Below are 576,716 nucleotides of genomic sequence, written 5' to 3' on the forward strand. Positions count from 1 at the left end.
ACTTAATATTTGATATGACTATCTTATCACAAAGGTTCTCAAATCTAACTGTGCTTAATATCACCTTATATGTCCACAGGCAACTCAGCCCTGGTGTTCTGATTCAGTACGCAATGGTGGGACCCCCAAATCTACATTTTGAAAAATACTGTCTGATACATAATCAGGTATGGGAATTACAGTTCTATAGCAGTTCCTGTATTTAAACTTAATATGACTTTGTAGTGAGAAGACATTTTTCATTTTTTATTGTTTTTAGTTTTTCTCTCTTCTGATATCTTCATGTACATGTCTCTAAGAAAGAGATAGTATGGCCCTTCACATGATAAAATATAGGAAGTACTGTATTTCTTTTCACCACAATTGGAAGATAATGCCAGAAAAATTGTTAATTAGAGAAAAGGATTCTGTGATGTTTTACAGACTTTTCATCACCTCATGCAGAAATCACTGAATTTAATTTTTTGAAAAAATTTTTCCTTTTGGATCTTATCAAAGCATCTTAAATACTGTGCTTCATTTGAATGTATCTCAGCAAAAATCAAGGTTTATAGTCCATCATTGTAGCCTACTTTTGTATTTCCATAATCGACTTAGTCATCGCTATAATGTTAAGTAATTAATGAGATATGAAGAGTGAAACTATTATGAAGCCTTAAATCATTTAAAGTCTATTTCGTATTATTACATCTCTGACAGAGGAAAATAAAATCCATGATGAAAATGAGAATTACAGCCTCATTTAAACTAATTTGACTATGGTTTTTAAACATCTTTTGGATCAACTCGTTAGCCCTGCCTCATGACTGTCAGTCTCAGAACACAGGTGATTTGAAATAGCTTTACGGTGTTCTGCATAACTCCTCGGGTATATCTGAGAGGACTATAGAATGTATGGAATTGTTTCTAATGCATATAATGTGGTCCTCTATATTAAATTTGGTTAGCTGACTCCATGTTCTCTAGGATTCTAGGAGCACCGCTCCTTTCAAAACAAGTTCCCATGGACTCTTTTTCTTTTTTTCAAATGATTAACTGGGCAAATCCTACCTGAACTGGAAGAAGGACAACTAACAGGAGTCCCATGAGTGAAACCAAACATCACTGAGACATGCGACATTCTATCCAGTTTGTTTTATAGGAAATGGTTCACAAAGCTGCTTGAAAAAGCTGTTTCCCTGGTTACAAAAGTAAAACTATGTGACAATCATTTTGATATCCCCCACCCCAAGATACGTGCATCTTTTTATGCACTCTAACATGTTTCAGTATGCATGCAAACATGTCCTCTATTCCTCTCTGAATTGATCCAGTTAAAACTCTGTGTTTTTTTCAGATTTTATGAACCATGAACTTGGAGATGTTCAAGCTGGTTTTAGAAAAGGCAGAGGAACCAGAGATCAAATAGCCAACATTCGCTGGATCATGGAAAAAGCAAGAGAGTTCCAGAAAAATATCTATTTCTGCTTTACTGACTATTTGCTTAAGTGGATCAAAATAAACTGTGGAAAATTCTGAAAGAGATGAGAATACCAGACCACCTGACCTGCCTCCTGAGAAATCTGTATGCAGGTCAGGAAGCAACAGTTAGAACTGGACATGGAACAACAGACTGGTTCCAAATAGGAAAAGGAGTACGTCAAGGCCGGATAGTGTCACCCTGCTTATTTAACTTCTATGGAGAGTACATCATGAGAAATGCTAGGCTGAAGGCAGCACAAGCTGGAATCAAGATTGCCATGAGATTATCAATAACCTCAGATATGCAGATGACATATCTGCATATTTTAAAGTGAAGAACTAAAGAAAGCAAAGAACTAAAGAGTCTCTTGATGAAAGTGAAAGAGGAGAGTGAAAAAGTTGGCTTAAGGCTCAACATTCAGAAAACCAAGATCATGGCATCTGGTCCCATCATTTCATGGGAAATAGATGGGGAAACAGTGGAAACAGTGTCAGACTTTATTTTTCTGGGCTCTAATATCACTGCAGATGGTGATTGCAGCCATGAAATTAAAAGACGCTTACTCCTTGGAAGGAAAGTTATGATCAACCTAGATAGCATATTGAAAAGCAAAGACATTACTTTGCCAACAAAGGTCTGTCCAGTCAAGGCTATGGTTTTTCCAGTGGTCATGTATGGATGTGAGAGTTGAACTATAAGGAAAGCTGAGCCCCGAAGAATTGATGCTTTTGAACTGTGGTGTTGGAGAAGACTCTTGAGAGTCCCTTGGACTGCAAGGAGATCCAACCAGTCAATCCTAAGGGAGATCAGCCTTGGGTGTTCACTGGAGGGACTGATGTTGAAGCTGAAACTCCAATACTTTGGCCACCTAATGTGAAGAGCTGACTCATTTGAAAAGACCCTGATGCTGGGAAGGATTGAGGGCAGAAGGAGAAAGGGATGACAGAGGATGAGATGGCTGGATGGCATCACTGACTCAATGGACGTGGGTTTGGGTGGACTCCGGGAGTTGGTGATGGACGGGGAGGCCTGGCGTGCTGTGATTCATGGGGTCGCAAAGAGTAGGACACAACTGATTGACTGAAGTGAACTCTTAAAGAGATCATAAACTTCATGTCAGAATAAACATGCCACAGTGATGCTCCATTTTATCACAATAACTACCAGACTGAGAGGGGTTTCCCTGGTGGCTCAGATGATAAAGCGTCTTCTTGCAATGCAGGAGACCCAGGTTCCAACACTGGGTCTGGAAGATCACCTGGAGAAGTAAATGGCAACTCACTCCAGTACTCTTGCCTAGAAAATGTCATGGATGGAGGAACCTGGTAGGCTACAGTCCATGGGGTCACAAAGAGTTAGACACGACTGAGCAACTTCACTTTCTTTCTTTACCAGACTGAGAAACTGAGTACAAAAATAATATCAATAGGCAGTCAGGATGATTAGATTGTACTCTCGTCAATCTGAAGTGATATATTGAGCCAGCTTTTGTATCACTCTCAGCCTCTATTCCCTCACAGGAAAATCAGAATGAAAATGCCTACCCTCTGCTTTAGGACATTACTATGAATTAAAAAAAAAAAAAAAAGAAAGGTAACTAATGTGAAGATACTTTGAAACTGTGAATATAGGAAAAATAGTGGTTTTAAAATAAGTAATCTTTAGACCGATTTTAGATTTCAGTTTTATAGAATGGAAGAGTAAACAAGCTATTATGTACAACAGATCTATACCAAAAAGCGGTATCAAAATTTACATATGTCTTCTGTGAAACGGTGAATAATGCCAAACAGTTAGGAATGCTGTGAGAATTAATGAGATGTTTATCTTTGAACTGTCTCTCCCTCCAGCTTCCACTGCCTAAAACTCATTCTGTTTTCCAAATCTATCCAACTCAAAGCTTTTAAAAGTTTTACACATAAATGCTTGACAAAAACAAATAAACAACGCATAAGCATCTCTTCTCTGGCTTAGGAGCAGGATTGTTCTATCATAAAACTTACCCAAGGCAGTGGGTCCAATTTACCTCATCTCCGCCCCCCTCCCACAACACACTCATTGTGATTCTTTCTTATATCTTTAGCTGTGAAAACCCTTTTCTGCTAGTCTTCAGGACATGTGTACAGAGAGTTGCTCTGTAAGCAGCTATAATTTTGTACGTCTATGGAGGAAGTGGGTCCTTCTACTTTAGCATCTTGGCCACATCTTTCGGGTTTAATTAACTTTATATTCACAACATGAGACAATTGTTAGATAGTATTCAATAAATTCTTGTAGAATTAAACTAGATAGCTCAATACTGGGCATCCAAGTGATGCTGAGGATAGAGAAAATTCTATTATAATGATTACTTATATTAAAATTCAACACTTTCTTCATTGTTTAGAAATAATAAAATAGACCCTCTCTAACATTGGCATTATTATATTGAGTATTATCAATATAATGAGAGATACTTTATTTAGGGAAAGTGCTTTTCTGTAATAAACTGAATAGTACAATAAAATTCCATTAAAAAATCCTGCTAAAGGCTTGAAAATCACAACACTAATTTTTCTTAAGATATTTGTCCTGTATCTGTATCTTATGGAAATAGTGTTAGTGCTATTTCAGTTCCAAACCACCTGTAGTTCTACTCAAGTGATTAATACATCTCTTTACACACTAGGCATATAATGTACTGAGTGTGTTTACACCAAATGGAACTGCAGCTTGAATGGATGGTATAAATAAACTTTAATGCTTCCCAGAAATTCATAGCTATACAATAGCAAGAAAGATTAAAGAGGAAAGATTTTCCCCTCTGCCAACCTTTACTTTTTTGTTCTCCAAAATTGAAAAAATAATTAAATGATCTCACTCTACAGGTACAAGTGGTATTTGGAATAGCTTGCCCAGTAGTCCTCACCCTCTTATTGAATTTCTGAATGTGTATGTTATGTCCTATGAAAGCACTACCTTTTACCTTCCCCATTTTCTTGGTTCTAGCTTTTATTCCCCTCAAAAGCATATAGGAGAGATATCAGGGACTGAAGGAGGTAATACTCAGGATTGGTAACTGAAATGGGAGTCTCTGCCTATGATCCTAAGAAATTCTATTTTCCCCTAGATAAACATTAACAGTGCAAGACACAGTGAGAGTCACAGATCCAGGGATGGACGATCCTTCTGAGGACAATTGGGAGCGAATTTGTGCAAGTTTCCTGAGTGAGAAACCTTCCAGATGACATCCCTGAAAGTTAAGTTTTTTCCTGCTCACACACAGAGCTTCCTCAAGAGGAAGATAACACTCACTTTCATCAGAGAGACTGAGAGTTTTCAACAGAGCTACTGTGGAAATGGAAAACAAAACTAGTGCAATGAATTTCTTTCTTTCTTTTTCTTTTACATAATACAGTTGCTACATATGCCCAATGCTCTGCAGTGGGACAAAAAATCTTTTGCCACAGAATACAACATGTGTATTATACATGCTGCTGCTGCTGCTAAGTCAGTTCAGTCGTGCCCGACTCTGTGCGACCCCACAGATGGCAGCTCACCCCACCAATCAGGGACAGTCACACAGAACTCAAAAGAAAAGTTATCACAGGCTGGAGTATGAAACCAACTTGAAAGAATCAAGAATTCAGAAGTAACCCAATTCATTCCCTACTCTTCTTACTGAAGTTGATACTTATCTCTGGAAAGGAAGTCAATATTCTTATTTGAATACAGTAAGTAGATGATTGTATACATATTTAGGTTCATCAGTGACTATATTTGTTTACCCATTTTGAAATTGAGTTGTTTCCAATCCATTTACTTGATTGGAAAGTTAATATTAAAAACATAAAAAATTCAATTACTCAAATGTACATCAACAATAGACATCCCTATAACTCCATACAATTTGAATACTATTCAATAGTGGTCCAGTGGCTAAGACTCCATGCTTCCTATGCAGGGGGGCCCAGGTTCAATCCCTGGTCAAGAAACGAAATCCCACATGCCACAACTAAGTATTTGCATGCTGCAACTAAAGATCCTGCATGTTGCAACCAAGACCTGGTGTAGCCAAATAAAGAAACAAATACAGATATGTTTATTTATATGTGTGTATATATATTTTAAAAAAGAATAAACTATAGTTACACCGAACAAAAAGTTTGAGTTAAAGAATAAACACATGTATCTACTATATTATTTCATCTATACCAAGTACTACACCAAGCCAAACTAATCTATGGTGATAAAATAGTAGAAAAGGATAATTGTTATCAGTAGAGGTAGGTGACTAAAGGATACTAGGCATGGGGGTGACTCTGCTGCTGCATTCCTTCAGTCCTGTCTGACTCTTAGTGACCCCATGGACTGCAGCCTACCAGGCTCCTCCATCCATGGGATTTTCCAGGCAAGAGTACTGGAGTGGGGTGCCATTGTCTTCTCCGGGGGTGACTCTACATGGTAGTAATATCATTTATTGAACTAGATGCTAGTTATAAGGGTCTTCCCAGGTGGCTCTAGTCGAAAAGAACCCATTTGCCAATGAAGGAGACATAAGAGATGTGGGTTAGATCCCTGGGTTGGGGAGATCACCTAGAGGAGCGCATGGAAATCCAGTCCAGAATTCCTGTCTGAAGAATCCCATGGACGGAGGATCCTGGAGGGTTATAGTCCATAGGGTCACAAAGAGTCGAACACAACCGAAGCGACAGCACACACACACATACATGCATGTTAGTTACAAGAGTGTAATCACTTTGGGAGATTTTATCCACCTATATGAGTTGTTCAATTTTTAGTTATATATGTGACTCATCTGGGGGAAGAGTTTAAAACAAACACACATACTAACCATGAACATCATATGTAGAAGAAATACATCACAATAATTCTCTTGTCAACAACTCTCACGCTTGACATGCCAACCAGCACACTCCACACTTCGGCAAACAATTTGCCATCTCCACGTATCCTCATGCTTAATATTTGATGCTCATGTACTCCCCCAACCGGGGTCATCTACCTTCACCCTGATGAGAAGAAACCCCACTCAGTCCTCAAAGCCCACTGTGTGTGACCAATCGGTCTCTCGAAGCCACAGAGTTCTGTACCTGAACAACTCTGAGCAGCTCAAAAAGAACTTTTTGTTTGTTTTTAATGTTGCTGCCTATCACAGTTTATGTGCATGTTTCTAACCTTCCTTTTAAACTTTAAGCTTTCTGGAATCAGAGGCTGTGCTTTCTCCATCTTCGTGTTTCCTCCCTGAAGTACTCAGCATAGTGCCTGGTCTATTGTAAGTGCTATATCTTGTAAATGTTTATAGAATTAAATTGTTACTCATAGCCATTTTAACTATAATATCGTCATATTCCACACCACCTTCTAGGTCATCTTTGCAGTTTCTTGAAAGGTAATGATCTTTTCATCTACGGTCAAGGAGAAGATTGCTTTGGGTACTTCATCACAATGTAACTGATAAGAGCAAATTTTGATTGTTTAATATTTCAATCTGTAATGATCTATCTAAAAGAAGAAAAAAGCATTCCTTTCTTATAGGAGCAGATGTTCCAGGGAGACTAAAATGACATTTTATACTTTTCTCTCATTTTTACCCCCCTTGATTGCTATTTTTCTTTTTTAGAGCTGGAAATAAAAGAATTAGGAGCTAGAAAGTGAAATCAAAGTGTATTCTCTGTGTTATTCCACAAAACTGGAGAAGTTATAACACACTTCAAAGTCAGAAGGCACTCTTTCTGCATTGACTAACAAAGTAATGTGCACTATTCATTTCTGCTGGACTTCCCAGGTGGCTCAGATGGTAAAGAATCTGCTGCAAGTGCAGGAGACTTGGGTTTGATCCCCAAGTCAGGAAGATCCCCTAGAGAAGCAAATGGCAACCCACTCCAGTATTCTTGCTTGGAGAATTCCATGGACAGAAGAGCCTGCTACAGTTATGCGGTTGCAAAGAGCCAGACATGACAGAGTGACTAATACTTTGGCTTCCCAAGTGGCACTAGTGGGTGGTAAAGAGCCTGCATAGGAGATGCGGGTTCAATCCCTAAGTCAGGAAAGTCCTCTGGAGGAGGGCATGGCAACCCACTCCAGCATTCCTGCCTAGAGAATCCCATGAACAGAAAAGCCTGGTGGGCTACAGTCCATAGGGTCACAAAGAGTCAGACATGACTGAAGCAACTTTGCAAGCGTGCAGTGCATGGATAGAGACCAGCTCTGTCTCTTAGTTGAGGGGATTATCAACATGTTTATTTTTATTTCAGGGGGGTTATTCTCTGCATCTGCCTTTTGTACCTCCACAGTCACTTCAGTCATGTAGACAGTTTTTTACATAACCTTCCCACCTGCCTCTTTTCTGGCACATGATGTTGCCCAAGAGAACAGTGAACCAGCCGAGAAGAGGTCCTGAGGTGAATCTTCCAGATGGCAGCACTTTTTAAACCCTGATGGTTTTCCTCCTAGCTATGAGGGTCTTTTTCCCCCAACATTGAAATACCATTATTCTTTTGATACAGAATTTGCTTACTGCTTGTGACCCCTCTGTTGCCTACAGCTTTGAGAAATTTGTCTCCTTTAAATAATCCAAGAAAAAGAAAAAACTATCCAAGAGAACGCATAGTTGCCAATAAAGTCTCTCTCCTAGCTTGAAGCTGCACTAATTAGACATGCTTCTCTGTGGTTACAGATCTTCATCTGCCATGTTGGCTACAGAAAAAATGCCGTTTCTTCATTTCGCTCTCACAGATATGCATTACGGAGAGCTCCATGAAAAATTATATTTATTGATATTTAAGATTGAGCCTTAGTAACTGTGAAAAACAATGTACTGATCATCCTGCAAAAGAGCTTTCTAATGTAACATAAGAAACCTAACAAGAGGGGAAAAAAGGGTCAGGGAAACAGGATTTCATTATAGCAACAGATAAATATTTTTCATTAAACATTAAAAACAACATCTGTTACTCCCTTTAATAGTGTGAAGTTTGGGGTGGTTAATGACTTTAAAAGTAATTTGCAATTTAAACATGTCTCTGTCTAGTGGCTAATTCATGGCTAAGTCTTCAGTGTTAACTCTCATTTTTATTAGTTTTATTAATGGTCTCTCTTAAGCAAAAGTCACAAAGTAGTATATCATTCTTTTGACTAGCGATAATAAGAAATGAATCTGTATCCTTGAGATTTTGATTGCTTTCTGCCGTGTTTCCCTTTCCTACACTTTGCTTCTTTCCTCCAAGTAAAGGATATTTTTTTGGAACAAAAGAACAATTAGTTAGGAAAAGAAGGAATCTCTATCTCTCCTGCATTATTATTCTCCAAACTGCCAACTGATGATAGTCATTACATTTCTTGCCATGATGACTTTATTGAGAGGTCAGACAGTCTTTCTAAGTTGTTTAACAAATTTATATCAAGGAAGAAAGTTTCAGCCCCAGAGTTAGCAGAGTTTAGAGTTAATTTGGTTGCAGTAGACCTAATACATGGATGAGAGTACAAGAATTCAGAGGCCACTGGAGCCATAATGTTTGTCTATATTGCCTTAGCTATCATATTGGGCATCAGCTTCAGGTTTTGCTGCCCACTGGAGCTAAAATGATTAGCTCACATTCTTGGCAATGTCCAGCCCCCAAAAGGCTGGAAATCTTCTTTCATATCTTCAACCTACATATACATGAAGTCAGTACAAGAGAGACACCAATCCAATTCAACGCTATGGTCATGATGGCCCTAGGGACCATATACCACTGATAACCTTCCCCTGGTAGTCCCATCTCTTTCTAGCTTCATCTAGTCCTAATGTCTTCCCTATAGGTACTGATCTATGCTATAAAGTCACAGCAGGTTTGAAGTCTGCTTAAAGTTTATTGGTAATTTGTAATTATTACTCACATATGTTAAAATTACAACATCTCAGTATGGAGAAAAGGGAACCATTCTATACTGTTGGTGGTACAGCCAGTATGGAAAATAGTATGGAGATTACTTAAAAACCTAAAAATAGAATTATCATATGATCCAACAATCCCACTCCAAGGTCTAGATCCAGAAAAGATGAAAATCCTACTTCAAAAAGACCACTTATGGTTGTGGGGGGTGGGGAAAAGGATGCGGGGAAGGGATAGTTAGGGAGTTTTGAGATGGACATATACACACTGCTATATTAATGTTTAGAATGAATAACCTACAAAGACCTATGGTATAGTACATGGAACTCTGCTAAATGTTATAATATGTGGCAGCCTGGATGGGAGGGAAGTCTGGGGGAGAATGGATACATGCATATGTATGGCTGAGTCTCTTCACTGAAACTATCACAACATTTTTCATCAGCTAAACTCCAATAAAAAATGAAAAGTTTTTTTAAAAATGATACAAGCACCCCAGTGTTCATAGTCGTACTATACACAGCAATCAAGACATGGGAACCACTCAAGGGTCCATCAACAAGTGAGTAGTTTAAGACGACATACTATACATACACACGTACACAATGGAATATTCCTCAGCCATAAGAAAGGATGAAATTATTTCCATTTGCAGCAACATGGATGGACCTAGAGAATACCATACTAAGTAAGTCAAAACAAATATTGCATGATCTCATTCACCTGTGGGAGCTAAAAAATAATACAAGTAAATCTAAATATGAAGCAAAACAGAATTATAGAAATAGAAAACAAACAAGTTTACCAAAGGTGAAAGGGAGGACAAGAGGGTAAATTAGAAACATGAGATTAACAGATACAAACTATATACATAAAAATAGATAAGGAAAGAGGATTTACTATACAACACAGGAAACTATATTCAATATCTTATAATAACCTATAATGGAAAATAATCTGAAAAATATATAACTGAATCACTTTGCTATATTTGTGCTGTATTAGTAGTTCAGTAATGTCTGACTCTTTGCGACCCCATGGACTGTAGCTTGCCAGATTCCTTAGTCCATGGAATTCTCCATGCAAGAATAGTGAAGTAGGTAGCCATTCCCTTCTCCAAGGGATCTTCCTGACCCAAGGAAAAAACCCATGTCTCCTGCATTGCAAGCAGATTCTTTATTGTTTGAGCCACCAGGGAAACCCCACATTGCTATATATCTGCAACTAACACAGTATTATAAGTCAATTATACTCAATTTAAAAACTTATATCCTTTCTTTGTCTCTTGATCCATTAGTACAAACACTAAATTTTCTTTTAAGGGAAACTTGATGCCACACTTACAAAAGAATAGAAGGAAGGACAGGAGGAGGAAAAGAAAGAACAGGAGGAAGAGAAGGAAAAAGTGCATTTTGTTTTAAATGTGACATTGCATGGTTGCATCTTTTGGCATCATTGTTTAAAAAAAATAGCTGAAAAATAGCTGAATAAATGGATGTGTTCAGAACTTAGTGCTTACATTTTTTAACAACAGTGTATTTTTAGTTCCCCTCAATACAGCTATAGGAGGATGTTCAAATGAGGGGATTACTAAATTTTTCTATTGATGAAGTTTTGTGGATAGCAGAAACACTCTAAAGCAACTGTTGCATTTCTCTGCCACCTCAAATTCTGTTATAGAACAATAAACATTATAATAAATATAATATATATAGATGCTAGTATCATAAATACTTTAAAAATTGAGTAAATTTTACATTGCAGAAAAAAATTGCATTCATCCCAGTAAGTACTCAAGCATACCTTTGCACACTCCTAGTCTAGACAAAGCAGAGACATTACTTTGCCAACAAAGGTCCATCTAGTCAAAGCTATGGATTTTCCAGTAGTTACGTATGTATGTGAGAGTTGGACTACAAAGAAAGCTGAGCACTGAGGAATTGATGCTTTTGAATTGTGGTGTTGAAGAAGACTCTTGAGAGTCCCTTGGACTGCAAGGAGATCCAACCAGACCATTCTAAAGGAAATCAGTCCCAAATATTCATTGGAAGGACTGATGCTAAAGCTGAAATTCAAGTACTTTGGCCACCTGATGTGAAGAACTGACTCATTTGAAAAGATCCTGATGCTGGGAAAGATTGAAGGTGGAGGAGAAGGGGACGACAGAGGATGAGATGGTTGGATGAGACATGAGTTTGAGTAAACTCCAGAAGTGGGTGATGGACAGAGAGGCCCGGCGTGCTGCAGTTCATGGGGTCGCAAAGAGTCAGACATGACTGAGCAACTGAAATGAACTGAACTGAACTGAACTGATTAGGGGTCTAGGTTCTGAAGAGTAATGTCTACTGCTATACTTTTGCAAGTTAGGGTTTGTCTCCATATTATGCAAAAGTATATTTCCATATATGAAATAGATGCATTTACTTAAACAATATACTTGAGGTTACTTATAAAACAGCTTTATTAAAGTATAACTGAAGATAATGAGCTGCATATATTCAGAGTGCACAATCTGATATATTTTAACATATGTTAACACCTGTTAAACTATCATCAAAATCAAAACAATAAACTCATCACTCTCAAGTCTTCTTATGCACATTTGTGAGTACTTTCTCCTGCTAGTATCTGTCCTACTCCCATTCCCATAAAACCAGTGATCTGTTTTCTGTCATTATGGACTAGAACTGCACTTTTTTTGAGTTTTATACAAATTAAATCATGCAATATGCACTTCTTTGTGTCTGACTTTCACACAGCATTATTGCTTCAAGACTGACCCAGGCTATAGCACATATCAATAGTTATTTACTGTTTTATTCCTTGTATCATTCCAGTCTGTGGATATGACGGAGTTTGTTGTTTATCTCTTCACTAATCTGTGTTGTCCACAGCTTATGACTATTACGAATAAATCTTCCAGAACATACCAAATCTTGCTATAAAATACACTTTCAATTATCTTGGGCTGATACTTAGGAATGGGATGGTTGGATCAAATAGTACAAGTTTAACTGTTTAAGGAATGAAAATATTTTTCAAAATGCTAGGATCATTTAACATTCCCACCAATAGTGTATGAAGGTTTTAGTTCCTCTATATCCTTGAAATTAAATTATAACTAATTTAACTATAAAGAGCCTAAGTTCTTTCTGGAGGCTCTGGGGACAAAATCCTCTTCCCAAGTTATTCTTTTTGTCGGTAGAATTGGTGGTTTTAGGATGGAGTTCTCATTTACTTGCTGGCTGTCAGCTAGGGAATGCTTTTAGCTCCTAGAGGCTACTTGTATTCTATGTCACATGGCCTCTTCCATCTTCAAGCCAGCAGTGGTATACTGAACCTTTCCTGTGCTTCAGATCTTTTTTCCTCTTTCTGAAGAAAGTTTCTTTCAAGGTCTTCATATGATTAGTCAGACCCACCTGAATAATCACCCCATTTTAAGGTTAATTGTGCCATATACTCAAGAGAATGAAATCTACAGCATCATTTCCCTGGGTAAATATACCAGGGCCTGGGAGATCTTGGAGACTGTGTTAAAAGTCTCCCTATCACTTTATCCAAATACATTTTCTGTTCTCCTTCATTCATTTGGGGAATTTAAACACATATATATTAGGTCTCTGAAACTGTCCTATAGCTCACTCATGTTCTGCTCATTTCTTAGCGTATTTTCTGTGTTTCATTTTCAGTTATTTTTACTGCCATGTAACCAAATTAACTCGGAGAAGGCAACTGGAAAATCCCATGGACAGAGGAGCCTGGTAGGCTGCAGTCCATGGGGTCGCAAAGAGTCGGGCATTACTGAGCGACTTCACTTTCACTTTTCACTTTCACGCGTTGGAGAAGGAAATGGCAACCCACTCCAGTGTTCTTGCCTGGAGAATCCCAGGGACAGAGGAACCTAGTGGGCTGCCATCTATGGGGTCGCACAGAGTTGGACATGACTGAAGTGACTTAGCAGCAGCAGCAGCAACCAAGTTAACTCTCCTATTCTTCTACCATGGGTAACCTTCTGTTAATTCTACCCAGTGTATTCCACACACACTGTAATTTCATTTCTAGAAGTTTTAAATATCTTTTTATTTCTATCTACTTTTATAAATATATAGAATACAGTTATAAATAATGCCTTAAATTGTCATCTATTAATTCTAACATATGTGATAGTTCATAGTCAGTTTTGACTAATTATTTTCATGATTGAATCTTGTGTTCTCCTGCTGCTTTGTAAGCCTCGTAATTTCTAATCAGTTACCAAACAAATTTTTATTCACTGGGCCTGGATATTTTTATGTCTCTATGAATATTCTTAAGCACTTTTTTTTTTTCTGGGACACAGTTAAGTTACCTATAAAATATGTGATCCTTTGGGACTTGCTTTTAGGATCTGTCAGAAATTTAGAGCAATGCTCAGTCTAGGATCAGAGGGATGGTAGAAATTGTGTGTTTACTTTTGGATATGTTAAGTTTAAGGTGTTTATTAGTCAAGTGGAGAGATAAATTATGTACGTCTGGAGTTCAGGGAAGAGATCAGTGAGAGGATATATGTTATTTATCTTGATAATGCAACCAAGCAATTTAACACACATACACAACTATGCGTTATTCAACTGAAGAAGACCAATCAATAGACCTAACAGAAGGAGAATATTCTTTGCCTTTTTCCTTTCTTTATGTTGTCATGGTTCAAGCACTCTCAAACTGTGATATCCAAATAAGCTTACATGACCTAGGAATTTGTTAACAATGTAGGTTTGTGGCCCCACTTCAGGCCTACTGAATCAGCAGCCCCAGGGGTAAGACCAGCTATCTCTTTTACCAAGCCCTGTAGGTGAATTCTATAAGTTCAAGTTTAAGAGCAGGTGGTCTAGTCTGTAAGTCTAGAGAGTACTTCAGTACTCTACTGTCACCTTAGCTGTTAGGTCTCAAAGAATGATTGGAAGTTTCGAGATGGAGAACAGAGGAAAAAAAAAAATTCAGAGAAGAGAAACGTGAAAAGGAATTGGATCTAAATAACATGCAAATAAGTTCTTTACCATAGAATGTGTTTGGGCTATTTATATTATCTTTACTACTCAGAAGAGCCACCTTGAGCTTTGCCAAATGCCACTTTCTAACCAGGAAATTCAAGCGAAAATTGTTTTCCTTCTATAATTTTTACCTCAGATAAACAGAAAAAGCCAAATACCATGCTATGAAACCTCACATTTCAGAAATGTTTTATAATATTGAAATGTGTAAGTTCAAGTCGCAGTTATTCATAATTAATCATAATTAATTTGAGACTAGGACCTATCAGAAATTCAGTGTTCTAGATAGTTTTATTGCTTTAGCATTTCCTACAAGAGTGTAGGGCAATCCCTGATACATAATAAGTATTCAATACAGTGTTCTCATCGTTTAGGCACGAATTCATGTCTGACTCTTTTGTAGTCTCATGGATTATAGGCTGCCAGCCTCCTCTGTCCATAAGATTTCCTAGGCAAGAATACTGGAATGGGTTGTCATTTCCTTTTCCGGAAGATATTCTCAACCCAGGGATTGCACCTGTATCTCCTGCATTTGCAGGCTGAGTCTTTACCATTGAGCCACCTGGAAACCCCAATTCAATACATATTAGCAAATATAACTTATTTCAGAAACACTTCCCACTCTCTTTCTTGGTATATTCTGAAGTATATCACAGAGGCACTGTGTGATTCATAGCTAGTGCTCTAAGTAATCTCTTTTTTAGGTATGTGTATTTGCATACCATAAAAAGTAGCGCTTGATTAACTGCATTGTTTACAGCCCTAATAAAATGTTATTTTGGAGTAAATATGGCCTGTCTGTAGAGGTATTATTAAACACTGTGTTTTTTTTCCTCCCAAAAGATGAAAGATAAATATTATATATCCATATTCCCCTTAGATGGTCTGGATTAGACACACATAAGAAGAGCATAATGTTGAGACAAGGTCTGGATGGCCAGAAATGTTAAATCAGCTGTCAGGTAAAGGGATGCAAGTTCAGGATTGGAAATGGAATATGAAGCCAGAGGACTGAAGACAAATGAAGGAAGCAGAGGAAAGCAGGATCAAGCTGGGGTAGTCGGATTAGTTGAACTGCCTGGATCTCTGCCCTGTCTGCCCACAACTCCTTTTCAATGACTGTTTTTCACTAAACGCTTTGCTTAGGATCTGGTGCACATGTTCTTCTACTTCTGTCTAATTCAGGTTTGAAATAACTGGTTTTTGTTTTTTAAAATTTTAATTGGAGTAGAATTGTTTTACAATGTTGTGTTAGTTTCTGCTATACTGCTCGTGAATCAGCTATGTGTGCGTGTACGCCCAGTCACTGCAGTCGTGTCTGACTCTTTGCAGTTCTATGGACTGTAGCCTGTCAGGCTCCTCTGTCCATGGAATTCTCCAGGCAAGAATACTGAAGTGGGTTGCCATGCCCTCCTCTAGGGGATCTTGTGGACACTGGGATTGAACCAACGTCTCCTGCATTGCAGGTGGATTCTTTACCCACTGGGCTACCTGGGAAGCCCAAATCGGAGATATATACATATATATATCCCCTCCCTCTTGACCCAGCCTCCCTCTCCCCATTTCACTCCTTTAGGTCATCACTGAACACTGAGCCGAGCTCCCTTTGTTATACAGCAGCTTCCCACTAGCTATTTATTTCACACATGGTAGTATATGTATATGTCAATGCTATACTCTCAATTCATCACACCCTCTGAAATAATTCTTTAAGAAGAATTTCATACTGCATTACAAATTAGAAATCCTGAAATGGCCTAAACTTTCCTTCCTTCCTTTCCTATTTCTTCTATCAGAAGCATACTTATTCTACTTACACCTGGGATCAAAATTTCAGAATTACAGTCATCAATTCTCTTTCCATTAACCAAACATCACTTTCCCAATCCATTAGAAAAATGGTGAGATATGTTATACTTAAAAGTTTAATACAATACACTGAAGACTGTACGAAACTTAGGCATGCAAAGTTATGGTATCCAGGCACTGCAGTTGAGCTCTCTTATGGTCAAGCTAACGGGGCGGTGACCACCCATCATTAAAGTTGTTTATGCCCAAATAGCCTTTTCCATAAAATGCTGTACAGAAATCTGACATTTCAATTTGTTTATTTTTCAAATATTTTAGTAGACTCAATGCTTTATTGTAGAGAAACACTGGAAAGTGAAAGTGAAAGTCACTCAGTTGTGTCTGACTCTTTGCGACCCCATGGACTGTCCTTGGAATTCTCTAGGCCAGAATCCTGGGGTGGGTAGCCTTTCCCTTCTCCAGGAGATCTTCCCAACCCAGGGATTGAACCCAGGTGTTCTGCATTGCAGGTGGATTCTTTACCAGTTGAGCCACAAGGTTGCAAATATCCTTATGGTCTGTCTCTGTAAAGAAGGGTGAATGTTATATGCCTGGGCAAGAAGGAAAGTCAGCCTCCTCAATATTGGCACCATAATGCTGAGTGCAACTTCTTGTTCAGCTGATTTTGGAAGGACATGGATCCCTTTATAATCAACAATACAACACTATTTAGGTACTAATTTCAGAACAAACTATGAATTAGCTATGACCCAGCATTTTCTAAAGGCTGCCTGGAGCATCTAATACTTAGGAAAAGTAGCCGCATGGATATGTTAATCTTTTATTTCTCTAGTTCAATAAACTCTATTTTGACATTGAGGGAATCTGAAATAATATGCCATTGTAATAATATTTTAACTGTCCTCAGAAATGCCTCTGTTCATGAGAACAATTGGCAGGTGGATTATTTACCACTGAGCCAGCTGTTGGGTCAGGAAGATTCCCCTGGAGAAGGAAATGGCAATCCACTCCAGTATTCTGACCTGGGAAATCCCATGGACAGAGGAGCCTGGAGGACTACAATCAATGGGGTTGCAAAAAGTCAGACATGACCTAGCAACTAAAGAACAACAAAATGAGAACTATTGACCCAAGATGTAGCATATACTCTACTGAGTGATTTGGAATATCAGATGAAAAAGAGACATACAGGACTAACATTAAACGTGTACTGAAATTCTTAGGGTTAACAGCAAAAATGTCCATATGTGAAATAGTAACATACTAATATCTTTACCACTACTGGGGGAAAACACATTATCCCTTATTATTATTGTTATCTTACATATTTATCTATTCAATAAATATATATTGATTACCTTCCATGTGCCACAGAAATATAGTAAAAACTGGGGCAGACTTATCCCCTACTTTAAGGAAAAATGCACTTAAGCCACAGAAACATGGCAATTAATACGTAGCCATACTAAAACCACATGACTATTAACACAAATGTGAAATAATTGGATTTAGGTAATGAAGCCCAAGGAAAAGAAAGCAAAATATATTACACCTGAAAACTTAATCTGAACTGCTTCCTTACTTTATAAGAAGTTACTCTTATTTAGATCGCAACTTACCTCAGCTTCTCGCTATTAATATTTCTCGGAAAAAAAAAGATTCATAATAATCCTTAATGTTTTCAGTAGTGGGAAGGTTACTCTTAATTTCTTTTTTACTAATCCTATTTGGCTAAACTGTCATGAAATGCAGAACACATGCCACATAAGTTATCTCATTAGGTTATTATCTTTGGTAATGATTTATTGTCCAGTTTTATATTAAGCTTTGCATGGTATCTGATCAAAGATAATTTTTTATGGCTAACTTAATTAAAAATAAGCAAACAAATGGAAAATATATCTCACAGATTAGGTGGAAAGCCTCAATTTCATATTAAATGTAGTTATTTCTTACAGGCACATACAGAGTTCTCAATGTTGTCATAAACTCTTTAACAGCAGTTACTATCCATCATATATACTTCTTTTGTGTTCCTTCTGTGAAAAACTGTTAGGACCATTACCAATTTTCCACTTTTTAGTTGATAACAAGATCATAATTATTTCCAGCTTAATTGACATAAAATAGACATAAAACATTCTGCAAATTTAAAGTGTATGAGTTGATTTGATACATATGTACTTTCAAATGATTTCTACCATAGAGTTAGCTAACACCTCCATCACATACATAATTACCATTTGTTTTTTATGATGAGACTATTAAAGGTCTCTCTTAACAACTTTGAAGTATATAAAACAGTATGATTAGCTATAATCATGATGCTGTACACTAAATCCTCAGAACTTTCTCATCTCATAAACTGCAAGTTTGTACCGTTTGACTAACATCTCCCCATTTCCTCCATTCTTCATTCCCTGGCAACCACTACTTTACTGTTTCCCTGAGTCTGGCCTTTTAAGATTCCACATATAAATGACATCCAACAGTATTTCTCTGTCTCTGACATTATTCACTTAGCATAATGCTCTCCAGATTCAGCCACATGGTAGCAAAACAGCAGGATTTCCTTCTTTCTGATGGCTGAATAATATTCCATTTTGTTTATATACCACATTTTCTTCATTAGCTCGTCCTTTGACAGTTCTTAGGGAGTTTTCATGTACTGGCTACTCTGAATAATACCGCAATGAACATCAGAATGTACATAACTCCTTGAGATTCTGTTATCATTTCCTTTGAACATGTGCTCAGAAGTGGAATTGCTGCTTCATATGGTTGCTCTATTTTTAATCTTTTTAAGGAAACTCCACGCTGTTTTCCATAGTAGCTGTACCAGTTTATATTCCCACCAACAGTATACAAAGGCTCCCTTCTCTCTACATCCTTGCCCACCAACATTTTTTATCCCGTCTTTTTGATAACAGCTATTCTGCTGGTGTGAGGTGTTATCTCATTGTAGTTTTGACCTGTGTTCCCTTCATGATTAGTGATGTTGAGCACATTTTCATGTACTTGTTGGCCATTTGTGTGTCTTCTCTGCAAAAGTGTCTTCTCAGATCCTCTGTCCATTTTTAAATTCCTTTTCATTTTTTGCTGTTAAGTTGTATGAATCATTTATATATTTTAGATATAACCTCACCAGGTATGTAGTTTGCAAACATTTTCTCCCATTTTATAGGTTTCTTTTTCATTTTGTAGATTTTTCTTTTGAGGTTTCAGTCTGTTGTTTCTTTGTGGGAGTTTTGTAGCTTGGTATAGTCCAATTTATCAGGCTTCCCTGATATCTCAGTTGGTAAAGAATCTGCCTGCAATGCAGTTCAATTCCTGAATCAGGAAGATCCACTGGCGAAGGGATAGGCTACCCACTTGGGCTTCCCTGGTGGCTCAGCTGGTGAAGAATCCTCCTGCAATGAGGGAGACCTGTGTTCAATCCCTGGGTTGGGAAGATCCCCTGGAAAAGGAAAAGGCTACTCACTCCAGTATTCTGGCCTGGAGAATTCCATGGACTGTCTAGTCCATGGGGTCACAAAGATGTTGCATATGAGAATCATTCTTTTTTGAAGAGCAGTGTGTCCAGCCCAGGGCTTGCGTCATGTGACCCTGTTCTCATTCTTCACTTTCATAGTCTTAGCTGGGCTTAGACATGCGTTCAGTCACAGCAAAGAAAACAGAGCATCCAATAAGAGTTTCTGGGAAAACTTTATCTTTCTCATACAAATCTTACAGAATTCCCTTCTCTTACTTTTCTTGATCAAGGAGTTGGGTTGAAGATATGACAAGATAGTGGGTTGGACAAAAAGTTTACTCAGGTTTTCTCATACCATCTTATGAAAAACTGGAACAAATATTTTGGCCAATCCAATGTTTTGTGACTGTACAAAAGATATCGTACAAAAGAATGGAATCCAACAAAATGCTGGGGGAAATTTGGCAGTCCTGGGTGTGATGGTATTGCTCAGAAATGGAAACAATATCTTCCTGTGGTCTTATTGTGAGAGAAAAACTTCTATGTTTTGTTGTTGTTTAGCCACTCAGTCGCGACTGACTCTTTTGCAGGACTGCAGCCCCCACCAGCCTCCTCTGTTCATGAGATTTTTCATGCAAGAATACTGGTGTGGGTTTCCTAGGACACTATTAATTGAGATTTTAGTTTAAGGCAGCCAAATATACTCTTAACTCATACATTGCTATAAGTTTTTATTGGTTATACTCCACAATGTTTCAAATTGTTCTTTAACAACAATGTTATGTATGACACTTACCCTCCCACTTGAGTGATCTAATTTAGGGGTTCACTAATTTTTGCCTGAGTTAGTCAATAGATCTTTAATAAATGTTTGCTAGATGAAAATGAATTAGATTTTTGTAATATCCGTTTATGTTTTCTTGCTACATCAATTCTCTTCTCCTTCCAATAATCTTGAGGTTAATGGATTTATTTTTCTGGAGCATAATTTTGATCATGACTTTCTTCTGCTCATAAATGCTAAATGGCTCTCAGGTGTCTTCAGATGTCCAAATTCCTTTCTCTGTTATTTGAAATCATTCAAAAATCTAACCCTAATATTCCTCTCCAACCTAATTTCACATTAATGATTATAATCCAAATAAATAAAACTGCTTTCAACTCTTCTTACATATCTAACCAGTTTTGGGGATGAGATATTATTTCTCCTGCTAGAATGACCTGCTGCTCCTCATTTTGACTGTCAATCATTTGCTTTTCAGTTCCATCTCACATTTCATCGCCTCTCAAAAGGCTTTATTCAGTCCCCAATTCCATCCAGCCCCACTGAGGTAGAACCAATCTTCTATTCTCATCTATAACCGATATGTACTTGTAATTTTCTAATAGCCTACATATCCTGCTGAATAGTATAGAGTTCTATGTATAGGTCTTATTTACTCTAATATCTTTGGAGTAATATTTATTTGTGCTTGCATAAACTCTACTGAATCTAATACACACAGAAATTTATAATCTACATACAGAAAGGTATATAAATTATAAGTATAGATGTTTTGATAAATTTCTAGGACCATGAACACTTTTCTATACCTACCACTTGAATAAAGGTATAGAACATCACCTGCACCCAGAAGCCAAAAGTAACTGTGCCTCTGATTTCCATCAATACACATTAGTTTTGCCTATCTCTGAATTACATATAAATGTTATCATTCATTATGTATTATTTTGTGATGGGTTTCTTTTGTTTAGCATATACCTATGAGTCATATTCATATTGTTCATATATCAGTAATGTATTCCCTTTAATGAATTTAGTATTTCTTTTTGATAAATATACTTCAATTTTTATACATTGTACTAAAGATAACCATTCGATCTGCTTCTTTTTTTTTTTTTTTTTTGCTGTTAGGATAACATTAGTATAAACATTTTTGTACATGTGTTTGGGGGCACTTTGGATACATTGCTGTCAATTATATACTTAACCAGGGAATTTCTGAGTAACAATGTATATGCATTTCCAGATACTTAGATTTCTGAAGGGGAAACAACTATTTTTTCTCCACCTGAATTGGAGGAGACTGTATATATGTGCTTCTGTTTCTGAACTTTCCATTCTGTTGTGTGCTTTCTTGTACCAAATACCACACTGTCACAATTACTATAACTTTATAATAAATCTGAATGTCTGGTGTGGCAAATCTTCCAACTTTTCCCTTCATCTAGATTTTCTCTGCAATTCTTGTCAAGTAATTGATAGTGTTATAGTTAGGAATACATTAATACATTAAACCTATTACATATTAATTCAGGAAAACTAGTATTTTTTTAAATTCTGAGTTTTCTAATCTACAAATATAGTATATTCCATCTATTTATAAAGGTCTTAAAATGTTTCTTTGTCAGAATTGCTCTGTCACTTTCTATGTGGAAGTCTTGTATCTCTTTCCTTAGTATTCTTCCTAGGTGCTTGAATTTACTTTCTTTTCTTGTCTTTTTGGACCAGTAAGAACTTCCAAATGATATTGATTTAAACAATTATAGAAGGAATCTTTGTCCTTCTCTCTTTCCTAATCTCTTTAATATTATATCATCATGATTATTTTTAAAAATTTTGAATGCAACTGACATGTTAATTTCAGTATACAACATAATGGTTCAATATTTGAACATATTGGAAAATGATAACCATAGTGTCTAATTATTTTTGCTGGAGATATTCTGTAGATGTGCTTTATCATATTTGTAAAATTACTACTTATGGTTTGATAAAAGTCTTTAACACGAATAGGGAGTAATTATCTTCTGACCATGAAGGAGTATAGAAGTTGTGTCCCTAGAGTAAACAACTTAAAAACTGGTCACATTAATGCAACAACTGTTTTTAGATTGAGACAAGTAGTGTGGGGCTTCAATTCCTGAGAAAAGGGAAACAAATAAAGTCCCTATGCGTTTCTAGCTTTCCTCTTAAAACATTTCCAGACTGTAGTGCAAACAAAAGAAATTCAAGGAGAATATTGCCATCTTATTGAAGAGCCTGATATCAAAGTTTGACTAGGCTGAAGCAGCTGGGATACGTAAGATATGTCATCAGGGATGACATACCAAAAGCTCTTGGGATCTGAACAAGATTTCTGGAGTACCCTGTAGTCTACTGTTGATACTAAACTATGAATCAAAAGTAAAACTGAATTATTTGTGGGTTCAGTTCAGTTCAGTCACTCAGTCATGTCAGACTCTTTGAGACCCCATGAACTGCAGCATGCCAGGCCTCCCTGTCCATCACCAACACCCGAAGTCCACCCAAACTCATGTCCATCGAGTTGGTGATGCCATCCAGCCATCTCATCCTCTGTCGTCCCCTTCTCCTCCTGCCCCCAATCCCTCCCAGCATCAGAGTCTTTTCCAATGAGTCAACTCTTTGCATGAGGTGGCCAAAGTATTGGAGTTTCAGCTTTAACATCAGTCCTTCCAATGAACACCCAGGACTTATCTCCTTTAGAATGGACTGGTTGGATCTCCTTGCAGTCCAAGGGACTCTCAAGAGTCTTCTCCAACACCACAGTTCAAAAGCATCAATTATTCGATGCTCAGCTTTCTTCACAGTCCAACTCTCACATCCATACATGACCACAGGAAAAACCATAGCCTTGACTAGACGGACCTTAGTCGGTAAAGTAATGTCTCTGCTTTTGAATATGCTATCTGGGTTGGTCGTAACTTTTCTTCCAAGGAGTAAGCGTCTTTTAATTTCATGGCTGCAATCACCATCTGCAGTGATTTTGGAGCCCCCAAAAATAAAGTCTGACACTGTTTCTACTGTTTCCCCATCTATTTCCCATGAAGTGATGGGACCAGATGCCATGGTCTTCGTTTTCTGAATGTTGAGCTTTAAGCCAACTTTTTCACTCTCCTCTTTCATTTTCATCAAGAGGCTTTTTAGCTTCTCTTCACTTTCTGCCATAAGGGTGGTGTCATCTGCATATCTGAGGTGATTGATATTTCTCCCGGCAATCTTGATTCCAGCTTGTGCTTCTTCCAGTCCAGCGTTTCTCGTGATGTACTCTGCATAGAAGTTAAAGAAGCAGGGTGACAATATACAGCCTTGACGTACTCCCTTTCCTATTTGGTACCAGTCTGTTGTTCCATGTCCAGTTCTAACTGTTGCTTCCTGACCTGCATATAGGTTTCTCAAGAGACAGGTCAGGTGGTCTGGTATTCCCATCTCTTTCAGAGTTGTCCACAGTTTCTTGTGATCCACACAATCAAAGGCTTTGGCATAGTCAATAAAGCAGAAATAGATGTTTTTCTGTGCTTCTGTATTAGTCTATTCAAGCTGCTATAACAAAATACCACACACTGGATAGTTGCAACAACAAAAATGTATTTCTCATGGTTCTGCAGGCTGGACTGTCTACGATTAAGGTGCCCATTGACTGGATTCCTGATGTGTGCTCTTGCCCCAACTTATTGATGGCTTCTTCTTTGTGCCCTCACACAGCTCAGAGAGAGAAAGCTCTTCAGTATCTCTTTCTATAAGAATACAACCCTGTGGGATCAAGGGTCCACCTTCATGACCTCAATTAACCTTTATTGGCTCCTTTGGCCCTATGTTCAAACACAGTCACAAAACTGGGAGTCAGGGTTTTAACATATAAATTAGGGGGAACACAATTCAGCCCACAATACTTTCTATTGTCCATTTCTCTCCTCTTTCATGTGATGTGTCTAGTGATTTTTGCCTAAATTCCAGCCATCTGACCTTTCCAGCCAGACTTCTAAAAACTGTATCCAGTTTTCCTAATTGTTTTAACAGAGGTACTGGTTTGCCATGAGTTGCTCCCTCAAAATAATTTACAATGTAAGGCTTTCTAATGTAAATGCTCTATGAAAAGGGAAGTCAGGGGCTAGAATAAAAAGAAGCTCATTTAAAATTTAATCACGTTGAGGGGTGCTGCTTTGGTGGATCAGATGGTAAAACATCTGCCTGCAAAGCAAGAGACCAGGGTTTGATCCCTGGGTCAGGAAGATCTCTGTAGAAGTTCCCTGTAGAAGGAGTATCCCTATAGAATACCCACTCCAGTATTTTTGCCTGGACAATTCCATGGACACACCATGGGGTCACAAAGAGTTGGACACAACTGAACAACTAACACACCAGTCCCAACCTGGCTCAAAACCCATGTGATATTATGTAGAACCCCTTTCAATCTCTCTTTTCTCCCCTCAGCCAATACTGAGGGAAATAACAACAACATAACAACATCTCCATGGTAGTCATACTTTCATACCCACTTTATGGAACATGAAACCCTTACTTAGATAAGGCAAGTTCCTTGACTTTGTCCACGTAACTAGGAAGTGGCTGATGTCTATCATCAAGATTTAAGAGCCCATTTTCCTAACCACCATTTCAGAGATGAAATAGATCTCCTCATCACATAATTTCCCACTTTTACACCATTTTTTAAAAATTTTGTTTGTTTGTTTTGTTTGTTTATTTGTATGGCCTTCAGCCAAATCATCATGTTGGGAAGTGCAACAAAACTAACCTACGTTTCAAAAATTTTATACATGTTAATAGCAATCTTTAACCCCAAACATCACCAGAATTCAATGATAAAGACTACTAAAAGAAACTATGCCATTGTCCCTCTTTATCCTAAGTTTCATATCTGCAGATTCAACCAACTGCAGATTTTCTTTTTCTTTTACTTTTGAAACATGTATACTATCATGTAAGAAATGAATCACTAGTCTAGGTTTGATACAGGATACAGGATGCTTGGGGCTGGTGCACTGGGATGACCCAGAGAGATGATATGGGGAGGGTGGTGGGAAAGGGGTTCAGGGTTGGGAACTCATGTACACCTGTGGTGGATTCATGTCAATGTATGGCAAAACCAATACAGTATTGTAAAGTTAAAAAATAAAATAAAAAAAATCATGTGAAATTCAAATTTCAATGTCCATTAAAAAATTTTTAATTTCATTGAAAAAAAATTATTTTTTATTGAAGGATAATTGCTTTATAGAATTTTGTTGTTTTCTGTCAAATCTTAACATGAATCAGCCATAGGTATACATATATCCCCTTGCTTTTGATCCTCCCTCCCACCTCCCTCCCCATCCCATCCCTCTAGGTTGATACAGAGCCCCTGTTTGAGTTTCCTGAGCCATACAGAAAATTCTCATTCTCTATCTAGTTTACATATGGTAGTGCAAGTTTCCATGTTACTCTTTCCATATGTCTCACCCTGTCTTCCCCCCTCCCCACGTCCATAAGTCTATTCGCTATGTCTGTTCCTCCATTGCTGCCCTGTAAATAAGTTCTTCAGTACCACCTTTCTAGATTCTGTATGTATGCATTAGACCAACTGCAGATTCTCAACTGCGGAACTTTAGTCTGAAATTGGTTGAATCCGAAGGTGGTGCTAGTGGTAAACAAACCACCTGCGAATACAGGAGGCATAAGAAACTCGGGTTTGATCCCTGGGTTGGGAAGATCTCCTGGAAGAGGCCGTGGCAATTCACTCTAGTATTCTTGCCTGGAGAATCCCAGGGACAGAGGAGTCTGGTGGGCTACAGTCCATGGGGTCACAAAGAGTCAGACGTGACGGAAGTGACCGCATGCACAGGATGGGAAATCTGTGGATATGGAGGGCCAACCGTATTCATGGTGCTATGCCATTTATGTAAAGGACTTGAGCATCTGCAGGCTTTGGAACCAATCCCCCAGAGACACCAAGGGATGACAGTAAATCCTTTGTATATATTTTATATGACTCCAAGGAAAATTAGGGAGATTGGTATTTTTCGATTACCTGTGCCATCGGAGCAATAGATGATGAGTAAAAGCCAGACCCTCCCTATCACACTAACAAAAACAATAACTATACATTTTGATGGATAACTATGTGTCAACCTCCATACTAAGAGATTTGCATTTTTTTCTCACTTAGCTTAATTAACAACAGTCTGTGAAGTAGTTAGATTCTTCATTTTAGATATTAGAAAACTGAGTGTTAGAGAGGCTAAGTAACTTGCACAAGGAGATTCACTCTAAAGATACTTATCAACCATTGAAACTCGAATCTGAGAGTGAGTTTTCTATTTGCTGATCCCAGTGTTCGTGCTCAATGTCTTTCCTCAAGTGCTGTGGTTCTGGGCCACATGTCAGTTCCTTCCATTTCTCTCCTTCCTTCCTTACCCCCGTCCTCTTCCCCTCCCTCCCCTTCTTCCTTCCTCCACCGCCTTCCTTCCGTCTTTGCTCAACAACCTTTCTTTCTTTCAACTATCTCACAAACTTAAACATAGCGGCATTTAGGGTAACAATTTTCATACTGGAGCAATTTGAATACTGTGATACGAGTGACTCCCTAAATGGAACAATTTTACTAATAGTAATTAAAACAGAAAGAAAAAATGTAAGACTTTTTTAAATTGAGGAAAAATTAAAGAAATGTTTCTGTTGTCATAGACATACATTAATATTCAATTACAATTAAAATATAGCAGATTTTATAGTATGCTTCATTGATAAGGGGGGATATCAATGATCAAAAGCATTCTTCATATTGTACCTTTACACCTTCAAAAAATGCTTCGTGTTTCAATATTTTTCAATCATGCCTCAAAAATTTACCAGAGTAGTTTATGAAAATAAAAATTTAAAATATCCAAGCCCTACCCCACACCTACCCTAGAATTATCAGATGTATGTGAGTTGTGTTTTAAAAATATAAAATCCCCATGACTAAATCTGATATATAGCCTAGTATTAAGAAATTCTGCCCAGTTTTGTTGTTGTTGTTGATGAACATTTTAACACATTGACCAGTCGAGCTTACAAACTGTGAAAAAGTATTCACTTTACCTCTGTGCTATGTAAATAACCATATTAAGGTTTCTGGATTTTAGCAAATATTCTCAGTTCTCGCATCTGGGGATGTGATGGGCTTGTACTTCTCAGCTCCCTTGTGGCTGGGAAGATCCATGTGCCTAATGAAACTGCACTTCTGGGCCTGAACATATCATTGCCTGGTTAGTTCAATGTCTGCTGCTGAAAAAATGGTGGATGGAGCAGCAGCAGCAGGAGTATCGTCTGAGCTCTTCTTGCTACTGCGGCTGCTGCTAAGGCACTTCAGTCGTGTCCGACTCTGTGTGACCCCATAGACGGCCTCCCACCAGGCTCCCCCGTCCCTGGGATTCTCCAGGCAAGAACACTGGAGTGGGTTGCCATTTCCTTCTCCAATGCAAGAAAGTGAAAAGTGAAAGTGAAGTCGCTTGGTCCTGTCCGACTCTTAGCGACCCCATGGACTGCAGCCCACCAGGCTCCTCCATCCAAGAGAGTTTCCAGGCAAGAGTACTGGAGTGGGGTGCCATTGCCTTCTCCGTTAGCACTTCTTAGACCACATCAATTCTTAGACCCTGCTTAGATGCACTGAATTAAAACTGGCATTTGCACAAGATCTCCAGGTGAACTCATTCAGATTAAAGTTTGAAAAACATCGCTCTCGAGTTCACGCTTCCCTGGACTGAGGCCAGCAATGTTGGAGATGCTGGCTGGAGTACCCATGGTAGAAATGGTGGCCCATTTGCCAGCCTGGAACACTGAATGACTCTGATGGGCAGAGCTCCTGGCCAACTGGGGAGAAACATGCAGCATGAGCTAAACTTTTGTCTTATAAGATGTTTGTGTGGCTGGACTCTGCAGCATAACATGCCCCATACTGACTTTAGCTTTAGCTAGCTTTAGAATGTATTTCTTTTCTTGAACTCCTTCTCTTTGCACTCAGTTATAAAATATACAGTGTCAAATTAAAATCAAAACATCTGTGAATAATTTCAGTTAGAACACAAAGTTGGGGCTTCCCTGGCGGCTCAGTGGTAAAGAATCTGCTTGCTAATGTAGAAGACATGGGTTCAATTTCTGATCTGGGAATATCCTACATGCCACGGGGCAACTAAGCCCCTGCACAACTACTTAACCCGCATTTTAGAGTTCACGAGCTGCAACACAACTACTGAAACCCTAGAACCTAGCACACTCCTAGAACCTAGCACACACGTGCTCCACAATAAGAGAAGCCACCACAATGAAAAGCCCACATACCGCAACTGGAGAAGAACCCCTACTCGCCACACCTAAAGAAAATCCATGCAGCAGTGAAGACTCAGAGCAACCAAAAATTAATATATACATAAAATCATAAAATACACAGTGTCAAATCAAAATCAAAATATTTGTGAATATTTCCAACTAGCACACACTATTTTTTTTTAAGCACCAGAATCAAAGATTCACATTGATAGGAAAATAAAGTCAAGACCAGCCAGAGAGAAGACAGGAGAAGGCAGGTATATAAGCCACACTAGAGGCACACTGGGTAGCTTTTGGTTTCATTCAGATCTTTGAGGAAACAGCTCTGAGTGGAGCCTGTAGTGAACAGAGAAGAATGACTGCCTCTGTTTCAAAACTTGAAACTCGCTAGTATTAAAACCAGAACCAAATGCACAGATGGGGAGTGGGGTGAGGAAGATTATCACGACTTGCCATATGGGCAGCTCTGTTTACTGAGCAAGGGAAAAAACAGGTGGGTCAAAAAGCAAGCAGGAAATAAGAGAGAGAAGAAGGGAATGGGAATAGTGACAAAGGTTTCAGGCTTACCACAGCTTGTTCTTTTATTTCAAACCTAGAAAATAGCTCTGGGCACGCTTGCCTTGATGAGCTGGAAAAGTTCCACACATTGAGGCCAGCGACCCCAACATAGGCCACATCGGGAATGAATGCATCTTTTCGACAAAGGGCTAATCTCATACAAACACATTGCAGGGTGTTTTCAGGTCCTCTAATGACCCCCAGACTCTCACTTGCACCATATTGTTAATGGAGGGGATATTTGGGCTAAATATTGTAGAGATTAAACTGGGGGATTATTTCCCTTGCATGTTAAAAACATCATTCTGCCCTGTGGCCAGACCATTCTTTACTGGGAAATACAAAGTGTAACCGAATTTTCCTTTGCTTCAGTAGTAGAGGCTTGAGAAAATCTGAAGGGGCTGTTCAACTTTCTTCCTTAAAACAAGCTTGTATTTTTCTTTCTAGGACACAATGAGATACCAGTGGTTTCAGAATGGAAATGCAAGGACTACAGACTACATGCTGAGTTTCCTTAATCATTCAGGTACGCATTTATTTTCATTTATTTATTTTTTAATTTTTATTTTTACTTTATTTTGCTTTACAATACTGTATTGGTCTTGCCATACATTGACACGAATCAGCCACGGGTGTACATGAGTTTCCAATCCTGAACCCCCTCCCATCTCCCACCCCATATCATCTCTCTGGATCATCCCCGTGCACCAGCCCCAAGCCTCCTGTATCCTGTATCAAACATAGACTGGCAATTCGTTTCTTACATGATAGTATACATGTTTCAATGTCATTCTCCCAAATCATCCCACCCTCCCCCTCTCCCACAGAGTCCAAAAGTCCGTTCTATACATCTGTGTCTCTTTTGCTGTCTTACATACAGGGTTTTCATTACCATCTTTCTAAATCCCATATATATGTGTTAGTATACTGTATTGGTGTTTTTTCTTTCTGGCTTACAAAAACATGTGCATGCTCTCTATTTTCCAAACACTGTGTCAAAACTGGAGCTACAGTGGGAAACAAGAGACTCAAAGTCTGGTCCTTCTGCAGATTCTAGCAGAGCCCTATGTTCTCTGGATAAATGGAAACCAAATATGTCCATTGGTAACACTGATCAATACCCGGATATTCAGGTAACTGCCATGAACCCACCTTGCTTGGTACCACGGCATCATTTTATGGCACACTAATCCCACCTTATATGGCATGTGAAGGTCTTTTTCACCTTTGTCCATTTATTTAGTCACTTACTTAGCATTTTCCTACCATAAAACTTAGCCTTCTGACAGGCTACTTTCAAACCAAGGAGTCTACGACCCAGAGTACTTCCCAAGTCAAGTTCTATGCTAATGGGAAGGATTAGTGTATTGATCAAGAATTAAAGTGGGTGGTTCATATTCATACAGTTTATGAACAAAAGGCAAGATAAAGAAAATGGTTACGGACTGGGGTAGAGTGAGCTAAGTTGGTCAAATTCCTGTTGGAAATTAATGCTGCAAATATTGACTATTGACAGGTTACATGATTCTTGCATACAGTTTTACTTGCTCCGCCAATCCTGAATATGGTTATTACTCTCTATTGTTATTATTACTGTGCTTGCATTAATGCAACCTAGATGCTGAGGCAGCCTGACTTGTATGTTACAAGGGCCACATTCCCCAGGAAAGCACACTTTGATTTTGTCAGCACCATCATTCACACACTCTTGTGGTGGGTACCTCTGACCTTTCATCTTCTCCAAGGCTCTGTTCCTGCTGAGCTAAAATAGGGCAGTGTGCTTTCTTTCCTGCTTCTAGGTGAAACTGCACACATGGGTTACAAATGGAAACCTATTGATGATGGAGAAAATTGGAGGGTGAAAATAGAGTGCTTATCAACTTGTCATAATATGAGGATGCTAGAAGGTAAAGTGTCATTTTCATGCTACCTTCAGAGGAAGGAAGCTGATTTTCCTTTCAACAAATGTCAAGGAAAACTTTTAGGCTGTCACATCCGGTGTGGATTTCTAGAACCTGGTCCAGCTTAGCAGCCATAAGGGCTTTGTGAACACAGCCATCCATAAGCTGTGGTTTTGAGAGGAGGAGGTGGGGCATCACCAGGGACAGAACAGTGAGACATGAATGCAGAACCTGAAGACAAGAAAGCAAGTACACTAAGAAAACATTCCTGAAAATGATGATGTCGAGTTTACCCACGAACACTAGCTCTAACTGGAAACACATCTGACTGTCTTCATGCCTGTATATGCCTACATGAAGATCTATACATATTATATACATTCTGTCTTAGGTTAAATTTCTCCAGAAACTAACCCTGCCAAGAGGACTGAGCAAGGTTTGCTGGGTAGTGATCTCAGGAATTACCAGTGGGGGAGCAGGAACAGAAGAAAACCTAGACAAGATGTGTAAGTGGGCTGGTTACTGCTCCAGGCCACGGGGAGTCCACGTCTGGAACAACCCTGGGAGAGGTGCAGAACCCACCACAGTGTAATCCCACAAGAGGGGCAAAGAAACTGGGACATGCATCCATTAGTCTCCATTCATCATGGTTGCAGGCTGATCTCAAGGACATTAATGCATAGCCCCTCCACTGTCTGTCCCTACAAGTTGAGGACATGCCTGCAATCAACATCCTTCAGGAAGTGTCTGAGTGTTTTTAGGAAGCAGTAGTCAGTGTCTATGGGATGATGAGTGGGGACGTACATGGGCAAGAAGCTGACAGTATCTGCTAGCCACACCACTGTCCTCAGACTCTATGATGTTGATTTCTGATTTTTCTTACTTGAGTCTGATCCTTCCTATTCCTGTTCTACCAAATATGACCTTTGGAGGGACACTTCAGGCTCTTGTATTGAAGAGAAAGGCATTTTCTTCATGTCACCATCTTCCACCTGAGTCTCTAGAGTAGCACTGTTCAGGAGAAACATAACATGAGCCACAAATGCAAGGCATGTAAGTAATGTTTTGTTTTCCAATTTAAAAAAAACACATGAAATGAATTTTACATTTTATTTTTATTCTATGTAACTAAAATATTATTTCAACATGTAATTAATATACAACTAGTAATGGGATATTTTGCCTTTTCTCAGGTAAAGTCTTCCTAATAGATACATATTTTACACTTCCAGCAGTCAACAGTTATATGTGGCTAGTAGTTACTATATTGGACAGGACAGATCTGGAGCTTCTCCACCCTCCATCTTCAACAAGGAGTGCTTAGCACTGTCTTACTACATTAAAAGTGAGATGAGTAAATCTACAAGAGCATAAGCAGCTCACACTCCTAGAATGTTAAGTGGGAGGTGTGCTACCAATGTTTATAATAGCTTGCCATTGGTTTACAGGGTAGATATATAATAATACTAAAGGCCACGTATACCTGCCCCTTACCCCATTCTCTTAAAGAAAAAGAAAAAAAGGTTTCTTGCTACGTAAAGATTTACACACAGCTCCAGGAATGGAGTCTGGGAGAACCTTCCATTGACTGTAATTAAGTTTCTATATCTAGCAAATTGGGGAGGGAAAATATGCGTGGTTTCCCCATGATCCACCTCCATCATTTGTCTGGTATTCTTCCACAATGTTAAAGGGTTAGTCTGTGTGACCAACAGAATAAAGCGTAAGTGATGGTACACCACTTCTAAGATCAGGCTATAAAAGAGACCTTCTTGCTATCGCTCTCATTAGAACAGCCCTGCAGAGAGACCTATTTTGTGAGGAGAAACTGGCTCTTGTCAACAGCTTCATGAGTAACCTTAGAAGTGGATCCTCCCATGCTGGTCAAGTCTTAGAGATCGCAAGTCCAGCTGACAGTTTAACTGCAAGCTCATGGGAGACCTCGAGGCAGAATCCACCAGTTTATGACCCGCCCCCCAGGATTCTGATCCTCATACACTGTGTGAGATAACCAATGTCAGCTGTTTGACTGTTAAGATTTTGGATAATTTGCTGCACGGCAAGAAATAACTTACACAACATCCAAGAAAATAATTTAAATTATAGATAAGTGGGAGTACATTTCTGTGTTTACAGACTGAGATTTGTGTTTGTCACAGTCAGACTGAAAAGAGTGAACCTCAGAAAAGAAGATAAAAACCAGACCACCATAGACAATGGAGCAGTTGATCACAGCCCACTACAGTATTCTTGACTGAAAATTCCATGGACAGAATTGTCCATGTGGGTCCCAAAGAGTCAGATACGACTGAGCACAGACAGACACAAAAAAAGACAGAAAGTCAAGAACATTAGGACAAGGAAAGTAGAGTCCAGAATTTCCCCAGAGAAAAGATACCAAGCGTGTTTTCATTGTTTGTTAGTCAAATGTAAAAGCATGGGGTCAAAATCAATTTATTAAGTACTAGGTGTAGTACTTAATAAGTAATAAGTAATTAAGTACTATTAATTAAGTATTAAGTACTTAAGTAATATTAATAAGTATTAAGTACTTATTAATTACTTAATAAGTAATTAAGTACTAGGTGTAGAAGTCATCCAAGTCTTATCCAAATCATCAACAATTAAAAGAAACAAAAAAGAGGGAAAAAAGGGAAAAAATCTTATTCACAGTGTTTGAGATTAATCCAAATTCTGAGATTATATATCAGAGAGAACTGAAAATATACTTATGCCCCCAATCTGGAATTTTACCTGGAATTAAAGATGGTTTTGGTTCTCCCTGGAGCCAATGTTCCAGAAATGTTGACTGAGTTTCTAAGAAAGCCATGCCTTTGGGCATAGCATACAGAATGCTTTATGCGAGCTTCATTAATCTTGTTAAATAACATGTCTTTGCCATTCATTGATTAGACATACAAATCATTCATCCCCATAAGGAATTGCAAAAGAATCTAAAGTCACTCAAAACCCAGCCTTGTGCTGCCTGTGGTTGTCAAGGTAACAAACATCTTACAATTCCAAGCAAACAGATCTCTGCAGACTATTTTGAAGCCACCATAGGTATTAGCCAGTCTTCCACCTCCCACTTCATATAACAATTTCCAGAGGCATTCTCAGGAGAGCCAATCAAGATATTAAGTTTACCCACAGACAACCAGACTGCCAATACCCTGCAGCAAGTCAGGAGAAGTAAATAGGTTTTCTTTGTCTTCCATCAACCTTTAGATGCCAGATTCTTCAGAACCAAACAGAAGCCCCCTCTGCTGTCAATGCTTGTTACAACAGCTGTGTTCAGGGCACTGCCTGAAGGAGAGGTATCAGGAACCTAAGGATGCAAATTCTACTTGCTTTTTAGCAATGTGATGATTATAGATGTTATTTCTTAACTGTTTACAATGGGATCAGGCCCTTTTAAACAGTATCTCATGTTTCAAATATTATCTTAGGCAAAATAGGTTTCCTCATGCTCAGTTTAAACATGAGAAACTTTTTTTCTGGATTCCATATATATGCATTAATATAGTACTGATTAACCTATTTACAGAGAAGAAATGGAGACATACACATAGAGAACTGACTTCCGGACACAGTGGGGGAAGGTGAGGATGGGACAAATTGAGAAAGCAACATTGACATATATACACTATTGTGTAAAATAGACAGCTAGTGGGAAGCTGCTGTATAACACAGGGTGCCTAGCATGCTGCTCTGTGATGAAATAGAGGGGTGGAATGCAGAGGGGACGGGAGCACGTGGGGGAGGGGATATAATGACTGATTCGTTGGATCATAGAGAAAGCAAGGGAATTCCAGAAAAAAAGCATGTATTTCCGCTTAATTGACTATGCAAAAAGCCTTTGACTATATCACAACAAACTGTAGAAAATTCTTGAAGAGATGGGAAGACCAGACCACCTTATCTGCCTCCTGAGAAACCTGTATGCAGGTCAAGAAGTAATAGAACTGGACATGGAATAACCGATGGGTTCAAAATTGGGAAAGGAATATAACAAGGCTATATATTGTCACCTGCTTATTTAACTTATATGTAGAGTACATTATGCAAAATGCTGGGCGGGATGAAACACAAGCTAGAATCAAGATTACCAGGAGAAATATCAGATATGCAAATGATACCACCCTAATGGGAGAAAGTAAAGAGGAACTAAATAGCCTCTTGATAAGGGTTAAAGAAGAAGAGTGAAAAAGCTGGCTAAAAACTCAACTTTCAAAAAATTAAGATCATGACATCAGTCCCTTCACTTCATGGCAAATAGATGGGTAAACAATGGAAATAGTGACAGATTTTATTTTCCTGGGCTCCAAAATTGCTGAGGATGGCAACTGCAGCCATGAAATGAAAAGACACTTGCTCTTTGGAAAGAAAGCTATTGCAAACCTAGACAATGTATTAAAAAGTAGAGACATCACTTTGCTGACAAAGGTCCTTATAGTCAAAGCTATGGTTTTTCCAGTAGTCATATACAGATGTGAGAGTTGGATCATAAAGAAGGCTGAGCACCAAAGAATTGATGCTTTTGAATGGTGATTCTGGAGAAGACTCTTGAGAGTCCCATGGATAGCAGGGAGATCAAACCAGTCAATCCTAAAGGAAATCTACCTTCAATATTCATTGGAAGGACTGATTGTGAAGCTCCAATACTTTGGACATCAGATGGGAAGAGCCAACTCATCTGAAAAGACCCTGATGCTGGGAAAGATTGAAAGAAAAAGAAGAGGGCAGCAGAGGATGAGATGGTTAGATAGCATCACTGACTCAATGGACAAGAATTTGAGCAAACTCCAGGAGTTAGTGAAGGGCAGGGGAGTGTGGAATGTTGCAGTCCATGTGATCACAAAGAGTTGGACATGACTGAGCAACTGAAGAGCAACATGACTGATTCGCACTGATGTACAGTAGAGATTACAGCAACATGGTAAAACAACTATCACCCAATAAAATAAATAAAATTGGCCTAGTGGAAAAAAGAAAAGATGAGAAACTTGAGGTTCAGTGTGTGGTTGAATTCTCACCAAGAACATATAACTATTATGTGACAAGACCTTGGTACATGCCAAACACTACCTAATTTCACCAGTAGTGGTCCTACACACTGTGATTTTTCTCATAATCACCTTACCACTTCCTGCCCAGGAGTCAAGTCTCTCTCTTCCTATTTCCTTCATAAAATATCATTTACTATGAAACATTTTCTCCCCATCTCTACAATGATGATACTAAAAGTATTTAAAACCTGGTATGGCTTTGCATAAGATCTATACCATTTTTATAGATTCCATGTGTATGTATTAATATACAATATTTGTTTTTTTTCTTTCATTCTGCATGAAACTTTCTACACAACATTGTTAAGCAATTAAACTCCAATCAAACTATTTTTTTTTAAATGGTATGGCTTGGGAGTTGACTAGTTAGCGTATATGCCTTATAGGGTTAGTGCAGAGAAGGGTCCCACAAGTCCCTGAAATGACAGAGGTTGGCCTGTTAGTTGCTGTGTTCTCAAAACTGAGGGGTTCCTAGAGGGAATTGGGGTTCTCATGGTCTTGTGACAGCTCCTATTTACCAACTGTTATATAAGTCTTTTAAAAATCTAATAGGTAGCATGGTTAAAGTGGTGTAGACCAGCTGAGTGTCAGTATTGAAAAACTCAAGAGATTAATAATAGCAGCAAGATAAAACTTTGACCTTATGAACAACTGTTTTGCCCTAGCATTTCCACCAGAAAAAAATGTAGAAGTTTATACATTGTGTAAAAATACATATTTAATCTCTTACTTATAGACTAGTGGGGGCTTCCCTAGTGGTTCAGAAATTGAAAAAAAAGAATTTTCTTTCAATGGTAAAGAACCTGCCTGCCAATGGAGGAGACACAGGAGACATGGGTTTGATTCCTGGATCAGGAAGATCCCCTGGAGGAGGAAACGGAAACCCACTCCAGTATTCTTCCCTGGAGAACCCCATGGACAGAGGAGCCTGCAGGCTACAGTCCATGGGGTCACAAGAGTGGGACACGATTTAGCGACTAAACTACAACAACAAATACAGATTGGTATTAGCAATACCAGTCTTCCTCAGTGGCTCAGATGGTAAAGAATCTGCTTGCAATTAGAGAGACCTGGGTTCAATCCCTGGGTCAGGAAGATCCCCTGGAAAAAGGAATGGAAACCCACTCCAGTATTCTTCGCTGGAGAACTCCATGAACAGAGGAGCCTGGTGGGCTACAGTTCATGGGGTTGCAAAGAGTTGGACATGACTGACTGACTAACTTGCACACACACATTAGCAATACTAAGAATATGATGTAGTTGCAAAGACAGTTTGTGGTTTTAATTACATAACCCTAGAGAACCTCAGTTCTCTCAGCTGAAAAAAATCTGCATTGAATAATGACTACTATAAATTTATAAATAAGCTAATGTTCTTTGTTGGTTTCTTTCCATGTATTTTGGAAAATAATATAAATTGTTCATGGAAGAAAATTTAGTAAATGAACAGAATTTGGTCTCTTAAAATGAGTTTACACTTTAGGTATGTTAGTATACTGCTTAACTGGTTCAAAAAATATCTGGTCATTTTTGTCATGATATTCCCTAGTGTGCAAAGAGTAGCATGATATTTCATTTGAGATAGCTGGCAATCATATGAGAAGAAGGAAAAGAGGGGACAAATACTCCAGAGGACAGCAGAGAAACGCACTGAGGAAAGTTTCTGAAGCTAACTCAATCTCAGACAATGAGCACCATTCACAAGGAATATGAGGGAAATGAGTGGGTATATTTCCTTAAACAACTTATTTTAAAAGTTCTATATCATGAGTACTATCCTCAAAAATTTTTTATTGTATCTGATGTGCCTTTAGAAGTATCCTCAAAAACAGCTGTCCCCAACCTTTGTGTCACCAGGGGCCAATTTTGTGGAAGACAATCTTTCTACAGACCTGGGGTAGGGGGGATGGTTTGGAGATGATTCAAGCTCATTCTATTTATTGCGCACTTCATTTCTAACCTAATGCCACCACTGATCTGATAGGAGGTACTGGTCTGTGGCCTGAAGGCTGGGGACCCATGCTCAAAAATATACCTGATTACTTAGCTATGAAACTATAAACGAAACTAAAAACAGGTAAATTAACTATGAAATATCTTTAAATAAAATAATGAAAATGCTATTTGTCCTTCAGAGATTCCTAGGTAATAAAATATTAAGTGCCCAGCAGTAAATATTTCTCTTATGGGAACTTGCTGGTAAATGGCCATTTCAGACTAAGGAAATAAAACTGAGGATTATTTCTTCTGGGTCCTACTGTCTCCAATTTAACACACAAAAAGACACCAAAACATAACAGCTAATTATATGTTAAGAATTCTACTAATTATATTTTTTTAAATTTTGGGTTAAGTCATTATTAAGTTTAACCTTTGAACATTTTTTTCTTTTCTGTAGAGTGAAGTTAATATTGTCCCTGCTGCTGTTCCTGTCATCATATCCAAAGGATTTGGGGTTGCCATGATTTTAACAGAGAACATTATCCTGGACACTATTTACCTAACAGGTGGTTGAAGACAATGAAAGTCAGTAGTTGTTGGCAGTTATACTGAACTATTATTGCTTTTCCATGTCTTCCTTTCCAGGCAACTTTGCAGTTCCTCTTATAAAAATATAAACTGGGCTTCAGTAACCCTGGAGCTCAGCCAAAGAACTGCTCTGGTCAGAGGAATTTGGGCATAAGTGACAGAGTGCTGGTCCCAAACTTAGGCATTGACAGGCCTTGTCTATTTCCAGTTTGCTTCCTGATCTACCATCATTGAGCTTCCCTGGTGGTTTAGATAGTAAAGAACCTGCCTGCAATGCAGGAGACCCAGGTTAGATTGCTGGGTAGGGAAGATCCCTGGAGAAGGGAATGGTTACTCACTCCAGTATTCTTGCCTGGAGAATCCCATTGACAGAAGAGCATGGTAGGCAACAGCCCATGGAGCTGCAAAGAGTTGGACATGACTGAGCAACTAATACACACACGCACATGCACACACACACACTCCCATCACTGTCATGAAAGCAGCTTCTCTGGATGGTCGCTATCCCTTCGTATCAGGCCCCAGCCTAAACAGGCTGGGAGCAGAACCTCTGCAAAACTGTGCAGCCAAATGCAGCCTGGAGGAGCCACTCCAGCTCACTAAGATGTGAGAGAAAGGAATGCTTAGTGGTAAATGACCTGGAAGCATTTGCAATTGCTTGTTACATGACCAAATTTGTCAGTAGTTGACTGATACACTGGAAGTAGACTTAAGGTAATATAGTCTTGCCAGCTTTGCTTTCTGCTCAAATCACGAAAATGTAAAACTTCTTAAGGGACCAGAACAGCATCAGTAAAGATAACCTTTGGTTGAGTATAAATGGAAGTCAAGTGAAAGCTTTAGTCATTCAGTTGTGTGCAACTCTTTGTGACTCCATGGACTACACGTAGCCCGCCAAGCTCCTCTGTCCATGGAACTCTCCAGGCCAGAATACTGGAGTGGGTAGCCATTCCCTTCTCCAGAGGACCTTTCCAACTCAGGGATCAAACCCAGATCTCCTGCACTGTAGGTGGACTCTACTACCCGAGCCACCAGGAAAGCATAAATAAAGAGAATTAAAACAGCAATTTTAAAATTACTTAATTAGTTTTAATCTAGACTCAAAACTAAGTTAACCAAACATGTAATACTTTATCTGTATTGCATTGTCTGTATTGTTACTTTTTTAAAGGTAATATAAATACTATTACCTTATTCTCAAAAGATATGTCCAGATTTAAAAAGAAGGGCCATTAGAATCCAGCAATTACAGAGGACTTCCTAGCTTAAATATTCTTAAGTTTGATCTAATCAAAATAAAATGTCATCTTCTTGGGAGAGTTCATTAGTAGGGATTATGGTTTTCATTTTGAAAACCTGAGATTGAACAAGCTCCAGGAGTTGATGATGGACAGGGAAGCCTGGTGTGCTGCAGTTCATGGGGTCGCAAAGAGTCAGACATGACTGAGTGACTGAACTGAACTGATTAATAGGGGACAAGTAAGTAGAAGCTTCTGTCTGTAAATATTAAATGGATGCAATTTATTACAAATAATGTAATGATGATGCATATAATTTAAACACACCCTGCTTGTGAGAACTGTGCAAACTTGCTTTGGGTCTAAAGACGTCAGAGTCCTTTCACAATGTATTTTGGATTACACAAACTGTAGCTTTATATATTAGATGCAGACATAGACATGGCTCATTCTTGTCTAAGAGAAAATGGAAATAACATAACCGGCCAAAAAATGCTTTGCGTCTTCGTGAAAGTTTCTAAAGAAGAAAAATAGTAGAGCTCTCAAATTTCTTCACTGTAGAAAGAAGTTAATGCAGTTCTAGACAGAGGTCAATGCATCGATCAGCACAGCTTCAAACAGGGAGGCAGGTCTTTTCATGGTGTTTACAATACATCTTGAAATTATCAAAACACTGTTTTACTTTTTCTTTTTTTTTTTCATCAAGCAAAAATTTTCTATTTTAAAAACCTTCTGAAAAACAGCAACTGTTAAATAATTCCACGTGTAACCTCAGATATATTTATTTTAAGTGTACCTGAGAACTTTTCTTCTATAAATATCATATAAAACACTTTCACTTTACAGATACTATGCAAAATGAAGGCTTACGAATAAAAAAATCAGTTGGAATTAAAGTGCAATAGAAATTGAATACTATATGGACTACTTCCTAGACAGTCTATCTTTTAGAAGGCCACTATTGTGTTTTCTCAGCACATAGGGAATGAACAAGCCTTATCATTATTTCACATTACTGACTGATACCCTTGAACCAAATACCAATGTCTTTCTTTTTGAGAAGATGTTTTGTTTTCACACTCCCTTACTATTTCTGCTACAAAAAAATTATTCATTCACTTATTTATTCAATAAATGTTTACTGGACACCTAACTGTTCCCTGTGCTCTGCTGTGCTAAGTCGCTTCAGTTGTGTCTGACTCTGTGCGAGCCCATGGACCATACAGCCCACCACGCTCCTCTGTCCAAGGGATTCTCCAGGCAAGAATACCAGAGTGGATTGCCTTTTCCCACTCCAGTGAATCTTCCTGACTGAGGGATAAAACACTCATCTCTTATGCAGTCAGGTTCTTTGGCACTAGCACCAGCTGGGAAACCCTAGACAATGGATATGAAGCAGTTCACAAAAACACATGAATGACCTTAGCTCTTTCAGTTTACAGTCTAATAGAGGAGATAGATGAAGAAGGCAATGGCATCCCACTCCAGTATTCTTGCCTGGAAAATCCCATGGACAGAGGAGCCTGGTAGGCTGCAGTCCATGGGGACGCTAAGAGTTGGAAACGATTGAGTGACTTCACTTTCACTTTTTACTTTCATGCATTGAGAAGGAAATGGCAACCCACTCCAGTGTTCTTGCCTGGAGAATCCTAGGGACGGGGGAGCCTGGTGGGCTGCGGTCTATGGGGCAGCATAGAGTTGGACTTAGCAGCAGCAGCAGAGGAGATAGATACCGAGAGGAGCAAGCCCAAGTCCAAGGAGCGGCAGCTGTGCAGGCACAAGAGGGCTGAGAGGAGCTACCCCATGTTCAAGTTCAGGAGGGGTGGGCCATGAAGAGATACCCCAAGTGCAAGGTAAGAGAAACCCAAGTAAGATGGTAGGTGTTGCAAGAGGGCATCAGAGGGCAGACACACTGTAACCATACTCACAGAAAACTAGACAGTCTGATCACACGGACCACAGCCTTGTCTAACTCAATGAAACTAAGCCATGCCATGTGGGGCCACCCAAGATGGGAGTGTCAGGGTGGAGAGGTCTGACAGAATGTGGTCCACTGGAGAAGGGAATGGAAAACCACTTCAGTATTCTTGCCTTGAGAACCCCATGAACAGTATGAAAAGGCAAAATGACAGGATACTGAAAGAGGAGCTCTCCAGGTTGGTAGGTGCCCAATATGCTACTGGAGATCATTGGAGAAATAACTCCAGAAAGAATGAAGAGATGAAGCCAAAGCAAAAACAATATCCAGCTGTGGATGTGACTGGTGATAGAAGCAAGGTCCAATGCTGTAAAGAGCAATATTGCATAGGAACCTGGAATGAATCAAGGCAAATTGGAAGTGGTCAAACAGGAGATGGCAAGAGTGAATGTCAAGATTCTAGAAATCAGTGAACTAAAATGGGCTGGAATGGGAGAATTTTACTCAGATGACCATTATATCTACTACTGTGGGCAGGAATCCCTTAGAATAAATGGAATAGTATCACGATCAAAAAAGAGTCTGAAAAGCAGTGCTTGGATGCAATCTCAAAAATGACAGAATGATCTCTGTTCATTTCCAAGGCAAACCATTCAATATCATGGTAATCCAAGCCTATGCCCCAACCAGTAATGCTGAAGAAGCTGAAGTTGAACGGTTCTATGAAGACTTACAAGACCTTTTAGAACTAACACCCAAAAAAGATGTCCTTTTCATTATAGGGGACTGGAATGCAAAAGTAGGAAGTCAAGAAACACCTGGAGTCACAGGCAAATTTGGCCTTGGAGTATGGAATGAAGCAGGGCAAACGCTAATAGAGTTTTGCCAAGAAAACGCACTGGTCATAGAAAACACCCTCTTCCAACAACACAAGAGAAGACTCTACACATGGACATCACCAGATGGTCAACAACAAAATGGGAAAGACTAGAGATCTCTTCAAGAAAATTAGAGATCCCAAGGGAATATTTCATGCAAAGATGGGCTCAATAAAGGACAGAAATGGCATGGACCCAACAGAAGCTGAAGATATTAAGAGGTGGCAAGAATACACAGAGGAACTGTACAAAAAAGATCTTCATGACCCAGATAATCATGATGGTGTGATCATGAGCCTAGAGCCAGACATCCTGGAATGTGAAGTCAAGTGGGCCTTAGCATCACTACGAACAAAGCTAGTGGAGGTGATGGAATTCCAGTTGAACTATTTCAAATCCTGAAAGATAATGCTGTGAAAGTGATGCACTCAATATGCCAGCACATTTGGAAAACTCAGCAGTGGCCACAGGACTGGAAAAGGTCAGTTTTCATTCCAATCCCAACGAAAGGCAATGCCAAAGAGTGCTCAAACTACCACACAATTGCACTCATCTCACACACTAGTAAAGTAATGCTCAAAATTCTCTAAGCCAGGCTTCAACAATACATGAACCGTGAACTTCCAGATGTTCAAGCTGGTTTTAGAAAAGGCAGAGGAACCAGAGATCAAATTGCCAACATCTGCTGGATCATGGAAAAAGCAAGAGAGTTCCAGAAAAACATCTATTTCTACTTTATTGACTACACCAAAGCCTTTGACTGTGTGGATCACAATAAACTGTGGAAAACTCTGAAAGAGATGGGAATACCAGACCACCTGACCTGCCTCTTGAGAAACCTATATGCAGGTCAGGAAGCAACAGTTAGAACTGGACATGGAAAAACAGACTGGTTCCAAATAGGAAAAGGAGTATGTCAAGGCTGTATATTGTCACCCTGCTTATTTAACTTCTATGCAGGGTACATCATGAGAAATGCTGGGCTGGAGGAAGCACAAGCTGGAATCAAGATTGCCGGGAGAAATATCACTAACCTCAGATATGCAGATGACACCACCCTTATGGCAGAAAGTGAAGAGGAACTAAAAAGCCTCTTAATGAAAGTGAAAGAGGAGAGTGAAAAGGTTGGCTTAAAACTCAACATTCACTAAGATCATGGCATCTGGTCCCATCACTTCATGGGAAGTATATGGGGAAACAGTGGAAACAGTGTCGGACTTTATTTTGGGGGGTTCAAAAATCACTGCAGATGGTGACTGCAGCCATGAAATTAAAAGACGCTTACTCCTTGGAAGGAAAGTTATGACCAACCTAGATAGCATATTCAAAAGCAGAGACATTACTTTGCCGACTAAGGTCCGTCTAGTCAAGGCTATGGTTTTTCCTGGGGTCATGTATGGATGTGAGAGTTGGACTGTGAAGAAGGCAGAGCACCCAAGAATTGATGCTTTTGATCTGTGGTGTTGGAGAAGACTCTTGAGAGTCCCTTGGACTGCAAGGGGATCCAACCTGTCCATTCTGAAGGAGATCAACCCTGGGATTTCTTTGGAAGGAATGATGCTAAAGCTGAAACTCCAGTACTTTGGCCACCTCATGTGAAGAGTTGACTCATTGGAAAAGTCTCTGATGCTGGAAGGGATTGGGGGCAAGAGGATAAGGGGACGACCGAGGATGAGATTGCTGGATGGCATCACGGACTCGCTGGACGTGAGTCTGAGTGAATTCCGGAAGATGGTGATGGACAGGGAGACCTGGCGTGCTACGATTCATGGGGTCGCAAAGAGTCAGACACGACTGAGCGTCTGAACTGAACTGAAAAAGAGAAACGACCTCCATTTTCATCCTTTGTTCTCAAATTATGTGTTTTTTCCCTCCTCCATATGGGAGAAATGGAGCCACATATGAAACTGAGCTGGACCTATGGGGCTCCTGGGTACAGACATCTTTCTGTGCCCCTTGTTTCTTCTTTTTAAGGAAGAGATTCCAGTCTCTATGACCTTCCCTGAGTTTCAAAGGACGGTTTCAAACAGTTGCTAATCAGGGAGGGGAGCGGATGCAGATATGAGAGAGAAGCAGTCAAGAAACAATAGTGCAGCCTTGGGGCAGAATCCTGGTTCCTCTCAAGGGGTACAGGGAACAATAACTTTGAGCTCCTTCCAGAACTCCCAACAAATGGAAGATGTTAGCATTGTTCATTCCAGAGAGGACCACCTGAGGCCTGATTAAAGGAACTAGAAAAACTCATCAGAAGACTAATTAAGACCAGATTAAAGGAGTACCAGCCCTGCACTAATCTTATCAGCAAGCCTGTCCTTGAACAATTGCTGTAAAACTCATCAGATTCTGCAGGCTGGGACACACAGTGTTTGAGGGCATAAATCCACTGTGTCCCCCTTCGCAGAGCAAACTATAAAACTACTCTTTACCCCTTCACCCGAAACTCTCCCTGTGAGATTCAATTTGGCACCAGTACACAGAGGCCGAGTTTTGGGCACCATGTATTAGAGAATCAAAGAACACACCTCATTTGTAGCACAATACTTCGGCTCTTCATGTTGTTACTCAAGAATTTCCAAAAATGAGACTTCATCACACCATTTCACTCTTTTCACCAGGCTACTGGTTAAGGTCTGATAGAGTTAATGAGTGAATTCCAGGGATGTCAATGTCCTCCCTCCCTTATTTTGCTGTTAAATGAGTTGTTGTTTGGAACAGTTTGATTTTAAACAATTCAAGGAAATGTGACAAGAAGTGATTTGAACAGAGAAGGCAACCCTATACCTTGAAGAAGAATCTATTCCAGTGAGGATAAATTGCTGCCATTTTTATGATTGCAGAGATCCAACTAACTATCTTGTCCCCACATGGCTGGTTCTGTCCTGCTCTGAGAAATGATACTGTATCAGAGGCCCAGCATGGGTTTCTGAGATTAGAGATGCAATTGTGATGGCAGCTGGAAAATCCCTACCTAAGGGTAACCTATGTCTACTGGTCCTGTGGATAAACTTCCACCCCTATCACTACAGTCAATCACATTGTCCATAAATTCACTGAAAATACACAGAGCCTGTTGTTTTTTCATCTATTGAAAATCTCCTTGGGATGGAATGTCTTTTGGTGAATATTCTTACAGGATACAGATATCTCCATTCATTGCCATTTTGGGAGATCTACTGACCTAAGTCTTCATCAGTTTTCCAATAGTGTTTCTTCCAAATGCTTATCATTGCCCACAAATTGATTTAGATCTCTATCTCTAGCCATCTCTTCTTTCATGTAAGTGAACAGATGCACGGCACAAAACTCTGCCCATCTGATGGAACACCCTCCAGTTCTAATCTTCAATACCACCCCTACAAGAAGCGTTAGTAACACAATCACACACTTTAGGGTTACATCAGCATATCATGCACAGTCATCTATATAGGAGGCCACTTTTTTCCCTTTCACATTCAGCAAGTGATAGGGAGTTACTCAAGAGGCCATAAAGTATGAGCTGAGGGAGAGATGCTAATGGAGCAGGAATATATGTCATGGAAGCCTGAGCCACATGTACGTGATGTTTACTTATGTCTTCATTGCCCACTTGAGGCAAATCTCACACACGTCACCTACACTTGATGACTGAAAGTGAAGTCACTCAGTCGTGTCCACCTCTTTGGGACCCCATGGTTTGTAGCCTACCAGGCTCCCATGTCCATGGGATTTTCCAGGCAAGAGTACTGGAGTGGATTGCCATTTCCTTCCCCAGGGGATCTTCCCGACCCAGGGATCGATCCTGGGTCTCCTGCATTGCAAACAGATGCTTTTACTGTCTGAGCCACCAGGGAAGTCACACTTGATGACTGAATGCTGCTTTACATGCCCTCTTTTACTACCCAGGTCCATCCACTACATTATGAGCAGCTTGGATTGTATGTATCTTGTCAAAAATTCAGTTCATTCAAGGGTTTAGTAGCAGCTGGGAAGCAATTCTCCAAAGGATAATATTTATATGTATAAGACAGCAGAACTTTGCTCCAAAACTTTAGGGTGCTGCCTTGTGCTGTAATTTTATTAATATTTATCAAATGTACCATACAGTGTCCATAAACTAGTTCAGACACTATCAGATCTATTATATGATATTGTCCTAATGTGAGATTTTAACAGCAACCTGGACAGCTTGCAAAGACTTATTCTATTTTGAGAACTACTTAGACCTGACCTTAGTTAAAACCATCAAATCAGTTTATTCACACAAGTGTCCCTTAATTTACAAAGGCTCAGTCATTCATTCAGACACATTTGAGGAGTTCACAGCATTCAAGGAACTTAAATATTAATATAGTGTACCATATTATCCCAAGTAAACAAGAAAACTATTCTTATAAACTTGTTGGGATAAAAACTTTATATAGTCATATAAACTTATTGAACATGTTATTTAATTCTCAGAATTCTACTTGATTCTGATAAATGCCCTGATATTTTAAATAAGAGAATACATAAGGCTATGAATCCAATTTACATTGTAACCCAGCCAATTACATGATCAAACAGGATATAATTTTCAAAAGCCTCAAGTATATTTTAGGACTAGTTCTCTGATTGTGTCACTATCTGAGGGCTAAATTTAAGCTTTCTAGGACAGTCAGAAGAAGGTATTCCACTTCATAATTCCACCCTAATATTTTACTGAAAAGCAGAAAAATTACTCTCCCGATAAAGGTCTGCATAGTCAAGGCTATGGTTTTCCCAGTGGTCATGTGCTGTTGTGAGCTGGACCAAAAGAAGGCAGAACACCAAAGAATTTATGCCTTTTGAACTGTGGCGCTGGAGAAGACTCCTGAATGTCCCTTGGACAGCAACAAGATCAAACCAATCTTAGGGGAGAGCGACTCTGAATATTCACTGGAAGGACTGATGCTGAAGCTGAAACCAGTATTTGCACAGTATGATTCACACAGATGACTCATTGGAAAAGTCTCTGATGCTGGAAAAGATAGAGGGCAGAAGGAGAAGAAAGAGTCTGAAGACGAGATGAGATGGCATCACCCATGCAATGAACATGAACTTGAGTCAACTCCAGAAGATGGTGAGGGACAGGGAGGCCTGGCGTGCTGCAGTCCATGGGGTTGCAAAGAGTCGGACACAACTGGGCAACTGAACAACATTCTATTATATATATATATATATAAAAAATTGGTCTTCCTCAGTCTTCCCTATAAGTACTTAATCCCAGTAGCTACAAATGATAAGTAATTGCTTTTGCTACTGCATGCTATTGACTACCAAATCTTAATTTTTCCAATAGCAAAGTAATGGTGCCAATTACAACCTTCCAATCATTGAACCAAACACAAATGCTTATATTTGATGTTCTTATTCTCTAACTCAACAATTACTAAGCATAATTTACTGTGTTCCAAGTACTGCCCAAGTCCCTAGGAAAGTGAATAGAGAGATAACCTGATCCATTGGCCAGGTGGATTGACCTCCAGCAGTCTTCTTATTTCCTTCTGTCTATGGGATGCTCTGGATTAGACCCAAAACCGTGTGTTAAGAACAATTTCAATCTGGTAGAATGTGGAGCCATCATTATGAGAATGGTCAGAATGAGAGATGGAAATGTGAATACTCTCAGAGATCCTTCTTTTCCCCCCACTAGGCAACCAACGCTGAGATGAGCCCAGTAACATCATAAAGCATTGGAACAAAACCTGGCTAACAGTAAGGAGACACGAGTGTAAATTCAATTCCCTTTTATCCTATCCCCCGGTTGTATATATCAGCAGAAAAGTAGGATCCATATGCAAAAATTGTGCTGCGGGTCTGCTTTACTGAAATGGCTGCCTTCTCTAAATCAGAAAATGATCTCCAGTGCAGGAAATAACTATAGACAAGTCCTCAAATCCTGTTTGTAAGATCCTGTTTCTATTACTCTTTGAGTGCCCTTTCAGTCAGCAGCTTAACTTTGGGTGTCACTCTTGCCTTAAAACTCTACAGCTTTCCTTTTTAATAAATGGGACCACAACTCAATTTGTATTTAACAAAAGGTAAGTAAATACTTATATTATGTCAGTATATAGACCACTTTAACAGAAAGCAGCATAACTTTTGAGACATGCACACAAATATGCCAGTCACTCTCAGGCTAGTAAGAAATCATTTTCAAATGATTTGGTTTCAGCTATCAATATTCTAATGACTCAAAAAAGTTAAAGAATAGTCTGAAATGTTGAACATATATACTAAGGACCTTGGTTTGAACTGTATCTATGACACTTAAAAATCAAAACTATGAGAGTAATAATAATGTGTTCTACAAATTGCTAATGTTATTATCTCCAATAGTAGTGTTTTCACATCAGCAGCTTATTTACTTTAAAGATATTTTATACAGATGCTCATTGGGAACAATACTGAGAAAATTTCAAAATTACCATGAATTTAGTAAAACTATACTTGCATTAAATATTACATTTATTTTAGACAGTATTCACATTATTTGGTAATTTAACCCTACTCAAAGTGCAAATCTATGTGGCAATTTAGCTACTATCATTAATTTTTTATGAATTAGCTGTGACTATCTACTTTGCTCAGGAAGGCTCTTTTACATCTAATTAGTGCTAATAGCAAATGCCTTAAAAATGTTCAAATTGAAACAAAAAATATGACAGCAGTTAGTCTTATCAGGGAAATGTGCAGACTCTAAGTCATCTTATTAAAGGAGATAATACAGCAATCAGTTGAAAGATGCCAAGGAATCACTTAATTTTTGTGTGTGATTTTTTTTTTTTTTTCATTCTGTAAACCTGGGCAATTCAGAACCTTCAAAACTCCCATAAGCTTCTGAACAGTGAAATAATCTGGGAATTTTTAACCCTGAATTAAAAAGAAAGGAAAAATAGGAGCCAAGGAGGAAGGGAGGTAGGGAGGAGGAAAGAAGACACAGCTAACACAGACACATACATACACACACACACACACACACACACACACACACAGATACATGCACACAGATACACTCACACAAGTGATCTTCTCTTGGGCCCTTAGAAGAGCTTGGTTCATTCATTTATATGTTGAGATAATATTTTAAGGGGGTGCCTACTGTGTTTCAGTTAAAGTGCCAAATACTGGGAATAATTCAATGTAAAGACACTGTTCCTGATCTCCAGGAGCTCACAGTTAATAGGGAGGCAGACCCAGATATAGTGTGGTGATTGCCAAGTCTTCTACATACAGGGGTACAGTAGCACAAGGGGGCAGTGCAAGTTGTCGGCCTATGGAATTTAGAGAAGCCTTTATGGAGTACAGGGCATATGAACTGTCGTCTTGAAGGAGGAGAAGGAGTTCGTTAAGTCAAGAGATGGGGGGAAAAAAAAAGGCACTGACTGCAGAGGAACAGGCAAAACCACAGACACAGCATGCTGAGTTCAAGAAACTATAAGATGTTTGCTATGATGTGAGCCCAGGCTCCATTTAAACAATGTTCAGTTTCTAATTATTAACACTTGAAGGGTAAACTATTTAGTTCCTGAAAGCATAGTGCTCCTGAGCCATGATAAGTTTAAACTGAACTCAACTGAAATGAAATCCATATAGCCATCAAGGGGGAAAATAGAGCTAGACCTCCATAGGTGATAGAATGGGTCCAGTGGAAGTTGACCTGGTCCCAGGTCTCAGTGAGAGGCCCAACACTCTGGCAACAGGAGGAAATACACGTAGGTAGAGTGACTAAGTAGGCAGCACTTCACATCCATTCAGGTAGTGCAAACCTGGGTCCGGTTCATGGGCAAGAGAGCAGGAGCAGGGTCCGAGCAGACTGTCAAACAGGGCTGTACTGGTAGGTGTCTTGAGTGCTGCTCTATGTCTTCCTAGCTGTTTAAAAGGACACAGTCAATGTAAGGTTGAACTACACAAAATTGCCAATATATGACCTTTGTGACCTAACACATAGAAATTTAATATAGTATAGTCTAATATTTGCAAAGTGCTCACCTAGGATCTATCAGTCTCCTGAAGACTCTAAGTGAAGTGAAAGTCACTCAGTCATGTCCGACTCTTTGCCACCCCATGGACTATACACTCCATGGAATTCTCCAGGCCAGAATATTGGAGTGGTTAGCCTTTTCCTTCTCCAGGGGATCCTCCCAACCCAGGGATCAAACACAGGTCTCCTGCATTGCAGGTAGATTCTTTACCAACTGAGCCACAGGGGAAGCCCAAAAACTCTAAGTTCAGTTCAGTTGCTCAGTCATGTCCGACTCTTTGTGACCCCATGAATTGCAGCATGCCAGGCCTCCTTGTCCATCACCAACACCCAGGGTTCACTCAAACTTATGTCCATCGAGTCGGTGATGCCATCTAGCCATCTCATCCTCTGTCATCCCCTTCTCCTCCTGCCCCCAATCCTTCCCAGCAACAGAGTCTTTTCCAATCAGTCAACTCTTTGCATGAGGTGGCCAAAGTACTAGAGTTTCAGCTTTAGCATCATTCCTTCCAAAGAACAGCTAGGGCTGATCTCCTTCAGAATGGACTGGTTGGATCTCCTTGCAGTCCAAGGGACTCTCAAGAGTCTTTTCCAACACCACAGTTCAAAAGCATCAATTCTTCGGCACTCAGCCTTCTTCACAGTCCAACTCCCACATCCATACATGACCAGTGGAAAAACCATAGCCTTGACCAGACGGACCTTTGTTGGCAAGGTAATGTTTCTGCTTTTGAATATGCTATCTAGGTTGTTCATAAATTTTCTTCCAAGGAGTAAGTGTCTTCTAATTTCATGGCTGCAGTCACCATCTGCAATGATTTGGGAGCCCCCAAAAATAAAGTCTAACACTGTTTCCACTGTTTCCCCATCTATTTGCCATGAAGTGATGGGACCAGATGCCATGATCTTCGTTTTCTGAATGTTGAGCTTTAAGCCAACTTTTTCATTCTCTTTCACTTTCATCAAGAGGCTCTGTAGTTCCTCCTGACTTTCTGCCATAAGGATGGTGTCATCTGCATATCTGAGGTTATTGATATTTCTCCCGGCAATCTTGATTGCAGCTTGTGCTGCCTCCAGCCCAGCGTTTCTCACGATGTACTCTGCATATAAGTTAAATAAGCAGGGTGACAATTTACAGCCTTGACATACTCCTTTTCCTATTTGGAACCAGTCTGTTTTTCCATGTCCAGTTCTAACTGTTGCTTCCTGACCTGCATATAGGTTTCTCAAGAGGCAGGTCAGGTGGTCTGGAATGCCCATCTCTTTCAGAATTTTCCACAGTTTATGTGATCCACACAGTCAAAGGCTTTGGCAGAGTCAATAAAGTAGGAATAGATGTTTTTCTGGAACTCTCTTGCTTCTTCAGTGATCCAGCAGATGTTGGCAATTTGATCTCTGGTTCCTCTGCCTTTTCTGAAGGAGATCAACCCTGGGATTTCTTTGGAAGGAATGATGCTAAAGCTGAAACTCCAGTACTTTGGCCACCTCATGAGAAGAGTTGACTCATTGGAAAAAACTCTGATGCTGGGAGGGATTGGGGGCAGGAGGAGAAGGAGACGACCGAGGATGAGATGGCTGGATGGCATCACAGACTCGATGGATGTGAGTCTGAGTGAACTCTGGGAAATGGTGATGAACAGGGAGGCCTGGCGTGCTGTGATTCATGGGGTTGCAAAGAGTCAGACATGACTGAGCGTCTGAACTGAACTGAACTGAACTGCCTTTTCTAAAACCAGCCTAAACATCTAGAAGTTCACAGCTCACATATTGTTGAAGCCTGGCTTGCAGAATTTTGAGCATTACTTTACTAGCATGTGAGATGAGTACAATTGTGTGGTAGTTTGAGCACTCTTTGGCATTGCCTTTCTTTGGGATTGGAATGAAAACTGACTTTTTCCAGTCCTGTGGCCACTGCTGAGTTTTCCAGATTTGCTGGCATATTGAGTGCAGCACTTTCACAGCACCATCTTTCAGGATTTGAAATAGCTCAACTGGAATTCCATCACCTCTACTAGCTTTGTTCGTAGTGATGCTTCCTAAGGCCCACTTGACTTCACATTCCAGGATGTCTGGCTCTAAGTGAGTGATCAACCATCGTGATTATCTGGGTCATGAAGATCTTTTTTGTACAGTTCTTCTGTGTATTCTTGCCACCTCTTCTTAATATCTTCTGCTTCTGTTAGGTCCATACCGTTTCTGTCCTTTATCGAGCCCATCTTTCCATGAAATGTTCCCTTGGTATCTCTCATTTTCTTGAAGAGATCTCTAGTCTTTCCCATTCTGTTGTTTTCCTCTATTTCTTTGCCTTTACCAAATACAATTTAAAATTTGCAAGCTAAATCTCAGATCTACAAAGAGGAAACCAGAGATCTAAGTGTCTGGGTGAATAACACAGGAGAGAAAGCTACTAGTAAATTATAACCTCTCTGGTTCCAAAGCTGGAGAACTTTGCTATATTGAGCATTTAAGCAGGAAATAGTTTCTCTGAAATGTTGTTGGTTAGTCGCTAAGTCATGTCTGACTCTTTGCTATCCCATGGATTGTACAGTCCACCAGGCTCCTCTGTCCATGGAATTTTTCAGGCAAGAATATTGGAGTGGGTTGCCATCTCCTTCTCCAGGGGATCTTCCTGACCTAGGGATGAACCTGCCTCTCCTGCACTGGTAGGTGCATTCTTTACCCAGAAACAGCCACCCAGAAAGCCCACTAGGAAATTAGATAACAAATAGAACAGGAGAGCTAGTAAATGGAGACCCAAACCCAAAGTCCACAGGATTCGTGTCCTAATTATTTTCTCTGTTTCTGTTTTCTACAATCTGCTTATCTCTACTCCTCTGCCCTCACCAGCCTCTATTTCATTTACTCTCCTTCCCCACCACTGTCTTCTTCTTTTTGCAATCATGAAGCAACAGATACATAAAGGTTGGTGCAGCACAGGTAAGACTATGCAGTAATGAGCTACATTTTGTAGAATCACATTCAAGGTATGGAAGAACATTCTGGCTCTATGAAGTAAAAAATAAAAATTTACAATAAGGTAAGAGCTATTAATCAAACATCTGTCATCTATCTGGAAAATGTCTAAAATGGTAATCTAACAGTCATCTCTGAGGAGATAGATACTTCTGATTTTCTGATTACTTCCTTAGTTTTCCACTGCTTTTTAATAAAGTAAAAACATAATACTGTATAATACTGTTATTTTCAAATCATCTAATTTTATATCCCTGTTTCTGAAAGCAACATCTTAGAAATATAGTTTATTCATAAGGAGGCATTTTCAATAATTTTTTGTGTAGTGTTCCTTGTTTTAGAGGACTATGCTCCCTTATTATATTTTAATTCTTTAAAAACAACAAGTTTTTCTTAACTGCCTAAAAAGTCTCTTCCATTATTTTTTTTAAAAAACTACTTAAAATTTTTCTTCTTTCCTCTCTTGTCCCTCTCCCAGCCACCAAAATAATTCTTCTTTTTATCATTCATTTGAATCCCTGGTCCTTTCTGAAAGGAAGAGACTAGATACGGTTTATAAATCCAGTTAGCACAATGATTTCTTGAGTAGGACTATTAGCCCTGCCCTTTCAGGTGTCACTATCTTTTTTTTTTTTTAACAAGCTATCGATCTCCCCCAAGAAAGTGGAGATAGAGATCAAAACACAGCTAAGAAAATGAAGAAAGCAAGAGAAAATAAACTAGAAAGAAAAGCAGACCTAGGACGGTATTAAAATGGAAAGGAAGATAAAATGCTTAGAATAAAAGACCTGTGAGGGACCTTGAGAGGTCACAGCATCTTGGAATGTCTTTTAGGCAGACAGATATCCTGTAGCAGTCACTCCTGCAATCCGTCTTGGTTCATGCATCGTAACTGCAATGCCCTAGTCTATCCTTGACCTTCTCATGAAAGATTTTTACTTGCCATAACTCATCAACAATTGATAATATAAGTTGGTGAATTTGGTGGTTTTAATTCACCGAAGAGAATAATCCTCTTTGCTCCTTTAAGGAAGAAAAGACAGAACATAGGGGACATCTGACTATTTGGCCCCCATGGCAACCCTTGAAGAAGTTTCCCTCCATAGGTTCGCTCTCATCTGACCCTGCAGAGTTAGGTTGATGAATCAGGTTGCTAAGTTTTAATGCAATTCCCTCCTTCACAGCAGAGAATTCTCCTCCTTCAGCAACAGCACAGGGAGGATTAGTGCCCACACCCTCTGATCCCTAGTTTGGTGTACTGCTCACACATCCTCTTTGGGCTAATCCTGAGATCTTGCTGCACCTCACTTCTCGACTGAATGAAATAGTATGTGGAGCCCATGGGGTGTACTGCCATTCCTCCCTAGAAAAACTACTTTCTTTTCTCAATAAAGAAAGACTCTGATCTTATTTATGAACATTGCTCTTTCACAGGCATTTCACAATAAATATTATAATAAAGATTTTAGTTATTTTAAGATAGTCTACAAGCAAAAGCCCTATAAAACCTACTACAGTTTTAAATTTAGGAGGAGACTCAAGGGACAAGAATTCGATCTCTGTGTTGGGAAGATCCCTTGGAGGAGGAAATGGCAACCCACTCCAGTATTCTTGCCTTGAAAATTCCATGGACAGAAGAGCCTGGTGGGCTAGTCCACGGGGTTGCAAAGAGTTGGACGTGACTGAGCGACTGAGCACATACACACAAATATTTCCTATTGTAGGAGAAATCTCACAAAATCTCATTAGGAAAGGGTCAAGTCTCTCATATTACCCCCAAACATTATTTTGCTATATTTTAATGTTATAACCTTATGATTTCATTGAGATCAGTGTGCTCTTAAAGAACATGGACCACATGGTCATTTATCTATTATGTCTATATCATCTGCACCTCATTTTGAGAAAAGCATGCATGGCATCTAAATAGGTAAAGTAATTATCTAATTCGGGTAAACATTACAGAGTAGAAATGGCTTTGAAAACTAAAAAAGTCCTTGTATTCTTTGCACGTTAGCCTTTAAATATGAAATGAAAGCGTTATCCCTGTTGAGTATGTCACAGCATCTGGAGAAATTCATCAAGTAATGTTCAAGTCACTATTAACTTCAACATAATACATATTAACCAGCTTTAAAATTCTACGCAATACACTATACAGGATAATTCAAGGGAAATGCATGAATTTATAGCTGTATTTATAACAGGTTTTTTAAATATCTTATAAATAATAAGTATAAAATTCTTAAATCCCTCAACAGAAATACAACCTTATAATGATACACTTGTCATGCATTATCCTTCATGCAATTCTCATCACCATCTCATTAGGATGGTTTCCATTCATATCAATCATATACTTTTGTAATTAATTTACTGCATCAGAAAAAAGTTCTTATCCCATTACACTTATAACTCACAAGCTATTAGACAAATTGATGTGGAAGAGGGGAGTCCATGTATATTTATTCCACCTATCCTCAGAGACTTTGGAATTTCGCTAAGTTTTCTTTTAAATATTTCTAACATGTGAAAACATACAAGGGTATTTCCCCAGGCCCTTCCTTTTTACACTGGTCATGTACTCTCTGGCACAGAAAAACAGTCACCCTCTCCTAGTGAGGTTTTCTGATATTTCTTCTACGATAGGAAGTATTTGTGTGTATGGGCTCAGTTGCTCAGTCATGTCCAACTCTTTGCAACCCTTTGGACTATAGCCCACCAAGCTCTTCTGTCCATGGCATTTTTGAGGAAAAAAATACTGGAGTGGGTTGCCATTTCCTCCTCCAGGGGATCTCCCCAACACAGGGATCAAACTCTCATCCCTAGAGAGTTCTCCTGCATTGGCAGGCAGATTCTTTACCACTGTACCACCTGGTGCAATATGAAATAAAGTGATATTAAAAAAAAAACTCTATTTCATACACAGAGCTATATAGCTTGAGTGACTTTCTCAAGGGAGCCATGTCATATAAATTACAGGTTTATTTACTGTTCAGTTCAGTTCAGTTCAGTCATTCAGTCATGTTCGACTCTTTGTGACCCCATGAACTGCAGCACACCAGGCCTCCCTGTTCATCACCAACTCCCAGAGTTCACTCAAACTCATGTCCATCTAGTCAGTGATGCCATCCAGCCATCTCATCCTCTGTCGTCCCCTTCTCCTCCTGCCCCCAATCCCTCCCAGCATCAGAGTTTTTTCCAATGAGTCAACTCTTCGCATGAGGTGGCAAAAGTATTGGAGTTTCAGCTTCAGCATCAGTCCTCCAAAGAACACCCAGGACTGATCTCCTTTAGAATGTACTGGTTGGATCTCCTTGCAGCCCAAGGGACTCTCAAGAGTCTTCTCCAACACCACAGTAAGTAATTCTTTAATCATGAACATCCTGCTAAGGGCATTCTGCATATAACAGTCCTTCCTTAAAGCATTTATTTACCCAGGAGTCCAGTCAATGAGATTAGACCCACTTACATCCTTTTCTTTCTATGGGTGTCTCTGGTAGAGAGTGGATTGATAGCAGGGTACCTACTATAATACCTTCCTCCCACAGGGTATTTAGTAATGTACAAGTCCTTTTATCTTTCCTCCTGTTTTTGCTATCTTTCTCTCTTTCCCAGAGAAATGCTATTCAAAAGTTGCCAGCCATATTTATGCCAGGCAATTTCATTTACAAGTCACTTCAGAGCCAATTTCCTTTGTTCTTGTGAGAATTATCTGAATGGTCTATCTAACAGTGAAACTAAAATGAAAGTAGATAACAATGTTCTGAGAAATAGATATAAGGAAACATTATTATTAATTTTTTTTTGGCCTCTTTGTTAAGGGCATTGGGATAAGTTAGTCAAGATGCATTAATTATCTTGAAGAAGCAGGGGAAAGGGCCTGTCTGTTCTCTCATAGAAAGAATACTTCCGGTGAAATGAGATAATATCTAACGAAAGCTGGTATCTTCAAGAAGGTACTCATCATGAAAACAGTAAGGACATATATTTTTATTTCAGTAGGTAGTAAAACTGAGACTTTTTATCTGACTGAAGAACATTAGCACTGCAGGAACACTCTAGGTGTGACTATGCACATGGAAATAAAAGAAAATATGCATTTATAAGATCCCACTCTATTAGAGGCAAGAGACAGCAGTAGCTATAGTAACACTGAGCAAGGTCTCTTCTTGCTCCTTCTCTAGATCTTCAATAGCAATGTGCCCTCACAGTGTCTTCAGGAAAAAAGCACCAACATCAAATTGTGCAAACAACAATTTAGCAGCAGTGGTAGCAACTGCAGAATTCCTCTCTTTGAGCTATTAGCAAAGGACTGTCCCTTGCACATGTTAGGCTGCGACAAGCTCCTAATCGGAGTGATGGGAGGATCCCTGCATTCAGAAGATGTGCCCAAGTCCTAGAACAAGTCAAATGGAGGAACACTGATTTGGCTTTGAGTATGGCCTGGCTGTGGAAAACCAGCAATCATGGCAGAAAGGGCCATGCCTGTGGCACCACCAGTGGATCAGACATGTCTCCTCATGTTCCAACTTGTGGTTGCCTTAAGCTTCAGCTGCAGCACCTCATTTGGTAGCCTACCATTGGCTCTCAGACAGCAGCAGTGGCATCTTCATTGTACAGGCTTGAGTCTGACAACAAATGGACAAGCACTAAGTCCAGGTTGATTCTGACAAAGAAAAGACCAAAAAAAAAAAAAAGGAAAAGAAAGAAAGAAAAAGAAAAGAAGGAAGGAAGAGACGGAAAGAAAAAAAGAGACAGCCATTTTGGAATAATGATGGGAGAAGGATTTCTGGAACAGAACAAAAAGATTTCCCTATATTGGGAAAATGTGATAAAGAAACATGATTTTAATCCTCTTATCCAGGCAGGACCATCACATACCGAAGCCCAAGTTTTGAAAATGTGAATGATGTCCTTTAACTTGTGCAATGTATCAGACTAACTCCAGATTGATGAACTATAGAATCTAGATGCACAAAGAAAGCATTGAGTATTCTAATTTACATGAATAAGGATTAATATATTTTGATTTGGCCAAAATTTACTATCTGCCTATCTCAACCTCTGCTGTTGTTGTTCAGTATACCCAGTCATGTCCAACTCTGCGACCCCGTGGACCTCAGCCAACCAAGCCTGAAGTGTGTCCAAGTTCATGTCCTTTGCATTGGTCTTCCCACCTCATCCTTTGATGCCCTCTTCTCCTTCTGCCCTCAATTTTTCCCAGCATCAGGGACTTTTCCAATGAGTCAGCTGTTCAATAAGGTGACCAAAATACTGGAGTTTTAGCTTCAGCATCAGTCCTTCCAATGAGTATTCAGGGTTGATTTCTCTTAAGACTCACTGGAGGAGAGAACGGCATACCGTTTCTATGACAGTATACCTGCCATAGAAATCTCATGAACTGTATAAAAAAAACCTTTGCTGTAGCTTAAGTTAATTAAGAAGGGGGAGTCCTGACTCCCAGCCAGGTGACTTATCATGTTGAAATAGAGGAGATGTTCAGTGAATTGTATTCCATAACTGTACTTGTTCAACTCTCATTGAGATAAAGTTTCAAAGAACTTCTTGGTCTACTAAGATTTTCTTGTACTTGCATTGTGCTTGGTGTTTGTCAGTCTTTGATTTTACAAACTAAACCACATTTATATCCATATTTACATTGCTATCAATCAACTCATATACATTTTAAAATGTTTTACTTTTATATTATGTTTACTATATTATTAACAAAATATCAACTATACTGATTGATAAAGGGGACACATGTTGATCCTGCTATATTTCCAACACTCCTATTCCAGCTTGTGACTATCGATTGTTATGGGGAAATGATGACTGAGCACCTTTCACTGCATGAATCTCATGCCAGTTTTTTACTTCTTCCTCTTCCCCTTCTCTCTAGAAACACAAACTTTCTCATCAATATTCTTACTATTATACATATCAATCTACACCAATTAATATTAGAATGTGATAAGTTATGCAGACAAGTAAAAACATGTTAACCTTCTTCCCTACTCTAAGAAAATAATTACCTTAAATATTAAAAATTTAAAAGCTCAGCTCTCCACCTCTAGACTTGACTTTATTATCTTTGGTTAACTTTGGTTAACTAGGTAATTGTGGAGAGAAAAAAAAGAAACTTGCTAGTGTCCAGTATTCTTGTGATGGTCCTTCAGATCTCTGAAATTCATAAAAACTAAGACATTAAAAAGAGAATTGTTAGCTTTAGCTCCAATCTGAGCTGGCTGGAAAATATCTAGAAGTGCTATTAATTATGGATGCCACAAAGACTCTAGAACAGAAGTCATCAAAAACCTCTAATTCCTACTTTTAATTTTGTTTCTGGCACCATTTTTAAACTAAATTCTCAAAAACGTCCCAATGCTAACATATCTAGAAATGCTAGATAAAATATAACAAATATCCTTCCAAATGCATAACTGAACTAACTAGAAAGTAAGGAGAGTCTCCAGAGAGTAGAATTCAAAAGAGAGATAGGAATCAGAATGGCAGGCTGATGCTGATGCCAAGGATGCCCTAAGGGAGCTTGTCAATGTCAGTAACCAAGAAGTTTAGGTTTTAATGGTTTTGCCCAGAACAGCAGACATGACCTTGAGCCCAAGCAAGGTGATATGTGAGAACAGAGTTTACATCAAAAGGGCAGGAATGGAGTGGCACTGTTTCCCCATTCAAAGCTAGACTAGAAAAAAGACCCATGAGAAAAGGGATTAGTTGACAAGAAAACTTGTCTATCTTAGCCTCTAGTCTGCTAGGAAAATTAAGGTCTACCCTGAGAATTTAACATTTCAGAAATTCCCCAACTCATACATGCCAAATTTCTTCACTCATGTCTGACTCTTTTGTGATCCCATGGGCTGTAGCCCACCAGGCTAACATATCCATGGGATTCTCCTGGCAAGAATAATGGAATGGGTTGCCATTTCCTCCTCCAGAGGACATTCCTGAGTTAGGGATGGAACCTCAGTCTCTTACTTCTCCTGCTTTGGCAGGAGGTGGCTAAAGGTGTGTCCTTTGGCAGGAGGTGGGTAAAGGTGGGTCCTTTACCGCTAGTGCCACCTGGCAGATTTGGCTGTTTTTATGGAAAGTGAACATTAAAAAGTAGCACACGTTAGGTTAGTCTTTAGTTGGTAGTTTCTTGGGGCAACTGGCAGAAACTAAGTTCTTTCTGGAATGCCCATCTTCATTTCAGGCCTTGTGAGGGTTCCCATTAGATCCTCAGCATATATGAACTCACAATACAATAAAAATGAAACACACGTGAGGAAAGAAGACACCCCAAGAGGACGAGCAGAAAAATAAAGAGCACAGTTAGATCTCAAAGAAATGCAGATAATATAAACACCAGGAAAAAAAAAAACTAAAACAATGTCTATGTATATTTAAATGTTTGGGTTAGTATAAGTTATCAAAACTTGCCAGAGGAATAAAATATTAAAAATGACAACCAGGCTCATATGAGAAAAATTAACCAGATGTTCTAGGCATAAAAATATAAAAAAACACAATTAAAACAGAATGTGCATATTAGATAGAACTAAGAGATAAATACTGAATTGTAATATAGATAGCAGAAATTCACAAGCTATCTCAGAGGAACGAAGGGATGGAAAATATGAAAGACACATAAAGGCAGATAAATCTAATTTGAGTTAAAGAAGAATGGAAAGCCTAGGGGGAGAAAAGATACCAGCTGATAACTTTCTATAACTGATGAAACATGTGAATATGCAGACTCAGCTAGAAGAATGAATTCTAAATGGGGCAAATACATATAGACATATCAGATTAAAGTGGCCAATTATCAAAAACAAAGAGATTTTAAAAGTCACCAAAAAGATAAAAGACCACCTGTAAAATGACACCTTACACACACACACACACACACATACACAAAAGGGGTTTCTGTAATCTACATAAATGTTGATCAAAGTATGCTTTTCTGAAGTGAGCTTGGGAAAATCACAGTTGCTTTCCTCCCAGGAGGAGTCTCTTGATACATGAATAACAAAATTCCTAAAGTCACCATAGATTAAATGTTTCTGCTTTGTATACTCCTGTGAGATCCTCATAAGTATGTACATGAGGGTTCTACATCCTATGCCTCTTCATTTGATCTTCCACATGATAAAGTGATAATACACCCTGCTTATGGATGAAAAGCCATGCCTAGGTGCCTGCCCATACATCCAGAGCCATTCTCTCTTGAATTACCCTTGATGTAGGTACCAGTGAAGTCAGCTCATTTGGAGCCATCTAAATGCTATGATGTAAGTTTAAAGGACAGCTATGGTCTTCCTCAGGGGTAATTATCTGTGTATCAGCAATTTCTATCATTTTTGCTTCCTCTATTTCTCCACCAGAGGACTGAGACCCCATTCCTCCCCACATTAAACCACATCAGGAGGTATTCCTCAAGAATGTGTTTTATTGGCTTTTTTGTGAACATTTCTCAAATGGAATGGTAGGTTTAAATTAGATAGTATCACATAAAACACCCTGCAGGTGCAGTGGTAAAGAATCTGCCTGCCGTAGTGGGAGATGCAAGAGACATAGGTTCGATCCCTGTGTCAGGATGATCCCCTGGAGGAGGAAATGGCAACCCACTCCAGTATTCTTGCCTGGAGAATCCCATGGACAGAAGCCTGACAGCCTACCGTCCATGGGGTATCAAAGAGTCAGACATGACTATTCAACTGAGATATGATACAAGAACATAAAACACCTAGTTAGCATCAGTTCAGTTGTGTCCAACTCTTTGCGACCCCATGGATGGCAGCACGCCAGGCCTCCCTGCTCACCACCAACTCCTGGAGTTTATTCATGTCCATGAGTCAGTGATGCCATCCAACCATCTCATCCTCTATTGTCCCCTTCTCCTCCCGCCCCTTCAATCTTTCCCAGCATCAGGGTTACTTCAAATGAGTCAGCTCTTCGCATGAGGTGGCCAAAGTATTGGAGTTTCAGCTTCAACATCAGTCCTTCCAATGAATATTCAGGACTAATTTCTTTAGGATGGACTGGTTGGATCTCCTTGCAATCCAGGGACTCTCAAGAGCCTGCTGCAACACCACAGTACAGACCCAGAAATGTTCTTGGCACCCATTTGTCTCCTTCCATGGTAAAAGTGGAAGATTAGAGTCTCCTATAATTTTGTAATATTATGTAATTCTGAACTTCAGTTTTGCCACTTGTAAAATGGGGTATAGTACCTGTCTTATGGGAAATAGCTCCCCTGGTTGAAACTGCCATTGCTCTCAAAATAAGCATCAAATTCCATAGTCCTGAATCAAGAATCTCGATTTTTTTTCTTTCTGATTTCCCCTTTATATACATCTAGCATCAGTCCCCTACTCCCATTCTTCATCTAGTCAAGCTAAAATATTTGTTTTTCCAAAATAAGCAATGTTCTCTCAGCATATCCTTTTGCCTAAAATATTTCTCTCTTTAATCCATCACACACCTACTTCCTATCCATATTCTTGTTCTCAATTTATGTGTCACTATTTCCTGTATGCCTCTCCTAACCCCCATCCATCTTTAGATTAAACACCTCTCCTGTGTACTAACTTTAAAACCCTGTGCAAACTCGTATAATTAACATTTTTTGCAGGTTTGCAATAGTGAGTTTGTGTGTCTATATCTCCGGATAGACTTCAAAATTCTACAGGGAAGGAATTATATTTATATTATTGTTGTAACAAAATAGCTACAGCACTGATTTTAGCAAATTGCAACAATTTATTAACATCTGTTGAATAAAAATAAGTAGGCTTGTGATGGCTTTTATTAATGATGATTATAACTGAGGATCAATAGCTAACGATACTAGACTACCTTAAAATAACAATTACTCTGAATCAGGTGTGTTTTAAAGACACCCCATGCACCCTTTCTGTTAGGTAGTTAGTATTATTACTATTTCCATTTTATTAATGATATAGGAATGATACAGCACTGAGGCACAGAGTGGTAAAAATATTGCACAGACATATATGAGTTAGTGGTGAAACCAAGATTTGAACTTGGGTCTACCAATCCACAGAATCTAAGTTTTACAATGTCTGCATTGTATCCAATAAATACCAGCCCCCTTTTGGTTGCCTTTCTTCTTCACCACTCCTGTCTCTTTCTGAGATTCCTTCTCTCTTAGGCAATCCTATCAATTCCCCCCTCCACACACACACAAAAGCCTCTTTTATGTGGATGAACAATGTGATAGCTGACTAATCAACCTGACGTTGGTCAGTGGAGCAAACTCCTTGATGTCTGGCTGAAGCCCTGCCATTTATTTTGCATGGCTAAAGGAAATTTGGATGGTATATTTTGTTGTGAATCCTGCAAGAGGTAACACAGTAAAATCAAAGATCTATAAAAGACTGAGTGGGAAGACCACCTGCGGAATTCTATAAAATCTTTGAGCCAAAGCCTTGTGACATGGTAAAGAATCACTATGGAAGTCCAACCTCCTGATAACTAGGAGGATGGCACACACTGTCACCCGTGCCCAAAGGCCCAGGGAGAGATTTCCTGGAACCTCAGCAAGGATTAGGAAGCTCTGGAAGCCTAGTAATTGTTCTACACAGTGGACCACACCACCTCATTATCCTCCGACGCCCACTGAAGTGACATATGCAACAGGAGCTGTTTGCAGGATGAATCAAATAAACTTGTCCTTGGAGAGATCATACATATGTATTAACCAAGACTTTAAAAAAGACTTTAATAGCAGCAAACTACCAGGTTGAATTGTAGATGAATTCGTGAGTAGAAAGAATTTAATCTTTCTTATCATCCTCACAAGGCAAGATTAAAACTAGAGCAAAGGTAAGTAATCTTAGCAATTAATTACTTCGTCTTTACTAAAATATTTTCTTCATTTAATACACATTTATGTCTCATGATAATGCAGTGTTTTAAAAGGTTGTATAAAAGGTGTTGTATGCAAAAACAAAGAAAAAGCTATTACTTAATAAACATGACTATTCATAAAAGACCAAGAAAATGCAACTAAATAAAAACCTTGCATCTAAACTACAAATGCAAAGAATCTGAGCAACAAGTTTAAGGTGGAAAGAATAGGAAAAGAAAACAAATTTGAGCTCCTTGAGAGTAGGGAAAGTATTTTCTTCACAATATCTATTCTAAGTTCAGCAAGGCATTTAGTAGATGCCCAATATATGCTGACTGGATTGAATTGCTTATTGAACAGAACTGGAAATCACAGAAGGAAAAGAATGGGGACTACCCTCAAAAGGCACTGTTAGTCTTTTATATGAGTGCTCCAAAATTAGAGAGCATGGGCCAAATCATGCCTACCAATTCTTTTGTAAATAAAGTTTTATTGGAACATACTGGAATAGAGTCATGCCTGTTTGTGTGCGAGCTGCATCTGCTTTCACAATACCCTGCGGACCAGTCAACAGTATTTACTTCTAGTCCTTTACTCTCTGTTAGTTACAAGAAAATACACACTATTTGGTCCTTTATAGGACCAGTCCCTGCCCTATATATTAATAGTGAAATGAAGAGAATTGCCATGATCTTCCACTATAAATCTTTCCAGCATCATCAGTTTCAGTTTGGTTGATATTAGAAAACTTATGTGACCTTAAAAAATACAGGTGGGCTAATGGGACAAGATATGGATGGAAAAAATAGTCAAAAGCATACAACAGTCATATTAAAAAATTCTGAATTCATACAGTTCTGAGTATGAGATTTGTGCGTAGCAAGATCTGGGGCTTAACTTCTAAGAATCCATTTTCTTTTTCAGAAAATAGGGATGAAAATGTTCATTTCATAGCATTGTCAGGAGGATAAAATGAAATAACATATTTGGAGCGCCTGGTTGGTAATGTGTTCAATAAATATGTTTTATGGTTTCATAAGACCAGCTAGTTAGTTAAACTTCACTTTCTCGCCTCTCTCCAATTGTATTAAAGAAGTAGGAACTGACTAGCTGTTTCAAAGTCTCCATCTAAAAGTAAATGTGAATGTTTCCATGTTGGCTCCTAACCTTCTGCAGTCCTTAATAATAACAGTGATAACAATAACAACCTAATAAATCTATCAAACAGGAGTCCAGGTGCTTTGTTACAAAGGCCCTTGGATTTGAAGTTAGGAAATTAACCTGGTTCCAATGTCAAAATATCAAGTATCAAAAGGAATTAGAGGCAGGCTTTCTCTATAAAAACATCAGAAAAATAACTGAAATTAAAATGGTACAGTATGGCAATAAGAATAGATAAATGGTTTAATGGAAGAGACGCAGTAAGTGTTTGTGTGTGTGTGTGTGTGTGTGTGTGTGTGTGTGTGTGTTCAGATCAATAAGAAAAACTGAGCATACAATAAAGGGACTGCTGACAAATGACTAACCCCTTGGAGAAAAAATAAAGTTATATACCAAACTCATTACATACATAAAACTAAATTCCATGTGGGTTAAAGAGTTATTGTTTTAATAACAAAATAACAAAAAGCATTAAAATAAAATACAATGTATATTTATATGAGAATATGGAGGGCCTTCCAAAGGAAATAAAACCCTCCAGAACAATAAAAGAAAAAGGTAACATATATGTTTGAACGAAAACTGAATCCTTATATGAAACTACAAAAATTCCAAGTAAAATTAAAGGATAAGTTATGTAACAGAGGAAATTTTTTGGAATATGTACAAACCACAAAGTTTAAGGTCAAGAATATATTGAAAAAGGTGGGACTCAAATCAAGATGGTGAAGTAAAAGGACATGGAACTCACCCTCAGAAAGACATCAGAAATACATTTACAGGTGGAATAATTCTCACTGAAAACTAACTGGAGACTAGCAGAAAAACTCCAGTATAACCAAGGCTGTAAGAAAGACCCACATGGAATCAGGCAGGAAGGGAGGGAAGATGATCAGGTTGAAATCTGTGTCCTGGGATGGGCCTAGAAGGAAAAGGGACATTATGTGGGTGGAAACACTCCGTGAGGGGTGAGGAAAGGGAGACACATATTGTGTGCCCTAGCTCTGGGTTCTGACAAATGGAAGATGAGTCCCCTTGACAGGGTTGAAGGGCCAGTGGGACTAAGAGAATGACTGTGGGAAGCCTGGACTCCTGACATGCATGGTGCACAAATGCTTGTGTTCACCCAAAGCAGAGTGGAGAGGGTGGGTTTAAACTATTTGGGTGGCTAACGGGCTTTCTACAACCATCTCAATGCATACCCCAGTCTGAGCCGAGTGAACGTTCCAGCACTGCTTGCCGTACTTGGCAGCTTCACACTGAAGTGTGAGCTGCCACAAATGGGGAAAGACCTTGGCTGTGAAGCACTGAGGCAACTGAAACCCTCAGCAGCATCTGAGCAAGCAGTGCTTGGCCCCAGGCGGCATGCTGCACAGGCGGCATATCAGAGACAGTTCAGCCCTCAAAGGGTTGCCAGACCCCCACAGCCTATGCCCCAACTTTTGGCAAATACCCATAGCAACCCCTCTTGCTCTAGCACTGCTCTCCTCAGGGCCAGGTGTGCTGGTGCTGGGAGAGGGATGAGCAACACTCACAGCAAACTGAGCCTGCTAAGACCCAATGCTCAGGGCTTCTTGGCCCACAGCTTAAGAAATGACCCCACCCCTGATACAGCAGTGATGACCACTGAGGAGAGGGGAAGGCCCAGCACATACATGGCTCTGGCCCTAACCCCTCCTGCTGCCAAGATAGAGCTGCCAGAACATCCTGAAGAAAGATGTGACTTATCCTCATGTCAAGTTTAGCTCTCCCACCAAAGCCACTGGGAACATGCAGACTACATAGGGATGTTCCCATAGGAGGATACCCATTCAAGGCTGCAACAGGTAACTGTTTAGGCTAATTTATACAGACAGAAAGTTAAGCCAAATAAGAAGATCGAGAAGCTGTCTCAATTAACCCAAGGTAAAATACCTAAAAACAAATAAAACACAAATAATTTATCAGAAAAATAATTCAAACAATTGGTAATAAGAATTCTAACTGAAATTAGATAAAAGAATAGATGAATACAATGAGAATTTTAACAAGAAACTGGAAAATATAAAACAGAACTAGTCAGAACTGAAAGATACAATGGCTAAAATGGAAAACACGCTAGAATAATGAACAGCAGGGTAGGTGATACAGAACACATAAGCTATCTAGAAGATAGAATAATGGAAATTATCCCATCAGAACAGCAAAAAGACAAATTTGAAAATGAGAATATTTTAATAACTTACCAAAATTCACTTTATAGGTTACAAAAGTAGAAAAGAGAGAAGGAGGTTGAAGACATATGAAATGATAATAAAAGTTCCCAATCCTAAAAAAGAAACAGATATGCAGGAAAATAACCACAGAGGGTCCCAAACAACATGAACCAAAATAGACACACACTAAGACATACTGCAATTAAAATGGATAAAAGTAAAGATAAAGAGAAAATCCCATTTGCAGCAAGAGAAAAGCAAAAATCATATTCAAGGAAATCCCTATAAATCTATCAGCTGATCTTTCTGCAGAAACTTTACAGGCCAGAGGAGAATAACATGATATATTTAAAATTAACAACAACAACAAGGACAAAAAAACACAACAAACTGTTCTGTAGGACATATTACCCAGTAAGATTATCATTTAGAAGTAGAGGAGAGATAAAGAGCATCTCAGACAAGCAAGAACTAAAAGGGTTTATTGATACTGGACTGATCCTAATATAAATGTTAAAGGATCTTCTTTAAATGGAGAACACTAACAAGAAGTAAATGTCTATAGGAAAGAAAAAATTGAAATAGTAGAGGTGAATATATAGCAAATGCTGACAATCAACAATTTGAATGTCCCACACAAACATTAAAAGACAAAAAGTTGTAAAATCAAGTAAAATTACCAAAATCAATAAAGGATAATCATGAAGATATAAAATATGACTTCTAAAGTGCAAAGTGTGGGGGAAAAGAGTAAAAAAAAATTATTTTTTTGAATCTAAATGAATACTTGTAGAAAACAAATGAATATAACCATACTCCTAAGGAAAATAACCCAACCACAAGAAATGAAATATACCTATCAATAATTAATTTAAATATCAATGAATTAAATGCACCAGTCAAAAGAGAGTTTTGCCAAGAGAACATACTGGTCATGGCAAACACCCTCTTCCAACAATACAAAAGAAAACTTTATACATGGATATCAACAGATGGTCAGATTGATTATATTATTTGCAGCTGAAGATGGAGAAGCTCTATACAGTCAGCAAAAACAAGACCAGGAGCTGACTCTGGCTCAGATCATAAACTTCTTATTCCAAAATTCAGACTTAAATTGAAGAAAGTAAGAAAGAAAAGAAAAATTTGAAGAGAGTATGGAAAACCATTAGACCATTTGGGTATGACCTAAATCAAATCCTTTACAGTTATATAGTGGAAGTGACAAACAGATTCAAGGGATTAGACCAAATAGACACACTGTCTAAGAACTATGGATGGAGGTTCATAACACTGTATAGGAGGTGGTGATCAAAACCATTAAAAAAAAAAAGAATGCAAAAATGCAAGATGGTTGACTGAGGAGGCCTTAACAACTAGAAGAAAAGAAGGAAAGTGAAAGGTAAAGGAGAAAAGGAAAGATATACCCATCTGAAAGCAGAGTTCCGAAGAATAGCAAGGAGAGCTAAGAAAGCTTTCTTAAGTGAACAATTCAAAGAAATAGAGGAAAACAATAAACTGGGAAAGACTGACTAGAGAATTCTTCAAGAAAATTAGAAATTTAAAGGAACATTTCATGCAAAGAGTGTCACAATAAAAGACAGAAATAGGACAGACCTAACAGAAGGAAAAAATATTAAGAGGAGGCAAGAATACACAGACCACCTATACAAAAAAGGCTAATGACCCAGATAACCACGATGGTGTGGTGACTCACCTGGAGCCAGACATCCTGGAGTGCGAACTCAAGTGGGTTTTGGAAGCATTACTACAAACAAACTTAGTGGAGGTGATGGAATTCCAGCTGAGCTATTTCAAATACTAAAAGTGATGTTGTTAAAATGCTGTACTCAATAGGCTAGCAAATTTGAAAATTCAGCAGTGGCCATAGAACTGGAAAAGATCAGTTTTAATTCCAATCCCTAACAAGGGCAATGCTAAAGAATGTTCAAACTACATAACAGTTCAGTTCAGTTCAATTGCTCTGTCGTGTCCGACTCTGCAACCCCCATGAATTGTAGCACAATCAGGCCTCCCTGTCTATCACCAACTCCCGGAGTTCACTCAAACTCATGTCCATTGAGTCGGTGATGCCATCCAGCCATCGCATCCTCTGTTGTCCCCTTCTCCTCCTGCCCCCAATCCCTCCCAGCAACAGAGTCTCTTCCAATGAGTCAACACTTCTCATGAAGTGGTCAAAGTACTGGTGTTTCAGCTTCAGCATCAGTCCTTCCAATGAACACTCAGGACTGATCTACTTTAGGATGGACTGGTTGGATCTCCCTTCAGTCCAAGGGACTCTCAAGAGTCTTCAACAACACCACAGTCCAAAAGTGTCAATTCTTCGGCGTTCAGCTTTCTTCACAGTCCAACTCTCATATCCATACATGACCACTGGAAAAACCACAGCCTTGACTAGACGGACCTTTGCTGGTAAACTAATGTCTTTGCTTTAGAATAGGCTATCTACCTTGGTCATAACTCTCCTTCCAAGGAGTAAGTGTCTTTAATTTCATGGCAGCAATCACCATCTGCAGTGATTTTGGAGCCCCCAAAATAAGTCTGACACTGTTTCCACTGTTTCCCCATCTATTTCCCATGAAGTTATGGGACCAGATGCCATGATCATCATTTTCTGAATGTTGAGCTTTAAGCCAACTTTTTCACTCTCCTCTTTCACTTTCATCAAGAGGCTTTTTAGTTCCTCTTCACTTTCTGCCATAAGGGCAGTGTCATCTGCATATCTGAGGTTATTGATATTTTTCCGAGCAATCTTGATTCCAGCTTGTGCTTCTTCCAGCCCAGCGCTTCTCATGATGTACCCTGCATAGAAGTTAAATAAGCAGGGTGACAATATACAGCCTTGACATACTCCTTTTCCTATTTGGAACCAGTCTGTTTTTCCATGTCCAGTTCTAACTGTTGCTTCCTGACCTGCATATAGGTTTCTCAAGAGGCAGGTCAGGTGGTCTGGAATGCCCATCTCTTTCAGAATTTTCCACAGTTTATTGTGATACACACAGTCAAAGGCTTTGGCATGGTCAGTAAAGAAGAAATAGATGTTTTTCTGGAACTCTCTTGCTTTTTCCATGATCCAGCAGATGTTGGCAATTTGATCTCTGGTTCCTCTGCCTTTTCTAAAACCAGCTTGAACATCTGGAACGTCATGGTTCATGTACTGCTGAAGCCTGGCTTGGAGAATTTTGAGCATTACTTTACTAGCGTGTGAGATGAGTGCAATTGTGTGGTAGTTTGAGCATTCTTTGGCATTGCCTTTCTTTGGGATTGGAATGAAAACTGACCTTTTCCATTCCTGTGGCCACTGCTGAGTTTTCCAAATTTGCTGGCATATTGAGTGCATACTTTCACAGCATCATCTTTCAGGATTTGAAATAGCTCCACTGGAATTCCATCACCTCCACTAGCTTTGTTCATAGTAATGCTTTCTAAGGCCCACTTGACTTCACATTTCAGGATGTCTGGCTCTAGATGAGTGATCATACCATCATGATTATCTGGGTCGTGAAGATCTTTTTTGTACAGTTCTTCTGTGTATTCTTGCCACCTCTTCTTAATATCTTCTGCTTCTGTTAGGTCCATAACATTTTTGTCCTTTATCGAGCCCATCTTTGCATGAAATGTTCCCTTGGGATCGCTTATTTTCTTGAAGAGATCTCTAGTCTTTCCCATTCTGTTCTTTTCCTCTATTTCTTTGCATTGATCACTGAGGAAGGCTTTCTTATCTCTCCTTGCTATTCTTTGGAGCTCTGCATTCAGATGCTTATATCTTTCCTTTTCTCCTTTGCTTTTCGCTTCTCTTCTTTTTACAGCTATTTTTAAGGCCTCCCCAGACAGCCATTTTGCTTTAAATTTTCTCATTTTACATGCTAGCAAGGTAATGCTCAATTTCTCAAATCTAGGCTTCAAACGTATGTGAACCTAGAACTTCCAGATGTAAAAGCTGGATTTAGAAAATGCAGAGGAACCAGAGATCAAATTGCCAACATTCACTGGATCACAGAAAAAGCAAAAGAATTTCAGAAAAACATCCCCCTCTTGCCTCATTGACTACACTAAACCCTTTGATTGTGAGGATGACAACAAACTGTAGAAAATTATTAAAAAGATGGGAATACCAGACCACATTACCTGCCTACTGAGAAACATGTATGCAGGTCAGAAAGCAACAGTTAGAAACAGACATGGTAAAAACAAACAAACAAACAAACAAAAAAAAAAAAAAACACTGGTTCAAAATCGGGAAAGGAGTACAATAACGCTGTATATTGTCACTCTGATTATTTAACTCATATGCAGAACCAGTTCAGTCGCTCAGTCATGTCCAACTCTTTGCAACCCCATGGACTGCAGCACACCAGGCTTCCCTGTCCATCACCAACTCCCAGAGCTTGCTCAAACTCATGTCCATGGAGTTGTTGATGCCACTGTCAACTACAAACTGGCACTTACCAAGAGCATTGCCAATGACTGAACAACAAAGGCATTTTCCATCTGCCTCTATGGAGAATGAACCCCATGCTGACATGGCTGTTGACTTCAACAATCCCTGAGGGAATTCCTGGTGGAGTGAGGCACTCTGTGCTCCAGGGAATCTGGTGGGACAAGTCTATAGATAGTTGGATGTTTTTAGGAACAGATTTTGTGATCTCAATCCTTGCATCTCCTCATATCTAGAAAAGCACTAAATCCCTTCATGGTGACTTCAGATCCTAAAGACTAACAAAAAAACTTTTGTAAAATGAGTGCTTCATGGTATTGAAGTCCCCCCTCACCAAAGTCCAAGTCACCCTTGGACTTCCCTGGTGGCTCAGATGGTAAAGCGTCTGCCTACAGTGCAGGGGACCCGGGTTTAATCCCTGTGTCAGGAAGATCTCCTGGAGAAGGAAATGCCAACCCACTCCAGTATTCTTGCCTGGAGAAGCTCATGGACAGAGGAGCCTGGTGGGCACAGTCCATGGGATTGCAAGAGTCGGACATGATTTAGCAACTAAACCACCTTCACCAAAACCTTATATATTGACTTTCTCCCACTGCTGCTTTGGAGCATTCTCTCAGAGCTGAGATGCTGCCTCCTGGGCTGCAGTCCTCATTTTGCCCCAAATAAAACTTAACTCACAGCTCTCAAGTTGTAAATCTTTTAAGTCGACAGTTATGGTGACCAATGAAGCAACCAACTGAAACCATACTCACAGAAAACTAGTCAATCTAATCACATTAGGACCACAGCCTTGTCTAACTCAATGAAACTAAGCCATGCCCATGGGGTCACCCAAGACGGGCGGATCATGGTGGAGAGGTCTGACAGAATGTGGTCCACTGGAGAAGGGAATGGCAAATCACTACAGTATTCTTGCCTTGAGAACCCCATGAACAGTATGAAAAGGCAAAATGATAGGATACTGAAAGAGGAACTCCCCAGGTCAGTAGGTGCCCAATATGCTCCTGGAGATCAGTGGAGAAATAACTCCAGAAAGAATAAAGGGATGGAGTCAAAGCAAAAACAATATCCAGTTGTGGATGTGACTGGTGATAGAAGCAAGGTCCGATGCTATAAAGAGCAATATTGCATAGGAACCTGGAATGTTAGATCCATAAATCAAGGCAAATTGGAAGTGATCAAACAGGAGATGGCAAGAGTGAATGTCAACATTCTAGGAATCAGCGAACTAAAATGGACTGGAAGGGGTGAATTTAAATCAGATGACCATTATATCTACTACTGTGGGCAGGAATCCCTTAGAAGAAATGGAGTAGCCATCATGGTCAATAAAAGAGTCCGAAATGCAGTACATGGATGCACTCTCAAAAACAACAGAGTGATCTCTGTTCGTTTCCAAGGGAAACCATTCAATAGCACAGTGACCGAAGCCTATGATCCAAGAGTAATGCTGAAGAAGCTGAAGTTGAATGGTTCCATGAAGACCTACAAGATCTTTTAAAACTAACACCCAAAAAAGATGTCCTTTTCATTATAGGGGACTGGAATGCAAAAGTAGGAAGTCAAGAAACACCTGGAGTAACAGGAAAATTTGGCCTTGGAATGCAGAATGAAGCAGGGAAAAGTCTAATAGAGGTTTGTGAAGAGAATGCACTGGTCATAGCAAACACCCCAACAACACAAGAGAAGACTCTACACATGGATATCACTAGATGGTCAACACCAAAATCAGATTGATTATATTCTTTGCAGCCATAGATGGAGAAGCTCTATACAGTAAGCAAAAATAAGACTGGGAGCTGACTGTGGCTCAGATCATTAACTCCTTACTGCCAAATTCAGACTTAAATGGAAGAAAGTGGGGAAAACCACTAGACCAATCAGGTATGACCTAAATCAAATCCCTTATGATTACACAGTGGAAGTGAGAAATAGATTTAAGGGACTAGATCTGATAGAGTCCCTGACGAACTATGGACAGAGGTTTGGGACATTGTACAGGAGACAGGGATCAAGACCATTCCCATGGAAAAGAAATGCAAAAAAGCAAAATGGCTGTCTGAGGAGGTCTTACAAATAGCTGTGAAAAGAAGAGAAGTAAAAAGCAAAGAAGGAAAGATATAAGCATCTGAATGCAGAGCTCCAAAGAATAGCAAGAAGAGATAAAAAAGCCTTCCTCAGCAATCAATGCAAAGAAATAGAGGAAAAGAACAGAATGGGAAAGACTAGAGATCTCTTCAAGGAAATTAGAGATCCCAAGGGAACATTTCATGCAAAGATGGGCTCGATAAAGGACAGAAATGGTATGGACCTAACAGAAGCAGAAGATATTAAGAAGAGGTGGCAAGAATACACAGAAGAACTGTACAAAAAAGATCTTCATGACCAAGATAATCAAGATGGTGTGATCACTCATCTAGAGCCAGACATCCTGAAATGTGAAGTCAAGTGGGCCTTAGAAAGCATCACTATGAACAAAGCTAGTGGAGGTGATGGAATTCCAGTGGAGCTATTTCAAATCCTGAAAGATGATGCTGTGAAAGTATGCACTCAATATGCCAGCAAATTTGGAAAACTCAGCAGTGGCCACAGGAATGGAAAAGGCCAGTTTTCATTCCAATCCCAAAGAAAGGCAATGCCAAAGATTGCTCTAAGTACTGCACAATTGCACTCATCTCACACGCTAGTAAAGTAATGCTCAAAATTCTCCAAGCCAGGCTTCTGCAATACATGAACTGTGAACTTCCAGATGTTCAAGCTGGTTTTAGAAAAGGCAGAGGAACCAGAGATCAAATTGCCAACGTCCGCTGGATCATGGAAAAAGCAAGAGAGATCGAGAAAAACATCTATTTCTGCTTTATTGACTATGCCAAAGCCTTTGACTGTGTGAATCACAATGAACTGTGGAAAATTCTGAAAGAGATGGGCATTCCAGACCACCTGACCTGCCTCTTGAGAAACCTATATGCAGGTCCAGAAGCAACAGTTAGAACTGGACATGGAACCACATACTGGTCCCAAATAGGAAAAGGAGTACATCAAGGCTGTATATTGTCACCCTGCTTATTTAACTTCTATGCAGAGTATATCATGAGAAACGCTGGGCTAGAAGAACACAAGCTGGAATCAAGATTGCCGGGAGAAACATCAATAACCTTAGATATGCAGATGACACCACCCTTATGGAAGAAAGTGAAGAGGAACTAAAAAGCCACTTGATGAAAGTGAAAGAGGAGAGTGGTGGTGATGGACAGGGAGGCCTGGAGTGCTGCGATTCATGGGGTCGCAAAGAGTCGGACATGACTGAGCGACTGCACTGATACCTTTAGACCATAGCTCTCTCGATCACTTATCTAGACCATCTCCAATTCCTGAAACCAAAAGAAAAAAAAAAGCCTTTTAAAATCTTATTCTAATCATTTTTTACAATTAGTATTCATAAATAAGTTTGGAAAACAAAGCTATTGGATCTTTTGTGCCTATTTGGATATATGTATGTCTCAGTGTGTGTGTTTTTCTTTTTTTTTGGATAATATTGCTGATTGCTGAGATCAGTTTGTAATTGAGCTCTAATCTATTGGCCTCTTTTTAAAAAAGTAAGCACTTACAATCAAATAATTTTAAATACAAGAGAAATTAACATAAATTAATTTCAGGTTCATGTGAACTGAAAATATTCAGTATTAAATGCCTGATATTAATGTTTGTTTGTTGATCTAACTAATATAGACATGTCTAAGAGTAATTAACATTAAGTAGTATATTTCCATTGTATCTAGGTTCAATATAAGTAAAATATTAATTTATCTGTTACAATTTTGTCAGCAAGAGAATTACCTCGAGTTAAGAAACTTCTAAAAAATGTAAATGAGATATGAACCTTTAGATAAACTCCATCAAGAAAAATTATGGTTTAGGAATGTCTGCCTAAAATAGTTTCTTCATATTGGGGTAACTTGAATTTCTAAGGGTTGTGCTAAACTAAGTGTATGAAATCTATTGAATAGCTAGGTAATTTCAAAATAAAATATAATTTTGAAACATTTATTACTGAACACCAATTTCCTCTTACAGAAAAACTAAAGAGATTTGGGACTAAAAATGAATGATATTTGGTGCCATCCTAAAATGTTCTAAGAAAGCAAAGGTTTTAGAAATTATCACTGGTATTTATGCTTACCAATCTATAAGATGTTAATATAAAAGTCAGTTATTGGTTGCTTAAGGAAAGCAGGAAGTGCGTTTTCAGTAAAGAAGGTATGAGGAATGGAACTGCATTTTGTGAAGGGGAAAGGAAGTAAGCCTGACTTACAGGTGGCTTTTTAGGATAAAAGAACAAAATAATGGTTACAGGAAAGTGGTAAGAAGGTTTGTGGAAAGTGAACCATGAGAAAAGAGTTTTGTGCATGGTTTAAAATAAGTTTAAAATAATCTAATATCTAAAAATATTGTCATAGCACAAACCAAGTTTTGCAAAACTGCTTCCTCTTCAAGAAGATTTATAGTAAGGACTTTCAGATAAATACCAGTTTCTGAACTGGGTAAGGATTCTAATGGGAAACCTGATGATTTCACAAAGGTTAACAAAAGGACTGAATGAACTTGTAAATATACTTATAAAATTTATGGTTTCTTTATGAAAAATTTATGGTTTCTATCTGATTTAAATCTGTGTTTTCCAGCTACAAGGAAGAAAAAAAAGAACACCTTCCCCTCAAACTAATTAAGACAGTAACTGGTAAAGTTATATTTTATAAACAAATTGAAATATTTATCTTTTCTCTCTATCTGAACCCTCCAGAGATTGGAAGCTCTTAGTTTCCAGTAACTTTATCAGATAAGTTAGGAAGGTTATCTCACTAACAGGTACAGAAAACTCATGGAATTTTGGAGACCTTGAGAAGGGAGAAATTCACTTAGATCTGTTTGGCAAAATCTGTGATGAGCCTTTGGCATCACATTCCTAGCCCTAAAGGTTTTATTTTAAAAGCTCAGTCTGAGACTTTATAAAAGTTTCAGCAAAGCAAAAGTGTATATTATCAATTATGATTATATAAATCATCAGGCCAAGTCTGTTGAGACCAGACCTGTACAAGAAACAAGCCTTAATTTGGTTATATTCGGTAAAAATGGCCATGACTTTAGGGAGAAAAAGATGTTTCAATGAATGTTAAATCACAGTTTGTTAATGGAGGTCTGTATCTACTAAGGGTCATTTCCTGGATAGTTCTTTGCTGTTAGGGTATATTAACATAAAATTTAATTGAATTATTAAAGGTCACTCTAGGGTTGTTTCTTTTCCATGGGGATGGTATTGATCCCTGTCTCCTGTACAATGTCACAAACCTTATTCCATAGTTCATCAGGCACTCTATCTATCAGACCTATGCCCTTAAATCTATTTCTCACTTCCACTGTATAATCATAAGGGATTTGATTTAGGTCATACCTGAATGGTCTAGTGGTTTTACCTACTTTCTTCAATTTGAGTCTGAATTTGGTAATAAGGAGTTCATAATCTGAGCCACAGTCAGCTACTGGTCTTGTTTTTGTTGACTGTATAGAGCTTCTCCATCTTTGGCTGCAAAGAATATAATCAATCTGATTTTGGTGTTGACCATCTGGTGATGTCCATGGGTAGAGTCTTCTCTTGTGTTGTTGGAAGAGGGTGTTTGCTATGACCAGTGCATTTTCTTGGCAAAACTCTGTCTTTGCACTGCTTCATTCCACATTCCAAGGCCAAATTTGCCTGTTACTCCAGATGTTTCTTGATTTCCTACTTTTGCATTCCAGTCCCCTATAATGAAAAGGACATCTTTTTGGGGAGTTAGTTCTAAAAGGTCTTGTAGGTCTTCATAGAACCATTCAACTTCAGCTTCTTCAGTGTTACCGGTTGGGGCATAGACTTGGATTACTGTGATATTGAATGGTTTGCCTTGGAAACAAACAGAGATCATTCTGTTGTTTTTGAGAGTGCATCCAAGTACTGCATTTCAGACTCTTTAGTTGACCATGATGGCTACTCCATTTCTTCTGAGGGATTCCTGCCCACAGTAGTAGATATAGGGGTGAAAAGAATAGATGCAAAAAGCAAAAGAGAAAAGGAAAGATATAAGCATCTGAATGCAGAGTTCCAAAGAATAGCAAGAAGAGATAAGAAAGCCTTCCTCAGTGATCAATGCAAAGAAATAGAGGAAAAGAACAGAATGGGAAAGACTAGAGATCACTTCAAGAAAATTAGAGATGCCAAAGGAAAATTTCATGCAAAGATGGGCCCGATAAGGACAGAAATGGTATGGACCTAACAGAAGCAGAAGATATTGAGAAGAGGTGGCAAGAATACACAGAAGAACTGTACAAAAAAGATCTTCATGACCCGGATGATCACGATGGTGTGATCACTCACCTAGAGCCATACATCCTGAAATGTGAAATCAAGTGGGCCATAGTAAGTATCACTATGAACGAAGCTAGTGGAGGTGATGGAATTACAGTTGAGCTATTTCAAATCCTGAAAGATGATGCTGTGAAACTGCTGCACCCAATATGCTAGTAAATTTGGAAAACTCAGCAGTGGCTACAGGACTGGAAAAGGTCAGTTTTCATTCCAGTCCCAAAGAAAGGCAATGCCAAAGAATGCTCAAACTACCACACAATTGCACTCATCTCACACACTAGTAAAGTAATGCTCAAAATTCTCCAAGCCAGGCTTCAGCAATACGTGAGTCGTGAACTTCTAGATGTTCAAGCTGGTTTTAGAAAAGGCAGAGGACCAGAGATCAAATTGCCAACATTGCTGGATCATGGAAAAAGCAAGAGAGTTCGAGAAAAACATCTCTTTCTGCTTTATTGACTATGCCAAAGCCTCTGACTGTGTGGATGACAAGAAACTGTGGAAAATTCTGAAAGAGGTGGGGATACCAGACCACCTGACCTGCCTCTTGAGAAATCTGTATGCAGGTCAGGAAGCAACAGTTAGAACTGGACATGGAACCACAGACTTGTTCCAAATAGGAAAAGGAGTATGTCAAGGCTGTATATTGTCACCCTGCTTATTTAATTTCTATGCAGAGTACATCATGAAAAATGCTGGGCTGGAGGCAGCACAAGCTGGAATCAAGATTGCCAGGAGAAATGTCAATAACCTCAGATATGCAGATGACACCACCCTTATGGCAGAAAGTGAAGAGGAAGTAAAAACCTCTTGATGAAAGTGAAAGAGGAGAGTGAAAAAGTTGGCTTAAAGCTCAACATTCAGAAAACGAAGATCATGGCATCTGGTCTCATAACTTCATGGGAAATAGATGGGGAAACACTGGAAACAGTGTTAGACTTTATTTTTTTGGGCTCCAAAATCACTGCAGATGGTGATTGCAGCCATGAAATTAAAAGATGCCTACTCCTTGGAAGGAGAGTTATGACCAACGTAGATAGCATATTCAAAAGCAGAGACATTACTTTGCTGACTAAGGTCCATCTAGTCAAGGCTATGGTTTTTCCAGCAGTCATGTGTGGATGTGAGAGTTGGACTGTGAAGAAGGCTGAGTCTTGAAGAATTGATGCTTTTGAACTGTGGTGTTGGAGAAGACTCTTGAGAGTCCCTTGGACTGCAAGGAGATCCAACCAATCCATCCTGAAGGAGATCAGTCCTGGGATTTCTTTGGAAGGAATGATGCTGAAGCTGAAAATCCAGTACTTTGGCCATCTCATGCGAAGAGTTGACTCATTGGAAAAGACTCTGACGCTGGGAGGGATTGGGGGCAGGAGGAGAAAGGTACGACAGAGGATGAGATGGCTGAATGGCATCACTGACTTGATGGATGTGAGTCTGAGTGAACTCCGGGGGTTGGTGATGGACAGGGAGGCCTGGCGTGCTGCTATTCATGGGGTCACAAAGAGTTGGACATGACTGAGCGACTGAACTGAAGTGAGGGTTGTTTCTGAAGATTCTTTCAGTAATCTGTCTTTGGATGAAGATCAGATGCCTCACATAAGACCTGCAACCAAGACTGGGAGAAGACATAATTTAAGGAACTATCTCCAACCTGGATGGAAGGACCTTTCTGTCAGGTATTCTTAACTAGCTCTTGCCCAGGGAAATTGACTCAGGTTAACTCCCACTTCCAAAGGCCCCTAAGCTAGACTGGTCTATAGAGAGGCCTACTGTCCTCAAACTCACCTTAAAAAAATGCTCAGAGGTAACTACACTACACTAGGATGAGAAGAAGACAACATCAGAAGTAGACAGCTTGCCCAAGATGCTGATGTGACTTGTATGATCATTTATAATGTTTGCTTGATTCCTTGGACCTATGCCTATCACGCAAATGTTGTCTATCGTGGACACGATTCTATGCTAGTTTAAAACTCAATCCAGTTGTTGGGTTGTGGCCACTTACCTGTGTCTACTACTTCTGGGTTACCTTGGTGGATTGGGTAGGGCTCGGTGGATTAGATATCTAAGGCTCTGATTGGATATCCCCTAAGTAATTTATTTAGATTAGAGTTCAGTACTGCTCTATCTATTCATTAGATTACTGGATGGGATCCTCTCACCTGGCCAATTAATAATACCTGCTCTGATGCTGGCCATAGATTTAAGTTTTCTCTTAGGGTCATTCAAACTCAGTTGGAATGACAAGCTAAGTCTCAATAAAAAATTAACCTCTCATCTGTTAAAAGGAAAACATCCACAATTATGGGAAGAATCTACATGGTTAACACCAGGCTATGGTTATTTAAGTCTAAAAGCTCCTCTAAATTGGGAATGGTTAAATCATACCAACAGTAATCAACCTGGTAATTATGAGACAAGGCTGGGTGCTTTGTGAACTATACCCTTAGAGAGAGTGACTGGTATGGAAATCAGTGGATTCGTGGCACTAATTTATGGCCTTGACATCTACAGGGGTGGATATGAAGGTGTAGCCTGAGATTACCATGAATTTAAGGTCATACACATTAACAAATTAGAGGTAACCCTAACCAATCTACCATTGGTATGAACCCAGTGGGTCAAAGATCTGTACTCTACTGGCATGACCATTTAGCAGCTTTGTGTGTGTGTGCGTGTGTGCCTTCATTGGGGTTGGAGGATGTATTGGGCCATATCAGTGCCTTAACAACTTTCATAAGCTTTAAATGATAGTAACTGGGCTATTAGCCTATTGAATTCTGAGATCTCTATGATAAGAAAGACAGTGTCTCATAACTTCAAGGCCTTTGACACCTTCCAGCATCTCAGGGAGATATCTGTGCTATAATTCAAAGTGAATCCTATATTTTCATACCTGATAAATCCTTTAATGTAACACATTTGATGAACCATATGAAAAATCAGATTTCTGCTTTAAGTGACTCATTCCCTAGTCTTGATCATCTTTTTAAAAAAACTGGTTTGGTGTGAGAGGATCATGGCTAAAATACTTACTTTTAATTCCACTAATGTTATTAACTATACTATTTGCATTCTGCTTGTTTCACAAGATTATTATTTCTTGTATTACCAAGCGTATGATTGAGGCTCCAATGAAAATGATGACTAGGCATGAAGCAGTTGATCAAATGTATAGCTCAATATATGATCAATGATTGTAATAGTGTAACTCTAGAAATTGGAAGATGCAATGAAAGGGAATACTTTCCTGGGCCATAACTAGAAGACAGGTGTCCAGAGATCTTTGACTATTAAGACTTAGTCCAGTAATAGCACATTGAGTGGCCTATCAACAAAAACTTCTTCAGAACTGGAGATGAGCTTTCCCAGCAATGTGGGACAAAATGGTCATAAAGTGCCACCCAAAGTATGGTCGGATTTATAACCACAAGGGGGCTGTGTCAATTTAAAATCAGCACTTACCAAGAGCATTGCCAATGACTGAACAAAGGCATTTGCCATCTGCCTCTATGGATATTACACCCCATGCTGCCATGGCTGTTGACCTTCAACAACCCCTGAGGGAATTCAGGGTGGAGTGAGGCACTCTGTGCTCCAGGCAATCTGGTGGAATAGGTCTTTAGATAGTTAGATGTTTCTAGGAACAGATTTTATGATCTCAATCCTTGCATCTCCTCATATCTAGAAAAGCACTAAATCCCTTTATGATGAGGTCAGATCCTCATGACTAACAAGAAACCTTTTGTAAATCGAGTGCTTCATGATATTGAACTCCCCCTTCACCAAAACCTTATATATTCACTTTCTCCCACTGCTGTTTCAGAGCAGTCTCTCAGAGCTATCTGAGATGCTGCCTCCTGGGCCTCAGTCCTCATTTTGCCCCAAATAAAACTTAACTCACAACTTTCAAGTTGTACATTGTTTTTAGTTGACACCATCAAACCATCTCATCCTCTGCCATCCCCTTCTCTCATGAGAAATGCTGGGATGGATGAAGCACAAGCTGGAATCAAGATTCCTGGGAGAAATATCAATAATATAAGATATGCAGATAACACCACCCTAATGGTAGAAAGCAAAGAGAAACTAAAGAGCCTCTTTATGAAGGTGAAAGAGGAGAGTGAAAAAGCTGGCTTAAAACTCAATATTCAGAAAACTAAGATCATGGCATCTGTTCCCATCACTTCATGTCAAATAGATAGGAAAAGAAAATGGAAACAGTGACAGACCATATTTTCTTGGACTCCAAAATCACCGTGGATGATGACTGTAGCCATGAAATTAAAAGATGTTTGCTCCTTGGAAGAAAAGCTATGACAAATCTAGACCATGTATTAAAAAGCAGAGATATCACTTTGCCAACAAAGGTCCATATAGTCAAAACTATGGTTTTTCCAGTGGTCATATACAGATGTGAGAGTTGAATCATAAAGAAGGCTGAGTACCAAAGAATTGAAACTTTCAAACCATGGTGCTGAAGACTCTTGAGAGTTCCTTGGACTGCAAGGAGATCAATCCAGTAAATCCTAAAGGAAATCAACCCTGAATATTCATCAGGACTGAAGCTGAAGCTAAAGCTATAATACTTTGGCCACCTGATGTGAAAAGCCAACTTATTGGAAAAGGCCCTGATGCTGACAAAGATTAAAGGCAGGAGGAGAAGGGGGTGACAGAGAATGAGATGGTTGGGTGGAATCATCAACTCAATGGACATGAGTTTGAGCAAACTCCAGGAGATAGTAAGGACAGGGAAGCTTGGCTTGCTGCAGTCCATGGGGTCACAAAGAGTTAACACGACTGAGCAACTAAATCAAAAGACACAGGGTGGCTGATTGGGTAATAAAATAAAACACATTTGCATGCTAATTATGAGATTCACATAAGAACTACAGACACACACAGACTGAAAGAGAGGGGATGGAAAAAGATATTTCATGCAAACATAAATGATAAGAAAGGAGGGGGCATTAGTACTCATATCAGTAAAAATACACTTTAAAACTAAAAATAGACAAAGAAAGGCATTATATAATGATAAAGGAACTAATACAAGAAGAGGATATTACAGTCATTAATTTAGATGCATCAAATACAGGCACACATAAATATATACAGAAGACAATATACAACAATACAACAAAAATAGGGATGTTAGCACCTCACTTATATCAGTGAACAGATCATCCATATAGAACATAAATAAGGCAATGGTGACCTTAAATTACACAACAGATGAGTAGGACTTAATGGATATGGACATCCCATCCCAAAAGAACAAATTTCACATTCTTTTCAACTGCACGTGGAACGTTTTCCAGAAGAGATCATATACTTGACACAAAAACAAGTCCCAAGAATTCTAGATGAATAGAAAGTTTATCAGGCATTCTTTCTGATTACAATGGTATAAAATTAGAAATCAATTACAGGAAGGAAAATGAGAAAAGCACAAATACATGGAGATATAACAAAATATTAATAAGAAAAAAAGGTCAATAAAGAAATCAAAGATGAAATCAGAAAATACCTGAAGACAAGGCAAATGAAAATATAAAACACAGCTTTCCAAAATTTATGAGATACAGCAAAAGCAGTTCTACAACATAAGTATATAGCTTTACAGTTGTATGTCAAGAAATAAAAAAATCTAAAATGAACAATCTAACTTTCTATCTAAAGAAGTAGAAAAACAAAAACAAAGCCAAAAGTCTGCAGAAAGAAGGAAACAAAGAAGATCAGGAATATATAAAATACTGACAAAAAGTGCAATAGAAAGTATTAATGAAACCAAGAACATGTTCTTTGAAAAATAAACAAAATTGATAACCATTAAGCCAGGCTTACCAATAGGTAACAGAGAGGCCTAAAATAAAATAAGAAATGAAAGAGGAAAAATAACAACTGATTGTACAGAGTTATAAAAAATTATAAGATAAAACTATGAAGAGTTACAAGCCAATAAATGGGACAACCTAGAAGAAATGGATAAATTTCTAGAAGCATATAAACTTCCAAGGCTGAATCAAGAAAAAGTAGACAATCTAAAAAGATGAATCACTAGGAGTAAAAGAAAAATTAAAAAAAAAAAAAAAAAAAACCTCAGCAAACAAAAGTTCACAACCTGATGATTTCACAGGTGAATTCCACCAAGCATATAAAGAGCTATAGTGATTAATTTAAAAAACTGCAGAGGAAGGAATACTTGCAAATTCACTCCATGATGCTACTTTTACCCTGACAACAAAACCAAAAAGTTCAGTTCAGTTCAGTCGCTCAGTCATGTCCGACTCTTTGTGTTCCATGAATTGCAGCACGCCAGGCCTCCCTGTCCATAACCAACTCCTGGAGTATGCTCAAACTCATGTCTATCAAGTCAGTGATGCCATCCAGCCATCTCATCCTCGGTTGTCCCCTTCTCCTCCTGCCCCCAATCCTTCCCAGCATCAGAGTCTTTTCCAATGAGTCAACTCTTCGCATGAGGTGGCCAAAGTACTGGAGTTTCAGCTTTAGCATCATTCCCTCCAAAGAAATCCCAGGGATGACCTTCAGAATGGACTGGTTGGATCTCCTTGCAGTCCAAGGGACTCTCAAAAGTCTTCTCCAACACCACAGTTCAAAAGCATCAATTCTTCAGCTCTCAGCTTCCTTCACAGTCCAACTCTCACATCCATACACGACCACTGGAAAAACCGTAGCCTTGACTAGATGGACCTTAGTCAGCAAAGTAATGTCTCTGCTTTTTAATATGCTGTCTACGTTGGTCACAACTTTCCTTCCAAGGAGTAAGCGTCTTTTAATTTCATGGTTGCAATCACCATCTGCAGTGATTTTGGAGCCCCCCAAAATAAAGTCTGACACTGTTTTCACTGTTTCCCCATCTGTTTTCCATGGAGTGGTGGGACCAGATGCCATGATCTTCATTTTCTGTTTCACTCTCCTCTTTCACTTTCATCAAGAGGCTTTTGAGTTCCTCTTCACTTTCTGCCATAAGGGTGGTGTCATCTGCATATCTGAGGTTATTGACATTTCTCCAGGCAATTTTGATTCCAGCTTGTGCTTCTTCCAGCCCAGGGTTTCTCATGATGTACTCTGCATAGAAGTTAAATAAGCAGGGTGACAATATATAGCCTTGACGTACTCCTTTTCCTATTTGGAAACAGTCTGTGGTTCCATGTCCTGTTCTAACTGTTGCTTCTCGACCTGCATATAGGTTTCTCAAGAGGCAGGTCAGGTGGTCTGGAATGCCCATCTCTTTCAGAATTTTCCACAGTTTCTTGTGATTCACACAGTCAAAGGCTTTGGTATAGTCAATAAAGCAGAAATAGATGGTTTTCTGGAACTCTCTTGCTTTTTCCATGATCCAGCAGATATTGGCAATTTGATCTCTGGTTCCTCTGCCTTTTCTAAAACCAGCTTGAACATCTAGAATTTCACAGTTCACGTACTGCTTAAGCCTGGCTGAGGGAATTTTGAGCATTACTTTGCTAGTGTGTGAGATGAGTGCAATTGTGTGGTAGTTTGAGCATTCTTTGGCATTGCCTTTCTTTGTGATTGGAATGAAAACTGACCTTTTCCAGTCCTGTAGCCACTGCTGATTTTTCCAAATTTGCTGGCATATTGATTGCATACTTTCACAGCATCATCTTTCAGGATTTGAAATAGCTCCACTGGAATTCTATCACCTACACTAGCTTTGTTCATAGTGATACTTTCTAAGGCCCACTTGACTTCACATTCCAGGATGTCTGGCTCTAGGTGAGTGATCACACCATCTTGATTATCTGGGTCATGAAGATCTTTTTTGTACAGTTCTTCTGTGTATTCTTGTCATCTCTTCTTAATATCTTCTGCTTCTTCAGGTATGACCTAAATCAAATACCTTATGATTATACAGTGGAAGTGAGAAATAGATTTAAGGGACTAGATCTGATAGACAAGAGTGCCTGATGAACTATGGATGGAGGTTCATGACGCTGTACAGGAAACAGGGATCAAGACCATCTCCATGGAAAAGAAATGCAAAAAAAAAAAAAAAAAAAAAAGCCAAAATGGCTGTCTGGGGAGGCCTTAAAAGTAGCTGTGAAAAGAAGAGAAGTGAAAAGCAAAGGAGAAAAGTAAAGATATAAGCATCTGAATGCAGAATTCCAAAGAATAGCAAGAAGAGATAAGAAAGCCTTCCTCAGTGATCAACGCAAAGAAATATAGGAAAACAACAGAATGGGAAAGACTAGAGATCTCTTCAAGAAAATTAGAGATCCCAAAGGAAAATTTCATGCAATGATGCACTTGATAAAACCAGAAAAAGACACTACAAAAAAGAAAACTATAGGACAATATTCTTGATGAATTTACAGGCAACAATCCTTAGCAAATACTAGCAAACTGAATCCAACACCAGACATATAAAACATTATGTACCATGGTTAAGTGAGATTTATTCTAAGGATGCAAAAATAGTTCAATATGGAAATTATTCAAAGTGATACACCATATTAACATAAGGAAGAACAAAACCATGTGATAATCACAATAGACTCAGAATAAGTATTTGACAAAATTTAATATCCATTCATGATTGAAACTCTCATTAAAACTGGTATAGTGGGAATAAAACCCAATATAATTAAAGTCATTTATGACAAACCCATAGCTAACATCATTCTCTAAATGGAAAAGCTCAAATCTTTTACTCTAAAATTAGGAAAAAGACATGGATACTCACTCTTACCTACTTTATTTAACATAGTATTTGAAGTCCTAGCCACACAACATAAAACAAGTACACATGAAAGAAATATAAAAGGCCTCCAAATTGGACAGGAAGAAGTAAAACTTGCTATTTAAAGATGATATGATACTATACATAGAAAACCCTAAGGTCTCAACCATAAAACAAATAATTCAACATAAGTTGAATAAATGAATTAAACAAAGTTACATGATTAATACCTAGAAGTCAGTTGTTTTTCTATACACTAATAATGAATTATTAAAGAAACTATTTTAAAGTTCCATTTACAATCACACCAGAAATAATACTAGAAAGAAATTTAAGCAAGGAGGTGAAAGACCTCTACTGTCAAATCATAAAATATTAATGAAGGGATTTGTAAATCATACCAAAAATGGAAAGCTATACCTTGTTCTTAGATTGGAAGAATTAATTTTGTTGTATTGTCCATATTACTTAAAGCAATCTATAGATTTAATAAAATTCCTATCAAAAAATCCTATGACAATTTCCATAGAACTAGAATAAATTACCCTAAAATTTGTGTGGAGCCACAAAAGACCTTGAATTGCCAAAACTATCTTGAGGAAAAAGAACAATGTTAGAGGTATCATCTTCCAAGTCTTCAAACTATACTACAAAGCTACAATAATCAAAACCATGTGGTACTGGCAATAAACAGACACACAGATGATTTCAACAGGAAATAAAACCCAGAAATAAACCCATGCACTATACTAAATTAAAATATGACAAAGAAGGTAGGAACATATAATGGAGAAAGACAATATTTTCAATAACTGGAGCTTGGAAAATAGGACAGCTACATGTAAAAGAAAAAGAGTAGAACATTACATGCAACATATATAACAGTATACTCAAAACGTATTAAATGTAAGACCTGAAACCATAAAACTCCTAGAAGAGATCACAGGCAGAACATTCTTTGACATAAACTGTAACAATGTTTTTTTTAATATGTCTTCTAAGGCAAAAGAAACAAAAGTAAAAATTATAAATGTGACCTATTTAAACTTAAAAGCGTCTTACAGGGCAAAGGAAAGGATAAACAAAATAAAAAGACAACCTATGGAGAGGAAGAAAATATTTGCAAATTATATAACCATTCAGTTCAGTTCAGTTCAGTTCAGTTCAGTTCAGTCACTCAGTCGTGTCCGACTCTTTGTGACCCCATGAATTGCAGCACGCCAGGCCTCCCTGTTCATCACCAACTCCTGGAGTTCAATCAAACTCACGTCCATCGAGTCAGTGATGTCATCCAGCCATCTCATCCTCTATCGTCCCTTTCTCCTCCTGCCCACAATCCCTCCCAGCATCAGAGTCTCTTCCAATGAGTCAACTCTTCACATAAGGTGGTCAAAATACTGGAGTTTCAGCTTTAGCATCATTCCTTCCAAAGAACACCCAGGGCTGATCTCCTTTAGAATGGACTGGTTGGATCTCCTTGCAGTCCAAGGGACTCTCAAGAGTCTTCTCCAACACCACAGTTCAAAAGCATCAATTCTTGGGCGCTCAGGCTTCTTCACAGTCCAACTCTCACATCCATACATGACCACTGGAAAAACCATAGCCTGGACTAGACGGACCTTTGTTGGCAAAGTAATGTCTCTGCTTTTTAATATACTATCTAGGTTGGTCATAACTTTTCTTCTAAGGAGTAAGCGTCTTTTAATTTCATGGCTACAGTCACCATCTGCAGTGATGTGGGAGCCCTCAAAATAAAGTCTGACACTGTTTCCACTGTTTCCCCATCTATTTCCCATAAAGTGATGGGACCAGATGCCATGATCCTCATTTTCTGAATGTTGAGCTTTAAGCCAACTTTTTCACTCTCCTCTTTCACTTTCATCAAGAGGCTTTTTAGTTCCTCTTCACTTTCTGCCATAAGGGTGGTATCATCTGTATATCTGAGGTTATTGATATATCTCCTAGCAATCTTGATTCCAGCTTGTGCTTCTTCCAGCCCAGCATTTCTCATGATGTACTCTGCATAGTGGGTGAAGGTGAAGTCGCTCAGTCATGTCCGACTCTTTGCAACCCCGTGGACTGTAGCCCACCAGACTCCTCCGTCCATGGGATTCTCCAGGCAAGAATCCTGGAGTGGTTTGCCATTTCCTTCTCCAGGGGATCTTCCCAACCCAGGGATCGAACCCAGGTCTCCCACATTGTAGGCAGATGCTTTAACCTCTGAGCCATAAGCAGGGTGACAATATACAGCCTTGACGTACTCCTTTTCCTATCTGGAACCAGTCTGTTGTTCCATGTCCAGTTTTAACTGTTGCTTCTTGACCTGCATATAGGTTTCTCAAGAGGCAGGTCAGGTGGTCTGGTATTCCCATCTCTTTCAGAATTTCCCACACTTTATTATGATCCACATAGTCAAAGGCTTTGGCATAGTCAATAAAGCAGAAATAGATGTTTTTCTGGAACTCACTTGCTTTTTCCATGATCTAGTGGATGTTGGCAATTTGATCTCTGGTTCCTCTGCCTTTTCTAAAACCAGCTTGAACATCTGGAAGTTCACAGTTCATGTATTGCTGACATTAGGGGTTAATATATAAACAGCTCATATATTTAATATTAAAAAAAAAACCTCAAAAAGGGACAGAAGACTTAAACACTTTTCTGAAGAAGATATACAGATGGCCATCAAGCACATAAAAAATGCTCAATCTCACTTATTATCAGAGACGTATAAATCAAAATCATCTTGAGATACCACCTTACATCTGTTAAAATGGCTCTCATCAAAATTCATATTAGTAGTTATGGTGTAACAGGTATACATTTTTATATTTAAAATAGATAATCAACAGGGACCTATTGTATAGCACAGAGAATGCAGCTCAATATTCTGTAATAACCTAAATGGGAAAATAATACGAAAACGTTAGATACATTTATATGTATAAATGAATCACTTTGCTGTATACCTGAAACTGATGCAATATTGTTAATCAATTATGTTCCAATATAAAATAAAGTTTAAAAATAATTCCAGCTAACTACAAAAAAAGTCAATAAAGTAACCCAAGTGCCCATCAACAGATGAATGAATAATGAAGATATTATATATATATATATATACACACACACATATATATATACAGCAGAATACTACTCAGCCACAAAGAAAAATGAAATTCTTCCATTGCCGTAATGTTGCTGAATTAGAGTGTATTACGCTTAGTGAAATAAGTCAAAGACAAATATGATGTCACTTAAATATGGAACATAAAAATATAAACCAAATAAAGGAATATATAACAAAACAGAAAGAGACTCACACATACAGAGAACAAATTACTGGTTACCAGATGAGAGGGGCAAGATAAGGGTATGGGATTAAGAGGCATAACCTACTATGTATAAATAAAAAAAAACAAAAATATACTAAACAGGTAAAAACAGATATTTTTATAACTTTAATTGGAATATAACCTATAAAAATATTGAAACTGTATGTTGTACATTTAAAACTAATATAATATTGTAAATCAATTATAATTCAATATGAAAATAAATTTTAAAAATAAAATATATGATGATTTGATGGCAAGAAAGAGAATATATTGAAAAACTGAAATAGAACAATAATATGTAAATAAAACAATGAAAATGGCTAAAATATTAGCAAGCAATACTAAAGGAAGATTACTATAATCCACATAGATAAAACAGTACTCCCTTATCAGGAGCAGAAAATTAGAAATCTTTAAAAATGGCATTTTTTTCATTTATTATCATGTTTAAAATTCTTTAAGTTTGAGATATTCAGTGTGATTTAGAATACAGAAAAAGGCACATGTTCTAAGCACTAATACAAAAGAACAATACTTTCAAATTGACTAGTATGTACCAGGAAATGTTTTGAGTGTGTGTATATACACACACAAATATATAGACATAAATATGCATATATAGACATATATCAGCTAAAATAAATATAAATACATATCTATACAGATACCTAACCATCTATCTATATATAAATCATCTGATTTTTAGTAATCACTTTGGAAGTATTATTGGTGTGCACATCTATAGAATATAAACATGTATATTCTTAACACCCTTATAAGACAATTACTCATTTTAGCCTTTGTTTCCAAGTGATAAAATCAAGTCACAGAAAAGTTAAATAACTTGCCAAGATCATATAACTACCAAATAGTCTTTTATGTTCCTACCAACAACGTGTAAAGTGTTCATATTTCTGTACAACCTTACTAACACCTACCTTTTGCTTTTTTGATAATAGTCATCCTAACAGTTATGAGGTGATGGTGATGGTGATTGTAGTTTTGATTTGTATTTCCCTGATGATTAGTGTTTTGAGGACCTTTTCATATAACTGTTGGCCATTTGTGAGTCTTCTTTGGAGAAATGTCTAATTGTGTCATTTGACCTTTTAAAAATCAGGTTGCCTTGGGATTTTTTGTTTTTTGTTTTTTGCTATTGAATTGTAGGATTTCCTTATACATTTTGGATATTTACAACTTATCAGATAAATAATCTGCAGATATTTCTTCCCATTCCTTAGGAGGTCTTTTATCCTGCTCATTATATTTGCTGAGCAAAAGCTTTTGAGTTTGATGCAGTCTCTCTTGTCTACTTTTTGTTTATGCCTTTGGTTTCCTATCAATGAGACCATTGTCAGAACCAATATCATGAAAATTTCCCCCTGTATTTTCTGCTAGATTGTTACAATTTTAGATCTTATGTTTAAGTATTTATCCAATTTTGAGTGGATTTTTGTGTATGGTATAAGATAGGAATCCAATTTCATTCTTTGGCCTGTGGATATGCAATTTACCAGCACTGTTTGTTGAAGAGACTATCATTTTCCCATTGTGTATTCTTGGTACCCTTATTAAGATACACTGACTATATATTTATGAGTATTTCTGGGCTGTATATTCTATTCCACTGATCTATTAGTCTAAGTTTAGGCTAGTTCCATACTATTTTAATTACTGTAGCTTTGCAATGTATTTTGAAATCAGGAAATATAACATCTCCAGCTTTATTCATTTTTCTCAAGATCACTTTGGCTCTTCTGTCTTTTGTGGTTCCACATGAATTTTAAGGTTGTTTTTTCTATTTCTATAAAATACGTCATTGAGATTTCTTAAAAGATGCCATTTTGATGGGAGTAGAATTGACTCTGTAAATCACTTTCGTTGAGTATATGCATACAATAGAATATCAATCAATCTTAAAAGAAAAGAAAGTCACATCATTTGTAACAACATGGATGTATCTGGAAAACATTATGTTAAAAGTGAAATAAATCACAGAAGGAGAGATACTGCTTGGCTCTTGTATGAGGCATCTAAATGTCAAACTTACAGAAGCAAACAAGAGAATGGTGGTCGATGGGGGAGGGAGGATATGGAGAGTTGTTGTTCACTGGGTGTAAAGTTAGACAAGAGGAGTAAGTTCTAAAGTGCCGATAGTTACATATAGTAATGTGCATTAAGAATTTTTGAAAGTTTGTTGTGATCTATACAGTCAAAGGCTTTCAGTTCAGTTCAGTTCAGTCACTCAGTCATGTCCGACTCTTTGCGACCCCATGAATTACAGCACACCAGGCCTCCCTTTCCATCACCAACTCCCAGAGTTCACGCAGAGTTGCGTCCATCAAGTCAGTGATGCCATCCAGCCATCTCATTCTCTGTCGTCCCCTTCTCCTCCTGCCCCTAATCCCTTCCAGCATCAGAGACTTTTCCAGTGAGTCAACTCTTCGCATGAGGTGGCCAAAGTATTGGAGTCTCAGCTTCAGCATCATTCCTTCCAAAGAAATCCCAGGGTTGATCTCCTTCAGAATGGACTGGTTGGATCTCCTTGCAGTCCACGGGACTCTCAAGAGACTTCTCCAACACCACAGTTCAAAAGCATCAATTCTTTGGTGCTCAGCCTTCTTCAAAGTCCAACTCTCACATCCATACATGACTACTGGAAAAACCATAGCCTTGACTAGACAGACCTTAGTCAGCAAACTAATGTCTCTGCTTTTGAATATACTATCTAGGTTGGTCATAACTTTTCTTCTAAGGAGTAAGTGTCTTTTAATTTCATGGCTGCAATCACAATCCGCAGTGATTTTGGAGCCCCCCCAAAATAAAGTCTGACACTGTTTCCACTGTTTCCCCATCTATTTCCCATGAAGTGATGGGACCAGATGCCATGATCTTCGTTTTCTGAATGTTGAGCTTTAAGCCAACTTTTTCGCTCTCCTGTTTCACTTTCATCAAGAGGCTTTTTAGTTCCTCTTCACTTTCTGCTATAAGGGTGGTGTCATTTGCATATCTGAGGTTATTGATATTTCTCCCGGCAATCTTGAGTCCAGCTGTGTTTCTTCCAGCCCAGTGTTTCTCATGATGTACTCTGCATAGAAGTTAAAGAAGCAGGGTGACAATATACAGCCTTGACGTACTCCTTTTCCTATTTGGAACCAGTCTGTTGTTCCATGTGCAGTTCTAATGGTTGCTTCCTGGCCCGCATACAGATTTCTCAAGAGGCAGGTTAGGTGGTCTGGTATTCCCATCTCTTTCAGAATTTTCCACAGTTTATTGTGATTCACACAGTCAAAGGCTTTGGCAAAGGCTTTGGGATAGTCAATAAAGTAGATGTTTTTCTGGAACTCTCTTGCTTTTTCGATGATCCAGCAGATGTTGGCAATTTGATCTCTGGTTCCTCTGCCTTTTCTAAAACCAGCTTGAACATCTGGAAGTTCACAGTTCACGTACTGTTGAAGCCTGGCTTGGAGAATTTTGAGAATCATTTTGCTAGCATGTGAGATGAGTGCAATTGTGTGCATTTGAGCATTCTTTGGCATTGCCTTTCTTTGTGATTGGAATGAAAACTTACCTTTTCCATTGCTGTGGCCACTGTTGAGTTTTCCAAATTTGCTGGCATATTGAGTGCAGCACTTTCACAGCATCATCTTTTAGGATTTGAAACAGCTCAACTGGAATTCCATCACCTCCAATGGAAACAGTGACAGACTTTATTTTGGGGGGTTCCAAAATCACTGCAGATGGTGACTGCAGCCATGAAATTAAAAGATATTTTATCCTTGGCTGACAAGTTATGCCCAACTTAGACAGCATATTAAAAAGCAGAGACATTACTTTGCCAACAAAGGTCCGTCTAGTCAAGGCTATGGTTTTTCCAGTGGTCATGTATGGATGTGAGAGTTGGACTATAAAGAAAGCTGAGCACTGAAGAATTGATGCTTTTGAACTGTGGTGTTTGACAAGACTCTTGAGAGTCCCTTGGACTGCAAGGAGATCCAACCAGTCTATCCAAAGGAAATCAATTCTGAATATTCTTTGGAAGGACTGATGCTGAAGCTGAAACTCCAATACTTTGGCCACCTGATGTGAAGAACTGACTTACTAGAAAAGACCCTGATGCTAGGAAAGACTGAAGGTGGGAGGAGAGGGGATAACAGAGGATGAGACGGTTATATATGTAAGCATATACCAAGTATATGAAAAATAATTAGGAAATAAAACATGAAATTAATAATTGTAGATACCTCTGGAGAGAGGAAAGAAAGAGTGGAAAGAAACACATTTTCAACATATGTTTATCTTAATTCTATTACAAATAAAATGTTTTCATAAATAAATTATGATACTTGAAAAGTATAAAGACATTCATGCTATTTATTTCATGGATCTCTTTCTTTAGGAATGACCCAGACAATTCAGTGGAGGTTTCCTTTGCTTACACAGGCTAGTTGAATATTTTAGAGAATATAAAGCTACATACATTCACAAAGGTCTAATGTTGGATTTTGAGATTAAGTTAAGGGAGAAAACACTCACTGGCATTCTAATTCAGATTCCTCATTAAGCAATTTAAGTAATTCTTACAAAGTAGTTGAAGACTGAAGTATATTTTACCAAAATGTGCTTTACCTATTTAAACTGAATTAAATCTCAGCATTTTTCTTTCTTTTTTTTTCCCTGAACTGGTCAGAGTAATGCCTGAATTGTCTTCACTGACTTTGATTAGCTCCCATTTGCTTTTGATTTCTATCTCTAAGAAGTGTGATATTTCCTTCTGTTTATACTCCAAGTCTTATTCCACAGCCTGCTAGAACAGAAAGAAATGTTAATCACTTCTCCCCAGGCCCAAAATAGAACAGCTAACCTACAGGATCTGATCTTTACCTCTAAACAACAAATTAATTCTCTCAGATCTTTTCTCCCAAGACATATACCTTAACATTGCACCTCACTGAACTCTGTGGTTTTACAAAAACATCACTGAACTCCTAGACCCAGAAGGAGTTGCCGGAGCAAGGAAGTAACTATTTACCTCTGTACTCAAAGCACTCATCCTTGATCTGCTTCTGAGCTTGTGTTCTGATGCACATTTTTCATTTTCTTAAAGATAAAAACAAGAAAAACTTCCTCTCAAATCCTCTCCCACTGACACGCCAGAGTTTATTTTGCTTGGTATAAAATATATTGCACAGAGAACTGTGCTCTTCAATTAAGCTTATCTTTAAGGTCTTTCCAAACAACCCCTTGGGTCATGTGAGCAAAGAATCTTGAGCCAGTGCTCTTTGAACTAGCATCTCAACTCTGACAGGGAACATCCACCACAACACTGCTTGTGAAGTCAAATAAATAAATGTATGTCAGTTTCCTCAACTTGAGAAGAGAGCAGAACAAGATCAAGGAATGAGAGGAGAGGTGCTGGACGCAGGTTGCCTGGCTTTGAATCCTAGTTCCCACCTTTCCTACCTTTTTGATTTTAGAGAAGTACCTAAAGATTCTGCTTTCTCTACTGTAAAATGAAGATTTAAAAAGAGACATGGATAGACCTAGAGACTGTCATATGGAGTGAAGTAAGTCAGAGAAAGAAATATCATATGTTAACACATATATGTGGAATCTAGAAAACTAGGATAGATGATCTATTTATAAAACAGAAATAGACAGAGATGTAGGGAACAAATACATGGCCACCAAGGTGGGGGGTAGGGAAGGGTAGTTGGATGGATTTGGAGACTGAGATTGACATATATACACTATTGATACGTTGTATAACTAAAGAGAACTGATGAGTATAGTTCAGAGAATGCTACTCAGTGCTCTGTGGTGACCTAAATGGGAAAGAATCCAAAAAAAAGAAAAGATACATGTATAGCTGATTCACTTTGCTGTACAGTAGAAACTAACACAATACTGTAAACTTGGCTTCCCAGGTGGTGCTAGTGTTAAAGAACCCACCTGTCCATGCATTGTAAGAGGTGTGGGTTCGATCCCTGGGTCAAGAAGTTCCCCTGGAAGAGAGCCCGGCAACCCACTCTAGTATTCTTGCCTGGAGGATCCCATGGGCAGAGGAGCCTGGTTGGCTACAGTCCTGTGAACACTCAGTCGTGTCTGACTCTGTTGACCCCATAGACTGTAACCCGCCAGGCTCCTCTGTCCATGGGATCCAGGCAAGAATACTGGAGTAGATTGTGAGGCTCTCCTCCAGGGGAATCTTCCCCACCCAGGGATCAAACCTGGGTCTCCTGCATTGCCAGCAGAATCTTTACCCTCTGGGCCACCAGGGAAGCCCAATGCAACTATACTCCAATAAAAATTTTTAAAAGAGAGGGGGAGGGGCAGCACCTACTTCACAGCCTTGTTGTAAGCATTAAATAAGAAGATCTACCTGAAGCTTTCAGAAGCAGGCATGACACAGATTCTCAGGATTGTTATCTTGGTATTAGTATTTAAGTGCTTCAGGCAAAAGTTTTTAAAGCAGGACTGTTATGGGCTGAGTTATGCTCCCTTAAATTTCATATGTTTACGTTCCAACCCCCACTACCTCAAAACGTAACCTGATTGGTGAAGTGAAGTGAAGTGCGGTCGCTCAGTCATGTCCGACTCTTTGCGACCCCATGGACTGTAGCCTATCAGGCTCCTCTATCCATGGGATTTTCCGGGCAAGAGTGCTGGAGTGGATTGCCATTTCCTTTTCCAGGAGATCGTCCCAACCCAGGAATCGAACCCAGGTCTCCCACATTGCAGGCAGACGCTTTACCGTCTGAGCCAACCTGATTGGTAGACAAGGTCTTTATAGAGGTTATTAAGGTTAAACAAGGTCATAGGGTGAGGCCCTAATCCAATAGGACTAGTGGCCTCACAGGAACAGAAAGAGAAAAGGTCATGTCAGGGCACAGGGAAGCCTGCCAGACAAGGAGGGAGGCTCCAGGAGAAAACAAACCTGTTCACACTATGATCTTAGGCCTCAAGCGTGCAGAACCGTGAGAAAACGAATGTTCGTTATTCAAGCCATCCAGTCTGCTATTGTGTTAGTATATAGTACGGTGCTAGTTGCTCAATTGTGTCCAACTCTTTGTGACCCCATGAACTGTAGCCCACCAGACTCCTCTGTCCAAGGAATTTGCCAGGCAAGAATATGGGAGTGGCTTGACATGCCCTTCTCCAGAGGATCTTCCTCTGCAGGGATCGAACCCAGGTCTCCTCCATTGCAGGCAGATTCCTTACCATCTGAGTGTTGTGGCAGCCTCAGCAAACTGAAACAAAGACACATGTGCCGGTTGATTTCCTATCTTCTTATACTTGTGTTCTGTGCCAAAACATAGTCACTCTTTTCCAGTTCTAACCATCTAATGGAGAGACAGTGACCAAAAAAAAAAACGGCATTATATGCTGGTAGAGGCAGAGAAAAATAAACAGCTTTAGGCATTTTAGCCTTTTAAGAAAAAAGTAACAACTAAGCAAGAGAAATCCAAGGCTCAGACACTGAATCATGGAAAACAAAAACAAAAACACCTGATTTAATATTATGCTGGAATTATTTTTATTTCACAAATGGTAGTCATAATTTAAAGACCACAATAACTTTTATCAATGTATTTGTAACTTGAGCATCCTATTCATCATCCCTTTTGCATCATGGTATATAGAAAGTTTTACTAAGATATAAAATTCTAGCTTAAAATCATTTCCCCTTGTTATTTAAAAAATACTCCATTGGTGTTCAACAATGTGAATGACATTAGTTTCACTGAACTGTACATCTAAAAGTGGTTAAATGGTAAATTTTGTTATGTACATTTTACAATAAAAATTACTCTATTTTATTCTAATATCTAGTAATGTTTTGAGAAATCTGATTCCAATCATTTTTTTTCTTTTAGTAGATAACTTTTTTCTTTTTCTGTTTTTAAATCTCTATGGCAGGACTTTCTCTGATTCTGTGAAAATATCTGGAATTCTTTATTTTTTATATTATTGAATTTTCTTATAATGTGTCTGGTTTAAGTAATTCAGTATGGTTCTTCAAAATGAAGACTTCTATCTTTAACTCTGCAAAATTTATCACTATTACTTCAAATATTTCTTGGCACTTCTACATATATCTTTCACATTTCATAGCTCCCCAATTGATTTTCCCAGTTTATCTTTTCTTGTTATATCTGAAAAAATTCTTCAACCTTATCTTCTAGCTCACTAATTCACTATTTAGCTGAATCTTATTTTATTGCTCTTGGTCGTGTCCTTTATTTCAACTATTATATTTTCTTATCTACTACTTCTACTTGTTTTTTCATAGTTTCTCATGCTTTCACAGTCCAGTTGTCTTCCCCATTTCTGTAAAAATATTTATCTTCCTTAGTGCAAATTTTTGTTAATTTCATCACAATTGGTATATATTGCCCAGCTCACTGTCTCTCTTATGAAGATATTGTTCCTTCCCAGATGTGCAGTTATTGCAGCTTATAAACTCATGTTCTCTGTGAAGTTTAGCTGCCCTGTCCAGTAGTATATGTTAGGGAAAGGCCACGTCCCCTGGTTTTTTCACAAATTTTAAAATGTTTGGGATTTTACAGTGTTCAAGAATCATTTAGACCCCATTGGGTCTAAGCAGAGGAGAAGGGGAAAGCCTCAGGTATCACAAATAATGCACCACAGAACAATTGCTGACCACAGGCTCTGTGGCCACAGCTCCTGGCAACTTACCCGGTCAGCATTTACTCTAAAACTCTTTGGAAGAAGCAGTGTTAGGAGCAGAAAGACTAGGTTGTAATCCATAAGCCTCGTGAGCTTACCAGAGGAGAAGGGTAGAGGAGGTCTGATCAGTAGGCCCTATTTTCATTATAGCTTCAGGTCAGCAGTACATACACACTGATGCTACTCTAGGCCAGCTGCAGATGTTACTGTCATATTCTGTCCCAATGGGGAAGGCGCCCCAGTTCCATAAGGGGAGAAGGAAAGAACAAAATTCTAAACGTTTTCTTCCAACCTGTTCTCACTATTGCCCCAGTGGCTTTCATCCCAGGACGTACCTAAATATCCCTTCCCAATACAAGCCAACTCAAGATGGTCTTCTGTCACCCCTGCAGCTTTCTATTTTGAAGTTGGTTCCTGAAATATATGTTTTCCTATAACACTTCTATAGTTTTTTCAGGTTAATTTCCATGCAGGAGTGATGATTGCAACCCTAGCTTGTTCCTTCTCTGAGCAGAAATCAAAATTTGTGTATTCCAACTCCACACTTAAATAATTACATAAACCTAAAATATGCATTTGTTCATACTTAGCATAAAAGTACCTCAGGATTCAAATGTGTTTATGCGTGTGCATACATATATTATATAAATGGCCTGCTTAATTCACTGCATATGTGCTAGTATCTCATCCTTTCAATATAAATATTTTGACCAACCAGGGAGTACTTCTAGGTTTTTCATTCCAAAAGCAAGAAAATTAAATCCCAAAGCAATAATAAACAATTACATCTAAATAGAATAGTACAGATTCACAGAGAAATCAATAACAGTGTTCAAGAATCATAGCTCTCCCTCCCTATAAAAATGATAAGAAAGTGGCTATTTGCATATTTCAAGGAAATGAAGGGAGACTGTAATGAGTAAAAATAAAACGAGATAAAGCAGGAACTCATAGGAGCTTTAAATTAGAAAGCAAAAGTGTAAGCCTATGCAAATTCCAGCAATTTAAAGACATTCCAGAGGTCACTCTTTACGGACCAGATAAATTTAACCTAAAGAATCAAACACTGCACACTGTGTATGGAGTCTATGAATATAAGAGGTATTAATAACAATCTAATTCTTTAATAAGCTTTACAGATCAATCAAGCAAACTATATAATGTAAACTTTTAATATTTCTAAAGTTATTCAATTCAGCTTATAGATGAAACTCTTGATAATCTTATCAGCCTTGCAGAAGGTTGATTATTTTAATTAATTTATTTTTTCTTCATTAACCTTAGAGGAAAACAAAACATTTCCTTATCTTTTTAAACCTGTACCTCAAACATCATGTTGTTTTGTTTTGTGCTCCAACCATTGCAAACTTCTATCCTGAGAACAGAAAACTATCCACTTTCCTCCTCAGTCACAATGACAGATTAGTTTAAAATAGAAAAACCTCATCTTGCTCCTTTTTCTCAGCCAAAAAGGGGGGAAAAGAGTATTAATCACAAGCTCTAGACAATTTGTTATTACATTCATGAGACAAATTTATAAAAAGATCCTTCCAAAATTATGAGTAGAAGTATCTATGGCGGCCATAACAATTACCACAAACTGGGTGGCTTAAAACAACAGAAATTTATTCTCTCACAGTTCTGGTGACTAGAAATCAAAGTGTTGGCTGGGCCAGGTTCCCTCCTAAGGCTCTGAAGGATGATTTTGTTTTTGCCTTCTCTCCCAACATCTGGCGGCTCCTGGTGCTCCCTGGCCCATAGCAGCACAACCCCAATGTCTGCCTCAGTCTTTACATGACCTTCTTGTTTCTGCATTTCTTTTTGCCCTCTTTCCTACTCTTAAGGACAGAATCCATTGAATCAGGACCCACCCTCATCTAGTATGACCTCGTTTCAGCTACTTGCATCTGCAAATACCCCCATTTCCAAAAAGGTCACAGGTACCAGATTTGAGGACTTTAGCATCTTTCTCTTTTTTTGCTTAAACAGGACATTTACCATCTCATATAACAGTAAGTAGGTAAGTAGGGCCAACTTCAGAGCTGTTTGACTCACTAGCTCAGAAATATCAATGAGGAGCTATGCTGTGCTCATATCTATGATCTCTTATTCATATATCATTTTATCTTCAAACTAGTTCTCCTCATGGCCCTAGCTGGCTGCCAGTAGAGAATGGAAAAGTCTACCTTGCTTTCATATTAGGGGAGAGAGGAAAGGACAGGCTAATGAATGAATGGAGAAGGCAACAGAGCTGGCTCTCTCAAAATGAAATATAAAGTCTGGACCAACTTAGGCCACTTGTCCACACCCTGATGAATAAAAGAATCACCGAGTGAGTGCCAAGCACTTACATGATTAACCAAAATTCCCATCCAGATTCAATAAGGAGGTAAGCATCTGTTGAGTCACCAGGGCTGCACAGGAGATTAATAGATGAACAGAATCAGAATTTCTCTAGGAAGGAGAAAGAAGGTGTTGGATGCTGAGTAACCAATTGACAAGAGTCCCCTACAAATCTATAATATTTTATGACATTTCTCTATTCTTATGATGTCCCTGGTAGTTCCAGTAATTTTTGTAGTATCTTTGCTGAACACATATTTTGCGAGGAAACAATTAAGTCTACTAATACTATGAAATAATTTAGCTTACTCTACCAACAAGAGAACTAAAGAGAATCATATGAGTTACTTTTTTCTGCAATCCATTCTATTGCCCAACTACTTCTATCATCAAGGCACACAAATCTAATATTCTACAACCTTAATTTGGCCCCAATGTATCTCATCTTATCAATTCTCACTATTGTTCTTTTAATTCAAATCATCAACATTTTTGGGGCAATGGTAATCTCTCTCAAATAGTCTCTTTCTCCAGCCTCTTTTCCAAGTCTCAAATATCTTCCACAGTGCAGACAAAATTACCTGCCTAAAACATAATCATAGCTCTGCTTCTTAATACTCTCCAAAGGATTCCAAATTTTCTGCAGGAGAAAGTTTAAAGTCCTTAGTAAAACATGTGAGGAAGTCCATCAATTCTCCCTTGCTATTCCTTCAGTCTTAGCTTAAACCTGCACTCTACTCTTAAGTCATAATGTGCTCCTTTCCATTCCAAAACTACGCTGGTTTAATATACTTCTGTTTTCCTTTTGCATGTACATTTCCCAGTTTGTTTTAGCAACTTTCTTTTCTCTCCCTTAATTCCAAATCCCAACCTTTCTCTGACTAACCTGGATAAAGAAAAATACCTGAATAATTTTCACTCTCTACCAAGTTCAAAGTCAGTAACTGACCTGGACCAATGCTTCTCAAACTTCAGTAGGTCTGACTCAGGATTTCTGGGTCACCTAACAGCAGATTCTTCTAGTTGATGGGTTACATGTAAACAGTGAGGATGTTAATAAACGATTCAGATTTTGGCCTAGTAAAACTTGGCTTTTCCTGCTATGACCTTTGACTCCTTCTGTATCAGCTGTTGCTGAGGTCCTGGGCTCCCACTTAGTCACATCCTGAATCCCTCTCCATTCATGTCTGCCTTTAAATTGTGACAGAAAATTAGTGTCTTGTCCTCAAGTCTAAACTGCAAAATGAATCACAAAAGGAAACAGAATACATTCAAACTATGAAGTATCAGCAAGAGTTCTAGAATTTCTAGAGTAGTCATCTGGTTTAAGGAGATGGATCATTGGAGGACAGTGTTGAAGATTCTTGTTTTCAATATTAATGCAGACAAAAAAGAAACACTGTGTTTCTCTATTAAAGAACAAGTAGGGAAATGCTCAGGGTCTGGAAAAAGTCTCATCTCATCTTAGACTGGATTTGATGCCAACTGTGAAATATGAGTATAAATAAAAAATAGTATATTTCCAGATAAGTCTTTAAGCTAGCCTTCTTCATTTTTAAACTTGCATCTGCAAAGTGTTCTACCAGTAAAGAGCTACCTAAATAGATGACCAGTGCAAGTTCGATGCATGAAGCAGGTCACTCAAAGCCAGTGCCCTGGGGCAACATAGAGGGACAGGGTGGGGAGGGAGGTGGAAGGAGGGTTCAGGATGAGGGGGACACGTGTATGCCTATGGCCTATTTACGCTGATGTGTGGCAAAAACCATCACAATTCTGGAAAGTAATTGTCCTCCAATTAAAATGAATAAATTAATTTAAAATTTAAAAAAAGAAAAAGAAATCCACTCTGATTAGAAAAGCCTTCTTCACAGTAAGCTGGAAAAGATATGGTCTCCTTAGCCACAAAGGTAAATAAATCTGGGGTCAGTAATCAAAGTATGCATACAGAGATTACATGTTTTCTATAAAAATGGTATGTTTGGGGTAGAAAACATACTTGATGTGGGCAACCTTTCTATTGATTTGAAAAAGATGAAAGTGTTAGTGGGAAAAAAAAATACCAAAAAACATGAGTCTTGAAAGATAAGTGAGAGGTAGAGTTGCCAGAATCGGCAGCCAGCAAATAGAAATGTGTGTGTGTGTGTGTGTGTGTGTGTGTGTGTGTGTGTGTGTGTGTGTAAAACAGTTAACTTCAGGGAAAAATAAAATGTTTAAAACATATAATCATAATATACCATGTAACTCCTCTGTGTATAAGATTTCCTTAGTTAAAATAAGATAAACACTGAATATTGATGGAGCCAAAAATGGTTTGGACACTACAGGCAAGGAGAAATGCTTAAATGTGTATTAACACACACAAGAAAAGATCTAAATGCTAATCCTTTATAATAGAAAGCAAAAAGAAAATAAAGGCTAAAATTAAAAACTAATAAATTTTATGTTATTATGTTATTTAATAATATAATTAGAAATAAGAGGGAGGGGGAATAAAAAATGAAAGGGGTCACTTTTGAAAATGGGATTTGTGGTGATTTTTATAAAGTTTGTGCTACTACTTGCCTTTTATAATTTATGTATATTATATGTTTCTTTGATAAAATGAAAATCACATTTAACTATAACTAGGTGCAATTGATTTTAGAGCTTTTTTCAGGATGTTCAAAAGAATAAAATCTGTATAAACCTTTCTCATATTGATTTTTGTTTTCATATTGGTTTTGCAGCATAATTTTTGTTTTGGCAGTATCTTCTTTAACTTTAGAGAACCATAGATTTCAGACATTCAATCTGATGATCAGGACTAGATTTCAGAAGAACATATTCTAAAAATAGATGAGACAGGTCTCTGTTTTATTCCTAGGGAGAAAATGTGATTTTATATCACAAGAAACTCTTCCTAAATATTTTCCTAAAAGGTAACACTGCCTTTTAAAGTCATATGAATCCTAAGCATTTATTTTTCAACAATATGACTTCCAAATGCATAATCCTATCCTGAATTCAGTGGTTGCTTCAGTAAGAGTAAAGAAAATCATCGTATTCCTAGCAAGTTGGAGGCTTAATCAGCAACAGGAAGTGTGATGATCCTTCTTCGCTTTACCAGTCTCATTTAAACAATGAATAGTTGGGCCAAGTGGATGGAAACGTGAAGGGAAGGACAATTAACTTGTATTTATATAGATGATAGGTAGGTAGGTAGATGGAGGCAGGGAGAGATTTTAAAAAGCAAAACAAAATAAAACTCATCTCTAGGGTGCTTTGACTTTGTAAGTCTTGCCCAAGGTTACTTACTAGAAATTAAAGTACTTGAGACTCTGTATCAAATCTTTCTCCAGGGTCTACATTTCTAGTTTACCAAAAACCAAGACAGGACAACTGGAAATCTCTCCCAAGTCTGGGATCCTACATCTGGGTCCTGCTCCAATGGTTGCTAAATACAGCAGAGATCTTTGCGGACATGTTATTCACAGGACTCTAGATGCCAACAATCATTTTCCCTAAATAATACCTAACCTACATCTGTGAATTTTTAAGGTACTTAAGGTAGAAATCTAAACCCTTTCTGGATTCTTCCTTAAGTATCTTTGTTTCACTGCTTTTATTATGGGATTAGCTTGCAGCTGTCTTCCAAAAAGGGCATGATTGAAGTGGTATGGTAAAAGAAACTTTCCAAATGATCAGGGTGGAGGGACAGAGAAGAGGTGAAAATTTTCTGCAAACATCATAAAGACTCTTTGAAAATCCTTGACTATTAACTAAAGAATGAGATTAGACTCATGTCAAACTTCAAAGCTCCTTCTTTAACCATCTATTTCAAAAGGCTTTTCTCTGGAAATAAAATAGTTTCCTTTTTCTTCACAGCACAATGAGAAATATATTTCTGTTCATTTGCACTCTTTTTTTCTTTAGTATAAAATTCTTTGAGTTTATATGAGAGGATGAGTTCTCCTGACCTTTCTTGTCAATGATTTTTCAAGGTAATAAACAAAAATACATATAAACATTTTTTTCCAATTTGTGATGAGCAGTCAATAAACAGAAAATGCTAATCATACTAATTACTTCTCCCTGGCAAAGTGATGCATAAATAATCTATTAACATGCAGGGCCAACAGGGTTAAGCTGTTTAAACATTGTCATTGATTTCTTCCTTTCCCCCCATGCTCACTTCTTCTAATTCATCTGGTACTGTGTAACCTTTCTTTTCCATTATATTGTAAAACTTTGCTCCCTTGAGCATCCCTGTAAGGCTCTGCTCTTAAGACATTAATTAAAGGGAGGTGAAGTATTTGACTAATCAGCAGAGAAGTCTGTAGGACTCCAGTGTTGAATGACAAATGTCAATATCTGCTTTAGGTTTGTTGGATCAACCAGACAATATGGAGAAACTGATTCATCATCGTGTCACCAATTCCCATAGCATCCCAGAAGCCTGCCATTTAAAAAAAGTTGTAATCACAATACATCACTCAGTGGTGATTGGAGCAACATGATAAATAGGGACCTTTTTCTTTCTCTCTGTTGAGTATTTGATGTCTTTTTTGGGGGGAAATTTATTCCATTTTTCAGGTTGATGCAGAACTCAGATCCAAAATGAAAAAGCAATCACCTTAACATATATGCACATTCCACTGATCTTTTTCCTGAAGCATAAATTAACATTTTGTTGAATAGGTATAAATTTCTGTAGGCTTTTGAAAAGTGACAGAAATGGTTAAGACAGTAACTTCTATGACTAAAAGTTGGCCCACTTAATGGCTTTTTTTCTCTTCAAAGGTAAAATTTGCAATTTTTCTTTGGTGACTGCTCACTAAAATTGGAAGGTGATATGACATACAAATTCCTTAATATCTCTTTCCTTAACAGGGCAGGAGTATGTTACATAAACTTCTCCAGCCACATTTCCTGCCTCATTGCTACTCATACCTTCTCTAGTTATCCTAATCTACAGGCAGTTCTCTAAGTGTGCCAAACAGGGCACTAGGTATGTTTTTCCCTATATCTGGAAGGCCCTTCTAACCCTTGATCCACGTGGTCAACTTTTACAAGTTCTTCCAGATTTGAATCAAATACCATCTCCCCTGGACACATTCTGATACTCAAAGCCTGAGTTAAAGTCTCTTCTGGGTTTCTTCTCTGATTTCACATAGCACTTGGTTCATGCCTTTGTTGTTGTTTAGTCACTAAGTCATGCCTGACTCTTTTCTGACCCTATGGATTGTAGCCTGCCAGGCGCCACGGGATTCTCCAGGCAAGCATACCGGAGTGGGTTGCTATTTCCTTCTCCAGTGGATCTCCCCGACCTATGGATCCAAGCCACATCTCTTGCATTGACTGGAGGATTTGAATTTTTTACCCACTAAGAGACAAGGGAAGACTGGTTCATACCTTTATGCAAATCTAAATCCTCTCATTGTAGTGAGAGTTTTTCTTATCTGTTTTCCATATAAAGTGGTGAGCTCCTTGAAGACGGGGACCAACTCACTGTCACCATATCCCAATTTTGAGCATAATGACTGGTATCCAGTAGGTGCTCAGATCTGTTACTGCATTAACTTGCTCTTCAAATAACCATGCTCAAATCTCTCAGCAGTTACTCTTTGTCTTAAAATCAAGCCCAACTCCTTACTCTGGGCTACAAAGTCCTAGGCAGGCAAGCTGGTCTATGACCTCATCTCGAGCTTCTTGTTGAGCCAACTACCCCATTTTACTTGTTATATTTTACTTGCTCCCCAATTACTCCTTATCAAGGGGCCTATGTACACGGTCATGTCAAGGCTTGAAATATTCTTTATCACTCTTCCCCTGATCAACTCATCTCTTAATCTTCACCTTAAAAGCCACTACTCTGGGAAACTTTTTTCTGATACTCCCTCCCCAAACCAAACTGTATCCCCAGTTGCATAATTCCACAACATCCTTAATAACTTTTATCATATGTATCACTGGTATAGAAATGCAGTCCTTTCTCAACTGTAAGAGAAAGGGGGCTATGTTTCTTTTGTTGCTATTGATCACTGTATCTGTGATATGAGGGGATAAACTCAGCAAACATTTGCAGGTGACTGAAATACATAAATCTTGAATATATAAACAGATTTCCAGAGTGCAAACCAGAGTAAAGGCTAGAAACCTGCTACAGCACTATTTTACAATATAAGTTTTTGTAGCAAATTCTATCAAACTCCCTTCTAAAAAAGGCAGCGTCCTTTACACTCCTTTTGCAGTGAACCAATCAATAGACTTAAAAATGGAGAGTGCCTTAACTTTGAAAAGCCAGGTGCCTCAGGTTTTACAGCTCAGGCAATTGGCCTGGCAAGGCTCCAGAAACCTGAGGCTCTCTCATCAAATTAGACTGAAAATGCATATAATTGTTTTTCCTTAATGCCCCCAGCCCCAATAATTGCTTGCCTCTGTAATTTCCTTGACAGATGTTAGTGCCACACTCCTTTCCTCTCCAGCCAGGTGAGAAGTAAATACAGTCACTTCAGGAATTCTGACATGCTCTAGAGGCCAAATGACTGGCACTTAGGGACCAAAGGCTGCCTATGTTTTCACGTTCCATGGCCTCCACCTCAATTTTAACAGCCACTGTTCTCTGTCTCCCTAAGTAGGAGACACAACAGAAGAGACGGCAGTGGAAACCAGTGGTACTTGCTAAAATGTCTGAAAGGCTCAAGAAGATAAATTGTGACTTGTCTGTGGCATATCCTTACCAGCCGTCTGTGGAGACTGCTTACTGACTTCTCTGTTTGCTTCCTCCATTAATGTTCAAAGCCTTTGTGTGGTTGTGTGGTAAGCAGGTGGTGCTGGCCTTGGAAAGGAATCATGGAGGGCTGGAGTCTCAAATGCAGTCATGTAAAACACTGATGATATTTTGGCTTAAAAATACTGCATCCCCTGTGACATAGCCTGCTGAAATCAGTGGAATTTATGAACTTATTTATTTATTTACCTTCTGTCTGAACAAGAATCTTATTATGGAATTAAAATTCAACAGACAGAAACCCAAGTTAAGAGCTGCTCTCTAGGTATTGTTTTTAATCTTTTATCTGATTCATGCTGATGAACAAGACAGCATTAAAGCTCCTCTAGTCATTTTCTCAAACATTGCAAAGCAACAACAAGGACTGAGATTGCTTTTAAAGTGAATCCTCACTAAAATATTCACAGACCAAACAAAGGAAAATAATCAAACAGAAGGCCAGGAAAATTTTTAAAAATTCACATTCTGAACTGCCAGAGTTGGTCTGTGTGCTAAAAAGGATACCAGATTCAAAATGAGTTATTTGATGTAAATGTCTCTTCTGTGCTCTTTTCAGAACTTCTTAGAGCTGATCTAAATCTCTGAGGAACTGAGAAAATTTTGCCATCACTATAAATTCATGAACCATATTTATAGGTTTTATTTAACTATGAAACATTAAAAAATTTTCATTGCTATTACATAGAGGTAATCTTTACAGAAAGCTGGCAATGTAACAAAGATAGTTTACTATGTTTTTAAAAATACAAAGACATAACAGTGTTCTTAAGAGGATATTTATGCATTTTTAAGAGAACTTGCAGATATACAAGCTGGTTTTTGAAAAGGCAGAAGAACCAGAGATCAAATTGCCATAAACTGTTGGATCATAGAGAAAGCGAGAGAATGCCAGAAAAACTATTTCTGCTCCATTGACTACGCTAAAGGCTTTGACTTTGTGAATCACAACAAACTGTGGAAAATTCTTCAAGAGATGGGAATACCAGATAAACCTACCTGCCTCCTGAGAAACCTACATGCAGGTTAAGAAAAGAGTTAGAACTGAACATGGAACAATGGACTGGTTCAAAATTGGGAAAGGAGTTTGTCAAGGCCATATATTGTAACCCTGCTTATTTAACTTATATGCAGAGTACATCATACAAAATGACAGGCTAGATGAAGCACAAGCTAGAATCAAGACTGCTAGGAGAAATATCAATAGCCTCAGATATGCAGATGACACCACCCTTATGGCAGAAAGCAAAGAGGAACTATAGAGCCTCTTGATGAAGGTGAAAGAGAGTGAAAAAGCTGGCTTAAAATCAACATTCAAAAAAACGAAGATCATGGCATCTGGTCCCATCACTTCATGGCAAATAGATGGGGAAATAGTGACAGACTTTATCTTCTTGGGCTCCAAAATCACTGCAGATGGTGACCGCAGCCATGAAATTAAAGACTCTTGCTCCTTGGAAGAAAAGCTATGACCAACCTAGACAGCATATTAAAAAGCAGAGACATCACTTTGCCAACAAATGTCCATATAGTCAAAGCTATGATTTTTCCATTAATTCTGTACAGATGTGAGAGTTGGACTATAAAGAAGGCTGAGCACTGAAGAACTGATGCTTTCAAACTGTCCTCTTGGACTCTTGAGAGTCCCATGGACAGCAAGGAGATCAAACCAGTCAATCCTAAAGGAAATCAAGCCTGAATATTCATTGGCAGGATTGATGCTGAAGCTGAAGCACCAATACTTTGGCCACCTGATGCAAAGAATCAACTCATTGGAAAAGACTGATGCTGGGAAAGATTGAAGGTGGGAGGAGAAGGGGATGACAGAGGATGAGACGGTCAGATGGCATCACTGACTCAATGAACATGAGTTTGAGCAGGGTCCGGGAGATGGTGAAGGACAAGCAGTATGCTGCATTCCATGGGGTTGCGAAGCATCAGAGGCAGCTGAGTGACTGAACAACAATAACAAATGCATTCTGAAAATTAAATGTATTTATGAGACTCTTCTGTTTCCTCAACCACCATCTACTTAATTTTGGTATATTCTCACTTATATTTGGTATATTCTTAATTTTGGTATAATTATCATAAGTTGATCATTCTATATTCAAAATAGAAATGATTTGACTCATAAAAGCCATTAAAGGTTTTCTAGTTCACTCTTCTAATCTCAACAAATTTTACACCATTCATGTGTGCCTATGGCTATTCAGTCATTTATCATATCACTTACTTGGTATTATGGAGGAAGAACACCAAATTCATTGATCTATCTACTCTAACTTTAGGGGGTTACCTTAATATCTTATTTACACAGAATTATGATACCCCATGGACATGAGTTTGAGTGAACTCCGGGAGATGGTGATGGACAGGGAGGCCTGGTGTGCTGCGATTCATGGGGTCGCAAAGAGTTGGACACGACTGAGCGACTGAACTGAACTGAACTGGATGTTATAATCTCTAACTCTAATTAGAATCACTAATATTCATAACATGTTTACACTTTAATCTTTTATTTAAAATAGCCCAGTAAACTGAGGTAAGAGCAAGGATTGATGAATTTATATTCCACGACTTGTTGCCTCAATTTTCCGCTTTAATTTTGAAGTGATAGGCACTGTCATAGAAAATGAGCCCATGCTGGTTCTCTTTGGGATCCAAGGATAGAGTCGACTTTGGCTAATTCTACATTGGAAATGGGGTAATTCATTGCAGATTATTACATTTAGTGGTTTTCCACTAAAGAAAAATACATAAATAAATAAATTTGACTTTTCCCCTATGGGGCAGAATCTAAGCAGTGGCAGTCAATTCTAAAAAGGTCATATTGTCCTTACTTTTCTTCATGATCAGATACCCCAGAAAAATCATGTAACATCCTTTCTAGATCTACCAAAAAAAAATTATAACCAATCTCAGTTATCCAGTAAGACTGATAAGAGATGACATAGGTCATCTAAGAACACTAGACAAGTCTCCACCAGAGCCTGTGCTATTTCCTGCTTCTAAATTGGCACCTCTACAAAGTTGCTGGGTAGAATGCTCTCTGTTACTCTGATACTATATCACATAAAGCTATATCATCTAGTGGTGAAAGAGTTAATTCAAATTCCCAGAAGCAGTCTAGAAATATACGTCCTAAGAGATTATGACTCCTTTTTATTGCACTTGTTTTTACATGTGATTGCTTTAGTTAGCTATTCACGAACTTTTGGCAGCTCTTTCACAGGAAGCAAACCATACTGAGAAATTCTAGTGATTTTATTACTTATTAATAAATAAAATTCATAATTTTAGTTAAGGGGTGGCTAAAAGTTAGTGTCCAGTCTATTAGCATTTGCTTCTCTCCCTAAATTGCTCTAATATTTTTTCTAGTTTAACTAAAATGTGACAGTATCTTTACCAAGAACTATACTTCATATTAGGAGAAGGCAATGGCAACCCACTCCAGTCCTCTCGCCTGGAAAATCCCATGGACGGAGGAGCCTGGAAGGCTGCAGTCCACGGGGTCGCACAGAGTCAGACACGACTGAAGCGACTTAGCAGCAGCCTACTTCATATTAAGTGTGAATTCCTTTGAAATGAGGGTTTGCTGTATTGCCTTTTACTTTCTTTTAATAACCTGAAGCAGTGGCCTTATATTTTTTAGAGGCAAAGATAAACTCATATGAATGGAATGGCTGCAGTCTGCTGGACCCTGTTCTGCGCACCTGACCTATGTCATCTTCCATTAGTCTTACAACAAATTGATGAAGCTGGTGTCACAAACCCCTATAAATTTTCCTATCCTTACAAGGTGAGTTTGATGTTTTGCCAAAAGCAGAGAAGAAGGCAATGCAATATATGGTATGATTACTATTTTAAAAAAAGAAGACATTTACCCAAATCATCTTAATACCTGTCCTTTGTTTTTGGAGCAGAGTTTTCATAAATGACCTAGCAACTGTTAGAGTTTAAAATTGCCTATTAGTCAAAGTAGATCTGTTGTATTCTTCAAAATACATGTGGTCTGACAATTTCTGTCAAGTTTCAGGATGGTAAAAATGAAAATGTCCTAGTTATAAAGTGCTAAAAAAAAAAAAAGTTCTTGTAATGGAAATGGCAGTTCAGCTAAAAATACATATTGACCAGGCTAGGTCCTGCTATTGTATCACTGGTACCAAGCCTGCATCTGACTGGGGCATTTTGAAGCATTCTAATTCTCTTTCTCAGAGATTTTTTAGGTAAGGCTGCATTTTAGAATTTCTGAAGCTAGATACAAATCGTATACCAACTTTTGAAAAATGTGTGCAATTTAATTTAGTAATATATTTTTATGTCTTCTGGAAGCCAGACACTATTATATTTCCCTGCATTAGCATCTATGTTAAATAAGAATTGCTTGTCTTAGCATTTTATGAGAAGAAGGGAGCATTTTTGAATAGACTCTGTTGTCTTCTGTGTAGACACATGGCTGGTAGGCTATAAACTAATTACCATGGACAGTAGATATTAAGAGTGGTTTGTCACAGAAGCTGATAAGACACTATAGCCTCAGAAACAGCACCAAAGGATCCCTGTCCTCTGCTTGAAAGTGATAATACTAATACCAGCTTATTAACATTTATAGTCTAATATGCTCTGCTAATTTTATCTTGGGGATATACTTGTAATAAAAGTGTTGCTTATTATACATATATTCAAAAACAGACTCAGTGAATGCTTGAAAAGCTAAGTTTTAGGATTTTCAGTTCTAGTCTTTATTTTCAGATGTGATTGGTTCTGGGGGAGGAAATTTGAGCATGTAAAACCATCACATTTTCAAATCGACTGTTTTTAAACCTTTAATTAAATCATTCTGTTCTTTATAGTGTTCAGAGCTCAAACTCCTGCAAAAATAGTAGTACTACCTGTCAACTGAGCAAGATTATGAATAGCTTCACCAGCTAGAGAAAAATGTGCTAAATAGAGTAGTAAGGAAGATCACTCTCTCTTTTAACTATACCAACAACAACTAAACATCAATGAGCATGATACAGAAGAAAGATCAAAGTTTTAGAGTGAAAGTAAAAAGGGTCTGAATCCTGGCTTTGACAGATATTCACTGAATTACTGTCCCAGTGGCTCAGATGGTAAAGAATCCTCCTGCAATGCAGGAGACCGTTTGATCCCTGGGTTAGAAAGATCTCCTGGAGAAGGGAATGGCAACCCACTCCAGTATTCTTGCCTGGAGAATCCCAGGGACAAAGGAGCCTGGCGGGCTACATCCCATGGGGTCGCAAAGAGTTGAGCACGGCCAAACAACTAACACTTTCACTGAATCACAGTAGCTGATTTCTTTGAGTCCCAGTTTCTTCATTGTAAAATAAAGGTAATTAGACCTAATTCAAATTTATATACATCCATTTTATAATAAATACTCAAAGAAGTAGTGTCCTTTTTCCCTCCTATCTAAGACTTTGAAAATCTCTTCCACTAAAAATAACATGTAAAATAAAAAGTAAATAACTAATATGCCAACTTCAATTCCATGTGAAGGAAAGTTACAGGGCTCAAAATAGCCTGGATTAAACTCCCTTCTGGGTCCTCCCCACCATTCTATGCAAAGCAAAGAACTCTCTCACCAGAAGGAAAAAAAAAAAAAAGGACATTAAGGTTGATTATGCCAGCTCCTAGCTGGTCCCAGACTCTGGCAGATCTCCAGAATTCCCTGCCCCAGCCCTTAAAGAGATAACTACTCCAAACAGCCTTGGAGAAGAACAGGCCCCCTTAAGACAGTAGATTTCCACATATATACCTATATTATTTACTCTGTTCTTGAGTTAGTGTAGCGGCTCACTAATCTGACTGCTGCCCCTTCTCGCCTCATTAAGGGTGATCTGTTCCTGTAAAGTGTCGGTCTCATTCTTTTTCTAAACCTTGCCTTCTCTAACTCCCTTACCCTACAGCATGCATATTTAAAACTGTCCATTTTTTTTTCCCTTATAGTTTCAGTACTTGCTGGGTAGCCTGACAATATATGAAATTCTTGTCTCATACTTCCACTGCTTGATTTTTTAAAAACATTGCTGAACTACCATTTTGCTTTGTATCTTGCAACTGAGAAATTTGATGGTAATGTATTCTTTACTTAGTAATGAACATGGTATTTTGACTTTAGTCTTCAAAGTCTAATTGCTTAACTAAGATATGTCTTGGAGATGTTGCTTCTACGTCAGCTTTTTCTGATGTATGATATTTTGTCAGTTTCAATATATAGATTCCATTCTTAATTCTAGCAATTGTACTCTTAATTCTAGTGGAATTAAGATTCCACTCTTAATTCTTGGAATTTGTTTTATATGCATTCTATTTTTACTCTCCATTTTTTAAAATATATATATTTTTTATTCATTTGTTAACTTAAAGACATTTTTAAAGTGCTACGTGATTTAGTTCCAGATGCTATGAACACAACATCATTATAGGCAAAAATCTGTCTTTTTTTAAATATAAATTTATTTATTTTAATTGGAGGTTAATTACTTTACAATATTGTATTTGTTTTGCCATACATCAACATGAATCCGCCACAGGTATACACGTGTTTCCCATCCTGAACCCCCCTCTTTCCTCCGTCCCCTTACCATCCCTTTGTGTCATCCCAATGCACCAGCCCCAAGCATCCAGTATCCTGCATCGAACCTGGACTGGTGATTCATTTCATATATGATATTATACATGTTTCAATGTCATTCTCCCAAACCATCCCACCCTCACCCTCTCCCACAGAGTCCACAAGACTATTCTATACCTTTGTGTCTCTTTTGCTGTCTCATATACAGGGTTATCATTACCATCTTTCTAAATTCCATATATATGCATTAGTATACTCTATTGGTGTTTTTCTTTCTGGCTTACTTCACTCTGTATAATCGGCTCCAGTTTCATCCACCTCATTAAAACTGATTCAAATGTATTCCTTTTAATGGCTGAGTAATACTCCATTGTGTATGTATCACAGCTTTCTTATCCATTCATCTGCTGATGGACATCTAGGTTGTTTCCATGTCCTGGCTATTATAAACAGTGCTGCGATGAACATTGGGGTACACGTGTCTCTTTCAATTCTGGTTTCCTTGGTGTGTATGCCCAGCAGTGGGATTGCCGGGTCATAAGGCAGTTCTATTTTCAGTTTTTTAAGGAATCTCCACACTGTTCTCCATAGTGGCTGTACTAGTTTGCATTCCCACCAACAGTGTAAGAGGGTTCCCTTTTCTCCACAACCTCTCCAGCATTTATTGCTTGTAGACTTTTGGATCATAGCCATTCTGACTGGCATGAAATGGTACCTCATTGTGGTTTTGATATGCATTTCTCTGATAATGAGTGATGTTGAGCATCTTTTCATGTATTTGTTAGCCATCTGTATGTCTTCTTTGGAGAAATGTCTATTTATTCTTTGGCTCATTTTTTGATTGGGTCATTTATTTTTCTGGGATTGAGCTGCAGGAGTTGCTTGTATATTTTTGAGATTAGTTGTTTGTCAGTTGCTTCATTTGCTATTATTTTCTCCCACTCAGAAGGCTGTCTTTTCACCTTGCTTATAGTTTCCTTTGTTGTGCAGAAGCTTTTAAGTTTAATTAGGTCCCATTTGTTTATTTTTGCTTTTATTTCCAATATTCTGGGAGGTGGGTCATAGAGGATCCGGCTGTGATTTATGTCAGAGAGTGTTTTGCCTATGTTCTCCTCTAGGAGTTTTATAGTTTCTGGTCTTACGTTTAGATCTTTAATCCATTTTGAGTTTATTTTTGTGTATGGTGTTAAAAAGTGTTCTAGTTTCATTCTTTTGCAAGTGGTTGACCAGTTTTCCCAGCACCACTTGTTAAAGAGATGGTCTATAATCCATTGTATATTCTTGCCTCCTTTGTCAAAGATAAGGTGTCCATAGGTGCGTGGATTTATCTCTGGGCTTTCTATTTTGTTCCATTGATGTATATTTCTGTCTTTGTGCCAGTACCATAGTGTCTTGATGACTGTGGCTTTGTAGTAGAGCCTGAAGTCAGGCAGGTTGATTCCTCCAGTTCCATTCTTCTTTCTCAAAATTTCTTTGGCTATTCGAGGTTTTTTGTATTTCCATACAAATTGTGAAATTATTTGTTCTAGCTCTGTGAAAAATACCATTGGTAGCTTGATAGGGATTGCATTGAATCTATAAATTGCTTTGGGTAGTATACTCATTTTCACTATATTGATTCTTCTGATCCAGGAACATGGTATATTTCTCCATCTGTTAGTGTCCTCTGTGATTTCTTTTACCAGTGTTTTATAGTTTTCTATATATAGGTCTTTAGTTTCTTTAGGTAGATATATTCCTAAGTATTTTATTCTTTTCATTATAATGGTGAATGGAATTGTTTCCTTAATTTCTCTTTTTGTTTTCTCATTATTAGTGTATAGGAATGCAAGGGATTTCTGTGTGTTGATTTTATATCCTGCAACTTTACTATATTCATTGATTAGCTCTAGTAATTTTCTGGTGGAGTCTTTAGGGTTTTCCATGTAGAGGATCATGTCATCTGCAAACAGAGTTTTACTTCTTCTTTTCCAATTTGGATTCCTTTTATTTCTTTTTCTGCTCTGATTGCTGTGGCCAAAACTCCCAAAACTATGTTGAATAGTAATGGTGAAAGTGGGCATCCTTGTCTTGTCCTGACTTTAGGGGAAATGCCTTCAATTTTTCACCACTGAGCATAATGTTTGCTATGAGTTTGTCATATAGAGCTTTTATTATATTGAGGTATGTTCCTTCTATTCCTGCTTTCTGGAGAGTTTTTATCATAAATGGATGTTGAATTTTGTCAAAGGCTTTCTCTGCATCTATTGAGATAATCATGTGGGTTTTATTTTTCAATTTGTTAATGTGGTGAATTACATTGATTAATTTGTGGATACTGAGGAATACTTGCATCCCTGGGATAAAGCCCACTTGGTCATGGTGTATGATCTTTTGAATCTGTTGTTGGATTCTGATTGCTAGAATTTTGTTGAGGATTTTTGCATCTGTCTTCATCAGTGATATTGGCCTGTAGTCTTCTTCTTCTTCATCTTTGTCAGGTTTTGGTATTAGGGTGACAGTGGCCTCATAGAATGAGTTTGGAAGTTTACCTTCCTCTGCAATTTTCTGGAAGACTTTGAGTAGGATAGGTGTTAGCTCTTCTGTAAAATTTTGGTAGAATTCAGCTGTGAAGCCGTCTGGACCTGGGCTTTTGTTTGCTAGAAGATTTCTGATTACAGTTTCAATTTCCATGCTTGTGATGGGTCTGTTAAGATTTTCTATTTCTTCCTGGTTTAGTTTTGGAAAGTTGTACTTTTTTAAGAATTTGTCCATTTCTTCCAGGTTGTCCATTTTATTGGCTTATAATTGCTGATAGTAGTCTCTTCTGATTCTTTGTATTTCTGTGTTGTCTGTTGTGACCTCTCCATTTTCATTTCTAATTTTATTGATTTGATTTTTCTCCCTTTGTTTCTTGATGAATCTGGCTAATGGTTCCTCCTTCATTTCTAGAGGACCAAAAATTTACACTGTTCCTCTCTTCTCTTTCCATACCACTAAAATTTAAGAGATACCACCTCCTTTCAAGTTGTTCTTAGACAAAACACACTAAAGTACTTAGCAGCAAAGTATTATGATGACTGCAGTGTATTTTCAATGTTTCAGAAAAAATAAGATTTATACATAGACAAATAAATGCACAACTTTTAGAAAAAAATCTTATGTGGCAAAATATTTAAAATTGCTGACTGTTTGTGAAAGGTGTATGAATATTCATTGTAGTATTTGTTCATCTTTTTCACAGATTTGAATTTTTTCAAAATAAAAACAGGGTGGGGGGTAAAAATAAGCCTCACTTAGAAATTTAGCCAATTCTGACAGGAGAGTGAAAAAGTTGGCTTAAAGCTCAACATTCAGAAAATGAAGATAATGGCATCTAGTCCCATCACTTCATTGGAAATAGATGGGAAAACAGTGTCAGACTTTATCTTTCGGGGCTCCAAAATCACTGCAGATGGTGACTGCAGCCATGAAATTAAAAGACACTTACTCCTTGGAAGAAAAGTTATGACCAACCTAAATAGCATATTCAAAAGCAGAGACATTACTTTGCCAACAAAGGTCTGTCTAGTCAAGGCTATTGTTTTTCCAGTGGTCATGTATGGATATGAGAGTTAGACTGTGAAGAAAGCTGAGCACCAAAGAACTGATGCTTTTGAACTGTGGTGTTGGAGAAGACTCTTGAGAGTCCCTTGGACTGCAAGGAGATCCAACCAGTCCATTCTAAAGGAGATCAGCCCTGGGTCTTCTTTGGAAGGAATGATGCTAAAGCTGAAACTCGAATACTTTGTCCACCTCATGTGAAGAGTTGACTCATTGGAAAAGACTCTGATGCTGGGAGGGATTGCGGGCAGGAGGAGAAGGGGACAACAGAGGATGGCTGGATGGCATCACCTACTCAATGGACATGAGTTTGAGTGAACTCTGGGAGATGATGATGGACAGGGAGGCCTTGTGTGCTGCGATTCATGGGGTCACAAAGAGTCAGACACGACTGAGCGAATGAACTCAACTGAACTGAACTGAACAGTTCTATGACAGTGCAATTTAAAACTTCATACTGGAAGAATTTCAAGAATTACTTTAAATAAAGCTTTATTTTATAAAGCGAAAAATGTATCCCATGGAATTTTCGTGACTTGCTCAACATTACAGAGCTTATCAGTTTCAAAGATAAGAACCAAACACTCCTTTTCTGAATCCCAAGTTTAGTGTTTTTTAGCATTTTTTTTTTTTTTAATTTCCCTGGACTAGGTGTCAGTAATTTTTTTTTTTCTTTATAATGTTTGAGAGTAATGGTTTAAGTCTTACTGACCACATATGGAGTATTTACATTTTTTTAATCCTAAAAAATGGAAAGCCATTCTTAACTTGAAGGCCATTCCAGAACAAGCTATAGAGCAAGTATGGCCCTTGGGCAGGCGATATAGTTTGGGACCCCAGTACTATATTACTGATTGCTTTAAGTCCACTTAATCAGGTTTCATCATGAAGCATAAGTAAATCCAAAAAAAAGTAAGAAAACTATACACTGCAACTAACTACTTATGTCCAGGTTACCTGTGGCCTAGTTAGGACTGGTATATTTTGCAAATAAAAACACAGGATAAGAATTCCAGTCTAGATAAAATGGGATCTTTCCTCCCACCTTTCCTCCTTCACTGATCTATCCTCCTCCACTCTAAGAATGATTATGAACCCTGTAAATTGTGCAAGAGACAATCAGAAAAGAACAATGAAAGTAGAAGCCAAACTAGTTTTGACTCCAAATCTAAAAGAACAACACAGCAGCAGAGTGTCTTGTCGCCCAACCCAACAGAAGATGAACCAAGAACAGTGTTTCCTGGACTCCAACAAAACAACAGAAAGCAGCCCAGTTCTGTGGAAAGAAAAGGAACTCCTCTGAAATCAGCTTCCTGACACCACTGGTGCAGGGCATGAACTGGCAGCCCAACCAACAAGAAACCATGAGAGCCTGGGATATACCACCTCCTTCAAGAAATCTGAGGCTGGCAGGCAGCATCATCAAGAGGGACTCACCCACAATGCACATGTGGCCCCAGAAGCCACATGCCATTACTTGCCTGGGAGTCCCCTCTCCTACAGTTTGATCTTCAATGAGCCCTTCCTGGGGAAACATCTTCCATCACCCCAAGCAGCAACAACAGGGACCGGTTAGAGCCCCAGCAACAGCAAAGCAGACCAAAATAAGAATGCAAGTTCTCTAAAATTAAACCCTCATTGGAATCACAAAAAAAAAACTAGGCCAGGACCTGCTTGCTAAAACTAAAAAACATAAATAAAACAGCTTAAATAAAAAATTTAAATACACCTCAGAGTCTCCAAACATAATGAACAAATGTCCAGGATACAATAGAAAACCACTAAATTATCTGTGATACAAAAGTAGCAAAAAATCGTAACTTGCATGAAAAAAAGACAGTTAACTGATGCCGACACTGAGATGGAGCAGATGTTTTAATTATTTGACAAGAATTTTAAAGCAGCTTTCCCAGAAATGACTCAGCAACCAATTACATGTTCTAATATAGATGGGAAAATAGAAAATCCTCAGTGCAAAAAGAAGAAGAAGAAGTTGGACTTCCATGGTGGTTCAGTGGTAAAGAATACCTGCCTGCCAATACACTGGTTCAATTCCTGGTCCAGGAAGATCCCACATGTCGTGCCGTGGGAAACTAAGCCACCACAACTTTGAGACTGTGCTCTAGAGCCAGGGAGCCACCACTACGGAGACCACATGCTGAAACTACTGACACCCAAACAGTCCAGAGCCTGTGCTCCACAATAAGAGAAGCCACTGCAGGGAGAAGCCTGCACATCACAAGGAAGAGTAGCCCCAGCTCACCACAACTACAGAAAACTCTGAGCAGCAGCAAAGACCCAGTGCAATGCCCCGCCCCCCAAAAAAGTCATCAAAACAGAACCAAATGGCTATTACAGAACTAAAGTATACAACAATAGAAATAAAAATTGTTGGACACACTCAAGAGTAGAAATGAAAGAGGATACATGGGTGAACTGGAGAACAGATAAAGAGACTCAAACAATCTAAATAGACTTTTAAAAAAGGCCAAAAAAATAAACAGAACCTTAGAGATTTGTATGAGACTAACAAAGGATCCAACATTCATATCATCAGAATCTCAGAAGAAGAGAAAGAGAGGGTACTAAAAGAATATTCATGTCCTGGCTATTATAAACAGTGCTGCGATGAACATTGGGGTACATGTGTGTTTATAACAGCCAGGACATGGAAACAACCTAGATGTCCATCAGCAGATGAATGGATAAGAAAGCTGTGGCACATACACACAATGGAGTATTACTCAGCCGTTAAAAAGAATTCATTTGAATCAGTTCTGATGAGATGGATGAAACTGGAGCCGATTATACAGAGTGAAGTAAGCCAGAAAGAAAAACACCAATACAGTATACTAACACATATATATGGAATTTAGGAAGATGGCAATGACGACCCTGTATGCAAGACAGGGAAAGAGACACAGATGTGTATAACGGACTTTTAGACTCAGAGGGAGAGGGAGAGGGTGGGATGATTTGGGAGAATGACATTCTAACATGTATACTATCATGTGAATTGAATCGCCAGTCTATGTCTGACGCAGGATGCAGCATGCTTGGGGCTGGCGCATGGGGATGACCCAGAAAGATGTTATGGGGAGGGAGGTGGGAGGGGGGTTAATGTTTGGGAATGCATGTAAGAATTAAAGATTTTAAAATTTAAAAAATAAAAAACTAAAAAAAAAAAAAGAATATTCAAAGCATTAATGACTAAAAGTATCCCAAATTTTATGGAAAGCACAAAATTACCGAATCAAGAAGATGGTCAAACTAAATAAGCCCAAAGAAATCTATATATATCTACATATATGTCTATATATATCTATATATAAATCTATATATATCTATATATAAAGTTTAATTTATAATTAAACTTTGGAAAACTAAAGACAAGAAAACATATTTCAGTATTTCATCATTTCAGTAGTCATCCCATACTGAAATATGATGCCATTTATTGAGGTAGGGAATCTGGGGAAAAGCAGGAAGGTAATCAGTGTTATATTTTCATCTTTAAGTTTAAATGCCACATGAGCTAATTTAAACTAACTTGCATATGACTTAAACAGAATACTTTTTAAAGCCAGAGAGGATCTCAGTCTTCAATACTCATCCATCATGGATCATTCCTACAAAAGTAAGGAAAGAATCCCCTGCCTACCATGGACATGCCACTAAAAAGTATCTGTATGAAACCAAAGCTTCAGTTTATGTGGCAATTAATATTATCTACCGAGTGTGCACATACACTGTCTCTTTCTTAACAAGAGTTTTTGCCACTCTATAAATCTGATCCTAAACATTTCAGATCATTTGGGTTTGGTGGGTATTTTTCTGATGAGAAAAAATTTAGAGTGTCTTAACTATCCAGTGAATCTTTAAGGGCTTTTATGTAGTGAAGAGGCAAACATTCACTCTTCTTATGACAGCATCGCTAGCTGAGTTTGCCATTTCTTTAACCTGTTTGTAAGTATGCAGCATCTTTTATTGATTTTATAACTATCATTAAATAATAGGCTTATTCTACATTCAGAAAATGTAAGATAAATAAAATCTAAAATAAACATGTATCTTTTAAAGAATTGATACTGTACCAAGACTAATGATAGTTAATGCCAAAGGCTGACAACCTCCCCTATTTCTAATTCCATCAATATCACTATCAAATTCCTTTCCTATAAGAGTTTCCCATTTCCTTTGAGTAACTATGTAGCCTAAGGACAAAGGATGCATATAAATGAGGTCTTTAGAGTTGGTTGAAAACAGAAATAGTCTATTTAAAATGGAGTTTTCCCCCAAGTCCATTACTATATAACTAGTCAAACTGATAAAACGTTAGGACATACAATCAGTCCAAGATTTCTTGTTTTCCTTTGTAAAAATCCTATCATCTAGCCATATCCAAATTTCTAAATACATTTCAAGTAAAAATTAAACATTCCATTTCTTTTCCATAGATGGTAACTGGCATTTGTTGGAGATCTATGTCAACCAAAGTAACATATCATCTGGTAGCATGAACAATATTTTCCATGAAGGAAAGAAAAAGCTATGGAAGTAACATTTTGAGGGAGTCAGGCACTGTGTTAGGCATTGTCTGTCTTATACTTCAAAGTAGCCTTTGAGCTAGGAATTAACCCCTTTAGCTTTTATATATCTATGAACAAGACCCATATAATACCACTCAACAAATATTGTTGAACACCCATTTTCTGTCAGGCACTGTGCAAGTATTTTCAACACACTGTTAGTATACTTTGATATACCTAATAGAAATACACTCTAATTTTAAATTATAATTACTGTCTATACTAGAAGGTAGATCATTAAATGAACAATTACTGTAAGTCCCTATGTTAAAGAAGTACATATGCTCTCACAGCTCCAAATACAAGTACCTACCCCAGCTTTTCATTGCTGTTCTATTTGTGCAAGTAAAGGGGCAAGAAAGAGGGGGATACGATTTCAGAAGAGGTCCCACCAAGTATTGACAGTGAGTAAAGCTCAGTTCTGACGAATATGTATGAATTAGCTTTGCACAGAGGCAGGCCGGGAATGTTTGAGACAGAGTATCTGAACAGCTGACAATGAGATAAAGCTGGCATATTCAAAAGCTAAAATGACGTCCAAAGGAAGCAGAGAAAGGTGGGTATGGACAAATCACACGAGGCCCATCACAACAGCCTTATAAGCATTTCCCATTATAAGCATCTCCTCTACCCCAAAGCAACATGAAGCTATTAAGCGATTTTGAGGAGAAATGATCAGAAGTGACTTGTATTTTTCTTTGGAAGGGTACATTACAATAAACTTATATTGCACAATGCCAGAGCTGTGTCCCTCTCTCATAACCCCCATCTTCAAACAGTCTACATAATATTGTAGAGAAAGATTGAAGAATCTCTTTTTTTTTCCTTTTCTGGCTCAGCTTTAATATCTTTTTTAAATGGATCCTTAACTACCATAGGTAGTTATATATAATTCTTTCAAATTGACTCTGACTTTTTAAATATTCAAAAACAATAAAAATGTGAAGTGATATAATATTTTCTCTAATTAAGAAAATAGAAAAAAAAGTCACTACAATTAACTATCTTAAAAGTAGGCAGAAATATTTAAAAATTTTGTTTTAAAGTTTTTAATTTCCTTATTTTAAGAGAGAAGTTAGTAACATTTCTAATTACCTATGGAAATGCTATATTATTATATAACAGTTATATATAATGTGTATATATAATAATTAAGTATGCAAAACACTTTAAGTACAAATGGGCATTTTCCTATTTAGACAAGACTTTGTGCTAATCTTTAAAGTGCTACATTTAACAACCACTGAACTAAAGACAGAATTTAGGTTTAAAGTAAACCTAAACTTATCCAGGTGACTCACTGGTTAAGGAGTATAATCACAAAAATTTTAATAAGAATGTTAACTATGAAATGAAAACATGAATCCTGGAGAGTCAACTCTACAAAGAATTTACTGATTTGGGGAAAAAAATCAGTATCTTGAATAGTGTTGTGCACTCCTGCCTTATCTTCTCTTTAGATAGATGTCTAGAATTTGCTCAGAAGTATAAACTATTAGGGTAAAATATTATTTCTATTTTTTTCAGTAAAACATGACCCACCTTCATTATAAAGAAAACTTGTTAATACAGTTTTCCTCCTCTAGTCTTTGTCTTTACAACTGTTTTACAAATCAAACTCAGTTTTAATATAGGAGGAGAAATCGAGTGAAGATTTTCCACAATAGCACTGCCATTGCCATTAGGTGCCTCAATTTGATTCCAATGGATAAGGAATTTTCAAAACCTCCCATTGTTGACAATCAGTTTGGCTGACATCAGCTTTTATTCTACCCTGTTTTTCTTGCTAAATTAGGATTTCTATAACTATTAACTGAACGGCTCCCCTGATAATTATCTCACCTCTGTAATTAAACACAGGATTTGGCTTGGCAACATGCCAGATTTTAATTTGCCATCCAAAAATAACATCAACTTCCAAATTATCACCAGGGAGGCTGAGCTCATCCTGATGAGTTCCTCTTAGAATATGCCTCTCAATCACTTTGTTTCCAAAGTGGAACTTTAAGAGAAAATTTTTTAAAATAATAAATTATGAGGGCCTCCTGGCCTTCTGATCCAGAATTAAGCCAGAAAACTCTAATCTCTGTTGGCTACTGTTACCAAATTAGACTTATCACTTAGTGATGCCAAGTATTAGGTTAACGGAGGACCTTAGTCAACTCATTGGCACAAATGAGAAGATATTCAGGTTATTTAAAGACATAATTTATTAATCTAACATATCACATAAAACTTTTGGTACCTGGCAAAAAAACAAAACTGAAGAAAAAGTGGTTAGTATCAGTCAAAGTTTGTATTTAATTAATTTACTTATAATTTACACCAAACTTCAAAATGGCTAAGTAGCTCTTAGCCAATCTCCAACTACTACCAGTGGAATGTAACTGTCCAATAGAATGTGAAAACCAGGATTCTCCTCACTGTTTTCAGTTTAAATGCATAAGCCTAGCTTGGTGCCTAGAAAACAGGTAGTGTCCAATGAATACTACTAAATGAATGAATAATCTAACAGCCCTTATCAAAGCACTCTATCAAGGCTTCCTTGTCAATCTCATCTCCATCCCATCCAGACAAGGCATAAAGGAAAGGGTAGAATTATTTCATGAAATAAAATGTTCTCATTGCTTTTAACACCACCAATTTTAGTTATAGAATAGGCTGTTAAAAATATTTTTTTCAAAAAAAGATGCAGTTCTTAAGATGGATAAAGCAATTTCATTTTGTCTTGAGTAGTTCAGTAACATACCCTGATAGACTTATTATCACATTATAAATAATTTAGACTAAAGTTATATATTTCGAGCCATTAATAACCTTGAATTGGAGAAATCAGGAAAATTTAAATAATTTATAAAAAACATTTGAAAAAGAATTTTCTAGTTTTCAGGATATCCACAATTAGATGCTTCCAGTATATTCCAAGAGGCAGTTATGTAGTGGTTATAAGCATGGGTTCTAGAATCAGACTGTGCAAGCTGCAATCTCAGCTACACCATTTACTGGAAAATTAATTCTTTCAAAGCAACAGTTTTCTGCATATAAAACTGGTACATAGTACCAAAAGTATATGCATGCATGCTATGTGCCTCCTAAGTAGCTTCAGTCATGCCCGACTCTTTGCAATCCTATTGACCATGGCTGGCCAGGCTCCTCTGTCCATGGGATTCTCCAGGCAAGAATACTGGAGTGGGTTGCCATGCCCTCCCTCCAGGGGACCTTCCCAACCCAGGGATTGAACTCATGTATCTAAGGTCTCCTGCACTGACAGGTGGGTTCTTTACCACCAGTGTCACCTGGGAAGCCCAAAAGTATATAAGATATATATACTTCCAGCATAAAAAAATGCTTGTGAGCCACTGCTAAATGAAAAAAAAAAAGGCACATCACCGAACATATAATATTCTTTTGCAAAATGATACCTATGCTAAAAAGAAAGGACTTTTATGTAAAAGTGTTAATTCTAATTATATCTGGAAAATCAAAGAGCAGAATTAGAAAGATAATTTCACTTCATATTTGTTGCACCTGCTTTATTTTTTAAAAAAACTACATATTTCTAGTAAAACAAAATTGTAAGATTTGTTTTAGATGACTTTTTTGAGGACTAAATGAGAGAATGTTGACAAGCTTTAAACTAGTACATCAGCTAGAAACAATATTACATATTATAATTTTTTCTTGATTTGCATTTTTGTTTTATTGTTATTCCATGTTTTCATAATCACATGAATTTAAAAAGTATCATGTAACTACAATATATACAATTAACCTAGTATAAAGCTGTAATGCTTCCTATAATCTGAAGTTGTCAGAACTTCTGATTGTACCTATAGGGAACAAAGGGACAGGCTAATAAGCAATATACAATGTGGAATGACTCAGGTGCATCAGGATATATTTGTGTCTCACAAAACCACCATATCTCTCTGCCATATTTGGATCCAGCTGAGCATATCAGAACAGGTTAAGTGAATAAGTGAAGTCGCTCAGTTGTGTCCAACCCTTTGCGACCCCATGGACTGTAGCCTACCAGGCTCCTCCATCCATGGAATTTTCCAGGCAAGAGTACTGGAGTGGGTTGCCATTTCCTTCTCCAGGGGATCTTCCTGACCCAGGGATTGAACCCAGGTCTCCCGCATTGCAGGCAGACGCTTTACCGTCTGAGCCACCAGGGAAGTTCCCCAGAAGTTAGAACAGGTTAGTTCAGTTCAGTTCAATTCAGTCACTCAGTCATGTCCGACTCTTTGTGACCCCATAAATCGCAGCATGCCAGGCCTCCCTGTCCATCAAGAGCAAGTTAAGATGGGTCTAATTTCTTCTATAGGTGTGAAGAACTCAAAACTACATTAAAAATAAAATTAACAAGGAGAAATGTTGCGTATCAAAATAAAATGGGATTTGCTAAAGTTTAAAAAGAAAAAGATTTTTATCTGTAGAAGATATTTTATACCAGCAATCTAATTGCAAAGTAAATACTATTACATAGCAAGTATTATCACCTCTTTTCACACCACTGCTTCTAGACGGAACTCAATGGTAGCCTTGGGGCTTGAATGAGTTAATAGGCTCTCTTGTGTATATGCAAGTACAATGGAATCCTTCAAGAAACCAAGAAATCTGGTATAGAAGATCATCCTTTACTTCCTTGTCTTTCCTTTACCTCTCCCTAGTTATTTACATATTTAGTCATTTTGCTACTAGTAGTATGTAAGAAAATGTTACTTTGTTATCAAGAAAGGTATCCTTTGGTATATGTATTGCTACACTCCTTTTTATATAAAAAGCTATTATCTTGTACAGCTTATCAGAAATGCTGACACTCACCTTCCCCAAGTCTCATCTGAATTGCCAATGCTATTATAATTTTAATGCACACACATTGGGATATGTGTAGCTAATACAAATGTATGTCTTTGGCATAAATAATATCCATCACTGAATTTTCTTCTATGATGTTTTTATGACCAGCAACCCTTCCACTAGCCAAATCATTGCAAATTGTGATTTTCAATGAATCATCTGGTAATAAAGTGTGTGTTGCGCAAATTGAACCCTCTTCCATGCGACATGAACAGCTTCAACATAAATTATCCATTACAGGTTTATTTGTCATGAACTGCAGCCAAAATTCCCTGATGGTTAAGTTACCTTCTGCATCTTAAACTCCTCATCAAAAATGTTTTTATGGTTTTTGAGTTAAAGCTTTGCCTTCAACAATGATTCTTCTCTGATATCAGTTATAAGTCCTACTGAAATGGAATCGTTAGGGAGGATTGGTGATCACCAGTGCCAAGATGGTGGCTTATTTGGCAGTCTGTAACCATACACAAAGGAAATATGAAGATCAAAAGGAATATATAAAATCATGAAACTGTGTTAAAGTGAAAGTCACTCAGTTATGTAAGACTCTTTGCAACCCCATGGACTACACAGTTCATGGAATTCTCTAGGCCAGAATACTGGAGTGGGTGGCCTTTCCTTTCTCCAGGGGATCTTCCCAACCCAGGTCTCCCACATTGCAGGCGGATTCTTTACCAGCTGAGTCACAAGGGAAGCCCAAGAATACCGGAGTGGGTAGCCTATTCCTTCTCCAGTGGATCTTTCTGACCCAGGAATCAAACTGGGGTCTGATTCATTGCAGGTGGATTCTTTACCAACTGAGCTATCAGGGAAGCCCTGTGTTAACTTTTTACATAGATTAATTCATTTAATGCTTATGACATCTTTAGGAGATAGATAGGTTTTATTACTACCCCATTTCACAATTTCACAGTAAGACGGCCAACATCACACAGTCAGTGATGGAGCCCATAGAAAACCCCAGACTCCCAAGTTCCATGCTTTTAACCATGGAAGTGAAAGTGTTAGTCACTCAGTCATGTCTGTCTCTTTGCAACCCCATAGGCTGTAGCCCACCAGGCTCGTCTCTCCACGGAATTCTCCAGGGAAGAATCTTGGAGTGGGGACAATCTTTCCAACCCAGGAATTGAACCTGGGTCCCTCATATTACAGGCCGATTCTTTACCATCTGAGCCATCAGGGAAGCCTGCTTTTAACCATACTGTTTTTCAACTCTGTTTACAAATTCTACATATAACTTTGCACTAGGGATTCTATATAAATTGGGAGTACAGATTTAGGATTGATGAATTCTGACTATGGTTATCTAGGACGGCTTCACAAAAAAGATAGCAAGAACATTTCAGGCAGATACATTAGATGTTTTATAAAGGCAAAGGAATTATAGGAGCTCAGGAACTATTTGGAGAATGTCTAAGTGTTGTCTGTGATAAATTTACTAATTTCTTACAGCTGTTAAGAAGGTAGACACTGATATTCTATCTGTTTTATATATAAAATATGTATTGGTGATTTACCTGAGACCTTAAGATTAGTGAAAGCCAGAGCTAGTATTAGAAATATGTAGTTTGACTCCAAAACAAATGTGTTTTCCTCTACATCATGGATTGCAAATCCAAACATTCTCAGAGTTCAAAAAATGGTGGAATAAGCAGGCTGTATTTGAGACAGTCAGGGATGTTGGTTCTGCATCAAACTACAGAGTATGGGCCTATCCAAAACACTTAAATGTTCAATCTCAAACTATGTAAGATAAAAAAAGTATGTGTGAACCAAATCCAGTCCCTTAAATTTTATATTATAGCACCTGCATTCTATGATTTTTCTTTAGAGTTTTAAATGACTGAATTAATTAATATTTGCAGCTATTTATTAATGAGCTATCAAGCCATGAAAAGACATAGAGGAAACTTAAATGCATATTACTAAGTGAAAGAAGTCAATGTGAAAAGGCTAAATATGGTATAATTCCAACTATAGGATTTCCTGGAAAAGGTAAGTTTATGAAGAAATTAAACAGATCTTTGGCTGCTAGGGGCTGGATGAAGAGAGTACATTTAAATCAAGAGAAACATTTCTTGGATTAAAAAGGATTACTATTATATTAATTAAAAAGGATTATATATATTGACTGGTATTAAAGAACGGTAATCAGATTGTTCTTCTAAAGCATATCTTCTTAAGTATAATATATCCACAAAATATTATTTTTATTTTAAATAAATATATACATAAAGAGGAATGTAAGGCTATATAGGAGTACCTGAGATTATCACCTAGATTAGCAACTTGATAGATGTCATTCATTTATTCATTCATTCCAGACATTTCCCAAGCATCATGCTAAAATGATCACAAAAACAGACAGCTTTTATGCAGTTTGCAGCTTAATCGTATAGGAAAGAGAAAATGGAAATTTACTATGAAGCTATTTTGAGTCAAATCATGGAGGTTTCATGCTAAAGAATTTTGAACTGAAAACAGCATTAGCAACTTGGATAACCTAGATGTGTGTGAAGATAAATAATATCCTCATAACCAAGAGCCCCCAGTACACCCCCCACCCACTGACAACACACACACACAAACACCTGAACTCAAATGAAACTCGTCCTGGAAGCAGAACAGATACCTAGTCCCTAAAGGAAGTTTCAATCAGCAGGGCCTGGCTGGTAACCAACAGGGAATCCCAGCTGCCTGGCCCACAGCAATCCACATCGGGCAGCAATCCACTCTGTGAGAGCAAGTGCTCTAGACCATCTGTGAATTTAGAAAGATGAGGCAAAAACAGCATCAGCTCAGCCAAAAGCAAGAGCATCCAAAAATGAAAGTGCAACCAATCTGTGCAAAAGAACATTGCATCAGGGATCCAGCTTTTCAGTTTCAGGCTGACACGCAGGTCAGTTCAGTTTAAATAAACAAACATTTGTTGAGCCACTCCATGGGCCAGGGGCAATAAGAGGGACTGAAAGTACAGAGATGATCAGGAAGAGTCCTTGCCCTCTGGGAGCCCACAGTCTAGTGGCAGAAACAGACATGTACAGAGAGTGTACTCAGAGTGCTCTGCAAAAGATACAGCGGTGTCCAACTGGAGAGCTCTAGCAACTTTTTCCAAAGCAGGCTTTCTTACAGGTATTTGTAGATACAGATAACATGAGGATTGTAAATTTGTAGGTCGTATTCTGTACATCAGGGGTGGGACCCAAGAGTGCACATTTCTAACAAGTTCCCATGTAAGTAGTAACTGCAAGTCTGAGGACTACATCCCGAATGTCCACGTTAGAGAAGACCACCATACCTGCCCATTGACTTCATGATTAGTTGCACTAAGAAGCTGGGAACTGGTGCTTTCCTGAGAAAAAGCTGAGCGAAGGCAAGCATATGTGAACATTCCAATGATCTGTGGGAATGTGGAAAACAGATCCTTCTTATAGGAACAGGGATGAGGCTGAAAGACTCTAAACAGGTAGGCAGGAACCAGTCCTGAGCAAGAACTTGAGTTTTATTCTAAAGGTGGGTGAGTGATTCATATGCTTTGAATACTTAAAATCACCTTAAGAGCTTCTTTATGATCCAGATTCCTGGACTTTGCCCCCACTAGATTCAGATTGAAAAGCCTTTGGTACAGGAATCTACATTTTTTAACAATGCCCTCCTCAGGCAATTATGAAGTAGGTGATTAGCAATCTACCCTTTGGGAAAAAAGACAGATGGTGCAGGAGTGAGGAGTTGTATCCTGAGAAATGAGGTTTCTTTTTGGAAAGTCCTTGAGAAGCCACTGGTTTAAAGTGGAAAAGTCTGGAAATATGGATAGTAGTTAGGAGCCAATAAAATAGCACAATCTAGTGATGAGGTAATAGAGAACATTCAGAGGAGGGGACAAACTTGAGACACACGTGGAGATGGAAATGTCAGGACTTTCCAGCTCATTAAGCACAAGGAGTAAGGGGGTTAGAGGAACCCATGTGACCCCCAGCTTTCCAGTCTGGGTGACTGGTAAAATGGTGAAGCCAACAAGTGAAATAGAGGGGAAAAAGAAAACAGTAACTATCAAGAGTTGGTTTAAGGAGATCAGCCCTGGAATTTCTTTGGAAGGAATGATGCTAAAGCTGAAACTCCAGGACTTTGGCCACCTCAGGCAAAGAGTTAACTCATTGGAAAAGACTCTGATGCTGGGAGGGATTGGGGACAGGAGGAGAAGGGGACGACAGAGGATGAGACGGCTAGATGGTATCACCGACTCGATGGACCTGAGTCTGGGTGAACTCCGGGAGTTGGTGATGGACAGGGAGGCCTGGCTGCTGCGATTCATGGGGTCGCAAAGAGTCGGACACGACTGAGCAACTGAACTGAACTGAACTGAACTGATGATATATCTCAGTTTGCAGTAGCTAGTTTTTAGGCTCCAGGGGGCCAACCCAGAGAAAATGGGCAGCAACGGGCAGGATCTCAGGAGAGAAATGGGGCTCGGGATGGAATGCAGAGGAAGAAGGAAAAAGTCCCCTCAGTCACCTGCTTCTCGTATCCTTCACCATGTGAGGCTAATTTCTACAATAATGGCGGTAGGCTTTAATGCTCTTAGTATTACACTATAGACCATTTTGGAGAAGGAAATGGCAACCCATTCCAGTGTTCTTGCCTGGAGAATCCCAGGGATGAGGGAGCCTGGTGGGCTTCCACCTATGGGGTTGCACAGAGTCAGACACGACTGAAGCGACTTAGTAGCAGCAGCAGCAGCAGCAGCATAGACCATTTGGAAAGGAAACTGTCCTTTGATTATCAACCGCAAATAGCCAATACGAAATGAAAATAAAAGTGTTAACAGAAACTACTGAAGGAAGACCTCTCGGGATCTGTGGACATAAGAGATGCTACACTGCAAAGGAGTCTCAACTTGAGACATTGTCTTCTCATGCAAAGGTCAGGCTGTTGTGAATGGGTACAGACTCCTAGCCAGTGCCTGACTCATCTTAAAAATGATCTTATTGCAAAACTGAAGGTTGTGGAAGAGATGTCAAGGTATACAGCCTAGTGATTCTCTGGTGGAAATGAATTGACATAAGCTCTGTATAAGTACACCCATTTATTTAATTAAGCTAATGTAGAGTAACTAATTCAAACACCACCCACTGCCATCAATCAATCATCATTTTTGGTTGAGCAGATAACACTATCAATAATGAGTTTCATTCTTCTCAAAGTGAAATCCATAATTTTTTAAAACATTAGTAGAAAGCACAGGTTGTGCATGGTATAATCCAATTTCTGGTGCCTAAAGAACTGAACTGCTTTTACTTGTAATTTGTTTAGATGTAATCAATTTGTAGACTATTCCACTGTGATCTGGGAAAAAAAATGTAAAAATATGACTGGAGATCAATTTTTCATTTGCTTTCTTTAGTCTTTTCTACATCCAAAGTTGAAGCCTAGGAGCAGTTTGCCACTGTCCTCAGACCCCATGTGTAATGCTGCAGGAGCAGTTACACAAAGCTATTCCCATATGGCCAATGGTATGCTGATATAAAAAACAATGTTTAATAACACAAGAATATACATACATAGGATCTGATTTTCAGTTTCAAAAACCAAAACTACAAAAAAAAGAGAAGAAATGTCCGCATTATACTAAAAAGATAACAATAAACTTTGGACAGAATATTAGAATGATATCAAAGATACTTTCTTGGTGATAGGGTTATAGGATTTGGGAAAGGTTTTTTTTTGTTCTAAAGTTAATTTTATAATCACAAAATTGAGAAGATCACAAACAAACCAGCTCTCTTTTTAAATTGATTTCCTTGTGATTCTGTTCTGGGCTAATTCTCTTCAGGCTTAAGACACTGGAAGGTTCCAGGGGTGATCAACAGAGAAGAGGTCACAGCAAACAGCCAGACATGAGGCCTGGGTCAACGTGAGAGGCAAGAAGTGCCACGGTAGAGGAAGCAATCCAGGTTGCAGTCAACTGCCTCCTCACTGAGCGCACCAAATGGCTCCTCGTAACCTTCAGAAAATAACTGCTGGAGGATTTCAGGTCACCCTGGCGCAAGCCTGACTTTTTGTTATTATATTTACAGGGTAGAAATCAACACCACATAAAACATCTCTGCTGAAGCTATTTTTCAAGAAGCACAGTGTATCAGGTTATATTCCACCTGAAGAAAAAAACTGTTTACATTAAAGATATAACATCTGTCAGAATGGCTATTATCAAAAAGACAGAAGTTAACAAGTGCTGGTCAGGATGCAGAGAAAGGGGAATCCTTCTGTACTGTTAGTAGGAATGCTAATTGGTACAGTCACTATAGAAAACAGAGTGGAAATTCCTCAAACATTTTAAATAGAACTACCAGATGATTCAACAACTCCACTTCTGCATATATATCCAAAGTAAACTGCCAAGAAATGTTCATAATAATATTGTTTACAATAGTCAGAACATAGGAATAACCTAAGTGTCCACCAGCTGATGGATGGATAAAGAAAATGTGGTGTATACATAATAGGATATTATTCAGACATTAAAAAAATAATGTAATGGATGGAACTGAAGGGTGTTTTTTAAGTGAAATAAATCTGACAGAGAAAGACAAATCCTGTATGATCTCACATATATGTGAAATCTAAAAAATCTAAAAAATAAATCCTAAGTCACAGAAAGAGAACAGATTGGTGTTTGTTTAAAACCAGAGGAAGAGTTTAGGGAATGCAGGAACTAGGGGAAAGTGGTCAGAGGCAGAAACTTGTAGTTATAAGATGACTAAGTCCTGGGTATGTAATGTACAATATGGTGACTATAACTAAAAACATCGTATACTTTTAAGTTGTGAAGAGAGTGAATTTTAAATCTTCTCACCACACATACACACACAAATGCTACCTATGTGAGGTTATGGTTGTGTGGATGTGTTAACTTACCTTGTCGTTGTAATCATTTCACAATATGTACATATACCGAATCATCACAAGGTATACTTAATTATATAATATTACTTGCTAATTATATCTTCATAAACCTGGGGAAAGGATTAACATCTAAACCCTTTCTAGATATTGATACTTCAAACCTTTCCATCGCACACAGACAAAATTTTTCTCCTCTTTATCAAAACATGCCACTTTCAAGAAAAATGTGCAGATTAAATATTGATGATGATGTGCTTGAAGTATTTTTTTCCATTGTACAAAATGATATTCTGCTTAGGAATTCATAAAACAGTGATCCTTATAAGAATTTCAGAACCGAGCTATTCTGTGTTCAAAAACAATTCTTTTTGGTATAGTTCTTGACAATTTTATTTGCATACCATATTCATGAAGCTTAATTACATTAGAATAATTGTAGTATTGGGCTTAAAAATATATAATGTTTAACTCTGTCCCATTTAGATTTTCAGGGTTCTTTGTGTAGCATTTGAAAAAGTTTCAATGATAAAAACAAAAATAATAAGAACAGAGCCCTTTTCTAAGGGTCTGAACTGTAACATTATCAGGAAACACAGTTAACAATATTTGACCACAACTACCTCTTTCAGAAGGCAACTCAAATAATACTTCAAAACTTCCTAAAAGCCCAGTGAAATAAATCAGGATTCCTGCTGTTTTCTCTTCTTCTCCACCTTCATCAAGCAATATAAATTTATGCCTGAATACTAGAACATCTGTTTTATCTAGAGAGAAGGAAAAAGGTGAGAGGAAGTTCACAAGAGAAAAAAGAAACATTAGAAAGGAAAATTATTTAAAATATAGAAGAATAGAAAAACCTAAAGTGTGAAATTCATGAATATTTCTGCATGACAGAGATTGAATTAATGAAAACAAATAGATTTAAATAGATTCCTATCTACTTTTTTATGCATATAAATTTGCATCTAATTTGTAAGTATCTAGGCTAATCTTCCACACTTAAAACATTTGCAAAAACATGGTTTTAAAAATTCTTTCTTAAAATGTATGACAAATAATGAGACATGAGCTTGTATGCATTAGACTTCAGTCAATTTTAAAGCCACAAAGAATTCAGAAATAAACTCATCCCAGAGAACAGAGCATGGTTATTAAGGGACTGTAGGGGGCGCAGTGGTAAAGAATGTGCCTGCCCATGCAGGAGACACAAGTTCAATTGCTGGGTCCAAAAGATCGCCTGGAGTAGGAAATGGCAACCGATTCCAATATTCTTGCCTAGAAAATTCCATGGACAGAGGAGCCTGGAAGGTTATAATCAATGGGGTCGCAGAAAGTTGGACATGACAGCACAGAGCACACACATGCTGTAATAATACCCTGATAGTTTCCGTGCATGCGCCCTCTTGGGCCTCAGTGCAGTGTGGGTGTCTTATCACGAACAAATGACCAGAAGAGACGCCCTCATCACACCCTCAGTTAACTCTGGTGGATTGGCATGGCACTCTGGGATTCATGTAACTGTTGCCGTGGACCAGGTCATCAGTTGGTTAGTGAAGTGTCAGCACGTCTCAACGAATAGGCTGAGCATATCTCTAAACAATTCAAAGTAGTAATCTTCAGGTGTAGAGACATGTAGGCATCCTTTTCTGATAATAATGGCTATCAGTGAGCAGTAGGCTCTGGCCACTGGATAGAGTTTCAGCTTTTACACTAGTGAAAGGTGCTCAAGACCTAATGGGCTTCATCTGAATGATGAAGCAATGGGACATATGGGGCTGTAATTTTAGAAAAAGGTAGGTCCCAGTAATCAGAATTGATATCATGAAAGGGGATGGGATGGAAATCAGGGCTACAGGGAGTGACATATTTCTTCAGTCAGATTTTATCCTGGGAACTGGGGGAGGACTCAGTGTGAAGGGAAAGGCAGGAGCCTGGGTATCCTGTGAGTTTAATCCCAACAGAAACAGACCTTGCTGCCTAAAGACTTTCCAATTTAGAAAAATAATTATGTACTCAGCAGTTTGTAAATAGAGGCATTCTTAGAGATAATATTGATCATACCTTCAAGATACAGATGTTTGAAACTGAGAACAAAGATGACCGAGAACCTATCCAAGTTTGTACACCATAGAGTAGTAACAGCTGAAATGAGCTCCTACAATGTGTGATCTAAAACATTAGAACAAATAGCCACTTAGACTCATTCTCTGAGGAAGGAGCTAGAATTATTGCCCTTTTGCAGATGATATAACTGAATTATGGAAAGGTTACAAGGCTATTCTAATGATATAAGATTTTTAGGTAGCAGAAACAGGAAAGGAAAATTTAATTTACAGCAGATGAGGATGAGAACCCCAAGTTGGACCTACATAATTTTCCTATAACACTTGCTCTAAACATGCAAATTCATTTCCTAGTCCCCTTTCACTGAAATCTAAAAAAAGTCCTTCGGTCACAGCCTGCTTCTTGACTCCTGAGCACCATATTCTTTTTCGTGGAAAATAGCAACAGCGAGTGTGAACTGGGATTTGCTTCTGTGGCCAGAATCTGTGTTCTAAGCGTTTTACATCTTGGGGCAGAACCAATGATGTTCATCAAACATTCCTTTTCTCTCCTCATTTTGGAGGTTCTTTCAGTTAGCCAGAGAGGCATGAAGTGGCACAGGTGTCACGGCTCAACTCTGCCAGGGAAAAGCCTGGGCCAGTCCTCCCACCTTTCTCTTGTCCAGGTGGCCATGGGACAGGATTCAAGCAGGCTGGATGGCTGAGCTGCTGCATGTTCACTGCCCCCAAGGCCTACCCGACTCCATAAATGACTTCGTATAAAGAGAAATAAATCTTTGTTGCACTAAGACACACAGATTTTAAGTTGTTCCTCAGAGTACGGCAACACCTCCTGTAACACATATATAACTCACCCTAATCTTCCCAATCATCTTAGAACTGCCAGATGAGAAAAGGGATGCCCAGGGACATGGCAGGTCACAGAGATGGGTCGTGGGCATGCCAGATGCAAAGTCAGGCAGGCCCACTCCGGAGACTGTGTTCTTACCTTCCACCTGCCCACTGATGTCTGCAGTCACAAGGACAGTACATACTGAGGTGTAGTATTAAAGTTACTCAGTTCATTCTTTTTTTCTGTCTATTGGAATATTCTTTTTTAATTTTTTTAAATTGGAGAATAATTGCTTTACAATGTTTTGTTAGTTTCTGCTGTACAACATCGTGAATAAGCTATATGTATACATACATCAATTCTCTCTTGAGCCTCCCTCCCTCCCCACCAATCCCAACCCTCTAGGTCTTCACAGAGCACCAAGCTGAGTTCCCTGTGCTAGACAGCTGCCTCTCAGTCCATTTTGAGTCATACTTTGCTTTTGCATTCCAATATGAGAAATTACTGCTACAATGCAATTCCACTGAGCCATAAACTGGACTCTGCTTCGCTCCATCTTCTGTCAACACTTTCTATCACGGCACACTTGGGAAAAAAATGAGGAAAATAGTACAGAAATACTGGCATCATAATTAGAAAGATTCTACCTTTAGTATGCTGCAGATAACAAACAAAACATAGAGCTCAACTGAATGAGGAGAATAAGAGAAAATGATTTCAATTTTTATGAAAATATTCTATAGAATAAAACAGACGGTAAAAGTAAACCAGAGGAAGACCTGGCTTCATTTTTAGAAAGTTATTAATAGTAAATAAAGATCTCTAGGGGAGATGAATTTAGTTTTTAATGAGAGAAGGATTTATTTTATGATGATTAAATGTAAGCAATAGAAAAATGTATCTAGGGAAAGAAAGAGGACAAAGGTGGAGAGGGAGAGATTAGTTGTTTTCTGCCAAACAGTCCATAATGAGGATGATTAGAGGAGATCATAATTGATTACTAATATCTCTCAGACTGGACATCATAGGGATTAGAGAATTATTCTTTGGCATTAAAATAGAGGATGATAAATACCATATGTAACTATAATTGTGGAATAAAACAAAGGATGAGAAAGAGGAAGTTTAACAGTCATTTCTTGCTTTTTTTGTACTAAGGATGCTGTGAGGGCACTGTACACAGCTTTAAGAAATGTATCAAAACAAAAAAATAATATTAATCATCACTAATGATTATAGGGTACTTTCCATGTTTAAGATGTTTAAGATGTTCTACAGGAATTAACTCATTTGATCCTCAAATCCACGTATTATTTTTATTATTATCTTATTATTTCAAAAGAAAAAAGTGATACACAGAAACTTTAACATCTTGCCTAAAATCATAAATATAGAAAGAAGTAGAGGCAGGATTTAAACCAAGGGTCTAGCTCCACAGCCTGTGCTATTAACTGCTTTGCTCGCTACTTCTCTCTCAAATCACTACCTGATGGGCAGGTGGTAATAAGGTCCTGTAATCATGGACAGAGCATGAGACTTAAAACCAAAAAAGCAGGATTTCATTTCCATCCACTTCCATCACTTACCAAGGTTGAGACCAGGGAAAGTGTGTTCTTTTCCTACTAAGACATACATGATCTACAATCTACTGTCCAGGGTTGTTGTCATAACCAAATATGCAAAGGAAAGACACAGAATGTGCTTTACAAACTGCTAACTCCATTATACATATGAGAAATTAAATCCAGGACACAGCATAGTACCTAGATGAGCATTCAAAGCACTCCATCTCATTTCCTGGGAGAATCAGCATATTGGCTTTACAAAGCACTATAGGGTGTCTCATAGAAGGCAATGGCACCCCACTCCAGTACTCTTGCCTGGAAAATCCCATGGACAGAGGAGCCTGGAAGGCTGCAGTCCATGGGGTCGCTGAGGGTCAGACACGACTGAGCAACTTCACTTTCACTTTCATGCATTGGAGAAGGAAATGGCAACCCACTCCAGTGTTCTTGCCTGGAGAATCCCAGGGACAGGGGAGCCTAGTGGGCTGGCGTCTCTGGGGTCACACAGAGTCGGACACAACTGAAGCGAATTAGCAGCAGCAGCATAGGGTGTCTCTAGTAGCTCAGCTGGTAAAAAAAATCCACCTGTAATGCAGGAGACCTGGGTTTGATCCCTGGGTTGGGAAGATCCTCTGGAGGAGGGCATGGCAACCCACTCTAGTATTCTTGTATGAAGAATCCCTATCAACAGAGGATCCTGGTGGGCTACAGTCCACGGGGTCACAAAGAGTTGGACATGACTGAGTGACTAAGCACAGCACAGCATAGACTGGATGATTTAAACAACAGATATATATTTTCTCACAGTTCTGGACATTAAAAGTGTGAGACCAAGGCAGCAGCATAGTAAGGACCTGGAGAGAAGTATTTTTCTGGCTAGAAGATAGCTGCTTTCTGCACTGTGTTCAAACATTGCAGAAAGAGACAGAAGAGGAAAAAGCCCTCTGGTGGCTCTTTCTATAAGGGCACTAATCCCATCATGAGGACCCCACCCTCATGACCTCATCTAAACCTCATCTCCCAAAAGTCTCATCTCCAACCATCATCACAGGGATTAGGGCTTCCACATATGAATTTGAGGGAACTCAATTCAATAAATCGGTTGCCCTGGTGAGTCAGTGGTAAACAATCCACCTGTCAATGCAATGTTGACAGGTTCAGTCCTTGGGTTGGGAAGATCCCCTGAAGAACAAAAGTAACCCAGTCCAGTATTCTTGCCTGGGAAATCCCATGGACAGGAGAACCTGGTGGTCTACAGTTCATGGGGTCACAAAAGACTTGACCACAATTTAGCAACTAAATAACAACAACAGTTCAGTAATTAGCACTGGGTCAAAAAAAAATGTGTTTATGTTGGATAGGGAATCTGGAATACTGGTTGAATATGGGGAGAAAAGAAAACCTTCCAGAAACAGTACCAAATGTTTGGTGAATCCATGATGTCACACAGTAAAAATGTATGATGGATCCGGTAAGCATATGTGTTCAAAATAATTGTTACATGCTTTGAAAAAGACGGCAGAATTCTTCACTGGAGAAATGTTAGAAAAACAAACTAGATGTTATGACATACACCACTCTAGTGGGTAAAAACAGATTGCCAAGCTCATCAGATCTAGGTCTTGATCCTGACTTTACCATTCTTTGTGAACAAATCATTTTGACTTTCCTAGATATGAGATTGCTCTTTGTTTGCTGTTTAGTCTCCCTGCCCAGCAACCTATCATTGTTCTTAGGTCTTGGATGCAGACCGTGCTAGGATACATTCTTCATTACCAGAGTTAGCCTTTGTCCTGGGTCTGTTACTCTGCCCTCATGATGCTGAAATTTAAACAACTATATATCCAATTTCTGTCTCAATGTCTGCCCCAGAAGACTTCTAGGAATCTCTAAACATATCCAGTGGAGGTGATGGAATTCCAGTGGAGCTATTTCAAATCCTGGAAGATGATGCTGTGAAAGTGCTGCACTCAAAATGTCAGCACATTTGGAAAACTCAGCAGTGGCCACAGGACTGGAAAAGGTCAGTTTTCATTCCAATCCCAAAGAAAGGCAGTGCTAAAGAATGCTCAAACTACACCACAATTGCACCCATCTCACACGCTAGTAAGGTAATGCTCAAAATATTCCAAGCCAGGCTTCAGCAATACGTGAACCATGAACTTCAAGATGTACAAGCTGCTTTTAGAAAACACAGAGGAACCAGAGATCAAATTGCTATCATCCACTGGATCATCAAAAAAGCAAGAGCGTTCCAGAAAAACATCTATTTCTGCTTTATTGACTATACCGAAGCCTTTGATTGTGTGGATCACAATAAACTGTGGAAAATTCTGAAAGAGATGGGAATACCAGACCACCCAACCTGCCTCTTGAGAAACCTATATACAGGTCAGGAAGCAACAGTTAGAACTGGACATGGAACAACAGACTGGTTCCAAATAGGAAAAGGAGTATGTCAAGGCTGTATATTGTCACCCTGCTTCTTTAACTTCTATGCAGAGTACATCATGAGAAATGCTGGGCTGGAAGAAGCACAAGCTGGAATCAAGATTGCCGGGAGAAATATCAATAACTTCAGATATGCAGAAGACACCACCCTTATGGCAGAAAGTGAAGAGGAGCTAAAAAGCCTCTTGATGAAAGTGAAAGAGGAGAGTGAAAAAGTTGGCTTAAAGCTCAACATTCAGAAAACGAAGATCATGGCATCTGGTCCCATCACTTCATGGGAAATAGATGGGGAAACAGTGGAAACAGTGGCTGACTTTATTTTTTTGGACTCCAAAATCACTGCAGATGGTGACTGCAGCCATGAAATTAAAAGACACTGACTCCTTGGAAGGAAAGTTATGACCAACCTAGATAGCATATTCAAAAGCAGAGACATTATTTGGCCGACAAAGGTCTGTCTAGTCAAGGCTATGGTTTTCCATTGGTCATGTATTGGTGTGAGAGTTGGACTGTGAAGAAAGCTGAGCGCCAAAGAATTGATGCTTTTGAACTGTGGTATTGGGGAAGACTCTTGAGAGTCCCTTGGACTGCAAGGAGATCCAACCAGTCCATTCTGAAGATCAGCCCTGGGATTTCTTTGGAAGGAATGATGCTAAAGCTGAAAGTCCAGTACTTTGGCCACCTCATGCGAAGAGTTGACTCATTGGAAAAAACTCTGGTGCTGGGAGGGACTGGGGGCAGGAGGAGAAGGGGAAGAGGATGAGATGGCTTGATGGCATCACCAACTTGAGGGACAAGAGTTTGGGTGAACTCCGGGAGCTGGTGATGGACAGGGAGGCCTGGCATGCTGCAATTCATGGGGTCACAAAGAGTCGGACATGACTGAGCGAATGAAGTGAACTGAACTGAAACATATCCAATAGTGACTTCTTGGTTCCTAGTCCCACTCCACTTACTCTTCATGAAGAATTTCAGCAATTTGATTTTCCCAGTTAGTAAAGGTAAAAACTTTTGAATAAATATTTGACTCTTCTCTCATATTCCATAGCCTGATATCTGTGCCTTCAGAATCTATCTAGAATTGAACCGCTTATTTTTGCCACTTCCATCTTCATTCAAGCTGTTGACATCTTGCACATGGATTACAGCTGAACATCCTCCTTATGGTTCCTCTAGTCTCTACCCCTGCTTGACTACAATGTGTTTCTCACGACAGAAAAAGAAACATGTTAAATGCCTCTGTTAATGCAAGTGGATAAATTTACTACAGCTTATTTTATCAACACTTCTCTCTACATATGGACAAATAAATAGAACAACTGACTTAAGGCCTATTTGTGACTTTTTCTAAGAATGCCTACTGAATAGTACAGAAATATCTGACTATGCTCTGGAATTAAATAGTGAACAAAATACAAAAGGCAAAAATAATGTGTATACACACACCTATACACCAATCTATACAGCTGAAACTCAAACAACTCAAGGGTTAGAGGCACAATCTGGCACAATTGAAAATTCAAATATAACTACAATCAAACTTCTGCATCTGTAAATGCAACCAAATGCAAATTGCATATTCCTGTAGTACACATTACATAAAAATTTGCAGATAGAGGGACCCATACTGTTCAAATCCATGTTTTTCAAGGGTCAACTGTATATATGTGTATACATCTATACATACACACACATGAATTACACACAAATTTATATACATATATATGTGTGCATGTATATAAATATCAACAACCAGGTATGCAGATGATACCACCCTAATGGCATAAAGTGAAAAGGAACTAAAGAGCCTCTTAATGAGGGTGAAAGGGGAGAGTGAAAAAGTTGTCTTGAAACTCAGCATTAAGAAAACTAACATCACAGCATCCAGTTCCAACATTTCATGGCAAACAGAAGGTGAACAAAGGGAAGCAATGACAGATTTTATTTTGGGGGGACTCTAAAATCACTACAGACAGTGACTGCAGCCATGAAATTAAAAGATGCTTGCTCCTTGAAAGGAAGGCAATGACAAATCTAGACAGCATATTAAAAAGCAGAAACATCACTTTGCCAGCAAGGGCTATATAGTCAAAGTTATGGTTTTTCCAGTGGTCATGTATGGATGTGAGTGCTGGACCTTAAAGAAGGCTGAGCGCCAATGGCTGGTGCCTCTCCAGCACAATTCAATGCTTTCAAATTGTGGTGCTGGAGAAGGGTCTTGAGAGTTCCAAGGAGATCAAACCAGTGAATCCTAGAGGAAATCAACACTGAATATTCACTGGAAGAACTGATGCTGAAGCATCAATACTAAAGCTCCAATACTTTGGCCATCTGATGCAAAGAGCCAACTCATTGGAAAAGACCACAAAGCTGGGAAAGATTGAAGGCAAAATGAGAAGAGTGCAGCAGAGGATGAGAGAGTCAGATAGCAACACCAACACGATGGACATGAATCTGAGCAAACTCCAGGAGATAGTGGAGGACAGAGAAGCCTGACGTGCTGCAGTCCAAGGGGACGCAGAGAGTAGGACACAACTTAGAGACTGAACAACTAACAATAAATATGTGTATGTATATAAATAGATATATATATATATATATACACACACATTTATATATATGTATACGGACAACACCAATCAATTGTTAAGGATCTTGACAAATTAGGAAGACGAAGCTGTAAAGCATCTATCAAGTAAAAGATGAAAAATTGGCATATCCAGTTCCACACTGCTGGTGTTAAAGTCATGTGCAAAGGGCCTGTAAACATCCTGCTCTGGTCAGAAGCTTTCAGGCATGATATGCTGAGGGAGAAGAGTGAAACTGCGTTCTGTGAACTGAGGTTGAGAGTTGTCAGCCAAACACATGGACTTTTCATTACAGACCCAGGACCAGGCAGGACAGTCAGACTCCTAAAGGCAGTTCCCGACTGACAAACAGGTGATGTTCCAGTGGTTCATTTGAAAACTGATTGTGTGGAACTCACAGCATTTTCTCCCATAAAATGTGTTATAAACGGTAGGGTGGCTCCCATAGCCAACACATAAAAGCTTATTTAGCCTATAGAGAAGTTGAAACTCAGCACATTTGCTGCAGAAAAATAATTCTCTTGCAACCTGTAATGAAACAAATAACTTTTTTTTTTTTTTGCCAACTGACATGTGGGATCTTAATTTCCCAACCAGTGATTAAACCCATGACCCCAGAACTGGAAGTGCAGAGTCGTAACCATTGGACTGCCCAGGAAGTCCCCATTATTGCATTATATAATCACAAAGATGTTTAAAAATGATTGAGGCTTACTGATAAACTTCAGGTTCCCAACAAACACATCTCTGCATATATAATGTTTGATCAAACATATATTTTCTTCCCTGTCTTTTCTTTGGCTGTTATTTGCTACAAAAGCATTTATTTAGCAGAAAAATTTATGTGGGATTTCAATTACTTTTACATTTTCTTGAACTCTTCTGGTATATACTCTTCTTGCTGTGATTAAAGGTGCCCCAAACTCAGCCCTTTGTGGGATTCTCAGAGTCTAACCACAGCAGAACATGAAGCCATTAGGACTGTGCAGTTATTTTAGATGTGCTGAGTAAAGCATTAAAATACCTTCCATTTTGTTTTTGGGTAGATAATCTAATGTTTAAAAATTAATACCTTCAAATTTCACTATTAATATACTTTTATCAGTGCTTAAAGTAGCCAAGAATGTGATCTGCTCTTTACTTGGAGAGACTGGGGAGGGGCCTGCCACAGGATCGTCAATATCAGTGCAGTTTCTGCAGCCAATCTGCCTAAGTGCCAATGGGATTTCTTCCACTAACTCTTAATCTTCATATACCTCAAACTTTTACCTGTAAAAGGAGGTTGATGTGAGACTTACGCAAGTATATCCATGTAAGAAACGTATAAAACTGACTGGCATATTGTGAGCACTCAATAAATACTAGCTATTATAATAGTTATTAAGCAAATATTTTGATGAACAGTTCCCATATCTGTCAGAAATTAGATTTTAGTCTCAAGGATATTGGAATATATTTAATGTTACACCCTTGGACTGCAAGGAGATCCAGCCAGTCCATTCTAAAGGAGATCGGTCCTGGGTGTTCATTGGAGGGACTGATGCTAAAGCTGAAACTCCAATACTTTGGCCACCTCATGCGAAGAGTTGACTCATTGGAAAAGACTCTGACGCTGGGAGGGATAGGTGGCAGGAGGAGAAGGGGATGATAGAGAATGAGATGGCTGGATGGCATCACGGACTCGATGGACATGAGTTTGAGTGAACTCTGGGAGTTGGTGATGGACAGGGAGGTCTGGCATGCTGCAATTCATGGGATCGCAAAGAGTCAGACACGACTGAGTGACTGAACTGAACTAAACTGATGCCAAGCATATAATGATTTTTCTTACGTGTTTTAGAAGGCATCTTGAGTATGAGAGCATTTCAAAGTCATTTTCGCTGACTACCAGATGTCAATTCTTATTACATTTCTGAGGAGTGCCTATTGTAGTATCAAAAACCTTGTGAAAAGTTTAAATTTCAAGTGTTTTGATTTAAATTTGAAAAAAAAAATCCACGCTGTTGAGACGTTCTGTATCTCACTTAAGATCATGTTCTCAGAAAAGCCTTGTTTAGCCACCAGCCATGTCAGCTTAGGAGTTCTTTCTATGAGCTCTCATAGTACTGGTTCCCAAGTACTGGTCACACTGTCTCTTTCCTCATTTGTCTCTCTAGGTCTATATGTGTGTGCGTGTTCAGTTGTGTCTGACTCTTGGCAACTTCATGGACTATAGCCTGCCAGGCTCCCCTATCCATAGGATTCTCCAGGCAAGAATACTGGAGTGGGTTGCCCCTCCGTTCTCCAGGGGAACTTCCAAACCCAGGGATTGAACCTGGGTCTCCTATGTCTCCTGCATTTGCAGGTAGTGAGATCTGTACAGACAAATACAAATTGGATACTCCTGCTTGTGATGCACTGAGCCTCAAGTTCAACATTTCAAAACATATGTCTCCCCTACTCAAACCTCCTGATTCTCCGTATTTCTTATTTTATGTATCCCCTAGTAAAAGGTAACATTTGCTCCCAAATCTATCACATTAGGCATTTTGCTAACACTTACTTTTCACACCACACACCCAGTGAATCATCCAACCCGGTATTTCTTCCTTACAGTCTCTGATATTTTACTTCACTCCAGTCAGCACTCTCTACTTTGTTATACTGGCAGCTACTAAGATGGACATCACCTACCCTGAGTTGCTAAGGTCTTGCCCTCTCCTGCCTAATGCATTTTCCTCATAGCCACTAATCTTTCTAAAAAAACAAGTATGATAATGCTTTAAAAAATTCAAACAATGGCTCCCCACTATCACAGACTAAAATTCAAGCCAATTAACTTAAGATAAAAGGTTATATGTCAGCCATTCCCTTATTTTACATCCAACCTTATTTTAGCTCTCATCTATGAAATGGAATTGTAGTGATTATCACATGAGCCCCTTGCCCATCCATGATGACTAGTTACCTCACAGAAGAGCTACCCTTCTGCCAGGATGAATTATGCACAGCCTGGTTCCCCACACCTCGGCAGTCTAGCCTGAATTAATATGCAATGTTCTTCCATCTTCAATTTAGTGCTCACAGTTATTATATTTATCCTGATAGAAATATGCTTGCTTTCTTAGAATTCTTTGTAAGTATGTAAGCTCAAGTGAATAAGACCATGCTTGCCCCCTTAACTAATTTTATGTAACATAAAGCACAATGGCACACACACACACACACACACACACACACACCAAGGTGCCCATTAACTGTGTGTCAATTAGATTGATTCAATAATGTTATCCATGGCAGATAACAATGAAAATTATATAAAGGGTTATTTATACATTCATTTGGCAAAAGAATAGACAGGACTTTCCTGGTGGCTCAGATGGTAAAGCGTCTGCCTACAATACGGGTGACCCAGGTTCAATCCCTGGGTCGGGAAGATCTCCTAGAGAAGGAAGTGGCAACCCACTCCAGTACTCTTGCCTGGAAAATCCCGTGAATGGAAGAGCCTGGTAGGCCACAGTCCATGGGGTCGCAAAGAGTCTGGACACGACTGAGCGACTTTTTTTTTTGACGAAAGAATAGATATAACACAGTTAGTGGCAAAACTAATATGAGAGCCCTGGACTTACAGCTTTTCACTCCTTATTCATTCATTCATTTATTATAAGTGCATTACATGATAGATATTTTCTATTTTTACAGTCAATTCAGGGAGACAGACAATAAAAAACAATTGCAGGTTAGTTTAGTTAAGTAGAGTGAGGTAAGGATAAAGGTACCACAAGGACATGAAACAGTCCTGTCTATTTGATGGAGTCAAGAAAGGCTTCTTGAAGAAACTGGTGCTTGAACTGGGTCATAAAGGACACATAATAACCAGTTCAGCAAGCAAAGAATAAGAGAGCATAGGATAAGAGGGAAAGGAAAATGCATGAGTTATTTCACACTATAACATAGATAATACTGGGGCAAGAGAATCAACCAAAAAATTAAAAATAAAAGCAAAGTCAGGTTTATTGATGGCCAGATTCTCTAGGCAAGAATACTGGAGTGGGTTGCCATTTCCTTTTCCGCTCTTTGTAACTAACACATGCCTAATTCTTTATCTGATTGGCAAGAGGGAACGATTCGGTGACCCGCTGGCTCATACTCCCTTTTGGGGCAGGATTGATGTGTTGAGTGATTCAGCCTGCCTCTCGCTCAAGCTTTAGCACACTGAATCACTGTTCTCTGCTTTCTACCTTGGGGTGATAGGTAAGGACCAGACGTTGGCTGGGAACAAGGTTTCTCGGCTCAGTAGCTGGATGATTCAGGGAGTAAGATGGCAATTCTGATCATAAATAGAAGACGTTTCCTTCAAAACAGATTTTTCAGAGGATGGGGGTGGGAGAAGCTTATATTTGGAACCTGAATTTTATGCTTGTCGTGGTTAGCTCAGAACCCACAGGGAACAGTCTGAGTCATTCTGAAAAGGTCTTCAACAGCTTTATTGGTATTATCAATAAAGTCTGGACATTTACCTTTCACAGGTGGGCAGCAATTGTAGGGGAGTGCTACAGACGATTCTGTCTATAATTTACAGTAAAAAAAAAAAAATACTCCATAGGCAAGTTATTGACACATCAAACTCTTTACAGGGAAAATCATATAAACTTTAAAACAACTGTATAGAATTGCCTGAACTTCATATGGATCACCAGAGGGCAAATGGAGCTATAAAGAAGGGTAAAATTACACTTTGAATTTACCTACAGTAAAAATGTTTCAAAGTACACTTGGGAAGTTGGGTATGCGGCATTGTGAGCACAATTTCGCTAGAAGGAACAGGATAAGACCAGCTAATTTCTCTGATGGGACCCTGAAATTCTTTTATTATATTCTACACAAGGATTTATTGTAAAAGGACTTGAAAGATATAAAGATAACCTGGTTATGATTTTGTCCCATCAGAAAATAGAAAATGAGAACCTACTCATAGGGCATCTTGGTTTGGGTGAAAGGCATTGCATGGTCTCTTAATAGTATTAGTATTATTAATGGAATATGCACTTGAAGAGACATTTTTCTTGTGAAAGAGATTTACAAGTCTTACAGCCAGCTAGGAAAAGGATGTAACTGTGCATTTTAAAGATCATAATTGAAAAAGAAAATACACTATACTCCTTTAGAGAAATAAAAGGATTACACTGTTTAATTTTCTATGAGTTCAATATATATACATAGTTCAATCTGCAGGGACTCCTGTGGGGATTTAATTAACGATATTTTGTGGCTCCAATTAGAATGAGATTCTTAACCTTTGTAATGTGCTGACCTACCTTTATAAGGAAGAAAAATTATACCACAGGCATACCAAGTAATTAAATTTACATTAATGCTACCAAGAGCTATGAGCAACTTTTCTTATTGGGAAATACTCCAAAGGTCAGTAGGTCTGATAAACTTTCCATTCTTAAACATAGTAAACAACTTCTTGACATGACAAATATATCCAAAAGGCCTCGTTCTAGTAATACCAACATCCAATATCACCCTCAAGGGATAAGCCATTACTATGCTTCAAGTAATATAGGAACAAGGCGTTTATCATAAACTCCAATAAAGAAATTCCAATTATAGTGCCCACTTAACTCACACCTGATGGAAAACTCTAAGAAGGGACTAAGGGGCTCTATTTATAAAAATCTAATGATCTACTCTTCAACTGGTACAAATTACCTATTAAGTATTTCATGTCTAGGTTGAATGACCAAATGAAATAAACCAGACACAAAAGGACAAAGGTTGTATGATTTCACTTTTACAAGCTATCTGAAATACTCAAATTCGTAGAGACAGAAAGTAAAATACTGGTTACCAGAGGATGGGGGAAGGGTGGAAAGGGAGTTTTTTGATGGGTACAGAGCTCCAGTTTGGGAAGATGACAAGGTTCTAGAGATGGCTACTGGTGATGGTTGTACAACATTGTGAATATATTTATTGACACTAAACTGTGCACACAAAATTGTTTAAAATGGTAAATTTTATATTATATGTATTCTACCATAGTTAAAAAAAAATCTTTTACTGTATCCCTAATTTGGAAGTTGGGATATTTTCTCAAGCCACCTGAATGTCACTTTCTAAACGCTCTATCCCACTCAACCACTGAAACCAGAACACAGTGACCACCACAGAGCTTGTCTTATTTAAACCCTACTCTAGTTCATCACATTCATTTTTCAGTGTTTCCTAAATTAGCATTAATGTCCTTGAAAAAAAACTATTGAGTTCCTACTATGTGCCGGGCATTGCTTTAGCTTCTGTATGCAATAGTAAACCAAACAGTTGTTTTTAAAAAAATTACTTTCCTTATGGACAATCTCCATCTCTATTGCTACTGCTAAGTCACTTCAGTCATGTCCGACTCTGTGCAGCCCCATAGACAGCAGCCCACCAGGCTTCCCCATCCCTGGGATTCTCCAGGCAAGAACACTGGAGTGGGTTGCCATTTCCTTCTCCAATGCATGAAAGTGAAAAGTGAAAGTGAAGTTGCTCAGTCGTGTCTGACTCTTAGCGACCTCATGGACTGCAGCCTACCAGGCTCTTCCTCCCATGGGATTTTCCAGGCAAGAGCACTGGAGTGGGGTGCCATTGCCTTCTCCAATCTCCATCTCTGCTGCTGCTGCTAAGTCGCTTCAGTCGTGTCCGACTCTGTGCAACCCCACAGACAGCAGCCCACCAGGCTCCACCGTCCCTGGGATTCTCCAGGCAAGAACATTGGAGTGGGTTGCCATTTCCTTCTCATCTCTAGCAACATATTAATATTTATTCCAAATACAGTCAATATGAGTGTTCTATGACAAAATCTCAGTCAAGTAACAGTAGATCAGCAGGGCACATGCTACTAAGTAACCTATTCTCACAGTCTTTTTTGAATTTACTAAACCAACCAAAATTCTTGGTCAGCTTCTTAAGAAAGATACAGAAATTAACTCATGTGTGTCAAATAATTTCAGACAAAGGGCCTCTTAAACCTTGACGTACTAATCATAGTGAATCATTTTGTTAGTTGTTTCTTATTCCATCTATTTATTCTGGAAAGTCAAAAATAATGGATCAAACATAAGTCTCATCAAACCCAAATAGTTGGCATTGGCCAAAAACACTAAAGTAATGTAAATCTTCGAAAATTAAAACTTATTGTTTTCCTTTGTTGTCTGAATTAAACAAAGGGATGTATCAAAATAAGTAATTAAGAGGACTTTTGAAAATCAAAGAGATGTGGAAAATAATCCATGTGAGTGTTCCCTGGGAATATGGTATTTGCATTCTTCAGATGTTCGAGGACAAATTAAGTTCTCAGAATATTGTAAGAGACCACACACAGAATTCTGACTCAGAAAATCCTCTTAGCATGCCTCTAAAATAAAGGTAAAGGGATCAAATGTTTATCCTTTAATAAAAGAAGATAACAGGTAAAAATTTATATTTTTGAAATGCAAACAGAAATAATTCAAAGAATAAAAATATGACTAAAAATGTAAAAATGCGACAGTACAGAATTTGAGATCAAATGTTGTTCAAGATTCAAAGTATAGAAGAAGCAAGAATTATCTTAAGTGAAATTCAAAATTAATATTAAAATTATATTAATATACATTGATATTAAAATAGGATATTGATATTAAATTGATATTAAATAGGAGCTCTAGCTCTAGAGAGACATGTAGGAGAAGCCCCTGAACCCAAAATATCTTTTCCTCCAGCTTTCCTTCAATATATACACTCCATGTTGCTGTTCAGTTGCTAACTCGTGTCTGACTCTCTGCAACCCCATGGACTGCAGCACACCAGGCTTCTCTGTCCTTCACCATCTCCCAGAGCTTCCTCAAACTCATGTCCATTGAGTCAGTGATGCCATCGAACCATCTTGTCCTCTGTCGTCTGCTTCTCCTCCTGCCTTCAGTCTTTCCTAGCATCAGGGTCTTTTCTAAGGGTCTATACAATTCATTGCCTTGAGTTATTTGCAGGGCTGTTTCAGGAAGAATGGGACTCATGGAAGCATGACTTGTTGTGATCAATTTATCCTTTATGATCAGTTGACTTTTTCCTTCAGTTACTAACTCATTCCCACAGGGGAGTTAACCTTTCCTAAATTTTAAAATAGTATTTGTATGTATAAATGCTTCATATGCGTAAAATATATATGAATATATATGTGTGCAAGAGTGTTGTCTATGAGAGACAGAGAGAGATCAGGATAGGCTGAACTTGTTTTCTTCTTTCTTCTCTTGTATCATTACTCCATTCTCTATCCCTACCAAGGTAAGCAATATCAGCAACATAAGATGCCTTTTTTCCTATTTTTATCCATACTTACATAATCCTATAGAGATATACATATAAATATTTCAATCAGTTTTTTGTCATTGTTTCAAAAAATAGGATCATAATATATACATAGTTAAACCTTGCATAAATCTCTTCCAGTAATCTCCCAGGATGCAGACTCATTCTTTCTAAGGGCTATGTGTGTTAATATTTAGAAATAATCTGCCTAGGAGACTGTGATATGTAGCTGGGTTTGAAAAGCACAATTATGGAAACATTCCCTGATTTAGGGGCATTTTCTATTATTGGCCATTAAGAAACAATGTTACAATAAGTATCCTTGTAATGGCTTTACTAACTGGCATTTTATTTCTATGGGATAAATTCCCAACAGTGAATTTGATCAATCAAAGGGTTTACGTTTTTTTTTTTTTTTTTTTTTAAGTAGGTGCTGCTAGATTGCCTTCTGAAGAGGCTTGCTGCTGCTGCTGCTGCTGCTAAGTCGCTTCAGCCGTGTCCGACCCTGTGCGACCCCATAGACGGCAGCCCACCAGGCTCCCCCGTCGCTGGGATTCTCCAGGCAAGAATACTGGAGTGGGTTGCCATTTCCTTCTCCAATGCATGAAAGTGAAAAGGGAAAGTGAAGTTGCTCAGTCGTGTCTGACTCTTCATGACCCCATGGACTGTGGCCCACCAGGCTCCTCCATCCATGGGATTTTCCAGGCAAGAGTACTGGAGTGGGGTGCCATTGCCTTCTCCACTGAAGAGGCTTAACCCTTCACATTTCTTCCACCAATGTGGGAAGACAACTGTATCCATCTGAGTAGACTCGACAGTGCTATGGTGACTGACAATTTTGAAATTTCTGGGGGTAATACAAAAATGTTTACTTTCACTTATGCAAAATCATACATAAGCCCAGGCAATTCTCCAAGCCAACTGCCCTTATGAACTAATTCTGACTTCTTTGAATTTGGGGCTATCAACTCAATAGTCATCTTGAAGCCTCAATCATGTGAAGTCTCATCCACAATTATGATGGCAAGTGAGAAGGGAGACAGGCTAATGTCAAGGACAAGTAAGTGCTCAGACACAGAATTCACACATGTCCATATTGCCCAGTGATTAGTCAGAACTAGGAAAATTGCCACATCTGGACTCCAAAGGGGTCGGGGTTGGGGGTAGGGGGTGTTGTACAATCCTGTGTGCCTAGCAAGAAAGACGAGATACCAGTGTACACTAGGTGTTTCTATTACATTCCCTTTTACTCCATATCCTCTCTAGAATAGGTACTTTAATCTTTCAAATTGTTGCCTCACTGAAGGGTTTAAATGGTAACCTTGATAACTTAATTAGCATTTCCCTAACCAACATGACTTTGAACATGTTTCATATGCTAATTGACATTTTCAATTTGTTCTTCTTCTGCTGCTGCTGCTAAGTCACTTCAGTCATGTCCGACCCTGTGCAACCCCAAAGACACCAGCCCACTAGGCTCCTCTGTCCCTGGGATTCTCCAGGCAAGAATACTGGAGTTGGTTACCATCGCCTTCTCCAATGCATGAAAGTGAAAAGTGAAAGTGAAGATGCTCAGTCATGTCTGACTCTTAGCGATGCCATGGACTGCAGCCCATGAGGCTCCTCCATCCATGGGATTTCCCAGGCAAGAGTACTGGAGTGGGTTGCCATCGCCTTCTCCAGTCAATTTGTTCTATCAGTTGTCTATTCATATCTTTGTTATTTTCTGGCATTAACCTCCCTTTGCAGTTTTTTCATTGTTTCTGTCATAAAAACCAATAGTCACCCAAACAGATTTCTTAATTATCTCTAAATATGTCAAGGGTTGTAACATTGCTCTGCTTGTCAATCTTCCATAGACTTTCCTTCACTTCTCTCTCTTCCACATTGACCTAAGCCCCTTTCACTATTAAGGGGCTTCCCTGGTGGTTCAGCAATAAAGAATCCACTGGCAGTACAGAAGATGTGGGTTTGATCCCTGGGTCAGGAAGATCCCCTGGAGGAGGAAATCACAATCCACTCCAGTACCCTTGCCTGGAGAATCCATGGACATGCTACAGTCCATGGAGTCACAAACAGTCAGGCACGACTGAAGCAACTTAGCACATACTCACTTTCACTATCAAAGAATGAACCAGAGGCCCACATCCTCTCTTAAACATTCCTCACAAGACTTTCTTTCCATGAATTTTCTGTATCATCCTCTTGGTGCTTAGTCTATACAACTCTCACTTGCTATTTATCATTTCATAAATATTCTGATTCCTTAGGAGAACTGGAAATTTTCTGTTTTTCCCCATAAACAACCTTGCAGAGTGAATTTCTGCTCTGTTTGCCTGGAGAAATGACAGGTCAAAGTAAAGATTGAAAAGTGACAGTGAAGGTGTTAGTGGCTCAGTTGTGTCTGACTCTCTGAAACTCCATAGACTGTACCTAGGCCACCATGCTCCTCTGTCCACGGAATTCTCCAGGCGAGAATACTGGAGTAGGTAGCCATTCCCTTCTCCAGGAGATCTTCCCAGCCCAGGGATAGAACCCACGTCTCCTGCATTACGTGCAGATTCCCTACTGTTTGAGCCACCTTGGAAGCCCATGGCTGATTCATGTTGATGCTTGACAGAAAACAACAAAATTCTGTAAATCAATTATCCTTCAATTAAAAAATAAATTAATTAAAACATAAAGAGATTAAAGATAAAACAGTCTAAGAGATGAGACAATAAAGAGTCCCTGGGACCTGGTGAATCATTTGCTTAGCAGGTTGTGTTGCTGCCTGTAGTATCTGGAGTGTGAGAATCATTGCAGCTCTCATTGGATCAAATACTTCTTAGATATCTGCTACTCAAGTGTGCCACCCTGAATGGGCAACATGAGAGTACTTGATGCTGAAGTGGACCATTGGTACTTTCAGACAACTGTGGGTCCTCTTATTAACATGTAATACTTTCCATGAAACTCATGTAGATTAAAATATCAATATATCATCCAAGGTACTTTAGTTTCTCCAAAGAAGCAACTGCAATATTAATATTGAAAAGCTAAAGAGCAACATACGATATACATAGCATTAATTTTCAATCAATTTACTTGTCAAGTGCCAATGAAAATCATGAGTAACTCACTTCAGAGATGTGAATAATCAGGAGGATAAGCTATAAAGTTGCTGCCCTGTGTATTAAACACTAAAAATACCATTCAAGACCACTCGTTTATGGGTTACAATACTTCACTCAGTAAGAGGAGTGGGGATATGCTGAACAACAATGAAATACTTTAAGTCCAAGTTTTCCAAACAACTTGATCAGTTTTCCTTCTTTGATAATAATTATTCTTCTGGCTTAATAGCTGCTCTTCACATTCTTAAAAATTCTAAGTATCCTTGAACTAGGTCAGGGGTGATGCAGGATAGCAAGCTCATGTCTGAAACTAAAATAAAAATACATTTTTGGTGAAATGAAGGTTTTTATTTGCATATAATTTCAATTTTGGATTATTCCATTTACGTACTAGTAGGAAGCAATGGCACCCCACTCCAGTACTCTTGCCTGGAAAATCCCATGGACAGAGGAGCCTGGTGGGCTACAGTCCATGGGGTTGTGAAGAGTCAGACACGACTGAGCAACTTCACTTTCGCTTTTCACTTTCATGCATTGGAGAAAGAAATGGCAACCCACTCCACTGTTCCTGCCTGGAGAATGCCAGGGATGGGGAGCCTGGTGGGCTGCCATCTACGGGGTCACACAAGGTCGGACACAACTGAAGCGACTTAGCAGCAGCAGGTGCTAACTGCAAACTAAATCTGAATACATGATACATGTTAAAAGTAAAAAGGCAGCTTCAAATCCAATTGCAAACATTAATCTCTGATGCTACATTGGATTTTTCTATATACATATATAATGAGACCAAAATGGAAAGAATGGCTTGCTCATCCACAGTAATCAATAATCTACCTTAGCTGGTATTTCCATGTTCTTGGTGGCCATACAAATTTGCAATATCAATTATCACCAGTTCCTTTTTAAAAAGTTACTGCATTTTGGCATGTAAAAAACTGGAATAAGTATATTGCTCTGAGACCAATAACATATTGAATCAAAGCCGTAGTTACATGTTTTGGTTCTTACAGGATTGTCATGTATATAGTAAATGGTGATTTGCTATTCCACTTTAACATAGCCTTCACTTTTTTACATTTTTGGTGTTATAATATGCTTAGAGTACATTCTTATGTATTCTAAATATGTGATCTGACTGAAAAAAGGATCATGCTAAATCTGCTAAGATGAATTAAATTAAGATAGAAATTCTTTCGGGTTTTAGACTGTCACTAGATGGACAGCCGGAGAAGGCAATGGCACCCCACTCCAGTACTCTTGCCTGGAAAATCCCATGGATGGAGGAGCCAGGTAGGCTACAGTCCATGGGGTCACAAAGAGTCAGACACGACTGAGCGACTTCACTTTCACTTTTCACTTTCATGCATTGGAGAAGGAAATGGCAACCCACTCCAGTAAATTTTCCCAACTGCTTTAAATGTGACAATTGGACTACATAATTATTTGTTTTGATTGCATTTGACATATTTGTAGACTTCCCTGTAGCTCAAATGGTAGAGAATCTGCCTGCAACGCAGGAGACCTGGGTTCAATCCCTGGGTTGGGAAGATCCTTTGGAGATGGGAATGACAATCCACTTCAATATTCTCGCCTGGATAATCCCATGGACAGAGGAGTCTGGTGAGCTGCAGTCCGTGGGGTGGCAGAGTCAGATACAGCTGAGTGACTACCACTACCCTGACCTATTCATATTGGCTGTACAGTTCATTCAAAAATATCAACATTTTTGAGTATAAAATTTTATGCATTCAAATCTTAGAGAAAGAAACAGCAAACTGGGTTTTGCCCTTTTCTTAGTAGTTCTTCAAGCTCTCTATGAATAGAATCATTCAAGGAGAAATTTCAAACTACAGATTCACGGGGCCTGCATGAAATCTTCTAAGTCAGACTCTAGAGTACAGTCTAAAAGTTTACATTTAGTAATAACCTGCCCAGGAGACTATGATGTACAGCTGGTTAGGGAATCATAAGATGTGACCTTAACTCTCTTGCTATTACAAATATATTCTTTACATATCCAAATAAAAATATTAAAGAAATCAAAATGTGTTCAACTCATATCTACTGCACTAAAATTGATATTTTAAAAATAATTTTTCATACTTGTTTTGTTTTCCTACCATTGCAGAGTTTATTCATTTGGAAATTTCTAGCTCTCCACTTCACTTTGCTGCCCAAGGCTCATAGTGAAAATCTATGTTCTGATTCCAGGGGGGCATGCTCCATGGATCAGGGAGAGTTACCCAACAATAAGAAGGAAAGGTACAGGTTGGAAGAAAAGTAATACATAAAAGATCTTGAGTAATCATTGAGTAAAAGGACACTGCTATATCTTTTCTCTGAATTTTCCTCATTAAGATTTTAGAAAAAGGTAGCAGATAAAGAATTTTAATTGTCCCAGAGAAGATGAGGCTAATTGAATTAATAGAACCAAAGTTTCTTGAGCTGGAAGGAGTTGAGGGGAAATTTAGTTCAATAGCTATAAAATCCACCAGCCTTGTACCCAGTGAATGGCCCTTGAAGCCAGGCTTCACACCATGAGCACTCCAGATGCTGACTGACTGGGCTACTATTTCCTCTTTATACACAGCCTCCTTATACTGCTTTTCCTGTCTTCTTTCCTCTGTTGAGATTGCTATTAATATCCCTTTTTACGTGATATGTTCTTAATTTGAATATAGTAACCTTAATAAATGTTTTAGAGTTACAAAGAAAAAATGAGAATAAGCTTGATCAAAAAAAGAAAAAGAAAACTTAAAAGGAAAAAGGCAAACAATAACTTTAAAAACTAATAGACATCAAGTAAAATATGTAAGTAAAATAAATTTTATCAATCTATACAATACATGAAAGAACTGACTTTTCTCATTAAAAGAAAGAGATCATCAGGCAAACAGGTCAAATATAAAAGAAAACTCAGTTATCTTACTTAAAATTATACATTTAAAAGAAATGTGAAATACTGGCTAGGAAGGCTAAAAGGAAGGAGACAAACAAATGCAAATCAAAAAACAATTAGAAAAAAAATCAGACTTTTTTTTTTAATCAAAAGGTATAATTTTTGGTTAAAAGTACTAGATGGAATAAAAAGACTATAAGAAAGAAAAGGCATAAGTGATAAGGAAAGTATGTCAGGTTACAAATTCATATGTACCAAGCAATACACCCAAATATACAAAATAAAATTATCAGATTTATAAGGAAAAGTTGGTAAAAATTTAAGTTGAAGTATGATATTTTCAGTATACTTCTCTAATAGCAGCGCAGAATAGTAGGCAAAAAATAAATGAAATTGAAATTGAAATAATGTCAGTATATTTGACATCACAGATATATCACTATATGCGCTATACTGTTTATGGATTTGAAAAAAAGTAATAAGCGAAAGTAAAAGTTGTGCAGTAATTGGACAGTAGTAGAAAAAAATAAAATTTAAATTTAATAATATATATTTGATATCACAGATATATCACTCAGTGCTGTACATATGGATTTAAATAAATTTACTGATGTGTCCACCACTTTAGTCTGAAGCTCCAGTACTTTGGACACCTCGTGCAAAGAGTAGACTCATTGGAAAAGACACTGATGCTGGGAGGGATTGGGGGCAGGAGGAGAAGGGGACGACCCAGGATGAGATGGCTGGATGGCATCACAGACTCGATGGCCGTGAGTCTGAGTGAACTCTGGGAGATGGTGATGGACAGGGAGGCCTGGCTTGCTATGATTCATGGGGTTGCAAAGAGTCGGACACGACTGAGTGACTGAACTGAACTGAACTGAACTGAGAGTAGTTTCACCTCCCTAAAAAGCCTATGTGCTTACCTAGCCATCCTTCCCTTCCCCAGCCCCTGAAAACCACTGATCTTTTAACAGCCTTCATAGTTTTGCCTTTTTCATAATGTTATATGGTTGGAATAATACAATATGTAGCCTTTTCAGATTGACTTGTTTCGCTTCTTAATATGCATTTAACATTTCCCTGTGTCTTTTCATGGCCTGATGGCTTGTTTCTTTTTGCTACTGAATAATATTGCACTATACGAATATATCATTTTTTTAATCCATTCACTAACTGAAGGACAGCTTAAGTGCGTCGAAGCTCTGTAATTTATGAACAATGGTGCTATAAACATCCATGTTTAGGATTTTGTAGACATAAGTTTTCAACTGCTTTGGGTAAATACCAAGATGTAGGATTTCTGGATCACATTCCACCTGATGCAAACAGCCAACTTTCCCTGATGCTGGGAAATACTGAGGGCAGGAGGAGAAAAAGGCAACACAGGATGAGATATTTGGATGGCATCATCAACTCACTGGACATGAGTTTGTGCAAACTCCAGAAGATAGTGAAGGAAAGGGAAGCCTGGCATGCTGCAGTCCATGGGTAGCAGAGTTGGACATGACATGACTGAGACGATGAACAACAAATATTAAGAGTATGTTTAATTTTGTAGAATTGAAGTCAAGATGTTAAAGAAATATGTGCACTCCGATGTTTTCTGCAGCATTACTTAACAAAGGCCAAGAGATGAAAGCAACTTAAATGTCTATCAGCCAAAGCATGGATAAGGAAAATGTGGTATATGCATACAATGGGATGTTATTCAGTCATAAAAAAAAGAAGAAACCCTGCCATATGCTTTAACATGAAAGAAACTTGAGGATACTATGCTAAGTAAAATAAACCAGTCACACAGAAGGCCAAATACTGCATGGTTCTACTTATATGAGGCATCCAAAGTAGTCAAATTCATAAGATTAAGAAGTAGAATTGGGCTTCCCTGGTAGCTTAGCTGGTAAAGAATTCCCCTGCAATGCAGGAGACCCCAGTTCAATTCCTGGGTCAGGAAGATCGGCTGGAGAAGGGATAGGCTACCCACTACAGTAATTTTGGACTTCCCTGGTGGCTCAGCTGGTAAAGAATCTGCCTGCAATGCGGGAGACCTGAGTTCGGTCCCTGGGTTGGAAAGATCCCCTGGAGAAGGGAAAGGCTATCACTCCAACATTCTGGCCTAGACAATTCCATGGACCACATAGTCCATGGGCTCGCAAAGTGTTGGACACAGCCAAATGACTTGCACTTTCAAGAAGTAGAAAGGTAGTTGCTAGGTGCTGAATGGGGGAGAAATGGAGAGCTGCTGTTTACAGGGTATAGAGTTTCAGTCAAAAAACAGAGAAGTTCTAGAGATCTGCTGTACAACATCATGCTTATACTTAACAATATACTATACACTTAAATTTGTTTTAGTGTTTAGATCCCATATTATGTGATTTTTTTACCACAATAAAAAATAAATCTACCCTCATGCAATGAATAAATAACACTGTTAGAAATATCTTTTATACATTTGAATTTAAATAATGTAATAATACAGCATGATATGCTAAATACTGTCATTAAAATAATACTGTCCAGATTCATAACCACAGGTGGCAGTCATGGAAACAGCCCTCATTCATGTAAGAAGGAAGTTTAGAAAATGAAGAAACTAAGTATTTGAGGTAAGAAATAGGAAAAGAACAAAATGCATGAAACAAAGAAATCAGAAAAGAGAATGGATGTTGGTCCAGAGCAGACTGCCTTTTGTTTTGTCTTTGAGGATCCAGCAAAGGGCTCAACTGAACAAAAGGAAAGAGGTGTTTTCATACAAGTAGTCTGAAAACAATACACAAAATAACAAAGTAAGAGAAATTGGACAGGGCACCAATTAAAATATTTTGCACAAGTCTAATTGGCAAACATGTAGCACCTGGACGAGAGCCATACCAAGAACACAAAGTTAAAAAAAAAGAAAAAGATATTTTCAGAGAGACAGCAGCAAACAATGGCCAAAAGGATGCAGAGAATGAGAAGAAAAAAAGCTAAAGAAAAGGATGATTCTGAAAAGTCAATTTAAGGCAAAGCGCTGCATATTCACTCCCTAAAAAAAATGTGGATGACTAAGTTTTGATTTATTTTGACAAAAATAATGGCTAAATTTAGTAAGTAGCATTGATAAGGGTAGCTGGGAGAGATTTTAGCACTGATTTTCACATTCTACTCCTTGAAAATGCAACTTCAATTTTAATCTAAGTATGTCATCTATTGGGTGTATAAGTCCAATGTTAAAGATATTTTTCTTACATCAGTTCAGTTCTGTCGCTCAGTCGTGTCCAACTCTTTGTGACCCCATGAATCACAGCACACCAGGCCTCCCTGTCCATCACCAACTCCTGGAGTTCACTCACACTCACGTCCATCTAGTCAGTGATGCCATCCAGCCATCTCATCCTCTGTCGTCCCCTTCTCCTCCTGCCCCCAATCCCTCCCAGCATCAGAGTCTTTTCCAGTGAATCAACTATTCGCAAGAGGTGGCCAAAGTACTAGAGTTTCAGCTTTAGCATCATTCCTTTCAAAGAAATCCCAGGGTTGATCTCCTTCAGAATGGACTGGTTGGATCTCCTTGCAGTCCAAGGGACTCTCAAGAGTCATCTCCATCACCACAGTTCAAAAGCATCAATTCTTTGGCCCTCAGCCTTCTTCACAGGCCAACTCTCACATCCATACATGACCACAGGAAAAACCATAGCCTTGACTAGACGAACCTTAGTTGGTAAAGTAGTGCCTCTGCTTTTGAATATGCTATCTAGGCTGCTCATAACTTTTCTTCCAAGGAGTAAGCGTCTTTTAATTTCATGGCTGCAGTCACCATCTGCAGTGATTTTGGAGCCCCCCAAAATAAAGTCTGACACTGTTTCCACTGTTTCCCCATCTATTTTCTATGAAGGGATGGGACCGGATGCCATGATCTTTGTTTTCTGAATGTTGAGCTTTAAGCCAACTTTTTCACTCTCCTCTTTCACTTTCATCAAGAGGCTCTTTACTTCTTCTTTACTTTCTGTGATAAGGGTCGTATCATCTGTGTTTCTGAAGTTATTGCTATTTCTCCTGGCAATCTTGATTCCAGCTTGTGTTTCTTCCAGTCCAGCGTTTCTCATGATGTACTCTGCATAGAAGTTAAATAAGCAGGGTGACAATATACAGCCTTGACGTACTCCTTTTCCTATTTGGAACCAGTCTGTGGTTCCATGTCCAGTTCTAACTGTTGCTTCCTGACCTGCATACAGATTTCTCAAGAGGCAAGTCAGGTGGTCTGGTATTTCCATCTCTTTCATAATTTTCCACAGTTTATTATGATCCACACAGTCAAAGGCTTTGGTATAGTCAATAAAGCAGAAATAGATGTTTTTCTGGAACTCTCTTGCTTTTTCCATGATCCAGACGATTTGGCAATTTGATCTCTGGTTCCTCTGCCTTTTCTAAAATCAGCTTGAACATCTGGAAGTTGATGGTTCACCTATTGCTGAAGCCTGGATTGGAGAATTTTGAGCATTACTTTACTAGCATGTGAGATGAGTGCAGTTGTGCAGTAGTTTGAGCATTCTTTGGCATTGCCTTTCTTTGGGATTGGAATGAAAACTGACCTTTTCCAGTCCTGTGGTATTCCACTGCTGCATTTTTCAAATTTGCTGGCATATTGAGTGCAGGACTTTCACAGCATCATCTTTCAGGATTTGAAACAGCTCAACCAGAATTCCATCACCTCCACTAGCTTTGTTCGTAGTGATGCTTTCTAAGGCCCACTTGACTTCACTTTCCAAGATGTCTGGCTCTAGATTAGTGATCACACCATCATGATTGTCTGGGTTGTGAAGATCTTTTTTGTGCAGTTCTTCTGTTTATTCTTGCCATCTTTTCTTAATATCTTCTGCTTCTGTTAGGTCCATACCATTTCTGTCCTTTATCGAGCCCATCTTTGCATGAAACGTTCCCTTGGTATCTCTAATTTTCTTGAAGAGATCTCTAGTCTTTCCCATTCTGTTCTTTTCCTCTATTTCTTTGTACTGATCATTGAAGAAGGGTTTCTTATCTCTTCTTGCTATTCACTGGAACTCTGCATTCAGATGCTTATATATTTACCCCCTATCAAATGCTTCTCTGTAAGCCACATACATAGAAATAAGAGGGTCACCTCTGGGCTAATTTCAAATAATGTCAGAACACTAAGTAGAGATGCTCAGCAAGATGTTTAAGATGCCAATATGAACCTTGGAGGGCTGGAGGTTGAGTAAATATTCTTGGCAGAAGACAGAGACTTGCTATCTTCTGTATAATCACAGCCAATTCTCTTTACCCTTTCTAGACCTTGGAACTCCCATCTGTAGAATGTCCAACTCCTGTTGTATTAAGAAAGCCTCTAACATGTGAAATCTGGCAACACTTCTCATACAGAGCATCTGAAATTAAGGAGATACCATGTGGTGTTTATATAAATCTTGTTCTAATATCCATGCAATAAGTCCCCAGATGGGAAATGCTATCTTAAGAATAAATATAGCCATGTACAATTTTTACCACCCTTTATGATGCCACATTTACTCAGTAGTCATATAACAGATATTGAATTTGGTACTTTACTTACAGTGTGTAATTCTTAGAGCATTATGGAAAAGTGATTATTAATTACTCTCATTTTATCAATGAGGAAATTGAGGCTCAGGTTTAATATCTTGCCATAGATCATTCAGCTGATAAGAAACAGAGTCAGAATACCCAAGTCTCTTGAATATTGCCTAGGCCTATTATTTTCCACTGAATTATGTTTTATTTACAATATTCAAATATTATATGAGAAACAGAGTTGAACATGACATGTTGCTGCCATTAGAAACAATAGTCCAAACATTAAAGCATTTTCTACTGTTATTCAAACACTTATTTAAGTGCCATCTATTTATATTTTAGCTACTTATGATGGAAAACATTTTAAAATGTATCAGCATTTCTACAGTTTCTTCCACAGAGTACATAAGTCAAAATATTATTATTTCTTGGTGATTCAGTCTTATTGTTAAGGTGCATTATTAAACTGCATAAGTGTTTTGTTTTATATACCTTGATAATGCTTTATACTTTCTGGGCTTGCATTAAGTAAATTGGACTTCATTCTCTTTGGATGGCTGTCATTTTTTCTCTTTCATACTAGTATGCTCCATTGTTTCTAATCTGTTGCTTTATTTTGACTCAAATTATGAGAACTTGATGAGTATTTTAGAATGATTTTAATCTCCCATGAAATAAGCCATTTGGACTCAGCTGCACATCATTGCTACTCAGAGGACCTTTTCATGTGTCTGAGATCACAGTCCAATGCCTCAAATAAGTTTAAATTTAAAGCAACTTGTATCACAACAAGATAAAAAAGAAAGAAAAAGAAATACAGGACTAGACTGTTAAAGGGCTAAGGCTTTTACAGTTTTGTTATATTATTAAATTATCCAGAGTATAGTATCCAAGAAGATGTAATAAATTAGGGCCTTATCTGTCTGAAATAAGTATTCAACAGGGTCAGTTTTAATGTGAGTTGGTGACTCAACAGTAAAGAATCCACCTGCAATGCAGGAGACACAGGTTCAATCCTTGGGTCGGGAAGATGCCCTGGAGAAGGCGATGGCAACCCCCTGCAGTACTGCCTGGAGAATCCCATGGATAAAGGAGCCTGGCGGGCTACAGTCCACAGGGTCACAAAGAGTCAGACACGACTAAAGGGACTTAGCATGCATATACCACGAGTCTGTAGTATGTGCATTTGAAAAGAAAAAGGGATCAACGTTTTGGATAATACCACAATCAGCCAGAAGGGAAAAGCAGGAGTCATGTGAAACGTATATCCAGTGGAACTTTACTTTTTAAAACTCCAAGCTCCAGACAATAAAGATCAGAAACATTGTTTTGACTGACACGGATCCACAGAAGCAAACAAGAAAGTATTCTGAGGCTTAGGTCCAAACATTTGGGAAACCCAGATCACAATATGTGGATATGCATTTTACTTTTTACAAGAGTCCCTGGGTTTGCTCAAAGTCCTAGCTAGTGATAGGAAATAAAGACAAATCATCTCATACAGTACCAAAAAAGTTTAGAAGGACATGAGTAACAGGTACTCTCTTCAAGGAGGCTGAGATGGTTTGGGGGCAGTGGAACAGGAAGGCTAATTAGCAAGCAAGGTAGAAGCCCTGCCATTTTGACTGAGTAGATCATTAAGGTAAGAACATAGCAAGAATGCAGTTGAGAATCTGATAGAGTGGACAGTTAATCTAAGCCACAAAACAGATTCCAGTGAGAGTGGATCTTTCTAGGTTAGTCTGGATTCAGCAACTAGGTAGGGATAAATCCCTGCTTTAATAGTATAGGTGTTTGCAAATGCTGACAAGTCAGAATAGTTCACTTAAAATCAGATCACATTAATTCCTTCAGTGCTTGAAATGCTTCACCATCTTAATGTTACTTTCAGAATTAGGTCCACCCTCCTTAAAAGACTCCCCAAGCCTCATCCTTATCTGTTTCTCTAGCCTTAGCCTGTACCACTTTTTACATCACCTTCCACATAGACAAACTTCCAAATGTTTTTTTTTTAATCCCACGTCTTCCTGCCTCCAGGCTTGCACATATGCTATTCGCTCAGCCTGGAGGACCCTTAGCAATTCTCTTCCCTTGGATATTTCGGTTTAAATAATATATTCTCCCTTAATCCCCAAAGACCAGGATGTTTCATTGCTATGTGTTCTTAGAACATTCTGCATGCCTGCCTGCGGTCTTTGCACACTTCATTGTTACCCTGTTTTTCTGTATTACTGGCTGCACTGTAAACTGCAAGTGAGTAGAAACCTTATGTTGCCAACAATTTTATCTCCCAAGCTAAGCATAGGTCCTGGCACCTAGTAAACTCTTAATAAATATTTATTATTTAATTAATATTAATAACAGGATGGCTAATGGATGAGCAGGTGGAAGGGAGAATGGATGCAACGGATAAAAAATGCAGACATTTTAGGAGTCATTAGAGTTGTCAGAAAAACAAACTCCTCTTGTTATTGTATTAAGAATAAACTGGATTTTTTCTCAAATCCTAGGACTACTCTAAAAAAACATGGATGATAGTTTTTTCCTTTATGTTTTTCCACTGTGTGTAGTATATAGCAATCTGTGAATACTAAGAACAATCTATTTACAGGGTAGAACAATTTTAACATCAATAAGAACTATATTATCCTTTGTTGTTCAAAAAGGATGTCACATTTCAATATAATTGCTTAGCATTTTCAAGTGAGCTATTTATAATCAATGGGATAACTTAAAGTAAATGTATTTGAAATGGCTGTTGCTGTGTTATAACTGAACATCACTTTAAAATACATCATAAATCATTTGTAAAGCATTTATACATGGTATTAATGTTGTCTCGATATAGCATATTTCTAAATATGTTCATTCTTAGAACAGTTCTTCAAGTTAAAAAAATACATCTTAAAATAAGATCATTGTCAAAGCTGTGGAGTATAAATAAGAGTTTTTGAAATCATTCCTGTCTTACCCCACTGAACAATCCCTGAGTTCTTCTAACGACTTCCACATAGAAGCATAGTTAGGCAAAACTTCTGTTTAAGCCTAGGGCATGGTACTGGTTATTCTGAAAGCCACAAGAAGATAATAACTGTCCATACACATAGAACAAAATTATGGGTAGCAATATGACCTCAATATTACAGTGACATGTAAAACATGGGATTTTAAGTACTTCAGGTCTTGAACACACAGTCCTTAGGAGTATCTTCCCCAAGCAGCTTCCTTCTTTTCTTTACATCTCTGTCCTGAAACATTCAGAATAAACTGAAAGAGTTAGTTATTTCAATTAGGCACAGTGCTCCTAGGCCAAGATGAAAGTAATAAAGCAATGGAGAAAGATGATATAAATATAACATTGATTAGTGAACCACGGTGGCAGATCCATGTTACATGGTTTATAGTTGACTGGGAATTACTACCTTATTTTGAGAGATGAAGAAACCACAATGCAAAAAGTCTGAGAAATTTGTCTAAGGTCACAACATTTAAAATTTGTAGAGTTTGGACTCAAAATCAGGTTTGAAGATACAGCATGACAGAGTAATAGACAATTGATCATCTAACCATAAGCAACCATCAACTCATAATACAATGTGTATTACAAAACATGCAACATGACAGTCTTCAGTCATTGGACCTTAAGAGCACAAGCATATTATCCTTGAGAGCTGAGAAATAGATAGAGAGCTCTACATTCACACTGGCTTTGGGGCACTTTCTAAATAACATCACAGGGAATTAGAGGGCAAATAGAAAAGCAATCTCACTAAGAAAAGGAAACCAAAATTACAATATGGAGGTGCTGAGGTGGCTTAAAATTACATGTCCAGGTGCCAGAGAGGAAAGAGCTAAGTAAAACAACCTGCATAGGAGTTACTTTAGTCATTGGCCAAAGACTAAGCTATGCAAGCTGAAAACAAGTCTCTGTGAGGCTTTGCAGAGAACCGCTACTGGAGACAACAAACTAAAATAAAATTTTGAAGGATATGTAGTACTGGGAAGCATTTGAATTAGAACCAGTCAGAAATGCTGAAAAACCAAGGCATTTAGTTAAAATCCCAGAAAGGCTACAGTACAAGTATAGGTTTTCCACAGTCCTTGAGAAACTTCATTAGATGAGCCCCCAACAAATTCTAAAAGTCTCCACAAAGCATGAGTTCTAACCATGAAAAAATTAACTGCTCTCCATAACAAGGCTCAATATTCTTAAAAGAAAATCTACACTTAAAACAACACATCATCCATAATGAGTAGTATATAATTTTTAAAAAAAATGTTGCAAAGAAGCAGAAGACATGTGACTCATAACCAGGAAAAATGAACAGTTACGAGAAACAGATTAAGAGATGACTCAGATGCTGGACTTATGATGAAAGGATTATAAAGTACTATTATAAATACATTAAAAATACTAAAAGAATTTACAAATATGCAAACAGAGGATTTCAACAGAGAAAAATTATTAAGAAGAACTAAATGTAATTCTAAATGTAAAGCTACAATATCCTATACTGAATGGGTTTAACAGCAGACTAAGGGAACACAATAAACTTGAAGACAGGTTAATGGAAATTAAAACATACAGAGGAGGGAAAAACTAAACAGACAAGCAACAACAAACAAAGTGTCCATGTTCAACTACTAGTGAAGACATCAAGTGGTCTAACAAGAAATAGAAAAAAGATTGGGGCAGCAAAAATAAAAGGATGGTGAAAAACGAAACATTAAAAATATTTCAAATTTAATGAAGACATACCAACCCACAAATCCAAGAAAGTTAACAAATATGAAGCAGGATAAACACAAATAAAATCACATCTAGGATTATTCTGGTCAAATTGCTAAAAATCAAAGCCAAAGTTAAGGGGGAAAACAATTTTAAAAGTATCCACACAAAAGGTGACACTTTGCACATAGGGGAACAAATATAATATTATTACTCACTTCTTATCAGAAATAATATAAATTAGAAGCCAAAAGAATAAAGACATTACAGTACTAGGAAAAAAAAATCACCTAGAATTCTATATCCTACAAAAGTGTCCTTCAAGGATAAAGCCAAAATCATAACATTTCTAGAGAAACAAGATCTATTTGTTTTCAGATAAACAACTGGGGGAATCTATCACCAGATTCTTATCAATCATAAGAAATGTCAAAGAAAATGCTTTAGCCCAAAGGCAAATGATACAGATGAAAACTTCAGTTCAGTCAGTTCAGTTCAGTTGTTCAGCTGTGTCCGACTCTTTGCGACCCCATGAATCGCAGCATGCCAGGAATCCCTGTCCATCACCAACTCCCAGACTTCACTCAGACTCAAGTCCATCAAGTCAGTGATGCCATCCAGCCATCTCACCCTCTGTCGTCCCCTTCTCCTCCTGCCCCCAATCCCTCCCAGCATCAGAGTCTTTTCCAATGAGTCAACTCTTCGCATGAGGTGGCCAAAGTACTGGAGTTTCAGCTTTAGCATCATTCCTTCCAAAGAACACCCAGGGCTGATCTCCTTTAGGATGGACTGGTTGATCTCCTTGCAGTCCAAGGGACTCTCAAGAGTCTTCTCCAACACCACAGTTCAAAAGCATCAATTCTTCAGCACTCAGCTTTCTTCACAGTCCAACTCTCACATCCATACATGACCACAGGAAAAACCATAGCCTTGACTAGACGGACCTTTGCTGACAAAGTAATGTCTCTGCTTTTCAATATGCTATTACAACTACACAAAACAAATAACAGCTCCAAGGTAAACATATGAATAATTTAAAAGGTTTCACCTTTCATAATGAGTTTATAACATAACTATCAATAGATACATATATGTCTCACTCCTGCCTGCTCATATTTATGGCAGGATCTACCTGTGCCCAGTGGAGGCTGTGGTGGCCCCACCTGAGCAGTTGGCTACAGAAAGAAAGACAAAGATGATTTATTACGACAACAGATAACAGAAAAGAGTAGAACATAAAAGCAGGCCCATAGGGTAGCCGACTCATTGGAAAAGACCCTGATGCTGGGAAAGATTTAGGGCGTGAGGAGAAGGGGATGACAGAGGATGAGATGGTTGGATGGCATCATCAGCTCAACAGACGTGACTCTGAGCAAACTCCAGGAGAGAGTGAAGGACAGAGAAGCCTGGCATGCTGCAGACCATGGGGATGCAAAGAGTCAAACACAACTGAGAGACTAAATAACAAGAGTAGAGAAGTAGGTGGTTGAGGTCTCTCCTCCACTGGGTGCTGGGATTTATACCAGTCAAAAACCAGAAGCTGAGCTATCTTGATAAAAGATAAAAGGCAGACAGGAGCATGAATATTATTGTCCCGCTCTGTCCATAAAAATGGTTTGGTGGATATATTAAGTACCTCAGCAGTGGATCCACAGTAACAACTTCTCAACAGAAGGAATGGTATATTCAAGAAACACAGATATTTGAAACCATTTTTATCCAGGTCAGCAAAAAGAAGCAACTGACTTACATAAGTATATCCAAATGATTACTGCGGGTATCATATTCACCAGCCTCTCCTGTTATACAAAGTTATGCTTCTGGTTTAAACAACAACAGGCTGTGAAAAAGCATGCTGGATACAGCTGGGTCATCTAGAGAAGAAGTACAAGCCTACAAAGATCTTAGGGCTGATCTGGCAATTTCTCTTGAATTTTATAAAGACTTCTGTTTATTATCATAAGAAATAGCTTATCAGTTGCTACTGGTCAAACATTTTATTCACAGTTGTGTCCCACTTCAGAAACATGGGAAAGACTATTTGAGAACTTGCAAAAACTCACTTATCTCTGAGACCATGAGTAGAGGGTGATGGGTGTATTGAGGCCATCTCATCTGTTCACTGAGTAGACATAGCCAAGTGTGTGCCAGTGGTAAGCCTCTACAGTAACTTGGAAATGCATTAATTATGATAACAAAACAGTAGCAATGCGTGTGGGGTACCCACCTATAATTTGCTAGTAGCTGTCAAAATGTAAAGTGTACATATCCCTTGAACCCATTCTTATAGGGATCTTTCTATAAAAATATTAGTACAAGTATGCAGAATATAAGTATATATGAGTTGTTGTTGTTTAGTTGCTAAGTTGTGTCCGACTCGTTGCTGCCCAATGGACTGCAGCATGCCAGGTTTCCCTGTCCTTCACTATCTCCTGGAACTTGCTCAAACACATGTCCATTGTGTGGATGATGCCATCCAACCATCTTATCCTCTGTCACCCTCTTCTCCTCTTGCATACTTAACTGTAATAATACTTTGGCACTGAAGCTGTTCACACACAACAGAGATTACCATCTGACAAGGGTACTATAGTGAGATTCCTGACTCAAATGGGAGATTACACTTGATAATTTCAAAGTTTCTCCCAATCATAATCATAAACTTAATTTTCTCAGCAGTAGGAAGAGTGGGGGGGAGCAGTAAAGGTAGCAGCAGTGGGGAAAGCCACAATCCCAGAAGTAAGTACTGCGAGCATGGCAGCAAGCAAGTCTGTAGAACCAGGACAGACACACTCAGGAGCAATGGCAAAAATAACTAGTGAACACAGGTATTAAAAAGCAGAGACATCACTTTCCCAGCTAAGGTCTATATAATCAAAATTATGGTTTTTCCAGTAGTTATGTATGGATGTGGAGAAGGCAATGGCACCCCACTCCAGTATTCTTGCCTGGAAAATCCCATGGACGGAGGAGCCTGGTGCGCTGCAGTCCATGGGGTCGCTAAGAGTCGGGCACGACTGAGCGACTTCACTTTCGCTTTTCACTTTCATGCATTGGAGAAGGAAATGGCAACCCACTCCAGTATTCTTGCCTGGAGAATCCCAGGGACAAAGCAGCCTAGTGGGCTGCTGTCTATGGGGTCGCACAGAGTCGGACACGATTGAAGCGACTTAGCAGCAGCAGCAGCAGCATGTATGGATGTGAGAGTTGAACCACATAGAAGGCTGAGTGCTGAAGAATTGATGCTTTTGAACTGTGGTGTTGGAGAAGACTCTTGAGAGTCCCTTGGACTGCAAGGAGATCCAACCAGTCAATCTGAAAAGAAATCAAACCCAAATATTCATTGGAAGGACTGACGCTGAAGCTGAAGCTCCAATACTTTGGCCACTTGATGCAAAGAGCTGACTCACTGGAAAAGAAAAGACCCTGATGCTGGGAAAGATTGAAGGCAGGAGGAGAAGGGGATGACAGAGGATAGGATGGTCAGATGGCATCACTGACTTAAAGGGTGGTTTTGAGCAGGATCTGGGAGATGGTGAAGGACAGGGAAGCCTGTTGTGCTGCAGTCCATTGGGTCACAAAGAGTCGGACATGACTTAGTGACTGAACAACAAGCTAGTGGAAGTGCAGGAGGAAACATAGCTGGTACGAGCCTGGTGCATGCTGTTACTGTGTCATCAGTGGCTGTTAACACATTCACGGTGGGTACTGCAAGCATATCCTTGGTAAGTACTTCCAGCATGTTGGTGAAGTTGTCAGTCTTTTCCCAAAGGGAAGCATAAATGTGATTACAAAGGGAGAGATCACTGTGCAGGGCATGTTGCAGAAACAGATAAAGGTTCTATAGTGGGACCCCTTGTCTCAGACTTTCAGAATGAAGACTACATGATTTAATGGCATGGGAGTCAGAAAGACTCCTGGCTCAATGCTGAAGCCCGTGAAAAAGGGAGAAAAGAAAAGAAAGACAATTCACAGCAGAAAGAGTTCTCTATACTACAGGAGGGGTCAAAGTCACTACAAGACACAGGAAGACAAGTTGCATTCTGCAACTGGTCCATAGCTAGCCATGGAACTACTGGAGATGACACGGAGGAAAAAGGCTTTCCATCCCAGGGCCACCAGACACAGCTTTTCTTACAAAAGCACCAGCTGGAGACCTACAAATTGTTTCACAAGTGAGGGAACAACTAATCTACAACTAGTTCAGGTTCTTCAAGTGAGTAACCTGGTGGGATAAGATCTTTCTTGAGAAAATTTTCAGTCAACCTTACTACAAAATCATTGATTCAAACTCCGATAGAGAGCCTTGCATTGCATCTCAGACTGTTGGGGGAGCAACATAGAGGCAATTACATGGACAAGAGACATGAAAGGCTGAATTCCTTGGTAATAACACATCTCAGAGCAAGGAGTCAGTAACCTTTGAAGTCTGTTAAATAGGAAATAAAGCAGGGAGCTGTAATGAAGACAGATTCAGAGATGTATTCCAAGAGAGCTACTTCCAGTTTCCCTACACAGCCTAAATTTCATAAAAATGAAATGTTCACTTCTGTTTGAATTTTTATATACAACAGTCTAGTAGTAACTTCACAGTAGATTTTGTGGTTTTTAACTCTGCTATAGCCTGAAACACCCTGCTCTAACTGCAGCTGAGATATGATTAGTGATTTACCTTATTTTTGTTCTGGCTTTTGTTCTCCAAAGACATGGATTTCAAAAAGTCACAGATTTCAGGGTGGAAAAAAAAAATCTCTTCCATTTCCTCTTCTTCTTCCTGAAGTTCTCTGAATACAGATATTTAGCTCTATCCATAGACCAAGGAGGGGTTTCCTAGGTGATTCAGTGGTAAAGAATCCACCAGCCAATGCAGGAGAACGCGAGATGTGGATTCAATCCCTGGGTCAGGAAGATCTCCTGGAGGAGGAAATGGAAAACCACTCCGTCATTCTTGCCTGGAAAATTCCACAGACAGAGGTGCCTAGCAGGCTACAGTCTATGGAGTCACAAAGAATTGGACATGACTGAGCAACTGAGTATGTACATAGATCAAGGAAGGAAAAGACTCATGTCGTAAGAGGATATTCAGAGGAAGAATGGGGAATGACAGTTGTCAGCAGCTTCTGCTGGCAACTGGAGCAGGCTAATCTATTATTTAGACCTAACAATCTCACCCCTAATATATAATTTGAATAAGTTTTAAATGTGTTATAGGGGACAAAAAATATTTACAAGAAAATCATCTGTAATCACAAAACAACCCCGATTTCCATGAACAGAAACATGAATACATTTGGGTGTGTATATACAGTGGAAAACTATAAAACAATGAAAATGAATAGCAGATATGAAAATAAGCATGAATGGATATGACATAGTGTTGAGTTTACAAAAGCAAATCACAAAATATGTGAGATAAAATTACATTTATAGAACAGTTCAAGAATAAGACCAATGTATTTTTGAGTACATATTTATTAAAACTACAGAAAAAAAAGGATAAAAAATTATAGAATTCAATTAGTGGTTATCTCTTGAATGAAAAGAAGAAGATGTGATAAAGCAGATATATACACAGCTTCAAACAACATGGGGACTTGTTCTATTTTTTAAGCAAGGTGATAGGTTCATGGGAGTTCATGTTTGTATTATCTCACATTTTCACATCTCTGAAATCAGCATGGTCTTAACACTGTAGCCAGACAGATGGCAGCCAGGATGTAGCTGTCATTACCTTAAGACATTCTCAGCCAATTTCTTTTACTTCTGTTTTCTTCTCTTGTTTTCTCAAGAGTGATACATGTCAAAAAAATCTATTTATAATAGCTATTTTAATAAATCCAAAATCAAAATTCTAAGTGACAAAAATGACTGAAGCAAAAGTAATAAAAAATATTTTGTACGGTTTAATACATTTGTGGAAATAAAATGTATGATAATAGCACAGATAATGTGATGGGTAAATATATACATGTGACTTTTACATTGTACTTGAAGTAGCCTCATACTAATTCAAAGTTGATGAAAATGAGTTAATAAAGCATAATATAGACCCCTAAGAGGCAGGATCAATATGGTAGAGGGAAGAATCAAAGCTTCTCTCTCCCTATAGCTCCATCACCAATTACATCAGTACTACAACTACTCTGGTAGAAGGGAAGGAGAAAACATCTAGTTGAGGTCCACATCCCTAGAAAGTGACCCATAAAAGAAGGGCATATCACAGGCACAGAGATCCTCCCTGGGGAATGTGAGGGATTTGAGCCATGTATAGACACCCCAGCCCAGGGGTATGACACCAGTAAGACAAGCCCCCTTGCTGCTATTGCTGCTAAGTCACTTCAGTCATGTCCGACTCTGTGTGACCCCATCAATGGCAGCCCACCAGGCTCCGCCATCCCTGGGATTCTCCAGGCAAGAACCCTGGAGTGGGTTGCCATTTCCTTCTCCAATGCATGAAAGTGAAAAGGGAAAGCGAAGTCACTCAGTCATGTCTGACTCTTAGCGACCCCAGGGACTGCAGCCTACCAGGCTCCTCTGTCCATGGGTTTTTCCAGGCAAGAGTACTGGAGTGGGTTGCCATTAGCAGACTTGAAAACCAATGGAGATTACCACATGGCTACGAGAAGCTGAGACTCTGCTAATGAAGGGCATAAACAAAGACTTGCTTACTCCTAGTACCAGCACAGAAGCAACAGACTGAAAACAGCCTCCCACTCTGGATGGCCTGCCAGGACCACCCCAGTGCGCCCTCAGCTTGCACCAGGCTCCTGCCACAGCCTCTCCTGCTCTGGCACTGCTCCCCACTAAGGTGAAGGTTGCCACGAGAAATGCCTATGTGCACATGCATTCTCCAGGGAAGGAGTGGGCACAGAGACCACCACAGCCTTGGAGTGGGTAGCCATTTCCTTTTCCAGGGAATCTTCCCAACCGAGGGATTGAGCCCGGGTCTCCTACATTGCAAGCAGACTCTTTACCATCTGAGCCAGCAGGGAAGCCCACAAACATGCACACAGTTGGGGAAAAAATGGACATGATAAAGAGTTCAAAAAATAGTTACAGAAATGCTATTTCTATTACTATTTTCTGAATAGTAAAACATAAAGAGAGCTTAAGGGACCTCTGGGAGAATATCAAGCATACTAATATTCACATTATAGGAGTTCCAGAAGGAGAAGAGAGAAACTCATAGAAAAGGTATTTGCTACAATTATGACTAAAACTTTCCTAACCTGATAAAGGAAACAGATCTGCATGTCCAGAAAGCACAGAGCCCCAAATAAAGTGAACCCAAAGAGAACAATACAAAGACATATTATAATTAAAATGGCAAAAATTAAAGAGAGAATATTAAAAGTGGCAAGAGTCACATACAAGGGAACTTTCGTAAGAATATCAACTGATTTTACAACAGAAACTTTCCAGGCCAGAGGAGAGTGGAATGATACACATCAAAGTGCTAAAAGGAAAAGAACCTACAATCTAGGATACCCTACTTGGCAAGATTATCACTGAAAGAGAAAGAAAGATTTTCCCAGACAAGCCACCATGAAGTCAACCTTGTAAGAGCAGTTAAAGGGTCTTCTTCAAGCGAAAAGTAAAAGGACGTAACGTGAAATAAGAAAATAATCAGATTTCGATATTGACCATCTGGTGCTGTCCACGTGTATGTTCTTCTCTTGTGTTGTTGGAAGAGGGTGTTTTCTATGACCAGTGCATTCTCTTAGCAGAACTCTATTAGCCTTTGCCCCACTTCATCCTACTCCAAGGTCAAATTTACCTGTTACTCCAGGTATTTCTTGACTTCCTATTTTTGCATTCCAGTCCCCCATAATGAAAAGGACAACTTTTTTTTGGCTGTTAGTTCTAGAAGGTCTTGTAGGCCTTCATAGAACCATTCAACTTCAGCTTCTTCAGCATTACTGGTTGGGTACAGACATGGATCACTGTGATGTTGAATGGTTTGACTTGGAAACTAACAGAGATCATTCCGTCATTTTTGAGAGTGCATCCAAGTACTGCATTTCGAACTCTTTTGTTGACTGTGATGGCTACTCCATTTCTTCTAAGGGATTCTTGCCCACAATAGTAGATACAAGGGTCATCTGAGTTAAATTCACCCATTCCAGTCCATTTTAGTACGCTGATTTCTAAAAGGCTATTGTTCACTCTTGCCATCACCTGTTTGACCACTTCCAATTTGCCTTGATTCATGAACCTAACATTACAGGTTTCTATGCAATATTGCTGTTTACAGCATCAGATTTCACTTCCATTACCAGTCACATCCACAACTGGGTATTATTTTTGCTTTGGCTCCATCTCTTCAGTCTTTCTGGAGTTTTTATTTTTCCACTGATCTCCAGTAGCATATTGGGCACCTACCGACCTGGGGAGTTCATCTTTCAGTGTCCTATTTTTTTGCCTTTTCATACTGTCCATACTGTTGAAATCAGATTGATTATATTCTTTGCAGCCAAAGATGGAGAAGCTCTATACAGTCGGCAAAAACAAGACAGGGAGCTGACTGTGACTCATATCATGAACTCCTTATTGCCAAATTCAGGCTGCAATTGAAGAAAGTAGGGAAACCCACTAGGCCATTCAGGTATGACTTAAATCAAATCCCTTACAATTATACAGTGGAAGTGACACATGGTTTCAAGGGATTAGATCTTATAGACAGAGTGCCTGAAGAAATAGAGAGGGAGGTTGGTGACATTGTACAGGAGGCAGTGATCAACACCATCTCCAATAAAAAGAAAAGCAAAAAGGCAAAATAGTTGTCTGAGGTGGCCTTACAAATAGCTATGAAAAGAAGAGAAGCAAAGGCAAAGGAGAAGACGAATGATATACCCATTTGAATGCAGAGTTCCAAAGAACAGCAAGGAGAGATAAGAAAGCCTTCCTCAGTGAACAATGCAAAGAAATAGAGGGGAAAAATAGAATGGGAAAAACTAGAGATCTCTTCAAGAATTAGAGATACCAAGGGAACATTTCATGCAAAGATGGGCTCGATAAAGGACAGAAATGGTATGGACCTAGCAGAAGCAGAAGATATTAAGAAGAGGTGGCAAGAATACACAGAAGGATTATACAAAAGAGACCTTCACGACCCAAATAATCACTCACCAAGAGTCAGACATCCTGCAATGTGAAGTCAAGTGGGCATTAGGAATCATTATTATGAACAAACCTAGTGGAGGTGATGGAATTTCACTTGAGCTATTTCAAATCCTAAAAGATGATGCTGTGAAAGTGCTGCACTCAACATGGCAGCAAATTTGGAAAACTCAGCCACAGGACTGGAAAAGTTCAGTTTTCATTTCAATCCCAAAGAAAGGCAATGCCAAAGAATACTCAAACTACCATACAATTGCCCTCATTTCACACACTAGGAAAGCAATGCTCAAAATTCTTCAAGCCAGGCTTGAACAGTACGTGAACTGTGAACTTCCAGATGTTCAAGCTGGATTTAGAAAAGCCAGAGGAACCAGAGATCAAATTGCCAACATCTGTTAGATCATCAAAAAAGCAAGAGAGTTCCAGAAAAACATCTACTTCTGCTTTATTGACTATGCCAAAGCCTTTGACTGGGTAGATCACAACGAACTATGGAAAGTTCTTCAAGAGATGGGAATACCAGACCACCTGACCTGTCTTTAGAGAAATTTGTATGTAGGTCAGTAGGCAACAGTTAGAAATGGACATGAAACCACAGACTGGTTCCAAATAGGAAAAGGAGTACATCAAGGCTGTATATTGTCACCCTGCTTAGCTAACTTATATGCAGAGTACATCATGAGAAACGCTAGGCTGGTTGAAGCACAAGCTAGAATCAAGATTGCCGGGAGAAATATCAGTAACCTCAGATATGCAGATGACACCACCCTTATAGCAGAAAGTGAAGAAGAACTAAAAAGCCTCTTAATGAAAGGGAAAGAGGAGAGTGAAAAGCTTGGCTTAAAGCTCAACATTCAGAAGACTAAGACCATAGCATCCGGTCCCATCACTTCATGGCAAATAGATGGGGAAACAGTGGAAACAATGACAGACTTTATTTTGGGGGGCTCCAAAATCACTGCAGATGGTGACTGCAGCCATGAAATTAAAAGACGCTTACTCCTTCAAAGAAAAGTTATGATCAATCTAGACAGCATATTCAAAAGCAGAGACATTACTTTACCAACGAACATCTGTCTAGTCAAGGCTATGGTTTTTCCAGTAGTCATGTGTGGATTTGATAGTTGGACCCTAAAGAAAGCTGATTGCCAAAGAGTTGATGCTTTTGAATTGTGGTATTGGAGAAGACTCCTGAGAGTCCCATGGACTGCAAGGAGATCCAGCCAGTCCATCCTAAAGGAGATCAGTCCTGAATGTTCATTGGAAGGACTAATGCTGAAGCTGAAACTCCAATACTTTGGCCACCTGATACAAAGAACTGACTCATTTGAAAAGTTCCTGATGATGGGAAAGATTGAAGGTTGAATGAGAAGGGGAGACAGAGGATGAGATGGATGAATGGCATCATCGACTCAATGGACATGAGTTTGAGTAAACTTTGGGACTTGGTGATGGACAGGGAATCCTGGCGTGCTGCAGTCCATGGGGTCACAAAGAGTTGGACATGACTGAGCAACTGAACTGAACGCAAAATAAGAAAATATAGGACTGAAAAGCATACCACAGGCAAAGAAAATGCATACCAAATGTAGCAGATCAACAACCTAAATAAGAATGAAGGTTAAAAGACAAAAAATATAAAATCAAGTGTAACTATAACAAACAGTTAAGGGATAGGTTTGAAAATATGACACCAAATGTGTTTGAAATTAAATGATGACCAGTTTAAAAACAAATAGACAGCTTTGGTCAACATATATGCCCCATTGTAACCATAAATCAAAAACCTACAATTGATAGTAAAGATAAAGGAACCCAAATACAACACTAAAGAAAATCATCAAACCACAGGGAAGAGATTAAAAGAATAAATGAATAGACACCACTACAAAAACAACCAGGAAACAAGTAACAATATGGCAATCAGTACATATCTATGAATAATCACTTTCAATGTCAATGGAGTAAATATGTTATCAAAAGACACAGAGTAGCTGACTGGATTAAAAAATGACCTATCTATATGTTGCTTACAAAATATTCACTTCAGAGCTAAAGACAGAAATGAAGGAATGGAAAAAGATATTTTATATAAATGGACACAAAAAAAGCTAGTGTAGCAATACTCATCACACATAGTAGAATTTAAAACAAGACCACAGAAAGGGACAAAGAAGGACATTATATAATGATAAAGTAACCAATATGCAACAAATTGGATATAACATTTGTAAACATATATGCACCTACTATAGAAGAACGTAAATATATAAACCAAACATTAATAGGCATAAAGGAAGAAATTTAGAGCAATATAATATACCAGGAGACTTTACCACACCCCTTACATCAATGAAAAGATCATGCAGACTGAAAATAAAAAAAGGAAACAGTGATCTTAAATAACACATTAGACTAAATGGGCTTAATAGATAACTCAAGGACATTTCATCCCAATACAGCACAATACATATTTTTTTCAAGTGTACAGGGAAGGTTCTCCAAGATAAACCTCATGATAGGCCAAAAAACACATCTCAATACATATAAAAAAGCTGAAATTATATCAAGCATTCTTTCTAGACACAACAGTTTTAACCTGAATATCAATTATAGGAAGAAAAATGGAAAGAACACAAGCACGTGGAAACTAACAACCTCCTACTAAAAAGCGAATAGGTCAACAAAGATATCAAAGAAGAAATAAGATAACACCTTGAAGCAAGGGAAAATAAACACAACTTTCCAACATCTATGAGATGGAGTGAAAGCAGTTTTAAGAGGGAAGTTTATAGCGATACAAGCCTACCTAAAAAAAAAAAAAAAAAAAAAAACCTCAAGTAAATAATCTAATTTAAAAATCTAAAGAGGTTAGGGAATGAAGAATGAACAAAGCTCAAAGTCACCAGAAGGAAGGAACAATAAAGATCAGAGTGAAAATAAGGGAAGCAGAGAGAAGACCCCCCAAAAAAAACCCAAACATCAATAACAATAAAAGAAATTACAACCAATATCACAGAAATACAATCATAATAGAAGACTCTGAATAGTTATACACCAACCAATTGGATGAGCTATAAAAAACCGGATATATTCCTAGCTATATACACTCTTCCAAAGCTGAGTCAGATAGAAACAGATAATCTGAACAAAAAGTACAAAATGTTATTAGTATAGAAATTGAATCAGTAATCAAAAAACTCTTGACAAATGGAAGTCCAGGGTTGGTCTCACAGAGGAATTCTACCAAACATTTAAAGAAGAGTTGATACCTATCCTTATCAAATTATTTCAAAAAAAGCTGAAAAGGAAGGGATAATTTCAAACTCATTTTATAAGGCAAGCATTACCCTTATGATGATGCTGTGAAAATGCTGAACTCAATATGCCAGCAAATTTGGAAAACTCAGCAGTGGCCACAGGACTGGAAAAGTTCAGTTTTCATTCCAATCCCAAAGAAAGGCAATGCCAAAGATTGCTCAAACTACCTCACAATTGCACTCACCTCACACGCTAATAAAGTAATGCTCAAAATTCTCCAAGCCAGGCTTCAGCAATACGTGAACAGTGAACTTCCTGATGTTCAAGCTGCTTTTAGAAAAGGCAGAGGAACCAGAGATCAAATTGCCAACATCCACTGGATCATGGAAAAAGCAAGAGCGTTCCAGAAAAACATCTACTTCTGCTTTATTGACTATGCCAAAGCCTTTGACTGTGTGGATCACAATAAAGTGTGGAAAATTCTGAAAGAGATGAGAATATCAGACCAGCTGACCTGCCTCTTGAGAAACCTATATGCAGGTCAGGAAGCAACAGTTAGAACTGGACATGGAAAACAGACTGGTTCCAAATAGGAAAAGGAGTATGTCAAGGCTGTATATTGTCACCCTGCTTATTTAAATTCTATGCAGATTATATCATGAGAAATGCTGGGCTGGATGAAGCACAAGCTGGAATCAAGATTGCTGGGAGAAATATCAATCACCTCAGATATGAAGATGATACCACCCTTATGGCAGAAAGTGAAAAGGAACTAAAAAGCCTCTTGTTGAAACTGAAAGAGAAGAGTGAAAAAGTTGGCTTAAAGCTCAACATTTAGAAAACAAAGATCATGGCATCTGGTCCCATCACTTCATGGCAAATAGATGGGGAAACATTGGAAACAGTGTCAGACTTATTTTGGGGGGCTCCAAAATCACTGCAGATGATGACTGCAGCCATGAAATTAAAAGACGCTTACTCCTTCGAAGGAAAGTTAAGATCACCCTAGATAGTATATTCAAAAGCAGAGACATTACTTTGCCGACTAAGGTCCATCTAGTCAAGGCTATGATTTTTCCAGTGGTCATATATGGATGTGAGAGTTGGACTATAAAGAAAGCTGAGCACCAAAGAATTGATGCTTTTGAAGTGTTGTGTTGGAGAAGACTCTTGAGAGTCCCCTGGACTGCAAGGAGATCCAACCAGTCCATTCTAAAGAGATCAGTCCTGGGTGTTCATTGGAAGTTCAGTTCAGTTCAGTTGCTCAGTCATGTCCGACTCTTTGCGACCCCATGAATTGCAGCATGCCAGGCCTCCCTGTCCATCACCAACTCCTGGAGTTCGCTCAGACTCACGTCTATCAAGTCAGTTCATTGGAAATACTGATGCTAAAGCTGAAACTCCAATACTTTGGCCACCTCATGTGAAGAGTTGACTCATTGGAAAAGATTCTGATGCTGGGAGGGATTGTGGGCAGGAGGAGAAGGGGACGACAAAGGATGAGATGGCTGGATGGCATCACTGACTTGATGCACATGAGTCTGAGTGAACTCCAGGTGTTGGTGATGGACAGGGATTCCTGGCGTGCTGTGATTCATGGGGTCGCAAAGAGTTGGATACGGCTGAGTAACTGAACTGAACTGAAAGCCAGATAATGACAACTGGAAATAAGACAGGAAAATTAAAACATATCAAAAGCCATTTTGACAAACCCACAGATAGTATTATACTTAATGGTGAAAAGCTGGACATTTCTCCTCTAAGATTAGGAACATGAGAAGCATGTCCACCTTCACCATTTCCATTTAAACACAGCATTGAAAATGATACTCACAGCACTCAGACCAGAATAAGAAATAAAGACATCCAGATTTGGAGGAAAGAAGTAAAAATGTCAGTGACATGAGATTTTTTTTATATTTATATGTATATGTATATATATAATATATATAAAATAGAAAACCTTAAAGACTCCAGTATAAAACTATTAGAGTAAATGAATTCATTGAAGCTGCAGAATATAAGACTAATATATAGAAATCTGTTGTCTTTCTATACACTAATGATAAACTTTCAGAAAGAAAAATAAATAATCCCATTTATCACAGACGTGAGTGATCTATACTATGAAAACTATGTAACATAGATAAAGGTAATTGAAGATAATACAAATAAGGTAACCTGTGTTCGTGGATTGCAAAAAACTGGTTTTGTTAAGTGTCTACACTATCCAAAGCAATCTACAGATTCAATGCAATTCTTATCCAAATACCTAGGATATTTTTCATAGAATTAGAACAAATAATCCTTGTATGTGTGTGTCTGTTAGTTGCTCAGTCATCTCCAACTCTTTGTGACCCCATGGACTGTAGCCCACCAGGCTCCTCTCTCCATTTAATTCTCCAGGCAAGAATACTGAGGTGAGTTGGCTTTTTTTTCTGCAGGGGATCTTCTTGACCCAGGGACTGAACCCAGGTCTCTTGCACTGCAGGGAGATTCTTTACTGTTTGACCTACATGGGAAGCCCTTGCATGCAATCACAAAACACTCAAAAAAGCCAAAGCCATCTCAAAAAAAAAAAAAGTAGGTATCATGTCACCCAACGAGACTATACAACTAAGCTACAGTAATCAAGCAGTATGGTACTGGCTCAAAAGCAGATATATAGATCAACAGAACAAAATAGAGAACCAAAAACAAATCTACACACATATGGTCAATTAATCTATGGCAAAGAAGGCAAGAATAACCAATGGGGAAAAGCTAGTATCTTTAAAAAATGAAATTAAAATATTTCCTCACACCATATGCAAAAATAAACTCAAAATATATTAAAGATATAAGACCTGAAACTATAGAATTCCTGGACAGAAGCATGGACAATGCTCTCTTTGATATAGAACTTGGCAATATTTTTTTGAATCTCCCTCCTCACGCAAGGGGAACAGACGCAAAAATATACAAATGGAACTACATCAAACTAAAAAGCTTTTGCACAGTGAAAGAAACCATAAACAAAATGAAAAGAAAACCTACAAGGTAGGAGAAGATATTTTTCAAATGACATATCTGATAAGGGGTTAATAGCCAAAATATACAAATTCATGTAACTAAACATATCAAAAAAGCACACCACAATTATAAAATGTGCAGAGGATGCGAAGAGTCATTTTCCCAAAGAAGACATGTAGATCAGCAATAGGCATATGAAAAGATGTTGCTTCACCAGGGACATGTAAATCAAAGCCACAATGAGATATCATGTTATACCTATCAGAATGGCTATCATCCAAAAGATAAAAAATGATTGGTGTTGGCAAAGAAGTGGAGAAAAGGGAACCCAAGAATACTGATCGTAGGAATGTAAATTGGAATAACTACTATGAAAAATATATGAAGTTTCCAAAGAAATTAAAAATAGAAATACCATACAATCCAGCAATTCTTCCTCTGTTTATATAGCTGTAAGAAAACAAAAATACTATTCAAAAATATATAGGGACCTCAATGTTTACAGTAATGTTATTTACAGTACTCAAGATATGTAAGTGACCTGAGTGTCTATCAACAGTTTAATGGAAAAAGACGACATTACACACACACATACACAATGGAGTATTACTGAGTCATTAAAAATAGACATGGATTTTCCTGGTGGCCCAGTGGTTGGAAATCTGCTTGGCAGTGTGGGCACACAGGTTTGATCCCTGGTCCGGCAGGATCCCAACATGCTGCAGGGCAACTAAGCCCATATGCCACAACTACTGAGCCTGCACTCTAGTGCCTATGCTCTGCAACAGAAGAAGTCCACACAATGAGAAACCCAAGGATTCACAGCCCCTCCTTGCTGCAATTCGAAAAAGCCTGTATGCAGCAAAGAAGACCCAGTGGAACCAAAACTAAATAAATATATAAATAAAATTTTAAAGATAGCCCTAAAATTTTGCCATCTGCAACAACATGGGTGGACCTGGAGGATATTATGACCAGCGAAATAAGTCAGACAAAGAAATACAAATACCATATGTCTTTACTTATATGTGGAATCTAAAAACTAGAATGAACAAATATAACAAAATAGAATCAGACTCAAAGAGGAGAAACTAGTGGTTACCTACCAGCAAGGAGAGGGATTATGGAAGAGGCAATATAAGGAAAGGGGACTGAGAGGTACACACTATTAGATATAAAATAAAAGGATGTAATGTATAGAGATTAAAGTCAATGTTTCATATGGAGGATAATCTACAAAAGTCACAGATGAACCAATCCAATATTGTAAGTTGATTATGCTAAAAAAAAAAAATCCTAAACCATCATTTTTAAAAAACCAAACTTCTACCCAAAAATGTCAATGGAAGAAATACAATCAAATAAAAATACTTAATAAAGATCAGGTAGAAAGGGACAATAAGGGAAAAATTAAATGAAAACAAAAAGCAAACTTATAAAGCTGATACTAACCATATCAAATATTATATTGTAATTACATAGATTTAACAATACAATTACTTAATTAGACTGGATAAAAATACAAGACCACCTTTGTGGTACCTAGGAGAAATATCCTAAATGTAAATACACAGAAAAAGTAAAAAGATGAGAAAACATAAATCACAAAAGAGGTTAAGTATAGAAAGCTGAAGTGCCTATATTAATACCAAACTTCCCTCAAAACCACAAAATACTAGAGTTAACACAAAGTATAAGAGAAAATATAAATACCTTAATATTGGTAAAGACATTCAATTGGATACTACAAAACTTTCCATGAAGACAATGCTGATACAGTTAAATTCCCCTGTTGGTTCTCTCAAAACTCTTAAGAATAACACCAGTGTTATGCAAACTCTTTCAGAGAATAGGGAAAAAAGAGAAAACACTTTTCAATATTACCCTGATACAAAAACTAAACAAAATATTACCTTCCAAAACACAACCAAATCTATCCTATGATTCATGCACAAAAATACAGCTGAAATATTTCAAAGTAGACAGCTATTTCCATTATAAACTTAATTAACAGCAACATTCTCTGTTCATACACCAGCACACATGAAAACCCTGGGATATTCTCTCAAGCATATTAACCTAATCTTCAGAAATAAAATTTCTACCAACTCTTATTAGTATGTTAACTATTAGGCCAATGAAGACAGAACAGATGCTCTAGTATGCTTTTTTCCAGGGGGAGGATTGGTCAAGTTCTGGATATGATCATATAAAGTTATAAAAATACATTGGCTACTGATTGTGGAAGGCGAGGGTAAATAACAGGACTGGGGTGTTGGAGTGTGCATGGTGTGCCTGCCTGCCTGCATGTATGTGTGTGTTAGTGTGAATGCTTGAAAACAAGATTAACAAATACATTTGCTGAAGCAATTTCCAAAACACAGAATGCTAGGAGAATCAGAAGTAATCTTGACCAATTCTGTCTTAAAAGTAACTTGTTCACTAATAAATTAAAACAGTAACTATTTACCTTATATAAAAGTACAGAAAGGAACAAAGAAAAAAGATTGAAACACCAGATAAAAATACAGAATGGGACAAAGAAAAAAGATGGAAACATCTGTAATCTCACCATCAAGAAAAACATTGATTAATATTTTCTAATTCCCCTACAGTCTTTTAAAGACATAAATACATTTTATTTAACCAATCCCAAATTCCTAGACACCACATATTTACAGTGGTTTTCACAATAATAAAAATGACTATGAAACATCTTTATGTATAGAATATTATTTAATATCTTTGATCATTTACTTAGGTCAAACTTCTAGAAGAATTTACAAAGTTAAAGGTTATGAACTCTTTAAAGTTCTTGATACATACTGCCAAATTTCAAAACAACTTGACTGAATTTCAGTCCATTAGAAGGCCAAGGATTTGTAGCTCTGATATTCATACACTGACTGATAAAAAATATTATATTTTTCATTTTGATTATCTGATGAGTGAAAATGTTATAACAGTGCATGACCTATAACATTATACTGTGTTATAAAACAAAAGGTAGACATGAGCCCACATAGGGTAAGGCAAAAAATTATCAGTTGAACTATCCAAAGGCCACATACAGTTGTCATTAAGAGGCACACAAGGTAAACAGAAAAATCCATGGGAAGCAGACTTTGCTGGAAAACATACTAATAGAATATTACACAGAAGATTCCAGTCCTCTTGATCCTCCCTTCATCACTACATGCATTAACATGGTCACACATGTTTACAGGACAAAAGTAGTACAACTAAGTAGACATGGCATTATTCAGTTCAGTTCAGTTCAGTCATTCAATTGTATCCAACTCTTTGCGACCCCATGGACTGCAGCTGGCGTGCAGCTCCCTATCCATCACCAGAGTTTACCCAAACTCATGTTTATTGAGTCAGTGATGCCATCCAACCATCTCATCCTCTGTCGTCCCCTTCTCCTCCTGCCCTCTATCCTTCCCAGCATCAGGGTCTTTTCAAATGAGTCAGTTCTTCACACTGGATAGCCAAAATATTGGAATTTCAGCTTCAGCATCAGTCCTTCCAATGAACACCCAGGACTGATCTCATTTAAGATGAACTGGCTGAATCTCCTTGCAGTCCAAGTGACTCTCAAATGTCTTCTCCAACACTATAGTTCAAAAGCATCAGTACTTTGGCACTCAGCTTTCTTTATAGTTCAACTCTTACATCCATACATGACCACTGGAAAAACCATAGCCTTGACTAGATGGACCTTTGTTGGCAAAGTAATGTCTCTGCTTTTTAAAATGCTGTCTAGGTTGGTCCTAACTTTTCTTCCAAGGAGTAAGCATCTTTTTTTTTAATTTTTATTTTTACTTTATTTTACTTTATAATACCGAATTGGTTTTGCCATACATTGACATGAATCTGCCACAGGTGTACATGAGTTCCCAATCCTGAACCCCCCTCCCACCTCCCACCCCATATCATCTCTTTGGATCATCCCCGATGGCTGCAGTCACCATCTGCAGTGATTTTGGAGCCCCCCTCCCCCCCCAAAAAAAAAGTCTGACACTATTTCCACTGTTTTCCCATCTATTTCCCATGAAGTGATGGGACCAGATGCCATGATCTTCGTTTTCTGAATGTTGAGCTTTAAGCCAACTTTTTCACTCTTCTCTTTCACTTTCATCAAGAGGCTCTTTAGTTCTTCTTCACTTTCTGCCATAAGGGTGGGGTCATCTGCATATCTGAGGTTATTGATAATTCTCCTGGCAATCTTGATTCCAACTTGTGCTTCTTCCAGCCCAGCATTTCTCATGATGTACTCTGCATATAAGTTAAATAAGCAGGATGACAATATACAGCCTTGACGGACTCCTTTTCCTATTTGGAACCAGTCTGTTGTTCCATGTCCAGTTCTAACTGTTGCTTCCTGACCTGCATACAGGTTTCTCAAGAGGCAGGTCAGGTGGCCTGGTATTTGCATCTCTTTATAACTTTCCACAGTTTATTGTGATCAACACAGTCAAAGGCTTTGGCATAGTCAATAAAGCAGAAATAGATGTTTTTCTGGAACTCTATTGCTTTTTACATGATCCAGCGAAGTTGGCAACTCTGGCTCCTCTGCCTTTTCTAAATCCAGCTTGAACATCTGGAAGTTCATGGCTCACATATTGCTGAAGCCTGGCTTGGAGAATTTTGAGCATTACTTTACTAGCATTCTTTGACATTGCCTTTCTTTGGGATTGGAATGAGAACTGAGCTTTTCCAGTCCTGTGGCCACTGCTGAGTTTTCCAAATTTGCTGATATATTGAGTCTCAGAATTCATTTCAAGGGCTTGCCTCAATTATTTCCTGATAACACATTAGATATTAAAGTAGATGATCTATGTGTGTAGTTCCTCAGTCATGTCTGACTCCTTGTGACCCCATGGACTCTAGCTCACCAGGATCCTCTGTCCATGGGATTTTCCAGGCAAGAATACTGGAGTGGATTGACATGCCCTCATCCAGGGGATCTTCCAAACCCAGGGATCAAATTCAGGCCTCCCTCATTGCAGATAATTCCTTTACCATCTGAGCCACCAGGGAAGCTAATGTTTTATTTAGCTATAGCTTCATGACAAACATTTTCCTAAGCAGGATGATGAAAGTTAGCTTGATTCAGTGGGAGAAAGTCAGAATTTGGAGACTGACCTAAATAAAAATCCCATTTATACTTGGTGAAATTTGGTACATTACATAGTCTATATCTATTCTAGTTAATGTGTAATGTAGGAAAAATAAAATCTATGTCACAGTAAGATCAGGTCTATACCCCAGCTGGTCAAGCTTAAGCCTCCTATAAGGGAGAGGTGTGTGTATGTGCGTGCTCAGTTGTATTCCATTCCTTGGAATGCCATGGACTATAGCCCACCAGGTTCTTCTATCTAAGGGATTCTCCAGGCAATAAACCTGAGAGGGTTGCCATGCCCTCCTCCAGGGGATCTTCCTGGCCCAGGAATCTGACCTAAATCTCTTTCAGCTCCTGCATGGGCAGGTGAACTGCACTACCTGGGAAACCCAGAAGGGAGGAGAAACCAGTGAATTCTTCTCTGGATGTTATAGAGAGGCCTCCTTCTTCCTCAGAGACAGGAAAGAAGCAAATTCATCAAAGCCCAAAGCCGAAGTTTTCACACCATTTCAAGTTATAAAATTGAGAAAATAGGTTAGAATATAGCATTTCTTTCTCATGACCATCTGTAAAATGGACAAAATTCTCTGCTTTGAATCTCCTAAGAAAAATATTCACTGGGCATGAGCATTTTTCCAGTAGAAAAATGTTATACAGAAGAAAAGTTTTTATTGGATTCTATTTTTGGAGGAGATTAGTTCTAAATCTAAGCCCAGTCTGTGGCATAATTCATGGTAAATCTAACCCCACACTCAAAGCTAATAGAAAATACTTTTCCAGAATAAGGGCTAAACTTAAATCTCTCCTACTAAAGCCACACTTTTTTTCAATTTTCAGGAATACATGAAACTCTGTATTTTAAACTTTGCTTTTCTATACTTTGAGCTGTCTAAAAAAAGCAATCATAAAGATACTCTGAGGACAAGAAAATTGTAGGTTTAAAATATATAAGCTGAATTTACTATTAAAACCAATTATCTGTAGGCTCTGCACATTCTTCTAGCTTATTTCTATTTTAAAGGCAATTTTCCTCTTCTAAAGTAATTGTCTAGGTCTTCTCTTCCTCCAGAGGAATTCACCTGGATACTGATAACTGATAATGCACACAGGCAACCAGAGTCAGAGAAGTTACTTTCCTAGTACTTAGATATGTATGAAACACATGTGTTTCATAGGTCAAGACACTCAAAACTATCAAAAGTGGTGTATTTATTTTTGAAAGGATGTCAGAATAAGGAAATAATATTAGCATGGAGAATATTTTCCCCAAAATATCTTGAGACAATTTTTTTAATCTATTTTTTTTAATTTTAGGAGAGATAAAAAACTAGGTCTTGTTTCCCTTGAAAAATGTATACTTTTTGCATATGTATCTTAATGATTAAGATTCTACTATTAGAAAAAAAATTCCTGACTGAGTTTGGATTTCCACATTACCAGCTGTAGAACCATGGGAAAAACAATCTTTTTGCCTTAGTTTCCCCATATGTAATAATGAAATTATTATTATAGGTAATAATTTTATCAACTTTATATAGTTGAGATTCAATATGTGATTATGAGTAAACTACTTAGTATCATGTAGGATACAGAGTAGGCACTATAGAAATTAATAAATGATAAAGGTAAAGGACCACAGCCATGTCTAACTCAATGAAACTATGAGCTAAGCCATGTAGGGCCACCCAAAATGGACATGTCATGGTGGAGAGTTCTGACAAAACATGGTCCACTGGAGAAGGGAATAGCAAACCACTTCAGTATTCTTGCCTTGAGAATCCCATGAACAGTATGAAAAGGCAAAAACATAGGACAGTGAAAGCTGAACTCCCCTGCTCAGTAGGTGCCCAATACGCTACTGGAGATCAGTGGAGAAATAACTCCAGAAAGAATGAAAGGATGGAGCCAAAGCAACACCACCACCCAGTTGTGGATGTGACTGGTGATGGAAGTAAAGTCCGATGCTGTAAAGAGCAACATTGCATAGGAATCTGGAATGTTAGGTCCATGAATAAAGGTAAATTGGAAGTGGTCAAACAGGAGATGACAAAAACCTACAAAACCTTCTAGAAGTAATACCCAAAAAAGATGTCATTTCTATGAAAGCCATAGTCTTTGAATGATACTACATTTATATCCCAGTTCCTGAATGCATAAAAAGTGTAGAAGAAAAAAATAATTACAAAACATCTGTCCATGATCAAGACTGATCATCATGAAGATTATCATACTGAAGTGTTCAGATTAACAACAAATATGGTCATGATCTTTCGACTGAAATAAAACATTCTCCCAATGTTTTCAGAAGTATAATTTATTTTCATTAAAAAATCTCCATACAGAAAATATTTAAATTATATCATTTACCTGAATATTAACTCACCCAGAACAAAATTTTAGAAAAACTGAAATATCTGAGGATGAGACTCCAGGACTAGCTTTTAAAGAAGGATTTAAATCAGTCTAATCATCAAATTGTAAACAAGATTAAAGATTATAATCTTCAAGAGATTTAAGAATGTTCTTAGTATAAATAGAAGAAAACAGTTTATTTAACAAATATACTCTTTTGCAGTTAACACAGGCCATGTGATTTTTTCAAATTATGTCAAAGAGGAAGTAAAATTGAGCTATGTCCATTCTTTTTTGCACAGGTACTCACACACATGCAAATATGAATACCATATGCTATTCATGTCATCACTTTGTGAAAGTTGATATATTCTTTCATACCCCACTTTTCCATAATGCCTCCTGGGAAGATGCTACTTGATGAAAAATTAAGTTGAATCACTTTCTTTTTACAGAGTACAGAGATGAGAGTGACGATAAACCCACTGTACACCTCTGGCTTGCATAAGTTGCTCTTAAACTGTCACTTTAATTATTCTTGAATGGCAAGCTTGCCTCCAGGCAAATTTCACAGAGATTTTAAATAATCCATTGTATAAAATATTATTATGGAGAGTGGGAAAATACTGAAAATAAAAGATGAACACAGAGTTTAAACAAATACATGAAACACGTTTAAGGACAGGTAAACTTTTTTAAAAATAGACCTTAACATATTTCAGTGTAGACTAGGTGCTTGAAATTTGGAGGTAAGTGGTTCTCCCAGTGCTTTCCTGATTCTTCGTCATAGGAGGGAGGGTAAGTCTATTTTACTAGAGACTTCAAAGACACTATGAGTTATAAGTAATTGTCTTAGAACCTGGAATACTATGTAAATACACAATCTAGATCTAGACTCATAGAGATATCATTTAGGGGAATTTAAAAGGAAAGCTCCAAATGCATTTGCGTACTCAGTCGCTTAGTCATGTCCAACTCTTTGCCTTCTCATAGACTCTAGCCCACCAGGATCCTCTGTCCAAGGAATTTTTCAGAGAAGAACACTGGAGTGGGTTGCCATTTCCTACCCTAGGGGATCTTCCCGACCCAGGGATCAAACCGACATCTCTTGCATCTCCTGCATTGGAGGGTAGATTGTTTACCATTAGTGCCACTTCCTTATGTTATAATTTTTATTCTGCTCAAAATCAGCACTCCTATCATCAGTTCAGTTCAGTTGCTCAGTCGTGTCTGACTCTTTGCAACCCCATAAATCACAGTACGCCAGGCCTCCCTGTCCATCACCAACTCCCAGAGTTCACCCAAATTCATGTGCATCAAGTTGGTGATGACATCCAGCCATCTCATTCTCTGTCACCCCCTTCTCCCCCTGCCCCCAATCCCTCCCAGCATCAGAGTCTTTTCCAATGAGTCAACTATTCGCATGAGGTGGCCAAAGTATTGGAGTTTAAGCCTCAGCATCAGTCCTTCCAATGAACACCCAGGACTGATCTCCTTTAGAATGGACTGGTTGGATTGCAAGAGTCTTCTCCAACACCACAGTTCAGAAGCATATACTCACTGTTTATTGAATCTCTAAAATTATTTGTGAATGAGTGGACTACTTTTGAATAATTTTTGCATTTAATGCTCATAGCAATGATACAAAAAAGCATTATTGGTCACATTTCGTAGTTTGGAGAGATTAGACAACAACCCAAGTTACTCAATTTATTGTTGAGGTTTTGGTTTTTTAACCCATGTCTATCTCCCAAACCCTGGCTTTCACTACATGAGGCAGTAGGTATAGCAATGGTCTTTTTTTCTTCTGGGAAGAACAAGGGAGAGTGGAAAGAAACAAATATTCACCAAAAAATTTTTTTTAAATATAACCAATACAATCAAACCAGTCAATCCTAAAGGAAATCAGTCCTGAATATTCATTGGAAGGACTGATGCTGAAACTCCAACACTTTGGCCACTGGATGCGAAGAGCCAACTCATTGGAAAGAACTTTGATTCTGGGAAAGGTTTAAGGCAGGAGAAGGGGATGGCAGAGGACGAAATGGTAGGATGGCATCACCAACTCAGTGGACATGAGTTTGGTCTAGGTAGGTCTGGGAGATGAGCCTCGCGTGCTGAAGTCCATGGGGTCGCAGAGAGTCAGACACGACTAAGAGACTGAACAACAAGTATTAACAACAAGTTAATATTTTACTTACTCTGGATCTTTCACATCATACTGTGTCAAAGAAAGTTATATCTGTGGAAATGCTACATATATGTCTGCGAACTTGGAAATATGTCTTCTGGTTCTCTGGATATTACCTATTTAATCTAGCCCTCCAGCTTGATATTCTTAAAGTCATTTGAATCCCAAATTAACTCTTCTTCCTAGCCTCTGCCCATGGAAATTTCCTAAAGCAGACTTCCTTCTCTTCATATTTCATCGTTCTGGCCGTATTCCACTCCATACAATGCAACCTCTTCTTCAACTGTCAAAGTTTAAATGCCTTAGCTCAAATAACAATAGGTTGTTTTAATTTGATAAAAGCATTATCTTTATAGGAGTTGGACTATTTAAATCAATGTATAATAAAACAGGCAGAATGCCCTTTAGGCCAGGAGTCCCCAACCTCCCCCAACCAAGGCCACACAGCAGGAGGTAAGCAGTGGGAAACAAGCAAGCAAAACTTCATCTGTATTTATAGTCAATCCCCATCGTTCTCCCATCACCCCCAGATAGGAAAGCCTAGCTGCAAGAAAACAAATTCAGGGTTCCCACTGATACTGCATTATGGTGAGTTGTATAATTATTTAATTATATATCAATAATAATACAATAATGCAATAATAATAATACAAATAAACTGTATAATAAATATAATGTGCTTGAATCATCCCAAAACCACCCCCACCCTTGGTCCATGGAAAAATTGTCTTCCATGAAACCTGTCTCTGGTGCCAAAAAGTTGGGGACAACTGCTTTAAGCCTACAGAAAGAATAATTCTAGAACATTCTAGTAGATGATATAGGCTGAGTCACTAAGTGGTCTATCTTCTTTATCCCTCATCTCTCTATATAATGCAGTCTGGAATATCTAAAAACAATTAACAAAAACAAACATCTTTCCAGGTTTTCAGCCAGGTGACTTATTTCTGGCCAATGAATTTAAAGCCATATCTGGCCAATCTTCTATCTCTATCTTATTTTTATGCTGTTTTTTCCTACAGTTTGTTCTTAGTATGATAGATAGAGCTACAGTAGTAAAGTTGAGACCATTAGGTAGTGAATGTGGGAGAAAGTCAAGTTTAATGTGAAGGTACAGTCTTTGACATCTGTGAGTTGCTAAAGAATGTGAAGAAAGACATGCCTTCATATTTTGGGGCTGTAATAAAATGCACTTGGATTTTCTGGCCTTGATGCAGAATACTTTATTAATTTTATACTAAAGAAAGGTCATCACCAAAAATAAATAAAAATGCACAGCAAACTGACAACCCTATGGCTCAAAAGACAAATGTCATTAGCTCATGTTGAAAGTGAAACTGTTAGTCATTCAGTCAAGTCCCATGCTTTGCCACCCCATGGACTGTAGCTCATCAAGCTCCTCTGTCCATGGAATTCTCCAGGCAAGAATATTGGAGTGAGCAGCCGTTCTCTTCCCCAGGGGAGCTTTCTGACCAGGGATAGAACCCAGGTGTCCTGCATTGCAGGCAGATTCTTTACCATCTGAACCACCGGGGAGCCCAATTGACTATGTTCAAAAGATGGAATTTACCAGAATCAGCTGAGAAGCAGCTCTTTCTGTACAATAGAGAGATATCAGTATTTTATCTGGGTACTTAGGTCAGATGCTGACTCCTAATATTCCTGCCTCTAATTCTGAGTTCTTCCTCACCTAATCCCCTCACTCATGTTTTAACCCCCTGCCAACTTATACATAGGATTATGTATTGTCTGAACAGGAAATCAAAGTATTATACCCCTAGACAGAAAGATATCTGGATTAGAGACAAATATACATCCTGATCAATATAGCACAGAATTAGCCAGGGTTACTAATGCCACCAACTTTATATAACAACGCACATCTCAGTGGCCTAAAACAAGAAAGGTTTATTTCTTGTTCATTTCAGAACTAAGCAGCTCATATATATATACTTCCCCACCCTCTTGCGTCTCCCTCCCACCTCCTCATCCACCCACCTAGGTCATCATAGAGTACCATGCTGAGCTCCTTGTGCTATACAGCAGCTTCCCACCAGCTAACTATTTCACACATGGTAGTATATATATGTCAGTACAACTCTCCACACATATGGCTGACTCGTGAAGTTGTATAGCAGAAACTAACACTCTGTAAAGCCATTCTGTCCAATTAATAAAAATAAAAAGCAATTTAAAAAAGAAAGTATTATGACTTCTTTCTAAGCAATGACTGAAGGGTTCCTTCTGCTATTACTCTGTGGCTCTGTTGGATGCAAGGCCCTCTCTAGAGCCATCCTCTCGGTCCTAGCTGGTGTGTTAAGACCTTATGGCAGAAAGTGAAGAAGAACTAAAGAGCCTCTTGATGAAAGTGAAAGAAGAGAGTGAAAAAGTTGGCTTAAAGCTCAACATTCAGAAAACGAAGATCATGGCATCCAGTCCCATCACTTCATGGCAAATAGATGGGGAAACAGTGGCTGACTTTATTTTGGGGGGTTCCAAAATCACTGTAGATGGTGACTGCAGCCGTGAAATTAAAAGACGCTTACTCCTTGGAAGAAAAGTTATGACCAACCTAGACAGCATAATAAAAAGCAGAGACAATACTTTTCCAACCAAGGTCCATCTAGTCAAGGCTACGGTTTTTCCAGTGGTCACGTATGGATGTGAGAGTTTGAATATAAAGAGGGCTGAGCACAGAATAATTGATGCTTTTGAACTGTGTTGTTGGAGGAGACTCATGAGAGTCCCTTGGACTGCAAGGAGATCCAACCGGTCCATCCTAGGGGAAGTCAGTCCTGGGTGTTCATTGGAAGGGCTGTTAAAGCTGAAACTCCAGTATTTTGGCCACCTGATGCAAAAATCTGACTCATTTGAAAAGACCCTGATGTTGGGAAAGATTGAAGGCAGGAGAAGAAGGGGACGACAGAGGATGAGATGGTTGGATGGCATCACCGACTCAATGGACATGAGTTTGGGTAAGCTCCAGGAGTTGATGATGGACAGGGAGCCTTGCGTGCTGTGGTTCATGGGGTTGCAAAGAGTTGGATACAACTGAGCAACTGAACTGAACTGATGGACAGTTGTGCATGACATTATATGAACCAGTCATGGGGATAATATACATTGCTTACCTCCAGATAATACTGATCAGAAACCAAGCACATGGGACCAAAATTAATAAAAGGGAATCTTGGCAAATAGCCTTCCTGTGTTCCCAGGGAGAGAAGACAAGACAATTAAGCAGATAAATAACCTCTGTCACAACCTGTCTCATGTGGATTAACCTAGAATGAGTCCGTCCTTTGAGATTCTTTTTCTTGAATGAACCAATAAAGTCTAGTTTCCAACTATGCATGAATGAATACAAGACTTGGCATATGGAGATTTAAGTGAGAAACCCTGCCTGCTGTCATTCAGCATGGAACTAAAACCAAGATGCTACATATGTTAGACACTGAAGCCTCCAATCGCTGATTCCAAAATTCATGCTCCTATGGGATCAACTGAATTTCAAATATTTTTTTTTATGAAAATGAATTGTCCTAAATTTGGGTCATTCTGTTTTCAAGAAAATAGAGAGACAATAAGACATTAACAAAGTATCTCTTTGGTAACCTGTTGCAAATTAAATCTGACACAAGGAAAATAAGGGACAATTTTAGCCTGATGGTGCACATAAAGGTGACTTATCTTTTAGCAAACATATCAAATGGCTCACAAACACAACATGTTAATGGGTTGCCTAAAAATAACAGCACTACAACAATCTCAGCATTTTTTATGTGCCATAATCTGTGCTGTTCTTTATTTACTTTATGATAAATCTCATTATGACATAAAAAGTGTTTAACCTCCCCTCCCTCTTCTATATAAAGAGAAGCTAAAATTCCAACAGCCAAAGAAACACAATAAATTGTCTATAATTAGCTGAATGACCAAATGTACAAAGTCACAAATCACAGAAGTGAACTCAAGTTTATCTCAAAGCAATGATTATATTTATATTTTATCAACTACAAGGAACAGAAATGAGGTTGGAAAAAATATTTTGAAGTCATATTCATCAGTAAGCCAATTAAATAATGGGTTATTTCCTGATTTTAAGTTGCATTTATTACTATAAACTAGAGAAAGAGAATATTTATTAAAAATTTTATTGTTAACATTTATTGAGCCCTTAGCATGTACCAGGGACTATGTAAAATACATATATGCATTTTAAAAGTGCATTGGTCAGCTATCACTGCAATGTGGTTACATACTAAACAGCACTAAAACTCTCTGACTTACAACAAGAAGTATTTAACTCTGACATACAGGGTTGTGAGTTGTCAGCCACTCAGCAGGCATAAGCTGTATTTTATGTTCCCGGCTCAAGGCTGAAGATTGGATTTAGGTCTGCTCTATATAACTCTCATTTTACTTGGACCAAATGCTACCTGGACCATGTTTTTCTTAAGGTGAATAGCAGGAATACAGAGTAAGTGACAAAGCATCTAGTCTGCAAAGATTTTGCCCAGAAGAGACCATGGTCACTTCTGCCCACATTCCAGTGTGTGGAGCACAGGGAGGGCACTGTGAATCTGCAAAAATAATTCAACCTATAGAAAAAGCAATCCTGAAATCCTGGAAACAACCCTTTTAGGAAGATACCTAGTTAAATGAGTACTTCTCTTGTGGCTCAGCTGGTAAAGAATCTGCCTGAAATGAGGGAGACCTGGGTTTGATCCCAGGGTTGGGATGATCCCCTGGAGAAGGGAAAGGCTACCCATACTAGTATTCTGGCCTGGAGAATTCCATGGACTACAGTCCATGGGGTCGCAAAGAGTCAGACATGACTGAATGCCTTTCACTTTGTTTAAATGAGTAACTTTTTTAAGGTCAGAGTTAGGAAGTACCAGAGTCATATTTTAAACTCAGGTTCACACAACTCCAGCCTAAGATCTAAGCTACAATACTGTCAAGTTGATAGCATTCTTGACTCAAGGATATATACCAGTTCATATTCAATTTTAGGCCACTGGCCACAAAAAACTATCAGGCTATATCATTTTCTCTCTCTCTCTCTCTCTCTCTATATATATATATATACACATGACTTAGCAGCATGTGTATATATATACATACACACACACACACACACACACACACACACACACACAATTAGTTTAAGAATTGGTTTCTTTGACCAATCAGGTATGTTAAAAAGCAAAAGTCTATCATATATCTGTCTTGTTAAAACACTCTTCTGCTGCTGCTAAGACACTTCAGTCGTGTCCGACTCTGTGTGACCCCATAGACGGCAGCCCACTAGGCTCTGCTGTCCCTGGGATTCTCCAGGCAAGAACACTGGAGTAGGTTGCCATTGCCTTCTCCAATCCATGAAAGTGAAAAGTAAAAGTGAAGTCGCTCAGTTGTGTCTGACTCTTCACGACCCCATGGACTAAAGCCTACCAGGCTCCTCCGTCCATGGGATTTTCCAGGCAGGAATACTGGAGTGGGTTGCCAATGCCTTCTCCGTTAAAACACTCTAAAATCCTTCATTTCAAATGAATTGAACCCTTTGAGTCTCCATGAACAAAATGGTAGCTTAAAGAATTTAATTTGACAAAAACTTTGCTTTAGGTATTTTAAAAAATGTATTTCCTTTTATAATTGTATAGATTTTGTAGATTTTCCATCGATCATGAAAATTTAGAACTTAATTTTAATTTGCAAAAAACCCTAAAGTGAAGTCGCTCAGTCATGTCCGACTCTTTGCGACCCCATGGACTGTAGCCTACTAGGCTCCTCTGTCCATGGGATTTTCCAGGCAATAGTACTGGAGTGGATTGCCATTTCCTTCTCCAGGGGATCTTCCTGACCCAGGGATCGAACCCAGGTCTCCCGCATTATAGATAGATGCTTTACAGTCTAAGCCACCAGGGAAGTCCTAAAAAAAATTAAAAAAAAAATTAAAAAAACCCTAAACATTCTTCATTTGTCCCCTTTGAGAGGCTTTTTTTTTCAGATAATAATAATTCTTTTCCAAATTGTTTTAAGAGAAAACTACAAAAAGCACACATTCATTTGCATATAGGTTAAATTGTCCTCTGGATGAGATAAAGTCATTTTACTTTCTCTGAGATGACTTTTTTAAAATAAAAATAAATGTAAATGTCTGTTTCCTCATTCAATTAATGAAAATTTTGTAGATATTTTTGTTTCTTAGATTGGAGAAGACTTCAAAGGCCTTTAGTAGCCAGCATGTGAAGCAGTAGGATCACATCCAGCAATTAGAATCATCAGAAATCACCTTTATCAGGACTTTGAACTTTCTTCAAAGGAAAAAGGTTCTTGCTGGGTTTTCACTTCTTTTTTAAAAAAGTAGCTCTATTTGATACATTTCTGTTCAACTTCAAATATTCAATCATAGAATTATACAAGGATATTATAAATGAATATTTTGGCATCTTTTTGAGAGAATTATTACTTAGGGTAACAAAGTACTACCACATGAATTATTATAATTAGTAGTAGTTTAATTATGATTGCATCTCAGTATTGAATCACTGAGATTAAAGTTAGAAAATAAGGTATCTCATATTCTAAGGCATTATAGTATCATAGGACCTAGTGCAGTATGACTTAAAAGAAGAAACTATGCAAAATATTATTGAAATAGAGACAACAGAATTTATGAGGATCCACCCAGGACATCAGAGAGGAAAGTAGCAATAAAGTTCAAGAAGAGACCCAGGTAAGACCCAAACTGAGAACACAGATTAAATCTAAAACAAGACAAATTAAATTTCACATGATTTCCTAGACCTAGGACCTGAGAAATCCCATTTTCTTTACATTTTGGAGAGCATGAGGACAAATGTTGAAAATATAACCTGCATTTATATAACAGGATGTAGGAATAAAATTTCCAGGTAATTTAATATTTCAAAGAAGTTTCCAGGAAGGTCAGATGGCTAGGCTTGAAAGTAGCAACTTAAGATATACCAGTTTTTAACTCAAACGTGAATGACCCTCTTTTCTGGATGAGTGATTTACTGAGATAATACCATACATGGCTTTCAAATATCACAAATTTAGGACTTAAAGGTAAAAAGGAAATATGGACAAAAATAGAGTTTAAAATATAGAGGGCTTCCCGGGTGGCTCGGTGGTAAAGAATCCACCTGATAATCACTGCAGGAGACCCAGGTTTGATGTCTGATCTGGGAAGACCCCATGTGCCTTGGAGCAACTGGGCTCCTGCGCCACAACTAGTGAGGCTGCACTCCAGAGCCCAAAACAGCAACTGCTCAGCCTACGCACTGCAACAGCTGAAGCTAGCATGCCTGAGAACCCCTGCTCCACAACAAGAGAAGCCACCAAAATGAGAAGCCTTCACGTGCTGCAACTAGAGAAAAGACCACACAGCAACTAAGACCCAGCACAGCCAAAAATAAATAAATAAAATGATACAATTATTTTTTCTAAAAATAGAAATTTACTGAAGGCAAATACTGTGCTTTTCTTAATAATGTAATTTATAACAGAAATGCTAGTTTTCAAAATGTTTCCAATGATGTACTCTATTACTAAAAAATTATTAGCATTCCAGTCTATGTTTAGAAACGTAGATGCATGCATACATGCATGTGCACACAACTGATTATGCTTATGCTTATATACACATACATGTATACACACACACACACACACACACATTCCTGCATTAATATGGAGTTAACATTTCAAGGCATATTCCAAAGTAGAAATTCAGAAATGACAGAGTATAAATAGAAACGTTTTTCTCTCAGATCTTAGTAGCTTTACTGTACTGTGTCATAAATACACTCCACTTTAGAGGCCAGATAGACACAAATGAAACTTTTTTTTTTTTAATGTGGACTATTTTCAAAGTCTTAATTGAATTTGCTAACAATATTCCGTCTATTGTTTATGTTTTCTTTTATTGGCCACAAGGCATGTGGGATCTTATTTGCCCGACCAGGGATCAAACCTACAACCCCAACACTGGAAGGCAATAATAAATAGCATTCTTAATAAATGTAACTAATATAAGTATACTTATTATCACTCTTAACCACTGGACCACCAGGGAAGTCCCAAAACAAATGTAGCTTCCCTAAGTATACTTCTAAAATAGTGAAAAGTGTTGTGCATAACCAAAGTATATGAGGAAGAATAAATTTGTTTCCAACTTGTATCTTTTTAATAAACTGAGGTCATGTAGTTGCATGCAGTAATAGATCAAAGTAGAGCTTATTTTAATTGAATGTTCATCAAAGAAAATACCCCATCAATTCCCATTTGTGACACTTGAAAATGTGGTATTTAATCTCCTTTAGTAAAAAAAAAAATCACAATTTTATTTTATTGGAAATATGGTAGAGATCATTTTAAAGGCAAAGTTATATATAGAACAACAAAGATTCATTCAAAATGAATCTCCAAATTGCATTACCCAGAAAAAATTAATGTCTGATAACATGTTTCTGAGTATCAACGGAGTTAGAAAGATGAATGATATCAGAGATCATCTGTGGAATGAAGTGGAGGGCAATGGGAGTGCTCCATTCTGGATACAGTCAATAAGAGAGTATATTGACTCTAGACAATTTGGAAATATTAATAAAACTAAAGTTTGCTTTTTATTATCACTCTATGCCAGCAATTCTAAACAATCACTGTGATTACAACACTCCTCCCATCAGAATTGATTCCTCCCAATGGCACTCCACCTTGGAACACTAATGGAATAGATAGCTGGCTGATAAATATATTCATAAAGTTGAATTTTGTAAGAAACTTAGTTTACTATATTTTAACTTAAGTAAATTCACATAGAACTGAAGAAAGAGCAGACAGTCAGGGACATATAGCTTTACTACATCAGATATTACCATCCAAAATATAATTCTAACAATAAGAAAGGTTATATTAAATGTTAAGATATAGGAATCATTATTTTAATCATTAGGGGATTTAGGAAGGAGAAAAACAGGATACTACTGGCCTTAGATAGTTAAGGTGCATATCAGTGGAATGATTTCAGTAAGACCATACTTTTGCATCTTCCCATACACAGAGAGTCTCATGCTCTACCAACTGAGCTAGCCAGGCAACTAAAAAGCCTCTTGATGAAAGTGAAAGTGGAGAGGGAAAAAGTTGGCCTAAAGCTCAACATTCAGAAAACAAAGATCATGGCATCTGGTCCCATCACTTCATGGGAAATAGATGGGGAAACAGTGGAAACAGTGTCAGACTTTATTTTGGGGGGCTCCAAATCACTGCAGATGGTGACTGCAGCCATGAAATTAAAAGATGCTTACTCCTTGGAAGAAAAGTTATGACCAACCTAGATAGCTTATTCAAAAGCAGAGACATTACTTTGCCAACTAAGGTCCATCTAGTCCAGGCTATGGTTTTTCCAGTGGTCATGTATGGATGTGAGAGTTGGACTGTGAAGAAAGCTGAACGTTGAAGAATTGATGCTTTTGAACTGTAGTGTTGGAGAAGACTCTTGAGAGTCCCATGGACTGCAAGGAGATCCAACCAGTCCATTCTGAAGGAGATCAGCCCTGGGATTTCTTTGGAAGCAATGATGCTAAAGCTGAAACTCCAGTACTTTGGCCACCTCATGGGAAGAGTTGACTCATTGGAAAAGACTCTGATGCTGGGAGGGATTGGGGACAGGAGGAGAAGGGGATGACCGAGGATGAGATGGCTGGATGGTATCACTGACTCGATGGACGTGAGTCTGAGTGAACTCCGGGAGTTGGTGATGGACAGGGAGGCCTGGAGTGCTGCGATTCATGGGGTCACAAAGAGTCGGACACAACTGAGTGACTGAACTGAACTGATACACAGAAAAGCACTGAATTCATTAAGTTGAGATGTTTGATTTTTTTTATTGGTTAATCACTCAATCATGTCCGACTCTGCAACCCATGAACTGTAGCCTGTCAGGCTCCTCTGTCCACGGAATTCTCCAGGCAATAATACTGGAGTGGAGATCTTCTCCAGGGGATCTTCCCAACCCAGGGATCTAACCCATGTCTCCTGCCTTGGAAGGTGGATTCTTTGCCACTGAACCACAAAGAAAGCTTCTGGTTTTTAACAATAAGGGCATGGCAACCAACTGCAGTGTTCTTGCCTGGAGAATCGCATGGACAGAGGACCAGGCAGACTACAGTCCCTGGGTCTATGGTGTCATAAAGAGTTAGACACCACTGAACAACACACACACACAATCTTTTGATGTTCTGATTATCTGGGGCTTTTGCTTGTTTGGTTTTTTCCAAAAACTCCTATTTATCCTGGCTCCTTCCTTTCCTCTTCAGAACAGTCCCTCAGAGCTATCTGAGAAATAGTCTCCTAGACATAAATCTTTAGGAGTAAAACATTATTCTCAACTTTTAGGTTGTGCTTTTTTTTTTTTAATTGATACCAGAATTCACAGATTTTGTTTATTGGTAATTTCTCTGCTTTCACCATCTATATCATGAGGAGGGGGCCAAGATGAAGTCAGGAGGGGAAAAAGCAAGAATGCAAAATATTCACAGGAGTGCTACCTTTTAACATGAGAGGTCATTAGCATTTGTTAACTGGTACTTAAAGAACTTAGGTTCCTACCATCCAAGAGAAAATGGCAGTCAGGCGTCCTAGGATGGTTCCCAGTATCTTGAGAAAGACATTCCTGGGTTATAGAACATCATATCCTATCTTAAATGAGCAGAGAAAGAATTTACAACTTCAAGTTTTCTAAAGAAAAGCTCTAAGAAAAGGGAGATCAGGGGCTATGGTCAGGAAAAGTCTGTCTAAATTTCAAACAAGCTGAGGGGAAAGTCAAGGTCACTTTGGTCAGTATTCAAAGGGCTAAGTTCCTAAGATAGTTTGTAAAAGAGACATAGTCCTGAACCTGAATAGGATTTGTATCCTGTTGTTGTGCGGAAGTCGTATAAATCTAAATTATGTTGACTTGGTTGATAGTGCTTTTCAGGTCTACTATATCCTTTTACTTTTCTCTCTATTCATTATATTAATTTTTCAGAGTTTGATGTTGAAACTCCAACTAGAACTCTTAATCCACTTAACACTATTAGAATATATAAAATATAATTGTAACATATAGTGGGACTATATGTAACTTTCTTCTGTATTTTCCAAGTCTCCGGTAAATGTGTTATGCTTTCATAATTTAAAAAATAAAAATGAACAACAAAAAAAAGAGAGATAGCCCCTTGCAGATGGGATAGAAAAATGAGAGTCAGATGTATCTTTAGAGGTGGGAGAGTATAGGTAGAGAGAGAAAAGGCAGAACTATGAGAAAGAGCAAAAGAACCACACCAGTCAGAGTAAGTGGAGGCAGATAGGTTGACAACTGACATGACGGTAGAATGTAGATTAACTATCTAGAAATCCTCTTCAGTTCAGTTCAGTTGCTCAGCCGTGTCCGACTCTTTGCCACCCCATGAATCGCAGCACGCCAGGCCTCCCTGTCCATCCCCAACTCCCGGAGTTCCCTCAGACTCGCATCCACCGAGTCAGTGATGCCATCCAGCCATCTCATCCTCGGTCGTCTTGGTGATGTCAAATTCTAATAAGCAGACCCAGAGAGATAAATGAGTGTAGATAGCCAGCTGTGAGAAACCAAGGACTTTGAGGGGCTGTGGTAAATTTCAGTGTATCTGCCCTGTCCTATTACCAAGGCAGGGTCTCAGGCCCCACCCAGAATAAATGAATCAGGAGTCACGTTTTAACAAGGTTTCAAAAGGATATAAGGACACATTAAAGTTGGAGACGCATGGTTTAAATCATACCTCTGCAAATAACCTTTTCTCACCACTTCCTTGCATTGGTTTTGATCATTTACAATACTTCACCTATACAGCAGCTCTTCAAATGGAAGGACTTTTTTTTTCCCTCTCAATATTTGCTTTGACAACAGATTTTCTGAGTGAATGAAAGTGTTGCCCTATGTGTGACCTATGTAAAATTATTCTTGCACATTGGCCCTTATGTCACTCAGGATTAATCACATTCATTTATTTATAAAGGTGAGAATTTCAAATACAACCCTGAATCACATTCTGGAATACATTTTGGTATGCAGAAGGAAAAGATGAACACATAATCATTACATATTCTTTAAAACAAAGAGAGGAAAGAGCAACAGAAAATATATTAATGTAATTTTATGGCTGAGAATTTTGAAACAAGCATCATGAAATGTAAAGCTATGGTCCTCAAAGGAATCATAACCTGGCTGTAAGGCAAATATATATTAAAGCATAAATATAAGAGTCTATATAGTAATAGAAAATACTACCAACACAATGTGCCAAGAGACTAAATTATAATTGACGTGGGAATCATAGATTTGGAATCTCTTACTGCTTAGAATTTAAATTTTTCTGAAGCACTGAAATAAGACCAAGACATCCAGGTACCACAGTGTGTGAGATCAAAAACATGAGGAGGTCATATCAACAACAAACAGCTCATGATATTTATTTTATATCATCTAGACAATTTAACTAAAAGAATAATCAATTACAAATTCAAATAAGGAAGCCTTCAAGTTTTATATAATGCATAAAAATCAATCACTATAACTATACATAGAATTATAGGGTGTCTAAGTATACACAACATACAAACTCATTAATTTTGACTCATTAACTTCGAATTTATGGTAATGTGGATGAGGACTCACAGGCTCTTAGGTTGCTGGCAGTGGAAAAATTCTTAGAGAACATCAAGGCTGAATGCTTGCCCACTGTACTGGGTTTTGTGTGTGTGCTGATTAAGACAGTCTTAAGATTTCCCTGGACTTGACTCAACTTTAGACAGCTTTCTCCCGGACTGAAGTCCCCTGATCTGTATCTTACAGCTTTTGTCTTAGAAAACTTGCAGTTGTAAATTCTTACTTTGTCCCTTAGAGATGTAAATCGTCTTCAGCCAGGGAACTGTTGTACTCAAGGAACTGCAAGCCACCCCTTTGAAACAGATAACGACTATAGGGCCCCCTCACAGACTCTGTGGGTAGGGAGAAGCCTAATATCAATGAACTGCAATGAGCACCAATTAGCAAACACTCATGGCCTGACCACACTGACCAACTTCCCCACTAATGGCTAATGTGCCCCAGAATTTTGCCACTAGTTTGCCCAGGGATGAAAACTTCTCCAACCTTTCTTTTTTAGGAGAGTTGAGTTGAATCTCTCTTCACCATTAGAATAGTCTTGACTCTTATAGAAATAGTCATAAATACTCTTTATTGTCTACTGAATTCCATCTGATATAATTTTTCGGACTGCATTTGTGTATGTGTGTGTGTGTATGTATGTAGAGGGTGTCCCAGGGGACCTACAGGTCAAACCTACCCCATCCACATCTTCCTCAAAGAATTCTGTCTTTAATCTGTTTTATATGTTGATTTTTTCCCCTAAAACTGCATTTTTAAAAAAGCAGAAACACTTTAGGAAAACTATTTCATTTTTCAAGTGAGATAACAGAAGTCTCAAGGAAAGTTATTCACCAGATGGCCCAAGATCCCACTGTGAGGAACAAGCAGCTTTAGAGCCCTGGAAGGCTGCTCCAGTGTTCTCGAGATGTTATTTTTGTATCATTAAAGAAGACAATGTCAACTGGGCAATATAAGAAAAACATGAAGGGATGATTAACCTACTCTAAAGGACAAATGATCTTCAAGTGCCTGAGGAACAATCATTTGCAGGCAACCAATTCATATGCAAATTAGTAATAATTTTTATTCAGGGCCTTTGTTTGGGAACATTTATTAGCCATTAGTTGTGTTATTTTATTTACTTGAATGCATATTTTCCTAAATGCTGCATAACTATGTAGAGGATTATAAATTTAGCATCGAAAAATGTACGACAAAGTCATAAATAGAAGCCAGGAGCACCAGTACTAATAGTGACTTGATCCAGTTAACTTATATTAACATGAATAATTCTTTAGTTAGAAGGTGACTTAGGGCATTAAATTACAGTTATGAATTTGGCTGAGATGCTTAGCTTTGCAAAGTCTCCCTTCCTCATTAGTAAAATCATAGGTAATAATCGCTAACTTTCTATTGCTTTAATCATGATGTAGCAAATATATTTTAAGTGCTTAGCTTAGCCTCTCAGTCCTTTTTGACTCTTTGCAACCTCATGGACTCCAGTCTGTCAGGTTCATCTGTCCATAGGATTCCCCAGGCAAGAATACTGGAGTGGTTACTCCAGGGGATCTTCCCAACCCAGGGATCAAACCCACATTTCCTGTGTCTCCTGCACTGCAGATGGATTCTTTATGACTAGTGCCACCCACAGTACTAAATAAACTCTTACTGGTGTTAATATCCAACATGGCGGTGTGAGTATTCAACACCAAAATAAAGCATCGTCATCCATCTTCAGTTTCTTCAGTCATTACAATGATTATTGAGAAAATGCACCTAAACAGTAACAACTATTTGATTCTAGTTCCAGCCAGTGGAACTGTGGAAATCCACAACTTAAATGTGTAAGCTTTGGTTCATAATAGAGTGTTGAGTTTAATTAAGTCAAAAATTCCAATTAGTAACATCTGATTTTTTTTTCAGACGTTATTAATAGTACTGACTTGAGGCAAATGGTAATAACAAAGTAATTGGGTGGTCAATTACATGGGGCCTATAATTCTTGATCCTTTTCAGTGATGTCTCTTTATTAGACTCTGCTGCTGCTGCTAAGTCAATTCAGTCGTGTCTGACTCTGTGTGACCCCACAGACAGCAGTCCTCCAGGCTCCTCCGTCCCTGGGGTTCTCCAGGCAAGAATACTGGAATGGGTTGCCATTTCCTTCCCAAATGCATGCATACATGCTAAGTCACTTGAGTTGTATCTGACTCTATGTGACGCTGTGGACAGCAGCCCACCAGGCTCCTCTGTCCACAGGATTCTCTAGGCAAGAATACTGGAGTAGGTTGCCATTTCCTTCCCTTATTAGACTCTATTAAGCTATTTTATGAAAATGAAAAACAAAAATAACAACAAAATTATAGTATTATTAAAGGAAAAATGCAGCAAATAAAATACTGCCGCCAGTGTATTCTCAAATAAGAGGTCGTTTCCTTCTCCAATTCTTCTGTGTCTCCAGAAGTTAAATCAAATTAATGACTTAGGGAAGAGAGAAAATGATCAGTTGAGGGACATACTTTTGCTAAAATTTGACCTGGAAGTCCTTAATAAAACAGAATGACCTGGATTACCTTCATATTTATTGTGTTTAAACATTTATTTTCCTTAGGAGTGGGAGGGGGGCTGAAAATTAAATTAGGGAGAAATACTGCCATGCTGATGGAGACAAGTTCAATACCAAAGATTTATCTACTTAGACAAATGAAATCAGAGTCAGTACATCTATCCCAAATGTTCTGATGTCTCTGCAGAAATACAAAAAGTTCTGGGCAAATGCAATTTTACTTCAGTCAAATTAGATGTAGTTGTCTAGAGGCTGCTAATCGTTAGGGGTACACTTTATCAAATCAGTTCCAGGGATTTCATAAGACTGAATAATAGAATTACAACATAAAATACAGGTTTCCTAATTAAGACTATATTTTAGATAAACAACAAACAATTGTTGGCATGTCTCAAATATATATACATAAATTGTGTGTGTCTATTTATTCCCATCAACTAAATAACCAATGATAGCTTCTAGATATTATTTTTCATCCTTAACATATGTTTGACCTAAGGGACAAATTGACTTTCATTTGGGGTATTCATATTTTCAATCAATTCATTCTAAAGTAGTCATTTAAAGGCTATAGGCACAGAGAAAGAGAGACATGTGATTAAAAAAATTAAAGTACGACATACCTATACTTTGCTGCATTTACTCAATGGGTAACAACAATCAGGTTAAATACATTTTTATATTTTTAGTTCAGCTAAAATTTGACTCTCCTAAATTACTTGATTTTTATTTGTTCAGATTGATATCAGTTTATTCTAGCTTATAATCTTCCATTCCTTAGGCTACTCAAAAATGAAAAGCGGGACTTCCTTGGTAGCTCAGTGGTAAAGAATCCACCTGCCAGTGCAGGAGACATGAGCTCTCTCTGTGGCATGGGATGATCCCACATGCCCCAGAGCAACCAGGCCTATGCCCTACTGAGCCAGTGGTTTAGAGCCTGAAAGCCACAGCTGTGGAACCCATGAGCTGCAATTACTGAAGCTTGCGTGCTCTAGAGCCCATGCTCTGAAACAAGTGAAGCCATTGCAAGAAGCCTACGCACTGCAACTAGACGATAGCCCTTGTTCACTGCAACTAGAGAAAAGCCTGAGCTGCAATGAAAATAAAATAAACAATTGTTTTAAAATGAAAAATGATTTCCATTCCCTCAGACAATATCAGATTGGCCAAAAAGTTCATTTGGATTTTTCTGTAACATCTTAAGGGCCAACCAAATATTTGTATCTATTATCACTTTAACTACACAAGTGTAATTCATGTTACCCTTTGAAGACCCAAAGTATAGAATCTAAATTTCATAAAATGATTAAACTTTATATTTTGGTCATTCAAATACTTTTCAAGAAATTTTAAAGAACATGTGATACTCTGGCAAAGTAAAAACTGCTGAAATAATTGTTATACAATTATCCATACAAATTTGACATGTTATCTATTTTTTATAAGAGATATACATTGATTTTTTGAATGATAAATACTTTACACTGTTGTTTAAATTTGCTAATTGTTTTTTAGATAATACAGCATATTCTATGAGATTAATAAACAGCATGTTTACCATGTATTCAAATAAGATAGTTAATACTTCAAGTATTAATTGGAATATGTGAATCATGAACCAAATAAGAAGGCAAAATATTAATCTTTACTTCTTCCTGAATCTCCAGAGTTCCATTTAGAAACTTTTTTACATATCTGAAAAATATTCTTTAATATAAACATGCTGGTGACAAGGTATTTCAGATGGATTTTGGTAAACATACATTTATTGCAGTTCTATACCTAAAGTTTATTTTAAAGAATATAAAATTCATGCTTAAGGTTTATTTTTTCTCAACGCATTGAAGCTACACTCTCATTAGTGCTCATTATTTCTTTTGAAAAGTCCACTGTAATCCAAGTTTTGCTTCTTCCAAAAGTCACATGATTTTTTTCATTCAGAGAAGGCAGTGGCACCCCACTCCAGTACTCTTGCCTGGAAAATCCCATGGACAGAGGAGTCTGGTAGGCTGCATTCCATGCTAAGGGTCGGACACAACTGAGTGACTTCCCTTTCACTTTTCACTTTCATGCATTGGAGAAGGAAATGGCAACCCACTCCAGTGTTCTTGCCTGGAGAATCCCAGGGACAGGGGAGCCTGGTGGGTTGCCGTCTATGGGGTGGCACAGAGTCAGACATGACTGAAGTGACTTAGCAAGATACTTGGTATTTTTTATTTTGTTGTGATACTACAGATGGGAATTATTTATTGATTTGTTTTTATACTCCCAGGGGTTTATTGGACAGAAGTTTTTCATTCGATTAGGGAAATTCTTATTCACAACCCAGTATTTCTTCTTTCCCAGTTTTTATTTCCTCTCCTTTTGAGACTCTAACTATCTTGGATCTTCCTCCTTTATGTTCTATGTGCCTACATTCTCTGTGTTTTTCATCTCTCTATGTTTCATTCATTTATTTTTGAAGTTGATGCTCTCCTCAGAAGTTAAACTGAGCCATTTAATTCTATTTTTATATAAAATAAAGTAAATATACTTTACTTGTATTTTTCAGTTATTTTTTAAATTTCTGTTTTTTGTTAACTTGCTAGATCACTTTTAATATTTTAGTCCCTGCTATAAGTTTGAATCTTGTCATTTATCTCCTAGAATGTGAAAATTACAGTTATAGTCTGTGTCTGGTAATACAATATCTGGAGTCATAGTAGATTTCTTTATATTTTCTCTTATTTCAGGTAGTTCTTAATCATGAGGTCTTGTCTACTCACAACCTGGTTATTTTACTATTATATTTTTGGATACCATATGTGAAAAATTATTTATATAAACAGTTTGAGAACAAAGATGATATTAAAATCCTCCAGAAATGATGTCATATGATTTTACAAGGTACCCAGGTCACAATAATTTCTAGATCATCTCAATTCAATTTTATAATTGAAATTTTTCTGACCTCTGGTAAGCTGGTCTGAAGTCTATGCAAGACTTAGTTTACTTCTGTCTCATTCTTCCTATGAGAGTCCAATAAAACTGATGTAATTTACCATGCCACCATACTTAAAGCCTTTCCCTCTGTGCTAGTGTCCTTTAAATTCAAAATAGCAGCTGACCTGAAATCTCCAATAGGACCAGAGCAAAAAGAATATCTTAAAGGGGTTAAAATAATGGACTGATATCTTCTGGGTCTAAATTTGGCAATTATTACTATATTTTTATTTTATATTATTATTTATCTAGTATTGCTTATATGATTTATTTGATATTTTAATTACTATGTTCTATTTAAAATTTACTTTAGCTGCAAATTTTGTCCAAATTATTTACTTTGGTATTATCAGAGGCAATAACAAATCCTCAACTATTGAAAGCTAATTTTTTAAATGTAGTTTATCTACAGAAGACACAATCTATTTCATCACATTGTGAAAGGATGCTTTACTCTAACCCCAATACATCCAGCTCTCAATGACCATGTTCTATAAAAGAATAATATCAGGACTTATTTTCTTTAATCTTCAATCACATAGTAGAAAATAAAGACCTGGTAAGATAACAAAAAAGCCAAAAAACAAAGTCTAATTAACTTGACAGCAACCATATAAAGCAGCAGACCCATATTGGAGAGAATTAAGTTACTTTGTTGACTCAACAACTCACTTTGCAAAACAAGTTAAGTGTTTTCATTCAATTTGGATATTTGATTTATATCCAAAATACCAGTACCACAAATCAAACTGAAAGAGGAGACAACCTCAAGAGCTGATTATGACTACCAAAATAGAAAAAGAAAATTATCTGTATATGAACATGACAGGAAAAAGGAAGAAAACAAAAAAGCTGGACAAAAATGTGCCTTTCCAAGTATCCCTGTAGTGTGGGAATAATTATTAATGGTCAAAAATGAAGTTTTTATGAAAAATACTGATTAGCTGGAAATTAGAAGGTATTGTGCCCCAGCTTGCCTCCTGCTTTTATGAATGAATTCTAAATCTTAGTCCATGTCTCAATAGCCTCATTTGTAAAGTAAGCAATTTGGACAACAATCTCTCCAAAATCAATTTCCCCTCTTAGTTTTCATAATGTATATTTCAAGTTACACTATTTTTTTTACATTGTTAGCAATCCCTTGAGTGAAAATCACAAATATACATTTCAACACAAGAACAAAGAAAAAATTAAAGGTTTCTCATTCACAAAGGGGTACTCCTTCTATCCCCTTCTGACGCCTATGTCAGAAGCTTTCTCTATCTTCTTTAAGATGAAGAGACAGAGGAATACCCAGCAGGTAAAGGAGCAGAATAAATGCCCACCAAACCAAACAAAAGAGGAAGAGATAGGGAATCTATCTGATAAAGAATTCCGAATAATGATAGTGAAAATGATCCAAAATCTTGAAATCAAAATGGAATCACAGATAAATAGTCTGGAGACAAGGATTGAGGAGATGCAAGAAAGGTTTAACAAGGACCTAGAAGAAATAAAAAAGAGTCAATATATAATGAATAATGCAATAAATGAGATCAGAAACACTGGAGGCAAAAATAGTAGAATAACAGAGGCAGAAGATAGGATTAGTGAAATAGAAGATAGAATGATAAAAATAAATGAATCAGAGAGGAAAAAAGAAAAACGAATTAAAAGAAATGAGGACAATCTCAGAGACCTCCAGGACAATATTAAATGCTCCAACATTTGAATTATAGGAGTCCCAGAAGAAGACAAAAAGAAAGACCATGAGAAAATACTTGAGGAAATAATGGTTAAAAACTTCCCTAAAATGGGGAAGGAAATAATCACCCAAGTCCAAGAAACACAGAGAGTCCCAAACAGGATAAACCCAAGGCAAAACACCCCAAGAAACATATTAATCAAATTAACAAGGATCAAACACAAGGAACAAATATTAAAAGCAGAAAGGGAAAAGCAACAAATAACACACAAGGGCATGCCCATAAGGATAACAGCTGATCTTTCAATAGAAACTCTTCAGGCCAGGAGGGAATGGCAAGACATACTTAAAGTGATGAAAGAAAATAATCTACAGCCCAGATTACTGTACGCAGCAAGGATCTCATTCAAATATGAAGGAGAAATCAAAAATTTTACAGACAAGCAAAAGCTGAGAGAATTCAGCACCACCAAACCAGCTCTCCAACAAATGCTAAAGGATATTTTCTAGACAGGAAACACAAAAAGAGTATATAAACCCAAACCTAAAATAATAATGTAAATGGCAATGGGATCATACTTATCAATAATAACCTTAAACGTAAATGGGTTGAATGCCCCAACCAAAAGACAAAGACTGGCTAAATGGATACAAAAACAGGACGCCTATACATGTTGTCTACAAGAGACTCACCTCAAAACAGGGGACACATACAGACCAAAAGTGAAGGGCTGGAAAAAGATATTCCATGCAAATAGAGACCAAAAGAAAGCAGGAGTAGCAATACTCATATCCGATAAAATAGACTTTAAAACAAAGGCTGTGAAAAGAGACAAAGAAGGCCACTACATAATGATCAAAGGATCAATCCAAGAAGAAGATATAACAATTATAAATATATATACACACAACATAGGAGCACCGCAATATGTAGGACAAATACTAACAAGCATGAAAGGGGAAATTAACAATAACACAATAATAGTGGGAGACTTTAATACCCCACTTACACCTATGGATCGATCAACTAAACAGAAAATTAACAAAGAAACACAAACTTTAAATGATACAATAGACCAGTTAGACCTAATTGATATCTATAGGACATTTCACCCCAAAACAATGAATTTCACCTTTTTCTCAAGTGCTCATGGAACCTTCTCCAGGATAGATCACATCCTGGGCCATAGATCTAGCCTTGGTAAATTCAAAAAAATGGAAATCATTTCACGTATCTTTTCTGACCATAATGCATTAAGATTAGATCTCAATTACAGGAGAAAAACTATTTAAAATTCCAACATATGGAGGCTGAACAACACGCTACTGAATAACCAACAAATCACAGGAGAAATCAAAAAAGAAATCAAAATATGCGCCGAAACTAATGAAAATGAAAACACAACAACCCAAAACCTGTGGGACACTATAAAAGCAGTGCTTAGGGGAAGTGAAAGTGAAAGTGAAGCCGCTCAGTTGTGTCCGACTCTTTGCGACCCCATGGACTGCAGCCCACCAGGCTCCTCCGTCCATGGGATTCTCCAGGCAAGAATACTGGAGTGGGTTGCTATTTCCTTCTCCAGGGGATCTTCTTGACCCAGGGGAGTTCATAGCAATACAGGCATACCTCAAGAAACAAGAAAAAAGTCAAATAAATAACCTAACTCTACACCTAAAGCAATTAGAAAAGGAAGAAATGGAGAACCCCAGGGTTAGTAGAAGGAAAGAAATCTTAAAAATTAGGGCAGAAATAAATGCAAAAGAAACAAAAGAGACCATAGCAAAAAGCAACAAAGCCAAAAGCTGGTTCTTTGAAAGGATAAATAAAATTGAAAAACCATTAGCCAGACTCATCAAGAAACAAAGGGAGAAAAATCAATAAAATTAGAAATGAAAAAGGAGAGATCACAACAGACAACACAGAAATACAAAGGATCATAAGAGACTACTATCAGCAATTATATGCCAATAAAATGGACAACGTGGAAGAAATGGACAAACAACTTTCCAAAACGGAACCAGGAAGAAATAGAAAATCTTAACAGACCCATCACAAGCATGGAAATTGAAACTGTAATCAGAAATCTTCCAGCAAACAAAAGCCCAGGTCCAGACGGCTTCACAGCTGAATTCTACCAAAAATTTCGAGAAGAGCTAACACCTATCCTACTCAAATTCTTCCAGAAAATTGTAGAGGAAGGTAAACTTCCAAACTCATTCTATGAGGCTGCCATCACCCTAATACCAAAACCTGACAAAGATGCCACAAAGAAAGAGAACAACAGGCCAGTATCACTGATGAACATAGATGTAAAAATCCTTAACACAATTCTAGCAATCAGAATCCAACAACACATTCAAAAGATCATACACCATGACCAAGTGGGCTTTATCCCAGGGATGCAAGGATTCTTCAATATCCACAAATCAATCAATGTAATACACCACATTAACAAATTGAAAAATAAAAGCCATATGATTATCTCAATAGATGCAGAGAAAGCCTTTGACAAAATTCAACATCCACTTATGATAAAAACCCTCCAGAAATCAGGAATAGAAGGAACATACCTCAACATAATAAAAGCTATCTATGGCAAACCCATAGCAAACATTATCCTCAGTGGTGAAAAATTGAAAGCATTTCCCCTAAAGTCAGGAACAAGACAAGGGTGCCCACTTTCACCACTACTATTCAACATAGTTCTGGAAGTTTTGCCCACAGCAATCAGAGCAGAAAAATAAATAAAAGGGAATCCAAATTGGAAAAAAAGAAGTAAAACTCTAACTGTTTGCAGATGACATGATCCTCTACATAGAAAACCTTAAAGACTCTACCACTAGAGCTAATCAATGAATATAGTAAAGTTGCAGGATATAAAATCAACACACAGAAATCCCTTGCATTCCTATACACTAATAATGAGAAAACAGAAAGAGAAATTAAGGAAACAATTCCATTCACCATTGCAACAAAAAGAATAAAATACTTAGGAATATATCTATCTAAAGAAACTAAAGACCTATATATAGAAAACTATAAAACACTGGTGAAAGAAATTGAAGAGGACACTAATAGATGGAGAAATATACCATGTTCATGGATCAGAAGAATCAATATAGTGAAAATGACTATACTACCCAAAGCAATCTACAGTTTCAATGCTATCCCTATGAAGCTACCAATGGTATTTTTCACAAAGCTAGAACAAATAATTTCACAATTTCTTTGGAAATCCAAAAAACCTCGAATAGCCAAAGCAATCTTGAGAAAGAAGAATGGAACTGGAGGAATCAACCTGCTTGACTTCAGGCTCTACTACAAAGCCACAGTCATCAAGACAGTATGGTACTGGCACAAAGACAGAAATATAGATCAATGGAACAAAATAGAAAGCCCAGAGATAAATCCATGCACCTATGGACACCTTATCTTGACAAAGGAGGCAAGAATATACAATGGAATATAAACAATCTCTTTAACAAGTGGTGCTGGGAAAACTGGTCAATCACTTTCTAACACCATACACAAAAATAAACTCAAAATGGATTAAAGATTTAAATATGAGACCAGAAACTATAAAACTCCTAGAGGAGAACATAGGCAAAACACTCTCAAACATACATCATAGTAGGATCCTCTATGACCCACCTCCCAGAATACTGGAAATAAAAGCAAAAATAAACAAATGGGATCTAATTAAAATTTAAAGCTTCTGCACAACAAAGGAAACTATAAGCAAGGTGAAAAAACAGCCTTCTGAATGGGAGAAAATAATGGCAAATGAAGCAACTGACAAACAACTAATCTCAAAACTATACAAGCAACTCCTGCAGCTCAATTCCAGAAAAATAAACGATCCAATCAAAAAATGAGCCAAAGAACTAAATAGACATTTCTCCAAAGAAGACATGCAGATGGCTAACAAATACATGAAAAGATGCTCAACATCACGTGGGCTGCAGTCTATGGGGTCACTCATTATCAGAGAAATGCAAATCAAGACCACAATGAGGTACCATTTCACACCAGTCAGAATGGCTGCGATCCAAAAGTCTACAAGCAATAAATGCTAGAGAGGGTGTGGAGAAAGGGGAACCTTCTTACACTGTTGGTGGGAATGCAAACTAGTACAGGCACTATGGAGAACAGTGTGGAGATTCCTTAAAAAACTGGAAATAGAACTGCCTTATGACCCAGCAATCCCACTGCTGGGCACACACCCCAAGGAATCCAGAATTGAAAGTGACACGTGTACCCCAATGTTCATTGAAGCACTGTTTATAATAGCCAGGACATGGAAGCAACCTAGATGTCCATCAGCAGATGAATGGATAAGAAAGCTGTGGTGCATATACACAATGGAGTATTACGCAGCCATTAAAAAGAATACATTAGAATCAGTTCTAATGATGTGGATGAAACTGGATCCTATTATACAGAGTGAAGTAAGCCAGAAAGAAAAACACCAATTCAGTATACTAACACATACATATGGAATTTAGAAAGATGGTAACTATAACCTTGTATGCGAGAAAGCAAAAGAGACACAGATGTATAGAACAGACTTTTGGACTCTGTGGGAAAGGGAGAGAGAGGGTGGGATGATTTGGGAAAATGGCATTGAAACATGTATAATATCATGTAAGAAACGAATTGCCAGTCTAGGTTTGATGCAGGATACAGGATGCTTGGGGCTGGTGCACTGGGATGACCCAGAGAGATGATATGGGGAGGGTGGTTCAGGATGGGGAACATATGTACACCCGTGGCGGATTCATATTGATGTATGGCAAAAACCAATACAGTAAAGTAAAATAAAGTAAAATTAAAAAAAAAAAAACAACTGTCACGCAATGAACAAAGGCAGAAACAGAACTCCACTAGATTACAAAAAAAAAAAAAACCTACTTCAAAGTAGGTCAAATTCAATCCACATTCTTAAACTAATGAGAACTATTGTTACCACATGCTTGCAAAAATATTCATTACAGTTCAAATCTAATTTCTGTTCTCTAAGCAGCTATAATAGAATCAGTGAATATTTCCATAATATCTTTTATGTATGTCAGTGAGATAACAGTTTCATACTCAAAGATTTCTAATTGATTTGACCATAAAATAAGCCTTTTGTACAAAGAAGGGCAAAAAATAAAAGATAAGAAAGATGGCAATTTAACTTTCAGATGTATACTGCATACTGATATATTGGGGCCATTAAAATGCTGAACACAAAAAATAAAAAGGCTAAGGCAATAAAATCATGAAATTGACCAAAGAGTCATGTAGCTACAATAACTACACAAGGACACAGGTATATCTTTCTGTAACTTTTAGAAAACAGAGAGTTCATTTCAGAAAAAAACATCAGATGTTTATATATGAGTTACTTTGCAGATAGAATTATTAAAAGGATTATTCAATAGCAAGTAATTTACAGAAAATATCCCTGGTTGGAGTGTGTGCAAGAATATGTGTGTGTGTGTGTGTGTGTGTGTGGTTCTTGCCTTTTGATTTTAAGATTGAATCTGAGCATTTGGAAAATATTTATTCCCAATTCACATTTCTTAATCTCATTTCCCTCATTTGTAAAATGTTGACTAGAAGATCTATCTAATGGGATTATGCACACTAAAAGTTATAAAATAAATTCAAACATATTTAAATTGGGTAGGAACATATTAATGTAAGCTATTACTACTTTCTCCTTGGTAAGCATTTAAGAAATTGGAAGCTCTTGTCTTCAGAGTAGGCTGCCAAGGGTTTGAAAAAAATACAAACATCATGAGGGAAGACACACATGGCATCCTTGAGCTAAAATACATTTAGTTCTACATTATGGAAAAAAAAATCAAACAAATATTTATAGAAGTATCTTGCTATTCATCTACCACTCCATATCAAGGAAGTGAATATAGCATCTTTCAAATTGTTCCATATACTTTTTATCATTGCCTTTCACTTTCCTTTTCTGATTGCTTTTACTTTTTCCTATCTGCATTTTCTAGATACTGCTCTCCCTCAGTGGTTTCTGCTTTGCCATCTACCACTTGTAATCTTCATCATCCTAAAGCTGTCATCTAATTGTGGTTTCAACCTTTGTCACCAAGCTGGTAAGTTCCCAAATGACTATTCACCAGATGATAAGTCTCACCCTTCCTTCTGATTTAATTATTTCAGAGGGGGCATCTCCATCTGGACAATCTCCTCCTGACACTTCAGAAAAGAGTATACTCAAATAAACCACTCTCTCTCTTCCTAAGAAATATACTTTGTACCTCAAATAGCCTAGCTCTTCTGCCAGTGGAACCTCAAATTTATAGTGAGTCATTCCATATACCTTTTATTTCACCTTGAGCTTTCATTTTTCCTCCATGTTTTAAGTCTCATCTATCTGCAAGTTTTTCCAGATATGCCTCTGAAATGTCCACAGAACTGAATCTTTATCCTAATTACAATCAAACTAGCCCAGTATTCCAAGGCTTCCTGGGTATTTTCAAAAGCCAATCAGATAACAACTCAAAACAGGGTACAAATTAATACATTCTTTAAAACTCTACATGTACACTCTTCTATATTTAAAATGGATAACCAACAAGAACCTACTGTATAGCATATGGAACTCTGTTCAGGGTTATGTGGTAGCTTGGATGGGAGGATGGATACATGTATATGTATGGCTGAGTCGCTTCACTGTCCACCTGAAACTATCACAGCATTTTTAATAAGCTATACTCCAATACAAAGTAAAAAGTTTAAAAATAAATAAAGTGTAAAAAACAACCCCCATACTCTATTGCTGATCACAGAAGTGAGAAAATAAAAAAGCATAAGAAAGAAGAGCTTAGTCAGAATGATGCTTACTGATGTGGAAACGGAAGAAAGGAAAGAGATGAGGGTGAGTAGGTAAAGACTTGGTGAGCATAAGGTCATGCAAAGGGAATCACTGACATTCAGACTCAAACTTGACCCAGTGCAGCCATGGGGGGAAATTTGAGTTTCTTATGTCACTCAGTTGCAAGTTTTAATCTGTTGCTGGCAATTCCTATGCTTAGATAACAAATGTAATACAGAAAACACCATCATATGTGATTCCCAAATGCTAGTCCTCCAAAGTGTCAGGCTTCCCTCCTCATCTTTAATGTTCTGTGCTCTGTTCTTCAGATCCTGCTGACTTAAAAAAATGCTTTTATCAGATATTACTTTTGCTCAGATATATATAATGATTCCCTATTATAATTTTAGGCATGATAAATTTCTCTGCTGACTTTCCAGGCCTTCTATTACCTGACTTAAAACTTTTTATCTAATATTTTCTTCTAGTTCTCTTGACAAACTAGTTTTGCACCAGAGTCAAGTTGCCTTATTACCCTCTAACTACATCGAGCTCCTTGCAGTGCCAACGGTATGCATGTTTCTTTTTCCTGCATGAACTCCTCTATTTCAGATCAGTACCTACAAACATTCTTCAAGGTATAGCAAGAGTTCTACTTACTCCATGAAACTATATACACCTAGACTATTTCCCCACTGAAATGTCTCCCTAGTACTTAGTAGTAGTAAAAGTTGAATACATAACATGATTAGTTAAAAGTAGAAAAGCTACTTAGATAAGCTGCTCTACATGGAATCAAATAGCCACTGTGACTGATTGTTTTCCTTAGTTTGGTGATATTTCTACTACATTAACTAAAACAACCAGTAAATGGAATGCCCTATAGTCACAGTGATATCTTGGTTTTGGTTTATCCTATTCTGACAACATTTGAAAGGTTCATTAAGCCAAAATTATTTTCCAGCATGCTAAGTAATAGCATAACTCCTTATGCGCCATATCAGTGGCATATTCTTGCTGCATGTGCTCAGATAAAAATAGCAATGTCAGACGCAACAACTGTCAGATTTGATGCCTGGGGCATCGTTTTTTTGATAGAGACAGCTGTGGATGCTAAATTGAGGCTTCCTATGTGCTCTGTTCTCCCACCTCTTTTAAGAAAGCTGTCTATCGATAGGCTTTATATTTTTGTGTTTTGCATCTGTATTCGGATGCTGAGAAAACAAATAATGTACTAAATCCATAGTGTAGAGAAAGGGGAAGGAAAAACACCTGTCAAATGTAGAACTTTCAGTTACATTAGAAGAGAAGGTTCTCTGCTCTTATTGACAAGGAAGGCCTTTTGGATCTGCTCAGATCATTGTTATGTTCCATTTAAAAGCTGTTTCTGCAAATAAAAGGATATTGTGAATTCCACTTCTAAGGCCTCACGATTGAAGACCTCATACACCTTTGCATTCCTCTCTCATCAGTGTACATAAGGGGTCAACACACTTTTTATATAAAGGGCTATGTAAACACTTTGGGCTTTGTGAACCATATCGTCTCTGTCACAATTGCAAACTCTGTCAAGGTGGTGAAAGCAGGTATAGACAACATGGGAATGACTGGGAATGACTTCGTTCCAAAAAAAAAAAAAAAAAAAACCATGATACGTAACAAAGAATTTTGAATTGTATATAATTTTTACGTATCACAAAGTATCATTCTTCTTTTGATATGTTCCAAATATTTCAAAGGGCTTCCCTGGTAGCTCAGATGGTTAAGAATCTGCTTGAAGCGCAGGAAACCCAGGTTCAAATCCCTGGGTCAGAAATATACCCTGGAGAAGGGAACAGCAATCCACTCCAGTATTCTTGCCTGGAGAATTCCATGGACAGAGGACCCCGTCGGGCTACAGTCCATGGAGAATTGAAAGAAGGCAGTGAGTGGGTTTGGTACACAGGCCACAGCCTGAGAACACTGGGTCTGCACAAGTACTCCTCTATCTCACTTTCAAAAACAGATGTCCCTTTGGAGGCAGACTATCATCTCCAAATACTGAGATACCTGAGCCTAAGACTTATCCATTTTCTTTATCAGCAAACTGAGAGCTTTAAAAGAGAGGCACCTAGTCCCTATTTTTCAAAGGCCAGAAAAAAGTCATCAGATTCCAAAATTAAAGTACCCAACTATGCTTTTTAAGTCAAATTCAATCATAATCTAGCTTATCTGGTGGCTCAAACAGTAAAGCGTCTGTCTACAATGTGGGAGACCCAGGTTTGATCACTGGGTTGGGAAGATCCCCTGGAGAAGGAAATAGCAACCCACTCCACTAATCTTGTCTGGAAAATTCCATGGACGGAGGAGCCTGGTAGGCTATAGTCCATGGGATTGCAGAGAGTCGGACATGACTGAGTGACTCACATTTACGCATATCCTTTTTAACTCAAATTCATTCATAATCTCAGCTTATCTACATATCATAGGTTTAAAAAGACTAGGTAATCAAAGGAATCACCTGTAGTTTCTGTACTTTAAAGAATCTCTCTTTTTTGTTCTACCATAAACAAAAGTTCTTCAGAAGGAATGATCCTAAAGCTGAAGCTCCAGTACTTTGGCCACCTCATGCGAAGAGTTGATTCACTGGAAAAGACTCTGATGCTGGGAGGGATTGGGGGCAGGAGGAGAAGGGGACGGCAGAGGATGAGATGGCTGGATGGCGTCACCGACTTGATGGATGTGAGTTTGAGTGAACTCCAGGAGCTGATGATGGACGGGGAGGCCTGGCGTGCTGCGATTCATGGGGTTGCAAAGAGTCAGACACGACTGAGCAACTGAACTGAACTGATAAACAAAAGTGGAAAACTTAGTATAGTTCTGAAATTTCAGTGTGATTCAATGCTAAGCCTCAGTTGCATCAGCCAGACTTACATGTGATACAATCCGCCACCATACTGAGTTCTATTCTGAAGACTGCCGTTGCTACTTAGTCAAGGGAATTGAGTCTTTAACACAGGAGTCACTTTAAATATGTACCAATAACATTATATTCTAAGATGGTTTATCAGCTGCTCGGCAGTGCTCACTACACAGGACAGGATTTGACCCTCATCAAATTCCTAAAGGGGGTGACCATTAGGAAGATGTATTATGGCGCGAGTGCTGTGGTATGAGCGAGCGGGTCTATACAATTGTCTTCAGGTATCAGGCAGCCATGGGAGGCCTGTCATGTTTCTGTTACTTTCTTTCCATCCTCTGCTTTTTGTGGAGGTATTCTTTTTTTTTTCTTTTTGTCTGTTTATTTTATTTCATGGTGTGTCAGTAAAGAATCAAGTTATCTCTTTTAAGTGGTTTAAATAATAGCCTGAGTCCCAGAAGTACATAATTGTATGAGCAGGTTAACCTGGGCAGGTAAACACAGCGGTGGCCGGGTAGTGTTTACCAGATCCCCACTGCTTCTGGGTACTTTACCAAACACTGCCATGCAGTGGAACAGTATCATTATTTTCAAACTGGAGTTTATGTACTACAGATGAGAAGTCTTAGGTTTCTCAAGGAATAGGTGAAGCCACAGAACAATATACCTATCTTTCTGGAGCTTAGATTATATTTGAAGTCTAGTGAAAACTACCATCTGTATGTTTAGATAAGTATAAATAAATTATAGATAACGAAAAAAATATATAAATAAATTATAGGGCAGAATTCAAATTCACAGAGATTTTTATGATCAAGTGAACACTCCCCTCCCCAAATAAAAATGTCTTACAAATGGTCAATTCATCTACCTCCTTATTAGACCAAGGAAATAACATGATTCTGCAATGCCACTAGTTATTTTGGTAAACAAGTTTAGAAAACATTGTTATAAGCTCCAGACACCTTCTTGATGGACAGGGCATTGAAATGTTTCTATGACTAATCAACACTTAAAGAAAGAAGGAAAAGTAAAATGCATCTTCTGGTTCTCTTTTCATTCAAATATTCCAAATGTTAGTAGATTTAAACAGACTCATCTACTGAAAGTGCACACTATTTTTTATCTCAGGTATTATTTAATATGGTCTGCTGCTGCTGCTAAGTCGTTTCAGTCATGTCCGACTCTGTGCAACCCCATAGATGGCAGCCCACCAGGCTCCCCCATCCCTGAATTCTCCAGGCAAGAACACTGGAGTGAGTTGCCATTTCCTTCTCCAATGTATGAAAGTGAAAAGTGAAAGGGAAGTCGCTCAGTCCTGTCTGACTCTTAGCGACCCCATGGACTGCAGCCTACCAGGCTCCTCTGTCCATGGGATTTTCCAGGCGAGAGTACTGGAGTGGGGTGCCATCGCCTTCTCCTATATAGTCATTAGCAGTCTGTTAATGAAAGGTCTAGGAGTCTGTAAAGTTGAATTCTCCTTCCAAGTCTAAATTGTTACATGACATCAATTAATGCTTTTTACTGTCCTCTGAGCTTTGGGAAAAGGGCCTCTACCTTCTTTCACTACATCACAAGGTTTTAATAAAATTTTTGAAATAATACGAAAGCAAATTTAAAAGCAGAGACAATGAACATATATTTAGGCTAGAAGAAAAAGCATTTTGCCTAGATTGTTGTTCAGTTGCTAAGTCATGTCCAACTCTTTGTGACCCTGCGGACTGCAGCACACCAGACCTCCCTCTCCTTCACTATCTCCTAGAGTTTGCTCAAACTCATTTTCATTGAGTTGGTGATGCCATTCAACCATCTCAACCTGTCACCCCCTTTTCCTCCTGCCCTCAATTTTTCCCAGCATTAGGGTCTTTTCCAATGAGTTGGCTCTTCGCATCATGTGGCCACAGTACTGGAGATTCAGCTTCAGCATTAGTCCTTACAGTGAATATTCAGGACTGATTTCCTTAAGGATTGACTGCTTTGATCTCTGTGCTGTCCAAGGGACTCTCAAAGTCTTCTCCAGCACCACAGTTCAAAAGCATGAATTCTTCAATGAGATACATAAAATCAAATAAAAGTGAGGCTATAAGAGAAATAAATGTTATGTTCTCTGAACCAGCTCTTCCTAAAATGCCACTTCTTAGGGAATTGAGTGAATCACTCTTTTAAAAGATTATATGAATAAATTTGAAATGCTTCACTTTGTTAGGATGAAAGTGTTTTCAATTATTGGAATTATTTGAAAAGGCAAAAATTGCACTGGCTTCTACCCTATTAAAATCTGTATCTTTCTCCTATTTTTTTTCTTTTTGTTGTTGTTTTGTTTAACAACAGTGCAGAATGACAGATGTGTGGGGGGAAAAAAGAAAGAGAACTAGGAAAATATGATAACAGTCACAACTGGTTCCCTAGATTTATTTCCAGTTGATTTTACATCTGGTCCAACTGTGTTGTTTGTTGATATTCTGTTGGCAGCAGACATGAGCCTTATGTCTCTTTTGCTTTTATTAACATTTCCATAGCTCAACAAGAGAATTCAGTGGAAATTGAACTGACTGATCTTTGCATTACATCTCAAAGCTGGCATCTTTCCATCCCATATTCAAAAGGTCATCCAATTTGGTCAGTTTGGGGTATTTGTAAATATCTCTAGATTTCCTCCTCTCTAGTTACCAGGATCATCATGAAATTCTCCCTGATTACAATAAAAACCTTCTAATTTCTTTCTTGAGTGGGCATTTCAATCCACACATTTTTCTGGCACTATACTTAAGACTTTCAAATTAAAACCTGATCCTGTACCTAGAACTTCTTCAGTATGTCAGTTACCTGTAAAATAAACCCCTACTGTATTAGCGAGGCATGGAATACTTGCAGTATTGGCTATCAATCTACTTCATATTCCCAAGCTCCCGTCTCTTGCCATCTACTTACAAATCTCAGCAATTTTGAACTTACCATTCTTCAAACATTCCAAACCTTGTCATAATTGTGGCTCTTCACACGTACCTTTTACTTTGTCTGTCACTCATTCTTCTGAACCCAGCTCAATGTCAAGTCCTCTATGAAGTCTTTATTGACAGTCCTGGCTGTAACAACAAAATAAACCCCTCTGATGATACAGTGAATTCATATTCCCCTAGGAATGGCTCATAACTCGGAATGATTTTTATAATGACATACTTAGCAAGAAGGAAAAATAGATAGCATAAATACCACTCTGGAAACGAACACAAATATAACTTCTCCAAATGGTATTTTTATATCCCAATGGCTTATTCGTTTCAATCACTTAATTTAGATTAGATGGATAATTTCTGATAATCCTTTTCTTCCCTCTTATATGTAGGCCTTTAATCTAAGAATATCAAAGTTATCTTGGTATATTAATTAAGTTTTTCTACATGACTGAAATATTGCACTACTGTGCAACTACAGATTTAAGAAAAAGAAAACTGAGCTTTGGTGATTTATCTAATGCTACATAGGAACTCTGGCAGGCTACAGTCCAAAGGGTCTCAAAGAGTTGGACACAACTAAGCGACTAAGCATACACGCATGCACCCAGGAACTCCGTTATCAGGGAGAAGGAAAAAAATCATCTCAGATCTTCCAAAGCCCCATAATGGGGAAAAAGCATTCATAAAACTGGTGTCCAACCTAACTGTGGTGACTCCTACAAATGTTATTTTCTGAGGTTGGTAGATATTGTAGCTACTTTTCCAAACATTTTCTAAAAGTAGAGGACAGACTGAGTAACGTTAGGGCTGGAGGCAGTGAAACAAGCATGCTGGTAACAGCAGTGAGGTCTTCTGCACTCCGGCTCCAGTTTTTTGAGATGCAAGACCCCCTAGTCCTGACTGCATTGTTTTTGTGTGTCTCCTACAAATGTAGCAGTCATCTCAGTATGTTATTCCATTAATCCCCTCAGATAATTATTTAATGGAATTTTGCCATGTTGGCTTAATTACCTCCTTTTCTGCCTCCTGGGGATGTTGTAAATATGGGATGTTTTTGGAATGAAAAATGAATTGTTATTTCCAAATAGCATGCCAAAAAGTTATGATCCAGAATTTTCACAAAGGTTTGAAAATAACATATGCTATCAAAATTTCTATTTGTAGATTTGTTTTGACTCCTGCCACACGTCTGGAGGAGATGCAGCACTCTTTTCTAGGTCAAATCCCACATATATCACTAAAATGTTTGGTTTTCTGGGTTATTTTGATGTCAGTCCCAGAGGTTTCATACCTTTCTAAAGGTAAGAAGAGCAAAGTCTTTCCTTTTCTCTATAATGCCAACTTGGTATTTCTGAGCAAGTCACATCTTTCTGTCTTGCTGAGAAAGACAGTTATTTCTGCTTCTTATCAATATTTATCTTTCTAGCAGTTCTATGATCTCCATCTCTACTTGGGAACCATGCCTGGCATCCTGAAATGTCAGTTAAAAATATAATTCCTTTCTATTTTAGTTTTTTTGTATATTGGCTGTTGACTGCAGCCACAAAATAAAAAGACACTTGCTCCTTGGAAGAAAAGCTATGACAAACCTAATGAGCATATTAAAAAGCAGAGACATCACTTTGTTGACAAAGGTCCATACAGTCAAAGTTATGGTTTTTCCCACAGTCATGTTCAGATATAAGAGTTGGATCAAAGAGAAGGCTTAGTGAAGAAGAACTGATGCTTTCAAATTGTGCTGGAGAAGACTCCTGAGGATCCCTTGGACAGCAAGGAGATCAAACCAGTCAATCCTAAAGAAATCAACATTGAATATTCACTGAAAGGAATGATGCTGAAACTCTAATACTGTGGCCACATAATGCAAAGAGCCAACTCATTGGAAAAGACCCTGATGCTGGGAAAGATTGAAGGCAAGAGGAGAAGGGAGCAACAGAGGATGAGATGGTTGGAAGACATCATCAACTCAATGGACATGACTTTGAACAAACTCCAGGAGACGGTCAAGGACAGGGAAGCCTGACTTGCTGCAGTTCATGGGGTCTCAAAGAGTTGGACACGATTTAGCAACTGAACAACAATTATATTGGCTTTTTGCTCCAACTACATTTAAAACACTTTGAATAAAGGGCCCTTGAAGTATCCATCCTCAATTCCCAAAATAGGTCTAGCACAGTGTCATCAAGAGAAAATACTCAAAGTATGTCTGCTAAGTTAAAAAATAAAAGAATAAACGGAAAACACACACACACACACACACAATGGGAACGAAATGGTCCCCAAACTTTTGTTTTTAAACAAAACTGGTAATAATGGGGAGAAGGCAATGGCACCCCACTGCAGTACTCAATGTTCATATTTTATCTTATCTTCTTATTTTATCTTCTTAATATTGTCCAGCCTCAAGTCATCACAGGCAAACCTTATACATAGAGTTGGTTTTCACATGGGTGGAGCATATCTGCCCACCTGTCAAAGCGAGAGAACTTCTGTGACAGAGCTGAGATCAGGTTTGCCTGCCCAGCTTTGAGTTCCCACATTCCTGGAAATCAACCAGGACTTGCCCATCACTAGGGAAGCCACCACTCCTTATACTCAGATTGTGTGTATCACCGGTTAGCTTCAATGCACTAAATGACATTCCAGTGACTGGGAAGAGTTAATGATCCTCCAAAAAGAGAACAGCTCACTCCCATCTGATTGTTAAGATCAGCTCCCTTATGTTTTATTTGAAAGTTTTGGTCCTTTCTCCCTTTTCTCTCTGAAATGAAAATACTGGGCCAGCTAAGTTCAATTTAAACACTTTTACACTTGTTTTTTAAAACAATATTTAATCAATTCTCAAACATGTTTTTTGTTTTTTTTTTCTTTATTCTCTCCACTGATTCTCTTATTTCAGGATAACTCCAATTGGGAATATCTATAACACCAAAATCCAAATGTAGTAAGATACTGATAACTTTAAAGGTTTAACTATAAAGTTTTGTTAAATGTTGAAATGCCTTTCACAATTGAAAATAATTAACATATATCATTTATATTAAGAATAATAATAAGGCAACAGAGAATTTAAGAAATTGTCCCTGTCACTAAACTGAGTTCAAATAGGAAAGAAAAAAAAAGTTATTGAGTGAGTGGTGAAGTATGGAATATCAAAGAGATGCAGACCAGAGTTCATAGTATTTTCAGAAAATTCCCTATAAAAATACACACAAGCATTTAAAGACAGGAGTCTCTGCATTGGTCAGATCAAGCATTTGGGGAAGCCAAATGGAACAGGGAAAAAATATTGAGATATAACTAAATGTGATTAAAGATCTATAACGTTATTAACCCAGTAATTCTTAGTAGGTAACTCATTCATTCATTCATTCACCAATCCATCTATCTTTCTCTCCTTTTATACTTTCTCTCCTTTTAAATCATTCACTCATCTGTCTATACATCTATATCCATAATTTAAGTTCAGTGGCTAGTACAAGGTCCTCAAATAATTTCTTATTGATTATATGAATAAAGTAATGAAATATAATTATAATTTAACGTTATATAATTATATAAAACATAATTTCAATTTTGTTTATTAGAATAATATTTTAACCTAGTTGGTTGCTTCTTAAGTTGAGATAAAATTTATAAAACATGAAATTCATCATTTTAACCTCTAAGTACACAAAACTATGGCTTTTAGTATATTTACAATGTTGTGCAGCCATCACCACTATCTAATTCGAGAACATTTTCAACATCCTAAAAATCATCTTGTACTCATTAAACACTATCTCTCCATCCCCCTTCTTCCCCTAGTCCCTGGAAACCACCAATCTACATTATGCTAAGTAAAATAAGCCAGACACAAAAGGCCATTACTTAGCATAATGTTTGCAAGCTCCACCTATGTAGCACCATGAATCCATATTTCATCCCTTTTTAAGGCTGAACTCAATCACACTGTATGGATATCCCAGGATTTGTTTATCCATTTTTCAGTTGATGGACATTTGAACTGTTTCCACTTTTTACTGTTACGAATAATGTTACTGTGAACATTCATGTACAAGTTTTTGTTTGAACACTTACTTTCAATTCTTTGGGATATTTACTTAGGAGTGGGACTGCAGGTTCTCCTGATGACTTTATGCTCAACTTTGTGAGGAGCCATCAAACTGTTTTTTTAGAGCAAATGCGTTAGCAATGTATGAGGATTCCAATTTTTCCCTGCCATCACTCACATTTTTCATTCCATTTTTGTTTTAAGTTATAGCCATCCTAAAAGGGTATGAATTGATATTCCATAGTTTTGATTTGCATTTCCCTAATAAGCAATGACATGAAGCACGTTTTCATTATTTCTTGGCAATTTGCATATGTTCTTTGGAGAAATGCAGATTTTAAGTCTTCTGCCCATTTGAAAAATTGAGTTGTTGAGTTTTAGATCTTTTTATGTTCTAGATATTAAACACATCATATATATGGCCTGCAAATATTTTCCCCCATTCTTCAGGTTATCTTTTCACTTTCTTGATAGTGTTCGTTGATGTACAATATTCTTAATTTTGATAAAATCAAATGTATTTATTTTTGTTGTTGCTTGCAATTTTGATGGCATGCTAAGAACACACTGCCAGATCCAAGGTCATCGAGATTTATCGCTATGTATACTTCTAAGACTTTTATAGTTTTAGCTCTTAGTTTAGGCATTTGATCCATTTTTAATTTTTGTGCACAGTGAGGTTTGGGTTGAAGCTAATTCCTTTGCATGCAGTTGTCCAAGCACCATTCATTAAAAGGACAATTCTTTCTGCACTGAACAATTTTTACATCCTTGGTGAAAACCAACTGACCAGAGATATATAGGTTTATTTTTAGACTCTCAATTGTATTCCATTGATTGATATGCCTATCCTATACCACCACCAACTGTTTTGATTACCGTAGTTTGGCAGTAAGTTTTGAAACTGGAAAGTCTAACGCCTCCAACTTTGTTTTTGTTTTGAAGACTATTTTGACTACTCTGATTCTTCTGAAGTTCCACATGACTTTTCAGATAAGCTTTTCCGTTTCTGAAAGAAAAGTCTTTTAGAATTTTGACAGGGATTCCATTAAATCTGTATATCAGTTTAGGGAGTTTGACATTTTAATAGTATTAATTTTTCCAATCCAGGATCAATGGATACCTTTCTATTTATTTAGTTCTTTAATTTCTTTCAGCAATGATTGGTACTCCTCAGTGTACAAGCTTTATGCTCTTTTAATTAAATTTATTATTCAATTAATATTTATCAAACTTATCAGATGCAGTCAGTAAAGTGATGAAGATACAATTAAAAGCCAAATCCTAACTCCCTTTAATTTATTTGTCTTAATAGGTCCATTTGGACTGGGACAGAGGCTTTTATTTAGGACTGACAATACACGCCCGAATCTTTACATTGTATTGCTTGTACATCTACCAGTAACCATTAGTGCTGCTTCAAAATTCAGCCTGACTATATTTCCATTCTTGCTTCTCCTCTATGTGTGATCTGAGGCTTGAAAAAAGAAATATTCCAATGGTATCGAGTATTATTAGTTTAATGGAATAATATCAGTAAGTGATTTGAACATGCTTAAATAATCATTTTTCATTCACTTGCACACTAAATGATTATTTTATCCAGTGACATTTTGACCTTCTAAGTGTTGGACATTATTATAGGCACCAGTGATGCAAAAGTGAAAAATACATTGTTCCTGTCTTCAAAGAACTGAATAAATTTGGGAAACAAATATAAACAATACAATATAGGATTATAAGGAGGTAATCTCTAGTACAATGATTCTTGTGAAGTGTTAGGTTGGAATAAAGTAATAGTATAAAAGAAAGATTTTCAAGTTTTAATGACTGAAAAAGCCATTTGCCTGTGAGAAGGCATTGTAAGCAGCTAGGACAGAATATACAAAGCAGTGAAGTGTAAAGCAGGAAGTTATATTTTGAGAATTCTGTGTGATTGTATATAGAGGAGGAGTTGAGTATGAGGCGCCAGGGAAAGAGTGCCAAGAGATGAGCTTTAAAAGATACCCAGGTAGTACGCCATGGACAGCATTCTACCAATCAGTGGTTTCCATACAGATTTTAGTCACATACTTCTTTGTATCCAAAGCATGAGCAGAGCAAATTATAAAGAAATAAAATGAATAAAAGAGAGAAGGCTGCAAGGCCTCCCCAGTTACCTCACAACTCAATTAGGCAACATTCATAAAAGAGTTTTGAAAACCACTGTTGTTCACATGAGAAACTGTATAATATTCTTACAAATATTTGGAATCAAAAGAAAATAATTTAATTCTTGCTGATTATAGAGAAAGGCAGCTTATTAGCCTAGCAATGGTTTCAGGTTTGTAAAATGGACTAGGAAATACATACACTGATTTTACCCATGCTCCTCTTTGATTCATCCTCCATACAACTGCCAGTCATTTCCTTGAAAATCAGGTAACCAGTCTTTGGTTGAAATTCTTGCAACTGCTTCTAAATAAGATCCAGACTCCTTTCTGTAGTCTGAACTCCCTGCTTGTCTCTCCATCTTCATTCTCCTACCAATGTCCCTCATACTCAACCTGAAAGTGAAAGTGTGGGTCTCTCAGCTGTGTTCAACTCTGCGATCCCATGGACTGCAGCCCACCAGGCTCCTCTGTCCATGGAATTCTCCAGCCAAGACTACTGGAGCGGGTAGCCATTCCCTTCTTCAGGAGACTGTCCTAGCCCAGGGATTGAACCCCATTCTCCCACATTGCAGGCAGATTCTTTACTGTCTGAGCCATGAAGGAACCTGCCCACACAACCTGACCTAGCCACAATGTCATTTTTTCCTTCAAACACAATGCCTGATTTAGCCTTTTTTTCTCTGCTCTTCTTTGGCCTGAAATGCTTTGCTTCTAGCTCTTCATATAGCAGGACCTTTTATCATCAGGATTTATTTGAAATTTCTCCAATTCCTAGAGGCCTCCTCTGTCTACATCAACCAGGAGAGATTTCTCTTGTCACTCTAGGATGCCTCACCTTCCTTTATTTTTATTTTCTTTCTTGCATTTAGTGCAATTTCAATCATCACATATTTATTATTTCTCACGTTTCTATCTCATCCCCAATTTTCTCTAGAAAATAAATGCCATTAGAAGGGCTTGTCTGCTTTGTCCATGCCCAGGTTCTCAGAATAATGCAAAGAACATAGCAATCTCTCATTGTATATTTGTTAATAAATGAAGTGAAAATGGATTAAACAAAAGGTAGCTCCATCAATAAAAAGTAGAGGAAATATCAGTGGGTGTAGGTCAAATACCCCAGAACAATTCTAATATATCCTATAAGATTCTAGTTGGTCGCCCATCACCTGAAAGGATAGCTTCTGTGAATCTGGTATAGGACTCATCACTTCCACCCTTTCTTTCATTTTTACCTTTCCTAATTCATCTTTCCAGTCACCTATGCCCCTGCCCCTTGATTTTGAACAGAGTTTTTATTCAAAACCAACCCCAAAGGAGTATAAAACAGGGGTAAGAACAAGGAAGCTTTGGTGAATTTATTATAGCCAGCAAGCCATCACCTGAACCATATGAGTTATGCCAATTTGAATGATATATGTGAAAAAGCATCTTACAACACTAATGAAATGCTTACTTAGAGTCACATGCATTATTGGCAACAATATGTAAGATATTATATAGATTCTGGGCTAACCTCACACTTAAGATTCAGATTTTACCAAAAGAATATGATTAAAAAATCACTTCTCACATTCAACAGACCATTTAGAAAACTCTCTTAAGGAACTTTTGATGACTTAAAGAAAGCGGATGAACTAAAAAGCACTCTGACTTCAGGGTAGAAGAAAATTAAATTGGTTTCCACTAGGTTGACCACAATCAAGAAATTCAAACTTCACTGCAAAAGTGAGAGAAACACTTGAAGACTACTAATACGGTTTCAGGGAGAAGAAGACAAATTTAGCCAAAGTTTTTGAACTCTCTAGTGAGAAGGGAGGTCATAGATAGGAAGACCAAGAAGTAGTCTGCAATAACCCACACAGGCAATGATTAAACCTGGGATGAGAACAAGAATTATTGATTGTCTAAAGGGGGACTGGGTGGGGGCAGTTAATTTCCCTTGCTTCTTCCTTACTTCACACAAATAAATCATTGCTTTCAACCTATACATCTGAAGGAAACACATCATGAAAAAAAGAACTATTGGTGGTTGAAAAAACTGAGGTATAAAAAGTTAAATGCTCCTAGAACTGGATCTGTAAAGATAGCTCTATAAACTTAAATTATTAATTGCTAGCGCCAACACTGATTCCCATAGTGCCAGATCCTGCTGAGATTTTGAAAACCAATATGTTTTTGTCTTGAAGGGTGTTTGAAAGAAACTGGTTAACCTAAAAGGCCTTGAGATGTTAGGGGAAATACAGAAGAGAGACTCTGTAAATCAATACAATTTCTTCAGCAAATACTGTATCAAAAAGAAGGACATTGAATTCAACATTGTCAGCAATGGAGATAAAATCATTTATATCCAAGGAAGTGTAAACAGCCTCAGATTAAATAGTTGGCAGCACAGGAGGAAATTGAAAGGGGCTCTCATCATACTGCACCCACACAATCTTTGATTCAGTAGGAGGCCCATTTACAAAGACAGACCATTGGTTTGAAGAATGACTACCCTCTCTAAAGTCTGCTTTTAAGATTTAGTCGAAAGCACTCTGCTTTCCTTTCAGAAAAATGAAGATGCTTCACATCTTCAAACAGTGATTCCAGCCAGTAAAAGGATTAAAGTGATCTCTCCCATTTCACAGATAGAGCACAAGAGTGCTGACAAAGCTTAAGTACTTAAATGATATATGTACTTATTACACTACAATTTGAAGTTGTACTATCGTATTAAGAGTCTATAATTATTCCAGAATTAAAAACACGATTCCCACAGCAATTAAAGAAAAAAAATAATCGGTGCTAAATTAAAATACTGAAGTATTTGAAACACTAATGCTGCCTGCTACAAATCCTCTCCTCTCTCTGTTGTTTAGTCGCTAGCTCACGTGCAACTCATTTGCCATCCCACGGTCTGTAGCCCTCCACGCTCCACTATCCAGGGAATTTCCCAGGCAAGAATACTGGAGCAGGCTTCCAGGTTTCCATCTCCTTCTCCAGGGGATCTCCCTGACACAGGGATTGAACCCGCATCTCCTGCATTGCAGATAGATTCTTTACAGCTGAGCCAGTAGGAAGTCCTACTAGTTGACCTCACTTTATCTTTAAAACCAGGAAACAGTATCTTATGATCTTGTGACTATCTTCATTCAAATATTTAAGTATTGCATATTCCATGTTTTTATGAATGCTTCCAGCTCCCAGAGTCAACACAGCAAGACAAAAAGTGTAGAGTTTTTCCTCTTCCCAAGAATTCCTCTATTCCCATGTAAAGTCAAATGAAATAATGTCCCAAGGAGATGCCAGGAATACAGTATCTGAATCAAAATGAGAAGGAAATTGGAGTCTTAAAGAGAATGAAGAACTAACCCATTAATTACTAGCACTTACTGACCATCAACTATGACATATCCAACTGTAAGGCATTACAGAAAATGTTGAACCATGTGAATCACGGGTCATACCTTTAGAAACAATACAGTATCTACAAAATAATCTTACCTAGAACACCAGAGAACCCTATTGGAATATAACATCTTTGAAAATTCTTGAAGTCACAAATGTATACTTTGCTAACACCTCACCCAGGGACTGGGGAGCCTGATGGGCTGCCGTCTATCGGGTCGCACAGAGTCGGACACGACTAAAGCGACTTAGCAGCAGCAGCAGCAGCAGCAGCACCCTGTTCAGTTTGAATTACACTCCAGATAGTTATTAAGCTAAATAAGGTAGTTTTTCGTAATCACCTCACCCCCAAACATCACCGTATTTTGCCAGCAGTTTTTGGCGACAAGTTATAATAGGAAGCATAATTAATCATATGCAAATTTAATGGTTGGTATATTAAATTCGTATTTCTTCACTAAATATCCTGTACCACCTTCTCCCAATAGCTAATGGTTTTCCATTGAGTTCCATTGATCCTTTTCCATTGAGTTTATCCACAAGTCAGACTTCTATCTGGTTAGAGCAAACAAATCTTCAAGAGTTGAAGCCTATGAGCTCTTCTGGTATTTCAGGACTCTCAGAAAAGGCTAACTTCTCAAACAACTTCATATTTCATTGTGATACTCAGATGATAAATAACAGCCCTTTAATTTCACTGGAAAGGAGCTTCCTTTCCAATTTCTATTGGAAACAACCTACCAAAATACTGTCACTTCAGGTACTAGAGGAAACATTCCCCTTCCATGTAAGAGGTAATGCAAGCTAGGGGAATGTGATCTATCTTCCATTCACACCAGAACTGGGACATGTTTATCATCAAACCAGTCCATAGCTCTTTTCCTTCCTCTGGCTATCCTCATAATTTCCAGGCTCTTCCACTGACTTTTGGCTCTTAACTATTTAAAGTTAAAATTGATGAATCTTCTTTAGCTCCTCCAGAGAATATGGGTAAAATTAAGAAACATTCAAAATAATTTCTACTCAAGATTAGAAACTTGGCTACATGTCCAAGTTTCAAAGGAACAAAAGCAATCATTAATTCAGAGTTCACATTAAAAAAAAAAAGATAAAATCAGACACTAAAACAAACCAGTTTGCTCAGTTTTAATCCCTATATAAATACAACATATTCCAGACATTTCAGGATCTTACTTTAGAGGTTTGCCTATTTGTTTTTTTCCAATTTTAAACTCACTGGATCTTTGATACTAATAGTCACTGAGATCCAGCTACTAAAATGTAAATATAAATCCCACCCCCATCCCCCCAAAGAAGATAATGTCAATGATAAAGGAGCAGCTCCTAATATTCTGAAAATATTTTAGGCTATTAATCTTTTATAAGCCTGATGCTATGGTGGGCAAATATGGACATTACATTACAGACAGGAAAATCAAGCCCATGAGTATTAAGCAAGTTGCCCCAGATCAAACATTAAATCATGAGAAGAGCGAAGCTTCAATGTAAGACTGATGCCTTAGCATAAGAGAATAGCATTGAAACATGTACATTACCACATGTGAAACAGATGACCAGTGCAAGCTTGATGCATGAAACAGGGCACCCAAAGCCAGTGCTTGGGGACAATACAGAAGGATGGGGGTGAAAGAGAGATGGGGAGAGGTTCAGGATGGGGGGAAACACATGTATACCTGTGGCCAATTCATGTTGATGTATGGCAAAAACCATCACAGTATTGTAATCATTCTCCAATTAAAATAAATTCATTAAAAAAATAAAATAGAAGGATTAAAACAAAAACAACAATAGTTCTTCAGGAGACTGAGACAACTGATCACGTTTGATGAATCTTAGAATTTCAACAAGGAGAAGAAAAAGCAGGAAATATTGAATAGGTCCAAATAAAAACATACTGTGATGTTTTGGCAATATTACAATAGACATGGTAAATTGACTAGCACTGAAATCAATCCATGTCTTCTTAAAGCATTAAAAAATAACATACTTGTTCAGATGAATGATACACCAGCTATGTGATGTATGTCTGATATATACAAATGAACACTTGTGGGAGAAAATGGTAGCCATTTCCTATGATGCTTACATGAAAAGATTAAAATTTACTCTTTTTATAATGATTATATATACATCTTGAAATGCAGTTTCATGTTCCCTTTAACAGCTTCTGTAATGTTTCTGATAAAAAACTAGAAAGAAATCTAACACATATTGAGTGCTTCTGTACTTTCAGTTACTAGTGCTTTCAGGTACTACTTGAGGCTTAGTACTTGTGATCTCATTTAATTTCTATACAACCTCTGTAATGTAACTAGTAACTTCATTTCACTCATGCAGAATCTTTGGTCTAAAATTATTGAATGTTGTATCAAGGGTCACCCAGGTAAAAGTGAAGGAGTTAGAATTTTCAATCAAATATCTCATTTTTAAAGTGTCAAGCTCACTGTATGACATCTGGGTTTTGGTATACATAGTATTATTGTCCACTGTCTCATCTCTCCTTGGGGCATAAAGTTAATATTCTCCAGGGATGTTTCTCTTGCTGAACTGGGCCAAGGCCCCAAGAATACTTCAGTAAGTCACTACTGGACTAGATCTGATAAATTAGATAAAAACTGTCATTTCTGCACTAAGCTTTACATGCTAAATGATGCATACACACAACACACACACACACACACACACTGCAAACTTTAAAAGAAGTCTACAAGGTCCCCCATCCTGCATAGAATTAGAACAATGTTCAAACATTATAGACGTATGTTCTGAAATTCAAAGATTTGGCTAAGCCCCACTTCTAAACAGATGGTACATTTCCTATTACTTCTCATATAATTATTTTTCCAAATGCTGATCAGTAACAAGTCCTCCCTCTTCTATCTTCTTCCAATGCAACCAGTTTCAACTCCTATTTGGAGCCCTTCTTACCTCCTGTGTTAAGCCCCTTAAGGCACACAGATACCTCTTACCTCTCAATTCATTTTTAGCACAGAATAGTCATACTGGATTATCCACCACTCACTCACACATTGTGTTCTAGAGTTACCTACTATTTTTTGTTACTGTTTTCTTTCCAACTTTTTGTACTGCAAACAGCAATACAAAAAGTTGTACTTGTCTTAGTGGTGGTGAGAGTTCCTGGCCTCTATGATGAAATCAAGTACCTAAAGTCACCCAAAACAAACATTCAAACTAAGTTAAAAGGTTGTGATTACTATGCAAATATGGTTTCCAGACAAAATCCCTAACCTCCTTCCTAAACAAATATTTCCAACCAGAATGCTGCCTCTTCTAAGCCACTTTTTAATCCCTTCTTTTAATTGAAGGATAATTGCTTTACAATGTTGTGTTGGTGTCTACCCTACAGCAGTGTGAATCAGCCATGATCCAAGCCACTCCTATGTAGATATTTTGAAGTCACCACTGACTTCAAGATTGCTAGGAGAAATATCAACAACCTCAGATATGCAGATGACACCACCCTTAGGGCAGAAAGCGAAGAACTAAAGAGCCTCTTGATGAAAGTGAAACAGGAAACTGAAAAAGTTGGCTTAAAGCTCAACATTAAGAAAACAAAGATCATGGCATCTGGTCCCATCGCTTCATGGTGAATAGATGGGGAAACAGTGGAAACAGTGACAGACTTCATTTTCAGTTAGTTCAGTTCTGTCGCTCAGTTGTGTCCGACTCTCTGTGACCCCATGAATTGCAGCATGCCAGGCCTTCCTGTCCATCACCAACTCCTGGAGTTCACTCAAACTCATGTCCATCAAGTTGGTGATGCCATCCAGCCATCTCATCCTCTGTCATCCCCTTTTCCTCCTGCCCCCAATCCTTCCCAACATCAGAGTCTTTTCCAGTGAGTCAACTCTTCGCATGAGGTGGCCAAAGTACTGGAGTTTCAGCTTCAGCATCATTCCTTCCAAAGAAATCCCAGGGCTGATCTCCTTTGGAATGGACAGGTTCGATCTCCTTGCAGTCCAAGGGACTCTCAAGAGTCTTCTTCAACACCACAGTTCAAAAGCATCGATTCTTCAGTGCTCAGCTTTCTTCACAGTCCAACTCTCACATCCATACATGACCAATGGAAAAACCATAGCCTTGACGAGACGTCTTTTGGGGGGCCCCAAAATCACTGCAGATGGTGACTGCAGCCATGAAATTAAAAGACACTTGCTCCTTGGAAGAAAAGTTATGACCAACCTAGACAGCATATTAAAAAGCAGAGACATTACTCTGCCAAAAAAGGGCTGTCTAGTCAGAGAGTTGGACATGACTGAGCGACTGAACTGAACTAAACTGAGTGACTTCAAACTTATCTTTCTCTGTTTCTCATGATGCTTGATAGGCTAAATAGGAGTTCAGAATCACCTGAAATCTTTGACTAAATAAAAACCCTTTCCCCTTCTCAGGCAAAGAGATGTGTATTTGTAAACACATGACTTGCAAGCAATACTGACTTTTTCAATCAGGAAAACAAATCTGAAGCAGTTAAGTTTTCAAGCTTGAGTATAAGGGTTTGACAACATTATGTAATAACCTGGCACAATACTAAAACTGCTTTCCTTTTTTCCCTCTTGCTCCCTTTCCAGGTTTTCATTCAAGGACACACTGAGACTATGTTGGTCTCATAAGTCATGTCCAACTCCTGCCATACTGGAGTGGCTTGCCATTTCCTTCTCCACTGAGACTATGTTAGGCCTATAATAATCTTCGTCTTTTTACTGTTATGCTATTTTAATATGGAGAGTCGCTTGGTGTCCTAGGTCATCTTCTTTGACACTTGCTTGTCTTTCCTTTCTCGGAACATATAAGCATACTAATATCGGCTAAAATGTGCTTTGTTGTGTGATTAAGACTATGAAAGAACTCTATTCTATTCCTCATGTACATTTTAGATACCAATTATAATTAAATTGATCTGTATTTGTTGTTAATTTACTCGTCTTGCACCTTTAATTCTGATTCATGGCAAAAACCATTTTCTTGCATTTTAACTTATATCTACTTGTTTCTCAAACACCATGAGACCTATTTTTATATTTTATCCTTCTTCCCTCTGAATCCCTGTGTCAGACATCTGAGCAGTTAGACAGCTTAAGAGCATCTTTTCTTGGTTGATATTTGCTTTGACATCAATGGGAACTCACATGTGTAAATGAAAACTCTTCTATAGAAAGAATCTTCTTTAGGACCCATCTGGGTCAGCCAGATAAGTCTGAGAATGGTTTTATGTTGCTCAAGAAAATTCAACTATTTATTACTGTGAGGTACTCTGAGCAAATTCATATAGGAATGCATCAGATATGTTTAAAAACATTTCATACCATCATATGAAAATGTATCTTCCAGTTCACAGCTCTTCATATAGTAATTCCTCATATGATTCTTCAAAAAATTACATCATTACAGAAATTTTGAATAACAATGTTATGGGGACATATTATCTCGGTCATTTTAAAGTATATTTATAAGATTAGATCATTTGATCAAGATAGTAAAGGGCAGAATCAGGATTAAAGTTTTACATGTTCTGATTATAAACAATACAAAGGATTGATGATACGCAGATTATTTTTAAAAGACTATAAAATGAATTCATTTTGAAAGTCCATTCAATTAAACCAGTATTTTTTGCTTATATAAAATGAAATTATTAATTCCCTTATTCATTAATATATGCCATAATGCTGGCATTTATTCAACAAAAATTAATTAATTACCTAGTGTATGCTAGAACTGCTACATACAGGAGCAGATGTAGAGAGAAGACAAGGTTTGTGCAATATGTAGGATGCAGTGTAGTGCTTAAAATGCAGTGTGTTGAGTCACACTTGGGTTTTTGTTTTTGTTTTTTTAATATCCAGAGTCAAACTAGACATTGGTCTATGTTCCTGCACCTTCTATTTTCATATTAGTTATATAACATATCTAATGTTCTATACAAGGACAAATATTCATCCAAAAAGATAATAGAAAAATGAATATTGTTTTTCTTTTCTGAGGTAACTTTTAGCTTCCTAAAGAGTTGCAAAAATAGTTCAAAGATTGTATGAAATGTCCAGAAGAGGTAAATTCAAGAGACAGAACGTAGATAAGTAGTTGCTTAGGTCCAGAGATGGGGAGGTTATGGGGGAGAAAATAATGGGATGCATGTGTTAAATGCTCAGTCATGTCTGACTCTTTGAGATCCCATGGCCTGTAGCCTGCCAGGCTTCTCTGTCCATGGATTCTCCAGGCAAGAGTACTGGCGTGAGTAGCCGTAAGTAGTAGATTTCTTTTAGTGTATTTCCATCGATAGTACACTTGTTCTTCAAGGCTGACATTAATATCTATATTTTCACCTTTATGCTCATATTTATATATCTACACAGGTGCCCCTTGAACAAGATGGATTCAACAAATACATGCTAGAGTACTATACAACTCAAGGATGGGAAACTGCAAGATACTATAGGACCCAATAAGGGCACACTATCAAGTTATGCTGTGGATTTTTTACTTCATGGGGTGTTGACACCCCTAACCCCCATGCATTATTCAATATCAGCTTTGCTTTCTTTCCATAATTGTGTCAATATCATCTGTCATTTTTAGAGTTTAGGTTGGAAAGGGGATGCCATGTTGATCCTGTCCCGCCACTAATTCACATTTGACTTTTAAATTCAAATAGTTCCTCTCCAGTAACAGCAAGTCAAAAATGTGATTTGTCCCTACTGACCCCTGTCAGTTAAAACATTTCACAGAGCAGGATGCTGCCCTTTAAGAGCACACCTCCATTTTTAGAAGGAGTTGATGACATGCATAGAATCTGTCCATGAGCACTTCTACTGAACGTCCTGAAGCCCCTGCCACCCCTAACACTCTCCCCTTACCCAAATACATTTGCTCAAGAAAGCATCTCATTATAAAACTGCATGCCTAAGGAAATGCTGGTCTCTTGGATGTCCTTCTTAGCACCATGCACAATTCCCTCAAGAAAAGACAGGAAACAGGCAACTCAATTATATGTTCATTTTCGATTTTGAAATTTATAAAATTGATCATACTATCCACTGCACCATTTTCCTTATAGATATGTTGAATAAATGACGGCAAATAAAAGGCAGTGATGGTGTAAAATTTCCAGCTTTCCAAATCAATTCCGTTTTATTGGCACAAAATTGCAATTAGACGCAATATACAAACTAATGGTTATCCTGTAACCTCAGATTATTAGCAAGTTTAGAGGAGATTAAGGACATGCTCTTTTTAAGTGTCTCTGACCATTCCAATTGCATTATAATTATTAATGCCTAATCTACATAATGTACCAGGTTTGATTCACAATGACCAAAAAGGGTGTTTCGAATCTTACTTAGCTATCATAAAACATTACTGTGTAGTAAGGAATTGTTTTCATTGCTAATATCTCAATATCAGAACCCATCAAAATTAATTTACCTACCAAGAACTCAGCTGTCCAAGAAATGAAACCATCTGCAATTCCAAATGATAATCATAAAATCATCTCTTTTTTTTTTTTTTTGACTTTTGAACAGGTAATATCATTATAAGAAATTCTACTGGCCAAAATATTAGTGTGACCTTTCTACTGTTTGACATAAAACTTTTACAAACTAGAGTATATGGTTTTCAAGCTTCCAAAAAACAGTATATTATTGAGATAGAGAAATTCTATGAAAGGCAGGATATGTGAAGAGCAGCCAGAGGGCTCACTGTTCTAAAACACTGACTTGCTCCTGAAAGTACCATAACTTGAAGTCACAGGCTGTCCAAACTGATGACCCTATATGTTAAAGAAAATATTAGAAGATATTAGTTCAGTCCCATAAATTCTAATTAAAATAAATTGCATATATAATAAATATATGAAATATTTTCTTTCACTAGAACATTTTGGGTATTTAAAGTGCTAAGCCACTGGGAAAAAAATTATATCTCCAGAATGATTCATGCATGGAGAGCTCTTGTGAGACAAGATGTTTCTGTAATTATTTTTGTGAAGTATAATCATTTCAAAGATTAAACAGGTTCAAGGACTTTTTTCCTCAACAGACGATCTTATGAAGAACTTGCATCATATTTTTATATAAGGAGTAGGCCATTAAATGAGGTCATTGACCAAGGATCAAAACTCAGCTTATGCAAGCAGTACCTGTAAGAGATGTTGCATTCACAGCACTAAACCAACAGGTAGAGGCAGTCAAACTAATTAAGTCAAAAAGAGACAGAAATAACTAAAATTTAGTCAAAATAGACAAGGTTGTTCCTCCACCCATTAAAACAGTCATTGTTTATTAGAATCAAAGCAGTTTCTGGTTTGTCAGTCCTTAAATATGTTAATATGTGCCCCAAAATGCTATAGGTTATATGACAGTAGAAAGTAACAAAGTTGGGCAAAAGGGAGAGAGGTTAATTCAACATTATAGGAGGCAATAAAAATGCTTTATAGAATATGCACTAACCTGAGTCTTGAAAAGGAGATTGTGTCAGGAGGCACAAACAGAAGGAAAATTTCTAACAGACCTTTAATATGTGCTTAATAAATATTTCAGAGAACCTTTGAACGACTGGGTGAATGAGTGGGTGTACCTATGATAGGACAGAATTGTGTCAGCAAAGTCGAAGATAGAGAAAACACTCCGAAACATTAATAAGTTGTCAGTCAGTCAGTATGACGGGAGCACAGATTATACTGTAGGACATGGTGAAAATGAAAGACTGTGATACAGGCAGGGTTAGATGATAAAACCCCTGTTCTAAACTAAAAGTAAATTTTTAGCAGTAAAGGCGGTGGGAATAATTTAGGTCTTAACAGAAGACTATCACTGTCATATATATATATATATGTATATATATATATATTTGAGATTACAATGGTAGCGATGAGTAAGGAAGAAACAAATGAAATTAATTTGAAATGTCATTCATGCTATCAAATTGATAAAATTTTCTTTAATAAGTGTAAATACCTAGTATTAGCATAGCTGATAACAATCTAGATTGAAGAAAATAGTAAATTTTTGGGAAAACTCCCATGTAAATGTGAAAAAGATTGTTTAATTCTCTATAGTCATGCAAAGCAACCATGATGTGACAGTAGAGAAGGTGAAGGTTAAGACTGGAAAAGTAGAAGGTAAAGTGAATCAATATATTGACAATATCAAATCAAAAACAGCACGAGACAAATTTAAACAGACAAGGAACACTTTCTTCAAGTCTATTGCAATAACGGGGGGAGAAAGATGAGAGCTCAGTCTTAATCCACTCAATTCTTCTGAGGGAAGTGGAAACCCTTAGACCACCTTTGCTTGCTAACCAGCTGTAGCCAAAGAAAAAGGATATTGTTGTTCAGTCACTAAGTTGTGTCCAGCTCTTTGTGACCCCCTGGACTGCAGCACACCAGGCCTTCCTGTCCCTCACTATCTCCCAGAGCTTGCCCAAGTTCATGTCCATTGAATCGGTGATACTATCCAAAGGAAAAGGGTACTTCCTCATATTTTCATGACAGGAGGCAGATTTACATCTTGGAGCAAAGTATCCACTGAAATTAAGGTATACTTTCCCACAGACTGGGTAATAGGGCACCATATTCCTTGAAGATTAATTATCACAGAAATGTTTTCCAAATCTCAGAGAAACACATTACCAAGTAGCACAACAGGCAAAAAGCATTTTAAAGGCTCTCAATCTCAAAGGGGCAAGAAGAGAATTTACAATTTTAAGTTTTCTTATGTAATGTTCTAGAAAAAGGAAAAGTCAGAGACCAAGACTCAGGGAGCCAGCTTTAGTCAAAATGGAAGGAATATTAAGGTCCTCTTGGTCAATGGGAAGACAGTGACTTCTGCTACACACAGAGTCAAATCTAAGCAGTAGATTGAAAGGTAATAAAAATGTTAAGCCATGGGGTGTTTTCATGAGTTTGAGAACAAACTATAGAACATGACAGACAGCAAGATGGATGTACAGGCAATGGCAGTAAATATTAACATGCTTCTATATTTCAATGTAACATTTAGGAATGCACTTTGACATGGGCCATGAAAGTGAGTTTTTGATAATGACAGGTGGGTGAAAATATTAAAAGTAAAACTGAGGCTAGGGTGATCTATTGTAACACTAATGAGATTTTTTTTTGAGGGGGGTATTCTCTGTGCTAAACATATTGCGTGTAACAAGCTCTAATCCCACACTTTGGAAAAAGCTGTTAGAAGATTTTTGTCACATTTGAACACATTCTTGCAATGCTTCATTTACTGCTTGAAACCTGGTGTAAACTAAATGTTATGGAGTGTCATGATTCTGGAGTATTTGCAACTGTGTAAATGTGTTTTGGTTGTTTTCTTGTTACTTTGTATTTTCGTTTCCATTCTCATAGACAGACTATTAGGGTTTCTAGCACCTTCCAGGTGCCTTTCTCAGCAATACTAATTGCTTGCTTTAATCTAAGAAATGAAATACTCCGGCTTGTTGAATTTTACACGCTAGAAATAATTAATACTTCCTTTTGCTGGGAAGCTGAATGGGAGAAGGGGAGGTGGCAGAGTTATGTTTTACTGTAAATACTTCAGTATTATTGGAATTATTATAATAAGTCTATAATTCCTTTTAAATTTAGAAAGCCTATTTGAAAAAATATATGTAGATTGATTACTTTTATGAGCATCTGAGGGACTTTCTCCCGACAAAAATTAGAATGTTAATGTATAAGCTTTGTGGCTCCTTTTTCAGACTGCCCCAAGGTCTTCTTAGCATCCTTTTCACTTTATCAGTGCCCACTACATATGTGAGGTCACCGAGTTTTTGAATTTTGAACTCTGGCATTATTATATGCACACATTTTCTAATTTCAAAAGGCAAAAACAGTGACAAAATTAGTCAAGAGGTTAAAAATCCCATTGAAGCAGATGTCAATGTTTTAGTGTTCTTTGCACTTGAAAAATGCTTTCTCTTGTCATCACTAGGGAGTACTCTGCTCTTCTCATATTATGCAGAACAAAATCTCAGTCAGAGTAGAGGAAAACATCAATTATTAATTAGACATAAATTATTCCTAATCTACACACAACACCTAATCCCTGGTTCACAGAAATGCTAATTGTGCTTCAAAAACAATATGTTAACAAGTCATTTGTCTGCAAAAGACAGGAGCCCAAGTTCAATATAAAATATAAAACAAATACTTCAAGCTCATTTCAAGGAATATGCTGATGGAAGGTTATTCAGAACTGCAAGGAAATGGAAAACGGTGCAAACAAAATACAAGGTGAACTTGCTTTTTGGTGCATAGAAAACAAACAGTGTGTTGCCCACTGTAACTATTTTTCAATTCTTCAAGAACATTAAGAATTGACTGGGCAATTGTACTAATACATTCTTTACTATGAATAGTAAAAACAGTAATATATAACAAAGGAAGTGATGATGGCTTTAGGAGGCTGATTTTCTGTTACCCGAGCAGGAACACTGAAAACGGCACCGTAAATTAATCACAAAAGCAGTAGGTTTTACCATTATAAATAACTGTACTGTGATAAAACAGTGTCCTAGGTAGAAAGTAAAGCACAAAGTCATCTGGCCCAAACCATGCATTGTGTGTGCCCTTTCCTATTCAAGTTAACTTCAGTAGGCTGTGAAGTATCAGAAGTGGCTAGATGCTCTTCGAGATTTATGAATTCCTCCCTCTGTCCAGCTTCATAATCCTCCATATACTCAGCATCAAGGTAACTGATCCAGGAAAGGTTCTGCTACTATCCATTCCTAGAAAGATGAGAGCTTTTCCTGATCTACAATATTTCAAATTTCAGATCTCAAAATCCCCAGTTAGTGGACATGTATAATTGTAATACTACTAAAGGAAAGGAGGGCAACTTCTGTATTTTAGATTCACTCATTTCAGCTGTGGCTTTAAGGATATGTTTTCACTGTAATGCACTGTTTTCTCAAGTATAATCTCTAAGAGCTGATCCTAATGAGATTCTCTTTTTTCAAAAAGACTGGTCAATAAATTTGACCAATGATAAATCTGTAGGAATGGAGGATGCTCCTTTTTCTTAATTTCTCTTATTCCTCCCTGTTCCTCCAAAGATAATTTGTTATTCTGACTGAACCGATTTCAGAACACTTCTTTGAATCTATTTGACTATTGGGTTGGGTAAGTGACACTTCAAAGGGTACACCTGTGGCACTGTGCACTTTAACACCTATTTTGGTATAGCTGAGCCAGTTCACCAACCTGGGTCCTTTCTTTGGACCTTTCTCTTCCCGTGTGTTCTTTTGTAAGAAATAGAAACTTGAAGGGGTCCATTTTCAAGGCAAAGCTGAAGCCTGGACACTTTAGATCAAGTCAGCATTGAGGCAGGGAGATCAGACTGGATCCTAAAGAGATAGGAATTCACCCATTGCCTGTGCCCTGGCTCTAAACTTGCCTAAGGACTTGGGGACCTGACACAAAGCTCATGCACATGGAGAGTGCCTAAGCAAACAAGATGCTGGGGGAAGGGATAAACTAGCAAGAAACCCTTTGTTGAAAAATGCAGATGTAAGTTGGGAAGGGAGAAAGATACCCAATAAGGAAATAATGAAACTTAGGTGACCTCAGGCTCAGCACTCAGCCAATGAGGAACTGGGGGAGGGACCTGCATGTTAGGGAACAAATCGCTTTTTACAACTGCTCTGGGTATGCCTGCCCACCAGGCACCCAATCTTGCAAGATCATCTTTAAAAGTCTCACTTTTGCTGGGCTCCATGTCTCCAAATTCATCTCTTGATTTGGGGCTGGTGTGTGTGTTTTTCACACTTTTCTTCCAGCACTTCCTGCCAGGCAGCTGGTGAGTTAGGCTGTCTCAGACCATTGACCTGACTCTGGCTTTTCTCCTTTTCTTTTTGTATATATTCCCTTCAAGGAATGTGTTGGGAAATGTGTTAGTATCCACTCAGGGGAAGTCCCCATATTCTGTCATTTACTTCCTATTTTCATTGAAATGGATGGTAATGGACTTGCAGCCTGGCTCAGCTGGCCATATTGGTCTTAGAATGAATAGAATCAGACTAATAAGTTTGTGTAAACAAACAGCAATCATTTATTCCTGTGTATCTTACTAGTGTACTTAAGAGACTTCATTGGATTGTCAGGCATGCATGCATTAACATGTTGCTTTGAGTTCCTATTTATTATTATTATTGCTTACCCTATATACAGTTTCCCCTGGGGAATCTCACAGAAAGAAAATGTGATTATTACAAGACCAAGTTAGGACACTCTTGTGTCTCCTGGCCATAAACTCCTAATGCTATCAAAACCAACCATTATATCTAATATACACTCTTTCTTGCTCAGAGAGTCCCAAAGTACTTGCCTAAAAAAACTGAGAAGTTTTAAGGAAAATAAAATTCTTTAACTATGTAAGTTGTGTTCTGAAAGTCATTTAACTGTGAGATTTTTAAAAGATTTCTCCTATACTGTTATGGATCACTCATAAATGGGATATCCCAGAGACATTTGGGAACATCTACTCTAGAATGATGTTGAGAGTATAAACCATTGTTTATGTAATTTAAGGAAATATCAAAATCAACTTGACCCAAACTGCCTGTAAAACTGTCTAATTTTCCATCTCACTTTACACGCATCAATTTATTTCCCTTAGATTAGTGATATTAGAAACAAAAGTTTCACTCAATCAAAATATTACTCAAATAATTGATTTCCTTAATATTATATTTCACATTTAACCTTTGTATAGATGTGTCCTAGGAATCTTCCTTAAGAATAATTAGAATTTGAGGAAATCAAAATTAAGACTTTAAAGATTACTTACATACTTTTTATTTCTTGTTAAATATCTAATCTTAAACCACAGGAAAAATCTATAAAAAATTAATAACCTAAATGCCTCTACATCAGCTCATGTCTAGAACACTCTCACAAATTCCCAAAGCAATTTATGTTTGGAGTATTATTATCACATAATACTTTTTTTTATCTCTCTTATTACTCCTGAGCCTTTCTGAAAATCAGAACAAGTTCTCTGTATAAGAAATTATCTAAATTGATATTAACCAAGAGGAATAATACATGAATACCATAAATTGGTAATTCATATAGAAATTCAAGTATCCGTGTGCTGCCAAAAGTCCCAAAGTGGGTGGTATTCGTCTCATTTATTTTTTCGAAGAGTTGACTCATTGGAAAAGACTCTGATGCGGGAGGGGTTGGGGGCAGGAGGAGAAGGGGACGACAGAGGATGAGATGGCTGGATGGCATCACTGACTCGATGGACACGAGTCTGAGTGAACTCCAGGAGCTGGTGATGGACAGGGAGGCCTAGCGTGCTGCGATTCATGGGGTTGCAAAGAGTCGGACACGACTGAGCGACTGAACTGAACTGAGCTGACGATACATACCTAGATGAGTCATGTCGTATCAGTGAAATCCTAATGTCATTTTAGATACACACAAACACAGAATTAACCATAGCCTTCTTCCTACTTTTCTGAGAAAATTATGAAAGTAATGTATTTAGTATTGAATTAGTTTATTTTTAAAATATACTATGGGGCTTCCCTGATGGCTCAGAGGTTAACGCATCTGCCCGCAATGTGAGAGACCGGGGTTCGATCCCTGGATCGGGAAGATCCCCTGGAGAAGGAAATGGCAACCTGCTCCAGTATTCTTGCCTGGAGAATCCCATGGACGGAGGAGCCTGGTGGGCTACAGTCCACGGGGTCGCAAAGAGTCGGACACGACTGAGCGACTTCACCTCACTTCACTTCACTTCACTTCACTTCATGGGTCTCTTAGTGGAGGAGGCAGTGGCACCCCACTCCAGCACTCTTGCCTGGAAAATCCCATGGACGGAGGAGCCTGGTAGGCGGCAGTCCACGGGGTCATGAAGATACGGACACGACTTTAGCGACTTCACCTTCACTTTACACTTTCACGCATTGGAGAAGGAAATGGGAACCCACTCCGGTGTTCTTGCCTGGAGAATCCCAGGGGCGGTGGAGCCTGGTGGGCTGCCGTCTATGGGGTCACACAGAGTTGGACACAACTGAAGCAACGCAGCAGCAGCAGCAGCAGCAGCAGCAGCAGCAGCAGCAGGGTCTTTTAGACATAGAGGAACCAGATAAATTAGATGGCTTTTTTAATGTAAAGGAAAATTTGCTTGCCTAACTTTCATTAGTGATACTGAATAAAAATTAAGGGAAAATATCATGTCTACCAGCCAACAGTGTGCATAAAGCCAAGTTAACTCCTTCTCTGGTCAATTGCCTATACCTTTTCTTGATGAATAGAAGATGAATGAGAGTTCCTTAATATCAGGTTGAACTAGGATGTCTGTCTAAAGAAAGTGAGTTCCTAATTATGATGTATCTATCTGAGAAACTCAGGAACTCAGAAACCCAGGCATGACATCTTTGTTCCAACTTCTGTGCAAGTTGTTCCAAACATAAAAATAAGATGACAGAAAATCATTCTGGAATATGTTGATTCTGAGTTGTTTGGTTAAGTATAAGTTTGTTTTCTCAGAAACCAGAATCTAAGTGGACTCCTCTGTAAAGAAACACCATATCCAGGTACTTCTAGAAGAGACCAGGTATAAATCTTGTGAACAGAATTCATAGTGGAAACTCCAAACTTTAAACCAGAGTTAGTAATATTAGAGTCTACTGGCCCCTTAATGCAAGCTTATAATCCCACTTCAAATTAGCAGATTTTAGAGACATAGCCTTGAGCCACTGATTCCTCAAATATACTTTCAAAAGAACACAATTTTTTTGTACCAAGCAACTTTCATAAAATACAATCTGTCATCCAAGAGTGAACATTAAATTGCTACAAAACTGAATGGCTAGAATATATCAAAATTAATTGACAGATCAATGTCTCACATGTAAAATAAACATAAGCAAACATTTCATGTAGGAGTAAATAACAGACCTAAATCTAGGCTCTCTGTTCTCACATCATATGCCCAGTATTACTAGTATGAATACATGAGATACGTTGACTATCTGTTAGGCAGAAGGTCAGGTATTTTCACAATTTTCTGGCAAAAACTTTAACCATTGTTCATGACGCTTTTTTCAAAAGATAAAAATTGTCTATGTTACATGTAGTTGTCTTCCTCTGGTCCCTGTGACCAATAAGATACTCACAAAGCAGGACTGTAATAAGGCCCCTATTCCAGGTGGGTTGGTTCCTACTCTGTCTTGGACATGAACATTGTCACACCTCCCTCTGTTCGTTTACTTTATGCTCATTTTCGAACCACTTTTCTCACACTTTCCATCAAATGTTCCCAGGCTTCACTATTCCATATTCTTTCAAGGACTGATGACATTGATCTATCTGGAGCTTTATCTAGCCCTTGCCATAGACTCTGCTGACTCACAAAATAACTTTTCACAATAGTCTTGAAGAATTCCTGCTCCTTAAAAGAGACAATTTGTATCCTCTTAAATATCCACCATGGAGCTTTGCACTTGGTAAAAGCCAAATAAATTTAATCTACTATGTCTGCACTTTGATAATCTTCAGTTCAGTTCAGTCACTCAGTTATGTACAACTTTTTGTGATTCCATGGATTGCAGCAAGCCAGGCTTCAGTGTCCATCACCAACTCTTGGAGCTTCCTCAAACTCATGTCCATCAAGTCAGTGCTGCCAACCAACCAGCTCATCCTCTGTCATCCCCTTCTCCTCCTCCCTACAATCTTTACCGGAATCAGGGTCTTTTCCAATGAGTCAGTTCTTCGCATCAGGTGGCCAAAGAATTGAAGTTTCAGCTTCAGCATCAGTCCTTCCAAAGAATATTCAGGGCTGATTTCCTTTACGATTGACTGCTTTGATCTCCTTGAAGTCCAAGGGACTCTCAAGAGTCTTCTTCAACACCATAGTTCAAAAGCATCAATTCTTTGGCACTCAATTTTCTTCATGGTACAACTCTCACATCCATACAGGACTCCTGGAAAAACTATAGCTTTGACTAGATGGACCTTTATTGGCAAAGTGATGTTTCTGCTTTTTAAAATGCTGTCTCGTGTACCCCAATGTTCATCGCAGCACTGTTTATAATAGCCAGGACATGGAAACAACCTAGATGTCCATCAGCAGATGAATGGATAAGAAAGCTGTGGTACATACACACAATGGATTATTAGTCAGCCATTAAAAAGAATACATTTGAATCAGTTCTAATGAGGTGGATGAAACTGGAGCCTATTATACAGAGTGAAGCAAGCCAGAAAGGAAAACACCAATACAGTATACTAACACATATATATGGAATTTAGAAAGATGGTAATGATAACCCTCTATGCAAGACAGCAAAAGAGACACAGATGTATAGAACAGACTTTCAGACTCTGTGGGAGAGGGAGAGGGTGGGATGATTTGGGAGAATGACATTGGAACATGTATACTATCATGTAAGAAATGAATTGCCAGTCTATGTTTGATGCAGGACACAGGATGCTTGGGGCTGTTGCACAGGGATGATCTCATATCTGAGGTTATTGATATTTCTTCCGGCAATCTTCACGCAAAGAGCTGACTCCTTTGAAAACACCCTGATGCTGGGAAAGATTGAGAGCAGGAGGAGAAAGAGACGACAGAGGATGAGATGGTTGGATGGCATCACTGACTCAATGACATGGGTTTTGTGTGGACTCTGGGACTTGGTGATGGACAAGGAGGCCTGGCGTGCTGCAGTTCATGGGGTTGAAAAAAGTCAGACACGACTGAGCAACTGACCTGAACTGAACTGAATCTTGATTCCAGCTTGCACTTCATCCAGTCCAGCATTTCACATGATGTACTCTGCATATAAGTTAAAAAAGCAGGGTAATGATATACAGCCTTGATGTACTCCTGTCTTAATTTGGAACCAGTCTGTTGTTCTACGTCCAGTTCTAACTGTTGCTTCTTGACCTGCAGACAGATATCTCAAGAGACAGGTCAGGTGGTCTGATATTATCTCTTTAAGAACTTTCCACAGTTTGTTGTGATCTACACAGTCAAAGGCTTTGGCATAGTCAATAAAGCAGATGCTTTTCTGGAATTCTCTTGCTTTTTTGATGATCCAGCAGATGTTGGCAATTTGATCTCTGGTTCCTCTGCCTTTTCTAAAACCAGCTTGAACATCTGGAAGTTCACAGTTCACATACTGTTGAAGCCTGGCTCGGAGAATTTTGAGCATTATTTTTCTAGCATGTGAAATTAGTGCAATTGGGCAGTAGTTTGAACTTTCTTTGGGATTGTGCTTCTTTGGGATTGGAATGAAAACTGACCTTTTCCAGTCCCATGGCCACTGTTGAGTTTTCCAAACTTGCTGGCATATTGAGTGCAGCACTTTCACAGCATCATCTTTCAGGATTTGAAATAACTCAACTGGAATTCCATCATCTCCACTAGCTTTGTTCGTAGTGATGCTTTCTAAGGCCCACTTGACTTCACATTCCAGGATGTCTAGCTCTAGGTAAGTGATCACACCATCGTGGTTTTCTAGGTCATGAAGATCTTTCTTATATAGTACTTCTGTGTATTTTTGCCACCTCTTTTTAATATCTTCCACTTCTGTTAGGGCCATACCATTTCAGTTCTTTATTGTGCCCCATCTTTGCATGAAAATTTTCCTTGGTATCTCTCATTTTCTTGAAGAGATGTCTAGTCTTTCCCATTCTACTGTTTTCCTCTATTTGCAATGATCACTGAGGAAGGCTTTCTTATCTCTCCTTGCTATCCTTTGGAACTCTACATTCAAATAACGATATCTTTCCTTACTCCTTTGTCTTTCACTTATCTTTTTTTTTTCTCAGCTATTTGTAAGGCCTCCTCAGATGACCATTTTGCCTTTTTGCCTCCTGTACAATGTCACAAATCTCCGTCCATAGTTCTTCAAGCACAGTGTCTATCAAATCTAATCCCTTGAATCTATTTGTCACTTACACTATATAATCAAGGGATTTGATTTAGGTTGTATCTGAATGGTCTAGTGGTTTTCCCTACTTTCTTCGATTTAAGTCTGAATTTGGTCATAAGGAAACCATTATTTGAGCCACAGTCAGCTCCCAGTCTTGTTTTTGCTGACTGTATACAGCTTCTCCTTCTTTGGCTGCAAAGAATACAATCAGTCTGATGTTGGTGTTGACCATCTGGTGATGTCCATGTGTAGAGTCTTCTCTTGTGCTGTTGGAAGAGGGTGTTTGCTATGACCAGTGTGTTCTCTGGGCAAAAGTCTATTAGCCTTTGCCCTGATTGATTCTGTACTCCAAGGCCAAATTTGCTAGTAACTCCAGGTATCTCTTGACTTCCTATTTTTGCATTCCCGTCCCCTATGAGGAAAAGGGGATTTTGGGGATGTTAGTTCTAGAAGGTCTTGTAGGTCTTCATAGAACCATTCAGTTTCAGGCTATTCAGCATTACTGGTTGGGGCATAGACTTGGATTACTGTGATACTGAATGGTTGTCTTGGAAACGAACAGAGATCATTCTGTTCTTTTTGTGACTGCATCCAAGTACTGCATTTCAGACTAGTTGACTATGAGGGCTACTCCCATTTCTTTTAAGGGATTATTGCCCACAGCAGTAGATACGATGGTCATCTGAATTAAAATTGCCCATTCCGGTCCATTTAATTTCACTGATTCCTAAAATGTCAATGTTCACTCTTGCCATCTCCTATTTGACTGCCAATTGGTCTTGATTCATGGACCTAACATTCCAGGTTCCTGTGCAATATTGCTCTTTACAGCATCAGACTTTACTTCCATCACTAGTCACATCCACAACTGGGCTTTTTTTTTTTTTGCTTTGGCTTTGTCTTTTCATTATTTCTCCACCCTTCTCCATTAGCATATGTGGCACCTACCAACCTGGGGAGTTCATCTTTCAGTGTCCTGTCTTTTTGCCTTTTCATACTGTTCATGGGGTTCTCAAGGCAGGAATACTGAAGTGGTCTGCCATTCCCTTCTCCAATGGACCATGTTTTGTCAGAGCTCTCCACCATGACCCACCCGTCTTAGGTGGCCCTACTTGGCATGGCTCATAGTTTCATTGAGTTAGACAAGGCTATGGTCCATGCGATCAGTTTGATTAGTTTCCTGTGATTGCAGTTTTCATTCTGTCTGCCCTCTGATGGATAAGGATAAAAGGCTTATGGAAGCTTCCTGATGGAAAAGGAAGGGGACTGTAGGGGAAACTAGGTCTTGTTCTGATGGGCAGGGCCATGTTCAGTAAATCTTTAACCCAACTTAAGTTTTAGATCCTAAACACAAATGTTCTTAAAACTCCATGTTGGGACACAATTATCTTTATTATACCAGATCAGAATTCCCTTATTAAGTGTTAGCACTCTGCTTTTTAGCAAGAATGAATATTCCCAATATTCAAGTTTCCATGCCTATAAATTCATCTTGAAACCAAATGGAACTCCCAAAATCAAGTTCAAAGGAAAAGGCCTAACACCTATGTCAGTAAGCAATCCAGCATACCCCTTTCCTCCTCTGCTCTGTACAATTTCCCCAGTGCAATTGCCAGTACAGTGAAGAATGCAGAAATGGGAAGAATGCAATACTGCACATGATTGATTGCATGGCAAACAGAGAAACCTACAGAAAACCCCAAGCTGGGAACTTATTTTATATCATTTCCTGTTGCTGCTCAGTCATGAATGCTGCTGTGATTCATTTCAACACTTTGAAATCTCTTGGTATTTGTAACATGTTCAGAACCAGATATAAATTGATTGTTCAGCCTTACCAATTTTTTTTCAACTGAATTTTTAAACTAATATTTAGCAACACATTTAATATTGCTTATATAAACCTGTTATTTCTGCTCATGATGAAAAAAAGATAATTTTACCTCAAGAGGATTTAGTTACTTAGGAGAATATTGTATGGTTTCTGTAATCAGTTTTTCTTATGTGTTGCAGGGCAGACCTCAGTGGAAATGGAAGACAATCATATATGTGTTTGGAATTGAATTATCCCAGCATATTTCTTAAATGAATATATAGGTACTAAAATATATAATGTAGTTAAGAAGTACAAGTTTTGATCAGCACCAGGGATGAGCTATAAAACAGGATGGAGCTAACTGGGATTTTAGGAAGTGGTTCCGGATATGTAAACTTATATGTATTTTTAGGAGTCTTCTTACTTAAAGAAGACATTAATATTCAACATAAAGAAGTCAAGAGCAAACAAAAAATGTTATTCAAGCCTAACAAAATTTTACTAAATGAGAAAACAACATATGAACTTCTGTTTCCTAACCAAAGGACTAAGCAGTTAGTGATTTTGGTTTTGGCTAATTGTCCCACATGAAATGAATGGGTTGCTCATTCTACACGTGTTCCAAACACACAAGTGTTAATAAGCAGTTTAGGATTCAGCAGCCAACTTGGAGAAATCAGGCCTCTTTGATATTTTTGCTATCCAGAATTTTAAAAGACAGCTTGCAATCTTGCCTAAGTGTTTCCTCTAGGTAGCAGCCTGTTAATGCAAGAACAGATTGCTTATTCCACTGGTAGCTGGTTGGAATCAAGCAATTTGTAAAAGGATTTCTCCATAGATTAACTTTTTTCAAGCATGAATTCTTTAGGTGAAGAATGAGGACAATCTGGCTCCTAAAGCCTTGGAACAAGCATTCTATATTATCCTAACTTCAGCCATTAAATATTTTTAGTGTGACATTTAATTATTCCCCTTTGGCAGCTACCTGTGTGTTTGCCTAATTAGATGCATCATGAACTAGGATGTGTTTAGTTACCGTTATAACTTAGTTAGCAAGAAAAAAGCGGCCTCAAAATCTATACAGGTTCAAAATAAATCTAGAAATGATCTGATCAACCCTTTGGAAAGTGCAGTAGTAGACCTTTAAATTTCTTAATCAAAATTAAGTGAAAGTGTTAGTCTCTCAGTTGTGTCTGACTCTTTGTGACCCCATGGACTATATCTCTGTCCATGGAATTTCTCAAGCAAGAATACCGGAGTGGGTTGCCATTCCCTTCTTAAGGGGATCTTCCTGACCCAGGGATAAAACCCAGGTCCCCTGCATTGCAGGGAGATTCTTTACTGCCTGAGCCGCCAGGGAAGCCCAACCAAAATCAGTGCTTCACAAATACCAAGTTCCAGTAAATGCAGACTCTACGGATGGCAAAAACTCTGCAAATCAGCATATAGTTTAAATAAGAACAGAGCCAAAGGCATTCATTTTGTTTTGAATCCTCCTTTTTTCCATTTCTGCATATATATTCTGGGCAAGTTATTTCAACTCTCAGTTATCTAATCTATAAAATAGAAAAGCTGATATGTACTATGTTAGATCTAAATGAGATAATTTGTAAATGATATAACATAATTTTTACTGAATACTAAGAAATCAGTAAACGGAGTATCATTTGTTTAAAAAATCCTAAATCTTGCAGCTTTACAGCGTCATTCTCACCTTTCAATTGTTAGAACCATATAATGTTTGCAAAGAAGCAGAAGCCTCAGTACCATTCTTTTCTGCCAGGATTACAGAGTGAGGGAAGACCTGATTTATGATCTCCTGTAATTTCTCACTCTGTTCTGCTGAAAACTTAATTTTAATGATCTTTCTTAGCTTGTCTCAATTTCTGAGAATTTTTCTCTCAACCCCATTTTGTGCCATACTTGGAGAAATCTTTCTCCATGTGTTTTCCCTAAATGATCATCTACTAGTACACAAGGCTGTTTCTCTGTAGTATTGTCACGGCATATTTGTGGGTAATTAAAAATAATTATAGCATAAAGCAAAATACAACTTTAAAACAGATGCCAGATATAACTGCTCCCAAAACTGTATCGCTTAATCACAAAAATAGGGAATTTCCCATTTGTTTTGTGACTTCAATATGAGCTGAACTGCAACAATGTTGGGGGTGGTGGGGCTCTCTCTTTCTCCAGACACATCCTTCTTCTGCTCTTTTCCATATTTTCCAAATCTATTTCTTCTCAACTGCCATAAGGCAATCCTCAGATTCCTGACCTTCGGTGAAGAAAAGGCTTTTCTTATGACTCATCCCTATTGACAAATAAAATGTCAATATATTCCTCTCTATTTCCTTTCTTTTGCAGCTAGATTGAGGTCATGTAGATGCAAAGGGACAGAATATAGACTAAAGCTTTCAATGTACCATGTTTTATAGACTTGACATTGGAGACATGCAAATTGTGTATCTTTATAAAACAGAATAAGTATTTGAAAGTATGCTCTAATTCGTCTATTCAGTTCAGTTGCTCAGTCATGTTGGACTCTTTGCGACCCGATGAATCGCAGCATGCCAGGCCTCCCTGTCCATCACCAACTCCCAGAATTCACTCAAATGCACGTCCGTCGAGGGGGTGATACCATCCAGCCATCTCATCCTCGGTCATCCCCTTCTCCTCCTGCCCCCAATCCTTCCCAGCATCAGAGTCTTTTCCAATGAGTCAACTCTCCACATGAGGTGGCCAAAGTACTGGAGTTTCAGCTTTAGCATTAGTCCTTCCAAAGAACACCCAGGACCGATCTCCTTTAGAATGGACTGGTTGGATCTCCTTGTAGTCCAAGGGACTCTCAAGAGTCTTCTCCAACACCACTGTTCAAAAGCATCAATTCTTCAGCGCTCAGCTTTCTTCACAGTCCAACTTTCACATCCATACATGACCACTGGAAAAACCACAGCCTTGACTAGACGGACCTTAGTCAGCAAAGTAATGTCTCTGCTTTTGAATATGCTATCTAGGATGGTCATAACTTTCCTTCCAAGGAGTAAGCGTCTTTTAATTTCATGGTTGCAATCACCATCTGCAGTGATTTTGGAGACCCCCAAAATAAAGTCTGACACCATTTCCACTGTTTCCCCATCTATTTGCCATGAAGTGATGAGACTAGCTGCCATGATCTTCGTTTTCTGAATGTTGAGATTTAAGCCAACTTTTTCACTCTCCTCTTTCATTTTCATCAAGAGGCCCTTTAGTTCCTCTTCACTTTCTGCCATAAGGGTGGTATCATCTGCGTATATGAGGTTATTGATATTTCTCCCGGCAATCTTGATTCCAGCTTGTGCTTCTTCCAGCCCAGCATTTCTCATGATGTACTCTGCATTGAAGTTAAATAAGCAGGGTGACAATATACAGCCTTGACGTACTCCTTTTCCTATTTGGAACCAGTCTGTTGTTCCATGTCCAGTTCTAACTGTTGCTTCCTGACCTGCATGCAGATTTTTCAAGAGGCAGGTCAAATGGTCTGGTATCCCCATCTCTTTCAGAATTTTCCACAGTTTATTGTGATCCACACAGTCAAAGGCTTTGGCACAGTCAATAAAGCAGAAATAGATGTTTTTCTGGAACTCTCTAGCTTTTTCCATGATCCAGTGGATGTTGGCAATTTGATCTCTGGTTCCTTTGCCTTTTCTAAAACTAGCTTGAATATCTGGTAGTTCATTGTTCACATACTGCTGAAGCCTGGCTTGGAGAATTTTGAGCATTACTTTACTAGCATGTGATATGAGTACAATTGTGTGGTAGTTTGAGAATTCTTTGGTATTGCTGTTGTTGGGGATTGGAAGGAAAACTGACCTTTTCCCATCCTGTGGCCACTTCTGAGTTTTCCAAATTTGCTGACATATTGAGTGCAGCACTTTTTCAGCTGTGATGACCATTTCATATTATATTCATATATTGAATCACTATACGGGAAGCCTCCAACTAACATAATGTTATATGCCAATTACATCTCAATAAAAAAGATAATAATTTGTCTACTTAATAGATTTTTATAATAAATAAACCTAGTGGTGTATTTTAACCTATTTTAAGAATTAAGCAATGCAGGAAAAAACTTGGAAGCTATTTTTTGAACATGATGATGATATGTTATTGTCAATTTGCTGTATGTAGATTTTTATATAAAGACAATGGAAAATTATGTTGTTGAGAACTAGGATTATGGACATAGGAAAGAGGAGGTACACATATAAGATATATGAATAAAGTAAAAATCTTATACTCTTGAATTTATATAAGACTGATTACTATGAACTCATGGATTATTTTAACAAAAATTCGAATTTCCTAGACAGACCGAAATGGTTTTCCACGTCTGATGTTTACACTTCTGTAAAATACCCTCCCTAAGTGGCAGTGAGATCTGTGTTGTTTCTCAGTAAGTAAGAGAATATGGCTAAGGTTGCTGGATACACTGTCTTGATTAGAGTATTTTATTTGGCAAATGTGATAGGGTTACTCCCGTGAATATGTCATACTCCATCTTAACAGAGTGAGAGATTCCTCGTCAGTGTGATGAAGTGAGAGCCCATGATGCAAAACTTCTTAAGGTAAGAAACTGACACTTTCTAGAACATAAAAGCAGCTTCCAGTAAAATGTCAACAAAAAGTTGGGGCTTTCAGTCATACACTTGCGAAAGATGGATTCCAAAACACTAATGTACTCTGGGCTTGGAAGTATATTCTCCACCTAGCCTCCAGGTGACAATACAGGTGGGTTACTACTTTCACTGCAATCTTGTAAGAACCCAAGCAAAGCACAAGGCCAAGTCATGCTCAGAAACCAGGCCTGCGGAAACTATGAAATAAGAAATATATATTGTTTTAAGCTAAGTTTGTGATAAGTTGTTCAGTCAGTTCAGTCGCTCAGTCGTGTCTGACTCTTTGCAACCCCATGAATCGCAGCACGCCAGGCCTCCCTGTCCATCACCAACTCCTGGAGTTCATTCAAACTCATGTCCATCGAGTCGGTGATGCCATCCAGCCATCTCATCCTCTGTCGTCCCCTTCTCCTCCTGCCCCCAATCCCTCCCAGCATCAGAGTCTTTTCCAATGAGTCAACTCTTCGCATGAGGTGGCCAAAGTACTGGAGCTTCAGCTTTAGCATCATTCCCTCCAAAGAAATCCCAGGGCTGATCTCCTTCAGAATGGACTGGTTGGATCTCCTTGCAGTCCAAGGGACTCTCAAGAGTCTTCTCCAACACCACAGTTCAAAAGCATCAATTCTTTGGCGCTCAGCCTTCTTCACAGTCCAATTCTCACATCCATACGTGACCACTGGAAAAAATATAGCCTTGACTATATGAACCTTAGTCAGCAAAGTAATGTCTCTGCTTTTGAATATGCTATCTATGTTGGTCATAACTTTTATTCCAAGGAGTAAGCATCTTTTATTACTTATTTTTTAAAAAAATTACAGTGCCTAACTCAGAAGTAACAAATCCTCTAACAAGCAGTGTGGACTCAATTTTTTCCTGAATAAGCTAATGCTTCTTAGAGAAATAACTGATTATACATTTAGAATAAGCAACACATGACTAGAGTGTACACTCAGTAGAGATCAGAAGATTCACACCTTAGTCTAGGTCTACAGAAAAGAAAATGCAGATACAAGAAATGGAGAGAAATGGTACCCTAAGAACCAAAAAGAAAAGAGGTGAAAGTTAGCATATCTAAAATGAAAAATGCAATTTATGGGGTTGATGGCAGATCAGACATTACAGAAGAAAAGACAAATGAACTTTAAGGCATACAACAGAATCCATCCAAAAGAAGCAGAGAGAATAAAAGACAAAAAAGTAAATAGAGCCTTTTTTTCACATGTGAGCTAATATCAAATGGTTTAATATGTATGTAATTTAATCCCCCAAATGGACACAGAAACAAGTTTTTTAGAAATAATTGATAAGAATTTTCCATGTTTGATGAAAATAACAAACCAACACATGTGGAAAAGCCCATCAAACCTTAAAAGGGATGAACACAAAGAAAACAATATCAAGATATGGAATACTAACAGACAAAACTCAAAACCAGTGAAAAAGAGAAGCTCTGAAAAGTAGAGAAATAAAGAAGGAAAAAGAAAGACTGGCAATTGTATCCATCCAAACTAACTAAAGAAATGCAAACTGTATATATGAAATGTGTATTGTTTAAATTTGCTAGGATTGTGATAATCATTATGAAAGAGTAGACAACTAAAACATCTCATTATTAGGAGAAAATGTACAATGAACAATGCAATAGCAGTGAGCACCTTGGCACCCAGACTTTAGATTTTTAATTTCTCATTAAAATAAACTAATATTCCTTAGAAAAACTACTGATTAAAATTTGTGACAGGTAAACTTATGTATGTATGACTATAACTATTTTACTTAGTCTAAACTTACTTTAAAGATAATTGATAGTTTCAATGAAAAATACTTGCAATGTATCATTTTTGAGGTATGTGTGGTGCTAAAATGTATAACAAATGCACAAAAAGGGAAAATGGAGACAGTAGAGAATTTTAAAGACCTTATACATCAAGTAGTATTCTATTATTTGAAAGTGAACTATAACAAATTAAATCCTAAAGCAACAGTTGAAAAGAATAAAATAAATAAGTAGAATTATTTTAAATATAATACACAAGGCTAAAAAGAAAAAAAAACAAAGAATAGGAAAAATAGAATATACAATAACGGGTAACAAATTAAAATTCAACCATATCAATAGTCATATTAAATGTTAATGTTTTAAATACTTCAATTAAGTAGCAAAATGTGTCAAACTGACCATAAACAGGACTCAATTATAAATTCTCTACAAGACAACCACTATAATCTGAAGACCATTTGCAGAAAATTAAAAAATGAGAAAAGATACACCATGTAAAAATAAAAGGTTAAAAAAGTGGATTGGCTATATAAATATGAGGTAAAATATATATCAGAAAAAGAATAAAAGATAAATGTATCAGTACCTCAAGAGGACATAGCAATTTAAAATAGATGTACATAGAATTAGAAGTAAGTTATATAAACAATTTATGGAAAAAACCTTAAACTTTTGGAAACTAAACTACAAGATTCTAAATAACATATGAGTTAAAGGAAAAAAAGAAATTTTAAAATATTTTGAAAAAATTAAAATGCAATACAACAAAGTTTATAGGATGCAACAAAAGTTGTGCTTAGAAGGAAATTTAGTTTTAAAAACTTACATTTGGCAAAAAATATTTAAATCAGTTATCAAACTTTTACGATAGGAAGCTAGAAATAAGAGAAAATTAAGCTAAAATAAATTTTAAACAGAATATTAAGAGCACAAAAGGAAATCAAATAGAAAACAATAACATCATAACAGAAAGCAGATTGGTGTTTTCCAGGAACAGACTCAATGCAGCTCTTTCATTTTGCCTCCAATCCTCTTTTGTCATAATTTAACCTCTTATTAAATTTTGCTTTACCATCAGTAAAACTTACAAGACAAAAATTGCATCCCACTTCCAATGTTTCCAAATTAATATCAACATTGGCAACAAATCAGCTATAGGCTCTGAGAAACACTGAAATTTATTCGTACATTTAGAATAGCCCATTCCCTTCCAATCTGTCCTAATGTAATTGTACTATTCTCCCAGCTGTTTCAGACCTTTTCTTTTTTGGCTCCCATACCATTCTTGGGATAGACAAGCACAAAGTCGGAGCAATGACAATTGGAACTCCATGACTATTCCATTGAAAGTCAATTGAATTTCAATTTCCTTCAATGGAGAAAGCCAGGAGGAACCAATTATTGTTGCTTTAACATTATGCAATTTTACCTCAGGCACCACTTAGGATCCAAATGAAAACATTTCAATTCCTGCTTATTACCTTCTTCCTGATAAAACGCTACTTTTCCCTGGCTCCTGAAAATGGTGCTATATCAAGGGAAACCTCTATTAAATACATTTTACCATCTTGGCCATATTAACAACTATTAAAAGAAAAAAGATACACAGGGACCAATATTCCTCAGATAATGCTGTGTGCTATTTATTCTGCCAGCCATTTTATGTGGTGATGCTCTTCTTTCCACTTGTGACAACTTACTTGAGAATAAAGTCAGTACAGATTCACTTTCTGTCTGGGACATCAATTCCCAATCTGGAAGAATTCTCATCTCCATGCTGAGTTAGCTTGCATCTGCCACAACCACAGGATTTCAAGGAGGCTATTGGCACGACTCACACATTTCCACTGTGAAGCTCAACTTTGGGAGGGAGGGAGTGCAAACACTGTTCCCCAAGCAGTCGTTGGGTCCACAAACTGTGAAAGCCAGAGCCACCTAACAAGCTGTGAAAATTTCAGCCACCTGAGGAGCTGTGAAAGACAGAGCTGGTAAGAGCTGCAGAGACAGGAGCTGCAGGAGTATCCAGAGGAGATGCAAACATCCTAGGCCCTTATGTCAGCCAAAAAGAAAAAACTCCATGCATTTTTGAATTGAGTAACAAAGTCAGCAGGAATGGGAAAACTTAAGACATGAAAATAAACTCAATCATGTTCAAAACCTGACTATACAAATGTAGGATATTAGCCACCCTAAGCCACTAGCTTATGGGTCTCTTATTGTTCAGCTGCTAAGTCGTGTCTGACTCTTCTCTAGGTCTCTCGTGTCCCCCTTAAGAAAATATATAAGGAGAATAAAAAGAAACTTAAGCATCAAACATGTCCAGGGCCTAAAAATTGAGTCAGTTTCTCAGCCAGACTCTTGATTCTGCAGCTCAGCATGTGAAAAAAACTATTAAAAAGAAAAAAACTCTGGGGTAGCCCAGGCTGCAAGGAAATGTTCTGCCTTTTTCCCAGTCCTCTCTCATGTTAGAGCACCAACCAGGAGTTTTTATGGGTCATTACTTCTCCTTATGTTCTGCAAAATAGCCTGCATTCTGCCCAGGACACATCTGGCATGCTGCCTTTCCCCCCTAAGCCCTCTGAATACTCTTGTTTCTCTTGTCCCAATTGGACATGAAATTGTCACGCCGATACAACTTCATCACCACATCGCTTTTCATGCTAATGTGAGCCTCATCGCAGCTTTTAAGAATTTAAAGGGCGATATCAATTATCCTTTCAAAGCTGCTTCACATCACTGGAGAAGCTTTGAAAATTAGATTTAAGTTCCTGTTGTCAACTTATCGTGGGCTTGTGTTAGGTCACTGAAGCTGGTTTTTAGTCAGGGTATGAAGAGGAGCAGATTAACTTTGAACTTTGTTTTTCGGATTGGCACCGCTCAAAAGACCACGGGCACATCTTGGATTAATATTCCAGAATGTGTCTCTCCAGATTTCTTCGATTACTTTTGTCATCCATAATAGATATTAGCTGTTAAAGTACTCAGGAAGTCAGAATCTTACAAAACTGCTTTTGGAAATTTCGAAAGTCTTTCAACACAGGGTAGGGAAAAAATGGAAATTTTGTCCTTGTGATTTTTTTTTTCTCCCTTAGGTTCTGAAGGAGATTATCAAAATTAAGAATTACATGCTGAATTCAGACTAGATTCTTATTAAAGGATACATTTCTATAAAGAGTAGAGCCATGACCTTTATGAAAATACAAAATAAGCATATGTCAAAGATTTTATTAATATTTAACTCAGTTAATGAGGAAACAGTAGGATGTTACAACGAATTCAAAAGAGGATTCAAAGAACAACACACACATAGGCAATCAGGAATGCTAAGTGAATTTGCAAAGAGATGATGAAAAACTAGATAACTGCACTTCCCTGAATACAGTTAATATGCACTGCTGTGGACAAGAATCATCTATATCAGTATTACTTTTCTACAACTCAGAGGTGGGAAATGAAAGGCAGAGACAACCTGAAAAGGTACCCTAGATAATGCCTAGTTTTCTACTAAAGACAGTGTCTTTTTCATTCTGCTATTTTGCATAATTTTCTCCGTCATTGAAAACAAAAAGCTGAAAAGAAGTAAAGAAGGCCTGCCCACATCTCACTTAGAACTGCTGCTTAGGAAAACCCAGAACTGGCCTTGCACATATCTATAATTAACATTATTCTGTTGTTTATTTTGTACAACTTCCAAAAATCAATCTGTTAAGAAAACGTGTATCACATGGCGAATTAATTTCCCAGGGTGGCTGCAACAAGCTGCCATCAACAAGGTGACTTAAACAAAAACTTACTATCTCACAGTTCTAGAGACTAGAAATCTGAAATCAAGGTGTCAGCAGGGTTGATTTCTCCTTGGTGCTCTGAGGTCCTTCTCCTAGTTTCTGATGATTGCCTTTAATCCGCATCCTTCCTCACGTGTCTTTCAGACACATCACTTCAATCTCTACCTGTATTGTCCCATGATGCTTTCCCTGTGCATCTGTTATTTCCGTCCACATCTCTCTCTTCTTATGAAAACACCAGTCATACTGGATATAGGGCCCGCACTTATCCTGTATGACTTTGTCTTAACTTGTTTACATCTACAAAGACTCTCCAAGTAAGGTCATATTCATAGGTTCTAAATAGACATGAACTTTTGAGGGACAGTACTCAACCCAGCATATCATGAGATATCAACTGCAGAGGATGTGGAGAGAGTGGCATTTCTTGCCAAGAGATTGCCAAGGAACCCTGAAAGGCAGACCGTTTTAAAAGGCAACAGGCTTACCAAAACATTCCAATTAAAAAGCAATTCTTGTTTATAACCAGGTTTGGATTATCTCCAAAAAGCAAACCAAGCAAATAAGTGTGATACCAGACTTTTGGGCCAAAGTTCCAAAGGCTGCCATCCACTCATTCTTTAGGATTCAGGAGAACCAGCTCCTAATTCTAGCTTTGCAACTAATGAGCCATGTAAACTTGGGCATGTCTGTCTAATTGAGCCTCACTTCCCTCTTTTGTCAAATGAGGGAAATAGACCAGGATATTTTTAAGTCTCCTTCCACCCCTAATGGGCTGTGATTTATGATCTCTATGTTATAAACGCAAAATGCCCAACCTAGTTATTAGGACATGAGCTAGACCGCCTTTTAAAATTGCTCAAACTTATTTATATATACCTATGATTTCTACAGTTAGAACACAATCTTTGGAATCTTTTTTTCATTGATTGTAATAGGATACAAATTTGGATCTCCCGTTATCCCTTAAAAATGGGATATTTCCGTTTCCACATTTCTTCCATATGACCTTGTACCCTTGGCCACAAGGGTGAGACTTTCACTTTCAAAACCCCAGGAGACATCACCATAACAGTCTTGCTTGGCTCTGAGTGCAGCCCTTTGCATAGATGACAGTTACAGGGACTCTGCTGGAAACAGTGTTCAATGCAGGGGTCCTGCAGGGCTGGCTGGATCCGAATGGACACTGGACCAGGCTGGAACAAACAGGACTCTTTCTTGAAAATTTAGAAGTGAGGATTAGATTAGACTCATCAGAGCCCCATGGACAGCAGGAAGATCAAACCAATCAATCTTAAAGGAAATCAACCCTGAATATTCATTGAAAGGACTGAAAGTGAAGCTCCAAAACTTCGGCCACCTGATGCAAAAAGCCAACTCATTGAAAAAGACTCTGATGCTGGGAAAGACTGAAGGCAAAAGAAGATGGTGGCAGAAGATGAGATGGTTAGATGGCATCATTGACTCAATGGACATGAATCTGAGCAAACTCCAGGAGACAGTGAAGGACAGGGAAGCCGGGTGTGCTAAGAGTCAGATAAAACTTATGGACTGAACAACAAATAAGATAAGATCACCCTATGCTCTTGTAAACTGAGAAATACAAACTGGAAAACTACCGATTGCGTACATACGCAATGCCAGTCAAAAGACAGCAAAATGAGAGAGCAGAGGAGTAAAAGGTTTTGGTGTTGTGGGTTGTTTTTTTTTTTTTTTTTGGTTTGTTTGTTTTTTATGTGCAGAGAGAGCAAGAGATAAGAGATCTGATGGCTTTTACTTCTTGTGAAAACTTGAAGCATCCTTGGCCCAGGACTCTTTCTTAAGCTGCTTTGAAGTGGTTTTACTATTTGCAATTTAAATAAACTTGGCTGAGATATTATTGATTTAATGCATTACTGATTAAGTAATTTCCTTGTTGTGTTAAATTTTTGACAATGTCCTTTCTTAAGAGAATATATATATATACACATGGGATTTCCAGGTGGCTTAGTGGTAAAGAACCCGCCTGCCAATGCAGAAGAGGTGGGAGATGTGAATTTGATCCCTGGCTTGGGAAGATACCCTGGAAAAGGAAATGGCACCCCAGTCCAGTGTTCTTGCCTAGGAAAATCCCATGGACAGAGGAACCTGGTGGGCTGCAGTCCAAGGGGTTGCAAAGAGTTGGACATGACTGAGCATGCATACATACACATACATACGTGCATAAACACACACACACATATATGAACTTAATTATCCACACAATAGATCAATATTGATTTATCAGAGTTTAACAAAATTAATAATGACCAAAACAATTATACTACAATAAGCTGTTTGGTAATAGAACTTATTTAAAATGAATGTAAATATAATCTAGATAGTTCTCATTGCAGGTAACTTCACTTTGTTAAAGGATTATTACCATCTTTTGTGTAAACTTGCGTATGCCTAAGTTGTAACATGCAGACCACAATCTGGAATCTCCTCTGCATTATAGCCCTGAAACAGAAACATGAAGGGGCTGCAGGACCTATGCTCCACGAAAGGATAACTTCCACCTGCCATCCCAAGACCAATGGCAGGCATAAGAGACACACAAGAAAGGCTACTTCTCATAGGTCCCTAGAATAAACAAAGGGATCCATGAAGATCTCCTCCCATGATATCTTAGGAAAGAATAACTAGAGAGTCCAAAGTATATCAAGTAGTCAAATGGTGAAGTCAGTCTAAGAAAATTTAATTGTTTAGAATTCTGCTCTTGACCATGCATTTTGGAGACCATTTCATGTAGAGCTGTTACCAGGGGGCTCAGGTATTTGGTTATTCTCCTCTCCCCAAGATGAGCCTGGAACAGAACTCAATACTCATACCCATGTTTTCTCCATGGGTAAGACAAAGTCAAGGGGCTGGGGAAGTGCTACACACACATCTGTCTCAGTTTCTTAGGTAATCGCTTCCCTACGTGCTTCTTGACATGATCGATGAGGCAAAATATTAGCTAAGCATTTCTTTTTTTTTAATTTTTAAATTGAAGGTTAATTGCTTTACAGAATTTTGTTGTTTTCTATCAAACCTCAACATGAATCGGCCATAGGTATACATATATCCCCTCCCTTTTGAACCTCCCTCCCATCTTCTTTCCCATCTCACCCCTCTAGGTTGATACAAAGCCCCTGTTTGAGTTTCCTGAGCCATACAACAAATTCCCCGTTGGCTATCTATTTTCCATATGGTAATGTAAGTGTCCATGTTACTCTCTCCTTACATCTCACCTTCTCCTCTCCTCTAGATAAGCATTTCTGAACTTATGTCTTACATTTTTCCCACAAAGCCTGTCCCAAGCTCAAATATATACATATATATATATATATATATATATATATATATATATATATACACTTAGGGTGAAATTTCAGGCACTCTAAGAAACATATTTGTGTGGAAAGTGTTCTGTAAACTTGAGACTATTAAATACATGTAAACAGTGTTGTAATTTGGGACTGCAAGAACTGAATGTGTAGAAGACAGAAATACAGAGGATCCTGTACAACCAAGGGGAAATAAAGTTTTAAGTATTAGTTAATACCACAAATAAATGTAATTTTGTAAGAGTCTTTAAGTTTCAATTTCCACAAATACATACCCATGTCTATTATGCATTCATATAACAATAGAAGTTAACATCTAGTTAGTACATACGACATATCAGAAATTGTTAGATACTTTATAGATATTATTTCTTCAAATCTCTCACTAAACTAATAAGTCTTCTTTCAAACACTATAAGCATCAAGATAATATAACTTACCTATGGTTTTCCAAAACCAGAGAGTGAATTTGGGATACTCCTAAACTACTCTATATCCACATTACCTGTAAATGTGATATTTTGGTTTTCTGTCTATGATGATTATAAATCCATGATACTGCCTAAAATTCACCCACTTACACAGTCATTACAAACCCATTCCTGATTCAGACTATACCACATTGAAAGGAATCTGGCTCACAGGATTACATGCTCTTCCTAAAACTTCCTCAAACATGAAAAGTGAAACAAAACAAAAGCTAGTCCACGAACAGTTCACCCTCTGAAACTCTCAAGAGCCTTCCCCTGCTCTTCTCGCTCACCCTCCCTTGCTTGGGTCCTGTGGCCTTCTCTCTGCTCTGGGCCAGCTTATTTAGTGTTTTAAAACCTGCTCCCCACATGTCACCTCTCTGTGCCATGAAAACACCCCTGGGCTCGAAGTTCTTTTTCTGCTCTGATTGCTTTCTGGAGAGTAGCTGCCTTCATTGCTTTTATGGTTGTCCTTTGTTGGAGAGAAAATAAGGTAAAGAGAACAGGGCAGAGGAAAAGGGGAACACATGACAATGAATTCTATACTGCGGTATGTTCAGGAGGAATATTTCTGGCAGTGTCAATACCAGATGACCTTGCACTTGAACTGAACACAATTACAAGTGGAACATTTTTTTTCATTTTTAATAGCTGTTTCAAGAACATTTTATCCTTTAAAGAAGGTTTACTTTTTAGAGGTAGAAATGAAAGAACATGGATAAGGATGATGTTTAACAACATAGATGAACCTGAAAGGCATTATGCTACTAACAAAATAAGTCAGTCACAGAGGGCAAACACTGCATAATTCCGTTTATATGAGGTATCTAATATAGGCAAACTTAACAGAAGCAGAAAATAGAATGGTGGTTCCCAGGGAACTGGAGATGGGAGTTGTTCATTGGGTATGAGGTTACAGCCATACAAGATAAGTTCTGAAGATACACATGCACCACAGTGCTCATAGGTAATAATATATGGTATGTGCACCTGTTTATAGTTTTGATTTTCCTTCTTTCTAGATTATTTCTGTGCTGAAGAAACACCACTGGTGATCTATGATTGGCATGCTTCGAGAATCAAGGTTTCTTGCTCACTTGCCAAAGGAAATGACATAAGTGGCCTATATTTGTTCAGAGAGTAAGTCTTCATGTTAAGTGACCCTCCACAAAAATAAGAAACAATGGACATAAGGGAACTTTTGGAGGTGATGGGTATGGTTACTACCTGGTTTGCCATTTTGGTACCACAAGTGTATATATATGTCAGACTCATCAAATTGTATCCATTAGATATGTACCATTTGTGCTAATATCAATGAGATCAATAAAATGGAAAAAAAAAGATTTGATTCAAAATTAAATAAAGATTATGTGAACCCACCTGCCAATGCAGGAAACACAAGAGATGCAAGTTTGATTCCTGAGTGGGGAAGATCCCCTGGAGAAGGAAATGACAACTTACTCCAGTATTTCTTGTCTGGAAAATTGCATGGACAGAGGAGCCTGATGGGCTATAGTCCATGGGGTTGCAAAGAGTCAGACATAACTGAGCATGCATTCATACGTACATACACACACACACACACACACACACACACACCAGGATAGAAGAAAGCTACACACACATAATTTTAATCACTACCTTTGTGAAACACAGGCTGTGAATGGACAGGGTTATTTCTAGCTCACCTCACTAATGGGCACTTCTGCATCCTCATCTCTAAAGTGGAGGAATGATAATGATTCATACACATAGGGATGATGCCAAATGCGGGAACAATACAGCCGACCTTGAACAACACTGGGGCTAGGGGCATCAGACCCTGCTCAATCAAAAATCTGCATATAATTTTACAGTTGGCCTTCCATACCTTCAGTTCCTCTGTGTATCTGTGGTTCCACATGCAAGGATTCCACCAACCGCAGATCATATAGTCTCTATTGATTTTTAAAAATCTACATATAAGTGAATCTGCATAGTTTCAACTCATCTTGTTCAAGGGTCAACTATATCAATGATGGTAATTAATAACTTGATGTTCTTAGTTGTGTCCAACTCTTTGACACCACATGGACCATAGCCCACTAGGCTCCTCTGTCATGGGGATTCTCCAGGCAAAAATACTAAAGTGGGTTGTCATCCCCTCCTCCAGGGGATCTTCCCAACCCAAGGATCAAACCCAGGTCTCCCTCATCGCAGGTGGATTCTTTACCATCTGAGTCACCAGGGAAGCCCAAGAATACTGGAGTGGGTAGCAGCCTATCCCTTCTCCAGGGGATCTTTCTGACCCAAGAATTGAACTGGGAGTATAATGGTAATTCACTAACCAAATTTTGTAGCATTACTGTATGCCCAATACAGAGCTAAATATATATATTTTATTTGATGTGTACAATTACTTGTGAGGTAGGAATTATACATATTAACTCTTTATCAGCATATCTGACCTACAATGAGGTTACAGTCAGAATAATGACAACAATAATTATTACCTTAAATGTTTTGTTACAGTTACTCAATGTTATAATAAAGCTTATCTTGTTGGAAGCATTTTTGCCACAGGTTTGGTGGGCTACCGTCTACGGGGTCACACAGAGTCGGACACGACTGAAGTGACTTAGCAGCAGCAGCAGCAGAAATTGTAGAGAGTGGATACAGATGTATTTTAGACCTGCAGTTAAAATATATTGTTTTCACTCAGAGGGGAAGCCCAAGATAATAAGGAATAGGATTAAGAAAGAGAGGGGAAGGGTAGGGCCTCAATCTGCTGAAGGGAGAAACGAAGAGTCAGGTCTGTAACTAGCATAACTACTGATTTATAAGGACAAACATTTAAAAAGGGATTAGAGATAGGGACTCTCTGGATGACATTCTCAGTCAGTTTTTCCACCTGCCCCAGCATAACTATTCCTGTTGAGTCATCACCCTTGCCTCCAAGGAAGACTGGATCAAGATACCAAAGTAAGAGAACTGAAACCAGCTCCTTTAACTCATTGATCACCACCTAAATAATCCTACAAGGACAAAATCAGATGTTTCTGCAGAACCAGGTGCTGAGTGATTTCAGAGATACTTCTGTATTGTTCCTGAGTGAGAGAAAAATCTATTTGCTGATGCTTGAGATTGCTTTCATATGCAAAAGTGGGGCAGCCTATAGTCCAAAATTAAAGAGAAGAGGATGAAAAAAGAAAACGCCTGTCTGGAGGGTAAAATTTTTAGTAAGTTTCAGATAAAATGTAATCAATAAAGTATAAATGAATAGTGTTCATCATTTTCCAATTTTGGTGGAGGAGTAGGGAGGGAGGAGGGCAGAAAGATCTTAAGAGTAGCAGGTATCCACCGATAACAAAGGTGAGAAGCCCTTAAAGGAAAGACCATGTTAACATGACTTGGATCTGGGTGGTTCTAACTAGGCTAGCACCTACAGAGGTCATGCACCGGGCTATCTTGAATTTGTCTGGAAAAGCCAACAGGGCAGCCCTAAGAACCACTTGGTGGTTCTTTCAGTGTTTCATTTTAAGATATAAATACCTCCACTAAAGAAATATTGGACTTCCCTGGTGGCTCAGATGGTAAAGCATCTGTCTACAATGCGGGAGACCTGGGTTCGATCCCTGGGTTGGGAAGATCCCCTGGAGAAGGAAATGGCAATCCACTCCAGGACTACTGCCTGGAAAATCCCATGGACAGAGGAGCCTGGTAGGCTACAGTCCATGGGGTCACAAAGAATCGGACACGACTGAGCGACTTCACTTCAAAGAAATATTAATTGAATTATAGCTGCATTTTGAACTTGGACAGGTGAATATCAATTTATTTGGGGACTCAGTGTTGAAGAATAACTAAAAAGTTCCAGGAAGATATAACCTAGTGAGAAACAAACTTTTTTCACCTTCACAACAAATGTTTAAGGAATAAAAGGATCAGGAGGAAAGATGAGTCAGGAGAGATAATTTGGGTACTTTGACACAAGAGAAGATCTTAATTTAGAAAGGGAAAAAGTAAAGAGATAGTCAGATTTTTTTCAGTATCAGAGAAGGAAGAACCAAATGTTCCCAGAGAGTTTATCAAAACTCCCTTCAGGTAAAACACATTCCTACTGATGCAGGGTTTCCAACTAGTCTCTCTAATAGTCCTTTCTAAGCTGTTTCATATTCATGCAACCTGGGCTGGGATGTTTGCCATAGAACATGCTCCTTTATTGTAATGGGTTTTACTACCCAGAACATTTGTTAACAACCTTGACATTTTTATTTGCACGGTGATGACAGGGGAGTATAATAAATTCCCCCCAAAGGTTGCAGAATTGAGAATTAGATAGCAAAGAGAAGAATGAAAAGTGGGAGATGTTGTTGATGAACTGGTGTTTCAGGCAAGGAGAAAGTTTTGCAAAGGAAGAGGACACAAAGAGGAAGACATACTGGGAATGGCTGTTGGGCTTTCAGAGCAGAGCAAACGGTTTCTGAGGGCAATTTTCACCACTAATGCAGCCCAATGGAGCTAAAATTCTCCCTCCATCCTCCTTGAAGTCCATCTAAATAGGAGAAGAACTGAACTTCTATCTTTAATCAGAGAGTCTGGGTGGAGAATGGGTGAAATGGAAATAGCCCTTCCAGGCATCACAGGATGGCTTGTCTTCTGATTTTTTTTTTTTTCCATTTTAAGACTTTGTAACCATCAGAAGGAACATCAAGCAAGATGCTGAAGTGAGAGTAGTTGATGGTGGGTAAGAGAAATGGTGTTACTGACCTCCAGATGGGCATGAAAATTCGCTTTATTTTAAAATCTATATCATTATGTATGATGTGTATGCAAACTCTTACTGTAAAATAAGTGTAAAACTATTACACATTGCATTTTCCTTTAATTAGGAGAGCAATCAAATAATAAATTGAACACAGAGGCATACTCAAAGGCAATCATAATTTCACTTTTCCCCAGATGAACTGGTTTATCACTTAACTTATATGTTACATTCTCTGCGTAGCTTCTCTGGATATCACAAGGCTTCAGAATAATATTCACAATGAAAGTGTAGTGGAGAGACTTGGGAGAGGAGTGAGACATTCCCAAACTGTAAACCCATGAAATCAGTCAGCTCTCAGACTTGGCTACCCAAGCCCTCTGCAGTGGATGATGAATGGCCCACTGGGGACCTCCACCTCCTTACTGGGGATAGAGTTGCGAGAAGGAGAGAGGTAACGTTTTTTGCATAATGAGTCCACCGAGAAAGGGAAGTGTGTAACTGCTGAACCTACGGCAGGGAGTGGACTGTTTGTACGTCTGAAACAGAAAGAGAACAATTTCCTCCAGGGCATATAAGGCTCTTTGGGAAGCACAAAAGAGACTCGGAACTCAGGAGCAACTTAAACACCTCCGGTGAGGGTGGCGGTTCCAGCACGCAGCTTGTCAAGTTAATTTATGGCTGTGTATAATTGCGTGGTTGCTTTTCCTCCAGAAAGATGAAACAGCCAAGCCAAGAGAGATGGGTATCTCACTGTTTCTAATATAGAGATAAAGATCTTATTTTTAGTGTGAAGTGAAAAAGAATGTGGGGATGCTGGGCAAAGATTAGGTTTTTGCAGAGTTGAAAAGTTTCCAAAAAAAAAGCAAAAAAAAATGCAGAAATATTTCAGAAAATCAGGAGCCTAATTACTCAAACTTTTAAAAGTTTAACTCTTAAACTTCCCCAAAGTAGGAGGCATTCCTTCTGTTACATTATTTTAAATTAGGCTGAGATAGCTCTTGAAACTACAAATCAGGAGCTTGTCATTTAAATCCCAGATTTGTGAAAGCTTTTTTTTTTTTTTTAATCTCTTTTAGAATGTAACTTGCTCCTACATTATAACAAGCTTTTAGTGGAAATAGCAGCCATGATTGATCAAGGCAGTTGATTATACATTATTAGATTGATTTCAAATTAAATCTTGCTTGGACTTCCCCGGTGGCTCAGACAGTAAAGCGTCTGCCTACAATGAGGAAGACCTGGGTTCAATCCCTGGGTCGGGAAGATCCTCTGGAGAAGGAAATGGCAATCCACTCTAGTACTCTTGCCTGGAAAATCCCATGGACAGAGGAGCCTGGTAGGCTACAGTCCATGGGGTTGCTAAGAGTTGGACACAACTGAGTGACTTCACTCACTCCGTGTCCATCAGAGAGGAAATACTTTTGGTTAAATAAAAACTGCAGGAATGGGAATCTGAGTTGTAACATCAAAAGGAAAAGTTGGTTATACCAACCTCCCAGGCCCAGCTCTTCTCCAGAAAAAGCTTCTACTACCAACAGGGCTGTAAAAGGGGCATCAGTATTTAAGGCATGCGTAGGAGCTAAGTTGTGTTAGTCGTGTCCAACTCTTTGTGATCCAATGGACCTGCAGCCCACCAGGGTCCTCTGTCCATGGGATTCTCCAAGCAAGAATACTGGAGTGGGTTGCCATGCCCTCCTCCAGGAGATCTTCCTGACCCTGGAATCGAACCTTCATCTCTCATGTCTCCTGCATTGGCAGGCAGGTTCTCTACCACTAGCACCACATGGGAAGCCCAGTGTTTAGGCCACTGCTGGACAAATCATGGCAGGCATTGCTTCAGCCATAGTACCTTGGTTGATGTAAAACAAAATTAATTCTCTGCACTAAGAAAGCTAGGACCTTAATGGCTGCAAAAGTCAGTGGCCTGAGAGAATTCCTCAAATGAGATTCTTTATAAATGTGTAAAGCCTTGTTCAAGGACCAAATCCAAGGTTGTGGACATTTTTAAAATGACAATGACACTAATGGAGTCATTGGAATTTCCCTGGTGCTTATACAGGACTCATTTTCCTACAACATGCTGCCTCTCAGGTTTCTCAGCAATAGTCCAGACTCCACCCTCATCAAAATGAACTGTCAGATTAGGCTAGATGTGAGATAGGAGCTTCTTCTCAATGCTAGGGATCTCAGTTATATGGGGAACCTCTTATTTTACAAATGTTTAAACACAGGCAACAAAAGATGGTCCCAGGCTCATCTAGTCAAAGGCATAGCTAAAACTAGAATCAAGGCTAATATTTGATTTTGATTGAAAATGAAGTTTCTTAACAAAATTGTTTAGTTTGTCTCACATGAGGCATAGGGAAAGTGAAGATGATGAGAAAGGAAAGAACATTTGTTTGGAATGTACTCTTCTGAATCAAAGAGCTACCTAAACTCACATACTCATCATTAGGTACTTCTCCATATCTTTTTTTTCTTTTCCCCCCTATGTTGCTAATCTTTGATTACTTTAATAGATGAAACAATTGAACGTTTTGTGTTTTTTTAAAGACTCCTACTACTAACAAATAATTTTTTTTTTCAGGGTTAAGTATGCTTAATTCCATTTCTGACCAGAAGCTAAGACTGTTTTTGAACTGGAAGCATTAAAATATTCTTGCTAATCCTTCAGATGATTCCCTGAGACCTGATAAACTTCACTGAGGTTCCCCCCTGCCCTTTGATTCATGTATTGCATAAAGATACTCAACAGAAGAAATACTATGGTTCAAGTAATGCTTTGGTCCAACCCTTCTCTAGCATGATACTGTCCCGAACAATGCCCATCCTAAAGGACAATGCACACTCCACAATTGCATCCTGCCTTCTGATAATGATGACTTGAAAGGGATGTACAATGAGTGCCAGTTCTTCCCTTCTGTCCACAGGCCCTGTGATATCTTTTTAAAAAGTAGAAGCTGCTTTAAGAACTTTTGTTTAATAAATACTAAATTCAGTTTACTGGGATAGGAAGAAAGGTAGAATAAGGTGTTTTTAAAGCTAAAGGAATAAGCGTGAGTTAATCACTTGAGCTGAGGCCAAGGCACGCTGTCCTTAGCTTAACAGAGAGCACTCTATCATTGTAATTTCCTGTAGTCCCTAGGGTGCTAGGATTAGAGGGTAGGACTTCATTCCCCGACTTGAACTAGATCATGGCAAAGGCAGCTGTTAGACTCCCAACTTGCTCAAGTAGCTTATCACAATCTAAGAAAATCTTTCAGATTTTCACTAAACCATATTCCCTATTACACAGGGATCTCTTATGTTATTCCTCTAATCATTTGGGAATCATCTAGACAGTGATAAATTTATTATACAAGGATTAAGAATAATTTTTCTTATCTGGAATACACCAAGAACACACATTTTTCTTTTCTAGCATTTTCCTATAAGTAAGAAGAAAACAATAAATATAATTTCCCCATTAGTATCACAGTATAAATCCCCTATCTGGTCTCGGCAATGATTAAGTAAGATAAAACTTAAATATTTAAGACATTCCAAATTCCTATGATTTAGATATTTTTTACAAACCTTGAGTAAATTAATTAAGGGACCAAAATAATTGTTTTGACTGATTTCCTATAGGTAGCTAAGCAGACAATACTGTTTTGGACTCACTTTCTAGTGAAATCAATTTTAAGCACTAGACTCTGATATTCATTCATGTATTCATTCTTTTATTAATTTCAAAAAAATATTTAACTTGCATGGCATGCATTGTGCCAGTACTGTAGCTGCTGCTGCTAAGTCACTTCAGTCGTGTCCGACTCTGTGCAACCCCATAGATGGCAGCCCACCAGGCTCCCCCGTCCCTGGGATTCTCCAGGTGAGAACACTGGAGTGGGTTGCCATTTCCTTCTCCAATGCATGAAAGTGAAAAGTGAAAGGGAAGTTGCTCAGTCGTGTCTGACCCTTAGCATGGACTGCAGCCTACCAGGCTCCTCCATTCATGGGATTTCCCAAGCAAGGGTACTGGATTGGGGTGCCACTGCCTTCTCCAGTACTGTAGCTACACTTGAATAATCCATAATTCAATTAGTACAAAATTTGGTTTGCTGGGTTAAAAACTAAAGGAACTCAAAAATATAAGAATATCAATGATAGAGAACAAACAGTGTTAAAACAGGGTTTACAAGGCAGGACTGAGAGATATGAGATTCAGAAAACTACTCCACCTAAATAGAATTGGAGTAGAAGCAGAAGGTGTGTTAGAATATGATGGAAGATGGGATTAGGATGTGGTACACATATACAACAGAATATTACTCATCCATAAAGTCACAAAACCAGGTGATATATAGAGATATGGATGGACCTAGACTGTGTCATACAGAGTGAGGTAAGTTAGCAACAGAAAAACAAATATCATATATTAACACATATATATATGTGAAATCTAGAGAAATGGTTCAGATGAGCCTATTAGCAGGGCAGGAATAGAGAGACACAGAGAACATGGAGAACAGACTTGTAGATACAGGGGTGGGATGAATTGGGAGATTGGAAATGGCATATATACACTGCATTCTAAGCTGCTTCAGTCGTGTCTGATTCTTTGCGATGCCACGGACCACAACCCACCAGGCTCCTTTGTCCAAGGGATTTTCCAGTCAAAAATACTGGAGTGGGTTGCCATGCCCTCCTCCAGGGGATCTTCCTGACTCAGGGATAGATCTCATGTCTCTACGTGTCTCCTGCATTGGCAAGGAAGTTCTTTACCACTAGCGCCACCTGGAAGGCCCAGTATATGCACTATCATGTGTAAAATAGACAGCTAGTCAGCTGTGTAGCCCAGGGAGCTCCGCTCAGTGCTCCAGTAACCTAGAGAGGTGGGATGGGGAGAGCGAGGTCCACAAGGCAGGGGATGCACGTATACATACAGTTGATTCGCTTCACTGTACAGCAGATATTAACGCAACATTGTAAAGCGATTATACCCCAAGAAAAATAAATAAATATAAGGGTTTCCCTGGTGGCTCAGTGATGAAGAATTAGGAGACTTGGGTTCAATTCCTGGATTGAGAAGATCCCCTAGAGAAATAAATGGCAACCCACTCCAGTATTCTTGTCTGGGAAATCCCATGGACAGAGGAGCCTGGCGGCCTACAGTCCATAAGGTTGCAAATGGTGGGACACAACTTAGGGACTAAACAATAACAGGAAAGGGGCATATTATGCGGCATCCCTGATGTTAAGAAACTTGGACTTAATCCTATAGATAAAGATGAATGTTTGAGAATACATAGATGAAGGAGAGAACTGTATTTTATAAAACTAGTATTAGTTTTATAACAGTAACATTATAATTTTTATAATTATGAAATTTTATTAATAATTTTAGTAATAGTCCATCAGTTCAGTTCAGTTCAGTCGCTCAGTCATGTCCGACTCTTTGCGACCCCATGAATCGCAGCACGTCAGGCTTCCCTGTCCATCACCAACTCCCGGAGTTCACCCAGACTCACGTCCATCGAGTCAGTGATGCCATCCAGCCATCTCATTCTCTGTTGTCCCCTTCTCCTCCTGCCCCTAATCCCTCCCAGCATCAGAGTCTTTTCCAATGAGTCAACTCTCCACATAAGGTGGCCAAAGCACTGGAGCTTCAGCTTTAGCATCATTCCTTCCAAAGAAATCCCAGGGTTGATCTCCTTCAGAATGGACTGGTTGGATCTCCTTGCAGTCCAAGGGACTCTCAAGAGTCTTCTCCAACACCACAGTTCAAAAGCATCAATTCTTCGGTGCTCAGCTTTCTTCACAGTCCAACTCTGACATCCATACATGACCACAGGAAAAACCATAGCCTTGACTAGACGGACCTTAGTCGGCAAAGTAATGTCTCTGCTTTTGAATATACTCTCTTGGTTGGTCATAACTTTTCTTCCAAGGAGTAAGCATCTTAGGCTCAGTGAAAAGGATATTTGGAGGTGGATATGAATGGAAGCTGAAAGTAGATTTAGAAAACTACTGTCATAATTCAGATGAGGAATGTTGGAAACTTGAATTAAGGCAGCTCAAGAGCTGTCTGAGAGTTAATGTGGTAAGACAAATTTGGTAGAGATTGCTGAGACAAAGACTGCAGAACCTCACAATTAATTAAACCCAATGAGTGAAGAAAAAAAAAAAAAAGAGAAAATCAGATGAGTAACATTTTGTTCAGGAGTGACTAACACAATTACGGTATCATTCACTGAAACAAGGCAAGTCCTAAGAAATTTTTAACAGTAAAGGAAACACTGGTGACGATGAGGCAGATAGATGCACACACAGGTTGAATAAACTGGTTCAGATTAAGCAATAGACAATTTTGCGTCTTTTTAGGGTGGTTTAATTTTTTATGGAAATATTTCCCTTTTCCCCAGGCAATAATGCCATATCACTAATCCAGATTAAAATATGAAAGATGAATTTTTCAATGTCTAATTCCAAATTATCACACATCAAAACTGATGACTTACTTTTATGTTTTCATAATACAAACTAAAATTTTTAAAAATTGAATAGTCAGGGAATATCCCTTAACAGATGGATGAACATGTTATGCCACTATGTAGAAACGAATGTATTTTTAAAATCTAATGCTTTTATCTCTAATAAGTTTTGTTTAGTTATCTCTGTTGAGAAACACAGGTTTGTAATTGGCTGTAAATGATCATTGTCAGGCAGCAACTGTTTGCCAGTATTTTTCACTCCTTCTACTACCACTATGTGATTAAAAAAACAAACTAACAAAAAAACAAGTAATTTCCTCCAAGGTCACAAGCCAGTAAGTAACAGATACAATACACAAATCCAGATTGGCCTATCTCAAAAGACAAACTCCATAACGCTAGTGAACTGGGGATGTATTTTTGGTTCTACTATATATACAACAAGTGAAAGTATTAGTTGCTCAGTTGTTTCTGACTCTTTGCAACCATCATGGAGTGCAGCCCATCTGACTCTTCTGTCCATAGAATTCTCCAGGCAAGAATACTGAACTGGGTTGTCATTCCCTTCTGCAAAGATCAGACTCAAGTTTCCGACATTGCAGGCAGATTCTTTAATGTGTGAGCCACCAGGTTCCACCATATACATCTGTCCATGGGGTAACATTTTTTTGGTTTTTTTTTTTTTTTCCTCTCTGAATTCCAGTTCTCTCATCTGCAAAAGGACAGAGTCATTTGTAAAGAAAAAAGATAATATCTGTGAAAAAATTTGAAAGTACTATAAAATAGCATCTGGGATTCCCAGGTGGTAAAGTGGTAAAGAATCTGCCTCCCAGTGCAGGAGACTCAGGAGATGTGAGTTTGATCACTGGGTTGGGAAGATCCCCAGGAGAAAGAAATGGAAAACAACTCCAGTATTCTTGCCTGGAGAATTCCATGCCCAGAGGAGCCTGGTGGGCTACAGGCCATGGGGTCCCAAAGAGACATGAATGAACATTAGCACGCATGCATAAAATAGCATCTAATATAGAAAATATGTTGCATTATATGTATTAATGGTAAAAAAATAAACTTTATTCCATCTCTTAAGAGGAATCCATGAAATATGGATTAGTTTTCAAAAAATGTGTCTAGAAGTAATTCCTTAATCAAAGTGTGACCTGTTCTGTACTATTACAATCTGATAACTGGTCTAGGATTAAAAGGAAAGACATCAGTAAAACAGACAAATGTGGTGTAAATCACACATGCAAATCATATATGTTATTTTAGAATTTCTAATAGCTGCATTAAAAAATAAAAATAAATAAGTGAAATTAATTTAATATGTGTCTGTTTCAAAATTTCATAATAACAATTTATGTAATCAAATGTATGCTTTTATGTGGTCAATATAAAATTTATTAATGAGATACTGACAGCATTTTTTTCATTGGAAGTCTTAAAAGTCATGTGTACATTTTATAATTCCACCACATCTCAGGTCACACTAGCCATATTTCAACTACTCAGTGATCGCCTGTGGCTAGTGGCTGTCATACTGAACATTGCACCTCTATGCTGTTGACAGTGGGCTATGAAGTACTTTGTCACAAGAACTAAGCTCAAAAAGAATGCTCTGTGCTCATAAATAAGGCCACTCAGATACCTCTTTGGGCATTTGCACAATAAAAAAGAAAGAGTGGGACATAGGCAGAGAGGTTAGCAGCAGTCAAGGGACACAAAGGAAGTAGTAGGGAGGTGAAATTATGAAGACACAGAAGCCATCAAGTAAACAAACAAATACAGAGAAGCCATCAGTGACCAGTAACAACACAAGCACCAAATCTAAACAAAGAAGTTGAATGGAGGTAACAGAAGGCTACTCAAAACATCAGCTGGCCAGTGAAGATGCAACAGTCTAAAATACCATTTCAGTTATCCATTAGGCCTGGCACATAGTTTATGAAAAAGATCCTGTCTCCCTTCATCACCCTGTTTCCTCTCTATATACTTCCATCACCTTCTGTGTGTACTATGTCATATAGAAAGCAATTTTATTTTGCCTTCTACTATGCCTTCACATTTATTTATAGAGTAATCTTTCTCTGGCCTGAAATAAATTAAACTAGCTCCCTGACTTCCTTAGTCATTCTAGTCTTTCCGTTTGCAGGTCTTCAGTCTTTCAGGTTGCAAATTTGCCCATGCTTCCGTTATTGAAAAGTTCAGTCTCATGTAATAATCAAAACTCCAAATTTCTTCTTCCTGCTCTACGCAGGAAGCACGCAGCCAGGAAAACCCCAACCATATCAAACTCTTATTCCCAATCTTCCTAACCACAGTTTTGTTTTGCTTTGTATCTCTAGGGTAAAAGCAAAGTATAAAGAGAGATGAGAAGAAGGGCAGGAAATTATTACCAGATGCTTGTGATGATCAAGCATTGACATCTCTGGGAGTCAGGTATTAAAAATTGCTTCTTCCTTTCTTACCACCTTTCTGGGTCCTTCAGAACCATATCTGTTCCCCCCCCCCCCAGAGCTGAGGGTCTTCCTTTAGTTGATGGGTTCCCTTGACATGAGTAAATACAGTTGGGTGCATTTAAATCCTTAGACAGCCCTGCGACATCCTGTTAGTTACTTCTAGCTACTTTCTGCTGAAGTTCGTGTAACACACTGGGATCATTGGTACTAACCTGAGTTATTAAATCTACCCCATATGTAAATGACTTTATAATGGAAGTTCAGTTCAGTTCAGTTGCTCAGTTCTGTCTGACTCTTTGCAGCCCCATGAATTGCAGCACGCCAGGCCTCCCTGTCCATCACCAACTCCCAAAGTTTACTCAAACTCATGTCCATCAAGTCGGTGATGCCATCCAGCCATCTCATCCTCTGTCATCCCCTTCTCCTCCTGCCCCCAATCCCTCCCAGCATAAGAGTCTTTTCCAATGAGTCAACTCTTCGCATGAGGTGGCCAAAGTATTGGAGCTTCAGCTTTAACATCAGTGCTTCCAATGAACAACCAAGGCTGATCTCCTTTAGAATGGAGTGGTTGGATCTCCTTGCAGTCCAAGGGACTCTCAAGAGTCTTCTCCAACACCACAGTTCAAAAGCATCAATTCTTTGGCGCTCAGCTTTCTTCACAGTCCAACTCTTGCATCCATACATGCCCACGTGGAAGTAGAATATTGCAAATCTCTTGACTGAAGGTTCATTGGGCATCACCAAGGTTTGCATTTACTCTCTTTTCCCATGGTTGAGTAACCTCTTCTAATTGACTCTATAATTATACATGTTAATGTAATAAATCTGTGCTTTAGTCAGGGTTTTCCAAAGAACCAGCAAAGATGTAGATATATAGATATATAGAGATATATATAATCGGTCTGCCATCTGCAAACTGGAGATCCAGTGCCGGGAGCCAGCATGAGGAATCCCACCCATGGCAAAGATCATGAGGAAAGAAGCCAGACATACGCAAAGGCGTGATCTGGCTTCAGGGGTTCCCCCTGGGTTTTCCTGAGCATCTGCCCCCCAAAACCAGAGTCTGCCTGCCTTATTGTACTGTGCTTTCCACTCTTCTGACATAACAGGGGGCCATCCTCAATCACCTTCCTCTAAAAGGAATTAACTTAGGGCTCCAGTTAACAGTCTCCTGCATATAAAAAGAATGTCTCGGTTTAAACCCCTTTGATGGCTTTCTAACTTACCTGACCAGTCTGCTGGACTTTTACAACTTGTGAATTGTTTACAGCCCCCGCAACCACAAGAGGCATGAAGCTTAAAGCATCTTAAAGATACAGAGCCTTTTTTAAAGAGCTAAGAATACAGCATGCTTGGGGCTGGTGCACGGGGATGACCCAGAGGGATGTTGTGGGGAGGGAGGTGGGAAGGGGGTTTATGTTTGGGATCGCATGTACACCCGCGGTGGATTCATGTCAATGTATGGCAAAACCAATACAGTATTGTAAAGTAAAATAAAGTAAAAATAAAAATTAAAAAAATAAATAAAAAAAAAACGCTTCCCTTACCCATTAAAAAAAAAAAAAGAATTATATTGGTAGAGGGCTTTCACTGTTGAGTCAATGACTGCTGCCAGGCCTCCATATTCTTTATCTTTTAGACACCTGAAGGATATTAATCAATGTAATTGGGATATAGAAAAAGGAATATAGTAGTTTTGATGTTAGCAACACTAGACTTTTGAGTTAATTACTTTTCTCTTTGTTATAAATCACTGTACTTCTTTCATTGTTATAAATTGTCGTGTCCTTGCTACGTAGAATGTAACTTTATTTAGTGCTTTCTGAGAGTGGCACCAGACTTTGGGAAGAACAACACAAATAAGTTCTCTGGTTGACAGACCCTTATCAGAAAAGGGCCGTAAAATGTTAATTGGCCCTCTGGCCAGAAGATGATGTAAATCACCTAAGACTTGTGTATACAACTAAGTATGCAGAGAGAAAGCCTGGTCTTGATAAGAGTCAGGGCTGCTGACACTACATAATTTTGTATTATCCATGGATCTCTATGTACAATCAAAAGTATAAAAGGCCTTTCTGGGCAATAGAGGAGGGGCCAGTCACTGGAAAGACTGGTTCCCCCGTGTTTTTTCTTACTCTATTTTCAGGCTGAATTCCCATCTGAGGCGTGGAGGCTTGCCATGTCTACTTACTTGCTCTGGCTTCTAAGACCCACGAGAGAGGAAGCCCAAGGCGGGGCACCCTCTGCTATTCAAACGGGCACCGGTGGCCTAACATAGATGGTGCAAACCTCTTGTCCTGATGTTTTATTAGTTCTCTATGTAAACCAAGTTATTCAGCCTCTTTTCTCTACTAAAATTTCCTACTATACTATTTCTCCTAATCTCTTGTTTATTTCTAATTAAATAATTCTTTCTAAGATGCCATGCCGTCTCCCCTTTGAATTACCCTGGATCCACCGGGGCTGGACCCCGGCAATCCAGGAAAGCTGGGGCGTGGTGTAATTCAGTCTGAGTTCAAAGGTTTGAGAACCAGAGGAGCCAATGGAGTGATCTGATTTAAAGCACCAGAGATGGGATGGCTCAGTTCAAGCAGTGAGGCAGGAAAACAGGGCAAATTCTTCCTTCCTCAGCCTTTTGATCTATTCAGACTTTGAATGAGTTAGATGATGATCACTCATGTTGGAGAGGGCAGTCTACTTTAGTGAGTCCAGCAATTCAGATGCTAATCTCCACCAGAAACACTCTCACAGACACACCCACAAGTCATATCTAATCTGGGCACCACTTGGCGAGTCAAGATGACCCATAAAATTTACCACCACAGCCTAAGCCCTTTTATCCATTGTTATTACAGATTGCATGACTTTTCTTTCTCCCAACACATGTTGATTTTTAAAGATTAAGTCTCAAAGCGTAATTATATATGTACACACACACACACACACAATTTATATGGGCTTCCCTGGTGGCTCAGACAGTAAAGAATCTGCCTGTAATGCAGGAGACCTGGATTTGATCCCTGGGTTGGGAAGACCCTTGGAGGAAGGCATGGCAATCCACTTCAGTTCTTCCCATGGACAGAGAAGCTTGGTGGGCTAAGCTTAGTCCATGGGGGTCACTAAGAGTCAGACAGAACTGAGTAACTAAGCACAGCACATACATATATTTATATTCTAGTTTCTGAAGAAAGCTTTGATGTATCAAATACATACTAAAAACACTAAGGTTTAGCTTTGAGATATTTTAAGCACATTCCAGGACAATATGCTTGTTGTTTTCAGTACTTTGCTCTTTTGTTCTGCATATTAAGAGCCTGATGCTCAGAGACACAATTTTAAAAATGTTTTAATAAGCAAATCATGAATATTTAAACTCCTATTGAGAAGATTTGCTTGTTATGTTCCTTCCATCTTGAGTCTACCCTAAAATATGCCATACTTTCAAGGTCTGGCTCACTGCTCACCTGGGACTGAATGGCCAATTCAATTTCTCCTTGAGCTATCACCTAAAAAACAGGGAAATAAATATTACTGCTTGGATGAAAAGAGGTTTTCTTTAAAATAAATAAAATTTCAAACAACGAAAGTTACAAAACAGAGTTTGCAGATTAACTCACAATGGGAGCGCTGTGAGTATACATTTCTTTTGGTTTAGAGGAAGCTTTTCTAAGCATATTTCAGTAATTGAGTTCTGTCCCTGCAATCACTAATTGTCACATTTCTAAAAGGCTAGAACTATTTCAGAAATGGACAACAGGCTTCAAAGGCCTCCTCTCTGAACAGGCCTTAAGTGCCTGGTTGGAAGCTAACTGGGTCACACTTCAACCTGAAGAAATCCAATTGCACCTTACAGAGGACACAGAGTACATATGTGCTTGCAAAGTTGAGTGCAGAAATCAAGATAATTGATCTGATAATTCAGATGAAATGCATTCCTGTCAGATGAAGCCAGATAATTTAAGCATGAATAACATTTTAGCATTGAATTTTTGAAATAATTGAGTGTCATGAGTTTTCATTTAAATTTTAAGGAATAATATTGTAAAAGAACCTTTACTAATATGAAGTGACTTACACTCTTTGAATTAAAACTGAATTGGAATTCAAAGGGAGTGTTTAGTCTAACAAATGTGTTATTATTGCAAAATGTCATTCATGATTTAATTTAACACTCAGTAGCAATTAACCAAAAACAATAGCTAATATTTAGTGAGGAATTACGACTGCGTGCCAAGCACTGTGCTAATAGCTTTATGTGGATTCTTGCATATGCATAAATCACCATGATGGAAATGTTACAGTGCTATTCCTACCTGTTTCAGAAAGGTCGGCACAGAAGGCAGAGCTTGGTGCTCATCCTTCCACAGTGGGCCTGGAATGGAGCCCATGGGTCACTGGTAAAATGGCATCTTGGAATCTTTCTGGAATTAAGAAATGATTTATTTTCCTTGGTATACAGATGAAAAGTATAATTTATTTGAAAATGCTTTAATTAGAAAGACTAAAAATAGTATTATTGAGTTTTTCTCCCCTAATGTGCAGACCAGTAAGCTTTGTTTGCATCTCAGATATATTCGACATGGTCTCCACTCAGTACTTTTGCTCTTGTGAGTCTTACAAGCATTTTTAATTGGGGGTTTTAAATCTTTTCCTTGCTCCATTGGTGAGGTATATTTTCTGAACACAGTGAAAACAATAGCATGTAGCTTTTTAGGTTACTGTCATTCCCCCCTCCCCATGCATAATAAAGAAATTAGAGCATATTGGAACCTTTGAATTAACAAAAAGTTAAATAAAATTTTATGATCTCCCTTGCTGATACCCTGACTGATACCACATTTTGAGTAATACATCATTAGAGAAATCACCCTCTAATGCATGATTGTAATATTATGATGGGAAAGTTGTTACTTAGAGACAGTACTTAAATAGACTGTTGGCCCCAAGAGCCTTAAAAAAGAAAGTGAACTTCTTCTTTCCAGGATTGCTGGAAGAGATCTACAAAAGGCCCCAGGAGTTGAGACGAAAGTTACTGACTTTAAAGGACACTTGCCCATTAATTTAGTAAGCCTGAGGCATCAGATACAAGGTCTTGATTTGTCAAATTACATCATTATTATCTTGCAGAACATTTCAATAAATTTAGTTCAGTTTAAAGAGTCAAGGAGTACTTGTGATTAGAAGAAAAGGTTTGAAGGTTAAATTAATCATATACATATACACACACTGAATTTAAATTTGACCAACCCCTTTTCTACCACCAGTGTAAAGATCCACAAATTAGTTTAGACTGTTTAAGTGAAAAGGATTGTTGCATAATATATGATAAAACTTTTGAAGTTACTAACTGAACTCAGTGTAAAAGAATCATCTAACACTCTAACACAGAGAAGCAAACTACCACAAACTATTTTTCTTTGAATGAAAACACTCTTTGACAATACAGTCTATGATTTTATTTAACTTTCCACCTTCCCCTTTGCTCATATAAAGAAAAGAAACTATTTTAGTTATTTTTTCCCCAAGATATTTCTACCTGAACATGGGTACCTCTGCCAAGGAAAGCAAAATTCAGACCTGAGGGAATTTATTTCAGTTTAAGAGTGTCTCTGTCCACAGACAGCAAATCACAAGGCCTATCTTCATTATCAAATTCAAATTTCTGCAGAAAGAGAAGTCATAACTATTCATCATTTAACAATACTCTTACACAAAGAATATATACAAAGGTAGAATGTTTTGAAAGAATCAGGCTCCTCAGAAGGAGAATCATTTGAAATATGCAGCCTAGTAGCTTAAATGTATCACTGGGAGTAATGCATTTTTATCCCAGAACAACTGTAAAAGTCAATGAACTCAATTCTCTTGCCTTAAAACCCTTACCAAAAATAAGTTGATACATTCCTTTTAACAACCCTGTGAGCTTTTGCTATTTATTTACTCTCTACTGTTGAGAAGAGGTGAAGACAGAACTGTTGAGCTGCCTCAGCTGAAGGGAAATGACAAACTAAGGCTACCACCAAATCCTTAATTTGTTTTCTGGTCATTTTCCAGGAGAGCTCAAAATCATATTATTCTTTGCCATTAAGATATCTGTCTAATCTTTAGACTATGCAGTCTTAAGCAAAGATACCAGAAGGGTGTGAAAGAGACAAAGATAATAGATAATTGTCTGCCTGAATTGACTTTTATTTGGTTCTAAAGACTTCAGTGGGATTACAGACCATGCCAAAGGCAACACTTCTTCACATGCAAAAGGAATGGGAGGCAATTTGATTTCCAGATTAGGATCACTTAGGATTGTTCAGCCTTGGCAGACAGAACAAAGATTTTCCATGTAATACATACAAACTACCCTACTTTTACTGCTTCCTTTGTTAATAACGTTAACACCATTAAGACAAAGATAAATGGCATGCCTTTGAAAGAAATTGTGCAACTAAGAAAAGTGAAAAGGGAGAAAGAAAAGAAAAAAGAAGTGGAGCAGGGAAACAAACAAAGAACTGAGAACAGTTATAGGAGGCTGACTGCATGTGCAGAGAGATGGAGAGGCATCATTGTTTTACCAAGTCTGACTGTAATTTATGAAACTTCCCTGTCCTTCCATACGCCTTTTCAGTTAAGATTTTGATACTATATATCTGTAACTCCATTAAAAGATGAAAGAGGAGATAAAACTACATGTGTATTATTTCTTTTAAGGAAGAAGAGTGGGAGAAAAAAAGAGGTAGGGAAGGAAGGAAGTGGGGGAGGAAAGGAAGGGAATGTGGGGGAGGGAAGGAAGGAGGGAAGGGTTAGAAAGTGCTAGAATAAATGCTACGATTAACTGAGGGCCTAAAATTTGTTTCCTAATCTAATAAACATTTTCTAAATCTTATTTTCAATTTTCAAAAAACTTCATATTAATTCTCAATAATAGCTCATGAGAAAGTGTCCCCTTCCTTCCTCTTCTCCCTCTTATCCCTCTTTCCTTTCTTTAATTGAAATATAGTCAATTGACAATATTATATTATTTTTAGTATATAAAATAGTAATTCAATATTTTTAGGTTTATACTTTATTTAAAATTATTACAAAATAATGGCTATATTTCCTTGTGCTGTACAATAAAATCCTGCCACGTATTAATATTGTATACATAGCAGTTTGTCTCCCTTAATCCCATACCCTTCTCTCCCCTTGTCTTTCCCCACTAGGAACCTCTAGTTTGTTCTCTAAATCTGTGTCTCTCACTCTCTTTTCTGTCTCTCTTTTCTCTATTTTTATCGAGCAACAAAAGAGCAGAAAGTTCAAGTAACATCCAATTACTGCATAGCTTCAGAGTAGTTGAAATCAAGTTTATATCATCATGCTTTTGTTTCTACACCACTTAATATTAAGCTTGTTTTTAGTAGGCATGAAAAGTGGACTGTTAATAATAATCTAATAACCAAGGCAGGTTATCATATTTTCACTTTTAAATATCTAACATGATCATCACATCAACACTCTACCATGACCTAATTCAAATGCTGGACTGGAAAGGCCAGTATAATATCAGGGGTACATGGCCCATGATGCAGATTGCAAATAAGATCTGAGATTTCACTCATCATTTAATAATACAGTTTTGTGGAGATGGTTGGACTTAGGTTAATAAATAACACTAACTGTCTGAAGACAAAGTGTTCATGAGCATCTGTCATTACCCTTGTTAACAAGAGCTACAAGTCACTTAGTTAAAGCAGATATCTAACACATTGCCTGACACAGAGGAGTCTCCAACAAAATGCTCAATGCATAAAAATATTAATAACTATAGTTCAAAAAAGACTGATTAAGTGGAATGTTCTGACTTTAGCTGCAATCTGGACAAACACATGCTTTCAAAGATGTCAAAATGTCCTTCTTAACACATTTTACTATTATTGAAATAAGAGATCCAGAAGAAAACTATGTTAAAAATACTAACTTTGCTGGAAACAGTGAAATATCAAAAATACTTCTAACCCCCCTATTTTTTATTTACTGTGATGTGTATTGGCATGTTGAAATACATGCTCACAGGTAGTCTTGTGGAAACACTACTTTTTCTGCTAAACTAGCCAATACTTGGAGAAGGCAATGGCACCCCACTCCAGTACTCTTGCCTGGAGAATCCTATGGATGGAGGAGCCTGGTGGGCTGCAGTCCATGGGGTCACTAAGAGTCAGACATGACTGAGTGACTTCACTTTCACCTTTCACTTTCATGCACTGGAGAAGGAAATGGCAACCCACTCCAGTGTTCTTGCCTGGAGAATCCCAGGGATGGGGAGCCTGGTGGGTTGCCATCTATGGGGTTGCACAGAGTCAGACATGACTGAAGTGACTTAACAGCAGCAGCCAATACTTGAAAATATGAAAGTCTGCAGGTAAAACAAAGATTGTTACAGAATAAATCATTGTCATGAAATGTTATGTCCTTAATCAACCCACTGTACCTACCTGTGGCCTTAAAATTTCCAGGAAAGTAAAGTGTTTATACTAAATGACTCAATTTCCCATCAGTTTTCTTCTCTCTTAAAGTATATGGTTGAAAGAGAGACTAATGTTATCTGTGATTACCTTCTCCTTTATTAGCTGATCCCTTAAATACTGTCCAAGGGAAACTAATACTATGTTCCTTAGTGTCCTTTGCAGATGGGGATGAGAAATTAAATCTGAGTAGTTTCATGAAGGATTTCCAGAAATAATCATTTTGAACCTCTGGACTCTCTCTTAATTCTTGCCTGGAATATGACTATAATAGTTAGAGGCCCAGAAGCTATATCATAATCTTGAGAACAGGAACCACAAGCTAAGAAATTCTTGAAGAACCCTGGATTCTTAATGGCTTCCTGATATTACCATACCTGGGTGGAACCGATGTTAAGTTTTTAATATTACTGTTTATTAATTTTATCTTGAATGTGTAACATGAGGTGCTGTGGATCATTGGACTGGCTTCTTATTAATTACTCTGTAGTCACCCTACCTCTACTTACCCAGGCCTTAACCCTGGAGTGACCTGGTGAAAGCCAGGTCAAACCATCCAATGTTGGTAGTTGGATACTTCACAGAGGAAGAACAGACAATAGATTTTCTCCACTTATATTCAGAAAAGAGATAGCCATTACTCCTCCAGAAAGGGCAGGAGAAAAATTACGCCAATAGGATAACAATCTCTCTGAAAAACGATGGGAACCTTTTTAGAAGGTAAATACATTTTTCCATGGATCAGAGAAACCACTGGGTATCTCTGGTGACTTAAGAGAGAACAATGCCTTCAAGTTCTGAGCTTCATCTCTTCATCTTCATCTCATTTCCACTTTAAAATGGAAATCCCTAAGACGGTATTGCTTCCAGTCTTCCTAACATCTCAGGTCTTAACTTAGAGACCTAGTCCAGGCTGGTTCCCTCAGATCAGAGCAATTAACTAGACAAATAGTTATAAATCAAATCTTCATGGAAATAAAGAGTAAAATATTCCTAGGGAAAGTGAAAGCAAGCATTTTCTGCCTTCATATTACATCAATACCTGTGACTGGGGATGCTAGGGCTTTTTACAAGAAGGTTAGCTGCTCTGAAATTTTCCAGGCAAGAACACTGGAGTGGGTTGTCATTCCCTTCTCCAGGGGATCTTTCCTATCTAGGGATAGAAACCCGGGTCTCCTGCATTGCAGGCAGATGCTTTTCAAGAGTACTAAATACTAAAGAAAACTTTTATTTCTCCACAACAGGCTACATTTAGATTCCTACAAAGGAGAATAAACGCTTATGTGTTTAAACCACTGTAATTACATTTTTATTACTGGTATCAAATCAAAACTCCTAGTTGACTCAACAGTTGACTTTAAAATTATCAAGAATTTAGATGAACCTCCAGCTTTCAGCTCAAAGGACCAATGCCCGTTACAGCACTAGAAACACACCAAACACTGGATACAGGGTTGATGAATGAATGAAGAATTGAACCAGCAGAAGCCACCCAAAACGATCCTTATTACACAGCGAGCAGCTGACAGAGCACAGGACTCTATTTAACTATTGCCTGAATGAATATTTCCATTTTTACTGTCCTATTTACATTTCCCTTGCAGTTATGTTTTGTTTCTACCCTAATCCTACACACATGCATTTTCCTTTAGAAACATTCAATGTTTCTACCCCAATATTCACCTGACCAATTCAACAGTCCGTGAAAATGTAACTTCTTCAGGAACAAGTTGCAAAGGTATTCCTGACTTAAGTTACGATTCACTGCTTTAACACTCTATTTAATTTGTGGCAGAATCTATCATATTAAAATTGCCTATATCACAGGTAGTTTGAAAGCTCAGTGAGAACCAGGGACATGTTCATATTACAAGTGACTGAATTCCAAGAATCTAGCTCAGTGCCTGACATGTCTTTGTATTTAAGAAAGAAAGAAATCTGTCTCTGTCTCTCTCTCAAATTGTTAATCATAATTTCCTAACAATTGCCAGCAAATGGTCAGTCATAACTTTGGAGGTGTTTTCCAGAGTGCATGGTTTGATGGCCACTGTTCTATAGCTGTCTACTGTCCAGTGTGTCAGTAGACAAAATTACACTCTGCAAAAGAGACAGGAGCAGATGATACAGCCCCAGGCTGAGAACTGATTTCTTGCTTCAAATATGTTTCCTGATTGAAGATTGCACACCTAGGAGGTGAGATGAGAGAGCTATTTTATAAAAGTGTCCAGCAGATGCACTGCAGTAATTCCCACTGTATTCATCACTTACTGAATTGCTCACACACCAGAGGTATAATCCAATGTAAATGATCTCATCACCCATCAGTATGAGGGCTCACAAATCCAACTTGGCCTGAAGCTAAAACTTGACATTTCAAGGCTCTCAAATCCACAGTAAGTAAGCAGTATATTGATGACTTCCAAACGTCTCTTCAGAAACAGCCCCAGCTTTTGAGAAATGCAGGTGTTTGGGATCTGGAAATAAAAGTGGCCAGCTGCCCTTGAGGTACTTGGGGCACAGTTCCATATCTCCTACCCTGGATTTGGCCCTGAGAAGAGAACATTTTGTACAAAAGATAATGAAATTGACACTATTTGCATTCCGCTCATACACGTACTAAAGAATGAAACTTAAAATGTTCATTTTAAAGCCTCCCTTCTTGCAGTTTCACTGGCATATCTGTATGTGGGAAGACATAAAGCATTCTCGTGCTGTGATATCAGAACACCAAAAAGATTCACCAGAGAGACTGTCAGGGGCCTCAAGAGTCCATCTATACAGGAACCCACTCCAATAATGGGTTACTGAATTTGAGGTAAGTCCACTAAACTTTCTCAGTCTGTTTCTCTTCTTGACAGTAGAAAACCAGAATAAATTGTAAATCTCCCTCCCATGTTTAACATCTTCTGATGACAGAACTCTGAACAAGATTTAGAGTATCTTCATTTAGAATTGATCAGCATCCTCCATATTCAGTTCAGTCATGTCTGATTCTTTGTTACCCCCATGGACTGCAGCTTGCCAGCATCCCTGTCCATCACCAACTCCCAGAGCTTACTCCAACTCATGTCCATCAAGTCGGTGATGCCATCCAACCATCTCATCCTCTGATGTCCACTTCTCCTGCCTTCAGTCATTCCCAGCATCAGGGTCTTTTCAAATGAGTCGGCTCTTCACTTTGGCCACTTTTGTGGCCAAAGTACTGGAGTTTCAGCTTCAGCATCAGTCCTTCCAATGAATATTCAGGACTGATTTCCTTTAGGATGGATCTTTCAGTCCAGTGGACTCTCAAAAGTCTTTTCCAACACCACAGTTCAAAAGCATCAATTCATCAGTGCTCAGCTTTCTTATGGTTCAGCTCTCACATCCATACATGACTCCTGGAAAAACCATAGACCTTTGTTGGCAAAGTGATATCTCTGCTTTTTAATATGCTGTCTAGGTTAGTCATAACTTTTCTTCCAAGGAGCAAGCATCTTTTAATTTCATGGCTGCAGTCACCATCTACAGTGATTTTGGAGCCCAAGAAAATAAAACTATCACAGTTTCCATTGTTCTCCCATCTATTTGCCATGAAATTATGGGACTGGATGCCATCATCTTAGTTTTTTGAATGCTGAGTTTTAAGCCAGCTTTTTTACTCTCTCCTTTCACTTTCATCAAGAGGCTCTTTAGTTCCTCTTCACTTTCTGCCATAAGGGTGGTGTCATCTGCATATCTGAGGTTATTGATATTTCTCCTGGCAACCTTGATTCCAGCTTGTGCTTCTTCCAGCCCAGAGTTTCTCATGATGTACTCTGCATATAAGTTAAGTAAACCCAGTGAGAATATACAGCCTTGATGTATTCCTTTCCTAATTTGGAACCAGTCCATTGTTCCACTTCTGGTTGTAACTGTTGCTTCTTGACCTGTATACAGATTTCAGGAGGCAGCTAAGGTGGTCTAGTGTTCCCATCTCTTTAAGAATGTTCCACAGTTTGTTGTGATCCACACAATCAAAAGCTTTGTTGTAATCAATAACGCAGAAGTAGATGTTTTTCTGGAACTCTCTTGCTTTTTCTATGATCCAACAGATGTTGGCAATTTGATCTCTGGTTCTTCTCCCTTTTCTAAATCCAGCTTGAACATCTGGAAGTTCTTGGTTCAAGTACTGTTGAAGACTCACTTGGAGAATTTTGAGGTGTAATCGACAAAACTTGGGTTTGTCATAATACCTACAATCTTGTTCTTGCTGTGCCACAATACTTCCAAGCTGTGTGATCTTGACCAAAACAGTTATTTTCCTCTTCTATTTTCTTTCTTTTTTTTTTTTTTTACTGTTAAGTGGAGTTGTTTGTTGTTGTTGTTGTTTGTTTGTTTTTACCATAATAGGCATGGTACATTGTGCTGCGCAAACAAAACTGTCAGGTATTCTTGTATAAGGGACTGATTGCAATACTTGTTGAGGACCAAAGAGAAAACATGCTCAAATTGAATCAAGTAACAGATTTTCTAATAGGAACCATACTCTGCTATCTCCTTATCAGAACTTGGAAAATTATAATTGGGGTGAAGCATGGATATTGAACTTTGTGTTTGTTATCAAATACTTTTCTCTGTTTTATATGATAAATGGAAAAAAGTATAGATGGTTATTTCTAGACACATACCTAATTTCAAGGGCATGGAGATGACAATTTTACTTTTCCAAATGTTTCCTTACTAACATCTGCATTCCTTTTAATGGGTAAATTCAATAGTCAAGATAGTTTTACAAGGAATAGAGACTATTCTGGAGGAGCTAGTTCACTGAGAAATTCAAATAAAGGTATAAATGATTATGTCCAGTTTTCTTGCGAAGAACATGTTTATGTAAGACAAAGAGAAGGTCTACATAGGGTCCCTGTAAAGGGAGTGATGCAAGTTCACAATTAGAGACATGACTGAAGATTTAAATTGGAATAGAAAAAGAGTGTCTTATTAATTGGCTGAAAATAGTTCAGTCCATTAATAACCAAGGATGCACTGAGGTTTCTAAAACTATTGCTCATTTTCTAATTAAACCTGAAACTATTCTTGTGAAGTGTCTAGGAGCCAGCAATAATTATCCCCATTTTTGAATAAAAGAACACAGGGTCTGAGAGGTGAGGCAGTTTAAGTATATAATCAAATCAGTAACACTTAAGAACAAACCCTGAGAGCAATGAGTAGAGAATGCCTTTTTCTCTGCATGTAGATACTAGTAAATGAGCAAACTGGCTGGAGCATGGTAGGCAGAAAGTTGGATGTGAAACCCTAACACTTAAATAAAGTGTCTTCCAACTCTTGAAGACCAAAATTTGAGCAGGTTACTTATATCATCTATACTATCTATGAGTTGGAAATAATAGCACTCACTTTCTAACACTGTAGAAATGAATAAATGGGAATACATATGTTTGACATAGTGGAGTAGCGATAAGGAAACCATGGTTCCTCCTCTTCTTGCCAACTCTTCCTGCAATGAACAGTGCTCATCTGAAGCGATCAAGACAAGGAAGTCAATACAGGGCTCAATCATAGCAGATGACACTTCCCAAGGATTTATGAGATTAACATCCATAAATGTACACGACTAATTCAGTTTCTAATCAGGATCTGGGTGTACTCAAAAGTATGGAGTCTCTATGTTAAAATAAGGTGTCTATACCAAGTATCTTTTCTCACTATATAAGAATTTTTGGAAAGTTTAAGGAATTAAAACTGAATAGGAGTTTAAAGGCAATATTTAGTCTAACAAATGAATTATTAGTTAGAAAGTTTAAGGACTAACCAGAATAAATTCCAAGTCAACTGTCCTGACTCTTCCATTTTACAGAAAAAGACAATTATGTTTAGGCCCAGACATACCCAAATTAATAATAAATTACCAAGAAGGTTAAGACGGAATTGTCTGTCATTTTACTCTAAGATCAGAGCCCTATCATATGTCACTTGACATTTTGAAAATCAAATACATTCCTGCAAGTATAGGAGAAGAAGATAGACTTGAACTTCCAGTGGCCACCCAAAAAATAAATGTTCATGATAGGCTGCCTAAGCCAACAACATCCCATCTTGGTAAACAGCTAAAATGTCAAGATATCTGAAATATAGAATCTACAGTTCCATCCTCTACAGAATAAAATGCATCATGGAATTGCATCAAGAAGCCAACAGAAAGTCTAGCATAAATGCCAAATAATGTAAGTCTTTCACACAGACCTCTCCACAAGTTTCAGTCTAGCTCATCAGAATTCTGCTTGTGGCTTGAGGTCAAAAGCTTTCATATTCATTTGTGTTGATTTCTCTCTTATGTTCATATCTCTCCTTCAGGGCCCATGTAGAAATGGGTCAATATCAAGAATCAGGTAATCCTTGATCCTAGGGTTAATACCACCTTAAAGTCCTAAACAGAACCAGCATATACAAAATCCCCCAGTGAGATGTAAAGCATAATCTAAAATTTCACTCCTAAACCCACACTTTCCCTTAAGATTTCTCAGTTCTCTTTATAAAGAAGAAAGTGATACATTTTAATTCCCTTTAACATTTTCTACTGAGTCAAGTGCAATTCCACTACCATCTGGGAGGATATTCTCAGTTATAACAGAACGAAAGAGAGAATGTTGTGAAACCATGTACACTGTTAATAAACAAAATCACCAAATCTAATGATCTAACTTCAGAAGATTTTTCCAAATAATGATAGGAGGTTTTGCAAGATTAATCAAAGTGATTCTTTTGCTGGAAGTTTCTGTTCCTCTTTGTCTTCCTGCATTCAATCCATGCCACTTGGGAGAAAGATGATTAAATAGAAGAGCACAGAGGGAAAAGGTATATTCTCAGCCATTAAGTTTCAAAATATGCTTTGGAAATAACTGAGAGAGACAAATTTTTGAGGGAACAAAACGCTAAAGTTGTTAGAAACTTGACTTTGTATAACAAGACCAAAATCCCAACAGTTCAAGAAATAATGCCTATACCAAACAACAGACATAGAAGAATAAGTGATCCATTTAATGTGTTTTTCATGAGCTTCCCTGGTGGCTCAGATGGTCACGTGTCTGCCTGCAATGCGGGAGACTCAGGTTCGATTCCTGGGTTGGGAAGATCCCCTGGAGAAGGAAATGGCAATCCACTCCAGCACTCTTGCCTGGAAAATTTTTTTCATAAACCCATTCTAAATGAAACTGGAATGGAGATGCAGCCAAAGGCAAGAGAATTAGAACTTTGTATTTGCCCCAAGAAAGGGACTTATACCAAGTCTTTCTAATAACTTCTTCTTCAGGCTAATTTCCAGGATTAGACATATAATAGGATTCATAAAACAAAAGATTCAGAAAACGAAGATTATGGCGTCCAGTCCCATCACTTCATGGGAAATAGATGGGGGAAACAGTGGAAACAGTGTCAGACTTTATTTTTCGGGGCTCCAAAATCAGTGCAGATGGTGACTGCAGCCATGAAATTAAAAGATGCTTACTCCTTGGAAGAAAAGTTATGGCCAACCTAGATAGCATATTCAAAAGCAGAGACATTACTTTGCTGACTAAGGTCCATCTAGTCAAGGCTATGGTTTTTCCTGTGGTCATGTATGGATGTGAGAGTTGGACTGTGAAGAAGGCTGAGTGCCGAAGAATTGATGCTTCTGAACTATGGTGTTGGAGAAGACTCTTGAGAGTTCCTTGGACTGCAAGGAGACCAACCAGTCCATTCTGAAGGAGATCAGCCCTGGGATTTCTTTGAAAGGAATGATGCTAAAGCTGAAACTCCAGTACTTTGGCCACCTCATGTGAAGAACTGACTCATTGGAAAAGACTCTGATGCTAGGAGGGATTGGGGACAGGAGGAGAAGGGGACAACAGAGGATGAGATGGCTAGATGGCATCACTTCATGGACGTGAGTCTGGGTGAACTCTGGGAGTTGGCGATGGACAGGGAGGCCTGGCGTGCTGCAATTCATGGGGTCGCAAAGAGTCGGACACGACTGAATGACTGAACTGAACTGAAGATTCATAAATGAGCTTTAGGATCCAAAAATACAAGAACTTGTACACCTCAAGCTGGGCAAATTCTTGGGACTTGTGGAGTTGATAAATGTCTTTTGCTAGCATGGCATAAGGACCTATATGTGTTTCCTAGGGCTGCTGTAATACCACCTACAGGTTTAATAACAAAAAATTTTACTACTGCACATATTTAAGGGGCTAGAAATCTCAAATCGAGGTATCGGCAGGGCTTTTTTCTCTTTCTGAGACTCTGAGTAGAACCCTTCATTTCCTCTTCCTAGTGTCTGATGGTGGACAGCAATCTTTGATGTGCCCTGACTTTGTAGATACATCTTTGCAACCTTCACCTCTGTAGTGACATGCCTGTTGGTTCCTTGTGTGCGTCTGTTTTCACATTATCTTATAAAGACATCAGTCATACTGAATTAGGCCCCTAATGAACTCAATTAGATTTATTTAAATTATATATTTATAAATTTATATATTTATTATATAGATTCTATTTCTAAATAAGATCACATTCACAAGAGAGTTTGGGACTTCAACACATCTTTTGTTGGGATACAAAATTTAACCCATAAAAGACCATCCATCTGCAAGCAGGAGATGTGGGTTTGATCCCTGGGTCAGGAAGATTCCTGGAGAAGGAAATGGCAACCCACTCAAGTATTCTTGCCTGGGAAAACCCATGGACAGAGGAGCCTGGTGGGCTACAGTCCATACAGTCACAAAGAGTTACACATGCTTTAGCGACTAAATGACAACAATATGTTTATATGAAAGTCCCTGGACAATCACAGAGAGCTTCTAGTACCCTGGAGGGGAACTTGAAACCAATCAATTATTTGCATACCCTCCAAAAGTGATATGTAAGTGGTGAGAGAGAGTGCTAGAATTTTGGGGGACTCATCATCAGGATAAAGCACCTGTGATGGCCTTTTATGTGCTCAGACATCATTAGAGAAACATGAATTTCTCAGCAAATGGAAGAGTATAGATAATAAGGCACATGATTAGATGGAGTGATATAAATTTAAGAGGATATCAAGTTGAATAGGTGGCTGAGAATTGCAGTCATCTCCTCTTCTCCCATTGACGCTACTTGAGACCTTTTGAAAATACATCTCAGATGTACCCCAAAGATAAACTGGAAAGGAAAGAAACCTGAATCGACTGAGAAGCACTGAATCAAATGAATGAATTTATCTCAGATGGACTAAGATTAAATATTTTAACACCGGAAGAAATGAGAGATGCAAGAAAAAAAAAGTCATATCTTCAATGAAACAAAGCACTATAATATTTTGTGGCAACGCTCATTTGTGATCTGAGATTTATGTGTGTTACCTGTATAATGAAGATGGAAAAAACTCTCTGGGATGTTTTGGGCAAGAATATATCAATAGAGAAACTGTCTTTCACTGGACATCCTGCCAATGTAAAAATAAAAACATATTAGAAACACTGAAAGCTGGAGAGCCGTAATTTCACAGGAATCCTGTGGACTCTAAAGTGTGTATCACAGAGATAAAAACCATAATCAAACCTGGTTGCCTTTCCTCTGGTAGTACCTATCATTTTTATTTCAGCAAGGAAATATCATTTTCCCTACATTGATCAGGATACAGTTTCTGAAGGCAGATTCATTGTGCACACATAGCTCACACTCCCTGAAATTGTGAACACGATGTAAGAGATTTAAAAATAAAAGATAACATGTTTGTAAGTGGATTTACCTGAAACATGAAGTAGAAAAAAACACAATATATTTTTTGATATGTAGATGAGAAAGTAAGAGAGATAACTTTACATATAATAAATTTATGTGAGAGTCTCAGTCCTTACTGGCTGATTGATTTAGGGCAACTGAATTAATATTCATAAATCTTGGTGTCCTAAGGTGCCAAACGGCCATAAGAAAAGTATTGATACTAACCTCACAGAGTCTAGAGCTTTAAATGAAATAACACATGTATAGCACTCAGCACAGTGACAGACACATAGTAGGCATCTAATAAGTCTTTATTTTTATACATTGCTTCTGCTCATCCAAATTGTGCTGTCTTTCAAACAATGACTGAAATAAGAGAGCTGTGTTTCTGTCTCAGTTTTAGAATTGTCTAATTATGCAATTTTAGATTTGGATTTCTCAACTGAGCTTCCAATCTTTCATGTGTAACATGACTACATTGGCTACTGGATGGTCTATAATCCCATGTCCAGGTCTGATATTATACAGTTATAGGGACAGACTTTGAGACACAGTTGCCTTAGAACCATATCATTTCCATACAAGACTTTAACAATTATCTTATAGCTAACCAAACCTAAGACTAGGTAAGGAAATAAAGTACTGATCAGCCAAGTGACCCCAAAAGAATTCCCTACTGTTCATTCACATTCTCCACAATCCTTGATTTACTGGCTTTGATACCTACTTCTAAACATGGAGTATTACCCTTGTTGCTGCTGTTAAGTCGCGTCAGTTGTGTCTGACTCCGTGCAACCCCATAGGAGGAAGTCTACCAGATTCCTCCATGCCTGGGATTCTCCAGGCAAGAACACTGGAGTGGGTTGCCATTTCCTTCTCTAATGCATGAAAGTGAAAAGTGAAAGTGAAGTTGCTCAGTCGTGTCTGACTCTTTGCGACCCCATGGACGGCAGCCTACCAGGCTCCTCCATTCATGGGATTTTCCAGGCAAGAGTACTGGAGTGGGGTGCCATTGCCTTGGCATTTCAAACTGATCATTTAGTTACCACTTTTAGTTCTGCCAGGATGTCAGTTTTCCTTGTCAGCTCAATTCAGCAATTAATGGGTGCCACTGTCAGTGTTCTTCATTTCCTTTTTAGATATATGGAGTGCAAGATTCCCAGTCAATCTGTACTCTGAAGTCATCGTCTTCTTATACATACTTACTTTTCCATTCCTACTGAATCAAAATGGCCGTTATCACATTTCTGTTGTCTGTCCATGTCTATCTTCTTCTAATTCTCAGCAACATGAAGCCAAGGCCCATGATTTGTTTGTGCTTATCCCAGGTACTTAGTAAAATGCCTCAAGAAAAGTTATTAATAACTATTTAGAGTATCACTTAATAAATTAATGAGCCAGTGAATTTTATTAGGTTGACTCATATGAAATTGAGTTTTTGTAGTTAAAAAAAAAGGGCAAAGATAAAAAAAAATTCAGCTTATGAGCAAATGCCAATTATAGACCTAATTTCTACCTCTTCATTCAATTGGGGCAGATTTCAATATTGATGTAAGTATTCAATTTTGAGCTTTTCTTTTTTCTTCCATTTAAGCTCTTTCTTATTTCTACTTGAATCCTATTCTAGGACTATGCTGTAATTAAGTTTTGTTCTTTTATTCAGTCCATTAGTCATTTGAAAAAATATTCACTGGGCATATTTGAAACATGTGCTAGGCTCTAGGGATAAAATTTTGAACACAATCAAATGTGGTTCAAGTTCTAATGTAACCTTTAACCTACTTAGATACAGACATCAGTAAAACAATCAAAGTATGTAAAGAGTTGTACACTGAAAAAAGGAATATTGTATTATGAGAATTCATGATAATAGAATCAATCCTACAAAGGAGAGGGTCAATTATGGCTTCCCTGAGAAAGTGACTCTAAAGTTGAAAATTTACAGAAAAAAATGAATTAATCAGGGGCGGTGGCCGAGACGAGCTACCCCGCATCCGAGGTCAGGGGTAGGAGCTAAGAGGAGTCACCCTGCGTCCTAGGCCAGGGGCAGTGGCCGGGAGGAGCAACCCCATGTCCAAGGAGCAGTGGCTACACAGGTGCAGGAGGGCCTGGAGGGGCCATCCCATGTTGAAGGTCAGGAAGGGTGGCGATGAGGAGATACCCCTCATCCAAGGTAAAGAGCAGAGGCTGCGCTTTGCTGGAGCAGCCATGAAGAGATAGATACCCCACATCCAAGGTAAGAGAAGCCCAAGTAAGATGGTAGGTGTTGCAAGAGGACATCAGAGGGCAGACACACTGAAACCATACTCACAGAAAACTAGTCAATATAATCACACTAGGACCACAGCCTTGTCTAATTCAATGAAACTAAGCCATGCCCGCGGGGCAACCCAAGACAGGTGGGTAATGGTGGAGAGGTCTGACAGAATGTGGTCCACTGGAGAAGGGAATGGCAAACCACTTCAGTATTCTTGCCTTGAGAACCCCATGAACAGCATGAAAAGGTAAAATGATAGGATACTGAAAGAGGAACTCCCCAGGTCAGTAGGTGCCCAATATGCTACTGGAGATCAGTGGAGAAATAACTCCAGAAAGAAAGAAGGGATGGAGCCAAAGCAAAAACAATACTCAGCTGTGGATGTGACCAGTGATAGAAGCAAGGTCCGATGCTGTAAAGAGCAATATTGCATAGGAAACTGGAATGTCAGGTCCATGAATCAAGGCAAATTGGAATTGGAAGTGGTCAAACAGGAGATGGCAAGAGTGAATGTCGACAATCTAGGGATGAGCGAACTAAAATGGACTGCAATGGGTGAATTTGACTGAGATGACCATTATATCTACTACTGCGGCAGGAATCCCTCAGAAGAAATGGAGTAGCCGTCATGGTCAACAAAAGAGTCCAAAATGCAGTGCTTGAATGCAGTCTCAAAAATGACAGAATGATCTCTGTTCATCTCCAAGGCAAACCATTCAATATCACAGTAATCCAAGTCTATGCCCCAACCAGTAACACTGAAGAAGCTGAAGTTGAACGGTTCTATGAAGACCTACAAGACCTTTTAGAACTAACACCCAAAAAAGATGTCCTTTTCATTATAGGGGACTGGAATGCAAAAGTAGGATGTCAAGAAACACCTGGAGTAACAGGCAAATTTGGCCTTGGAATGCAGAATGAAGCAGGGCAAAGATTAATAGAGTTTTGCCAAGAAAATGCACTGGTCATAGCAAACACCCTCTTCCAACAACACAAGAGAATACTCTACACATGGACATCACCAGATGGTCAACACAGAAATCAGATTGATTATATTCTATGCAACCAAAGATGGAGAAGCTCTATACAGTCAGCAAAAACAAGACCAGGAGCTGACTGTGGCTCAGATCATGAACTCCCTATTACCAAATTCAGACTCAAATTCAAGAAAGTAGGGAAAACCGCTAGACCATTCAGGTATGACCTAAATCAAATCCCTTATGATTATACAGTGGAAGTGAGAAATAGATTTAAGGGCCTAGATCTGATAGATAGAGTACCTGATGAACTATGGAATGAGGCTTGTGACATTGTACAGGAGACAGGGATCAAGACCATCCCCATGGAAAAGAAATGCAAAAAAGCAAAATGGCTGTCTGGGGAGGCCTTACAAATAGCTGTGAAAACAAGAGAAATGAAAAGCAAAGGAGAAAAGGAAAGATATAAGCATCTGAATGCAGAGTTCCAAAGAATAGCAAGAAGAGATAAAAAAGCCTTCTTCAGCGATCAATGCAAAGAAATCGAGGAAAAGAGCAGACTGGGAAAGACTAGAGATCTCTTCAAGAAAATTAGAGATACCAAGGGAACATTTCATGCAAAGATGGGTTTGATAAAGGACAGAAATGGAATGCACCTAACAGAAGCAGAAGATATTAAGAAGAGGTGGCAAGAATTCACAGAAGAACTATACAAAAAAGAGCTTCACGACCCAGATAATCATGATGGTGTGATCACTCGTCTAGAGCCAGACATCCTGGAATGTGAAGTCAAGTTGGCCTTAGAAAGCATCACTACGAACAAAGCTAGTGGAGGCGATGGCATTCCAGTTGAGCTATTTCAAATCCTGAAAGATGATGCTATGAAATGCTGCACTCAAAAATGTCAGCAAATTTGGAAAACTCAGCAGTGGCCATAGGACTGGAAAAGGTCAGTTTTCATTACAATCCCAAAGAAAGGCAATGCCAAAGAATGCTCAAACTACCACACAATTGCACTCATCTCACATGCTAGTAAAGTAACGCTCAACATTCTCCAAGCCAGGCTTCAGCAATATATGAACTGTGAACTTCCAGATGTTCAAGCTGGTTTTAGAAAAGGCAGAGGAATGAGAGATCAAATTGCCAACATCCGCTGGATCATGGAAAAAGCCAGAGAGTTCCAGAAAAAACATCTATTTCTGCCTTATTGGCTATGCCAAAGCCTTTGACTGTGTGGATCACAATAAACCGTGGAAGATTCTTCAAGAGATGGGAATATCAGACCACCTGACCTGCCTCTTGAGAAACCTATATGCAGGTCAGGAAGCAACAGTTAGAACTGGACATGGAACAACAGACTGGTTCCAAATAGGAAAAGGAGTATGTCAAGGCTGTATATTGTCACCAAGCTTAGTTAACTTATATGCAGAGTACATCATGAGAAACGCTGGGCTGGAAGAAACACAAGCTGGAATCAAGATTGCTGGGAGAAATATCAATAACCTCAGATATGCAGATGACACCACCCTTATGGCAGAAAGTGAAGAGGAACTAAAAAGCCTCTTGATGAAAGTGAAAGAGGAGAGTGAAAAATTTGGCTTAAAGCTCAACATTCTGAAAACAAAGATCATGGCATCTGGTCCCATCACTTCATGGCAAATAGATGGGGAAACAGTGGAAACAGTGTCAGCATTTTATTTTGGGGGGCTGCAAAATCACTGGAGATGGTGACTTCACCCATGAAATTCAAAGATGCTTACTCCTTGGAAGAAAAGTTATGACCAACCTAGATAGCATATTCAAAAGCAGAGACATTACTTTGCTGACTAAGGTCCGTCTAGTCAAGGCTATGGTTTTTCCCGTAGTCATGTATGGATGCGAGAGTTGGACTGTGAAGAAGGCTGAGCGCTGAAGAATTGATGCTTTTGAACTGTGGTGTTGGAGAAGACTCTTGAGAGTCCCTTGGACTGCAAGGAGATCCCACCAGTCCATTCTGAAGGAGATCAGCCCTGGCTGTTCTTTGGAAGGAATGATGCTAAAGCTGAAACTCCAGTACTTTGGCCACCTCATGCAAAGAGTTGACCAATTGGAAAAGATTTTGATGCTGGGTGGGATTGGGGGCAGGAGGAGAAGGGAACGACAGAGGATGAGATGGCTGGATGGCATCACTGACTCGATGGACATGAGTCTGAGTGATCTCTGGGAGTTGGTGATTGATAGGGAGGCCTGGCATGCTGCGATTCATGGGGTCGCAAAGAGTCAGACACGACTGAGACTGAACTGAATTGAATTAATCAGATAACACACACTGCAATAATACTTCTGTTTATAAAAACTGAGCAACTAGATAGTATTTCAAGTTTAGCTCCATAAAATCAACTTTTTTTTTTTACTTTATTTTACTTTACAATACTGTATTGGTTTTGCTATACATTGACATGAATCCACCACGGGTGTACATGCGTTCCCAAACATGAACCCCCCTTCCACCTCCCTCCCCATAACATCTCTCTGGGTTTTTGACAGTGAACAGTATATACAAAGTAATGGGAAAGAAAAAATATGAGCAAGTGAGAGAAAGTCAATATGACTGGATTAACTCTGATAAGATATATACACAGAGACCCGAACATCTGGGGTCTTCAGAGCCATATTTAATCTTAAAAGTTATGGAAAGTTCTTAAAAGTTTTATAGCTAGTGCAAGTCTTACATATTTGTGCATTTTCCATTATATCACTCTGGATGCAATATATTTGACAGTTGTGGTAAGAAATGTGAAATTCAGTGAAGTGGACTACTGTAATAGTTACTGAGAAAGATGAAGTAACATTAGTTACAATGATGGTAACAGTGGTAATGGAGACTGCTGGATGGCATTGGTGGTGATAGACTTGAGAAGCATTTAGGTTACACATATAATAATGGATTAACTTTGGATATAAGGAAAGAAAGAAGTCAGAAGTGACTGGAAAATATTATTTGGAAAATGTAAAATCAATTTTGGACATATGAAGTTTGAGTTTCATTTCAGACATCAAAATGGAAATGTTGAATATACAGCCGGATGACCACATCAGGAACTGAGAGTTGAGGTCTGACACAGAATTAGATATATAGACGTGTGTTTGGGTAGGGTTCATTATGAAGTACATGACTAGTGAAGAAGCCTAAAGAAAACTGAATTTTCAAAGGGCAGAGTGGTAAATTATGTCAAAATTTGCAGCAAGATTAAGTAAGATGAGGATTATAAAAGTTATTGAATATGGTTAATTTAGGTCATGTTTCAGCATAAAGAGAGCTATTTTGATTTACCCAGTCTAGGAGACTGGTTTATGGATTAAGTTTTTGTTTAGTTGCTAAGTCATGTTCAACTCTTTGCAGCCCCAAGGAATGCAATGCCTCAGGATTTCCTGTCCTTCACAATTGCCTTGAGTTTGCTCAAACTCAGTCCATTGAGGTGGTGATGTATGGATGAAGTAAATTGGGAGAAAACAGAGATTTTTTTTTTAATTTATTTATTTTTTTAATTTTAAAATCTTTAATTCTTACATACGTTCCCAAATATGACCCCCCCTCCCACCTCCCTCCCCACAACATCTCTCTGGGTCATCCCCATGCACCAGCCCCAAGCATGCTGCATCCTGCGTCAGACATGGACTGGCGATTCAATTCTTACATGATAGTATACATGTTAGAATTCCCATTCTCCCAAATCATCCCACCCTCTCCCTCTCCCTCTGAGTCCAAAAGTCCGTTATACCCATCTGTGTCTTTTTTCCTGTCTTGCATACAGGGTCGTCATTGCCATCTTCCTAAATTCCATATATATGTGTTAGTATACTGTATTGGTCCCACTGCTGGGCATACACACCGAGGAAACCAGAATTGAAAGAGACACATGTACCCCAATGTTCATCGCAGCACTGTTTATAATAGCCAGGACATGGAAACAACCTAGATGTCCATCAGCAGATGAATGGATAAGAAAGCTGTGGTACATATACACAATGGAGTATTACTCAGCCGTTAAAAAGAATTCATTTGAATCAGTTCTGATAAGATGGATGAAACTGGAGCCAATTATACAGAGTGAAGTAAGCCAGAAAGAAAACAGAGATTTTAAGTAAAGATTATTCACTGAAGAAATTTCATTGGGAAACAGAGACTGGGGGGAAATGGGTGAAATTTGAAGAAATGCATGAATAGAAGAAAGGTTGGTTTTTTTTTTTTGATAGAATAAATCTTGTTTAAAAATGGATCAATAGAGCCTAAGTTCAGAATTGTATTTAATAATTGAATTGAAAAGGAAAAAGAGGATAGGGATCAAATAATAACATAAGATTTTTGAAAACTCAATAAAGAATATGATTGGAAGAACAAGTGATTAAGAAAAACTTATATAGCAAGATGAAAAATAATAATATATACATAATAAAATACTGACTAGTATAATAATAATGAGAAGATGGTAGTGATGATCATGATTTCTGTTTAGTGATTACTATGTGCCAGTCACTATTTCAATCACTTTACATGTTAGATGGGGATATTGGTAGACTCTAGGCTTGATAACAAAACATTGAAAGCATTTCCTTCTGATGGCTTTTTATTCTTTATACAGTAAGAAGTAAGGTCATATACTAATAGCAATGGCATATTGGGCTTGATGGGAAGAGGTTGCCAGAAATCTAAGAAAAATGACAAACTTTAAAACAGTCATAAAAATGAGAACAAGTTGAAAACAGAAATATAGTGGAACTGTGAGGCAATGTTTTGGACCTGAAGCTAGTGATCATGAATTTATAGTGATATCAATCTGCTTTGTGGTGTCACTTTCTCTAATATGGCTCAGTAGCTCAGATTAAATTAATCATCAATCAACCAACCATTGATGCCTTTAGCGCATAGGGTAAAATCAGATGCTCTGAAGAAAGCAAACATCAGTAAGCTTATACTTTGACTTTTACTTAGCCAAGATAATTAAAACCCTGTGTTTTGGGGGTCTGGTTCCAATTACAGTGTAACTAGCCTTAGACTAATCTATTAACAGATAGCAATTATAAGCTCTAAAAATATATTAAAACATACACAACTCTTTAAAAATACTGGGGAACAGCAGAATCACATTCTTCTGAAGTGCCCACAAACATTCTCCAGAATAGATCACATATTAAGCCATAAAAGAAGCATCAATAAATCTAAGAGAACTGAAATCATATCAAGTATGTTTTTGACCACAATAGTATGCAACTAAAAATTACAAGAAAGAAACTGGGAAAAATACAAATACTTGGAGATTAAACATGATAGTCAACAACCAAAGGGTCAATAATGAAATAAAAAAAGAAATTGAAGAATACATCAAAACATATGATAATTAAAATAAAATATTCCAAATCTACAGAAGGCAGCAAAAGCAATTTTAAGAAGAAAGTTCTTAGCAAAACAGGCCTTTCTCAGCAAACAGTCCCAAATAATCAACCTAGCTTTCTGCATAAAGGAACTAGAAAAACAAATTAAGCCCTAAGTTAGGAGAAAGAAGGAAATAATAAAAATCATAGTGGTAGTAAGTAAAACAGAGAATAAAGTAATAGAAAAGATCAAAAATTCAATATATTTTTCTTTGAAAAAATAAAGCTAACAAACCTTTAAACAGACTCACCAAGAAAAAAGGGAATGGGCTTAAATAATTAATATCAGAAATGAAAGAAGTTACAATTAACACCATGGAAATACAAAACATCATAAGAGATGACTATGAACAATCATGTACCAACAAACTGGGAACCTAGAACAAATGGATACATTCCTGAAAATATACAATCTTTTAAGACTGAATCATGAAGTATTAGAAAATCAGAACAGACCCCTCATTTGCAAAGAGACCGAATCAGTAATCAAAAAATTCCTAACAAACAAAACTCCAGGACCAAAGAGCTTCACTTGAGTTCTACCAAACATTCAAAGATCTAATGTTTATTAATTTCAAACTCTTTCAAAAAACTGAAGAAAAAATAACAATTCCAAATTTACTTTATGAGACCAGTGTTAACTTGTCTCGTACAAAGACACCACCGGGGTGGGGGGGCGGGGAATTACAGGCCAACAATCTTGGTGAAAGTAGATGTAAAAATCTTCAATGAAATTGATAAACCAAACTCAACAATACATTGAGAGGATCATATACCATAATCAAGTGGGATTTATTCCAGGAATATCAGAATAGTTCAACAACTGCAATGTGATACAACTTAAAGTGAAGGATACAAATCATGTGATCATTCCAAAAGATACATAAAAAGCATTTGATGAAATATAGCATCCACTTATAATAGAAACTCTCAACAAGGTGAGTATAGAGGGGATACAACCCAACACAATAAAGGTCATATATGACAAATCCATTCTGTTCCTGGGTATATGTCTAGAATAAAATGAAAGCACAACATTCAAAAGACATATACACTCCAGTGTTCATATCATCATTAAAATAACTTAAATATTGAAACAATACAAGTGTCCATCAACAGATGATTGAGTAAAGAAGGTACACAATGAGCATTACTCAGCCATCAAAAAGAATGAAATTCATCCATTTTCAAAAACATGGACAGGCCTGTAGAGCATTATCCTTAGTGAAAAAGAGAGATACGGACAAATACTCTATCACTTATATGTGGAATCTTTAAAATAAATGAATGATTATAACAAACAGAAACAAATCACAGTTATAGAGTACAAACTAGTGGTTACCAGTGGGAGAGGGCAAATGGAAGGGCATGAAAAAGGAAGAAGATTGAGAGTACAAATTACTGTGTATAAATTAGCTACAAGGATATATTGTACAGTACAGAGCATATAGCCAATGTTTTAATATACAATAACTTAAAATGGAATCACTATATTGTATATCTGAAAACAATATAGCAAGGAGATCCAACCAGTCCATTCTGAAGGGGATCAGCCCTGGGATTTCTTTGGAAAGAATGATGCTCCAGTACTTTGGCCACCTCATGTGAAGAGTTGATTCACTGGAAAAGACTCTGATGCTGGGAGGGATTGGGGGCAGGAGGAGAAGGGGACAGTAGAGAATGCGATGGCTGGATGGCATCACCGACTTGATGGATGTGAGTCTGAGTGAACTCCGGGAGTTGGTGATGGACAGGGAGGCCTGGCGTGCTGCAATTCATGGGGTCGCAGAGTCGGACACGACTGAGCGACTGAACTGAATTGAACTGAGACTATATATCAGGACAAAGAAGCAATATTAACTCTTTTAATTCACTTGAGTGTTGTTTAGTAAATAACAAAATTATCAAATAGGATGCCATATCATTACCATATTAAGGCTTACGTGTGCATTAAAATGGATTTTCCAGGTGGCACACTGGTGGTAAAGAACCCACCTGACAATGCAGAAGACAAGAGATGCAGATCAGGAAGATCCCCAGGAGGAGGGCGTGGCAACCCACTTCAGTATTCTTGCCTGGAGAATCCCATGGACCAAGGAGACTGCCAGGCTACAGCCCATAGAGTCGTCAAGAGTTGGACATGACTGAAGCGATTTAGCACACACTCATGTGCGTTAAAATATACAAGTTAAAATGGTGTATGCCTTAGTTTGACCACCACAGTTATATGCTAAATACCTGTGCAGAAAATTCCAATACCAGTATGATTATTATATGAAAGAAGATTTTATATACATAGAATAAGGCTTGTTATAATCATTCAAACTTCACATTGCCCTCAAACCAGTGCTTTAAACTTGTCTTAATTTCTGAAATACCCATTACCACTTCTAGCCTTCTCATTTACCTTCCATTTGGGAAGAACATTTACTCTGAGCCTTTTCTTCATATATTTCTTGGTGCTTTTGGGGAAATCAATGCTCAGTGACATTTCAATTACTATAGCACAATATTTAAAGAGGATGAAATTATGTATTGCTATTATTTTATAAGTCTTACTAGGATGGCTATTAGTTTGGGGTTCTTCAATAATTCCCATGATGTTCTATCTGTGGAAAGAATATGATTCAGTTTTAAGACTTGATTATAGCCCCATAAAACAAATTTACTTTATTATTCCTCATTGGATGACTTGTAAGCTCAGACATGCCAATTCCCCTTCTTAAACATGAACAATAAATGTGCATGTGTGTTTGACTACACACACACAAAGATAATAATTCTCCAAATTGCCTTAAAATCCTTGGAGTATTATATTTCCATTTGAAATAAAAGTATTTGAAAAGATTGGAAATAATGTTTGGATATTTTTTTCTTAATTATGTTATCAGTTAAGGTATTAGCAGATTTGATTTAAACTAATATTTTCTCTATTAAATACACACTAAAAAATCCCATATTTATCTGTTGTTATGATGACACTGAAGTCATTGTGTTAATTGCATGATAGTCTAGAGAATATGTAGACATGTTGCTGATGAACCAATTGTCAATACTTCCAAATTCCGCCCAAAGCATTTTGACATTAATGCGATTATTAATTATTTTTTGGGCCTCATTACACAGAAAAGTTCTTTCTTCATTTTTACATTCTTCAAGTAATGTCTTTCTTGTTTTACAGTGGCTTCAATAATGATCAGAAATTTACTGGACACCAGTAATTAGTAACTACTCCAATCATGTTAGCCCTAATTAGCCCTAAAAATCAGAAGGAAGTTATTTTAGATGATAGCATTAATAATGATCACCATGCTAATCAGTCCTAGTAGTAAAAGTAGACAATGTGATCAACAGCAATTAGTTTTGGCTTTTTACCCACTGCAATCATGCAGACTCATTTCCACATAGGGCTAAAAATCAATGTATTCTCTATTATTTAGATTGTCAATTATGCCTTTCATCCCCCAAATGAATCCTAGCCTCTGGCCTATGCATTTACAGCAGTCCAAGCACTACTGACTCATAATAATCTACTGGTTTGGTAAGTTTACGCATTGTGCAATATAAGGGTAAAGGTCTCATCATAATGTCACTGAATTAATTCCAAAGCTTTAGGATTTCTCCAAGTCTAAGCCTTCAACTCATCAGCTGTCACCACACATAACAACTAAGATCATTAAAATCATAATGTAACTGTGATTCTATTCCATATAAACTATAATCTAAATATTCTAAATTTAGTATACAGCTAACCATTGAACAACATGAGGTTTGGGGCACTGACTCCTGAACAGCGAAAAATCCCCATATTATTTACAGTCAGCTCTCAGTATCTGTGATTCCACATCCTCCAATTCAACCAACTACAGACTGCATAGGACTGCAGTATTACTCTTGGAAAAAATCCATATATAAGTGAACCAACATAGTTCAAATTTCACATTGTTGGAAGGTTAACTATACTATGTTCATAAACATAGTATGGTTAAAACTCTCCTCTGTGTCTTTCCTTAGTAGAAAATGAACAAAGATTTATATACAGTTACAATATTACTGTTTCACATAAAAATTTAATATTTGATAGGAATGTATATCTTATGAATTGACATCAATAAAATAAAGTCACTGTCAGTTTTCTTCTGCTTGGTCTCTGATTACTCCTGCCTGAAGAGTCTTCACCCAAACTATCAACTTGGAAAACATCTCCTTATCCGTCAAGAAACAGCTCACCTACCACAGTTTTGGGGTCATGGTCTAGAAGTAATAAAGCTTGCTCTGGGAAGTGCTGTAGGTGATACGAACAAGGTATTCAAAGATTTGTTAAATTCCAGTCTTGCTCTTTGAAGTCACCTCACATTGCCTGAGTTTGGATGAACTTCAACAGTTACTTATATTTTCCACACTTCAGCATCCTCAATTTATACGGTAAATAAAATAGCACCTATTATAGAGGATTGATTTGGAGACCACTTAAGAATATATGTAAATCATTTTAAGGAAGGCTTGATACATGATGCTGTTGTTTAGTAGCTTAGTTGTGTCTGACATTTTTGCGACCCCATAGACTGTAACCCTCTAGGTTCCTCTGTCCATGGGATTTCCCAAGCAAGAACATTGGAGTGGGTGGCCATTTCCATAAGCTCAATAAATGTTAGATATTAATAAGCCTTCCTCAGTGATCAATGCAAACAAATAAAGGAAAACAATAGAATGGGAAAAACTAGACATCTCTTCAAGAAAATTAGAGATACCAAGAGAACATTTCATGCAAAGATGGGGCACCATAAAGGGCAGAAATGATTTGGACCTAACAGAAGCAGAAGATATTAAGAAAAGGTGACAAGAATACACAGAAGAATGATATAAAAAAGATCCTGATAACCCAATAACCACAATGGTGTGATCACTCACCTAGAGCCAGACATCCTGGAATTCAAAGTCAAGTGGGCCTTAGGAAGCATCATTACAAACAAAGTTAGTGGAAGTGATGGAATTCCAGTTGAGCTATTTCAAATCCTAAAAGATGATGCTGTGGAAGTGCTGCACTCAATATGCCAGCAAATTTGGAAAACTCAGCAGTGGCCACAGGACTGGAAAAGGTCAGTTTTCATTACAATCCCAAAGAAGGGCAATCCCAAAGAAAGTTCAAACTACCACACAACTGCACTCATCTCACACACTAGCAAAGAAATGCTCAAAATTCTCTAAGCCAGGCTTCAACAGTACATGAACTGAGAACTTCCAGGTGTTCAAGTTGTATTCAGAAAAGAGAGAGGGACCAGAGATCAAACTGCCAACATCTGTTGGGTCATAGAAAAAGCAAGAGAGTTCCAGAGAAACATCTACTTCTGCTTTATTGACTATGCCAAAGCCTTTGATTGTGTGGATCACAATAAACTGTGGAAAATTCTTCAAGAGATGGGAATACCAGACCACCTGACCTGCCTCTTGAGAAACCTATATGCAGGTCAGGAAGCAACAGTTAGAATTGGACATGGAACAACAGACTGGTTCCAAATAGGAAAAGGAGTATGTCAAGGCTGTATATTGTCACCCTGCTTATTTAACTTCTATGCAGAGTGCATCATGAGAAACGCTGGGCTGGAGGAAGCACAAGCTGGAATCAAGATTGCCAGGAGAAATATCAATAACCTCAGATATGCAAATGATACCACCCATGTGGCAGAAAGTGAAGGGGAGCTGAAGGGCCTCTTGATGAAAGTGAAAGCGGAGAGTGAAAAAGCTGGCTTAAAACTCAACATTCAGAAAACTAAGATCATGGCATCTGGTCCCATCACTTCATGGCAAATGGATGGGGAAACAAGGGAAACAGTGAGAGATTTTATTTTCTTGGGCTCCAAAATCACTGCAGATGATGACTGGAGCCATGAAATTAAAAGATGCTCACTCCTTGGAAGGAAAGCTTAACCAACCTAGACAGCATATTAAAAAGCAGAGACATCATTTTGTCGACAAAGGTCCATCTAGTCAATGCTATGGTTTTTTCAGTAGTCGTGTATGGATGAGAGAATTGGACCATTAAGAAAGTTGAGCACTGAAGAATTGATGCTTTCGAACTGTGGTGTTGGAGAAGAGTCTTGAGAGTCCCTTGGACTGCAAGATCCAACCAGTCAATCCTAAAGGAAATCAGTTCCAAATATTCTTTGGATGACTGGTGCTAAAGCTGAAACTCTAATACTTTGGCCACCTGATGCAAAGAACTGACTTATTGGAAAAAGACCCTGACGCTGGGAAAGACTGAAGGCAGGAGGAGAAGGGGACAACAGGATGAGATGGTTGGATGGCATCACTAACTCACTGGACATGAGTTTGAGCAAGCTCGGGGAATTGGTGATGGACAGGTAATCCTGGCGTGCTGCAGTCCATGGGGTCGCAGAGTCGGACATGACTGAGCACTGAACTGACTGAAAAGTATTGCAAAAACATTTTAAGGGAAAATATTAACTGTACAAAATAAAGGTACAAAGTAATTACAATGATGATTCAGATGTAAGACTGTACTAATCAGTAATCAGTAAAGGTTCTATTGCTTCATATGATAATGTGAGCTACCTATAATTAGCATTAGTTAATATTAAAAGACTATTTCCCTCTTGAATACATTTCTTGAATTACTTCTTCACTGGGAAAAGCTAACTTACTGTTTTCCCAGCAAGCTTTGCTATTCTTGTTTCTTTAACATATAAAATAAGTTATCATATTCATCATTGCAGTGAAGAACTATGCCTGTTCCAGCACTATTCTCTTCCCTCAGCAGCTGATTAAAATGTATTTGATTTTGTCATTCACAATTCTTTCTATGTATTAGTGGTCAACTGGGGCAAAGACTGTTGGCAAGTAACAAATAATTTATTATCAAACTATGTGCATAAATGCAATCAGACATTTTCTTGAAGCTGTTTGGACTGAATGACTCACAAGTGTTCAAAGTTTACACTTATTTATTCCTGAGGGCTATTATGTGAAGAAAAACCCAGGCAATATTTTGCAAATCTATTCAAGGGTACATTGACTTTTTAAAAGTTAAATTATTCCCCCCACATTTTCTATTATTTTTCAAATATCATTTGAGGAGGGTAGCTTTTAAATACTGATAAAGCTAACACTTTTGGATCTAAACTTGTGAATTCCTTACCATAGCCTAGTGCAATGCCCGGAGAAGGCAATGGCACCCCACTCCAGTACTCTTGCCTGGAAAATCCCATGGATGGAGGAGCCTGGTAGGCTGCAGTCCATGGGGTCGCAAAGAGTCGGACACGACTGAGCAACTTCACTTTCACTTTTCACTTTCATGCTTTGGAGAAGGAAATGGCAACCCACTCCAGTGTTCTTGCCTGGAGAATCCCAGGGACGGGGGAGCCTGGTGGGCTGCCATCTATGGGATCACACAGAGTCGGACACAACTGAAGTGACTTAGCAGCAGCAGCAGCAGCAGTGCAATGCTTGCTTTAGGCCCTGAAAGTTTTCTGTTCTGTCCCTGATATTGATCTGTGCATCCAATTAAATCTGTTTCCAGACTTTACTGCGTTGAAGTATTTAAACAGGACTGATGTTAAGTACCAAATGAGAAACGTACTATAAAGCTAAGGAGCCCAGTCAAATGTGTTTGAAAAATAAAGACAGATGGTACCTATTAGAGAGTTTTCTGCAGTTGAACCACACTATTTATGCTTAAATTTTCTTTGATAACTGGTTCATTTGCAGATGTACATATGCTTTGGGAGGTAAATATAATATGCTAAATATGCTGTATATACTTGGGCTATGGATTCATACTGTTTCTAGGTCTTCTCAGTGAAAAAAGCTAGTGTGTATGTACCCCAACCTCTGCCCACCAAAACGCAGTTGGTATTAAACTGATACAGACTTGGAACAAAATATTTTTCTTATGCTGGATCTTATATACTTTTTCACACTGAGAAGTCTCTTTTCTATGTTAAAGATACAATACAATTAAATTTTTGTGCTTATTCTTTTAGATCTATTCCATGTTGTGTCTGAACTGTGCTGAACTGTGTCTCCCAAAAGATGCTGAAGTCCTAACTTCCAGTACCTATGAGTGTGCCTCTTTTCTGAAATAGGTCTTTGCATGATCACCTTCAGAAGAGGTCATCAGGGTGGATGATTTAATAAATAACATTGGCCTTTTCCTTTTCTGGGCTGAAGACCCAAAACCTCAGCCTCTCCAAATTATGTCATGATGTATATCTTCAGACCAAAAGCCGAGCTTATGTGACTTAATGATTTCAGCAGTGGAAATAAACTTGCTGTTTGTATCCTTAACCATTGGTTAGCTAAATTTGTTATTCATCATATTTAGATGTTTAAAACCAGAGTCTTATTTATTAGGAGATTCAATGGGAAAGTAGAAAGTAATAGCATCCATCACTCATATTGTCCCACCTCAGTTTCAAAATCAAGACATTTTTAATACTACAGGATGGCTTCCCAGGTGGCTCAGTGGTAAAGAAACAGCAGGAGATGCAAGAGATGTGGGTCCAATCCCTCCCCTGGAGAAAGAAATGGCAACCCTCTCCAGTATTTTTGCCTGGAAGATTCCATACAGAGGAGCATGGTGGGCTAGAGTCCAAGGGTTCGCAAAGATTTGGACACAGCTGAGCATGCATGCAGTATGCTACAGGAGACTCCACTTGGCAAAGGATATCAGCACTTTCTCTTGGACAACATCTTGAATATCGCTTAGCCTCTCTACCTCCTGTAGCTTGGTCAAGGGGATGAATCCAAGGAGTTAAGTCAATTTTCAGGACATGAATTAAAGCGCCAGACATACAACCTTCAAGACAAGCCTATGATTATTGCTCAGTTGGTCCATACAGGTTTTGTTGTATTTCTGTTTTCATAAAGAGGCTAGGCTTACCAATGGTCCTTCTTATCCAAAGATTGTACAGAAGTAATAATTCATTTAAAATTAGTTTATTCACTTCTCAGACTAGTCTGTTAGTTTTTAAAAACTCTAAATCTTGTTTAGTGAAGTAGAGTTTATAAGCTCTAAAGTAAAACATGGAAGCATTTACTAAAAGGAAAGAGTTTATCTACTTTCTTTAAAGGGAACATTCTAAGTGTCAACATATTAACTTTTTGATACTTATTTATTTATTGACCATGGCAAAATAAAAATATTATTTAAGAAATCTACTTGTAGTCTCATGTATATATGTCAATATTTTCTGTAAATTCCATTCAAGATCCTTTAACCACTTTCCACTACTCCTTCAAAATTTCTAACAACATTATCTTTCTTATCTGCCATGATTCTGCTAATTTTCAATGTTCTATTGTCCTTAGCACTTTGTACACACATCTGTAAACTCTGTGATAAAGTGGTCTGATCAGACTTTTTTGCTCTCTCACTAGGCTCTTACTTCCTTTGGACACAGGAAAATCTTTAGATTTTCCAAATATGGACCTGTTGTCAGACAAATTGGCAGAATTCAATACATTCAATACATGAGCACTTATTTGTGGGCATTGTTAAATTATGTGTGTATGTAGTCACAGTAGCACATTATCTCAATCAGGATCCATTCAGGGAAACCAAAGCCTTATCAGACCTTTCAGCAGAAAGAAATTTAATTTATGGAAAATTGATATCATAGGTGTTGAAAAGTTAAAGAGTCTAAAAGCAGCACTGAGTAAAACCACAGACAGTAATTTCAGAAAGTGGCTATCATCTACATTGCTTGGGAAACAAAAAGGAAGAGGTGAAACTGCTAAAATTTAAAAGCTCAAGAAAGAAAATCTAGAGACAATTGCTGTTTAGACCTATGAGTAGGAGGTACTACCTTTGAGAGGGCATGAGCCCGAAAGAGCCTGCAGGTAATTACTTCTGCCAAAGAATTACTGACAAGAGGAAGACAACAGTGAGAAGGTACCTCCTGCCCTTCTCCTGCATTTCAGTCTCCATCTGGTCCCTCTTATTGACTGAAACTACCATCTGGCAAGAAACCATTTGGCAAGAAGTCTTAAGAAATGTAGTTTGCAGGGTACCAACCCCAGCATCCAAACTCAGCATCGAGAAATGCAGGTTTGGATTTTAAGACTATAGGAAAGTAATCAGTATGCCCAATTTGGAAGTAATTTTTTTTTTAACATAGTTCAGGTGCAAGTGAAGGATACAAAAACAAAAAAGACTTCTGAATTTTCAAGTATCTATTAAGTACCAGACACCATTTTATGTTCTAAAATATTAATCATTCAACAAGTATTTGCTGGACACATACTATTTCCAGTCACAGCAAAGAACCTTCAAGTACAATATGAAAAGATGGGCATTATCCTTTCTTTCATAGAATTTAGAGACTTGAAAGGAAAATGGGCAAATAAATGTATAATTATGATAATATGTGTACCGACCTAGCTCAAATCATGTAACCACCTTGAAAGAGTCAGAAAAGGAAATGAAGGGTAAAGAAGCCATTTAATATTTCCAGGATAATAGATGCCAGTTGCACAGATAAGACCTGAATGCAGAGATGCAAGGATTCACATATTTTCTCAGGACACTGCTCTTCTTACTAGGTGAGAGAAGCATGGAGTGGCCTCTTGATCTGTTCTTGCTGCCAAGTTTTGTAAGCTCACAGAGAGAAAAAGCAGTAAATTATTTGATTTGACTTTGTTTTGCTTCCTCCAAAATGGAAGATAAATATCTTATATGGACATCCATGCCAAGGGAAAATTCAGTTTAATTTGTTTCATCAAAGTCCTTACACTCTACATCTGTACAGCCACATTCGATTCCTCTTCTTGTACTTGTGGCTAACTAGACACTTCGCCAGTTCATCAGTGGTTTAGAAAAATCCCCTTATTTCATCCTTTAGTATGATTCCCTGATAAAGTATGGTGCCAGATTTTCTGTTACAACAAGAAGCATTGCTAGGGACTACCCAAATTCTCTTTTGTGCCATATCCATGAATTTGAGGGTTCTGCTTATTTCTGTCATTTGAAAAACAACTTTTCCTGGTGACTGCCTAGTAGATGTATGAACTAAGTCTCTGGGGAAAGAGAAAAGAGAGTTCATTAGGGATAAAAGGAATCTTTAGAGAGTCAGACTACTATAATTACTCTAAAGAAACTGTGATATTGGAGAAGTTGACTTATCTGTCTCTTGTTACATCTTTTAGGGAAGAAAACTGTATAATGTCTTGAGACTGTGAATATTGGTACAAGTTCTTTCTACAATGTCATATAAGGTAAATATACCCAGTTTTTCACAACAGAAAAACAACAATCAAATGAACTAGTACAAAAGGTTTAACAACTCCTAGAGACTTCTCAGACGGTAAAGAAACTGCCTGCAATGCGGGAGACCTGAATTCGATCCCTGGGTTGGGAAGATCCCCTGGAGGAGGGCAGGGCACTCCAGAATTCTTGCCTGGAGAATCCCCAGGGACAGAGGAGCCTGGTGGGCTACAGTCCATGGGGTGGCAAAGAGTTAGACACGACTGAGCGACTAAGCACACACACACACACAGACTTCAGTAATGAGATACAGTTTTGAAATTACTTGGGATCTACCAAGCAACATTCAAGGATCTCACCACTCAAAGTGGATGATTTGCAACAGAATTTGGATTGGAAAGAGAAATTCAAGGTCAATCATTTAACCTGAAGATCTCAAGTGGGTAAGATTACAGGATAATATTTTGGCCATGTGGGGGAAAGTCATGGAAGTATAAGCAGCCTCTTGACCTTAGGGCCGAGTTATATGTTAACCCCTAACCTTTACACTAGTTAAATTCCAAAACCATAAGGCTTCTGCATATTTTCTAAGATGTGTGTTTAGCCTTGCTTAACATGTTCAAGGAGATCCAACCAGTCCATTCTGAAGGAGATCAACTCTGGGATTTCTTTGGAAGCAATGATGCTAAAGCTGAAAGTCCAGTACTTTGGACACCTCATGTGAAGAGTTGACTCATTGGAAAAGACTCTGATGCTGGGAGGGATTGGGGGCAGGAGGAGAAGGGGACGACAGAGGATGAGATGGCTGGATGGCATCACTGACTCAATGGCCGTGAGTCTGAGTAAACTCTGGGAGTTGGTGAAGGACGGGGAGGCCTGGCGTGCTGTGATTCATGGGGTCACAAAGAGTCGGACACGGCTGACTGACTGAATTGAACTGAACATCTTCATTCTTTTCTTGGATTAAGGGTAGGGAAATTATGAGCATGTGATTAAAGGATATCAAGACCCTTTCTCCACATTGGACTTGTGACCAGGCTACACAAGACAATGTTGGAAAAGGAGAACAATGCAGCCAGCTAGTCTGCACACAGGGGAAAATGATGAAGACTCTGATCCCTTCCCCAAATGATTGTTGTTGTTCAGTTGCTCAGTTGTGGCCAACAATTTTGTGACCCCATGGATTGTAGCCCACTAGGTTCCTCTGCTCATAGCATTTCTCAGGCAAGAACACTGGAGTGGGCTGTCATTTCCTTTTCCAGGAGATCTGTCCAACGTAGGGCCCAGAGACTGAACTTGCGCTGGCAAGAGGATTTTTATTTATTTATTTATTTTTACCACTGAGCCACCTGGGAGGCCCTATATTAAACTAGAGCGATATTAAGGAAGTTACCTAATTTCTCTGAGTCTTTCTTTCTTTCTCTTTACAATAGAAATATTTGATAAGGTTTTCAAAGATTTCTTATGACATTTATTGAGATATATGAGATGAAGTCCCTACAACAGTGGCTGGAATAGAAAAGAAATTTTACAAAACAATGTTACTGTAAAGAAGTTGTTTTAATCTCACTCAAAGGATCTGTATGCAGGTATTTTGCTTCTAATGTTCAACATAATCCAATCTCTTTCAGTATACCAACTCTTCTCCTGCTTAGACAAAAAAGAAGGGAAACCACGAACAGCTTTCATTCTGAAAATAATAGATGAAAAAGTATTATCAAGAAAGGAAAAAGATAAGATGGAGACTGTAGTGGAGATTTGCCATGGTAATATTTTGCACATTAATTAGTTTTGACTTGTTCCTTATTGTTTTCCTAAGGGGAGAGTTCTTATCTGATGGATGGAGTCAAACCAAAGAAAGGGCATTTTCACGACTTACAATCACAAGAATTTATAAACGAAAGGGAAAATAAAAAACACATTTCTCCAGTGATAGATCTGCTTTCCTCCTAAGAGAAGAAAATGAAACAAATTTTATTCAGTCAGTCATTTATATAATAGTTTGAAGCACTACTATGTACTTTGGAAATCCAATCAAATCTAAAATAGACTCATACTTGACTTATAAAGCTTATAGTCCAGTAAAGACAAATAATCAAAATAAATCACACAAATATATAATTGTAAATGAGTTACATATTTGAGTATATAGATGAGTAATATATGTATTACATATATATGTAAAAATTATAATGTAATGAGTCACACGAAGAAAAAATACACTAAATGCTGAGAGAATACTCCCAGAAAATCTAAGTCCAAGGATCAGAACAGCTCACACGAAGAGAAGACAAATCGGCTGACATCTGAGAGATGGAGAGGGATTAACTAGGTCAAAAGGTGGGGAGAGAAATCCTGTACTGGGGGCTCAAGTTAAGAAAGAACATGGGAACATTCAAAACCACATAAGTGACAGTTGGGCTGAAACACAGATAAAGAAGGGCACAGGGGCAAAATATCATCTGGGGGATGAAGAAAGAACCTAGATAATTTAAAGCATATAGGTTTTGGCAAAGATTTTGTGCCTTATGTTAATTGCTGAAGGACTTTACATAGGAAAGACATTAATGAAATTCCATTTTGAAACACTAACTCTGACTATCCCCAAACAATGAACTGGAGGAACAACTTGTGGCCAGGAAAATAATGCTGAGGCTCATGCAGCTGGTTCAATAAAGAGATGTGGTAGCTTAAACTAGGCAGTAAATGGATTCCAGAGCTATGAAGCAGGTTTACTTGCTTAAATTTGTTGGTGGGCTAGATATGGGAGATAAGAGATGGTGAGTGACAGTTAAGCATTGATCGGAGTCAGAAGAAGGGAGAGAGAAAAAATTCCCCTAAGTATGAAGTACTATGATGTACTATGATAGGTATCACATTCTGACTTCTACATGTACTGGTTCTTCTAAGAAATCCTTACTGAGAGGGAATAAAAGAAAGTACATGTAAATAAGGAGGGCATGGCCCTGGTAGACTGCCCTTTAGTGTTTTCCACTAGGTGGAGAGGTCACATGTATGGAAAATGTGATGCGGTGGATAATTTTATGAGTATATGGATGCTATTTGCCATAGCCAGCCTCCAGGATTTCCCACAAAGACCTTCAGTCCCTTGTATAACACTTGTATAGTCCCTCCTGCACCCTTGTGACCAACAGAATATAGTGGAACTGATGTGCTTATTTAACTAATATTTGTTAAACATATAGTGTATACCAGGCACTCTTACAAGCCATTAGGAATTAATAGTGAAATACTCAGTGAGTCGGTGAGAGTAGAAGAAATAGTAACGTGTCATATTTTATCAGGTGACGATCAACAAGGGTATACACTGGTGAGGAAAAATGTAAAATTCTGGGTGATCATTAACATGAACAATATTTGTATTATTCCAGATTTAGCATAATGCTCTGCACTTAGTAGGGGAAGGCAATGGCACCCCACTCCAGTACTCTTGCCTGGAAAATCCCATGGACGGAGGAGCCTGGGAGGCTGCAGTCCATGGGGTCGCTGAGAGTTGGACACGACTGAGTGACTTCACTTTCACTTTTCACTTTCACCCATTGGAGAAGGAAATGGCAACCCATTCCAGTGTTCTTGCCTGGAGAATCCCAGGGACGGGGGAGCCTGGTGGGCTGCTGTCTATGGGGTCACACAGAGTCGGATACGACTGAAGTGACTTGGCAGTAGCAGTAGGTACTATAAATGTTACACTGGATCAATTGAACAATAGAGACTTTTCTATATTTATAACAATCAAAATAGGATAAATAAGAAGGAGGATTCTCTTCCTCATTGAACACGTGGATCTGCATATTGTACTTCATTCACTTATCGCTAATGAAGCCATAACTATTCAGACTTTATAGAGGTCTATGACTTCACACTTACATAGAATAAATGCAAGCCAGCCTGTACCTGTCATCTCAGGATGATGACAGGACCTTAGAAGAGCAGTTATTTTGGAACTAGTTAAATATTTGCTCTATTTGGGCATTGATCATCCCTATCAAGCATTTTGTTTGTTTTCTAAGGACTATTATTTGTTGATATGACCTTTTGTAAAAAAGACAAGGATGATAATGACAATCATCACTGAGCAGGGGAAACAATAAAGTTATATCTCTGTCACACACATATACACACAGGGCTTTTAAAATCTTACTAAAAGATTGCATTAACAAATAAATCATAAATGTTCTACATAGGTAAATCTGAGCAAGCTAAACTGATTTCCTTAGATGTATATTAAATCTAAAGGCTGGACTCAATTTAACCAGTGAATTCTAGCTAACACATTTTGTGCATTGTTAGTATAAAAATTTGCTTCATAGGATAACTCAGAAGAAGGACAAGAAACCTAGAGAAGCAATGACTTGCAAAATCTTAAGTGCCTAGAAAGATAATGGAAGCAAAAGTTAACCTGTCCTAATTTTTAAGCTCAACATTCAGAAACAAAGATCATGGCATCTGGTCCCATCAATTCATGGCAAATAGATGGGGAAACAGTGTCAGACTTTATTTGGGGGGGGGCTCCAAAATCACTGCAGATGGTGATTGCACCCATGAAATTAAAAGATGCTTACTCCTTGGAAGGAAAGTTATGACCAATCTAGATAGCATATTGAAAAGCAGAGACATTACTTTGCCAACAAAGATCCGTCTAGTCAAGGCTATGGTTTTTTCAGTGGTCATGTATGGATGTGAGAGTTGGACTGAGAAGAAAGCTGAGCACCGAAGAATTGATGCTTTTGAACTGTGGTGTTGGAGAAGACTCTTGAGAGTCCCTTGGACTGCAAGGAGATCCAACCAGTCCATTCTGAAGGAGATCAGTCCTGGGATTTCTTTGGAAGGAATGATGCTAAAGGTGAAACTCCAGTACTTTGGCCACCTCATGCAAAGAGTTGACTCATTGGAAAAGACTCTGATGCTGGGAGGGATTGAGGGCAGGAGGAGAAGGGGACGACCGAGGATGAGATGGCTGGATGGCATCATGGACTCAATGGATGTGAGTCTAAGTGAACTCCAGGAGATAGTGATGGACAGGGAGACCTGGCGTGCTGCGATTCATGGGGTCGCAAAGAGTCGGACAACACTGAGTGACTGGACTGAACTGAACAGAACTTTTAAGCAGTTAATAATGATCTACATGACGAGGTGGAAATAAATGCTTTAAATCACAGGACATAATGAATTAAGAGTCAGTACCAAGCAGGACAGAGCAAGCATATAAAAGGAAAAAGAAAGATTTGACTTATAGGGCAAGAAATAACAAGATGAGATAAACTTGAAAAGGTTCAAGTAATATATAAAAATGATCATGAATACAAACCTATTCAGGTGGAGAAGGATCAATGAAAGTTGCAAGAAAGAAAAAAAAAAGACTAGGTACCAAATGTACAGTGAATTGAATAAGAAAGATAAGGTGATATTAGCAAATAATAGAAAGGTACCATTGGCTAACAGATGGAATAATAACTCGTTATGGAATCATACGTGTGAACACTTTCTATATGTGTAGGTAACCATGCCACACACAGCTACAATCTCTAGAGATTCTCCAGGCTCCTCCGTCCAGGGATTTTCCAGGCAAGAGTGCTGGAGTGGATTGCCATTTCCTTCTCCAGGGGATCTTCCCAACTCAGGAATCGAACCCGGGTCTCCTGCTTTGCAGGCAGACACTTTACTGTCTGAGCCACCAGGGAAGCCCATTATGGAATCAAACGTGTGAACCCTTTCTATATGTGTAGGTAACCATGTCACACACAGCTACAATCTCAAGAGGGAGTGTGCAAACTGTGAAGAAGAAACCAGGGGAAAAATTAGCCAAAACATATTTTTTAAGGCATTTTAAGTTACAAAATGGCAGGATCTTGATACTGATGAGGGTCCTGAGAACATCTCAAACGTTCAAAAAGCATGTAACTTTCTCATAAAAAGCAGTGAAACAAGGCTTCTGCAGAGTTCATGTCTAAAGAGCAAATGCCACTCTGAGATGAAGAGAGTAGCCACATCCCCTTCTTCATTCACTAAGGACACACATCTTAAATCTAGGACCCTTGGCTCTAATTAGTGACTTGGGGAAGTAATGAATTATATATAACTATACGACAAGCACCTTTGGGGTCATACACAAAGAGTTTTACTAGCGATCTTCAAAGTCACTGTGAAATTTTCTGGTGTGATTATTAGGAGGCAAACCTCTAGGCTAAGGGACTATTTTAATAACCATTCAATATTATTTGGATATAAGTAGCCTTCAGTCTACACAAGAGGTTAATATTAAGTGTGTCATTCTAAGGAGATACACTATATCTTGATCCAACAAAGCCAATAGAATGATAGGGCACATCCCAGGGTAACAGATTAACAATTAAATTACATGTGAGGCAAAAATAAAAATAATGTCTTGTATAATCAAAGCATTCCTGAAGGTTTTGGTGTAAATATAAGGCAAGGAAAAGGACCAACTGATGGCCTCTCCAGTCTTTTCCTATCTCAAGATGTTTTTAATGGTCGCGATTATCCTGTAAGACAGTTTAACTTGTGTTGTTTTACTCTTTTCACTGAAAAGCAAAAATGCTTCATAATGTAACATAAAAAACCATTCTTCCTTAGCTAAAGAGCAAGTAATAATTATAGTTCTACAAACTGAGTGGCAGGACTTCATCAATTACACAAACCAAACAGCCTGACTTCTTTTTACTATGATGGCAGAGCCCATAAACAAATCAATAGAGTTTTCATTGTACTGACTACACTTAAAAAAAATATATGGAGTAGGTATGTTGATAAACACCTCTATGTTTTGTGGCTTCTCCAGTGGAACTGATTCTTCTGTTAAAGAACATGAATGTGCGTTCCCAACCTTGTTTCTTGGTAAAAGATAGAAATCTGCTCCAACTCTGAAATTCAGTGGAAAAGGAAGAAGCATTAACTACATTGGAGAAGATTATATCAATGTATAATCCCAGTAATTTATATGATTATATCGCAGTTGCAATTGAGTAAAAGATACCAAAGTACTAAAAATTAAAATGAAGATAAATTGGCCCATATCTCCTAATATAAGACTGAGCAGATTCACAGATCAAGGTATATGATTTAATCGATGAAAAGCAGTGTGTTCTTTTTACACAGCCTCACTTCACTTATATTTCTCTTTTAGAGAATGCTTTGATTTAAATCCCATCTTAGCTAGGGCTGTTTTTCTTTTACCTTTTAGATAAGATACTCCATGGCAATTTCCATTAGGCTTTTTGTCCAAAGGTAGTATCAACTGACGGAGAAGGCAATGGCACCCCACTCCAGTACTCTTGCCTGGAGAATCCCATGGACAGAGGAGCCTGGTAGGCTGCAGTCCATGGGGTTGTGAAGAGTCGGACACGACTGAGCGACTTCACTTTCACTTTTCACTTTTACCCATTGGAGAAGGAAATGGCAACCCACTCCTGAGTTCTTGCCTGGAGAATCCCAGGGACAGGGGAACTTGGCGGGCTGCCATCTATGGGGTCGTGCAGAGTCGGACACGACTGAAGCGACTTAGCAGCAGCAGCAGCAGCAGTATCAACTGAAGGTGAAGTATTTCTAACTGGCACCTTCCACCCATGGTAAGGCTGACCTGAGTGCAATCTTTCTCACTGCTCTCCCCACAGAGAAGGCAGAGTACCAGCCACATAGCAAGAATCAGAACAGAATGCAAGGCATCCATGCTAACATAAGTCATGTTGCTCACGAACTCCTGGAGTAGTAGGACATGGAAGGACACGTCCGAGTTAGCTAGGGAGAAGTACAAATTTCAAACACAAAGTGCCAAGGTCAAAGACAAAACCTGAAGTATAAGAAAGTGAAGCTACTGGACATCTTTCATTAACAGAGTGACTTTATCATTTCACTCTATCACCCCTTAGGAATCACAGTTAGAGATAGAAGTGCAAACTCAAATTTCTGAGTCCAGTTTGAAGACAGCCTGTTAGCACTAATACTCTCCCAGGGTTGGAACAAAGCCTGATCATAAGGTCACTAATGAGTGATCTACACTCTAGAAGCGAGTCTACATTACTTCACTGCTTTTCCAGAGCATCTCTTAGAATTAAAAAATGGTGTCTGTGGTTAACGTGGCATACCATCTTCAGTGACTTTTTTATGTTGAAATACCAGGGTGTTCTAGCTGACTCAACTTAGGATCAAGGTATTTAGTGGGAATTACATAGAAAATCTGCTCTGAGATTCTTTACGGGTCTTTAAGGAACTGAATAAAAAGAGCGTAGATAATACAATCAGAATCCAGTCACTTTCACTTGCTCGTGGCAAGACTTATTTTTAAAACCACACCATTTTTTTCTCCATGCTTTCTGATTCTCATTTAAGAGTATTATACAAAATAGAAAATAATTAATAAAACATGACAAGGTTAAGATACTAGTCTAGGCATGATAAAAGATCAAATGGTGGAAAGAGAGAGAGAGAGAGAGAGAGAGAGCGAGCGAGCGAGCGAGCGAGCACTATGGTCAAGCACACAAATTGATCCAGATATCAAATAACATTAAAGAATCAAACAAAGCCGTTCATCTGAATTTTTAGAATTCCGTAAAGCAGTAATTGTCCCATATAAGAACTAAGAAGGAGTAATCTCATAAAGGAGTGATTCTGAGGAGCCACCATTGCATATAAAGCTCCTGTCAACCCTAAGATTGCAGATCAAAAACTAGATGCAGAGGGATCTTTTCCACTTATTTCAGGAGACTGTGGAGTGTCATGGAAAAAGCACTCTTCTTTTGAGCTCTGAACTGTTTCTTAGTTGGTGGACCTCAGGTAACTTCCTCTGAACATTGCATTTTTTTTTAACCCATAAGGCAGAAATTATCAGAACCACTAACATATTTTTAGACAAATATCATAAGGGTGTAAGAGAAAATTAAAGTAGAGAAAATTAAAGTATATAAAAGTGCTATAAAACTGAAAAGCCCTACATAAATACAAGTTGCTACTACTTACCCGAGGAGACAATCACATTTTCTGTGTTCTGCAAAATTCTTGCTGTTGGCATTCTTCAATAATATTGAGCAGTCTGGCCCCTATGACATCTTGGTTCTTCTAACCATCACTGCCTTATCCTTTGACCACTTAAGGATGCTGGACCATCCTTAGCCTGTCCATACAAGCAAATGCCCATCCTCATTAGCACTCTTCACAAACTAATTAGGCTTGGAAAGCCAACATGTACCAGCAGGTGATTATATGAGTGGCTTAAGTGTCCCCTGGAGAGTGATCTCGTCTCTGGTATCTTCTGACAGACTGTGGCTTGTGGGTGGCTGGACTCCACGGTATACAGGAAACCTAAAGTTTGAGTTGGATCCTTCTCCATCCCTCTGTCACTTTGTTCCAATGAAATCTGCTCGGTTCCACAGTCACAGACTGCTCTTCTGACCCCAGTCAGCTGTCTCAAATTGATTGCCCAGAATCAGATGATATTCTGCAGAGAGGTGCCAGAAAATTCAATTTCTGTGAGGAAAGAAAGCAGAATTAGAGAGTCCATCTTCAATGTCAATAGCAGCTCTAGTTTCTTGAGCACCTGCTATGGACCAGTCACTGTGCTTTCAGACATGAGGCAGGATAATAATTTAGAGTATTAATTTAGGTGTTTCTTTTCTGACATTTTGCCCCTTTTAATGCCCACTTTGGGCTTTTCAAGTGGCTCAGTGGTAAAGAATCCACCTCTCTATGCAAGAGATGCAATTTTGATCCCTGGGTTGGGAAAATCCCCTGGAAAAGGAAATGGCAACACACTCCAGTACTCTTGCCTGCAAAGTCTCATGGACAGAGAAGCCTGCCAGGCTACAGTCCCTGGGGTCACAAAAGAGTTGGACATAGCTGAGCAAATAAGCAACAAGAACAGCAACAAATGCACACTTCTCCCAACTTTCATTCGAGGGTTGACAGAATTTCTGTTTGCTTTCTTCATAGAAGTTCAGGGAAGAGTGATTGTGTTCAGAATTTTCACACCTACTAAGCAAATAAAGCTGGATGCTCCTGAGAGAAACATTGGGAAAAGGTGTTGGTACATATGGACTAAACAACTAGGAGAGGCAGGGCACTCTCCATACCTATATTAGTAAAATGTTTTCTTTGTTTTGGGTAAGAAACAAAGAAAGAAAATTCTACGGATCCTGAGAGCAGAGAAAACCTACCCCCTGGGCAAAAGGGCTGGATATGAACTTCTAAAGGATATCACCAAATACTCAGCCCTCAAGCTGAGCAATAAAGAGAGAATTCAAGAATCCTGTTATCTGAAAGGGTCACATATACTGAGGCAATGGGCATCTCGGAGGCCATATGGGTTAATCTATGACCTTAGACAAGACACTTAACATTCCCCCCAAGAACAAAGAGCCAAAATCTTACCACTGCACAATATTCTCAAAGAGTGCATATTGCTGCTCAAGGAAAGTGAGTATTTCAGGTACAGAGGAAACTGAGTTTTTATCTTTGTCTCTCTCCCAGCCCAAGAGAAGAAGGGTTCAGAGTCAGAAATGACCAGTTACAGCAAATGAAAAAAGCTTGTTTTCTTCCACCCCTGGATTTATGAGTCCAGATTCATTCACACTACATGCTTAATGCTTCAATTAATCCCTGTGACAGCATTATGAATTACAAATTACTCCTTCCCTTGTTATAGATGAGAAGACCTAGATAAAGATATTTAAGTCACTTCTCAAGATAGCCTAGCTAGTTTATGATGGTTCTGGCTTCAGTCCTAAGTTTTTCTGACTCCAAAGCTATCTCATCTTCAGTTCTGTAGCATCTATACCATGAGGTTGGGTAGGCTGGGTAAAATTCAGTGTTAGCAATTACACTACTGATTCTTCTCAAAGGAAATGTGAACCTGTAATGCCCCTTCATATTAGTGTGAACCTAATTAGTGTGAACCTAATTAGTGTGAACCTAATTAGTGTGAACCTGCCCCTTCATATTAGTACAAAGTGAAAAGAAATTCTGAGGCTTGGGGTCATAAAAGTCAACACTCCTGAATGACATACTTCATACACATTTGTGTTTGCCTTTCATAGCTGCACTTACAATTTTAAAACGCTATCTAGATTCTTCATAGGCATTTTACATCCTAATTTTTCCAACATGTGTGCGCTTGGTGGTGGTTCAGAAAGGACAAAGCTCATGAGGGATAAAGATCCATCTGCAGTCATCAAGTAATTTTCTGAAGATTAGACACTTGGCTGGTATAAAGAAAACTTTGGCAAGACCCAGAAGTAGAGGAGGCAGCTGGGAATAGTTTACGGCTACTCGGGGGAGCACCACGTGGATCAGAAGGAGGCTGACAACGAGTGGCTGCTCAAAGAGCTGCCAGGAGATATTGGCACTTGCGTACTGAAACCAAGGGGGGAAACAAGCTGCAAGATAGTGTGCCAGCTGGAATCGTAGTGCCCAGTGAGAGGACGGAGATGAGCGCTCATGGAGGGTACAGAACACTCACTTCTGAAACGTGCAAAGAAGGTTGATGTGTGGATATGGGGGACCAGAAACAGATGCAAGACAATAACACAATCAAGCAAAATGGACAGCTGGAAGGAATGAAGAGAAAGTTTCGTGAACTTAAGAAACCTAACCAGCTAGCATATTCCATAAAGGGATCCTGGTCTAGTTCATTTGGTACCAGTTACATTAAATCACTGGGTAAAGAAAGGAAATTTTAGTCACTTAGTCATGTCTGACTCTTTGTGACCCTATGGACTGTAGCCCACCAGGTTTCTCTGTCCATAGAATTCTCCAGGCAAGAATACTGGAGTAGGTAGCCACTTCCTTCTCCAGGGGATCTTCTGAACCCAGGGACTGAACTGAGGTCTCCTGCATTGCAGACAGTCTCTTTCTTGTCTGAGCCACCAACTCATTCCTTCCTTGCTGATTTAGCGGTAAAGAATCTGCCGGCCCATACAGGAGACAGGAGTCGGAGTTTTGACTCCTGGGTCAGGAAGATCCCCTAGAGAAGGAAATGGCAACCTACCCAGTATTCTTGCCGGGGGAAATCCCATGGACAGAAGAGCCTGGCAGACTACAGGCCATGGGGTCGCAAGAGTCAGACATGACTTAGTGGCAAAACCACCACCAAAGAAAAGAAGGACAGGAAAACAAGATCATTAGTGAAAAAGAGAAAGATAGTACACAGATACATATTAAAGAGCAGACCAATCTGATTAACCTAAGATCTGATGCTTTTAAAATGAATGACTTGGCAGCTCTACTGTAACCAATTTTAAATTATTAATTTTCTCATATGTAATTGGATCTGATAACAAAGAAATTATGGTTTTATTATTACTATTAAAAGCTAAGATTGAATTGGCACTCAATATATGCACCAAGCATATTAAATCAATTCTCTTAAACAATAGTTCTCAAAACTGAATGAGGTACCAGAGTTGAAGTTCTGTTTTAAGGTGCTAGACTCCTATTTTGTGTTGCCATTTAGTTGCTAAGTTATGTTGGACTCTTGCAACCCTGTGGACTGTAGCCCACCAGGCCCTCTGTCCATGGGATTTCCCAGCAAGAATACTGATGTAAGTTGCCATTTCCTTCCCCTTTCCAACCCAGATATTGAACTTGCATCTTCTGCTTGGCAGGTGGATTCTTTACCACTGAGCTCCTTTAGCTGCTCAATAACTTGTGGCTACCATTTAATACTGGCATTGAAATTATTCTTTTTACCTAGCTAGTCCCTAACCTCAAAGATATTCTTAACACATATCTGTTACTACCCTAATGCTGGACAAGATTGAATACTCCTTCTCAAGGAGATCCAAAACATTTAGACTGACTAAAAGTACCTTGCATTAGGCTGGATTCATACCTGTTATATACCCTGAGTTAGGATTTCCCATTTATGCACACAGTCATCTCACTGAAGTCCAGATAAGATTTTCTTCCTACTATCCACTAAGTAAAAACATGTTCTTTACTATTCCAATCCTACACACATTTTTACTAAAAGGTGTGTGCACATGTGCTGTCAGAAGGTTATAGACTAATTGTTGATAATCATTACACTTTTTGGCATATGTAAGAAATAAAGTGTTCTCCCTTTAATTTCAGAATGTCTAGCTCCTTTTCATCATGAATTGCCACCTCCTCAGAAAAGCCTCCCCAACCAGTCAATCTAAATTAAGTTTCCCCTATCAATCTCCATCTCAATGCCTTGGCAATTGCTTTTGAAATACTTATCAAAATTATTTCTCAAAATTTATAAGCTATTCTGTCTGCTTACTTTATATTTGTCATTAGCACCAACTACAATGTAAATTCTATGAGGGCAAGGGGCCACATTCATCTTCATCAGCATTCAGAAATATTTACTCAGTTCATACAATGCCAGGGGTTGTTTCCAGGCATTGGGACACAGCACTGAACTGATGTTCCAGCTGTGAGAAACAAACAAAGGGCAAAAAAAAATGATAGGTGATGATGTTATAAAGAATCTACAGTGGAAGGGGCTAAAGATGGCTCCTGCATTGCAGCAATGAGAAGTTGTTGACACGGTGGAGTCTTTTTCATCAAAGGTGATTAAGGAATGGCTTCCTTGGTGGCTGAGACAGTAAAGAATCTGTCTGCAATGCAGGAGACCTGGGTTCGATCCCTTGGTTGGAAAGATCCCCTGGAGAAGGGAACGGCTACCCACTCCAGTGTTCTTGCCTAGAGAATTCCAAGGACAGAGGAGCCTGGCGGGCTGTATAGTCCATGGGGTTGCTAAAGAGTTGGACATGACTGATTGACTAACAGTTTCACTTTTTCACTTTCCTGATAAGTGGACCCATGATGAAAAGAGGATGAAGAGCATTCCAGATAGAGGAAACAGTAGGTGCAAAGACTGGGAGCATAGGATCTAGGAATCAGGCATTGTAGCTAGAGCAAGGTGGAAAAGGAGAAGAGAAGAAAGAGGTGATATTGCAAGGATATAGAGCACTACAGGGGCTTCCCTGCTGGCTCAAACATTAAATAATCCTCCTGCAATGCAGGAGGCCTGGGTTTGATCCCTGGGTTGGGAAGATCCCCTGAAGGAGGGCATGGCAACCCACTCCAGTATTCTTGCCTGAAGAATCTCCATGGACAGAGAAGCCTGGTGGGCTGAAGTCCAAGGGGTTGCACAGAGTAAGACGCAACTGAGTGACTAAGCACAGAACAGCCCAGAGCACTCTGAAGCCCTATTGATAAGGCTTTTCACTTTATACTGGCTGGGGTGGGAACAAATTGGAGAGTTCTGAGTAGAGAATGATAGCGTCTGATTTATGTTTTAAAATAACTGCTTTTGCCTGTTGTGTAGAGAATACCCTGGCAAAGATTGGTCAAGGGTGAACAGTTAAGAGATTATTGCAGGAAAGTGAAAGATCATGACGGCATTACGTGATTATGATAGAATTATACAGTAATTGCTGTGGCAGTGATGGACACTGGTCAGATTCTGTATTTATTTTCAAAATAGAGATGATTAGATTTGCTGACAAAATGAATGGGAGGAGGACAGAATGGAAGGAATCAAGGGTGACATTTTTGGCATCCACAGTTCAAAGATTAGAGTTGCACTGATCAAAACAGGAAATGCTTGGAGAGAAATTTCAAAGGTAGAAATGATGAGTTAAGTTTGAGTTGGGTGAAGTTTCAGCTGTGGGAATATCAAGTAAAGAGTTGTCTATACAATTGTGGAGTTAAGAAAAAAGTTTTGAGACTGGAGATATGTATTTGGAAGTTCCTGGAATATAGATGGTGCTTGAAGACACTGGAATAGATGGATTCAGTTATGAGGAAAACAAAGTAAAGTTGTGAGTGCTGACTTTCAGGGTACTCAGGCATTTAGTGCTTGGGAAAATGAAGAGGAAAGAGCAAAGATGTCTGAGAGGGATTCACCTATGGGGTAGATGAAAAGCCAGGAGAAGGTGGCATCCTGGAAACCAAGGGTCTATTTCTGCTGCTGGGTTAGTAATGTGAGGACTAAGAATAGAGCAATATGGCCACTGCCAGGCAGCCTTGACATGTGCAGTCTTAGGAATTAACAGGAATGAATGCTTAGATGAAGCAGTTTCAAGAAAGCCTGGAAGGAAAGGAAATGGAGTACAGACAACACTTTCAAGAGATTTTGTCCCCCATCCCCTGCCCAAAAGAGAAGGAATTAGAAAAATAGGGCTATAGGAGAGTAATGTGAGTCATGGAGAGAGATTATGTTAGTGGGATCCTACTTTATCAAAAAGGATAATCTTGCTTACTGAAAGTGAAGAAAACGGATGGGCAGGGGGCAATTGCAAGACTGAAGTTTGAGTAAAAAAGAGCAGGCATGGGACACACTATTCAACAGAAGGAACAGGCCATGATTAGGCACTGGCAGAGAGGGCAGTGGGGGACAGGGAGTGGTATTTTCACTGTACCAGAAGAAAAGAGGGAGTGTTTTGGGCACAGGTGCATAGACATTGGTAAAACATTGGTAGATTTGGCCTGTGAGCATATAGAAAGTTTCCTCCGATCCCTTAACTGAATTCTTAGCATCATTCACAGTGCCCAGCATGTAGTAAGTGTTCAAAATATTTACTGAATGGATCTGTGTACACTATTAAATCTGACTCCAGAGAATTTCCTAAGAAGAATGCTCTGTATAGGAGTTCGTCTGACTTTGAGCTTAAACCTGCACTGTCAAACAGAAGAGTGTGAGAGGAAAAGAGAGAAGCTTTTCAAATAAGCTTTAAAGATTTGCTTCATAACCTCCACCCTTCCTTCTAAAACAAAGATGTAGATAGAAAGGTATGGGATGTTGTACTTTTATTATCGAAGTAATTGGATATCTGCGACTCCTCTTACCCTCTCATAATATCTGCTGGATATAACTCTTGGCTTTCTCATTTTGGCTACATTCCCAGAACTGTATGTAAAGTGTTTCCCTGAAATATTGAAAAGGAACCTACATTTTAAGTTCATCATCTCTCTTTGCTTGAAAAGTGGCTTATTCTCTTCCTGTTGAAATTGCATTTTGTGTGGGCTTTTCTCTTCCTTGATTATTAAAGTTAAAACTCGGAAACCACAAGGTTCATACAAGCCAACCACATTGTGGCGGACAATAAAGAGATAGGAACACCAATAAGGAAAAGAAAATAAAGATGACTGGAATGTGTTTTTAATGTAAATTAATGGGAATAGAGGAGATGCATTGACTGAGACCCTACCAGGTGCTATGCTGTCTACATATTTATATTTAGTCATCTCATATACACACACAAACACACACACACACCTGGAAAATAGGCATCATTCACTTGCTACCAAAAAAAAAAAAGTGGAATAGTAGTTTGAGGTTAAAAATAAAAACAGTATTTCCACTTTTTAGGTAGATTATTATGTCCCAGATCTACTGCTAAGTACTTGACATGCATCATCTGCTCCCATTTTAGACTAACCCTGGAAGGCATATATTTTTAGTCCATCTTCTAAGATAAGAAAACTGGAGCATTAAGAGGTTTAATGATTTGCTGAAGCTAACACAACTACCAAGGGCTAAATCCTGGTTGTTGGAGACATACTCTTCCTGTCACACCACGTGGTTCCCCAAGGGAAGCTGAGGCGCCAGGGAACTGAACAAACACATGAAGAGAAAGCACAACATAATCACTGAATAAATTTTGATAAGGAATATCAATGGTCCAACGATTTTGCTGATTACACTATGTCACAATTGGTTTATATCTAGTTGCATTCCTCAGAAAATGATGAGGTTTCCTTTCATTTCCAAATTCATCTCAATGCATTCTGACTGAACATTAGCAAAAACACACAAGTATTAAAACTCAATTTAATATAAGAAATGTCTTTTTTTGATCCCTTAACAAGCAGGCAGCTAGGTTACAATGAAATATAAACAAAGAAACTTTTATATAGTGTGTGAAATATACTTATGCACGTACAAATGTAACTTCTTCAAGAGTAATTTCTCCTCAGGCAACCTCAGTTCAGACAGTAATTAAGAACACAGTCCTTAAAATCAGAACTGAGTTTCCAAGCTACCTTTGCCAGGACCTGGGTATGAGATTGGCACCAGTTCCTTTTCCTAAGCCCTTTTCATGGTCCCATTAGGGAGAAAAGGATGATGCTATTACCTACCTCACAGAATCACTGAGAAGAGCAATGAAATAATCCAGTTAGCACAGTGGCTAACATAGGAAACGTGCTCAATAAATTGTTTCTGTCCCAAATGCCGTTTGGAAACACAGCACAAGGCACTAATGGTCACTTCAGACTCTGCAACAGCATGGAGATTGACCTCAAATAAAGTGCTGGTTTTTCAAAAGGTTCTAATGATTAAGTCAGATGCAGATAAATCACAGCATAGGCTGTGTGATTAAATTGCACCTCCTATTTAATTGCATCTCAGGTGCCAGGTACTTGTTATAATCCTTCTCTCTGCTGCAAGGACAGGCTTGTGTTTTATAAGCACAATCAAGTGGAAAGGAGATGAAGAAGTTTAAACACAGCCAAGACCTTAGTATACAGGAATGGGGTCTGTTTACTCTTCCAAGACAATATTATAAAATTATAATACACCAACAATTTTATAAAATTATTTAACAAGCTAGAGAACTTGAAAGGAAAGAACATTTAAAAATTTAAACCCAGTTTGGTTTTAATTTTCCTAACAAGTCCAAGAAAAATCTTAGCCAATTTCCTAGGTCCTATGCAATTACCACAACTATTCATTTAGGAGAGGAGTTCATGCCAATTCTTAGAAAGAAATGGTATTTTCTCTTTCCAAATATGATACCATTATTCTCCACATCTTCTGCTGAGGACAGAACCCTCAGGGAAAAATACATCTTTATATTCTCAGAGCTTTATCTCCAAACTCATAGTACCTCCATAAATCTAAATGTTCAGTTTTTCTGTTTCTATCCAAAGTCACCTCCTCCATAAAAGTTTCCCTGATGCCTTCACCTACATGTAAACTGGTTCTACATTTCTAAAGTTATATAGGATTTTATTACTTCTGCCTGTTTCTTATGTTTATCTCTATCTCCACTACTGTCATTTTTTACTACAAAGGATTCTAAAGAGCAAGGGCTACCTTTTCATGCATCTGTCCTAGACAGATCTCAACACAAACTCCTGGACATGCATAAACTCTTCCCCGATTCTCCAGGCATTAAGCCTCCAGTGTGTTTTAGACAGGGATATCAGAATCAGTTACATTTACTAACTGCTCTCCTTTTGCCACAAATCTTAAGACTCAAATCACAAATATCTTTATCAAGGTTTAAGGGACATTATCTCATTCAAGTCTCAAAACTACCCTGAGTAGGTCCCAAGATGACACACAGATTTTTGTAAGTTAGGAGGCTGGGGCTTAGAGGTTGTGAGCCATGGACCTAAGATCCCAGAATGGTAACATTTCACTTGGTTCTTCCTTCTCCAGATCTCACGCTGTTGACCACCACTGCAGGCACTCAGTGAGTACCCATTCTATGAATAACCAAATAAAATTCAAGGACTAGGTTTTGTTTTGCTAGAAGAAGTATGGTATAGGCAGGTGATTATATTTTCTAACAGACCAAAAAATTCCTTACATAAAAAGACCAAAGACTAAAATTTAAATATTTCTTTATCCTTTGAATAATCCAGTGATGCAAACATAATGCATTACGTGTATTACTGAGAGCATTCAAATTTATTCTCAGTGACTTGCAAACTGCCAGTTACTTAGATTTAATGAGTTATGAAGGTATTGGCCTTTCATTTACAGTTTTAATGTGAAGGAAGAATTCTGGCATTTCCTTTGGGTAGTAGGACCAGTTACTCAAGCAATTAAGCTTCACTTTCTGTTAACAATACTGTATTGTGTACCTGAAGTCTGCTGTTCTTAAAAGTTCTCAACACAGGTAACATGCAAAAGGGGTAGTGACTGTGTAGGGTGATGGATCTGTTAACTAGCTTGTTTGTGGTAACCATTTCATATTGTATTACACATCAAGTCATTGTGTTGTACACTTTATATATATATATATATATATATATATATATAAAATTTTTGTCAAGTATATCACAATACACCTGGAAAAATATAGCCTTCACTTTCTGTGCTGTGCTCAGTTGCTCAGTCATGTCTGACTTTGGGAATCCATGGACTGTAGCCCACCAGGCTTCTCTGTCCACGGGGATTCTCCAGGCAAGAATACTGGAGTGGGTTGCCATGCCCTCCTCCAGGGGATAGTCCCAACCCAGGGATCCACCCAGGTCTCCTGCACTGCAGCCAGATTCTTGACCATCTGAGCCACCAGCAAAGCCCCTTCATTTTCTGCTCTGCTCCAATAGAAGTGAGAGCAATGGTTTCAAACCTTCCCTGGTAATTATAGATGCTTACAGCTGATCCATATGAACTGATGTCATTGTTTTCTATAAGGATAGAACAAACATTAGACACAGATTGGAAAAAAAAAAAAGGCAAATAGATATAAGCCTTGAGAAGAAGGTCAGTTGTGAAGAAGAGGGCATGGCTAGACTGGTAACTAAATTCATCCAAGCCTCTCCTTAAGTACAATACACTCCGAATTATTTTTCCATCCAGGATGCTCAAGTAGGAATTTAATGGGGTAATACGTGGTGTCTGGAACACTGGATTAGAGAGGGGAAAAGACAGTATATTTTCTATTAACAGTAGATGAGCTTCTCTTTAAAAACAAGATTAGTATTCTGCAAGCAGAATGTGAAAAGCTTATGCTTTTAGTAGAAAATAAATTGAGAGTGAGGTTATCCTTGAGAGAACACAGTACACATGTGAACCTCCTAATAATGATATTTAAAGGGTTAAAATATGCGCAAAAAAATTCAAAGTTTGAACCTTAGCATTCTCTAAATACCCTTACAGCCAGGCATGATCAAAGATCCTGGTAATCATAGTTGCTTGATGGGTAAAGTGGCTCTAAAATCAGACTGCTGCTGCTGCTAAGTTGCTTCAGTCATGTCCGACTCTGCGTGACCCCATAGACCGCGGCCCACCAGGCTCCCCCCGTCTCTGGGATTCTCCAGGCAAGGACACTGGAGTGGGTTGCCATTTCCTTCTCCAGTGCATGAAAGTGAAGTTGCTCAGTTGTGTTCGACTCTTAGTGACCCCATGGACTGCAGCCCACCAGGCTCCTCCGTCCATGGGATTTTCCAGGTAAGAGTACTGGAGTGGGGTGCCATTGCTGGACCTGGCATCTAATCCAAGCTATTATTAGTACTTTGTCTATTTTAAGTGATTAAAAGCTTCTAAGATATTACTAATAAAAAATAAAACTGCATAAAGAAAATAAGTACCTGAAGATGCGACTAATAGAACTCATAAGGCCATACATATCAAGTCAAGCAAAGGCAGTGGTTTATGGTGGAGGAGAGTGTGTTGATGTTTTCTATTGTTTTTGTTTCATTTTCTTTTTAAAGCATTTGAATATATCAAAAGGAGGGGCAGTTCATAACAGTTCTCACCGCTTTATGAGTGACAAGAGGACCACCACCAGGGCATGCCAGAAGGTGAGAAAACAAAGGTCCAGTCCAGAAACAACTGTCTACAAGATGTGTTTCCTAAAAAGTTCAGTGCACATCAGTTCCTTTTTAGATGCCCTATGAGAGCTCATTGTTTACACAAATGATTCTAATAAGGTTATTTTTGGTCACTGTTTGCAAAAACCACAATCCTGCTCAAGTTACCAATGAAAAACAATTTATGGAAAAAACACTTATTAAAAAATTAGGAATCCTAGCTCTAGGAGTGAAGGAATTGGACAGCTACAGAGAACACAATTTCCTTCTTCCTCACCCTCTTCTTTCTCTCCGCGCCCCCACCCAATCCCCAGCCTCTACAGCTTCTACCTTCTCTGTTCTTGTTGTCTTCCCCTTCCTTTCACTCACTTCTCAATAATCTATGATCAATAACATTGGGTTAGACAGTCCATTTCCCCCTCAGCAAAGAAACAAAGATGGATGGCAGGGGAATGCATCTAAGGACTTCAAATAACGCAAGTGTCTTCAAGCATTCCACCCCTTGCCTGGCAAGCACTCTTGTCCCTATAAATACATCAAAAGTAGCCTCTGTGGAGCAGTTACCCATCTACTGCATATATAACTACCAACAAGCCCAACTTTTTTAAAAGTTGTGTCTTCCAAACAACCTGAAATCTTTAAGAATTTAATTTTTATTAAATCTTACTTACTCCCATTTATAACTTCTAATCAGAGCTTCTGACCAAATAACTAGGTTTTTGAGGTTGTTTATATGACTCAAAGCAAAGGAATTTTGTTTCTTCTGTTAGCATGCTTAACGTTATCTCAGGTAAATTTCTTTTTAAGTTTTTCAATATATTGAAGAGGTTCTGTAGTACTAAAATCTACCCCAAATATGGCTTTCAGAGACTCAGGTTTCAAAAATGATAAATCCCCTAATTCATACAACAAGAGGATGCTTTTTTAGGATAAGGACAAGTTAGTAAATGGTTCTATGCCAAGTATAAACACGGATACAGGCTATACTGATTGGAGTTTCATCTCAAAATGAAAAGGGGAAAGGAATCACACTTGGAAAAAGCTATGAAGTTTCCTGAGATAGAACGCTGCTAGAGCACTCTATAATTGATGAACATGTCTCTTGGATGTGACTGTTTATATGTGATTGGTGCAACAAAACTTGACAAGCAGGAAAAATAAGCCCTCATTTCATGAAAGATGGGTGGACATTTTCCAATCATTTTCTGAAGTTAAACTCAAGCTCTCTAGAGCGTTGGAATCTTCACTTGATTTTTTCTTTCCCTGAAATATCCTTTGTGGCATCATATGTCAGAATAGCCCAAGGATTTCTCTTGAGATCTTAATCCAGATACTGAAGGATTTTCTAAATTTTCCACCTGACCATAGACTCTAAAACTATTGTGAATATGCAAACAGAACAGCATTGCCATTCATTCAACAAATACTGATGACACCAAACACTGTGGTAGGTGTTGGAGACATAATAAAGAACATAATGAGAGAGTTTCCTGGTGGTCCAGTGGTTAAGAGTCTGCCTTGCAATGCAAGGGGCATGGGTTCAATCCTTGTTTGGGAAACTAAGATCCCAAGTAGTGCAAAGGGCCTAAAATCTACAGTTTTCAGAGATTAAAGTTTCAAAAATTATAAATCCCCTAATTCATACAACAAGAGGATAAAGACAAAATAGTAAATGGTTTTATGCCAAGTAAAAACACTGATACAAGCTCTACTGATTGCAATTTCATCTCAAAATGAAAAGGGGAAAGGAATCACACTTGGAAAAGGAAATGAAGTTTCCTGAGATAGAATGTTGCCAACTACCCTGCCTGCACTATAAAGCCTGGGTGCCGCGATTAGAGTTCGTGAGCCAGAACAAAAGACCCCACATGATGCAATGAAGATCTCGTGTGCCACAGCTGAGAACTGTTGCAATAAATGAATAATCCTTAAAAAAAATAAAACCATGGCGGAATTTCTGTTAAATAACAATTACAGTAAAGGTTAATGAGTCCTATACCAGAGGAAAAACAGAGTGCCACAGTGGTTAGCATCCTCAAAAAGTTCTTCTGTCTCTCCTCCCATGCACATGGTATCTTGTACATCCTGCCCCATTGAAGTTAGTGGGGGCTGAGTGACTTACTCTGACCAATGACACGGAGTGGAAGTGGTATGAACCACTTACTGGATGAAATCTTTAGGAACCAGGATACAATTTACCACGCCTTTGTTTCCTTCCTTCCCATAGTACTGACATTCCCAAGGGAGCTTGACCTGGAAACCCGGGTCATGCAGTGCAAACAATGCTGAACAGTCTCCTAGCAGAGCTTTGATAAACATACAGAATACATAAGAAATGAGCATATAATTTATCAAACCTCTGAGATCTTGGGTTTTGTTTGTAACTATACCATAACCTAAATTATCCAGATTTGTGTGGATGCCACATGGGGCATACAGAAAGCATATTAAATCCAAGCTAGGGTGGGGCAGGAAACGATTCCTTGTATATACGTGAGTATGCACAATGTTTTTGCTTATCACCTACTCAACTGTAAACTATGAGAAAACAGTACTTTGCACAGTGTATCTGCCCAGTAAATGTTGGTTTAATTTGGATGGGTCAGAAATAAAACTGTGGCTCGAGAGATTCAACTTCAGCTCTCTTCTGCAGTGCCTGTTAACCAGAACTTGGTTCTGGACAAATTTTTGGCTCTGTTATACTGTATAACTGGGGAATTGTACATGTGTTTCTTAATTTCAATGGGCATCAAATCCTTCACCAGCTAAACTGAAATGATGAATATATAAAAATAGTCATCGTAACCTTGGTTCAAAACAGGTGATCAACAAAATGCTAATTTTCTCCCAGAATCACTGTTTTTTGCCTCTCTCCACGTTCCAGTGTGGATAAATTCTCAACTATATATGGAAACCAAGATATTGATTTGCTTCTACAATGCTGTAACATAAGACTGAGAAACTGAAGACATGATCAGTTTTCATACAATTGACATACATCAAATGTCTTTCCCCTTAAAGTATCACTGACACATTATTGGTTAAAGTATTCTGTTTCAAATGTGACTGCAAAGGTACTTTTAGAATTTCCATTGTGAGTCTGACAAGTATTTTTGCCTAGAAATCTCTTAATTTGTTTTTTCTTTTATCAATAGTATCACTTCTGAGTGGTCAAAAATGCCAACTACAGACCTAGGTCAAATATAATTCTATGCACTAGTTACAGCAGACAGTTTGAAACTAATAGGAATTTTGCACGAGTAATTTCAACAAGAAAAGGTGCCTAATAAGTCAGTGGTATATTTATATTCTTAAATGTTCCATGTGTCTTAGATACTCTTTGCTAAGTGCTGCTGCAATTCCTCCAACTCATAATAAAGCTAAACTCTGCTTGTCTCCCATGAAATGATTTATACAGAAATCTTCCATTATCCTTGCTGATAAGAATGCTCCCCACTACACACTGTAGCATCTTCAAATAGGTATTCATCTCAACCAGGAAAAAAAAAATCTTTTTTAATGATCATACTGCCATGATTTACAGTTGTTAGCTGAGAGAAGATTAATCCAGAGAGACTTGATGAAGTCTATGTCAAAAAACTTGGGTAGGAAGTATTTAACCAAAGCAAAACATTTTGGAGCTGTGTGTCACCTTTGATGAACTCAGGCATACCCCTGCAGATTAAACACTGAATAAATAGACTCAATCTCTGTACACTCTTTACATCAGCCTTCCTACCAAGTGAATCAAAACCAACCAATCAAACAACAACAACAAAAACCTTAAAAATGACAGATCGATATCTAAATGTATGTCTGAGAGGAACTGGGAAGTTTCTGACAAAATTCGTTCAGTGAATCTAACTGAAGCCCATTTAGAAATGTGCCGATCAGCTTGTGTACTAAATATCTAAGGGGAGACTGCATTTAGGTTTTTCTCAACCCAAATCTGCAGGCTCAGCCTATTCATATATAATTTGGATGAGCACAAGATTAGCAGCCATATTGCTCGGATTCATCTGATTTTAATGGAACCCTTGGGGTCTGACTCAATGCAGCTGACTGGTTTCCCTGCTATATTAAATTGTCCCTAATCTGATTGACTATATCATAATATTATAGACTATAGATTCTATACTTGGATTCTACATTTGGTTCCCTGTGTTCAGGAAAGTTAGCTCTTTTCTTAAAGCTTTGATTTCTCATTTCAAATCTGAGGATATTGCCATCACTAGCAAATATCAGGAGGGTACAAAAGTGGAAATAAAGGCTATCACTAATGATACCAAACTTCACCATTTAAACAATGAATATAGGTCATGAAGCTTCTAAGTTCTTAAACTCTCTTGGAAGCATTTCGCAATTCTGCTTCTGGAGTTGGTGAGTCTCTGCGTGTGTGTGCATAGGTTCAGGTCGTGCTTCCATTTGGCACAGTAGCTTCATTTACAGGAGGCTTATGTGGACATCAGTGTTTTTTCATGAGTCACTATGTGTCCCAGCACTCAACATACAGAATACAGTGTGAGTACGGGAGTAATTACAGCCTTCCAAATCCTAAGCTCTCAAACCTCCTCATTTCACAGGGCACCATCAGTTTACTTTCCCAAAGCTGATTTCAGCACTTTGGCAGATGTTTTATGAATGTTGTAAGCAGGTACAAAATAGAGAAACATCCTAATACTGAGAGTTGTAAATATCGTCTCATGAGCCTAAGGCTTCTTCATAAACATTAGAAAAAAGTACTCTCCAAAGAGAATGCTTAGGAGTTAAAAGAGAATAAATCACCATTGCAATAATCATAAAAAAAGCAATTGCATACTGGTATTAGATAGTCTCTGGGTAACCAGGTGCTAATAATTTTATTATATTAATGAAGACAAAGTCATATTGGTCTACACATTTGAATGGTATTTGCTTCAGCATTAGGAAGGCTTGATGTCTTCCTTTTAAACTCGAGTTATTAACTTGACCCTGTTATTGAGAGATTGAAATTCTTAATTTAAGGGTAATTTACAATGGTGTCTATAACATTAGATACAAATGGGACATTAGCTAAGGAGGAGTGGAGGACATTCATGCATTTTTTGCTCTATTATGGCTGACAAGGGATCAGGCCTGTGGCACAGACAGCAAATATTTACACTGTCTTTTTCCTGATCCTTGTCACATCACAAAGATCAAGACCATGAAAATCAAGCAGAAAGATGCAAATGCAGAGGTCTAAATTGTTTCATATAATGCAAAGGTCTAAAGCATCATTATTCCCCCAATGTTACAGAACTCAGTTCCTACATAAGGCTATATACTCCTAAGTTTTCACTGTGTAAATAGTACTTTAGTTAAAACCTTTAGCTAAATAAAGGGGGTAATATATATAATTTAATATTTGATATATTAATTACTAAATTAATATATTATTTAATATAAATATAACGTAAATTATTTAACTAAAGCCTTTTAGTTAAATTATTTATCATATGCTTAAAATAAATCTTTAAGATCTGAGTCAAGTCTGTTGTTGTTCACCCACTCATGTCCAACTCTTTGCGACCTCATGGACTGCAGCATACCAGGCCTCCCTGTCCCTCGCCATCTCCCAGAGTTTGCCCAATTTCATGTCCATTGCATCGGTGAGTCAATTCTAACTTTTCACAAAAAAAAAGCCCAAATCAATAAAATGTTGATAAGGGTGGGATTACCAATCCCACCCCATACTTTCAAGTACATAATTCCTACTCGGGATTCAGCATCTACAAACCGAAGGAGTATACGCATTACTAGGTTAGTAGAAATTCCCAAGGAAAGTCTGTTCCCAGTCTATTTCTCATTAAGGTAAAGAACAAGAAAGTACTTTCTATTCATATGTTTGCCTTGATCCTTTTTTGACACTAGTCATAGCAAGAGGAAAAATACATATCACTATACACATTAGTGATTCCCACCCTGAAAATTCCCTACATACTAGAATTACGCAGGATACTTAACAAACAAAACAAAACACTGATGTTTACACCATACAGTAGGCAACCAAATCAAAACTCTGGTGAAACACTGAGCTATTAAGGTCCCCAAGTAATTCTAAAGTACAAATAAGGTTGAGAATCCTCACATACTTATTTGTTGTGGTGTGAGAAGAAAACCACTCCAGAACAGAAGTTTCCTTTCTGCTAACTTGCTGAAGTATGTGATAGACCATTACTAAAACAATTCATTGTACATCCCCCATGGGCTACACTGTCCAATAAATATAATAGCAATTAGCCACATGGACTATTGAGTACTTAAAATGTAGGTAGTTGAAACTGAGATACTTTCAGAGTAAAATAGATACCAGATTTCAAAGACTTAATAAGAGATAACACAAAAGTGATAATGTTGAATACTTATTGAAATATTTTGACCATGGATGGAAAAATATACTAATAAAAATAATTTCACTTGTGTTCACTTTTTATTGTGAACTTCCCTGGTGACTCAGACAGTAAAGAATCTGCCTGCAATGCAAGAGACCCAGGTTTGATCCCTAGTCGGGAAGATCTCTTGGAAAAGGGAATGTCTACCCACTCCAGTATACTTGCCTGGAAAAGTCCATGGACAGAGGAGGCTGATGAGCTATAGTCCATGAGGTTGCAAAGAGATGGATACGACTGACCAATAACACTTTCACTTTTTATTGTAGTTTATAGAAATTTATATTTGTTATTCAATATTTTGTTGAAAATTGCTATGCTAGGAAAATAATTTTGATGTGCTAAAGACAGTGGATTCAGAAATTTTATTGATTTTTTAAAATACATCAATCTATTTAAAACCGTTAGTTTTATTACCATATTGCCATAACAAGAGGCTTTGAGAATAGGGAAAATATGACGGATGAATGTTGCTATTGAGAAGATGACTGAAAATCCAGATCATTGAACATTTCTTTGGTATGAAAGACAGTTGCCATGTTGAGTCACAGTAGACAGTGACGTAGATTAGATAAACTGCTTCCTTCACAGCTGGGGTTGGCCTTTTCCCTATTTCTCCCTCTCTCTCATTGTTAAGCAATTAACATCTTCACTTTTTCACAATGTCAGAGTAGAACTACCATGAGTCTTGATTTTGCAGATTAGGCTTCCGTTTTGGTTTCAACCCTGCCCATTAATCTTGAGAGTCACTTTCTCTCTGATCCCATTCTTTTTCTGTAAAATAGAGATAAGACAACTCCTCCCATGGTTAATCCATGTTACCTGAAATAAAATAAAACCCAATCTGGCACCTGCTGCACAGCAGAGTTCACTCAATGGCGGTCATTCCTTCTCCTCCTCTCCACATGAACAACATCTATTTATCCTTTGTAACTCAAATTAAAAAATCAACTTTTTAAAATATAAAGTCATAGCTATGCATTTCCCTTCTATTGCCTCATAGAACAACATGCACATTTTAATTACTTGAGAGCATTTATTTTTCCCCACTAGACTACCACAAACTTCTTGAGGTCAGAGCCTTTGCTTGTAACTCCAATGTCTAGCATGGAAAGTAGAACACAGCAGGTGCTCAATATCTGCAGGGTGAACAAAAGGATGAGGAGATGGTGTTTGTGATTCAGCCCTTGGAATCTGGAACTGGAGGACAATAGGCAAAAAGGTCAATGATTCAATAAATAAAACTATATCAATAAGGAAAAGAATGGAGAGTATATACTATCTGTCTGCATATTTCTCATCTCGCCTTAGCCAACCATCTGGAAACCAGGTCATAATGTGCTGCACTCTCACTGCTGGAGGAACATACATGAGCAAACGCCCCGAACACGCTACCGCTCTGTAGTCTTACAGCAACAGTACCGTCTGAAGACACCACTTCCACGGTCTTTAAGCCGTGCCTTCCTCTACTAAGCACGAGCTCCACTCCTAGCTACATTTCATCTACAAGTCTTTTCCTAGGCAACGCTATCCCCTTTCCACTATTTGGGTAAATGTTTCAACTGAAGCATTCCTTCTCTTTCTACTCCTACTCCTCTCCCCCCCACCCCAACCTGAGCCTTGGTAAATGCCATGCTCTTTAAAATACCATCTGAAGGCTGTTTCTACTGTCTTCCCTAACCAGACTTATGTCAATGATCTCTAGAAGTCCCATCCTCAAACAGCACATTGCCTGTGGTTCAAAATGGCAATTAAAAAGCTCTTCTTGATCCCTGAGTTACTTGTTTCTGTCAAGCCCTCTAGAATACAAAATCCCAGAGAGAAAGAATTATGCTCTATTACCTGTGTACATTGTGATGCCTGGTTCAGAGCCTTGCACTTTACAGCCAGTAAGAATTTTGTGGTAGGACTGAAATGAATCCCCAGGATAAAATATTTAAGCCAGTGGATAGTATAGCTTCCTAAAGGTTTTTAATGTGTTATATCTACAGAGATCTATTCTGATTCTATTTACACATAATTTAACTTACATGAATCTAATATATCATACTTGCTGAACCTTTCCAAACACAGAAAAATTCTAAGTTCCCTTTGAACAAAAAGAATGTGAACTGGACTCCATGTATCTTGTAGACAGTGGCCAACACAGAACATGCCTAAGGAATCAGAGATGATAGAACAAGTCTACTGTTAGCAGGAGCAGGAGCTGGAGAAAATATCGAGGCACAGTGGACAAGAGTACACTGCACTGTCCTACAAAATAACTGCTTTAAATTTCTTATTCAAAATATACTTGTTAAGGTACAAAGAAGTTAACTGTTTCAAAAAAAAAGGTTGAATCTCATCATGTTTAAAATAGATGTACTAAACACTCAACATAACATTTTTAATTACTTGAAGATGTCTTTAATTTCAGTATTTATTAATTCCTAATTATTAATATATGTCTGTCTAGTCAAGGCTATGGTTTTTCCTGTGGTCATATATGGATGTGAGAGTTGGACTGTGAAAAAAGCTGAGCGCGGAAGAATTGATGCTTTTGAACTGTGGTGTTGGAGAAGACTCTTGCGAGTCCCTTGGACTGCAATGAGATCCAACCAGTCCATTCTGAAGGAGATCAGTCCTGGGATTTCTTTGGAAGGAATGATGCTAAAGGTGAAACTCCAGTACTTCGGCCACCTCATGCGAAGAGTTGACTCATTGGAAAAGACTCTGATGCTGGGAGGGATTGGGGGCAGGAGAAGAAGGGGACGACAGAGGATGAGATGGCTGGATGGCATCACGGACTCGATGGCCGTGAGTCTGAGTGAATTCCGGGAGTTGGTGATGGACAGGGAGGCCTGGCTGCTGCGATTCATGGGGTCGCAAAGAGTCGGACACGACTGAGCAACTGAACTGAATATATGTCATTAGCTAACTCTCAGAATAAACGTTAACAATAAGATTCTAAAATTCCATTCTAGATAAATAGCATTATACCATGCATTTTTCAGTTACAGAATTTCATCTCACACAATTATCAAGAGACTCATGTATCTGCTATAAATTTGGTGGTTCAACCTCTAGCAGCCAAAGGTGGAAACCTGAGTTAATTGGCAATAGTTATTTTTCTGATTTACCTCAATGCTGTTTTATTGTTGCTTGTAGATTTAGGTCTAAAGTTGTTGCCTGGCTGCCTCTCTGATTCAACCCTAGTCAGGGGCCAAAGATATATTCAAGACTAAAACCTTGATCTATTTATCTAACTGGTGATCAATATAATGATTTGATTCTGTAACAATAAGCATGAACCCCTATTGAGATAATTTATTCCCAGCTTTTCCACCTAATTGCTAAGGAATCTTGGTATTTTATTATACTTTTCTTCTTCTTTTTTTTTTTAGTTTTTTTTTTTAATTTTAAAATCTTTAATTCTTACATGCATTCCCAAACATGAACCCCCCCCACCTCCCTCCCCATAACATCTCTGTGGGTTATCCCCACGCACCAGCCCCAAGCATGCTGTATCCTGTGTCAGACATAGACTGGCGATTCAATTCTTACATGATAGTATACATGTTAGAATGCCATTCTCCCAAATCATCCCACCCTCTCCCTCTCCCTCTGAGTCCAAAAGTCCATTATACACATCTGTGTCTTTTTTCCTGTCTTGTATACAGGGGCGTCATTGGCATCTTTCTAAATTCCATATATATGTGTTAGTATACTGTATTGATGTTTTTCTTTCTGGCTTACTTCACTCTGTATAATCGGCTCCAGTTTCATCCATCTCATCAGGACTGATTCAAATGAATTCTTTTTAACGGCTGAGTAATACTCCATTGTGTATATGTACCACGGCTTTCTTATCCATTCATCTGTTGATGGACATCTAGGTTGTTTCCATGTCCTGGCTATTATAAACAGTGCTGCGATGAACATTGGGGTAGATGTGTCTCTTTCAATTCTGGTTTCCTCGGTGTGTATGCCCAGCAGGGGGATTGCTGGGTCATAAGGTAGTTCTATTTGCAATTTTTTAAGGAATCTCCACACTGTTCTCCATAGTAGCTGTACTAGTTTGCATTCCCACCAACAGTGTAGGAGGGTTCCCTTTTCTCCACACCCTCTCCAGCATTTATTGCTTGCAGATTTTTGGATCACAGCCATTCTGACTGGTGTGAAGTGGTACCTCATTGTGGTTTTGATTTGCATTTCTCTAATAATGAGTGATGTTGAGCATCTTTTCATGTGTTTGTTAGCCATCCGTATGTCTTCTTTGGAGAAATGTCTATTTAGTTCTTTGGCCCATTTTTTGATTGGGTCGTTTATTTTTCTGGAATTGAGCTGCATAAGTTGCTTGTATATTTTTGAGATTAGTTGTTTGTCAGTTGCTTCATTTGCTATTATTTTCTCCCATTCAGAAGGCTGTCTTTTCACCTTGCTTATATTTTCCTTTGTTGTGCAGAAGCTTTTAATTTTAATTAGATCCCATTTGTTTAGTTTTGCTTTTATTTCCAGACTTCTGGGAGGTGGATCATAGAGGATCCTGCTGTGATTTATGTCTGAGAGTGTTTTGCCTATGTTCTCCTCTAGGAGTTATACTTTTCTAACGTTTCAAATTCCTCAAATACAATATAGTAATAACAATAGTATTTACTTCTTAGGGTTGTGAGAATTAAATGAGACAATTGGTTAGGGCATAAACGGTAACTGATGATCAATAAACATTAGAAATTGATTGCGTCACCAAGAAGAGGGAAAATAAGCGAGAAATAAAGTCCCATTTATAGAGTCTGTTCTCATCTAAGAGGACATCAAAGGGAAAATTGAGCAGTGGCACCAAGTGGAAAATTTTCAAAGTCAATCGGTTCTGGGTCTGATTCCCAGACCCACAATTTACAAACGGTATGAAATTAAACAGACTTCTTAATTTCTCTAAGCCTCCATTTCCTTATCTCTAAAAAGGAGTTAATAACAAATGACTTAGAGGTGGTGAGGATTAAGGGAAATAGCATAAGTAAGGCTCTGAAATTTAATAAAGAGGAGAGGAAAGCATAAAAGGGTTAAATAGTGCAGCATTTGTAGGCAGGCTGGGATGCAGCAGCTGTTGATAGAATATGAAAGAAGCTCTGTTGACTTGGTGATTCTTCCTCAAATAGAGATGAAAATATGAAGCCTTAATAATGCCTGACCATTTTAAAATAATCTTCTGGCTAAGCTACAGCTGTGCTACCTTGCTATCGCTGTTCAGGCCAGCACTGTGTTTATCTGTTGAATTTTTTTAGACAGGACATCAATAAGCAGGAAGACCACTTGGAAAAGCTGATTGTACCATAAGCAGTCTACACAGAGAGGCAGAGTGAGCTGGATGGATCACCAGGAAGCTGCACAGAGGTCAATGTTGGCTGAAACCAGACTTTTGCAGAGATCATGTTTCAGTGCTTCACTGTGATAGAGTTTGTGAAATGCTTTTCTAAAACAAACTTCCTCTGCATCCCCTGGGTTTCTTTTTATGGCACCAAATGGCTTGTATCTTGTCCCAGACCTTCGGATAATCCCGAAGATATGATTAGCTTTAAATCTCACTCACTTGTTCAACTCAAGACTTTGGATGCACTGAGTATCCAATAAATGTTTGCTGAATAAAAGGAATAAATGATTCAAAATAAGGTAAATATACAATTATAATGGCACAGGATATTGTCTCCGAATCTTTGAAAAACAACGGAGACTCTACAACAAGAGAAATTAAAATGTTCATATTCTAGGATCCTGTAATTTACTTCTGGGAAATAATTCAACAGAAAAATAAAGTCTACCCATGATGCTGTTTTGTGCTGGGCAATATTATTTGAAAAGTGTAAATATTTAGCATAATAGAATTGTTTCAGTAGATTATGACATTTTATAAAGTGATATTATATCTACCTAAAAGAAGTAACTACAGAGACATTATTGCAATATTTTACTAAACATTTGGTAACAGCAGTAGCATTAAAAATACCCAGTTATGCTATATTAATAAATATATAAAATACATATGACCATGTATAGCTACCATAAAAAATCCATATACATGAAAGGCTGTTGATTAAGAATGGTCAAATTACAGGTATTTTCCTGACAAAAGTCTTCTTTGCTGTTGTTTTATTTTTAGCAATTAAAGAAAAGTTAGAGGATAGCTTTGAGACTTCTCTTGTTATACAAAAACTCAGATATGCAGATGACACCACTCTAGTGGCAGAAAGTGAAGAGGAACTAAAGAGCCTCTTGATGAAAGTGAAAGAGGAGCATGAAAAAGCTGGCTTAAAACTCAACATTCAAACAACTAAGGTCATGGCAACCAGTCCCATCACTTCATGGCAAATAGAACAGGGAAAAGTGGAAACAGTGACATACTTTATTTTCTTGGACTCCAAAATCACTGTGGATGGTGACTGCAGCCATGAAAATAAATGATGCTTGCTCCTTGGAAGGAAAGCTATGACAAACTTAGACAGTGTACTAAAAAGCAAAGACATCACTTTGACAACAAAGGTCCATATAGTCAAAGAACTGACTCATGGGAAAAGACTCTGATACTGGGAAAGATCGAAGGCTAAAGGAGAAGGGGGTGACAGAGGATTGGATGGTTAGATAGCATCATAGACTCAATGGACATGCATTTGAACAAACCCTAGGAGATAGCTGTCAGGCGAGTGTATTCTCCTCAGTTCTGTCTCGTCACAACAAAGATTTGGAGTGACGGACATTAAAGCCTTCGGTGGGTCACAGCTCTGGGGTCTTGAACAGACCGTGTTATAGCTCTTAGATAAATCAGTATTCCAGCTCCGTGTTACAGCTCTATTTTATTTAGAAAATAGCGGGAGAATCCATCCTTGAGGCATGAGGGCATGCTGACCCAAAGACATGAAGAGAAGAGAGCCCCAGCAAGCAGGAAGGAGAGGGAGAGGGGGGAGGAGAGAGAGAGCGAGAGCGAGCCCTTTGGCTCCTCTTTTCATGTTTTCTCCTCCCCCGGGCCTGCCCTGTGTAAACTGGGCTCACCAGGTGTGCGGTTTGTTCTACCTGAGATCCTCACTCCGGTCCTTCCTTTGCTGTATTTTCGCAGGCTTTTCCCTTCTTTGTCTTTTAGCCACTGCCATTTTGGACTCCTGTCTCCTATTCTAACTACCTAACATAGTGAAGGGCAGGGAAGTTTGGCACCCTGCAGTCCATAGGGTCACAAAGAGTCAGACAGGACTTTGCAACTGAACAATAACAACAATTTGTTTAAAAGAGTTTTCTACAGTATATTCAAGACTGAATGATCATCTTTCAAATCTTTGACTTCTTCCAAACTCACAATGTGAAGTGTCATAGTTTTTAGATCTAAAGAAATTTGAAATCTAGAATGGACTTCAGAGATTAATAATTTTACAAATAAACAAATAGAGGATCAAAGAGATCAAGTGATCTACACAAACTCAAATATTATAGTCAATTTCAAGTTAATAACAGCTCTCACACACCATAAATGAATTCCTCAATTATGCCTCTGGAACATTATCAAAATCAGTGTTATCAAGGAAAAGATTTAATTGTGCTTATGAAATTACACGTACTGAGACAAGGAAAATCTCAGATAAAAGATAAAAAGTTACATAAATCTTACTCCAACTTTTATATTCATGCCAATGGACATTTTTTGGAAATAGGAGTTATAACAAGAAAATTTTTTTTCTTAATGTTTACTTAACCAAAAGTATAACATTTCCTCAAACTTTAATCAATGAGTTTATTTACAAAGCATTTTGGGGGAAAATTTCAAGCTCTAGTAAAGTCTGTTCTCAAGTCTCTCTTCACTGTTACAGAATTAAAATGAAAAGCTGATTTAAAAAACTGAAACATAATTTCAATAGCATCACATCTTTTTAAACCTCTGCATCTGAGAGATAAAATAAAACTAATTTCTAGGTGAGTTTTCAAGCAGTGAGCTTTGAAAGTCATCTCTCTAATATACAAATTCTTTGATTTCTAATGGTCACTATTTGACTGAAAATATTACATATTGTAATTTACAAACTAAAGACAGCTAACTCATTTCAAAAGATTACTTTGAAGACATTCATTTAAAATCATTTCTGATGTTCAAAGAAATAATAACCACATGAAACTTGAGTACATATTTCTCTATAAATAGGATAATTTGCCACAAGCAATTACACAACATACATTTAATGTAATACTGCCTTTGGAATTTTCATGCTGTTAAACTAGTTTCCCTTGTCAGTTGCAAAGGTGTGAGATACAGTGACATTTAAGACCTATTAAACTTAATGACCTTTCCATCTTATTCAAGAAAATTAAAGGACACCTTCTTCAATGAGATTTTTACTTTTAAAATGTTGGACTACTAAAGACAAATGATTTGCCCAAAGGATGCTGCATAAAAGTGACAATCTTTGAATTCATAGAGCTGTCTCTATAAACACCATGACAACCAGTTTTTAGGTGATTTGTATAGGTCATACAACAGTATAGCTGAATATTTCAAGTTATTGTAAGTAAAACTGTAGATGTGATATCCTAAATTTTAATTCTGAAATAATTTGAAGACAAAATTTTAACTATTCATTTCAAAGTTAATTTTGTTAATAAAATTTGACAAAAATTAAAGCAGTCATTTTCTGTTTTATAATTCCCTGTACTTTCAACAATAAAATATTATATCAATATAATTTATAAAATTAAACATGAAACATGTTCCCTATCTATGGTTTTTAAACTATGTTTCTTAATTTATTAATTCAATCATTTATTCTTTAATCTAATTTCTAGTTGGGTTGTGCTAGCTCAAAGTTTTCTCAAACTGGAAACATGTACTATTGACAGAAATTTACAAAAAGAAAAATGTGCTTAGGTTCAAACTACTCTGAGTTAACATCATTAAGTTTGTTTACTGCTGGACCTTTCTATGACTTTTAACATGCTGACATGCATCCCAAGTCTGTATCCTCCAGAAATGCATAAAGCATTTCCTAAGAATAGTTCATCATCAGTTACTTGTTTTTATGAAGCATCTCCGCAGACTAAAATCTACAGGGTCATCATAAATAATGGTTGAATTAAAAATCATGAAATAACTTCTTTCAGTGTTTACATTTTCTGGAAACACCAGGTAAAATATTAAAGATTATATACATGTGTGTATATATGTATATACACATACATATACACACATTTACATAATACTCTACATACACATCCATAGATATTTATGTGTGTATATATGCGTATGTGTACATGTATAATGTACTTTCCAAAGACTGGCAAAAAGTTGCTAGCTCTTTATCTCAATATCCACTCTATACTTCCTTGGTAATGATTCCAGGTTTTAGCTAGGCAAATTGCAACCAAGAACAAAGCCTTCATTCACAGTCCCCCTTGTATTCATGCACATCATGCGCTTCCCAGTGTTAAAGAATGTGCTTCCCATATGCTTTCAGTGTTAAAGAATCCACCTGCCAGTGCAGCAGCCACAGGAGACACAGGTTTGACTGCTTGGTTGAGAAGATACTCTGGAGGAGGAAATGGCAACCCACTCCAGTGTTCTTGCCTGGGAAACCTCATGGACAGAGAAGCCTGTCCATAGGGTAGCAGGGAGTCGGACAGACCAAGCACAAATTCAGGCCTTGTACCTATCACAGAGCGATGTGATACGTAAGCAGAAACATGTGAGAGTTTGGGGAAATCTTAAAGGGTAGCTGGTATGTGCTCTTTAGCACTTCTGCATTCTTTCTTCTGTGCTGCTAAGCCCACATGGAATGTGCATCTGGAGCAGACTGCTATGGCATGTATTTCCTGCTCACCACCCCATCAACTCTAGGATGTGACCCTCGTCTTCACAGCTCAGAATGATTCCTTCTCCGAGAACTTCTTTCCCTTCTGAACAGGGTATAGACATTCACCACTCACATGCCAATGCTGTAATATAGTTTCATGGACTACCCTGGATTGGGAAGATTTTCTCTCCCTGAATTTGAGGATCTGTGATAGAGAAAAAGGAGATTCTTGACAGCTTAGTGCTTGGAATAGAAGCACGTTAGCAAATTGACTACCAAACAATATTCTTGAGCATCTCAGAGTTGACCTGCTTTCCTACTTCTTAAGGCTTTACTTTGCTATTCAATAAATAGCAAAGATTAATAAATAAATCAACTGAATTCAATAACTTTAATCTCTCAATATTCTTTTTTCTGAGTAAGCCAGCCAGAATTGGTTTCTACTACTCACAAACCAAAAGAATACAATTAGCTTTAATTAAGATACAGTGAGTCGGAAGGAAAGGTATACAACATAAATTGTATTTAGCAAACCACTGATTAAACAAAATTTAAGAAATCAAACCAGGAAATGTAGAGTAGAAAAGTACTTGTATTGATGCAACTGTTCAAACTGTTCTGGCTCCTACTCCCAGTTTCTAGTGACCCTGCATCCACAGGTATCCAACTTACTATTTTAAATACCTACTGGCAGGTGCTCCTGGCCCCATTTCCCCTCTCTTCCAGAGCATCACTGCACACTCACCTCCTCATAACATTATATTCACCATTTCAACTAGAAAACATAAATTTTTCTTCTTGTCCATCAAATCACTTTCAAGACTGACCTCCCTACTGGTACTCCCATCACCTATTTTTTTTTTTCGGTAGGGAAGAAAAATAACTTTTTTACCCGTTTGAGTTCATAGCTGAGATCCCTGCAATAAAAGGAAGATTTGCAAGAGAGAAAAAGAAGTTTATTAGCATGTAAACTTTCTGTACATGAGAGATGCCCAGGAAAAATGACTATCTCTTCAACATAGCTTAGAATTCAGGAATAAAGGCCATCTCAATAGGAAAAGAGGAGTGGGATGTAGGAGGTTTGATGGGATGTAGTTGGGAGGTTTGATGGTTTGTGAAACTTTTGTGTGATGTCAACTTCTAATCTGTTTTCCTATAAAGCCTAGAGGAGAGCATAGCAACCCATTCCAGTATTCATGCCTGGATAATTCCACAGATAGAGAAGCCCAGTGCACTACAGTCCATAGGGTCTCAAAGAGTCAGACATGACTGAAGTGACATAGCACACACACATCCTAGTAGGGTCAACCCTGTCTAGTTTAATCTCTAAGAAAGGAAAAATAATTGGGGCAATTGCCCTGGACTCCAAAATTTTGAGGCTATTTCATGTTACGATTATGCCCCACCACCAGAGTAAAAATCTTTTCTGTGTTAATTCTGCCACTAACCTATCAAAATCACCATGACAGTTCTGCAGAGGTTCTACCATTGCCCCAGCCTCTATCGTAGCAGCTGTTTTTGAGGTGCTTTTTTCCTATTCACTGCTAACCTTCATGTCCGTTTTAACCTGCTCCTAAAATAATGTTGCAAACCAGGCCAGAGGCTCCTGGCCCTGGAAAAGATAGGGCTGGCTTTGGGAGTCCAAAATTTCCTGAATCCCTAAGCAAGGACTGTGAAACTCAGTATGTCCTTGACTAGTACTCAAATTCACTTTTATCTCCAGCCACTTTAAGCTATTCCCATCCTAATAGGTGAACTTCTCAGATGTTACTAGTGGTAAAGAACTTGGCTCCTGATGCAAGAGTTGTGGGAGACATGGGTTCAATCCCTGGGTAAGGAAGAACCCCTGGAGGAGGGCATAGCAACCCACACCAGTATTCATGACTGAAGAATTTCATGGACAGAGGAGCCTGATGGCCTACAGTCCACAGGGTCTCAAACAGTCAGACATGATTGAAGCAACTTCACGTGCACTATCCTAGTAGGTACCTAATTCTACTTATCTAGGTTTCACAATCAGACCACCCTGCAAATGGCAATTTCCATCACAGCTCTTTGGAATTTCCCCAGCTCATACTGGCCTCTTCCTTTCCTGCTGTCCTGTTTAACTTAGAGTAATTACTTCCCAAATTATCTTTAATCATTACCCAATTGTGTCTGTTACTTTAGCTTTCTTGACCAGATTGAAAGTTACTAGTTAAAAAATCTTGACCTCACCTTCCAGAGTGCCAGAAGACTACTACTCAGTCAACATTTCTTGGTTAGACAATGACAAATTGATTTTGTCATGTTACTCATTGGTATTGATTCAATGGCAAGTTATGCCTGCCCTACTAATTCACGGCCAGCACACACGTTCTTCCCCTATTTGGAATACATCTCAATCTCATCCCACATTTTGTGTTACTAATGCTTTTGACGTGTGGTGTTGGAGAAGACTCATGAGAGTCCCTTGGACTGCAAGGAGACCAAACCGGTAAATCTGAAAGGAAATCAGATTTCCCTGAATATTCTTTGGAAAGACTGATGCTGAAGCTCCAAAACTTTGGCCACCTGATGCAAAAACAACTGACTCATTGGAAAAGACCCTGATGCTGGGAGAGATTGAGGGCAGGAGGAGAACTGGACAATAGAGGATGAGACGGTTGGATGGCAACACCAACTCAATGGACATGAGTTTGAGCAAGCTTCAGGAGTTGGTGATGGACAAGGAATCCTGGCGTGCAGCAGTCGATGGAGTCGCAAAGAGTCGGACATGACTGCGTGACTGAACTGAACTGAACTGAACTGAATGCCTTAGGCTTCAGTCCTCTGATTAGATCTTATTTCCTTCAGAAAGCATTTTTTAAACCCCAGCCCTGTCCATTACAGCATTTTCTACCATTGTAGCTGAATAATTGGTAATTAGTTAATTACCGCTGCTCAGGGATTCTCGGCTGTGGGAATTTTGTTCCCCCAGGATACATTTGGTGGTCACAGCAATAGTAGATGGAAGGCTGCCATCGGCATTTAGTGGAGAGACGTCAGGGATGCTGCCCAATAACCTACAATACATAGGACAACCCCTCAGAACAAAAAATCATCATCCAAGCCCCAAATGTCATTACAGCCAACATTCAGAAATTCTGCCTAGCTCGATGACATTAGAGTTACTCTGAATGTGTGCTTTGACGTTCCCCCTCAAGCTATTGAAAATATTATGAGACTCAGCTGTTATAGAATTTTGAGATATTGAAGATGTAATCTACCACACCAAACACTGTTCCCTTTGAGAACAGAGAAGAAAAAAATGCACTTTCTCAGGAAAAGTCATACTTCTTTATTCAATAAATTTTTAAAATTACTGTTTTTCTCTATTTCTTTGGCTGCAGAAAGATTAGAACCAAATTTGCTCCCACCTGTGAAAATAATATATGATTGTATGATATTAATTTCTACTAACTTTATTGCTGGCTTTATTATTTTCCTATTTTTACTTTTTTCTAAATTTCTTCAATTGCTTCTTTACCACTGTCAGACATAAACATTAAATGATGTGCTTCGGATCAATACATCTTTCAGAGGAAGAAATAAGAATAATTTTATCACTATTATACAGTCATAGAACAAAAACAACTGTCCAAATGTAAAGTGATCTAGGAAATGATATAATCAAGTTTCTCAACTTAGTCTGAAGGAAAAGTTGATCTAAAGAGATAAAGTGCATTACCTAAATTTATGCACTAGCACAAAATTTGTACCAGAATATCTAGATTTCCCATTTTTCTGAAAGCTATTTGCATAAATAGACAATAATATATATTTACACTGCCCTGAAATTCAGGTACCATAGACTGGTGGACAGTACCAGAGATTACAATGTACAAAGTGAATGTTTTAAACTTTGAGGTGCCTGGTGATTTCTGTAGGAAGAACATCGTGAAACATGACAGCTACCACTTTAGAGTTCTGTTGCCTTAACCACCTACTTCCCCAGCAGAAAATGACAAGTTAGAATGCTGGTGATTTCAACAGCAGTTGTGGAGAAACAACTGCCTTAAATTCATAGATTAGTGTCTGTTTCCAAGAGATAAGCAAATGCAAGTGCCTTTTAGAGATCCTGTTTAAGAAATCACTCTTATTAAAGAAGCTCACATAGGTTTGAAATGCATCTCTCTTTAAATCTCACAGGGCATGGCTTACAATTTTAAGTAAAATGGGATTAACTATTTCACTTTTACAAAGTCTCTCAAACAACTCCATCTTTAGTTCATCTTTTCACTAACTTGCAGCACTTTAATTTTTTGCAGCAAAACACAAAGTTTGGTGGGTTTTTTTCTAGTTTTATTGAGTCATAACTGATGGACAACATTGGATAAGTTTCTGGTCTCATCACTTCATGGGAAATAGATAGGGAAACAGTGGAAACAGTGTCAGACTTTATTTTTGGGGGCTCCAAAATTACTGCAGATGGTGACTGCAGCCATGAAATTAAAAGACGCTTACTCATTGGAAGAAAAGTTATGACCAACCTAGATAGCATATTCAAAAGCAGAGACATTACTTTGCTAACTAAGGTCCGTCTAGTTAAGGCTATGGTTTTTCCAGTAGTCATGTATGGATGTGAGAGTTGGACTGTGAAGAGGGCTGAGTGCAGAAGAATTGATGCTTTTGAACTGTGGTGTTGGAGAAGACTCTTGTGAGTCCCTTGGACTGCAAGGAGATCCAACCAGTCCATTCTGAAGGAGATCAGCCCTGGGATTTCTTTGGAAGGAATGATGCTAAAGGTGAAACTCCAGTACTTTGGCCACCTCATGTGAAGAGTTGATTCATTGGAAAAGACTCTGATGCTGGGAGGGATTGGGGGCAGGAGGAGAAGGGGATGACAGAGGATGAGATGGCTGGATGGCATCACTGACTCGATGGACATGAGTTTAGGTAAACTCTGGGAGTTGGTGATGGACAGGGAGGACTGGAGTGCTGTAATTCATGGGGTTGCAAAGATTCGGACACAACTGAGCGACTGAACTGAACTAAACTGAAGGTGTATAATTGGGAAATAAGTACATCAAGGCTGTACATTGTCACCCTGCTTATTTAATTTATATGCAGAGTACATCATGAGAAATGCCAGGCTGGATGAATCACAAGCTGGAATCAAGAATGCCAGGAGAAATATCAACAACCTTACATATACAGATGATACCACTTTAATGACAGAAAGCCAAGAGGAACTAAAGAGCCTCTTAATGAAAGTAAAAGAGGAGAGTGAAAAAGCTGGCTTAAAACTCAACATTCAAAAAACTAAGACCATGGCATCCAGTCCCATCACTGCAAACAGAAGGAGGAAAAGTGGAAACAGTGACATACTTTTATTTTCTTGGGCTCCAAAATCACTGCTGATGGTGATTACAGCCATGAAAATAAAAGATGCTTGCTTCTTGGAATAAAAGCTATGACAAACCTAGACAGCCCCTTAAAAAGCAAAGACATTACTTTGCCAACAAAGGTCTATGCAGTTGAAGCTACAGTTTTTCCAGTAATCATGTACAGATGTGAGATTTGGACCAAAAGAAGGCTGAGTGCCAAAGAATTAATGCTTTTGAACTGTGCTGCTGGAGAAGACTCTTGAGAGTCCCTTGGATAGAAAGGATATCAAAACCTTTAATCCTAAATGAAAATATCCCTAAATATTCTTTGGAAGGACTGATGCTGCAGCTGAAACTCCAATACTTTGGCCACCTGATAGGAAGAGCCAACTCATTAGAAAAGACCCTGATGCTGGTATATATTGAGAGCAAAAGGAGATGAGGGTGGCAGAGTATGAGATGGTTGGATGGCAGCACTGACTCAATAGACATGAGTTTGAGCAAACTCCTGGAGACTGAAGGATAGGGAAACCTCACATCCTCCAGTCATAGGGTGGCAAAGTTCAGACATGACTTAGCGAATGAACAACATTCTCCATTCAGAGAATTTCAGTTTACCTTTTAACTCTTAATGGAATAAAATAATCTTGAATGAACTGATCTTCTTTCTAGCTGTGCCTTGCTAATATTTTTTCAAATGTTTGCTCTGAATTATTATCTGCTATTATTTAACATTAAAGATATTTTAAATGGTAGTATATTCTTAGCAGTATTAGTCTTATTTTAAAAGGAGGGGCTTTTTAAAGGGACTGGCAAATAAAAGGAGGATTCTTTCTCCATTTCTGACACAGGACACAACATTTCAAAAATATGCCTTGACTCCAATTGCCTAGGGAACAGAAGCACTTACATTTATGTGTCTGTTAAAATGTTTCCGGTGGGCTGTTGGTACCTGAATCCTACTGTTTACCATCTCACTGGAAATGTGAGAAAAAATGCCTACTCAGAAGTAGTTCATAAATTTATTAATAATACATGTTGCTGCTGCTGCTGCTGCTAAGTCACTTCAGTAGTGTTTGACTCTGTGTGACCCCATAGATGGCAGCCCACCAGGCTCCCCCGTCCCTGGGATTCTCCAGGCAAGAACACTAGAGTGGGCTGCCATTTCCTTCTCCAAAGCATGAAAGTGAAAAGTGAAAGTGAAGTTGCTCAGTCGTGTCCGACTCTTAGCGACCCCATGGACTGCAGCCTACCAGGCTCCTTCATCCATGGGATTTTCCAGGCAAGAGTACTAGAGTGGGGTGCCATTGCCTTCTCCCAATAATACATGTTAAGAGATCCCTAACAGAAACCCCCTCCACCCCTCAGCATCCAATCCAAACTGTTTAAATAAAAGCTCTACTGAAGAACATGCATTAGGTACAAGGATTCCTATGTACTCAGGCCAGAACAAAAATGGCCAAGTTGCCTTATTTAAAAGCTCAGACTTGAAATGAAACATGCCCTTATGGGTCTGAACTTGAGTCTGTCTTTTTAGATACAATAATCACCCAACATTAAGTGGAGTCAGTAAAGGCCAGTCTCCCCACTCATAGGCTGGTCATTGCCCTCTCAGAGCAAATTTGAAAGGCAGAGGTCAAGTAGAGGGATAAGCAAAGGGGAAGCTTGGGAAAGGGCTGCAAGTGTTAGAAAGGGAGTTAAAATATCCATTAGACAGATTATGAAAAGGTTAGAAGGAAACTGGCAACACCATACCTAATTATGAGATAGTATGTGCTCTTAAACTAATATTCAAATTCAAACTGCTTTGCTGAATTCTCATCTCAGAAGAGACAGTATATATAGTGAATCATATAAACTAAAGCAAAATAATAAGTTGGAGACAGAACTTACAGTTTAAGATCCTCAATAGAGAGTGACTCTGCTAGCATCTTGATGGCAAAGATTATTTTTAAATTCCTAGAAAAGGCAGAGGAACCAGAGATCAAATTGCCAACATCCACCGGATCATGGAAAAAGCAAGAGAGTTCCAGAAAAACATCTATTTCTGCTTTATTGACTATGCCAAAGCCTTTGACTGTGTGGATCACAATAAACTGTGGAAAATTCTGAAAGAGATGGGAATACCAGACCACCTGACCTGCCTCTTGAGAAACCTATATGCAGGTCAGAAAGCAACAGTTAGAACTGGACATGGAACAACACGCTGGTTCCAAATAGGAAAAGGAGTACGTCAAGGCTGTATATTGTCACCATGCTTATTTAACTTCAATGCAGAGTTTCATGAGAAACGCTGGGCTGGAAGAAGCACAAGCTGGAATCAAAATTGCCAGGAGAAATATCAATAAGCTCAGATATGCCGATGACACCACCCTTATGGCAGAGAGTGAAGAGGAACTAAAAAGCCTCTTGATAAAGTGAAAGAGGAGAGTGAAAAAGCTGGCTTAAAACTCAGCATTCAGAAAACTAGGACTATGGCATCTGGTCCCATCACTTCATGGCAAACAGATGCAGAAACAGTGGAAACAGTGTCAGACGTTATATGGGGGGGGGGCTCTAAAATCACTGCAGATGGTGACTGCAGCCATGAAATTAAAAGATGCTTACTCCTTGGAAGGAAAGTTATGACCAACCTAGATAGCATATTCAAAAGCAGAGACATTATTTTGCCAACAAAGGCCCATCTAGTCAAGGCTGTGGTTTTTCCAGTGATCATGTATGGATGTGAGAGTTGGACTATGAAGAAAGCTGAGCACCTAAGAATTGATGCTTTTGAACTGTGGTGTTGGAGAAGACTCTTGAGCGTCCCTTGGACTGCAAGGAGATCCAACCAGTCCATTCTGAAGGAGATCAGTCCTGGGATTTCTTTGGAAGGAATGATGCTAAAGCTGAAACTCCAGTACTTTGGCCACCTCATGCGTAGAGTTGACTTACTGGAAAAGACTGATGCTGGGAGGGATTGGGGGCAGGAGGAGAAGGGGACGACAGAGGATGAGATGGCTGGATGGCATCACCGACTCGATGGACATGAGTTTGAGTGAACTCCGGGAGTTGGTGATGGACAGGGAGGCCTGGCGTGCTGCAATTCATGGGGTCACAAAGAGTCGGACATGACTGAGTGGCTGAACTGAACTGAACTGAAAGCTTATAATAAGAAAAGTCATATCACTGTTTCTATTAAACCCATCTGAAGTATTTATATATTTTCACGTTTCCTGATGACTTGATTCAAGACTGTGATTGCCTAATGAAAACAGTAACTCATATTTTAAACTTATAAACAACCATATGAAAAATATTGCAAACCTCTCTCAATCATAATAAATAATTTTTTCAAACTAAATATGACCAACTGAAATCAGTTTAACCAACTTTGGTCTGTAAACAAAATCAAAATGTAAATTGAAGAAATTGAAACTTTCTTCTTCTAAAAATAATTATATCTTTGGTTGCAAATGGTTACTTTCAGGAAGCCAAAATTTTGATTACAAAAATCAAATACAGTTTTGAATTTTACTTCTGACCATCATCCAGCTTTGTTTTACTTTCAGAAAATGAAGATATGTATAAATCATATTTTATATGCATATTTCATCTCTCCAGTAAAAAATCCTTCAGATCATGCTGTCACTAAGAAAAATATCCTTTCAGACATAATTCCAAACACCTGTGGTATAAGATCATACCACAGTCATTTCTTTGTATTTTTAGTACCTTCCAAAGTTCTATGAAGACTTACAAGACCTTCTAGTACTTACACCAAAAAAGATGTCTTTTTCATCATAGGCGATTGGAATGCAAAAGTAGGAAGTCAAGAGATACCTGAAATAACAGGCAAGTTTGGCCTTGGAATATGTTGAAGCTGAAACTCCAATACTTTGGCCACCTCATGCAAAGAGCTGACTCATTTGAAAAGACCCTCATGCTGGGAAAGATTGAGGGTAGGAGGAGAAAGGGATGACAGAGGATGAGATGGTTAGATGGCATCACCAACTCAATGGACATGAGTTTGGGTACACTCTGGGAGTTGGTGATAGACAGGGAGGCCTGGCGTGCTGCAATTCATGGGGTCGCAAGAGTCAAACACAACTGAGAGACTGAACTGACTGAACTAAGCAAGTAATGCTGTAGCCCAAATTAAGTAACCTTTGGTGCATACTCGGCTTACCAAGGAACTTGGTAAAAATATGAACACTAAGGTTCTATACTCCTTTAGAATTCGGGGCTCCTGAACTCCATATCAGTTCTTCAGGTATTTCTGATAATCACACTAAAACTTGGCCTTGGAATACAAAATGAAGCAGGGCAAAGACTAACAGAGCTTTGGGAAGAGAATGCACTGGTCATAGCAAATATCCTCTTCCAACAACACAAGAGACAACTCTACACAGAGACATCAAGAGTTGGTCAATACTGAAACCACATTGATTACATTCTTTGCAACCAAAAATGGAGATGCTCTATAAAGTCAGCAAAAACAAGACCAGGATCTGACTCTGGCTCAGATCATGAATTTCTTATTGCAAAATTCAGACTTAAATTGAAGAAAATAGGGAAAACCACTAGATCATCCAGGTAAGACCTAAATCAAACCCCTTATGATTATACAGTGGAAATGACAAATAGATCCAAGAGATTAGATCTGATAGATAGAGTGCCTGAAGTCCTATGGGCAGAGGTTTGTGATATTGTATAGGAGGCAGTGATCACAACCATCCCCAAGAAAAATAAATGCAAAAAGGCAAAATGGTTGTCTGAGGAGACCTTAAAAATAGCTGAGAAAAGAAGAGAAGTGAAAGGCCTAGGAGAAAAGGAAAGATATATCCATCTGATTGCAGAGTTCCAAATAATAGCAAGAAGAGATTTTAAAAAAGCCTTCCTCAGCAATCAATGCAAAGAAATAGAGGAAAAAAATAGACTGGGAAAGACTAGCGATCTCTTCAAGAAAATGAGAGATACCAAGGGAACATTTCATGCAAGATGGGCACAATAAAGGACAGAAATGGTATGGACCTAACAGAAGTAGAAGATATTAAGAAGAGGTAGCAAGAACACACAGAAGAACTATATATTAAAAAAAAAAAAAAGATTTTAATGACTTGATAACCATGATGGTGTAATCACTCACCTAGATCCAGACATCCTGGAGTGAGAGGTCAAGTGAGGCTTAGGAAGTATCACTATGGACAAAGCTAGTGGAGGTGATAGAATTCCAGTTGAGCTATTTCAAATCTCAGAAGATGATACTGTGAAAAAGCTGCACTCAATATGCCAGCAAATTTGGAAAACTCAGCAGTGGCCACAGGACTGGAAAAGTCAGTTTTCATTCCAATCCCAAAGAAAGGCAATGCCAAAGAATGTTCAAACCACCGCACAATTGCACTCATTTCACACACGTAGCAAAGTAATGTTCAACATTCTCCAAGCTAGGCTTCAACAGTACATGAACCAAGAATTTCAGTTGTTCAAGCTGGATTTAGAAAAGGTAGAGGAACCAGACATCAAATAGACAACATCTGCTGGATCATAGGAAAAGCAAGAGAATTCCAGAAAAACATCTACTTATGCTTTACTGACTATGCTAAAGTCTTTGACTGTGGGGATCACAACAAACTGGAAAACTCTTAAAGAGAATACCAGACCACCTTAACTGACTCCTGAGAGATCTGCATGCATGTCGAGAACCAACAGTTAGAAACGGATAGAACAGACTGGATCCAAATTGGGAAAGGAGTACATCAAGGCTGTATATTGCCATCTTGCTAATTTTACTTATAGGCAGAGTACATCATGTGAAATGCCAGACTGGATGAAACACAAGCTGGAATCAAGATTGCTGGGAAAAATATTAGTAACCTAAGATATGCAGATGTCACCACCCTTATGCAGAAAGCAGAGAGGAACTAAAGAGCCTCTTGAAAGTGAAAGAGGAGAGTAAAAAACCTGGCTTAAAACTCAACACTCAAAAAACTAAGATCATTGCATCCGATCCCATCACTTCATGGCAAATAGAAGGGGAAACAATAGAAACAGGGACAGACTCTACTTTCTTGTGCTTCAAAATCACTGTGGATGGTGACTGCAGACATGAAATTAAAATTGCTTGCTCATTGAAAGAAAACTATGACCAACCTAGACAGCATATTAAAAAGCAGAGACATGAGGTTTACTGACAAAGGTCCATACAGTCAAAGCTATGGTTTGTCCAGTAGTCATGTAGGGATGTAGAGTTGAATCATAAAGAAGGCTCAGCACCAAAGAATTGATGCTTTTGAATTGTGGTGTTGGAGAAGACTCTAGAGAGTCCCTTGGACAGCAAGGAAATCAAACCAGTCAATCCTATAGGAAATCAGTCCTGAATTTTCATTGGAAGGACTGATTCAATACTGTGGCCACCTGATGCGAAGAACTGACTCTTGGACTGCAAGGAGATCCAACCAGTCCATTCTGAAGGAGATCAGCCCTGAGATTTCTTTGGAAGGAATGATGCTAAAGCTGAAACTCCAGTACTTTGGCCACCTCATGCAAAGAGATGACTCATTGGAAAAGACTCTGATGCTGGGAGGGATTGGGGGCAGGAGGAGAAGGGGACGACAGAGGGTGAGATGGCTGGATGGCATCACTGACTCGATGGACGTGAGTCTGAGTGAACTCTGGGAGTTGGTGATGGATGGGGAGGCCTGGCATGCTGCGATTCATGGGGTCGCAAAGACTCAGACATGACTGAGCAAATGAACTGAACTGAACTGACTCATTAGAAAAGACCCTGATGCTGGGAAAGACTGAAGGCAAGAGGAGAAGCAGACAACAGAGGATGAATTGGATGGCATCAGCAACTCAATGGACATAAATTTGAGTAAGCTCCAGGAGTTGGTGATGGACAGGGAAGCCTGGCATGCTGCAGTCCATGGGATCGCAAAAAGTTGGACACGACTGAGTGATTGAACTGAACTGAACATATTTTTTACCTTTTGGTGGTTGAAAGAAAAGTTTTTAGGTAAAATATGAGTTCTCAAAACACATTAAATATTTTCATTTTTCTACAGGTGCTTCAGTTAAATAGAAGATGGATTATATTATCGCTTCCTTTCTGCATTATAGGACTGATGTAATTGATGGTTGAGCTGACTGTGCCTGAAAAAACTAAACTTTACTCTCAAATATTTCAATTAAAATAATAGAGAAAAATAGTTTGCCTCTAATGGCAAATAAAGGTATTCATCTAAGGCAGTGCCACATTAGACTAGAGGAATCAAACTCTCCATAAAATTCAAAGATCAATTTAAAATATCACATAAAATAACATAATCTCTGTATGTCGTTTAAAATCTAAAAGTGTTAACATCTTTTTGTTTCAAATATATGTCTCAGTTGAATTTATACAGCATCAAAACACAGCAAGTAATCTCTCCTGAGTGCTCCCTGAAAGCTAACAAAATTATTTCTGGGGTAAAACCCTTTTTCATTTTCCCATGAGAAACCTCACTTAGCAGTTGTTATATATGGTTGAAAAAGCTATACATAGATTTTTGAAAATTCAACAAAAATTGGGAAAGTACAAAAAGCAGCACCAGACTCAAGTCAAAATTGGTCAGAAGTATTGACTACATTGAATTTTTTTTATTATTTCCAAAGATGAGTTTTCAGTAAAAGATCATTAATCTTTAATCAATGACATCAAAAACTTTAAAGCTGAATATATTAACTATATCAAAAATACATGTGTGAAACTGCCAACTACTTTTAGATTTTGCTTCATCAGACACTATACCATTTTACTCTATTATTGATTAAAGATTAAACTAATGATTTCTTACTAAAACTCATCTTTGAAAGTGACTCAATAAAAGAAAAATTCATTTTTCTAAAAGTCAGCGATGCTGAGCATCTTTTCACATACTTTTTGGCCATCTGTCTTTTTGGCCATTTGTATGTCTTCGGTGGAGAAATGTCTATTTATATTTTCCAATCATTTTTTGATTTTTTTTTATATTGAACTGCCTGAGTTGTTTGTATGTTTTGGAGATTAATCGCTTGTCAGCCACTTCACTGGCAAATAATTTTTACCATTCTATAGATTGTTTTCTGGTTTACTTACAGTTTCCTTTGCTGTGCAAAAGTTTTTAAGTTTAACTAGGTCCCATTGTTTATTTTTGATTTTATTTTCATTACTCCACATTGTGGATTTAAAAGATACTGCTGTGATTGATATCAGTGAAGGTTGTGCCTATGTTTTTCTCTTTTATAGTATCCAGCCTACAATTAGGTCTTTAATCCATTTTGAGTTTATATATGTGTATGGTGTTAGTGTTCTATTTTCATTCTTTGGCATGTAGCTGTCCAGTTTTCCTAGCAGTGCTTATTGAAGAGACTATCTTTTCTCCATTTATATCCTCCATGTATAGTCTTGCCTCCTTTATTATAGATTAGTTGTCCATAGATTTGCGGGTTTATCTCTGGACTTTGTATTCTGTTAGTTGATCTATATGTCTGTTTTTGTGCTAGTACCATGATGTTTTGATGACTATAGCTTCATAGAATAATCTGAAATTAGGGAGCATGATTCCTCCACCTCCGTTTTTCTTTCTCAAGATTGTTTGGCTTTTGCAGGGTCTCTCATATTTCCATACAAATTGTAGGATTTTTTTGTTCTGGTTTCATGACAAATGCCATTGGTAATTTGATAGGGATTGCTTTGAATTGGTAGGTTGCTTTGGGTTCAGTTCAGTTACTCAGTCGTGTACGACTCTTTGCGACCCCAAGAATTGCAGCACGCCAGGCCTCCCAGTCCATTACCAACTCCCAGAGTTTACCCAAACTCATGTCCATCGAGTCAGTGATGCCATCCAGCCATCTCATCCTCTGTCGTCCCCTTCTCCTCCTGCCCCCAGTCCCTCCCAGCATCAGAGTCTTTTCCAATGAGTCAACTCTTCCCATGAGGTGGCCAAAGTACTGGAGTTTCACCTTTAGCATCATTCCTTCCAAAGAAATCCCAGGACTGATCTCCTTCTGAATGGATTGGTTGGATCTCCTTGCAGTCCAAGGGACTCTCAAGAGTCTTCTCCAATACCACAGTTCAAAAGCAACAATTCTTCGGGGCTCAGCCCTCTTCACAGTCCAACTCTCACATCCATACATGACTACTGGAAAAACCATAGCCTTGACTAGACAGAGCTTAGTTGGCAAAGTAATGCCTCTGCTTTTCAATATGCTATCTAGGTTGGTCATAACTTTTCTTCCAAGGAGTAAGCGTCTTTTAATTTCATGGCTGCAGTCACCATCTGCAGTGATTTGGGAGCCCCCAAAAATAAATTCTGACACTGTTTCTACTCTTTCCCCATCTATTTCCCATGAAGTGATGGGACCAGATGCCATGATCTTCGTCTTCTGAATCTTGAGCTTTAAGCTGACTTTTTTGCTCTCCTCTTTCACTTTCATCAAGAGGCTTTTTAGTTCCTCTTCTCTTTCTGCCATAAGGGTGGTGTCATCTGCATATCTGAGATGATTGATATATCTCCTGGCAATCGTGATTCCAGCTTGTGTTTCTTCCAGTCCAGCGTTTCTCATGATGTACTCTGCATTGAAGTTAAATAAGCAGGGTGACAATATACAGCCTTGACGTACTCCTTTTCCTATTTGGAACCAGTCTGATGTTCCATGTCCAGTTCTAATGGTTGCTTCCTGACCTGCATACATATTTCTCAAGAGGCAGGTCAGGAGGTCTGGTATTCCCATCTCTCTCAGAATTTTCCACAGTTTATTGTGATCCACAGAGTCAAAGGTTTTGGCATAGTCAATAAAGCAGAAATAGATGTTTTTCTGGAATTCTTCCTTTTTCCATGATCCAGTGGATGTTGGCAATTTGATCTCTGGTTCCTCTGCCTTTTCTAAAACCATCTTGAACATCAGGAAGTTCACGGTTCATGTGTTGCTAAAGCCTGGCTTGGAGTATTTTGAGCATTACTTTACTAGCATGTAAGATGAGTGCAATTGTGCAGTAGTTGGAGCATTCTTTGGCATTGCCTTTCTTTGGGATTGGAATGAAAACTGACCTTTTCTAGTCCTGTGGCCACAGCTGAGTTTTCCAAATTTGCTGGCATATTGAGTGCAGCACTTTCACAGCATCATTTTTCAGGATTTGAAATAGTCAACTGGAATGCCATCACCTCCACTAGCTTTGTTCGTAGTGATGCTTTCTAAGGCCCACTTGACTTCACATTCCAGGATGTCTGGCTCTAGATGAGTGATCACACCATCGTGATTATCTGGGTCGTGAAGATCTTTTTTGTATAGTTCTTCTGTGTATTCTTGCCACCTCTTCTTAATCTCTTCTGCTTCTGTTAGGTCCATACCATTTCTGTCCTTTATCGAGCCCATCTTTGCAAGAAATGTTCCCTTGGTATCTTTAATTTTCTTGAAGAGATCTCTAGTCTTTTCCATTCTGTTGTTTTCCTCTATTTTTTTGCATTGATCACTGAAGAAGGCTTTCTTATCTCTTCTTGCTATTCTTTGGAACTCTGCATTCTGAGACTTCTATCTTTCCTTTTCACCTCTCTTCTTTTCACAGCTATTTGTAAGGCCTCCCAGGACAGCCATTTTGCTTTTTTGCATTTCTTTTCCATGGGGATGGTCTTGATCCCTGTCTCCTGTACAATGTCATGAACCTCATTCCATAGTTCATCAGGCACTCTATCTATCAGATCTAGGCCCTTAAATCTATTTCTCACTTCCACTGTATATTCATAAGGGATTCTATTTAGATCATACCTGAATGGTCTGGCGGTTTTCCCTACTTTCTTCAATTTAAGTCTGAATTTGGTAATAAGGAGTTCATGATCTGAGCCACAGTCAGCTCCTGGTCTTGTTTTTGTTTACCATATAGAACTTCTCCTTTATATTCTTTGGCTGCAAGGAATATAATCAATCTGATTTTGGTGTTGACCATCTGGTGATGTCCATGTGTAGAGTATTCTCTTGTGTTGTTGGAAGAGAGTGTTTGCTATGACCAGTGCATTTTCTTGGCAAAACTCTATTAGTCTTTGCCCTGCTTCATTCTACATTCCAAGGCGAAATTTGCCTGTTACTCTAGGTGTTTCTTGACTTCCTACTTTTTCATTCCAGTCCCCTATAATGAAAAGGACATCTTTTTTGGGTGTTAGTTCTAAAAAGTCTTGTAGGTCTTCATAGAACCATTCAACTTCAGCTTCTTCAGCTTTACTGGTTGGGGCATAGACTTGGATTACCGTGATATTGAATTATTTGCCTTGGAAACGAACAGAGATTATTCTGTCGTTTTTGAGATTGCATCCAAGTATTGCATTTCGGAATCTTTTGTTGACCATGATGGCTACTCCATTTCTTCTGAGGGATTCCTGCCCACAGTAGTAGATATAATGGTCATCTGAGTTACCAGTCCATTTTAGTTCGCTGATTCCTAGAATGTTGACGTTCACTCTTGCCATCTCTTGTTTGACCACTTCCAATTTGCCTTGATTCATGGACCTGACATTCCAGGTTCCTATGCAATATTGCTCTTTACAGCATCGGACCTTGCTTCTATCACCAGTCACATCCACAACTCGGTTTATTTTTCTTTTTTTGGCTTTGGCTCCATCCCTTCATTCTTTCTGGAGTTATTTCTCCACTGATCTCCAGTAGCATATTGGGCACCTACTGACCTGGGGAGTTCCTCTTTCAGTATCCTATCATTTTGCCTTTTCATACTGTTTTGGGGGTTCTCAAGGCAAGAATACTGAAGTGGTTTGCCATTCCCTTCTCCAGTGGACCAAGTATGGTCATTTTCACAATATAGATGGTTTGGATAGTTTTTTTCACAACATTGATTCTTCTAAGCCAAGAACAGAGCATATCTCTCCATCTGTTTGTCTCTTCTTTGATTTCTTCCATCATCATTTTATCATGTTTTGACTACAGGTCTTTTGTCTACTTAGCTATATTTTTTCCTAGGTATTTTATTCTTTCTGATTCTGTGGTAATTGGGGTTATTTCCCTAATTTCTCTGATATTTTGCTGTTAGGGTATAGGAAAGCAAGAGATTTCTGTGTATCAGTCTTGTATCCATTACCAAATTCATTGATGAGCTCCAGTAGTTTTCTGGCAGCATATTTAGGACTTTCTGCATACAGTACTGTGTCATCTGCAAACAGTTATAGTTTTATTTTTTTCCAATTTGGATTTTTTGTTGTTGTTTTTCTCTGATTGTCATGATTAAAACTTATGAAACTATGCTGAATAAAAGTGGCCAGAATGAACAACCTTGCCTTGTTCCTGATATTAGAGGAAATGCTTTCAGTTTCTCAACATTGAGAATTACATTAGCTGTGGGTTTGTTATATATGGCCTTTACTGGCTTCCCTGGTGACACAGATGGTAAAGAATCTGCCTGCATTGCAGGAGACCTGGGTTCGATCCCTGGGTAGGGAATACCCCTGGAGGAAGGCATGGCAACCCACTCCAGTATTCTTGCCTGGAGAATCCCCATGGACAGAGGAGCCAGATGGGCTACAGTCCATGGGGTTACAGAGTTTCAGACATGATGGAGCAACTAAGCACAGCACATGTTGAAGTAGGTTCTCTCTATGCCCACTTTCTGGAGAGTTTTAATCATAAATGGATGTTGAATTTTGTCAAGAGTTTTTCTTTTTTTTTTCTGCATCTATTGAGATGTTCATATGTGTGTTTTTTTTTTCTCAGCTTGCTCATCTGATCACCAGATCAAAGACTGAATCTTTGCACCAGATGCAAAGATTGAAGACTCTTTGCATCCATGGGATAAAACCCACTTGATCATGATATATAATCCTGTCAATGTATTGCTAGATTTGGTTTGGTAGTATTTTATTGAAGGTTTCTGCATCTATGTTCATCAGTGATATTGACCTACAAATTTCTTTTTTGTGTGCTATCCTTGTCTAATTTTGGTATCAGAGTGATGGTGGCCTCATAGAATGAGCTTGGGATTATTTCTTCCTCTGCAATTTTCTGAAGGATTTCAGAAGGATAGGTGCTAACTCTTCTCTAAATGTTTGATAGAATGTACCTGTGTAAGCCATCTGGTCTTGGTCTTTTGTTTGAAGTCTTTAAATTGCAGTTTCAATTTCAGTACATGTGGTTGGTCAGACTATTTCTTTGATTATTGATTTTAATTCAATTTCATCCAAACTGCAAACACAACAGAATCTCAATTTACAGATCTTTCATCTAGGCAGTGTTATAGGTCTTCATGTCTAGGGACATTCTTATAAATCTGCCCTTGCTTTTTATTTTGGTACTAGAGTAGTCTTCCATTTTTACCAATGACATTTATTCAGGCAGCATCCTTCTCAACCTTGTGGCCATTTGACAGTGTGTGACCATTTATTCATTCTCAAATTTTCTTCTAAGTCGATATCTATTACATGCTAGTTCACTTACTAATTCTCTGTTACATTAACTTTTATGCCTGCTTCTACCTCTGAAATCTAGATTTCTCCAGGGATTTTATCTCCGCTGTTCTCTTTCCTCTCTGTACCCAATACTGTAAACTTGTCTTGTTTCTTCAAATATCATCTCTATTTACTGGCAACCAATTATGTAACTCTAGGTTTACTCTCTCATGAAAGTAGTCCAGCCTTCTTCTCCCCAAGCACCAGTTAAAAGTAGTCACCAAGTCCTCCCAAACCTATTACCTAAAGGGCCCAAGAATCTTTCTCTTCTTATATAATATCCTCCCACTATTAATAGCTATTTCATGCCCTACTTACATCCTTACTCTCATCATAATATCCCAATGTGTCTCCCCTGTCTCCTAACCCAGAATGGCAAACTGTTTTTGTTCCCTGTGCCAACTTCAATTGACTGGGAATAGAAGCCCAGAGTGCCACCTTGAGAAAGATTCTAAGAACACATTTAGCCCCAGTAGGAAGGAGTTCTATGTTGAATTAGTGAAGTCAGCCCTGTGGCATTGCCCTAATCTATCTTCTCCATCACTGTCACAGTGATTTTTTTTTTTTAATCAAGGTGCAGTGTGAGAGTGAATTTTTAGAATATAATTCAGATCATATCATCTCTCTGCTCTGTTTTCTGTTCTCAACTGCCTGGCAAATAAATTCTGAGATTTTTGAATGCTACCATTCAAAGTTTCCCAGTGCAAACATTCCTTACTGCTTCTATTATACTCTATCTCTCTTATGTTTAATTGAACTAGTCTTTCTTATATATTGTTGCATTGGCCCCAATTAAACTCCTATATCAAAGGCCAGTACAAACGCCATTTTCTCTAGTTGCCTTTCTGGAATATTTTCAGGCACTTCTGAGAGGTCCCTCTTCAGCCTTCCCACAGCCTTTAAAACTTCTTTCCCAGTACACATCTCTTTCTGCAACCGTTATTCAGCATTTTGAGGAATACGGCTTTCTCATCTTCATAATTCCTTAGACGTAGGGTGCTTCAACATAATAGGGATTCAGTAACTCTTTGTTTAATAATGGATTATAATGAAGAATCTATAAGACCATTTTAGTTCACATGTATTTATAACTTTAGCAACCTAGAACAGTTTTTTTTTTTTAAATATATTGTTGTTCTTGCCTTTGTATAAATAGTAGAATTTTTAACAGCTGCAACAGTTAAGTTTGAGATACCACACTGAGTAACACTATGGTCAAAGGTGTAAAGAGTAATGGATTAATCTCTATGTTTTGAGTTACAGTAGATATTAGAGTATATGGTTTTGATGTCAAATCCCATAGTGTGCTTTCCAGATGTCAGAATGCATTTGAATGGAAAACCAAGAACAAAACAAAAACAAAAAAGTATACATGTGTGCACACACACCCACTTCAATTTACTTTTGCCTGAATTTTAAGCCAATTTTTAAAGCCAATTCTTCTTAACTATCTTAATGCTTGGGCTATAATTTGGTACATGAAAATTTCAATCTAACTAAAAAGGATATATATGTGGAGACGTTGGCACTGTTTCTGATGTACTTCCAGGATAAGATAACAAAAATGTTCAACATTCTTGCTAATCAATGTGTGGTTGATGGACCAGCGGTATGCCAGGGTCAAGGAGCTTGTTGGAAATGCATCATCTCATTCCCCACCACAAGTCATACTGAATCTGAATCTGTATTTTAACAAGGTCCCTATGTGGGATCATTCCTATGTGGATTAACAAAATCATTCCTATGTGGATTATCATGTGAGAAGCACTGCTCTGGAAAACCTTAATTAGAAAAAAAAATTAACAATCTAATAAAAATGAACAGAGTGGGAACTCCTTGGTGGTGCAGTGATTAGGACTCACTCCCTTTACTGCCATGGCCTGGGTTTAATCCTGGTCGGGGAACTAATATCCCACAAGCCATGCAGTGTGGCCAAAAAAAAATTTTTTTTAATGGGCAGAGGACCTGAATAGTCATTTTTCAAAGAAAACATACAGATGGGCAATAGGTACATGAAAAGATGGTTGACATCACCAGTAGTTTGGGAAATGCAAATCAAAACCACAATGAGATGTCAACTCACATCTGCTGGTACAGCTAGCATCAAAAAGAGAAGAAATAACAAGTGTCGGCAAGGATATGGAAGAAAGAGGACTCATTTTTAATTTTTTTTTAAGGAACCATATTTTTTCCGTAGTGGCTGTTCTAATTCACATTCCCACCATCAGTGCACAAGAGTCCTCTTTCTTCCATATCCTTGCTGACACTTGTTATTTCTTCTCTTTTTGATGCTAGCCATCCAGAGGGATGGTACATGAAGGGAGGAGGGAGGGAGATTCAGGATGGGGAAGACGTGTATACCTGTGGAAGATTCATGTTGATGTATGGCAAAACCAATACAATATTGTAAAGTAATTAACCTCCAATTAAAATAAATAAATTTATATTTTAAAAAATTAAAAATTAAATTACCCAGTGATCCAGCAATTTCACTTCTGGGTATCTATCCAAATAGCTAACTAGAAAAGGTACATTCATGCCCTTGTTCACTGAAGCACTATTTACAATATCCAAGATATAAGGGCTTCCCAGGTGGCTCAGTATTAAAGAGCCTGCCTACAATGTAGGAGACACAGGTTCAATCCTTGAGTCGGGAAGATCCCCCAGAGAAGGAAATGTCAACCCACTGCAGTATTCTTGCCTGGGAAATCCCATGGACAGAGCAGCCTGGCAGATTACAGTCTGTGGGGTCACAAAGAGCCAGACATGACTGAGTGACTGAACAACAACCACAGCAAGATATGGAAACAACCAAAACGCCCATCAGTAGATGAAATGATAAAGATGATGTGGTATATATGTGCAGTGGAATATTATTCAGCCATCAAAAGAGAGAAATCTCTCCATTTGCAACAACACAGATGAACCTTCAGGGCATCATGTTCAGTGAAGTAGATCAGCCAGAGAAAGCAAATACTGACTTATCTCACTCATAGATGGAATCTTAAAAAAAGCAGAATGAAACTATAATGAACAGATGGTGGTTGACAGAGGTAGTAGTGTGGAGGTCAGCAAGATGGATGAAGGGAGTAAAAAGGTACAAATTTCCAATTCTAAAATAAGTCATGATGAGGTGATGTACAGCCTGGAATTATGGCTAGTAATAATTTATTGCATGTTTAAAAGTCATGAGAGGGTGAATCTTAAAAGTTCTTACCACATGATAAAGTTCTGTTACTATGTGTGGTTAACGGATGACAACTAGACTTCTTGTGATGATCATTCCATGATATCAAACCATTATACGGCACATCTGAACTAATAACGTCATAGGTAAATTATACCTAATTTTGTAAAATGAGAAGAAAAATGATCCTGACACATGGATCACCACCCTCAGAGATTCTGACTTAATTGGTGGGGTGTACATCCTATGTTTTGGGCTTTTAAAAGGCTCCACAAGTAATGCTGTAGCCCAAATTAAGTAAATTTTGGTGCATACTGGGATCACCAAGGAACTTGGTAAAAATATGAAGACTGAGGCTCTATACTCCTTTAGAATTCGGGGCTTCTGAATGCCATATCAATTCTTCAGGTGTTTCTGATAAACACACTAAAACTTGAGAGCAGCTAGTCTAGAGAAATCCTATTTTAGGAGGCCTGGAAGTTTCCATTGGCCAGAAAATGAATATAGATGAGATGTGTCTATGGGCCCTGTGGGGAGCAAAATTCCAAAGACACATCCCCTTCTCCAAAATTCTCATTATTTTGGTTATTCAATAAAACCCTTAACTGGGTACCATGATGAAGGGACTTTGCAGGCAGAATTAAGATGACTAATCTTCTGACCTAAAAATAAAGAGATTATTCTGGATTACTTAGGTAAACCCAATGTAATTACATGAGCCTTTAAAAGCATAGGAATCAATCAGAGAGGAGGCAGAAGAGGAAAACAGGAGAGCAGCAGCAGATAAGTAAATCAAAGAGATTCCAAGAGTGAGGACAGTTCAGTGTATATAGTGAGTTCTGAGATATACGGACCATGGCCAAGCACACAAATGTGGCCTTTAGGAGCCAAGATGGCCTTAAATCGACAAACAGCAATGGAATGGAGACCTCAGTCCTACAACTGCTTGAAGTGTTAGTGAAAGTGTTAGTTGCTCAGTTGTGTCTGATTATTTGAAACCTCATAATCTATCCATGGAGTTCTCCAGGCAAGAATACTGCAGTGAGTTGCAATTTCCTTCTCCAGGAGATCTTCCTAATTCAGGGATCGAATCTGGGTCTCCTGCATTACAGGCAGATTTTTTAACCTCTGAGCATAAACAACATCAATTGTCATACCATCTAACAATTACTATTGCTGCTGCTGCTGCTGCTGCTGCTAAGTCACTTCAGTCGTGTCCGACTTTGTGTGACCCCATAGACGGCCTCCCACCAGGCTCCCCTGTCCCTGGCATTCTCCAGGCAAGAACACTGGAGTGGGTTGCCATTTCCTTCTCCAATGCAAGAAAGTGAAAAGTGAAAGTGAAGTTGCTCAGTCATGTCCGACTCTTCACGACCTCATGGACTGCAGCCCACCCAGGCTCCTCCATCCATAGGATTTTCCAGGCAAGAGTACTGGAGTGGGGTGCCATTGCCTTCTCCAATTACTATTGAAGAACAGCAAAAGAGACCCATAATAAAGAAAGTATCCCCTGCCCCCAAGCCCTACAATATCTGAATTTAGATAAGCCTAAATTTATGCAATGCAAATATTCTAATTCCTTCCTTCAACATTTCTATAGAATGAAGATTAGAATTAAACATGGCAGATTCAATACTCCTGTTTATCTCAGCTCTCTCAAAATCTCACTAAAAGATAGTAAAAATAATAATAATAGCCAAATTTAAACCACAAGAATAAAGAAAGAAAACAGTGAGTCTTAAAATTTTAGATGACAGAAAGAATAAGTGATACAGACAAGTGACAAGAAAAAGCTGAAACCCAAATGACTAAGTCACAAGACAACTACAAAAATTGATTCAGACCATGTAACCCATAAAGGAGAAGGCAATGGCAACCCATTCCAGTACTCTTGCCTGGAAAATCACATAGATGGAGGAGCCTGGTAGGCTGCAGTCCATGGGGTCGCACAGAGTCGGACACAACTGAAGCGACTCAGCAGCAGCAGCAACCCATAAAAGCTCAGGAATCAGAAGCAGCAGGAGACCCTACTGGTGGAGGTTTACAGGAGAAAAGATTAGTCTTCCAGAATTCTTCCTAAGCCCATGAAGTTAGGAGCCTGCCCAGGTAGAATAATAGAAGGTTACTCTCTGGAGGCCCCGAGCCAGCAAACAATGGATTTGGGGATATCTGGCACAGGTGAGGGAAGTGGTACCGCAAGTGAAACTCTGTACACTGAATTGTAAAATAGCTTTTCTATTCTTTCAGGAAACTGACAATTAAACCTGTCAAAAGTAGTATTTGTTCATAATTTCTTTCCAATAAAATTAACACTTCTAGAGAAAGAAAACTTTAGGAGCTGACTTCTGGAATCTTCCCAATGGCATAGAAAATCTCCATGTTAACTATGCAATCCTGAGGACCACCAGTCCATTAATTCTCCCCATGCAGAAAAAGAAAACTCAATTAGTTTTTTAGTGCTTCCATCTTGAGTCAGGATATACAACTAACATTCCTTAAACCTTTGAAGAATAGCTCTTACATAGAAAACAAAGACCAACATGAACAACTAGAAGTGGGGAAAGTGGAGTTAAGTCAGAGAGAAGAAAAGAATATTAAAAACTTTCATGTATGTTATCAGAGAGATAGGACATAAAAATATATTTGTATGTGTGCAAAATAAGAGCAGGATGCTATATGAAGTTTTAGAAAAACAAGAATTTTAAGAAATTAAAAATATGACGGCAGAATAATTATTTTTTAACCCCATAAAGTGTTAGAAGATACAGTTGGGAAATCTCCACAAAGATGAAAAACAAAAAGTTGAAGAGAAAAGAGCAATAGGAAATAAAAAAAGGTAATAGATTATGGGTGAACATAAGAATGTCTATGCAGGAATGCCAATATCAGAGTGATTAAAGGCCTTGAAAGAAAGATCACAGAAAATGGAGATAAAGAAATAGCATGAGACTTTCTTAAAACTAAAACATAGAATTTTCAGGTTGAAAAGACTCACTGAGGATAACAAAATGAATAAAAACAAAAATATAATGACATTAAGTGATATCATAATGATATTTTAGAACACCAAGATGAAAGAGATAATCAAAATTTCCAGAAAGAAAAAAGTCCCATCACAAACCAAAGACCAGATATTAAAACACTGTCTGACTTTCAACTGCAATACTGGAGGTCAGAAGTCAATGAAGTATGCCATTAAAATTATATGAAAATGATCTTTAACCCAGAACTCTATCCCCAGATAAAATAGCAATCATATGTAGCAGGGTAAACTCAATATTTAACATCAAAGTGTTATGTCTTAGGAAACTACTGGGGATTAAGTCACCAAATCAAGAGAGCAAACCAAAAAAGAAAAGATCTCAGACCTGGGGGTGGTTGGGGGCATGGTGGAATAAGGATTAAGACAGCCTTGAGAGGTGAAAGGCATTCCCAGGATCAGTAAATGGGTGTTCTTGGAAGATGCTGTGCAGAGGGTTTAAAAATCAGTAAAACAAGACTGGAAGACAGGGCAGAGAACTCAGAGAGAAATTGTCTACAGTTTAAAAGTAAAAGGAAAGAAAGAAAGCAAAGGACAAAGAGAGACAGCTACCTTATGAATTTGGCCAAGTTTCTGAGAGTTTTCCTTATCTGCCTCGTAGGTCTATTTAACTCAAAACCTTAGATGTGTACGACCTTGATTTGAAATAAGCTAGTTAAGTTCAATTTTCAGTGATAATGTAGCTAACATCTAAATTAACCACCCTTTCCTCAAATGAAAATCCTTCTCTTACTGATATATTTTTCAAATATATTTAAATCATGAAATAAATCAACATAGACTATAATAAATAACACTCATAAACTGACTCATTAGCATTTTAGACCCCCAAATTTCCCTCAGCAAACATAGACTAACATATATTTAGTAGTTTTAACTTTCCTATAGTTCTTCTCATTTAAGCCATTCATTTTCAAAGAAAATTATTGGTAGTGTATATTTGGAAATGGATTTATAAAGAAAAAATCAGAATTGTGGCAGGAGAAATTTTTTTTTTTTTCCTGCAACAGTCACTTCTTGCTCAGGAAATGCAGTATTATTTCACCCTGTGTTAATAAATTCAGTAACCAAATTAGTTACCAAATAATCATTAATAAAGTTTTCTTTCTGTCAGTCATACTGATTGAAATGAGTGCACTATTTTGATCCCCATTACTTTATTTATAGATTTCTCTTCACCTGGAAGTCCCCTGAGATGAGAAACACCACCCTGTCAAATTGATTTGATAAGGTTGCTATTCACCCACCTATACAGCCAAACATTAAATGAGGCTTAGTTCATTTCCTTGAAGGAGTCGTTCTAAATAGAGCAACCTAGGATAATAAGTTGTGGAGGACAGAATAAAGAATAATGGCAAAAATCAAACATATCTAATACTGCAGAGTTGCTTAAAAGTAAGACTTACTTCTCTCCTGTGGCTTCTGACGTATAGTATCTATCACATTTTGTCAAGATAATGCTCCCAAGTTGCACTGTAAGACATAGAACAGCCTAAATGCTGAAAACATTTTTAGAAAGTGGCACAATGAAGAAATAATACTATTTTTCTATGGGCTCTACCATAAAATTGGATCAAGATATCTCTAAACAATTTATTTTTAAAAGCACATCCAGTTAGATAACAATGATTTCTCGTGTCACACCATCTATTTTAATCTCTGTGAACAATGCACCTTCTTACTCTCCGATCAGATCTACTCCATTGGCCCAAATCACTGAGCTAAAATAAGTAAACAGGTTTATTTCTAATACAGACGCACATTCAGTTGTTTTTCATAAAGGTAGGGAAATTCAAGTTGGATGGGATATTAGAATGCCTCAACAATTTCATTTTGTAGATGAGAAACTGAAGTTTAGAGAAAAATGCATGATTTTTCATTCATTTTTCAGTACATGCTATTTTTTAATCATCTGAATGTTTTTCTACTGACAATTAATAATGATAATATTACTAATCACTTATATATGTAAAACATACGTGCATTATCAATTATCATAGCAGGGCTACTGTTATTTTTATACATGAAGAGTCTGATTCTCAGAGAGAGAAGTAAACTCCCTGTTTTCAGCCACATAGCCAATAAATGGTAGGATGAGACTGTCAAAGTCTGTACAGTTGTGCTATGCTATTCTGGGTCCCACTGAGACTGGCTATATCATCTGACCCAGACATAATTGAGAAGGGGGAATAAAAACCGTACCTATCAAGTTTTTCATAACATGAACTCAAGTTTAGTCACAGAAGAGGGGCGGTCCTAAGATGGTGGAGGAATAAGATGGGAAGACCACTCTCTCTCTCACAAATTCATCAAAAGAACATTTCAATGCTGAGTAAATTCTACAAAACCACTTCTGAATGCTGTCAGAGGACATCAGGCACCCAGGAAAGCAGATCATTGTCTTCAAAAGCAGGTAGGAAAAATATAAAAGATGAAAAAAGAGACAAAGGAGGTAGGAAGGAAGTTCCATCCCAGGAAGGGAGTCCCATCCCAGGAAGGGAGTCTTAAAAAGAGAGAAGTTTCCAAACACCAGGAAACACTCTCACTGCCGAGTCTGTGGCAAGCCTTGGAAGCACAGAGGGCAACATAACAGGGAAGAAAAATAAATAAATAATTAAAACCAACAGATTACGAGCCCAACAGTAACTCCCCCAGCAGAGAAGCAGTGCAGATGCCTGCATCCGCCACTAGCAAGTAAGGGCTGGGAAGGGAGGTGGGGCTGCAGTGCTTTTTAAGAATTGGGCCGGAATGCCCAGAATGTAACCAGAGTGAACTAACTTGGGCTAGCATACCAGACTGTGGGATAGCTACCACGGGAAAAGCTCTAACATAAGACACCACCAGGACCATGCACAGAACAAAGGACAAAACAGAAATAGCTGGCTGCAGACCATCCCCCGCCGGTGACAAGCAGCCAGAGCTGTAAGGGCTGAAAGGGGACAATCGCAGCCCTGGAGAGAATTTACCTACAAAACTGCAAGCAGCTTCTTTGCTAACTAAGACTTCTGGGGGTTCTGGACAGTCACCATCTGCATGACAAGGGGTGCCAGCGGTACACCCAGAAAACTGAGCAGCAGGGAAAGGTGGTAAGTCACAGCAACCGTGCTCGCCAAACACCTGAGCTACTCAGTCCTGGGAAGGGCACAAAACACAAGCCCAACTGAATCTGTGCCTCTGAGGGCTACCTGAGAGCCAAGCCTGAGTGGCTTAGACCGGGGAGGTGCATGCAGCCTAGGGCTGGCCTTAGACTGTTCCCGGTGGAGCAACGTAGAGCCTAAGCAGTGTGCGCCCTGTGCAGGGGCATGCCCAGCGTGCAACCAGTGTCATTTGTTTGCAGCATCCCTCCCTCCCCACAATGCGACTGAACAAGTGAGCCTTAAAAAAAAAAAATGTGCCACCACCGTCCCCCTTGTGTCAGGGTGGAAATCAGACACTGAAGAGACCAGCCAACAGAAGAAGCTAAACAGAGGGAACCACCTTGGAAGTGACCCCCACACTGCCCACAACACCAGAGAAAGTCCCAGAAATATCTTTACTATTTTTATGATCATTCTCTCTCTTTTTCTTTTTTTGTTGATGTTGTTGTTTGATTGCTTTTTCTTATTTTCTTTTTCTTTTTTTTTAAACTTTTTAAAATTTTTAAGTCCTCTATTTCTTCTTTAATTTTAATTTTTATAACCTACTATCATTTTTCAAAAAAAGACCCTATTTTTAAAGCAAATGCTGTATATATATATTTTTTTGTGGTTGTTGTTATTGTTTTTTAATAATTCAAATGACTTTTTTTTTCTTCTTTTCTTTAATATTGTATTTTTGAAAATCCAACCTCTACTCTAGATTTTTAATCTTTCCTTTTTGGTATTTGTTGTCAATTTTGTACATTTAAAAACCCAATCTTCAGTACCCAATTTTACCTGAGAGTGAGATTACTGGCTTGACCACTCTCTCCTCCTTTGGACTCTCCTTTTTCTCCACCAGGTTGTCTCTGCCTCCTCCCTCCCCTTTCTCTTCTCTACCCAACTCTGTGAATCTCTGTGTATTCCAACGATGGAGAACACTTAGGGAACTGGTTACTGGCTGGATGTGTCTCTCTCCTTTTCATTTCCCTCTTTTATCCTCCTGGCCACCTCTGTCTACTTCCTCCCTCTCCTCTTCCCTGTATAAATCTGTGAACACCTCTGAGTGGTCCAGACTGAGGAGTGCACATAAGGAAGTGACTACTGGCTAGCTTGCTCTCTCCTCTTTTGATCCCACCTCATCTCATTTGGGTCACTTCTAACAACCCCCTCCCTCTTCTCTTCTCCATGTAACTCATTGAACCTCTCTGCATGTCCCTCAATGTGGAGAAGCTTTTCATCTTCAGCCTAGATGTATTATCATTGGTGCTGTATAGATGGAGAAGTCTTGAGGCTACTGTAAAAATAAAACTGAAAACCAGAAGCAGGAGGCTTAAGTCCAAATCCTGAGAACATCAGAGAACTCCTGACTCCAGGGAACATTCACTGATAGGAGCTCATCAAATGCCTTTATACCTACACTGAAACCAAGCACCACCCAAGGGCCAACAAGTTCCAGAGTAAGACATACCACGCAAATTCTCCAGCAACACAGGAACACAGCCCTGAGCTACAATATACAGGCAGCTCAAGTTACTCCAAAACCATAGATGTCTCATAACTCATTACTGGACACTTCATTGCACTCCAGAGAGAAGAAATCCAGCTCTATCCATCAGAACTCCGACACAAGCTTCTCTAACCAAGAAACCTTGACAAGCCACTGATACAACCCCACCCACAGTGAGGAAACTCCATAATAAAGACAACTCCACAAATTCTCAGAATACAGAAAGGCCACCCCAAACGCAGCAATATAACCAAGATAAAGAGACAGGAATACCCAGCAGCTAAAGGAACAGGAGAAATGCCCACCAAACCAAACAAAAGAGGAAGAGATAGGGAACCTACCTGAGAAAGAATTCCGAATAATGATAGTGAAAATGATCCAAAATCTTGAAATCAAAATGGAATCACAGATAAATAGCCACTAAGCCCCCGCAGCTGCGACCCAGCACACTAAGTGTGGGGGGCTATGATCCAAGGCACTAAGCACGGCTGAGAGGGTTACCCCACGTCCGAGGTCAGGGGCAGCGGCTGAGAGTGCCAAGCTGCGATGGCGCAGGAACAGCCGCGAGGAGCTACCCAAGTTCGAGGTCAGGGGCGGAGGCCGGGAGAAGCTACCCCGCGTCCAAGGTCAGTGGCAGTAGGGAGGAGACACACCGCGTCCGAGGTCAGTGGCAGTGGCCGAGAGGAGCTACCCCGCGTCCAAGGCCAGGGGCGACGTCCAAGGCCAGGGGTGGTGTCCTAGGTCAGTGGAGGCCAGGAGGAGACAACTCACATCCAAGGCCAAGGGCGGTGGCTGAGAGGAGCTACTCCACGACCGAGGTCGGGGCAGCTAGGAGAAGCCACCTTGTGCTCAAGGCCAGGGGCAGTGGCCCTGAGGAGGCACCGCATGCGGGAGGCCAGGGGAGGCGCCTGAGACCAGGGGCAGCAGCTGGGAGGACCAACCTGAGGAGCAGTGCCTGGGCAGGCATAGGAGGGCCTAGAGGAGCTATCCCATGTTGAAGGTCAGAAAGTGTGGCAGTAAGGAGATACCCCTCATCCAAGGTAAGGAGCAGTGGCTGTGCTTTACTGGAGCAGCCATGAAGAGATACCCCATGCCCAAGGTAAGAGAAACACAAGCAAGATGGTAGGTGTTGCAAGAGGGCATCAGAGGGAAGACACACTGAAACCATACTCACAGAAAACTAGTTAATATAATCACACTAGGACCACAGCCTTGTCTAAGTCAATGAAACTAAGCCATGCCCGTGGGGCAACCCAAGACGGGCAGGTCATGGTGGAGAGGTCTGACAGAATGTGGTCCACTGGAGAAGGGAATGGCAAACCACTTCAGTATTCTTGCCTTGAGAATCCCATGAACAGTATGAAAAGGCAAAATGATAGGATACTGAAAGAAGAACTCCCCAGGTCAGTGGGTGTCCAATACGTTACTGGAGGTCAGTGGAAAAATAACTCCAGAAAGAATGAAGGGATAAAGCCAAACAAAAACAATGCTCAGCTGTGGATGTGACTGGTGATAGAAGCAAGATCCGATGCTGTAAAGAGCAATATTGCACAGGAACCTGGAATGTCAGGTCCATGAATCAAGGCAAATTAGAAATGGTCAAACAGGAGATGGCAAGAGTGAACGTCAACATTCTAGGAATCAGCAAACTAAAATGGACTGGAATGGGTGAATTTCACTCAGATGGCCATTATACATACTACTGCAGGTAGGAATCCCTCAGAAGAAATGGAGTAGCCATCATGGTCCACAAAAGAGTCCGAAATACAGTACTTGGATGCACTCTCAAAAACAACAGAATGATCTCTATTTGTGTCCAAAAGGCAAACCATTCAATATCACAGTTATCCAAGTCTATGCCCCAACCAGTAACACTGAAGAAGCTGAAGTTGAATGGTTCTATGAAGACTTACAAGACCTTTTAGAACTAAAATCCAAAAACGATGTCCTTTTCATTATAGGGCACTAGAATGCAAAAGTAGGAACTCAGAAACAACTGGAGTTACAGGCAAATTTGGCCTTGGAATGCAGAATGAAGCAGGGCAAAGACTAGTAGAGTTTTGCCAAGAAAATGCACTGGTCATAGCAAACACCCTCTTCCAACAACACAAGAGAAGACTCTACACATGGACATCACCAGATGGTCAACACTGAAATCAGATTGATTATATTCTTTGCAGCCAAATATGGAGAAGCTCTATACAGTCAACAAAAACAAGACCAGGAGCTGCTGACTGTGGCTCAGATCATGAACTCCTTATTACCAAATTCAGACTTAAATTGAAGAAAGTAGGGAAAACTTCTAGACCATTCAGGTATGACCAAAATCAAATCCCTTATGATTATACAGTGGAAGTGAGAAATAGATTTAAGGGCCTAGATCTGATAGATAGAGTGCCTGATGAACTATGGAATGAGGTTCATGACATTGTACAGGAGACAGGGATCAAGACCATCCCCATGGAAAAGAAATGCAAAAAAGGAAAATGGCTGTCTGGGGAGGCCTTACAAATAGCTGTGAAAAGAAGAGAGGTGAAAAGCAATGGAGAAAAGGAAAGATATAAGCATCTGAATGTAGAGTTCCAGAGATTAGCAAGAAGAGATAAGAAAGCCTTCTTCAGCGACCAATGCAAAGAAATAGAGGAAAACAACAGAATGGGAAAGACTAGAGATCTCTTCAAGAAAATTAGAGATACCAAAGGAACATTTCATGCAAAGATGGGTTCGATAAAGGACAGAAATGGTATGGACCTAACAGAAGCAGAATATGTTAAGAAGAGTTGGCAAGAATACACAGAACTGTACAAAAAAGATCTTCATGACCCAGATAATCATGATGGTGTGATCACTCATCTAGAGCCAGACATCCTGGAATGTGAAGTCAGGTGGGCCTCGGAAAGCATCACTATGAATAAAGCTAGTGGAGGTGATGGAATTCCAGTTAAGCTGTTTCAAATTCTGAAAGATGATGCTGTGAAAGTGCTGCACTCAATAGGCCAGCAAATTTGGAAAACTCAGCAGTGGCCACAGGACTGGAAAAGGTCAGTTTTCATTCCAATCCCAAAGAAAGGCAATGCCAAAGAATGCTCAAACTACTGCACAATTGCACTCATCTCACATGCTAGGAAAGTAATGCTCAACATTCTCCAAGCCAGGCTACAGCAATACGTGAACTGGAACTTCCAGATTTCAAGCTGGTTTTAGAAAGGGCTGAGGAACCAGAGATCAAATTGCCAACATCCGCTGGATCATGGAAAAAGCAAGAGAGTTCCAGAAAAACATCTATTTCTGCTTTATTGACTATGCCAAAGCATTTGACTGTGTGAATCACAATAAACTGTGGAAAATTCTGAAAGATATGGGCATTCCAGACCACCTGACCTGCCTCTTGAGAAACCTACATGCAGGTCAGGAAACAACTGTTAGAACTGGACATAGAACAACAGACTGGTTCCAAATAGGAAAAGGAGTATGTCAAGGCTGTATATTGTCACCCTGCTTATTTAACTTCAATGCAGAGTACATCATGAGAAACTCTGGACTGGAAGAAACACAAGCTGGAATCAAGATTGCCGGGAGAAATATCAATAACCTCAGATATGCAGATGACACCACCCTTATGGCAGAAAGTGAAGAGGAACTAAAAAGCCTCTTGATGAAAGTGAAAGTGGACAGTGAAAAAGTTGGCCTAAAGCTCAAGATTCAGAAGATGAAGATCATGGCATCCGGTCCCATCACTCCATGGGAGATAGATGGGGAAAGAGTGGAAACAGTGTCACACTTTATTTTTGGGGGCTCCCAAATCACTGCAGATGGTGACTGCAGCCATGAAATTAAAAGATGCTTACTCCTTGGGAAAAAAGTTATGATCAAACTATATAGTATATTCAAAAGCAGAGACATTACTTTGCTGACTAAGTTCCGTCTAGTCAAGGCTATGATTTTTCCAGTGGTCATCTATGGATGTGAGAGTTGGACTGTGAAGAAGGCTGAGTGCCGAACAATTGATGCTTTTGAACTGTGGTGTTGGAGAAGACTCTTGAGAGTCCCTTGGACTGCAAGGAGACCAACCAGTCCATTCTGAAGGAGATCAGCCCTGGGATTTCTTTGGAAGGAATGATGTTGAAGCTGAAACTCCAATACTTTGGCTGCCTCATGTGAAGTGTTGACCATTGGAAAAGACTCTGATGCTGGGAGGGATTGGGGGCAGGAGGAGAAGGGTCGACAGAGGATGAGATGGCTGGATGGTATCACTGACTCGATGAAGTCAGTCTGAGTGAACTCCGGGAGTTGGTGATGTATAGGGAGGCCTGGCGTGCTGCAATTCATGGGGTCGCAAAGAGTCTGACGCAACTGAGCGACTGAACTGAACTGAAGGATTGAGAAGATGAAAGAAAGGTTTAACAGGGACCTAGAAAAAATAAAAAAGAGTCAATATATAATGAATAATGCAATAAATGAGATCAGAAACACTCTGGAGGCTACAAATAGTAGAATATCGTAGGCAGAAGATAGTATTAGTGAAATAGAAGATAGAATGGTAGAAATAAATGAATCAGAGAGGAAGAAAGAAAAACGAATTAAAAGAAATGAGGACAATCTCAGAGACCTCCAGGACTATGAAACGCTCCAACATTAGAATTATAGGAGTCCCAGAAGACGACAAAAAGAAAGACCATGAGAAAACACTTGAGGAGATAAAATTTGAAAACTTCCCTAAAATGTGGGGTGAAATAATCACCCAATTCCAAGAAACACAGAGAGTCTCAAAGAGGATAAACCCAAGGCAAAACACCCCAAGACACATATTAATCAAATTAACAAAGATCAAACACAAAGACCAAATATTAAAAGCAGCAAGGGAAAAGCAACAAATAACACACAAGGGGATTCCCATAATGATAACAGCTGATCTTTCAACAGAAACGCTTCAGGCCAGGAGGGAATGGCAAGACATACTTAAAGTGATGAAAGAAAATAACCTACAGCCCAGATTACTGTACCCAGCAAGGATCTCACTCAAATATGAAGGAGAAACCAAAAGCTTTTACAGACAAGCAAAAGCTGAGAGAATTCAGCACCACCAAACCAGCTCTCCAACAAATGCTAAAGGATATTCTCTGGACAGGAAACACCAAAAGGGTGTATAAACCCAAACCCAAGACAATAAAGTAATGGCAACAGGATCATACTTATCAATAATTACCTTGAATGTAAATGGGTTGAATGCCCCAACCCAAAGACAAAGACTGGCTGAATGGATACAAAAACAAGACCCCTATATATGCTGCCTACAAGAGACCTACCTTAAAACAAGGGACACATACAGACTTAAAGTGAAGGGCTGGAAAAAGATATTCCATGCAAATAGAGACCAAAAGAAAGCAGGAGTAGCAATACTCATATCCAATAAAATAGACTTAAAAACAAAGGCTGTGTAAATAGACAAAGAAGGCCACTACATAATGATCAAAGGATCAATCCAAGAAGAAGATATAACAATTATAAATATATATGTACCCAACATAGGAGCACCACAATATGTAAGACAAATGCTAACAAGTATGAAAGGGGAAATTAACAATAACACAATAATAGTGGGAGGCTTTAATACCATACTCACACCTATGGCTAGAGCAACTAAATAGAAAATTAACAAAGAAACACAAACTTTAAATGATACAATAGACCAGTTAGACCTAATTGATATCTATAGGACATTTCACCCAAAACGATGACTTTCACCTTTTTCTCAAGTGCTCACGGAACCTTCTCCAGGATAGATCACATCATGGGCCATAATTCTAAACTTGATAAATTTTAAAAAATTGAAATAATTCCAAGCATTTTTCTGACCATAATGCATTAAGATTAGATCTCAATTACAGGAGAAAAACTATTAAAAATTCAAACATATGGAGGCTGAACAACACACTGCTGAATAACCAGCAAATCACAGAAGAAATCAAAAAAGAAATCAAAATATGCATAGAAATGAATGAAAATGAAAACACAACAACCCAAAACCTGTGGACACTATAAAAGCAGTGCTAAGAGGAAAGTTCACAGCAAGACAGGCATACCTCAAGAAATAAGAGAAAAGTCAAATAAATAACCTAACTCTACACCTAAAGCAACTAAAAAAGGAAGAAATGAAGAACCCCAGAGTTAGTAGAAGGAAATAAATCTTAACAATTAGGGGAGAAATAAATGCAAAAGAAACAAAAGAGATCATAGCAAAAATCAACAAAGCCAAAAAAGCTGGTTCTTTGAAAGGATAGATAAAATTGACAAACCATTAGCCAGACTCGTCAAGAAACAAAGGGAGAAAAATCAAATCAATAAAATTAGAAATGAAAATGGAGGGATCACAACAGACAACACGGAAATACAAAAGATCATAAGAGACTATTACCAGCAATTATATGCCAATAAAATGGACAATGTGGAAGATATGGACAAATTCTTAGGAAAGTACAACTCTCTAAAACTGAGCCAGGAAGAAATAGAAAATCTTAACAGACCCATCACAAGCACGGAAATTGAAACTGTAATCAGAAATCTTCCAGCAAACAAAAGCCCAGGTCCACATGGCTTCGCAGCTGAATTCTACCAAAAATTTAGAGAAGAGCTAGCACCTATCCTACTCAAACTCTTCCAGAAAATTGCAGAGGAAGGTAAACTTCTGAACTCATTCTGTGAGGCTACCATCACCCTTATACCAAAACCTGACAAAGATGCCACAAAAAAAGAAAACTACAGGCCATTATCACTGATGAACACAGATGCAAAAATCTTCAACAAAATTCTAGCAATCAGAATCCAACAACACATTAAAAAGATCTTACACCAGGACCAAGTGGGCTTTATCCCAGGGATTCAAGGATTCTTCAATATCTGCAAATCAATCAATGTAATACACCACATTAACAAATTGAAAAATAAAAGCCATTATCTCAATAGATGCAGAGAAATCCTTTGACAAAATTCAACATCCATTTATGATAAAAACGCTCCAGAAAGCAGGAACAGAAGGAACATACCTCAACATAATAAAAGCTATGACAAACCCACAGCAAACATTATCCTCAATGGTGAAAAATTGAAAGCATTTCCCCTAAAATCAGGAATAAGACAAGGGTGCCCACTTTCACCACTACTGTTCAACATAGTTCTGGAAGTTTTGGCCACAGCAATCAGAGCAGAAAAAGAAATAAAAGGAATCCAAATTGGAAAAGAAGTAAAACTCTCACTGTCTGCACATGACATGATCCTCTACATGGAAAACCCTAAAGACTCCACCAGAAAATTACTAGAGTTAATCAATAAATATAGTAAAGTTGCAGGATATAAAATCAACACACAGAAATACCTTGCATTCCTATACACTAATAATGAGAAAGTAGAAAAATAAATTAAGGAAACAATTCCATTCACCATTACAATGAAAAGAATAAAATACTTAGGAATATACCTACCTAAAGAAACTAAAGACCTATATATAGAAAACTATAAAACACTGCTGAAAGAAATCAAAGAGGACACTAACAGATGGAGAAATATACCATGTTCATGGATTGGAAGAATTAACATAGTGAGTATGAGTATACTACCCAAAGCAATCTATAGATTCAATGCAATCCCTATCAAGCTCCCAGCTGTATTTTTCACAGAGCTAGAACAAATAATTTCACAATTTGTATGGAAATCCAAAAAACCTCGAATAACCAAAGCAATCTTGAGAAAGAAGAATGGAACTGGAAGAATCAACCTGCCTGACTTTAGGCCCTACTACAAAGCCACAGTCATCAAGACAGTATGGTACTGGTACAAAGACAGAAATATAGATCAATGGAACAAAATAGAAAGCCCAGAGATAAAACCACACACCTATAGACACCTTATCTTTGACAAAGGAGGCAAGAATATACAATGGATTAAAGACAATCTCTTTAACAAGTGGTGCTGGGAAAACTGGCCAACCACTTGTAAAAGAGTGAAACTAGATCACTTTCTAACACCATACACAAAATAAACTCAAAATGGATTAAAGATCTAAACATAAGGCCAGAAAGTATAAAACTCCTAGAGGAGAACATAGGCAAAACACTCTCCGACATAATCACAGCCGGATCCTCTATGACCCACCTCCCAGAATACTGGAAATAAAAGCAAAAATAAACAAATGGGACTGAATTAAAATTAAAAGCTTCTGCACAACAAAGGAAACTATAAGCAAGGTGAAAAGACAGCCTTCTGAATGGGAGAAAATAATAGCAAATGAAGCAACTGACAAACAACTAATCTCAAAAATATACAAGCAACTCCTGCAGCTCAATTCCAGAAAAATAAATGACCCAATCAAAAAATGGGCCAAAGAACTAAATAGACATTTCTCCAAAGAAGACACACGGATGGTTAACAAACACATGAAAAAATGCTCAACATCACTCATTATCAGAGAAATGCAAATCAAAACCACAGTGAGGTACCATTTCACACCAGTCAGAATGGCAGAGATCCAAAAGTCTACAAGCAATAAATGCTGGAGAGGGTATGGAGAAAAGGGAACCCTCTTACACTGTTGGTGGGAATGCAAACTAGTACAGCCACTACGGAGAACAGTGTGGAGATTCCTTTAAAAATTGCAAATAGAACTGCCTTATGACCCAGCAATCCCACTGCTGGGCATACACACCAAGGAAACCTGAATTGAAAGAGACACATGTACCCCCAAAGTTCATCGCAGCACTGTTTATAATAGCCAGGGCATGGAAACAACCTAGATGTCCATCAGCAGATGAATGGATAAGAAAGCTGTGGTACATATACACACTGGAGTATTATTCAGCCATTAAAAAGAATACATTAGAATCAGTTCTAATGAGGTGGTTGAAACTGGAGCCTATTATACAGAGTGAAGCAAGCCAGAAAGAAAAACACCAATACAGTATACTAACACATATATATGGAATTTAGAAAGATGGTAATGATAACCCTCTATGTGAGACAGCAAAAGAAATACAGATGTATAGAACGGACTTTTAGACTCTGTGGGAGAGGAAGAGGGTGGGATGATTTGGGAGAATGGCATTGAAACATGTATACTATCAGGTAAGAAATGAATCGGCAGTCTATGTTCAATACAGGATACAGGATGCTTGGGGCTGGTGCACGAGGATGACCCAGAGAGATGATATGGGGTGGGAGGTGGGAGGGGGGGTTCAGGATTGGGAACTCATGTACACCTGTGGCTGACTCATGTCAATGTATGGCAAAACCAATACAGTACTGTAAAGCAAAATAAAGTAAAAATAAAAAGTTAAAATATGTATTGAATAAAAAAAAAATGTTTAGTTACAGAAGCAAGTGAAACTATCATTTGCTTCAACACTGCTGCACGATTTCCATGACTAATATTACTGTTATTTTAAAACAGTGATCCAAATTAACAGTGAACCAATTTCCAAAACTGGAAGTGTTTTTTTTTTTTTAATATCCAGGTATATCATAGTTTACAAATGTTTCTCAAAACACTAATAACTTTATCCTCTGATTGCCTGATGTGTTATGTGAAATGAAAGTCGCACAGTCATGTCCAGCTCTTTGCGACCCCAGGGATATACAGTCGGTGGTGTTCTCCAGAATACTGGAGTGGGCAGCCATTACCTTCTCCAAGGGATCTTCCCAAGCCAGGGGTTGAACCCAGGTCTCCTCCATTGGTGGAGGATTCTTTACCAACAGAGCTACCAGGGAAGTCTGATGTGTTATGGCTGGGGTTTAATTTAACGATAAAGATGTGTTAACACAATTGTAAAAATGCTTCTATCATAACTTTATATGAAGATTAATTTTAAATAACCTATAATTTTAATGATATAAAGAGAAGGAAACAGTACATATAACATTCAGTGTAAGTCAAGGTAATATAGAATTAATTTATTACCATATAATACAGTAATGCTATTTTCAAGGTAGACACATTGGAAAGACTATTTTCTTAAGTCTTGAAACATCAATAGAAGACAAATGCTTGTTAGTCTCATATCTGCTAAACAGTAAATCGGGCTACAGATTTGTCTTATTATTTTTAACTAGAATTATAGAAGTCAAAATATAAAAATGAAAATGGCCTAATTCTGCTATCTTTAGGGATTTAGAGATTTCCTAATCTGTTTAGATTAGGAATAGCAGATACATTTACTTATTGGAAATTATCAATTGCTACAACTCCATATACTCTGCACTTTACAGCATTTGTTCTTTAAAGTTTAATTATTGAAATTAATACTTAACTTCCACTGATGAAACTTGAATTACCAAATTATCTTAAATATTCAAAAAGGTTCTTAATCATTTTTGAATCAGAAATCCCTCTGGGACTCTAATGCAAGCTACTGACTCTTTACTCACAAGAATGCACTTGAACTCCTACACATACTGGGACCTATCTTTTCAAGGAATTTACATATACTCAATAATTTAAAACTTCTGCCCCACATCAACTCAAAATAGAGAAATATTTTGAACTGAAAATTCATCTGCATGGAGAGCTCTTCTCAAATTTTCTGAATTTTTAAAATACTATCTTGTGGGTTAACGATTATATCAAGTCATAGAATATATTTATCAATCCTCCTGAATTTTCACAGCCATAATAACTGGCATTAGTTTATCTTATTTTTCATTTCAGCCTGGATGACAAAGGGTCATCAATGCAGATATCCCTCTTCTTTCTTTGTGTATTTGTTTATAGCCAAAAAAGACATCTCCCTGAGTATCTACTGAATTACTGCAACCTTTACTTGCATATGGGCTTCCCTGGTAGCTCAGATGATAAAGAATCTGCCTGCAATGCAGGAGACATGAGTTTGATCCCTAGGTCAGGAAGATACCCTGGAGAAGGAAATGGCTACCCACTTCAGCATTCTTACCTGGAGAATTCCATGGACAGAGGAACCTAGTAAGCTACAGTCCATTGGGGTCTCAAAGAGTCAGACGTGACTAAATGACTAACCTTTATTTGCCTAAAGCTGCAGTATCTTAAAGCTTCCTGAAAACAGGGACAATGGAGAAACAGACACAGAGAATAGACTTATGGACATGAGGAGAGGAGAGGGTAGGGTGGAAGGGAGACAGGAGGGAGGTTCAAAAGGGAGGGGATATATGTATACCTATGGGTGATTCATGTTGGGCTTTGACAGAAAACAGCAAAATTCTGTAAAGCAATTAGCCTAAAATTAAAAAATATATTAAAAAGGAAAAAAAAATACTTTTACACACATTCTGGGGAAAATGTCAGAAGACATTGCTGAAATTTGTACAATTTTAGCAAGAAATCATCAAACCAGATTGAAGACTCTCTAATGTGGAAGAAAATAGAGCAGGAGTGATAAAAGAAAAAAACTATATGAAGCTTTAAGAGTTAAAATATGAATTATCGATTTGGGAATGGACCCAAGTGAAACAGCATACATAAATGTGAAGTTTCCTAGAAAAACAATCAGCTAATTCATTTAAAAAAAAAGAAAGAAATTCAAAAAGAAAAAATGGTTGCCTGAGGAGACCTTACAAACAGCTATGAAAAGAAGAGAAGCAAAAGGCAAAGGAGAAAAGGAAAGATACAGCCATTTTAATGTAGAGGTCCAAAGAATAGCAAGGAGAGATAAGAATGCCTTCTTCAGTGATCAATGCAAAGAAATAGAGGAAAACAGTATAATGAGGAAGACTAGAGACCTCTTCAAGAAAATTAGAGATACCAAGGGAACTCTTCATGCACAGATGGGCACAATAAAGGACAGAAATGGTATGGACCTAACAGAAGCAGAAAATATTAAGAAGAGGTGGCAAGAATACACAGAAGAATTATACAAAATATATCTTCATGACCCAGATAATCACGATGGTGTGATCACTCATCTAGAACCAGACATCCTGGAATGTGAAGTCAAGTGGGCCTGAGGAAACACTACAAACAAAGCTAGCGGAGGTGATGGAACCAGTTGAGCTATTTCAAATCCTGAAAGATGATGCTGTGAAAGTGCTGCACTCAATAGGCCAGCAAATTTGGAAAACTCAGCAGTGGCCACAGGACTGGAAAAGGTCAGTTTTCATTCCAATCCCAAAGAAAGGCGATGCCAAAGAATGCTCAAACTACTGCACAACTGCACTCATCTCACATGCTAGGAAAGTAATGCTCAACATCCTCCAAGCCAGGCTTCAACAGTATGTAAACCATGAACTTTCAGATGTTCAAGCTGGATTTACAAAAAGCAGAGGAAGAAGAGATCAAATTGCCAACATCCATTGATCATCAAAGAAGCAAGAGAGTTCCAGAAAAATATCCACTTCTGCTTTATTGACTATGTCAAAGCCTTTGACTGTGTGGATCACAACAAACCTTGGAAAATTCTTCAAGAGATGGAAAATAACAGACCACCTGACCTGCCTCCTGAGAAATCTGTATGCAGGTCAAAAAGCAACAGTTAGAACTGGACATGGAACAACAGACTGGTTTCAAATTGGGAAAGGAGTACATCAAGGCTGTACATTGTCACCCTGCTTATTTAGCTTATAGGCAGAGTACATCATGAGAAACACTGGACTGGATGAAACACAAGTTGGAATCAAGATTGCCAGGAGAAATATCAATAATCTCATACATGCAGATGACACCACCCTTATGGCAGAAAGTGAAGAACTAAAGAGCCTCTTGATGAAAGTGAACAAGGAGAGTGAAAATGTTGGCTTAGAACTTAACATTCAGAAAACGAAGATCATGGCATCTGGTCCCATCACTTCATGGCACAGAGATGGGGAAACAGTGAGAAACTTTTTTGGGGGGGGGCCTTCAAAATCACTGTAGATGGTGACTGAAGTCATGAATTTAAAAGACACTTGCTCCTTGGAAGAAAAGTTATGACCAAGCTAGACAGCTTATTAAAAACAGAGACATTACTTTGCCAACAAAGGTCCATCTAGTCAAAGCTATGGTTTTTCCAGTTGTCATGTATGGATGTGAGAGTTGGACTATAAAGAAAGCTGAGTGCCAAAGAATTGATGCTTTTGAATTCTGGTGCTGGAGAAGACTCTTGAGAGTCCCTTGGACAGCAAGGAGATCCATCCAGTCCATCCTATAGGAAATCAGTCCTGAATATTCATTGGAAGGACTGATGTTGAAGATGAAACTCCAATATTTTGGCCACCTGATGCGAAGAACTGACTCATTGGAAAAGACCCTGATGCTAGAAATGACTGAAGGCAGGAGAAGAAGGGAACAACAGAGGATGAGATGGTTGGATGGCATTACCGACTCAATGGACATGAGTTTGAGTATACTCTAGGACTTGGTGATGGACAGGCAGGCCTGGCGTGCTGCAGTTGATGGGGTCACAAAGAGTCAGATACGACTGATTAACTGAACTGAACTAATTCATAAAAATGATTTATTAATTTTCTATTTTGTGTTCATGTTTTTAGTGGAGAGAATGAAGAAGCCTGCTGCTCCCAAACAATGCACCCTGCTCTTCCTAGAAATAGTCTAAGCCAGAGGAAAAGCAGTATCTTGCTTAGAAGAGGAGTGAAATAGTGTATAACCCAGCCAGGAAAAAACTTTTAGTAAATAATCCAATATTATTTATAACTGGAAAATAAGATTACCCCCAACCCCACCAGCAGCCATACATTAAACTAAATTATGAGATCTTAACAATCACTTTGTCATCGTTCATTGAAGAAAGGAAGGTGGTAATGGGGAGAGAAAATAAATCAACGCCTTTTAAGAATATATGGCTTTTTAGGTTTTTATTGAATATTAACATATTCTTATTAAAGACAGATATAATTCTTTCTGTATTATCAATGAAGAAATGGTAGCTAAGCAAATTGCTCCAAGATGCCCAGATATTAAGTGCCAGAGGCAAAACTCCTGTCAAAATGTGTCTGAATCCATCTTTCTCTTTCCACCTACTACACAATATTACCTACAATACAGAGGAAATGAGGAAATAAAGTAAAACAGCACATTTGTGAAAAAGATTTTGGTTAAGGTTGATGGTGATAAAGGTAGATTTCAGGGAAGGAGACAACACCTACCATATTTGCTTCTGCTATTATTTTGGATATTGGGATTCACACAGATACATGGTGAGCAAGAGGGGGAAAACACGTTATTTAGCACTGACAGCCAAGAGTGATCTCAACATAAAGTTAAAGAGCTGTGTGTAAAGTCCAGTGAGGAGGCAAAGATCTCCAGGAGTCAGTGAAAAGCAGACTGCTTTAGAAGTGAAAGATGTAAAAATCTAGATGGTTTGTTTAGTTAAATAAGGTATGTGAGTCAAAGGCAAAGAGGGAAGCATGAATTAGTAATATATTTCATGTAAGGTGTCTGATTTATGCCATTTCTGCACATTTAAACTATATTATGATTTCAGTGGCCGAGGATGACCTGTGGGTATGCCTTGGATCAAAAAAAAAAAAAAAAAGCAATTCTCTCCTTTTGTCTTACAGAAAGAAAGCAGGAAGTTCTCATCTAAAGACTATTTTTCTTGACTCAGTACTTATATTTTCCTTACTTTCTTAATAATGATTTTCCTACCTTGTTAAATTTAGTTGAACATATTCAGAGTAGTTAAACGCATAACCCAATTTGACATTAACAAGAAGCAATACCTTATGCCTCAGTACATACTGATGCTTCCTCCATACCTTACACACTCTGAAGTATTCTCACCCCATCACTTCATCCACTCATGTCATTTCCACTCAGCTACTCCCTATTGGAGACTAACAATACACAATTAAAAGCCAATGGTAAACACTATCTTCCATGAAAAGTGCTACTGAAAAGTCCATTGATACTTTGATAATAAAAATTTAGAGAAATCAAATGAATTTACCAAGAAACAGTCACCAGTCTTGATGGATATGACCAGTCTTGATGGTACGAGGTCCTTAGGGTGAAATTGTTTTAATAGTCTAAGAGGTAATAAAAAGCTAGATCCTTAAGGGCTTTGTAGATCCTGAAATCTACCTTATCTACTGGAGGGTTGAACAACAATAAGAGATGTTATGACTTAAATTTGAACACGGCAACCCACTCCAGTATTCTTGCCTAGAGAATCCCACAGAGAAGCCTGGTGAACTACAGTACATCAGGTCACAGAGTTGGACATGACTGAAGTGAGTTAGCACACAAATACACACATACACACACACAATCTCTATTTGCTAGGTTGATAACAAGCAGAGGAAAGCGGCCAAGAGAGGATGTAGAGACACCAGCTTATTAATGAGACTGTTGCAGTGTTCAAGATAGAGGGTGATGGTGGCTTGGACAAAGTGTTTCTCCATGGCAGAGAACAAGGTAAAGATACTGCCTGAAGATCTGGAGTGAAAATCCCAATGGAAATTGACAGTGACTCTAATCCTCCGTCTGGGGCAACATGACACCAAATGCAGTGACAGAGGAACTGAGTCAGGCCCACCTCCTTGGAAACTAGTGTGGGTCCATATAACTCTGCCCGTTGACAACACAGTGACTTAGTGATGGTTTAAGCACCATTTCAGATCCTCTCTTCCAGAATCCCATGTCTCTTTATTTCCATTCCTCCCTTTTGAATCCTACTCATATCTGATTGCATCCATCAATATTACCTCCTTACTGAGCCTTCATGATTACAACAAGATTTGCTCTCTTATTCCTCTGGACCACCTTAGTACTTCTTAAGAATCATGTTTTCCTTCGACTGTCTATATCATCTTCCTTGTGACATCATTTACCTAATATCAAATAAGTGTGCATTCTGTGCTAGGCTTCATATTAGATAACTCTCTGAAAGCACTTCATTATGTGCTTTGAACAGGGGAAGCCCTTGAATAAATGGAAGAATGAATAGAGTTTTGGCTGAAGATGAGAGCAGAAGTCAGGTTTGCTAATTTCTAGGCAAATGCTGCCTCCCCCCCCCACCCCACTCAATACTTCAGCAAACTCCAATGTCCTTACCTCTACAGAGACAGCAAAATAGGCCATAAAATACTAAGTGCATGTCAGTTTGGATAACTGGACCTATTGCAGGCATCAATTTTTACAGAGTAAGGCAATTCACATCAACTGAACAACTTTTAGACCATGCAGTTTATGAAACAATGAATTATGCCTATAGTAACTCAGTTTTATCTATAATATCTGAAAAGAAAACACAGGTATAAGTAAAATACTGATGATGCAATAAAGATGATTCTTATATTACCTTACACAAGCCCCATTCGTCCATCTCGATTTCTGAGACTCATCCTATCTTTACTTATTCTTAATAACCCATAAGAGGAGGGCGGTCTTAAGATGGTGGAGGAATAGGGCAGGGAGACCACTTTCTCCCCCCACAAGTTTATCAAAAGAACATTTAAACACTGAGCAAATTCCACAAAACAACTCCTGATGCTGGCAGAGGACATCAGGCACCCAGAAAAGCAGCCCATTGTCTTCGAAAGGAGATAGGAAAAAATATAAAAGAAAAAAAAAGAGCCAAAGAGATAGGGACTGAGCTCTGTCCCAGGAAGGGAGTCTTAAAAAGAGAGAAGTTTCCAAACACCAGGAAACACTCTCACTGCTGAGTCTGTGGTGAGCCTTGGAACCACAGAGGGCAACATAACTGGGAGGAAAAATAAATAAATAATTTAAACCCACAGATTACATGCCCAGTGGTAACTCCCCCAGCGGAGAAGCAGCGCAGACGCCTGCACCCGCCACTAGCAAGCAGGGCCTGGGCAGGGAGACGCAGGCTGCATTGCTTAGAGTAAGGACCAGGACCGGGCCTGAATGCCCCGAGAACAAATGAGCGAACTAAGTTGGGCTAGCAAACCAAATTGTGGGATAGCTACCACGCGAAAAGCCCTAACTTAAGATACTGCCAGGCCTGCTCACAGAACAAAGGACTGTACAGAACTACTCGGCTGTAGACCATCCCCCTTCGGTGACAGGCAGCCAGAGCCAGAAGGGGGCAATCGCAGCCCCAGAGAGACATTATCTACCAAACTGCAAGCAGGCTTCTTTGCTAACTAAGACTTCTTGGGGTTCTGGACGGTCAACATCCGCCTGAGAAGGTGTGCTGGTTGTACACCCAGAAAACCGAGCGGTAGGGACAGGGGAGGCAATAAGTCGCAGTGATCGTGCTCACCAAACACCTCATCACCTGAGCTGCTCGGACTTGGGAAGGGCACAAAATGCAGGCCCAACCAAGTCTGCGCCTCTGAGGACTTCCTGAGTGCCTGAACTTGAGCGGCTCAGACCTGGGAGGTGCATGTAGCCCAGGGCCGGCCTCGGACGGCTCCCGGTGGAGTAACATAGAGCCTGAGCAGTGTGGGCAGGAAGGGCACATGCGCCGTGAGCGGGGGCAGGCCCAGTGTGGCCGAGACACTGCAAGCACACGCCAGTGTTATTTGTTTGCGGCATCCCTCCCTCCCCACAGCGTGACTAAACAAGTGTCCACCACCTAAAAAAATGTCCACCATTGCCCACCTTGTGTCAGGGCAGAAATGAGACGCTGAAGAGACCAGCAAACAGAAGAAGCCAAAACAGGGAACCGCCTTGGAAGTGACAGCTGCAATAGATTAAAACCCTGTAGTTAGTACCGACTACATAGGAAGGGGACTATAGATCTTGAGAAAGATAAGCCAGACCAAGGAACTATCCAAAAATGAACTGACCCCACACTGCCCACAACAACACCAGAGAAAGTCCTAGATACATTTTTACTATTTTTACGATCATTCTTTTTTTTTTAATTTTAAGTCCTCTGTTACTCCTTTAATTTTCATTTTTTTAACCTACTATTACTTTGAGAAAAAAAAAGACCCTATTTTTTAAAGCAAACTTCCTATATATATATATAATAATTTTTGTGACTTTTTTTTTCTTTTTTTAAAATATTGTATTGTTGAAAAGCCAATCTCTACTCTAGATTTTTAATCTTTGCCTTTTGGTATTTGTTATCAATTTTGTACCTTTAAGAACCCAATCTTCAGTACCCATTTTTACTTGGGAGCAAGATTACTGGCTTGACTGCTCTCTCCCCCTTTGGACTCTCCTTTTTCTCCACCAGGTCGCCTCTATCTCCTTCCTCCCCCTTCTCTTCTAAACCCAACTCTGTGAATCTCTTTGTGTGTTCCAGATGGTGGAGAACACTTAGGGAACTGGTTACTGGCTGGATCTGTCTCTCTCCTTTTGATTTCCCTCTTTATCCTCCTGGCCACATCTGTCTACTTCCTTCCTCTTCTCTGTATAACTCCATGAACATCTCTGAGCAGTCCTGACTGTGGAGCACACATAAGGAAGTGATTACTGGCTGGCTTGCTCTCTCCTCTCTTGATTCCACCTCATCTCATTTGGGTCACCTCTAACTCCCTCCTCCCTCTTCTCTTCTCCATGTAATTCTGTGAACCTCTCTGGGAGTCCCTCATTGTGGAGAAACTTTTCATCTTTAACCTAGATGTTTTATCAACAGTGCTGTATAGATGGAGAACTCTTGAGACTACTGTAAAAATAAGACTAAAAACCAGAAGCATGAGGCTTAAGTCCAAATCCTGAGAACACCAGAGAACTCCTGGCTCCAGGGAACATTAATCGACAGGAGCGCATCAAACACCTCCACACCTACACTGAAACCAAGTACCACCCAAGGACCAACAAGTTCCAGAGCAAGACATACCACGCAAATTCTTCAGCAACACAGGAACACAGCCCTGAGCTTCAATATACAGGCTACCCAAAGTTACTCTAAACCTACTGACATCTCATAACTTATTACTGGACATTTCATTGCACTTCAGAGAGAAGAAATCCAGCTCCACCCACCAGAACACCAACACAAGCTTCCCTAACCAGGAAACCTTGACAAGCCACCTGTACAACCCCATCCATAGTGAGGAAACTCCACAATAAAGAGAACTCCACAATAAAGAGAACTCCACAAACTGCCAGAATACAGAAAGGCCACCCCAAACTCAGAATATAAACAAGATGAAGAGACAGAGGAATATTCAGCAGGTAAAGGAACAGGATAAATGCCCACCAAACCAAACAAAAGAGGAAGAGGTAGGGAATCTACCTGATAAAGAATTCCAAATAGTGATAGTGAAAATGATCCAAAAATCTTGAAATAAAAATGGAATCACAGATAAATAGCCTGGAGACAAGAATTGAGAAGATGCAAGAAAGGTTTAACAAGGACCTAGAAGAAATTAAAAAAGAGTCAATATATAATGAATAATGCAATAAATGAGATCAGAAACTCTCTGGAGGCAACAAATAGTAGAATATCGGAGGCAGAAGATAGGATTAGTGAATAGAAGATAGAATGGTAGAAATAAATGAATCAGAGAGGAAACAACAAAAATGAATTAAAAGAAATGAGGACAATCGCAGAGACCTCCAGGACAATATTAAATGCTCCAACATTAGAATTATAGGAGTCCCAGAAGATGACAAAAAGAAAGACCATGAGAAAATACTTGAGGAGATAATAGTTGAAAACTTCCCTAAAATGGGGAAGGAAATAATCACCCAAGTCCAAGAAACACAGAGAGTTCCAAACAGGACAAACCCAAGGCAAAACACCCCAAGACACATATTAATCAAATTAACAAAGATTAAACACAAAGAACAAATATTAAAAGCAGCAAGGGAAAAACAACAAATAACACACAAGGGGATGCCCATAAGGATAACAGCTGATCTTTCAATAGAAACGCTTCAGGCCAGGAGGGAATGGCAAGACATATTTAAAGTGATGAAAGAAAATAATCTACAGCCCAGATTCCTGTACCCAGCAAGGATCTCATTCAAATATGAAGGAGAAATCAAAAGCTTTACAGACAAGCAAAAGCTGAGAGAATTCAGCACCACCAAACCAGATCTCCAACAAATACTAAAGGATATTCTCTGGACAGGAAACACAAAAAGAGGGTATAAACTCGAACCCAAAACAATAAAGTAAATGGAAACGGGATCATACTTAGCAATAATTACCTTAAACATAAATGGGTTGAATGCCCCAACCAAAAGACAAAGACTGGCTGAATGGATACAAAAACAAGGTGCCTATATATGTTGTCTACAAGAGACCCATGTCAAAACAGGGGACACATACAGACTGAAAGTGAAGGGCTGGAAAAAGATATTCCACACAAATAGAGACCAAAAGAAAGCAGGAGTAGCAATACTCATATCCAATAAAATAGACTTTAAAACAAAGGCTGTGTAAATAGACAAAGAAGGCCACTACATAATGATCAAAGGATCAATCCAAGAAGAAGATATAACAATTATAAATATATATGCACCCAACATAGGAGCACCACAATATGTAAGACAAATGTTAACATGTATGAAAGGGGAAATTAACAATAACACAATAACAGTGGGAGACTTTAATACCCCACTCACACCTATGGCTAGAGCAACTAAATAGAAAATTAACAAAGAAACACAAACTTTAAATGATACAATAGACCAGTTAGACCTAAATGATATCTATAGGACATTACACCCAAAAACAATGAATTTCACTTTTTTCTCAAGTGCACACAGCACCTTCTCCAGGATAGATCACATCCTGGGCCATAAATCTAGTCTTGGTAAATTTAAAAAAACTGAAATCATTCCAAGCATCTTTTCTGACCACAATGCATTAAGATTAGATCTCAATTAGAGGAGAAAAACTATTAAAAATTCCAACATATGGAGGCTGAACAACACACTGCTGAATAACCAGCAAATCACAGAAGAAATCAAAAAAGAAATCAAAATATGCATAGAAATGAATGAAAATGAAAACACAACAACCCAAAACCTATGGGACACTATAAAAGCAGTGCTAAGAGGAAAGTTCACAGCAATACAGGCATACCTCAAGAAACAAGAAAAAAGTCAAATAAATAACCTAACTCTACACCTAAAGCAACTAGAAAAGGAAGAAATGAAAAACTCCATAGTTAGTAGAAGGAAATAAATCTTAAAAATCAGGGCAGAAATAAATGCAAAAGAAACAAAAGAGACCATAGTGAAAATCAACAAAGCCAAAAAAGCTGGTTCTTTGAAAGGATAGATAAAATTGACAAACCATTAGCCAGACTCATCACGAAACAAAGGGAGAAAAATCAAGTCAATAAAATTAAAAATGAAAATGGAAAGAATACAACAGACAACACAATACAAAGGATCATTAGAGACTACTATCAGCAATTATATGTCAATAAAACGGACAACTTGGAAGAAATGGACAAATTCTTAGGAAAGTACAACTTTCCAAAACTGAACTAGGAAGAAATAGAAAATTTTAACAGACCCATCACAAGCACGGAAATTGAAACTGTAATCAGAAATCTTCCAGCAAACAAAAGCCCAGGTCCACACGGCTTCACAGCTGAATTCTACCAAAAATTTAGAGAAGAGCTAACACCTATCCTACTCAAACTCTTCCAGAAAATTGCAGAGGACGGTAAACTTCCAAATTCATTCTATGAGGCCATCATAACCCTAATACCAAAACCTGACAAAGATGCCACAAAAAAAGAACACTACAGGCAAATATCACTGCTGGACACAGATGCAAAAATCCTCAATAAAATTCTAGCAAACAGAATCCAACAACACATTAAAAAGATCATACACCATGACCAAGTGGGCTTTATCCCAGGGATGCAAGGATTCTTCAATACTTGTAAATCAATCAATGTAGTACACCAGATTAACAAATTGAAAATTAAAAGCCATATGGTTATCTCAATAGATGCAGAGAAAGCCTTTGACAAAATTCAACATCCATTTATGATAAAAACTCTCCAGAAAGCAGGAACAGAAGGAACATACCTCATCAAAATAAAAGCTATGACAAACCCACAGCAAACATTACCCTCAATGGTGAAAAATTGAAAGCATTTCCCCTAAAGTCAGAAACAAGACAAGGGTGCCCACTTTCACCACTATTTTTCAACATAGTTTTGGAGGTTTTGGCCACAGCAATCAGAGCAGAAAAAGAAATAAAAGGAATCCAAATTGGAAAAGAAGAAGTAAAACTCTCACTGTTTGTAGATGGCATGATCCTCTACATGGAAAACCCTAAAGACTCCACCAGAAAATTACTAGAGCTAATCAATGAATATAGTAAAGTTGCAGGATACAAAATCAACACACAGAAATTCCTTACATTCCTATACACTAATAATGAGAAAATAGAAAGAGAAATTAAGGAAACAATTCCATTCACCATTGCAAGGAAAAGAATAAAATTCTTAGGAGTATATCTACCTGAAAAAACTAAAGACCTATATATAGAAAACTATAAAACACTGGTGAAAGAAATCAGAGGACACTAACAGATGGAGAAATATACCATGTTTATGGATCAGAAGAATCAATATAGTGAATATGAGTATACTACCCAAAGCAATCTATAGATTCAATGCAATCCCTATCAAGCTCCCAGCTGTATTTTTCACAGAGCTAGAACAAATAATTTCACAATTTGTATGGAAATCGAAAAAACCTCGAATAGCCAAAGCAATCTTGAGAAAAAAGAATGGAACTGGAGGAATCAATCTGCCTGACTTCAGGTTCTACTCTAAACCCACAGTCATCAAGACCATATGGTACTGGCACAAAGACAGAAATATAGATCAATGGAACAAAATAGAAAGCCCAGAGATAAATCGACGCACCTATGGACACCTTATCTTTGACAAAGGAGGCAAGAATATACAATGGAGTAAAGACAATCTCTTTAACAAGTGGTGCTGGGAAAACTGGTCAACCACTTGTAAAATAATGAAACTAGAACACTTTCTAACACTATACACAAAAATAAACTCAAAATGGATTAAAGATCTAAACATAAGGCCAGAAAGTATAAAACTCCTAGAGGAGAACATAGGCAAAACACTCTCAGACATAAATCACAGCAGGATCCTCTATGACCCACCTCCCAGAATACTGGAAATAAAAGCAAAAATAAACAAATGGTACCTAATTAAAATTAAAAGCTTCTGCACAACAAAGGAAACTATAAGCAAGGTGAAAAGACAGCCTTCTGAATGGGAGAAAATAATAGCAAATGAAGCAACTGACAAACAACTAAACTCAAAAATATACAAGCAACTTATGCAGCTCAATTCCAGAAAAATAAACGACCCAATCAAAAAATGAGCCATAGAACTAAAAAGACACTTCAGAACTAAAGAAGACATACAGATGGCTAACCAACATATGAAAAGATGCTCAACATCACTCATTATCAGAGAAATGCAAATCAAAACCACAATGAGGTTCCATTTCACCCCATTCAGAATGGCTGTGATCCAAAAATCTACAAGCAATAAATGTTGGAGAGGGTGTGGAGAAAAGGGAACCTTCTTACACTGTTGGTGGAAATGCAAACTTTTAGTACAGCCTCTGTGGAGAACAGTGTGGAGATTCCTTTAAAAACTGGAAATAGAACTGCCTTATGACCCAGCAATCCCACTGCTGGGCATACACACCAAGGAAACCTGAATTGAAAGAGACACATATATCCCAATGTTCATTGCAGCACTGTTTATAATAGCCAGGACATGGAAGCAACCTAGATGTTCATCAGCAGATGAATGGATAAGAAATCTGTGGTACATATACACAATGGAGTATTACTTAGCCATTAAAAAGAATTCATTTGAATCAGTTCTAATGAGGTGGATGAAACTGGAGCCTATCATACAGACTGAAGCAAGCCAGAAACAAAAACACCAATACAGTATACCAATGCATATATATGGAATTTAGAAAGATGGTAATGATAACCCTGTATGCGAGACAGAAAAAGAGACACAATGTATAGGACAATGTTTTGGACTCTGTGGGAGAGGGCAAGGGTGGGATGATTTGGGAGAATGGCATTGAAACATGTATAATATCATATAAGAAACAAATCGCCAGTCCAGGTTTGACGCAGGATACAGGATGCCTGGGGCTGGTGCACTGGGATGACCCAGAGGGATGGTAGGGGGAGGGATGTGGGAGGGAAGTTCAGGATGGGGAACACATGTACAACCATGGCATATTCATGTTGATGTATGGCAAAACCAATACAATATTGTAAAGTAATTAGCCTCCAATTAAAATAAATAAATTTAAATTTTTAAAAATAAATAAAATTTTTAATTAATTAAATTTTAAAAATAACCCGTAAGAAACTCCTTTAAAGAGACAGAATTATTAGTCATTGAGTATTTCACTAGGTACTAATACTCTATATGTATTATCTTTATTCTTAACTTATATACTGAGATAGCCAATATATTTCACATTTTACTAGGTGAAGAAACTAGAGAGCTTAAGTAATATTCCTAAGATCATATACCTAGTTAATGAACTTGACACTAGAGACAGTTTCCTATGTATGATGTTTCTTTGTTGTAAACATGTATTTCCAAAGGTCTAGTTTTTTAGTCCTTAAGAAATAAAAGTCTACTACTCTGGAGGCAACAGCAACTTCTTACTAAAAATAAATAAATACACACACACACACACACACACACCCCTAGTTCTTTTCCATTTTCTTCTGGCCCTAATAACTAGCATTAGTTGGAAGATGTTATTTTTGTATTAGGCCTTAAATTGAAAACAGTAAGTCAAAATGAATGTTATTTTATGCAAAACATTTGAATTGCATTGCTATTAAAATCCAACATGTCATATGAGGCTGATTTCCATGGAAAAGAATAAGAGAATAAGAGTACGTGTTTAAAAATAACACATTGGAACCAAAAGGAATATCACCAAGACTCAAAATAGAAGGATACATATTTCCTTGTAATTTTAAGAAGACGTGCATAACTCATTCCTTTTAATTAATTACCTAAAAGTAATTTAATGATAATTCCAAAATTTTATAATCATCACATAAAAAGACATTTTAAAAACATTTTGTGTTTCAAAAGTATTTAAAAGAAATTTTGAGAACTTATTTCAGTTAAGTATGAATGATGTCAAGTAAAAGGTGATGAATGGCAAAGTTATAAGAAACTCAAATAGAAAATGCTATGTGTAAATAGCAGCTATCCTAGAAACTTATTCCATCCCTGGTTATTTTTTAGTACACTTCTATAGCTCATAGGAAAGTGAGAAATTAAGGTAGACTAATTCCCTACATTTACTTATGACACAAATGCAGACCAGAGTTTAAGTAAATTACTGAAGATCATGGATTTACTTAGTATTTTAGAAAGAATTAAGGCTAGAACATTCTTAGACTAGAATCACCCAGTGATTGTATCTGCTAATTTTGATGAATTAAAGCATAACTTAAGGGATCACTCCTTGACATTTCAAATTTAAACTCACATATAAATTTCCATTCTGTGTCCACTCACACTCGATTTCAAATTTAGAAGCATTCTTACAGTCCCTGACTTTCACTTTATTATCAATGAAGTGAAGAATTTTAATTACCTAGAAATACTTCCTAGACATTTTGTGAGAAAGAGTCAGACTGAAAAAACCTGCACTGAGGACTTCTGTGTATTATGGCTCTCTCTTGGGCATGCTCAGCCGTGTCCAACTCTTACAACCCTGTGGACTGTAGCCCACCAGGCTCCTCTTCCATGAATTTTCCAAACAAAGTTACTGGAATGGGTTGCCATTTCATCCTCCAGGGGATCTTTCCAACCCAGGGGTTATGCTTAGGGGAGCAATAGTATTTCCTGTGTCCTTCTGTCGTTCTGGAGCCATTCAATATTTTCAGTAGTTCAGTATTAAGAAATCCTGCAGCCTCTCCCAGGTGAGAAGCCAGTGGAGAAACAGTAAGTGAGGTGGAGAGCAGTGTCTACAGTTTTGAGAGTGAGATATTCAGCATTCAAAGGATGAGCACCTCTGGGGAGGCTTTATAGTATAACCAAACTGGGAAGGAAAAACCATAGACTTCAAGAATTAGTGCTATGGGTTATGGGCTTCCTGGTGGCTCAGACAGTAAAGAATCTGCCTGCAATGAGGGAGACCTGGGTTCAACCCCTGGGTTGGGAAGATGCCCTGGAGAAGGGAATGGCTACCCACTCCAGTATTCTTGCCTGGAGAATTCCATGCTATGGATTATAATTCAGATCTCCTTTCATGTGCTTTAAGAGATATAGGTGGCACTAGTGGTAAAGAACCCGCCTGCCAATGCAGGAGACATAAGAGATGTAAGTTCGATCCCTGGGTTGAAAAGAACCCCTGGAGGAGGGCATGGCAACCCACTCCAATATTCTTGCCTGGAGAATCCAATGGACAGAGAAGTCTGATGGGCTACAGTCCATAGGGTTGCAAGGAGCTGGACAAGACTGAGTGCCTTTCACTTCACTAGCTATATTTAGTCCTTGTGATTGCCCAAAATAGAGAAGTCACCATTGTGACAATCCCATGGTATTAGTGATTGGTTCAATTCTTCAGGTCTAATGAAATAGTCTGCACGGTGAACTAACTCAGTGGATATAACCAAGGTGATGTCATTCCAAAGGAATGGTCCTTGAGGTATTAATGAGGTTAGTGGGACAGAAGCAAAGTAGAAGGATGGGGGGTTGAGGTGGGGTACAGGCAGGGAAACAACAGCCAGAGTATTCTTCATTCTTGGCCCAATCAACTATAGTTTGAAGCTCACTCCTTAGAAACTGACCCCCAGGCTTCAAATCTCCCCTTCAGAAGGTTTATGTTCCAGTGTGGAGTCAGAACCTGGGAGCATTTCTTCACCAGAGGAGAAGGAAAAAATATTTTCAGTCCACCACATTCTGGCTCACTTGAGACCACTCTTGCTGTGAGTTCTTTGAGGTTAAATACTAATCCCAGTACTGGGATGGTATCATCAATTCAATGGATACGATTTTGAGCAAACTCCGGGAGATAGTAAAGGACAGGGAAGCCTGGCATGCTGCAGTCAGTGGGGTCACAAAGAATCAGACACAACTGAGTGAATGAACAAGTACCTATGTTCTAGCCTGGCAAGATGAGGCTAATATCTTGCTCTAAAACTCACCTCCAGTTCCTAGGTTATAGTTCAAGCCAACTGAACCCAAGCTTAATGATTCTTAGCCCATATGACAGTATCTCTGAATTTTAGACTCTTCCCAACCTAACCCCTAAATTCTTTGGGAGTCCAAAGTCAAGCCACTGACCTCTGAGGCCCTATTTCCAGATAAGTACTCTTTAATTGTGTCTACAATATGAAGTTATAAAGAAGTGATTCCTAAAGCCCTTGCCAATCCCAAAGCCTATTACATTGGGTCTATCAAATGTCTGGCTCATCATTACAGTCTAGATCTCCCTTCGACTGACTCAGACCAAATGATAATAAAAATGGAGAAATGTCTCTGAATTGCAAGGCAGGACTTGTGACAATCAATGGATTAATGTAAGATTTGTGAATTTATTTGAGCCATGTGAAAAAAGAATTATTGTTATGGCATTATAATTTCTTACATTTTGACATCTGAATTAAAGTACCTGAGCCCTAAGGGGTGAAATCTCATTAAGATTTATGTTATCAATAATAGAAATAGGTTTAAAAAATAATGACATGCTAATTTCTGCATAAATATCATGTACTTTCCAGTTTCCTCTGCTATAAACTTTTGCCAAGTACCAAAGGCACACTTTTACAATCAGTATAGTGCAAGAAGTGAGGAGTATTAAAAAATATTGAGATCATTTTCTATATTTTGCAGATCTTTTTAGGAAATCTCTCTCTCCCTTCCCTTCCCCATCCTATATACAGAAAAAGAAGAATATGACTTATTTTGCAAGAAAAAGAGATGGAGTGACTACAAATGGTCCTTGCTGGTGGGGGCTATACAAAAATCTTAAAAAATTAAGATCTACCAACAAATTAATACATAATAATTTAAATGTTATTTCTCTACTTCCTTTTAATAGCTCCTATACAAGGGGATCAAGGAAGCGGCCTCATTATCGAACAATCTTCATGGTTAGAAATTGTCCATCCAGCTATGATGAAAGAGCTAATGACAAGCCAAACAACTCAAAAGGAGACACTGAACAATCAAGAATTTTGAATATCTAGACTTCTTTCTAGGCTTTAAAGAATGGAACCACTTTGAAGTAATATACAGTGAGTAAATCCTATTCTAGGGCCTTCTGGGTATTGGTTAGAGAAAGTTTTAGAATTTTAATTCTCTAGGTTCATAATCATTATCACCAACAAACCATGCTTATTTAGTACTTTATAAGATTTAGAGCAATGCTAAATACTTCAATTGTTTGAGCCTCCCAAAAACTGTATGAAGTATTTTCAGTGGCCCCATTTTAATATTGGGGGCTTCCCTTATAGCTCAGGCGGTAAAGGATCTGCCTGCAATGCAGGAGACCTGGATTCGATCCCCTGGGTTGGGAAGATCCCCTGGAGAAGGAAGTGGCAACCTACTCCAGCATCCTTGCCTGGAAAATCTCATGGACAGAGGAGCCTAGCAGGCTGCAGTCCATGGGGTCGCAAAGAGTAGGACATGACTGAGTGACTAACACACAAATTTTAATATTAATATATGAACTAAAAAGTTCCCCAAAGGTTTAATGAGTTACTGATAAAACGATCATGCTAGTGAGTGACAGACTGGAAACGAGCATTCAGATCTTCTGGCTCTTAGCAGTGATGATAGTGTTAAATGAAAGAGTGCATATAAGGTAACTTGTGGATTTTTTAAATACCTTTTATCAGGATAAGGAATTTCCCTCCTTTATTTCTAAATTTTGATAGGTCTTTTTATGAATGGGTGTCGAATTTTATCTAATGCTTCTTCTGGATTGATTAATCATGACTTTTTCTCCTTTACTTGTATGACTTATTAGATTGATTGTACTTAAATGACTGAAACAACTTTGCAGGAAACTCCCCTGGTAGTCCAGTGCTTAAGACTCCAACTCTTCCAATGCAAGTGGCATGAGTTCACTTCCTGGTCAGGGAAGTTCCACATCCCACAGGATGCGGCCAAAAATAAATTAATTGAAAGTAAATAAACAACCTTGCATTCCTCAGATAATCCTCACTTGGCATGATGTATTATTCTTTAAATATGCCCCTATTTCACTTGCTTATGTCTTGTTAAAGATTTTTATACCTATATTTTTTAGGTATATTCAGTTCAGTTCAGTTCAGTTCAGTCAGTCATGTCTGACTCTTTGCGGCCCCATGAATTGCAGCACGCCAGGCCTCCCTGTCCATTACCAACTCCTGGAGTTCACCCAAACCCACGTCCATCGAGTCGGTGATGCCATCCAGACATTTCAGCCTCTATCGTCCCCTTCTCCTCCTGTCCCCAGTCCCTCCCAGCATCAGACTCTTTTCTAATGAGTCAACTCTTCGCATGAGGTGGCCAAAGTACTGGAGTTTCAGCTTTAGTATCATTCCTTCCAAAGAATACCCAGGACTGATCTCCTTTAGAATGCACTGGTTGGATCTCCTTGCAGTCCAAGGGACTCTCAAGAGTCTTCTCCAACACCACTGTTCAAAAGCATCAATTCTTCGGGGCTCAGCTTTCTTCACAGTCCAACTCTCACATCCATACATGACTACTGGAAAAACCATAGCCTTGACTAGACGGACCTTTGTTGGCAAAGTATTGCCTCTGCTTTTGAATATGCTATCTAGGTTGGTCATAACTTTCCCTCCAAGGAGTAAGCATGTTTTAATTTCATGGCTGCAATCACCATCTGCAGTAATTTTGGAGCCCCCCAAAATAGTCTGACACTATTTCCACTGTTTCCCCAACTAATTCCCATGAAGGGATGGGACCAGATGCCATGATCTTCATTTTCTGAATGTTGAGCTTTAAGCCAACTTTTTCACTCTCCTCTTTCACTTTCATCAAGAGGCTTTTTAGTTGCTCTTCACTTTCTGCCATAAGGGTGGTGTCATCTGCATATCTGAGGTTATTGATATTTCTCCTGGCAATCTTGATTCCAGCTTGTGCTTCTTCCAGCCCAGCTTTTCTCATGATGTACTCTGCATATAAGTTAAATAAGCAGGGTGAAAATATACAGCCTTGACGTACTCTTTTCCTAATTGAAACCAGTGTGTTGTTCCATGTCCAGTTCTAACTGTTGCTTCCTGACCTGCAAATAGGTTTCTCAAGAGACAGGTCAGGTGGTCTGGTATTCCCATCTCTTTCAGAACTATCCACACTTTTTTGTGATCCACAAAGTCAAAGGCTTTGGCATAGCCAATAAAGCAGAAGAAGATGTTTTTCTGGAACTCTCTTGCTGTTTCCATGATCCAGCAGATGTAGACAATTTGATCTCTGGTTCCTCTGCCTTTTCTAAAACCAGCTTGAACATCTGGAAGTTCACGGTTCACATATTGCTGAAGCCTGATTTGGAGAATTTTGAGCATTACTTTACTAGCATGCGATATGAGTGCAATTGTGCGGTAGTTTGAGCATTCTTTGGCATTGCCTTTCTTTGGGATTGGAATGAAAACTGACCTTTTCCAGTCCTGTGGCCACTGCTGAGTTTTCCAAATTGGCCAGTATTTATAGTTTTCTTGTAATGAACATATGGACACAGAAATTATGCAGGCTTCAGAAAACAAAATGCAAAATGTTTCCTCTTCCTATTTTTTTCTGAAACCATTTGTCAAAGACTGGTCATTTTTCTTTGCTTGAATTTTTTATAGAATTCACCAAAAAGACCATTAGTTCAGAGCTACCTACCCTGATAACTCTAAACCAAAACAGCTGCCTCTGCTCTTAACTTTCATAGCTCTCCATTGATTTCCTTCCTTTGCTTTTGTGTGAGTTAGTAACTATATACTCATATAATCAATGTCTGTCCATAGGGTCACACAGAGTTGGACATGACTGAAGTGACTTAGCATGCATGCATGCATTGGAGAAGGAAATGGCAACCCACTAGGTATTCTTGCCTGGAGAATCCCAGGGACAGAGGAGCCTGGTGGGCTGCCATCTATGAGGTCGCCCAGTCGGACACAACTGAAGCAACTTAGCAGCAAGCAGCATACCCCTCAGACTAAACACTGAGAGCTGGGATTATGTCTATTTTGTTTATGATGATGTCTTAGAACCTAGAATAATAACAGCTGGTAAATACAACTTACATACTTGCTGAATGGTTAAATGAATGAATGAATGAAATATAACTGTTGGATACTGTTTTCACACCTTCCCTGTGTTCTACAAACTATTGTTACAAGTTCGTTACTTTTCATATTTCAATAGAGTATAATGAACTCTACACTTTTCTCACTTAAGCTTATATTTTTGTGTTCTTACATTAATATAAAGTACAGTGTAATGAAAACAGTATGAGACAAATAAGAAAAATTTGAGGGCCTTACTCCATGTTATTCTGTATAACCCCACACTGACCATAGTATTCACAAGATATGTGATACTGGTTTTGGACATTAGACATTTAATTGATTTTAGTTCATTTCAATCTAAAAATAATAATGTTGCCTTTCCCTAATGGCAAATATGTGAAAATGTTTGAAAAATCCTAAAATGTTACAAAAAAGCTAGGGGGTTGTTAATGATAATGTTGAAATTGAGAATATTTACCTTGGAAGTATGCATTTATGTTTCCTTTAATACTTATTCAAAATGCATATATTTGAATATTTTTGTGTCTAGAAAAAATGCTGGACAAAAATATTTTCAGATTTTCTCTAGGGTGTATGGGTTTGCATTTGCAGTGAGGGGGAAGAATTAACTTAAAAAGAAAAAATAAAAGAGCATGCTACTTAGATTATTGTGACCACACCATTATTGTCTCTATGTATTAACTCATCTCCCTGTATTTTATTCATAAAACTGATTAGTGCCTTGAAAAATGTCCCCACAGTACCACAATGAAGGCTCCTTTTTAATATGGAAATCAAGCCACTTTCACTTAGAATTTGACAGAGTAATTCTTCTCCAATCTAAAGACAGGAGAAGGACAAGACATACTGTTTCCTAGTCAGTCCTTCAAAGTCCTGGAATCCTGTGAGACTCCAGGAAAAGAAGTAACTCAAAGCACAGAATCCCAAATAAGTTATTCAGAAATCAAGTGGCTGCTTTGACACAGTTCAAATAGGATAACAAAACCATTCAACAATTTTACCAGCAAACAGGCAGCACTGACCTTGGAGAAAAGCCATAATGATGGCCAGAAATAATTTCAGCTGCCATCAGCAACATTATATATTCATGAAGTTATGTTTACTTGTCCTTTGCATCAAACATACTTACAAACTAACCAAGTACTTAAGTTGTCTTTGCCCTCTTTGACACCAGCATAAACAGCTACAATATACATTACACATCTTTCAACTGCACAGAAAAGAGCTATTTCATAAAATATGAAAACATGATGCTGAAACTTCTTTCTCTTCCTACTCTTCCTAATGTTAACAGCCCTACAAACTCTTCTTAGGGTTTTCAAGATATTGCTATAAATATTTCTTAATCTCAGTTAATTCTAGAGGCAAGATCCAAGTAAAATTCAGAACAATGAAAGGAGGAGAAAGAAAGGAAAAAATCCTCACTCTACACATTTAGCTGGAAGGAGACAAATGCCCTGAAACAAAACACATTTTGTGTGTTGAGCTCCCTCTTCTGATTATAAATGTGGAATTTCAAAATAAAGGGACATAGTAAAATGACAATGTCTCCAGAGAGGCAGGCAGGCTGACTACCAAGAGGCTATAAGAGGACATTTCTTTTACTGAATTCATCATAGTCGAAGGTCTGCACTTCAGCTTACAAGGCTCAGTTCAGTTCAGTTGCTCAGTCGTATCCAACTCTTTGTGACCCCATGGACTGCAGTACACCAGGCTTCTCTGTTCATCACCAACTCCCAGAGCATACTCAAATTCATGTCCATCAAGTCGGTGATGCCATCCAACCATCTCATCCTCTGTCATCCCCTTCTCCTCCTGCCTTCAGTCATTCCCAGCATCAGGGTCTTTTCAAATGAGTCAGTTCTTTGCATCAAGTGGCCAAAGTATTGGAATTTCAACTTCAGCATCAGTCCTTCCAATGAACATTCAGGACTGATTTCATTTAGGATGGATTGGATGGATCTCCTTGCCATTCAAGGGACTCTCAAGAGTCATCTTCAACACCACAGTTGTGATAGAGAAGCATCAATTCTTTAGTGCTCAGCTTTTTTATAGTCCAACTCTCACATTCATACATGACTACTGGAAAAACCATAGCTTTGACTAGATGGACCTTTGTTGGCAAAGTAATGTCTCTGCTTTTTATATGCTGTCTAGGTTGATCACAGCTTTTCTTCCAAGGAGCAAGCATCTTTTACTTTCATAGCTGCAGTCACCATCGGCAGTGATTTTAGAGCCCCCCCAAAAATAAAGTCTATCACTGTTTCCATTATTTCACCACCTCTTTGCCATGAAGTGATGGGACCAAACACCATGATCTTTCAGTTTTCTGAATGTGGAGTTTTAAGCCGATTTTTTCACTCTTCCTTTTACTTTCATCAAGAGGCTCTTTAGTTCTTCCTCACTTTCTGCATATCTGAGGTGTCATCTGCATATCTGAGGTGTCATCTGCATATCTGAGGTTATTGATATTTCTCCTGGCAATCTTGATTTCAACTTGTGCTTCATCCGGCCTGGCATTTCACATGATGTACTCTGCCTATAAGTTAAATAAGCAGGGTGACAATATACAGCCTTGAGATACTCCTTTCCCAATTTGGTACCAGTCTCTTGTTCCATGTCCAGTTCTAACTACTGCTTCTTGACCTGCAAGCATATTTCTCAGGAGGCAGGTCAGGTGCTCTGGTATTCCCACCTGTTTAAGAATTTTCCACAGTTTGTTGTGATCCACACGGTCTAAGGATTTGGCATTTTCAATAAAGCAAAAGTAGATAGTTTCCTGGAACTCTTGCTTTTTTGATGATCCAGTGCTGGAACTCTTATTTTTGCAATGATCCAGCAAATGTTGGTAATTTGATCTCTGGTTCCTCTACCTTTTCTAAATCCAGCTTGAACATCGGACGTTCATACATACTGTTGAAGCCTGGCTTGGAGAATGTTGAGCATTATTTTGCTAGCATGTGAGATGAGTGCAATTGTGCAGCAGTTTGAACATTCTTTGGCATTGCCATTCTATGGGATTGGAATGAAAGTTTACTTTTTCCAGTCTTGTGGCCCTCTACTGAGTTTTCCAAATTTGTAGGCATATTGAATGCAGCACTTTCACAGCATCATCTTTTAGGATTTGAAATAGCTCAACTGGGATTCCATCACCTCCACTAGCTTTGTTTGTAGTGACGCTTTCTAAAGCCCACTTGACTTTGCATTCCAGGATGTCTGGCTCTAGGTGAGTGATCACACCATCGTGGTTATCTGGGTCATGAAGATCTTTTTTGTATAGTTCTTCTGTGTATTCTTGCCAGCTCTTCTTAATATCTTCTGCTTCTGTTAGCTCCATACCATTTCTGTCCTTTATTGTACCCATCTTTGCATGAAATGTTCCCTCGGTATTTCTAATTTTCTTGAAGAGATCTCTAGTCTTCCCCATTCTATTGTCTTCCTCTACTTCTTTGCATTGATCACTGAGGAAGGCTTTCTTATTTCTCCTTGCTATTCTTTGGAACTCTGCATTCAAATGGCTATATCTTTCCTTTGTTCCTTTGCCTTTCACTTCTCCTGTTCCTTCTCAGCTATTTGTAAGGCCTCCTCAGACAACCATTTTGCCTTTTTCCATTTCTTTTTCTTGGGGATGGTATTGATCCCTGCCTCCTGAAAAATGTCAGGAACCTCTGTCCATAGTTCTTCAGACAGTTCTTCTGTCTATCAGATCTAGTCCCTTGAATCTTTTTCTGACTTCCACTATATAATTGTAAGGGATTTGATTTAGGTCTTACCTGAATGATCTAGTGGTTTTCCTTACTTTCTTCAATTTAAGTATGAATTTGGCAATAAGGAGTTCATGATCTGAGCCACAGTCAGTTCCCAGTCTTGTTTTTGATGACTGTATAGAGCTTCTCCATCTTTGGCTGCAAAGAATATAATCAATCTGATTTCAGTACTAACTATCTGGTGAAGTCTATGTGTAGAGTCTTCTCTTGTGTTGTTGGAAGAGGGTGTTTGCCATGACCAGTGTGTTTTCTTGGCAAAAGTCTATTAGCCTTTGTTCTGCTTCATTCTCTACTCCAAGGCCAAATTTACCTGTTACTCCAGGCATCTCTTGAGTTTCTACCTTTGCATTCCAGTCCCCTGTAATGAAAAGGACACCTTTTTTGGGTGTTAGTTCTAGAAGGTCTTGTAGGTCTTCATAGAACCATTCAACTTCAACTCCTTTAGCATTTCTGTTCCTGGCATAGACTTGGGTTACTGTGATATTGAATGGTTTGCCTTGGAAACGAACAGAGATCATTCTGTCATATATGATATTGCATCCAAGTACTGCATTTCAAACTCTTTTGTTGACCATGATGGCTACTCCATTTCTTCTAAGGGATTCTTGCCCAAAGGAGTAGATATAGTGGTCAAATGAGTTAAATTCACCGATTTCAGTACATTTAAGTTCACTGTTTCCTAAAATGTTGATGTTCACTCTTGCCATCTCCTGTTTGACCACTTCCAATTTGCCTTGATTCATATACCTGACATTCTAGGAACCTATGCAATATTGCTCTTTATAGCATCAGACTTTACTTCCATCACCAGTCAAATCCACAACTGGGTGTTGTTTTTGCTTTGGCTCCATCTCTTCAATCTTTCTGGAGTTATTTCTCCACTGATCTCCAGAATATTGGGCATCTACCTACCTAGGGAGTTCGTCTTTCAGTGTCCTATCTTTTTGCCTTTTCATACTGTTCATGGGGTTCTCAAGGTAAGAATACTGAATTGGTTTGCCATTCCCCTCTCCAGTGGACCACATTTTGTCAGAACTCTCCACCAAGACCCATCTGTCTTGGTTGGCCTCACATAGCATGGCTCATAGTTATATTGAGTTAAACAAGGCTGTGGTCCATGTGATCAGATTGATTAATTTTCTGTGATTGTGGCTTTCAGTCTGTCTTCCTTCTGATGGAGAAGGATAAGAGGCTTATGGAAGCTCCCTGATGGGAGAGACTAGTAAAGCAATGCTCAAAATTCTCCAAGCCAGGCTTCAGCAATATGTGAACCGTGAACTTCCAGATGTTCAAGCTGGTTTCAGAAAAGGCAGAGAAACCAGAGGCCAAATTGCCAACATCCGCTGGATCATGGAAAAAGGAAGAGAGTTCCAGAAAAACATCTATTGCTGCTTTATTGACTATGCTAAAGCCTTTGACTTGTGTGGATCACAACAAACTGTGGAAAATTCTGAAAGAGATGGGAATACCAGACCACCTGACCTGTCTCTTGAGAAACCTATATGCAGGTCAGGAAGCAAGAGTTAGAATTGGACATGGAACAACACACTGGTTCCAAATGGGAAAGGAGTACGTCAAGGCTGTATATTGTCACCCTGCTTATTTAACTTATATGCAGAGTACATAATGAGAAACGCTGGACTGGAAGAAGCACAAGCTGGAATCAAGATTGCCAGGAGAAATGTCAATAACCTCAGATATGCAGATGACACCACCCTTATGGCAGAAAGTGAAGAGCAACTAAAAAGCCTCTTGATGAAAGTGAAAGAGGAGAGTGAAGTGGCTTAAAGCTCAACATTCAGATAATGAAGATCATGGCACCTGGTCCCATCACTTCATGGCAAATAGATGGGGAAACAGTGTCCAAATTTATTTTGGAGGGTTCCAGAATCACTGCAGATGGTGACTGCAGCCATGAAATTGAAAGATGCTTACTCCTTGGAAGAAAAGTTATGACCAACCTAGATAGCATATTGAAAAGCAGAGACATTACTTTGCCAACAAAGGTCCATCTAGTCAAGGCTATGGTTTTTCCAGTAGTCAGGTATGGATGTGAGAGTTGGACTGTGAAGAAAGCTGAGCCCCGAAGAATTGATGCTTTTGACCTGTGGTGTTGGAGAAGACTCTTGAGAGTCCCTTGGACTGCAAGGAAATCCAACTAGTCCATTCTAAAGGAGATCAGCCCTGGGTCTCCTTTGGAAGGAATGATGCTAAAGCTGAAACTCTAGTACTTTGGCCACCTCATGTGAAGAGGTGACTCACTGGAAAAGACTCTGATGCTGGGACAGATTGGGGGCAGGAGGAGAAGGGGACGGAGATGGCTGGATGGCATCACCAACTCAATGGACGTGAGTTTCACTGAACTCTGGGAGTTGTTGATGGACAGGGAGGCCTGGCGTGCTGTGATTCATGGGGCGGCAAAGAGTTGGACATGACTGAGCGATTGAAATGAACTGACCTGAGGGGGAAACTGAGTGGGGCCATGCTCAGTAAATCTTTAATCCAACTTCTGTTTGCCGGCGATGGAATGACACACCAACACTGCAGAGTGGTTTAAATCTTTATATTTTAACACTTGCTTTTTACAGCTGCTTAATTTTATATCTCTTGCACAACAACCTACAGGGCAAGCTGCCAAGCACTACGATTTAGAGACTATACAGTGCGCAGGCGCAGGGCGAGATAACCTTTACCTTGGCTTATTTACTGCAGCTAAGACTTTGTTTTGGGGAACTTCCTTATCAACTTAGAATCCGTTTTGTCCCAAGGTCTGTTCCTTTTGAGGAATCAGAGAAACATCCTTGTGTGCAAGCAATGTTCTTTTCCCATGGGAACAAACAGGATTTTTAGCTGAACATCTCGTTTGCAAGAATGCTCAGCCCTGGTTGAGAGTCTCGTTTGCAAGCACTTTTCAACCTTCCTTAAACCTAGTTCCCTACACTGGGCAGAACATCTCGTTTGCAAGAATGTTCAGCCCTGGTTGAGAGTCTCGTTTGCAAGCACTTCTCAACCTTCTTTAAACCTAGTTCCCTACACTGGGCAGAACATCTCGTTTGCAAGAATGTTCAGCCCTGGTTGAGAGTCTCGTTTGCAAGCACTTCTCAACCTTTTTTATACCTTGTTCCCTACACTGTTGATGACTCTGTTCCCTCTCTGACTATGGTGGAGTTAATGAAGATAATAGCTACCTCCTTCAAAAGGTCCCATGCACACACTGCCTCATGCAGTTCCAACCCTGCAGCAGGCCACCGCTGACCCACGCTTCCACCAGAGAAACTCCTGGACACTCACTGGCAAGTTTGGGTCCATCTCTTGTGGGGTCACTACTCCTTTCTCCCCGGTCCCGGTGTGCACACGGTTTTATCTGTGCCCTTCAAGAGTCTGTTTCCCAGTCTTGTGTAAGTTCCAGCGGCTCTATGGTGGGGTTAATGGAGGCCTTCTCCAAGAGGACTTATGCCATACGCAGGTCTGCTGCACCCAGAGCACCTGCCCCTGCCCCTGTGGCATCCACTGCTGACCTGTACCTCCGCAGAAGATACTCACACAGTTCTGTCTCAGTCTCTGTGGCGTCTCTGGGTCCTGGTGTGCACAAGGTTTGTTTGAGCCCCCTGAGCATCTCTGGTGGGTATGCGGTTTGATTCTAAATGTGAATGTGCCCCTCTTACCATCTTGCTGGGGTTTCTCCTTTGCCCTTGGACATGGGGTATCTCCTCCAAGTTGTTCCAGCACTGCACAGAAACCTAATTTATCAGATCTGGAGAGAAGAGGGCCCTCCACATTAACTAAGCTTACAGAGATTGGCACGTAAAACAAACTATCACTTTATTAATCAAAGTGAAAACTGCTATAATCATGTAGACTATATAGCCAGAATATTCTGTATCTCTTGGACAGATTTGCATTGGATACTAAACTATAACCACTTCGAGAATAGGGATTCAAAGACAAGAGAGTGGCCTGGATGATTTACATAATTAATGCCTTCAGGATAAGTAACTCATATGTCCTTATTTGCCACCAAAAATCTGTGAGTGAATCTGTTCAAACCAGCATTTGAACAACATGTTCATTTTAGTTCTTCAGAAATCTGTGTTACTACTGTGAGTTATATCATAAAGCTTTAAGGGTAGTTTTAGTTTATTCTGTTTAGCCACAGTAGATTTTTGTTAACACTCTCAGGACTGATTAATCTGTTAAAGGCTAACTTTAAGAGCACTGATACCTTGAATATAGACTATATTTAACATATTCCTGGGAAAGAGAAAATTTATATCTATAATGTATATTGCAGAAATGTAGAAATGCTTACATCTTATTTGAGCATATCACAGAACTCACACAGTTAAATAGTACCCTGATTTATCTTTCCCACTCAACTCTCTGGTTAATATTCTGGAACTCTGGGCCTCTATTTTATTCATATTCTATTCCAGAATTTAATCCCAATACCCAAATTGAGAATTAATTTATTCACTGGTTGTTTGAAACAATACAAACACACTCACATACACATACACACACATATATATAGAACAGTATCATTTCCCTTGAAGTGAGTTCCCCTTGAAGCATGCATAGGACTTTGTGTGGATTCTGAGATCCTGTCGAGGTATTGGGGTTAGAAAGAGGATGGGAAATAGAAGTAGGTGTAAAACACAGACAGAGAAAACCAGGACTCCCTAAGATAATGCTTTCATTACTTGTAAATTTTTCTCAGGATAGCCACCAGGGAAGCTAATCATAAACAGAGCACTTCAAAACAAGATAGGCTTTACATTTTAAGGCTCCTCCTCCTAGCTATGTTCAGGGAATGTTCCTAAATTCGATTTTAGGAAAATTCTGAAGAACCCCTCCCTACTTTTTCAAACAAATCTTCTCTTTACAAAATTTCCAGGGAACATGCTGATCCTAGGAACGACTGAGTGAAAAGGAAATAGTGAAACTGAGTAAGAGTTAAAAGCAATGGAGCATGCCAGAAACAAATGTTCTCCATAAGAGTGGAAGTAAGAATGTACTAAGATTAAACAGAAGCTTTCCCACTTTTGAAGGATACAATCATATCTCAAAGGACTTTGCTAAATCAAATAATAGAAGCCAAAAGAAAACATTTTATATTAATTATACAAAGAAACAAATGCAGATACCATAAAAGGAAAAAAAAAAATCCAAGAACTCTGCTATAAATTCAATAACAGATAGGCATACAAATTATGAAATTGAATCTACAGAACTACTGTGGAGTAAACAATTTCATTTTGCCCTATGAGATTTCTTCTTTAGCTTTTACAGAATTGTGCAACAAATTGTTTCTTGATGCAATTTAAGATACTAAGCAAGATCAATGTACACACCAATAGAACTTCTGACATCTAAGTTTAGCTACGGATTACAGCCCGTTCAAGCTCCAAGCCAGCCTATAAACATGTGACAACTTTTGTTAGTCTAATGGGCAGTCTACCCAATCTACTTCTAACTTCAAAATTATTATGCTGTGCTTAGTTGCTCAGTCGTGACCAACTCTTGTGACCCTATGGACTGTAGCTCACCAGGCTCCTCTGTCTATGGAATTCTCCAGGCAAGAATACTGGAGTGGGTTGTCATGCCCTTCTCCAGGGGATTTTCCCAATCCAGGGATAGAACCCAGGTCTCCCGCAGTGCAGACAGATTCTTTACCATCTGAGCCACTAGGGAAGCTCAGAATTATTATCAGTCATAATAATGAAACTCAGATCACAACTTGACTTTCAGAGCCGAAGTAATGAACAAAAAGCAATGCCACTAGTGTAGTTAACTAGAATATATTTACTCCTTAGCAAAAAGTGCTCATGGAAGTCAGAGACCTTTATATGAAATGATACAAACATTTTCATGAATCCACCCTTTACAAATATCAATTCCTCAACTAATTTTCTATAAGTTGCTCAGATTTGAACTCTGAAAAAATGCTTGATTTTTTTGAATAACAAATACCTCCTCAGCAAGACTTCTAAAAATTCAGGATGGAAGAATTCGGGAGCTAGTGGAATCTGATTTCTTTTTGCCCAGTAGAGTGATATAATGCTTAAGGGCATAGGCCTGGGTTTGAGTCCTGGAATTACCATCTCTTAGCTGTGGATCACCGATAAAGTTACTAACTCTCTAAGCCTCAGTCTTCTCATCTGTAAAATGGTGATAACAACAGCACTTAACCCAGAGAGTTCCCTGGTGGCTCAGAGGTTAAAGCGTCTGCCTCCGATGTGGGAGACCCGGGTTCGATCCCTGGGTTGGGAAGATCCCCTGGAGAAGGAAATGGTAACCCACTCCAGTATTCTTGCCTAGAGAATCCCATGGACAGAGAAGCCTGGTAGGCTACAGTCCATGGGGTCGCAAAGAGTTGGACACGACTGAGTGACTTCACTATGTTGATTAAACAACATAATGCATGAGAAAGTGGCACACAGTAAGCAGTCTGTAAAGGTGGAATTAAAAAATCCTAGAATATATATTTTTGGTGGTCTAGACATTAGAGATTTTTAATATCAAATAACTAACAGAAATGAAATACTATTTATGTTTTCCCCAATAAGTTGATAGTTTATAGACAATTTATATATCCAATAGTTGACAGAGAATTTATATATCTGAAAAAATTAAATATGCATTCTCATAGATTGAGCCATCTTCTTGAACAGGAAACAAAGTTCTTGGGTCTTGAAGTCCACAGTGATGTCATCTGGAGACCATAGTCTTATTTTTCCCAAAAAATGCTCAAAACTGATCTTCTTCCATGTAGAGACAAAGGATTTTCAAAGACATGAGCTACCTGTGTAAAGATGCCTTGTCGTGCAGAAACAAATGGCTGTCCAGTTTATTAAAATGCCTGACAACTGCACTTCCAGTCACCCGGGCCTTGCATATAAGAAATGGAGCATACAGTGAGCACATCTAGCGATGATAAATACACATTTTTTTTTCTTCCTCTTCCCCCCAAAATGGTAAATCTGATCATCTTCATGTACGAACTTAAAATATGGAAAATGTTAAGGAAGCAAACAAATGGTTTGTAATTTTGTAAGTACTTATAACATGGTGTATCTTTTTGCTCATGAATATTCTGTACTATAGTCATTGTTTCTGTAGTTTAATTAAAATGTTTTCTTGGTGTTAAAAAAAAAAAAAAACACCAAAGACATGAGCTATCGTGATTGGTAAATAGCTAGTGTTTCATCAGCTTTCTGTACTGCCACAGCCATTGGGCTGGTCTGTGGTTCCTCTTCACTGCCACTCAGCTGGCCCGAGAGAAGGGAGAATTATGACTGCAAAGTTAGCAATGCGAAAGTAAGTGAAGTGAAGTCGCTCAGTCGTGTCCGACTCTTAGCGACCCCATGGACTGTAGCCTGCCAGGCTCCTCTGTCCATGGGGTTTTCCAGGCAAGAGTACTGGAGTGGGGTGCCATTTCCCCCTCCAGGGTAGCAACGCGAGTGTAGAGATAAATGCAAGCAGACACATGGAAAGAAAAATTAATGGTCCCAGAGAAGCAAAAGTAAATCACATATTCAGAGAAAAGAAATATGGCCTCACTTTCTAAGAAGTCCATGTTTTTATCACTTTTTGTGAAAGGAATCAAGCAGAGGCATTTAGCTATAAAGGCACAATGGTTAAGATATGTACTGACAGCCTTAGTTAGACTCACACATGCTACTTGGTTTTGAAAGTTCATTAAGTTTCCATTTACACACAAGGAAAAATGGATAGTAATGTCTCTATCTCATGGTTATTGTTACAATTTACTGAGATAGTGTATGTAAAATACAGCATAGAACACTGTATCAGAACTGTGATGGCTATCATTACTATTATTATTTCCTACGGAAGTATCTAAGAGGACCTTTTACTGTGCTTTCCTATCCTTCAATACTAGAGGTTAGTCTCCCACTAGATTTTCAAATAAAAAAAGAAAAAGAAAAAGTCAGCCACAGCCTAAAAGCAAAACAGTAGCCAAACACAGAAGAAAACAGTTGATCAGCAATGATTTTGAGATACTTAATTCAGTTGCCTTCCCATTGAAAAGACACTCAAAACAAGGGCAGTCCTTCCATGAACCTGAAAGCTTGTGTATATAAAATGGGCACACAGAGACACAAATTTATATGATTTATGTAATTTATATATAAACTGGAGAGGAAGGCAGAGATCTAACTCACTTTACATATTCATCTTACAGATGAATAAATTCATGCCTAGAAAATGTCTCCCTCAAGGTTACCAGATGGTTAGTCACAAACACTGGAAACCAAGTATCTGCCAGGCTTTCCATTAAGACCAACAGCTTTCCACACAATTCACTCCTGGCTTTAATCATCAGCAAAGTTTCTTGTTAGGAAGAGTAGATTTCTAAAGCAATTCTGGATTGCCCTTGAACACTGACAAAAAGTAAGAGTTAGGACAATTTATATCAGATTTGAGGGATGCTTTAGATGATGTCATTTCCCAATTTCACTGCAAGACATTATTTCCGGGTTTTATTCTCATGACTCAAAGCAAAGAAAGTCAGTCAGCATAAAGGGTAGTGTTTACCTGAATAATTGGAACAGCTTATTATGAGCTGTTTTATTTATACTTTGGGTAAATATATTATTCAGGCAGTATACTTTCATGCATTACATATTTTTATAACATTTTAAATGCACATAGTTTCATAAACCCTGTCTAATGTACATTGTAGGCTGACAATAATTATTAGAAATTGAAGCATATCATGAAACACTGTAAGAAATTCAGAGAACTTGTAGCCTTTTTTATTTTACTGTTGATATACCCACTGTGACATTTACAGAATGTCATCACCAACTTCCTCTACTTATATATTTACATTTGAACACAGATCTTCAGAATAAATCTGCAAAACTGGAATTGATTTATACCAAATCATTGCAAGCATTCCCAGGTTGTTATTAAGCCCATGTGATAATATCATGGGGGAAACAATCCATGGGGCCACAAAGACTTGGACACAACTGAGTATGTAGCATGGGCATAAGAATAATACCATGCCGTGTTCTTGTTGCTGTTTAGTTGCTCCATCATGTCTGACTCTTTGCAACTCCATAGACTGTAGCCTGTCAGGCTTCTCTGTCCATGGGATTCTCCAGGAAAGAATACTGAAGTGGGTTTGACGTTTCCTTCTCCAAGGGACCTTCCAGACCCAGGGATCAAACCTATATCTCCTGCATTGGTAGGGTGGATTCTTTACCACTGAATCCACTGAGCCACCTGGGAAGCCTGTACATGGCAAAAATTCATTTTCTCTTACTGTGTGCCAAGAATTGTGTTAAATAATCATTTTAGCTCAGGATTTCTCCATTTTAGCGCTTCTGACATTTGGGACTGGGGCATTATCTTTTGTAGGGAGCTGTCCTGTGCATTACAGGATGTTTTGCAGTATCCATAGCCTTGACCTTCTAGAAGCCAGCCCTCTAACTAAAATGCTTCCAGACATTGCCACATATCTCCTGGGTGGCAAAATTACTCCTATTGAGAACCACTGCTTTCATTAATTGAATTCTCTCAATAATCCCATGAGGTATATATTATTGTCTCCATTTTGCAGGTGAAGGGAGAGAAACAAGGAGTTTAGCAATTTGCCCAAGGTCACACAGACAGAAAGTGGAAATCCAATCATTGGCAAATGGCCCATAATTTAATCACTGGATGATACAACCTCACTCAAGGACCCAGATGAACATAAAATCAAGTTCTATGTATCCACAGACATCTTCCCAGCCACAGTGAAATGGAGAGACTCCTTCAGAAAGGGGCACATACCAGTTCCCTGCAAAATTTTTATTTACATGTACAATGTCTGAGTCACTGAGTTATGCTGCAGCCACAAGGAAGGTGAAAATGTTAGTGGCTGACAGTATCAAAAGTTTGTTTCTGGCTCCAGTCATCAATATACTGTCACTGTCCTGTGGCCTGAACGTTTTTCCTCCATCATCCTGGGATGTGAGTCAAGGATGAGGACTTGCAGGGGACAGACCAGTCTCTCGCAAGGTGATAACAAACTACCTGGAGAGGCAATGTTTCTGCTCAGAAGTGACACAGATCCTGGTCAAAGCAAGCCAGGTGGTCAAGTCTAAAGACAGTGGGCAGGAAATTGTACCTTCCCTTGACGGGTAGAGGGTAGGCATTAGGGAGAGGCCAGGTGAAGAGCATTCTTAGTAGGAAAGAATAAAATTTTTGAAAAATAATACAGCCTTCATACAACTACACTGAAAAGTGAAAAGAGGTAATGTCATTTAGAAAAGCAACTTGTTTATTATTCAAAATGCCCATATCTGTATGTTTCCTAGAGGTTTCTGTTGGGGAAAGATGTGGTTCTGATGTTGGTTCTGATGTGGCATCTAAATGCCAGAAATGGACATGTTCCCTATTTTAGAATCTCAAAACATTAAAACAGCAGAGATGTCACAAAACAAAGTGGATGCCATCTTCTGATTCTTTTTTTCAGCACCTTCCTTTGAGAGACTCAACAAATTTCTTTCCCTTTCTCTGAACCCATTCCATCATCTCTTAAATAGAAGCTCTAAAAAAGCTATTCGACTTCTACCTGATTCCTAGGCTATTCTAAGTAAGAAGAAGGTAATCTTCTGAAAATAGAAAGAGTAAATTGGTCATCACCAGGGCAAGACGGTGGGGGAAATGGGTGGTCAAAGGGTACAAACTTCCATTTATAAGATGAATACTTTCTAGAGATGTAATGTACATACAGCCTGGTGACTACAGTCAGCACTACTGTGTTGCATATGTGAAAGTTGCTAAGAAAGTAGATCTTAAAAGTTCTCACCCTACACATAAAAAGGTAACTATATGAAGTGATGAATGTGTTAACTAACCTTATTGTGGTATAATTTCACAAGGTACAGGTATATCAAATCATCACTTTGTACACCTTAAACAAACAATGCTGGATACATCTATTATGTCTCAGTAAAACTGGAAAAAAAATAAGAAAGAAAGAAAGGGTGCTTGTGTTTGGTGTTTGGTGAGAAAACACTGCATCAGTCATGGATGTCTGTAGGAGGATTCATCACAATGTATACATTACAGGGAAAGTTACTCATTGAAATGCTTTCACTGCACAAACCTCCTCTCCCCTTTCCACTCTGCCACCATTGCTTCCCACTTTTTTTTTTTTTACATTGTGGGAAATACTACAAAAGGTAAATTTTTTTTTAATTTTTATTTTTACTTTACAATACTGTATTGGTTTTGCCATACATTGACATGAATCTCACTTTGAACTTTTATCCTCACCTTCTCTTTATCATCTCTCCCTCCCTCCCTCCGTCCCCCCCCCCCCCCGCCAAACACATACACACACACACACAAATATACCCCCACATTCTCTCAGGAAAATTTAACATTATAAAAATCACAGAAGTCACTATAAAACAACACTGGTAAAAAACATTTGGTTTCTTACCAAATGTTTTAAGCATCTTTTAGTGGAGTTACATAAAACATACATTTAATTTCAAGTATTCTCGGTCAGGAAGATCCCCCGGGGGAGAGCACCGTAACCCACTCCAGTATTCTTGCCTGAAGAACCCCATGGACAGAGGAGCCTGGCGGGCTACAGTCCATAGGGTTGCACAGAGTCAGATACAGCCGAAGAGACTTAGCACACATGCACACACATCCTTGGAAGGAAAAAGACAGGGTGGAGAAATAGAAGGAAGGAGGGTCAGAAAAAGAGAAGAGTAGAGCCTGATAGATTACACATAGTGGCAAATCCTTAACCCTCCTCCCACTGAGACACGAAGTCTAATTTTCCTACCCTCGACTTTTGAACTGGTCCTAGTGATCTTCTTGATCAATATGTAGAATGCAGTCTCAGGGACATTCCAGGACTTCTGAGGGCAGACGACTATACCTTTTAGCCTTGCTGCATTAGCCCAGGCTATTTGGAACACTTAGTGCTGTGGATTGAATTATTCTCCTCCTCTCCCCAACAAAGTTGTTGAAGTTCAACTGTGAAAGTGACATTATATAGAAATAGGATCTTTGTGGTTGTAATAAAGCTAAAATGAGATTATAGTGGATGAGTGTGGGCCCTAAATGTAATGATATCCTTATATGGGAAGAGCTATCAGGAGATAGAAGGACACAAAGGGAACACAGTCATGTCAAAATAAAGGAAGAAAACGGATTGACCCGGCTACAAGCCAAGGAATGTGAAGCACTGCTGACAACCACCAAAAGTTACAAACAGGCAAGGAAGGATTCCTCTCTGGAGCCTTCAGAGGGAGTACCCCCCCCCAATACCCCCAACACTTTGATTTTGGACTTCTAGCCTCCAAAGCTGTAAGAGAATAATTTTTTTTTTTGCTGTTTTAAGCCACTCATCCCCAAGAAACAGAAACATCTGGTCTTGGAATGCTCCCCATGGGAACCTACAACCCATCCATATGATGAGAATCACAAGCGATATGGAAAGACTACATGTGGACATCCACCCACAACCCTAGCTGAGCTTCCAGTCAATAGGGAGAATCAACCGCTGGGAAATCCCTGCTGAAGCAACAAGATGCAGGCGGAAGAAGTGATTGTGGGAGCTGACAGTGTGAATCTGAGGTAGTTTGCCTAAGCAACTCCATCTAGAATTCCCGACCCACAAACTAAAACTGTCTCTAGCTACTACGTTTCCTGGTAATTTGTTACATGGTAATAAACACATGGAGCTGAGTCTAGTACCTAAAGGTGGGTTACATAATAAAAACCTAAAATATATAGCCTTGGCTTTGGGCCAGGTAGCAGGCAGAAACTGGAGGGACTTTGAGCAGTCTGCTGGTGATGGCTTGAAGGACAATCAGGAAAGAAAACATCATATTCCAAAGGAAAGGATGTCATAATTATCAACTGGCAACCTGGATGCCTGTCAGATAATGAACCCTTGGATTTGCCTGAAGAGATTTCTAGACATAAGGTGTAAATTACCAACTGCCCCAGCAAAATCTTTCTCAAATTTCTGACTAATGCAAAAATCAGCAAAATAAAAAAATTTCAAGCTACAGGGTCTAGGAATAGAAAAGCAGAAGAAATAAGGTAGGAGAACACGAACGAGGAGTGTGATAGATTAAGATTATTCACTAATTGTGTCCGACTGTTTGCAACCCCATAGACTGTAGCCCACCAGGCTACTCTGTCCAGGGGATTCTCCAGGAAAGAATACTGGAGTGGGGTGCCATGCCCTTATCCAGGAGATCTTCCCATCCCAGGGGCTAAACGTGAGTCTCCTGCATTACAGGTGCATTCTTTACCATCTGAGCCAAGTAAAGAGGTGAGGAGAAGATAAGATTAAAGATGATGACAAATCCTTGACATTCTTCCAACAAAGAGGTGAAACTGAATTCCCATACCCTTGAATCTGGACTAATGGTCCACATTTATTACATAATAGTGAATAACTGGAACAGGGGAAAAGAGGTAGTGAGGGAACAAGAGGAAGAAAAACATTTGAAATTGTGAACCTTTTAGAATGAGAATAAAACACCTGATATAAATCCACCTTTTAATACTGGAGCACTTCACCTACTCAATGTTATTCGAATGTTTCAAGATTATATGTACAGTCACATCATGGTCACTAACACAAATCAATGACTCTACTTGATGGGTGACCAAAATGGCTGTTTAATTCTGGGGGGATATCTAACTAAGCTGTATTCACTCCTTCACTGTATTGTATCTGAGAAAGGCATTTTTGTTCGTAAGGTGGTATCTCCCTAACGGATTTTCAAGAATAACCTTCTTGCCATAGGCATGGACTTCAGAACTTCAATTTGACCTAAGATATGTCTTTATCATATCCTTTCAAACAAAAAGGATTCACACAAGGCAGAACACTCCTGATACAAAGATCTGAGTAAGTGTTAAATGAGGAAGATGCAAATCTAATACTATGCATTCTTTCATAGATAAATCTCCTTCTTCCATCAAATATTTAACATGGTTCAAAAGCAAGACAATTCATACTCTATGAAAAATAAAATATGTACACAAGTCCAGCATCAGAGAAAATTTAAGCAGGATAAAAGTAACAAATTATGAATAGTCAAATTAATGCTAAATAGTTAATGAACTGAATTTGATTCTGAGCTTCCAGACAACTAAAGGGCAAAAGAAATAACCATGTGTGCTTCTTAAAGAAAGTGAAAACATTTTCAGTGCAAAGGAGAAACAAAGTTATTCTATCAGAGAATTCTGAAAAAAATATTTCTTAAAAGACTAACATCAGGACACCCTGATTTCAACAATATCTCTACAGTTAGCCTCACACAAATCACATTTCATTTAATGTTTCTTCTACCTTTTCTCAATGAATAAGAACATAATTTCAAAACTCATTTCAGTCATGGAAACATATAAGGCCAAGAAAACCTACCCAAGATGCACCTTTAATATTTTTTCCCTTTTTCTACAATAATAGGAACTCTTGAAGGTTAAAAAGCTTATTTTTCTTCTCAATGCCTAGTATCATACCTACGTGGCACATGGTATCATGCAGATACACCATACTTCTGCGTTCTGAGAGCACGTCTGAGGCAAGGGTCCTTATATAAAGAAGCCAAATTCACTTCCTTTCACAGTTCAGACTCAAAAGAATGACAATGTGATTTGTTTATGCTATATTAGAATGCATAATAATACATAAACGCATGCAATGATGTATGAAATTCTGGCAAACAAAAAGCTAATATTACTATGGGAGTCATCTGGATGTACTGTTTTACCTTTTTCACAATGCATTGCAGTGTGAAATGTTTATAGCCTATAGCTCATACAGAACTAAATCAGAGTCTTGCTTACTAGAAAATTGAAGGAGAACAAGTGGTTTATGCTGGTTAAGCATTAAAATATCCCAAAAGGTTTGAGAAAAAATCAAGACACCAGCACCATTAAAAAGAGGCATTATTAGTAGCACAACGGCAATATTAAATCTGAATGGTGAGATGGGAAGAGGAAATCATTGCACGAGTTTGGTGGAGATTTACAGAGAGTTTCACAAGGCAGTTTAATGCTTAGGCAGCTGACTTTTATTGCTATCTCAGGGGCCAGATCTGACTAAAACTCTCCCTAGTCTTCACTCCACATTGTGCTAAAATGGAATGGAGCATCTAGGCAAAAAGATTTAATGTCTTTACCATTTGGGGTTGGGGGGGAAAGAATGAAAGCTACCTCTGTAGAGCCAGACTGGTAAGCAGCATTTACCTCCCCAGCAAGGAGCAATTTCTGTCTGGATGGGTGGGGGAGGGTACCATTCCATTTATCTTACAGTTTTATGAGCACTCCAGGTCCTAAAGAACCAAAATAGGCAGAGTAAACTGGGGAAAGTATTTAGAGGCTGATACTGCAAAAGAACAGGTATCTACCCATCAAACAACTTATACTTTTATGAGTACATACTCAGACCAGAGGATAAGAGTATATGAGAGCTGAAGGGCAAAGACAGAGTACTCTCCCCCAGGAGATTAGGGCTGAGTCAAGAAGAGATGCAATAACAGAATGTGCTACTTAAAAGTCTCCTAAAGAGCTTATCAGGTCTGGTAGCGTTCCAATTGTCCTCCTGTAAGTCCTACCATAGGAAAGGAAGGAAGATGAGTTCAAAAGAATTCTCCAGCACCCTCTCCAGCTTTAAACAGAGCAGCTCTACTTTATCTCCAGCATGTTGTCAGTCGTGTCTAACTCTTTGAAACTCCGTGGACTATATATAGCCTGCCAGGCTCCTCTGTCCATGGGATTTCACAGGCAAGAATACTGGAGTGGGTTGCCATTTTCTTCAGCAGGGAATCTTCCTGACCCAGGAATCAAACCCGAGTCCCCTGCACTGGCAGGATTATTTACCACTGAACCACATGGGAAGCCCCTACTTTATTTCACATATTGTATTAAAAAAAAAAAAAAAAACACCAAAACTCTATGTTAAGTCCATCAATAGTAAAACTTGAAGGCCTTTTAAGAAAACGATTAATCATTTGAGACAGAAATCTGTTACTCTGCTTTCCCAGCGTTTATTTTTGCCCCTTTGGGTCCCTGAACTGCCTGAAGACACCAGTTCCCTCACTGTCCTTATCAAATTGGCTGCAATAGCAAAGATATTTGGCTAATTAGTTTTATTTAACCTCTCTGGCCACAGTAACTGGTTAGAAAAAAAGTTTTATGACTTAAGGCAGATCAGAGCCCCAAAGACTCAGTCCAGGGCTTTTAGGCAAGCCTTCTGGTTAGAGGCAGGTTAATCCATTAGGATTACTGAGAGGATAGGGCTAAGCCTGGAATTACTGGAAGACACCTTCTGGACAATGGTGTCCAACTCAGGAGAAACAGCTCCTGTGTGCTGCTTTGTGCAAAGCCAGCCCTGTCCCCGGAGTTTCAGGTATACGACAAATAAACAAACACCTGTTTTTGTTTATAATTTTGTTTTCTCCTCTTTACAAACTAAGGGCTTCCCTGGTGGCTCAGACGGTAAAGAATCTGCCTGCAATGCAGGTGACCTAGGTTCAGACTCTGGGTGGGGAAGACCACCTTTGATAAAGGAATGGCAACCCACCCCAGTATTCTTGCCTGGAGAATTCCACAGGCACAGGAGCCTGGCGGGCTACAGCCCATGGGGTTGCAAAGAGTCAGACACGACTAAGTGACTAACACACACACAGTAAGTAGACACACCTAATGGGAACCCCGGGACCTTGACTCTCAGGCTCATGCTCCTTCCACACATTCATCTTTGTGCTCAAGGCAGTATATACTCAAAGAAGGAATGACACTCTAAAACCAGCGATATTTCTAAAAACTGAGGGAAATACTGCTCCCCCCTAAAAAAATTCACATTCTGAATTTAGTAGAGGAACACATAGTCTAAAGCAAATCTATAGTGGATCCCTTCATTGCGTTTGTGAATTCAAATGTGTATGTGCCTTGACCCGAATATCTAATTTCAATCTTGCAGACTCTTCTTAGCCCAAGACTGTGGTTCTGAGATCCTCAGAAGGGGGTTGGCCTGAGTCATCAGCATCTTGAGAACACATTTTGGCATTTAGAAAGTATGTGTTTGCTCATCCTGAGTCAGTAAATCTTTAGCCCCCCTGACAAAGTGGAAATGCTACAGTGGTAATTGACCATGCTGGGCTTCCCTGGTGGCTCAGTGGCAAAGAATCTGCCTGCCAGCGCAGGAGATAAGGAAGACACAGTTTCAATCCCTGGGTCAGGAGTAGGAAATGGCAACCGACTCCAGTATTCTCACCAGGGGAATCCCATGGACAGAGGAGCCTGGCGGGCTACAGACCATGGGGTCGCAAAGAGTCAGACACAACTTAGCAACTAAACAACAACCACTGACCGTGCCAGAGTTATATTATTTCATGAGAACTATAGCCCAGTAAATGATCTCTCCCCCTTGTTCTTTGTATTTTCACTTATTTTAGTGGTGGAAAGGAAATTTTACAAATCCATGTGGTGATAAAATACAGTTCATTTTGTTCTATGATTAACTAGCTGCCTCGCCTTAGGCAAGAAAGTTCAATACTGAGTCTACTTTCAAGGTATTTAGGTGAGTAACTCCATTCTCAAATCTCTTTAGGATCTAGCTATCTCTGAGACTGTGGACTTAATCACATCGTAATCTACACAGATCTAAAATGTGGTGAAGTCTGGTGTTCAACACTTTGATGGGGATGGAGAAGCTGGGTGCAGGCTGCTGAGACAGGTGTCTCCATGTAGATTTCCTTTGTAAAAGTCTGCTTTATAAATGTTTTTGTCTGTTTTTCTAAAACCTGCACGGAAATATTTAAGGTAGACAGATTCTAATCAAAAAGCAATTCTTACAAATGTTAGATCAGAAGCAAAATTGGATAGTTAAAAAAAGACTATATCCTTAAAAATCATTGATCTGAGAAAAGTAGGTTTATGCAAATCAGTGGCCATTCCCATTCTACACTTGATGCAAATTTTCCAATATTTCTACAGATCTTATAAAAGTATTTCAGGATATAAACTTTGGGATGAAAAGATAGCTCATCAGCAGTTACTTAGTAAAGCAAATACATGGAATAAAATGTTGCTTCTTTTGACAATTCTGTCACTGCTATCGTAATTCCACAAAAAAAGGAAGAACAGTGTGATGAAAAATGGTTTGAACTTCAAACACAGACCTGGCTCTAACTCAGGTCCAGCTGGAAGTTTACTGTAAGAGATCTTGGAGAAGTTATCCAAACTCTTAGAAACTTAGCATTTATTTCCCTATATATAGTATATTCTTAATAATATATATGTGTGCTCAGTCCCTTCAGTCGTGTCTGACTCTTTGCAACTCCATGGACTGTAGCCTGCCAGGTTCCTCTGTCCATGGGATTTCCCAGGCAAGAAAACTGGAGTGAGTTGCCATTTCCTTCTCCAGGGGATCTTCCTCACCCAGGGATTGAACCCGTGTCTCTTTTGTCTCCTGCATTGGTAGGCAGGTTCTTTACCATTAGCACCACCTGGTAGATACACTTAATACATATAATAATATATATGTGTGTGTATATATACCCATGGACTGTAAATATGTGTGTGTGTGTATACATAGTTTTCTCCAAAGTGATTGAAGGTACTAAAAATATCAACAGTATTCTGATGAGTGAAGGAACCACTGTGTTATAAAAATATTTCAAGTATTCAAACTCTCAACCACATAGCTAACTACAGATAGAAATTCACAGCATACAAAACTATTTTGGGGTACTCTTTATGCCGTTTTCAGAGAATGCCTTACCCCTCACCCCAAAGTTTCGAATGTCTGGTTAGATAGAGCTTGCTTGCTTGGCTTTCTCCTACATCGTTCCCTTTTTCCCTACATTCAGGGGAAATCCCCATGCTCTCTCATTTTCCTGTTTGCCTGGTTTTGCCTTGCCCTCTCTTCCTCCCTTGCTTCTCTGTCACCTCTGTTTTTCTTTCTGAGCCACTTCATTTTCTTCTTTATAAACTGGCTTATTTAGAATTCCTTCTCTATCCAAAATTCTTGCTAGCTTTCTTTTCAGCCTGACATGGTTTGGCATATTACCCTCTGAGTTTCAATTTCAGAAGTTTCTATGTTTCAATTTCAGAATCAGCATTTATCTTACAATGAAATGACCAAGCAAAGGCAGACAGACACAGAGTATCTTCTGGGGCTCTGTGGGAAGAAGGAAGTGTCATTTTCAATCAAGATATGGTTGGGGGAAGCAGGGGAGAAATCACTTAAGCCTTTACCTGTTTGAATGTACAGATTTCAGAAATAACTGGCACAGATGGGGGGTATTAGATTATTGAGAAATAAACATTTGGAAAGAACATAATTGAGACAATGGTAAAGAGAAAGGACTTTAGGAATTAAAACAAAGGATTGTCTTATCCTAGTTTTTATCATTTTTTCTGAAGGACTCATAACTCCCAAGTGTAACTGGCCTGAGGCTTTACAGAAGGAGACAGTGGGAACCCTCAGCTAAAATGAGCAGAGCTCACAGAAAGAAACTTTCTGATAAGAGCTTCTTGAATACCCTCTTCAATACAATCACAGCAAAAGTTTACAAATTCTCAAATCGCAATAACAAAATAGAAATACTTAATAATCTCTTATTAAGGACAGTTAAGAGCTTGTTTCTTTACAATTTGAGAGTTAAAAGGGATAAAGTCAAAAGCCAAGCCAAAAAAATTACCATTCTTGCTACAAATTTTGATACAATCCATTCAGAGAAAATAATATTTACTTTGCCCGTTATTTATTATTAATCACAGATCACATTAAAATTGTAGAAGCAAGGATAATCTTTTCAGTTGATGGAATAAAGAGGGATATCTTATCTTTTTTTCCTTTCTACTTATTGGGAAGCTTTACTGATTTTTTTTTAAGTTGTATTGAATGGTGATTTTAATGTTCAGTAACTTCCTTCAGGAGTAGAGTCACTTTAGAATCAATAGTACAGTAAAGCTATACTAGGTTATGCTGTAATAATAATTATAATAATAATCTCCAAATCTCAGTAAACTTCAAAAAAAAATACCATTGTTCCTTCTTCATATCCATCCTGGATCAGCTGGGAGCTTTGCTCTAAGGATGATTAAACAATCACTATTTTGAACATGTCAGGATTTCTTGTTTCTGTTCAAAGCACGCACTACAGAGCTGGTTTTGAAATCATGGTGTCCTCGGTGACAATTCACTGAAGAATGTCATTTCATAATTCTATCATGAAACAATGTGTACAATGATTATAGGAAAATAAGAAAATGTATGTATGTTTGCTAAGGCACAGAATACCTATGTATGTATACAGCTGACTCTTGGACAATGGGTTTGAATTGCATGAGTCAGTTTATTGCAGCTTCTTTTTCCATAGTAAAAACAGCTGTACTACATGATCCATGGTTGGTTGAATCCACTGATGCAGAAGCATGGATATGGAGGAAATGAGTGTGTAGAGTATACATAGGGCTGGCTATGAATTATAGCGGGATTTCCAACTGTGTGGAGGGTTAGTGCCTCTGAGCTCCACTGTTCAAGGGTCAACAGTAAGTATGAGAAACTAGTAAGTGTGACTATGAAGGAGAACTAGATAGCTCACGATAGGTTTAGATACAGAATTACTTTTCTGTTTATACACATCTATATATGCTTATTATTGTACTATGTGGATGAATTTTCTGCTAAAGGTAAATAGTCACTAAAATACTTCTCTTCAAATGCCTCTGATCAAGGCTGCTGCTGCTGCTAAGTCGCTTCAGTCATGTTAGACTCTGTGTGAACCCATAGATGGCAGCCCACCAGGCTCCCCCATCCTTGGGATTCTCCAGGCAAGAACGCTGGAGTGGGTTGCCATTTCCTTCTCCAATGCATGAAACTGAAAAGTGAAAGTGAGGTTGCTCAGTCATGTCCGACTGTTCGAGACCCTGTGGACTGCAGCCTACCAGGCTCCTCCGTCCATGGGATTTTCCAGGCAAGAGTACTGGAGCGGGGTGCCATTGCCTTCTCTGCTTATCAAGGCTAGGTCACAAGAATACTGAACATAGCATACGGTAAAGTTGGTTAGTTCATGAAGAAATAAAGCTCATGCGATTGGTCTCATTGCCATTTTGAGCCACTCCCTGAAACCACAAGTCCCAGATAACACAGATTATGATTTCAAAAATATTATCAGATTTTCACCACACAGATCCCTCATTTCACTACAAAATACACAGGCAATGAGAAAGAGAGAATTTCACAGCATCTTGGCGCATGGAGAAACTCTGAAGGTCATCTGGTTTAATGACCCAAGTAACTTACATAACAGTATACATCAACTATATTTCAATTAAATAAAAAACTGTTCTATGCTACCTTAGCATCCACTTGGGATAGAAGAAGTCAGCCATATGGATAAGATTAGCTCATGCTTCAACAAAGGCCTCTCTGTTTTATATAGTCTTTCTTTGTTTTGTCCAAAGTAACGATTCTAAAATATCTTCGAAGGCCACCTATGTGAGAATCTCCTCTATAACATGCTGATAAGAAACAATCCAACTTCTGCAAGAGAACCTTAAACGCTAAGAATTCACCACCTCATTATGTGCTTGGATAGCTTCAACTTTTAGAAAGTTTGTCTCCCACTAAGCCAAAATCTGCCTTCCTATAACTTTGATCAATTGGTTCACATTCTTGCTTTGGGCTATTTAATTGCTGGTAGAGATTTCAGTTGCTTGCCTGAAGGCAGAAGACTTAATGTTTTGTAACTACTATTGATCTTTGGCCAGCTTTGGCCTGTAGCTGGGCAGCTAGATAATTTATTTCTCTTTGAGGTTCTCTGGTACTACCTCTGAGCTCCATTTTCTGTTTTATTTCTTGATGCTTACACTTCTTTATGTGAAGAAATTTGAACACATGATCTTTTTTTTTTTACTATGAGCTACACATTTTTACATAAATACCAATTAGCTGCTAATTATTAAATGTGTAGGTGAGAGGGCACAGATACATATTTATAGCTCAAAAGAAAGCTTGTAGTAATTTAGATTAAATATTCTGAAAATCTTTATAACAGTAATATTAGAAAATTAAGTAATGGAACAAACTGCCAAGAAAGGTTGAATAATGACTGTCACTAGAGGTATTCAAAGAAGAAATGGCCACCTGTTGGGAAATGATGGTTTAGAGCTAATTACATCTTCTGGTTATCATCTGTGGATATTTATCTAGAATATCCTCTTCAGATTACCTTAAATTTTAGTGATTTTAAAAGGCACAATTTAGGCATATTTATATAAACGCATGTCTGAATCATCCATCAATACTACTTTTAAAAAATTTCTATTAAATGCTTAGAATTTTTAGTATCCTACATAATCCTCAAGAAATAATCTGAAAAAATGGAAGCACAAAAATGCTCACTGTAGATTTATGGGAGTACATAACTTATAAACAATCTAAATGTCAAAACATAGTAAACTGGCTAATAACTTATGATACACGCATGCAAGGAAAAACTGGGTAACCAATTAAGCTGTATTCACAGTTTGTAATAACATATATAATGTTAACTGTTATACTATTAAGTGGAAAACCAAGGCCTGAAGTTGCATACAATATATGATTTCAAGTATGGGGAAAACTGAATAGGAAAAAATAGTATAGCTCTGCCAACAAAGTGATGACTATTTTAATATAGACCATTTCCTCTGCTACACTTAAGAAGGTTGGATAAAAATATATAACAAAGATAAGTAAGTTAGATGAAATGATCAATGCTTCATAAATCTAGGCCTCTAAATTCCTCTGTGTGAGGAAGATTAAAGAGCGGTACACAGACCCATAGCAATAGGAAAGAAACTTGGTAACTGCTCTGGGCTCTAGGTGGGTAGAAGGAGGTGAAGACATTCCCCTCAAACCTTTGCCATGCTCATAGGTTTGAATACAAAGGTATATAACCTTGAAAGTGGGGTCTAAGACCAAAGATACACTTGGGCCCCAGCAGAAGGGAATTCACACAAAGCCAAGTGGGTATTCATCTATTGCTTCCAGTACACAGGACTTTGTGGACAGAAGACAACTCCAGCTGAAGTTGAGTCTACAATAAAAGGTTACCAACAATACACAAAACAAACAAATCCATACAGAAGAGTCCACAAATATAGATACAGAAACTGAACTGACACTCAAAGTATAAGAAATAATATAACATAGACAGTAAAAGTAGTATGAAAGCTACTAAAAGGATTAAAATAAATCTGGCTCAGAGGTTAAAGCGTCTGCCTCCAATGCGGGAGACCCGGGTTCAATCCCTGGGTTGGAAAGATCCCCTGGAGAAGGAAATGGCAATCCACTCCAGTATTCCTGCCTGGAGAATCCCATGGATGGAGAAGCCTAGTAGGTTACAGTCCATGGGGTCGCAAAGAGTCGGACATGACTGAGCAACTTCACCTTCACTTCCAAAGCCATCATGAAGCAAAACCATGCTCTTACAAGAATATTGAGCAGATTTGTACAAGTACAAATAGGAATTTTAGGAGACATATAAGAGGGTTAAAAAACTGAAACATGTATACTATCTATCATGTAAGAAATGAATCGCCAGTCTATGTTCAATACAGGATACAGGAGGCTTGGGGCTGGTGCATGGGGAAGATCCAGAGAGATGATGATACGGGGTGGGAGGTGGGAGGGGGGTTCAGGATTGGGAACTCATGTACACCTGTGGCGGATTCATGTCAATGTATGGCAAAACCAACACAGTACGTAAAGCAAAATAAAGTAAAAATAAAAATTAAAGTATATATATATATATATATATATATATATATATATATATATATGATGTAATTAGTGGGCTTTGGGGCAGATTTAAAGAAATCACCTAAAATGCAGCCCAGGAAGATAAGATCAAAAATATATACTGAAGTTGTTAATAGGCATGAAGTATTAAATTTAGAAGGTTCAAAATCATGTAAATGGCATCCCCAGAAAGAGAGAGGAAAATCTGGATGAGAAAATATATTAATACACTTAACGAAATAATGAAATTAAGAAACATGTGAAGTTTGAATTCCCAAGAATAACTGATAGAAAAAAAATCATGCTGGGTCATATATATCATATTTTGTATGCAGAATACCATAGAAGAATAAGGCAAACAAATGCTGTCAAAGAAAAAGACAAATTACCTAAAATTGAAGGACAATTGAAGACGAAGGTATCCCAAGTCAAATTCAGAAGCTTTGAGACAGGAGACTTATGTCTTCAAGTAACTAAGAGGAAAGAAACACAAGCTTAAAAGTCTATGACCAGCTCAACTATCACTCAAGAGTAAGGGCAAAATTTTCAGGAAAAACCTATCAATGACTGATAATCACTACAAAGTATACAGTGAAAAGAGGAAATTCAACCTGTAAGGAACATGTGAGATAAAAGAATCAATAGGTATACAGAAGCTGATAAATCTGTGGATAAATCCACACTTGCCTTGAGTATAAAAATCAAGATTCCCACTTTAGGCATAATGAAAAAAGGACAGAAAATAATGGATGGAAAATGATGAACAAGACTTTAAGGCAAAATATATTATTAAGGAAGAAGTGAAATGTTTCATAATCATTAAAGGAACCATTCACCACGATGATATAATATCCTGAACTAAGATGGACACAAAAACATACCATCGGAAGTCAAGAGGACAACAACAATCAATATAACATCATTGTAGAACTAATAACATTACAGGGAATCCATTCTGAGGGGGCTCAGGGTCTCCTGCTTGGTTCTCAGATTCATATATAAAACCATAGATATGAAGAAATGTATTCTATATTAAGCTGGAAGTTGTATTTGTAAAAGGAGCACTGTCATAGGTAAAGGTGACAAATATTTCCTTTGGCATGCTTAATTAAGTACAGAAAGGACGGAATTAATGTGTGACTCACAAATGAGGTTCCAGGAGGAATCAGTGATAAAGGCAACGTAATTACGACCCAAACTAATGGCAACACAAGATCTTTCTGTCACAGCTCCACCCTCTCAGCTGCAAAACACCGAACAGCTGTCCTTGCAGAGGAAAGGTACCTATCCAAGTCTCCTTTCCGTGATGGTCCCCGCTTCTGCTCTCTTGACCATTTCCTCCTCTCTACTGGTTTGAGAAAGTCCAGGGAGCAACGTGGCTGCTGAAATTTTCCACTGTCCGTTTCTAGTTCCATAGGCTGCTCTATCTCTAACCCAGGTGTTATTTTTTGAGGTGAGCATGTCCTGAAGAGAAGGCAATGTCACCCCACTCCAGTACTCTTGCCTGGAAAATCCCATGGATGGAGGAGCCTGGTGGGCTGCCGTTTATGGGGTCGCACAGAGTCGAACACGACTGAAGCGACTTAGCAGCAGCAGCAGCAAGCATGTCCTAAGTCACCCTAACTGCTTATCTTTTCCCAGTCTCCCACTTGATTAGACCAAGGCTCATGGGAGGAAGCAACAGCATTCCCTTCTCATGGTAAAGGCACAATATTTACTTTATGCTTTCTCCTCTCTCCAGTACCTACAGAGCTTCTGCATCACATCTACTGTTGTATTACCTGCTATTCAGGATACACAGTATCTTCATTTTGGCTTTGTATATGGATATTTTGTGAATGTCACTTATTCTTGGTAAGAACGAATCTAAAGGTCAGAGGATTTTAGATACATCCATAGGATCAAGCTTGTTATACTGACACACAAAGAGCCTGTATTCTTACTAATTTTGTTATCTGCTACTTCCATTAGTTTCTAGGAGACAGCTCTTCTCTGTAATAGTATGGATTTGGTGGATAGGGTCAAATTTTTATAAAATGTTAATCCTGAATTACAGAACTTTGTGCATCATTAAAAGCAGTTTCATTCTTTTTAAGCATACAAAAATAATCCCTAAAAATTGAGTATGAACTATGCAACAAAGGAAATCTTAACAATACTAAACAACTGTCTTACAGAATAGGTTCTTTTATGATCATGTTATAAACTAGAAATTAACAAAAAAAATGGAGGGTTAACAAAAACCTTAGAAATTAAAGAGCACTTTCCAGTAGTTAATGTTTTAAAGAATTCACAATTGAGATCACAACTTACTCAAAATAATGAAAACTCTGTGTATCTAGTAATTAAGTATTTATAGCAAAATTAACTCTCTTAAAAACATACACACAGTGATACGCTAATCATGAAGTGGTTTTAGGCTAATGTTTGTATATATGGTAAAACAAATCTCTACTTCACAACAAATAAAACAATATAACCAAAATATATTAATTAGTGTGAAAAGAAAAAGAACAACTTTTAAATTCTTGGAAGAAAATACTGGAGAAAATCTTTATGACAATGGGATGGAGTTGGACTTCTTAGACATAAAAAGTGCATACCATAAATTAAAAATACTTAAAAATATGGTTCAGTTCAGTTCAGTTGCTCAGTCGTGTCCAACTCTTTGTGACCCCATGAATCGCAGCACGCTGTCCAGGTGATTCACCTGTCCATCACCAACTCCTGGAGTTCACTCAGACTCACGTCCATCAAGTCAGTGATGCCATCCAGCCATCTCATCCTCTGTCATCCCCTTCTCCTCCTGCCCCCAATCCCTCCCAGCATCAGAGTCTTTTCCAATGAGTCAGCTCTTCACATGAGGTGACCAAAGTACTGGACTTTCAGCTTTAGCATCATTCCTTCCAAAGAAATCCAAGGGCTGATTATTTTTAATGTACCCAAAGAAACTATGTGCCAAGTTTAAAAATCAATAACAGACTGAGAGATATTTTCAAGGCATAAAATTTTCAAAATTAATTGGTTAATATGTACATTGAAATCAGTACAGAAATCAGACTTCTGTAGAAGAAAACTGTAGGAATATGGACAGGCAATTAAAGGGGAAATAAAAATGGTCATTATATTTATGAAGGGATACTTGACCTCACTAGTAGTCTGAGACACAAAAAATTAAAATGACATTAAGGTAACACATTACTGCAGAGAGCTATAAGGAAATGAATAAAACCTGAATATACCCCCTGCTGACAAGGATGAGGATGAACCAGCTTCCATAACCAGAAGAATTATCTACTCTGTAACCACTATTGAGAACAAGTTGGTATTATTAAATATAGGCAGTGTGTGCATGTTTGCACAAATATAGGCATTAAAACATTCTTTATAGTATATTAAAAAGGTAAAAGAAACAGCCTAAGTACTCATCAATAGGGGAATAGCTAAGTGACTAATATTTATACAGTGAAACATTTTAAAACAGTTCAAATGGAAGGGCTATATTACCTAATTAAACAGATGAATATGGGAAACAATTTTGAGTGAAAAAACAGATGCAGAAACATGTAAAATATATTTATGTAAAATGTAAATACATGCAAATCAGAACTTTATATTGTTTGGTCATGGATACATGTGTCTCTGGTAAAATTATATTCACGTCAAGGCAGTGGCTACATCTCCATGGAGAAGGATAGCAAAGAGAGAGTTATACTTTGTTTCAATAACAGATTAGAAAATTTGAAATTAAAAATAACACCTGAAGCAGTTATGACAAACTGTTCATGTTTAGTAAATCTGAGTTGTGAATACATAGTATTTTTGTGTGTGTGTTATTTATAGTGTTTTACACATAGAAATAATCCAGAATTTCAAGAAAAATTCCTTGGGTAACAGGATATACACCAAAATATTACAAGGAGTTGTTTCTTGGTGAAGGCATTGCATTTTTGTTGTATACTTCTTTCTACATCTAGCTTTTCCTCATTTTTCTTCAATAAGAATATTTTTATTTTTAGAATAAAATTTATCTTACTTGTGGCTCAGCTGATAAAGAACCCACCTGCAATGTGGGAGATTTGGGTTCAGTCTCTGGCTTGGAAAGATACCCTGGAGAAGGGAAAGGCTACCCACTCCAGTATTCTGGTTTGGAGAGTTCCATGGTCCATGGGAATGTAAAGAGCTGGACACAGCTGAGCGACTTTCACTTCACTTTACTTACTTTTTAAAAAACATATCTAGGGCTCTCCTCCAAAGATTTCTTCTTAAACAAGGCTGCTATCACACTAAAGGTGATACGGTTAGAGAAGGTATCATTTCTTTGAAGAGTTAACAGAAGTTTACTTTGGATTCCTTTCAATACCATTAAAAGAGCTGCCTTTACTTTGTTAACTACTGACGTGGATGCTGAGATTTATTATCATCCGAATCAGTGGGGCAGAATGATTTATTCTTGGCACTGAAATTTAGGTTCTCAAGGATGAAAACTTCACCAAAGAATGCAAATGATCAAATTAAGCACTCTGTTTTTTTTTTTCTATTTCTAAGGATGACTTGGACTATATAATTCAGGCAGTTTGCTTTGCTAAAGTAAGATCAGTGTCTCCTGCCTGGTTTTTGACTGATACTTGTTTGCCTGGAGTTACAGGGAGGACTTTTATAAGTGTTCCTCATGATACTAGGCTCTTAAATTGATATATTCTGATTTTTTAAACTGGTAGGATTTTTGTACCAAGTAAAACACCAAACTTCACACGTCAAAGGAGAAAATGGATTTCTGATCGGCAGAAAGCATAGTGTGCACCCATATCTTCTCTAGTACCCAGTCGTGCTTATTTGACACAATTTACACCTAAATTGGCTATATTTTAGGAATTTTTTGCAATAGTTATATCTAAAAATTACATTTGCTGCACAGGCATTTAATATACCACTAGATGATTATTGATTTTTTTCAAGGTCTTTCAAAACCTTGATGTTTTTGAGAGGAACTGTCACCCTCAGCATCTCTTTCCCTAGACTGAGAATATATGAGTTTATCATGTGCAATGGGCTTAGGCATCAAGCAAACCCTTTAGACCAATCACATATTCTCAAGATTCTTTGAGGTTAATTAAAAATGGACACTGTAACATTATGCAAAGACGTCTAAGCTTCCTCTCCTGGAATGGAGAAATAACATTGAATTTTCCCAGCTTTATCAAGTGCTTTACAGAAATCATAAAAGGAGAACAATTGTTTCCAAAGAAAATAATCCTTTGAAACTTTTACTTCTCTAAAAATCCTTATCTTTTGCTCTTTCAGGGTATCACTTTATTTATAACATATGCACACACACACACGCACACACCCCCAGCCTGAATTAGATATTCTATTGACATGTTTTGGAAGGAGGGAAGATTAAGCTAAGTGTTTTGATATTCAAACCGACTGTTCCATGGTTTCTAATCATTGCAAACCTGATGTTTTAAATCATTAAGCCATTCCCTCTAGCTTACCATGGGAATATATTTCCATATAGTTTGCTGTGATATATTGAGAGAGATAAGAATTAGAATTCATTTGCCATTTAATTTTTCTCCCAAAGTGACTTAAAAAGGTCATCTAATGCCCACAATTCTTCTATTTCCAGAATATTTTTATTTCATCTATCAGAAACCTCTGTGTCAAGGTAATTTATTTGACTAGACTTCTAGGATTTCAGCATCATGGTTATATTTATTTGAATAAATCCAGAGTTATATCTAATTCTAACCAGCAAATTATGGGAAAACAGAAAATGGTGATATTTAATAACTCTAATTTATCATGAAGTAAGTTCCTGCATTTTTCCTTACACTGAAGTGATGTCAAAATATCACAGGTATCCATTTTTTATTTTAATACTAATTTGCTGTTAAAATATATCCCAAGCTATCGAGATCCCTAGTTATTAGATTTCTCTGATCTAAAACAAATTTTCTTACATGAATGCTTAGTTTCATTTATTGAATTTTCTGATAACATTATATAATTTCTTCTCCTCCCTCATGTCAATTCCCAACTCCCCAACCTCTGAGATAATGAAGCAATCAAAATTTAAAAAAAAGAAAAAAAAAAGACTGAAGAAACCAAGGGAAAAATAAAAAAAGCAAAGACCTATAGGAAAGCTGAGGCTCAGATACTTCAGAAGGTCAATGTAGAGAAATTTCTAAAATAAGCAAAAGCAGGAGTCCTGAGACAGGAACCCCGTCAGACTTGAGAGTCAACTATGCTTTCTGAGCCTTAGAGAGCTTGTACCTGGATGGATTCCAGAGCAAACGGTGAAAGCAACATCTTATTTCCTTCATATCTCCAGAATTTACCAAGTATCAGATACAGAACAGATTCTCCAGAAACATTTATTGAAAACCAGAAAAAATAACTAAATGGTTAAATAAATAAAAATTGAAACTATGCAGCAAGCTATGCATACCTGAAAAGTATCTCTAAATTCTGAAACCATGTCTATCCATCTCCCTCTTTTTATCAGAGATCTCCTGGCTCAGGTTCCAAGCAGCAGTCCAGAAATGGCTGAAGGGATAAAACATTGCACTTCTCATATATCCAAAGATGCTAAGCTCTTAGTATGTAAAAGTACTCCCAGACAAGTTTGGTGAATGCTGATTCTCAGGCCTAACCGTTGAGAAAGGGACTACCTCCGGCCATATCAGTAAACAAGGATGTAACAGCCATCAGCGATTGCAGCCACCATGGAGGGTGACTCGGTGAGCCCAGAGGGAACTCAGAAAGGGGAAGAATATCTGCCATCTAGCAGCCACTCTCCATGGTGAACCCTGAGGAAGCTCAGGATGGGAAAACAGGATACTGGCCCTAGATAGCTGAGGTACATTATCAAAGGAACGATTTTAGGGAGCCCAGACTCTTCCCATACATAAAAAGTGCTAAATTCCTTAACTTGGGTTATCTGGCTTTCTTTAATTAACAGTAACCTTTTGGTGTCTAGACTACCTGCCCTTTGTTGTAAAACTTCTATGTAATGTGGCTCCTCACCTCACCTCCTCAAAGCAGTTCTCTCAGGATCACTTGACATGCTGTCTCCCAGGCTTGAAATCCTAAAAATTCCCACTGAGTAAGATATAACTCTCAGCTTTTAAGCTGTAACTATGTTTTAAGTCCACACATTCAAAGAATCTAATTCAGTGATTTAGGAGACAAGTAAATGCTTTCTAATGGAAGATAACAGTTACCAATTCAGTAAGTGCCTTCTAGTACTATTCACAGAGAAGGCAATGGCAGCCCACTCCAGTGTTCTTGCCTGGAGAGTCCCAGGGACAGGGGAGCCTGGTGGGCTGCTGTCTACAGGGTTGCACAGAGTTGCACATGACTGAAGTGACTTAGCAGCAGCAGCAGTAGTACTATTCATAGAGGTTTGCCCTAGCAAATAATCTGTACAAACCACTTATGACCAATCATTTTTAAAAGCCCCCCCCCCCTTGAGATGAGAAGTAGCTTTGACCTTGGCTCTGCTATGTACCTGCTCAGGAGAAAAGACTAAAGAGCAATGTGAGAGCATGGCATCAAGTCCCTGGAGAGATGCTGGCCCTTGTCTCCATCTCATCTGTTTACTAAAAGAGAAAAATGAAACAAACAAAAAAAACCTAAAAACATTGTCCATTTTCCTTAAAACATAGCATAATTTTTACCATTAAAGAAAGCTTGGAAAATGAAACAATTTCATTTAACCATTCTGGGGACCAAAAATAACAGAGCTTTTCCTCCATTCATTAAGGCAAGAATCATCATCCTTTGCAAGAATTCTCAGATGGAAAATGCTGCTAGGTAATTCCATCACATCAACTGTAGTCTAAAAAGAAACAGAATCTGGATTCTCATCCTACTGTTTTAAACCAGCCAATTTATATGAGTCCCCCAGGTATGTATTACACGGATATTTCCAAGGGTAAAGGAGGCGTGTGTCACCGCTCAGTGTGCAGGCAATTGCACATAAAATACCTCTGTGGCTTGTTGCTGAAAAGTCACACCTCTGATCCGCAGATCGGCTTAATTTAACCATTTTTCAACACGTTAATACATTTCCCTAGTTTAAATTCCTGCTTAGTGGAAAGTTTCCCCCATTGAGCATCTGATTTAATTTTGCCTGCTTGGATGCCCTTTAGGTAAAGGACACCATTCAATATCAGAATTAGAAGCATTCTATTCATTTCTCCCCCTGCAGCCAGGGAAGAAGAAGAGTGCAGAGAGGCAGAGATTCAAACAACTCTAGATGCAGCAATTCTCCAGCCGCTGAGCAATGAGGTTTCATACGCTACTGGAGGACCCATTCATCTTAATCCATCTGGAAAGAGGGCTATGCGCAATATTTCACAATCTAAGTACTTTCTGACAAATCTATTAATTATGCACTCAAACAAATTATTTGCTGCCTGTGGAGGGTTGCTACTGGATTTTCTCCTGTGCCAGAATCCATGTTCTCTTTTCTGCTTTTAACTCATTGCTGTCATTGGCACAGTGATAGGAGTCCTCTCTTTTTTAACCATCTATTATTTTACCTTTGATGTGGTCACTAGAAGAGAAGCTGAACAGGGGGCTGAGGTAACATGATACCAGATAGCTGAAAGATATTTTCTGCCTACTTCCTTACAACTTTTTGTCTGCTGTTTTCCTTTGCCAGAGTGTATGGACGATGTCTCCTCTACGTGCTCAACTGTTAGATGAGACCATTCGTCTAAAGCTTACTGACGCTTCCCACCCACGACTTCTTTTCCTCAGTTCTGAAGACAAGGCCTCCTCCACAATGCATGAATAACAGCTTTCTGAAACATGTGCAATGTTTAGAAGGAAAAAAAACACAGAGATGCAATTTATTCTCACTAATTTGATGATTACACTCAAGATCTAGTATATCATTTAAAAAGATCAAATTAAAAAATAATAATAATTTCCTAGCCTCCAAAGTACTGTGCGCTATTACAGAAAAATATTGAAAATAATTATAAGGACATAAGAATCACCCATAATACCACCTTTTTAAAAATGTGTGCATGCCTTTCTAGTCTTTTTATATATACTGAAGATGTATGTGATATATATTTAAAAATACATGTATATATAATTTTATATGGATTTTAACTTACAATTTCATACATATTTTCTACATTACTGAGACTTTGACATTTGTTGGGGTAATACAATTAAGAACAATATCTTCTAACGCCAAAATCCTCTCTAATAAAGACAGAAGAGAAAGAAGACACTTGTATTATTGAATAAGCATTTAACCAAAATGTGATCTGCATTGTAAGCAATTTGCCAAGGGATTGCAAAGACAGAAAGACATCTCACCCTTTTATACAGCCAAGCAGATACAACCCATCACATACATGTTTTCAAGATAAATAATAACTAGTCCTCAAATAAGATGACTTGACAGCACCATTTGTCATAAATTGTTCCTAACTTTACCTGGCAATTGAAGTGACCATCTGTTAGCTATTGGGCTTTACCAAAGGAAAAACAAACTTCTCCTATCTTCATGACAGGAAGCACTTTTGCAGCTTGCTCAAGGTACAAACATCTTAGTTTTTCTTCGTATTTGTTTTTACAATATACACAAAATTTTTAAAATATTTTCATTTCCTGTCATGAAGGTAAAGAGTAATTTACCTAAGTATTCTATACTAATTAATTATTAACTAACCCAATTTTAAAAAATTTTGCAACATACTTTTTTTCATTTAAAATTTTTAAATTAATTTTTATTGGAGTATAGTTGACTTACCATGTTGTATTAATTTCTGCTGTATGGCAACATCAATCAGTTATACATATACATATATCCACTATTTCTTAGATTCTATTCCCATATAGTTTATTACTGAGTAGAGTTTCTTGTGCTATACAGTAGGCTCTTAATCATTATCTATCTTATATATATTAGCATATATGTCGATCCCAATCTCCCAGTTTATCCCTCCTCACTCTTTTCTCCCTTGGTGAGCGTAAGTTTGTTTTCTACATCTGTGACTCTATTTTGTTTCGTAAACAGTTTCATTTGTACCTTTTTTTTTTTAGTTTCCGCATATAAGTGATATCATATGATATTTGTCTTTCTTATGAATAAGGCTTTCAATCACTTTTATTTTCAAAGACCACATGAAATATTATAGTGTTCTCTTTGGGACAAACAGAAAAATATTAAATATCACATTCAAAAATATATGCATGCTTAGACACACATACACACAGTTAGTATACTTCTGATAACTTAAAATGCATACAGCAAGTATATTCAGTAATGAGCTGCATGTACTCAACAATGCATTAAGTGCTTAGAAAAGGTACTATTCAGATCCTAACCATCCAAATCCTGAGCTGAAGATGAGTTCCTTAAGAACATCCATCAACTGGCCCATTGTTCAATCCATGCAAACAAGGAGCATTTATGCCCCATCTTGTGTCTCTCAGAACTGTTCCTTCTATAAAAAGACTAAGCACCTTCCATTTTTATGGTCATTAGCTCCTCTGATAATGGGAAGACCTCATTTTTCAAATGGCAGTTGGGTGGTCTGGAAAAGTGAGTTTGCCTTCAAGAAGAAGACAGAGAAGAGTATTTTAGTTTTCTATTTTGGAGATGATGCTGAGTCAAAACATCTTTAACTTTTCCAAAATAATTTTTTTCTTTTTTGGGTAAGTAGACTTTCATTCAGAGAAGGCAATGGCACCCCACTCCAGTACTCTTGCCTGGAAAATCCCATGGACGGGGGAGCCTGATGGGCTGCCATCTATGGGGTGGCACAGAGTCGGACACGACTGAAGCGACTTAGCAGCAGCAGCAGCAGACTTTCATTTTATACCTAAAGGAAAGGAGATGCTGGGGGAAGTGGGTCACACAGCAAACAAATGTAAGGCCACCAGATTTCAAAATTCCTGTTTTCTGCATTATGGTAGGATGCAGTAACCACAAGAAAGTTTCTACTCCTTGCCTTGCAAAGTATCTGTATGTCAAATTAATTGTAATTTCATAACCACTAGCAAAAAGGAGGGCACAGTGTAAAACCCAAGAACTTGCAACTGAACAAATATATGGCAGCAGATTTTAAAAAGAATTCATACAGAATTTCAGAATCTCAATTCAATATACAAAGAAAGGAAATAAGATAAAGCCTTCAGTACAGTTCAGTTCAGTTGCTCAGTCGTGTCTGACTCTTGGCGACCCCATGAATCGCAGCACGCCAGGCCTCCCTGTCCATCACCAACTCCCACAGTTCACTCAGACTTACGTCCATCGAGTCAGTGATGCCATCCAGCCAACTCATCCTCTGTTGTCCCCTTCTCCTCCTGCCCCCAATCCCTCCCAGCATCAGAATCTTTTCCAATGAGTCATCTCTTTGCATGAGGTGGCCAAAGTACTGGAGTTTCAGCTTTAGCATCATTCCTTCCAAAGAAATCCCAGGTTTGATCTCCTTTAGAATGCACTGGTTGGATCTCCTTGCAGTCCAAGGGACTCTCAAGAGTCTTCTCCAACACCACAGTTCAAAAGCATCTATTCTTCGGTGCTCAGCTTTCTTCACAGTCCAACTCTCACATCCATACGTGACTACTGGAAAAACCATAGCCTTGACTAGACGGACCTTTGTTGGCAAAGTAATGCCTCTGCTTTTCAATATGCTATCTAGGTTGGTCATAACTTTTCTTCCAAGGAGTAAGCATCTTTGAATTTCATGGCTGCAATCACCATCTGCAGTGATTTTGGAGCCCCCCCAAAATAAAGTCTGACACTGTTTCCACTGTCCCCATCTATTTCCCATGAAATGATGGGACCAGATGCCATGATCTTAGTTTTCTGAATGTTGAGCTTTAAGTCAACTTTTTCACTCTCCTCTTTCACCTTCATCAAGAGGCCTTTTACTTCCTCTTCACTTTCTGCCATAAGGGTGGTGTCATCTGCATATCTGAGATTATTGATATTTCTCCCGGAAATCTTGATTCCAGCTTGTGCTTCTTCCAGCCCAGCATTTCTCATGTTGTACTCTGCATAAAGGTTAAATAAGCAGGGTGACAATATGCAGCCTTGACATACTCCTTTTCCTATTTGGAACCAGTCTGTTGTTCCATGTCCAGTTCTAACTGTTGCTTCCTGACCTGCATATAGGTTTCTCAAGAGGCAGGTCAGGGGGTCTGGTATTCTCATCTCTTTCAGAATTTTCCACAGCTTATTGTGATCCACAGAGTCAAAGGCTTTGGCATAGTCAATAAAACAGAAAGAGAATTTTTTTCTGGAACTCTCTTCCTTTTTCCATGATCCAGTGGATGTTGGCAATTTGATCTCTGGTTCCTCTGCCTTTTCTAAAACCAGCTTGAACATCTTGAAGTTCACGTTTCATGTATTGCCTTACTGATATGCAAAACAGCCAGCATTATTGCCATAATTCAATCTCAGAAAAAAAATCCTCCAAGTCAGCATAAATTTTAATAAATTGACAATAATTTCATAAATTTGCACCTCCCTAAGCTCAATTTGTTTTCCAGAGTTTTGGCAATGATCTCTGTATATCAGCAAAAGAAAAGGTGAAAAGCTAAAATTTATAATTAACAATTAATTTCAATATTACATCAAAAATTGGCTTTTAGTTTCTTAAATATTTTTACAGAAATATCAAATAATAATTTATGTTGAACAGAAGTTAGTCATATCAGCCAGAGCTTCTTTACCTTTCTCTGAAGAAAACCACCTTTTTTTTTTTTTGCTAATATAATGTTCTCTTTTCAGTGCCTGAAGATTGTTTGCTAATCATTAATGTAACCTCTTTGCAATAGATGGGAAAATGCACCATCAATACTTATATTACTCTTTCAAAGATTATATTCAATGGTTAAAATAGTCCTCTTTGCTCACAGTATAGAATTTCCATCGAATCATGATTGAGCACAAAAATAGTCACTAAAACAGTATCCCCTGATTTAGCTTTCTCTAAGAGATGTAGCATGGTATCCTAACTAGTCCAGGTTTGAAACTGGACAAGTCTAGAATGTGGAGCATGGAATTAGATGCTTACCCATCTAACTTAACCATCCTCTTCACATATCTGCTCAATTTTACATATACACACACTGAAAGAATGAAATAATTAAGCCAAGAATGTGAGAAAATGGTAAAATGCCATTGGTTGTCATCATGATATAGCCTCTGTCTAGCTATACTCTTATCCTCAGTTTGGCCTACCAGACTAGCTTTGAGTCTCAGAGAGGAGGCTGCTGTTGTTTAATTGCCAAGTCATATCCAATTTTTTTGTGACACTATGGACTATAACCCAGCAGGTTCCTCTGTTCATGGGATTTCCCAGGCAAGAATACTGGAGTGGGTTATCATTTCCTTCCCTAGGGGATCTTCCCAACCCAGGAACCTGCATCTCCATCATTGCCAGGCAGGTTCTTTACCACTGAGCCACTGAAAGTTAACGTTAGTCAGTCGTATCTGACTCTTTGCAACCCCCTGGACTGTCCATGGAATTCTCTAGGCCAGAATACTGGAGTGGGTAGCCTTTTCCTTTTCCAGGGGGTCTTCCCAACCCAGGGATCGAACCCAGGTCTCCTGAATTGCAGGCGGATTTCTTACCAGCTGAGCCACAAGGGAAGCCCAAGAAGACTGGAGTAGGTAGCCTATGCCTTCTCAAGGGGATCTTCCTGACCCAGGAATCGAACCAGGGTCTTGCACATTGCAGGCAGATTCTTTACCAAGAATCTGAGCTATCAGGGAAGCCTCAAAGAGGAGGGAGAGAGTTCAAAACTGAACAGGCTGACTCAAGACAATCAGGACTGGCTTGGAGCATGAAAACCAAATAATACATGAATTCAGGAGAAGGTGGGTGTTGGGCAATGGGACGATACAGTGTGCCTCCTCACATCAGGACCAAGGAGAGCAGCAGAACTGAATTATGACTGCAACATAGAACAAAACAGCAGTAGTGCTCACTTATTGCAAGCAAATGGCAGGCCCAGTGCAGATCTCTCACTGGGCCCTGATGGAGACATGACTGGGGGACTGTTCATTAGCGATGGATTTTAGAGGTAAAATGAAGTGAAGAAACTCATGTTAATAGGATATAATTCATACCTACATCCAGTCAGACCTTGGCCACGAAATTTATATAACATGTTGTACATATATCATCTCTAAATCAGTTTCTTAAAAGACTTTTGCTGTGATGATCGCCGACAATATATTTCATGTATCTAAACACTCCCCATCATCACCCACTATGGAAAGCAGGCCAGGTAAAGAAGAAGCTGGAAACAAGACATATCTGATCCCAATGCACTGTTTAATGTGCCAGCTGCAACAGAATCATCCAAGGGAAGTTGAGAGATTAAGGATTAACTGTTAATGAAGCACCTTCAATATACCAAGACCCTTGTCAGATATTTAACAATACCACCTAACACTTAACATCAGCTAGAAGAAGGATTAATGATCACTCTGCCACAGACAAATTCAGAGGGAGCAGAATTCAGTTCATACACTTGTCCTACAATTAGCCTTAGAAAACCCTCTGTGGTATCATCCACAGGAGGCCATGTTTTGTCTCTTTTCTTTATGGAAGGTGTCAGAACAATACCCTAAGTCTAACCATGACCCTATCTTCCCATGTCTCTCTTCCAGTCTAACTACAAGGGATGCATGCGGATAACCTTTACACAAATAGCCTACCTGCTGGCACAACACACCAAGAAACTGAGGAGCCAGTGGGACTCTGTGACTCAGCGAGCTCAAACCCAGTGCTGTGTGACAATCTAGAGCAATGGGATGGGCGGGAGGTGGGAGGGAGGTTCAAGACAGGGAGGACATCTGTACTGTAGGAGGAAATGGCAACCCATTCCAGTGTGTTCCTGCCTGGAGAAGTCCATGAGCAGAGGAGCCTGGCAGGCTACAGTCCATGAGGGGTCACACAGAGTGGGACACGACTGAAGCAACTTTAGTCCATAGCACACATGGTTGATTCACGTTGACATATGGCAGAAACCAACACAATACTGTAAAGCAATCATTCCCAATTTAAAAAATGAATTGAATAAAAAATTTTTAAAAAAGAAACTGATGACCCTGATATTCTGAAAATTTCAACAACTGGAAGATTTTGGTGCAAACAAAAGAAACCGACCCAGGCTAACTTGAGCACAAAAGGTATTCTCGGCATACATGTTAGCTTACATAATCAAAAGGAACCAGAAGAGCCAGGGCTCAAGCATAGAGAGCAACCAGGTTAACTCTGGGGAACAGAAGCAAATGGGCCATGTCCTCAGGGCTCTGCTATCAGGACAAATGAGCTGCAGACTGTTTGCATCATGAGATATCTCCACTCAAGATTCAAGGTGAGGGAGAGAGGGAGGCTGTGCGCCCACCTGGGTGAGGGGCTGAGGCCGGCAGGAGAGAGGAAGGCTCAAAAATTGAATCCACGCAAGGCTGCACATGCTAGGGGAGGAGATGTCCCCACCGGAGAGTCAAAGTGCTGTGCTGGCGAAATAACGGATCCCCACTACAGTAACGAGAGGCCTCCCAGGCCCTCACGAATGCCTTCCCTTGTCACATCACAGAGCACTTTCTGCTTACTCACACATTCCTCACACAGGGCCCTCCGACGCGCAGGCTGAGCCACGGAGGACTCTGTCTCCCTCACTATCACCACGCACCAGAACCCCGTCCAGCTTTGATTCATTACACACATCCCTTCTATCTTAGCCACCAGAACATGATCTATATGGTAATTTATTTCACTGCTTTGTACTGGCCGCCGCCCCCTCACGTCCTATATCATTTAGGCTGAATTCTGCATAGGCAGCAGTGAACATTCAGACCCAGCCCTTGGTGGAGAAAAAAGAACTCTCCCAGCCCTTTTCACAGAGGGAATCAGCCCTGCCACAGTAGACAGGACAGACTGGCCTCAAGCCCTCTGCCAACATCCATGTTTTGGAGAATGCTGAGTTCTACAAATCAGAGACGGAGAAAATGAGCAGACAAATAGGTGTGACTGCAATCGAACAGCCACAAGCGCTCTGAAAGCACACAAAAGCCCTTCTACAGAGATACTGGGTTATTGAAATTAAGCACTCTAGAGTGTCCAGAGAGAAGTCTAGAAATTTCCAGAACCAGGAGGCAGGATTTGTGATTCTGAAATAGATATAATGTGTTTGAACCATCCACTTCATTAAGATGCCCAAAGGGTTTTCAATTTACCATTATGACATTCAAAAATAAAAACATGGGCAAAGGCTACCCTTAGAGATAAACAAAAGTCTGTGCAGGGAAGAAGAGATGGAGAGACGGCTTCGCCAGCAAAAGGAATGAAGCAAAGAATCTGCTGGTGCCTGGTGGCCTCCAGAGCTGCATGTTTAGCAGGCTCTTTATTTCTGTAAATCTGTCTTCAGAATAATTTATGGGACAGGCACGCCTCCCTTTACTGTATTTACTAGGTACAGCAACTTGGTAGGAAAACCTGGAGACTACAGGGTCAGGGAGAGAGCAACCTACAGACCTCAGAATCTTCCTCCCTCGTTTCCCGGCTAAGTGGTCCCCTCACTGCAGGGGACCCATAGTTCTAAAAGTGGCCAGGAGACAGGCGTGGAGAAGCTGAGAATCTCTGTTCATGAGGTCAGAGAGTCATGGCAGTTTTTGTGCTAATTTTTTACTTATAGTTAATTTTTGTTTCCAAGGAGAGAGCAAAGAAGGGTTGCAAGAAGGGAGGGGATATAAGAGGATTATTAAACAAGAATTTTTAAGAAAGATTAACATTTCATATTAAGTTGTTTGTCTGTGAATAAGGCTCTTCATCTGCTCACACTTGAAAGAGATCTCCTTCACATAAAGAAGGTCCTATACGAGCAGAATCAAGTACGTGTGGGGGTGTGTTTTCACACACACAGGAGTGGGAGATAGACCACCATATTCCAGATGTGTTCTAGGTGCTTGAGCCATCCTCACCAGGAACTAAGTTGCAGATTGGCCATAGTTAGCTTTTTTGTTCTATATGCTAGAGTGCTTATTACTATTATTTTAGAACAACATATAAATGACCACCAGTTGTAAATGCTAAGATGTTTTTAATGTTCTCATTTCCCTAAGTGAATTTTCAACTTACAAATGGATATCAGCTCCTGCTACTTATTAGCATAAAACTAGATTCTTCTTTTGGGCTTCCACACCCTCTATTAACAAACAGCCTATCCAATCTCATGTCTCCTCATTCCTAGTACTGTGACTCAGCCAGGCTGAAGCACATTCTATGTTCCACATAAGTTTAAGACTTTCCAGAAGCTATGCCTTTGTTTATGACATTCCACACACTGGGAATAGCCTCCCCAATTCCAATTCTTGACCTTCATTGTCATAGTTCATGATTCACAAATTAACTTTGCCCTGAGCCTAAGCTCACACTGACCTTTTAAGCTCTCACCACAATAATGTTCCTGTCCATAGGTTGCCTTTAGATGCCCTATAGCTATCCATACATTTATTGTTTTTATGTTCACAGTTTACGAGCTTTTCAAAGGCAGCAACCAATCTGTCCACATCTTTGCAACTCTAAAGCCATGAACTATGGGGGGAGGGGGCAGTATTGCAGTACATACTCAGAAAGTTTTGTTGAGTAATTAAGTAGACCTCTTTGAATGGCAATAGACTGTACTCAAAGCACAAGAGAGGGAGGAAAGGGAATGGAGGTAATAAAAAAATGTGAAAACCGTGGCCCCACTCCCCTAGGGACTTACTTCTACCTCTGGAGAGACTAAAACCCACATGAAAAATCACAAGAGTACACATCTGACATATACATCCACACTTTTACCTCGGGGAAATGTAACCTTCCCCGTGTAGTCCTCTGACCCAGTGTATACAGCTGTCTCCATGGCTACAGGGGAATCTTGAAGATCTAGGAACTGATGAAATCAACAGACCGAGGGAAGTGCCCCAACAGATTTTACTGGGGGGATTCAGGGTCTCTTGGTTTTAGGAGAAGCCCCTATCCAGGACAGGGCAGAAGACAACTGAGGGGGGTGACCAGAGGTGTGATGCTACTGGTTATCACCCAGGAGTTTGGTCAATCCAGCTCAAAGAGATTCCTTTTTCAACATTTTATTTCTCTAGCTATATTGAAGTATAAACAGTATGCCAAAAATGCACATAATTAATGTACATAATTTGGACACATGTATACACTCACATTACCATCACCACTATCAAGGTAATAGATGTATCACCTCCAAAAGTTTCCCTGTGTGCCTCTGTTGGTTTTTATTTCTTCGGCGTGTGTGTGTGTGTGTGTGTGTGTGTGTGTGTGTAGAGCAATTAGAAATTAATGTGTGTAGAGAGCAGTTTGCTCTCTTAGCAGAGAGCAAATCTCATGCTAAGCGCTCAACATCTTATGTTAACTATAGGAACTATGATGTGCAGCACATATCTGGAACTTATTATGTGTAAGTATAACTTTATTCCTAAGAAGACTCATTTTCAGAGAAGCAGCTGTCACACTGCTGTGAACTGCCCTCTAGAGGCAGGAGGAGAGTAATGCGGGTCAGCCCATCAGCGCAGGAATGCTGCTAGAAAACCAGTGACACTTTCCTCTGGTTACCTTCATAGGCTTGAAAACACAGAAAGTGGGTGGAGGCTCACTCTGCTTTATTTTTCTAATTCCCTTAGAAAGTGCCCAGGCCAGCTTCATTTTCCATCAGCACACTTATCACCACCTGGCATAATATCCATTTATTTGCTTATTTGTTATCTTATTTCTCCCAGTTAGAATACGAGAAAACCTATTTAGCCTGTTTTGTTTTGCAGCTTCTAGAATGGAGCTGGTCTCTTGGCAAGTAATCATGAATAATTGTTGAATAAATGCATTATTTCTAGATAACCAAATTAAATGATTTACTAATTGTGCACGATGCATTTCAATCCCTTTACGTTTCACTTTGCAGAATATGGTGCCTATTAAACAGATAAAGCCTCAACTTCATCTGACGCTCAAAGGAAAAAAATCATAGTTCCTTATCAAGATGGTTTAAATGACTAAAGAACATAGGGTAGTGTCTGCAACTAAAAAGTAGTTTAGTAAATTTTATCAACTACTAGAAATAGCTGAATTCTCTTCCATCACACATGCACACATACATACTTTAATGATAAAATATCTCCCTATTTATCTTCAATGATGGACAAATACCTTGTCTTAGGCATGTTTGTCTTTAAAGTATAGAAACATAACTCTTAATAATTACTCAAAGCATGCTTAATAAATTAATGGATCCTGCAACAGACATTCTCTAACAGGACCAATGACACCTTGTATAGTTAATCCAATGCCTAAACCCTGAAAGGCACTAATATGAATTGCAAATATGCTAAATTTATTAATACCATAAATAAGCAGTCTTAAAATTAAACCCCTGCTATTATCAATAATACTTCTGTTGTGTTCGAAATAAGATCGTGAATACCTTTATGCTTTCAGTTTTTAGCTTGCTCTTATTCATAGCAGTTATGAATAATAAATTACACCTATCTCTGTTAAGAAAGACTTCAGAAAGCCCCAATTTTTGTCTTACTACAGAAACTTGTTCTGACTCGTGTCTTATCTTCTCATTCTTTCCCTACCTTAAAGTTTGTTTGAATTCATCCGACAACTGCCCTTCTAGTCCTTTCTATCTTCTTATTTTGTGGATCACTGGCCAGAAAACAGTGGCTCTCAACAAAACACGTGTGAGACGCCATAGACAGTTTTGAATGTAATTAGAGGGAGCACCATTTTCTTGTTTGTTTTTTAATCTGTATTTTAACACTATTTTCCATCATGCAGGTGTGAACCTTATACTTGAATGGAGTGCTAAACATAATAGCCAGAGTTAGAACATGATTCTGTGAAGAGTATCGAAACCAAACAGATTTCACTCCACCTTTACAACATTGGTCACACTACCGGTATTCTCTGTGGTCTTTTATACTCTTACCCAAGGCTCATCTGACAATATTGCACTTGTTTCCAACTACCCAACAACTCAGAATTTTTTTTAACATTACGTCCTCTGGTCTTCTCAGGCTTCCTACGTCTGCATCCCTCCCCAGAGCACTCATTTCTGCTTTCACAGCCTCTTAAAACTCTCAAGTCACAGGAAACGGCACAGGGAGGACCAAAGCCTGACGGGACATAAGCCTTGGCTGGTCTCAAACCCAGGACACTGTCTACCCATTTCCAATTTGTCAAAGCTTGACTCGGGTGACATGGCTCCTTTTCAGCTTCCTGAGCCAAAGATACTAACACCTTCTTCAGTATTCCTCCACCACTCTGTTAGCAGTGACATGAGCCCATTCATCAAATATTTAGAAAGGAAAATTTTAATGTCATCAAATTTAAATAGCGACAGGTGGCCAGTGATTATTGTAGAATGCAGCTACACTGCACAGTGTAGATTTAGAATGACACCCCTGTTTCCAGCAGCACCTGAGAAACTTTTATTTTTCCAGTAATTTCAGGACCTTCTCTCCTATCTTAGTTTGCTAAAGAATAGTTTTGTTTTAGTATTCTTTTCTCCTATAAAGATGCTATTTTCTCAAGAGGCTACTTTCTCAAGATGCTTTTTCTATTCTTTATTTGTTTTGGTCCTTTTCATATCAGAGATTTCCTTCTAACCTGATCTTTGGCTCCCCCCCACAACAAAAAAGTGTGAAAATTAACATCCGAATAGAAGTACATGCTTGTGGATAGGGCTTGTGGATGGCGGTCTTTTTTGCACATGGAAGTGACAAATAGTGTTGACTCGTTTATTCTTAAAGTCAGCGAATCCCCCATGTCAACTCATTCAGGTTGTTAGATGCAACAGAAAATTTCCCAGCATCTGGCTGGTCTGTGCATACCCAGCTCTAGGTGTCCAAAAAGCTGACAGAGGACAACAGTAGAACGAAGGTCTCAACCTTCAGCATATAATTTAGTACTAATGCAGCCTGTTTTCAGTAGGGAAGACTGTTCTTCACTGCTGCTTGCATTTACAGTACATAGATCTTCTGGTACTACTCACCAGAGAACGAAACCCCTGTGTGTTCTATCTAGAGGTAGAAAGACCATTGCCTTGTCTGCGGGATGGGGTGGAGATACTTTTGGTGTTCTAAGTGCTTCTTAAGCAAACTTGCAGCCATTTCTTAAGATTTAAGCATCACCTGAGCCCTTCAACGGTTGCTACAGATAAACTGGGTGGTTTCTTAGACCTCCCTGCTGTCCATGTATTAGTCTGCATTCTAGAGACTTCTAGATTAGTTACTACTCTGAAGAATCTGCCTGCCAGTGCAGGGGACATGGGTTCGATCCCTGGTCCAGAAAGGTTTCACATGCCATGGAGCAAGTAAGCCCATGTGCCCCATCTACTAAAGCCTGCACACCCTCGAGCCCTCGCTGTGCAACAAGAGGAACCCAAATGAAAAGCCTGAGCACCACGTCTAGAGAATGGCCCCCATTTCCTGCAACTAGAGAAAGCCCTCATGCATCAGCAAAAACCTAGCACAGCCAAAAGTAAAATCAATGATAAATTACTTACTACTCATCCTCTCCTGTTCTGACCATCTTTCTGATAAAGTCGAGCTGAGGTAACTATGTGTTCAGTCTATTATTTTTAACCAGAAGTATGTCAATACATCTTTCTATTTAAATGTGAGGGGTTGCCTGCCATTTCAGTAAACAACACATGTTGCTCACCATCAAGCCATTAGCCACAGCAGCCCACGAGGCCAGTACACCCTGAAAGGATGGAGAAAAACAGGATACCAGCCTTAGATACCTGAGATGCACAAAGGATTTATCTTAACCAGTTCAGATTTTTGGATCTTCTCATACATAGAAAAGCACTAAACTCATTTACTTGAGATGCCTGGTTTTTGTGATTAGTAGTTATATTTTGATGTTCCCTTATGCGGGCTTTTTTCCCTCAGGAAAAATTCCTATACATCTGGTACCTCTCTTGCCTCTTTGGAACAGCATCTCAGAGCAGAGAAGTTGCCTCCCAGGCTATAGCTCTAAGTACATTCCCCAGATAAAAATAAAAAACAACTTTTAGACTGTGTATTTTTTGTTCTAGTCAGCAGTGAGATGGAGGAATCTTATCCATCCATCCTTTTGTTTCTAGTGTACAGTGCATCAAACAGGACAGGCACTCTGAAACATTCACTAAATGAACAGATAAATACAAGAACATATAGATCAATGGGAGAAGGATGGATGGATGGATGGGTAGATGGATGGACACAAGAAAGAACAACATCTTCACGGCTCAAAGAGGCACTGTGAACTCTCACCTAGGGGAAAGAGCTCTCTTTTGACATAGACTGCCTTTGGAGTTGTCTTTCTACCTCGTAAAGAGGTATACCTGCTTTCTAGATCATCAAATGTTTCTCTGGCTTGAATCATAGGGCACTGATATTGACTAGGCTATGCGTGAGATCATTCACCCCTTTTCTATGTTTTATCTTCCCATCAGCCGCCAGTTACTTCCCCCAGGCATCTTGTTATGAATAGCATAACAGAAAGTAAAGATCATTGCTCCTTCTCCTGGAAACTTATGAAGCAACATTGCTACAGCAAGAGACAGTGCCTTGCAATGCAGATTTCATGGATTTTCCATGAAGCATTTTAAGGTAACAGTACGCTTTTCAATGATTTCTGCCCTGCAGAAGAGTCTTGATTGCATCTAGCATACAATACCATAGCAGCGAAATTCATGAATATTTTACTCATACAGGGAAAAGGAGCCTGCCTAAATAGCTTTTATTTTGTAAGGTTTCAGATTTAGGTGTTCTCTTTTTTTTTTTTCCGTCCCCTCCCAGATTCTTTTTTTTCCCTTAAACCCTACATTAAACAGCTGCTTTGAAAGTTTCTCTTTCCCTTTAAGTGTTTTCACATTTCCAGGCTGTGCTGCTATGATCTAATAAAATTAAGCTATCAGGAGGAAATCATCGCATCAGGGCTGGGGAAGCATTGTAAAGCACCAGACATCTCGCTAGAAGAGCATCTCTCGGGAGTTTGCTCTGGGAAAGAAGCAGTGGGTGGAACTGCTGAGCTCCTTGGTCTGTTAAGCTGATGCCTGCCTTCCCACACTTGTCTTCTTTACATAAGCATTTTCCTTTTAAGGCAGCCCATGGCAGCTCTGGGAGAGAAGCCGTCAGGCACAATGGTCAGATCTAAATATTCCAGGGAGGAGATGAAAATAAAGTGTTGCACCTGAGTGAATGGCCTTCTAACATTTCCAATCTTGAGCTGCTCGATGAAAGTGCTTTCACTTCCCACCTTACTCACCATCCCCATTTTCTGATCTCCTTGTAAATTTTAACTTCCAGGGGACAGCATATGCTTATGATTGTTAATAGCTACAGCAAAAAGACGGGGGCTTTTTTTCTTTCTTTTTTTTTTTTTTTTTGGCATGCAGCATTTCATCCAAACTAAAAATGGGCAGCAAGTCAATTTTCAAGTATAACTCACTGGAAATTTACGCCCCCAATGACTACTCATCTAGACAAGTGTATTTTCTTCTACATAAATCCCTTTTACTTTTGCGACTTGGCTGACTATTGTTCCTTAATGAAGACACAGTGTAGACAGAAACTGACTTCTGTAGACAACTGATGCTCCTACTTTAGTGGAATTACTTGGAAGGCTTTACTTAAAATGCAGATCTGTGGGCCCTATTCCATATTCCCCAAATCAGAATGTTGGTGGTGTTTCACAAAATACATGAAATCTAATCTCTAGAATACAACGGGGCTTGAACAAGAAACATAAAATATTTTGGTTTGCTGATTTTAAACATCACAGACTGGCAAAGTTAGACAAATCTAAGCTTGGATAAAGTCTTCTCCATATCCTCTGTACCCTATCTTTTCTCCTTTCTACCTACTGTTTCTTTTGTCCCTTCTACTTATTCGAGGGCTACATTTAATTTTTGCTTAAAAATGCTTTTCATCTGGGATCCTTCATATGCAGCACCGTATTGAGAATGAAGTAGGCAGTTGCCCATTGTTGACTAGTATCTGAAGATTAAGAGGCCAGCGTAGTGGCACTGTGAAAGGAGACTATTAAAAGTTCTCATTACTCTGGGGAGAACTCTAGGAAGACGTCTTGTATTTGGGTGATATTTCAACCACATGTTTGTGTCCCCAGAAGAATCATTTATTTCTCTGACTCTATGGGGCAGATTTTCTTAGTTAAGCAGGTTCCTCTGTAGATTGACTTGAGTCACCTTTGACAGATTTCTGGGTTCTGAGTTCTCTGGCTCTCTCTGGTCACTTGTGGAGTCCACTCTTCCAACAGCCGCAGAAGAACAGAATGAACAGTTCAAACAGCTGTCATGAGGAGAATCAACATGACCGAATATACAAAGAGCTATGAGTCTTGGCAGGTGCTTATAACAGAAAGCACTTCCTTATTCTGAAATAACTGAGGTAGTCCCCTTCCTCTTCCCTCCACCTCTTTTACTTTCCTCTCGTACACAAATGCTTTGGCGGTACAAGGTACAAAAATAGAGATCCAGAGTTGTCATTTTTGTGTCAAATGGCTAGAAAAATGGTACCTGCCTCAGAGCATTTCATTAGGAAACAAACAGGATAACATTTGAAAGTACATAGTGTTACCAAGTCCAAGCTCACTCTACTCAATGTAACCTAGGTAAGTCAGTGAACCTGAGACAGGGTGTTACGGTCAGAAAGGGACTTTATTCAGGAGCCAGCTGACCAAGAAGATAGCAGGCTAGTGACTCAAAATAACCATCTTGTGGGTGCCTGGTTGCCAGGTTCTTTTCTAGATCAGAGATGCGGGGGGTAGGTAAGGAAACAAAGAAAAAAGACTATTCAGTCCTTGCAAATTTCCCTAGAAGGGCAAGCTTCAATCAGGGGAATATGTTAGTTTTACTTCCTTACAGTCAGTCCTTCAGAGCTGGGGCTTAGGTTATCTCCCCTGAGGCAGGCCATTGTGTATGCTTATAATAACAAAAGCAGCAAAATAAGGGTTAAAGTCACATAATGAGATCCAGTATAAATTAAAAGTTAACCCTTCCCAGTTACAACAGCCTAAGATTTAAAATGCAGGAGAGCTTAGAAAATAGTCATTGTGCTAACCATGCACCTAGAGCATACAACATGAGTTTGGAAGTGTTTCCAATAAGAGCTTCTACAAGTTTAGGTCAATTTCTAGGAGTCCTAATTTCACATGGAAATTGCTGAGAGGCAATGCCAGGACCATGCCAGAATTAAATAAGTACCTTCTAAAGCCCACTACAAAAATGTTAGATGAGCATTCCATCCAAAAGATATCAAGAGTTAAGCAATACAGACAACTGAAGAGGATACACCTTGACCACTGAGAAACTACAGAGTCAATAACCCTGAATACATTTAAGCCCCCGAATACCTAATTACTTCTATGATTAAAAAAAAAAGTTGATAATCATGTATGTTTAATGCTTCTCATCAAGCCAAAGGCACCTGTATCTCTCTCATTCTTCAGAAATGCCAGCTGTTAGTTATCCACAATAAATGGGATTTCACATTTTGTGACAAGCCTATTAAGAGGAAAGTACAAATGCTAGAATGAAATAGAGAATAATAAGTTATCAAGACTTTTTTCTCTCAAATATACATCATTATGTTTATTATACTCATTCTCTTCTTGAGAATTTTGTGTTCTAAGGAGGATAGTGGCATTAACAAGAGGCTATATCAGGAAGCATTCTTTAGAAGAAATTTCAGCTGCAGAGCACCACACTCTGTATTTATTGGAATATCCATTTCCCACTATGATCAACCTTTCAACCTGGTGTCTTTCCAGAACTGTCATACAGTTGCATGAGAGAGAAATGTAGGAGTTATTTTGCTTCAACAACTATATTCAAGTCCTGTCAGCCTCATTTCCCATATATTTGTCAATCAAGTCAATCCACCTCACTCCATCTATATGACATACCTATCTGTATGTCATCTTTTCTCTTACCTGGTTGATAGCAATACTATCATGACTAGCTCATCTGACCCTCTCTAGAGACTCTGAAAGGAGACCTGGGTTTGATCCCTGGGTTGGTAAGATCTCCAGGAGAAGGGAAAGGCTACCCACTCCAGTATTCTGGCCTGAAGAATTCCATGGACACAGTCCACGGGGTTGCAAAGAGTCAGATACAACTCAACAAATTTCACTTAAACTCACCATTTTTCTTTAGTTCATTTCAATTTCTCAGTCGTGTCCGACTCTTTGTGACCCCATGGACTGCTGCATGCCAGGCTTCCCTGGCCATCACCAACTCTCCAAGCCTACTCAAACTCATGTCCATTGCGTTGGTGATGCCATCCAACCATGTCACCCTCTGTCATCCCCTTCTCCTCCTGCCTTCAATCTTTCCCAGCATCAGGGTCTTTTCCAAAGAGTCACCACTTCACATCAGGTGGTTGAAGTATTGGAGTTTCAGCTTCAACATCAGTCCTTCCAATGAATATTCAGGACTGATTTCCTTTAGGATGGACAGGTTGGATCTCCTTGCAGCCCAAGGGACTCTCAAGAGTCTTCTCCAACACCATTATTCTTAGTGAAGCTCAATTATCTTTTTGGATTTCAATCTGGATCACGCAATCCTTAAAAAATGTCTTATTTTCCTTAAGGAAAAGATACAAATCCTCAGGTTGGCCAATAAGGCCTGTGAGGCCTGCCCCAGCCTCTCTCCATACCTCTCCAACCTCCACTGGGCTTTATTTTCCTCCTACTTTTCCGTACTGATCTCAACAAGAACAGATGCTTAAAATTGTATTGTACAATAGTTGCTCTCCTCCATATTACTTTGCAAAGAGCTAATTAAGGTATATATTTTGAAGAAACATTCAAAGTAATAAACTTGGTTCACTACATTAAGAACTGAGATTGGGGCATTCATAAACATTTGGAAACATGCAGGATCAAATTTTCTTTCCTTCCCTGCATAAACATGCTCTACTCACATGGAAACTATACAGTAAAGGGGTGCCTTGCGTATTAGAACCCATATTTACCTAACTTTATATGATCACATGAGACTACTCCAAGTAAATAAGATTTTCAAAGCACTTTGTTTCACGGAATGGTAACAGGACTTTTTTTCTCCAGCTAAACTTTTTAAACACTCCAGTATTGTATCTTGCTAGTGAACTTGAGTAATCTGCTTTACTTCTGAGTCTTTTTCCTTCAGTGAAACTGGGCACCCAGGTTGGTTATAGGAATTTAATGAGATTATGCAATGGCACAGACGTGTGGCAAGTGGTTTTGTTCCCCTGTCCATATTTTTTTCCCCTTTAGTTGCTCTACTAATATGATTCTGAGACAAGGAAAATGCATTGCAACTAATTCCCACTCAGAAGCACAGAATATTTTTATGCTAGCAATGATATAAAGATCATTGAATTCAATATCCTCATTTTACAGATGAGAAATCTAAGGTCCCAAGTGATGCCCCAGGTTACAAAGCTAGTTAGTATGACAGTTGAGACCAAAAAGAATGTCTTCTGAATCCCATGTTAATCCATTTGGTATTAAATCACACTAATTTGGGTAGATTTCTATTCTTTTTCTGTTTGCATATTTCATTATAAAATTAATGACTGCAAATGTATATCTAAAATTGGGCTATATTCACTTCATAATTTTCAGAAAGTAATCCTAACTATAAATAGATTATGCCAGAGTTCAGGCTTTGAAAGAAAAAGATCTGAGCTTCATTCTTGAATCTGCTATTTATTAGCTGAATAACCTTGGGCAAGTCATTCAATTTCTCAGAGCCTCTGTAACCTCATTTGTTAAATGGGAAATGTTAACACCTATCTCAAATAATTACTGTGATGATTATATATGAGATAAACTCTGAATGCAAAGAGCCAAATTAGAACAGAGTTCAGAACCTTCTAAGTCCATAAACAAGTTAACTTCCTTTCTCTCACTCAGAATCTGCAGACTCCAATCCCCCAAAAATATAACATCATATTTTGGAGGGTTTCATGTTACAACACCTAAGTCAAGATGTAAGGAATGATAATAGGGTCTTGGGCAGTTATGATTGCTAATAGAATTCAGAATATCAGTTTCAAGTTTGTTTTCAAAGTTAAATAGAAATGCAGGCAGCTTTAAAGTGTCTTTGAAATGAGCTGGCTTTCTTCTCCTCCTATTTCCATTGAAAAATCACATATAAATTCTTCTTTTCTGATAACGAGAGAAAAAGAGAACTATCAGCAGGAAAATTTTACCTATGATTGATGCTTCCAGTCAGCTTAAAACAGCAAGTATCTCAGATGTAAAAATTCTGACACATCACTTTCTGACAAAACTACATTAAACAGCCACAAGTTCAATCCATTAACTCAACTCTGTAAAATGACAAAATTAAGTCTTTGATATTAATAATCTTCAAATAGCTCTCTTCCTCCCCCAGTTCTCCAAACTGAATCAATTTTTTTTTTTTTTGGTCTCATTTCCCAGGTGGGATTGCATTTTACCCTGCTTTTGATTGGCAGGATAAATAGATAGTGCACAAGTTTACTTCCTGGGCATCAGATTGTGGTGTTAAATTGCACAGTCACAGGGAAGCAGAGCTGGGGGAAAAGAGGTGAGAAATGGAATTGCTTTCCTCCAGGATCCCCAGTGGGTATATAATATTTTAAACTGTATCTTGATTTTCTTCTTTCAGATTCTCAAAATATTTTCCTCTTGTTATTCCAAGGAGCCACATTTTTTTTTTTAAGGCTAATGATGAATATATTTCAGGGCCTATTTTGTGGCTGAGAAAACTGAAGCAAAGTGGTAAAGCAAATATATCCATATCATACAACTTGTTATACAAATCATTATTCTGATTCCCAGCCCAGAAATATTCTGGTTTTGACCTAATAGGAAAATGGGTAAGCCCAAAGGGGGAAAAATAACTAGTTCTCAAGTATGAATTATAGGCACTCTATGATTATTGATTTATAACAGTATGGATTCTAACTAGCCCCAACAAATTAAATATTTTCTTAAACTCAGCTGTACATCTTGAAGCCATTGAAAGTGTGTGTTTGTGTGTAAATTCAAGTTGTGTAGATAGATGGAGAGATAGATATATAATACATGTGTTTGAATATCTGTGTTTACTGGGTATTTGACTTATAAAAGGTTAATAGTAATAATGATTATTCAAGAAGTCAAGTCTCAGAATTATTTTGAGTCTAGAGCCAATAAGACTTGCTGTACTTGGTGAAGAGTCAGATGTAAGGCATGAGAGAGGAGGTGACTAATTTTTCTGTCCTAAGAAACTAAGAGATGTGAGTTTCTACTTGCAGAGATAAATTGATTATAGACGGAACAGGTATATCAGGAGATGGATGTGAATCCAGAGTCCACTTCCAGACATTCTAAGTTTGTTCATTAGACATCCAGGTTGGGATATAAATAGACAATGATACATATGAGTCTAGAATTCAGAGCAAAGGTTGAGTTAGAATACACAAAGGACTTAAACTATTTATTGCCGTGGTATTGGATGTGATCAACCATGCAGTGAGTGAAAATAGGAAGAAAGCTGGAGCCTGTAACATTCTCTTGCTCAGAAGTCTCGAAGTTAAAGATATCAGTAAGAGACTTTAAAGATGAGTAAACTGAGAGGATCACTATTATAAGTGTTAAGAGATAAGTAAAGTATTTCAAGAAAAAAAGTCATCAGCTCTGCTCATTGCTGTTCACAGGAAAAGTAAGATGAGGACTGAGATTTGATCAAATTTGGCAAAGGTAATGCCATCGATGTCTTATTAAGACCATGAGGCAGAGAGCTGTCAAAGCGAATGTTTTTTGAGTGAAGAAAGGATGTTCTGCTAAGCAAGAGATCTGAGAAATGGGGGCAAGGGGAAACATGCAGATATAAGACCAAGAGAATTACTTTAATGAGATATTAGTGCATATGTGTATTAAACGAAATGATTCAGGAAAAAGAAAACTTGATAATATGGGGAAGAAGGAAAAAGCAGATGTCATAAGAATAGAAGAGAGGATGGATTCCAGTGTAAACAGAAGAATCAGCCATAAAAAGAAATATTAACACAATGTTATAAAAAAGAAAGACAAAACAGGTTCAAATTCAGATAAACTGGCATACTTGTTGTAGAAATATATAAAAGTTCTCTTGCATTTGTCTCTATTTTCTTAGTCAAACATTAAAAAAAAAAGGAAAAATAATGAGGAGGAAGGAGTTATTGGTGATTTGAAGGCATAGGAGACATTTTAAAATATTTGCCTAAGACAGGATGAAACTAGGGGAATGTAACTGGATAACAGGACAACACATATAGGCCATGAATTTAAAGTGAGACCAGACAGTGTGGTTGTGTGATTTTTTTACTTATATTATCTGTCAGTACAGCTGAGAGAAGACTGGTATTTAAATGTAGCCAGGTGATGATGACAGAGGGAGAGAACTGAGAATTGAGGAATTGAGAGTATATGCAAGAAAAAGAGCATAATGATGGGCCTTATGATGCCAGCCAGCTAAGAGGGAAGAGAGGCTAAGTTGTGGTCAGAGAGAGAGAAAGATGAAAATAGTCCAATGGGTTGGAAACAGTAGAGAGATTGAAGAACTATTGGCTGTGAGGACATTAGAGGAACTAAGATGGCAAGTTGGGGGTTGCAATTGGAAACTGTGTGTTTGAAATGGGGGTTTGGAAAAAATGGAGTTGGATAGCAAGGGTGGAATGCAGGAGAACATCATTGGAGATGAGTTTCAAAAACTCACAGGACAACTTACTGGGAACATCTCTTCTGTGAAAATTGAAATGTTCAAGATTTATGACAGAAGAAATGTTTGCAAGAGATAGTGAGCCAGTTGTCTGGAATTCTCAGGAATGAGTGGCAACAGTTAGAAGGTCTACAGGATCTACGGATTATGTGACTGGTCAAATGGTGTAGTTCTCAAAGATGTGGGAAAAAAATTAATGAATATTTATTTTGATGGGCATCAAATATTTAAAAATTAACCCACTGTGGGTATTTTTTTAACCCAATAGTGTTCAGACTACAGTTTGAACATTGACTTCTGCAGCTAAGACACAGAAAAAGCTACTTCACTGTAGGCTCTTTTCTACCAATGTGATCACACAACAAGAGTTCATCGCACTGTCATACAAAGTGGCCCTTTAAATCCTTGGTGCTTTTCTTTGAAGGTGGGTTTTCTTTGTCTGGGTGTATATATTTACCTTTAACATACACAAATTACTTTACACTTCCACACCCAGCTTTTATAAGTTTAAGCTGGAAGAAAAGTAATCAATATCCAAGATAAAACTGAGGAGGTATGAAACAGAAATACTAAAATGTATGGAGACAAGCAAAGATGTTAAACTTCAAAGAAAAATGTTTCATCAACCACAAAATGGCCTGTGCCTGGGGTGAATCCTAGGTGTGTATGTCAAGGTCTCTGGGCCTTACCCTCACCGCTACATTTCACAGGGTAAAGTAGGTGCTCACAAGAGGCACTTGGACTTCAGTCTCAGTATTTGATTTGTGCCCTGGCTAACTGGACCCCTCTCAACAGGAATTGTGACAATCCTCTTAACCTGTCCCATTCTGGAATTCTTAGAAACTAAATCTTGATCCCAAACCCTTCATTATTATCCAGTAAGAAGTCTCAAACATGGTAGACCACAAAGATCCCTATCACCTACTGGCTTCAGTTATCACCATCTGGAGATCTCTAAAAATGTGACTCATCCCATTGGACACATCTAGATGAGAGACAGATCAATTCTGAGCTTATCCCTTTCTTCCCACAGTGTAGTCAGAACTGCTGACCACCCTTCCTGCGGCCAGCTCCATAATCCAGTGAGTTTTCTGATCTTGGTCTTGTGCAGAGCTCACTTTGCAAATATTCTTTCTTCCCACTCCCACTGCTTAGTCCTTGCTGAGTTCCCCAGTGTGCCCATAGGCAAAGCTTGTCTAGGTCATGATACAGTAGATCATTTGATACCCTATCTCCAGGTTTTTCTTGGCTCCAGGTCTTTGGTATGTCAATCATTTCAAGGGTGGTTACTTTTTTCCAACCCACGCCAAACACCCTGTCTTTCTCTGTGTGTTCTTTGTCCAACTTCACAGAAACATCACATTAGAGGAAGAAGGCAAAAACAGGAGAAATAGACTAGAAATGGTAGAAATTTGAAAAGATATCAATAAATGAAAGTGAAGTCAGTCGTGTCTGACTCTTTGTGACCCGTGGACTGTAGCCCACCAAGCTCCTTCATCCATGGGATTCTCCAGGCAAGAATACTGGAGTGGGTTGCCATATTTCCTTTTCAAAGAAGGAAGTGAGTGTGCATCAGTTTATACATAGGATATATTATCAATGTACAACATGAAAGAAAACATGTTAAATCCTATAGAGAAGCCAACAGAATATTTTTATCAGCTTCTGCAGGTACGATGATGATTGATATACTATACAGCTCAGTTGCTCAGTCATGTCCGACTCTATGCAACCCCATGAATTGCAGCACATCAGCCCTCCCTGTCCATCACCAACTCCTGGAATTCACTGACACTCTTGTCCATCAAGTCTGTGATGCCATCCAGCCATCTCATCCTCTGTCGTCCCCTTCTCCTCCTGTCCCCAATCCCTCCCAGCATCAGGGTCTTTTCCAGTAAGTCAATTCTTTGCATGAGGTGGCCAAAGTATTGGAGTTGCAGCTTTAGCATCAGTCCATCCAAGAACACCCAGGACTGATCTCCTTTAGAATGGATTGGTTGGATCTCCTTGCAGTCCAAGGGACTCTCAAGAGTCTTCTCCAACACCACAGTTCAAAAGCATCAATTCTTCAGCACTCAGCTTTCTTCATAGTCCAACTCTCACATCCATACATGACCACAGGAAAAACCATAGCCTTGACTAGATGGACCTTTGTTGGCAAAGTCATGTCTTTGCTTTTGAACATGCTGTCTAGGTTGGTCATAACTTTCCTTCCAAGGAGTAAGCATCTTTTAATTTCATGGCTGCAGTCACCATCTGCAGTGATTTTGGAACCCAAAAAAATAAAGTCTGACACTGTTTCCACTGTTTCCCATGAAGTGATGGGACCAGATGCCATGATATTCGTTTTCTGAATGTTCAGCTTTAAGCCAACTTTTTCACTCTCCACTTTCACTTTCATGAAGAGGCCTTTTAGTTCCTCTTCACTTTCTGCCATAAGGGTGGTGTCATCTGCATATCTGAGGTGACTGATATTTCTCCCGGCAATCTTGATTTCAGCTTGTGCTTTATCCGGCTCAGTGTTTCTCATGATGTACTCTGCATATAAGTTAAAAAAGATATACTATTGGTTCCTCACAATTCATGCTTTGTTGCTTTTAAAAAGCTCAAAGTTTAAAAGAACTATTTAGAAAATGTCCTCTACCTAATGTTAAGTGAAAAAAAGCAGGATATTAAGTAGTATGCAATATATTCATAATTCTGTTGCAAAATGGGTCTCTCTGTGCAGACAAGTCTAAGATATGCAGGGGAAATAAACTGAGCCTATCACATTCAGTTTATCTTTGAGACATATTTTATCAATCAGGTAAGTCACTCCTTTTCAAAGAGATAGAATGAATAGGGGTGACATAGAGATATGAGAAGGGAAAACATCTTAGATTTGAGATAGAAGATTAGAGTTAGCACCTCCATGCCTCTCAGCCCTCTCCATAACCCAAGGATCAGGACTATAGTCTACTCAAGATGTCAACTGAAAGAAAAAACTTGCTTTGCATGAGACAAGAACACTGATATTTTTGACTTTAGAAACAGAGAGGGGATGGAAAAGCCAGAAGTGATAGGCAAGCTCACCAAGATGAACAGTGGCTAAACAGATTGGGAAGGAGGGCCAGTGAAATTCCATGGTGTAGGGTGACTAAAAGATTTTTAAGAAGAGTGATGAAAACTTTTAAGGTTACTTGCATTATTGAGATATTTCTCCCTTTCCAAAATTTAAATAAGGCTATTTCACATATAAATGTATGAATTTATACTTCATGTATACATTTTTTCTGAGTAACATTTCTATGCCTATGCTTGTGTATAAGTCAAAGCAAATATGAAATTTTCCATCAGGATCAATAGAAATAAGAGTAAAGTTTGCAAGGGTAGAAACAAGAGCACAAAGACCAAAGTAGCCATGAAAATGTCCCCTTGAATTTGCAGAAATATTTTAAAGGGTTTTGTACCTTTATACACCATGGAATTAATGGGGGTATGTGTGAGCTTATCGCTCAGTCATGTCCGACTCTTTGAGACCCCATGGACTGTAGCTTGCCAGGCTCCTCAGTCCATGGGATTCTCCAGGCAAGAATACTGAAGTGGGTTGCCATTTCCTTCTCCAGGATTGATGGGAGATATGTAGCCTAATTTGATCTAGATCTTGAGAAAAAGTGAAAACCCAGACCATTTATGTGTGTAAGATGAGATTGACAATAGTAATGAACTAGAGACATTACCTACTGGAACCTGTATTCATATCTTATCTAGCATAATGTGCATGACTTGTAATATTCTATCTAGCCAAGGGATATAAAAGAATAACTTAATACCATTAAGTTTTTCACTTATTCCAAATTCATTGAATGTCTACAGCATGTCATTTACTATATTGGGCACTAGAAGTACAACAAGGATCCATACCCTCATGGAGAAGCATCAGAAACATTTGATGCTCAGGCTCCTGTATTAAGCAGGTAGTATGATGTGACGGAAAGCCAGCATAACTAAAACCCGAATTGAATTCATACCTCAGCTCTTTCCTAACTAGCTATGTTAAGTGTGACTTATATGTGTTAGGAATCAACTTTTTCTATTTCAAGATGAGATGGATGAATGGATGATATCTAATACTTCCTACAATTCTAATATAACATGATGTATAGTTTACTACTGGGGGCTTTGCAAAATGAGAAATCCATGTAAAATTCTTGTTTACTACCATCAGAAACCAAATTAATAAGTACCAAATCATCACTGGTCCTATTAAAAAATATGACTGAAGACAATGCAACACACAATCTCAAAATAAGTTTCTAAATATGGATTTTTTTGTAAACCTCCATTGGCAACAACAATATCTGGGCTAAACTGAGAATTTGAAAAGGAAAAGGAGGAGAAGACACCAACATAGTTTAACCACCACAATGAACCAATACCTTTGATAGGTGCTTTATATATCTTCTCTTATTTAATTCTCACTGCAACGCAAGAGATGGGAACTATTAAACACCTCTATAAAAGGATATATGCAAAATAAGGAACAAGAAGCAATTTGTACAATCTCAAAGGGCAGGAGAAGAGGTTTGAATCCAAGTTTTCAGATTTCATTTACCACGTTTCTCTCGCTATATCAAATAGTTTTCTATGTATTAATAGAAAGGTCATCTTACATTTTCTTTGATCTTTCTTTTCTGCATATCTGTTTTCCTTCCATCTCCCACCTCTTCCCAAGATGAAGAAAGGACAAAATTGCCAAAGATATGCTATTTAAAGTAAGTGAATATCTATACTTGAAATTACAAGTGACATACCTATGTGTCCACAACCATATTTAGAAGTGGAACATTGCTCACCTCCATGCCTAAAGAGCCATTATTCTAACTTCCATCACCATGAATTGATTAGGCCACTGTTTAAAATGTATGGACAGAGAATAACAGGTATATGGTTTCCATTTGGGCTTCACTCAAATTATGTTTATGAGATCTATCCATGGTGTTAACTGCTGTAATAAATTTTCACTGCTCTGTAACAAATTATATGGATGTACTTCAATTCTACTACTATTAGATATTTAGGTTATTTCCAGGTTCGGGCTAAGAATATACTTTCATATGCCTTCTACTAACATATGATTTTTTATCTGGTCTACCCAGTGGAATTGTTGGGTCATAGTTAACTGTTGTAGATTGAAATTTTAGCTGAAGCTCTTTAGTCCTTTCTATCTCCTCTGCTATGTGACTTTGCAGTCGCTTGCATTAAAGGCGGAATATAATTCCCCAACCTTAAACTTTGGGCTTGGTATTGGAATTTGTGTTGGCCAATGAAATGCAGGCCAAAGTGATAGTTTGCCAGTTCCACACCCAGGCCAAAGAAGCACTGCAGATTTTCTGTTATCACTATGAAATGAGCTCTCCCTGAGTAGCTAATGTCTCTTTAAACATGGGCTCCAGAATGAAAACAGCTAGTACACATCTGATCCCAACCTACCCAACAGGGCCAAACCCAAGAGACACGCTGCATAAAGCAGAGTCATGCTGAGTTCAGCTTAGATCAGCTAACCCTAAGGCAGCCTGGCAGCACAGAGCAGGAAACTTTTCTGGTTGTGGTAAAACATAGAAACATAAATTTTATCATCTTACCCATTTTAAGTGGACAACTCAGCAGTGTTAAGCACATGTCACATTGTGAAACAGGCCTCCAGAACTTTTTTATCTTACAAATCGCTAAGTCTATAATCATTAGACAACAACTGCCCTTTTCTTAAGTGAAATAACCCAGTCACTCACACTCACACACACACACACAAAAGCAAGAAGCTTACCTCACTATGCTAATAGGAGAATACACATGTTCCATTATACTGCTGCTGCTGCTGCTGCTAAGTCGCTTCAGTCGTGTCCGACTCTGTGCGACCCCATAGACGGCAGCCCACCAGGCTCCCCCGTCCCTGGGATTCTCCAGGCAAGAACACTGGAGTGGGTTGCCATTTTCTTCCACAATATGCTAGACCTGGATAAATAGCTTTTCAAAGTAGCTGGACCAATTTATAATCCCGCTAGCGCTGTCTGGGAATTCTAGTGGCTCCACCTTTGCAACCGGGGGTGAGTCAGATGCATTCTCCTTTCCTCAGTGGTTCTTCCACAGCCTCTAGCTTCTGCTCCTGTGCAGTTGGGAGGAGAAACCTCAATCTGAAATATCGTTCTAAATCATGTTCACTTGAGACACTCTAGTGTATACACTTCAATAGCTGTACTAGACTTTTCATGATACTAATGAGGTGGAGTACCGTTTCATAAGTTAATCAATCAACTGAATTTCCTCTTTCCTGGAAGTCTTGTTCAATATTTTGCCCACTGAGAAAGGGAGTACCACTTTTTCTTATTGATTCACAGAAAATTATCAATGTTTTGAATATCAATATTGTGTTGGTTACGCGCACTTCAAACATTCTATCTGACCCTAAAAAAGTAGGTTTGTACTCTATTCAAGTGCCTTTTGAGGAAGAAAAATTCTCACTTTTTCAATAAGTATAGTATAGTAATCTATTTGCAGTCATCCATCCATATTCAGGATGGCCACATCCAGGGATTCAACCAACCTTTGATCATTTAGTATGCTTATGACTGGAACTGGCTGAATCCAAGGATGAGGAATCCTTGAGCACAAAGGACCAACCATGGGATTTGAACATTCACAGATTTTGGTATTGGTGGCAGATCCTGGAACCAATCCCCCCTTAGACACTGAGTGATGACTCTACTTGACTATGGGTGAGGGAAAAAGAGAGAGTTTAAAATTCCAAAGAAAGAATATACATTGCTTCTTTAGAAGGTCACAATGGACATAATATCTAAATTTTCAAAAAAATCTTTATGGAACTAAATCAGTATTTACAATCTGCATTATGGTGCATTTATAATACAGCTGCCTTAAGAAACTCTTTTCCTACCTGAAGTTTTCCCCACATGGAAAGTTATTTAGATAACATTTCTTTGACACCCTCACTTCATTCTCCTAGGATAGCTTAGTGTGGCGAAGAAAAATAACAGAGTGTCTCTCTGATTTTGAATTAAAAAAAAAACAAAAAGTGTCTAAATGTTTCACAGGTAAAAGAGACCCAGCTGCATCATAATTCCGTTTTTCTTCCTTGGTGAAAATATTGACTCCTCCTGTTCTCATAGCACAGTTTACAGTACAAGCATACCTCTGAGATATTGCAGGTTCAATCTTGGCCCACAGCAATAAAGTAAATATCGCAATAAAGTGAATATTGCAATAAAGCAAGCCACACAATCTTTTTGGTTTTCCAACTGCATATGAGTTACCTTTACACTATAGTTTATTAAGAATCCAATTTTGTTATGTCTAAAGAAAATGTACATACCTTAATTTATAAATACTTGACTGCTAAAAAACTGCTAATCATATGAGCCTTCAGCAAATCATTTTTTTTGCAATAGTAACATCAAATTTAACTGATAATAGATCAATACAACAAATAAAATAATGAAAGAGCTTGAAATATTGCAAGAATTACCAAAGCGTGACACAGAGGCACAAAGTGAGCAAATGTTGGAAAAATGGTACCAATAGACTTGCTTGGCACAGAATTGCCATGAACCACCAAATTCTTTAAAAAAAAAAAAAAAGAAAGAAAGTTAGATCTTTAAAGTACAATTTTAAAAAAAAGTGCAACAAAACAATATATGCCTGTATTTTGCAGTTCCACTGAATATTAGGTAAAGGTTAAAGTCCAATATTAAAAGTAGAGTCAATACAGGTTTCCGGACCTTGTAGAGTGAAGATGAGGGCAAGAACAGTGATAGAAAAGGGTAAGGCAAGAAAGGGAGGAAGGCAGGAGGAAGAAAAATATGGAATAGAAAGAAAAAAAGGCTTGAAAAAGAAAAGTGGAGAAAGGACAAGACAAAGGAAAACAACACTAGACAGTAACAAAATACACTTGGCATCTTTGAATAATACTATGAGTCTTCATCAAATGCCAATCCTTAAATGTTATTTCAAAATACACTTGACCCCGGAAAAATGGAGGAGTCAGAAGTGGCCGACACCTGTGTAGGTGACCCCTAATCCATGCATATTGGAAATTAACTTAACGGTCAGCACACTGTACCCACAGTCTCGCATGCACAGATTCAACCAACCACAGATCGTTAGTACAGTTACATATTTATGAAAGAAAAATTCACATATAAGTGAACCCACAAAGTTCAAAGCTATGTTGTTCAAGGGTCAACTGTATACCACCTATTTTGCAAACATTTCATGTTGTGCCCCTTTTCAGTAAGTTTTAGACTGGCTGAATGCCTAAAACATGCTTTGGACCCATTATGAAACCTAACACTAAAAAGAGGTAAACACTCTAGTTTTTTTTATGACAAATTTTTACTAAAAACCTCTTCTAATTTAAGAAAAATTTCAGATCTGCACAGTTAAAAAAAAAAAACCCACAATAAAGCAATATATATCCTGTCCACTGCTATTGAACAGTGGATAAAAATTTGGTGTCTTTTATTGAGGTATCCTTTTTGGTGCTCAGTCATGTTCAACTCTTTTGTGCCCCCATGGACTGTAGCCCCCCAAGCTCCTCTGTCCATCAGACTTCTCAGGCGAGAATCCTGGAGTGGGTAACCATTTCCCTCTACAGGGCATCTTCCTGACCCAGGGATCAAACCCGTGTCTCCTGCATTGGCAGGCAGATTCTTTACCACCAGCAGCACCTGGGATTACCAATAGAGCTAAAGTTCAACTCATTATCCCTTTAAACTAGACTGATTTACCAGGAGACACCCTTTGGAAGTGTGGTGCGCATCACTTTTATGTAGTTTCAGTGCTTCTCTGGGTCTTCCTTCTTTACTACAGCTTTGGTGGTGCTGGTTTAGTCACTAAGTCATGTCCGACTTTTCAGAGACCCCATGGACTATAGCCCGCCAGGCTTCTCTGTCCATGGGATTTCCCAGGCAAGAATACCGGAGTGGGTTGCCTTTTCCTTCTCCAGGGGATCTTCCCAATTCAGGAATTGAACCCAGGTCTCCTGCATTGCAGGCAGATTCTTTAGCAACTGAGCTACAAGGAAAGTCACTACAACTTTGGACAATCCAAATCCATCTAGATAACAGAGGGGGTCTCAGTAATTTGTTCATGCTGCCCTCTCCTCTTCTAATGCACTCCACCATAAGGACTCGTTTTTATAGCTTTGACCTTTAGTGCAACCACCTAGTATGTCCCTGTTATTCTTCCATTATCATTAAAGTAAACATAAATATATAAAATTTTATATTATGCCCTTTTATGATTTATATATTTCAATCTTACTATTAGTCAGTGTATTTGGAGACTAATTTGTCTTTACATGATAACTGTATGTATCTCTACCCTGATCCCTCATGGATTTGTAGATTTTAAAGTGTTTACTAGGAGTAGGAAATGGAAACCCACTCCAATATTCTTGCCTGGACATTCCATGGACAGAGGAGACTGGTGGGCTACAGTCCATGGGGTCGCAAAGAGTCAGACAAAACTGAGTGATTAAGCACAAGGGGTTACTATCACAGAACACTCTCTCCATTTTCTTTCCAGGTTATTTGTATACTGGCAGCATATTGCAGGCACTGTTAGATGTGTGTTGAATGAATTAATGCACAAAGCATATTGCATAAATGAATGAATGAATCAATCCATCAAAATCTATAACAAATATTTATAAAGCCAGAACCTAAATTCAAGATTTCTCAGAACTTCACAGTACTTTCCATTTATCCAAATTAAATATCAAACAGACTATAGATGTCTGAATATACTATTGCTAGGTTAGAAAGGAGAAAATGTTATACCAGATTAAGATGTCAGATTTATTCTTAGCATGTCCTCATCCTGTATTTTATATAATTTTAGGGCACAGAAAAATGCATAGCTGAAATTCTACACCAGTTAGGATCAAATGACTCCAGTATGTTTTTAAGATTTTGGTTTCAGGAGTGAAACAAATGGGTCATGGAGAATGAACGCAGTAGATCATTACACAAGCGATCAGTCAGCATCTTTGCCTACGCATTAAGGCTACTGAGTGAACAGCTCAGATTTATAATAGCCGAACTTCATGCCAGCGTAAAAACCACAACCCAGCCTGAGTTATCACGAGACATCAAAAAGAAAGTATGGTGATAATATATCCATCCAATTGCTACATAAACGGAAACACTGTAAGAAAGTTGGCTGAACACCTTGATAACCTAATTCATAATGTCTCTAAAAAGCCATACAATGATTTAGGGGAAATAATGAATGCCAGATAAAGATATATATAATTTAAGAAATATATGTATCATACATATTTAAGTCTTGAAACTCAAGCACTGTATTAGATTTATCTAGAATTGTCTACTAAAAGCTAAAATGTTCTGATTTTTTCTGCTGTCAAGACATCTTTACACAGTTTTATTAAAGTTACTAAGTTTGAAAATTTATCTTCCTCAAATTTTTCTAAAGAGAATTTCAGATGCAGCGATACTACACTGGCTTTCAAGACAGACAAACCAGACTTACAATGTTACCCTAGGTAAACTAATTTCTCCAAAGTTCAGTTTTCTCAGTACATAAATTTGGCATAATTACACTGCAGCAAAAACCAGGCAGTATGTTTACCGAAACCAGAGTCATTTTTATCATGGGAAGACTGGCTGCCTATATTTCCCAGCCTCCCTTACGGTAAGTTTGAGGTATGAGACTCAGCTGGTCAATGAAACACTGGGGAAAAGTAAATAAGCCATTAGTAAGCCTGGTCTTATTTCCTAAAATCCACTGGAAGGACTGATCCTGAAGCTGAAACTCCAATACTTTGGCTACTTGATGCAAAGAACTGATTCATTTGAAAAGACCTTGATGCTGGGAAAGAGTGAAGGCGGGAGGAGAAGGGGATGACAGAGGATGAGATGGTTAGATGGCATCACCGACACAATGGACATGAGTTTAAATAAACTCCAGGAGTTGGTGATGGACAGGGAGGCCTGGCATGCTGCAGTCCATGGGGTTGCAAAGAGTCAGACATGACTGAGCAACTGAACTGAACTGATTTTCCAAAACATCCTTTTTAATGTTTCATATGCAGCACTAGTGGAAAAGAACCTGCCTGCCAGTGGAGGAGACAAAACAGATGTGGGTTGGATCCCTGGGTCAAGAAAATTCCCCTGCAGGAGGGCATGGCAACCCACTCCAGTATTCTCGCCTGGAGAATCCCATGGACAGAGGAGCCTGGCAGACTATAGTCCATGGGGTCACAAAGAGTCAGACATGACTGAAGTGACTTAGCACAGCACAGCACAGCACATACTCCTTTCACCTGCTAATCAGTTTTCTTGTATAGACCTCAAGGTCATTGAGGGTGGTAGAATCATAAGATAGAAGAACCCAGATTCTGAATAATTCTAATGAATAGAACTTGCTTCTTCAGGCCTTCATATCAGGCCAACCATCACTGACCTATACTGGACTGTGACACGAATAAGGATATTTTACTGAGTTGAGCCACTAATACATTGTGAACATTTATTATGGCTGTGAGCCTACTTTAACTAATACAAAATATCTACTTTAAAGAGCAAGTGAGGGATAAAATAAATTAATGACTATAAGAACCTTGATGGTGGTGGTTTAGTCACTAAGTCATGTCTGACTCTCCCAGACCCAGGCCTATACCCTGCCAGGCTCCTCTGCCCATGAGATTGATTTCCCAGGTGAGAATACTGGAGTGGGTTCCTTCTCCAGGAGATATTCCCAGCCCAGGGATTGAACCCAGTCTCCTGCACTGCAGGCAGATTCTTTACCAACTGAGCGCCACCTTAAGGCAGTTTAATATAGTATCTGGAACTTACTACGAGGTTAGTTCTCCTTCCTCTGTTTAGCAGGGTGATCCAAACACATCCAGTCTCTACATTTCATTTTTTGTTTTTAACATCTTTAGCCTATGGATTCTGCACTCATCTCACAAGCTAGTAAAGTAATGCTCAAAATTCTCCAAGCCAGGCTTCAGCAATACGTGAACCATGAACTTCCAGATGTTCAAGCTGGTTTTAGGAAAGGCAGAGGAACCAGAGATCAAATTGCCAACATCCGCTGGATCATGGAAAAAGCAAGAGAGTTCCAGAAAAACATCTATTTCTGCTTTATTGACTATGCCAAAGCCTTTGACTGTGTGGATCACAATAAACTGTGGAAAATTCTGAAAGAGATGGAAATATCAGACCACCTGACCTGCCTCTTAAGAAACCTGTATGCAGGTCAGGAAGCAACAGTTAGAAATGGACATAGAACACACTGGTTCCAAATAGGAAAAGGAGTACATCAAGGCTGTATATTGTCACCCTGCTTATTTAACTTGTATGCAGAGTACATCATGAGAAATGCTGAGCTGGAAGAAGCACAAACTGGAATCAAGATTGCTGGGAGAAATATTTATAACCTCAGATATGCAGATGACACCATCCTTATGGCAGAAAGTAAAGAAGAAGTAAAAAGCCTCTTGATGAAAGTGAAAGAGGAGAGTGAAAAAGTTGGCTTAAAGCTCAACATTCAGAAAACTAAGATCATGGCATCTGGTCCCATCACTTCATGGCAAGTATATGGGGAAACAGTGGAAACAGTGGCTGACTTTATTTTGGGGGGGCTCCAAAATCACCACAGATGGTGACTGCAGCCATAAAATTAAAACACACTTACTCCTTGGAAGAAAAGTTATGACCAACCTAGATAGCATATTGAAAAGCAGAGACGTTACTTTGCCAACAAAGGTCCATCTAGTCAAGGCTATGGTTTTTCCAATAGTCATATATGGATGTGAGAGTTGGACAATAAAGAAAGCTGAGCGCAGAAGAATTGATGCTTTTGGACTGTGGTGTTGGAGAAGACTCTTGAGAGTCCCTTGGACTGCAAGGAGATCCAACCAGTCCATCCTAAAGGAGATCAGTCCTGGGTATTCGTTGGAAGGACTGATGTTGAAGCTGAAACTCCAATACTTTGGCCACCTGATGTGAAGAGGTGACTCATTTGAAAAGACGCTGATGCTGGGAGGGATTGGGGGCAGGAGAAAAAGGGGATGACAGAGGATGAGATGGTTGGATGGCATCACTGACTCAATGGACATGGGTTTGTGTGGACTCCGGGGGTTGGTGATGGACAGAGAGGCCTGTAGTGCTGCAGTCTATGGGGTCACAGAGTCAGATGTGACTGAGCGACTGAACTGAACTGACCCTATGGATTCTTGACCGTTTTCCAATTATGTGTAAAAAAATAAACATCTTCTGCAGCTAATAATTAACTTCACAGTGATAGTGTACAGTTGTTTCTTAAAGGCTATTTTCTATTATTAAAATCATCACTTCTTTTTACCTTTTCATCCAACTCTTTTTTACACATTCAGATAGTCTGAAATATGGTTTGGGGAAATAATGTGATACACAATGTCATTTGAATGTAGGCCATAATATTTATTTATTTATTTATTTTTATTTTTAATTTTGTTGTTGTTGTTGTTGTTATTGTTGTTTTTTTAAATCTTTAATTCTTACATGTGTTCCCAAACATGACCCCCCCTCCCACCTCCCTCCCCACAACAACTCTCTGGGTCATCCCCATGCACCAGCCCCAAGCATGCTGCACCCTATGTCAGACATGGACTGGCAATTCAATTCTTACATGATAGTTTACATGTTAGAATTCCCATTCTCCCAAATCATCCCACCCTCTCCCTCTCCCTCTGAGTCCAAAAGTCCGTTATACACATCTGTGTCTTTTTTCCTGTCTTGCATACAGGGTCGTCATTGCCATCTTCCTAAATTCCATATATATGTGTTAGTATACTGTATTGGTGTTTTTCTTTCTGGCTTACTTCACTCTGTATAATTGGCTCCAGTTTCATCCATCTCATCAGAACTGATTCAAATGAATTCTTTTTAACAGCTGAGTAATACTCCATTGTGTATATGTACCACAGCTTTCTTATCCATTCATCTGCTGATCAGCAGGGTGAAAAGACAGCCTTCTGAATGGGAGAAAATAATAGCAAATGAAGCAACTGACAAACAACTAATCTCAAAAATATACAAGCAACTTATGCAGCTCAATTCCAGAAAAATAAACGACCCAATCAAAAAATGGGCCAAAGAACTAAATAGACATTTCTCCAAAGAAGACATACGGATGGCTAACAAACACATGAAAAGATGCTCAATATCACTCATTATTAGAGAAATGCAAATCAAAACCACAATGAGGTACCACTTCACACCAGTCAGAATGGCTGCGATCCAAAAATCTGCAAGCAATAAATGCTGGAGAGGGTGTGGAGAAAAGGGAACCCTCCTACACTGTTGGTGGGAATGCAAACTAGTACAGCCACTATGGAGAACAGTGTGGAGAGTCCTTAAAAAATTGCAAATAGAACTACCTTATGACCCAGCAATCCCACTTCTGGGCATACACACCGAGGAAACCAGAATTGAAAGAGACACATGTACCCCAATGTTCATCGCAGCGCTGTTTATAATAGCCAGGACATGGAAAAAACCTAGAGGCCATAATATTTAAACCCTAACTTGAAATTATTTGGGGTACATCAGAACAAATGTATGACTACAAAAAGTTTGTGTAACTGTAACAAAGTACACAAGGGACAGCCAAGTAGACAGTGACCTCTTGCACCTACAGAAAATGAGGGGGACAGCAGAAGGCCTGTTGATAAGTTATTACTTATTACTTATAGTTAATTACTATTAAAATGTGTGAGGTGATTCCAAAATAAATCAGGATGCTCTGGTCTTTTTTTTTTAATTCCTCTTTAGCAAAACCCATTTTTAAGTGGGGGGAAAAAAGCAGTGGTGGAGTGGAGCCACTGATTTAGGCTAAGCGAATTTATGATCTGAAACTCCCTGAAATTTGTTTTGAATTACCCTGTGCACATTTCACACTTTGAAATGAGCATCTGAGGAGTTTTATACATATAGATGTATTCGTTGGCTTCCTGACATTAATTCAAGTCTTTTTACAGGGTTATTTGCAAAAAGCTTTATGGCTGTGACCTCTGCATTCAGAATAGAAATGTTCCTGAAAATCTGGACACAACTTTTAAAGGCAAGAATCAGTGTCACTTTGCCACTGGCTCTCATTGTTTAAGGCTCCCTTTTACTGCATGCCTACTGTGAACCAATCTTGTGGAGAACTCTGCATGCGCTATTTTATACACTCCTCGTGACAACCCTATGAGGCTGATAGCAACATCAATCACTACACTGCACAGGAGAAAACTAAGACTTAAAAGAGGTTCAATCACTGCTCTTGACCCTAAAGCCCAAGAGCTTTCTGGTCTAAGTGAGGCTTGTCAATAATGAGCACAGAGATAACAGATATGTTATGGTATGCGTCCGCTGTCACTGCAAAACTGGCCTTTCTACTCCATCACTAACAGTGCGAGTGTGTGCTTTCCTCCCTGTGGATCTCTCTTCCTGCCACTCATCTCTTCCAGGCTTGGCGGTGGATAGTAGGTCCATTTACTGTGTATATGTGGTAAGAAAACATTTTCCTTAGCTTCATGGAACATTGGTTATTAAATCAGAACCATCTCCAAAACTGCCTGCAGCCTTGGAGACTGTCCTAGCCTTTTCGCTCATTACCACTCAGCATCTTATTCTCACCAAGCCACTTCCAGCTGTCTGTTCCCATTGAAGAGAGGCTCTGATCTCCCCACATGATTCTTATTAAGTTCCTTATCTCATCCTCCAGAGGCAATGCCTGAGGCAACGCCTGGGGCAACGATGTGAACTCCACAAGTCAAAATGTATACAATTGGTTAGAAGTTTAAAAGCAGCCAAAGGCTGCACATTGAATTGGTCATAACTGAGTGAGTGGTTTTGTTTCATGACCTAGAATTTCAAGTGTTGCCTTCACATCTTTGAGCCTCACAGGAGCACGAGGGCCTCACCATGCATTCCCTCCACTCTCAATAGATGTATATCCTGACCCCATACCCAAGGGGAAGGCTTCTCATCTGGCAACTTAACCCACTAACCAGATTAGCTTCACTCCACCTGGTCCTCAACCCAAGAAGTTTCAGTTTGCTGCCAACCCATGGAGTTGTTCCAATAATTCAATTACACACTCGTGCAGGGATGAGAGGGTACCCCACACTCCTGTTACTACAAAGAGTGTCTCCAACAACCCTTTCTTCTCTCTTTGTATGGCTCAGCATGGTATGCAGTCTACTGTCCCCCAACTCACACCATGAGTGTGACTAATAAACTACTGTAAAGTTCACCTGTCAAATGCCAGGCGTCATATAGTCAGCCATCTCATACTATGGTGGAAAAAAGGTGAATTCATCAACAAGGTGAATAAGAGATGATCAAAACATTGGTTCCTTGCATTTACATATTTCAAAGCACATTTCGAGGGAGAAAGGCCCACAATAACTTATTATCTATGATTAGTTCATGATTAAGTACACTTTAACTGCCAAAATGAGAAAAGACAATTTTAGAATAAAAACAGTCCATTAAATTAAACAGTTAGGTTGAACAGTTAAATCTAGTCTCACAGAAAACCCACTACACTGCCTTTATTTTTCTCTTTGTGTTACACATTGGTGGAAGGTTGAAAAGAGACTGGCATGGTCTGTAAACAGATGTGTGATCAACACTGGATCGCGTGTCTAGAGTCATCCACTATGAACTGGAAATAAACTGACTCTGCTGCTACTCTTGTTTATACCTGCATAAGACATTTTCCTAACAGTTGCCAAGTTTTGGAAAAAGAAAGGGTATAACGTGTGGGCTACTGTTAGCACCAAATCAAATGTTCAGTCAACCTGAGGATCTTGCCTAAGATCCGTGGCTGCAACAACCAAATCATCGAATATTTTACTTTTTATAGATACTGCCTTGAACTTGGTCCACCCTGCTTATTCCATGTGGAGACTGATGTACCTGTTTAATTCATGTGAATAATTAAATGTGACATTTAGAACTCAGACCAGAAGTCTTTGGCACAAAATCAAACATCTCATTAGGGCCTGGGCAAGATTACTTTAAAAGCTGCTCATGGAAACTATGTAACATGATGAACAACACAGGATTAGTGAAAAGAGTATGTGTGCTCAGTGGTTCAGTTGTGTCTGACTCTTTGAGACCCCATGGACTATAGCCCGCCAGACTCCTCCATCCATAGAGTTTTCCAGGCAAGAATACTGGAGTGGGTTTCCATTTCCTTCTCCAAAGGATCGTCCCAACCCAGGGATTGAACCCCTTTCTCCTGCATCTCCTGCATTTACTGAAGGACTCTTTACCACTGAGCCACCTCTGAAGCCCATTAGTTAGTTAAATACATTTTAACAAAATTATATTCTGGAAAAGTATATAATCATCAAGAAGAATAATATATATCTATGTGTGTTACTATGAAATGGTATTCTTAAAAGGTTGCAAATTTGAGGATCAGATACACAGTATGCCCAACTGTGTAAGAGAAAAAGATTATATATGTTTATGTATATGCATAAAATTTTCCAAAAAATAGAAATGGTTAAAATGTCACCTCTTCAGCAATGGACAAAAAATGACCAATTAAGGATTTACTTACAAACAGCAGCAGTGTAGCCAGTCAGAGGTTGATTAAACAATGTCCAATAGTTTAGATTTTAGATTCATAAAGGAGCAAAAGGCTAAACTAGAGTATTAGTCTAAGAGAGGTCCATCTAATCCCTCAAAGAGTTAGAATAATAAGGAAAGGCTAGTGTGTTACTAGCCTAAATGCAGTTACCAGAGAAGGCAATGGCACCCCACTCTAGTACTCATGCCTGGAAAAATCTCATGGACGGAGGAACCTGGCGGGCTGCAGTCTATGGGGTCGCTAAGAGTTGGACATGACAGCAACTTCACTTTCACTTTCAGTTTTCAGTGTGTTACTAAAAAGGACTTTTTAATCTATGGTAATGCCTTAACTGCTACTACCTGGAAAGCTCATATATTGGAAGTTCAATATTGGACATGAAGACACTGCAGAGAAGAATGGCTTCATGGCACCTGCGCACTATCTGAATTTGTATAGCTTTAGAATAAAACGGCCAACAAGACAGATTTTGCTGCATCATGTAACTCTCAATTATTGTAATTAAGGACCCTGTTAGGAGAGCTTCTTTATTATTGTCCATTTAAACATTTAAGACAATATGGAACAAAAGACTTACTTTTCACTAAGTAGATAATGTGGGCAAATACTCTAAAAATACAAATTCAGCTAAGAGCAATCCAGATTCATGATACCAAGATCACATCAACCAAGTAACTTGGGCATCATCTGTCATGGACAATTTGCTATTACAGTCATCTCTAGGTTTCCACCGGCTTCCCTGGTGGCTCAGATGGTAGAGAACCAGCCTGCAGTATAAGAGATCCCTGAGTAGGGAAGATACCCTGGAGAAGGAACTGGCAACCCACTTGAGTATTCTTGTCTGGAGAATCCCATGGACAGAGGAGCCTGGTGGGCTACAGTCCATGATATCCCAAAGAGTTGGACATGACTGAGCAACTAACACTTGGTCACTAGGTATCCACTGCATGGAGGCCATGCTTGTAGCTTTTCAATTTTTAGTAAAAAGTACCTAATTCTTCTTTGGGTTACCAACTAATGGGTAACAAATCACTCAAAATTTCCTGCAGTAGAACACTCTCTGCTCTGCTCTGCTAAGTCACTTCAGTCATGTCTGACTCTGTGTGACCCCATAGACGGCAGCCCACCAGGCTCCCCTGTCCCTGGGATTCTCCAGGCAAGAGCACTGGAGTGGGTTGCCATTTCCTTCTCCAATGCATGAAAGTGAAAGGGAAAGGGAAGTCGCTCAGTCGTGTCCACCTCTTCGCGACCCCATGGACTGCAGCCTACCAGGCTCCTCTGGGATTTTCCAGGCAAGAGTACTGGAGTGGGGTGCCATCGCCTTCTCAGAGAGTCTATGATTCAGGCATGTGCACAACTCACAGGCAAGATGACTTGATCCTGCTCCACAGCATTTAGGACTAGAATCTTCTGGAACAAAAGTCAGTAAACTTCTTCCTTTAAAATGCCAGATAATAAATATTTACAGCCTTGTGGTTCAGAAACAATGCCTGCTGCATTTTGTATTTTTCTACTTATAATTTATTTAAAAATAAATTTTAGCTCACAGGTCTCACAAGAGTAGCCTGCAAGCTAGACTTGGTTCACAGACTATAAGTTGGCCAAGCCCTAACCTGGAAATGTTTACACCATCATGTTTATAGCACCTAGACTGGGACAACCAAAAGGCTAGATTCAGCTGAGACTGAACCAGAGCATCTACACAGAACCTCTCTAGGTGGCTTGGGTTTTTCACAGCCCTGTAGCTGAGTTGAGATGGAGTGTCCTGACAGCAAGCATTCCAAAAGTATGAGGAGAAACCTGTATGGTTCCTCTTCAACAAACTCCAAAGTTCACCCAGTATTACTTCACTGTATTTCAATCATAACAAGTGAGTCACAGAAATCAACCTTGTAAATTCAAAGGCAAGATAATCAGACTCCATGTCTTGTTGCTCACATTGCGCTGGACCATGTGAGATGGGAGTCTGCCAGAACCCTTCTACGATTCACAAAGTATACACGCATATAGATACACACAGGTCAGTACTTGCACAGAAGACTATGGTAACATCGTACAGTCAGGTTTCTAATGTATTTCTCTGACTGCCTGAATCCTCCTTTATGAACTCTGTTGCGCACAGAACAAAATCATTGTATGGTCGTAATATCCCCTTTTCGGTAATGGAAACTACAACCTATACTTTAGAAGTGGACATACAGCATTACCATCTAAAACCTTCAAGACTCCCCGAAGTATTTGCTACATATTCCCACTTTGAAGATCCAAATTACAACCAGCATGTAGACTAAGGGAAAATGCAAATAAACAGGTAACTGAGAATACAAGAAGAAATCTTTAAAATGCAAGCAAGCTTATTGTTTTGAAACGGCTTCCCTGGTGACTCAGTGGTAAAGAATCCATTTGCCAATGAAGGAGCCCTGGGTTCAATCTCTGGGTCAGAAAGAGCCCCCTGGTGAAAAAAATGGAAACCCACTCCAGTATTCTTGCCTGAGAAATCTCATGGACAGAGGAGTCTGCTGGGCTAGGGTCCACCGGGTCACAAAGAGTTAGACACGAATTAGCAACTAAACAACAACAATCATCATTACCATTCTCCCGTATATAAATTTTCTATTTAATTATTTTCAGCAGAGTATCTGTGTTAAGTAGGAATCAGAAGCACTTGACAAGAGGTAAAATTTAAAAGCAAGTTTTGTCTGGGGAAGTCGTGATGTATAACTAAAAATGTTGCCATATTATTTTTAGCTTTTCCAGCTCTTCTTTTCCACAGATGCTAGAAATGGGGAATATCCTCAAGTCAAACAAAGCCTTCTTTACATCATGTGCAGCAATATGTAAGCCTCATTTTTTTTTTTTTATAGTGAGCAGGTACAGCACAGCCACTCAGTTTTTATGAGACATTTTTTTAATTTGGAACATAAATTAAATATTTATGCCAGAGCGGCCAAAATGAAGACGAATAGCTCTAGCAAACAATTCTCTTAATAAAATTCAATCACTATGATGAAAACTGTTGTCAAAAGGGTAAATGCAAGTTAACTTTTTAAAAAGTTTTGCTTCATGATCCATGGAATTAATAACATGTCACGAACACTGAAAATGGAGTGCATCTTTACATTTTTGTACTCCTTTGTGTTATGCAAGAGTTTTTAAATTTATTTAATGTCCATCTTTCTTGCAAAGGGTCCTTTCAAAGTTAAAAATATAATTATATTTTCTCAGCTAATTAAAATGTCAATCATTTATTTTGGCATATTAAGTATAATGGCTGTTACCCAAGTTTTCTTTTCATTTAGATTCTGATTATTGTGTCATGTCACTCAAAAATCTATGCTTTGCAACTTGTCCAAGAATTTTTCCCCTCATTAGCATAAAACATCTTAGAGTCCTGCTGGTAGTGCTTTATCTAGTGCATGAAATGATTTGGATAATAAACAGCTGGAAACCAAAATGTTATATACTGGCAGGGAAATAAATGAATATAAACTTTCTTCTCTACCACCCCTTGTAATTTTGTATATTGAGTTTCAGAATTAAAAAGCTCCAGAAATGCATACTGGAAGATTGTCTATTAGATTCTTCTTCTTCCTCTATTCTCAATTATTATTATCATTTTTACCAGTTCTGATTTTCTACTTCTTTTCTCTATCCTCATTGTCTAGTTTCTCCCTAAGATGAGGTGTTCTTTTAAGTTAAAAATATAATTATATTTTTTCATCTAATTAAAATGTCAATCATTTATTTTGGCATATTAGGTATAATGAATATAATCTCTCTAAATGTATAATCTCCTAAATGATATTTAAAATCTTGGCCAGCTTTAGTATTCCTGACTTTCAAAAACTTCTCAATATAATCCAGAAGTTCCAGGATAGCAAATATGTTAGAGGAACAGGTGTACAGGGCATATTTTTGTTTTCTTTTTCTCTATACTCATGACAGTCTTTTATCCCATTTTCTTATTTCTGCATCTTTTCAATGGTCTTCTCCATTTCCTGCCAAGCTACAAACACAGTTCTCCTTTTACATAGCTCATCTTTATTTTAAAGCAACTAAAATGTTATGAAGTCACATATAGATATGTGTGTGTGTTTAATTATTTCATCTTTTCTTAGTGTTTGTGGTTTTTTTCTGAATCATCTGTCTCACCATTTCTCTTCAGGTTATTTTGCATTCAGGGAAAGAGAGTAAAAGAGCACATGAAGAAAATATTTGTATATTTAAGGTCTTATTTGAAGCTCCTGTGTTTAGCTCTTCTGAAAATGACACCTTTGCTTTGGAGGAGACTACTATCTGGAAGAAAAATACCAACCTACCTGCTGTGTAATTGCTGAGCTATTACAGGGATTGAAAATGAGCAGGAATGTTGACAAGTCTTCAACTGCTAGCCACGGCTAGAATTTTGACATTGAGATGAAAAAGCATAAAGCCATTACTGATCTGTGAGGAAACAAGGCGATTTCTGACACATGTGATGCTCCTAACTGCTCGTGGACAACTGAACCTCAAGCGTTATCACTCCTCAAGAACCGATACATGCATATGTATGGCCGAGTCCCTTCTCTGCTCACCTGAAACTATCACAACCTTGTGAATCAGTGATACCACAATATGAAATAGAAGTTTAACAAATGTTTAAAAAAATGTAATTTTTTTTCCAAAAAAGTTATCATCCCTAATTTCTGTAAAATATGACTTAATATAGTTTAGGCAAAAAATAAAGCACTAGGACCATGAATAATATATTAATATTGGAAAGGTACTCTACATGATCAATATAAAACTGCTAATTTACTCATTTATGTTACTTATTTACAATACTGATGAGGTGGTCTAGAAAAATAAGATACAGTTATATGTTAGGAAACATATAACTGGTTCTCCTGAAGAGTCTGTGATTTGGAACAGTGTCTGTTTTGGAGAACAGCTGTAACCCGAGATGAATGCCAATATACCAGTACTTTTTACCTCAAAATATCTCGAGTGGCTCCTCCCCTTTTTAATTCACCTCTACCCTGGCATACGCATGCTTAGAGGTGAAACACTGAGCAGATGTCTTGGCAAGCTGTACTCTGGTTTATGGACATCTTGTATAAGCCAACTGACCTCAAGAATGGCCTCCTTGCATCCCTACAGAAATAGTCAAAAATTAGGGCATTCAGAGTTTACACCAATTTGGCCAGGAGGTTTGGTCACACTCAGTCCAATTTCCAAACTAGAAACCATTCAGTATTAAAGAAGGCAGATACACTTTGTTCAGAATAGCCTCGGGACTCAGGTCAATTCTGAGAGAATCTAACAGGAACTCTTTTGTCTGAACAGTTTCCAAATCAAATTCAACAGCTGTAGTGTGCATGCTACAAAAGTCTGTCTCTCTTAAATAGGAAATCAGTTCCATCCTATGATATGGATTTAGTAACTGACAGGTATGAAATTAATTATTCCATTTTATATTGTCTTTTATGAAGAAAATTGAATGTTTCTTGGTTGCCCACCTTTAAAGCCTTTATTTATACCAATCACCTCCTGAAAATATTCAATAAATCTTATTGGCTGTATCTTCTTATTCAAAAAGTAAGCTAACTGAGCAAAATATTTATTACAATACTTTTCAAAGACAAAGGGAGCAGTAAATATAAATATGGCTGAAGATTTAAACTAAAAATTATTTTAAGTTATTTATGTTATTGATTACTTGAATTTCATCCAGACCTTTAAGGTCTTCACAGTTTTGCTGGGTACATAAATGGATCAATATAAGACTATCACATAGCAGGTGCTCAAACAATATGCACTGAATTTTTTTAGTTCAAGAATTACAGAGGAGGAAATCAAAACATTAGAGTCATGGGATGCAGAGCTCACATTCCCTCCCGCCATGAACACAGCAAAAATGCATCCAAGTGTGGAGTATTTTCACTGAAAACAAAAGGAAGACTGGCAGAAAAATTCTTATACAACCAAATCTATAAGAAATATCCACACAGAACCCAGTAGGAATGGAAGTGAAGTAATCAGGTCGGAACCTGCACAGTTAGAAGGGGACACACAAGAAGAGGGTGATTACACATGCTCAGAGATCCTCCCCGGGGAGTGAGCAGTTTGAAACACATACTGGGATCCCAAACTGTGAAGTCCCACACAGAAGGCTGAATGCTCTTAACTGGTTTGAAAACCAATGGGTATGACACCAAGGATGTAAGAAACTTAGACTCCACCCATGACATGCAGGTACACGCTTTCTTACTCCTGAAACAATGCCAAGGAAGCAGACAGACTGCTGGGAACTCTGAACCAGTTTCCATGAACACCCCAGTGAGTACCCCAGCCCAAGCCGAATTTCTGCTCTGGCTCCTCTTGCCCCACAGTACAGATCCAAAGAAGGGCAAAGGCTGTCCCAGCCAAGAAGAATGTGTAACTACAGGGTCTGGAGACAGCGTATACATGGCATAGCTTCCAAGCACGGCAAGGGCAGCCATCACTGACACTCATAAAGGCCTACATCAAGATCGAAGACTAGTCTGGTGCTCTGACTGGTGCTGGGAGTAGCTCAGCATTTGCCCCAGCCGACACCAAGCACCTCTTCAGGCCCTTCTTGATGCACAGTGCAGCTGAGAAGAGTACACATTCCTAGGGGATGAGCCGGATCAGACCCAGCACTCAGGGTTTCTGCTCCAGCAGTGTGGAACCTCAGTAGGGTGGGGATTTAACCACTGAGAAGAGCAGAAGTGTTGGCTCACACCTGACTCTAGATATAGCCCTTCCATCTCCAGCCCCACCCGTTACCAAGATAATAGCTGCAGAACATTGTAGGGGAAGACAAGATCCATGCTTACTTCAAGCCCAGCTCTCCCACCCAAGCGAATGTAAACATGCAGACTCTACAGGAACGCTCTCACATAAAAACACCCCTTCCAGATCAAGGTAGGTAAGTGTTTCACCTAGATTTCATAAAGTGAAAGTGAAAATTAAGCAAAATGAGAAGACACAAGATTTTGTTTCTAATGAAGTAACAAGGAAAGAAAACTGAAAAAATAGCTAATTTAACAGTGATAATTTACCAGATAAATCATTCAAAGAATTAGTAATAAGAACACTAACTAAACTATGGGTAATAATAGATGAAGACAATAATATTTTAATGAGGAAATATAAAATATGAAAAAGAACCAGTCTAAACTGAGGAATGGTGAAATTGCTTAGTCGTGTCCGACTCTTTGCGACCCCATGGACTGTAGCCCACCAGGCTCCTCCATCCATGGAATTTTCCAGGCAAGAGTACTGGAGTGGGTTACCATTTCCTTTTCCAGGGGATCTTCCTGACCCAGGGATTGAACCCGGGTCTCCCGCATTGCAGGCAGACGCTTTACCGTCTGAGCCACCGGGGAAGCCAATAACTGAAATGAAAAACTAGAAGGAATTAACAACTGAGTAGGTAATACAGAAAAATATGCAAGTGATGTAGAAGACAGAAAAATGGAAACTGCCCGAACAGAACTCAGTAAAGAAATTCTGAAAAATGAGAACAGTTTAAAGGGAGCTCTATGAAAACAACAAGCATACCAACATTCTCATTAGCAAGGTCCCAGAATGAGAAGAGAGAGAGTAAAGGGTTGAAAATATATTTGATGAAATTATGGCTGAAAACCTCAAATGTGATGAAGGAAAGAGATATTCAAGTACAGAAAGCACAAAGAGTCCCAGACAAGATGAACTTAAAGAAACTCACATGAAGAAATACCATAATTAAAGTAGAAAAAAAAAAAAAAAAAAAAACCTCCCAACAAAGTAATGCTGAGGACCACACAGTTTCGTAGGAAAGTTTAACCAAACTTATAAAAAACTAGTACTTATCCTCTCAAACTATGCCAAAATATTGAAGAGGAAGGAATACTCCTGAATTCATTCTATGAGGCCAGCATTATTCTGATATCAACACCATACAAAGATATCACACACAAAAAAGAAAGAAAATTGCAGGCCAATATCACTGATGAATATAGATGCAAATATCCTCAAGAATATATTAACAAACTGAATCCAACAATATATAAGTGGGATTATATACCATGATCAAGTGGGATTTACATCAGGGAAGCAAAGATGGTCCAGTATCTACACTTGTTCTGAGGCAAAAGGCCAAGAAGTGATATACCATATTAACAAAACAATAAAAATCACACGATCATCTCAATAGACAAAGTATTTCACAAAAATCCAACATCTATACATGATAAATCTCCCAAAGCTGGTAGAAAAGGAACATATGTCAACATAACAAAGTTCATTTATAACAAATCCACAGCTAACATCCTACTCAAAGGTTAAAAGCTGAAAGCTTTAACTCTAAAAACAGGAACAAGACAAGGCCCACCTTTTCCATGTTTATTCAACATAGTGTTAGATGTCCCAGCCACAGGAATCAGACAAGAAATTAAAAGGAATTGAAACGAGAAAGAAATAAGTAAAACTATAAGTGTTTGCAGAAGACATGATATTATGCACAGAAAATCCTAATGTATCCACCAAAAACTATTATAACTAAGGAGGAATGATGCTGAAGCTGAAACTCCAGAACTTTGGCCACCTCATGCGAAGAGTTGACTCATTGGAAAAGACTCTGATGCTGGAAGGGATTGGGGGCAGGAGGAGAAGGGGACGACAGAGGATGAGATGGCTGGATGGCATCACGGACTCGATGGTCGTGAGTCTGAGTGAACTCCGGGAGTTGGTGATGGACAGGGAGGCCTGGCTGCTGCAATTCACGGGGTCACAAAGAGAGGGACACGACTGAGTGACTGAACTAAACTGAACATATTAAATAAATTAGTAATAAGAGTATATTGTATAGCACAGGTAATATAGTCAATATTTTATAACTTAATAGAGTATAATCTATAAAAATATTTTATTAACATGTTATATACCTGAAATATAATATTGTAAATCAGATATTCTTCAATTGAAAAATAATTATTTATCTGATATTCCAAAAACTTCTAATTTAAACTTCCCTGAGATTTTATAAGAAATAGTTAAAATAACGTTCATTTGAGAATATACCATTTTTCCATCTAAATTATTGAACTATTTCCCAAGCATTCCAACTCCTTACTGCAAAAGCTTAAATCATGCTACTGTTAATTGTTTGTTCTGTGGTGGAATCTACATCTAAGACAGGTACAACCTTTTATCTTAATTGTTCACTGACACTCATTAATCAGTTACCTGAATAAATTAGTCATTTACTTTAAATAACCCTTCAATTTAGTGAAATAATAAAAACTGGCACATCCCAAAATCAACTATTAATTTAACTTAAACTATCCAAGAGACTTCCCTGGTGGCTCAGAGGGTAAAGCGTCTGTCTACAATGCAGGAGACCTGGGTTCAATCCCTGGGTTAGGAAGATCCCCTGGAGAAGGAAATGGCAATCCACTCCAGTACTATTGCCTGGAAAATCCCATGGACAGAGGAGCATGGTAGGCTACAATCCATGGGGTCGCAAAGAGTCAGACATGACTGAGCGACTTCACTTTCACTTTCTTTCACATCCAAGAGAAGAATAAACTTATCAAAAAGATAAGGCTGCTTGTTAGTGATCAGACAGAATGAAATCACTGCAAGCACCTCTAGAGTGTCCATCAAAACTTATGAGCTAAAACATAGTTAAGCAAAGTGGATTTTTTTTGTTTACAAAGATGTACAATACATGTGTACTATTTGTCTTCACTGTACCAGAGAGACATTAAAAATAGTTGGCCATAGCATAGCAAAAACTGGTAACCTAGTACGTACTCTATGAATTTGTTATAGGATGAATGAATGAATGCTTTTGTGTAGACACAGTAAGAGTCACTCTTAATAGATACCAGGATATTAGAATAAAAGCCAGTGTAGTCTCTCTTAGGTATCCATGATTGCATTGCAGTAGTTTTTGTTTAAAAAAACAAAAATGTTTTCAAAATTGTTCTTAATGTGTAGCTTTGAGATTAGGAGTTCCATTCTGGATAATTCTAGCAATAAAACTAGAAGTTTAAATTACAGGTTTGAGTTTGACAAATTTGGTTTCAATTCCTGGCTCTGCCACTTATTTAATATGTAATTTTCATCATGCTTTTTAATCTCTTTGTGTACTTTTCATCACTAGCTGAATAGGAAAAATAATTAACTTACCAGATCATTCTGAGTATTAAGATAGTACGTACAAAGAAATTAATACAGTGACTGACACACAGTTAGGTACTCTATAAGTAAGTTTGAAAACACACACAGCTTTAAAGTTATGACAGGTAAGTAGGCATGAGATACTTTAAAAAGAGAATAAAGACCTTGTGAAGTCAAGTGGGCATTATGAAGCATCACTATGAACAAAGCTAGTGGAGGTGATGGAATTCCAGCTGAGCTATTTCAAATCCTAAAAAGCGATGCTGTTGAAGTGCGACACTCAATATGCCAGCAAATTTGGAAAACTCAGTAGTGGCCTGAGAACTGGAAAAGTTTTTGTTCAACTCATGAACAAAGAATGTTCAGTCAAAACCACACAATTACACTCATCTCACATGCCACCAAAGTAATGCTCAAAATTCTCCAAGGCAGACTTCAGCAGTATGTGAACCAAGAACTTCCAGATGTTCAAGCTGGTTTTAGAACAGGCAGGGGAAACAGAGATCAAATTGCCAACATCCGTTGGGTCATAGAAAAAGCAAGAGAGTTCCAGAAAAACATCTACTTCTGCTTTATTGACTATGCCAAAGCCTTTGATTAGGTGGATTACAACAAACCCAAAAATTCTTAAAGAGATGAGAATACCAGACCACCTGACTTTTCTCCTGAAAAATCTGTATGCAGGTCAAGAAGCAACACGTAGAACTGAATATGGAACAATGGACTGATTCCAAATTGGGAAAGGAGTACATCAAGACTACATACTGTCACCCTGCTTATTTAACTTCTATGCAGAGTATATCATGTGAAATGCTGGACCAGATGAAGCACAAGCTGGAATCAAGACTGCTGAAAGAAATATCAATAACCTCAGATATGCAGATAACACCACCCTTATGGCAGAAAGCAAAGAGGAACTGAAGAGCCTGTTGATGAAATTGAAAGAGGAGAGTGAAAAAGTTGGCTTAAGACTCAACATTCAAAAGATGAAGATCATGGCATCTGGTCCCATCACTTCATGGCAAATAGACAGGGAAACAATGGAAACAGTGACAGACTTTATTTTGGGGGGCTCCAAATTTACTGCAGATGGTGACTGCAGCCATGAAATTAAAAGATGCTTGCTCCTTGGAAGAAAAGCTACGACCAACCTAGATAGCATATTGAAAAGCAGAGACCATTACTTTGCTGACAAAGGTCCATCTAGTCAAAGCTATGATTTGCATGTATGACTACTGGAAAAGGCAATGACAACCCACTTCAGTACTCTTGCCTTTAAAATCCCATAGACGGAGGAGCCTGGAGGGCTGCAGTCCATGGGGTCGCGAAGAGTCGGACACGACTGAAGCAACTTAGCAGCAGTAGCAGCAGCATGTATGGATGTGAGAGCTGGACAATAAAGAAGGCTGAGTGCCGAAGAATTGATACTTTTGAACTGCAGTGTTGGAGAAGACTCTTGAGAGTCCCTTGGACAGCAAGGAGATCCAACCAGTCCATCCTAAAGGAAATCAGTCCTAAATATTTATTGGAAGGACTGATGCTGAAGTTGAAGCTCCAATACTTTGGCCACCTGATGCAAAGAACTGCCTCATTGGAAAAGACTCTGATGCTGGGAAAGACTGAAGGCAGGAGGAAAAGGGGATGACAGAGGATAAGATGGCTGGATGGCATTACCAACTCTCTGGACATGAGTTTGAGCAAGCTCTGAGAGTTGGTAAAGGAAGGTAAAGAGTTGGTGAAGGGAAGCCATGAGCTGGCAAAGACTCAGACACGATTGAGCAACTGAACTGAACTGAAAGACCTAAAGATCAAATAAGTTATCCTCTCAAAGTGTGAGATACTCTGTTTTCCAAAGAAGTGAAGCCCTGAAATTTACATTGAAGTTTATAAATTAGTATGTGAGTAATGCACATTTTTCAAATAAAGTGTACAACAATCAGAGACCCAAAATATATACAAAAACAATTATTTCAAGTTTATTAGAAATGAATAATATCAGTAATACTAAAATTAAAAATGCTTTTACCTCTACAGCTTTTGCATATGGCATATACAGAAAGTAGACCCAGAAAATGACAAGCAGAGCTTTTAGTAAATTAAAATGTGTTCCAACTGGGCTATCCTTTCTATAACATGTAAAGGAATTTCAAAATCCAGTGTCAAGTTCGCCAGTGCTCAATGTATTTTTCTATTGGCCCCCTCCCCATCAATTAACTTTCCAAGTCATTTTAATCAAGGCCAAGCTAAAGTACCAGATAAAGAGACCAGAATATGAATAGCCCCTCTAGTCGTCCTCTTTTTATTCCTGTATCTACCTTCTCAACTTATGTTGCAATATCTTTATTAACTTACTTTGATTTTTCAGTACTATTTGACATAATCTTTTTCTGTCCTTTTTACCTCCCCGAATCTAGGAAATCTCCTTTGGCGTGTTGCTTTTGTTTAGATTTGATGTTTTTGCTTTATCAAAGGTCAGTTACGCCCACATTCAAAGTGCCTATCTTTTGTAGAGATTCTCTGGCCGAAATAATATAACCACAATAATATAATCACTAAAGGACAGTGTAACCCTGAGTATGGGGGATTATGATGTTCAGCAGAGGAGCAGGGGCAAGAGTAGGGAGTCTGGAAATCTGCAGTCAGGGAATTCAAAGGCAGCCTCTGTAGGACAGCTGACATTTCTCCAACTAAGCATCTATCATATGCATGCTCTTTGGAACACCAGAAAGGATGGCTTTGGTGAGCCATTTCGGACCGTCTACCACTTTAAAATGCTAGCTGATTTGAAGGACTTGTGGAGAGTTAATACTGTGAGATTTTAAGCAGGCCTGTGAATGTGAAATGTTCTTTTCTTTTTTGACTACTGCAGCCATGTTTCCTAAAGGTACTTTTCTATGGCGGCAATGACTTTGCCCATATAAGGCATAGCAACTGTTTATTCAAATCAGGCAAACTACAGATCAATCCTAGTGTGGGAAGGAGGCATCAATTCAATGACTTATTGGACTGAATATTTTAGTAACAAGAGTTCTACCCATAACCCTTAGCAGACATGGGGAGTTTTTCGTTTTTGCTTTTTCCTAGAGAACACACTCAATTCCAAAGGAAACACAAAGCTTTTTGCACAAAAGAACATTACAAGGAGATTGCTTCCAAGAACAGATCTCAATGATGTGGTATATTTGAGACATTATTGTAACTTAATGGTTTTTCAACTGAAATAGAGGAAAGAAAGATCTGTCCTAAATCTCTCTGTCTGGAAAGGCTCTCATAGGAGTCAATCAACTCCAGGTGCATCTCATTGACTATCAGGGGTCAATAACTAAAGCTGTAACTCAACTGTGTGGTCAAATGTCTCCCTTCCAGTGCCCACAAGGCAGGGAAAAGTAGAGTATCATTCCAGAATTGAATATAAAAATAAAATATTCATTTTTCTAAAGTATTTTCTTTATTAAATCATATAAGATTTCTCACCTGAGCAATAGGAATGTCCATCAGTGAATGCTGTTGACCACTTTAGAACTTAATCTCTCTTTTAATAGAATTTATGTAACATTTCTCAAATTTTTACTGAGTAAAGATCTACAGATTCAAATGAATTATGCTGTACTAAATCTGGAAATTGGGTTTAGTAATGGTCAAAATTAAGATGACCTAATAAGAATATTTTTAAATAAATAAACTGCCCCATGTAAATAAAAAGCTTACAAAGCTAAGAGAAAATTACTAGTTAGCCTCTCTCTAAAAATTAAAGTACCAGTGTTCTTGGCCTTTTGGCTAAGATCAAGTGGTGGCTCAGATGGAAAGCGTCTGTCTACAATGTGGGAGACCTGGGTTCAATCTCTGGGTCGGGAAATTCCCTGGAGAAGGAAACGGCAACCCACTCCAGTACTCTTGCCTGGAAAATCCCATGGACGGAGGAGCCTGGTGTTCATGGAGTCGCAAAGAGTTGGACACGACTGAGTGACTTCACTTTTTTTTTTTAAAGTTGTTTCTTATAAAGATTTATTTTAAAACTTTATATAGAAATTCTTCTATATTATCTATGATTTCAAATTTTACATAGGAAGTTAAAGAAACATTTCCTATGCTTCACTTTTCTAACGAATTTAAAGGTTTGTCACTGAGAAATATGAATATGAAAAACATCCATTTTCCTGCATTAGCATCTGATTTGATGAGCAAAGATAGAAATGAACAGATGTAGTGGTCAGGTGACGAATTTAGAGTCCAAAGCCTAGGATGCAGGAGATTCCCAGGTGGTGCCGTGGTAAAGAATCCACCTGCTAATTCAGGAGACACAAGAGACGCGGGTTTGATTTCTGGGTCAGGAAGATCCCCTGGAGAAGGAAGTGACAACCCACTCCAGTATTCTTGCCTTAAAAATCCTATGGACAGAGGAGCCGGGCGGACTACGGCACAAGGGGTTGCAAAGAGGCAGACACCACTGAGCAACTAAGGATGCAGCATGGAGTACAACGGACTCTATCTCTATATATTAAACTAGAAGGTAATAAGACGTCAGTGAAAGATGTGTGAAAAATCACTAGGTGCAACCTAAGAGTGGAGGGAAAATGCTGACAGACTGGAAACAGGAAGAAAAGATGGATGGGGCGCCGTGACAAGAGGAGCTTGCCTAGTGGGCTTTCTTAGTGTACAACTTACTGTACGGTCCTGTTAGTAATACAGTTGAAATGCTATGAGCTGATTATATCCTTGAGTATTCAGATTACATTTATTTTATTAGGAGCAATAAACCAAGCACGTTTTTAAAATCCTTTTTGTTTAATTCAAGAAAGAATAGAGTTGAATGCACATGGGGAGAAAATGAGAGCCTATCACTCCAGGGAACTCAGGGTTGCTATGTGGAGAATATCCAGAAGATTAAGTTACAGCGTTGGTAATTTATGGCTTCCAGAACTTGAGAAGCCTATTTCATGGCTGCATTTCATCCTTGGGGTTGATGTGTACTTTAAAAACATATTCTGCTAATTATACTTGCTCTCTCTGTAATGAAGAATCCATGCATAGAAGCCCATAATGCCTTCCTGGAAGTTACCCTTTGCAATTCATCGAGTTTATGAATAAATTTATTCCTTTTCTTTCTGGTTATGGAACCAATATCTGCCTCCTCCCCCCCACCCACCACGATTTTTCAATACCCAACATATTAACTCCATGGTTCAAAAAGTATGAGTTTAGTTTCCACTTGTAAACCAACTGCTGTATTATGCTTATAATATAGATAAATATTAAAGGTATTAAAATAGGAATAAATTAGAGCCAGAAAGTAGCTCGTTTAGCCCAATGATATTTCCAAAGCACCAGAGTCAAGAAATGTGAGATTATAGCACTACCATTGCAAAACATAAGCACCGCGTAAACAGCAATCTATTTATAACTGCTGCTTTACTGCTGTTATTCCTGTAAGGTAAGCTACTATTAGCGTCAGCCTGTCTAGTCTGCTGAATACATAGAGGGCCAGGGAGAAAACAGCCATCTTATTAAAACATGACATCCAAATGCCTTCTTATTTCAAGTTGCAGAAATCTGAGCACACAGTAGTGTTCTGGGAATAGAGAAGCCATGGGATAATCGTAATACTGTGTGGAACGATGTTATTCAATAGTATGTTACTTACAGTTCCTCTTTTATATTAAAACAGACATGTCCATAGTCTAAAGACAATGCAAAATGTATAGGAATTTTAGAGAAAACACATGACTTCAACAAATATTTAAAATAGATAACCAACAAAGATCTACTATATAGTACACAGAACTCTGCTTAATACTGTGTAATAACCTAAATGGGGAAAAGAATCTGAGAAAGAATAGATACAAGCATATATAGAACTGAATCACTTTGCCAAACACATAAAACTAACAGAAACATTGTTAATAAATTATACTCCAAGGTAAAATTTAAAAAAAAAATTAAGTGATTGGGAAATTTCTTCTGTCAGGTCACTAAAGATGATTTATCTCCCATCCACTTTCAGAAGTGTCCCAGGGCAAAAGTTGGGGGAGCACTGGTCTAAGGGGTTCTTGAGAAATCCAACAAGACAGGAGGTGTTTATCTTGGACCATTCTGTCATCCAGTCACACCAACAGGGAAATATCACTTATTAGAGACCTTGTACTAGTGACTGTTAGGAATTCAGGCCAAGTTTTCTCTCTGATACTTATATTCCTCAACAGAGAAACAGGGTGACCAGGTTAGGCTTCTAAGCTACCTTTCAACACCAATCTATGGTATGCATGGGCAGAGGTAGGGAATGGAGAGCTACCAGAAGAGGCACCTCTTCTATGTTGCTTGAGGTAGAGATGAAGACATTTGGTCTCAAACTGGAAGTGGAAGATGAATAGAGATGAGCTTTGAACAAGAGTGCATTAGGACGAAGCAGTGCTGTCTGTGAGAGTGATAAAGCTGTATTACATGCTTTTCACATTTAATTTCACAACAGTCCTAACTGTAGGTAACACTGTGCCTGGTATGCTGAGAAAGATACTGAGAATCAGAAGTGTAATTTACAACATCTCCTATAATAGATCCCTGACTTGACCCTTGAGTTTCTATCTTAATCACTCCACCATACTGCATTATTACAACTCACAAATGTGGAGAAACAGGGATTAAAGCTGCTTTGCCAATGAGGGGCTCAAGATTTTCAAGTATATTTTACCCTCAGACAAAATAGAAATCTACTTGCTGCCATGAGTTCAGAGGTCCAACATTCTCTCTCCACTAATTCTTTCAATGAAAAATGGAGGAAGCTTAGAAGAGAGGGAAGAAAGGAGGACAGAAACAACCCATGATTCCTACATTTTCTCATGAAGTGCCATTTCTTTAGATCAAATTATGAATTCCTTAAAAAATTAAGATGTTTGATTAGAGGCAGACTGGGTTCTGAGATATTATCAGTCATGTTCTCTTTCCTGAGAGCAAATTTTGAAAAGTAGGGCACATTTTCCACAGTGTTCTGATTGCAGTGTTCAAGTCTTAACACTCATTACCACTCCTGATTGTGCCTGTAGCAGTGATAGGAAGCACAGGTTTGTGTCTCTGTGATCAGTGAGTCAAGAGTAATCTAAGAATTAGATTCTTTAGGCTGCAAGTAACAGAAATGTCCTTGAGCTGGAACTCATAATTGGGATTTAATTGTTGTAGGAATACAGAGTATCTGGTGATATCCTTAGGGAAAATGAACCAACACCTCATGAATACAGATAACCCACCAAGTTTTCCATATGCCTCTCTGCTTTATTCATTCGTTTCCACTTCACTCTTCTCCCTCAGTGAAGACCGGATTCTATTGTTTCCTGGTTTACATAAGGCAAACAACTACTGCCAATATTTCTCTAGCTTATGTACATCTCCTCCATACCAAAGTCACTAGGATGTATTTAGACAATAGAATCTCTTAGACTCAATTCCATACCATTGGCTACTCTTGAGTCAAGATCATACTGGGAAGCCAAACTGCTATTCTTATAATCAAGTGAGTTGCAGATAGGAGGTGATAGCGCTAGAGATGAGGAGGACACTGACAGCTAGAGACACAACTCACCTGGGGTTCACACTAGGTATGTCAATATTCTCCAGTACAATCTGGATACTTCATGAATCTGTTTGTATTCTTTTTTTTTTTCTCATTTAGAAGACTCCAACAGCAAGATTTTATTACCCAACTGGATAGCTTGAAACATAATGCCCCAAATCATCCCTAGAGAGTAATATTCATGTGGCAGCTGTACTGAATTTATTTACATCCTTCTTTCTATACAGGCTTTGAGGAAGCATACCAAAAAAAAAAAAAGAAGAAGAAGAAATATAATTATCTTAATGTGAATATGGCTATAGAACACTAAAAGAATGTGTCTACATTTATTCTCAGTTTTGGTGCTTAGTTCAGTTCTGCTCAGTTGCTCAGTCATGTCCAACTCTTTGCGACCCCATGAATTGCAGCACACCAGGCCTCCCTGTCCATCACCATCTCCCAGAGTTCACTCAAACTCACGTCCATCAAGTCGGTGATGCCATCCAGCCATCTCATCCTCTGTCGTCCCCTCCTCCTGCCCCCAATCCCTCCCAGCATCAGAGTCTTTTCCAATCAGTCAACTCTTCGCATGAGGTAGCCAGAGTACTGGAGCTGCAGCTTTAGCATCATTCCTTCCAAAGAACACCCAGGACTGATCTCCTTTAGAATGGACTGGTTGGATCTCCTTGCAGTCCAAGGGGCTCTCAAGAGTCTTCTCCAACACCACAGTTCAAAAGCATCAATTCTTTGGTGCTCAGCTTTCTTTATTGCCCAACTCTCACATCCATACATGACCCCTGGAAAAACCATAGCCTTGACTAGATGGACCTTTGTTGGCAAAGTAATGTCTCTGCTTTTGAATATGCTACCTAAGTTTGGTGTTAACCTAATATTAAAACGCACAAATCCTTAGACTCTAATTAGAGACTTAGGTGTGTAACTGAGGAGAAAAGCACACAAACACAGCAAGTCGGGACAGCTGATACACTGGTTCATCTGTCAGATGACCTTCTGTCTCTGCATAATTTGCATGAAGTCAGGAGAAATCTTTCCCCTGTTCAGTGAGAAGAAAAGCCCTGATACAAAATTCAGAAAAAATTCTGTCTGCAAAAACTTTACAGTCAAAAACAAAGACTATGGAATTCTGAGTACACATAGTGCCAGAAAATACTTGGTGCTGCTTATTTTCATTCATTCATTTATTCAACAAGTATTTATTGAGCACACCTACTCAGGACCAAGCATCATGATGTAAACAATAGAATGGAAACAGCCTCTGATCTGAGAGCACTCACACTTCACTAAAAACAAGACAATGTTTCCGATGCTATGATCAATGGAAGCACAGAGTATGAAAAACAGGCTTGGCCAGGATGATTCAAGGAAGGCCTACTGCAGAGGAGTCTCCATCATGGTTTAAGAGAAAGAAGCAAAGAATACAAGGAGAGTTTTTGGCTGGAGGTATAGCAAACTCACTGGAGAAGTCACTGGCACCCCACTCCAGTACTCTTGCCTGGAGAATCCAATGGATGGAAGAGCCTGGTGGGCTGCAGTTCATGTGGTCGAGTTGGACACGACAGAGCAACTTCACTTTCACTTTTCACTTTCATGCACTGGAGAAGGAAATGGCAACCCACTCCAGTGTTCTTGCCTGGAGAATCCCAGGGACTGGGGGGAGCCTGGTGGACTGCTGTCTATGGGGTCGCACAGAGTCAGACACAACTGAAGCGACTTAGCAGCAGCAGCAGCATAGCAAGCTCACAGTACCAAGTGTGGTGAGAGAACCAGGCAAGAACAAGGGACTATAAATAGATCAACATGGCTAGAATATAGGGTTTGAGAGAAGACCATTAACAATTGTGATAAATGAGACTGTCTTGCCAATTCTTTCTCTGAAAAGAAAATTTTCATCCCATTAACAAATATCAAATACCCACTACTGTTCTCTGTGTTTTTACTGAGATATTCCACTGTGATTATGTTTACCAAAGACTTGCACATTCTACAGTTTCATCCTCACCCACACTTCCATAAAACTCCAAGTCCTTACTTGCAGCTAACAGTCCTGGATCCCACTTTCCTGGACTCCATGTAAGTTCTTTGCTACTAGTGCCAATAGTGTTCTTATGGACTTGGTCACAGAAACTGATTTCTTTTCATGGCAACTCTCCTTGGAATCAATTCTCCCTAGGCTCCCACAGCACCTAATGGTTTTGTCCTTAGGATACAACATGATGACTGGTGAGCAATGTGATGATGTAGGAGGACCTTCCTGAATTTCCCCACAGTATCATATCATCCTGTTCATTCCTCCAGTGTGTGTCTTAACAGTCCTCTCAGCCTACCACTACTCTCTCCTCATCAAATGCTTCATCATCCTATAGATGCTTCTAGACTCCATCCCTTCTTAAAATTCTTCCTCAGTTTGAGTTTCGAATCAATACATCACTGGGGGTTTCACTTTCATGAAGCTGAAGACTCCTTAACCAGTAAAACACTTCAGTTCCTGCAAAAAATTCCATGACTCCAGAATATTCTGTATGTTAGTAGCCCAGATTATTCCTACAAAATTTGTTTATACCTACCCTCTTCAGGCCCCAGGTACATGTTCATCCTTCATGCATTATGCTCAGCAACTGTAGGTATTAAATATATTCACTTCCACATTTTATTTGTTAAAGATAATTCATCTCTTTTTTAAAACTGCATTCTGTCAATTGGGCCCTCTAATCATTAAGATTAATGTTAAGTACCATTTCAACACTAAATTCATACCCTTCTAGCTAAAAGGAAAGTAACTTGGCATTTTCTTTACCCAGGATAACACATCACAAAGAACAGTGAAATTTCTATCAGAACTTTTTAAATGCAAAATATGACGCAAGCTTCCCTCTCTTTGCTAATATGGAGACTTCAGCTAAAGTAAAAGAATCCCTTGGAGAGCTACCATATGGACAATCAGGAATTCCATGGGCCTCATAATTGAGGCATATGAGATTTTACAAAGAGAGCTAAGCCATCTCTTTCCCATTTCTGGAGGCAACATATAGAATGATATTAAATCCAGAGAGACTGAGGATAAACCACGTGTATAGTAAATGTTGTTAAGTCCTCTTGTTTATGTACCTGAGTAAAAGACATAAAATCTCTATCTCTAGAGTTCTTTCGAGCCAAAAATACTGGCACCATTTATTCAGATTACAATCTACATTCACCTTGGAGACACATTGTTCAGTTAAATTATATGAGAACTGCATCTCTGTCTTTTGTTGGGCTTTGGGGTATTGACTAGACCTGGCAGCCATCATACCTCCCCTTCCCTCTCTCACTTTCAGCTTCTTCATAATCTACCCAGTAAGAAATCCCCAGAGTATAATAGAAAGTCTTAGATGTGTCTTGTTCCTAATATATAAAACACCACCGTCATCAAAAACATATTTATCTGCTGCCCATATACCTTGGCGATAACGTCAGAGCTCTCCCCAACTTGATGACTGAGGAAGATTGTCTCAGAGATAGTCAACCTCTTGTTATATCAGGAAAAAAATACCTGTGGTAAAAAAAAAAAATCCTTAAGATATACAATATTTTGAGCTTAAATTGATTCCTCTTTTAATTTTTTTTAATTCTAGTAAATTACTGAGGGAAATGCTGTATTTTGAACTCTGATAGTTCAAAACTACCACCTTATCTATCTTTTTCATCAGGAGTCAACTCATTTCAGCATAATCTGCAAACATGTGGCTCATTTCTCTTTTCTAGGCAAAACTTTCAAACATATACGTAAGGACCATTGATAAGTGTAAAAAATTATCTGGTTCAGATATAATGAGCGAACAATAGCTTCACTTAGGTAAATAAATAATTACCAAAAAAGAAAATGTAAACTAGACTTCTGCCAGACAAAAGTTAAATCATAAGGACAGGAAATAAACAGAAATGAAATACCTATGAGATATACCCGAGGGAGGAAAAATGTTGACGTTTTGAAAGTGACAAAGAACACTCTCCTGGAACACATTTATGAACAAGTTGTAGCCCTTTAGTGTTTTCCAAAAGGACAATGAATAAGAGTTATCTGACAGAAATCTGGGAGATTGCAAAATATCTAGTGCTTATCCTATGCTCTAGAAAGGCCATTTTAACAAAAGGCATTTGCTGTTATAAATACCAAGATTCTTCAAATAATTTCTTGGAGTAAAATCTGTAAAATGCTTCCATTCAAAATATCCAAATATTAAAATGCATATGGCTTGCTGTTTTTTTCTTAGTTCTACGTGAAAATGTTCATTATATGCTAATACCAGAAGGTGTCCACACTAATAGCAATAACTTCATAGGATTAAGGGAAAGCAAGGAAGACAAATAACATATTTTTCCAAGTGTTTGGTGTTTCACCTAAAACATTTCATTAGATCCAACAACTCAACAAGGTAGAATTTATCATTTTCATTTCACAACTGGAAGTATGATAATCAGAGAAGTTAAGTAAGTAGCCAAAAACCCCTTAGCCACTCTAGTAGAGCCTGAAGTTAAGCTCTACAGTTAAATCCATGTAACACTAAAGTTAATTTCACTGTATAATACTGACTTTCAGTTTCCTGGGATTTTGCTAAGAGTAACTACAGAAATTACTCAAGTTGTAGCCCTTTAGTATTTTCCAAAAGGACAATGAATAAGACTTATCTGACAGAAATTTGGGAGATTGCAAAATATCTAGTGCTTATCAGTAATTTCTGTCAGTAATTTTAGTACAAATTACTTACACAATTGCACTCATCTCACACGCTAGTAAAGTAATGCTCAAAATTCTCCAAGCCAGGCTTCAGCAATACGTGAACTGTGAACTTCCTGATGTTCAAGCTGGTTTCCGAAAAGACAGAGGAACGAGAGATCAAATTGCCAACATCCACTGGATCATGGAAAAAGCAAGAGTTCCAGAAAAACATCTATTTCTGCTTTATTGACTATGCCAAAACCTTTGACTGTGTGGATCACAATAAACTGTGGAAAATTCTGAAAGAGATGGGAATACCAGACCACCTGACCTGTCTCTTGAGAAACCTGTATGCAGACCAGGAAGCAACAGTTAGAACTAGACATGGAACAACAGACTGGTTCCAAATATGAAAAGGAGTATGTCAAGGCTGTATATTGTCACCCTGCTTATTTAACTTCTATGCAGAGTACATCATGAAAAACACTAGGCTAGAAGAAGCACAAGCTGGAATGAAGATTGCCAAGGGAAATGTCAATAACCTCTGATATGCAGATGACACCACCCTTATGGCAGAAAGTGAAGAGACACTAAAAAGCCTCTTGATGAAAGTGAAAGAGGAGAGTGAAAAAGTTGGCTTAAAGCTCAACATTCAGAAAACGAAGATCATGGCATCCGGTCCCATCACTTCATGGGAAATAGATGGGGAAACAGTGTCAGACTTTATTTTGGGGGGCTCCAAAATCACTGCAGATGGTGACTGCAGCCATGAAATTAAAAGACGCTTAATCCTTGGAAGAAAAGTTATGACCAACCTAGATAGCATGTTGAAAAGCAGAAACATTACTTTGCGAACAAAGGTCCGTCTAGTCAAGGCTATGGTTTTTCCTGTGGTCATGTATGGATGTGAGAGTTGGACTGTGAAGAAAGCTGAGCACCGAAGAATTGATGCTTTTGAACTGCGGTGTTGGAGAAGACGCTTGAGAGTCCCTTGGACTGCAAGGAGGTTCAATCAATCCATTCTGAAGGAGATCAGCCCTGGGATTTCTTTGGAAGGAATGATGCTAAAGCTGCAACTCCAGTACTTTGGCCACCTCATGCGAAGAGTTGAGTGATTGGAAAAGACTCTGATGCTGGGAGGGATTGGGGGCAGGAGGAGAAGGGGATGAGAGAGGATGAGATGGCTGGATGGCATCACTGACTCGATGGCCGTGAGTCTGAGTGAACTCCAGGAGTTGGTGATGGACAGGGAGGCCTGGTGTGCTGCGATTCATGGGGTCGCAAAGAGTCAGACACGACTGAGCAACTGAACTGAACTGAATTACAGAAATGTGCAAAGAAAAAGTAACAATAACCACAGTCTAAAAATGTGAACAAAAAAATCCTGATGTTTGAGTTACACTGTGATTAAACTGTATACTCGCTTCACATATTTCATTCTATATCTAAAAGAACAAAGAAACCTTGAGTTTAGTTTCTTTAAACTAATTTATAATGTTTTTTCGCTTGGTTTTCTGGATTCTTGCCATATAGTTTAAGGTAGAAATACGTATTTATATGGTGTGTGTGTGTGTGTGTGTGTATATATATATATATCTTTTGTAGTATAAAATACATGTTAAGTACATACAAATTGCACTTCAATACAAAAAAACCTCTAGGGAATATCTAAGTATTTTTGTGCTACCTTTTTGTTTCATATTATTTTAGAAAGTCATCAAAAGTTAGAAAGTAAACTTTCTGCATGTTACCGAGATGTCTTTGTATTAAATAATCATTGGGAGCATCTGTGCCTAGTGAGAGATCCCTTGCTTGTAGTTCTACTGCAACGAACAGACATACTTTTATCAGAAATAATTCCTAGGACTTCTGTACCATTTTTGCTCAGATTTTTGATCATCAGGTTAAAAACTGAAAGATCATTTTGGTCTCAAGTTTCTCTTGGCTAATCATATTGTCTTGTACTTCATTACTGAAATAAATTCAAGTTACACTAAAGAATTGTATGAAGTCCTAAATCAAAAGAAATCATCTCAAAAATGCTATAATTTTTTTCCTCTATAGATATCAGTGACATCTAAATGACCCCCAAAGCACAAAAGATGCATAAGTAATTTTCCCAGAGTTCAGTTAATCAATTTCTGACCATGGGCACTCACTACAAAAAAGCATTTATTCAGACTAAGTTGAATTGAAAACATAGATTATCGTAAGCTAACAATTATGAGTCATCTATTAGACAATCAGATATAGTCAATATTAGCTATAGAGTTCCAAACTGATTTGAAAAGAAAAAAAACTTTCAATGAAAAGCCATGCTTGAAGGGGTAAAAACACACCATCTACTTAATGTTATCTAGAAAAGAAAGTCAGATTTACTTCAGTAATAACTGGGTGTGGCAGTCATATGCTCTGGTGAAAAACACTAGTTTCTAGGTTCTTTGCCCACCTTCTGCAGAGCACATTACAAAACCACCAGTAGCACTGACCCTTAAATAATATGCTTGTTATTTTGTTCACAATGTATGACATATATATATACACATATATATTTAAAGCCATCATTTGTGAAAAACCTTCGCGAGATCCTTCATCGCTATGAGCTATAACTAGGTTATGAAATGATGCATCATCATAGCCATCCTACATTTGACTGCAGAGAACTCACCATGGGGCTGGCCTGAAGCACAGATTCTGCTGTGTGCAGTGACCTCAGCAAAACCAGTGTTGCCACGCACAGGCCTAGGAGTCGAGTGGCTGCTTGGCACCCACAGGCTACGCAAGTGGCACCTGGGGACTTCATGTGGGTGGCGCAGGAGACCAGACCCAGTGCCCCAGCATCGAAGCCTAGGGACCACATGGTTGAGTGCAGAAGGTGGCACCCAATTCACCTCTGGGAGCGCTATTCCTGCTGCCACACAGCAGCCCCTGGCACTGAGTGAGTGCAAGGGTGGCAGAGCCTGGCTGCTGCCAGCTGTCTCCATTTCCCAGGTGGTCCACGGCTTCCTTGTGGAGGGCGCGGAGGACACTAAGGAGTCTGCCCCCCACTTGGCCCTCTTGACGAGGGGTCTGGTGGGACTCTACCAGGGCCATGCCCCATGGAGTCGCCCCTGCAGAATGCCAGGGGACCCTGAATCAGGGACCACCAGGCTCTCTGCTCTCTGCTCACTCCTCACCCTCTGTGTGGGAGCTCTCTAGAACAAGCCAATCTGTGCAGGAGCTGTTGCCCTAAGGCTGAAACAAGTGTGAAAAATGAGTGGAAAAAAGACAGCAGCTGGGCAGATGGCTCCAGTGCCCCACTCCCAGCCTCCAGGCCATCTGGGACATCCGTGCCACCCTCAAAGAACCCTGGACACCGAGGAGCTCCATCAAGTGCTGACGTCTGCAGAGGAAATTGGTGACAGCTCTGAGCAGGACCTTGTCCCAGCTCTGCTGCGGCTCAGACACTGAGCTGAGCTGTGCCCCGAGAAGGACCCCCACCCCATCCTCAGCCCACCTAGGCTAGCCAGCCTTTAAAGCAGGATCTCTGGGGCTATAATAAATATCTAAGTGTTCATTAAAAGGAAATTTTAAAAAGAGGAAGAAGAGACAAAAAGAAAGGGGAGGTAGGGAAGAGTAGAAAAAAGGCACCTAAATTCCAACTTAGTGTCAAAGTCAAGAACCAAACAATTGTTTCTCCTCTTTTGGAGCCAATCATCTAGGTTCAGAGGCATTTCTAATACACGACTTCACTGCATTGGTTAAGAAAATGATCTGATCGATAGGAATGAGAGGAAGCAGACTTATCTTTTTTATTTTCTAGCTGCTTCCGTGCTTACAACCCACACTTAGTGGGTCTGCCAGACACAGATAACCACCTATCTAACATGTCTTCTTTTGTAGTCTTTGAACTTTAGAATCACATTCAATGATTTTCTAGAAATGTTCAAAAACCTTAACAATTTTACAACTTTTTTAAAAACGTAAGAAATCAATCTTAAAAGGCTACAAACTATACCATGTCACCAAAATGACATTCTGCAAAAGACTGAACTAAGAGGACAACAAAAAGGTCAGTGGTTGCCAGGGGTTAATGGTAGAGGGAAGCATGGATAGGTGGAACACAGGATTTGCAGCAAAAATACCCTGTATGAGCCCATAATGATGGACACATCTCCATTATACATTTGTACAAACCAACAGAGTATACAGCTGCAAGAGTGAACCAATAATATACTCTATGGACTTTAGGTAATTATCGTGAGTCAATGCAGGTTCATCAGTTGTGGCAGATGTTCTGTTTTGGTAGGGAATGTTCATAATAGGGGAAGCTATGCATAGGTGAGGATAAGAGGTATAAAAGAAATCTCTGTACATTGCCTTCAATTTTGCTATAAACCTAAAACTGCTCTTACAAAATAGAGTCCATTAAAAAAGTTAAAATAGTAAAACCCAATGGATATAGGGTTACACCTCAGATCCAACAATGATCAGTGTTTAATCTTACACCAATTTACTACCCTCTCTAAACATGAGTTTGCTATTTAGAAAGTGGTGTCAAAACAGTATGTGTTTCAATGATACATTCTTATATAGAAGTAATAATATTAGGCATAAAAAAGGCTGAACACAAATAATTGATGCTTTCAATCTGTGGGACTGGAGAAGATTCTTGAGTCTCTATGACAGCAAGGAGATCAAGCCAGTCAAACCTAAAAAGCAACTATGAATATTCATTGGAAGGGCTGATGCTGAAACACCAATACTTTGGCTACCTGATGTGAAGAGCTGACTCTTTGGAAAAGACCCTGATGCTGGGAAAGATTGAAGGCAAGAGGAGAAGGGGATGACAGAGGATGAGATGGTTAGAGAGCAGCACTGTCTCAATGGACATGAACTTGAGCAAATTCTGGGAAATAGTAGAGGACAGAGAGGTCTGGCGTGCTGTATAGCTGACTCTTTGGAAAAGATCCTGATGCTGGGAAAGACTGAAGGCAGGAGGAGAAGGGGATGACAGAGGATGAGATGGTTAGAGAGCATCACTGTCTCAATGGACATGAACTTGAGCCAACTCTGGGAAATAGTAGAGGACAGAGATGTCTGGCGTGCTGCAGTCAATGGGGTTGCAAAGAGTAGGACACCACTGAGTGATGCAACAGCAGCTATCAGGCATATATAACGCCGAGTCCAGTGCCTAGCAGAGAGCAGGTGTCCAGGAAGTAATGACTGCTCAATTTAAATTTAGTTCTTTCTTAACAATACAATTTATGTGTAAGGGTGGGGAGGGGCATAAAAGACAAATCCCAAATATGTACATTCAGAAAATAAGTCAAGATGTTTTTTACTTTTTGTGTGTGTGTTTGAATATTGATTCTTCCCCTCTGAGTATTTCCATTCATATATAGAGCTATATACTCAAGTATTTTGCACTTGCCCTTTAAGAAAATATTTTAGATGTTTCAATAAATTTTTAATTTTCCAAATTCTTTTCAATTTTTCTCCTCCTCTATTGTTGAGAACAGTTTAATCTTTCACCTATTCTACTTAACTATATTGCGCGGAGGGGAGAGGATTAATCTACTTTCTTTGTACTCATGACCTTTACACTGATCACATTATTGTCTACACAGATCAAAGATGAAGTGGGTAAAAGATGAGTTTACACAGAGCATTTACCTACGAACACTTATGAAAATTATTTTCTGTTTACATAATTCAGTAATATTATCTACAACTTTATGTTACCCTTATGGATTCACTGACAAGAAAAATTTAAATAAATGCACTTATAGTAAGTCAGAAATCTTGAAATCTATGCTTATTGGTGGAAGATATCCAGGATTTAGGGGTATTTAACTATATAAAACTATCAATAGGTATAATAAAAATATACATACACATAAATACATAAATCTATCTATATATAAATCATATTTTATATTCTTGGTATGACATACAGTTATCAAATATCTTTAAAACCATATTAGGGGACTTCCCTGATGGTCCAATGGTTAAGAATCCACCTGCCAATGAAGGGGATATGGGTTCAATCCCTTGTTCGGGAAGATCCAAGTGCCACAGAGCAAGCTAGGCTGGTGCACAACAAATATTGAGCCCACACACCTAGAACCCATGCTGAGCAATAAGAGGAGTCATCGCAATGAGCAGCTGCTGCATTGAAATGAAAGGTAGCCGCCCTCCCCACATCCCGCCCCACCACTACCCACCCCCCTGCAACTAGAGAAAGCCCATGGGAGCAATGAAGACCCATTGAACCAAATATAAATTTAAAAAAAAATATATATATATATATATAAGGACTTTGTTCAGGCAGAACTTTAGACACTCTAGTATTATAAGTGAAATGTAGCAAAAATAGCAGTATATTACTTCCTTAGTAACATAAACTGCATTTTGTTAGACTTAAAATCTGAACATAAGGAGTAGTCCACATTAGGAACAAATCAGTCATTTATGTACAAAATTCATACTCCAAGTCTTCCTCTCAAAATCGTGTGGATTTGATTAAATAATAACCAAAGTGGATTTATCCAGATATTAACTTATTTATCCTATAGCATTATTCATTCGGAACAGCACAGAATTCTACATCTAACACTATTAAGAATGATAGATTATGCACTCTTCATTAGAAAGTAAAAATCATTAAATATTTCAACTATGAGATGATGTGGTACAGTCATTTAAATTTTTTCCCATAATGCCAAACTGCTTGCTTCCATTATTGAATCTAAAGGAGCCAATGGAAAAAATAAAAAATATAATACCCTCAAGTCATGAGAAATCATGGAAAAAGTTACTTTGAAAAGAAAAAAATAAGCATTTCTTGACACACAGCAAAACATTTTCCTCAACAAAGAATAATTAAAAACTGAAATCATGAGAAGTGCTTGCACTTATTTTTCTTTACTAACAACTAGATATAATGTTTGTATAGTTAGAGGGGGTAGAGTAGTAAGTATTAGAGGGGGTTCTAGATTCTTATCAAAATGAGTCAAGTTGGGGCTTCCCTTTCCATCTAAAGTGGGACAAACCGCTTCTAGTGGTTAAGAATCTGCCTTGCCATGTGGTGGACATGGGTTCAATCCCTGCTGGGAACTGAGATCCCACATGTTGTGGGGCAACTGGGCCCTCCTGCCACAACTAGAGCACCCTATGCAGCAACTAAGATCCGACACAAGTCAAATTTAAAAAAAAAAAAAAATGAGTAAAGCATGGTCAGTGCAGACACTCAGATTTATTTAAAGGTTAATATTTAACTGTCACAGAAATATTGGTAACAAGCCTGATATTCTATAGCCAAATTTCTCTGAAGCCAGTTTGCCTTTTAGGCTCAGATTCTGACAGTACACCAAGTGCATGGAAAATCTGGTAGACTTGTGTTAACTAGTTTAGTTCATAAACCTAACATGTAAAACAGAATTCTAATTTGCTAAGGCATGATGAAAAATATGAAGGTAATACAGACTAGTAAATTCTTAATCTCCATTCTCTGAGCCAGAGAGTCATTTGGTAGGTGCTTGGCCTCAGAACAGGATTTATGTTAATTGAATTTTATTGGCCTCAAGCTATTCCTTCATAGAAGCTTCTCCCATTGGAATGTTAAAAATCTTTTGGATAAGGCTTTCTATATCCACTTCCCCAGTAGGGATGGTCTTTTTAATTTGGCCCTGATAATAGGTTAATCGCCACTGCCTATATCTCTTAACTTTTGTTTATGCCTGCCCTTAGAAAACTAAAAAAGAAAATGTGAAATATACTATTTCTTTTAGTTATTCAGTCTATTCTTACCAGCCCAAAATCTGATCGTTTTATGGCATGAGACAGATTTTTAATTTTTTTCCCCAACTAATAACCATTCAGTTCTTTCCCCCCAGCAGAGCAGCCATGCAGTTTGGGTAGGAATATGGAAGGAGTAGGAGACCTGGGTTTGATCCCTGGGTTGGCAAGATCCCCTGGAGAAGGAAACGGCAACCCACTCCAGTATTCTTGCCTGGAGAATCCCATGGACGGAGGAGCCTGGTGGGCTACAATCCATAGGGTCACAAAGAGTCGGACACGACTGAGCAACTTCACTCACTCACTCAGACAGAGATTACTCCATCCCCGTTCAGGGTCAACCCGAGAGTTTCCAAAACAATCAGGATACTCCCAAAAGCTCTGCCAAATTGATTGGTGCAGGTAACCCATCCCAAAGGCAATGATCAAAATGCCTCATTCCCATCAACCTGATTTATAAAGAAGCATGTGAACAAGCTCAAACAAATGAAAAATGAAGCGCTAGTAACCTTTGCGAAAGATGATGTCTTGTTCCACTCAGAAAACTACAAGCACATTCTCTTTCTGGAAAGTGTAACGTGAGATACTAAGGCTGGCGTCATTTTACTATCACACAGAGAACCAGGCTTAGATGACCTTGCTCATCCTGCAAAGGCAGAACCCAAAGACAGGAATTGCTCTAAGGTAACATCACTGAAGTCGCTCAGTCATGTCTGACTCTTTGCAACCCCATGGACTATAGGCTATCAGGCTCCTCCATCCATGGGATTTTCCAGGCAAGAGTGCTGGAGTGGATTGCCATTTCCTTCTCCAGGGGATCTTCCTGAACCAGGAATCGAACCCGGGTCTCCCACGTTGCAGGCAGACGCTTTACCGTTTGAGCCACCAGGGAGCCCAGGACAGGCGGGTCGTGGTGGAGAGGTCTGACAGAATGTGGTCCACTGGAGAAGGGAATGGCAAGCCACTTCAGTATTCTTGCCTTGAGAACCCCATGAACCATGTGAAAAGGCAAAATGATAGGATACCGAAAGAGGAACTCCCCAGGTCAGTAGGTGCCCAATATGCTACTGGAGATCAGTGGAGAAGTAACTCCAGAAAGAATGAAGGGATGGAGCCAAGACAAAAACAATACCCAGTTGTGCATGTGACTGGTGATAGAAGCAAGATCTGATGCTGTAAAGAGCAATATTGCATAGGAACCTGGAATGTCAGGTCCATGAATCAAGGCAAATTGGAAGTGGTCAAACAAGAGATGGCAAGGGTGAACGTCGACATTCTAGGAATCAGCAAACTAAAATGGACTGGAATGGGTGAATTTAACTCAGATGACCATTACATCTACTACTGCGGGCAGGAATCTCTCAGAAGAAATGGAGTAGCCATCATGGTCAACAAAAGATTCCAAAATGCAATACTTGGATGCAATCTCAAAAATGACAGAATGATCTCTGTTCGTCTCCAAGGCAAACCATTCAATATCACAGTTATCCAAGTCTATGCCCCAACCAGTAATGCTGAAGAAGCTGAAGTTGAACGGTTTTATGAAGACCTACAAGATCTTTTAGAACTAACACCCCAAAAAAGATGTCCTTTCATTATAGGAGACTGGAATGCAAAAGTAGTAAGTCAAGAAACATCTGGAGTAACAGGCAAATTTGGCCTTGGAATGTAGAATGAAGCAGGGCAAAGACTAATAGAGTTGTGCCAAGAAAATGCACTGGTCATAGCAAACACCCTCTTCCAACAACACAAGAGAACACTCTACACATGGACATCACCAGATGGCCAACACCGAAATCAGACTGATTATATTCTATGCAGCCAAAGATGAAGAAGCTCTGTACAGCCAACAGAAACAAGACCAGGAGCTGACTGTGGCTCAGATCATGAACTCCTTATTAACAAATTCAGACTTAAATTGAAGAAAGAAGGGAAAACCACTAGGCCATTCAGATATGACCTAAATCAAATCCCTTATGATTATACAGTGGAAGTGAGAAATAGATTTAAGGGCCTAGATCTGATAGATAGAGTGCATGATGAACTATGGAATGAGGTTCGTGACAATGTACAGGAGACAGGGATCAAGACCATCCCCACGGAAAAGAAATGCAAAAAAGCAAAATGGCTGTCTGGGGAGGCCTTACAAATAGCTGTGAAAAGGAGAGAGGCAAAAAGCAAAGGAGGAAAGGAAAGATATAAGCATCTGAATGCAGAGTTTCAAAGAACAGCAAGAAGAGATAAGAAAGCCTTCCTCAGCGATCAATGCAAAGAAATCAAGGAAAACAACAGAATGGGAAAGACAAGAGATTTCTTCAAGAAAATTAGAGATACCAAGGGAACATTTCATGCAAAGATGGGCTTGATAAAGGACAGAAATGGTCTGGACCTAACAGAAGCAGAAGATATTAAGAGGTGGCAAGAATACACAGAAGAACTGTACAAAAAAAGATCTTCACGATGGTGTGATCACTCATCTAGAGCCAGACATCCTGGAATGTGAAGTCAAGTGGGCCTTAGAAAGCATCACTATGAACAAAGCTAGTGGAGGTGATGGAATTCCAGTTGAGCTATTTCAAATCCTGAAAGATGATGCTGTGAAAGAGCTGCACTCAATATGCCAGCAAATTTGGAAAACTCAGCAGTGGCCACAGGACTGGAAAAGGTCAGTTTTCATTCCAATCCCAAAGAAAGGCAATGCCAAAGAATGCTCAAACTACTGCACAATTGCACTCATCTCACATGCTAGTAAAGTAATGCTCAAAATTCTCCAAATCAGGCTTCAGCAATATGTGAACCATGAACTTGCTGATGTTCAAGCTGGTTTCGGAAAAGACAGAGAAACCAGATATCAAATTGCCAACATCCGCTGGATCATGGAAAAACCAAGAGAATTCCAGAAAAACATCTATTTCTGCTTTATTGACTATGCCAAAGCCTTTGACTGTGTGGATCACAATACACTGTGGAAAATTCTGAAAGAAATGGGAATACCAGACCATCTAACCTGCCTCTTGAGAAATCTGTATGCAGGTCAGGAAGCAACAGTAAGAACTGGACATGGAACAACAGACTGGTTCCAAATAGGAAAAGGTGTACGTCAAGGCTGTATATTGTCACCCTGCTTATTTAACTTCTATGCAGAGTACATCATGAGAAACGCTGGACTGGACGAAACACAAGCTGGAATCAAGATTGCTGGGAGAAATATCAATAACCTCAGATATTCAGATGACACCACCCTTATGGCAGAAAATGAAGAGGAACTAAAAAGCCTCTTGATGAAAGTGAAAGAGGAGAGTGACTTAAAGCTCAACATTCAGAAAACGAAGATCATGGCATCCGGTCCCATCACTCCATGGGAAATAGATGGAGAAACAGTGGAAACAGTGTCAGACTTTATTTTTGGGGGCTCCAAAATCACTGCAGATGGTGATTACTGCCATGAAATTAAAAGATGCTTACTCCTTGGAAGAAAAGTTATGACCAACCTAGATAGCATATTCAAAGGCAGGGACATTACTTTGCCGACAAAGGTCCATCTAGTCAAGGCTATGGTTTTTCCAGTGGTCATGTATGGATGTGAGAGTTGGACTGTGAAGAAGGCTGAGTACTGAAGAATTGATGCTTTTGAGCTGTGGTGTTGGAGAAGACTCTTGAGAGTCCCTTGGACTGCAAGGAGATCCAACCAGTCCATTCTGAAGGAGATCAGCCCTGGGATTTCTTTGGAGGGAATGATGCTGAAGCTGAAACTCCAGTACTTTGGCCACCTCATGCGAAGATTTGACTCATTGGAAAAGACTCTGATGCTGGGAGGGATTGGGGGCAGTAGGAGAAAGGGACGACTGAGGATGAGATGGCTGGATAACATCACAGATTCGATGGACATGAGTCTGAGTGAACTCTGGGAGATGGTGATAAACAGGGAGGCCTGGCTGTGATTCATGGGGTCTCAAAGAGTCGGACATGACTGAGCGACTGAACTGAACTGAACATCACTGATATGCTTAATCAAATCATATTTGATTAAGACCAATATATGAAGACAAACTGTGGAAGATTTAAAATCTGTCTACTAAGTATCAGATACATCTCCCTTTAAAATCTAAAATTAACTCCTTTCACTTTAACTGAACCTAGTAACTCACCTGTAACAATCAGTGTGGCAGAGTAACAGTAACTTCCAAGACTAGGCCCGAGAGGACACTGAAGCATCTTCCTTGTTCTCTCTCCATTCTTTCTCTCCCTCCTTCCCTCTTCCCCTCTCTTCCATCCTCTCCCTGTTTCTTGGGGAAGACAGCTGCCACGCCAAGGGCACACCCGAAGTGGCCTATAGAATGGCCCACATGGTATGGAACTGGGACCTCCTGCTAAGAGCTGGGAAGGAGCTGGTGCCTTTTCCCAACCATGACATGAGTGAGCTAACCTGGAAGGGGATTCTCCAAGCTTAGACATGTATTGAAATAATGGAAGCCCTAGCTAACATTTTGACTGCCATCTCATGAGAAACTGAGCTAGAATCACCCAGGAAAGTCATCCCATAATCCCTGAACCACAGAAACTATGCGGGGCCAGGGCGGGGGAGGGGGGGGCGGGAAGTTTATTGTCTTAATCTGCTAAATTTTGGCATAATTTGCTCAATATTAGAAGAATAATATGCGATTCAACCCCTGGAATGCCTAATCTACACAGCTAATAATTCCTCCTTATGTTATTACTTTGAATTCCTTTGTTATTACTTTTTTTATTATTAAATAATGAGTCCTAAATTGCTACAAGGTAATATGTATTTTTACTGTGATCTATGACTTAGTAATATAATAATAGTTTAATTCTAAAAGAAAATTGTTATTTCCAAATTCTTAGGCAAAAAGAGGATGGAAAGGAAGAACTTTCTTGGTAGTAAACAAAGTACTGGAAGGAGCGGGAAGGAAGTTACCGTTTCGTGTAGTCAGGAGTCACCAGAGGAAAGCACTCCCAGGCAAAGTAGCTAAAGAAGGTAAAGATGTCCACCATCTAAAACTGACTTTAGATCTCTCTTTACAAATCTGGTATATGAATTTCCTGCCACCTTCAGGCTATTGGTTCTAAGTCTGAGGCCTTATGTGCCTCAGCTTCCGGTCATAATTGGATTTAGGCAACAATGTTAATACCATATTACAACAAATACTTATTGGAAAAGATGAGTCCTGATGCTGGGAACGGTTGAGGGTGGGAAGAGAAGGGTCAACAGAGGATGAGATCCTTAAATGGCATCACCGACCCAATGGACATGAATTTTAGCAAATTCAGGGAGATAGAGAAGGACAGGGAAGCCTGGAGTGCTGCAGTCCACGGGGTCGCAGAGGCTGACGTGACAGCGACTAAACAACACACATGAGATGTTACTTAGGTCCCTGCAAACTCAAACCAGGCCAAGAATGTTTGGCAAAGAGTTCAAGGTGCTATTATTCTGGCAATAAGAGAAAAGAGTGCCAATCTGCAAAGAAAGAATCAAGTTAGATGAATACCAGAAAACCATGATGGGTAAGAAAGAGAAACATGACTGAATTAATATCTAAAAATGAGTCGAGACTAAGCGAACAGATATTCAGTAAGACTTAAAGACTTAAAATAGGTTATGGAAAACTCAGTTATTAGGATTACTGCTACTGCTAAGCCACTTCAGTCATGTACGACTCTGTGCAACCCCATAGACGGCAGCCCACCAGGCTCCCCCGTCCCTGGGATTCTCCAAGCAAGAACACTGGAGTGGGCTGCCATTTCCTTCTCCAATGTATGAATGCAAAAAGTGAAAATAAAGTCGCTCAGTCGTGTCCAACTCTTGGCGACCCCCTGGACTGCAGCCTACCAGGCTCCTCCGTCCATGGGATTTTCCAGGCAAGAGTACTGGAGTGGGGTGCCATTGCCTTCTCCAGTTATTAGGATTAATAAAAGCCAAAGTATAAGCCACTTGGAGAATAAAACAGAAAACTGCAATGTGACAAAGGAATCCAATGATTCAGACACACAGAGATAGAACTGGCTCTAAGCTAAGCCAACAGGTATGGACTGACTGGGTCAATCTGTCAAAATAAAACAGAGCAAAGATGGAGAAAAAAAGAAGCAGTTATTTTAGTGACACTTGCCATGAAATTATACTGACATTTGCATATTTTTATTGACTCTCCTAAAACGTCTGATACATGTACAAATATGTCCATAATAGAATCTCAAATGATACTGTCAACTTTCACGTTTCCGAAGGTTTTTGTTGTTCATAGAACTCATTGTTTTTCTTTCTCTGATTTAGGAAGAAAAATAGTTACCGTTTTCTTCAATATTATATTTTATGCTATGAACTAGGGGGAAAAAAAGCACTGTTTTGTTTAACTGACACAAAATTAATCTAGACTGAACATTACTACGGTTCCTTTTAAAGGTGGGGAGATCTGGAATCAGAATTCACAATTGTAATGATCAAGTCAGAATTCAAATACATCCAGGTGCCTTCTAAGATGTCATCACTTTCTTTACTAACAGATAAAACTGTTTCAGAGACTAATCATAATTTTACCCAATGCCTTTTATTAGAAAATAAAGTTCTAGCAATTATCTAGGAAGTTGAAATTAAGCATCATTACACATTATTACAGTGCTTGTCTTTACGTTTTGGGAATTTTTTTTTTCCTTGGCTGTGCTGGGTCTTTCTCGAGGAGCACAGTCTTCCCTAGGTGTGGCATGTGGGCTTAGTGCTCCAGGGCACGTGGGATCTTAGTTCCCCTACCAGGGACTGAAACTGCATTGGAAGGTGGATTCTTTACCACTTTACAAATCAGGAAAGGAGTACATCAAGGCTACATATTGTCACCCTAATTATTTAACTTATATGCAGAGTACATCATGAGAAAGGCTGGGCTGGATGAAGCACAAGCTGGAATCAGGATTGCCAGGAGAAATATCAAAAACCTCAGATATGCAGATGATACCACCCTTATGGCAGAAAGTGAAGAACTAAAAAGCCTCTTGATGAAAGTGAAAGAGGAGAGTGAAGAAGTTGGCTTAAAACTCAATATTCAGAAAACTAAGATCATGGCATCTGGTCCCATCATTTCATGGCAGATAGATGGGGAAACAATGGAAACGGTGACAGACTATTTTGGCGGGCTCCAAAAATCACTGCAGATGGTGACTGCAGCCATGAAATTAAAAGACGCTTACTCCTTGGAAGAAAAGTTATGAACAACTTAGACAGCACACTAAAAAGCAGAGACATTACTTAGCCAACAAAGGTCTGTCAAGTCAAAGCTATGGTTTTTCCAGTAGTCATGCAGGATGTGAGAGCTGGACTATAAAGAAATCTGAAGAATTGATGCTTTTGAACTGTGGTGTTGGTGAAGACTCTTGAGAGTCCCTTGGACTGCAAGGAGATCCAACCAGTCCATCCTAAAGGAAGTCAGTCCTGAATATTCATTGGAAGGACTGATGCTGAAGCTCCAATACTTTGGGCCACCTGATGTGAAGAACTGACTCATTGAAAAACACCCTGATTTGGGGAAGGATTGAAGAGGGAGGAGAATGGGACAACTGAGGATGAGGTGGTTGGATGGCATCACCGACTCGATGGACATAAGTTGGGGCAACCCTGGGAGTTGATGATGGACAGGGAAGCCTGGCATACTGCAGTCCATGGAGCTGCAAAGAGTCGGACACAACTGAGCGACTGGACTGAACTGAACCAAGCAAGTATTTTTACAGTAATAGTGAGGCAGAATCCACAGTTTACATACAACCTGGGTAACTACTCTTCCTTTTTTGCTTACCCATAATAGTGTTTACATATAGCACCTTATCAGTTCATATGCGGACTACTGCCATTCCTCTTCAGGTTTGTAATCCTTCACTTTATGCATGCATTGATTTAAGGAGTAATTACTGAGTATTTGCTATACAAAGGCATGTTTCTGCCTCCACCTATTATAAGATATTTGATTATGTCACCTTTGTTTAAGTAGAAATATACCAAGTGCTCATACTTTAATAGGATCTATATATATGTAGCATAAATATGTGTATATACATATATATGTAGATAATTTCTAAACTAGAAGGGGTTCTTGCAATAAGCCTGTATTAAAATTAAGGCTTTATAAATGAGAGCTTTACTTCTAGATTACTGAAATGACCTTACCTGAGATTAGGACAACAATGTAATAAAAAATTCAAGTGTTAAGTAATATCTTTTTTTCTGTAACTCCAATCAATATACTGGAATCAATCTGAATGCAACTTCTAGTAATAAATTTGTTTGAGACCTACATATGGCTGTATTAACCCAAAGCAAAATAGTAAAAATATTTTCTGTTCTTTGATGCAGATACAAAATTTATCAGTGCTAAAGGACAAATATATTTGAATAAACAGATTTATTTTCAGCATCTAACAATTTTCTTTTTCCCCTTCCCTGTTTGATTTTTAATTTGTATTTTATGTCCATCATATAAAAGATGGGTTTTCTGTTGCTCTTTTTTATTAAAGGTCTGTAGTGGTGGAGCACACATTTCACAGTCAGTGCAATGCATTCATAAAGAGAATTTACATATTCTAAAATTAACATAAATTTTACTGCTATTTATGCATCCTATCTGGTCATACTCAAGATCAGGTAATGGGCTGTTTGTGTTGCAAATAGGAATAACTCAAGTTATTCATACATCTCAACCGCAAATCTATCACTTTGATATTTTTACACTTTTTATGTATTTTGTGTCTTAGCAGTATATATCAACTAGGCACATTGAGACAGAAGGTTAAATGTTTGGCTTAATGACTTAAAACTCCAGGGAAAGGGTTTTCAATAATTTTTGGTGAGGGATACAGTATTTACTGCTACATTCTGTAGGAGCTTAACTCTTATTTCATACAAAGTAGAACTAACCATCTCCATTTCTGCAGCAATTTTTAACAAGCTTTCAAAGCTACCTCACAATTTCTCTGGTTTCCTGCTCCCTCCTCTCCTATTAAATACTGATAAAATCCTATTTGGATCTCTTGGCTAAACAATCCCAAAGGTCAGGAGAAGCCTGGCCCATTTCCACTTTTGGAGGCCTGATTTATATTAAAGAAAAAAAAAGAAATAATAAAACATAGTTATAAAAATGGTGGTATACCTAAAGTGTTTATATTTTAGAAATTATGATTTGTCTTGGGCATATACACAGATTCAATAAAATTTAGTTAGGCTATCGAAGATATTTGCAGGATTTATAAAAATTAATTAATTAAAATATTTAAGACAGTGGGTTCAGCAAAAGGACACAGAACTAAACTTCTATTACAGAGATGTTGGCCTCAGAGTATTTCTGGGTCTTCAGATATACATGAATTAGTAGATAATGCTACTATTCTAAATTCAAGGCCTTTCATGTTTATGAGGCCTGAATGAAATGAACCTTTTGTCCTAGCTGCATCAAATTTTAAACCAATCTGATGTTCAACAGAGGAACAATGAAGGATCCTGTGCTGGGTATACTATCCTTTTCTATTTCTTAGTTCTGACTTCCTATTGTATACAAAACATCTTGTTTTTATTACAATCCTCCTTAAATTCTTTGATCAAGAGAGCATGATTTTATAAGTTTAAAACAGCATATAAAATTGTAAAGAATAAAATATCTTAGCAGTTATTAAAAATATTCTCTACAAATTGAATTTTACTTCCTACTAGTCAGACACAGATTCACTTAGTGACAATTAAACTTAATTACCTCAATCCTCTTCTAACTGCAAAAGACATTACTATTATCATTACTACTATTAATATTATTATAGCTAAATTCATTGAATGCCTCACTATGTCCCAGGCACAGTAATGAGGCTTTGATTTGCAGCATCTTCCTTGATTTGTGCAAATATTATTTACCTCATTTTTACAGACATAGTATCAGTTATATACTTAGCGACTCTGAAATCTAAAACAGGTTAATAATTTTAACCACAGCCTCATGGAAAATAAGAGTTCCATACCCTGGAATGAATCACTCCTGTTACCTAGTGTAGACTTGGCCTCCTCAATCTCAGTTGAAATGTAAACAATAAATTATTTGATTATTAAAAAAATAAATATCAAATCTAAAAATCTAGGCATAAAAATGTCAAATGAAAAGAAGATTACAATTTGGCATAAACATTTAGAACATAAGTTCTGACTATTACAGCCCACTCATTAACTCATTTCAGATCTTGCCTCATCAGTACGGACATATCATCCTAGCCAGCCAGGGAACCAAAATTGTGGCCAACCATCAGATTGCTTCATTGTTTCCTGCAAAGTGTTGAGGGAGGAGGTCACAGGTGGCTGAGTAGGTGGACAAAGCTTTGTTATGTCATGCAATCTCTAAAGTATGTGATAGACCAAGTACTATGGAGGAGTAGTCGTCTTTTTAAAAAATGTTCTTTTGTGCAGACGTTCCAAAAGACATATGGGCTGATAGGATCATAGATGGTAGGACTTATGTCACTTCTTCAAGTAAGCAAAATGTCAACAAAAGAAGGAGCTTTGAGTCAGGTGGTTGACTTTCAGTTCAGTTCAGTTGCTCAGTCGTGTCCAACTCTTTGCGACCCCATGAATTGTAGCACGCCAGGCCTCTCTGTCCATCACCAACTCCCGGAGTTCACTCAGACTGACGTCCATTGACTCAGTGATGCCATCCACCCATCTCATCCTCTGTCGTCCCCTTCTCCTCCTGCCCGCAATCCCTCCCAGCATCAGAGTCTTTTCTAGTGAATCAACTCTTCGCATGAGGTGGCCAAAGTACTGGAGCTTCAGCTTTAGCATCATTCCTTCCAAAGAAATCCCAGGGCTGATCTCCTTCAGAATGGACTGGTTGAAACTCCTTGCAGTCCAAGGGACTCTCAAGAGTCTTCTCCAGAACCACAGTTCAAAAGCATCAATTGTTCGGTGCTCAGCTTTCTTCACAGTCCAACTCTCACATCCATACAAGACTACTGGAAAAACCATAGCCTTGACTAGATGGACCTTAGTCAGCAAAGTAATGTCTCTGCTTTTGAATATACTACCTAGGTTAATCATAACTTTTCTTCCAAGGAGTAAGCATCTTTTAATTTCATGGCTGCAGTCACCATCTGCAGTGATTTTGGAGCCCAAAAAAATACTGTCTGACACGGTTTCCACTGTTTCCCTATTTCCCATGAAGTGATGGAACCAGATGCCATGATCTTCGTTTTCTGAATGTTGAGCTTTAAGCCAACTTTTTCGCTCTCCTCTTTCACTTTCATCAAGAGGCTTTTTAGTTCCTCTTCACTTTCTGCCATAAGGGTGGTGTCATCTGCACATCTGAGGTTATTGATACTTCTCCCGGCAATTTGATCCCACCTTGTGTTTCTTCCAGTCCAGTGTTTCTCATGATGTACTCTGCATAGAAGTTAAATAAGCAGGGTGACAATATACAGCCTTGACATACTCCTTTTCCTATTTGGAACCAGTCTGTTGTTCCATGTCCAGTTCTAACTGTTGCTTCCTGACCTGTATACAGATTTCTCAAGAGGCAGGTCAGGTGGTCTGGTATTCCCATCTCTCTCAGAATTTTCCACAGTGTATTGTGATCCACACAGTCAAAGGCTTTGGCATAGTCAATAAAGCAGAAATAGATGTTTTTCTGGAACTCTCTTGCTTTTTCCATGATCCAGCGGATGTTGGCAATTTGATCTCTGCTTCCTCTGCCTTTTCGGAAACCAGCTTGAACATCAGGAAGTTCAAGATTCATGTATTGCTGAAGCCTGGCTTGGAGAATTTTGAGCATTACTTTACTAGCATGTGAGATGAGTGCAATTGTGCAGTAGTTTGAGCATTCTTTGGCATTGCCTTTCTTTGGGATTGGAATGAAAACTGACCTTTTCCAGTCCTGTGGCCACTGCTGAGTTTTCCAAATTTGCTGGCATACTGAGTGCAGCTCTTTCACAGCATCATCTTTCAGGATTTGAAATAGCTCAACTGGAATGCCATCACCTCCACTAGCTTTGTTCGTAGTGATGCTTTCTAAGGCCCCCTTGACTTCACATTCCAGGATGTCTGGCTCCAGATGAGTGATCACACCATCGTGATTATCTGGGTCATGAAGATCTTTTTTGTTCAGTTCTTCTGTGTATTCTTGCCACCTCTTCTTAATATCTTCTGCTTCTGTTAGGTCCATACCATTTCTGTCCTTTATCAAGCCCATCTTTGCATGAAATGTTCCCTTGGTATCTCTAATTTTCTTGAAGAGATCTCTAGTCTTTTCCATTCTGTTCTTTTCCTCTATTTCTTTGCACTGATCACTGAAGAAGGCTTTCTTATCTCTTCTTGCTGTTCTTTGAAACTCTGCATTCAGATGCTTATATCTTTCCTTTCCTCCTTTGCTTTTTGCCTCTCTCCTTTTCACAGCTATTTGTAAGGCCTCCCCAGACAGCCATTTTGCTTTTTTGCATTTCTTTTCCATGGGGATGGTCTTGATCCCTGCCTCCTGTACAATGCCACAAACCTCATTCCATAGTTCATCAGGCACTCTATCTATCAGATCTAGGCCCTTAAATGACCATTATATACCAATGGGAGAACTCAGGAAAAGAGGAGACTTTGACTTTTACCTGGTAGCATCAGAGCATAGTCATGCCAAGTGCCCATTAGGTAGAAGAACCTTAATATGCAAATCTAGAATGGATTCCTCAAGATCAACCACTATAGTTGTCAGGAAGTATTATTTTGCCTAAGTATCCATTTTCAACACATGGATACTTTCAAGAACTGCTGCTTTTATAAATACAAGTATGCATGCTATGTGTGCTAAGTCGCTTCAGTCATGTCCAACTCTTTGTGACCCATGGATGGTAGGCCACCAGGTTCCTCTGTCCATGAGATTCTCCAGGCAAGAAAACTGGAGTGGGCAGCCATGCCCTCCTCCAGGGATCTTCCCAACCCAGGGATTGAACTGACAGTGTCTTATGTCTCCTGCGTCGGCAAGTGGGTTTTTACCACTGAGCCATCTGGTAGTCTAAATGTCCTTAATTGGAATTGTTAGTTCATTTATTCCAAGTCCTTATCCATCTCAGTATTGGGCTTCTTATCACCATTATTTACTTTAGTTCATTTTACAATTATAGTAAGAATCCTTTCTTAATTTTACATCAAATGTATTAAATATTGTTTAATCTACCATTGTTGTTCAGTTGTTAAATTGTATTGGACTCTTTGCAACCCCTTGAACTGCATGCCAGGCTTTCCTATCCTTCATTAACTCCCAGAGTTTGCTCAAATTCATGTCCATTGAGTCAGTAATGCCATCCAACCATCTTATCTTCTATCACCCCTTCTCCTCTTGCCCCCAAACTTTCCTAGCACCAGAGTCTTTTCCAGCGCTACTAAGTCGCTTCAGTCGTGTCCGACTCTGTGTGAGCCCATAGATGTCAGCCCACCAGGCTCCTTGGTCCCTGGGATTCTCCAGGCAAGAACACTGGAGTGGGTTGCCATTTCCTTCTTCAATGCATGAAAGTAAAAAGTGAAAGTGAAGTCATTCAGTCATGTCTGACTCTTAGCAACCTCATGGACTATAGTCCACCAGGCTCCTCTGTCCATGGGATTCTTCACAAATACTGGAGTGAGTTGCCACTTCCTTCTCCACGTTTCCAATGAGTTGGCTCTTTTAATCTACTGTGGGGCTATATTAAACCAGCTATTTCAGAATTATTGATGATATGGCCCTCAACTGGGACCAGAAAATCTGGTCCTGGGCTTGCTTTTGACACATTATGGTTAGATGACCCTGTGTGGGTCTCTGAGCCTTGTTTATCACCTTTGTAAATGAGAGGACAGCAGTATGTGACAACTAAAGAGAAAGAAAGAAAAGATCTTTGTTTCAGCTCTAATTGTACATAATATAAGAAATTATCACTCTCTCCTAGAAAAGTATCTCCAGGAAAAGAAAAAAAAATCCTAATGCCCATTTCATTTACATTCCTAAGTCATCTATGGTAAAGCTGTCTAGTGAAGCTGGGGCCACTGGGCCTATCCATTTGAGAGACAAATTGAGGATACTGTGAAAAAGATGCCACCTGCAACAGCCCAGCATTAATGTGAAAGTTTAGTGTTTAAAAACAAAACAAAACAAAACAAGCTCTCTTTTTTTTATGGGTTCATAATCATCTCAATGATTTCTAAGTAAATTTTGAATTGATCACCTACAAGAGTTGAAGCACTAAACATAGAAACCTATTCAACAACGATGTGGCATGGTGTGAAACTAAATAATATGTGTTTCTCCTCTCAGTAAAGGGTCCATTTTTTTTTTCCATCTGCAAGAATGGAATACAGCAGCCATCTCAAACTGATGAATTTGAAGCAAACACAGAGGCCTACTTAGCAGGCATGCAGCCACGAGATAAGGAATGAATGATTCTAGAAATATGGCAGTGTTCCCATTAAAATTTGGAGGTTTGTTCATTTCTATGCATGCCACAGACATTTAATGTCTTCCTTTCTCATTGAAAGGAAAACTGAATAGCATTTATTAATGAACTGGCCAGCAGCAAACCTGCGCTTTCCAAAACACAATGCAGAAATTGCTGTTTGAAAGTGAGCAATGTGAAATTCAAACTTAATCTCACAGCTAGACATTTGGCTTATTACATGTAAGAACTTTTATAAACATGCCAGTCTTCCACTAAGTTTTTAATTTACAGGTTTAATTTACTTTCTGCACCTTCAGAAAGAGCCTCCTCTTTCTCTCTCACCCAGGTTCCATTAAATATTACTTGGAATATTATTCTCAAATTTGAAAATATTTGCTGAAACAAAGAATAATTTATTCGGGAATAATTTATTTAGGGAAAAATGTTGTCTGCAAGGACAATCACCACAAAAGACTAGGATGTAGAAGACCAAGACTGATGAGGGAATTAAATCCACAATAAAAGAGAAGAGGTGGTCTGAGCGGTAGCACTGCTCTCCACCTGTTCTCTGGTCTAAACTTTTCTGATGGAAACTTTTGTCAAAAGCCAGGCAAGGAAAACAGGAAAAAATACAGAACTGAACCTAAAGATATTAAAAGTCCAAGAAAGCATAGCTTTATTGTCTCTAGAGCAGAAACGGCCACAAGTGGGGAAAGGAGTCTCATTTAAGAGTCAAATCTCACAACACTAAAACATGGACAAGAGCATCAATCTTAGAAACCAACAGGAGAATGAGAGGATGACCTAATGGGGAGCAATGCTAGTCTACATCCAGAAAGGAGGCTGCATGAACATCCCAGAGCATGCTGGACTCAAGAAGGTTGCTTTCCTAAGCATAGGCATGGTTAGTAAAGTGGAGGGGGAAAGTATCGGATTGGCCAGAAAGGCCATTCAGTTTTTCCCAAATGAACTTTTTGGCCAACCCAACACATTTTTTAACAAGTACTTGAAAATCACTTTACAGTTCCTATGATGCATGACCCTAAATTCTCCAATAGTCATTTTTCTGAACATTCTTCCCATCTGGGGAGACTTTGTGATCCAACTAAATCCTTCCTACAATATTTAAATAGCATGTTATCACCTACATGCAAGCACCTAATTCATCCCATACTATAGGCATTTCTTCCTATGTGAAAAATTTCACCAAGACACCAGTTTTAGCCCAGTGCCATCTCTTACTTAAAGGCCACACTAAGGTCTCCTGGGATAATAGATACCTAGTGGTATGCCATTTCTTAAATTTATTCTTGTACACTCCACTGTGGCTTAAAATAAGTCCCATGAACTGAGTGATACAGAGGTTCACTCAGGTCTCAAAGTAATTACCATACTATAATCGAAATCTACTTTCAAAGTGGATGAAAAACATGTGACAACTAAGATGGTTCATTTTATCAACTTCTAATTACCTGATATATTCACTCTTACTGGAAATGATTTTTACTCATTATTGATGTACACACTCTCAACTTCATATACAACACAACAGCACCCAAGACCTTGCTTGCTCTTATTTAATAGTTAAACCTCTCATTGTCTTCTAATCCATTCTTATCTAACCTTTGGTACAAAACAATAGCTTACATTTACGGAGCACCAGCCATGAATCAGATCAATTGCCAGGGGAATTATTCTTCCTCACAGAAATCTAGCAAGACCTGTTTATATGTTTCTGTGAGTTTAGGTATGAGGCAACTGCTTTACAGAGGTTCAAAAAATAACCTATCCAAGTTCATACAGCTATTAAGTCAGGGAATCTGTATTCAAAGTGATGTCTGGCTCAAAAACTTGTATTCTCCTTGTATTATCACGCTGCTTCTTAGTTTAATTTGTCCTTGCACAAAGAGAAATGGTAATGCAAACCACTAAAAAGAGATTTAGTCTTGGCCCGGGTGGGCTACTAGCTCTTCTTGCTTTCTGAAAACATTTGTTCGTATCTTACTGCCTCCACATCCTGGTTCTTTTCCTCCATGTCTTGTGCCCAGCTTCCTAATTCTATGTCCTTTCTTAACTGCATGAAACATGATCACAGGCACGCAAGTACTTGCTGCCCAAACTACGCAAATCAGTTACATCAACTCGTTCTCTCCTTGCATCGCTACTTATAATTGAGAACTTCAGTTAGCAGAATCCAGAGACAAATAGATGCCAGAGAATCCCACTTTATTTTTCTTTTTAACTTGTGTAGCCAAGGACAGATATGATTCTTTCAGGCTTAAGCAAAGAAAGCCTTTGGTACATCTTTCACAATTTATAGGAAATCTAATTAAGCAGGAAATGATTGTGGTGCCTCGAGTGTACATAATGTATCATTTTGAGAATTCCTTCAGACAGTCATTTCATGTGACCATAACAATGATTATAGGAGGTAGGCAAAAACAGGGTTCAACTGAGGTTGGAAGATTTTTCTCAAGGTCACACAGCAAAATTAATTAATATTAAAATACTTTTATCCCATCCCAGTTGAGTAATTATTTAACTGGAAATATTCAGATATCTCCACTGAAAATAATTTTTAAAGATACTTATGTACTGCGAATTTAAAGTGTTTAATGTTAAATGTTAAAGGATAGAAAGCAGTACTCTGTTCAGCTCAGTTGCTCAGTCGTGTCCAACTCTTTGTGACCCCACGAATCACAGCATGCCAGGCCTGCCTGTCCATCACCAACTCCCAGAGTTCACTCAGACTCACGTCCATCGAGTCAGTGATGCCATCCAGCCATCTCATCCTCTGTCGTCCCCTTCTCCTCCTGCCCCCAATCCCTCCCAGCATCAGAGTCTTTTCCAATGAGTCAACTCTTCGCATGAGGTGGCCAAAGTACTGGAGTTGCAGCTTTAGCATCATTCCTTCCAAAGAAATCCCAGGGCTGATCTCCTTCAGAATGGACTGGTTGGATCTCCTTGCAGTCCAAGGGACTCTCAAGAGTCTTCTCCAACATCACATTTCAAAAGCATCAATCCTTCAGCACTCAGCCTTCTTCACAGTCCAATTCTCACATCCATACATGACCACAGGAAAAACCCCAGCCTTGACTAGACGGACCTTAGTCAGCAAAGTAACGTCCCTGCTTTTGAATATGCTATCTAGGTTGGTCATAACTTTTCTTCCAAGGAGTAAGCATCTTTTAATTTCATGGCTGCAGTCACCATCTGCAGTGATTTTGGAGCCCCCCAAAATTAAGTCTGACACTGTTTCCACTGTTTCCCTATCTATTTCCCATGAAGTGATGGGACCAGATGCCATAATCTTCATTTTCTGAATGTTGAGCTTTAAGCCAACTTTTTCACTCTCCTCTTTCACTTTCATCAAGAGGCTTTTTAGTTCCTCTTCACTTTCTGCCATAAGGGTGGTGTCATCTGCATACCTGAGCTTATTGATATTTCTCCTGGCAATCTTGATTCCAGCTTCTGCTTCTTCCAGCCCAGCGTTTCTCATGATGTACTCTGCATAGAAGTTAAATAGGCAGGGTGACAATATACAGCCTTGACATACTCCTTTTCCTATTTGGAACCAGTCTGTGGTTCCATGTCCAGTTCTAACTGTTGCTTCCTGACCTGCATACAGATTTCTAAAGAGGCAGGTTAGGTGGTCTGGTATTCCCATCTCTTTCAGAATTTTCCACAGTTTATTGTGATCAACACAGTCAAAGGCTTTGGCATAGTCAATAAAGCAGTATACATTATGAACTTTTCCGTAACAGTAGGTTTTCTTAAACCCTGGGTCAGGGGAGGGAGTCATTGGACTTTTAGAACTCCATGAAATTCAGGTAATTATATATAAAATTTTGCAAATTCTACATTTTGTTAAGGATAAGTTTGACAGTTCTTATCAATTTTCAAAGCTATCTATGACCAAGAGATTTTTAAGAACCACAGATTTAGAGCTAAAAATATATTTAAAACAGAATAATTAAACCTCTAAGATGAGGTGATTGTCATATAACTTCAATTATTCAAAAAATAATGGCAAAATTAATTTTTTTCTAAAGATCTCATATGTTTTTAAAATCACATAATCTCAAACAGTATTTTTTTGGAATAAATGCTCCTCAAACTGTTTCAAGCCTTTCATTAATTTTCAGAATTCTGAAACAGTTGACTTTGATACTTGCTGGTGCTCTTGTTGCTCTTATGAAGATTTTTTTCTTTCTTTTTTTTTTCAGAAATTCTTACTTCACTATTCCAGAGGTGTACCCCCAGCTGTGTATTGGTACAATCTGACTTGGAACACTGTGTAAAAGCCTAAGTTCTTTTTTGAAAATGAAAGGATCTCAATCTCAGTGGCAAACAAGGAAGGCGAACATTACCACTGCCCGAGACTTCAATACTGGTTGGGGAAAGTAAGTAACTAGCAAAAAAATTAATTCTAGGAGAATGAGATAGTCGTAGTGGGCTTTAATAAGCTCCCAAATAAACTTTGATAAACTTCCCAGGGGAAGAGGTTGGAAAAGTTATATGGAAGTTTAAAAGGGACTGGAAAAGTTCCCACTTAAATATCTCTTGCTAGTTAAATCTGAGACTCGCACAAACAAGAAGTGAAAGCTGGGGAAGACTTGTAAACTGGATTTTGAATGTATGCCCCACCCCACACATAGAACCCCTCAGCAACAACTGGAAAACCATTGGCTCAAAATGTCTATGTATAACCTCTAACCAATCACTGGCTGACCTTTAAACTATGCTAGTATAAAGAATCCACATGCAAGATGGGAGACCCAGGTTCAATCCCTGGGTCAGGAAGATCCCCTGGAGAAGGAACTGGCAAACCGCTTCAGTATTCTGGCCCGGAGAATCTCATGGACAGAGAAGCCTGGCAGACCACGGGGTCCCAAAGAGTCAGACAGACTGAGCAACTGCATGATGTGATATGATGAGAAAGATTGAGGGAGGAGGAAAAGGGTGCAACAGAAGATGGATGGCATCATCGATGCAATGGCCATGAGTTTGAGCAAACCCCAGAAAACAGTGAAGGACAGGGAAGCCTAGCTTGCTTCAGTCAGTGGGATCACAGAGTCGGACACGACTTAGCCGCTGAACAACTACAAAGCTATCCTAGGAAGGAAGCAATAGCTAAGAAGCCAGTCAAGAATAAAATGGATGAGCTATCAGTGGTCATAGAATCCATGGAAGACATCTACAAAGTTTTGTCCAATCAAGTCATTAAATAATTGAACAAAAATCACCAGGAGCAACTTCCAACCCTGAGTAAGAGATCAGAATCCATCGGTGCTGTTGCTGCTGCTAAGTCGCTTCAGTCGTGTCCAACTCTGTGCGACCCCGTAGACGGCAGCCCACCAGGCTTCCCTGTCCCTGGGATTCTCCAGGCAAGAACACTGGAGTGGGTTGCCATTTCCTTCTCCAATGCATGAAAGTGAAAAGTGAAAGTGAAGTCACTCAGTCGTGTTCAACTCTGTGTGACCCCATAGACGGCAGCCCACCAGGCTCTGCCGTCCCTGGGATTTTCCAGGCAAGAGTAAATATATCATCCAAAATATCCACATTTCAAACAAAACTCACAACAAACAAGGAAGCACCATTTACACATAGGGACTTCTCTGGTGATCCAGTGGCTAAGATTCTGTACCCTAACTGCACGAGGCATGGGTTTGATGCCTGATCAGGGAACTAGATCCCACGTGCACAACTAAACATCCCGCACGCCACAAGGAAGATGGAAGATCCCGTGTGCTGCAACTGAGAACCAGCACAGCCAAATAAATAATTTTTTTTTAATGCTTAAAAAAATAAAGAGTCTATAGAGACTGACTCATTGCAAAGGAATAGAACTTCTACAAAAGTATTTCTGTGAGTTATCCAGGACTGAACATGCTGCAACAGAGTCTTAGCTGTTCCTCCAGTAAGGAAAATGTCAGAGTTTCAGAGTGACTCGGGTGCCCTATATTCTAAAGTAGTCTAACTCTTCCATTTGGGCACTGGTCCGTAGTACTTTAAATACCAGAAACACCCATCTTTCTGTATTTAACCCACTGGCTATCATTTCAATCACCCAGTCTCAGCAGCTCTCTGTTCCACTTGCAACTCTTGCTGTGATCATCTCCAGAGAGGATGGGCATAAAAATGGGATATGGAGGGCTGCCATTGTAACCTGGCACTGGAGTTTTTGCCCTTCCCAATGCATCACACTGTAACTGATTAGGTGGAAAGGCACAAAAGAGCATTTGGGATGGAAGAGAAATGCCTTGTTATCTCGAGGAGTCCATACTTCAGTGGGTCTGGTAGATTTCCTCTTGTCCTGCTGCTGCTGCTAAGTCGCTTCAGTCGTGTCCGACTCTGTGCGACCCCATGGACGGCAGCCCACCAGGCTCCCCCGTCCCCGGGATTCTCCGGGCAAGAACACTGGAGTGTGTTGCCATTTCCTTCTCCAATGCATGAAAGTGAAAGCGAAACTGAAGTCTCTCAGTCATGTCCGACCCTCAGCGACCCCATGGACTGCAGCCCCTCAGGCTCCTCAGTCCATGGGATTTTCCAGGCAAGAGTACTGGAGTGGGGTGCCATTGCCTTCTCCTTCCTCTCGTCCTAGCACCCACATTTCCCTCTATAGTTGGCAACAGAAAAAGTTATTGCTCCATGTAGTGTCTTTTTAAAATAAAGTTAAGTAAGCAAGAAAATAGCTTCTGAAGAAAATGGCAGTAAGGGAAGAGGCATAGAATTTCAGCAGTTTTAGTATGTGCCCATTACTCCTGCTATAAATCGCAGCACTGAGACGGTGTGGTTTGAAGGAGACCCCACCAGCAGTTTATCATTTTGCTTTTGCACTTCCACTTTGTAAAGTCAAATTGAGCATCCTGAGATTTAAATTCTGTATGATTGTGACTGTTTTAAGCAACTTGACTGTGAAGGCAAAACACAGCAGCAGCAAGGCTATATCCACCTACATATATGCTTAGGGTGAACAAGTTTTCCCCTAGGTTTCTATGAAACGCGGAAGCACGGTCCTTCCATAAGAGCATCTGAGGCTGTTAAAACCCACAGGAGAACTACTCTCTGGAGATACAAGGACCATGAAAACCAAGGGAGTGAAGGCAGGAAAAGATGACTGTAGAGTAGCAGGACCAGAAAAATGGTGAGGAGGGAATTTCTGTGTCTTGGGAGGAGCCACACTGCAAAGATGGTAGAAAAGCTTCAATAAAGAGATCACTGGGAAATGTAAGCTGAATCTGATCATGTGGGAAATCAGTTAGGGGCAGCTTCTCTCACTGCTGTTTAGGAAGCAGAACTGTGTCTTATTGTCAATCTTTTAGACAATCTAGTAAACACAGTTTTTCTGCTCTGTATCATAAAGAAGCCAGAAATCCAGCTTAGTCTGGCTTTTGACTTGTTTTGGAACTCTATTCTTTCATTCACCGTTCTAATACTGGAAAGCAACTGAGCATTGTATGTTCTTAAAGAACATTTTCCAGTAGGACATAGTGGATTTAGTGCTGCATTTGAAACTTAAACATATCAGAAGTTGAAAATCAAGTAAGGAAGGCAAAAACAAAATATCAATAAGCTTTTATTTTCTATTAACTGTAAAATCCAACTAATCAAAATAACATACGCTCAGCCTGGAATGTTCTTCCTTTAGCTTTTCCCATGATTAACTCCTTATCATCCCTTAGGACTTAAACATTAAGGCCACCAACTTACAGCATCTGGCTTGGGCTATATCCTCTAAAACCTCTTTGTTTTCTTTGCAAATATAATAATTTGTTAGTTGTTTATCTGCTCCAATTAAATGGAACCTCAATGAGAACAAGGATCGTGTTTATCACAAACCTTAATAACTAGACGATGCATCATAAATATTTGAAATGATATTTTTAGATCAGAAAATGGATTATGCGGCCCTTCTACATGGGTCATATTTCTGGTGTAGTAACTGAGCTTCAACAAACAATATCAGATAAAATTTGCATTTTTATTATCTTATATAAAACACATTTATTCCTTCTTTCGTAAATTGACCTGATTTTTTAAGCACTTGCAATTTAACAGTTGTTTTAAGATTTCAGAGCACCAAAGATAAATGTCACAGACACTGTCTGGAAGGATCCACAATAACGAACATTCTAGTAGTTATACAGAATTGCATGCAACGTCACTGGCCCTTTTATCACTCTGTGCCATTGTATGTGTGCATGTCTGCTAAGTCGCTACAGTCATGCCCGACTCTCTGCAATCCTATGGACTGTAGCCCACCAGGCTCCTCTGCTCTTGGGATTCTCCAGGCAGGAATACTGGAGTGGGTCGCCGTGCCCTCCTCCCGGGGATCTTCCAGACTCAGGGATTGAACCCGGGTCTCGTATGTCTCCTGCCTTGGCAGGCAGGTTCTTTACCACCAGCGCCCCTTCTGCATGCTGACCCCGCTTTCTGGAAAGCCGTGGCAGCTTTAGTGTTAACAGTTTGAAATGCCTTCCTCACTTTCTGCGACACACGGAATAGTGATGATACATGCTACATTTCAAATACATACACAGGGGAAACAGCAGAGGTTTTTACAACTATCATCTAGAGCCATGGTCTGTCACAGTAAAGGAGAAACAGAACAAAAATATTGACAGGTTTGCTAAAGCAGTAAGTCTCTGAATTGTTGATGCAACCACAAACACGGGAAGTCTTGAAGATATTAGGCAAACCGATGTTTAGATGACTAGGCTCAGAAATTAGAAGACAGTTGGAAGCGGAAGGTCAGAAATGGTGAGAAACTTCTCTTACCCTGTGAGCTTAACTGAAAGCAACTTATCACTCCAGAAGCACAGAATATCAGACAAGAATTTCTGTCTTAAAAAGTAAATAAAGGTTTAAATCCTAAATGGTTTATGTTTTCTTAGTGAGAATAGAGCTGAGGCTAATGCTACCCCATGCTTTAACACATTAACCATCTTGTGTAAATACCCTCCAAAGGGTTTAATTCAATCCTGCTTTTTAAAAAAAGAGCTAAGAAAATAATAACAACTGATTTCAGTTACAGAATAAAGGTAGAAGTCATTGACATATGCATACATTTATGAATTAGAGTTTAGTAGAAAATAGCAAGGATGCAAATATCATTTTTTAAACAAATATCCTTAAAAGATTTGTCTGTTACCAAAATGGCATACAATAGTGAAGATCATAAATGTAATCTACCCCATGTGATATACTGTCTACAAGTTAATCACTTTTACAAGCACCTGCAATGTATTTCGTAAATAGAGTAGGAGTCCAAACTCTATTCTTCTGTCAAACACTAACTTGTTGGCAGAGAAACTTTCTACAGCTTATTTCTCAACTCTAGAATGGGGAAAATTTTCTACCTTCCTCATGGGCTGTTTTAAGGATTACAATTACCTATGAGTGCTTTGAAAACGTATAAAAGGATTATGCATGAATTTCTATGCCACCTTAAACAGCCAGCTTCAACTTCCTGAGAATTATTATTGTTTCTAATAAAAAATCATCCATGCTGTTCATGTACTAACCTATCAGGTCAGACGCCAGTCTCCAGGTCGCAATCCCTCATCAGGAAGTCAGGACTCCTGCCTCCCTCTTTTAGTTCCTTCAGCCACTAGATGTGAAGTGATCAAAACCCTCTAGAAATCTAAGCTCCACTCTGAGGGCAGACACTGCCTCACTCCTGTCTCTCCTTCATTCCCTTTCTTCCATCATTTAAGTAGCAGCAAAGCCATTCCCTTGGTTGCCCATCTTAGGGGAAATTCTCTCGCACTTTCTATTTCTCTACCTGTAATAAAAAGACTTGTTCAAATGATATTTGTCTCTTGCTGTCCTATCAATTCCTTGAGGGCAAAAGAAGGTCATTTTTTCTTTTTTGTGTTTATATTTTTATTCCAATCCCAAAGAAAATCAATGCCAAAGAATACTCAAATTACCGCACAATTGCACTCATTTCACACGCTAGTAATGCTCAAAATTCTCCAAGCCAGGCTTCAGCAATATGTAAACCGTGAACTTTCAGATGTTCAAGCTGGTTTTAGAAAAGGCAGAGGAACCAGAGATCAGATTGCCAACATCTGCTGGATCATGGAAAAAGCAAGAGAGTTCCAGAAAAACATCTATTTCTGCTTTATTGACTATGCCAAAGCCTTTGACTGTGTGGATCACAATAAACTGTGGAAAATTCTGAAAGAGATGGGAATACGAGACCACCTGATCTGCCTCTTGAGAAACCTATATGCAGGTGAGGAAGCAACAGTTAGAACTGGACATGGAACCACAGACTGGTTCCAAATAGGAAAAGGAGTATGTCAAGGCTGTATACTGTCACCCTGCTTTTTTAACTCATGTGCAGAGTACATCATGAGAAACGCTGGGCTGGAAGAAGCACAAGCTGGAGTCAAGATTGCTGAGAGAAATATCAATAACCTCAAATATGCAGATGACACAACCCTTATGGCAGAAAGTGAAGAGGAACTAAAAAGCCTCTTGATGAAAGTGAAAGAGGAGAGCAAAAAAGTTGGCTTAAAGCTCAACATTCAGAAAATGAAGATCATGGCACCTGGTCCCATCACTTCTTGGGAAAGAGATGGGCAAACAGTGTTAGACCTTATTTTTTTGGGCTCCAAAATCACGGCAGATGGTGATTGCAGCCATGAAATTAAAAGACGCTTACTCCTTGCAAGGAAAGATATGACCAACCTAGATAGCATACTAAAAAGCAGAGACATTACTTTGCCAACAAAGGTCTGTCTAGCCAAGGTCATGGTTTTTCCAGTGGTTATGTATGGATGTGAGAATTGGACTGTGAAGAAAGCTGAGTGCCAAAGAATTGATGCTTTTGAACTGTGGTGTTGGAGAAGACTCTTGAGAGTCCCTTGGACTGCAAGGAGATTCAACCAGTCCATTCTGAAGGAGATCAGTCCTGGGTGTTCATTGGAAGGACTGATGCTGAAGCTGAAACTCCAATACTTTGGCCACCTCATGCAAAGAATTGACTCATTGGAAAAGACTCTGATGCTGGGAGGGATTAGGGGCAGGAGGAGAAGGGGACGACAGAGGATGAGATGGTTGGATGGCTTCACCGACTCAATGGACATGAGTTTGAGCCAACTTCGGGAGGTGGCGATGGACAGGGAGGCCTGGCATGCTGCGATTCATGGGGTTGCAAAGAGTCAAATACGACTGAGCTACTGAGCTGAAATGAATGTGTTGACCAGTATTGTCAATATAGCAGTGGTGCCTCAAAGTTTATTAAGAAATGAATATCTGGATTTCTCTCTTCTGCAGAGCCCTCCACTAATTAGACTGAAGACACTGAAGCCTGAGTCTATCCTGCTTAGACATGGTGTTTTCATTGCTCCCTGACTTAATGCCCATAATAACTGCTTCCACTCTGCACCAACAAACCCCTCAAGTCCATTCTCCATCCAGCAGCCAGACTGATCTTCTTAGAGCATAAATTAGAATGTGGCCTTTCCCAGATTCAATTACTCCAATGGTTTTGCACCAGCACTTAGAATTACATTCAAACTCCCTTTCCTGGCCTTGGTGATGATTTCTATTAAGAAGAATGTTCCTGCACATGTCCCCAGTCTCACCTGCTCCCTGTTCCCTTTTACTCACTGTACCTCAACCACAGTGATCCCAGAACACACAGCTAATTTTCAGGTTAGGACATTTAACCAACCATCCTTTCAGCATGAAATGCTCTGCTTCTCAATCTTTATTCAGCTCACTTAGCTCCACAGACACTGCCTCTAAAAGCCTATTAGCATGAGATCCGGAGGAGCCGCCCAAGATACTCTCTATCACTTCTATTTTGTTCTCAACAGTTCTTAAGATTATCTGGTACATTCTGAATTATGTGTTTATCCTCTCTCTTTTCTCACACTATGTAAATCCCAGGAGGTAAGAAACCTTGCCTATTTCACTTCCCACAATATCCCTAGTGTCTAATACAGTACCTGGCATATAGCAGGTATTCAACGGATGATTTTTGGATAAGTAATTGAATAAATATGGGTTTTACCTCCACATTCCCAAATGCTCTTTTAAAGTATGTTTTAGAGTTTTATTCTGAAATATCTCTATTTTATATTCTAAAGGCAATCCCATAGCAGCATCTACAGAAATCACAGTTTAATCATTTTAAAATCTATTCAGTCTAGCATGTGTCAGACATGCGGGTTGTCTCAGTATTTATGGAATTCTACATAAATGAAGTACACATAATCATTTATTTTTATATGGCTCAAAGTTATGCATTTACACTTATACAAATGCAAACTCCATCTTAAGAGTTTATTTTGCTACTAAAGTTCATTTTTCAATGTGTTCTTTTTGGTTAAAAAGATGAATCCTCAGGTTAATTTTATAAAGGGGAAGTTGGATTCCCAGGTTAACTGTTAAGAATCTATTCAGTTTATCAGCTTCTGAACTGTGAAAAGAATCTTTTAACATTCGGATCAACTGTGACCTCAACAATGATTTATAAAGAAACTATAGGAAGCTGTTTGATTTGCATGACCTATTCTTCCCTTCTTTTTTGGGCTTATTTTTGAGTATGATCAAGAAAATGTTTAATAGTTACCTATCCTTTTTTTAATTAATTTATTCGTTATTGAAGGCTAATTGCTTTACAGAATTTTGCTGTTTCCTGTCAAATGTCAACATGAATCAGTCATAGGTATACATATATCCCCTCCCTTTTGAACCTCCCTCCTATCTCCCTCCCCATCTCACCCACCCCTCTAGGTTGATGCAGAGCCCCTGCTTGAGTTTCCTGAGCCATACAGCAAATTCCCGTTGCCTATCTATTTTACATATGGCAGTGTAAGTTTCCTTGTTACTCTTTCCATACGTCTCACCCTCTCCTGCCCTCTCCCCATGTCCATAAGTCTGTTCTCTATGTCTGTTTCTCCACTGTTACCCTGTAAATAATTTCTTCACTATGCTCATGGGTGTATATGTATATGTGCATATTCAGTCACATTTTCTATTGTTGTTATAAACCCCTGCCTCTACATTGGGCTTTTGCAGTTCTGTGGAGTTTTCCCTTTTTTCCCCTTTTTTCTTTCTTCTTCCCTTTTTTTTTTCTCTTTATAATTTTAATTTTTAACTTTTTAAAACCTATCATATTTTTTCTACATTTATTTCTTTGCTTGCTTTTCCTACTGATCTTTTTCCCCCTTGCAGTTAATCTTTGATGTATATAAATCTTCTTCATCTACCTATGCATACCTATCCTTTTTGAATGAAATCAAATTTTGGAATTGCTGCATAGGCACATACACACTTTCTTACATTGTTCTTGCTTTGTAATTTTGCAATCTTATTTACTTTCAATACAAGTAAATCTTATAACGTATCTTCTCCAGGGGAGTTTCCAAACCCAGGGATCGAACCCATGTCTCTTGCATCTCCTGCACTGGCAGGCAGGTTCTTCACCACTAGTGCCACCTGGTAAGCCCAATAATAAAGCTATTTTCTCTTAATGCAAATTCATCTTTCTCCAGTCTGCCTGATGCTCTATCAGGCCTAGATACATGTCTGTTAAAAAGCTCCACTGAATCTTTAGAATTCACATTCCATTTTTTTGATTTCACATTCAAGATAAATGTTCAAAAAAAACACACCTATGGCTAACACCCTCTGCCTAATACTGTTAAGACCTGATCACTTCATGCTAAGCCTCACTATACAAATGGGAAGGATATTGTCAAAGCTGCAAAAGAACATAAGCAGTTGTCCCCAAAGGATGGGAAATTTTAAGACTATGAATTATGAAGAAGATTAGACTTGATTCAACATTTCTAACTTAGAAATGATAAGATTAATAAGCAAGATCACACTGACTCAATGGTAGGCATTTTCAAATCTTTTAAGCAGAAAACTGAGTCCAATGAGTTTGTTGAGCTAAAGAGAAAATAATTCAAAAGTCATTAACTAATATTGACAAGGGACCAGACCCTGGGCAATCAGAACTATTTTCACTACAGGAAAGATTGCTAGATTCTGACACCAAAGGAACAAAAAGATTTTCTTGAAATAGTTTAGGGGTAAAAGACATGTAAAGATTTCAGAACTTTAGAGCACAAATATGAAGTGGGCTGATACGAAACTAATAATTAACCTGTGTAGATCCAAGCATCAAGTGCATCTGCAGTCATTATTGCTTCATGAACATTGAACTTTGTTCCCAGCCTCTGAGGGCTGAAGTAGTGAACAAGAGGCATTCTCACAAAATGACCAGGAAGCAGGAATTATGAGTTCAATGTGATAAGCAACGACATTGGATTTCAGAGATTAAAATATGTCCACAATTGGTGACCTGTACAGGAAGGAGTCCAAAAGGGAGGGCTTATATGTATATGCATGGCTGATTCATTTTGCTGTACGGTAGAAACAAACTACATTATAAAGCAACTACACTGCAAAAATAATAAAAATGCCCACAGTCACACAGTAATGAAAAACACAGACCTCTAACTCTACGGTTTCTTTTCCTTTATATAACATTTGTCCAGATAAGTTGCACTGAAATATAAAGGAACAGTTGCCTTCCCAATTTTCCCTGTTGGCTAAGACTACAGATTCTTAAGTCAGATCTGTTGCATGCTCAGATGACCACTCGTGTCTGACTCTTTGTGACCCCATGGCTGCAGACCACCAGGCTCCTCTGTCCATGGGATTCTCCAGGCAAGAATACTGGAGAGGTTGCCATATCCTTCTTCAGAGGATCTTCCCGACCCAGAGATTGAACCTGAATCCCTTATGTCTCCTGCACTGGCAGGCACAGGGTGCAGTAACTGGAGACATGGACTTTGGAGTCTGGCAGCACAAGGGTTAAATTCACACTTACTAGCTGAGCTACTTTTATCAAGTTACAGAAAATCTCTAAGCCTAAGTCATTTCCTTTTTAAAAGGGGGACAATTATATCACCGCCTCATGGGATTATTAGGAGGCTAAAATTACTGGAATAAAGAATAGAGCATGGACTTTAATAAGTGCTCACTGGCGACGCACTCCAGTACTCTTGCCTGGAAAATCCCATGGAGGGAGGAGCCTGGTGGGCTGCAGTCCATGGGGTCGCTAAGAGTCAGACAGGACTGAGCAACTTCCCTTTCAGTTTCATGCACTGGAGAAGGAAATGGCAACCCACTCCAGTGTTCTTGCCTGGAGAATCCCAGGGACGGGGGAGCCTGGTGGGCTGCCGTCTATGGGGTCGCACAGAGTCGGTCACCACTGAAGTGACTTAGCAGCAGCAGCTGAACTACTTTTATCAAGTTACAGAAAATCTCTAAGCCTAAGTCATTTCCTTTTTAAAAGGGGGACAATTATATCACCTCCTTCATGGGATTATTAAGAGGCTAAAATTACTGGAATAAAGAATAGAGCATGGACTTTAATAAGTGCTCAGCATTACTTTTCTTACATATAATCATTCATCTAAAATTAATAACTATAAACAATTAGATATCAGCTTAAAGATCTTATAATAAGCTGATCTAACAAACTTTATATAATTATGTAGACATTTAAAGTGTTGTACGCAATATTTTATGTAACAACATAGCACCTAAAAATAATATGAAGTATGAAGTATATTATTTTTAAATAAAAGGACTTGAGTTTAAACATTTAAGAGTGGCTTTTCCTCTTTGGTAGGATTATACACAGTTATTTATTCTTGCTTTATATTTAAGAATTTATAAGTAATATGATTTACTTATATACCCAGAAAACTTTAAAGTTATAAATGAAGAAATCAAAAGAAAGTATTTGTTTGTCTGCAATCTTTTGATTTGTTTTAAATTGTTTCACAGAGCTTTTTAGTGTCAATAGTGCAAAAGTTACCTTAATTCTAGGTCAAATCTTAAAAATAATTCATAATTTCTCAATTAGTTTCAACCAAATTCATTATACTTATAAAGACTCTCTCTGGATTCTGTTTAGCACTCCATCAGTGACTCCACAGTTAAAGAAACAGGTGCAACATTAATGAGACCAAGGTAGAAAAATCTTTCATGCAGAAATAAAAGTGTTTTGACATTATGAAGTGGATTGGCTGTGTAAAATTACATAGCCATGTAGATTTCAATTCTATTTAAAACATAGGAACACCTTCTTGTCTACTAAGTGCAACAATATCATAGAACTGGGGAGAATAACAGTTAGGGTTTGTTATTTCTGAGATAGAGAGTGAAAAATGAACAAAACTCATCCTTAGTCAGACTTACTACGTATAAAAGCGTGTTTTTCACCCCTGGAAATGCACAGCAGATTTGTAAGGGCAGTTTAAACACAAATACAAAACTCAGCAAACAAAAGGAATATGCACTTAATGGGAATAAAACATATTCTATTCAGAACAGGTCCTAATAATCTTCTGGTGTAAATAACCATACATTACAAGTCTAAATTCACTCTCACCCAAGGTCATAATACGGCAGAAAAGACAACAATAACCAAAAGGATACTCTAGAGAAATGGGTCATAGGTAAGTAAGTAAGTAACTCAACTAATTTGGGAGATGCTTTTACAACAGATCCAAATTCTAGACCATGTATCTGTTGCTATTTATCATACAATCCTTCCAGGGAACTATTTAAGTATTGAGAAAAGAATAATAATAAAAGAAAACCAAACCCAGCTGGTAAACATAATGCCACAAGCTGCAAAAAAAAATAACTGATAAATTCATATTCATTCATTTATTCATCCTCACTATCATTTTCCCTCATCTTTAATCTCTTTTCGTTGTGTTTATTAATAGTTGATGACAGAAGAGAAATTGCATGAAATTCTAGTTCTGTTGTCCTCTAAACAAAGAGAAAAATTCTATCCCCTCTCCTTTCCAAAACTTCTACAGCTTCTTACAACCTGCCCCATACTCTTCCTTCCTCCCCCACCATGACAAAGTTAGTTGGGTAAGGGTCCATTAGAGCTGAGATTGTCCTGAAGCACACTCAGTCTGGAAGATCACTACATCAAACTGATACTGTACTCATGAGTTCCACGTGACAGTAGAAGTGGAGGGAAGGAAATCAAAGCCCAAAACTCAGAAGCTATCCTCTGGTACAAAATTCTATCAACTCATATGGTTTCTTCCCTTATTAAAAGCAACCAGATCTGATGAATGATTTTGCAAGTCCAACCACTGTTCTCTTCAATTTCTAAAACTGCATTTTTCTCTTTCATTCACTTCATAATCAATAAGGTTGAAAATTGTGACTATTATAATTAGGAAAACATTTCAGAACACTTGGTTCAAAATTACTTCGCCTAACTCTCTCATTTTGAAGATAAAACTTCAGTTGAGTTCAGTCGCTCAGTCGTGTCTGACTCTTTGTGACCCCATGAATTGCAGCACGCCAGGCCTCCCTGTCCATTACCAACTCCCAGAGTTCGCCCAAACTCAACATCCATTGAGTCAATGATGCCATCCAGCCATCTCATCCTCTGTCATCCCCTTCTCCTCCTGCTCCCAATCCCTCCCAGCATCAGGGTCTTTTCCAATGAGTCAACTCTTCACATGAGGTGGCCAAAGTACTGGAGTTTCAGCTTTAGCATCATTCCTTCCAAAGAACACCCAGGGCTGATCTCCTTTAGAATTGACTGGTTGGATCTCCTTGTAGTCCAAGGGACTCTCAAGAGTCTTCTCCAACACCACAGTTCAAAAGCATCAATTCTTCGGCACTCAGCTTTCTTCACAGTCCAATTCTCACATCCATACATGACCACTGGAAAAACCATAGCCTTTAACTTAGATGATTAAGAAAAAAAACAACAACAAACCTTGTCTACATCTACAGTAAGTTGAAGATCACATATAAGATTTCTTATAGCATTAACACTATGTCTCTTGTCTCAACAATTGGATCCAAAGTTCTCTGAGCTTAGGCTGTTGAAAAAAAAAAAAAAAAGGCTTATTCAGACCACCAGGCAAGTGAAAGAATATTATTTGAAAAGCAGACACTCAGTAATTCTCGTATCGGTTGAGCAGAACTAATGACTCTCTCCAATAGTTAAATTGTCTCTGTGTTGTGTAATACATTCTAAATAAACAAAATTAATATAAATAAATAAATCAAGGAATTCTAACATGAGTCTTCACAAAAGAAAAGGATTAGTAAAACTACTCAATGTCATCTTTATCTTCAAGTCAGGAAAATAGTGGAAATGTTTTCTAAATAGTAGGAATTTTCAGTGGTCCTTCCTCTCCATAAACACACAGATGAAGTTCTCTGAAAAAAACTAAAGTTCCACTGTGCATGTGCTCATGGGTATACACACAAACACACAGTTTTACCATCAGAAGAGGTAAAAAGATTCAGATACAATCAAGAGCTATCATACGGCTCAAATACAGACTGTTCTAGCCAACAGCCCTCACTACACACAAGACATTCCATAGAATGGGTTTTTCTAGGAGCTACCTGGAACATCCACTGTGGTCAGACCGTAATAAATGAGGATCACCAATTTCATAATATTTCCACTTTTGATTAGAGTTTGTTGATTTCTATTTGAGTGTTCAGTGTTTTTCAAATAAAAGCAAAGAATAAAAGATTTCTGTAAACTCTCCTTGATGAATTTGGCGTGACTGAATGCCCCAGGAAGAAAAACTTATTGAGTTGTCTACTTGGAGTCATGATCACCCAGAAAGCTAAAGGCGATCTAAACCAGAGTGGACATGGATATCTACATGGAACAACACAATGATCACCGGTATTCATGAAGAAAAACACACTTGATTCTGTAATGATCATTGTCTCTAAGGGGCTCCATACTCAGTCTTGAATCAAAAAACTTCAACTCTCTACTGATTTTAACTTTTACCAATAAATGAAGGATATAAAAATAAAGATGAGTAGCATGCAAATTGTAATTATGTTTGCCATCAAAATTAAATTTTGAATATATCAATGAGAATATTCTAAAGTTTGCCTTACAATCACCTGTCCTTTAACCTCTCCCCCCTCAAAAAAACACACAAATATTTCTGTATAATAGAAAGTAATGCTTTTGTAGTTTTTCCCATTGAAATCACTGACTCTCTCCTAAAACTCACTATTCTTCCTGTCAACTCATTAACCCAAATGAGAAATCAAAAGTTACTGTAGGTATTACTTTCTCAACCATGTCATCCTTCACTATATCTAAATCACTAATGTTTATCAGATCTATACATATATAAACTCTGTAGACTGCTTTCCAGTCATGCCTCCAGTCTCTATTACTGACTTTATTGCTCTAATCTAGGTCTCCACCTACTTTTTCCAAGATGGACTGCAGTATTTCAAGGGTCATCACTCAGTCATATTCCTGTGAAGTCTTGCCCTTTTTTAATAAGGTTTTCCTGATTGGTTTACTCCTTTTATAAAATCTTCTAGAAAACCCTTTAACTACAAGATAGAATCAAAACTCTTTACAGTAATTTATAAATTCCTCCATTCTTTGACCACTGCCTAAGTCACTCATCTCCTTCCTTGTCATAACTCTACCTATCCCTAAAGATAATCTGTGTGAAGCTTTCTCTGTTTGCTCTCTCCCAATGTCTAGAGTGAGAAGTGATCATCCTGTCCTTTAGGGATCCATAGTGATCCATGGTTCTAGAGACACAACTGTTTACAACTCTTCTCTAAGCCTGTCACAGTATGTTGCAAATGACTGATTATATGCATTCTCTAAGAGAAGAGTGACAAACACATTTTGTTTCTGTTGTATGCTAATTTTAATCAATGGTTAGAGATTGCCTAGAGTCAATATTGAGAGAGAATTGTTGAGAAGCTTACTTGACCTGCATTCAAGCTCTGTCTACTATTGGAACCAGAAGGGAGAAGAACTGTCTTTGGACCAGCTGTCTGTCATCTTTGCCCTAGACTGTGAATCCTAGAAGGTAATGAAATGTGTTTTATTTTTTCATTTCATTGCCTGCCACAGTGCCCAGCACAAACATCAAGAACTACACATCCTAATCCATAACACCACATATAAGAATCCATACTCATTCTTTTCTGGTTCTTGAAAGATGAATACTTAAGTACCTAAATATCATCTGCGTTACTTGGTTAATAAGAGGATGTATTACTATGTCATTATGGATAGAATGACAAAGGATCTAGTAACAGTGACATCGGAGGCATTCCAAACATAACTGTTTTCCTAGTAGCTTTGTAAAATTTTCCTCAATTATATGACCCTTCCCAAGCTCAATTTCCTCATCAGGAACATAGGGATAATGAAATCTGCTTTGCAAGGTTGCCATAGGGATTAGAAATAAAAAGTATCATTACATAGTGGGTCCTCTGTAAATGATGACTATTAGTATGTGCTATTTTGGTTCACAACAATTTCCATGGGGAGAAATACACTTTTTCAAACCCAAAGGAGATACTTTTAGTCCCTTTTAAAAGGCATTTTTCTGCTCAGTTATGTAGTTCGTTTTATTAGTTACATAGAATCAATGAGTATCAATTCTATTTATTACCTCTTTATGTTGCCACTGCCCTAGCCCTGAGCTCATGTGCACAGCAGCCTCGAGGATGTTTATTACTACTTGTAAGAATCAACGAATAATTGATAACCATGAAACATTCTGCCTTTGTGTTCCACCTATGGATTTTGAAGGGTTAAGGTGTTTAGCTCTTCTCTTTCATATTTCAAATTCTAGCCTTTATTTACCACACCCCAAAGGAATTATAAAAAAGAAGAAGGGTTTTGCACAATCAGTCAATAGATTCTTTGATCTCCTTTGAATTCATATGTTGTCAAGAATGTCCTTTTCACAAAGTCTCCATAGGCTGCAGCTGAACAACACATGGATATACATGTATACATATCAAGGGGTTTAGGGGAGGAGATGCCCACAAGCACAGGCTGGAGTCAAGAACTGACAATGAGCAGAAGCACACAGTCGAGTCTAGTGCGACGCCCTCCAGTCACTGACTGCCACCTACTAGGTTCCAAATTTCAATTCTCACTTTAATTTGACCCTATTGAGTAGATGTTACTGTCCTCCAATAAGTAATTAAAAAGTTTAAAAGATTAAGTCAGAAGGGACATAGCATATTATGGAAGAGAAGATGGTGCCAGAAACAATGGGCTTCGCAGGTGGTGCTAATCTTAATGAACCCACCTGCCGACACAGGAGACATAAGAGACGTGAGTTCCATCCCTGGGTCAGGAAGATCCCCTGGAGGAGGGCATGGCAACCCACTCTAGTGTTCTTGCCTGGATAATCTCATGGATAGAGGAGCCTGGCGAGCTATAGTCCACTGGGTCACAAAGAGCTGGACATGACTGAAGTGACCGAGCACAGCACATCACACTATAATTAACAACCACCCTCACCATCACCATCACCAATCACTATCTTACACATGCTATGTGCTCTAATAATCCACAGGCTCCTGAATGGCAGAGCTGAGACTGAAACCTAGATTCCCCTAGTCTCAAAGCTAATGTTCTCCCTAACAATTTCCTCTGAAAGTAGAGTTGAAACATCTCAATTCCTTCATCATTCAGAGCCTAGCCTTCTTGTCCAAAAATCTCCTATCTTCCCCCAAATGGTACCTTAGCCACTCCACGGCTTTCTGCCACTGCAGGGGATTCATCTTTTCCATTGGGACAGAGAATGACCTACCTGCCACATTAGAGGAAATGCAAGCAAACTTTTGAAGGTGTTCTTCAGTCTATGCAAATTAGTGTAATGATGCCAGACAATCTAACATAGACAGAAACTTACAATTAATGAAGCCATGGGTCCAAAATTTGTATCACAATGGACAATTAACCCAAAATCATTGCCATCGTGAATCATTTCAGAACAAGGAGATGAATCATAGCTTTACAGAAGCATGGCCCTGTCTAGTTAATGAGTGTTTGCAACATTGTTAAATTTTTTATTAGTGTTATCATTAAGCACTTACAAAGCAATTTGCTAGTAGTCTCCTATCCCATCCCCACTTCAACACCAAAACAAATGCTATGGCAGTTCTAATTCTGTTTTTCCAAATTTGAAAAATTAAGAGAATGTTGGCCCAGAGATGATTTGAACTGGCACAACAAATACCTCTTCTCTCTTAGAAAAGAAGTCTCCTAATAGAGATGATAAACAGGGACAAATGACATCAAAATGTTGCCACATGGATGGGCAAGTTATGGGAAGAGCTTTTCTGCCCCATTAAAGATGACCTCAAGAGAAAGAAATATATACCAGAGACTGTGACTGAGAAATTATGTGCTTATGAGGTAATCAGTAGTAAGTTAAATAACTGTGCTTCTAATAGAAGCAGCTGCTTTGTGATTCAGCAGTCTGAGAATCAATGAGCCTTGTATGGAAATGTTCCATAAACAAAACCAAAAGCCTGTGTTATAAATGTAAACAATGTAATGCAATTTCCCCTAAAATACTGACCACCTTTGCTTCTAGTCCTTTCCATGGTTCTTTTGAAAAGCTGAACATCTTTATTTTTACCAAAAAATAAAGAGTTTTAATTTTTCTCTTTCACTTTGGAAAAAAATTTAAGTATACTTGCAGCTGCTACTGCTAAGTCACTTCAGTCGTGTCCGACTCTGTGCGACCCCATAGACGGCAGCCCACCAGGCTCCCCCATCCCTGGGATTCTCCAGGCAAGAACACTGGAGTGGGTTGCCATTTCCTTGCAGGGGAAGATTAAAACATCTAAAGAAGAATCACATTCTATAGGTTTCCTTAAATACATGGAGGGTGTTTAGGTCTCTAACAAAACAACAAGAACAAAAAATTTTTCCTATTTGATAGGTCCTCATGGTCTTACTGGAAGGGAAAAATTCCATCACTTGATGTAAAGATTTCAGACTTGTTGGTATTAATATTTTCCCCAAACAAACACCTCTGTGAAACTTGCATACTGAGATGTTCTCTTAGGGTAAAAAACATACAGCAGGACTTAAAGCAAGCTAAAGATCATCTGCAGAGAAGGCAATGGCACCCCACTCCAGTACTTTTGCCTGGAAAATTCCATGGACGGAGGAGCCTGGTGGGCTGCAGTCCATGGGGTCGTGAAGAGTCAGACACGACTAAGCGACTTCACTTTCACTTTTCACTTTCATGCATTGGAGAAGGAAATGGCAACCCACTCCAGTGTTCTTGCCTGGAGAATCCCAGGGACGGGGGAGCCTGGTGGGCTGCCGTCTATGGGGTCGCACAGTCGGACACGACTGAAGCGACTTAGCAGCAGCAGCAGAGATGATGTGACAGACACACCGCGGTGACCATGACACTGTCAGCCAGTCCTTCCTGCAGCCAAATATCTTTCCTTCCTTTACAGAAAAAGTGCAATTGTGTGTGTGTGTTTGCGTAGTGTTGGAAAGAAAGTGAGAGAATTAATCATGAAATAAAATGGAATCCATCTCTAAGTTCCTGGAATACTCACAGCCCTAAAATCAAAGTCAAGTGGAAATTATATTTTGCCATCTTCAATGGTCACAATATGGAATATGATTAGCAAACCCAAGAGGCACTACCATAACCTGGATCTCACCAAGCCATGCCAGAATGTCTTAGCACACCGATTACTAAGATCTATTGAATGAAAGACTATCTGTAGCATTGAAATTATTTATTAGGTGAGCTGTATGACAAAATTACAGTTTCCACTCACTGTCATCATGGATCTGGTTCACACATGGCCAAAGATTTCAGAATAGTGTGATTAGTGAAAGACCCACAGAAATCAGTATTCTTAATATACAGGTCATCTTAAGAAAGGACAAGGGCCTCTGAACCTCAGCTGTTATTTGTGGGGCTCTGGGGCAAGCACAAATGGAGGCCAACATAACACATGTCTAGATATTTAAAACTTAAAATTAAAATTAAATAATTATAACTTCATATTAACTAATTCTAGTATGCAGCGTCTATACAGTTGCCAGCACTCAGCACTGATAAAGAATTGAAACACACATTACATCTAGGCAAGTGTGGCTCAACAGAACTGCCATGATGGAAATGTCCCATAACTGCGTCATCCGTATCCTAGCCACTAGCCATGTGTGCAGAATGAGCACCTGAAATGTGGCTAGTACAGCTGAGGAACTAAATGTTCACATTACTTAAATTCAATAGTCTTCTGTAGCTATTGGCTTCCACATCAGGCAGTGAAGTATAGACCTACGAAATGTTCCTCAGATGCCATATGCAATCGTTGCCAAAACTGTTAATTCATGAGAAACACGCATTAGAGTAAGAAACCAGAATACAGACATTAAATGGGAAAGTTACTTCATTATGCAAGATCTCTCATGTTCATGAAAACAGAGGAAAAGCTGACACTTAAATTGATTTGCCTTTTATCTATTCAAGTGCTTCCATTGCTCCAGTCTTTGAAGCAAGGTCCATCTGCACTGTCGGCAGCAGACCAACTCAAACATTCACTGTATTTACTCAACTAGCTTTTATTTCAAAGACCTAGGGCAAAAGATACGGAGATGATTTACCCTGGCTGGTCAGTGCTGAACCTGAGATGAAACGCTTGGCACTGTAGGCTTCTCTATGCTAACTGCTTGTGACAGAGTTGCCTGTATATCCCTCCATAAATTTGTGTGTGAGAGAGACAGAAAAACATAAAGGACCTCTGTAAAATGTGGGGGTTTGGCTGAGAACCCTTTTGTCTAAGAAGTACTACAGTGGCCTCACACTAAAAAGCAATTAGAAATTTTAGTTTACTGGTTATATGTTGTATAAAATTAGCTTAAGATGATATTTTCACTTAGAACCAAATGGAAACATGTATCTCACATAAAGCGGCATTATTACCAAAGTAAAATCAGCAAAAGCAGCAGGAAATTACTAATTTCCATTTCCCTTTACCCCACAAACAATGACAGACCCATTATTATAGCTGGTGCTCTCATTATAAATCATTTCCTGTATGCATTTGTGAGTGAAAAAAAGGTTGCAAAAGCAAATAATATAAAGTGTTAAGAGATACTAATAACTGGGAGGAATAAACCATCAGTCAAAAAATGTAGGAGGCCAAGAAACCGCAGAATGAGAACCTTCCCATAACACATGGAAATGACCTTCCACTGGGCTTCAGTCTAGGGCTGCACTCTGCTGCAGTTCAGTAAGCACTAATGTATTAGTACTCAGAGGTGGTTTCCTTGGCTTCCTTTGCTAGACATGAATAAAATAAAACTTCCCCATTCTGTCCTTCTGTTATTTTCACATGCACACTTCTCATAGGATGAGGCAGATGGAAACCGATCTGCTCTATTGTTGGCAGTCCCTAAAATTGTCTCAACTTAGTCCAGAATGTTCCTGACCTCTACCCAGAAAGAAGTGCAGAGAAAGAGGAGTCAGGACTATCTTTTGAAAAGAGAAGCTGCCAGTGCAACCTTCAGTAAGAACGCTCTATGTAAGAAAGTTCTAGAAGAAAGTTCTATGAGGGTCATGCTAACTTGTTTCCAAAAGGCATTGGTTCTCCAAGGACGTCTCATTATTCTCATGCCAAGTAAAAATTTCCTAACAGGACTGGTAAGACTCTTTACCATATGGTCTCTGCTTGTCTCTACAAGTTCATCTATCTTCCAGACATACCGCTTATTATTTCTTGTATTCAAACACACCAATCTCTCTACCCAATGCCTTCTAACTGTGATGTTCCTTTGCCCTGCTAAGAAACAGGCCTTAAGCTAAGACCTTCACTTAGCTTCCTCCAAACTGTACACAGTTTCTCCCATGTGTTCTCAAAGCACGTCAAATTTCACCCACTGAAGCAGCAATCACACTCTAAGGTACTCTCATATTTGTTTGCCTCTATCATCTATGTTGTTCTCTTCAGTTACCAAGCACCAGACAGCTTCTTATCTTCCCTAATCTTACAAGGTGGCACCCAGGATACAGATAAGAAAACCTGACCACAAAAAAGTTAAAAAACTTGCCAAAGGTCATGTAACTCATGAATGCCAGTGGTAGAATTTAAACCCAGGCCTCTGGATACAGAGCCTATGATCTTCAGCACTATTCTCTGATGTCACCTAACAGTTTGGCTCAGTCGCTCAGTCATGTCTGACTCTTTGCAAACCCATGGACTGCAGCACTCCTGTCCATCATCAACTCCCGGAGCTTCCTCAAACTCATGTCCATCAAGTCGGTGATGCCATCCAACCATCTCATCCACTGCTGTCTCCTTCTCCTCCCACCTTCCATCTTTGCAGAATCAGAGTCTTTTCCAATGAGTCAGTTCTTTACATCAGGTGGCCAAAGTATTGGAGTATCAGCTTCAGCATCAGTCGCTCCAATGAATATTCAGGACTGATTTCCTTTAGGATGAACTGGTTGGATCTCCTTGCAGTCCAAGGGACTCTCAAGAGTCTTCTCCAACACCACAGTTCAAAAGCATCAATTCTTTGGCACTCAGCTTTCTGTATAGTCCAACTCTCATATCCATACATGACTACTGGAAAAACCATAGCTTTGACTAGACAGAACTTTGTTGGTCAAGTAATGTCTCCGCTTTTTAATATCCTGTCTAGGCTGGTCATAACTTTTCTCCCAAGGAGTAAACATCTTTTAATTTCATGGCTGCAGTCACCATCTGCAGTGATTTTGGAGCCCCCCAAAATGAAGTCAGCCACTGTTTCCATTGTTTCCCCATCTATTTCCCATGAAGTGATGGGACCAGATGCCATGATCTTCATTTTCTGAATGTTGAGCTTTAAGCCAACTTTTTCACTCTCCTCTTTCATCAGGAGGCTTTTTAGTTCTTCTTTGCTTTCTGCCATAAGGGTGGTGGCATCTAAATATCTGAGGTTATTGATGTTTCTCCTGGCAATCTTGATTCCAGCTTGCGCTTCATCCAGCCCAGCATTTCACATGATGTACTCTGCATAGAAGTTAAATAAGCAAGGCGACAATATACCACCTTGATATACTCCTTACCCGATTTGGAACCAGTCTGTTTTTCCATGTCCGGTTCTAACTGCTGCTTCTTGACCTGCATACAGATTTCTCAGCAGGCAGATCAGGTGCCCTGGTATTCCTGTCTCTTTAAGAATGTTGCACAGTTTGCTGTGATCCACACAGTCAAAGGCTTTGATAAAGTTAGTAAAGCAGAAGTAGATATTATTTTGGAACTCTGTTGCTTTTTCAATGATCCAGGGGATGTTGGCAATTTGATCTCTGGTTCCTCTGCCTTTTCTAAATCCAGTTTGAACATATAGAAGTTCACGGTTCATGTACTGTTGAAGCCTGGCTTGAAGAATGTTGCGCATTACTTTGCTAGTGTGTGAGATGAGAGCAATTGCACGGTAGTTTGAACATTCTTTGTTATTGCCTTTCTTTGGGATTGGAATGAAAACTGACTTTTTCCTTTGCTGTGGGGAACTGACTTAACACAGTAAGTGTTCAGTAAATACTTTGAGAATAAATATATAAAGGAAGGAATAAAATCTCTAAATGAATGATATTTTGATATATTTCTCACATGTTTCAAGTCCCTTTCAGCACTCCAAGGCGTGAGCCTTACTCCTTTTCTGATTCAATTTCAAGAATTACAAATGACATAATAGCTTAATTTGGGGTCATTCAATAACATTATTCAAATCCTGTGTAAGAGTTAACATACTAGCCCTGAAATTGCTATACTTTGCAAGGCCTTCTTATAAATATGGCCCCTAACCAACATCTGGAAACCGGATTGGTTAAATTTCCCTACTCTGCTGTAAAACTTTCTTTAAACAATAAGAACATCTCACTGTGCCGAAATTATGCAAACAATGTGGCTTATGCGGAACACTTACTGTCCTTGTAGAATTTTGGTGCATGCTAATCAGAGTACCTTGTAACTATTCCCAAAAAGCACAGAGTGCTGAGTCTTTAATGAGCTTTTCTGTAGACCAGACTCACACACTGTCACAACTCATTGCTGGAGGAATTAAGTGCATCTACCGTGCCTCCACTAGAAGAGGACTTTCGAAAGTGTGTCGGGTTTTCTCCAGACTCTGCCCATGAGCCATGATCTTTGCTTATCTTGCTTTCTTATCCTTTCATTATAATATATCTTAGCCATGTGTGCAACTACATGCTGAGTCTTGTGCTTCTTTTTAGCAAATCACCAAACACAGAAGTGATCTTGGGAATCCCCAGTCGAAATCCCTTTGTGAGTGGGGCATGAAGCAGGAGGAAAAATAAACAGTGACCAAGGCCTTCAAGTATATTTGCTGCAAAAGCATAACAATTTCACTGGGTTTAATCAAAGCAATTCTCCCATTGGCATAAAAAGAAGTACTGATTTTACTTTTTAGAAGTACTGTTTTTAGACATAAAAATCACTATTTTGATATTATTTCAGTCAATAGTAGGTATGTGACCTGGTGCAAACAGCTGAACATCTCAGAGCTTTGTTTCCTTATCTGTAAGATGGGAAAAATAATGCTTATTTCTCAGATTTCTTGGAAGTTTAGTTGGAACAACATAAGTAAATGAGCCTAGGTCTGCACTTAGCATGAATAATCACTCAATAAAAATACAATTATCAATTCTAGGACCTGAGGCATTTCTTTTCAAAGCATACCTATGCTGCTGCTAAGTCGCTTCAGTCGTGTCCGACTCTGTTCAACCCCATAGGCGGCAGCCCACCAGGCTACCCTGTCCTATAAAAGGGCACAATAATTCATTTCACCTGTTAAGATATGATGTAATTCTATGTTTTATCAACCACACACACCACCACCACACACATACTGACTTGTCTTAAAAACAAATATATAAAAATAAATACAGCTCTTTTCCTGCCAGTCCACATAATTACAGTAACCAAAATAACAATCCTAGCCATTTTTGTTCAGGTGCCAGCTACTTGGCTCTCACAAAAAAAGACTTTTAACATTTTATTAATCATAAGACAGCACTAAATTTACTCCCCACCTGACAGTTTTAAACATGCACTCAAATGGTAAGTTAATTAAGTGACAGTGTCCACGTTACTCAGACAGATGAAGCAATAAATGGTTTCTGTGGCAGATTAAATGCCAGAATAAAATTGAGGGGTCTTTGAGAAACCACTGAAGAGGTCACTGGCTCCCCTCTGCTGTCCTGGGAACTGGACATGAACATGAACATCTGCAGATCCAGCATCATTGATGCGATTTTTCAAGGTGTGGGGTATGCAAGTTTGAAAGGTCAAAAATGATAATTTCCAAGCAGGCTGAATGCCCTAAATTTTGATGATCACTGACTGAAATGAAAAGTCTACAGGACTTTCCTCATCTGACAGATGAGAGAGTTTGGACCAGATGGGTCTTCTTTCAGATTAATATAGAATTTGGGACCTTAGATTCTTCAGCAAATAAAGTAGAAGCTGAGCAGTGAGACTCTGATCTGTCCACACACACCACCTCCCCACCAACAGCTCCAGTCAGATCTCATTTAAACAACACTACTCTGAAGAGGAAGGAAATGAGAGAGAGAGAGAAATATTAGACTAAATGATCTTCTATTTGCATCTGTCCAATTTTAAATTTCTATGAATTAAAAGGTTAGAGATGTCCCTCTCCACTTTGCCCTGATAATTTTTAACACTACAGACCCAACATCTTTCTCAAGGAGAAAGCAATCCATTCTCTTTTTTTAATCCATCCTTAACACAACAGTAATTAGCAAAGGAAGAAAAGAAAACTGATTAAGACAAAGAAGGAAAGACAGAAACATACTCTTTCTGCCATTATGCTAGCAGTTATGGTTCACAGTATTTTATTTATATTTTCCAACAACCCACAACTCCTCCCTAATTTATTCTTTACAAAACTTTTCACAGTGTTCTCACTTTGATTCCAAAAATGAAATTGGAAACCTGTGAGATTGGAAAATTGAAGAAATATGCTAAAGTTCACATACAAGTATGGTGTAAATCAGCAATGAATTTAAGGATGCTCTGATTTGACAATCTGATTTCCTTTGAGTGGAGAGGAGGGAAGATGAAGAGGAGAGGGAGAAACCTTAGAGCCTTCCTTTACTTGGAAGTGCCAATGTCTACAAAGAAAATGAGGTACATGTACATGATGCACATGTGAAATCATAGAAAAAATTTTGGAATATTAAAAATATTAGCAGTGATTACTTCTGGAGAGGGGAATGGAAAGAAGAGGCTAATAAGAGGATTTTTACGTTATCTTAGTGTGTTTAGCTGCAATAGCAAAAGACCATACTGACTGATTTATAAACCACATGAATTTAGTTCTCACAGTTCTGGTGGCTGCAAAGTCCGTGATCAAGACACCAGCAGATGCAGTACCTGGTGAGGACTCACTTCCTGGTTCTCTGAAATGCTACCTGACAGGAGAGAAGACGGAGCTCTCTGAGTCCTTCTTTGTAAGGTCACCAATTCTATATGTGAGGGCTCCACCCTCATGACCGGTTAAACTCCCAAGGGCCTTACCTCCAAACACTGTTACAGAAGGAGTTAGGCTTCCATGCATGAATTTTGAGGAGACATAAACGTTCAGCCTATGGCATACATTTTATCCAATATGCTGTCATGTTACTTGAATATTCTGCTTCAATAATGTAATAAGTTACTCCTATAATTTAAGGAATAAAGAAAAAATAAAATATTCTGTTTACAAGAACATTCAATCTTGTATCAGTCTGACCAGAGGATTATCAAATAGCTTTGAAAACAAATTTCCTTAACAATAGGTTACAAGGCTTCTATTTTCACATTCAACTTTATTACTAATCTGCTTAGCTAAATCCTGCCCTAAAGTGTTAACAGTGAATGTGGGTTATGGATGGATGGAATCCCGTATTTTCATTCAGAAATATTAAGCATCTACAACTCTGCCTTTTCCATATGCTGCACCTACTTCAAGGAGGTGTAAACTATTTGGTGCTTATTAGAGCGACTTCCCTTTCACTTTTCACTTTCATGCATTGGAGAAGGAAACGGCAACCCACTCCAGTGTTCTTGCCTGGAGAATCCCAGAGACGGGGGAGCCTGGTGGGCTGCCGTCTATGGGGTCACACAGAGTCGGACACGGCTGAAGCAACTTAGCAGCAGCAGCAGGGCACTTATGAACACTTCTGTGATGACAGTTCTGTCAATTCATCTAGGAATTATATCAAAGTGCAGTCTCCTGCCTGCCACAGTACCCTCCAGAAACAAGCATTCCCTCAAAGGGAAATCTTCCAATTCTTAATTACAGTTGGGACTCTGTAATGAGAAGAAATGAGAAGTTTCTCAACATTTAAACAATATGTTTTAAATTAAAAAACAGGATTATCTCACATTGCCATACTAGCAATTCTGAGTATAATATGTATATATAATGAATTATTACATTAAGCAAGATATAATAATATTTTCATTCAGATGTGCTTTCCTATCTAATCTTTACAATAGCCTTGCCTTGTTTTATCCATTGAAGAAAATACCATTCATATTTTGTTTAAATCATTGATTCAGTCAATAACAAAACTGAAACTGAAATCTCATTCCTTAAGCTCAGAATTCTTTACCGTATAACACATTAAGTTTGAGTGATTTCCGATGGAAGAGAGAAGGAATGAAAAGCCATTACATTTTTCAAAGCCCCTGAAGTTAAAATCATGATCCATTGATAATTCCTATTATCAAGAAGCTAACCTGATAAAAATATGTAATACGCAGATTATCATTGCTTTAACTAATTATAACACTGTGCAACTAAAATGAAAATTCAGTATTGGAAGAGAAATTTGTAAATTTTGCCTCCTAGCAAGAAATTCAACTCTGCAAATATAGTGATGGCTGGTAATTATTTTTCCTATCTTATCTCTTGATTATAGTACTTAAAAGTAGGTACAGATTTAAATATATTCATTAATTTCATATTTAGTGATAATCATTAACTATGTTTTATAACAATTGACTTATACAATGGCTTAGCTAAGGATGTCTACATTTACATTTTAAAATTCAAGAAACACAGTATCAGTTCAGAAAAATGACAGGTAAATATGAGATCAAATTTCTAAATAATGAAAGAATGCCTAAAAGAAGAAACTGTCTCCTGAGAAAAGTGCTGGAGTGTGCAGAGGGTGTTTACGAACTGCTGCGCTTTCTGGTGCTTCACAGAGTATTTCATTTTTTAGAGTATAAGCATATCTTACTCCAATTAAAAAATTTGTAAAAATCTTCTCAGGCACTTCATTTTAAACTTGTGTTATTGCTACAAATGCCCTAGCTCCTTTGGAGAAGGGTGCTGGTCTCTGCATGCTCATGCTAAGTCACTTCAGTCGTGTCCAACTCTTTGAGGCCCTATGGACTGAAGCCCACCAGGCTCCTCTGTCCACAGGATTCTCCAGGCATGAATACTGGAGTGGGCTGCCATTCTCTTCTCCAAGGGATCTTCCCAACCCAGGGACTGAATCCACATCTCTTAAGGCTCCGGCATTGGCAGGTGGGTTCTTAACCACTAGCGTCACCTGTAATGGATTCCTTTTAGGGTTACATTTTCCTGTTCTTTGTATACCTAGTAATTTTGGATTTTGTATCATGGCTTATTTTAATCCAGCTATTAATAATTAAAATTTTATTTGAAAGTAGAAAATCTGAGATAAATGGCCAAAATGTCAGGATAAGGGGTGAAAACGTGAGCAAATCAGAATATGTACTCAGCTTAACTACGGAGCAGATGAAAGGTTTCTACCAACTGAGGCTCTGAAAGTCACATTCTACTTATTAATCAAACTGATCCTAAAAGAATAGAGAGTTAAAAGGGCTCATCTTTGAATCTGCTTCATTCATTCCTTCTTGCAATACATAACCCCCAACCCAGCACTATCCAACCAGAATTATAGTCACTTAAGCCAGTAAGATACACAATTTAATTCAAGTGAACTCTGTATCTCGGTTTGCTCTGAAAAGAAGTTACCCAAACACACCACAGAGAGAGAACTGAAGGCCAAACTTGACCTTTTTTTACAATAGGCAACTCCACCCACTATGAGATAGGAGGTCATGGCTGGCACCGCACAAGCAATCTCAATGTTCTGAACCAGAGACCAGTGGCAGGTGTAGTCATCAGAAGTGCCCGGTAACAACCCTGACATGCACCAGACAGAGAACCCAAAGCCAGGGAGATGAGTGAGGCACCAGTAAGAAATGCCAACAGGCAGGAATGGGATCAACCTCTGCCAAAGAGGAGTCTTCAATCTGGCACATTCACCTAAAGAACAAACACATGGAAGAAAATAGTGAAACTGTTCAAGTAGATGTGCCAGGAACAGGATACCCAGAGAACTATGCCAAGTATGGGTAAGCAATCACCACCATCTGACTGTTCTGCCAACCCAAAGCAGAACCGGAATACAGAAAAGTCTAGGGTGACAGTCAGACAAATGACAAGGAGGAAGTACCAGGAGGTTCAAACTCAAAGTATAAATCCCTAGAGAAGCTGGCGCACTGGGATGACCCGGAGGATGGTGTGGGGTCGGGGGGAGGTGGGTGAGGGGTTCGGGACTGGGAACTTGTGTACACCCGTGGCGGATTCATGTTGATGTGTGGCAAAACCAATACAATATGGTAAAGTAAAAAAATAATAATAATAAAAAGATTAAGTAAACAAAACTGGAGGAAGTAAGTGTTTCACTGTAAAATAAAACTAACATTAATAAATCAGGAAACTTCCTTTGCCAACTTGTAGACTATCTCCAGGTGGAAACGATCAAAGCTGTCAAGGACTGATCCTGTGGTGACTCAGTCAGTGAAGAATCCGACTGCAATGCAGGAGAGCCGGGTTTGATCCCTGGGTTGGGAAGATCCCCTGGAGAAGGAAAGGGCAACCCATTCCAGTATTCTTGCCTTGGAAAATCCCATGGACAGAGGAGCCTAGTGGGGTCGCAAAGAGTCAGACACGACTGAGCAACTACACCACCACCACCACGGTCATAATGGGGAAGGGAAAGGAAGTACGTCCTCAGGTACCATGAGGAGGAAAGAGTTTGGGCATATTGAATGAACAAAAACAGTTAGCTCATCAAAATGTTTTTTTTCTGAAAAAAAAAAAATTCTACTTTATAGCAAGACCTAGGGAGCAGAAAAAGACTACTTTTTCCATTCTTTTTTTTTATTAATTTAATATTACTTTTTCCAGTCTTGTATCATGTGTTTTCACAATATCTGGTGTGAGAAATGACAAGCTTGTCTTTTGTTTTTTCACAGCAATAAAGAATGATGTATACCAGAGTTTAAGGGGTTGGGGGGCGGGGCGGCCGCTAAAATAGTTTCTTATGCTAAGCCCTCTGTCACCAAAAACAATCTTGTAATAACCAACCTGATTTTTGCCTAGTATAACTTCCTTGCTCTCGCTTCTTTGAGCCTATAAAGTCTTTCATTTTGTACAGCTCCTTGGAACTCCTTTGTATTTGCTAGACTGGATGCTGCCCAATTTGAACTGAGGTTTACTCAAATAAACTCTTACTTTTATATACTTTCTGAATTTAAAAAATGAGTTGTTAATCATATAATGATGATTTATAGACGTCCATCCCTGTCCTCTCACCCACTTCTTTTCTAGGATGTGTATGTTTCCCATAATACCAAGTGTTAAAAGATAAACTGGAGCATATTAAAACTTTTAAGTGGATATTACTGACCTTAAAAAAACCTAAACATTTATCTATTAAAATGCAAAACAAGGGCTAAATGTCCACCTGAAAATTAAATGATAATCAAACTAAAAAATCACCTTAAGTTGAAGCCCCAACTTAATTTAGGACAACATTCAACACAGGAAATTCAAAGCTGATAAACAACTTCACACCAAGCTAAAATAAAAGAAAAATGTATATATAAACAAATATAATTAGGTACCCACAGCTCTCAGGGGTCTTTTTTTATCCTTAACGATGAAACAAAATGAATTAGGCCCCCCACTCCATGTACTGTGATACGGTCTGTACTCTCTTGGAGCACCTGTAGATTGAGGTGAGGGTGGTGTTCTTTGTTCTCATTATTCCCTTTATGAATTTCTGCTTTCAATGATCTCTCAGAACTTTTCCATTGTCCCTGCTTTTGTGTCTGTCTTCCTCTTTTGGACCCCTTAGAAAGTCCTTCAGTGTAACTTACACTTGGCTACTGTCCCTCCTCTGCATCTATCAAAGTATCACCACTATAAGGCAGGGGCACACAGGAACTCGTCTCAGTGCTTTTAAAGACATCATAGGGTGACTGGACCCGAGCACAGAATAGTAACCAACTTGAAAGTCAACAGCAGGTAACATGGACTATTTCTTGGACAGAGTCAACTCAGGATTATGGCTTAACAGGTACACTTTTT

Source organism: Ovis canadensis, chromosome 2, assembly GCF_042477335.2.
Source record: "Ovis canadensis isolate MfBH-ARS-UI-01 breed Bighorn chromosome 2, ARS-UI_OviCan_v2, whole genome shotgun sequence".
NCBI lineage: Eukaryota > Metazoa > Chordata > Mammalia > Artiodactyla > Bovidae > Ovis > Ovis canadensis.